Raw genomic sequence first — 576,716 nt, forward strand, 5'->3', positions numbered from 1 at the left:
ACAGAAACCGGGGGATGCAGAGAGTGTGGTGCCACTTCCGCTGTCAGGGTGCCCGTCAGAGTGGCGTGGGCAGAGGTCCACTTGCGACGCATAGTGTTGAGATAAAGCGATCGCGCACGGTTATATACATGAATTAAACCGATACCGCCAGCCCGCTGCGGCAGTGTCGGGGTGGTGTATCGGACTTTAAAAACAAGGCCGGTGCTTACGAAATGTCCATATGCTGCTTGAAATCAGTCGGCCATCGTAGCCGTCAAGGGAAGGATATGCGCAAAATAGTTCAGTTTTGAGACAAGATAGGTGTTGACATAACGTGTATTGTGGAGCATATCCAAGCGACGCAGTTTGTTGTCCTGCAGCAGAGCACGTGTCTGGTGTAGGAGCCGACGGTACGTAGCCGCCGCCGTGCGGCGGACATTGCTGTAGAATTGCACTCCTAAACACTTGAGTACGGGCACCTTGTCAAAGGGCACCGCCGTAGTGTGGGAAAGCCCCCTCCGACATCCATGTATTTTGTCTTATTCACGTTGATGACGCTCCCAGCGAAAGCCCGCAACTGACGTAGCCACTGTAGCGCCATATGCATTTCATCCTCTGATCTGGCCAGGAACACCACGTCATCGGCGAATGCACCACAACGAAAGGTCACGTATCGCAAGGAGATACCAGATAATCGCTGCCGTAGATCATGTAAAGCTGGTTCAAGCGCTGCAGCAAATAATATACCCGACTGGGGGCACCCTTGTTTCACTGACCGTCCAAAAACAATGTGACCAGCCTGATAACCGTTGACCATCATGCGGGAGCGCGCTCCGTGGACCAGTCGAAGGACCACCTATGCAGACTCCGGAGAGAGGCCCATGTGTTGCAAAACTGCGCGTAAGAAGCCGTGGTCGACGAGGTCGAATGCGTGAACAAAATCTACGGCGACAAGGGCGCCTCGTATTTTGCAGGCCGCCGTCAAAGCAATTACGTCGCGGTATCCTCCTAACGCCGTATGAATGTTGCTGACACCACCTAAACATGTCTGATCGGTGTGGATGGCTTTCCCGATAGCGGTGTCAAGACGCGCGCGGAGGATACGGGCGAAGATCTTGTAGTCGTTGTTGAGGAGTGTGAGTGGGCGAAAATCCTGCCACCAACAACCACCATTCGGTTTCGGTACTGGGATCAAGATGTCTTCTGTGAATTCTGTGGGGACAGTGAGATCAGGACTGATCAGGTCTTGAAACATTTGGAGCCACTTGTCACCCATTAGGTGGTAAAAAGTGCGGTAGAATTCCAGGGGTAAACCGTCCGGTCCAGGCGACTTGTTCGGTGCTCCACGTGTCAAGGCCGATGTCAGCTCGTCGGGTGTAATGGGCAACAGCAGACTATCATCGGGTGCCACGTCCCGAGGGGCGAGAAAATCGTGCAACAGCTCGTCATAATCACGTACATTTCGCAGATCTTCCATGTGCAAGGTTCCATAGTGTCTGCTGAACGTGTGCGCGATGTCCGTTTGTGTCACTGCGCGGCCGCCCTCCTCCGTGTTTACCGCCGTAACGAGCTGACGTTTGCGGTGGCGCCTCTCGCGCACAAAGTAATACACTGACGCTGTGTCGTTGAGGATACAGTCTTGCACTCGCGCACGGATGCGGACACCTTCTAGCTGCTCTGTCCTGATGCGAAGTAGACGAGCTTTGATGCGTTGTACGGACATCTGACGTTCGGGAGACGGTGCTTGCGTCGCCAGCTCACGTAACGGTGTACAGTAAAATTCCGATGTTGCCCTTTACCAGTTCAATCTGTCACGCCCGTAGGCCTTCAAGGTCTTTCGGAGTGCAGGTTTGACACATCCCAGCCACAACAGCAACGTGGAACCATACATGGGCAGGCGCCTGATACATCGACGCCACGTGTCAGTGACTGCCCGCCGACACGCTTCCTCGCGAAGGAGGGAGACCGTCAGCGTCCACGGGCCCCTGCTGCGTCTTGTGAGTTGTCGGGGCAATGTGACAGTGCAGATGTACGCGAGATGGTCCGTGAAGGCCGTCGGCCAGAGTTCTGCATCACGGGCTGCTGTGCGGAGGGCACGCGAGTTGTATATCCGGTACAGACGACTGGCAGAATGGCTGGTAAAGTGCGTATATCCCGTGATGTAAGAGCCATGTGTCGTGGAGCGCGAGGTTCTAAACATTCATGGTGGTGTCTGATTGTACTATATCGTGTCTCCCTACCACTTTCGCGCAACGACGCTCTGAGCGTGTTTTTTAGGGAATTGACTAGTTTGAACCTGGGAGCTGTTGCTGGTAAGGAGACGCCAGACCACACATGACATGTAGAATTCAGAAGAGTTCAGTTAGACTAGCGATCATATAATCAAATGCTTAATGATCTCAGCGTCAGCTCCACTGCACTCCCTGTAAAAGAATCTTAATACTAACTAAATTTAGTGGAAAGGGTTCAACGCTTTCCTATTTTTAGTTAGCTGGTAAAATAACGTCGAAAAATCAGTTAAGTTTACCATTGGTAACTTTATTCTACTCACAAAACATCGTTTATAAATTGCACTATTGATAAAAGGAAATGTTTTAATACAGGATGGTAAAAACCAACTGCATTCAACAAAAATGTGAACGAATATTCCCTAAATGGGTTTCCAAGTTCTACAATCGATCGAAGGATGACCTATGCCATATCACATCTATAATCTAGGTTTAAATTAAGTTTCACAAAAGAGAAAACTATCAAAATGGTCTACAGTGACACTCAATTATCTTTAATTACTTATCTAACTTGTCGTAAATTACAGTGGCTGATGTAGCTTCTCAATAACTACATAAAAGAAAAATATTCGCGTTTCAGATCTGTTCTTCAAGTGGCAAATGTGAACACCATGAGTTTTAATTAACGATCGACACTAGTATTACAAAAAAAGGGGGCGTAACAGATGAGACTTCTGCAGTTCTGAGTGAAGCCTTATGCGCTCAAAAATGCGGCATCGCGTGCGTTCATTAACTTGTCGGTGTCTAAGCAGCGTCAGGGCGGCAGCGGCCGACGCAGCAGCCATCCAGCCCCCCGTCTCGGAACTAACTCTCTAGTCTAACTTCTCCTTACTACAATTTACCGAAGTTGGTTTAAAAAAACTATCTGGCTATGTTTTCATGTGACCAATCAGGGTCTCAATGTTAACCTTAAGCTCCGCCTACAAAAATTCTGTCTATCCAATGAGAAACGTTATACTTTTCGTGGTGGGGCAATGTTTTTAAAGTTTGCAACGTAACAGAGACGCTAAAAAGTCTCACGCTAAAACCTGCAGCTAGTGTGGTCCTTTTAGCGTTATCGTAAGATCTACACCGCTCTTCTGGAGGGCTCTATCTTTTAACATGGGCTGGGGAGTGATCCTAATGTAACAGACACGCGAAAAAGTCTCACGCTAAAACTTGCAGGTGGTAGTGGCCCTTTTTTGTGTTATCTTAAGATCTATACCGCTTTTCTGGAGGGCTCTAGCTTTTAACATGGGCTGGGGGTGGTCCTTGACATACCTGAGACGCAAAAAAGCCTCACGCTAAAACTTGCGGGTTGTATAGTCGTACAGGTAGGCTCGAGGCGTGGGTGCCCAGCCCCTCCCTTTTCTAGCGTAACACGGTTCTGCTCTCTGCTTCTGTCCTCGTTTCTCCTCTCGGAACTGCGTCTGCCTCACGGTGGGAAGGTACGACATGCATTTAGGCATTCTTGTGTCAGTCTGTGGTATTCCATTTGCTCACTCGTTACTCGTATTACTTTGCTTAATTTAATGTCACGATTTATTCGGAGCTATGTGACATACTACTGGATTTGCTTATCATGTCAGGGTTTTCATGTAAGGTGTTGGATTTGACTGACACCTTACATAAATGAGCAATGTGTCGTGGAGCGCGAGGTCAGGTATAAATGCTTGTAGAGCCGGGCTTGGGACGTAATGCGGTATCTGGTCCTCGGGCCGCAGAAAATTGTCAAAATCGCCGTCCACTATGTAATGGTCCATATTTCCTTGCAAAAGTGGGGCAACCTCCTCCGAATAGAAGACATGCCTGTCACCACGGTGCGAATTACGGGAGGGAGCGTAAACATTAATGAGGCGGACTGCGCCAAGTGTGACTGCGATGCCTCGCTCGTTCGGCAAGTACGTCGCGTCCGTTGCGTCTATGCCATCTCGGAGAAGGATGGCCGTTCCTGCTGCGCCATCGCCTACGGGTGGGCTGTACGTGGTGTAGCCATATACAGGGTGCGTTCCGAAAGTAATGCAATTTTTTTTAAAGTAATTTATTGAACAGATTTGCACAAACACTTAAAATTCTTCAAAGTACTGTCCTTGGGCCTCTACACATTTTTTCCAGCGACTCTGCCATGACCGGTACGCGCCCTGGAAGGCGTCTTCTGGGACCTCTCGCAAGGTCTTCGTCACGGCGGATTGGATCTCGTCTATGGACGAAAAACGGGTTCCTTTCAGGGCTGACTTAATCCTAGGAAACAAAAAGAAGTCAGCTGGGGCGAGGTGAGGACTATAGGGGGGTGGGGCAGCGTTGGCACCTGGTGTTTGGCCAGGAACTCGCGGACTCGTAGCGCGTTGTGGCAAGGCGCGTTGTCGTGATGGAGTTGCCAGGTAGCGGAGATGTCCTTTCTCGTCCTGACGACCCTTTTGCGGAGTCTTTCCAGCACATCCACGTAGTAGGCAGCGTTAACTGTCTGTCCTTGAGGAACAAACTCCTTATGGACCACTCCTTTGCTGTCGAAAAAGACAATGAGCATTGTTTTCATTTTTGATTTGCTCATTCTTGCCTTTTTGGGCTTGGGGGACTGATCAGTGTGCCACTCAGAGCTTTGGCGTTTTGTTTCTGGGTCGTATTCAAAAACCCAGGTTTCATCACCAGTGATGACGTTGTCCAAATAATCAGGTTCAATTTCAACACGTTGCAAAAGTTCACTTGAAATTTCCGCTCGGTTGGTCTTTTCGTCGTCTGACAACACCTTGGGCACGAGCTTGGCGCACACTTTCCTCATCACTAAATCTTCAGTAACAATGCGAAAAACAACAGTAGACGACATGTTCAGTTCATTGGCAACCATCCTGATACTCAATCGACGGTCAGAGTCCAACAGTTGTCGCACACGAGCCACATTGTTGTCGGTTTTGCTGGTTGACGGCCGCCCAGAGCGTTGTTCGTCGTGAACCTCTTCCCGGCCTTCCTTAAAGGCGTTTAACCACCTCGAAACTTGTGAGTAGGACAGAGGAGAGTCCCCGTAAGCCTCACGAATCATTTTGTTAGTCTCCTCAAAAGATTTGTTCAGTTTAGCACAAAACTTAATCGTGTAACGTTGCTCGATCGTCGATTCCATTTTTTCCGTGACATGGTCGGCGCGCAGAGGTTTACAATAACAGACGTCCTGCCGCTTCCACAGCTCGGAGAGCACTGAAACCGGTTTCGCGGCAAAGCTTAGCGTCCCCCCCACCTACTCCATGTGGCCCGCTGCCACTCCGACTACTAGGAGCGGCGCGGCAAATTCAATTACATTACTTTCGGAACGTCCCCTGTAGGTCTAAACGCAGCTCGGGACGGACCTCCTGGAGAAGGACAATGTCCAAGTCTGCCGCTCTGATCATGTCGTGTAACATGCGGGTCTTGCCAGTGGAGTGGACACCATTTACATTGACTGTTCCCACACGGTATGACTGAGACATATCAAGTGGCGGAGGCAGTGCGGCGGTGCAAACCCACAGTGATCTCACACACCACACAGCCATCCATCAGCACGCTGTGCATTACTGTGCCGTATGAGTCCCTCATTGGCAGAGCCCTCCGGGCTCAATGTCAGCCATGGCTTCTGCCGGAGATATCAATGTGTGCTGTGCATCATCTGCCTCCATATCGTCTACCCAGTCACCAAGAGACGATTGTGATGTCATTGGGGGCTGGGCGCTTTCACAGGAGCCCACATTTTGGGAGTCGACGCAATGCGCCTCGTTTTCTGGGCCACCAGATTTAGGAGTGTGTTCCTTGTCTTCAGGCACCTTCTGGCGAATGATGCCACTGGAGTCCGTTGCAATTGTGGGCGAGTCAACAAAGTCGATGTCTTCCGCCGGTTTCACATCCCTGTCCTGTTCTTCAGCTGACAATCGCCTCTTCTTGTGTCACTTGGGTGATTTTTGCTTTCAGGTCCGAGATTTGACATCCACTGGAGGGCGGGGCTCGATACAGTCTCGGTCGCTAGTAACCCCTGTGTCCGATCACGACAGTGACGGTGGCTGGGCGCCCACGACGCTGCGGTGGGCAGAGGCTGTAAGAACCTCTGCACCGTTGGGCTGTTGCGTCGTCGTCGACGGCGTTGACTCTCCAACGGAGCTGGCAGCGGCTTGAGGAGGTAGCATGTGTTGATCATCCATCACATCATGTCGTGCCGCCTCCACATATGTTAGCGGGAGAGAGGTCATAGTGGATCGTAGGGGAAGTTCATTGCGGGACATCTGAACGAGACGCCGCTGCAGACACTCAGTTCTAACATGGCCCTCCTGGCCGCAGCCCGAGCAGGTCCTCGGTTGTCCATGATATATAACAATTGCGCGGCAGCCACCAACGAAAACATATGATGACACGTGCTTCTTAAGTTCTATGCGCACTTGTCGTACCCCGTTAAGGACAGGGTACGTTTCGAATGTGTTCCATTTCTCCTCTGTGTGACTCAGAACTGTGCCGTATGGCCGCAGCGCATCAATGACTAGGTTGGCAGGAACTTCAAACGGTAATTCAAAGATGCGCACGGTACGCACCCCCAGACCAGCATGGTCAACTCCTACCACGCTCACGGTACCGTCTGCGTGACAGAAGCGAAAGCCGTTCGCAGATCGTTGGAGTAATCTGTCGCAGGCCGCTTCGTCAATCAGATTGAGGTACACTGTGCTGGTTACTATAGACAGATGTATTCCTATCAGTTCTTGTGGTTCTATGTGCATGATATCTCGTAGAAACCGTTCAATTTCATGGGCCTTCGGTCTCGCGTACGATGCTTTGTACGTTAGTTTGATTGTAGCTTTTCGATATGAGAGCGCCATGTCGGGTCGGTGCAGGTACTATACGGCAAGACAACGACGCGACCGCGCGCTAGCGGGTAAACAACAACACTTGCGGAGCACTGCCTGGCGCGCCGAGCCCGTGCACACGGTATCACGGCTGAAAGCCGACTGCCATCTGAGCTACCGAAGCACGACTCACGCCCAGTACTCACAGCTTTACTTCTGCCAGTATCTCGTCTCCTACCTTCCAAACTTTAGCTCAAGTGGTAGAGCACTTGCTTGCGAAAGCCAAAGGTCCCCGAGTCTCGGTGGGGTTTGCAGTTTTAATCTGCCAGAAAGTTTTAACTACATTATTGTTCTCTAACGAAATTACTGTGATTCTACGCAAAAAACTGCAACTGTAAGTATCTTTACACTTTATAATAAGATATTGACATCAACTGTTCCACATCTAAGAACCAATATCTGACAACGAAAAATCATGAAATATTATGGGTGTACCCAATGAGGATATTTTATTATAAAGGTGAAACAATGCTTGAAGTATAAATAAAAATTCATGGGCAGCATGCAAAAAGGCGTTTTCTTACTGTCTACTACAATGTGTATATGCTTCTATCAAAGAGGGCTACCACAAGACACTTGCCATAATCAATGAATTTTCTTCGCTTGAAGCAAGACATTTTAAAGCACAAGTATAATAAAAACACAATACCTTGAATGGGACGTTTTTAAACTCTAAACTATAGAAATTTGGTTTTATTTATAATTTATAATCAATGTACTATTTACGTTTTATGAAGGGCAAATTAAATCTCATCTTTAATACACAAAAATCGGTTTACAGGGGCTGCCACATACAATAAGACAGAAAGAAAGTTTATTCAGTTTATCAGTTTATAAACTATTCACAGTGGTACATTTAATTTGGAGTATGCACTATTCTTCTTTGTTATTATTCAATATTACCTGTGTTTTATTAAATCTGCTTACAATGTTATAAATATTGCTGTGTCTGCATAGAAAAATAATTAGCAGATACTTAGTTTCATGCTGGAGTGGAGATGGTAGGGGAAGGTTCACAGCATCAGCAGTTTTACCAGAGCTGCAGGGTTACCTCAGTACAACTCTGATCATGGTAACTGCATCTATGAGCTCAGTCCATATTCTTAGCAGCAGAGATGTGTATTTTGGATCCAGATTGAAGAATTTCTGAATTACTTGTCGTCACATAAAACGAATTTAAAATTATGCATTAATTTAACAGTATAAATTAGCAGCCTGATGTACTTCTTAGAGTAGCTAAGGGTCACAAAACTGAACGGTTATAACGAAAAACGAAAGTGAACATGATGTGGAAGATTTAAGTAGGGGAGAGCGTTGTAGCTATAGGATAGTGTATCCAGGATCACATAATGTGTTTTGGTTGGTACCTAAGTCTAGTGACTGATTTTAGTCACTTGAAGGAGTGCATATTTGAGACCGCCGTAAGCCTTGTCCACCATTTTCTACGGTTTTATTCTTATCAATATGAGATTGTATTCAGGACAGAATTTGTAAGTATTTCGCGTTCTGAGCATTTACTTGCTGTACACTACATCAGAGCTATTTGGAATATATTGTTGATTCTTCAGACACGTAATTTTATGATGAGTAAAATTTTACATATTTTTAGGACTGTTCATGTAACATGTGAATCATCATGTGTCTCGAAACTAAAGAAGGACTTCCACTATGGAACGTGTGGTACTTACATATCAACTCTTTCTTCAGCGTCTTAAGATTCTTAGCTGTCTTGAAAATGGAAATTTGTGTTGGATTCCTGTAGCTTCTATTTGAAAATGTATTTAAACTGTAATTGATTTTTGTTAATACTTCTCCTTAATTTGACTTTGCTTACTGGTAACTGATGTGTAGTGGAGTAATAATGTAACCGATAGACGACTGAGTATAGTATGTTTATTCCCCAGGATAATATTGCTGGCGAATACTAAAAACTCTTCCAAGTTCTGCCCTGGCAACCACCGGAAGCTGAACCACCACTGTCAATGACTAGAAGACTACCAGCTAGAAGGAAACGCTGAGTGAATTGTGGCAAACATGGAAGCTATTGCAGCAGCAGAGAATGATGCAGTATCCAAGTCTGCAAACGAAGCATAATGCCATCAGGATAATTGAGAGACACTGTCGTATTAGTGGCAAAGCATAGTGCAGAAAGAAAGACCTGGGTATAACGCAACAAGTAGTCAGATACCGAACCAGCAGAAAAGAGCCTCTGAAAGGTAAAGTTGCGAAAATCTGAAGTCTGTTGGAGAGCTGATAACGAGGGAACACTAGAACACAGGATGTCATTGACACCCCCATCGCCGCAGATTGCCCAGAAAGCCGCAACGTAAATGCTCCACCATTGCTTAACAAATCTCTCATTGCTGTGTACTGATTGCTGACTGCCAGTGCCTAGTCTCAGCCCCTGTCTCAGTTACAGGTATCCAGTGAGAAGGGAGACTATGGGAGTCGACTCTCGGCACGCCTAGCTGTTGAGCCACAAGTCTTCCTGGAAGGGCTCTGCCACTACTAGCTGCAGTGCCTACTTCCGAGGCAACGCTGGTGTACCGCAGAGACTGCCATAACCCTGTAGGCCTGCTGCAGGCTTTATCTGCGTGACCAAGATTCTGCCATCATCCTCCTTCGGGAGTGAGGGCCATGGCTGCTGCTCATCCCATTCCTGCGGCAGACATCGATGCTAACGGTTAACGTCCCCTAAATGGGTACTTTCCCCTGCATGACCTTGGGCCATGTCTGCTGAGTGCAAATCTTCACCGTCAGTGAAAGCGCTTTGAAGATCGACACGTAAAGCTGGACTCCAGAGGTCTACGGCCGCTTGGTGACGCAACCGCCGGCACATGACGCATTGGCGCAGGCAGAACTGCAAGTCGAGAGCATGCCCGCCTTCCCCTTCTGACAAGGCCTAAGCTCTACCAGCCTGACTGTGGCTCAGCGCCTTAGAATAAATCCTGTATATCTGCTTTATTTATTTATTTATGCATTTACTTTGCCTGGCAACATTAGGGCCTCCAGGCCCTCTCTTACACCTAACCAGGCATACTCAGATTGAACGAATTTCAGTTTCTACAAAACATTAAGGACATATAACGTGTTATACAGTATTAATGTTAAAGAAAAAAATAGATTGTAACAGTAGTATAATGATAACTATAACAATCAAAAAATAATTATAACAATCAATAATAATAATAATAATAATAATAATAATAATAATAATGGCTATGTATATGAAAGGAAACATATTTCTCTTTTATGAATGTCAGTCCTATTGCTAGTTCGGAATTTTCTCGTTGTGTTCTTGCAGCTTGCGAGTTATTCTCATTGAGCAGAGACATAAGACGATAGAATAGCTTGAAAGAGATATAGAAGAGGTAGATAGGTTAGAGGAGGAGAAATAGAATGGTAAAATTCGAAGCTATTATGGAGAGGAGAATGAAAGAGATGAGAGGGGCACAACAATGGTGGCTATACCGTCTCTAATATGTATGTTTTGAGTTCCCCCTTGAATGTTGAGTGGTTCTGGATAAGACGCAGATCACAAGGGAGAGCGTTCCATAGTCGTATGGCTGAGATGGAGAATGACGCGGAGAAAGATTTCGTGCTATGTACAGGTACAGCCAAGATGCTATACGTATCCGATCTGGTATTGCGGTTGTACAATGATGATAGGTGTTTAATGTGAGAAGATAAGTATTGGGGGCACCATTGACTAAGAAATCGATGAAGTAAACACATCGTGTGGAGATCGCGTGCCTTATGAGGGCGTATCCAACCTAGCTGGGAGTATGAAGGACTGATATGACCATACAACCGTATATTGCACACGTATCTAACGCAAGAATTCATCACTAGCTCGAGGCATCTCGAATTTTCACTATTTGTGCCGTGTTGAACTACATCACAATGGTAAAGATTAGGCAAGACTACAAGACTAGTGTTTGGACTAATTTTTGTTTAATATGGGTGGGAAATATTTTTCTAAATTTTTGAATTGCATGTAGGGAGGAGAGCGATTTCCGGCAAGCCGTAAACGTTTGTTCTTCGCAGTTTATGTGTTCATCCAAGATTATTCCAAGGTCTTTTAGTGTTTTTTGGTATGGTAGTTGGGTACCATTGAGGAGTATTTGAGGGACTGTTTCGTGAAACTACCGATTGATTAACTTTGGATGAGATGTAAGTATGACCTGGGATTTCTTGGGGTTTAGTTTCAGACCTAGGTTCTGTGCCCATCGAGAAACAGAGCAAAGATCTGGGTTCATACTCGCTACTGCGCCAGCAATGTTCTTGGGGCTTGCACTTATGTACAGTTGGATGTCGTCGGCATATAGATGGTAGTTGCAGGAGTGGATTACTGAAGAAGTATCATTAATGTACAGTGAGAAGAGTAATGGACCCAGGACGGAGCCTTGGGGAACTCCAGAGCGCACGTTTCTCAATGATGACTTTTCCGACCCACAAATGACTTGTTGACTTCTGTTTTTGTGGTAGCTGTCGAACCAGTGTATTGCGCTGTTTGAGAAATTCAGCTGTTTCATTTTAATTAGTAATATATCAAAGTCAACTGTATCAAAAGCCGTGCTAAAGTCAAACAGTGTTATGACGGTAGCTTCACGTCTGTCCATAGCATGTTTAATGTCATCAGTTACTTTGATTAATGCAGTTGCTGTACTATGGTGCTTTCGAAAGCCTGACCGGTATTTGTCATGGATGTTATGAGTTTTGAGGAAGTCAAGGAAGAGATTCTGTCGTGTGACTGAAACAGACAACTTTGACGAAAGTGCTATCATACAACACGTATACGCGTACTACAGCAGGAAGGAGTATCCGACGCTTAAAAGGGTTGATGGCATCACTGTCAGACAGTGGTTCGTTCACAGGCAGAACGACAAGCCTTTCCAGTGTCTTCAAAAAATTGGCTTCTGTTTTGGCTTCTGTTGGAAGAAAGTTGGACGAAACGTATTAATAAAACGCAGAGACACTGTAGCATGGAGATGTCGTTTCCTGCGCGAGTTGTTAGCAGTGAATCCGGACAATGTAATATGGATTGACGAAACATGGATCAACGTGTGTCATGCTCATTCCGTCGCATGGACGGACAACACGCGCCACGGAACTATGAGAGTGCCAACTAGTCAGGGAGCGCGACTAATTCTAGTTCATAATGGCTCTATGAACGGATTGGTGCCCGGCGCTATGATGATGTTTCAGTAAAATAAAAACTGTCGACTACCCCACGAGGAGATGAATGGAGATACATTCAAAGACTGGTTCGTTAATCTTTTGCAACCAAACGTCAGTTCTGGTAGTGTTTTTGTAATGGACAATTAAACGTAACGCTCTGTACAATTAAATGAGGCACCAACGGCTGCTGCAAGGCGAGACGAAATAGTCAGCTGGTTGAAAGATAAGAAAATAGGCTTTGAACAGAATATGCGAAAAGCGGAACTATAGGAATTAGTGATACGATACAAGTGACAAAAGACGCATTATGTGATTCATACAGTAACAGAGCACCACGGCCACAAAGTTATACGTCTTCCACTTACTGCTGCCGTTACAACGCAAATGAACTCGTCTGGGCTCAAATAAAAGCAGATGTAGCGGAGCGAAGCAAAACCTTTACTTTGTGAGACACAAAGAGGTTGGTAAATGAGACTGTCGCACGAATAACGCCAGAAAACTGGAAGAACGTCGTGAATCACGAGTGGAAATAGATTACAAGGTCAAACATAGAAGAAGGTGTAATAGAAGAATTTGTTCATAATATTGTAATTTCTTTAGCAGACGATGAGGACAGCAGCAGTGAAGATACCGAAGAATATGTGGTCGTGACGAGAGATGACCAATCAGATGACGATGATCTTGGAGTTTCCGTTCTCCTGCACGAAAAATAGAAGTAACGCCTTTATTCGATATTTTGCACGTAACATTTGTGCAATTTGCTTTACCTTTTTAATGTTCAAAATCTGAGTCTGTGTAACTTTTATTTTGGCTGGAACCATACTCATGGTAATTTTTTTAATGATGCTGCTGCCAGTCTCTCAACTACGGCGATACTCCACAGGTACGCAATTTTATTAGAATTAGCTGTGAGAAACGATGCCGAAAGCCTTCTTGAAATTTAAAAATACGGAATTAGTTTGATACTCCCAGTCGACAGCACTTATTACTTCGCGTGAGCTAGTTGTGTTCGACAAGAGTAATATTTTGTAAAAGCATGTTGTAGCATGTGAGGAGTTTGGTTACTTCTGCGCAATAGTTCTAGAAGGGAGAGCGTTGGTGCGCCGCAACAGGTAGTGCGTATTTTCGAGAAGGAGTCACGTGTTAACAGTGACAAAGTTTGTGGCATAACGGGAAAGATGCCCCAGAGAGCCCTGTATGTTGATTCAACGCCGCCTGGGAACAAGGTCGCATCACTACTTCCATAACGTCAGTGTATCCGGCCGAACCACAGTCTTCTGCTAGTCGGAGGCAATGGGCGAGAGTTGAAATGTAAAACTGTGTGTTCTGCTTTTGGAGCCAATAGATTTATATTATGCCCCTCGTCCTAGTGATATGCAGCGCTATGTTTCTGTAGCGGATTGAGTACCGTATAGGGACAGCACGTGGTACTTTTTCCCTTCGCTTGCTGCCATCTGCACTTCGTTTGTGGCTATGGTAGCTACATGTGTGACATCTCGCATACTGGGCCCTGTTGGTGTAAGCATGGAACGAAATGCGTGTTTTCGTAAGTTACGGATGAAATAATGCCCCAGCGTCTTCCTTTGGTTTCAGTTTTCGAGGCCAAAACAGAGTCAACCGTTTAAAGCTCCTCGTGAAAGAAGAAATGAACCAGTAATAGTTTCTATGCATTAACTTATATTCAGATTTGCGCAAGGGCGCCCACTCGATAATTTGTTGTGGGGGTGGGAGCTAGACCTGTGGTATGGAGTATTTTTGAGATTTGGGAAAATGAATGGTGACTTGTAAGTAGCCATAAAGAAGTTCCAGTTCCAACCCAGTTAAAATCCGAGGTAATACCAGCTTTTAAATCATTTTCTTGAAAGAAAAATTATTGAATTTAGTTTTTCGTTTTCTTTTTCCTGAGAGGTGGGGGTAAGGGATGGGGGCGCAGATACGACCCCCCTCGTTCGTTTAGGCATGTGCACTCCTGGATTTGTGATCGTGTGATGAATGTTTCACGTAACAAAGAGCACTTGGACCAATATTTTGAGCAAAATTGCTGAGTAATGATGTGAGGTTAAATGATTAACGAATCGATTCTTTTTGTCCGCAGGTAGCGTATAATTGAGTCAAACATGTGATTGCAGTTTCATTTCGTTTCGTTGTTAATGCTGAATTTTTGAGGACTGCGCCAAGTTTTTATCTTTCTTTTACTTGTCTTTCATGTATCATTACAGGAACAACGAAATAAAAGACGACAAGAAAAGTATGAAGAACTTCCAACATGGTTTGAGTTTACAGTATGCCAATGTCATCAGCATTAAGCTGCCTCACATGTTAAATTTCCCACAGTTATTCACTAATTATTATTTCATTTGTTTTGTCATGTAATTTTATATCTCACTTTTCATCATCTTATTCGTTTCAGATATGTGTCGTTGTGAAATGGCAACTGACACAACCTTGAAATATGGAGAAGAGTGGTTCATTCACAACAACTCTCAATATGAAAATATTTCTCTACAGCCGGCCGCTGTGGTCGAGCGGTTCTAGGCACTTCAGTCTGGAACCGCGCGACCGCTGCGGTCGCAGGTTCGAATCCTGCCTCGGACATGGATGTGTGTGATGTCCTTAGGTTAGTTAGGTTTAAGTAGTTCTATGGCCTAGGGGACTGATGACCTCAGATGTTAAGTCCCATAGTGCTCAGAGCCAATTGAACCATTTTGAATAACGACCATTATTTCTACCGAGTGCTCCATAGTGCTTAGAGCCATCTTCTCTATTTAACTGTTATCGTTCTTGTTCCACAACATTATTTATTATTACAGGAATTTGGAAGATTGCTGTTATCCTCCATCTAATTCTATCTACAATTTTCGACATACAAGAAATCATCAAATTGGAGTTCGTTACTGTCTGCAATGTACGGATATATCCTCTTACCTCTGTACGAGTGTCATTTTCTCAGGTGACACTATCTAGAGATACAGTTCAATGTTCTACTATGGACAACATTATAAGAGAAAAGAAATAATGAAACTGGAAAGGGAAATTAACAGCCCGTCTTTTGCTTTGCTACAAAGGAACTTTAAATGCACTAGAAATCCTCTCTCCTATTCTTGAAAGCTGTCTTCCATTCAGAAACCAGTGCGTCTGTGCCATGCATGAAGTGAGTGAATCTAGGCTGTTACAGAAAAAGAGGATGTCTGCGTTGTTTCGGTGCAGAGTGGTGTATTATCTGTAGAAAAGAGGGGATCAGTCTCCAAGTGATGAAATATGTTTTCATATTCGCCTATAGTTGATGGGAACAGCTCACAGACTTCACTGAGGAGTCAGGCATTGACAGATTTACTACAACTCTACATGTTGTACATATTTGAACAATTTCTTCTAAAGAGAGAGAAATAAATCGATATGAATTCACTCAGCCCTCTGCAGGAAGAAGTACTGATGTCGAAAAACATCACTCATCAAAAATGAAAGTATTGGGCACAAAATCATAGGGAGAAAGTCACTGTCATCCACCAGGACCACAATGGAAATTGGCAACTTACGTTGTGTGTGTCTGGCTACTTTACTCTGTCAGGTGGGTTTTCCATTAGCAGGCCCGCCTATGGCTTGACGAAAGCTGACTGCCAAGTGCAATGATATCATGGTTGAGTAGAACTATGATTGAATGTGTGAGTGTGAATTCCTAAGGGACCAAACTGCTGAGGTCATCGGTCCTTAGACTTACACACTATGGAAACTAATTTAAACTAACTTAGTGTAAGAACAACACACACACCTATGCCCGAGGGAGGACTCGAACATAAGGCGGGAGGGGCCGCCCAACTCGTGACATGGCGCCTCAAATGTTCAAATGTTTGTGAATTCCTATGGGACCAAACTGCGGAGATCACCGGTCCCTAGACTTACACACTATTTAAGCTACCTTATGCTAAGAACAACACACACACCCATGCCGGCGGGAGGGGCCGCGCAGTCCGTGACATGGAGCCTCCAACGACGCACGGCATGGCGCCTCAAACCGCGCCGCTACTCCGCGCACCTTCGTTGAATGTCTTGATTATAATTTTGCATTACTTTAACAGATGTTACAGACCGTTTCATATATACCGTTGCGCCACGTAAGTGTATTTAATACCTTATATTTCATTAATAGAAGGCTGACGACGTTGTTCATCCATCATTCAAAGTTCAGTACCAGAACAGGAATATTTTCAGAACATAAGTACCTAAGTCACAACAGATATGCACTAAGGTTATTTTCAAGCAGGTAATGCCAGCCGGCCGGGGTGGCCAAGCGGTTCTAGGCACTACAGTCTGGAACCGCGCAACCGTTAAAGCCGCTGGTTCGAATCCTGCCTCGGACATGGATGTGTGTGATGTCCTTAGGTTAGTTAGGTTTAAGTAGTTCTAAGTTCTAGGGGACTGATGACCTCAGATGTTAAGTCCCATAGGTTCAGAACCATTTTGGTAGTGCCAGTTTTCAACTTCTATTGCTGTTCAGATTGCCTATGCGAATATTTCATCGGCGCATTATGAAAGTACGGGTGCTTATAAGACGACGGAACTGTGACGACACACAGACGACACAAAAACAAAGCGTGCGACACCATATTGGCACTAATTCGGGCAATTTTCCACCGGTGGAAGCGTCGGTTTTCCTGCGCGAAGCCGAGCCCATTTCTCTTAATAAGAGAGTGAAATATGAGCTTTGGCTGTGTATTCGCAGCACGCCTGCCCTCTTTTTCCCTCCCTCCCCATCTCCCCTCCAGTCAGCCACCAGTACACCTTCTCCCTGCCTCCTTGTCTTCCGCGTTTCCTTTCTCTGTCTCACCTTATCTTCCTCTGCTAATGTTCCAGTTAGTTTCGTACACATAAAGGCACGTAAAAATTAAAATAGACTTTCAGATGTCGTTTCGGTACTATTTATCTCACTACGTGTTTTAATTTTTATTTCTATCTTTACGAGGTACCTATAAACCAATAATGTGTGTCATAAATGCTCTTGAGTTACGTAACAAATGAGTGTTGTCGATTTACTCACTCTTGTATCTGAGTTGGACCGTGTATCCAACAGACGACACTCGACAATAGGGATCTGGCTAAAAATATGACAGTTGTGTTACTATATATAAGTGACTATTAGAAATGACTCAGTCACATTCAAGGCTCTATATTTTTCGAAATATTATATGTACAATAATGATTGATACATTAGCAGAATAGCAAACTCACTGAGCTTGCATTTCGCACTGTACAAATGTTCCATGAATGCCCCAATGGCTATACCACACACTTCCAGGCGCTACAGTCTGGAACCGCGCGACCGCTACGGTCGCAGGATCGAATCCTGCCTCAGGCATGGATGTGTGTAATGCACTTAGGTTAGTTAGGTTTAGGTAGTTCTAAGTTCTAGGGGACTGATGACCTCAGATGTTAAGTGCGATAGTGCTCAGAGATATTTGAACCATTTGAACACACTTCCAAGCTCGTTTCGTGCCATATGCAGTAACATCCTGTCAATGGTCATCACAGCAAGAGTGATGAGCTCTGGTGCCATTCAAGTGTTCTTATAAGGGAAACGCCACACCGCAACCCCTCAGATTTAGTGGTAAAACAGCCCAGTATGTTCAGTCGCAGGTTCGAATCCTGCCTCGGGCATGGATGTGTGTGATGTCCTTAGGTTCTTTAGGTTTAAGTAGTTCTAAGTTCTAGGGGACTAATGACCACAGCAGTTGAGTCCCATAGTGCCCAGAGGCATTTGAACCAAACACACTATAGTAAAGAAAGAATCAATGTACATCCACCACAATTTTCATCGTCATGAGCGTAATTATAAATGAGTGTGTGTACTCGAATGAAGTATGCAAGGTGAAAACAAATGGCAGTGGACGAGTGATACTGTGCACCTCTTATTCTATGTTACTGAGCAGCATATTAAGCATTTACTGTAAAGAACATCATCTTTGCTTTGTCTTTCTTTGTTATGCTAATTGTTGATATTCTGATCAGATGAAGCGCCACCTGTCGGACGTTTTTTGAACTTTTGTATTCTTTTGGTTCTAATAAAACCCCATGTCATTCGAAGCATGTGTGTCAATTTGTATCTGTGTATTTTCGTGATTAATTCAGTTTTCAAATTTATACTGACTTTTCGATCACCCGGTGGATATCGCCAACTTTATCACCCTTTCTTTCAACATCTATGAAATGTCGAATGTAAACTAGTTCCGATACGCATGTGAAATGGCGTAAAGCAGAATGAAGAACTTTGTCTGTTGTTTGACCTGGAACTCAAAAACACAATTTTTGATCGTGCCTGGTTTTTGGCATGAACACTTCAGTATTCATTTTGTTCTGCAACCACAATGTTACGGACCGAAACCACTTCCTCCTTCAGGATCTTCTGAATTTGTCAGACTTTTCTTTCTCAAAGCCGGCCAGTGTGGCCCAGCGGCTCTAGGCGCCTCAGTCTGGAACCACGCGACCGCAACGGTCGCAGGTTAGAATCTTGCCTCGGGCATGGATGTGTGTAATGTCCTTAGGTTAGTTAGGTTTAAGTAGTTCTAACTTCTAGGGGACTGATGACCACAGATGTTAAGTCCCATAGTGCTCAGAGCCATTTAAACCATTTTTTTCTTACTCATGAATGCATTCTGGTTGTATCACAGCTCTATCAAATCTATTGTTGTCCACTTGTGATCTATAGCTTCAAACTATCAGAGTGTAGCTGAGCCCCAATAGCTTGGGCGTCAAATTTTATAGTGGTCACGGTTTCCTTATTAAGGGTAACCAGGTCCCTTCCCCGGGCAGGAATTCCGTGGTGCTACGTCAGAAAATTCATCCCTATTATGATTCTAGCAATGCAAGATAGGCAGGTCTGTCGGCCCTTAATGAGTGTATAAATAGGCCATAGATCCTGCCGCCTTCCAATCGGAAAGTGTCATCGTTGAGTATCTGTAGAAGGATACAGAATTTCTATTTCTTGTGATTAATGGCAACTTGCTCAAAATGTACAAAAAGTTAATGCGTGTGAGTAGTTGGAAAAATACTTCCGTAAAGTTCGAATACAATACCAGTAGTGCGCTGCTTGACACAGTCAAGTCCAGCACATATTTAGCTTTAACGTTACAAAGTGGTATATAATGGAACAAGCACATTAGGATGGTTGCACGGAAGGTGAATTGTCGACTTCACTTTGTTGGGAAAATTCTAGGAAAGTGTTGCTCATGTATCACGAGACAGTGTATGGAACAATAGTGTGACCCATTCCTGAGCGTTTGAGCGTTTTGGTATCCACACCAGGTAGAGTTAAAGGAAGATATCGCAGTAATAAACAGGTGTTCTACCAAATTTGTTACGCGTACCTTCAAACAACTCGTAAGTATTGCAGAAGTCTTCTGCGAGACTAAATGACTGCTTAGAGTGAACACAGCGGTCCTTTTACAAAACTCTATTGAGAGGATGTATACAGCTAGCATTTGTGGCTGACTGTGGAATGATTCTACTGTAACACGAAGAGAAGATAAGAGAAATTAGGTTTCATATGGATGCGTATAAACAGTAGTATTTCTATGGTTCCTTTTCAGAGTGGGCAATAAATCGTATGATTTTTCGCGGTACAGGGCACTTTCCGCCTTTTACCGCATGGTGGCTTGCTCAGCATTTGTGAAGTATACTTGAAGGACATATGAAGTACCAACCCAGGTTTTCGCGGATGATGCTGTAGTATACAGAGAAATTGCAGCATTAGAAAATTGTAGCGGGAAGATCTGCAGCGGATAGGCACTTGGTGCAGGGAGTGGCAACTGACCCTTAACATGGACAAATGTAATGTATTGGGAATACATAGAAAGAAGGATCCTTTATTGTATGATTATGTGATGGAGGAACAAACACTGGTAGTAGATACTTCTGTAAAATATGTGGGAGTATGCGTGCGGAACGATTTGAAGTGGAATGATCATATAAAATTAATTGTTGGTAAGGCGGGTACCAGCTTGAGATTCATTGGGAGAGTCCTTAGAAAACGTAGTCCATCAACAAAGGAGGTGGCTTCCAAAACGCTCGTTCGACCTGTATATGAGTATTGCTCATCAGTGTGGGATCCGTACCAGATCGGGTTAACGGAGGAGACAGAGAAGATCCAAAGAAGAGCGGGGCGTTTCGTCACACGGTTATTTGGTAACCGTGATAGCGCTACGGAGATGTTTAGCAAACTCAAGTGGCAGACTCTGCTAGAGAGGCGCTCTGCATCGCGGTGTAGCTTGCTCGCCAGGTTTCGAGAGGGTGCGTTTCTGGATGAGGTATCGAATATATTGCTTCCCCCTACTTATACCTCCCGAGGAGATCACGAATGTAAAATTAGAGAGATTCGAGCGCCCACGGAGGCTTTCAGACAATCGTTCTTCCCGCGAACCATAAGCGACTGGAACAGAAAAGGAAGGTAATGACCGTGGCACGTAAAGTGCTCTCCGCCACACACCGTTGGGTGGCTTGCGGAGTATAATTGTAGATGTAGATGTAGATGTGACTGACTCCATGAATATTTGACCGACAGTAGCCTTTATGTGATACTGGCTGGCGAATGTTCCATAGTAACGAAAACAGCATTTGGTGTGCCTGAAGAATGAACCTCTAATGTTCTCAGTATGCATAGACGGCTTGTCAGATATGTTCGGAATCATTGTGACATTGTTCGCTGAAAATGCGATTGTCAACAGGAAAGTGTTGGGGGCCCACTCCCAATTTTTATACAGAACTTTCTGTCGCTCCGCAGCTTCAGAGTTCGAGTCGGTGCTTCACACAGTTTCCCCCATGTGCAAAAGAGAATGGGGTCCTGCAGGGCTCTGTACTGAACGTTCCACTCTTCTTAGTGGCCATTAATGGTCTCACAGTATCACTCTTCTTATACGCTGACGACTTTCATATTTCCTTTTGCTCATCTACTATTAGTGTGGCTGAATGTCGACAAGAGGCAGTCGTAGGAAAGGCTCAGTCATGGTCCCTCACCCACGGCTTCCAGTTTTCAACCACCAAGACTTGCGTCTTGCACTTATTTTGCGGTCATACAGTTCGTCCGCACCCACAACTTTATCTTGATTACTATCTCGTTAATTTCCTGGACGCTTATCGCTTTTTAGGACAATGTTTAGTCGCCCACTTAACTTGGCTTTGCCATTTAGTCAGCTTAAGGAAAAGTGCCTGCGGAACCTTAACATTCTTCGATGCCTGAGTCACACTGAATGTGGTGCAGATGATCCTACATTGTTGCACCTATACGAAGACCTTGACAGCCCTGTCTAGACTATGGGATCCTGGCTTATGGTTCAGCATCGCCCTCAGCATTGCGAATGCTGGATCCTATACACCACTGTGGAGTTCGACTTGCGACGGGAGTTTCCCGAACGAGCCCTGTGAACAGCCCACTCGTAGAAGCTTGGGTTCCTCCATTGCTGACTGAGCGACAATAACTGCTTGCACATTATACCGCCCGCATTCGCAGCTCACTTAAACATCCGAAGTTCCGTCTCTTTCTCCATAACTCGGCGATTGATATGTAGGAACGGCGGCCCAGATCGGGGATTACAGTTGTAGTCCGTGTCTGGTCCCTTCTCACTGAACTTGAGTCTTTCCCTCCACCACCACTCTTCTTGATTCACTCACGTACACTTCCATGGTGTATACCTCGACCACAGCTTCGTCTGGAACTCTCACAAGTCCCAAAGGACGCAGTTTACCCTGCGGTCCTCTGTCGCCTGTTTCTCTGTATTCTTCACGTTTCCCAGGATTCAGAGGTAGTTTACGCAGATGCCTCGATGGTTGGAGGTCACGTTGAGTTCCATTATGCTCTTGCATGACATACTGAACAGTGCTCCTTGCCAGATGGCTGCAGTGTTTCCACTGCTGAGGTGGTGGCCAACATTCACGCTCTTGAGCATATCCGTTCATGGGCTGCGAAATCCTTCCTCATTGGTATCGAATCCTTGAGAGCCTTACAAGCTCTCGACCAGTGCTTCTCTAGTCATCCTTTGGTACTGGCTATCCAAGAGCCTGTTTACGTCTTCAAGCAACGTGGACGGTAAGTGATCTTTGTATGGACACCAGAACACGTCGGAATCCCAGGAAATGAACTTGCCACTAAGCTAGCTAATGAGGCTACTTGTAAACCGCGTCGGGAGACCGGCATGCCGGAATATGGATCTGACAAGGGGATGGCCTCAGACACGGCCAACTGATTCGGCTCAACTTTGGCAGGTCGCTTGTGTACAACCTAAAACGAAGGAATCTAAGATATTTATGGTCAACACCCCCGCGTTTTTGAGAGAATCACCCCTAAAGTTTATGACGAACAATCGACTCAAAATTAGCGGGATCGATAGATAATTGTAAATAGAGCATTTTTCATCATCAAGTATGGGGTCCGAAAACGCATACTTTCGAGAAATTGAGGTAAGAAACTTTTAAAACTGTTGCTTCTGTACCCACATGGTAAATGCTTTTTCGCCGACAGCGCCGATAGCGCAACGGCCAAAGTATCCGGCTGGGAATGATAGGACTCGGGTTCGAATCTCGAAGAAACCCAGCGGATGTTCTTCTTTTGGTTTGTAGTATTCCACATCGCAATTGATAGGGATAGGATGGTTAATAAGGTAAGTAAATCAATATGGAATGGTAATAATAAGGTAAGCAAATAAAGATATCAAACCTCTTGGGATAGTAAACAACTAAAATGTTACTCCAGGTCACTTTACACTGGCTCTTCCAGTCACTGTTACGTGTCCTCACTTTTCTTCGAACAACTAGATGGATGGTACTTGTCATATAAACATTCGAAACAAATATACTCATGGTACCAAGATCATCTAGTGAATGCAGTTTTTCGACAGCAACACCGTTCCTTCCGAAGAGTCGTCGGAAAACAAACTTGGTTACATTTTAAAAATATGTCTTTTTCGGGAATTAACTTTGATGCGTACCACGCATACGATATCATTGCCTGAAAAATCGGTATTGAAAGTTGGTTATGAATTATGCTGTGAATAGTTATTGCATTCGTGCGGTTGTGCAATTCCCGCTGGGTTTCCAGAAGCACACTGCAATTCTGAAGCCTGGAAATAAATTTTTTAACCTGGAGATAGAAGTAAACATCACACGGCTGGCACACAGGTGTGCAGTTTGGCGGTATTACTTTTACTGTGCATGTCGGCTGACCCTCGCCATCTATAAACATTGTGTCACATATAGTAGTATTAATTTGTCCACTCCAGGGATCCAATATTAGACAAAACTTGTTATCAGAAATGTATGGTTTTAAAACATTCTCAATAAATGTTTTCTAAATAGAATTCGTCAGTTTCTCGGATTTGGAACAGTTAATGTAAACATTTTTCAACGAGTCGGTTAAACGACTGATCTCTTCTATAACCCGAGGATCAAATGAAACATTCGTTTCTTGTAAACACAGGATAACCTTAGGCAACACTTTTCCAGAGGCTGTGATGGCATATTGCGCCATGTACGAATGTGTTAGTTTATTTTTACTACCAACTGCGACAAGGGTTCGTTTTTCTCCCTTATGCGATAACGTGCGTCGAATGTTTACCCGATACTCGCATCCTGTTTGATCGGTGCTGATCACGTAATCGCGATTAAAACCGGTCATAAGTGACGCCATTTGCGTGCTGAAAAGAGGCGCCACATTCTGTATATCTTCTATATTTTTTACCTTCTTATGAGAGACTATTTAGTGACGTGCCGCTGTCGAATTTTATACTACGATTTGAAATTTCTTGCCCAATATAATAATGCAGCAAACGTAAAATCCTTGTTAGCCATATATTGAGGCGCTGCACCTGCAGCCCACTCCTGAAGTATTCTCGTTTTTACATTCTCGTTACGACAGTGAGATTCGACAAATCGGTCGTAAGTCCACTTATTTATCGCCTGGTATTTGTCGTATCTTGTCTCTCCTTTAACGATATCACTTTCCCACAATTTCAAGTCCTTCTTCCTTTTCGGGTCTGTTGTTGCTCCATTCTTTTGCAGTGTTTATATGTTCCAATTTGGATGATTCCTGGCTAGCGCTACCACCTTTACTTCAATGGGTATATTGCCGTAGTTCAATCGTTTAGTAAAGTAACCGGTTCGCAATACTCAACGGGGAACAGGTGAAGCACATATTCCCTGTGACTTAGAGATTTCCAAAGTATTATGACCATTTTCCGATACACTAGTCGGGATATCTTCCACTGATCCACTTCCTGCTTCGTCTTCGTGGTATAGTATTTCACTATTAACAAAAGTCATTTCGTTCGTACGCTCCAAAAATCGCTCGACGATAGCCGCTCCTATCAATCCGGAACGCCGGGAAACAGAACTGCCTGCTTCCGGTAGTGCATTGATAATACATCTGTCCTGAAACACTTTTACAAATCAAAACACAAAGTCGGTAACTTCCCGCTTGCAATCGTCTGTGACAGGCTCCCAACTATATATTACAGCGCTAGTCGAAGGGTGTACATCCTCCATTATTCATATTATGCACCTGGAAGATATAACACAACAAACAGTAACTAGTTACTACGGCATAAACAGACGAGCTAATTACTACAAACTACATACAGTACTCGTGAAAAAAATGGTTCAAATGGCTCTGAGCACTATGGGACTTAACAGCTATGCTCATCAGTCCCCTAGAACTTAGAACTACTTAAACCTAAGTAACCTAAGGACATCACACACTTACGGGAGAACACTGTATTGGTTCACACAATGTATTTCAGTCGGTGCGTTAACGGTGGAAAAATCACTACATGTATCTGCGAGCTTCGCGGCAGCCTAATGACGGAAAACAACTCTTTTCAATTGACTTCTATAAGGCTCGGGCTGGACACCTTCACTTTTCCAGGTTCACAACGATGACATGACGAAGAGGCAACCAGGACAACACAACTCTCCCCGCGTGCATTCTGTCCCGTGTCTCGCTGTAAACAAGCGTCGCGCGGTTGGCTATCTGTGATCCCCCGTGAGGAATTTGCACTTGTTTTCATGTGACAAGGCTTAAAAGTTTAATACTTTACTAACTCACGATGTTTGGGATATTAGTTTTCCTACCTTATTATTACCTTTCCTTATTGATTTACTTACGTTGTTAACCCACCTATCCGTATCAGTTGAGATATGAAAAATACAAACGAAAAGAATAACATCCGCTAGGTTTCTCAGAGATTCTAGCCCGAGTATTGCGATTCCCAGCCTAATACGTTGGCCGTTTTTATTCTTTTTTTCAGGAGTGAGGTTTTTTATTATTTTTTTATATTAAGGAAGGTAGGAGAAACAGAAACCTTTATTTTTCACAAAATAAACATAGTGCGTCCTGACACATGATAACTGTCCTCGAAGAAACCTCGCTGCCGTCCTATCATGCAGCATGAAATAACAAAATCAAAGTGGGCCACCTCCGGCACCCTAAAGAAAAGTATTTATAGATATGAAAACAAAATTTGAAGAACATCCATTTCTTAATTGTGCAAGCGTTAGTTTTTCCTAGGCCGCACATTCGCATAGTGTTCTTAGTCGATCACTTTAAGTGGTCGGTTTCACAACGAAAGCACCGCCGCTCATCTTTGCGCACACTGCACACCCCAAGTATATGGCAGGTCCGCAAAAACCGTTACTAGGAAACTGGCATACCAATCCTTGTACTTTTGAAGCCGTAATAGTTTTGTGTGTCCATCTTGCAAGTATTGCCAGTAATCCAGGACGTTCAGTAAGTTCGTACGTGTGTCTCTATAGATGTAATGGACCGTCATACCTGTGATCCACGCCACTGCGTTCGTCTTATGACGCGGAAAGTACGTTTCCTCTGGAAAAATACTTTGTCAGAACCGACTGCTGTATAGATAGTGCTCCGCATGGACACTATTATCTTTCTTGCGAGAGTCCAGACAGCCAATGCCTCGCCGCAGACCAGCCGATGGTCGTCCGTATGCAGCACGCCGCATTGCTGACACAAGGGCGAATCCGCCAAATGTATTGCGTACTTTTTATCATTTGTAGGGTATTTTCGGTTCACGACAATGTACCATGTTGATCTGACTGATGTAGGTAGGTGGGGGTGGTGGACCGTGCGCCACACCACGTGCCAATTAACAGCTGGATATTTCCGTTCCAACCTATTCTGGGCGATCTGTCGAAGAAGCAGATGGTACACGTCCTTCGGTGTCGACTGTCGGGTCGTCGGTAAACGCTCTCGAACGTAACTGAGTTCCACGATGAACGTGCGCACATACGTTAAAGGGGACGATATATGGCCGACACTGACTGGAGGAAGGTGTGACGTTGGTACGATTTCTTCGATGATCGTCCCCGTAAGCGAGTGATTCCTGTTTGAGCATAGTATTAATATACATGGCACGCGCCTTCTCGTGCACGTTCACTAAACCAACGCCCCCTGTCGCGCTGGGAGGGTAAGCGTGTTGAACTGTACCTTAAAGAGGTGTCCCAGGCATACATAGTACCCAAAAGCCTCCTGAATCCTCATAACCATCGTGCGCGTCAAGGGGAGAAGGTGTGCCAGGTGGCACATCATGGGCGCGAAAAAAATGTTGACGAGTAACACTCGCTGCAGCATATCCATCGACCGTAGGGTGTTTTGTCGTACTGCCGTGCGGTCTCTGAGTAACAGTCTGTGGTAGTTATCAGCAGCCGTTCCCGCTGTCTCTTTATGAAAGGTGATACCCAAACAGCGGAGGGTTTGCACCGCAGGTAAGGGTCCTTCCGTTACTGGTTCCAGTCCACGCCCCACGTGCATGAATTGTGATTTTAGGTAGTTGACCACACTTCCAGCTGCCATCCCATACGTCTGTAGCCAATCCAGTGCTGTTTCAGTCTCCCCCTCTTTCCGTACGAGTAACACAATGTCATCGGCGTATGCTCTGCATTTGAATGATAAATGCCGTAGGGAGATCCCGGTTAAACGGCGGCGAAGTCCTGCGAGGCACGGCTCTAAGGCGATCGCATAAAGGAGGATCGACAAGGGGCAACCCTGTCTCACTGATCTTAAGATCTTAAAATACTCAGTTCTCCCTCCGTTGACCACCATCGCTGATCTGGTGCAGTACAACAGTAGCATCACAGCATTGGTCAATAATGGCGAGACACCCATCCTGTTCATCACCGCCGCGATGTACACATGATACACCCGATCAAAAGCATGATAGAAATCTACTGCAACCATCGCCCGCCGGAGGTGGCATGCAGCCGCGAGGGCGACGACGTCACGATAGTCTGCCAAGGCTGTGCGGATATTACTGATGCCGCCAAGAAAAGTCTAATCGGCATGTATTCTATTCTCCAACGACTTTTTGATATGACTGTCCAGGATGCGCATGAAGATCTTGTAGTCACTATTAAGGAGGGTCGAGGGGCGATAATCACATGGCCGCTTGCCACCACGGGGCTTCGGTATCGGTATCATGAGCCCTTCCGTGAATTGAATGTGAACCGGTACTTCTTGCCGCAGAAGCTCATTAAACGTACATAGCCACATCGGTGTCATAATGGTGACAAAGGTACCGTAAAATTCCAATGGGAATCCGTCTGGACCTGGGGACTTGTAGCAGGCCCCTCGTGTAATCGCTTCCTCCAGGTCTTCACATGTAATTTCAGATAACCCATCCGCTTCCCCGTTCACACTCGTCGCGTATCGGATCTCTTCCAGCACGTTCCCCAGCTCCCTCTGTCCCTCCCCGTTTCTCGCATAGAATCTGCTAAAATGATCCATGAACGCCTGTGCTATCCCCCTTTGTGTTGTAAAACGACGGCCATCACTGAGATCGATATCATGTACTAAATTCCTGCGTCTTCTTCGTCTTTCCTTTATCACATAATGCATCGAGGGAACCGCGTTGGGCAGGAAATCCTGCGGCCTCACGCGTATGATCGTACCTGCCATCCTCTACGTCGCAAGTTATACCAGCTTCTCCTTAAATCGGTGGACGGCCGTCTGGCGTTCTGGTGTAGGTGGTTGAGCTAACAGTTCCCGGAGAGCCGTAAAGTAAAACTCAGTGGTCGTGTTCTGCCACTGAGAAACCTCCTTGTCGTAACCTATTAACGTCCTCCGTAAAGCGGGCTTCGCGCACTCGATCCACCACTGCAGGACAGAACCGAAAGAATTTTGTCGATGGAGGCAGCCATGCCACGTGTCCTCCACCATGCGTCGGCATTCTGTATCTCGCAGGTGGGAGACGTTCATCTTCCAATTACCCCTCCGTCTCCATACCTGCTGTCTATCAAAGTTAACCGTACAAATATATGCCTCGTGGTCTGTAAACGCTGTCGGCCATATTTCTGTGTCCACCGTCGACATTGCTAAAGCCCTTGAAACGTAGATCCGATCCAAACGGCTCGGGGAGTGGCTATTAAAAAATGTATATCCTGGTTGGTTGCAATACTTCAGGTCCCATGTATCGACTAATTCCGTTGACCAGCTCCCAAAGTTCTTGGCTAGTAGCATAGTTAGGTTGTTGGTCCTTTCTGTCGAGCACACAATTAAAATCTCCGCCGAGTATGCAACCATCTTATCGTCCCTGGAACAACGGTGTAACCTCATGGACGTAAAAATCTGCTCTGTCGCTTCTCTTATCCGAGCCTGACGGTGCGTATATGTTGATCAAACGTATTTCACCTATGGTGACGGCCGTACCACGGGCAGAAGGCAAATACTCAACTTCCTCTGCACGTATCCCTTCCTTTAATAATATAGCTGTGCCAACGCCTCTCTCGTCACACGGGGAACAGTAAATGTTGTAACCGTAATAGTCCGAGGGGGGAAAGTACCGGAACTTCCTGTAATAGTGCTGTGTCTAAATCCGCAGCCTTTATCAGGTCACTGAGCACCGGCGTCCCAATGCTATTGATGTTAACAGACCCTATCCGATAAGCTTGTTGCATGGCGGTCAACGTTGATAGGGTACCGTACGGTCGCTAATTTTGCCGTACATAGGCTGCTGTCGGACTAACGTCCCCCGCCGACCCCTCATATGGTGTGCCATTATTCCGTGCACTCTGCCGGTCTTACACCGGGAGAGTGCGTGGGAGCAGTTCCTCCGGCATCATCTGTTCCCCACGGGGGTGGCTCTTCCGACCAGTCCTCTGGTGTCCCATCGCCGTCGTGCGGTGCAGGCGCCGTAGCCTCCTCAGTAGCCTGTTGCCGTCTATCGAGCTCCTTCGCTGTGTCTGGAGCGTCGTCAGCGGTAGGTCGTGCCGCCGTCCCGCTGACCCCCGTTGCATCCACGCTAAGCAGTTCTTCTGAATCCATGGTTGTCTGTTCTGTACCCGTAAACGTCTCCGAATTGTCTGTTATATCAGAGTGGTCGTTCTTTACCGTGACGCGGCGCTTCTTCCGTCCGTTTTGGTGATCGCTGTTTACGTTGCCGGGCCTCGGAATCAGAGGTCAGCATGGTCTCCAGTTGTTCGTGGGGGGCGTCGGAATCGTGCGCCGTCGTATTATCGACGTCTCCAAGTGCCTTACCTGAAGGGGCCGCAAGCGGCACCGAAGAGAGGGCGTTCTGTGGCTGCTGCAGGCGGTCCTGCGCAACTTCGTCCTTCCGTGGCTCGCCACGATCTGCCGCTGTCTGTGTGTTCTGGCACGCGTCTGTCTCGCGGCCCACGTCATCGAGTAATGCGGCGACATAAGTCATGGGGAGCACAGTCGGATGCGGCGTGAGGGGCAGCTGTAATAACCTTCGTTGAGCACACTCAGAACGTACATGTCCCTCCTTCCCACACCCAGAGCACGTCCTTGGTTGTCCGTCGTAGATGACAATCGCCCTACAACCAGCGATGTACAAGCATGACGGAACGTGTTTTCGGAGTTCGATCCGTATTTGTCTGACGCCATTGAGGACAGGATACGTCTTGAAACTCACCCATTTTTCAGCCACGTGGGATAGGACCGTTCCATAAGGACACAGGGCGTCTGTCACCAATTCTTCTGGCACTTCGAATGGAAGCTCAACGACGCGGATCGTTCGGAGTCCCATGCCGGCGTGTTCAACTGTTACCGCTCAAAGATTCCCCTCCGAATGACAGAAACGAAGTCCTTGTCGGTGTCGAAGTAGTAGTTCGTCAAATGTTGCTTCATTTATGAGCTTGACATAAACCACGCTGCTGACGATAGATAAGTGTATTCCAACTAGAACTTCAGGTTCGATTTTCACCTCGTCCAGTAAATAACGTTCGATCTCGTAAGCCTTCGGTCGCGCATATTTGTTAACAAAACTAAACTTCAGTGTCGATTTGAGGAACGACAAGGCCATGATTCGTTCTATGTATACCAGCGGCACACCGCTACACACTTAACGTAAACACCTCTCACGCAGACGGGCGACTGGGACGTAAACACCGTCCGAACCGCTGCGCCGTTGAAGGCTTACTGCCGTTGCGCTATCGGCACTGTCGGTAAAAAGCGTTACCATGTGGGTACGGAAGCGGAAGTTGTAGAAGTTTCTCTCTTCCATTCCTAGAAAAGTTTGCGTTTGAGGACCCCATACCTGATAATGAAAAATGCTCTATTTTGCTGAACCTCAGTGACACTGTGGTTCACGTTTGATAGTGGACCACATCTGGTTAGACTGTCAAAATGTAGCCGCTTTGAGGCGTACTCTTAACCTTCCTGACACACTACCTATGGTGGTAGGTGACAATGCCTCAGCGGCTGATCTAGTTTTAATTTTTATTGGAGAAGGGGGTTTTGTCACACAATCTAAGGGTGGCCGTGTCTCCCAGGCCTTCACACTACCTTCATTTTAATCTGCTCCCTCTAGTGCTGTCTGTTCGATTTGGTGTTCGTTTTTCCACCATATGTGTTTCTCTTGCCTTGTGTTGTTAAGTTGGAGAACTTAGTGTGTCGCAGAGGGGCAGGCTCATCCTTTTTCATTCGTGTGGTCAGCCAGCCCAAGCCGTCATCTATATAGTTTTAACACCTTCTACCGCTTTTTTCCTTATAATTAATCTTTTCAATTTTGGTAATCTTTTCAGTTTTGGCGTCCTACTTTCATTTTTGCCTTCAATGCGGTTACACAATTAGATTTCCGCATTTTGTTCCTTCCTCGGATTTCTGGCGACAGGATTTTTTTAGTGCGTGGTTTTAATCTGAGACCTGTGTGACTAAGGAAAATTGGACTGATACCCATGTCAAAAAATGGTTCAAATAGCTCGGAGCACTATGGGACTTAACTGCTGAAGTCATCAGTCCCCGAGAACTTAGAACTACTTAAACCTAACTAACCTAAGGACCTCACACATATCCATGCACGAGGCAGGATTCGAATCTGGGACCGTAGCAGCAGTGCGGTTCCGGACTGAAGCGTCTAGGCCGGCCGCGGTGGTCTAGCGTTTCTAGGCGCGCAGTCAGGAACCGCGCGACTGCTGCGGTCGCAGGTTCGAATCCTGCCTCGGGCATGGATGTGTGTGATGTCCTGAGGTTAGTTAGGTTTAAGTAGTTCTAAGTTCTAGGGGACTTATGACCACATATGTTGAGTCCCATAGTGCTCAGGGCCATTTGAATCGTTTTGAAGCGTCTAGAACCGCTCGGCCACCGCGGCCAGCGATGACCATGTTGTTTGTTCCCTTTATCCTACAAACCAACTAACGAACCAAAGTGCTGTGGTTGTGGAATGGTAAGAAAACACAGACACAAACTACATGTCCAGATGGTGTAATGAAAAACAGCTCTCCTTAACTGTAAGATAAAGTCCGTTAGAAGGATAAAGAACACGATAGTATCTGATTACAAGATTAGTGGTGAACATCTTGAACGCGTCACATCATGTAATAACTTGTCTATAACATTAAGAACCGTTATGTAAAATTATTGTTAAAGGACCCAAATGATAGGAAAACTTTTCTTGGAAGGATTCAGAGAAAGTATAGCGCATCTGTAAAGGAAATTGTATACAAGATAGTATTGTGCCTAACAGTAGAGAATTGTTAGAGGCTTACGAGTTCTTATCAACAAGGCATGGCTACAGACATCGAATGAGCTTAGAGAAGCGCCAGCAGCATCACAGGACTTCGCTGTTGCCAATACGGAATTGTAGAAGAACTGCTGGGTGAACTTAAATGGGAGTCCCTGGAAGAACGACGACGTAGTTGAACTGACACAGGGTTGGGTAGCTGTCGCGAAGGTGTATCTCGGGCACAGTTCATGACAATATCATAAGAGACACTATTGCACGTACACGGTCCACAGCTGAGAAAAACAACACCATGAAGAAACCAAATGCCTGAAGGACGACGCCTCCGAAACGCTGCTGAGGCACAATGCGGTGCTCCAGTCACACTACTTGGCCCCCACAGCAGTCACAGTCACACTGACTAGTCTTTACCAGTAACAGAAATAGTGTAGGATATTGATTACTAGAAAGTAAATTCCACTCCGTCGCACCTTGCAGGCTACTTCCACTGGTAACCAGAGCTGACAGACCCCACCACATATAACCGTCACTTTCACATCCAGCCTTATCGGAAGGTGACCTGCGTAGCTTGCACCAGCGCACCGCCCTCCATAAACAGCCGTCCCTGCCGTTTTTCCACGGCGCTACAAGGATGCACCTCCATCGTTTACATTCAACGGCACACTGGCTACCAGAATTGAGCACCAGCCAACGCTACTTCCGCTTCTCGTTGTCCCAAGAGAGTACTCAGACACAATAGCACTTGCAGCAACATCTGTCTGGAATCGACAACCAGAATCGTTCCCCGAACGGCTCGTTGCTCTAGGTTCAAAGATAGAATTCACGAGCGACTGGCTTCAGTAATGCATCACTTCATGAATGTTCGGGGAAGGATTTATGACAAAAAATACAAATCAAAATAGTTTCCGCACAGAACGACTTACATTTAAGCTAAATGAGTGTCTAATAACCACTCATTTTACCTGCTACTCAGCATTAGCAGCAGTACTTTTAGCCTACTAAAAACTACTGGTACCTACGTAAATTTAGCAATAATAATTCTCTGGGCTATTGTACATACAGTTTTGTAGATGTTCGCAGTGTAATGACAACAAAAGGTAGTTCTCGCTTTCAGGAAACAACCACACACTGAGCATGCCTGAAATCACAGTAACCTCACCACACGACACTGGTCAGATGGTTCTTCGGTATGTAATACGACAGACAGTTCATTACACTCAACGCTCAGCTTATGGTTTTCACTGTTCACTTACTCGAATCACTCAACAGACCAGTATACTACTGCCGGTCACTAAAGGACACTTTTAGTGCTCTTCCTGTAATCTCGAAGTCCCTGCCGACTCTTCTATGAAATCGTTATTTTCTCATCCTGGAGAACGCACAGTGCGCCCTCCTGGTTTGTTTGTCTCCGCACACACTCCACGTGGACTGTTAGTGAAGTCCCAATCTCAGCTTCTCAACTTACCGTCTGCGGAGAACTCTTCACGTTAGTGGCTGTCTACTGACTGATACGTGTCTCTCCTCATTCTCTGAACCCCAACTGAAACTGCAGCCACTGCGACGTTTCCCGCCTGCTACAGTGAGTGAGACAAATCTTCTACTACCCCAATTCAGGCCCAGCGCCACGCTGCAACTTATTAGGCGCACGTGCAACAGCTACCGCTGGACGTTTTCCTTGTTGGCGCCGCATCTCCTACTCCACTGTGTCCACCTCCAACAGTAGGCAACTGCAGCATCCACAGTCGCTGCCTTCCGCCCGGTCATGCCACACATTAATCACCAGTGATAGCCGGCCTTCCCAGGCACTCACTCAAGTCATGGCATTCTCGTCCAGAAGATATGTTCACATTAAGACTGGAATATGTCGTAGCCTCCCTGCCATCACACAACACCTTAGATCAGCTAGGAAGGATGCTAGCTGTGGCAGAAAACTGTGTACATTATCCAAACACTGGTGTCAGTGCAAGCCAGTGTGATCGGCTGGAGAAACCAGGAAGAGAGATACACCGACAGCAACTGGTTACCACCCACCCAGCAGACAAGTGCAACACACACAGTCAGACAGTAAACATATACACACGCACGACACAAGGTACAGTAAACAGAGAATGCATTGTTGAAACATTTCATGCTGATATACCACCCAGCACACAAACGAGTATAGGAAAAAAAATGTTAGACACTGGGCCAGCTTTTCCTGTCTCAGACTGTGAGCAGACAACACCCCATACAGCAGTAAGCAGAAAGGAAACTCTCATCCAGAAAAAAAGAAACACGCTACAACTGTAGACAACAAAAGTATGATACAAGCCTGGCCTAAACTAAAACCCTTGATAAATCGGTCCGGTTGCCCTGCATGGGAGCAGTTGGTGACCACTCACAAGTAAAAAGTTCTATCTCCACCATTCTCTCCTGTAAACATTGAACACGAACCTAGTTTTCCTGTCAACTGCTGCCTACAAATCATTAATAAAATTTACATATTTTTTGGCTCTTTCTGGCCCTGGGAAGGTGACTCAGTTTTAAGCAGCTGCCTGAAAAGTTGGCCAACCAAATACTGTGAATCTCGCTATTCACGTCTGTATGCCATCCCAATGCCATCTACACCAGCATTTTCAATGACCACCAAAGCTGCTGACATAGCTCTGACATCGTGTTTGCAGTGGCCTGCTGACGAACCGTTACTTAATGTGGCACCTATTTGTTGCGCAACCACACTACGCCCAGCACATCTGTAGTGGCCACACATGCAAAAGCACAGGGGTACATAAGACACAATCTCTAGGGCACAATCTAGTAGTACACAGGCACCGCACCAGCGCAGCAACCAGGTCTCCAACCATTCACATTATAGTATTTGCCTGGAATTGGTTTGAGCTAGGTGGTGGTGGTGGTGGTTAGTGTTTAACGTCCCGTCGACAACGAGGTCATTAGAGACGGAGCGGAAGCTCGGGTTAGGGAAGAATTGGGAACGAAATCGGCCGTGCCCTGAAACGATTTAGGGAAATCACGATAAACCTAAATCAGGATGGCTGGAGACGGGATTGAGCTAGGTCATTGTGCAAGCATGGGTTTACTTTGAATAATAACTACTACACACAAAAGTATCATCCTTTACAGGTGCCTGTCCACAGATCCTCACTTCATATGACAGCTCCACATTGCAGAGCCACGATACATCCAGCATAACCCTAGCAACAATACACGGAACAGCACATGGGAGAGTAAGACACAATACATAGTTTGCAATCTAGTACTATAGGCATACAGATTCTATAGGCATGCTGGGAAGACACACAACCATGCTTTCATACCAGTTATGAGGTTGACGCTATGTGTGTACACATGACTCTTGAGTGTGGAAGAAGCCTTACAATTCGTTACACGTAATGTTCAGAATTTGCCCTTATGGTAAACAAACTTGTAGTCCTCAACTGACAAATGTACAACAGTTGGTCGCTAAAATATACTGTTAGTGCTTCTATTGTAATACCGAAGCACCTGTCTGCATCTCTTTTAGAAACGCTATTGTTGTGGTTGGCAGGAGAGCCTACCGTATAGCTAAAGGAGGCCGAAATGCACGCGTCTCAGCTCACGCAGGCTGGCGTGAGGTCGGGAATATGACAAGGGAATTAGAATTGAGAAAAACGGACGTAGCTGGTGGAATAATTAACTTTAATCCATTAATGGAGAACGTCGCTCTTTATGGTACATGATTCACAATATCAATAGTACGGATACTAACGCCTTGCTAGGTCGTAGCAAATAACGTAGCTGAAGGCTATGCTAACTATCGTCTCAGCATATGAGAGAGTAGATCTCAGTGAACCATCGCTAGCAAAGTCGGCTCTACAACTGGGGCGAGTGCTAGGAAGTCTCTCTAGACCTGCCGTGTGGCGGCGCTCGGTCTGCAATCACTGATAGTGGCGACACGCGGGTCCGAGGTATACTACCGGACCGCGGCCGATTTAAAGGCTACCACCTAGCAAGTGTGGTGTCTGGCGGTGACACCACAGCTATCTTTTCACCTACATTGACCATTAGTGAAGTCTCAATGTAAGTTAACACGTATCAACTGAACATCATCAATTCATTTACATTTGGGGCAATGGTAGTCACGTTGTCAAATGAGCATCATTGTTCCAACGCATTTGACTAATGACCGTCACCTTTACATCATCATTGTCTGAATTCCACCTGGGGTAATGATAGTGATCATATATCAATCGATTAACATTGCCAAAATTGCAGTTGATGTAGTGTTAGACATCATATGTGAACTTATCATTGCCCGCAATTGCATTTCATGAAATTGGAGTCCCCTTGTCAGCCAACAAACATGTCCCAAACTACATTCAGGGTAATGTTCGTTGCCATATGTCAATCCACTGAGTTCTGTGTAATGGCAATCAGCTGGTCAGCTAACGGTCTCTGCTACTAACTGCATTGCCCCCTTTCAGTATTATCCATGGTGACCACAGTCACCATATTACCTGACCATTATTTCCCAGTAGTATCCACCATGCACTTGTAATGCACAGGGGAAATTAGATACAATTTTGTGTAACAATGGTGATGTATGGGTGGATTACTGCAGTTTTTATATAACATGTGGAAGGGGGTCATAACATGATGATGTGTGGGCCAGTTTGTTACAGTTTTGTAACTTGTCTGTAAATGAGGTAATTAATTTCAGCCGGTCAGAGTGGCCGTGCGGTTCTGGGCGCTACAATCTGGAACCGAGAGGCCACTACGGTCGCAGGTTCGAATCCTGCCTTGGGCATGGATGTGTGTGATGTCCTTAGGTTAGTTAGGTTTAAGTAGTTCCAAGTTCTAGGCGACTGATGACCTCAGAAGTTAATCCGCATAGTGCTCAGAGCCGTTTGAACCATTTTGAATTAATTTCAGTTTTGAGGTAAAATACTGATACAGAGAGCAATTTGGCACAATTTGAATGTAAAATGATAGGTATATAAGAGGCAAAGTGTCATGAAGCCTTCACTGTGTTAGCAGAATTATGATTTTCTGAATAAGAATACTAACATATTTTTATGTTACAGGAGAAAGTAAATAACCTAGTATGAGGCCATTGTAATATATGAGTGGCTTTGGAAAGGATCATAGGGATCCTAATTTTTCCCCTATACTAACGTATGTTGCTTCTGTTTAGTACAATATTTAATCAAAGTGTAGTGTAGTTTCCATTTCTGATAACATGATTTACCATTATCAGCAGAATGTGACAAAAATTATGTAGTGTAAGGTAAACACCCTAGCATGGGAAACACGATAATGTTTGGCAGACTTTGATTTTGATTTTAGGCGACGTAAGCCGAATATTTGAGAAATTGAGATATGTGGGTAACATTGTTTGCTTTGGTAAATAGTTCAAATTATTCTTATCGAAGAGTGCACTTTGAGCTGTAAGTTAGGTCTGATTATGTATATCGTTTCTTTACTACATGGCATGAACATCGAATTAAGCTCATAAAATAATCTGAAGTGTTATCAAAGGTGTCAGTAAGCAAAGTTGAATGAAGTTTTACATGCAATAGAAAAGATGTCGGTTATACCGTCAGTGAGACAGCACCGCTAGTTCCTGCTGCTAATAAGGCGAGTACATCGTTTGTGTATTACATATCTTTACCAGCTTCAAACAGGAGCGACTGCTTTTCAGTCACCTTGGTAGCTACTAATATAACATTCTTCCAGTCCATATGTGGCATAACAGCAAACCAGTGCTTAATAATATTGGTAAAAAAAATGTCTTGGTTGCAATTTTAGCCTTTTTTATTTTTCAACCACGCGTTTCGCCTTAATTAGGCATATTCAGGTTATCTTTTCTAGATGGACGCGAGTAACTTGACTGTTACTCGCTCCTGTGAACGGGAACGCGTTATGTAGATCTTGGTGCCTCTCGCGTCCATCTGGAAAAGATAACCTGAAGATGCCTAAATAAGGTGAAACGCGTCGTTGAAAAAAAAAAGAAAAATTGAAACCAAGACTTTTTTTATCAATATAGCTACTAATATATTTTTGTAATTGTTGTGGTTGGCAGGAGAGCCAACACCGTATTGCTAAAGGACGCCGAAATGCACGCGTTTTAGCTCACGCAGGCTGGCGTGAGGTCTGGAATATGACAAGGGAATTACAATTGAGAAAAACGGACGTAGCTGGTGGAAGACTTAACTTTAATCCATTCATGGAGAACGTCGCTCTTTATGGTATATGATTCACAATATCAATAGTAGGGATACTGGCGCCTTGCTAGGTCGTAGCAAATAACGTAGCTGAAGGCTATGCTAACTATCGTCTCGGCAAATGAGAGCGTAGATGTCAGTGAACCATTGCTAGCAAAGTCGACTGTACAACTAGGAAGTCTAGGAAGTCTCTCTATACCTGCCGTGTTGCGGCGCTCGGTCTGCAATCACTGATAGTGGCGACACGCGGGTCCGACGTGTACTACTGGACCGCGCCCGATTTAAAGGCTACCACCTAGCAAGTGTGGTGTCTGACGGTGACACCACAGTAATTTCTTGCATGACTGAGCGATTACTAGGAGCAACCTTTCATTTAAAAACAGAGTAGCGTACAGTACCGCCATTGCTATCGACCGTTGTACCGCCCCTCGTATCATACAGGGTTTCGTTTGTTTTGCTTAGAACAGCTCCGTGTTGGTTAGACCATCAGTGAGAGAGCACTGCTGCTAATAAGGCTAGTACACCATTGGTTTAGTACATATCTTCACGAGTTTCAAACAGGAGCGAGTTCAGAAATGGATGGGCACTGTGATTGCTGTGTAGAGATGCGAGCTGAGTTGGTGGCCCTTTGTTCACAGTTCCAGGCAGTGTGGGCTTCTGTCACACAGCTGGAGGCTGCTGCCAAGGGGCATCACTGTGGGGGTCGGACGCGGTGATGTGAGGGACGTCGAGCACGACCCACATGTCCCTGATCGATCCACTGCTGTGGTCAGCCCGGGTACTACCTGCACTGAGGTAGACCCCTCACCCATGGTTGAGTGGGAGATCATTCCAGAGTCTGGTAGGCAGCGAAAGACTTTCTGTGGGGCCGATTGTAGGGACTCCCTGGTTCGTATGATGAACAGGTTTAGGCTGACGAAGTCTCTGAGCTGGAGTCGTCCAACCTGTTCCAGAGGAAGCTTCTCGGCCCCCAAGATCTGGGCATTCACGGAGGGTAGGTTTCTGGTAGTTGGGAGCTCCAACGTTACGCGCGTAATGGGGCCCCTGAAGAACATGGCTGCCAAGGAGGGGAAAGAAGCCAGTGTCCACTCTGTGTGCATACTGGGGGTAGTCATTCCGGATATGGAAGGGCTGCTTCCATATGCCATGACGAGTACAGGGTGCAGTCAACTGCAGGTGGTGGCCCATGTCGGTACAAATGACATGTGTTGCTTTGGATTGGAGGAGATTCTCTCTGGTTTCGGGCCGCTAGTGGAAATGGTAAAGACTGCCAGTTTTGCTTCTGAGATTAAGGCGGAGCTCACCATCTGCAGCTTCGTCGACAGAACCGACTGTGGTACTTTGGTGCAGAGTCGAGTGGAGGGTCTGAATCAGAGGATCACGCGTTTCGGTGACCACGTAGGCTGCAGATTGACAAGTGCCATCGAGTGGTGGGTTCCGCGTTACGCTTAATAGGTCTGCAGTCCACTACACACAGGAAGCAGCCACCATTGACCAGACGTTTTCAAATTGTGAGAGATCTGGAGAATGTGCTGGTCAGGGAAGCAGTCGAACATTTTCTGTATCCAGAAAGGCCCGTACAGGACCTGCAACATGCGGTCGTGCATTATTCTGCTGAAATGTAGGGTTTCGCAGGGCTCGACAGAAGGTAGAGCCACGGGTCGTAGCACATCTTAAATGTAACGTCCAATGCTCAGAGTGCATCAATGCGAACAAGAGGTGACCGAGACGTGAAACCGATGGCACCCACGCCGGGTGATACACCAGTATGGCGACGACGAATACACGCTTCCGATGTGCGTTCACTGCGATGTCGCAAAACACGGATGCGACCATCATGATGCTGTAAACAGAACCTGGGTTTATCCGAAAAAATACGTTTTGCCATTCGTACACCCAGCTTCGTTGTTGAGTACACCATCGCAGGCGCTGCTGTCTGTGATGCAGCGTCAAGGGCAACCGCAGCCATGCTCTCTGAGCTGATAGTCCATGCTGCTGCAAATGCCATCGAACTGTTCGTGCAGATGGTTGTTGTCTTGCAAACGTCCCCATCTGTTGACTCAGAGATCGAGACGTGGCTGCACGATCCGTTACAGACATGGGGATTAGATGCCTGTCATCTCGACTGCTAGTGATACGAGGCCGTTGGGATCCAGCACGGCTTTCTGTATTACCCTCCTGAACACACCTATTCCATATTCTGCTAAGTCATTGGTTATCGAGGAACACGAGCAGCAATCCCGCGATACGATAAACCGCACTCACGATAGGCTAAAATCCGACCTCTATCAAAGTCGGAAACGTGATGGTACGCATTTCTCCTCCTTAGACGAGGCATCACAACAAAGTTTCACCAGGCAACGCCGGTCAACTGCTGTTTGTGTATGAGAAATCGATTGGAAACTATCCTCATGTCAGCACGTTGTAGGTGTCGCCATCGGCGCCAGCGTTGTGTGAATGCTCTGAAAAGCTAATCATTTGCATATCACAGCATATTCTTCCTGTCGGTTAAATTTCGTGTCTGTAGCACGTCATCTTGTTGGTGTAGCAATTTTAATGGCCAGTAGTGTATTAATTGGATCGTTTTACCGACTTCCCAATTCAGAATATACAGTTGCTGAACACTTCAAAGAAAACTTGAGTATCAATTCAAATAGGTATCCCACTCATACACAATTAGATTCGGTGGCGACTGCAATGTTCCCTTTGATATGCTGGAAAAATTATACCCATAGAGCCGGCGCCAGCCATAAAACTTCATCCGAAATTGTATTGGATGCTTTCCCAGAAAATTATTTTGAACAATTTGTTCATGAGCCTACTCGAAGCGTAAATTGTTGCCAAAGCATACTTGACCTCTTAGCAACAAATTATCCTGGACAAATAGGGAGTATCATGACGAATACAGGGATTAGCTACCACAAGGAAGTTGCAGCTAGGCTGAATACCATAACACCTGCAACCATCAAAAAGAAACGCAAAGTACATCTATTTAAAAAAGTTTACAAAATGCTATTAACGCCTTTTCAAGAGACAGTCTCCACTCCTTCCGATCTGATGACGTAAGCGTAGAAAAGTTGTGGAATGATTTCCAAGAGATAGTATGGACGGGAATTGACAGATATATACCACACAAATTAGTAAGTGATGGTACTGATCCCCCATGGAACACAAAACGGGTCAGATCGCTGTTACAGAAGCAACGAAAAAAGCATTCCAAATTTAAAAGAACCCAAAATCCCCAAGTTTAGCAGAAGTCCGAAAGGTAGCGCGTACTTTAATGCGAGATGCTTTTAATAATTTGCGAAACTCTCTCCCGGAATCTGGTAGAAAACCCTAAGAGATTCTGGTCATATATAAAGCACATCAGTGGCAAGACGCAATCAATACCTTCACTACGCGATAACAACGGTGAAGTCACTGATGACAGTGCCACCAAAGCAGAGTTATTAAACACGGTTTTCCGGAACTCCTTCAGCATATAAGACGAAAAAATATTCACGAATTCCAATCAGGAACAGCTGAGAAGATAAGAAACATAAAAGTAGATGTCCTCGATGTCGAGAAGCAGCTGAAATCATTTACTTAAGGCAAGTCTTCCGGTCTACATGGTATAGCAGTCAGGTTCCTTTAAGAGTATGCAGAAGCAGTACCTCGCAAATTTTCAAATGTGTGTATAATCTTATGGGACTTAACTGCTAAGGTCATCAGTCCCTAAGCTTACACACTACTTAACCTAAATAATCCTAAGGACAAACACACACGTCCATGCCTGAGGGAGAACTCGAACCTCCGCCGGGACCTGCCGGCAGTAGCTAAATATTTAGCAATTATATACAACCGCTCGCTCACAGAAAGTTCCGTACCTAAAGACAGGAAAGTTGCTCAAGTCACACCAATACCCAAAAGGGGAACAGGAGTAATCTGCTGAATTACAGCACCATATCACTAACGTCATGTTGCAGTAGGGTTTTGGAACATATACTGTATTCCAAGATTATGAAGTATCTCGAAGAAAACGATTTAGTGACTCATAGTCAACATTGATTTAGAGAATATCGTTCTTGCGAAACACAGCTAGCTCTTTACACTCATGAAGTAATAAGTGCTGTCGACAGGGGATATCAAAAAAATGGTTCACATGGCTCTGAGCACTATGGGACTTAAGTTCTGAGGTCATCTGTCCCCTAGAACTTAGAACTACTTAAACCTAACTAACCTAAGGATATCACACACATCCATGCCCGAAGCAGGATTCGAACCTACTACCGTAGCTGTCGCGCGGTTCCAGACTGTAGCGCTTAGAACCGCTAGACCACCACGGCCACCCTGGCCAGCAGGGATGTCAAATTGATTCCCTATGTTTAGATTTTCAGAAGGATTTCGACACCGTTCACCACAAGCGTCTTCTAATCAAACTGTGTCCCTATGTAATATCGCCTCAGTTGTGCGACTGGATTCGTGATTTCCTTTCAGAAAGGTCACAGTTCGTAGTAATAGACGGAATGTCCAGTAATAGACGGAATGTCCAGCCTTCCCCAAGGAAGTGCTATAGGCTCTCTATGGTTCCCGATCTATATTATCGATATACGAGAAAATCTTAGTAGCCCTCTTAGATTATTTGCAGATGAAGCTGTCACTTACCGTCTTGTAAAGTCATCAGATGACGAAAATGAATTGCAAAATGATTTAGATAAGATATCTGTGTGGTGGGAAAAGTTGCATTTGACCTTGAATAAAGAGAAGTGGTAAGATATTCACATGAGTACTAAAAGAAATCCACTAAATTTCGATTACGCGATAAGACACACAAATCTGAAGGCTGTAAATTCAACTATATACTTACGGATTACAGTTACAAATAAGGTAAACGGGAATGATTACATAGATAATGTTGTGGAGAGAGCAAACCAAAGCCTGTGATTCATTGGCAGAACACTCAGAAGGTGCCACATATTCTGCTAAAGAGACTGCTTAGGCTACACTTGTCCGCCCTATTCTGGAGTATTGCTGTGCGGCTCGTTTTGTATTATCGCGAAATAGGGGAGATAGTGCCACATACATGATACGTGAATTGGAGTGGCAATCATTAAAACAAGTGCGTTATTCGTTGCGACGGTATCTTCTCATGAAATTTCCATCACCAGTTTTCTCCTCCGATTGCGAAAACATTCTGTTGGCGCCCACTTACATAGGGAGAAATAATCATAATGATAAAATAAGAGAAATAAGGGTCCACATAGAAACATTTAAGTTCTCCTTTTTCCCAAGCGTCCTTCGAGAGGGGAACGGTAGAAAGACAGATTGGAGGTGGTTCATTGACCCCTCTACAAGGCACTTAATTGTGAATAGCAGAGTAATCGCGTAGATGTAGATGAATATTTAGTTTGAGGGCAAAGTGTGGTACAGATGCTGCTTAATCTGTAAGTTTCAGTAGTGGTGCCAATATGAATGCCAAGTGTATCTTTTTTTAATGTTTCGCAAGAATTATGTTATGACCGTAGTAACACATGTATTTTTCACTCGAAATCTAGCATATGAGTGAAATGTAATCCAGTATTATTGTGGTGAAGATGCGACGCTGTTGTTCGCGATCAGATCTATTATTGTACATTTCTATTATCATGGGCAAGTGGCATATGTTTTGTGCTCCAAATCGTTATGTGTCTTGATTAAAAAAATATTTTGGTGCAAGCTCATATTTTCAAGATATCGAACTTTCCTCTTACTGCATGGGATCTTGTCCGTTATAGACGACTGCTCACATAAATCAGAAAATCTGGGTTCAAATCTCGGTCTTCTATGAATCTTCAACTTCCTTTAAAGTACCAGTTAAACGATTTGGAAATTGTGTTGTCTTTAACGCAAAAGGAAATGTTAGCCGGTCATCATCCATGAGTCAAACTAACTGGTGCATTTTTGTGCCACATAGCGAGAAAAAGAGAACACTCTGTACTGACAAGGCAAGTATCCATGTTTCTTATTGGTGTAGCACGGAATTTCATCTGACGCTGATGAAGTCTGTGAGTTCCGGAGCAAACTTTGGCGGTGGAGGAGAAGACGTGACATTAATATCGGTCCTGAGTCTGGCCGGCAGCTGGCGGCTGCAGCCCGCGATCCGGAAACTTCTGACGGAGCCGGCAGAAGAGAACACGGCGCAACATTGCGGCAGGCGCGCCCTTTGATGTAACCACCGGGAGCACAGCTGCAGGCAGCCGGAAACCGCTTCCCAGCAGGCAACACTGTTCAAGGATTTTGCTGAAATTTGTTAAAAACTTGGGTTCAGAAGTGGAGCACCCGTTGTCTGGACATGCCTTAATACTCTGTGAGAAGTTCTAGAAAACAGTTACAGTTCAGGTCTCACGGCGTTACTTTCTTCCTACCATGAATGATAATATTTTGTGTTGGTTTTCATTCAAAATTCTCAATGTTTTTTCCACCGACGTTATCGTTACCCCTGACCTTTTTCAGATCATCTGTAAGTATTTCACGGATTACGTTTGCCACTGTTGATCTAGCTTCCAGTGTACTGATGACTATCTACAGTCTTTTTATAAGATTGTCCTATATTTCGATGGTAGTGATTTTCAAAGAGTCCAGGGGACTTCAGCTAGAAGTACGCGGGTCGCGTCTGCAGGAAACCGAGCTCAGTCGGGCATTGCTTCCACTTACTTGTGTCAGGCTCCTTCTTTCTGCTTCCCTGTCGGCCTACCTTGGCCAACTCTAGCGTTTTCGACGCAAACATCATTAGGTTTCGAAGCCCGGGGGTGTCTTTACAATTTTCTTATTCCTACTTGTAACACAACTCTGGAGGGGAGCCTACCCCTTAAGTAAAGCCAGCAATCCTGTAAGCTGTGAGGATAACGCCGCAAGTTGGACGAGAGGCCAGCACCCTCTCTTCGTAAAAAATTAAACATGCTTTGAAGACTACAAGTAAGCATCCGTACATTACTGACAAAATTGACGACCTCAATGGCAAAGAAACAGTATACGATTTGGAACGTGGAATGTAAGGAATCTGTACAAGACAGGAGCTGCAATCAGTGTTGTAGTAGAAATTCAGAGGTACGAACTAGACCTAGTTGTACTACAAGATATCCGGTAGGAGGATGCTGGTAGCATTGATGTTGAAAACTGTACTATTCTGTATGGAGCCTGTGAACGAGGTCATCTGTTAGGCACTGGCTTCTGCGTCAGTAAGACTTTGGCCATTGATGTTTCAGAGTTTGTTTCCGTCAACCCAAGAATATCTGTTCTAACACTGGGCGTAAAACATATTAAGGCGACTTTTGTGAACTGTCATGCTGCAACGGAGGAGAGCGAAAGTGAAGTGAAAGACGAGTTCTGTGCACAGCTACAGGCAGTGATGGACGCTATACCAAATGGACACCTGAGGATCCTCCCTGATGATATGAATGCCAAGGTTGGGAAGGAACAAATATTCCAAGACACAACAGGGAGGCACAGTCTACACAACCTAAGCAACGACAATGCTATATTAACATGTATATGTTTTGCATCATTACTCGAATAAACAACGAGCGGCAGACGTTCCAATGTTACTCCTTAAACATACCTCACCACAGTAGGTGCTGACACTTCTAATATACATTATGTTGTTATGGTTGGAGCTACCCATCATTGTTCATGATGTTGGAGCATTAGATTTAAACCACACAATCTTTGTGCCTTCTAGGAAGATTTATGCTATTTGTATTCGGTGTTACAGCTTGCTGGTGAATGGAATCTATTTAGTGTTCAGGCCTTTTATCCGTAGAGAATGGGAAGACATAGAAGCTGGCCTTGGGGAAGATCAGTTTGAATTCCATGGAAACGTAGAAATACAGAATCAATTTTCAACTTGGAAGGTAGGCTGACGAAAGCCAAACCCATGTCTATAGCATTTGTAAATTTCAAAAAAAGTTTGACGATACTGACTAGAACAAACTCTTTGTATCTTTCAAGTTAATGGAAATAAAACATAGAAAGCAAAAGACTGTCTACAACTTGCACAGAAACAAAATTGCATTGTAAGAGTCGAAGGATGAGAAAGAGAGACTGTAATCAAGAAGGAAGTGAGGCATAATTAGCAGGCTATCCCCCATGTTAATGAATACGTCAGCACAACAATCAGTGAAGGAAGGCAATAGAAATTTGAAAACGGAATTAAAATGAAGGAGAGGAGACAAAAATTTTAAGGTTTGCAGTTAATATTGTAATTTTGTCAAAGACACCAAAGGACTTGGGAAATCAGCTTAACAAAACGAGCAGTGTCTAGAACATAAATAAAACACAGAGAATAAAGTTTATAGGAGAAAAATCAGGTGGTGCAGAGGAAATAGTGATAATTTAATTTTTGAAAAAGATGGTAAGGAATGCAGGGATCCAAACGATGTCAGCAATAAAATGGCTTTACACACTATAGGACCTATCATCTATGGTCATCAGTCCCCTAGAACTTAGAACTACTTAAACCTAACTAACCTAAGGACATCACACAACACCCAGTCTTCACGAGGCAGAGAAAATCCCTTACCCCGCCGGGAATCGAATGATGTCAGCAATATTGGGGGTTAGGTTCATCAGCTTCGCTACATCATTAGGATTGTTCATCTCCAGCAAAACTTCCAGTGGAAAAAATACACAAAAGAACCAAGGTGTCACCAGATGGGAGAACTGTAAATCAAATAGACCATGTTGCCATTGATCTCAGAGCCAGGAGATGGGTGCTAGACGTTAAGACAGCGCGGGGTGCCGAAGGTGGGAGTGATCATTTCCTGGTCAGAAGCCTTTTAAACATACAGTGTAAAGGAAGAACGGGGCCTAAGTTAAAAAGATGAAGCAATGAAGACCGGATACCAGGTGCTACTTAGGAACCGCTTTGAAGCACTCAGTGAAATGGACACTAATCAGGACCTTGAACTAATGTGGGGAAACATCCAGAGCTCAGTTAGGGATACAGCAAAGGAAACATTGACGGAAGACACAGTGGGTAAGAAGATCTGGATTGGAAAGAAATGTGCATATGCCATGGAAAGGAAGAACGAAGCCAGGAGCAAGTGGCTGAAGGGGAGAAATCTGGCATAAGGCAAAGCACAATTTGAGGAAGTCCGAAAGACTACACAAGCAACTCTGAGAAGAGCAAAGAGGAAATACATAAGGGATATCATCACTGAAGCAGAAGCAGACTTCAGAGGACAAAAGACTTGGGAAATGTTTCTGAAAGTGAAGTACCTCTGTAAAGGTCACCAGGCCAATCAGAAATTTGTCAAAGGTTCCCATGATAAGATTTCGACGAACGATAGCGAGACAGCTGAGAGATGGAAAGAGTAATTCCGACAGCTGCTAAATTGTGATGAACCCGAACTGCAGTTTGATTTCCAGTACCCAATTACAGTCGATGCAGATTATCCCCCGTCTACCCTAGATGAGATAAAAACCAGAATCAGACACCTTAAGCAGAATAAGAGCCCAGGTGAAGTTGGACTACAGGCTGAAATGATCCTGGCAGGAGGAGGGAAACTTGCCGAATGAATACATCGACTGATACAGGCAATATGGACCAAAGAAGAACTACCAACAGAATGGAAAGCAGCTCGGTCTTGTCCAATACATAAGAAGGGCGACCAACTGAAATGTGACAACTATCGAGGAATCGCCGTGCTTAACGTCTGCTATAAGATCCTGTACAATTGCATCATACATAGAATTCAGCCAGTGGCAGAATCGGTGATTGGGGAGTACCAGGGAGGTTTCCGGCCAGGACGGTCGACAGTAGATCACATCTTCAGTACCCGCATCTCGTGGTCGTGCGGTAGCGTTCTCGCTTCCCACGCCCGGGTTCGATTCCCGGCGGGGTCAGGGATTTTCTCTGCCTCGTTATGGCTGGGTGTTGTGTGATGTCCTTAGGGTAGTTAGGTTTAAGTAGTTCTAAGTTCTAGGGGACTAATGACCATCGATGTTAAGCCCCATAGTGCTCAGAGCCATTTGAACCATTTTGAAAATCTTCAGTCTCTGGCAGTTCACTGAGAAACTGGGTGAATATGGTAAAGATTTGCATATTTTATTGGTTGGTTTTAAGAAGGCCTATGATTGCATACATCGGAAAAACCTGCTCAACTGTTTAAGGGGGTTTGGCATGGCAGAGAAACTCATCAAGCTGATAAAGATCTGTCTGAGCGAAACACTTGCAAAAGTAAAGATTGGAAATCGCGTAACTGAGGAATTTGAAATTGTAACAGGGCTCAGGCAAGGAGATGGGTTGCCCCTATCCTGTTCAACTTTGCCCTCGAGAAGATCGTGCGCGAGACCTTCCCAGAGAATGAAGGTGTTGAAATCGAAGGAAAGAGACTGGTATACTCGGAAGAGGAGTTGGAGCAAATGACCAAAGCACTAAAGGAGGCTGCCAACAAATTTGGGCTAAACATAAACAAAGCCAAGACAGAGTACCCCTTTATGATGCGTGGTCATTGTCAGGCTGCTGGTCATCTACAATCACTCTAAGTTGGGGACCACTGCTGCATGATTTCAAATACCTAGGGGCCCTCTTCACTGAGAACTCGTCATGTGAAGCAGAGATCAAGGCCAGAACACAAGCAGGAAACCGATCTTACCACAGCCTCACACAACTGATTCGGTCCACATATCTCTCCAGAAAGTTCAAGATTAGACTGTACAAAACCCTGATCGAGCCTGTTGTTCTATATGGCATCTACATGACTTCCATAAGCTCCTTGCATTTGAGACAAAAGTGCTTCGGAAGATCTTCGGCCCGGTCCTGGAAGCAGATATAGGGGAATGGAGGATCAGACACAACCAAGAGCTTGAGGATCTATACCAGCAGCCCAACATAACAGGAACAGTCAAAGCCAAACGAATGCAATGGGCCGGCCATGCGGCCCGGATGGAGGTTCACAGATGGCCTCGGAAGCTCCTGGATATCTGTTGTGTACATAGTTCCGCGTAGTCAGCGCGTACACAACTTTCCCACTAGAGCGCGCCCCGCTAAGCACAACGGCGCAGGCGCAGCGCTCGTCCGTCTCCGCACTACGAAATGGCGCTGTCTTAGAGACGGACAAAATTCTGCTTCCGCCGATCCGCGTATTAATATGTAACGCAGCCAATGAGAATGCTGCTAACGTAGAACCTTTTCTCCTCGCGGATCACACTCGCGCAGTGATACCTGAACGCTTGAGGTATTATAACGAGTGTACAGAACTTCGATTAGTAAGTCTGCATCAGTCTGCATTAGTCTGCATTTGTCTGTACCAGTCTATAGTCAAGTTTCAGTCTGAGCCTAATAACATTACCATATTCCTGTACATAGCAATGAAGATAAATGTATAGACACTTTTGTCAAGTATCAGGAATATGTGAGTATAAGATTAACGTACCAAGACCAAAGGAACTTCAGATTGTCAATTGTATACAGAATCCAGTATCAAGTTACGTAATATCTATGCTTTCTTTACTTTAATAAATGTGTGTGAAAATTAATCAACTTCTGTTTAAAGTTGGTCACCGTCAATCTGCTACTCTAAGCGTGCAAGTGGCATTTCTATCGTCTGACCTAACGGCAGAAGATAAACATGCCACGATAAGACCACGAGACATACTGCTGACACTCGCCTACTTCGTTGGAGCGACAAGTCAAATAATCTGATGGTGTGTGTACCGAAGGTCTTACCGTACGCACACCACAATTTCACATCTACAAGAGACCCCCAGGGAGACCCAAGAAGCGTTGGAGGGATGGCCTCCATGAATGTTTAAACCAAGTGTCAATAGATGTGAACGAATGGCGGATAGCAGCAATGGGCAGAATACAGTTGAGGAGGAACTTGTAGAAGCGTGAGGTCCACTGGGCCTGATCAAGTAGCAGTAGTAGTAGTAGTACCAGTAGTGATTTTCAAAAGATCTTTCAACACTCATTGTTATCCTTGCTTGCTTTCTTTGTAGTTTCCATACTTCTTAGTGTTTAATCTTTCCAGAGCATTTCCATGTTTTCCAATTTCCTTCGCTACATCTGTTATTTCTTGCTGGAATACGCCAGTCATCCACGCAGTCTTCTTCGTAATAGCTGAATGAAATATATGTTTTTTTCCCATCGTTAATAATTCTGCACAATTCTTTTCAGTTGCCATGTTCAGTTATTTTAATTTTGTCTAAAAGTTTTATATTTTATGTCTTTATGCTGGACATATTAAGACGTAGTTATTTCTTTATGCTGGACATATTAAGACGTTTAGACTGTTCCTTCCGCAACAGAAGGGTTTCAAAAAAATTGGTTCAAATGGCTCTAGGCACTATGGGACTTAATATCTGAGGTCATCAGTCCCATAGACTTAGAACTACTGAAACCTAACAGACACATCGATGAAACTTTCTGGCAGATTAAAACTGTGTGCCCGACCGAGACTCGAACTCGGGACCTTTGCCTTTCGCGGGCAGGTGCTCTACCATCTGAGCTACCGAAGCACGACTCACGGCCGGTACTCACAGCTTTACTTCTGCCAGTATCCGTCTCCTACCTTCCAAACTTTACAGAAGCTCTCCTGCGAACCTTGCAGAACTAGCACTCCTGAAAGAAAGTATATTGCGGAGACATGGCTTAGCCACAGCCTGGGGGATGTTTCCAGAATGAGATTTTCACTCTGCAGCGGAGTGTGCGCTGATATGAAACTTTCTGGCAGATTAAAACTGTGTGCCCGACCGAGACTCGAACTCGGGACCTTTGCCTTTCGCGGGCAGGTGCTCTACCATCTGAGCTACAGAAGCACGACTCACGGCCGGTACTCACAGCTTTACTTCTGCCAGTATCCGTCTCCTACCTTCCAAACTTTACAGAAGCTCTCCTGCGAACCTTGCAGTACTAGCACTCCTGAAAGAAAGTATATTGCGGAGACATGGCTTAGCCACAGCCTGGGGGATGTTTCCAGAATGAGATTTTCACTCTGCAGCGGAGTGTGCGCTGATATGAAACTTTCTGGCAGATTAAAACTGTGTGCCCGACCGAGACTCGAACTCGGGACCTTTGCCTTTCGCGGAAGGTGGTGTTTTTTCTGGTGGTGTTATGAATCCTTAGTACAGGATGATAAATTTAGTCGCAATATTCCTAGTTCACAAAAGTCACCCCGCTTAACTCAGATTTTAAGTTTTCGCCAGTGGTACTTTTCAAATACGTAACACGTCATACCAATTTTCTATACGTAAAATAGCAATCAGGTCTTCAGATTAAATCCTTTTGTCTCAGCTGGGTAGACTAGTAATTATTCAAAGTAAGTACTTCACAAATAAAATTCACAATCCGGAGGTATAATATATTTCCAATAACAAATCCGCTACTATGATTTGTTACACAGCAGTTTTATTCCGTCACAGATAACCACATCTACCAAACTTTCTCGTTTGTATGCAGTATTAGTGACTGTATTCTAACAATGATCGATTTTATTTTGCATAGAAACATTTTTTCATTAAAACAACAACGTAAATTCATATTTTAATACAGCCAGAGGAAATGGTCACAATGATGACAGTCTCCTCACGGTGTGTAGCTTTCAGACGAGTGATAATGACTGCCAGCTTCGTTTCTTACAGCTCCTTCGTCGAGAATTCGTTCGTCATTGTGTCTGCTTCTTTCGGACCATCAAACAAGCGTGATTTCTTCTGATGGTTTGGGAGTCTGGCGCGCCAGCTCCATCAAATAGGCCCACGTTTTCTCGCAGATACTGTATACGTATGGAGGTAAGGCTAGAGCATCATCATTTTCTTTGAGCCTTTGTCCCACTTCAACGCGGGATCGGCCTTCTTACTATGGAATTGGCGGTGTAAGTGTCAGGTGGCCAGATGCCCTTCTGATCACCACCCCATACCCCCCAGTATGGAATTAGTGTACCCCAGCTATCTGCATATAGTGTAAGCCATGGAATAGTGCCCCGTTTTCTAATGTATGAGAGCCGTGTAACTGAGGCGGCACTTGGGGACCAGCCTTATATTGACATAGGGGGATGTGGAAAACCGCATAAAAACTACATCCAGGCTGGGCGGCACACCGGCCCTCGTCGTTAATCCGCCTGGGCTACCCGAGTCCAGGAAGCAGCGTATTAGCGCCCTTGTCTAACCTGGCAGGTTGTCTATAACATGCTGAATAGCATAACTAGCATTAAGTTCTAAAACGTTTTCTTGTAAATGCGTGCAGTCCTTTTTTCGTATAAGTTTTAATTGTGCCTGTAAGTCCACTGAGGGGACTGTACGGTCACCTAGAGTCACCAAGGGAACTTGACTAATAGCTTTGAACATGCTTTCACATAGGCAAATCCACTAATCTATGTATATTATGACTTTGGTATAACTATAACGACGATTTTCAATAAGCGTCACTGGTAAAAACATAACGAGAGATCATTCCCACACTATCATGTTTGCTGTCATTGATGTTTAAACTGGAGAAGACGATATATAACATAATTATAAAATGAGGTGGTTTCGTATGACCTAGAGGAACATGAAGGAGTGTGCATTAGATTCATTCATGTACGGTCATATTCAGTTTTACTAACTACCCGACGACTAATGCTTACTTGTCGCCTGCATTGAGCAGGTGAGCTGTATGTGCAGTTCGACATCATGTTTTAAACCGCTGTTAATATATACAACATAAGCATCAGTGCATGAAATATTAGTAACGAAAAACTTTCGTATATCAGGCATATGATGCTGCGTGAAGAGTTTGACAGAGCACTAAAAGACCTACGTCGAAACGAGGCCTCGAGAGTAGAGAACATTCCACTAGAACTATTGATAGCCTTGGGACAAAACTCTACCATCTGGCGAGCAAGATGAATTAGACAGGCGAAATACCATCCGACTTCCACAAGAATATAACAATTCCAATGCCAAAGAAAGGAGGTGTTGACAGACGTGAAAATTACCGAACGATCAATTTAATAAGTCACGGCTGCAAAATACTAATACGGATTCTTTACAGACGAATGGGAAAACTGGTACAAGCAGGCCTCGGGAAAGATTAGTTTGGATTCCGTAGAAATGTGGAACACTTGAGGCAATACTGACTCTAAGACTTATCTTAGAACATACACTGCTGCCCATTAAAACTGCTACACCACGAAGATGACGTGCTACAGACGCGAAATTCAACCGACAGGAAGAAGATGCTGTGATATGCAAATAATTAGCTTTTCACAGCATTCACACAAGGTTGGCGTCAGTGGCGACACCTACAACGTGCTGACATGAGGAAAGTTTCCAACCGATTTCTCATACACAAACAGCAGTTGACCGGCGTTGCGTGGTGAAACATTGTTGTGATGCCTCGTGTAAGGAGGAGAAATACGTATCATCAATTTTCCGACTCTGATAAAGGTCGGATTGTAGCCTATCATGATTGCGGTTTATCGTATCGTGACATTGTCGCTCGCATTGGTCACGATCCAATGACTGTTAGCAGAATATGGAATCGGTCGGTTCAGGAGGGTAATACGGAACGCCGTGCTGGATAACAACGGCATCGTATCACTAGCAGTCGAAATGGCAGGCATCTTATCACCATGGCTGTAATGGATCGTGCAGCCTCGTCTCGACATTTGTAAGACAACAACCATCTGCACGAACAGTTCGACGACGTTTGCACCAGCATGGACTATCAGCTCGGAGACGATGGCTGCGGTTACCCTTGACGCAGTATCACACAGAAGCGCTTGCGATGGTGTACTCTGCGACTAACCTGGGTGCACGAATGGCAAAACGTTATTTTTTCGGATGAATCCAGGTTCTATTTACAGCATAATGATGGTCGCATCCGTGTTTCGCGACATTGCGGTGAACGCACATTGGAAGCGTGTATAATTCATCGCCATACTGGCGTATCACCCGGCGTAATGGTACGGGGTGCCGTTGGTTACACGTCTCAGTCACCTCTTGTTCGCATTGACGGCACTTTGAACAGTGGACGTTACATTTCAGATGTGTTACGACCCGTGGCTCAACCCTTCATTCGATCCCTGCGAAACCCTACATTTCAGCAGGATAATGCACGACCCCATGTAGGAGGTCATGCACGAACCTTTTTGGATACAGAAAACGTTCGGCTGCTGCCCTGACCAGTACATTATCCAGATCTCTCACCAACTGAAGACGTCTGGTCAATGGTCGCCGAGCAACTGATTCGCCACAATACGTCAGTTATTACTCTTGATGAACTGTGGTATCGTGTAGAAGCTGCATGGGCAGATGTATCTGTACACGCCATCTAAGCTCTGTTTCACTCAACGCCTAGGCGTATCAAGGCCGTTATTACGGCCAAAGGTGATTATTCTGGGTACTGATTTCTGAGGATCTATGCACCCAAATTGCGTGAAAATGTATTGACTTGTCAGTTCTAGTATAATATATCTGTCCAATGCATACCCATTTATTATCAGCATTTCTTCTTGGTGTAGCAGTTTGAATTGCCAATAGAGTAGATTAAGAAAAGGCAAACCTAAGTTTCTAGCATTTGTAGACTTAAAGAAAGCTTTTGACAATGATGATTGGAATGCTGTCTTTCAAATTCTGAAGGTGCCAGGGGTCAAATACAGGGACCGTAAGGCTATTTACAATTTGTACGGAAACCAGATGGCAGTTATAAGACTCGAGGGGCATGAAAGTGAAGCAGTGGTAGAGAAGGGAGTGAGACAGGGTTGTAGCCAACCCCCGATGTTATTCAATCTGTATATTGAGCAAGCAGTAAAGGAAACTAAATAAAAATTTGGAGTAGGAATTAAAATCCATGGAGAAGAAATAAAAACTTTGACGTTTGCTGATGACATCGTAATTCTGTCAGAGACCGCAAAGGACCTGAAGTGCAGCTGAACAGAATGGACAGTGCCTTGAAAGGCGGATATAAGATGAACATCAACAAAAGCAAAACGAGGATAATGGGATGTAGTTGAATTAAGTCGGGTGATGCTGAGGGAATTAGATTAGGAAATGAGACACTTACAGTAGTAGATGAGTTTTGCTAATTGGGGAGCAAAATAACAAATCATGGACGAAGTAGAGACAATATAAAATGTAATTTGGCAACGGCAAGATAAGTTTTTCTGAAGGAGAGAAATTTGTTAACATCAAGTGTTAGGAAGTCTTTCCTGAAAGTATTTGTATGGAGTGTAGCCATGTATGGAAGTGAAACATGGGCGATAGCTAGTTTAAACAAGAAGAGAATACATGGTTCTACGGAAGAACGCTGAAGATCAGATGGGTTGGTCACATAAGTAATGAGGAGGTACTGAAAAGAAATGAGGAGAAGCGAAATTTGTGGCACAACTTGAATAGAAGAAGGGATCAGTTGGTAGGACATGTTCTGAGGCATCAAGGAATCACCAATTTAGTACTGGAGGGCAACGTGGAGGGTAAAAATCGTAGAGGGAGACCAAGAGATGAATACACTAAGCAGATTCAGAAGGATGTAGGTTGCACTAGGTACTGGGAGATGAAGAAGCTTGCACAGGATAGAGTAGCATGGAGAGCTGAATCAAACCAGCTTCTGGACCACAACAACAACATTAGGCATATAATAAGAAGCACTCAGAGAGTGCTAAAGTCAGTTCATCACATGACAAATGTTGAAGAAGATCGTGACACCAGACGCTAATTGCCATAAGAAGAGAGTCATTAATTCACGCGCGGGCGACGAATATGTACCACAAAGTCTCAGCACCTAGTGATGTTCCAACAGCCTGCCTCGGGCATGGATGTGTGTGATGTCCTTAGGTTAGTTAGGTTTAAGTAGTTCTAAGTTCTAGGGGACTGCTGACCTCAGAGGTAAAGTCCCATAGTTTTCAGAGCCATTTAAACCTTTTTTAATACAACACTCCGTTCTCTAGGTGTGTGTAACAAATCAGGATGGATGAACGCTGAAAACTTTATCCACTGATTAGAAAAACTCAAAAAAATGTAAGGTCTACCAAGGAAAACAACATTCTTTTGTTGATAGATAACCACACAACACATGTTACACGGAAACTGTCAGTTTATGTCGAGAAAAACGTACTACACTTTGTTCGTCGTAAGAATAAACCTGATGTAAACAAACACAAGCGCGATGATTGGTCAGCAGCCGTAACTCTCGTACACTGATTTTGTTCCGCTCTTGGAGGTATGTCCTACTTATGTATTAAATGTCTTGTTACAACGTCATTGTTAATTAAACTTCAAGACATTCTGATATATTAAAAACCATCAACGTTTATCGTGAACATACTTTGGTACGTAATTTTTATTTCAAAATTCGTGTATAGTCATAGTCTCCGTAAATGCTACCTGCGCTCTGATTGTCTCGCTCTTCATAAGTACCGTGAATGCAGCTGAGACTCTTTCCTGCTACGTAGTTGAACACGTGCGCGGAACACCGTTAATGGCGAGAAAAAGTTGTTCTGAAGGTTTTACACAAGCTTTCAGCTATGACGTTTTTCGAGAAGCACTACATAGTAAATAGTCATTCATATTCAAGCAATATGCGTGGCGTAATCTGTAGTGTCGTTGAATGAGAATCATGTACGCTTTGGGGCGGCAGTTCAAATTTCGTTGTAGTCCATATTTTTTCGGTTTGAATACCTAGATCATTTAAATAAGAAATTCATCAAATATATATTAATTAAATCATACTTAAACATCGCTTTTCAAGAAAAATGCACGTATTCTACTTTCTAATTTTATATATCACGCAAAATTCTGTATTTCATTGCAAACATAAATTCTTAAGTATCTACACTCCTGGAAATTGAAATAAGTACACCGTGAATTCATTGTCCCAGGAAGGGGAAACTTTATTGACACATTCCTGGGGTCAGATACATCACATGATCACACTGACAGAACCACAGGCACATAGACACAGGCAATAGAGCATGCACAATGTCGGCACTAGTACAGTGTATATCCACCTTTCGCAGCAATGCAGGCTGCTATTCTCCCATGGAGACGATCGTAGAGATGCTGGATGTAGTCCTGTGGAACGGCTTGCCATGCCATTTCCACCTGGCGCCTCAGCTGGACCAGCGTTCGTGCTGGACGTGCAGACCGCTTGAGACGACGCTTCATCCAGTCCCGAACATGCTCAATGGGGGACAGATCCGGAGATCTTGCTGGCCAGGGTAGTTGACTTACACCTTCTAGAGCACGTTGGGTGGCACGGGATACATGCGGACGTGCATTGTCCTGTTGGAACAGCAAGTTCCCTTGCCGGTCTAGGAATGGTAGAACAATGGGTTCGATGACGGTTTGGATGTACCGTGCATTATCCAGTGTCCACTCGACGATCACCAGAGGTGTACGGCCAGTGTAGGAGATCGCTCCCCACACCATGATGCCGGGTGTTGGCCCTGTGTGCCTCGGTCGTATGCAGTCCTGATTGTGACGATCACCTGCACGGCGCCAAACACGCGTACGACCATCATTGGCACCAAGGCAGAAGCGACTCTCATCGCTGAAGACGACACGTCTCCATTCGTCCCTCCATTCACGCCTGTCGCGACACCACTGGAGGCGGGCTGCACGATGTTGGGGCGTGAGCGGAAGACGGCCTAACGGTGTGCGGGACCGTAGCCCAGCTTCATGGAGACGGTTGCGAATGGTCCTCGCCGATACCCCCGGAGCAACAGTGTCCCTAATTTGCTGGGAAGTGGCAGTGCGGTCCCCTATGGCACTGCGTAGGATCCTACGGTCTTGGCGTGCATCCGTGCGTCGCTGCGGTCCGGTCCCAGGTCGACGGGCACGTGCACCTTCCGCCGACCACTGGCGACAACATTGATGTACTGTGGAGACCTCACGCCCCACGTGTTGAGCATTTCGGCGGTACGTCCACCCGGCCTCCCGCATGCCCACTATACGCCCTCGCTCAAAGTCCGTCAACTACACATACGGTTCACGTCCACGCTGTCGCGGCATGCTACCAGTGTTAAAGACTGCGATGGAGCTCCGTATGCCACGGCAAACTGGCTGACACTGACGGCGGCGGTGCACAAATGCTGGGCACCTAGCGCCATTCGACGGCCAACACCGCGGTTCCTGGTGTGTCCGTTGTGCCGTGCGTGTGATCATTGCTTGTACATCCCTCTCGCAGTGTCCGGAGCAAGTATGGTGGGTCTGACACACCGGTGACAATGTGTTCTTTTTTCCATTTCCAGGAGTGTATATTTTATAACAGATTGTTAAGGATTGCTTAAGTAAAGAAAACATTACACAATCAATATTTTTAGAGAAACGACTCAGATACTCTTTATTTGAATATACTCATTGTTTTGTAGGGCAAATGTGGTCTCACTCGAACCAACCAGAACTATAAGCGTCGTAGGAACATGCATAACAATAATTTTCACGCAGCGAGTGCACTATACAAATGATGCATTTTCATAGTTGTCACCACAACACTGCTATTTGAACCCAATAAAACATTTAAGCTTCGAAACGTACTGCAACTAATGCAGAAGCCTTGTGATACGTCACTGCCAAAGGATGGCAAAATGCAGAAAAGGACGTCATAGAAGAGAAGGAGGAAATGTGGACTTTTTGGTGGCTTGGATTTCTGTGTCCGATCGCCTCTTTATCAACGTAGCACTTGTTGTTCTTGTTGTTGTGGTCTTCAGTCCTGAGACTGGTTTGATGCAGCTCTTCATGCTACTCTGTCCTGTGCAAGCTTCTTCATCTCCCAGTACCTACTGCAACCTACATTCTTCTGAATCTGCTTAGTGTATTCATCTCTTGGTGTCCCTCTACGATTTTTACCCTCCCCGCTGCCCTCCAATACTAAACCGGTGATCCCTCGATTTCTCAGAACATGTCGTACCAACCGATCACTTCTCCTAGTCAAGTTGTGCCACAAGCTCCTCTTGACCCAATTCTGTTCAATACCTCCTCATTAGTTATGTGATCAACCCATCTAATATTCAGCATTCTTCTGTAGCACCACATTTCGAAAGCTTCTATTCTCTTCTTGTTTAAGCTATTTATCGTCCACGTTTCACTTCTATACATGGCTACACTCCATACAAATACTTTGAGAAACGACTTCCTGACACTTAAATCAATACTCGATGTTAACAAATTTCTCTTCTTAAGAAACGCTTTCCTTGCCATTGCCAGTCTACATTTTATATACTCTCTACTTCGTCCATCATCAGTTATTTTGCTCGCTAAACAGCGAAACTCCTTTACTACTTTAAGTGTCTCATTTCCTAATCTAATTCCCTCAGCATCACGCGACATAATTAGACTACATTCCATTATCCTCGTTTTGCTTTCCTTGATGTTCATCTTATACCCTCCTTTCAAGACACTATCTATTCCGGTCAACTGCTCGTACAAGTCCTTTGCTATCTCTGACAGAATTAAAATGTCATCGGCGAACCTCAAAGATCTTATTTCTTCTCCGTGGAATTTAATACCTACTCCGAGCTTTTCTTTTGTTTCCTTTATTGCTTGCTCAATACACAGATTGAATAACATCGGGGATAGGCTGCAACACTGTCTCACTCCCTTCCCAACCTCCCTTATAACTGCCATTTGGTTTCTGTACAAATTGTAAATAGCCTTTCGTTCCCTGTATTTTACCCCTGCCACCTTCAGAATTTGAAAGAGAGTATTCCAATCAACGTTGTTAAAAGCCTTCTCTCGGTCTACAAATGCAAGAAACGTAGGTTTGCCTGTTCTTATTCTTTCTTCTAGGATAAGTCGTCGGGTCAGTAACGCCTCACGTGTGCCAACATTTCTACGGAATCCAAACTGATCTTCCCCGAGGTCGGCTTCTATCAGTTTTTCCATTCGTCTGTAAAGAATTCGCGTTAGTATTTTGCAGCTGTGGCTTATTAAACTGATAGTTCGGTAAATTTCACATCTGTCAACACCTGCTTTCTTTGGGATTGGAATTATTATATTCTTCTTGAAGTCTGAGGGTATTTCGCATGTCTCATACATCTTGCTCACTAGATGGTAGAGTTTTGTCAGGACTGGCTCTCCCAAGGCCGTCAGTAGTTCTAATGGAATGTTGTCTACTCCCGGGGCCTTGTTTCGACTCAGGTCTTTCAGTGCTCTTGCAAACTCTTCACGCAGTATCGTATCTCCCATTTCATCTTTATCTACATCCTCTTCCATTTCTATAATATTGTCCTCAAGTGCATCGCCCTTGTATAGACCCTCTATATACTCCTTCCACCTTTCTGCTTTCCCTTCTTTGCTTAGAACTGGGTTTCCATCTGAGTTCTTGATGTTCATACAAGTGGCTCTCTTTACTCCAAAGGTCTCTTTAATTTTCCTGTAGGCTTTCTACTAGCCCTCGTCTTTTTACCTATTTGATCCTCTGCTGCCTTCACTATTTCATCCCTCAAAGCTACCCATTCTTCTTCTACTCTATTTCTTCCCCCATTCTTGTCAACCGTTCCCTAATAGTCTCCCTGAAGCTCTCTACAACCTCTGGTTGTTTCAGTTTATCCAGATCCCATCTTCTCAAATTCCCACCTTTTTGCAGTTTCTTCAGCTTTTATCTTCAGTTCATAACCAATAGATTGTGGTCAGAGTCCACATCTGTCCCTGGAAATGTCTTACAATTTAAAACCTGGTCCTGAATCTCAGTCTAACCATTATATAATCTATCTGATACCTTTTACTATCTCCAGGATTCGTCCATGTATACAACCTTCTTTCATGATTCTTAAACCAAGTATTACCTATGGTTAAGTTATGCTCTGTGCAAAATTCTACCAGGCGGCTTCCTGTTTCATTTCTTAGCCGCAATCCCTATTCACCTGCTATGTTTCCTTCTCTTCCTTTTCCTACTGACGAATCCCAGTCAGCCACGACTATTAAATTTTCGTCTCCCTTCACTACCTGAATAATTTATTTTACCTCATCATACATTTCATCAATTTCTTCGTCGTCTGCAGAGCTAATTGGCATAAAAAGTTGTACTACTTCGTGTCTATCTTGGCCACAATAATGCGTTCACTATGCTGTTTGTAGTAGCTTACCGTACATCTATTTTTTTATTCATTATTAATCCTACTCCTCCATTACCCTTATTTGATTGTTTATTTATAACCTTGTATTCACCTGACCAGAAGTCTTGTTCCTCCTGCCACCGAACTCCACTAAATCCCTCTATGTCTAACATTAACCTATCCATTTCCTTTTTTTTAATTTTCTTACCTACCTGCCCGATTAAGGGATCTGACATTCCACGCTCCGATCCGTAGAACGCCACTTTTCTTTCTGCTGATAACGACATCCTCTTGAGTAGTCCTCTCCCGGAGATCCGAATGGGGGACTATTTTACCTCCGGAATGTTTTACCCAAGAGGACGCCATCATCATTTAACCATTCCGTAAAGCTGCATGCCCTCGGGAAAAATTACGGCTGTAGTTTCCCCTTGCTTTCAGCCGTTCGCAGTACCAGAACAGCAAGGTCATTTTGGTTAGTGTTACAAGGCCAGATCCCCTGTTGCCCCTGCAACTACTGAAAAGGCTGCTGCCCCTCTTCAGGAACCACAAGTTTGTCTGGCCTCTCATCAGATACCCCTCCGTTGTGGTTGCACCTACGGTACGGCTGTCTGTATCGTTAAGGCACGCAAGCCTCCCCACCAACGGCAAGTGAGGTATATCCGATATGGATGTATTTCTGAGACTACGAGGCGACTGACGGTAATACCTTCAGTGGATTCAATTTTTAATTACATGGGATATCAGCAGTGCGCTTTTACGCCACGCATAGCTAATGCAGAAAAATTACCCTAGTTAAAGACAGAAATTTTCTTCTATCTTGTTTTTAATTAGAATACTCTGTTAGCTAAGATTGAGGGCATGTTATGTTTACCGTCAGGTGACCTAAGAAGCGTATCGCTTGAGTTTTGCCATATATAATTTCCTTTTGTTTAAAAATTAAATGCCAATCAAATCCATATTGTTCTCTGCTACTTTCTTTTTACGTCTTTACTAAAACTGCTCACATCGCTGCAGGTTAGTTGGATCAGTTCCCTGGCCACTGCTGTCAAAGTTAAATGCGGTGATAAAACTATCGCCTCGTGTCAACGCTGAGTCGATGTGAGTGCAACGCACAGGAGAAAACGTACGCGTATTATCGTAACTGACTGTACTCGAGACAGCTTAGCTTTCTCATCACGTGAATCGAAATTGAACAAGTTCCCGCAAACGTGGAAGAATACAAAGTATAATGTTTACATGAGGTTTATTCTTATGATGAACGTAGTACAGTTTACTGAGTTTTACCCCACATACCAGCCATCATATGAAACCTCCGGAAGCAGCTTTCTATGCCCTTCTGATGATTACATAATGGGACACCCAGGACAAATGATAACTATCAAAGATGTCGCTCTATTATGTAATGCAGCAGACAGTAGGATTGCTACAATATGTAATGCAGTAAAATGCTATAAAGCTACTCGATTAGTTCCACTGACTTCCCAAATATTCACTGAGTCTTTGAACTGTAGATGACAACAGAGAGCCCACATGATGTCTCAGTGGTTAGCCTGGATGAAGCGGAAGGAGTTGGACCGTGTGATGCCTCTGGAGGTGACGCAGATGACACTCATCAAACTACAATACCTGGACCATATTTTGTAGAAGCATCCCACTTTGCCCTTCCTCCTTAACCTAACGCTGCTCTAAAAGACAGTAAACAGACGATAATGTTGCCCTCATTGCACATCACAAACAGCCCTTTCAAAAGAGCTTCAGAAAACAAAGAAACAAAGAGAACAGCCAACGAGGGGAAGAAAGAAGAAAACCAAAAGACAAGAGCTGAAAAATGGAATGCTAAACAGGAGAGAAAGAGGAGAAGCCTCCTGTTTAGCATTCAATTTTTCAGCTCTTTTCTTTCGGTTTTCTGCCTTCGAGGCTTCTTCTCGTTGGCTTTCTTCTTCGGGGAGAAGAGGCATCCATGGTCTAGCTGTACCTTCGTTAGTAATCAAAACGTCATCGGTCCCGGGCTCGAAACACGCCACTGCATTAACGTTGATTAACAATCAGCATTTGTGGCCAAAGACTTCCGGCATAAGAAGTCAAAATCATTCTGCGAACGGCGTTTTCAAAGACGGTGGAGGTACGGATGCCGGCACTCTGTTGTCCTTCGGGAGAGAAACTGCCCCTAAAGGCGCATTTACCAGCAATGATCAACGGCATGATGATGCAGAAGGCAGCAGAAACCACTGCATTAAAGACACATAACGTGTATCCACAAGACATGTGGCTTGTAATTGAACAAGTGCCACGATGATTTCTCCAAACGTAAAAGATTCCGGTATAGTCCCCCATTCGGGTCTCAGACACAGGACTGTCAGGTAGTTGGTGACCATGAGAGTAAGATTGATTAACCAAGGTAAGGATAACGTTGTACGAGTTGGAGCGTGGATTGTCAGAAGCTTGAACGTGGTAGGGAAGCTAGAAAATCTGAAAAGGGAAATGCAAATGCTCGATCTAGATATAGTAGGCGATTGTACCCTGCCAAGTAAAGATTGGGATGTCTATGGGTTCATTGTGGGGTGTGCAGACAGACCGTCATGCGAAGTACTTTAGAACACGTTTTCTGAAAATTGCCTTGAGCTACTAGCTTGGCAGCCCACACGCAGTGGAAATATTTTAGTCCTCTTCGTTTGAAATAGGCCGGACGTTATCCACAATGTCAATATAGAAATGGGGATTAGCAATCATGATGTCATTGTAGCAACTATAATTACGAAAGTTAATAAATCAGTGAACAAGGCTAGGAGAGTCTTTCTACTAGACAGAGCAGATACGCAGTTATTAACATCTCATTTAGACAATGAATTAGCATCATTTAGTTCCAGTAGGATGGACGTAGAGCAATTATGGGCGAAGTTTAAGCAGATTGTAAATCGTGGTCTGTAGAGTTACATGCCCAGTAACTGAGTAAAGGGTGGGAAAGACCCACCATGATTTAATAACGTAATTCGGCGGATGCTGAGAAAGTAGAGGCTGTTGTACTCTCAGTTCAGGAAGGAACGCGTGAATGACAACAAGGGAAGGTTAGTAGGGATTCGTGTGTCTGTGAAAATATCTATGTGCGTAGCATACAACTACTACCATCACATCTTAGCAAATGAAGTGGCAGAGAACCCGAGAAAATTCTGGTCCTATGTAAAATCGTTAAGCGGGGATGAGGCTTCCATTCAGTCCCTTGTTGACCAGACTGGTTTGGTAGTAGAAGACAGCAAAATGAAAGCTGAATTTTTAAATTTCACATTCAAGAACTCGTACATACATACCGTCATTTGACCATCGGGCAGACCCTCGTATGGACGACATAATAAAAGCATACCTGACGTAGAGAAACAACTGAAAGATTTGAATGCAAATAAATTACCAGGTCTGGATGGAATCCTGTTCGATTTTACAAAGAGTACTCTGCGGCATTGCCCCTTATCCAACTTGCATTTATCGTGCATCTCAGGCTCAGCGTAAAGTCCCAAGCGACTGAAGAATAGCGCAGGTGATTCCAGCATTTAAGAAAGGTAAAACAACGGATCCGCAAAGTTACAGATTAATATCCCTAACTTCGGTTTGCGCCAGAATCCTTGATCTTATTCTCAGTTCGAATATAATAAACTTTCGTGACCCTTAGAAGCTTACTTGCACGAATAGTTCAAATGGCTCTGAGCACTATGGGACCTAACATCTGAGGTCATCAGTCCCCTACAACTTAGAACTACTTAAACCTCACTAACCTAAGGACATTACAAATATCCATGCCCGAGGCAGGATTCGAACCTGCGATCGTAGCGGTCGCGCGGTTCCAGGCTGAAGCGCCTAGAACCGCTCGGCCACACCGCCTGCTACCTGCACGAATCAGCATGGTTTTAGACAACATCGCTCGTTCAAAACCCAACTTGCCGTTTTGCCATATGATATACTGAGAACTTTGGATGAAGGGCAACAAGAAGTTCCATATTTCTAGATTTTCGGAAAGCCTTTGACACGGTGCCCCATTGCAGGTTGTTAACGAAGATAAGTTCACAGATATGTGAGTGGCTCCAGGAATTCTTAAATAATAGAACCCACTATGTTCATCAGAGGCAAGGGTACCGTCAGGAGTGCCCCAGGGAAGTGTGATAGGACCGCTGTTGTTCTCTATATACATAAATGATTTGGCGGACAGGGTGGGTAGAAATCTGCGGTTGTTTGCTGATGCTGCCGTGGTGTACGATAAGGTGTCGAAGTTGAGTGACTATAGGAAAATACAGGACGACTTACACAAAATTTCCAGTTGGTGTGACGAATGGCAGCTAGCCATAAATATGGAAAAATGTTAGTAAATGCGTATGAGTTGGAATATCAAACCTGCAGTGCTTGGATTCAGTATTACTAGTGTCCTATTTGACACTGTCCAGTCGTTTAAATATCTGTGCACAAAGTTGCAAAGCGATATGAGGTGGAACGAACATGTAAGAGCTGTGCTAGGGAAGGCGAATGGTCAATTTTGGTTTATTGAAAGAATTTTAGGAAAGAGTGGTTCACCTGCAAAGGCAACCGCACGTAAGATGATAGTGTGGCCTATTCTTGAGTACTGCTCGAGTGTCTGGAATCCGTACCAGGTCGGACTGAAGAAAGACATCGAAGCAGTACAGAGACGGGCTACTAGATTCGTTACCGGAAGGTCTGAACAACAAGTAAGTGTTACGGAGATACTTCGGGAACTCAAATGGGAATCCCTAGAAGGAAGGCGACGTTATTTTCTAGAAACACTGTTAAGAAATTTTAGAGAACCGGCATTTGAAGCAGACTGCCGAATGATTCTATTGCCACCAACAAACATCTCACTTAACGACCCCGAGAATAACATATGACAAATAGACATCCCCTCCCCCCCTCTTCCCCCTCTATTTGCGAGTGGAACAGGAAGGGAAATGACAAGTAGTGGGGCAGGTTACCCTCCGCCACTCATCGTACGGTGGCGTGTGGAGTATCTACGTAGATATGGATGTAGAGAGTAGGTGTCAGTGAAGTGAAATTGAAAGAAGAGAAGGATTTCAGGTCAGATGAATATAGGTTAACATCAACAGCAGTGGAAACTGGTATATCATTAGTAGGATTCTTTTTGAATGAGAAGGTAGGACAGAGTGTGTGTTACTGTGAACAGTTCAGTGTAGGGTTGTTCTCAGAATCCTCAGTCAACCAACATAGACCACGATAGTTCATGTATACACGCAGACGTAGAAAGCAGAACATGAAGAGGTAGAGGAAGTATATGAGTCTATTGAAAGAGTAATACAGTATATGAGGGAGATGGTGATCTAGTAGTCATAGACTACTGGTATGTTGTTGTAGCGGAGGGAGTAGAAGAAAAGGTTACGGGAGAATATGGGATTGGTAGTAGAAACGAGAGAGGAGAAAGACTAATCGAGTTCTGCAATAAATATGTTAGTAACAGCGAATACTCCGTTCAAGACTCACAAGAGGAGCAGGTATACTTGGATAAGGGGAAGATTTCAGTTTGATTACATCATGGTCAATCAGAGATTCCGAATTCAGTTATTGCACTGTAAGGCGTACCCAGGAGCAGATAAAGGTTAAGATCAAAATTTGGTAATGATGAAGAATAAGCTGAAGTTTAATAGAATAGTCAGGAAGAATTAATACCCAAAGAAGTGGTACACGGAAGTACTAAGGAATGACGAGATACCCTTGACGTTCCCTAAGGCTACGGATAGATCAATGAGTAGCTCGGTATTAAGTATATTTGAATAGGAATGAACATCCCTAAAAAGACCAATCACATAGATTGGAAAGAAAAACATAGGTACAAAGAAGGTAACTTTGGAGAAACTATGGGTAACACAAGAAATACTGATACTAGAGAGACATGTAGAGGACAAAAACTGTAGAGGAAGACAAATAAAGGGAGAAAAATGAAATGGGATAAGGAACTCTTTTTCGAAGAATCTCCATATTCTTCAACATCAGGCAACTACACTGAAGACGACGACGATCACGACTCGTTGCAGAACTTTGCGAAACTGTCAATGAATTAGGCAAATCAGAGGAAATAAAGGGTTCAAATGGCTCTAAGCACTATGGGACTTAACACCTGAGGTCATCAGTCTTACTTAGAACTACTTAATCCTAACTAACGTAAGGATATCACATACATCCATGCCCGAGGCATAATTCGAACGTGCGACCGTAGCGGTCGCGCGGTTCCAGACTGAAGCGCCTAGAACCGTTCGGTCACAGAGGCTGGCGCAAGTCAGAGACTTTTTATGCTTGATCTTGTTGTCATTAATGGGACCATCCTGCTTGTACCAGGCTCACGGTTTGTACCGCTCCGTTGTTGGTGTTACCTGCTGCTTGCAGGAGTCCGTAGAGAGAGTCAAGGTCCGTGTGTTCATCATTCTCAAGGCGCTATGGCTGGCTAGCCCATTTTGTCCCCTTGCTCTCCGGTGCATGTCTAGCATTTGTCTTTGTCGGCAAACTTTCTGGTGCCAGTTGGTAAACTTCACTGTCGACTGGAGTCCGATTTGCCACAGTGCCGTGCTTGCCTTCCATCTTTGTGTTGACCACGCTATGGAAAGACGTCTGCTGTATTGTTGTGCCTGTCCCGTGATGTTCTCAGCATTTCTGTGCAGAAACACAAAAGCTCTCATAGTTACATATTCCATACATTACAAACGTATAACTATTCTCTTGTGGCAAACCTTTAGAATTTCTTTAATACAAATTCCACTATGAATTAGACCTACTTTCATAAAAAAAATATATTAATTTACAGAACTGTGGCAATTTATAAGTGGTTGTGTGTATCACACAAACAAGATAGAAAATAACCTGCATTACCTGTACACACTTCACATGCCCAAAACAATATTCTTACAAACTAACTTCATCACTATACAGACCAAGAAGATATTACAAAAATAGTGGTTGAACTTCTTATATTTTTGTTTCCTACCACTGCACGCATTTGTTTGGGTTATATACGCACTGGGTAGTGGGTCGAGACAGTGAGACAGGCCAGTTGTACATGGTGCAGCACAACTTAATGCTACCCAAACCCGCTCAACTCATTATCTAAACACTGCTGCCTGCATAGTCTGATAACAGATGTGTATACCATCTGTCTATTAATGCATGCCATCTTCTGCTAATCTTTGTTCCATTCTCGTATCAAAATTCCCCATATTCACTTTCATTGTCTTTTTCATAATATTCTTCTGAGAGGAAGTTGATCTCTCCATGTCTATATGCACAGTTTTGTGAACTTTCCATTCTTCTTTTGTAATGATTTTATTTGTTTATATGGCTTGCACCTTAACTTATTATATTTGTAAGTTATTTTAGGAACTTCTCGGTGATAGTTTGATTTCCTGCAGAATTTTGCATTTGCATTTCTGCGGACCTGCATCCAAGAAATCAAATTTTGTTTACTTGTCATACCTGCATCGCCTAGCATCTTCCCGAAATGTTTGTCACGCCTCGTGACTGATAATCATCTTTTTCGACCTAGGCTACAATTCCCATTTAAGGCAGACGATTCTCTTCCATTCCACAGCTAACCCACACGTTTCAGTGCTCCCAAAAAAAATACGTGTGTCCTATTAATGTAACGAATTAAGATGTTACATCAAAATGTTCAAATGTGTGTGAAACTCTTTTAGGACTTAACTGCTAAGGTCATCAGTCCCTAAGCTTACACACTACTTATCCTAAATTATCCTAAGGACAAACACACTCACACCCATACCCGAGGGAGGACTCGAACGTCCGCCGGGATCAGACGCACAGTCCATGACTGCAGCGCCTTTTTTTTCCCGACACAGGAAACACACCGAAATTATACACTCAAATGGCAGTGTATTCCCTCAAAAAACGAAAATATTCACTCTTTTTTTGCAAAGTACTTGTTTAAGGCAATCAATTAAATTAAAGCAAAAGAAGTCACTTCGACAAAAACAAAGGGGTGAAATCAGAAAAAGGTATAGGAAGGAATGGGACGTCAATTGTAACATGCTCACACATGCTTTCTTCCTGCACTTCTACGTTGTGGAACATCTAAATCCATAGAAGTGTCCACAAAATAAAGAAAGATTAAAAAGGGGGGGGGGGGGGGGCATGGCGATTCATCCAACGCCTTGTCGATGAAAAACAAGATACAACATATTAGAAAAAAATTCAGGATAACGGGGCATCTTCAGCCACGTCCAATGTGCGGTGGCCATATATTGGGGAAAGGCACACAGATCTGCGTCATATCCAATTACCATAACGTAGTGGACATAATGACCAACAAGCCACATGATGGTATTGTTCTTCGCTCGAGGAAAGAAGGTTGAATCGGGACGCACGAGAATCTCCCCCGAAATAGTCCTGAGGAGAAAAGCCAGTTGTCGGCGAAGCCATCTCCAATGGTCACGAGCGCAGGAAATCAACCGATGAGATAATCTGTCAGTTTAATGGCAACGATTGCAGCGATCCGTTACACTGAGTTCCACATGAAAAAGTCGCACGTTGGTATAAAGAATATAAAGAACAACTTGCTACCACGAGGACGCGACTTCCATCGGGAAAATCGGGAGGCTGATGTTAGACCAAACAATCTTCCAGTTCGTTTCTGGCTACAGGGCTTCCACATGGGAAACACTATGAGAAACTGGCCAGCCGATTAACAGCATTTTTATGGAAAGATTTGCTTGGAAAAGAATATTTACTCCTAGATAACTGACCTCAAGAAAAATTTCCTGGACATGCTGTAATTTATAACTAATCCTACCAATATCTACTGGAGGCGTTAAACTCGCCGGCAGTCATAAAGGCGAGGTGTAAGTTGTTTGGGGGGGGGGGGGGGGGGGAATGGGGGCTTGACACGATAACACGGTGCGACGGAAGAATAAGGCAGAAGCCTTAACCCGAACGTCAAGCAGGCTAAAACCTCCCTGCAGACGTGGCATGTTTCTCTTGACGTTTGCAAAGATTATGTAACGAGGAGCTTCAAACATTCCTTCATCAGTTGAGGTTCAGATGCAATGTCGTAATCTTTGATGTTAAGAGAACGATCATCTGTATCGTGGGCAAATTACTTCCCGCCAATCGATTTGACCATTGGTGAATGGAATATTGGATTGATTGGACTGGAGACGTACAACAGCAACCCTTATATCACGGAGACTATAACAAACTGCACTTGGAAATTAACGGTGAAAAAGACATTGTGGGAGAAGAACCATGTGCATACGATATCGACGATTTAAACGAAGTCTTAAAACAGTCGTGAAAAGGTATTGAGCTACATGTGAACATCAATACATTTATATCTGAAATGAGGACTGTAAGTGCAACGATTGACTTTCACCAGGAAGGTTCAATAGGGCGCCTACTGGGTGTCACAAAAGGGCAGGTAGGACACTGACGTGATCTTTCTCCAAGCTGAGATCGACCAAGTACTCAACTAGAAAGTGAGCGTAATTCCTACGTAAATCATGAAAGAAGACGGTTATGTGCCGTGTTAGCTGGTATATCCAATCATAATTTGAGCTGCGCCTCCGAACATCCCTGTAAGATGACATTGGTCCTCAGATCTTCATTCTCTTTCGATTTGGTCGTGAGAACGTTGTCGCTGTAAAGTGTATCAACCTCCCATGAAAGTTTTTGAGCTCAATGAGCACCAAACCACCGTATTGTCCCCGACATAAGGTTTGTAGCAATTAAGCCTGGAATCATAAGATGAAACTATTTGGCACTCTCCCCCATATTATAATTGTTTTTCTGTAAAGGTGGTATGTAAAGTACACAAGCGGCAAGACGCAGTCAATACCTTCGCTGCGCAGTGCCGATGGTACTGTTATCGACGACTGTGCCGCTAAAGCGGAGTTATTGAACGCAGTTTTCCGAAATTCCTTCACCAGGGAAGACGAATGGAATATTCCAGAATTTGAAACACGAACATCTGCTAGCATGAGTTTCTTAGAAGTAGATACCTTAGGGGTTGCGAAGCAACTCAAATCGCTTGATACGGGCAAGTCTTCAGGTCCAGATTGTATACCGATTAGGTTCCTTTCAGATTACGCTGATACTATAGCTCCCTACTTAGCACTCATATACAACCGCTCGCTCACCGATAGATCTGTACCTACAGATTGGAAAATTGCGCAGGTCGCACCAGTGTTCAAGAAGGGTAGTAGGAGTAATCCATTTAACTACAGACCTATATCATTGACGTCGGTTTGCAGTAGGGTATTGGAGCATATACTGTATTCAAATATTATGAATCACCTCGAAGGGAACGATCTATTGACACGTAATCAGCATGGCTTCAGAAAACATCGCTCTTGTGCAACGCAGCTAGCTCTTTATTCGCAAGAAGTAATGGCCGCTATCGACAGGGGATCTCAAGTTGATTCCGTATTTATAGATTTCCGGAAAGCTTTTGACACCGTTCCTCACAAGCGACTTCTAATCAAGCTGCGGAGCTATGGGGTATCGTCTCAGTTGTGCGACTGGATTCGTGATTTCCTGTCAGGAAGGTCGCAGTTCGTAGTAATAGACGGCAAATCATCGAGTAAAACTGAAGTGATATCAGGTGTTCCCCATAGAAGCGTCCTGGGACCTCTGCTGTTCCTGATCTATATAAATGACCTGGGTGACAATCTGAGCAGTTCTCTTAGACTGTTCGCAGATGATGCTGTAATTTACCTTCTAGTAAGGTCATCCGAAGACCAGTATCAGCTGCAAAGCGATTTAGAAAAGATTGCTGTATGATATGTCAGGTGGCAGTTGACGCTAAATAACGAAAAGTGTGAGATGATCCACATGAGTTCCAAAAGAAATCCGTTGTAATTCGATTGCGTTTCATTGGCAGGACACTTAGAAGATGCAACAAGTCCACTAAAGAGACAGCTTACACTACACTCGTTCGTCCTCTGTTAGAATATTGCTGCGCGGTGTGGGATCCTTACCAGGTGGGATTGACGGAGGACATCGAAAGGGTGCAAAAAAGGGCAGCTCGTTTTGTATTATCGCGTTATAGGGGAGAGAGTGTGGCAGATATGATACACGAGTTGGGATTGAAGTCATTACAGCATAGACGTTTTTCGTCGCGGCGAGAGCTTTTTACGAAATTTCAGTCACCAACTTTCTCTTCCGAATGCGAAAATATTTTGTTGAGCCCAACCTACATAGGTAGGAATGATCATCAAAATAAAATAAGAGAAATCAGAGCTCGAACAGAAAGGTTTAGGTGTTCGTTTTTCCCGCTCGCTGTTCGGGAGTGGAATAGTAGAGAGATAGTATGATTGTGGTTCGATGAACCCTCTGCCAAGCACTTAAATGTGAATTGCAGAGTAGTCATGTAGATGTAGATGTAGATGTATGTGCAGCTGTATGATCACCTTCATAGCGGGTCACAAGGGTGACGAGGAATTCAAAGTCGGCATACACTACAAACGGACATCACTCCTGGTGGTGGGTATTCTTAAACTTTATGAATTTGTTTTCCTCAGTAGACATAATAACATGAACCGTGTCCTTGGAAGCAGAGTCTACTAGACGCGTCGCAAATACTATATCTAAGGAGAAACAATTCAGGCGCCCTAAGCAAATGTGTTTCACACGATGATCAGTTGATAGCTGGAACTAAAGGTGTCGGGACATCTCTTTGATCCAAATTCAATGACAATTACCAGCTTCAGACAAGAGCACCATGTTTACATGCAGATGATGGTCACCGGCAAATTTTGAGAATTGGAAGGCCCCAAAACAATGTGCTTGTCTTGCTCATCTGACTTGCTTTTCTTCTCCAGGCCATAAATATGAACAGATATTCCGGTATTCTGTGCCTCAAATTTAGGTACGTCCTAGGTCTTGATGAGAAAATCGATACCACCGAAGTTACAACATCCACAAATATAATCACCCTCATGTAATTCCAATTTCTCTCGCAATCCAGGATTGACCGTGGAAAACAAGCCTGATCTTTTCTGTTTTCGACGTTAATGCATGTCCAGCACACAGTTTTAATCTGCCAGGAAATTTCACATCAGCGCATACTCCGCTGCAGAGTGAAAATCTCATTCTGGAAACATCTCCCAGGCTGTGGCTAAGCCATGTCTCCGGAGTATCCTTTCTTTCAGGCGTGCTAGTTCTGCAAGGTTCGCAGGAGAAATTGTGTTAAGTTTGGGAGGTATGAGACGAGGTACTGGCAGAAGTAAATTTGTGAAGCCGAGGTGTGAGTCGTGCTTGGGTAGCTCAGATGGTAGAGCACTTGCCCGCGAAAGGCAAAGCTCCCGTGTTCGAGTCTTGGTCGGGCACACAGTTTTAATCTGCCAGGAAGTGTCAAAGAATACCGAGGATCACAAGGTTATAAGCGGAGGGAGTAATTACCTTTCACGCTCTGGCTCCAAGGCATTAAAACTTCATCGGGCGACTCCACCACATCCTCAAAGACGTCATAATCATCATCTAACAGAATGAGATTTTCACTCTGCAGCGGAGTGTGCGCTGATATGAAACTTCCTGGCAGATTAAAACTGTGTGGCCGACCGAGACTCGAACTCGGGACCTTTGCCTTTCGCTGGCAAGTGCTCTACCAACTGAGCTACCGAAGCACGACTCACGGCCGGGCGCCATCAGCTCGTATTTAGTTAATGAATAATATGACTGTCCTCAACTCACAGTTCAGACAACCCAGTTCACACACAAGGCAGCCAGGAGTGTACTTAAGTGCAACCCGAATTATCATGCGATTTACAGTCATTACTCTGTTACAATATACGTGTTTCACATTCGGTCCTTTTTCAGTGGATATCTAATAAAGAAATTGCTCGCCAAATATTCCATAAACGAATATGGAACATGCCACGCGGAACTTTACTAAAGGCCGGAAGTTCACACGTGGTTCTCTTTCCAACAAAACAATCCAGAAACTTGCAAACGTCACAAAACTGTCCCTAAATTCAACTGCTATTACGGCCACACAATCTGGACACAAGAAGCCAATTATGTCTTCATTTTACACATAATAAGGACAGAAGCGTTCAACATGAGTTGCACGTCCAATAGCTGACTAGCGACTCACTATGGCCGTTCCTTCCTGAGCCTATAACCGCTTTCAGTGCGCGGGAAATGCTTAACTCAGATTGGTTGTTCAAAATGACCAGCCAATCAAAACAATCCTTCTAAATCATTTTCGTGCTAAAGCTGTCCTACACCAACCATTCTTTTCTCAGAAATGTTACTTCACTTCACCATTTAAATATTAATAATATCTTTAACAAAACCAAACTAAGAGAAAACTAATCTTGAAATAACTTTATAAAACTATTACTGTACAACCGGCTATTCTGGCTGCCTTCTTACAAAAGCAAGTACCCTTGGACATACGTCATCAGCAAGGCGTGTAAAACACAGCTTTTCCATGACACAGTTATGTAATGCTGTACATCCTATAATATTGAATCTTTACGTATGTCCCACATACTCACTCTCTCATTCTCATTTACCCACACAACAGCATATTAACTAAATAATAAACTCATCTGAATTTTGTATTACGAATAATGATATGTAGTTAACGATTTTTTTTCATGAACATCTAAATAAATTTTTCTGCCATTTTGTGACCTTCAGTAATGATTCCAAATGATAGTGAAAGATAAACTGTTATGAATCCTAATTAACTTTAATCTTAGAAGTGTCGTTTTGGGGTGTTTTAGGTAATTGTCCCTAATTCTGAAAGTATGCCAGCTAGAAAGCTGAGATGTTTACACAATCTTCTTTTTAGTAACAAAGTTCAGTATGTTGACTTTTAATTTAATTGAATAGTATTTAATATAGTTTATTTAGATTCTTATGGGCTTAAATATTCTGTCGCTCAAATTGACACAGGCACCGCTTCCCACGGTTAGGCTAGCGTCAGGAGCGAATGAGTCACGATAAGATACAAACGGCTGTTTCTATCACCGCCAACGGCTCAGAAGCTACGAGCCGTACTGCAAAGTAGTGCAATAAATGCTATTGCTTATTTACTCGTGACGTTACAGTCCTCGTCAGAATCGGTACGTTGCAATTGATCTGTGTCGCCTACAACAACAAAAATGAGATATACAAGTATGAAATAAGAAAATTTAGGTTCGATACTATACAAGAACAAATTACAACGAAAATTATACTCACATGGCAATCCTGGCTGTGAAGCCAACCCAGGCGGCTGGACGTCAAGAGGCTGCCACGATCCAGCCCACACCCGTCTCTCCTAACTCTCTAAGATAAAATCCTGAGGTTGTACTATAACAACGAGACGGAATTAATAAGGCGAATTTAAAATACACACGAAAATGTGTACGCAAAGTACAAATCATTTACTCTTTTAGCAATCACGTCTCCAGAACACTACGTCTCTTCCCACTATACTGTGAATAATCACAACAAGGCGAACAGCACTGGACTGACGACAATGGAGGTTTGTTGTGGGTTTATATATAGACCAAGGCGACCAATGAGAGAGAGCTTCATTTGAATGGATAGCCGATGATAAGCCTTTAAGGAACGTCACTATTTCCTTGAAGGGCTTTATGCGACCACCGTCTCTCTTTCCAAATAACAAGAATGCTTTTATAATTGATGGTGTTTCCTCAAGCATGCACATATATGGTGAAGGATTTTAGCGGTGAGTGCCAGGAAGCTTAACACGTGATGGATGAGGTACCTCGTTAGGACCATCAGGAAGAATACATTTGGTGTTATTCTGGGATATTTTCGTAAACAGTTTCTGAAAGTATTGCAAAACGTTTCTATGGCGCGTCCAGAGTGAGACTTGACTGTTATTTACATAGACATGCGATGTCAACATAACACTGACAACCTTTCAGCTGTGCTTGAGATGGTGAGTCGCTACACAAACATCTTGCAGCTATGCATCAGCCACACTCGACAGGTAAAACCGTACACGCAGCCCAACGCATCTCGCATGTGGGACGGGGTGTCTCGTTAGGATCTCTAGGAACAATGCATCCTGTGTTATTCTGGGATATTTTCATAAATAGTTTCTGAGAGCACTGCAGACGATTTCTATAGCACATCCAGAGGAAAACGTGGCTGTTATTCACATAGACTTGAGACATAAGTATTACACTGACAACCCTTTAGCTGTGCTATCGATGGTGAACCACTATGCAAACATCTCGCACGGCTCTGAACCCAAGGTAAACATGTACAGTGATGCTCAAAAGTATCCAAACAACCTGAATTTCATTTCGCCTTATTGGCATGCAACCCGCAAACGTAGCTGTCTAGCAGGTCCTCTAAACGCTCCTTGGTACAATCGTTTGACTATTGAAAATGGTTCCAACAAGTCACCACTAGAAAACACTCCTCTGTATCGCAATAACTCAAGATGTAAAGTAATACCACTATAATACAAATACCAGAGAACACCTTATCACAGAAAAGACTGTCCTTAATGCTTGTAATCTCACATTTATTACAACAAATCACATATACCTGAAATGTTACCACTCTCATTATTAGGTCAGATAGGTAATGCACGTAGTAAGTTCGTCGTATTCATGATTTTCTCTTCAAAGTAACATACCGTACTTATTATTTAACACAAAATGACATTAAAAATTTTAGTTATTCACGAGCAGCTAGCTGAGAATATGCATGAACTTCATATGACTCGACGAACCGTCTCGTTCAGCATATGCATTCAAACCCAGGTTAAGCCGCCTAAGCAAAGATTTCGTGACTGACGGGAACTAATAGTCAGGAATGACGAGGCATACAGAGAGTGATATACCTCCATTTTAGGCAGTATCAGTTAGCAGATATCAACTTTAAATTACATAATGTAAACATTTTTAATGGGCGGGAATTCCTACTCAGCATCTATTGTCCCTGTTAATGACTACGAGAGATGTTAAATATCGCTTCTTCACAAGTACCTTACTTGAAATGCCATGTGGTAAAGCTTTGTGTTGGACTGCGATTCGAACCCAAAGTCTAATCGGATTGATATCGAAGCACAATGAACTCTGACATATCGGATTTTCTCGACAGTATATTGATGTTTTAACTGAAATGACGAGACGAAACATTAATTTTTTTCCTTCCCAGGACTCCAGCCCGACACCAATCGCTGTTATATTCGAGAGAAAACGAACGTTAAACATGGGCTTCTTACACCAGCAGCGACATGCCAGCATGTTTGAACTAGATATAATATGACGAAGACTTAAGTGCTGACTGGGAATCGAACCCCACACACAGCGTTGTTTACTACACACAAAGAGACGTCAGCTACCGAATTTTTCTCCAACAGCAGCTCGGAATAACATCCTTGAACTTTCAATGATCTCGCAAAGAGTTCTGTGTCTCACTGGGAGTCAAAAACGTCAGATATCGATGGTGTTGACAACGAATGAAAATACACTCCTGGAAATTGAAATAAGAACACCGTGAATTCATTGTCCCAGGAAGGGGAAACTTCATTGACACATTCCTGGGGTCAGATACATCTCATGATCACACTGACAGAACCACAGGCACATAGACACAGGCAACAGAGCATGCACAATGTCGATACTAGTACAGTGTATATCCACCTTTCGAAGGAAATGCAGGCTGCTATTCTCCCATGGAGACGATCGTAGAGATGCTGGATGTAGTCCTGTGGAACGGCTTGCCATGCCATTTCCACCTGGCGCCTCAGTTGGACCAGCGTTCGTGCTGGACGTGCAGACCGCGTGAGACGACGCTTCATCCAGTCCCAAACATGCTCAATGGGGGACAGATCCGGAGATCTTGCTGGCCAGGGTAGTTCACTTACACCTTCTAGAGCACGTTGGGTGGCACGGGATACATGCGGACGTGCATTGTCCTGTTGGAACAGAAAGTTCCCTTGCCGGTCTAGGAATGGTAGAACGATGGGTTCGATGACGGTTTGGATGTACCGTGCACTATTCAGTGTCCCCTCGACGATCACCAGAGGTGAACGGCCACTGTAGGAGATCGCTCCCCACACCATGATGCCGGGTCGTATGCAGTCCTGATTGTGGCGCTCACCTGCACGGCGCCAAACTCGCATACGACCATCATTGGCACCAAGGCAGAACCGACTCTCATCGCTGAAGACGACACGTCTCCATTCGTCCCTCCATTCACGCCTGTCGTGAAACCACTGGAGGCGGCCTGCACGATGTTGGGGCGTGAGTGGAAGAGGGCCTAACGGTTTGCGGAACCGTAGCCCAGCTTCATGGAGACGGTTGCGAATGGTCCTCGCCGATACCCCAGGAGCAACAGTGTCCCTAATTTGCTGGGAAGTGGCGGTGCGATCCCCTACGGCACTGCGTAGGATCCTACTGTCTTAGCGTGCATCCGTGCGTCGCTGCGGTCCGGTCCCAGGTCGACGGGCACGTGCACCTTCCGCCGACCACTGGCGACAACATCGATGTACTGTGGAGACCTCACGCCCCACGTGTTGAGGAATTCGGCGGTACGTCCACCCGGCCTCCCGCATGCCCACTATACGCCCTCGCTCAAAGTCCGTCAACTGCACATACGGTTCACGTCCACGCTGTCGCGGCATGCTACCAGTGTTAAAGACTGCGATGGAGCTCCGTATGCCACGGCAAACTGGCTGACACTGACGGCGGCGGTGCACAAATGCTGCGCAGCTGGCGCCATTCGACGGCCAACACCGCGGTTCCTGGTGTGTCCGTTGTGCCGTGCGTGTGATCATTGCTTGTATAGCCCTCTCGCAGTGTCCGGAGCAAGTATGGTGGGTCTGACACACCGGTGTCAGTGTGTTCTTTTTTCCATTTCCAGGAGTGTACATTAAAAATTAAAATTATTATCCACCAGCACACAGGTGTTCTCCTTCTAGAGCTTGATAATACATAATGAAAGCTTTTGTGCCCGGCCAGGATTCGAACCCATTCACGTGCAATATGTGGGGATGTTGAGGAATCTGCATTCCCAGTTCAGAATCAATTTTACCAACATACAGAAGCACAAATAAAAGATGTAATAAGTGTCCTGTGACCCTACATAGCGTTTGTTTCATCACTAGAGATAAATAACTAGTATAAGAAAGGTTACTGGTGGCAGACTTTCTACATGTCACCACTCCTGACTTTATTGTGGTTCAATGTGGGAAAAGGGCTAACTTCTGCCCCATTTTGTTCTTTTTAGGTGTAATAGACGCTTAGGCAGCAAATGCATCTCGAAACTTTTGTATTATGTGTGGGGAATATCATGTTTAATGTGAATTTCAGACCACAATGCCACTATATCTTCTTCACTTGGCGTAGCCAGAAGAGAATAGAATCTGTCTCTCGCTATCAAAATCATCAGCAGAAGTTGGAATTGAAGCCAGACGATAAGTACCGGTTGATCCAAAAGTCATTATAAATTTAGAAACGGAATAAATCACTGAATAATGTAGATAGAGAGGTACAGATTGACACAAATGCTTGGAATGACATGGGGTTTTATTAGAACCCAAAAATTGAAAAGTTCACATAATGTCTGACAGATGGCGCTTCATCTGATCAGAATAGCAATAATTAGCATAACAACGTAAGACAAAGCAAATATGATGTTCTTTACAGGAAATGCTCAATATGTCCACCATCATTCCTCAACAATAGCTGTAGTCGAGGAATAATGTTGTGAACAGCACTGTAAAGCATGTAGGGAGTTATGGTGAAGCATTGGTGTCGGATGTTGTCTTTCAGCATCCCTAGAGATGTCGGTCGATCACGATACACTTGCGACTTCAGGTAACCCCAAAGCCAATAATGGGGTCTGGGAGGCCAAGCATGACAAAACTGCCGGCTGAGCACACGATCATCACCAAACGACGCCAGCAAGAGATCTTTCACGCATCTAGCAATATGGGGTGTTCTTTTTGGGTTCTAATAACACCCCGTGTCATTCAAAGCATGTGTGTCAATTTGTACCTCTCTATCTACATTATTCCGTGGTTTATTAAGTTTTCAAATTTATACTGACTTTTTGATCACCTGGTATATAAACATATCATGAATCCAACAAACCACCAAATCTTCGCCTCTGTAAACCACTTTTCTGTCATGACGGTGTTGTTCCACACTGGATGAGAATTCTCACACACGGGCTCCTTGAACTGGTTTGCTGCACGTTCAGTACATTCATTTACTTGGTTGACCAAATCGCCATGAACTAGCTGCTTCGGGTGCTCAGTTCATACATTCGACTCTATTTTGTTAACGCCGAAATAAATTCACGTAACTGACACCTACACAGATCTGCCTACAGTGTAGGATGCAGAAATTTAAATAGGAAGTGTTCCTTTCCTCTTGAGCAACTCTATTGCACCATCTATTAGTTGGAAACGTCGTGCAGTGCAAAAGAATAGCTGTAACTGTCTGTCTCTCAGAAGTCTAGATCCGGCCATATGCTTTATCTCACAACACTGGGGACTATGGAAGTTCTGTAGGAATTGTTGTTGACTTCTGGAGGTCCTGTAGTTATGTATCAGCTGGTAGTGTGACGGTGAATGTCGCACACCACAGATATCATGTCGTGAGTTCGAGTACATTCACTGCTACATTTTTTAAAACGCAATTCTGTTGTCTGCTGAAGTTATCAATCTAATGGAAATTTGAACATAATTCCCTTCACGTCTGAACCCAAAATAGTCGAATGTGGGAAAATGGCTATTGTTCTTTTTAGGTTTAATAGACGCCGAGGCAGCAGATACATCTCGAAACTTTTGTATTATGTGTGGGGAGAGGGCATCGTGCCAAAGTACGTCAGAAAAGTATTTTCTACATTGATGTCGTGTGGTAGTGGTATTTTAGTCTTCTTCAAACCTTGTTTGACAGCTTTAACACAAGACAAGTTTTCTACACGCATATAATCAAAACTGCATGTGCATTGTTATACTGTTATAGATAACGACAGAGAATTCGCATATATCGTTGATGATTAATTTCTCTCTCATGTTTACTATTGTTTTAACGACACTAAAAGAAACTTTACAAAAATTGCGCACTGTATTATAAGAAATGAAATATAACGTACACAATAATGTTATGACGAAAGTCTGTTTTAATAAAACTGTGTATCTGTCCACAAGCGTGCATCTATCGCCAAGAATTAGTAAAATACTACTCACTTAGATATCGATGGCGTCTGTGTTTAACTGGTATGCTGTGTCATGCCCAAGAGGTATGCAACTGGGGCATTTCATAAATAAAGTTATGTATTCCTAGAACCCCAACTTCTGCTTGTCAGCAGTGGAAAGAGGCGTTACCAGTTGTGCAGCACTGTAAGATTTTCACCAATGCACTATGAGCCAAAAGTGTTTTCTTGCGATTTCCTTATTGATGTTTCGTCTAACTACTTGTAGCTCTTTCACAGAAGGGATAAAAACGTTACACTTGGTGAGACTTGAAGCCCGAACCGTAACAGACCTTTTTCACAGGTCAGAACGTTACCACAGAGGTATCGAAGTAGTATGTGTGTAGACTTCCTCTTAGGAGGCCAATAGTGGCTAGAACTGGTAAACCGCTACTTAAAGGACGAGATTAGTTGCGATTTCCACGTGTAACGACTTTCCTGGGCTGTAAACCCTAAATTTACAATCTTTTGTTACACTTCAGGCGATAATAACTCAGCTTATTCAATGGAAATGACTAGAAATATCAAGTGAACTTTGAGGCTTCATTCCGTTCACACCAGGAAGTACCTCGTCAATTACAGAGTTGCCAAACATACCTTGCCTTGTTGCTAAATCTCAGCTACAGTACGAGCAGGAAGAAGACGAACCGATGTGATTATACAGTGGGCTGGGAAGTGAACATAGCCGGTGTCTCAATGGCGCGGCTGTTACAGCCTGGAATACGTAATGCGTCTGATTCGCATTTCTGTAACTAGATTCAGGGGCTGGAGCGTAGTTACTAATAGTACTCAGAACTGATTGCAAACTAAGCATCATAAATAAGTAACTTTCATAGTTGTTTTCATATTTCCTTCGTAAGTGTACTCAAAACTAAGAAACTCGTTCAAGGACGTTTTCGTGGCTCGCCGATAGTGGAGCACAACAAAAAAATAAAAATAAGTTAAGAATGTGTGTGTGAAATGTGAGTGGTAACATTTCATGTATGTTATTTCTTGTAATAAATGTCAGCTTACAAGCCTTAAGGACAGTCTTATCTGTGATAAGATGTTCCCTGATATTTGAATTATCGTTGTATTACTTTACGTTTTGAGTTATTTCAATACAGAGCACTGTTTTTTAGTGGTGACTTGTTGGAATCGTTTTCGATAGTCAAACGGCTGTACCAAGGAGCGATTAGAGGACCTGCTAGACAGCTGCGTTATACGGGTTGCATGCCAATAAGGCGAAATGCAGTTCAGGTCGTTCGGACACTTTTGAACACGACGGTACATGGTCAGAGGGGTCTTACATGTGGGATAGGCTGTCCCATTAGGAGTACTAGGAACAATGCATCCTGAGTTATTCTGGGACATTTTCGTAAACAGTTTCTGAGAGCATTGTGAAAGATTTCTATAGCACATCCAAAGGGAGACTTGCCTGTTATTCACATAGCCCTGGGACATCAGTATTACACTGGCGTTTTAGGTGCACTTGCGCTGGAGAGTAGCTAGGCAAACATCTCTCGCTCGGCAATTAGGTCTTTGCTGGACTGCAGGTAGAAAGGCTATGCCTCAGCAATGGTAAACACATGCACGGCCAGATACGTCTCGCATGTGTGACCGACGGGTTTGCATTGCCCCGGCTAGCACGTGTTGGGGCCTCTGTAGAGGACAGTTCGCTGACAATTCATGGTCAAATTTCGCACCGATAGTTCGAAAGTGTTTTTTACGTGCAATGAATGTTGGTGCCCTTTATTATTTTTGGTTGTTTAAGCGTTGTGAGCATGTTTGCATAGTGCTACACATGCAATATTTTCCGACAAATTCACTAGTAGTGATCATGTCTGTAGTCTATGAAATGCATTATTTCGACAGTTTATAATTAGTGATCGTGTTTTCAGAGTGTTTTACAGGCATTATTTTGACAATTTATGAGTTGTTAGCGTGTCTGTACATCACTCTACTGCATTGTTTTGTAAACAGGTCTGTAGGCTGTGGAATTAGTTATTTCTATAGTTAGAGTTTTACTCTGCAGCGGAGTGTGCCCTGACATGAAGTTTCCTGGCAAATTAAAACTGTGTGCCTGATCGAGACTCCGGACTTTTGCCTTCCGTGGGAAAGTTATCTACCATCTGAGCTACCCAAGCATGATTCATGCCCCATCCTCACAGCTGGAAGGTAGGAGATGAGGTACTGGCGGAAGTAAAGCTGTGTGGATGGGGCGTGAGTCGTGCTTGGGTAGTTCAGATGGTAGAGCACTTGCCCATGAAAGGCAAAGGTCCCAAGTTCGAGTCTTGCTCTGGCACACAGTCTTAATCTGCCAGGAAGTTTCATTATTTCTATAGTTTACAATTAGTGAGAATGTTTGCAGAACGTTATACATATATTATTTTGACAATTTACGAGTTGTTTGTACATCAGTGTATTGCATTATTTCGTTGGTTTACGAGTAGTTTGCGTGTCTGGAGGCTATTTACTGTGACCCCAAGCACTCCAACGCGCGTGTTTAGTGTCGGTGTGATAAATAAACTACGTGAAGTCCATCTCTAAATAAACTGTTAAAACCTTACACTGCAAATAAATGAAGTACACTCCATCATTTTCAGCAGCCCAGCGCAGGCTGAATCATTTTTCCGCCAATTCCAGGGAAGGGGTGGTGGTTGGATGAGTTAGGTTAATGGAGGTAGCCCAAGTGTCCTTTTCCCACCAAAATTTGAACTTCCTGCTATTTTATTGGGGACGGGAGGGGAAGGGGTTAGGTTAGTGGAGGTAGCTCAATTGACCTATTCTCCAGCCAAAATTTAACTTTCCACCATGTCATCATTGAGATGTTGCCACATATATCACCGCCATCTTTGATCCGCCATATTGAATAAATCTGGCAACAATGCAACATGGGGTGCCATGAAAGTTGTCCCACTACTACCTTTTATACTGGTAGTACTGGACAAAGGCTAGGCATGTTGCATATTGACTACAAGAAGGGTGGAGTTCACTCTATTAGAAACCAGAGTGAATGTCAATAGCAGAAAATACTGACACACCATGAAATTTATGCAGTAATTCCTCCAGTTTCTCTGGTGTCTCTGTCTCTGGGGCAATAATGGTATTAATTTGATGCGAATTTAGTACAATCTTAATCCACCCATTTCTTTCTTTCTACAATGTGTAATGGGCTACTTCATGACGATGAAGTGTGTTCACTTATGTCGTTCTTAGACATTTTAAGTATTTTCTCAAACACCTTTCACCTCATAGATAAAGGGATGGAAACAGATGAAACTTTCAACTTGTTGTGTTGTTTATACTTGAATTAATATTGAAGGTTCTTGATTGCCCCAGGTTTTGGCAGAAGCACATCCGAGTTATCACATATTACCATAGCTAAATCTCCCGTCCTATATTTTCGCACGCCTCTCTTTTGTTCTGAATTTTTTGATCAGCTTCACATCTCACTACTTTCTACCCTTCTCTCTATTCTCTTACTTATTCCATGCAGTCGCCCTCACCTCCGTTCTTAATTCTCTCATTTTCTATACAGAATCTGAGAAAATTTTTCGAAGTTGTGCTTTAATATCCAAATCGGATTTCCTTCTGTGTCCCCCTGTGTAAAGGTACTATACCTCTACTGATATCAAGGTTACATCGTTTTCATTCACGAAATCCATGCTGACGGTAAGCTGAGTTTCTAATTATGGTATGACTCGGAAGTTATCTTCTAAATAATGTCCCTGACATATAATTTCGATACTTGTTTGTTATGAAACGACCGTGTGAATTTGTCTATGATGGTTCCTCTTATCTTCAAACTTTTGACTTTCACTGGGAGCCATGAGCAATTTTCCGTGCAGTTCTCGAATGTTGTTTCTGAGATAACGGAAAGATGGCTTCGGTTGTCAACGGTTCCTTTTAGCGCAACGCTGTAAACTGATACTTTAATTATCAGACAAAGGTCTTCAGTAGAATTCTCCTCCATCTCGCCAAGCAATCCTGCGTTACGTGACCATAATCTAGCTTGTAGAGATCATTCAGTCTAATAGTTCTCACGGGCGTTTGTGTATCTGTTTCTGGATTCGACTCCAGTCATTGTTGTGAATGGCGAGGGTTTCTGTAGTCATCTTTCGGTTTTGGTGGCCTATCTCCAATACTTTCCATCTTCTGACCATCTCCACTTCCATTACGACAAGTGATTCATCTTCTTTGTGTAGTGTCGTATTGAGGATGGTTCCAGAGTCCAGCGCTATTTCGCTGCAGATTCCAGTTTTTGCTGTTGACTAGGTAGCGATTTTCATTATCCTCGTTATAAGGTTGTTTTCGGAAACTGCCGTTTGTCGTATTCTTATAACTGTCAGGGCTATTATTATGGCGTGGTGCTCCACTAAACTAGTCGTTCTGAGTAGTGTTTTGCCCCCGTCCTCTTCGATGCTCATCACCACTGTCTTCTCGAAATGCGAACAGTAATTTTTTTAATAGGTTCTTGAGTTCAACTGCATCATTACCATACTTTCATTGTTGGTACCGAGGTGGTTGCTTCAAACAACAGAAGGAAATTATTTCCCTCGCGCACACGATTCGTCCGAAAACTGGTTCTCTTTTACCATACTGAGTTTCATTTTTTCTGCTATGTTTCCGTCGAGGTGTCCACAAATGAAAGTTTAAACTGTAAGGGTCAGCCTTGTGGTAATGGTACATCAAACTGAGAAAGCCAAACCTTCGGATGCAGAGTGTTTCCGCTATGTTTATAATTTTGGAAATTTTGTACTGACGCAAAATGTCTGAAGTCAACCCTTCATTTCTTCCGCCACAGCCTTACGTCTCTAATCATTTGCGCCTACTAGTACTACTGTATCGTAACTTCTTGTCTTATTCGATCTCATTGGCATTTCGCCAACAGCCCTTAGCTATGGAATACAATTGTCTGTCATGTATTCTTCTACGATGTTCCAATTCATTTGAGGACTCCTGCCGTGAAAGTCTTTTATGTGGTTGTAGAGAACTTTCATAAATTCTTTTTGCCATTTACTACGTGCTTCCTGTGTCTTTTTAAATGCGTCAGATGTCGGACTTCTTCCATTTGGCCAACCACAACCAGCTTTGTGGTATTTGAACCTTACTGCACATTGCGAAACTCTTGCTCGAATATACCACGACTGTTTAACGTTAACTGCTCTGTGGCCTCACCCAGTCTGCTCTCAATGTGGTCTTCCATCCGGTGAATTTAGTTTTCGTTGGCTTTAATGCGCTGTCCGAGATGAGACCGCCCTCCCTATAACTCGCGAACGCCCTTCTTCCCCACCGGAGTTCGATCTGTCTGTAATTTCATAGCCGACATCGTGTTTCTTAAATCGGTGTTCTTAATATTACTTACATCGTATTTTTCTACTACTTTTTTGATTTATTAGTGAAAAACCTTTTTTGTCCGTTCCTGCAATTCTTTGATGTCTTTAGTTTGATCACATTTTTCCTCTACACGTTTTATCTGCTCCCCTAGTTGCTTTACAGCTTTGAATTTACGCTTTAAATATGATCAGTTATACATCTGTTATGTTCACCGAGGTCCTTGACAAAAAATCAAATAACAGCTGGAATTAATTGTTATCATCTGTAGCACTACCATTCCTTCTGATTGCCGAAGAACCGTGTCCACTCATAGGAACATTTTCAAGCTTGATGGACGGAGAAATTACCCTTCCATCATCGTAGCCCCCAAAATTTTGGATTTGCAACTACCACGCCAACATGTGGTGGAATTACTTTCCCGGATTAAGAATTATCCAGAGAATAAGATTGTTGATACCTCAACCAACGCTATTTACCTCCCATTAACAGTTCCGGCTTTGGACTATCTGGAACTGTATATTTTGGACCAGTATAATCAACTTGTCCATTTTCGTGGCGAGGAAATAACTGTACGGTTACACCTAAAGCGCAACCAGTAGCGAGTTTGAACCTGCAGTGATCCAGAAGCGGAGGCGGCGAGCTTCAACCACTCAGGGGATCGCAGCAGCCCGTATTGTCAACGAAGACCCGATGGGCGTAAGGTACAAAACCGAAGTACACAACGTGCAGCACCGCACTTCACAACAGAACAGCAAGGTGATAACACGTGCAAAACTACGAATTTCTTAAATCAGTGGGTCTGAAGCTTAGCAATGACGTCCTTCCATATAAATCTCCCTGTGGAATATGACCAGAGTATTATGCGCCAGGACTACTTCTCGCATAAACCTTCTTCATCGACCACATTTAATAAGAACGATGGAACTAGGATTGCCATCCAGCACCAAGTCGCCTTACCCCTCCCATTCAAGAGTTCCATATATCTTGATGGATCGTTTACGAAAAGAGATGTTACTACTACAACGGCATCGAACGTTACACGTAATGCCTTAGTGTCTTGTTTCATGAGATACAATACTAACTCTAACGGGTTCGCGAACTGACAGTATATGCAATGTAGGGATAAAGTCAACTGTTAAAATGTATGTCTGCTTCTCTCTCGGATTTGGACGATTTAGAAAATGCTGGATGGTTCACTGACAAGCCAACGGACAGAACAGTGGAAGAGTGTAAGATATTTACCTCCCGTACACCTTTAAAATTTCTTATGGGGCATTTGACGACATACAGCGAATTGATCTGAATGCTAAACAGGAACCTATTCTTGCACAGAGTGCAACGGATAACAACTAATACGTTCAGGGAGCTCAAGAGGAGAACGACATCACTATCAATGAAATAATACGGAAAATGCCTCACATTGCAGTATCCGATGTGCAGCGTTCGAAGCTTTTAAAAGCTTAAAGCTTAAAAGCTTTAAAAGCCGTTGTATTTCTATGGCTATCTTTCCATAAATGGGACGTTTTCGAGTACTCAGTGCTACCGACTGCAGGCAGACAAAAGTTGTCTGTTAAAACTTCCTCTTAGCTAGAGACTCCTAGATTCATTATACTTACGTTTCAGACCCATAGAAGAGGGAATATAGCAAACTACTCCACTGTATTCGACAAGTTCAAGTTAACTAATGCCAAAGTCTACCTGACCTCTGAATTCTACCCGTATGATAATTTACACTTGCAGTGGAATGAAACTGAGTAGCCGGCCGGTGTGGCCGTGCGGTTCTAGGCGCTACAGTCTGGATCCGCGTGACAGCTACGGTCGCAGGTTCGAATCTTGCCTCGGGCATGGATGTGTGTGATGTCCTTAGGTTAGTTAGGTTTAAGTAGTTCTAAGTTCTAGGGGACTGGTGACCTCAGCAGTTAAGTCGCATAGTGCTCAGAGCCATTTGAACCATTTGTAACTGAACAGTCTAATATATAACATGTAAGTGAGGTACTGTGATTCATACTACGAAGGGGAGGGATGCCTATTCAATCCAGGGAAATTCAAGGAGATGGAGTCAGTCATCGTAATAGACTGCTCAAAACCGAATGAGAGCATTAAATCTGGATCTTTAGATGTACTAATTGAATTTGAACCTTTGACAAATTTCCCGGAACACGCTGCAGCGTACTCTTTAGTTCTAATCGACCGTGTGATCAGCTGTTGCCGGCTCACGTGTGTTGGGCTACGAGCTGTATAAATGAACAGGTGCTGCGTCATACACAGAGCATTCGACAATAGTATCTCAAGGCGTCAACATCACTGCAGATGCTCAGGTGTTCTATGATGATTAGAAAGTTCATATGTTGCATTCCTAGCACACACAGAAGTGCAAAGCGGTTAACACATTTCTACCGTGGAATTTATTGGGATGATCCTGTCATACCCGATAAAGATACGGTGACGTCACAACGATTATTCGACCACACAGATACCATCATCTACGTGAAGGTGAAGGAGAAGATCTCACGGATGCGTCGAATCTTCAAGATTGCTGCTAATCAAAACATGGAATTCTACAGGTTTCCTGCCGTCAATCAGCTCCGAAAGAAGGTTAGCGAAAATAGTGTTACTGTGTCTGCTTCTGAAAATAATGAGAAATAAATGAATTCTTTCCTCACATCCTCTAGGTACCTTTCTTCCACCATGTTCCTCCCTTAATAGTATACAAATTTACCCAGTCCGTGGTTTTCTTCATGCACAAGAGATATAATTTGAGACATAACTGCTGTATGCGGACATGGTCACATCCTCCTCCTCCCATAATCCAGTTCGTGCTGCACGACAGGCGTAATCCCATGCAAGTTTTGTGTATAGACTGAGGCGCCAAAGAAACTAGTAAAGGCATGCGTATTCAGGTACAGAGGTATGTAAATAGGCAGAATACGGCGCTGCGACCGGCAAAGCCTATATAAGACAAGAAGTTGTTACATCAGATACTGCTGCTAGAAGGGTATGTAATCAAGATTTAAATAAGTTTGGGATTGGTTTTATAGTCGGCGCACGAGCGATCGGACACAGCACCTCCGAGGTAGCGATGGGATAGGGATTTTCCGGTATAACCATTTCACGAGTGAACCGTGAATATCGGGAATCCGGTAAAACAATAAATCTCCGACATCGCTGGAGCGGAAAAAGATCCAGCAAGAACGGGACCAACGACAACTGAAGAGAATCGTTCAACGTGACACAAGTGCAGTCCTTCCCTAAATTGCTGCAGATTTCAATTATGGGCCATCAACAAGTGTTAACGTGTGGCCCATTAACGAAACATAATCGATATGGGCTTCCGGAGCCGAAGGCTCACTCTTGTAACCTTGATGACTGCACAACATCAAGCTTTACGCATCGCCTGGGCCCGTCAATACCGACATTGGACTGTTAATGACTGTAAACATGTTGTCTCGTCGGACGAGTCGTGTTTCAAATTGTATCGAGCGAATGGCCGTGTACGGGTATGGAGACAACCTCATGAATCCATGGAGCCTGCATGTCACAGAAGACTGTCCAAGGTGGTGGAGGTTTTGTAATGGTGTGGAGCGTGTGCAGTTGGAGTGATGTTGGACCCCTGATACGTCTAGATAGTACTCTAATAGGTGACACATACGTAAGCGTTCTGTCTGATCACCTGCATCCGTTCATGTTCATTGTGTATTCCGACGGAGTTCGGCAATTCCAGCAGGACAAAAAAAAATGGTTCAAATGGCTCTGAGCACTATGGGACTTAACATCTATGGTCATCAGTCCCCTAGAACGTAGAACTAATTAAACCTAACTAACATAAGGACAGTACACAACACCCAGTCATCACAAGGCAGAGAAAATCCCTGACGCCGACGAGAATCGACCATCAGGACAATGCGACACACCACACGTCTAGCATTTGCTAGAGAGGGGCTCCAGGAACTCTTTCCAGAGTTTAAGCACTTCCACTAGCCACCAGACTTTCCAGATATGAAACATTATGGAGCATATCTGGGATGCATCGAAACGTGCTGTTCAGAAGAGATCTCCACTCTCATGTACACTTACGGATTTATGGAGAACACTGCAGAATTTATGGTGTCAGTACCCTCCACCAATACCTCATGCCATGCCGTGTTGCAGCACTTCTGCGTCCTCACGGTGGCCCTACACGATATTAGACAGGTGTACCAAGTTTCTTTAGCTCTTTAGTGTATTTTGTTGTCTTCCATCTTAAAGTTCACCTCTTTAATAGCACTCATCTTCAGTAAAAACAATGTCATTTGTGTTCTGCACATCCTTTATGTGTACACACATAATGCAACTATCGAGCGAGGTGGCGCAGTGGTTAGACACTGGACTCGCATTCGGGAGGACGACGGTTCAATCCCGCGTCCGACATTCCCGATTTAGGTTTTGCGTGATTTCCCTCAATCACTCCAGGCAAATGCCGGGATGGTTCCTCTGAAAGGGCACGGCCGACTTCCTTCCCCATTCTTCCCTAGTCCGATGAGACCGATGTCCTCGCTGTCTGGTCTCCTTCCCCAAACAACCGAACCCCCTCCCCCATAATTCAACTGGGAGTAGTTGCTTTGTACATAATAACAACAACAAAGTCGTATGGTAGCGAATATGTTCATTTATTCAGTTCACACAGATACAATTTGATTCCTGAGATGCAGTTCAGTTCTTGGGATATAATTCAGTTCTTGAGGTACAGTTCAGCTCTTATAGTACAGATCTTGAGGCACAATTAGGGTCTGCTATTCCAGTGAGGAGATACTTTCTAACTTACATACCACAACAGTAACGCTGGTTGAGAAAATTTTTCTGTGCAGTCTTTTTCCTATAGCAATGAAGGAAAATGTTTAAAATTTCCTGGGTATATAAATCTACACTAATTACTAATGTGGTGACACTTTTTATTATTACTACAGCTAAGTTCCACAGTCCCAGTAGCATAGCTTTCACAATAATTCTGACTGCCGATGTACACTTAGAAACTCGTTTCCAAAGCAAAATAGCAACGATTTCTTAGAATAATAATTCTGATGGACTCTGAGATATATGGAGATATACGCATAAAAACTAATCTGACTTGGATGTCCAGCGGCAGGTCAAAACTTAAAAATTCTTCCATTTACAGGACTCAAATGGTACCTAGATTTGCACATAGGGAGAGAGAGAGAGAGAGATGTGTTGATAGTAAACATGCACCATGTGATCAAAAGTATCCGGACACCACCCTGAAAATAGCTTGATGACATCTTACACTCTCGTAGACATACGTTCAATGAGGTGCTCGAAGCTGTCGTGGGGAATGGCAGCCCATTCCTCACGGAGCGCTGCACTGAGAAGAGGTACTGATATCGATCAGTGAGGCCTGGCACCAAGTCGACGTTCCAAAACGTCTGAAAGGTGTTCTACAGGATTCAGGTCAGGACTCTGAGCAGACCAGTCCATTACAGGGATGTTATGGTCGAATAACCACTTCGCTACAGGTCGTCCATTATGAACAGGTGCTCGATCGTGTTGCAAGATGCAGTCGACATCCCCAAATTGCTTTTGACAGTGGAAAGCTAGAAGGTGCTTCAAACATCAATGTAGGCATGTGCTGTGATGATGCCACCCAAAACAACAAGGGGTGCAAACCCGTTCCATGAAAACACGACCACACCATAACACCACCGCCTCTGAATTTTACTGTTGGCACTACATACACTGGCAGATGACATTCACTGGGCATTCGCTATACCCACAAACTTCCATCGGATCGCCATATTGTGTACCGTCATTCGTTACTCCACCCAACGTTTTTCCAATATCCCATCGTCCAACGTTTACGCTCCATATACCAAGGGAGGCGTCGTTTGGCATTTACCGGCGTAATGTGTGGCATATAAGCAGCCGCTCGACCTTGAAATTCAAGCTCCTGCTGGCGAAGCATGCCGCACAGGACTCCGTCTCGATGTTATAGGCTTCGCCGATCCTGGTATCCGCGCACTGCATATTGCGTGAATTGTTCCCCTGACGCATCCGCTTTAGAATAACGGAAAAAATATATCAAACACGACGTTCTAGGCATCACCTGCTCTAAGAAAAGCGCGCGAAGTGACTCATGGGCGGTTTCACAAGTGTGCCACGATCTTTTCTTTTAGAGTCTGTGTTTCAGTGCGGTGTTGGTATTCCTCGGAATTGTTTGAATATTCTTGCGTCATCTGCAAAGCTCTCTATCTCCTTTTATTCAGTGAAATCTTTAAGTTACGTATGTGACAATATTTCGTAAAATGTTTAAACATCGGATGTAATAAATCCTGAAGAAGTTCGCTTTAAACATAGCGTATCCATGTGCCAGGGGTGAGGTGGGAGTCTGAGGCTATCGTGCCCACCTTATATGCTCTACATCACGATCACATGACTGGAAATTAATTACTCAATCAATGTGTTAACCTCAGCAGTATTTCTGGATCGATTCTCAGTCAGGCATTTGCCTTGGAAGGAGTTCTCGCAAGCGTCGGTATTCTGCAGGGGTTTACTGGGGAAACGCTGCTTTGTTTGCTGTTCAGTCCGACCACGACCGATGGTTTATGCTCGTCCAGCAGTGGCACACTACAGGAGGAGAGAGATGGAGAGATAAAGAGAGAGAGAGCAGGTGTTTCGACAGGAATTTCTCATGTATTAAGTATAAAAGGGTTGCTGCCACGTGATGCTTTGGTTTGGGGATTTGTCTGACATCCGGTGTGTCAGTCTCAGGGCCCAAATGGACACTCTTGGATACCTGCGCGTGGCGCGGCTGTTTACGATCGCATTGCTTTGAGGGACCCGAGCAGCCTGCACGCGATGTGGCGCGAGCCGGCACTGGGTGCGAGGCGGAAGATGGGGGACATCAGACGGTGCCTGCTTCACGATCGAAAGATTTTTAACAGTGTAATTACGTGTGATGACTGTATCATGACAGTATCCCTTGCGCGATCTGACCAACATAAATCGATCGATTTCATTGCATCTTTTTTACGTATTTTAGAAGACCTGCATATTCCCAAACAGCAGAGTAAAAGAGATCCATCCTCTGCAAAACGAACTTTTTATAAACAAACAGTGAAACCTCTGCTATATAACTGAATTTCTTGTCGTGAGATCCTTCCGCCAGTTTCCAGATGGGGGAGGGCTGGGGGACATACTAGAGGGGGAGGGTTTAATTAATTGATAAATGTAATTAATTAGTCAATCTAACTGACAGAGTGGGAGAGATCTATTCCAGTAAATCAGGTCAGAAAGTGTATGTGTTTCAGCTGGAGAGAGGAGCAGGGTTGTGGGTTTCCAGAGGGGCTTGGTGGAGGAAGGGGTGGGGGAGGGGTGAGAGGAGGATTTTCGGAAGGAGAGATATCCCTAGTGGGTCAGAATCGGCTTAGCAGAACAGTAGGTTTAAGACCTGCCAATAAAAAGAAAAGAATAAAATTGCCCCTGCATGTATACATGGCCCTGAATTTAGGCAACTCGCGATGTGAAGAAATGCCACCCTCGAACCACTACTGATGTTCTTTCTGAAGTTGAGAGTGTGGCATATTTGTGGAACACTACAGTTAACCATCCTAGTTGTGAAAGTACCAGTTTGTTGCAGCCATTTTTGTCGGACGAAAATGTTACATGATTTATTAAATTCAGCAGAAACTGACGACAGCGCGCTCTTCTGTTTCTGTTCGTACTGTGAAGAGCGAGATTTGAAAGTGATCCTATCTTCAAACGTACCTTATATCCAAAAGGTACCATTCTGAAACTGGGTTCTTTCTGAAAAGTTTATCTGCAAAGTACCTTCTACAACCACTAGAAGCCTGTGACTGGAATTGTGCCACAACCAGTACAGACATAAAAAGAACTTTAGAAATAATTCACACGCTTACTGTTGTGTCTGCATCATCAATAGTCATAATTTGCCATTAGTTGAAAGGACGCAGACATGTAGACCCTTTCATTGTTTAGCATAATCTGCTCTAAGTAACTTGTTCCAAAGTTACATGCATATCGGGGGAGGGTACGCATTGCGCGACTTTCTTTGGAGTGACTCGTAGCAGGGTGACAATAATGTCTCACAGAGTTCTTTCGAGCGGCGCAAGTCAATAATGCCCAGTTTTTGCCATAAACATGGTGATGAACTTTCGATGCTGGGCGGACGCAGATGTAAACGAGATCGTATGCTGTTTTAATTGGTGAGATAGCAAAAAGTTCTTAAACCCATCTCTATTCTAGTTTTTGGCGTTTCATCTTCTTCTACTTCCGGTGTTTGTTACATGCAAGCAAAATAAGTGCATACCATTTACGCTGTCTTACAAAAAAGTGAAGCACCCAAAAAGCGAGGAGGGAACGAAATGAAACTTCGCAAGTTGAGTGAGTACGGGATGGTATTTCACTGATCACAGCACCGCGTCTCGATTGAGAAGGGTGTCGTAAAGCAGTCGTATTTTCTCCTGAAGGAAGGTGGCATACAACTGTTGTAACTGGCCGTCGATATCCTGGGCACTGGAGCTGTGACAGAGAAGTTGTACTTGCCTGTCTTACGCATGTTGAATTAAGAACAGATTTTGGATCTTGGTGGCCACGGTAGCACATCAATATCACGCACACCCTTCATAGAGTTGCCATGTGTAGACGAGAGGTACATTGTTCAAAAATAGCACCACAATACTGTCAAATGAGAGGTAAAATATGAGGATGCAGATTGTCCGCAGTATATGGGTGTGGTGTGAGACTTCCCTCAATCGCTACCAACCACGACCTGAAGTCAAACCCGATAGCTCCCCACACCATGACACCAGAAACAACGCGCTGTGGCTCTCCAAAACATTGAAAAAATGCTCTGCTCTGGTCGCTACCATAAATGCCGACGATGTTCGTATATAGTGGTGAAGAACGGTGATTCATAGCCGGATAGCAATGCGATGTTATTTATCAGGTATTCATTCTTCCTGGTCACAGCACGACTTCAAAATGGTTCAAATAGCTCTGAGCACTATGGGACTGAAGCGAAGGTCATCAGTCCCCTAGAACATAGAACTAGTTAAAGCTAACTAACCTAAGGACATCACACACATCCATACCCGAGGCAGGATTCGAACCTGCTACCGTAGCGGTCGCGCGGTTCCGGACGTAAGCGCCTAGAACCGCTGGCCCACTCCGGCCGGCGGCACAACTTCAGACACAACCGTTTGTGTTGTTGTGTTAACGGCAGCCTACTAATGGGACGTTAATTGCTTTTTCCGGCTGCTGCTAGATTCTGGCCAATGGTATTTCATGAGATATTATGTTGCAGGAAGGCCAATGCCTTTTCTTTCATCGCAGGCACAACTGTGAATGTGTTACACTGTGTCTGGTGCACAATACGGCAATCCTCCCTTGTGGTGGTCACATGTTATCGACCGGAACGCGCCCTCACGTTATCTTGCAGCCCAGTATCGGGTCACTGTGACATACAAATTGTGGTGTGCGTACTGTAGCGCCGTCGGTACACACACCATCAGATTATTTGAATTGTCGCTCTAACGAAGTAGGCGAGTGTCAGCAATATGTCTCGTGGTCTTATCGTGGCGTGTTGATCTTCTGCCGTTAGGTTAGACGATAGAAATGCCACTAGCACGCTTAGAGTAGCAGATTGAAAGTAAACAACTTTAAACAGAACTTGATTAATTTTGACACACATTTATTAAAATAAAAAAAGCATACATATTACGTAACTTGATTCTGAATTCTGTTTACAATTGACAATCTGAAGTTCCTTTGGTCTTGGTACGGTAATCTTATACTCACATATCTCTGATACTTGACAAAGTGTCTATTCATTTATCTTCATGGATATGTACAGGAATAAGGTAATCTTATTAGGCGCAGACTGAAACTTGACTATAGAGTAATGCGGACTAATGCAGACTGACTAATCGGAGGTCTATACACTCGTTGTAATACATCGAGCGTTCAGGTATCACTGCGCGAGTGTGATCCGCGAGGAGAAAAGGTTCTACGTTAGCAGCAATCTCATTGGCTGCGAGACATATTAATACGCGGATCGGCGGAAGCAGAATTTGGTCCGTCTCTAAGACAGCGTCATCTCGTAGTGTCTTCGAATCCTCCACGGTATCTCAAACTCTGAAGCTGTTTACGCTCCTTATATACTCTCCCAGATCAGGTAAGAAGAAAAATTACAAACAACACTAATGCTCACTGGTGGCCGTACTATCTGTTATGTAGAATTGCATATCTAATCATTTACACAGCCGCCGATGGTGTACCAAGTTATATTGAAATTCGACAATGCGTTCTGGCTCCTTCACTTTTATTGTCACGCAGTGTATTTACGGCTTGTTGGAATGCAAATTCGGTGTTGTGGGACGTTATTTGATCATTGCAAACGTGTAGATGAAGAAATCCATTGAGTTGTTCATAATACATACTTTTATAATGCTTAAGTAGCATCTCTCAGCTAGAAGCAAGTCAGTTAAAGATTATAGTAACTTTCTTCTCAATCTTGTTTGCAGGTGTTTGGAAATATGTACCAAACAATTCTCTTCCTTTGTAGAACACATCCTCGTGTATATATTTATTTTATTTCCCTGTGAACTAACATCATGAATAATGCCAGAGATTATCTCTTAACGTCTCACTCGCCTTGATGGATTTTGTGTGACGTTAATATTAGAGCAGTCCTTTATGTCGCAGAGGGCTGTAAACTTCTACAAACTAAATATAGTGACACTATACCAGATCTGGTGCCGGTATGAATAATTTTCCTCGGATTTATTTATGTTTTTCAGACTTTACACTACTTCCACGTCGCCAAAAGCCCACACCAGGCGGTGCCTTATATATTGTGTTATTTTTTACTGATCTTTCCATTACAAAGATATCGCTCGCGTATAGCGTAACTACGAATTTTAGTAATGAGGAATTTTCTTTTTCGCGAGGTAAGAAGAGTTTCATTGTATACAGTGACTTCATGCAGAACATTTCTTTGATTCCGAATCAAATCCATATAGCCTCTCTTCCCAACCTGAAAAAGTTTATAATTCGCAGTTAGTATGTATTTAGTTATGTGACGGTGTTTGTGTTGTCCTCATCATTTTATGATCATAATCATCATTCGTGACAGTGGCTGGATTGGACTGTGTAAAAATTGGACTGTGTACAAATTGGGACTTTGTACGGGCGCTGATGATCGCGCATTCGAGCGCCTCAGAAAAATGTTCAAATGTGTATGAATTCCTAAGGGATAAACTGCTGAGGTCATTGGTCCCTAGACTTACACACTACTAAAACTAATTTATGCTAAGAACAGCATACACATCCATGGCCGAGGGAGGACTCGAACCTCCAGCGGGAGAGGCCGCGCAATCCGTGACATGACGCTCAAACCACACGACCACTCCGGGTGGCAAGTGCCGCACAAATAAAACATCATCACCACTTAGTTTTGTGACGCTGTCGGAATCATATTTCTATAGCTTTCCACGTTATACTACCTGGACTTATATACGCCTTGCACAGATGACTCCTGTAAGGAATACTGCAGTTATAGTGATGTCCTCAGATGCAGTTTGTAAGCCGGATGCTGTGACCGTGGGGCTCTAGGCGCTTCAGTCTGGAACCACGTAACCGCTACGGTCGCAGGTTCGAATCCTGCCTCGGGCATGGATGTGTGTGATGTCCTTAGGTTAGTTAGGTTTAAGTAGTTCTAAGTTCTAGGGGACTGATGACCACAGATGTTAAGTCCCATAGTGCTCAGAGCCATTTTGCAGTTTATACATTTTAAAGATACTAAGCTTTTGCAGTATACTTTACGGAAGTTGTTCGCCGAGGCTCCTTTTCCTGTTACAGCTTGACTCCATGATGGGATTAAATGAACGCAATGTGTCAATAAATGAACGAATGCAGTATTTTTGTGGTTTGACCTGCATCAGTATCGCTTCCCGTACACTGTATCTGCGATCCTCCTTCAGCCCACAGATATCCGACCCTTTTTTATATTAAAGGACTTATTCCTCAGTCCTCAGCTGTGGAAATCTGTCATGGGGATAAATGTACACAACATGAACATAGTTACAACTACATGACAGCATTTTATCAACCAAGCTCCAGCATCTACGGTTTATCGTTGTAGTTAATGTATATATTGCCTCATGTTTGATATACATATATTGTTTGTATAAAGAAACACTGAGCATCTCGTATCAGTGTAGACGACATGCAACAAATAGCGGTACGCAACACCTGTTTGATCTACTGTAGCTGTAAGTACACAGTACTTACATCTTGTTCCACCAATGCTACAGGTAGCACATCGGGCAACAAGTTTGCTCCAGCGAAATGGAGAGCTGCCAGGATACCAGCTTCTTCGCAATTGATGTCCATGCTTTGCAGATCCTTTGCGGAATTTCTTTTCCAGGTGTTAAGCGGCCTTCGTCCACTTCTGTATCCATTCGTTGGTTTCTGCAACAGTCCTGGTTTGGGGATTCTTCCATCTTTCATGCACAGAACATGTCCTATAAGATTCAGCTTTTTTTTTCAGGAACGACTTCGTGCATGATGTGTAGACCACTTCTTCTCAACACTTCATCGTTTGAAAGGTGATCGCAACAGCTGATCTTTAAAATTAGCCTCAAGCATCGTTCGAGAGAAACATTGAGCTTGTGTGCCTATTTTGTTGACATTTTTCAGGTCTCACATGCGCATATGGCCGTCTGTAGGATGATATAGGAGTACAGCCGGAGCATAGTAGACGTATTTATAGACTCTAAATGGAAAATGAATCGTATTCGTTGCAATACTGCAAAGGCTCTCGCAGTTCTGTTGGTTATGTCTGAATCTACGTCCCCGTTAGTACAGATACGAGGTACGGAAACAGGTCAAGATCTTGTGGTACCTTTTGTTGCGCTATAAACTTAGTAGATACATTTTCACATATTACACACTATGCTTTTATTTTATCACTATTTACTTTTAGCCCTACACAACTGTATTCCATCCACCTTGGTAGTTGTTTTTGTAAACTTCGTGGGGTTTCTGCCTGAAGAACGATGTCATCATCAAAATCCAGATCCGTATGCCTAGTCTGCTCATTTAGACGTATGCCCATGATGGAGTTATCCATAGTTCTTTGGAAATTAAAAAGAAACACCATCACCTGCAGAGTACTAAACATAAACTTATTTCTCACATGGCCTGCTGCTGTGAAGGGGTGACCGTGTTCTGGTCTAAAATCAAGAATGTAACACCATAATATTCCACTAACAGATGATGGTGTGAGCCATCGAAACTCTTAGTCAGAAAAATATAGAAAACTGACGTAGAAAAGTTATTTATACCTGATGACTTGGCAAACACCGTCCTTCCCATTTCGAGTACCTTAAAGGAGGGTTTGTTCTGCTTTGATTTCTGGCAGATAACGCCTTGATAAAGAAATCTGTCGTTAGTATGGTGTTTGGTGAGCACCACCAGAGCCTAACGCCTTAGACCCTTTGTGGGTTACAAAGACAGTAACAAGGCTCGACGCTGGATCGATATGTGTGTTAGTGAAATTGACGAATTCTCGAAGGCTTAAAATTAAGATAATTATTGGATTGATAATAAAAATTTAGTGATTTACTGATAACAGTCCGAACTTTTCTCCCAAGGAGGATTTCATCACGACACTTTTTGAAACACAGACGATGTGTTCTGATGAAGGACGTCTTTAATACCCAAAAACTTGTAACCGTTCCTTCGTCCTCTTTGTCATCATGATTGGTTGAATTTGGGTGATTTCTTACATAGAAATTCTTCGGCCGGCATTGCTGGTTACTTTTATTCCAGAATTTATTAGTCATTGCGATCTAAACCGGTATCCAGGATGGTTAGATAAGTAGCCAACGGCGACACTAGTGATCAACGATAACGGCCATATTATAGCATAAGCTAGTTATAGCCTACGTTATGTAAAGTTAAATACCTTTGGCTTCATGTCTTCTCATACTCTCAAAACACAAATGTAAAGACAGGCAACTGGGCTTCGCCGAAACACGCTTCACGCTGTTATACCTAAATGGTCACTTACAACCAGTGACGGCGCATTCCTGGGTCAAAAGCCACAAAGAAACAAAGCGAAAAGAAACAGTGGTTGGCTGTCCGGCAGTGCGGATATGAGGCAGTATTTATGCTCCCGATGATAACATCCAGTAACGAGATGCATTTTTTTTAACGTAACTGTATCCCACAATGGCGCATTGTGCTGCGTGCACAAATCACAAATGTCACCATTGTGCACACCATCGTAGCAGCTAATTTCGGATAAATCAAAACGCAAAACGAACAGAAGTAGTTAATAACGCTGGCGGCAATTCACACGATGTGTTGCTCGCTGCTGGTTGTTTCGCCGTTGATATCAGCGGAATTAATACACGCCGCACTGTTGCCGCAGCGCCAGCAGCCACCGTTACGGCAGACAGTATCGCCGCCTCGCCTGCACCGCCGCTCCCTTTTTCCTTCTGATGTTAGCGCAAATAACCGGGCCAATACTGCTGGAATAGGAGCGAGGAGTGGCTACCTTCTGGCCGAAATTCACTGCCTGATAGCTGCCCGTGCCGTTGCTCTAGTTTGTGAGATTATGTAATAAATCTGGTATTCGGATGAACAAGTCACTACATTTCGAAGATATTATTTAATACCATACAACTGTTTTCTTTTTTTCTTTATTTTTCTTTTCTTCTCACATCAGAGTGTTTCAATGCCTCAGGTTTTGAGTTAATTACCATGTACTTTCTATAATTGTCGTCTATGGAATTGTTATTTTTCGTTTTCTGCCGTCACGTGTTTCAAATATTTCTACGTGCATAATGTTATGTATTAATTTAAAATTGTAATACCGCTTAAAACATTAAAATATTGTACTGTTTTCCGAGAGACGAGGTTTAAAAAGTATCGATAAGCCGCTATGTGCAATGCATGCCACGAAAACCCGGAACTAAGAATTTACTGAAAATCCAGCTGTTAAATTTGGACGGCTTTTCAGCCAATGGACTAGAGAAGCTGTTTACAGTTGACAAAACAAAACTGTTTGTGTCGAAAGTGGCTGAGTCTCACATTAGGTATTGCCGCTGTGTCACAAATTGTGGCAACACTTTCGCCCCGTCAATGTGTCATCTTATTGACATACTAAAGAGATTTACTATATACAAAACTGGGAATTAATACCAGTTAAACATTATATACGAAACTAAAGACTGTCAACATGTAGTGTGTCCCTCCTGTTCAAGTCACATTTTATTCCCTTATTTTCTAGTTTTACAAAATGCAGGTATCATGTAGCAGTGAGGTAAGCGTTACTGCAGGACGCACACAGTCGGGAGTCTCACACGGTGGCTGAAGGAGCCGGTGCACTATATGGACGGTGGTGTGAGGCGCTTTGGCTAGACATGAAAACGCCCGTTACGTCAGTAGCGAGGTACGTGGGAAAAGCTGAGTTGTTTTGGTGCGTATATTAGGAGAAGCCTACAGTGCATAAGTACCTTTTAGAACAATATTATAATGCAAGAAATCCATCATCTCAATGTATAAATTAATAGTGTTTAAGATAACGAAAATATTGAACCGCTACAAGGCACAGGTTGCGCGCCACAGTCGTGAGTCGCCTATAAGCAGGGCTTCCCAACGTGTGGTCCGCGGACACCTTAGGGGTCCGCCGGCTCTTTCTAGGGGGTCCGTGACCACCTTTCACCTAATCGTGTAAAATAATGAGTAAAATTATTGAATAAACATGTGAAAATCAAATTCATCACTTTTTTTCGTGTGGTCGTATTCCCAAGCAGCCTTTGCGGTTCCTAAGTGAGAACCCGTACACATTTTAGTGCCGCAGAATGCGGCTTTTTTAATCGACTGTTTCGCAACAGTACGGGGGTCGTTTTTGAGCCAGCTCACGGCGCTAGATGCGCTGAAACATTTTACGCATACTCGGAGCGACCTTTGTCGACCAATCACAGCGCTCGCTGGCACATATTCAGCCCCAGGCATCATTAAATGTTAAACTTGCTTTGTCAGTGCACTACCTATTTCATAAGTCGATTTTTGACCAGTTTATTACTTCTAACATGGATCGGTGGCTGAAGTCAGGACCATTGAAGAAGGGAGCAGTTTCTCCATCGCCTTCACAGCAAGGGAAGTTTCCAGTTGAAATAAAAGAGGAGGGAGGACGACCAAAGGAAGAACAATCACAAGAAGCTCCACAGCCGGATTTATTATGTGAAAACGCTGCAAGTACTCCGTTGGTTGCAATATTCTGTGGAAGTGGAATAACCAAGAAGCGTAATTACAACGAAAGCTATTCAGAAATGGGCTTTATGGACACAAGGAGGGTAAAGCTCAGTGTGTAATTTGTGCGCGAGTCTTTCCGAACAGTTCAATGGTTCCTGTTAAGTTGCGCCGTCATTTTGAAGGTACTCACCCGGATTTCCAGGCTAAATACAACGATTTTTTTCAAAAGGAAGAGTGCTGAGCTATCTACTTCTCAGCATTGCACGAAAACTCATGCAAAAACAATTACTGAAAATTCATTAAAAGCTTCTTTTTTGGTTACTTATCGAGTGGCCAAAACAGGCAAAGCTCATACCTTCGCAGACAATCTCATAAAGCCGTCTGTTAATGATATTGTTTCTTGCATGCTAGACGAAATGGCAGTAAAGCTTGTATCTTCGGTGCCATTATCAAACAATACTGTCAAGAGACGCATTGCTGACATGTCACATGATGTGAAAGACACTCTCTCGCATCGAACACAATTCATTTTCTCTGCCGATAGATGAATCCACTGATGTTGCAGGATTAGCGATTTTATTGGCTTTCTTCCGTTATGAATATTCTGGATGTTTTGAGGAGGACCTCTTATTGTGCAGACCACTACCTGCCAACACAACAGGTGCTGAAATATTCCGTCTATTGGATGATTTTTTAAGAACTAACGAAGTTTCATGGTCAAATTGCATAGATGTGTGTACAGATGGTGCCAAAGCTATGACGGGCCCTACAGCCGGAGCAATAACGAAAATAAAAGAAAACGCCAAGAACTGCAGCAGTAGTCATTGTGCTCTCCACAGATACTCTTTAGCTACGAAACAAAGGCCCGTTTCGTTCAAGCAAGTTTTAGACGAATCCATTCAAATCATTAAATACATAAAATTAAGGCCGTTGAAGTCAAGACTTTTCACAGTACTGTGCGGAGATATGATAAGCCTTCATCGTTCCCTGCTTCTCCACACAGAAGTGAGGTGGCTCTCACGTGGGAATGCACTCACTCGGTTGTATGAATTAAGATTAAAAGTCTTAGCTTTCCTTTTGGAGCATAACACCAAATTAGCAGACCTTATTAATGATGAAAATTGGCAGTGTATACTTGCCTATTTGTCAGATATTTTCTCCAAAATGAAAGAAATGAATATTTCACTCCAAGAACAAAATGAAACAAAGGTAACTGCTATCACCAATGATCGAGCATTCAAGAGGAAAATCAATTTTTTGGCAGAGAGTGTCGAGAAAGGGGAGGTCGAGTGTTTTCCTCTTCTCAAAGAAGTTTAGAAAAACAAAACATTAGCGCTTCGGAAGAATTTGTTTCATCAAATCCTGGAACATCTCCGAAGCTTGATGTCTTTGTTGGAGAATTATTTCTCAACAGCTGAAGATGAAAAGCTGCAGAAATACGACAGGGTGGTAAACCCATTCACTGTATCCGAAAAGCTGAAAATTCTATTATCAAATGAATATGAGTTGTTGATAGAAATTGCCACGGACTCTACCTTGAAATCGAGTATTGACATTGACTGTTACTCACACTTTTGGATCCGTTTGGGTAATAAGAAATACTACCCCTTGTTGGAAATTCAAAACGTGTACTTCTTCCGTTTGCCACAACATACATGTGTGAATCTGGATTCTCGATGTATGTTGCCCACAAAACTAAGTACCGATGTTGTCTAGATGCGGAATCAGACATCTGTCTCCAGCTGTGAAGAACTGAACACAACTTTTCAAAATAATGTCAGCAGAAGCACCCTCAACCATCACATTAGGATTTCAATATTATTCCTACAGACTCATCCATGGTAAAGAAGAAAGCATTTTTCTTCGTAGATGCTCAGTGAACGTACATGAACTATAACTCTGTAGGAATTTTGTTTCTGTCTTCTATCATTTACAAAAAGATTATTAATTGAATTCTGTTGGCATTGATACTTTTGTTACGAAAATTAAAGTCATTTCTAAAGCTAATTTCTTTTCTTTATAATATATTCCGTCCTCTCAGATAAAAATATGGCCTGCCGATACTTCAATTACAACTACTTGCTATTACTCTGACACTATAGTGTGTCAACTGGCTGCGAGCGTAAACAATTGAGAACTTTTCACATGCCACCTTGTAATAGGTAAACTTCTGCCTGAATTGTTTCCTTTGAGAAAAAATGTCTTACGTTCTGTGAAATGCTTTGTCTTGTTCTAGAAAATAAGAGAGTCTATTTGTTTGTTTTCCTAATTTGTTTACAGTCGAGGCTGACTGACAAGATATAGTGTCCTAGCAGTAGTTGAAATTGTCAGCTGTGGCTAAACTGTTGCCACGCCGCCTGCCAGTTGCCAGCTACCAACTGACAGTACACTGTAGCAACGCCAACTGCCAGCTGCCGGCTATGGACATACAGCTGCCATTCCGTAGATACGCAAAGACGTAAAAATAACTAGGCTTTCAGAGCGGTTTACATGGTATTGAAAATCAATTGAGGAACAGGAAAACGGCTTAATAAAAGCCTGTGGTCTAGGGGTAGTGTCTTTGATTCATAATCAAAAACGTCTTCGCTCCCGGGTTCAATCCCCGCCACTGCCTAGATTTTGATAAATAATTCGCATTGGCGGCCAAAGACTTCCGCCATAAGAAGTCAGCCTCATTCAGCCAACGGCCTTGTTAAAGAGGGCGGAGGAACGGATAGAGGTTCAGGGCACTCTCTTGTCCTAGGGGTGGGACATTGCCCCTAAGGGCGGAAGAATCAGCAATGATCAACGACATGAGGATGCAGAAGGCAATGGAAACCACTGCATTAAAGACACGTAACGTGTATCCACAGGACATGTGACCTGTAGTTGAAGAAGTGTCATGATGATCTCTCCATTGGCAAAAGATTCCGGAATAGTCCCCCATTCGGATCTCCGGGAGGGAACTGCCAAAGGGGAGGTTACCATGAGAAAAAGATTGAATAATCAACGAAAGGATAATGTTCTACGAGTCGGGGCGTGGAATGTCAGAAGCTTGAACGTGGTAGGGAAACTAGAAAATCTGAAAAGGGAAATGCAAAGGCTCAATCTAGATATAGTAGGGGTCAGTGAAGTGAAGTGGAAGGAAGACAAGGATTTCTGGTCAGATGAGTATCGGGTAATGTCAACAGCAGCAGAAAATGGTATAACACGTGTAGGTTTCGTTATGAATAGGAAGTTAGGGCAGAGGGTGTGTTACTGTGAACAGTTCAGTGACCGGGTTAGTCTAATCAGAATCGACAGCATACCAACACCGACAACGATAGTTCAGGTATACATGCCGACTTCGCAAGCTGAAGATGAAGAGATAGAGGAAGTGTATGAGGATACTGAAAGGGTAATGCAGTATGTAAAGGGGGACGAAAATCTAATAGTCATGGGCGACTGGAATGCAGTTATAGGGGAAGAAATAGAAGAAAAGGTTACAGGAGAATATGGGCTTGGGACAAGGAATGAAAGAGGAGAAAGACTAATTGAGTTCTGTAACAAGTTTCAGCTAGTAATAGCGAATGCCCTGTTAAAAATCACAAGAGGAGGAGGTATACTTGGAAAAGGCCGGGAGATACGGGAAGATTTCAATTAGATTACATCATGGTCAGACAGAGATTCCGAAATCAGATACTGGATTGTAAGGAGTACCCAGAATCAGATATAAACTCAGATCACAATATAGTAGTGATGAAGAGTAGGCTGAAGTTCAAGACATTAGTCAGGAAGAATCAGTACGCTAAGAAGTGGGATACGGAAGTTCTAAGGAATGACGAGATACTTTTGTAGTTCTCTAACGCTATAGATACAGCAATAAGTAATAGCGCAGTAGGCAACACAGTTGAAGAGGAATGGACGTCTCTAAAAAGGGCCATCACATAAGTTGGGAAGGAAAACATAGGTACAAAGAAGGTAGCTGCGAAGAAACCATGGGTAACAGAAGAAATACTTCAGTTGATTGATGAAAGGAGGAAGTACAAACATGTTCCGGGAAAATCAGGAATACAGAAATACAAGTCGCTGAGGAATGAAATAAATAGGAAGTGCAGGGAAGCTAACACGAAATGGCTGCAGGAAAAATGTGAAGACATCGAAAAAGATATGATTGTCGGAAGGACAGACTCAACATACAGGAAAGTCAAAACAACCTTTGGTGACATTAAAAGCAACGGAGGTAACATTAAGAGGGCAACGGCAATTCCACTGTTAAATGCAGAGGAGAGAGCAGGTAAGTGGAAAGTATACATTGAAAGCGTCTCTGAGGGTGAAGATTTGTCTGATGTGATAGAAGAAGAAACAGGAGTCGATTTAGAAGAGACAGGGGATCCAGTATTACAATCGGAATTTAAAAGAGCTTTGGAGGACTTACGGTCAAATACGGAAGAAGGGATAGATAACATTCCATTAGAATTTCTAAAATCATTAGGGGAAGTGGCAACAAAACGACTATTCACGTTGGTGGGTAGAACATGTGAGTCTGGCGACATACCATCTGACTTTCGGAAAAGCATCATCCACACAATTCCGAAGACGGCAAGAGCTGACAAGTGCAAGAATTATCGCACAATCAGCTTAACAGCTCATGCATCGAAGCTGCTTACAAGAATAATATACAGAAGAATGGAAAAGAACATTGAGAATGCGCTAGGTGACTATCAGTTTGGCTTTAGGAAAAGTAAAGGCACGAGAGGCAATTCTGACGTTACGGCTAATAATGGAAGCAAGGCTAAAGAAAAATCAAGACACGTTCATAGGATTTGTCGACCTGGAAAAAGCGTTCGACAATATAAAATGGTGCAAGCTGTTCAAGATACTGAAAAAAAGTAGGGGTAAGCTATAGGGAGAGACGCGTCATATACAATATGTACAACAACCAAGAGGGAATAATAAGAGTGGGCAATCAAGAACGAAGTGCTCGTATTAATAAGGGAGTAAGACAAGGCTGTAGCCTTTCGCCCCTACTCTTCAATCTGTACATCGAGGAAGCAATGATGGAAATAAAAGGAAGGTTCAGGAGTGGAATTAAAATACAAGGTGAAAGGATATCAATGATACGATTCGCTGATGACATTGCTATCCTGAGTGAAAGTGAAGAAGAATTAAGTGATCTGCTGAACGGAATGAACAGTCTAATGAGTACACAGTATGGTTTGAGAGTAAATCGGAGAAAGACGAAGGTAATGAGATGTAGTAGTAATGAAGACAGCGAGAAACTTAACATCAGGATTGATGGTCACGAAGTCGATGAAGTTAAGGAATTCTGCTACCTAGGCAGTAAAATAACCAATTACGGACGGAGCAAGGAGGACATCAAAAGCAGACTCGCTATGGTAAAAAGGGAATTTCTGGCCAAGAGAAGTCTACTAATATCAAATACCGGCCTTAATTTGAGGAAGAAATTTCTGAGGATGTACGTCTGGAGTACAGCATTGTATGGTAGTTAAACATGGACTGTGGGAAAACCGGAACAGAAGAGAATCGAATCATTTGAGATGTGGTGCTATAGACGAATGTTGAAAATTAGGTGGACTGATAAGGTAAGGAATGAGGATGTTCTACGCAGAATCGGAGAGGAAAGGAATATGTGGAAAACACTGTAGGGAAAACAGAGATTGGAATACATCCAGCAAATAATAGAGGACGTATATTGCACGTGCTACTCTGAGATGAAGAGGTTAGCACAGGAAAGGAATTCGTGGCGGGCCGCATCAAACCAGTCAGTAGACTGACGACAAAAAAAAAAAAAAAAAAAAAAAAAAAAAAAAACCACAAGAGCAGAACTGGGACATCGGCTTACGACATCCGATTTTGGAAACACATGTAAACTGAGTGAATGTATTCCTAAACATTGCACAACAGATGTCACAATAGTCCTTTAAAGGCAATTCCTTAGCCTCTTTTCCTCCGTGATGTGTTTGTATCCCGAATCATGTGTCTGCCTCTTTTCTTCACAGCCGCGCGGAATGGCCGCGCAGTCTGAGGTGCCATGTCGTCATGGATTGCGTGGCCGCTCCCGCCGAAGGTTCGAGTCCTCCCTCGGGCATGTGTGTGTGTGTCTGTGTGTGTGTGTGTGTGTGTGTGTTTTCCTTAGCGGAAGTTAAACTTAGGTTAATAGTGTGTAAGACTAGGGATTCATGACCTCAGCAGTTAAGTCCCATAGACTTTACATACATTTGAACATTTTTCTTCGGATTTCACGAAAAACCACACACACACACACACACACACACACACACACACACACACACACACACATGACTGTTGCGAAATATGCATGCTCCTTACACAACAGCAGCTAAACAGTGGAAATGAACATACCCAGACCACAAGCGCCAGATTGTCAAAAGCGAACAGTTTGACCGTGACGTTGATTGCTCTTGGAGGAAGACAGCTCCAACGTGTGAAATGTCAATTAGCAAGTAATTTTAATCAGGCTATAGTGTGTTGAACAAAGGGAATAAATCCACTAGTAATTATCTGGATACAGTGGGAATTCAAATTGGATCGCTAATTTCAAGTTGCAAGTTGGTTTCATTCATCTCTAAACCAAAGACAATTGATACTTCGGAGAGTAGGGGGGGGGGGGGGGGGGGGGAGGGGCGGTCATTGGGAACATGGCACTTGCATTAAGAAGGTTTCAGTTCCCATGGGTTTCGCTGTGAAATTTAAAGTTACTGTGCTCTTAACTGACTAGGGGTCTGCCATGGATTTTCCACTGAAGAAGGGGTCCGCCAGCTGAAAAGGTTGGGAAGCCCTGGCCTATACGATGCATTCCGATGTAGTTCTGTCTTAAGCTCATGCTCACAGGAAATTGCTAGTTTTCTGTTAATCATTGTTAATTGTTTCTGTATTATCAGCTTACGGTATTTAGTAAATAAATACGTCATAATGGCACCCTCTTGGAACGTTATTCCGAATAAAACAATTTCCCGCTTCATTACTTAAAATCACATGAAGTAGAATAACTCTTTCAGAGACCTGACGGCGCTGATACTGTTTCTGCCAGGGACATAAACTTCGAGAACGTCTTGGAAAAGCAGGTAGACGGAATGTTACACGATGACTCTCTAAGATAGACCAAGGACAGATTGTCTTAATCTCCGCAAAACTAAGATGAAAGAGCACGGCTTGTCACACTAAAATGTGATACAACGGTATCCTAATACGCGAGAGTATCTAATATTAGGAGATGCTATCTCATATTATGGTTACGTCAGATTGCCATCCTAGTAGCTTGGTTCGGACTCATCGCATTATTAAGTAGTATGCTTCTTATTCAACTTATTGCCACGTTAACTCTGGAAATATTACACTACAGTTGGCTTTGACAGTTCAGAACATACATTAGTCTAAGTCGTTCTCTAGCATGAAGTTAATTTTTTAAGCTGTGTGAAGCCACCAGGAGATTTCCCTAAGTCGCTCCAAGCAAATTCCGGGATGGTTTCTTTGAGAGGACACCGTCGATTTCCTTTCCCGTCCTTTACAGAATTCCAACTTGTGCTCCACCTCTAATGACCTCGATGTCAACGGGACGTTAAACCAAATCTTACTTCCTTCCTACCCTCCTAAATCTGTTAAGTAGCTAAGTTGGTCTCCATTCATGGAATGTTTGAAACAATTTAAAGAGAAGAAAGCCCTAGCGGAATTGAAGGAGGCGGAAGCGAAAATATTTTTCTTGGGAAAGAAAAAAGGAAAGTACAGGAAAGACACTCTCCAGTCATTCAATGTTGAATGTAACTGAGAAAAATGCTTCAGATGTGCAATCTGAAAAAGATACTTAATTCATATACTGCAGTGCTCGTTTCTCTGAACACTAACGCAGAGAAATGGGCACAGTGCGTGGACTGCTGCCTGTGGGCTATTGAAGAATGATAACACGAAAACGAGCTTTTGTATGCCCCTATGGACTTCTTTTGATCAATAAATTCAGAAATCGTTGTAGGGGCAGTACGGGAGAGAATATTATTATTTTAGGGTTTACCTGTCCTTTCCAAACGGTTCAAATGGCTCTGAGCACTACGGGACTTAACATCTGCGGTCATCAGTCCCCTAGAACTTAGAACTACTTAAACCTAACTAACCTAAGGACATCACAAACATCCATGCCCGAGGCAGGACTCGAACCTGCCACTGTAGCGGTCGCGCGGTTCCAGACTGAAGCGCCTAGAACCACTCGGACACTTCGGCCGGCTCCTGTAATTTTATTGGTCAGTATTAAGTGTTTTCTCTTACTGTCTCATATTAGAAGATCATTTATATTTCGATTCAAATTCACTTGCTTGTGCTTCATTTATACACTCCTGGAAATTGAAATAAGAACACCGTGAATTCATTGTCCCAGGAAGAGGAAACCTTATTGACACATTCCTGGGGTCAGATTCATCACATGATCACTCTGACAGAACCACAGGCACATAGACACAGGCAACAGAGCATGCACAATGTCGGCACTAGTACAGTGTATATCCACCTTTCGCAACAATGCAGGCTGCTATTTTCCCATGGTGACGATCGAAGAGATGCTGGATGTGGTCCTGTGGAACGGCTTGCCATGCCATTTCCACCTGGCGCCTCAGTTGGACCAGCGTTCGTGCTGGACGTGCAGACCGCGTGAGACGACGCTTCATCCAGTCCCAAACATGCTCAATGGGGGACAGATCCGGAGATCTTGCTGGCCAGGGTAGTTGACTTACACCTTCTAGAGCACGTTGGGTGGCACGGGATACATGCGGACGTGCATTGTCCTGTTGGAATAGCAAGTTCCCTTGCCGGTCTAGGAATTGTAGAACGATGGGTTCGATGACGGTTTGGATGTACCGTGCACTATTCAGTGCCCCTCGACGATCACCAGAGGTGTACGGCCAGTGTAGGAAATCGCTCCCCACACCATGATGCCAGGTGTTGGCCCTGTGTGCCTTGGACGTATGCAGTCCTGATTGTGGCGCTCATCTGCAAGGCGCCAAACACGCATACGACCATCATTGGCACCAAGGCAGAAGCGACTCTCATCGCTGAAGACGACACGTCTCCATTCGTCCCTCCATTCACGCCTGTCGCGACACCACTGGAGGCGGGCTGCACGATGTTGGGGCGTGAGCGGAAGACGGCCTAACGGTGTGCGGGACCGTAGCCCAGCTTCATGGAGACGGTTGCGAATGGTCCTCGCCGATACCCCAGGAGCAACAGTGTCCCTAATTTGCTGGGAAGTGGCGGTGCGGTCCCCTACGGCACTGCGTAGGATCCTACGTTGTTGGCGTGCATCCGTGCGTCGCTGCGGTCCGGTCCCAGGTCGACGGGCACGTGCACCTTCCGCCGACCACTGGCGACAACATCGATGTACTGTGGAGACCTCACGCTCCACGTGTTGAGCAATTCGGCGGTACGTCCACCTGGCCTCCCGCATGCCCACTATACGCCCTCGCTCAAAGTCCGTCAACTGCACATACGGTTCACGTCCACGCTGTCGCGGCATGCTACCAGTGTTAAAGAGTGCGATGGAGCTCCGTATGCCACGGCAAAATGGCTGACACTGACGGCGGCGGTGCACAAATGCTGCGCAGCTAGCGCCATTCGACGGTCAACACCGCGGTTCCTGGTGTGTCCGCTGTGCCGTGCGTGTGATCATTGCTTGTACAGCCCTCTCGCAGTGTCTGGAGCAAGTATGGTGGGTCTGACACACCGGTGTCAATGTGTTCTTTTTTCCATTTCCAGGAGTGTATTTACATTTATTAGGTGTTAAGTTGAAGCAGTTCAATGAATAAAATTTAAAGTACAATGATGTCACATATACCTTTAAGCTAACAATAAACGTTGTAATATAAAGTGGAGTAATGTGAGGCGAGAAACTTTTACATCAGGCATGAGGCTAATATGAGGTCCACGGAGATGAGTCATACAATAAGGCATGGAGGAGGTCAACGTCTGGAAATATGCCTCATAATTCGCTAGATACTCGCATGTATTCGACACTAGGTCCCACAGTTGCTCACGTATGCTGGCGTCGGTCTCGTCCAGTGTAAGTTAACGAGGCGCTTCATTTTGGCCCACAAACTTTCATTGGGATTCCAGCCCGGTGCTAGGACAATCCAATCGATCAGGTCCACTTGAGCCCATAAAGAAAACCATTGCAGCGCTGTTGACTCGTCTGAATCGGTGAGTGGTCTTGCTGGAACTGGAGCAGTCCATTACGATAACGCTTCCTCACACTTGGCACCATAGTATGTTTCATGATGTGCACATACTGATCCGCGGAGAGATGATGAAAAGTTCGATAAGGCATCCCTGCCCAGTCTGATGGAATCAACCCCAGCACGAGACTGTGATGCGGCCATCACGTGGTGTGGGCCATAACGTGCTCCTTGTAGACCATCACCGGACCCTAATACTTTGAGCTAATTACTGACTGATCTGGAAAGATGACGTGGTCCACGTTCAGCTCAGCGAAGGCAAGCCTATAAAGTTTGTGATACTCAGAGAGAGCCTAATTTTACCTTAGATTCTGTGCCGTGACGGAACAATGGCACAATGGCACAACAGTTATTGACATTTTCTGTGGCGTCAGATTTAATGTCCACTTTACTAGGACGCATTTTTTAATACGCATTTTGGTGGAGGGCTCATAGTGTTAGTTTCGCGATCAACCAGCCTTCTTGCTGGCTTCCATTGTCTTATTGTTTCAACATGTGACAATGGTGTGACCACACCCAGTGAAACTTCTATGTGGCATTTTCTCTTGCTGTGGCTAACGTGGTATGGCATTTGCTTTTCGTTTAAACAACAGTCCTCCTAAGTCACCAGTACCACAGCCGCTCGGCTTGAGGCACCATGTCGCGGACTGCACGGCCCCTCCCGCCGGAGGTTCGAGTCCTCCCTCGGGCATGGGTGTGTATGTTCTTCTTAGCATAAGGTAGTTTAAGTAGTGTGTAAGTCTAGGGACCGATGACCTTAGCAGTTTGGTACCTTAGATATTAAAACACATTTGAACATTTGAACCAGTACCAACTCCTCTTTTGAAAGGGCACTGAATAGCAAGCTGTTTCATACCCAACAATTTTAAATCCATCCGTCCATATATTAGCAGTCTTATGAACTGTGAGACCGGCATACTGTAAGCAGTTGCGAACTGCTTGCGGACATCCTGAGAAACTTGTCTCATTCTTGAGTTTGGCGGTGTTTAAATACGGATGTTTCATATAATTGTCAACTAGCATGTCCTCTTACTGAGCCTTCAATAGCCTTGAGCCCGACCCTCGAAGCCGGTCAGTTACTCCCGTATCGCACCGCCACTTTATCCGTTTCTGGGCACAGCGAGGTTGGTTGCAGCACCTGGGTGCTGTCGCTTGACACGCACTCAAACCATCATACTGCACGAGTGCCAGGGCGCTATCTCTTGTAGCCTGCGTTGAAGTTAACTACCCTTATTAAATACTCTTTTATAGTCAAATAGTATGCTTTTACGAATGTTTTCTCTTTTGTCATCGTCTTAATTCTTTCATTTACAGAGCTACTAAACTTTTATTTTATGTTTTGAACAGAACACGAATCCTTGCCTTCCACTCACATATCTTCAACCGAGCTTTCAAAGTGCCTTCTCCTGCCCCTCCCCATACACTGCACTTCTCCTCCTTCCCCTCCCCCCCCCCCCCCCCAACCCGTCACCCGACACTCCTACCTACCATCAGGTATGCCAGTAACTCCGCTTCTGTCCTAAACCTCCCAGGCGCCCAGGCGCTGCCCTGCATCGCTTGTGGGACTAACATTCGTAGGATAATGAGTACCGTAGAGGAACAACTTACACAGCTTACGGATTGTTTCTGAAAAGAACTTCGGTGGAGTATGCAAGGCAGAAGATAGGTTCCTTGGCTTCTCACTTGGAAAGAGTTATTTACATTTAGCCCCGCGGAGTTACTCTGTATGCAGACAGAAGGGGTACATGGATTCTTCTCCGATGGAGTTGGAGATAAGGCAGTAGCTTTAAAAAGGTGTTGACAGTGGTAACTCCATCTATTTTTCATATATATAGGTATGGTAAGTCCTCCGCGAGAACTGGAGAAGTCGCATACCAGTGCCGACCTAGCACTGGCTGGATAAGCGACACCGAAAAGAAAAGACGGACAGCAATTACTTTGTTTATCATATTTATGTATCTCATTCTCTTTGCCACTAATTTTGCGCTCGTAGTCCCACTGTCCTGCCCTCAACTAAGATGTCACATTGGGAACCGGGATTATCACTGACACAACCAGACTCTTTTGCATAAAAATGACTAGCGGCAAATAACGAAAGATGAGCAAATATATTAAAAGCAGTGTAGCTATGTAGCTACGGATACAGTGTTCAGAGGACAGGAGGGAGAGGGGGTTTATGGGAGCGTATTGTGAACCGTGCATTAAAAGCCCGTAAAATTTGAGAATTCATTTGCGAGACGTTGTGAGAGGTCATGTCAATTTCGTCCATAGTATTACGTCTTTAAGGACACTCGAAACCATATCTTTAGCGAGTAATGCTGCTACTTGGTGACCTGTCCAGAAACCCATCGCCTACATAGCTTCGCACGCTCCAGTGCCTAACTTCACAACTTATTCTATATATCTATGCTCTCAGTTTAGTTTCGCAGTCTCTTTGCGAATCACTACTTATCTTTATACAAACATTTTTTCGAATTACCTAGACACTTTGTTGGCTTTCAAATTGTGTAACCTACGGTGAACTTTTGGATGTGTGTCTTCTTGAGTGTGTTGCAGATTTGCCATTGTTGTGCATGACAAGCTGTATTTTTGTTCTTCATGTACATCCACGTTACAATAAAAGGTTATTTATTTGTCATATGACCGGTTTCGGGCTTGCGCCTATCCTCAGGTGTTTATACATTCATGTACATGTTTATACTGACAGAGATCAATAAAGATGAGCACTATCATCACAGCGTAAATATAATAATGGTGCTTCATCTTTATTGATCTCCTGCATTATAAACATGCACATGTAAGTATAAACACCTGAGGATGGGTGCAAGCCCGAAACCGGTCGTGTGACAAATAAATAACCCTTTATTGTGACTAGTAGCGGATATTTTTCTACACCCTAGTATGGATTTCTGTGATGAGTATTGGCTTCGTTTCTATCTTGTGTACACAAATGCTTTCACTGGCCATTCATATCAGCTTACCTGCATTCCTGTTTTCTTATTCGTTATTAGACCTGCTTTTGCTTTCTACACCTACACCTACATGGATACTCTACAAACCACATTTAAGTGCCTGGCAGAGGGTTCATCGAACCGCCTTCACAATTTTCTATTATTCCAATCTCGTAGGGGGCGCGGGAAGAATGAACACATATATCTTTCCGTACGAGCTCTGATTTCCCTTATTTTATCGTGGTGATCGTTCCTCCCCATGTAGGTCCGTGCCAACAAAATATTTTCGCATTCGGAGGAGAAAGTTGGTGATTGGAATTTCGTGAGAAAATTCCGTCGCAAAGAAAAACGCCTTTCTTTTAACGATTTCCAGCCCAAATCGTGTATCATTTCTATGACACTCTCTCCCACATTTCGCGATAATACAAAACGTGCTGCCTTTCTTTGAACTTTTTCGATGTACTCAGTCATTCCTATTTGGTAAGGATCCCACACCGCGCAGCAGTATTCTAAAAGAGGAAGGACAAGCGTTGTGTAGGCAGTCTCCTTAGTAGGTCTGTTACATTTTCTAAGTGTCCTGCCAATAAAACGCAGTTTTGGTTAGCCTTCTCTATAACATTTTCTATGTGTTCCTTCCAATTTAAGTTGTTCGTAATTGTAATACCTAGGTATTTAATTGAATTTAAGGGTTTTAGATTAGACTGATTTATCGGATATCCGAAGTTTGACGAGTTCCTTTTAGCACTCATGTGGATGACCTCACACTTTTCGTTATTCAGGGTCAACTGCAACTTTTCGCACCATTCAGATATTTTTCTAAATCGTTTTGTAGTTTTTTTTTTTTGGTCTGATGATGACTTTATTAGTCGATAAACGACAGCGTCATCTGCACACAACCGAAGACGGCTGCTCAGATTGTCTCCGAAATCGTTTATATAAATAAGGAACAAGAAAGGGCATATAACACTACCTTGGGGAACGCCAGAAATCACTTCTGCTTTACTCGATGACTTTCCGTCAATTGCTACGAACTGTGACCTCTCTGACAGGAAATCGCAAAACCAGTCACATAACTGAGACGATATTCTATATTACAGAATCTATAAGGACGCAGTTTCAATATGAGCCGCTTGTGTGGTACAGTGTCAAAAACCTTCCGGAAATCCAGAAATACGCAATCGATCTCAAATCCCTTGTCAATAGCACTCAACACTTCATGTGAATAAAGAGCTAGTTGTGTTTCACAGGAACGATGTTTTCTAAACCCATGTTGACTGTGTGTCAATAGACAATTTTCTTCGAGGTAATTCATAATTTTCGAACACGATACATGTTCTAAAATCCTGCTACATATCGACGTTAACGATATGGGCCTGTAATTTAGTGGATTACTCTTACTACCTTTCTTGAATATTGGTGTGACCTGTGCAACCTTCCAGTCATGGGGTACGGATCTTTCGTCGAGTGGACTGTTAAGTATGGAGCTGATGCATCAGCGTACTTCGAAAGGAACCTAATTGGTATCCAGTCTGGTCCAGAAGACTTGATTTTTTTAAGTGATTTAAGTTCCTTCAATACTCCGAGGATATTTACTTCTACGTTACTCATGTTGGCAGCTGTTCTTCTTTCGAATTCTGGAATATTTAGTTCGTCTACTTTTGTGAAGGCATTTCGGAAGACTGTGTTAACTAACTCTGCTTTGGCAGCACTGTCTTAGATAGTAAATCCATTGCTATCGCACAGAGAAGGCATTGATTGTTTCTTGCGCTAACATACTTCACATACGACAAGAATGTCTTTGGATTTTCTGCCAGGTTTCGAGACAACGTTTCGTTGTGGAAACTGTTATAGTCATCTCGCATTGAAGTCCGCTCTAAATTTCGAGCCTCTGTGAAAGATACGCAATCTTGGGGATTTTGCGTCTGTTTAAATTTGGCATGTTTGTTTCGTTGTTTCTGCAACAGTGTTTGGTATAAATCTCGGAATAGCTGCGATACTATTTCTTCGAATTTAAGCCACATCTGGTGCACACTTATATTATTAATTTTTGGAGATTGTCTCTCAGTAAGGCGTCAAGTCAATTTTTATCTGCTTTTTTGAATAGGTATATTTTTCGCTTTTTTCGGGGATTTGGGGATTACAATATTCAATCTCGCTACGACAACTCTGTGTTCACTAATCCCTGAATCGGTTTTGATGCTCGTTATTAACTCAGGATTATTTTTGCTAAGAGGTGAAGTGTGTTTTCACAACTGTTTACTATTCGCGTGGGCTCTAGAACTAACAGTTCGAAATAATTTTCAGAGAATTTACTCCTATTTGATTTTGTGTGATAACCCTAGACAGCTTTGACCGTAAGTCATGTTCTTAATGGCACTACACTTGACTAAATCCCCCTGTATCTGTATCTAAACTCCACCATTTTAAATGCTGTAATCTAGCTACACGATTATGGGATCCAGCACAACATGCACTGATCTGTATAACGCCAGGCCTATGTTACCTGATGACAGCATCCTCCTAAGTACTTGTCCCAAGCTCGTGGTCTCGTGGTCGCGTACTCGCTTCCCGAGCATGGGGTCCCGGATTCCATTCCCGGTGGGTCAGGGATTTTCACCTGCCTCGAGATGACTGGGTGCTTGTGTTGTCCTCATCATTTCATCGTCATTGATGAAAGTGGCGAGATTGGACTGAGCAAAGATTGGGAATTTGTACGGGCGCTGATAACCGCGCAGTTGAGCGCCCCAAAAACCAAACATCATCATCATCATCCTAAGTACTTCAAGCCTGGAGATCCGAGTTAGTGATTATTTTAAAAAATGGTTCAAATGGCTCTGAGCACTATGGGACTTAACTGCTGTGGTCATCAGTCCCCTAGAACTTAGAACTACTTAAACGTAACTAACCTAAGGACATCACACACATCCATGCCCGAGGCAGGATTCGAACCTACGACCGTAGCAGTCCCGCGGTTCCGGACTGCGCGCCTAGAACCACTAGACCACCGTGGCCGGCAGTGATTATTTTACCTCTGGAATTTTTTACACAAAATGATGCCATCATCACCCAGCAAATATAACACTGTAATTTTTCCTTGCCTTTAGCCAGCAGTACCAGCATAGCAAGACCATGTTGCCTAAAGCTAAAAGGCTAGATCAGACTATTGCACCTGTAACTAGTGAAAAGTACGAAACATACGACTGTCTGACCTCTACACGCTGTGGATATGGAATGATACGGTATGAAACTATATTTTACGGTAAGTCAGAGACAAACAAGCCACCTTCTCTCCGCCAAGTGCATGGTTCTGGCATATACTAACTGGTAGAGTCAATGCTCACTACGGGGCTTACCCTCGACGTCTGCACGTTTTCTGTGTTGGCAAGTCTCACCAGCTGGCACTGAACTGTGTCAGAAGCCTTGGTAAGCGGTGTAGTATGTTTCACTTCCATCACGTTTGAAGATGAGGATGTTTGGTTTGTGGGAGACTCAACTGCGCTGTCATCAGCGCCCGTACAAAGTCGCGATTTTTACACAGTTCTTTTTTCCCACAGTCCAATCGAGCCACTGTCACGAATGATGATGATGATGATGAAACGATTAGAACAACACAAACACCCAGTCCTCGGGCTGAGAAAACCCTCAACCCTGAAGAGAATCGAACCCAGGACCCCTTGAGCCAGAAACAGCAACGTTAACCCCTAGACCACGAGCTGCAGACCATGTTTGAAGAAGGATATTGCCGAGGCGTTGTTTACAAGTTCGTTATCCGGAATTCGTGTTGACACACACCATAAACCACTTCCAGCGTGTCTACTGGATTCTCTGTACTTATCCATTGTTATGCAGTGAACTCACGAACGCCATACCGTGTCCCAGCCTGCGACGCCGTCAAATTCCCTTCCTCCACAAGAGCAATGATGCGTTCACGAACAGGCTGTGTATAATGAGGCATGGTTATTAAAGAAACTGTGTGGACGGAAAGCGAGGTGGTTCAGGTATCTGACTATGTACGTTGGCAGAGATAGATCGACGCGTCATTCAGTGCAACAGAATACTGCCACCAAATGCGAGGATAACGCCTAACGTGACAAATTACTCCAGAATGAAGTTCCCCTCTAGATTAGGTGATTCCATGTATAAGTAAGTTAAGCAGTTTAATTTCTAGGCTCTCTAAACACACCCATACAGGGTTTAGGTCACTAGCTATTAGTATGAGCGCATAACTACTTTCAACTGGAACGTTAGCGCCTAAATTAGAGCCATTATTTTCCTATGGCGGCGCTGTGAATGCTGATATCGTTGGATATGTTTTTATAGTTCACGTGGATAGTTAAGAGTATTTAATAAAATGAAAATTAACTTTACTTTTCTTAGCAGTTATAGAACTATGTAATAATACAGTTAAGAATTATATAGTATCCTAGGACGTATCGTCCCGTATCATTCACCTTAGAGATCAGAAACGAGCTCCATATTCTATCTTTAAACTCGGCAATAGGTCTTGTGACGCCATCTCCAAATTCGGTGTCTCCGTACGCTCAGAGATTCGACTAGTGAGTCTACGTCACTGACCACTCAGAACCATAAACTCGTCGCTTTAGTCTTGCCTGCTAGAAGTGAACTCTACCATCGTAGAACGGAGGACGAGTGCTCCAGTTCGCAGGTATAGCCGAGGATTCAAGTCACTGTCACTACATCAGCAACCGTTTCGCATTACGATTACTGCGTACCAGCGCAATGACCTAGCGATTAGCACTGAATATCCTTTTCTTTGTACATTATTTTTATTAGGTGTGATTGGTGTTGTGTCGGCTACTGTAGGAGACAGCACTGACACAAACAAGGAAGGAGCTAAGTAGCGATGGCCGACACCAGGAATGCAAAACTTCTGTACAAAACAGTTGTGGATTAACTGAACACTTTATTTCTACAAAGAAAATAACCATTACTTAACTTGTTGTACAGGTTTGTGCTTCTCTTGCTTGTACGTGCAGTTACTTATACAGACTGTTACTACTCGTAGACTGCAGACTAAGTATCGTCTTCCTATTACTCACTACTGATGTTCTCGAAGTCTGCGACCGACCAGGACCCGACCAGAGATGAGCGGCTGGTTAAGTCAGCATCGACAGGGGACGCTGAACTCTGTCTTCCTAGAGGTGTGGCGCAGCCCTCTCTTTCCACTGGCGCACGCGTCAGCGCCTTCTTCATGCCGTTTCGCGGTGCTGCGCTGGTCAGTGTGCAATCGAAATTATATGAGTGCACAATTGGGCTATCGGATCATGCAAAGCTATAATATTTCAATCTTCAATGTTTACAAATAGCTCTTTTTCTTTCACCAGTTCGCTTTGCCCCTGGTCTGATACTGATTTCATTCTCTGGCAGTACTCATCATTTGCAATTTTTTTATTTATAGGAATTTCTATACCAAATTTCTGATGGACATACAAACATCAAAATAGTTTTGCATGACCTCATTTCCAATAGTTCCGGAACCTGTACAGAAAATTGGAATAGAGATCAACATAAACATAATTTCTGCCCTTTCTATTGCTCATGAAAACCATACGTTGCATGTTGTACCACCTTACAGTAAGACCTTCAGAGGTGGTAGTCCATATTGCTGTACACACCGGTACCTCTAATATACAGTAGCACGTCCTCTTGCATTGATGCATGCCTGTATTCGTCGTGGCATACTATCCACAAGTTCATCAACGCACTGTTGGTCCAGATTGTCCCATTCCTCAACGTCGGTTCGGCGTAGATCCCTCAGAGTAGTTGGTAGGTCACGTCGTACATAAACAGCCCTTTTCAATCTGTCTCTGGTATGTTCGATAGGATTCATGTCTGGAGAACATGCTGGCCACTCTGTTCCGTGAAGACGAATGCCTCGCCAACATGCTGCTGATATGGTTATACTATCTGCAGACGATGGCATTCAAGTATCGTACAACCGTTAAGGCGCGTTCCATGACCACTAGCGTCGTACATTGGCCCCACATAATGCCACCACAAAACAGAATGGAACCTCCGCCTGGCTGCACTCGCTGGGCAGTGCGCCTAAGGCGTTCAGCCTGACCAGATTGCCTCCAATCATGTCTACGACGTTCGTCTGGTTGAAGGCCTATGTGACACTCATCGGTGGAGAGAACGTGATGCCAATCCTGAGCGGTCCATTCGGAATGTTGTTGGGCCCATCTGTACTGCGCTGCATGGTGTCTCGTTTCCAAAGATGGGCCTTGCCACAGACTTCGGCAATTAAGTTGAGCATCATGCTGCCTGTTGCGCACGATTTGAGTCGTAACACGAAGACATGTGGCTGCACGAAAAGCATTATTCAACATCGTGGCGTTGCTGTCAGGGTTCCTCCGAGCCATAATCTGTGGTAGCTGTTATTCACTGCAGTAGTAGCTCCTGGGCTGCCTGAGCGAGGCATGTCATGGACAGTTGCTGTCCCTCTGTATCTCCTATGTCCGAACAACATCGCTTTGGTGCACTGCGAGACGCCTGGACACTTCCCTTGTTGAGAGCCCTTCCTGGCACAAAGTAACAATGCGGACGTGATCGAACCGCGGTATTGACGATCTAGGCATGGTTGAATAACAGACAACACGAACCGTGTATCTCCTTCCTGGTTGAATGACTGGAACTGATCGGCTGTCATACCCCCTCCTTCCAATAGTCGCTGCTCCTGCATGGTTGTTTACATCTTTGTGCGGGTTTAGTGACATGTCTGAAAAGTCAAAGGGACTGCGTCTGTGATACAATATCCACAGTCAACGTCTATCTTCAGAAGTCCTGGGAACCGGGGTGATGCAAAACGTTTTTTGATGTGTGTATATGAGCCTTTTCTAAATTCTTTTTGACCTTAGCGTTGCAGAATATGTTTTTGAGTAAAATGCATAAATGTTTATGTGTATGCATGTACTTGTGTATATGAATGTTTGCATGTGCAAATCTGTACCTATAGAAATATCTGTGTTTTTATATATGCCTGTGTATTTATACATTTATGTTTACTACTAGCTAGGGTACCCGGCTTTGCTCAGGGAGTTGATATGAAATTGTGTGGTAGATGGAATAAAAGGCTAAACTTTATGATATAAGAGTTAAAAAAAGTTACTGAAAACATATTCTAACTATTTACAATTATTATTTCTAAATGTTCACCCCCGGTAACTGAGTGTCTGCCGGCACGGTAACTCAGCGTGTTCGGTCAGAGGGTTAGCTGGCCTCTGCAATAAAAAAACTGGGTTAATGGATCAACGACGAAATGAGACGGGTGTCTTGAGACATCCGCCCCGAGCAGATACAAAGAACGAAAACGAACAAAATGGGATTAAAAAAAAGTTGTCAGGGCGGCAGTATGTCAATCCAAAGGGCACGAGTACGATTCCAGGTAGGGTCGGATATTTTTCTCCACTCGGAAACTGGGTGTTGTGTTGTCCATCATTTCATCCCCATCGACGTGCAAGTCGCTGAAGTACCGTCAAATCGAAAGAATTGCACGCGCTGAACGGTCTACCCCACGGGAAGCGCTAGTCACACGCCATTAACATTTATTTATAAACAACATTTTAATTTTGTTGTCTGCGGTACACATGTAAAAATTTTTCGAATTTCCTACTCGAGAGCAAGCTACATATAGCTCATCGTGAGAGAAGTAGAAGTCCTGAGACTGATGCAACTATATTTTAAAGTTTGTCCTTGCACTTCGTTAATTGTAAAACTGTAGGCTAATTTGATTTGAAGTTGCAGTCTTTTAAATTGGAATGGCAATTCATTTGAGATCAGTGTTACAGTTGCAGATCTTCTTAGGGATTGGGAAATTCAGCTTGCATGATTTTGTCGATAACCGCGGGATGAATTCTGTCATGTAGCCGTATGAGCTGCTGCGAGTGAAGCAGTCTTCGCCTTTGCCATTCGATTGTGTACAACCAGCCTCTAACGTCTCCAGAGATGTGGTATCTTGTGATGACTTCAATAAATCTTATTTGTTTTTGTCGGAAAGCTCGGGCTATTATGTCGTGTCGAAGCATAGAGGCTTGTCCGTATCTTATTAGTTTTTCTTTGATTTCAGGCCACGACGAGTTGCATGTGAATATTGTGAAGATTTCAGGCTGTCCATATTTTTTAAGCGGGTCGTTGTATATTATTATGATGAGGGTAAGAATGCCATTGTTATAATGTGTTCTGGAATGTTCCACAATGATCTGGGTTGTACCGAGATGTTCCTGAACATTCTGGAATCTTACCGGATGTTCCAGATTATTCTCGAACATTCCATAACATCCCAGACTATTTTGGAGCATTCTGGAACATTCTGGAATGTTGTGGAATGCTCTGGAATACTCTGGAATATTCTCGAATGTTCTGTAATATTCTAGAAATTTCTAGAGGGCGGGATTTCTCAGTTCTTATATCTTTAAATGCGCGTCCTTCAGGTAAAAAAGGGAACCTCCTTCATGGAGGCTACCACACCATATAACTCCCTTGATCGAACCCGGTCTCGTTTACGAGTCTTAGCTGCACGTACATGGTACAATTAGTTTAAAAAAAATATTTTTATTTAAGCACTATTCAGATAACGCCTATCAATTATATTGGGATATACAAACTTTCGATACGGTACTGAGTGTGTGAGGACAGTAAATGAGACAGGACACAAAGATGAATTGTATGCTGTAAATGGTGAGCAATTATTACAATAAATTTACAGCAGTGTTTGAAAAATTTACAGAAACGAATGATAAGCTACACAAGGCCATAAATGCAAGTTGTCGTGACTGAAAACATACATGAACAGGGTGCGCTTTGGTCGTAGGAAAGCAACAGTGACGTTGCATCGTACCCTGTATTTGTTTGAATGAGCACATACGATTTACCAAGGTGGAGGTGGAATAAATAATAACCCACCCATTTTGTTTGTGTTGTATTAACTTTGTGTCTTTCTAGTCTGAAACTACGAACTGTTTTTACACGTCAGTCTTACTGTAACAGTGAACAGTTGCAGTTGTATAAGGAGCATCACTTAATTTTCGTTTTGCACTCTACACAGCCTGACAGCTTCTTTACAGGCCATCTGATTCCGACAGTGAGTCGTATTGCCTTGTCAGTGATACATTACAACAGCAAGATGATGCACTCAACTAACGTACTAAGACAAGACTTCCCTTACACCCTTGCGCGCTTCAGTAATAGAGAACGAGATGACGTGTAGGAAGCGATAGCAGTGGTATGGTTTTCAGACTCGACATACCAGCGGATCTACTGTGAGAATAAAGAAGTGTCAACGGCGCCTTCATATGTAGGGTATGCAACCCTCAACGTTAGTATCTTACTCACTCCATTCCTGATCTCTGAGCCAACATTTTACAGTTAAATTATTACATAAACAAGAGTATTCATGAAACTAATCCCACTTTATTTCCTTAGAACTATTACATAAAATAAATGGAAATGAATGAAGGTGTATTTTCTTCAATATGCATTGTGCATAAGACGTAAGTGTTTTGGATACTTTTGTGACAAATGTATCATGACGGATTGTCGAAGCAAAGACAGGGAAGGAACCCCTGGACAAAAATATCAAACCATATTCTTTGAGTGGTCCCACATCAATGTGTTAAAGAACATGAGAAGTCGGTGGGTCCTGTGATGCAGCCTTCCTGGACAGAATCCTGTTATTTACTCATAAGAAAATCCTAGCTGTAGTAGAAACTGAATAATAAGCTTCTGATATCTTCACTCTTCTCTTGGACTGTGATGGAATTAAGTTATTGCCACTATACCTTTTTACCTTCTTATTGACTAACTACAATAGTATAACAATATCAATTTCCATCTACCGTTGTTACTATCCATTTTTTTCAGTACTAATTCTTTTCTCTTAATTTTGTCTCTTCCTTTCTTAGGTTAACGTTGTTCCGATTTCTTGTTTTTTCTGCCGTCTAAATTTGGTATTTTACTCTTAAAAGGCTTCCTTTGTGTTATTTCCGATTCCTTGACTTTTGTCTAGTTTTTTTTCTTATTTGTGTAATTCAGGTTATTGTTGATTTCTTGTCCAGAAATGCAAGAGTATCTGTTTCATTGCCCTGTTGTTGTTCATTTGGTACAGGTATCCAAATGAAATTAAAATTAACCTCCAGTTTTCCATTAGTTCTGATATTTTACATTATTTCTCGTTTTTCAAGCATCTGATTTTGTATTGCAACCATTATATTTCTAATAATCTGTCTTTCAGGTATCTCTCTTTTACCTACATTATATTTGGTCATTAAATATTCACATGCATATGAAAATTCTAGTCCTACCTCTGGTCTTATCAACGTGGTACAGAGTTTTAGTTCTGTATTTAAAAATGTGATTTGCTTGTTGTAGATATTTTTTGTCAAACTATATGCTTTTCCCGTTTTATTAACTCTTACAAATATTGCCAATTTTTCTAGTCCATTCTGATGTGTGACTTTGAGAAGATATTTAAATTTATAAAAGCGCTCTGTTTTACCTATTTCTGTTTCATGTATTTTCTTGCTTTTTTGTATTTACCTGGAATTTTGCTTCTTGGGCTGAACCAATGAGATCTATTCGCTGTTGATACCAGAATGTCTCAGTAACTGCTACTGTTATATTTTGAGAAAGTATAACACAATTGTCTACAAAATTCCGCTGATTTAAAACAAAATGGTTCAAATGGCTCTGAGCTCTATGGGACTTAACTTCCGAGGTCATCAGTCCCCTCGAACTTATAACTATTTAAACCTAACTAACCTAAGGACATTACACACATCCATGCCCGAGGCAGGATTTGAACCTGCGACCGCAGCGGTCGAGCGGGTCCAGACTGCAGAGTCTAGAACCGCTCGGCTACTCCGGCCGGCTCGCTGATTTTCTTCCCTGCATTATTGTTCAGTTTTATGAGATTTTAGCTCCGAATTTTAAATCGCAATAATTGTTTCTAAAATAAAGTTAAACAGTACGGAGGCATACCTTCTCCTTTTATAGCAACAGTTCTAAATACCAATGGTTGAGATATTTCTCCCAAAAACTTCACTTGAGAGAAGCCGTCTGATTTCAGTGAGCTAAAAGCAAATATTTCTGGTACTTTTATCATTCTTGTCACTAGAAGTAAGCCTCCTGGGTTTGCAACCTAAAATCTGCCACATTTTCTATGGGAAATTAACTGCATATTGCTGGAATGTACGAGGGCATGCTGAAAAATAATGCCTCCGACGTTTTATGTGGAAGCATTTAAATATTTTTAAATACAACACATTTTATTAACATTCTACACCTTTACTCTTCATGTCTGCATGTTTATTTGTCAACACAGTCACCCTAGCGACGATCACATTTCTTTCAACGAGAGACCAGTGAAGTTTGTGGGAGAAATATCTCAACCATTGTTGACGGGGCCACAGCCTCACCTCTGCATGCAGCGTTTCATCGTTATCAAAGTGAAGTCCCCGAAAGTGTTCTGTAAGTTGTGGAAACAGATGAAAATCGGATAGGGCCAAGTGGAGCGATGATAGTGAATCCAAGGCGATGGATGTTTGCAGATGTCGTAGCGCTCGTGTGTGGTCTGGCATTGTCATATTGAAGAAGTCAGTCCTCAATTGATGGCCTGCAGTTGATGAACGGCGGGATCGCGCTATTGAAACTAGAAGTCTACGGATATCAAGCTGGCCCCTATTTCATCTGCAGATGAGGTTCGATTCCTTCTACACGTTGATTATGGGTCCTAAAGATGGCGTAGTGAAACGCCGTAACTGATCCCTTGTGTAAATAATATTCAAAATATAGATGGCAGAAGGTGTTTTTAAATTTACATTTTATAATGAACAGCCGAAGTCTCTAAATCATCTTGTACCAAGATTGACTAACAGAGACTTGATGAATGAGTGGTTCCTGCATTTGTGAACTAGTTCGAATTCGTGCTTTCAGTATTATGAGGATCTCTCACGCTGTGTTACACGCCGCCACGTTATCCGCCATAATTCGTAGCCCTCTAGAGGCAGAGGGTAGCAGCTTGGGTCAATGAATCGGGAAAGCCGACCAAGTAATGTGCGTGGCATGAACTACCTCAGCCGATATTGAGTACAGAGTGAGATATTCGGAGGCACTACTTTCCAGCACGCCCTCTTTATAATGTTTTATGTGTAGAACACGTTTCTTACAGCAGCGGATAAAGAAAAGTGAAGCAATATTGAAACATAACATGAAGTAAAATGTCTCCGCCCCTTTACGGAGGAAGCCTACAGTTTGATCATTTAGCTATTATGGCGACGACCAGCAAAAACTCCTTTGTTAAAGTACACAGCGTGTTTTAGGAGGAATACCAAATACTAGGAGGATTTAGCCTAATAATGTTTACTGTAATTAGTTTTCATTTCGCCTTATTGTACTCCGCTTGCTAAGGGTCTATTTAGCATTTGTCCAGTTGAGCCCGATTTTACGTAGCTGAATTTTTCTATTGACGAGTTTCACAGTCTCGCTGAGACATGCCGCTCGTTTTTACAGATGCTGAGTATGCTGAAATGGTGCTTGTGTACTGGCCTTGTAATGGAAGCAGACACTACTAGAGACGATTTTGTAACGGTGGCGTATCACATGCAACAGTGTTTAGTTGAGTTTTCAGTGAGCTGCGCGGGACTGGTGCTGCACCCACAACTCATACATGATCTGAACGCCCAAATCAACCGACAGCGGACGTAGAAGAGATATTACTCGCTTGGAAGAACTTACTGCTTCAACAAGCACACGCATAATCTCTACGCGTATCGGTCTTCCACATACAAGAATAACACAGACATTACGTATGCATGGCCTCTGTCTTCATCATTTATAGCAGATTCAACACCCTCGAGACGAAAATGGAGATAGCTGATTGGAATTTTATCGTACGCTAACTGAAAACTGTGCCCTAGTCTCATTACTACTGTTTAGCAATGAAGCCATCTCTGTCTCAGTAACACACGTAACTCACATCGGTTGAGCGACCAAAACCAACATACCTTTGTGAGGACACAATTCCAGAAACACTCGTCTGTAAATGAATGGTGTGATATGAGAACTAATCAGAGTTGATTTGTCGTATTGCGTTAACGATTCTTCTTACAAGGACCCGTTATCTAAAATTCCTTGTAAACGGGTTTCCAGCATTACAAAAGGAGGTTCCTCTGGCAACACGGATGGATATCTTATTCCAGCGAGACGCGATCCCCGCACATTTTAGTCGTCAGCTACCACATCATCTAAACCCAACGTTCTCCGGGAAAAGAATCGGAAGAAATAGTCCCCTTTTTGGGCACCAAGTTTCCTGGACGTCACCCCTTTAGAAATTCCGTGTGCTAGTGGTTGAAAGGAGAAGCATACAAAGGAAAATTAAACACAACAGGCGATTGATCATTCCGATTGCGAATAGTGTTATCCTAGTAAAAAAATTAAAAAAACCAAGACGATCTCAGAAGATGTGATGACAAGGAAGTATGAAAGTGTAGATAATGAAAATAAATTTTGAACTCAATCGTTTGCCTCCGCTTAACACCTAGTGTTGGTAATTGCTTGGGTTATATTCTAATAGGTGTATCTGCAACCTGTAACCAATAAACATTTTACACATGTTACACGGATTGTCTTATCCGAATTAGTCAACAGGGTTATATTCTAATAGGTGTATCTGCAACCCGTAACCAATAAACATTTTACACATGTTACACGGATTGTCTTATCCGAATTAGTCAACATTACTAACTCCTAAAACATTTACTGTTCCTCTTGAGGCAGCTTGTATGTAGTGTATGTACGGCTAATAACAGGGATTCTTTTACGGGGAGTTTTCTCTTATTCATGGAATTGGTCTAGAAAACAGAAAGGATCATTACTGCCTAATGTATCAAGTAAAAATCCAACTCTTCTCAACGCTATCACATTTTCTATTTAATTCGTGTTAGTAGTGTACGGGACTGCGATCTCAAGCAGTCACGTTTTGTGTTGGAAAGTCTACCAGGCAACAGGGATTTGGTGTCTGCTTTCTCCGAGCTGTGAAAGAGTACCTTGGATGCCCTTACACGAGGTACAAAGTTCATGCCGTCTTTTTCTGTTTCGCTGCTCTTTTTCTGGGAGCTTCTGCTGTGTAACTGGAGCAGAGAGAGAAACAAGGACCGTGGAGAACTGACTGGACTCCAGGATCAACGCTTCTCCGGATTACACCGTGGCAGCAGCTGCGACACGCAATTTCTTCACCTAATTGGATGTCACCGACCGTGCGACGTGATTTGATACCCTCCGCCTTTCGCTACAGGCTGGAGCTAATTCCAATGGGCGGTAGCTCGGTTTTATTAAAAGAGAGAACGTTTAAAAATTAAAGAGGCAAATAAAGGCAATATTCCAAAAAATGTTCAGTACATGACATGTTATACACCTGTTCCATTTATCTTGATTATTCAAATTAACTTTTTAACAAGAAGCAAAACAAAAATGTTATAAAAGAAATGTTTAGCTACCCTGTGGATGTGAACCAGCATTTCTCTGTTTCTTGTAACTTTGGTTGTTACGAAGATACGAATGAAAGTACGTCTGTTTTTAAATACCACCCTGCATTTTTATGACAGTGTATCACATTCATAAATATGACGTTTTCAAAAAGTTAACATAAAACTGACGTTACTGGCACACTCCTGCACTATCACACGATGAAGGTATTCGAGGTGACATAACTCGTCCACTTTGTAGAGTTGATAGTAATCAAACGAATGCAAAACGAATATGCTGACTGGTCATTCAGTCAGCTATGTTCAGTTGACCGTTTTCCTGAGTACAATTTACATTAACGAACGAAAGGTATTTATGGATCAAAAATTTATATGCATACAGGTAGCGACAGAATATGCAAAATTGTAAACTTTGGTGGCTGATGGATGAATTTGTGACGCTACAGCTCAATTTCATCGCACAGCTGTCAAGAATAGTAGGCAGGGGACGTGTTAATACAAGGGCATAAAATCTTTGGGAATTTCATTCCGTGTACACAGTTGGACTGTAACTGTGCCTCACACACAGGTGCATGAACAATATACACAGATATGAAACTTTGAGAGAGTGTGTGGTTGGGCCCAAAGAAGCCGGGCCGGTCGGTGTGTCTGAGCGGTTCTAGGAGCTCCAGTCTGGAACCACACGACCGCTACGGTCGCAGGCTCGCATTCTGCCTCGGGCATGGGTGCGTGTGATGTCCTTAGGTTAGTTAGGTTTAAGTAGTTCTAAGTTCTAGTGGACTGATGACCTCAGATGTTAAGTCCCATGGTGCTCAGAGCCATTTGAACCAAACAAGTCGGTGAAAGACTAACATTTGAACAGCCACGATACCCCTAATCGACGATATTTGCAAGAATGAGTGAACCATGGCCGAAACGAAAACAGTGTCAAGGAGGAAGCGGTCTACCTAGAGTCACAACAGAACGTGAAGACCAAGCAGTCGTCAGATAGCCGCTCAGAGCCCCTGATTCGTAATTACCATCGATCCTATGCCGAACTGGTGCTTCAGTGACCACAAGAAGCATTAATAGGCGACTCACAGGAATGGCGTTGAGCTCACGTCGTTCCTCGCACTGGCTATCATTGACCTCTGCGCACCGATAAGCCCGACTGCTGTGATGTCAATCACATTTGGCCTGAGATGTCATTGACTGGAATAAATTTGTCTTCAGTGATGGATCGCGCTACAAATTCAGCCACGATGGCCAGTGAAGACGAGCCTGGAGACGCCACGGACAGCGGCAAGGTACCAACCTGATCGTCCCCCGCCATGAAGCTCGACAACTAGGAGAGATGGTCTGGGACTCCATTTCTTTTCACAGCAGGAACCCTTTGGTTGCCATCCGCGGCATCCTTACAGCGCAGTGGTTCGTCTACGAAATTCTAAGCCCCAATTTGTTGCCCTTCATGGTAAGCAAACCTGGACTTATATTTCAGCAAGATAATACCCAGCCGCACACGGAAAGTTTCTACTGCTTGTCTTCGTGCTCGCTAACCGTACTTAGGCCAGAGAGGTCTCTGGATCTATCACAATTGAGAACGTTTCGAGCATCTTAGGCAGGGTCCTACAATAAGCGTGTGGTTTTGACGATCTTATGCGCCATTTAGACTGAATTTGGCCGATGCCCTTATTTATCAGGAGGATATTCAACAACTCTATTAATTAATGCCAAGCCGAATAAATGCTTGCATAAGGGCCATTTGCACAACCCTATCAAATTAAATTTTTAACAATTTACAGGAGTCAAATAGATCGCCTGAAACACTCACCTTCACCTTATGATGATCCTGCTTCATAATAAAACATGTTTTCATCGCTTGACTATGACACGCAAACAATATGCAATTGAGGTGTTGAAAATTCCGTCACTAATATATCGTAGCGCTAAATATGTGCGAGCTCTTGTACGCACCGACATTTGATAACGCATGTACCCTACTCCACAACAACATTTCAACTAAACATATCTGGTGGAAAAAAATAAATCCTGTAGAGCACACAAACTCGCGATCACGAAACGCGTCGTCCGTCGACTGCACGGTAGCCCCGTCCGCGGCGGCCGCTAGAGAGAGAAACACACACACGCGCTGCCCAAGCTTGCCCGTACGGAACTCATGTGTACACGCAATGCAACCATAGCAAACAATACACTGATCAATCGGGAATTTGACTTCGCGATTGGAGTTTTAAAGGGATATACACAGAAGCGAGAAAGAAACCGCTATAATGGTTCTAATGGCTCTGAGCACTATGGGACTTAACATCTGTGGTCATCAGTCCCCTCGAACTTAGAAGTACTTAAACCTAACTAACCTAAGGACATCACACACATCCATCCCCGAGGCAGGATTCGAGCCTGTGACCGTAGCGGTCACGCGGTTCCATACTGAAGCGCCTAGAACAGCTCGGCCACACCGGCCGGCAAACTAGTATAAGCATGTGTATTCATATAAAGAGATACGTAGACTGGCAGAATACGGCTCCGCGGTCGGCAACGCCTATGCCAGACAAGTGTTTGGAGTAATTTTAGATTGGTTACCACTGCTACAATCGCAGGTTATCAGGAATTAAGTGACTCTGAACGTGGTGTTACAGTCCGGGTGGGACGCAGGATCTCCAAGGTAGCGATGAAGTGGGGATTTTACCTTACGACCATTTCACGAGTGTACCGTGAACATCAGGAATACGGTAAAACACCAAATCTCCAACGCTGCTGTGGCCGGAAAAACGCTTGCAAGAATGGGACCAACGACGTCTGAAGAGAATTGTTCAACGTGACAGAAGTGTAGCCCTCCGCAAATTGCTGCAGATTTCAATGCTGGGCCATCAGAAAGTGTCAGCGGAGGAACCATTCAACGAAACATGATCGATAAGGGTTGTTGGAGCTGAAGGCCCACTCGTGTACCCTTGATGACTGCACAACGCGAAGCTTTACTCCTCGCCTGGGCCTATCAACACCGACGCTGGACAGTTGATGACTGGAAACTTGTTGTCTGGTCGGACGAGTCTCGTTCCAAATTGTATCTAACGGATGCATGTGTACGGGTATGGAGACAACCTCAAGAATCCATGGACGCTGCATGTCAGCAGGGGATTGTTCAATTAGTGGAGGCTCTCTAATGGTGTGGGGCATGTGCAGCAGGAGTGATATGGGAGCCCTGGTACGACTAGATACGACTCTGACTGGTGGCAAGTATGTAAGCATCCTGTCTGATCACCTGCATCTATTCATGACCATTGTGCATTCCAGCAGACTTGGGCAATTCCAGCAGGAGCATGCGACATCCCACACGTCCAGAATTGCTACAGAGTGGCTCCAGGAGCACTCTTCTGAGTTTAAACACTTCCGCTGGCCACCAAACTCCCAAGACACGATCAAAATTGCCCGTATCTGGGATGCCTTGCAACGTGCTGTTCAGAAGGGATGTCCACCCTCTCGCACTCTTCAGGATTCATGGTATCAGATCCCTCCAGCACTACTTCAGACATTAATCGAGCCAATGCCACACCATGTTCTGGCACTTCTGCGTTCTTACGGGGTCCGTACACGATATTAGGCAGGTGCACTAGTTTCTTTGCTCTTCAGTGTAGAATACATAAATTCGTTCTCTCCGCTACATCCGGAAGTAGGAAGACCTACTGCGTGATAGAATAGAGACAACAGCAAATACAGCTGAAGGTAGAGTCTACAGCGGTGTACTGAGAACCACTAAACATGACACACATAAACCTCGACCCAGTCCATAGGTAGTTGCCGTGGGTAGATGCCGGAGATCACTGAAACACTTGCACATCACGCGCAATCACTTCCCACATGAACACACATAGCGCGCCCATCCCCTAGCACACCGCCAGTATCGACGTTCAGGGACCAGAGATAACTACCTCAGTTGCCACAGCAGCAGTCCTGGATGATGGTATATGCCCGATCGCACCAGCCCCGGCCATGGAAGGCATATACGGGTGAAGGGAATGGTAGGAATTCGGATGTTATCAATATGTCTAGTGCAAACTTCCATCAATTTGAATCTTCTCTCACGAAACACACACACGTTTCCTTCAGCCCTGCTCAACCAACAGACTGGTCGTTTCGCTAGCCCTCACTGCTGTGGGCAAGATCAGACAGGTGGGAGCATTCTTTATGCCCACCCCTCACTGAGCTAATCCGTTACATCCGGTTGCCGACTCCTCGCGACTGTCGCAGCAGGCAGCCGCAGTGCACTGCCAAACAAACAGCTTCATCTTGGACGTATACAGTAGTTCTAAACAATTCTATGCCAACATAGACCCAAAAGTTAATAAAATCCAATTTACCCTGTGCGAGGCAGTGATGTTGTTGACCATATAGCTTAGATTTCTCGAGAGAAATGTAGATTCTTTCGGTTTATACATGTTATTTTCGAAGACAGACGATACTGGACAATACACGAGTTTTCACATTGCTGACCTTTTGTGAAAATCCTCTACAGCACTATGATCATTATCTGTCGTGAAAATTCTCTGCAGCACTATGATATAGGCTATATTCCCTCTGAGTATTCTTTCATTAGGTAGAAAGACTAGAATATGAAAACTCATTTTTGGCTGATGATAGAATGATAAGATCTACCACTGTCACAAGAAGCCTCCTCACTTTCGAACTCTCTCTTAAGGTAACAGCACAGAGAAATTATAAATATAAGCTTTATATACATATAACATTACAAATTCGGCAATACATCTGATTTTATTTCGATGGCCGTCTCTCCCTGCGTAGGTGAATATTCCAATATCGTTAAAATAGATCACCACATCGAAAAAAAAACGTCAAGCTAACAATCATATCCGTGGTGCCCGAGAAATCACCTCCACCCACCAGACAGCATATAACTCATATCAAATTGTGAGGGTAATTGATTAAACTGATCATTAGAGTCTCTTCGCATGGTGAGTAATTTCTCTTTTTATGTAGTCAGATTCCATTCACCAAATAGTTCTAAACGGAACCCGATGAGTGAAGGCGATGTTGTTTTCGAGGAACGCTACTGAGAACGGACATTTGAAGCTGACTACAGAAGGCCTTCACTGCCTGCAAAAAACTTTTCACATAAGAACTGGGCTATTAAACGCACAATCACAAATGTGTTACTGCCACCCTTTGTTCTACTGGCACACACAATAGTCGCTGATAGCATTACGCTTTCTGGTGGAAATGCTTTCTGCGATTTGGAATCAAACCTATCCAGTGAACCACTTACTTCAGTTGGATCCTATGGAGTCGTCATTTAATGATTACGGCCACTGGTGCATCATACTCATACCACTGTCATATCTCTAAATAAGTCACCCTTTTCGAATCTATCTGCTACAGTAAAAGTCCATCAAGGATTTAGAGAGCCCCTCTGCATCTTGTAACTGTTCCTCAGTCTTTACCTTTCCCTCCCTGGGACTTCGTCCTTGTCATCTTCCCAATTGAAGTCAGAGCTGAACAGAAGTCGGACAGCGCTATATCTGCCACCTTCTGCATCCCATGGATAAACGGGTTGAGCGGAGTTAATGCGTCAGAACGGTCTTTTCGACTAGTCTGTGAAAACTGGGACATTTTGTTGTAGCTCCGCCAATGGTGTACAAAGTGTATGGCCGGCACCAAAACGAAGCTTACTTCTGCAACTCTAGGTAGTATAAGAGACAGTACGCAAACTGAAAGAAGGACGAATGTTTTACTACTGCATTGTTATCCGGTTCGAAAATACATATAGGTACTACAGTCCGAAAGAGATGTGCATTCCACGGGGTTTGTTTACTTCGGTCACCCGAACATTCTCTCTCTCATCGTCCTTTTGTATTATGCTACAGAGAAATCTATGAACTATAAAAGTTCCTCTCAATTTGTCTAACGGAGAACTTGATGGGATTTTATCACAGCTCTCTCTTCCGATATATCGAAAACAAATACCGTATGTGAGCTGGCACCAAGCATATGTGACGATGGTATTAAATATACTGGTATTGATTCATTGGAGCAAGTTGCCAATGATAGATGTCAAAATAGCGAGTTCTGGAGGAAGAGGGTAAACTGATGCTAGATATACAGACCTTACGAATGGAGACAGGAGGCAGCCTAGAGATATTACATCAAGAAGAAATGGTAACATTGTCCAGCAGATGAGCAACACTGCCTAAAATCGGACCATGACTTCTGTGTGCAAGAGGAAGGTTAACACAGAACGGTGGTAAAACTGCGATAAGACTGTTAAATCTCCTCAGGCTACTGATCGTAGTGTTTATTTTCTTCTAAGATGTTACTGTTTATTGTATGTATGTTCGACTGTCGACGATCATTTTAGAGGGGTGTTGTGAACGTGTTATAACTTCCGAACCATAATCGGGCATGAACTTCATAAACAGTATGTCTTATACACTTCTAGAAACCTATGTAGTGTTTGTGTTACAAAGAATCGGTGTTTTCTTTGGTGTGATAGGTAGTAGTTTTATCAATTGGCACTTTGTCACCATAGTTTTTCGTGGACAAACTTACATGGAGAATGTTTATCATGGGCTGGCGATATATTTCTAACATTACAAAATTTATAGCATTGTATTCCACACAACTAATAGGTCGGAAGCCACACCGCTCTAACAGTATAGCATGTTGTGAAGTGCAGAACCGTGTAACATTAGGAATGCATGTATTTATGTTTTCTCTTTCCAATCTTGGTGATACTGACCTCAGGCACTAGAACAACACTTCCGAATTGATAGTGCAGTTGATTTACGTAAAATGCGTCATAGTACATCCTGGTGGAGCTCCATAATCTCTAAATCACTCGTTTCTTCTTCATAGCGATCTGTTATACTACCATGACACTCTCATATCTGATATACATCGATATGGGCTGCTAACCTCCTCGACATGCGCGCATCTGGAAAGATATTCTGTACTTGGATGGTGCCATGATCAAGACTGATGCGGAACAGTGGTTATGGACTCGGCTTGCTCTGTTCCTTCACGAGACGTGCAATGTATCGGTCTACTTCCGGTCAGGTGCAAATGAAATCGGCAACATTGCTGCAGGATGAATTTCTCAAAGACATTCCGGGGATATCTTTCAGTCTGTAACATTATCATAAGAATACAAGAATGCTGTGTGACGCCCATCTGCATAGAGAAAGATCGGCAATTGCAATCGTAAATTACGCCCTATGATACTTTGGTGTGTATTTTCCAGAATTAACAATGAAAGAAGTTACAGCACAGTCATCACTCTACATTCACAATCGTAGTACTCGAAAAGTAGAGGAGGGGTGGTTTAGCGATGATACAGAAACTGGGATGCATGCTGCCATGTCATTAGTCGGTGCTGAAATTACAGGAAGAACTGGTAAAATTGCTAAAATAGATCGCACTACCAACTGTGATGCTTGTTGCAGTACATCGATGGTCTTTTTCCGCCCCATCTGTCCAGTGATAAGCTGAACATTACCACATAATCACTGATTGACATCAGTTGCTCGAGATGGAGAAAGAGTCTTGGTGGAGGGGCAACATCTTCTGTGGATGGCCAGCACCAAAATAGCGATCGTGTACATAACTAACAAATGAGGAATCAGTCGAAAAGGAAAACTGAGTCATAAGCTACCCCGTCAGTATGAAAGGTGAGTTAAAATGTAAAGGTCATCAATCACCTTCACACAGTTGTTGGGAAACGAACCACAATGCAAGAAATCTCTTTCAGTTTTCCTTATGATGTGACTGTCTTTTATTTAGTCATCCATTGCATATGTGTGTGTGTGTGTGTGTGTGTGTGTGTGTGTGTGTGTGTGTGTGTGTGTTTTGTGGGAGCAGCAGCAACATGATTTACACCATGCGATGTCAAGTTTTCAGTGAGAGCCAATAAATTCAAACGCATTAATGTCAACCTACAACCTCACATAGACCTCAAAGTCGTGGTGGGAAAAAATATATATATACGGTTGTACAAAGCTGTTCTAATATGCTGCTTGGACATGTTACAGCAGATAAAACAATGTATCAGGCAACAAACAGGAACCCTCTTGCAACTGATAGTCTGTTTTATATGGCCCTCCTACAGTACAGGCGATGTCAATCTGTGCAAGCGACTTTGATCACTGGCTGCGTGCTACAATGGATCAGTACCTGTATATTTGATAAAATCGCCACATATGCTCCGTGCCTGCACACACATGGTATTCGTTTTCGATATATCGGAAGAGAAAGATATGATAAAATCTTATCGAGTTCTCTGTTGGATGAAGTTAGTGGAGCTTTTATAGATTGTAGTTTTCTCTGTTCGATGGTACAAAATAACGATGATAGAGAGAACATTTGGGTAACAGATGTGAATCCACCCTGAGGGATGCATATCTACTTCAGACTGTAGTACCTGTATGTAGTTTGGAAATGCATCACAGTGCAGCAGCTAAATCCTCAGCCTTCTTTCAGTTCCTGTACTTTCATTGTAGTACTTCGTGTTGGAGAAGAAAGCTTCGTTTTGGTGCTGGCCATATGCATAGCTACAACAAAATGTCACAGTTTCCACCAAGTGGTCAAAAGAGACCCTTCTGTCGCATTAGCTCAGCCCAACCCGTTTTTCCACGGGTTGTAAATGATGGTAGATATAGCGCTCTCCGACTTCTGTTCAGTTCCGACTTAAACTGGGATGATGACAAGGATGAAGCTGTGGGGAGGACTGGGCAGAGATTGATTAACAATTAGAAGATGCAGAGGGACTGTCTAAAGCCATTACGGAGTTTTGGCGTAGCAGATAGGTTCGAAATAGGTGAATTATTTCGAGATATGAGAGTGGTATGAATATGGTTCACCAGTGACTGTAATCATTAAAAGACGTCTCCATAGGATACACTCAAGTAGGTGGTTGACGGGATAGACTTGATTCCAAATAGCAGACAGAATTTTTACCAGAAAGCATAATGCTATCAGAGACTCGTGTGTGCCAGTAGAACAAAGACCGCTTTTTATGCACGGTGACAGTAACACAGTTGTGATTGTACGTTTAATAGCCCAGACATTATGTGAAAAGTCCTTCTGTAGTCAGCTTCAAATGTCCGTTCTTAATAGTGTTCCTCGAAAACAACGTCGCCTTCCCTCATCGGATTCCGTTTAGAACTATTTGGTGAGCGGAATCTGACTACATAAAAAGAAAAATTACTCATTATGCGAAGAGGCTCTAATGATCAGCTTAATCAATTACCCTCACAATTTGATACGAGTTATATCCCGCCTGCTGGGTGGAAGTGACTCCTAGGACACCACGGATATGATTGTTAGCTTGACGTTTTTTTCGATGTGGGGATGTCTTTTAACGATATTTGAACGTTCATCTACGCATGAGAGACGACCATCGAAATAAAATCAGATGTACTACCGAATTTGTGATGTGATATGTAGTATAAAGCTTATATTTATAACTTCTCTGTACTGTTGCCTTAAGAGAGAGTTCGAAACTGAGGAGGCATCCTGTGGCACTGGTAGATCTTAGGATTCTATCAGCAGCGAAGAATGAGTTAAATATTCTAGACCTGTGATGCAGGATGTACGTATAAGAAAAGATGTATTTCTATTTGATGAACGACAGGAATATCAATTTTCAAGAGAAATTCGAGGTGAGGGTCAACAATATCACTGCCTCCGCCTGGGTAAAGCGGAGTTTTTAAACTGGTGGGTCTATGTTGACGTGGAGTTCCTTATAACTACTGCATACGTCCAAGTTGAAGCTGGTTGCTTGGCAGTGCACCGCCGCTACCCGCTGCAGCGGTCGCGTATATTTGGCAAACCAAGTAATGGATTAGCTCAATCTGGGCAGGGGGGACAGACAGCATTGACCTGTCTGAGGTTGCCCACAGCAGTGAGGCTGTCGAAGTGAGCAACGTGCTTCGTGAGCGCTACAGAAACCGATATGAGTGTGTTGTGTGAGAGACGATTCAGAATGATGGTGTTTGTGTTGGACATATTGATAACATCCGAATGCCTACGACTCCATTGTTTCCTGAATGCCCTCCGTGGCCGTGGTTGGTACAATCTGGCATATACGAGCGTCCAGGACCGTGGCTGTGGCCACTGCATCACTTTTCTCTGGTTCCTGAACGTCGGCGCTGGTAGTGTACGACGGGATGGGTAGGCTGTGTGTGGATGTCTTTGAGATGAGTGCGCTGAATCTGCCAGTGTTTCTGCGACCTCTGACATCTACGCATGGGAACGACCGCTATCGACTGGGTCGTGGTTTATGAGTGTCATGTTTAGTGCTTCTCATACATCGCAGTGGACTCTGTCTTGCAGTGGTATATGCTGTTGTCTCTGATCTGTCGTGCAGTAGGCCATCCTGCTTCCGAATGTAGCAAAATTTAGGGAACAGTACGATAAGGATCGGTCACTTAAAAAGAAGGATTACCCCAGCATGTCATCAACCTCTTAGCAGAAGAATAGGTTAAGGACTTGGCAACCAAAGGGTGGATTATCCCCAAGGGGTCATAATTCTCTTAGCAGAACAATAGGATAAAGGCCCGTCAATCAAAAGAGTATAATAGATTTTCCCTTGAATGTGTACTTGGCCCTGATATGGGCAACCCTCAAATACACCGTGATGACTGATTTGTCCCCCTACTCATTTGTTCTATGAATTCACTTACAACCACTCATTGACTTCGACCCAAAATATTTTCTTACGCTGTTATATTCTCGTAGTTGAGTAAAAGGGAAAGTTACTCTTGGTATGTTCTAACGCACAATTTGCATTGAGACCATGGCTAAATGGAAAGGGAAGTTATTCTGGGTATGATCAAACATACGATTTTCAGTGAGACCGTTGCTAAATGGAGTCACATAGCCATTTCTGATATGACTTGCGTCTGATATCCCAGTGATGCAGGCAGCTTTGGCTTCCCACATTCAGAGATCATGGTTTCCATCATAGCAAGGAGCCTATTCATCAACATAAAACAACACTGCATGACTGAATGATACGGTGAGAGTTCAAATATTGGTTGAAGGTAAAGCAAAATTGTTCGGATCGAAATTTCTGTTGCTGATCTTTCACCACTGAATATAATTTGATGTATTATAGTAATGTACAATGTCTCATGGCGGTTGTGAAAAGTTACTAAAAAACTAATGATTGGAGACTTTTCATTGATGCAAAATAGGACTCGATTCAGAGACCCTGGTTTCCATCATAGCAAGGAGCCTATTCATCAACATAAAATAACACTGCATGACTGAATGATATGGTGAGAGTTCAAATATTGGTTGAAGGTAAAGCAAAAATTGTTCGGGTCGAAATTTCTGTTGCTGATCTTTCACCACTGAATATAATTTGATGTATTCTAGTAATGTACAATGTCTCATGACGGTTGTGAAAAGTTACTAAAAAACTAATGATTGGAGACTTTTCATTCATGCAAAATAGGACTCGATTCGCTCTGTTTCCTCACAAAAAGTCGAATGTAGCGATCTACTTCTGGTCAGCTGCAAATGTAATCGGTGACAGTGTTGCAGGGGGTGCTAGTCAAAGACGATGCTGGTGCCCTTTTAATCCCTGACTTTATACTAAGAGTGTGAGAATGCCGTGTGACTCCCATCCGTGTAAGGACAGATGGGAGACAGCAATCGTAAGTTACGCAGCATGATCGAAGGGTTAGAAATATATAGATCGTTGTCTGGTATACTTTAGTATGCATATTTCGAGAATTAACAATAATGGACGTACTGCCCAGTCATGTATCTACATTCCCAATCGTATTCGCAAAGTAGAGGAGGGCCGATTTAGCGATGATACAGAAAGTGGGAAGCATGCTGGTGTGTCACTTGCCGGCGTTGTAAAAAACTGGTAAACTTGCTAAAATAGATGGTATTATCAACTATGATGCTTTTACATTACATCGACAGTATCTTTTACGTCCCATCCATGCACTGATACTGACTGACATCACTTGCTTCAGATGGAGAAAGAGCGTTGGTGGCTAGCGCCAAAACAATGATTACATACATGACTGCAGTATGAGGAATCTCTCGAAATGTAACATCGAACCATCTGCCATCCTGTCATAGTGAAAGATTATTTTAAATGTAGAAGCTGTTAGTAACCTTCAGACAGCTGTTTGGAAACACTCCACAACGCTGCAAAACTCTTTCAGTTTCCATATGATGTGATTGTCTTTCACTTAAAATCATCCTGCGTGTGTCTTGTGGGAGTAGCAGCAACATGCTTTAGACTGTGCAATGTACAGTCTTTAGTGAGAGCCAATGGATCAAAATGTGTTAATATCAGTTAAGAACCTGATTCAGTCCTCGAAGTCATGGCGCCGAAAACAAGATGTCTGATGGTGTACATCGCTGTGTCATATGCTGCTTGGACGTGTTGCAGTAGGAAAAAAAACAATGTAGAAGAGCCAAAGAAACTGGTACACCTATTGACTGTCGTGTAGGGCACCCGCGACACGTAGAAGTGCCGCAACATAACATGGCATGGATTCGACTAATGTCTGAAGTACTGCTGGAGGGAATTGACAAAATGAACCCTGCATCGCTGCCAATACAACATTCTCAATAATGTTCATATCTGGGGAGTTTGGTTGCTAGCGGATGTGTTTAATTTCAGGGGAATGTTCCTGGAGCCACTCTGTAGCCATTGTGTACGTGTGGGGTGTCCCATTGTCCAGCTGGGATTGCTCAAGTCTGTCGGAATGTACAATCGATATGAATGGATGCATGTAATCAATCAGGATGCTTATGTACATGTCACCTATCAGAGTCGTATTTAGACATATCAGGGGTCCCATATCAGTCCAACTGCACACGCCCCACACCATTACAGAGCCTCGATCAACTTGAACAGTCCCTTGCTGAAATGCAGCAACCATGGATTCAAGAGATTGTTTCTATAGCCGTACAGTCCGTCCACTTGATAAAATTAGAAATGAACCGACCAGGCAACATGTTTCCAGTCACCAACAGTCGAATGTCGGTGTTGACGGGGCTAGGCAAGGCGTAAAGCTTCACGATGTGCAGTCATCAAGGAAGGCCGCACCCTTTAGTTTTCCAGGTTGCGGTGGCTAGGTGATCGGCTGGAGCTTCTAAACGGCGATGGAGACCTTGATCCGCGTGTTGGAGAGGCTAGCGGCTAGCTGGCGGCAATGGTGATCTACGTCGTCCTGCAACCACTTCTTCTTAATCATCTTCGTCGTCCCGGACTTGGCGTCGGCTAAAATCGGTCTGCTGTCTTCTCGCGCGGGCATCATCAAATACCCGCCCCTTTCTCTACCACATCGCACCACATCTCCCGGTCGTCCGCAGTGGAAACACACTGGTTGGTTATAATGGATCCTCCAGACGTCAGTCTTCCTTGGTCCCCAAACAGATTCCTCATGCGCCATTGTAGGAATGTAACTTCACCTGGCTCTCGACTTTCTTGACGTTTTAAAGGGAAATGAAGGACCAGAGATTGGGTTTTCCTCCCTTAGGACCTCTTGAAGCGTCTAGCTTTTTTGCTCGTCGGGCAATCCAAGCGCCCTCTGAACTTCCGATCTCACTATCTGACGAGGAACACGTGTGAAATCAGTTCCCTCCACGGCGTTTGGAAGCCGTGCTAAAGTCTTGCGTGTAATTCTTTTTTGATGCATCGTCTCAATATACTGGCACTATTTTGTGAAGTTGTCTGCTGTATAAACCTCCTTCAGGAGTAGGGCTTAATACATTTCCTTAGCAATGCCCTTCATGAGATGTGCAACCTTATTTTCCTCCTTCATTCTAGGATCAAATATTTTACACAGCTCCAAGATGTCTTGAATGTAGGATGCTGTAGTTTCTCCTGGACGCTATGCCCTGCACTTAAATTTATCTTGAGCCTTGCGCTTACGTCGTTGTGTGGTGCCGAAATACTTGCGCAATTCCGCCTGGAATACTTCCCACCCTGTGAACTTCTCCTCGATGTTCTCATACCATTGTTTGGCAGTGCCCTCTAAGTAGAAAAATACGTTGCCCAAACGCACGGTGTCATCCCATTTGTTAAATTTGGCTATGTGCTCATATACCTTCAGCCACTTGTTTGGATCTTGGCCATCGTCACCAGAGGACACGGAAGGATGTCTCATGTGGTGGCACACAGTTGCCGTCATCGTAACGTCCTCTTCTTCTTCTGTCTCTTATAGATTTCGATCTGTTGAATATGGCTCGAACTCGGGATTTTCGCCACATAAATGGTGGCTCTGACGTGGCCTGATGGGAGCCACTGTATCGTCGATAATGTGCACTATCACAAGTTCCAATACGCAGCATCTCCACCAGAATAACGTCACGTAGAAGAAGGAGTAATAAGATGAATGACGAACACTAACTGCACTTAACGAAGGTTTATTCCGCACTAGTACGTAAAAGAGCGCGGAGCTAACTGCCTCCGGCCAGAACAAGTACGGTATAAATACAGTTACAGAACATTCCAGTACAATGATTCTTGACATTTGTGGATACTTCTAGAATTTACTCGAACCGAATATAGAAGTCAAAACTTTATTGTTCAGCTGAGATTTCAACTCACGACTCTCCATGCAACAGTTTAGTATCATAAGGAAGACATCGCGGTTACTGTGCTACTCAGCTTTTTCGGTGACAATATATTCAAATGAATTTAGTAGCTCCTGCAGCAGCTCGTGCTCGAGGAAAAGGGTCTATCGCACAAAAGCGCGCGAAGTGTCTCAGGAATGGTTTCACAAGTGTGTCACGATCTTTGTATAGTCCGTGTTCAAGTGTGGCGGTGGTGTTATTCCTCTGAATAAAACGTGTATTTATTTAAATATTCTTGCGTCATTTGCAAGGCAGTCTCTCTCTCTTTGTTCAGTGGCATATTTAGTTCATGTGACATGTTAAAGCTATTTATGTAACAGTATTCCACAACATCAGATGTAGTAGTTATGACAATGGGTATCCGTTTGTCAATGATGGGGGGGGGGGGGGGGGGAGGAGGAGGGTGAAGGCCTCACTTATATAAAACGCAACAGGAAGTGCTTAGCGCGCTGACCTGCGGCTACCACGTGGCCATGACATAAGCCAGTATGGAGACTCTTGGGAGAGAGAGCCTGGCACGTTGCCCCACTTCCAACAGGGCGCAGAGACTCTGGGTGACCATCTTTCCTCTTGAGTTTCAGAGGATTGACTGGACTCTTATGAAATGATCTACAGCTACAGCACACATATTTATCAACATGAGTTGTTAAGCGGAAATTAGCCACATTGTGCTACAATTTCATTATTTCATGAAGCGTATTCATCTTCACCAAGTATAACTGCTATCAACACAGTCCCCAGATGCATTATTACAGCTAGTATACTCCTCCTTCTCCAGCCAGATATCTCGTCCATTGAACACAATAAACAATTGCGTCCGTTCTCCCAGTCCAGCAGCTAGACGCAGACTGAGTCCTTTTTCCACCATTTTTCCCCATGCCGCCATCTAGGATCGTGTCGGAAGAGGGGTGAGGGGGAGTGTCGACAATACTGTCTGGTGGCGGTGATGTGAACTAGGTCAGCTGGAATCCAGACTTCATGGTGGACAGAGCTACCGTCTGTGACAACTTAAATTGCTTAAATGAACAATGCATACTTATTCCATTCCATCTGGCTGCCTACCACAGCCTGAGTCCTTTTCCCTCCAATGCCAAATGTAGGAGGGGAGAGGTGTGAAAGGAGAGGGGACGGAAATGGTAGGGGAGGGGAGAGGTGGCGGGGGAGGCTTTCTCAGAGGGATCCACGTGCTGACTCTGGAAAGCCCAAGATGTCATCAGTTGGGCTGCTGTAATTAACTGATCCGATTAATTAATTTGATATCAATTTGATGTAAATTGTCCTTGTTCCCACATTGACCAACTACTTATGCATAGTAAACTACCTCTTGCTAATGTCTGCTGACCTTAAACGAAGTTCCATAGTATTCTGCTTATAAGAGGGTTACATGCAGGTTCAGTGCTTTGTGCATTTGTGTGGTAGCCGAGTTTCATACTGAACAGGAAATGTGGTCTATACTTCAGCTACGAACACACAATAAGTTAAGGAACTGTTTACAGAAAATAACAAATCTCCCTGTTTATGGGAAACTGAATCATATAAGATTATCATATGATATGCAACACGCTGGACAGTATCCTGTTTTTGTAGATAACATTTCCGCTCACCGAAGCCTAAATAAATGGATGGGTTTCCTTGCGCCATAACTGATCGAGCTGTTCAGGGACGAAGAATTCGTTAACGTTCTCTCAAGTGATGGGACGTTGACCTTGAATTACTTTGTTCAAGAGGATACCAGTTTGTCTAAAAGTACAATACAAAGTATACCAAAACGACCTGACTGTAGGACCGCAGTGCTATAAGAGCTGTGGGTAACATTTTTTTTACATTTCTGCTTGGACTTCCTCCTTCAAACCATTTGTACCCTGAACAGCAAGCATGGGAAATACGAACAGAAATGTATCACCAGTTCACAAATACTGATTACGGTTTCAGTAACTTTCAGACAATCCTTTGGATATTAAGAATAACTCTGAAACTGTGAAGTATTTAAAAAAGTACAGCAATATACTACCTTAACGACCAATTCTGTTCCAGTCTTTCAAATATGTAATATTTTTAGCAATGATGTAGGTATAAAAATTTCTTTGGTGCCATAGGGTAGTTGCTGATTTTTGTCACATTCTTCAATACATAAAATTCGAGCAAGCTTATTGTGAATTTAATGTTAATTTCCTTATATTTCCCTATATCTCCATTATACACTCCTGGAAATGGAAAAAAGAACACATTGACACCGGTGTGTCAGACCCACCATACTTGCTCCAGACACTGCGAGAGGGCTATACAAGCAATGATCACACGCACGGCACAGCGGACACACCAGGAACCGCGGTGTTGGCCGTCGAATGGCGCTAGCTGCGCAGCATTTGTGCACCGCCGCCGTCAGTGTCAGCCAGTTTGCCGTGGCATACGGGGCTCCATCGCAGTCTTTAACACTGGTAGCATGCCGCGACAGCGTGGACGTGAACCGTATGTGCAGTTGACGGACTTTGAGCGAGGGCGTATAGTGGGCATGCGGGAGGCCGGGTGGACGTACCGCCGAATTGCTCAACACGTGGGGCGTGAAGTCTCCACAGTACATCGATGTTGTCGCCAGCGGTCGGCGGAAGGTGCACGTGCCCGTCGACCTGGGACCGGACCGCAGCGACGCACGGATGCACGCCAAGACCGTAGGATCCTACGCAGTGTCGTAGGGGACCGCACTGCCACCTCCCAGCAAATTAGGGACACTGTTGCTCTCCTGGGGTATCGGCGAGGACCATTCGCAACCGTGTCCATGAAGGTGGGCTACGGTCCCGCACACCGTTAGGCCGTCTTCCGCTCACGCCCCAACATCGTGCAGCCCGCCTCCAGTGGTGTCGCGACAGGCGTGAATGGAGGGACGAATGGAGACTTTTCGTCTTCAGCGATGAGAGTCGCTTCTGCCTTGGTGCCAATGATGGTCGTATGCGTGTTTGGCGCCGTGCAGGTGAGCGCCACAATCAGGACTGCATACGACCGAGGCACACAGGGCCAACACCCGGCATCATGGTGTGGGGAGCGATCTCCTACACTAGCCGTACACCTCTGGTGATCGTCGAGGGGACCCATCGTTCTACCATTCCTAGACCGGCAAGGGAACTTGCTGTTCCAACAGGACAATGCACGTCCCCATGTATCCCGTGCCACCCAACGTGCTCTAGAAGGTGTAAGTCAACTATCCTGGCCAGCAAGATCTCCGGATCTGTCCCACATTGAGCATGTTTGGGACTGGATGAAGCGTCTTCTCACGCGGTCTGCATGTCCAGCACTAACGCTGGTCCAACTGAGGCGCCAGGTGGAAATGGCTGGGCAAGCCGTTCCACAGGACTACATCCAGCATCTCTACGATCGTCTCCATGGGAGAATAGCAGCCTGCATTGCTGCGAAAGGTGGATATACACTGTACTAGTGCCGACATTGTGCATGCTCTGTTGCCTGTGTGTATGTGCCTGTGGTTCTGTCAGTGTGATCATGTGATGTATCTGACCCCAGGAATGTGTCAATAAGTTTTCCCCTTCCTGCGACAATGAATTCACGGTGTTCGTATTTCAATTTCCAGGAGTGTGTTACAATTCTGCTTAATGTTAGTTTTATACCGTCAGCTCCAGCATGAGAAACGGGAAATGCACGATGTAATTCTCACATATACAGACAACAGAATGCTACAGACACTTTTGTGAAGAAAAAGGATAGTGTTCTTTTTTCCAGTGGTAGCCTTCTTTTGATGGCCACCTAACTCCCTCCGTCATGTGTTATTTTGGTACCTAGGTAACAGAATTCCTTAACTTCACCTACTATGTGACCATCAACCGTCATGTTAAATGCCTCGCAGTTCTCATTTCTTCTACTTCTCATTACTTTCAGCTTTCTTCGATTTAAACTCAATCCATATTCTGCACTCATTAGACTGTTCAGTCCATTCAGCACCTCCTGTAATTCTTGTTCATGTTCACTGAGAACGGAAAGGTCATAGGAACCTTACAATTGATACCATTTCACTTTGAATTTTGACTGGACTTTGAAACTCTTTTATATTTCCATCATTGCTTCTTCGCTGTACAGGCTAAACAATAGGGACGGAAGAGTACATCCATATCTTACACCCGTTTTAATCCGAATACCATGTCGGCCGCATGGTCATGCGGTTCTAGGCGCTTCAGTCCGAAACCGCGCTGTTGCTACAGTCGTAGGTTCGAACCCTGCCTCGGGCATGGATATGTGTGATGCCCTTAGGTTACTTATGTTTAAGTAGTTCTAAGTTCTAGGGGACTGATGACCTCAGATGTTAAGTCCCGTAGTGCTCAGAGCCATTTTGAACCAGTCCGAGTACTTCGTCCTTGGTCTTCCACTTATTATTCCATCACGGTTCTTGTACAAATTGTGTGTTACCCGCGTTTCCCTATAGCTTACCCCTATTTTTCTCAGAATTTCGAAGATCTTTCACAATTTGAGATTGTCAAATGCTTTTGTAGATTGACAAGTCCTATTAACGTGTCTTTATTTTTCGTCACACTTCGTAATGCCAAATTTATTGTCACCTAACATTTCTCAATTTTCTTTTCCATTGTGCTGTACATTATTCTTACGAGGAACTTGAATGGAGCAGCTGTTAAGCTGATTGTGTGAAAGTCAGATGGTACATCGCCAACTCATATATTCTTCACACCGACGTGAGTAGTCGTTGTGCTGCCACTTCGGCCAATTGTTTTAGAAATTCCGATGGAATATTGTCTATTCCTTCTCCCTTTATTGAACTTCAGCCTTCCAAAACTAAACTAAACTTCGACTGAACGGGCCTTGAGGGCTCAGTGGTACCGACCGACCGCCGTTTCGTCCTCAGACACAAGCGTCACTGGATGCCGATGTGGAAGGGCATGTGGTCACCACACCGCTATCCTGGCCATTGTCAGTTTTCGTGTCCGTAGCCGCCACCTCCCCAGCCAAGTAGTTCCTCGACTGGCCTGCGAAGAGCACTCGGCAGGCCAGAGCTCACCCATCCAAGTGTTAGTCGTGCCCGTCAGCGCTTAACTTTGGTGGCCTGATGGGGACCAGTATTTCCACTGTGGCAAGGCACTTGGCTAACTATTCCAAAGCTCTTTCGAATTCTGATTATAAGACTGGATCCCCTATCTACCTATCTATTCTATGTTGACTGCTCCACAGGGGCCTTCAGTGAACTCTTTATGCCTAGCCACTCTCTCCTGTGCATTTAACACTGGAACTGCCATTGAACTCTTAATGTTAGCAGAGTTCCTTTTACTTTTCCCGAATGTTGCTTAGACTTTCCTATCTGCTGAGTCAGTCCTTCCGACAGTCATTGCTTTTTTTATTTCTTCGCATTTTTCATGCAGTCATTTCGCCTTAGCCTCTCCGCACTTCCTACTTATTTCATGCCTAAGCGACTTGTATTTCTGTATTCCTAAATTTCGCAGAACTTGCTTGTACTTCTTTCTTTCATCGATCAGCTAAAGTATTTCTTCTGTTACGCATGGTTTCTTCGCAGTTACTTTCTTTATACCTATGTTTTTCTTTCGAACTTCTGCGATTGTCCTTTTTAGAGATGTCCACTTCTCTTCAGGTGAACTGCCTACTGAAATGTTCCTTATCGCAGCATGTATGACCTTGGAGAACTTAAAGTATATTTCTTCGTTCCTTAGTATCTCAGTATACCACTTCTTTTCGTATTGATTCTTCCTGACTAGTGTCTTAAACTTAACTTACCCTCCATCACTAGTAAATTGTTTTCTGAGTCTATATCTGCTCATGATTTACAATCCAGTATCTGATTTCGGGACCTCTGGCTGATTACGATGTAATGTAACTGAAATATTCCCGTATTTCCGGCATTTTCCAAGTATACATCCTCCTCTTGTGATCTTGAACGGAGTATTCGTTATTACTAGCTGAAATTTATTGCGGAACTCAATTAGTCTTTCTCCTCTGTCATTCGGTATTTTCAAGCCTGTATTTACCCGTAACCCTTTCTTCTACTCCTATACGACTTCGGTAATCCGCTTATGCACGTACGTTATATAAACGGTAATCTCGTGAAATACAGAAATAATTTGAGCTGCGGTGGAGCCAAAACAGAAATACTTGCTTTTTAAGTAAATCGGTCAAAACATAATTAAAACTCATGTTTAATTGAATTTCAAAATAACGTAATAATTAACGTTTCGTAAATATATTTATGTTGATTAAAATCACAGATATAAATGTATTTGCCAGTTTCGAGAGAATTACGAAATTAATTCGACTAATTTAGAGTTAATGAAATAATTAGAACAGCACATTCATTGCAGTTAAAAGGACAGATAAATTAATGATGACTAATTGAAGACTATACTTAACGGATTAGCATTGTTCAGTCCAGAAAGTCGAAATTATTTTGGAAATAATTCACAATTATGTACTGTACTATGTTGTCCGCTTCGTGGCTTTTGTTAGAGATGTTTATAATAACGGTAGATATAGCGATATCTTTTGCCAGTTGTTGTCTGGCATATAATCTTTAAAATTCTGAAAGTAACAGAGATGAAACAAAGGCAGCCAAAGTTTCTTAGAACTTGCAAGGTAAACTGACTCCACCTGTAAGTGTCGGAAGATATGCTAGGGAGCAATGGTTGGCAAGGGAGTTAGACAGGGTTATGGCATATGGACGATGTTCCTGAATCTGTGCAATGAGCAAGCAGTAAAGGAAATCAAGGAGAAATTTGGAATTAGAAGTAAAATTTAGGGGAAAAGTACGAAAACTTTAACGTTTGCCGGCGTTGTAATTAGAGACGACAATAGAGTTGCAAGGTCAGCTGAACGAAAGGATAGTGTTACAAAGAGAGGTTACACGACAAACATCAAGTAAAGCAGAACAAGGGAAATGGAATTCAGCAGAATTAAATCAGCTAATACAGGGGGATTCGTATTGGAAAACGAGGCACTAAAAGCAGTATATGAGACTTGCTGTTTTAGTGCCTCGGGCATGGATGTGTGTGATGTCCTTAGGTTAGTTAGGTTTAATTAGTTCTAAGTTCTAGGCGATGATGACCACAGATGTTAAGTCGCATAGTGCTCAGAGCCATTTGAACCATTTTTTGATTTGTTTTCCTAAAGTTATAAAGTAACTGATCATGGCCAAAGTAGAGCGGATATGAAATGTGGTCTAACAAAACCAGAAAAGCATTTCATAAATTGAGGAATTTGTTAACATGCAATAAAAATACAGGGTGTTACAAAAAGGTAAAGCCAAACTTTCAGGAAGCATACCTCACACGCAAAGAAAGAAAATATATTATGGGGACATGTGTCCGGAAGTACTTACTTTCCATGTTAGAGCTCATTTTATTACTTCTCTTCAAATCACATTAATCATGGAATGGAAACACACAGCAACAGAACGTACCAGGGTGACTTCAAACACTTTCTTACAGGAAATGTTCAAAATGTCCTCCGGTAGCGAGGATACATGCAGCCACCCTCCGTCGCATGGAATCCCTGATGCGCTGATGCAGCCCTGGAGAATGGCGTATTGTATCACAGCCGTCCACAATACGAGCACGAAGAGTCTCTACATTTGGTATCGGCGTTGTGTAGACCAGAGCTTTCAAATACCCCATAAATGAAAGTCAAGAGGGTTGAGGTCAGGAGAGCCTGGAGGCCATGGAATTGGTCCGCCTCTACCAATCTATCGGTCACCGAATCTGTTGTTGAGAAGCGTACGAACACTTCCACTGAAATGTGCAGGAGCTCCATCGTGCGTGAACCACATGTTGTGTCGTACTTTTAGAGGCACATATTCCAGCAGCACATGTAGAGCATCTCGTAGGAAATCATGATAACGTGCTCCGATGAGCGTAGGTGGAAGAACTTGGGGCCCAATCAAGACATCACCAACAATGCCTGCCCAAACGTTCACAGAAAATCTGTGTTGATGACATGATTGCACAATTGCGTGCGGATTCTCGTCAGCCCACACATGCTGATTGTGAAAATCTATAATTTGATCACGTTGGAATGAAGCCCATTCCGTAAAGAGAACATTTGCACTGAAATGAGGATTGACACATTGTGGGATGAACCATTCGCAGAAGTGTACCCGTTGAGGCTGATAGTACCTGCACACGCTGTACATGGTACGGAAACAAATGGTTCTCCCGTAGCACTCTCCATACAGTGACGTGGTCAACGTTACCTTGTACATCAGCAGCTTCTCTAACGCTGACATTAGGGTTATCGTCAACTGCACGAAGAATTGCCTCGACCATTGCAGGTGTCCTCGTCGTTCGAGGTCTTCCCCAGTCGCGAGTCATAGGCTGGAATGTTCCGTGCTCCCTAAGACGCCGATCAATTGCTTCTAACGTCTTCCTGTTGGGACACCTTCGTTCTGGAAATCTGTCTCGATACAAACGTACAGCGCCACGGCTATTCCCCCGTGCTAATCCATACATCAAATGGGCATCTGCCAACTCCACATTTGTAAACATTGTAGAGCAATGAGTCGCATGTCAACACAAGCACTGAAGTCAACATTACCTTCCTTCAATTGGGCAACTGGCGGTGAATCGAGGAAGTCCAGTACATACTGACGAAACTAAAATGAGCTCGACATGGAAATTAAGCGTTTCCGGACACATGTCCACATAACATCTTTTCCTTATTTGTGTGTGAGGAACGTTTCCTGAAATTTTGGCCGTATCTTTTTGTAACACCCTGTAGAAGTGTTATGATATTTTTGTAGGTACTTGTAGGGAGCGTAGCCTTGTACGGAAGTGCAACATGAAGGTAAGCAGTTCAGACAAGAAGAGAATAGAAACCTTTGAAATATGGCGCTACTGAACCGTGCTGAAGATTGGATGGATATATCTAATAATTGATGAAGATGTGAATCGAACTAGGATAAATACATTTATGTAACAAATTTATTAATAGAACAGGTTGGTTGTCAAGACATATTCAGTTTGTACTTGACGGAAGTTTGGGGAGATAGGGAGGGGTACATAGTGTGGACAGACATCAAAGCGTGAATACTTTAAGCAGATTCAAATGTATGAAGGTTACAGTTGTTATTCAGATATAAACAGGCTTCTTTGCATAGGATAGAGTGGATTTGAGAGCTGCATTAAACCCATCTTCGGACTGAAGACCACAACAACAGTAGAAACAACAAAAACAAATGCTAAAATAGATCGGCTAGTTCTGTAAGTTTTTCCTGTTGTATTTTATGTGTATAAAGGATAATAATCACGAGGAGTGTTTACAATTACACTACAGTACCATAAAAGCGCCTACAACTTTAATCGTATGTGCTGCACAATACGTATCACTTTCGGAAAATGAGCCACTTACATCCACGTTTCCTACAACTCACACATTTTAATCACCATGTATCGACCGGTAGAACCAGCGTCTGTAATGCAGGGAATTCAGAAGAAGTACCCCATAATGAACACTTTTTGTTTCTGTGAGTAGCAAGCACCATAAGGCAGGATTACAGTAAGTTCCTGTGTAAGGGTTAAACTTTATACGTAACGTAATGAGACGGGGTTTGAGGGGGGCGGGGGAGGTGTTGAACGAACTACACGTCTGCCCGCAGCTGAACTACGTACAGACGCGCCCTGCTGCAGATGCTGTTGGCGTAAGGCGGAGTCGATATGGCGGACACGTAGAGAGCAGCGTTGTTTATGCTGGGACGCCTTTGCGGTCCACTGATAACAGTTGCCGGTCGTGTAGCCACCATATTTCGCTTTCTTTCAGTCCAGTGTAGAACTCACGTTCAGTCACCCCTCACAACCTACAAAGGTGTGACGACAGCCGACTACTTTCATCGCTCCTTCGACACACGCTGCTGAAGTTTCCTATTTTTTCACGAGAAGCGGGGTGTATTCTTTGTGTGTGGACTACTACAGAAGCATTTTTGTGCATTAATAATCACCATCAAGCCACCAGCAAAAGTTAAAATGGTACTTCTCGTTCCCTTGTTTCATTAGTATCACAACAGTTGCAATGTTAATTTCAAAATTATCCCTGCGAAGCGAATATTCAAATAAATGTTTGACTTGCTGCCGGTTATCGTTGACTTCACTGCGCGATCCTTCTACTGAATACTTGCTAGTCATCCTGAGGCGAGCCGTCTAAGACTAATGAAGACTTCTATCCTTTATTGTTATTTCAGTTCCCCACGAAGAGGTGAGCTGGCAGCTAACAAGATCGCTCTCCAACCAGGTGTATCACAAATTTTAAAGATTTTTTTTAAAAATACGTAACAAACAGGTGCAATAAATTATGTTTAAAACAAATAGTAATCATATTAGAGGACAATATTCACGATTTTTAAACTCTTTAAATGTTTTATGTGGAAGTTACGATAATGCTATTAATGCTACGGCATAATGGTCTTGCTGGTGGTGTGTGAAATTGATCATGATCATAATGGAGGTCGAATGATGGACCCATGTGGTACTGCAGGTAGCGATTAAAGATGAGTGTGATGATGGAAGGGGAGGAAGGAAAATTGAAATGTGGAGTAACGCTGTGATTAGAACTGGGAGGAGTGGTACATCTTGGGATGGATTTCAACGTTTTGTAGTGAGACAGTGTTGAATTTCCGGAGGGAGAGGATAAATAACTCATGAAGGTGCGTGAAAGATGGAATAAGGATGTAGTTGTGAGGCAGAGTACGTGGACTGGTAATTATTGGGTAGGATATTGTGTGCTGAGACGAGATTTCGCGATTTATGCGTTGGATTCGAAGGTATCCAAGGAAAAGAAGAGGGTGTGGGAAATGAACGAGTTGGTAGAAGATACGAATTAGGGAAGGCAGACGAATTGGAAAGGTATGATTACTTTCAGGGACTTCCAGGGACTTAAGGTATGTAGGGGAGGCAGATTGCGGGAAATAATAAAGCACTTGAGTATTGAGCGGATGAGCGGTTTATAGGTGGCAATAATGATAGAAAAATGTCAAGCAGAAGTGCAGCATGTTGGCAGTTACAGTCTGTTAGTTTTTTGTGGGATGGTACGGAGGTGTGCATTCCATGCTAGGTTTTCTCGACGGTTATTCCTAAATATTTTACTGTATCAGTCAATGGTGTGGGCTGATGCTGACAATAACAGGCTGTGAGATGAGACTAAAGATGTTGGCTTTGCTTTTCTGTGAATTAGATTGATGTTTCCTTGTATTACACCATTCGACCCAGAGATTAATGTAGTGTTGGAGGGACGAATGATGAGCATGAGAACGAGTTTGGTGTTGTAAGCATACTGAAGGAGGTAGATGAGGGGATGAATACTCACTGGTGTAATTGTGGAAATTTGTTGTCTTTATGGTTGCCACTTGGAGTGGCCATCAGTTATTCTGTCGTATTCGATTGGAGCAATTCGTTGTTATGATGGGGATTCACACACTTTCGAACACGTACTAACTATCATGATTCATTACATTTTCCGCCAAGTGTATTTCTTCGGATTTTCTGACAACGGAATCCCAAAACCAAGCTTTTTGTGGCCAGAATTACTAGTTTAAAATAGGCTATTGCATGTCTGTTGCAGATAAATCATAGTTATGTTTATGTATGAGTTAACCAAATATGGAAGGACTAGTAACTTAGCAATCAGTAAGGTTTTTGCCTAAATGACATGTAATGAAAGTTGTGCTTGTACACTGATTGTTATGTGAAATACTATGTTTGTCTCAAAAAAAAGATTTGCATCACCTCGGTTCCGAAAGATACGGAACCTGTACAGAAAATTGAAATAGAGATCAACATAAACATCATTTCCGCCCTTTATATTGCTAATGAAAACTACACGTTGCATGTTGTACCACCTTACAGTGAGATCTTCAGAGGTGGTAGTCCATATTGCTGTACACACCAGTACCTCTAATACCCAGCAGCACGTCCTCTTGCTCTGATGCATGCCTGTATTCGTCGTGGAATAATATCCACAAGTTCATCAAGGCACTGTTGGTCTAGTTTGTCCCACTCCTCAACGGCTATTCGGCGTGGATCCCTCACGGCGGTTGGTGGGTCACCTCGTCCATAAACAGCCCTTTTCAATCTATCTCAGGAATTTGCGATAGGGTTCATGTCTGGATAACACGCTGGCCACTCTAGTCGAGCGATGTCGTTATCCTGAAGGAAGTCATTCACACGATGTGCACGATGGGGCCACGATATGTCGTCCACGAAGACGAATGCCTCGCCAATACGCTGCCGATATGGTTTCACTATTGGTCGGAGGATGGCCTTCACGTATCGTACAGCCATTTCGGCGCCTTTCATGACTATCAGCGGCGTACGTTGGCCCCATATAATGCCACCCCAAATCAGCAGAGAACGTCCACTTGCGTTACTCACTGGACAGTGTGTCTAAGGCATTCAGCCTGTCCGGGTTTCCTCGGAACACGTCTCCAACGATTGTCTGGTTCAAAGCATATGCGTCACTAATCGGTGAAGAGAACGTGATGCCACACCTGAGCGGTCCATTTGGCATGTTCTTGGGCCCGTCTGTACCGCGCTGCGTGGTATCCTGGTTGCAATAATGGACCTCGCCACGGACATCAGGAGTGAAGTTGCTCATCATGCAGCCTGTAGCGCACAGTTTGAGTCGTAATACGACGTAATGTGGCTGCACGAAAAGCATTATTCAACGTTGCTGTCAGGGTTCCTCCGAGCCACAGTCCGTAGGTAGCGGTCATCCACTGCAGTAGTAGTCCTTGGGCTGTCTGAGCGCGGCATCTCGTCGACAGTACCTGTCTCTCTGTATCTTCTCCATGTCCGAACAACATCGCTCTGGTTCACTCAGAGACGCCTGGACACTTGCCTTGTTGAGAGCCCTTCCTTGCACAAAGTAACAATGCGGACGTGATCGAACCGCGGTATTGACAGTCTAGACATAGTTAAACTGCAGATTAGACGAGCCGTGTACATTCTGATCGATTGATCGACTGTCGGATCCCTTTTGAGTGATAGGCGCTGCTCATTCATGCTTGTTCACAGCTTTGTGCGTGTTTAGTGACATCCCTGAACAGTCAAAGGACTGTGTCTGTGATACAGTATCCACAGTCAACGTCTCTCTTAAGGAGTTTTGGGAACCGTGATAATATATACACTCCTGGAAATGGAAAAAAGAACACATTGACACCGGTGTGTCAGACCCACCATACTTGCTCCAGACACTGCGAGAGGGCTGTACAAGCAATGATCACACAAACGGCACAGCGGACACACAAGGAACCGCGGTGTTGGCCGTCGAATGGCGCTAGCTGCGCAGCATTTGTGTACCGCCGCCGTCAGTGTCAGCCAGTTTGCAGTGGAATACGGAGCTCCATCGCAGTCTTAAACACTGGTAGCATGTCGCGACAGCGTGGACGTGAACCGTATGTGCAGTTGACGGACTTTGAGCGAGGGCGTATAGTGGGCATGCGGGAGGCCGGGTGGACGTACCGCCGAATTGCTCAACACGTGGGGCGTGAGGTCTCCACAGTACATCGATGTTGTCGCCAGTGGTTGGCGGAAGGTGAACGTGCCCTTCGACCTGGGACCGGACCGCAGCGACGCACGGATGCACGCCAAGACCGTAGGATCCTACGCAGTGCCGTAGGGGACCGCACCGCCACTTCCCAGCAAATTAGGGACACTGTTGCTCCTGGGGTATCGGCGAGGACCATTCGCAACCGTGTCCATGAAGGTGGGCTACGGTCCCGCACACCGTTAAGCCGTCTTCCGCTCACGCCCCAACATCGTGCAGCCCGCCTCCAGTGGTGTCGCGACAGGCGTGAATGGAGGGACGAATGGAGACGTGTCGTCTTCAGTGATGAGAGTCGCTTCTGCCTTGGTGCCAATGATGGTCGTATGCGTGCTTGGCGCCGTGCAGGTGAGCGCCACAATCAGGACTGCATACGACCGAGGCACACAGGGCCAACACCCGGCATCATGGTGTGGGGAGCGATCTCCTACACTGGCCGTACACCTCTGGTGATCGTCGAGGGGACACTGAATAGTGCACGGTACATCCAAACCGTCATCGAACCCATCGTTCTACCATTCCTAGACCGGCAAGGGAACTTGCTGTTCCAACAGGACAATGCACGTCCGCATGTATCCCGTACCACCCAACGTGCTCTAGAAGGTGTAAGTCAACTATCCTGGCCAGCAAGATCTCCGCATCTGTCCCCCATTGAGCATGTTTGAGATGGATGAAGTGTCGTCTCACGCGGTCTGCACGTCCAGCACGAACGCTGGTCCAACTGAGGCGCCAGGTGGAAATGGCATGGCAAGCCGTTCCACAGGACTACATCCAGCATCTCTACGATCGTCTCCATGGGAGAATAGCAGCCTGCATTGCTGCGAAAGGTGGCTATACACTGTACTAGTGCCGACATTGTGCATGCTCTGTTGCCTGTGTCTATGTGCCTGTGGTTCTGTCAGAGTGACCATGTGATGAATCTGACCCCAGGAATGTGTCAATAAAGTTTCCTCTTCCTGGGACAATGAATTCACGGTGTTCTTATTTCAATTTCCAGGAGTGTACATATGAAGGTAAGTCAATAATGATCCACAATTTAGTTACATTTCATTTTATTTTGGTAATACTGTCGTTCTACATTGATAACGATTGCTTTCTTTATTTTTTGTTATATCTTTTCAAGTTGCTTTATCGCCGTCGTGCTATTATTTCTGGCTGCTTCGCTGTGTATTTGCACCAAAGAAGAGCAACGTTCAGTGATCAGTTTTTTGTCGTCTGGAGGCATATCAGGATCCGAAATGAAGAAATGAAGAAATCATTGAGCGTTCACGTGAAATGATTCTCTTAGACCATTAACTGTTGACGAAGTGGCACATCGTCTACTAATTAGTCACGGTTCCCCCTAGTAAATCATTCACAAAAGACTTGGGTTTCATAAAGTTCGTGCAAGACGGTTCCCTAAACAATTCACACAGTTGCATAAACAAACGAGCTTGGACATATGCAAGAAACATTTGGATCGCATGGTAACGAAGGGGACAACATCTTAGATAGGATTATTACTTGTGACGAAACACGGATCCATCATTACGAGCCGGAGAGTAAAAGGTGGAATATGGAATGGGAACATCCAAATTTACAGTGCAAGAAAATGTCGAAGACCCAACCGTCCGCAGGAAAATTGATGCTTACGGTTTTTTTGGGAGGCACAACGTCCAGTACTTGAACATTATGGGGAAAGGGGCACAACAATAAACAGTGTTCGTTACAGTGAAATGCTTACTGCCAGGCTGTAGCCTGCAATTCGAAGCAAACGCCGATGATTGTTGTCAAAAGGTGTTGTGTTGCTGCACGACAATGCTCGTTCGCATACTGCTGCCCACACTGCTGAAACGCTTCAGAAACTCATGATTTGAAGTACAGAATCACCTCCATATAGTCGCGATCTTGTCCCTTCTGACTATTAGTTGCTTGGTCCAATGAAACAGGCATTAACGTGCCGTCGATTTGCCTTGGACGAAGCAGTGAAAGAAGCGGTGCATTCCTGGCACGTAGCTAAAACGAGAAGCTTCTTTTATGAGGGGATCAAGAAGGTAGTACAACGATGGACCAAGTGCGTTGAAACACAAGGAGACTATGTCGAAAAATGATGTTCTTGTAAGTTTCCTATTTGATAAAAAAAATTTATAACTACTTTGTGCATAATAATTGACTTACCCTCGTATATATGGGAACATGTTCCTATCGCCAAATAATTCGAAACAAGTTTCTTTGTATGTGACACTCACACAACAGTTCAGATAGCACGTAAGTACCTCACTTTCTTGTCTACATTTCATTTTGTGTCGTTGTGTAAAATTAGTCTGTGACGCTGTAATTCAGAAAAGCTTGTTTATTTGTCGTTAACTGTCTATATTTGTGTCCTACATTTTATGTAAATTACCTTTCCAATTTGAGGCAACAGTAATTTACTCTTGTGACTTCGTAGGCTTTCCCGGCGTAGTAAGTCTTGAAAATATCTTCGGGTTTGCTGCCGGATCCTAAAATCAACTTGACTCAATATTTCGGCGATCCAACTGGTCGCCATCTTCAGGATAGGGCTGCTTGCTGATGAGTCCCGCTGAGAACTAACGCCTGGCTGCAAAACGACGTCCTATATAGCCCACCGTGCAGTACACGGCGCGTGCGCCGACCGTCACAGTTGCTGCCCTCCAAGACAGGGAAGGGGCGCCGCCCCTGGTAGAACTTTGCGGCAACGATATATCGCACTCATGGTCGCACTGAAGAACGTTCAATTTTGATGCGGGATAGTACCGGATTCCACGTGCTGCTAAGAGGAAACCCCTTGTCTCTATTGATTAAATTATCCGCCAACCTAATTTCAATTGCCTCTTTATAAACACTATTCCAAAAACTGGAAATGTTGGCAACTACCACCGTTTCGTCATATTTCATGCCGTGTCCCTCATTTAAACAGTGTTCTGCTACTGCCGATTTTTCCGGCTGTTGTAGCCTCGTATGGAGTCGGTGTTCCACACACCTGTCATGAACTGTGCGAATCGAACGACCAATGTAAGTTTTCCCACACTGACACGGAATTTTGTATACACCGGGTTTCCTAAGCCCCAGATCATCTTTTACAGAGCCAAGTAGTGCCCTAATCTTAGAAGGCGATCGGAACACACTTTTGATGTTAAAATTCCTTAAAATTCGTCCAATCTTAAACGATATACCTCCTGCATAGGGAAGAAAGGCCACCGATCCATGTTCCTCTTCATGCACCTCCAGAGATGGTCCAAACTCCATAGCCCGACGAATCTGCTTCTCGGAGTATCCATTATCCTTAAAAACAGCCATCAAATGCGCAAGTTCTTGGGTTAAGCTGTCCGCGTCGGAAATGGCATATGCTCTCCGTACCAAAGTCCTGAGGACGCCACTGCGTTGATAGGGTGGATGACAACTTGTAGAATGCAGATACCGATCTGTGTGCGTCGGCTTTCGGTGAACACTGTGTCCCAAAGTACCATCTGGTTTTTTTGTAAACCATAACGTCTAAAAATGGAAGCATCCCATCACTTTCGACCTCCATGGTAAATTTGATGCGGGGATGAAGACAGTTGAAATGGTCCAAAAATCTATTAAGAGAGTCACGTCCATGTGGCCAAACGAAAAACGTATCATCCACGTATCTCCAGAAGCACGTTGGTTGCAAAGCTGAAGTCTTTAGTGCCATATCCTCGAAGTCCTCCATAAATAAATTGGCGACTATAGGTGATAAAGGACTACCCATAGCCACTCCGTCATTCTGTTCAAAAAAGTTGCCGTTGAATAAAAAATATGTGGATGTCAGCACATGACGACAAAGCTTCACCAACTCTTCATCCAGTTTTCCACTAATCAAATTAAGCGACTCTTCTAGAGGAACTTGCGTAAACAGAGATACCACATCAAAACTCACTAATAGATCTGAAGGACTCAACTTCAAAGATTTCAATCGACTAATAAAATCCACCGAATTGGAAATATGGTGTTCACACTTGCCAACATATGGACGGAGAACAGATGATAAATACTTCGCCAGGTTATAAGTGGGTGCACCCAAATTACTAACAATTGGGCGTAGAGGAACCCCTTCTTTATGAACCTTAGGCAGACCATACAACCTAGGCGGAACGGCAGCACCAGGATGAAGTTTCTTACATAAATCGTCAGACAACGAACTCTTTTTCAACAGTGAAAATGTCTTGCGTTTAATCCTTTCTGTGGGGTCACTAGATAGTTTTCTGTATGCCGGGTCGTTGAGTAATAAATCCATTTTTAGGACGTAATCATCCCGCGTCATTACAACCGTGGCATTCCCCTTGTCAGCTGGTAAAACTACTACTTCATCATCATTCCTAAGGGAACGAATGGCTGCTCTCTCTGCGGAAGAGATGTTATCCCGCGGTGGCCGAGCCCGACGTAATGTGTGGGACACTTCTTGCCTTATTTCTTCTGCTTGGTCCTCAGGTAGGCTGTGTACTGCTTGTTCTACAGAGCATATGAACTCTGTGACAGGAAGACTCTTGGGAGTGGGCGAAAAATTTAAGCCTTTCTCCAACACCGCCACTGTGGGCCCATCCAACGCCTTGTTAGAAAGATTAACCACAGCGCGCCGACGTTTATCCCCTTCTGATGCTGTAGAACGAGAAAGAAGCCGTTCAAATTTCGAAGATTGTCTGGTAACGGCGCTCTTATGAGCCCAATCCGAAATCGCCCATGTGGAATCATCAACCCACTGCCAAACATCACTTGAAAACTGCGACGACAAGTTCAAATGTAAGTAAAGTAAATCTTTGGAAACAATATCCAGCTGTCTGCGGGTAAAACGAATGCGTTCTCTTATAAGTGCTAGGCTTGCAGGTTCCTTAATCCTATTAGCTCTCTTACTACTAATAAAATGAACAAATCTGGCGAAACTAGGAAGCAGCATTCTCCTGAAGATGGCGACCAGTTGGATCGCCGAAATATCGAGTCAAGTTGATTTTAGGATCCGGCAGCAAACCCGAAGAGATTTTCAATTTACTCTTCCTTTCCCAAACGTGCCTCTCGCCGCTGTGGCCGAACAGTTCTAGGAGCTTCAGTCCTGAACCGCGTTGCTTGTACGGTCGCAGGTTCGAATCATGCCTCGGACATGGATGTGTGTGATGTCCTTAGGATAGGTAGTTGTAAGTAGTTCTAAGTGTAGGAGACTGGTGACCTCAGATGTTAAGCCCCATAGCGCTTAGAGTAATTTGAACAATTTTGAACCAAACGTGCCATAAGTTTGAGTAGCAGCATCTTTGACAGACATGTATGTACCTGTATTGTTTTTAATATCAAATTAATCATGCAAACTAGGTAATTGATCAATTAATGACTACCCAACCCCTGATAACGTCATGGGTTTCCCCAGGGTGTCTTCCCACACCACCCCTCACCCGTCCCTCTCCCCTCTCCCCTCCCCCAACACACAAAACCACCAACCCAACCACTGAAAGTTGCGGGAAACTCATTCAGTCTGTGTTGAGCTGTCGTACTGGGAGGATCAATACAGTATTCATTTAAACAGTTTCACCCTGTTTATATATTCAAACAATTAGGAGTACCACCACCAGAGGATGTCCCATCCCTCCAAGAACATAATAGGGGGTCAAGACAGTAGGCTTATATGTCGTCTATCACATTGCATTAAACAGTTTAAGGCATTAATCATTATTCAAACAATTAACAGGAGACAAGCAGTACAGAATGTTATTTTTAACTTGTTTGCAAGGATGAGTTTAACACAACTTGTGCTAAAAAAGAAAAGAAAAGAAAATTGCATTACTATTCGAATAAAGTAGCATACAGCCTCAAACTCTACATACAACGCCCCTTCACCTACAAGTTGAAATAAATATCTCTCCTTCAAGTACAAGTCGATATAAATCTGAAGATACTCCTACACTCAATAATTCACCTCGTAAATCAACTAACGACACTTACACATATCGCAAATGGGCTCTAAACTACACCTGCATCCAATAAACACATCGTTAAATACATACAGGGTGTTACAAAAAGGTACGACCAAGTTTTCAGGAAACATTTCTCACAGACAGATGAAGAAAAGATGATATGTGGACATGCGTCCGGTAACGCTTAATTTCCATTTTAGACTTCATTTTAGTTGCGTCAGTATGTACTGTGCTTCCTCGATTCACCGCCAGTTGGAACAATTTAAGGAAGGTAATGTTGACTCCAGTGCTTGGGTTGACACGCGACTCATTGCTCTACAGTACTAGCATCAAGCACATCCGTAAGTAACATCAACAGGTTAGAGTCCATCACGAACGTGGTTTTGCAGTCAGTACAGTGTTTACAAATGCGGAGTTGGCAGATGGCCATTTGATGTATGGATTAGCACGGGGCTATAGCCGTGGTGCGGTACGTTTGTATCGAGACAGATTTCCGGAACGAAGGTGTCCCGACACGAAGACGTTCGAAGCAACTGATCGGCGGCTTAGGGAGCACGGAACATTCCAGCCTATGACTCGCGACTGGGGAAGACGTAGAACGACGAGGACATCGGGAATGGACGGAGCAATTCTTCGTTCAGTTGACGATATCCCTAATGTCAGCGTTAGAGAAGTTGCTGCTGTAACGTTGACCACGTCACTGTATGGAGAGTGCTACTGGAGAACCATTTGTTTCCGTACCTTTTACAGTGTGTGCAGGTACTATCAGCAGCTGATTGGCCTCCACCGGTACACTTCTGCGAATGGTTCATCCAACAATGTGTCAATCCTCATTTCAGTGTAAATGTTCTCTTTACGGATGAGGCTTCTTTCCACCGTGATCAAATTGTAAATTTTCGCAATCAACATGTGTGGGCTGACGAGAATCCGTACGCAATTGTGCAATCATGTCATCAACACAGATTTTCTGTGAAAGTTTGGGCAGGCATTGTTGGTGATGTCTTGATTGGGCCCCATGTTTTTCCACCTACGCTCAATGGGGCACGTTATCATGATTTCATACGGGATACTCTACCTGTGCTGCTAAAACATGTGCCTTTACAAGTACGACACAACATGTGGTTCATGCACGATGAGGCTCCTGTACATTTCAAATGGAAGAGTTCGTACGCTTGTCAACAACAGATTCGGTGAACGATGGATTGGTAGAGGCGGACCAATTCCATGACCTCCAGGCTCTCCTGACCTCAACCCTCTTGACTTTCATTTATGGGAACATTTGAAAGCTCTTGTCTACGCAGCCCCGGTACCAAATGTAGAGACTCTTCGTGCTCGTATTTTGGACGGCTGTGATACAATACGCCATTCTCCAGGGCTGCATCAGCGCATCAGGGATTCCATGCGACGATGGGTGGATGCATGTATCCCTGCTATCGGAGGACATTTTGAACATTTCCATTAACAAAGTGTTAGAAGTCACGCTGGTACGTTCTGTTGCTGTGTCTTTCCATTCCATGATTAATGTGATTTGAAGAGAAGTAATAAAATGAGCTCTAACATGGAAAGTAAGCGTTTCCGGACACATGTCTACATAACATGTTTTCTTTCTTTGTGTGTGAGGAGTGTTTCCTGAAAGTGTGGCCATACTTTTTTGTAACACCCTGTTTAAATGTTTTATACAAACGTTACATAAAGACAGCTGTAGTTTGCTTTGCAGTTGACACACTTTCAAATATTCACAGGAAATATGTCGTCTCAATAGACGTTGGAATTCGAAGCACTGTCCTACGGAGGAGAAACTGGTTTGACTAATTACCACCACGACGCGCTCTAAGATAAACCGACTGTATTAATGTTAATAATCACGCACCCCGTCGCGGTGCACGCGTGTTTAATGAATGGAATGGAGGTCGCAGAGCCATGCGCTCGCTGGCCCCTTAATGAACCTATGCCGGAGATCAGGTCGCTGTCCGGTGTGACGGCCACTGTGACGTCAAGGATCACGCCACCTTGTCCAATACAAAGCCCAGCGGAACACAGACCGACTCTAACAAAGAAGTGTAACGTCACGCCACCTTACAGTGGGACAAGAGATTTCATGAATTTTCCAACTGCCCTTCCCGATTTGGTACCCTTTGAAAATGTAGCCCTCTGATTAGCTGCCTGTGCAGTGTGGTGATTCTATATAAGCGTCCCACCAACACGCATCATCCTCACAATTTACACCCCTCCGAGAGAAGTGATCCCCACAGGCATTTTTGACTATGTGTGCGATGTTGGACAATGCCTAGTCATGGGAGACCTCAATGCCAGTGCGACATCATCATGAATCGTTGCGGACACGATCTCCTGTCATACCTAGAGGACGACGATACAAATTTAACAAGCCTCACCAATGACGCACCAACGTTCATCAACCACATGGGCTCCTCGATACCTGACAACGTTTCATGCAGCAATTCACTTATCGGCCAAATAAATCTTCCCTGGGTCGGAGATAGCGTGGGGAGTGACCACCATCCCCTTACATTTCAAACACCATTTTTGTCTGACCCACAAGCACAAAACCAGGGCCAATTAATAATTGATACCAGCAAACTAAAAACAAAAGTTTATGAGGAAAACATCGCTACCCCCACCACAAGACATTACCAACATCGAAGAACTGAACGCATTGAACGACACCATAAGCCATGCCATCAAAAACGCCGACAAAGACAACGCCCTGACGAAAATCATTAAACCACACGCCGAAATAATTCCACCAAGGATACTAAACACCCTCAAGGACAAAAGGCAAATATACAAACTATTCAAAAGAACAGGCTGCATCCAATACAAACAGGAGTGGAACCAACTGAATGCCCTGGTCAAACGCCAGTTAAAAGATTACAGATCAGAAAGATGGACACACGCTTGCCGACACCTCCACCACAAACAAGGCACGAAGTTCTGGAAAACATTCAAACGGATCAGAGGCCTCACACACACAACTGAGCCCTCTCTACTTGACGACGGCAACATCACTGCAAACGATAAAGAGAAAGTAGAAATATTCAAGGCAGTTGTAGCAGAAACGTACCAACACCCGACAAACACATACTTCAACGCCGATCCCGGGAAAAACGTGAAAAAAAGCATAGCCCCAATACTACAGACATTAAACGGCCACACAGAAGAAGAGGCAAAACTAACGAACAATGTCACACCAGAAGAGACAGACCAGTCCCTACGAAAAGGCTCTAACATTGCACCCAGCATAGACAAAATAACGTGGAGGCAACTAGGACTAGCCTCAAGAAAACAACTAATAGACCGCTTCAGCACCCTCTATAATGTCACCCTCAGACTAAAAACAGTACCGAACAAATGGAAAGAGGCAAAAATAATCACGGTTTGGAATCCAGGAAAATCGAAAATCATACAGGCCGATCATCTTACTCTCAGTAATCGGAAAAACATTCGGGTCAGTTATAAACAACGAACTGCTAACCTTCGCTGAAACAAAACAGCTAATCCCCAAAACACAGGCTGGCCTTCCGAAACACCGCGCCACAATGGAACCCACACTAAGTGTCAGCAGCGGACTAACAGAGGGAGTAAACTTGACCAACCACGCCGCAGACCTCTTCCTCGGCATAGAAGGGGCGTTTGAAAGAGTGTGGCAAAAAGGGCTCTATTACACACTCCATGAGATAGGAATACGGACCCACCTAGCTACACTCCTTTCAAACATAGTAGACTACCTACCATCTAGGGTCTACGTTAAAGGAAGCCACACAGAAGCATTCAACCCTGAAGCACGTATACCACAGCAAGCGATTCTCTCGCCTCTACTTTACATATCCGACATCGTTCACCCGACAAGCTGAAGCGAAGGACAAACAGCTACATCAACAGGCTGGAGCTGTGGCTACGAAAGTGGAGAATGAAAGGAAATGCGCAGAAAACACAACTAATTATCTGCAATCACAAACACTTCTCGCAAGCAACAAATGGGGCACTACCACAAAAGAACATTCATCTATGGGGAGAAACAATACAACCTAAAAACACAGCCACCTACCTCGGAATAACAATAGATAAATCAATGACATGGACAACACATATACAAAACACAACAAACAAAGCTAATAACAGACGCCATATAATTAAAGTAATAAGAGGCAGGGCAAATTGGACAGGCAACGAAACCCTAATTCATATCTACAAAACCGTAGTACAACTGGTACTAGAATACGCCGCCCCAGTCTGGATGTCAAGTAAAAACAACACACTAAAATTACTGGCGCTGGAGAGGAAAATCCTAAAAATAGCTGGACGGCTGACCAGAAGAGCAAGGAACGAAATAGTGTATCAAAACACGAAAGTCCTCCCAATGGAGCAGACATGGATTACACTAACAGCGAAAGTAGGTAAAAACAGAACAACCAAAAAAACGTTATCAACAGATCTTCTAAATTATACACCCGCAGAGTTCAACTTCCCGCAGCACAAGCAATCTTTTCCGCCAAATTCGTTAAAGAGTGCATGGCAACCGAAGATTATTCCACAGAAAACAACAGAAGAGACATTCTAAAGCATCTGACAGAAGACGAAAGCTAAAACTAAACAAAGGCAGAAGCATAACAAGGTTTTTGAGAGGTTTCCCTCTAGCACCTGAGCGAGTGCCAGGTTCTTGACATCCTCTTACAAGACAAGAAAATATAAGATTACACAGGAGTAACAGGAAAAGTCCCAACTGATATAATAAATTGTCTACCAACAGCAATACATAAGTTAAGCTAAGGCACCAAAGAGCATTAGGTTCTCCATGTGCCCACCTTCTCCCATTAGGGGAAGAAACGAAAGGTGAGAAAAAAACTCTGAGATCATCCACGCATTCTGTCACTCTGAGTTCAGGCGGTAACTTGGACGGATTGCTGTTGCACTGCGCCGAGAGCATCGAGACCTAGACAAAGAAGAAAGTTGAAATACCCTTCAAGGGAGTGTAAACCGCATTATCGCTATCCTTTGTTCACAAAAAGCAGAAGAAATTCTCTTGTTTCCCTTACAAGTAGGCGAGATATTTCGGAAAGCCGAAACGTAGGGGAACGTTAATCAGGGACTGTCGCAAGCCAGGGCTCTGTCTGAGGGCAGACCAGCCCGCGTTTGGAGCGCATAGGCCAAAAAGTAGAGCTAAGGCTCAAAACACACAACAGTAATAAATTACCTCACATAAACGGAGCTACATTACTATAATCCCACCACTATCACGTGAAGAGTTTGACAGAGCACTGAAAGACCTGAGTCGAAACAAGGCCCCCGGAGTAGACAACATTCCATTACAACTACTGACGGCCTTGGGACAACCAGTCCTGACAAAACTCTACCAGCTGGTGAGCAAGATGTATGAGACAGGCGAAATACCCTCAGACTTCAAGAAGAATATAATAATTCCAATCCCAAAGAAAGCAGGTGCTGACAGATGTGAAAATTACCGAACTATCAGTTTAACAAGCCACGGCTGCAAAATACTAACGCGAATTCTTTACAGACGAATCGAAAAACTGGTAGATGCAGACCTCGGGGAGGATCAGTTTGGATTCCGTCGAAATGTTGGAACACGCGAGGCAATACTGACCTTACGACTTATCTTAGAAGAAAGATTAAGAAAAGGCAAACCTACGTTTCTAGCATTTGTAGACTTAGAGAAAGCTTTTGACAATGTTGACTGGAATACTCTTTTTCAAATTCTAAAGGTGGCAGGGGTAAAATACAGGGAGCGAAAGGCTATTTATAATTTGTACAGAAACCAGATGGCAGTCATAAGAGTCGAGGGGCAGGAAAGGGAAGCAGTGGTTGGGAAAGGAGTGAGACAGGGTTGTAGCCTCTCCCCGATGTTATTCAATCTGTATATTGAGCAAGCAGTAAAGGAAACAAAAGAAAAATTTGGAGTAGGTATTAAAATTCATGGAGACGAAGTAAAAACTTTGAGGTTCGCCGATGACATTGTAATTCTGTCAGAGACGGCAAAGGACTTTGAAGAGCAGTTGAACGGAATGGACAGTGTCTTGAAAGGAGGATATAAGATGAACATTAACAAAAGCAAAACGAGGATAATGGAATGTAGTCAAATTAAATCGGGTGATGCTGAGGGAATTAGATTAGGAAATGAGACACTTAAAGTAGTAAAGGAGTTTTGCTATTTAGGAAGTAAAATAACTGATGATGGTCGAAGTAGAGAGTATATAAAATGTAGACTGGCAATGGCAAGAAAAGCGTTTCTGAAGAAGAGAAATTTGTTAACATCGAATATAGATTTATGTATCAGGAAGTCGTTTCTGGAAGTATTTGTTAGGAGTGTAGCCATGTATGGAAGTGAAACATGGACGATAACTAGTTTGGACAAGAAGAGAATAGAAGCTTTCGAAATGTGGTGCTACAGAAGAATACTGAAGATAAGGTGGATAGATCACGTAACTAATGAGGAGGTATTGAATAGGATTGGGGAGAAGAGAAGTTTGTGGCACAACTTGACTAGAAGAAGGGATCGGTTGGTAGGACATGTTTTGAGGCATCAAGGGATCACAAATTTAGCATTGGAGGGCAGCGTGGAGGGTAAAAATCGTAGAGGGAGACCGAGAGATGAGTACACTAAGCAGATTCAGAAGGATGTAGGTTGCAGTAGGTACTGGGAGATGAAGCAGCTTGCACAGGATAGAGTAGCATGGAGAGCTGCATCAAACCAGTCTCAGGACTGAAGACGACAACAACATCACACGAGACCACGTGGAAAGACGACATGTCAAAACACAAGACCACGAACACGGAACAGGACCCGTCACTACCAACACCACAGCGGAGAAAGTGACACAAACACCAACACCGACACCGCTTCTTGCATCGATCTATGAACTGATGTTACCAGCGACCCACAAGCTTATGCCACCATCGGCCTACGAACTGATGCCACCACCGATCCCCGGAACGATACAAGTTACTGGCAGATGAAAAATTCACATCACAGTGGACGAAAGCCTGCCAACAGATGACCGCAAATGGATAAGGAAAGACCCATCCAATGCAAAGCCGAAGTCCAAAAAGACTTCAGAGACCAAACCACAGCTGGAGAAAACGTCACCAGTAGTAGACAAGAACGCACCAACTAAAAAGAACCTCACACAGGACAAGACTGCAATACATGAAGAATCAAGGACCCCACACAAAGGCGACAATGTACGTAAACAAAAGGGACGAAGAACAAGATTCAGATGGATGTGAGTGGGAGATAAAGAAGAACAAAAAAACTGAGCGCAATAATGCAACAAACAAAACAGACACCATCACAAATCCCGAAAAACAAGCTGAAGATAAAAAAATCTTAACACCAGCGGAAAGAAAAAATCTCTCTTTGAGCAGCTAAAACGCCTAAATGGACTCCAAAATGTCACAAACATGGAGGTGCACAGTACTCACACATCCACCATGACAAGATACCACCCAGACATCGAACTAATAATAAACAGAACCACATGCACTCACTACAGACCGGAGGCAAAAGTCTCTAGAATCAACAGTCCCAACAGACCCACAAAAATTAAACAAAGCTGTGAGACATCTCTCAGTGTTGTTATAACGAAGGTTGCATTTTAAGTCACCGAAAACGACATTTAAGAGGAGCTCACAAACTTAGGACTAGAATTTAAGAAGGTAAAGAGAATAATAGCCTTCAGAGAATATGGCAAACCAATCCAAAAAATGCTGGTCATATCGAAGACCAAAGACAACATCGACCATCTGCTCAATAATACTTTAGAATCTTCTGTTAATTCCACGCAGTAGAACAGACACATTTTCCAACACCACAGCCAGCATAGTGCACCAAACGCCATACGTACATCACATTACCGAAAACTACAGGAACTAAATTCTATACAATAGATGCAGAGGACCAGACATGATCGCAGCGTGTCCCCAAGAACCTAGTAAGCCAATATATGTCAACTACTCAGGCGACCACTTGTCAACAAATATTAAATGGCCAAAAAGGCCCAAAGCCTACTCTGTCGAGGCGATCGCTAAGATCAGCACAGACGAACCCGTGACCAACACAACTGAAACCAAGGAACCACAAGTAGTAGTGTGCGAAGATTTCTTCGGAGCCACAACGCTGGTACTAACTAACACCCTGCCAGACACAAAAAATCTCCTACTCGACGCGACAAGGGACATATCATGGACATTTTCCAGACGAGAAATCTGTATATCACGGGCCTGGAACAAGATACATTTTAGTGTCTCACCAATCAGAAGCGCACAGACACAACACGTGGAAGATGGCAAACCCACAGGAAACCAGTAGTGGATACAGGAAAACCTCAAGAAGGGGGCAATAAAGGTATCTTGTAGCAAAGTTACAGAAAGTTTTATTTAAACTGACTATACACATATGGAAGACAATGCCATCTTACGATATAAAAAAGTTACAATTGTGGTTCTCTTCCTTAAATGATGCATTCTATGCACCTATACTTCCTGGCAAATTGGGTATCGTCAGTAGGACTATAAATGTCAGGGTGACTCTTCAACACAGTCGATTCTCCTTCATTGTCGACTTCAGCCAAGCCTTTGTACGCCGAAATGTTGACAAACTTCTTTCCACTGTATCAATGGATCCAGGTAGACAAGCAGATATTTTTTACAGCGTGTGTAAAGTAGGATAGTCAGATCCAGGACAAAACAGCCAGTTCTTGCATAACGGAATCACGATTACTAAGGGCGCTTATGCTCGTGGCTTGTATTGAAGAATCTCTACCATTAACCTCTTTTTAGTCACAAAGAGTGATTCTTCTTCAAAGAACGGTAGTTCAGTTGTAAACTGGTTCAATTTATGCGCCATATCATTACCGTCATCTTTCAGTAGTTCTGAGGGCAAAAGTATATTGAATTTTAAATGATAAATATTTTCTTCAGCAAAAAGCTCTCTCATGTTACTCGTAACATGGTCCAACATTGGAATAAAAACAGTTCTTCTCCAATATGTCATAGCATCATCATTATGATCGAAATTTTTCCTGTGTCTTTGTCTGTCTGTAAGACGAGGAACACTCATCTCCATGTCTAGCTATTCCACAACTGCCTTCGCCTCTTCAACAAAATGAGCAAAGTGGCTATCAGGATTAGCTCTCGTGCCATCGTGCACTTTGAGCTTCGAATCTAATTTTGCTTCTGCCATCGCGACGTCCAAGCTAGGGTCTTGTAAGATTTTGCTGACTGGATGTGTTATGCTCATAACGTCACTCAGTGTAAACAAAGTGATAATAAACTCCCAATTAAGAGACAGTGCGCGTGCTACATAGGAAAGTACAACTACTCGATAACTCGATTCAGTCGAGTCGACCGACGTAAGAAACGAACGTACAGCGTATGGCGCGGACGGTGTGGATGGCAATTCGGCGCTCCCCATATGTGTTTCCGCCACTGCTGGGAACCAGTCAGGTTCGCAGGTATGAATAGAAAAAAAAATACAAAAATAGGCTTAGTAAATGCAAATGGAGTCAACACAAAGAAACCACTAACTGAGCGACTGTTAATGAAAGGAGTAGTGAATTTTTAAGGCATAACGGAAATGAGGGCAGGGCAGGCACCAATAATTATGCTAGACTATACGTGCTACAGGAAAGACAGCACAGCGGGGGCAAGACACATGGCAGGGACTCATGGAGGAGTGGCAGTACTGTACCACCAGAGCATAGCAGCAATAGTAGTACAGTTTCCAGAATGCTATGAAGAACACCAAATCATATGATAAAAGTAGCTGCAAAAACCATTAAAACGCTACACATAGCCATATTATACTTTCCACCCACCGAAAAACTGCCACTACAACTAATAAAATACATCTGTATACGAGGTACAATCATAATATTTGGTGACTCTAATGCCAGAACATCAATTTCACAAACTAAAGAACAAACGGAAACGGGGTGACGCTGGAGGAATTACTACAAGAAAACAATCACATACTATGACTATCCAATGAAGAACCGACCTTCATCAATCACACCAAATCATCAACACCGGATCACGTACTACTTAGAACAAACCTATCACGATTAGTAGGCAACAACGAAATGGGAGAACGCTTTGGCAGCGGCCATCTCTCAGTACTTATAAACACATCGCTGCTTACACCAAAAACTATCAAAACAGTAAGCAAGACAAATAAAGACAGGAATAATATAAACATTACAGGAAACCTGACAGTCACATACGAAGGAATAAACAGGCACAGCGCTATGGAAGAGCTAAATAACCACATAATAACAGTAATTCACGACGCCATAGAAATAAGTGCTCCCATAGGAACAATAAGGGAAGGAACAGAAAGGATCCCAGCGAACATTTTAGTACTAATGGAACAAAAAAGGCAGGTCTACACACATTTCAAAAGAACTAGGGAATCCACAATAAAAACTCAGTGGAATTGGCTAAACGACCAAGTAAAGCACTTACTAAAGGAACACAGGGCCAAGACAATAAACGCCAAAATACAAAACTCAGCCCGAAAAACCCAGCAGTTTTGGAGAAAATTCATAAGGCTAACCGAGCAAAAGCAGAACCAGGGAGCACCGCTCATCGACAGTGACGAAATGACAATATGTGAAAAGAAGACAGCGGATGCATTCCTGGAAGTGTGAAATGAAGTACACACACGTCCACTCGACGACAGATTCGACGACGAACACGAGAAGAGAACAGATGCAGAAACAAGAAGCACTCTGGAACAAACACAATACATGACGTATGACGAAGACCAGAAGACTCTCATAACGGACATCTCGGTGATCGAAATTAAACAAGCAATAGCTAACGGCAAAGTAACGGTGTCAGTGGCAGACGGTATCACACCTAAGACCAATTTTAAACAGGAACTATTGTGCCTCCTCTTCTGAAACTGTTCAATGCCGCATTCAAGCTACAAAAAACATCACAACAACGGAAACACTCCCAAGTCAAAATGATGCCTAAACCACAGAAACCGAAAGAAGACGCCAAATCATATGGGCCGATACTCTTCATCCAGTCATCGGAAAAACATTTTTGAAGCCGTTCTCACGGATAGACTCCAAAGATACACGGACAAGAGAAACTTATGACCAGACGAACAAGCAGGATTCCGTAAAGATAGGACTGTAGACCCCATACTGCGATTGGTCAGTAGTAGCGTAGAAACAGTAAACACAAGAAATTTAGCAGCTGTACAACTGCTCGACATTGAAAGGGCTTTCAACGAAATACGGCATAGGGGGCTACTCAACAAATTAATAAAACACTATATACCAACAGAGACAGTCAAATTGATCAAAAACATAAATACAGAAAGCTCTATAAAAATAAAAATAGGAAATGAATTCTTAGGAGCCCACACACCAGCAGCAGGAATACCGCAGGGGGAGATAATATCACAGCTACTATACAACTTATACACGGCATACATACCAAAACCAACAGCATTAAACGAGGAGCTAGTCCTATATGCCGACGATACAGCCTTCCGGTGTCAAGCTTCCAGCACAGAATTTATATCTACAAAAACGAATAGTCGTGTCAAACACTAGAAAAATGGATGGAAACTCCTCACTATAAAACATAGTCACATGACACAGTACAAACCACACAACCCATGCAATGCACAAATCACTGTATGAGGAGAAAGAGTAGAGGCAACGACGACAGCAAATACCTCAGGCTAGAAACAGACAACCTACTAAATTGCGTGACAGATACAACAGAAAAAATGTGGATAGCAAGCACAAAAGTATCACGAATGAATCTAATACAGCACCACCGGAGAATGTTGAGAACAGTCGCAAAACTGCCATAAGAACCAACAGCCACACTAAACACCACACTTGCAGAAGACTCAATGGAGGAAGGACTACTAAAGCAAATGGCAACATATGGAGACAATAGGATGATCACTAGCAACAACATCAGGCAACTCTTCCAAAAAGTTCCATACCATCTCAATATACCAAGATAAAAACACTCATATCCACCACACGTCATGGCCACAGCAACAAAAACCATAACCAGAGGAAACAGGAAGAAATCAAGACAATCACCCAAGACAGACAATTACCACAACACCTTCGAATGCATTAAACTATAAATTAGAAGACTAGACTAACCAAGGAATACTACTGGAATGCAGATGGTGTTTTACGGGGTTTCCCTCAGCCGTAAAGCCAATGTGTATATCCTCCCCAGCAACAACAAAAACCAAACGGAACAATAAGAATTACGAAAATAATACAAAAATACCAAAAGAAAACAAAAATCCAGATTAGATACCTATCCAAACAGAAAAATAAATTGTGCCACAACAGCAATACATAAGTCTAAGCTAAGGCTCCAAAGCAACATTAAGCCCTCGACGAGCCCGCTCCGCCATTCTGGTGGAGGAATGAAAGTTGAAGAAAAAACACTGCTGCTGTCTACTGTGGAACTTACAGTTCAGTGTCTGTCCATCTCTGTTTAAAAAAATAAAATGAAGCGTGCCAGCACGAATACCATTGAAAGTGGTGCCGACAGAAGCTGTAGAGAGTTGTAAGACATAAGATTACCCTTAACTAGACATTCAAAAGTGATTTTCGTAACATGAGTTCATAAAAGAGTTTCACAACATGTGCTGATTTTTTTTTGCGTATCTGTGTGCGTATTGTAAATATTTATTTATATATTTATTTATTGACACAGTATGTCTGTGTTAGGAAAAGAGGTTTTAAAAATGTAGAAAGCATGAAAAACATATTTCAGCACCTCTGTTGCTCTTGTTCTAAGTATTTACTTATTTATACACGTCATGTTCTGGGTACACATGCAAATATATCTGCACGTCATCAGCATCAAGTAAATAGAAAAATGTTTTTATGTTTCACCTACAGCTATCCATTCAGCCCGTTTAATTTTTAAGTGTGGATGTATATACATTGGTGGTGTAGATCCATGTAGTTTATTGTAAATCATTTCGTCTGTTTGGGTGGAATTTCTTTAGAATTGGTGCATGAGGAAATATAAGTGCCTTTGAATTAGTTATAGTCCTTTGTATCTATGATGCGATCCAAATATTTCAAGCAGTACCACTTCAAATCTGTGGTGCGAGTCAAAATATTTCAAACAGTGATACTTTTAATCTATATTGTGTAGCAAAATAACGCTGTCGGTAGAGTATTTCAAACAGCTCTGATCTGAACCAAAAATGTGTCTGTTAAATTTTTGAAACCTTGCCACTTTAAATCTGTTACGTGAGTCAAAATATGTCAATCAGAGTTACTTTGAATTTGTAATGCGGAGCAGAAGCACTCTGTAAAATATTTCAACTTATTTATACATTCCTGTAAGGAGGAATTCTTTACAATATGTGTTCGTTGTTACTTTACAAATCCCAACCCTCATAAATGTATATAAAGGCTGTGCAAGGCGCACAGGGTACTAGCTTAAAGCATGAGAGAGGTTAGGTTTTAGATGGAGAATAACAGAATGCAAGAAATGTTGATATTGGACATTACCTGTCGGGCGGCCCATATTTGGTTGTGGGAGCAGATAGCATGTGACCATATCTATTTCCAAAGATGTATAGTAAACATGACTAAAATTTTATCGATAGTGCTTGAGGAAAATTACAGACACAGAATCTGGACTAAACTACATGGATCAAGATGAAATCAATAGAAAAAATGCACACATGTTAGGAGGCTAAATTTCATGTATTTCTTATCCAACTTAAAAAGAAATTTTACATGTTCATAAGCATTACACATCATTTTCTCACATTTTCCTGAGTCGATTGATAGCAGGACTCCAGTAGAATTCCAGGTCTTGAATAGTAGCAAACTTGAGATTCGACGCATCCATGTGTTCTTACCCTTCCCCTTCACGTAGATGATGGTACCTGTGTGGTAGAATGATCAAAGCGACGTCACCATATCTTTATAAGGTGTTCCAACATCATCACAGTGAATTCCATGGGATAAATGTGTTAACCACTTTGCACTCCTCCATGTTCTAGCATACATAACATCCTTGAGGTAAAATAACAACAAAGATGTATGGTAACGAATTCATTTTTTATTCTGAAATATATACAATTGTGTGAATTATTTTACGGGGTTCTTTTGGTTCACATCACAGCTATTTGAAATGTTTTGCAGACAGAGTTCATTTGGAGCACGTCACAGATTCACGGTGTCACTGATTGAAATAGTTTGATTTACATTACAGATTTAAAGCAGAAGTCTTTGAAATATTTAACAGACAGATTTTTGTTCAAATCAGAGCCGTTTGAAATACCTTACAAACAGGGTTATTTTGGTACACATTACAGAATAGAAGTATCACTAATTGAAATATTTTGTCTCACATCACACATTCAAAGTGGTATTGTTTGAAATATTTTTGATCACATCACATATGCAAAAGACTATAACTAATGCAAAGGTACTTTTTTTCTCTTACACTAATACTAATACTAAAGAAATTCCACCAAAACAGATTAAATAATTTACAATGAAGTGGGTGGATCTATGTACATATACACTTAAAAGCTAATCAGACTGGATGACTAGCTGTTCTTGAAGCCTAAAACCTATTTATATTTATATGATGCACATGATGTACAGATATATATGCACACATAGGCAGTAACATTATGTGTAAAAGTAAGTAAATATTTAGAAGAATAGCAATAGAGATGCTGAAATATTCGTTTTTACGCTTTCTATACTTATTAACTTTTTTCTCAAGCACACACATATTGTGTATACAAATAAACGAATAAATAAATATTTACACACACACACTCTCTCTCACTCATACTCTTCCTCTCAATCATTCAGAGTCCTCAACCCCTTCTCTCACTACAAGTGAGTAGTGTGAGTAAGGGAGAGTTTCAGTCCCATCATCACAAATGAACCATTTATCGCCATGAGGTGGCAGGTCGATTTCTGACTGCACCACAATGTACGCCACATATCCTCTCGATCGAATACTGGATATGTGGCGGCTGCATTGCAGCACCGTGAACACCGCTGTACAGGCACTGCAAATAATGTTTGATAAGGGCGCTCGCGATGCCATGCGATGCACACCCTTAGCCCACCCCTGCGATGCATCTTCCAATGCGTGATACACACACGTTTTCGATCTCAGACATACAAATTCCACAAAGGGGAATCCATTTGCGTCGTCTTTCGTAACGACAATAACCTTCTTGTTCTGTGAAACAATACCATACGGATTATTGGCCGCGTTTGAGAACGTATCGAATTCTTTACCATGGTACCTCATTACTTCACATGGATCTCAGTTCTTCGCCCAATGGAAAAAGTTATCTGTATCCACATAGGATAATTTTGGATCTGCGGAATGAGTTTCCGCAAACTCATAGTGAAAGCAGTACGTGTGGCGTTTGGATAGGTCTAGTATGCACATCCCTACATAAATAGGTTTCTTAAACTCTACTGCAGACTTCAACATCTCCACAGCTAGAATGTTCTTATTCAATATGGTGATCCGCTTAGAATTTTGGGCTGGTGATGCATTTTCTTGCACCCCAATGCACATCGTATTCGGCTATAATCAAAGTTTCTCGCCGTTCCCTCAAAGTATCCATTGTTCTAACGAAAATTGAATTATTCATCAATTTGTAAAAATCTTTCTCAAGGTCACACGTCAGGATAGATCTCTGTCTCGTATTGAAATCAATATAATCCTTCAACCAGGGGAGTTGCTTGAAGGAGACAGCCCAAGTGATTCTAAGTAGCTTGACCCCAACCTGAGACACTACTACAAATTATGAGAACGAATAATGTGCCTCCGTTTATTGGCCAGCATTGTCATAATTTGTGAGGGGGTGGTTCCTCCCGGGACATGGTGCTCCAGACACAGCGAGAAATAGGCGTGCGCCTGATGAAAACTTACAGGGTATGTGAGTTCTACCTGCACCACATATCTGACATCATAATTAGCCGTCATACCCTTTTTTATGTGTGCCTGTAGTAGCATACATTAGTTGGAATTGGTAGCAGGACGTGACCGGAGTGTGACGTAAGATCTGATGGCGTGAAAAGGTTAGTCTCAAAGTAAGGCGCCAGTGATCAGGAACATTACTTATCTTTATTCTCCACACTGAAGCAGGCACCGTCTATTGCTCTCGTAGCAAGTAGCTACGTAATTAAGTTCACAATACAATTCACAAACCCACAGTGCAATCCAAATCGTAACTATGTTCTAAGCCCAAGATTGTCACATAAGATCTAGAGAATAGCATTTCGATATTAACACAGCTAGCGAGCAAGAGCGAGCGGCCGTGGCGTCAGGTCTGCGCTCCCGTTATATCTTGTGGCCATAGAGGGCGCTCCAGGCAAGAACTATTGAATGGCTTGACGTCTTCAGCCGGAGATAACGCCACGAACCGCCGGCGGCTGCGACGTGAAGCTGAGGCCAACCACCGTGCATGTGCGGCTGGGTTAAGCGGCAGCAAGGGCGAGCGTGATTCGGTTAGGTCCTCGGACATAGCACCCTTGATTTTTCCGCCTGATACATTGCAACTATGTAACTCGATTTGAAGTGTCCTTTGAACCTGTCACCAGTCCGTGGGTTATATGTCTTGGCGTGGCTATGGAAACATTGGAAAAGTCATCCACGGACCCCTCACTCAAAGAAATGAAGCATATCAGCATCAGTCAACAGTTCGATGTAGCACTTTGTTTCCTTGAGCATTGTGTCCCAGAGCAATCCAGGTGCCGCGTAATAAAAGATGGTATCCAGATATTCAAGCACACGTCTGTGTTAATGAAAAGTCCTGCGTACTCGCCTAAGTGAAGTATCGATACTCACGGCATACTCATACTCTGCATCTGTTATTGCATCGCCTGTTCGGTTGCTGCAGAATATAATGAAGTCGGGTAGCCCGGCCTTGTTGGGTTTTGCCAAATTATCCAGATACTCGTAAGGGAAAATCCATTCCTAGTCACAAGTTACAACTTTTCCTCGTCGGAAAATACAGCTCACGTGCGGTTCATATCCTCTCGAGGTAAGCTTTCAACGATTTTCATGAGTGTCGTCTGCATGAAACGTTGCAGGTCAAGAAAGCGGAATGTAATTCCTGGCGCCATTCGCTTGAAAAATGAAATATAATTCTCAACCTCTCAGATAGGACACTGACCTGATTTTTCTCCATGCCAAGTGCTCAACAAGAATGTGAGCGTCACACCCACTTCAATTTAGGAACAAAACATGTTTGCGCCTTCGTAGCATGTACTTCAATATCCAGGTGTTGTGAGCTGCGCCACGGAGCTTCCCCGTTAGATTATAGAGATCCCTACGAGGAGTTTCCGCTTTTCTGTATAATCGCAGGACACAAATATGAAAGTAAGCCGTGCAATTGTACAGATCTTCAATCTCCTTCGATCTGGTCATGGGAAATTTGTCGCTGTGAAACTTACCAATCTCCTATGTAAGATTTTCGGACTCAGTGAGAAGCCAAACCTCACGACTTTCCACAAGATACGATTTGTAGTGCCTGAGTCTTGTATCATACGACGATAGATTTTGGTACGCTGCCACATATGGTACGCGTTTTTCCCTAAAGGTAGTATGGGAGGCTGTAATATCTCCTTCACAGCGGGTCACTTGGGCTAGGAGGAATTCAAAATCGGTATACACCACAAACGGCATCGCTCCTGATGGTAAACATTTTAAAAATCATTTTTAAATATTTATTAATTTATTTTCCTCGGTTGGCATAATAACATGCACAGGGTTCTTGGAAAAGCAGACTACTAGATGCTTTGCTAAATACTCGCTTGTCGGAAAGGTTCAAATGGCTCTGAGCGCTATGGGACTTAACTTCTGATGTCATCAGCCCATAGAACTACTTCAACCTAACTAACCTAAGGATATCACACACATCCATGCCCGACGCAGGATTCGAAACTGCGACCGTAGCGGTCGCGAGGTTCTAGACTGTAGCGCCTAGGACCGCTCGGCCACTACGGCCGGCGTCTGAAATGTATTGAGGCACCTTAAGCAAATATGCTTTTTCCATTTGTGATTACTCAATTTAGAGAACAGAAGTCGGGGCATGTCCTTGATCCAAACATAGTGTTAATTGCATTTCTCGTTATTTCTCTTATCTGAAAATAAAAGCATGTTTACGTGCATCTTAGGCTCACCGTAAAATTTTGAGAAATGGTGGGTGCCGACGACTATATGCTTGTTCTGCTCATATGACTTGCATATCTCCGGATCATAAACATGAACCGATATTCAAGTATTCTGCACCTCAAATTTAGGTATGTCCTGGATCTTGACGGGGATCTTTATACCATCAAAGTTATAACACTTAAAAAATGTCAATACCTACGATGCATCGAAATGTGCGCTGCAGATGTTTTCGTAATTTCTTTTGGAAACCAGACTTGCAAAACAGGCACGATCAATTTGGTTTTGACCATTAATGTCTGCCTTTTTATCAGCATTTTCTTTAACTAGTTCTGTATAGTTGGACTCTCCATTTACTGGATTAGAGACATGTGTCCGGATTTCCAGGTGAACTATTCAGTTGAGTGCTTCAGCTGACCTCCTAACTTCCGTCTTAGACAACTGTTCCAGTATAGCTCTCGAAATGGATTCAGGAAATTAATTAGTGATTCATGTGCTCCACGGTAGTAATAGGACAGTGGCGGTATCAGTGCCATTTTGATGTCAAATTGGTATGCAAATTAATTAAATTGAACAATTGATCCCCCCCCCCCCCCAGACCACGTCGTCCTCCATCCCCGATTACACCCACCCTACCCGGATGACGTAATGTGTTTCTTTCATGCTTTCACGTGGGCCCCACTCCCCTCACCCCATCCCCATTCTCCCCTTGCCCCTCCCCTCCCCCCCCCCCCACATACCATATTAACCATAATTTCGAGTGTTTGGTGGGAATTTGGAATTTTGGTGGGAATTTTTTTGTCATAAGGATCAGGCCTACTTACACAACTATATTCGGATGCACCTTCGGATCCTATCCCGAACATACTGAATTACTGGTACCCCAGAGAGAGGACGGGATCAGGTCATCCTCAACACATCCGTAGGCATAGACACACAGAAAAAAAGAAAAAAAGTTGATTGCCTTTGTAGAATATTTGGTTGTGAGTGACTGGGCGCATTCAAGTACAGTACTATACTGTCCGACTAATGTATTTCTGTACCGTACATAACATTAATACACCTGAAGGATTGTCGCCCTCCATCCGATGGACATCTAGCACACAAAATAGCGGAATGGGTATGATTATGTTCCAGCATTGTGTGTCTTTAAGAGTGTAAATATAGGCGTGATAGGCATAGCAAGATCCCATGATTTGTTATTACTGGCGAATCTCGACAATATTGTTACGATATATCGGTAATATGACATGCAACAAAGATGTTATGTTCTTTACCAGGATATTTAAATACGCTTATATTCCATACAATTTGAGGTGCTGTAACACTCTCGCGAAAAACGTGACACGGTTGAAATCGAGACGTCGCGATTGGTAATATCAATGCATAGTCTCTAAACATATGTGTGTAATGCAGTCAGCATTGGACGGTTGTGCTTCGAATGTATATTTTGCTAACTGTTAATCTACAAAATACGCTGCCGGGCGTGCGAACTCTGTAGGTCTGGGGAAGGAAAACTGTCATGGTCCAGGATGATATGTGCAGTCAACAAACTGTCAGATGTCCTGACGTGGTCGTGGGGGCCCATCGCAATTAGGTGATGTAAAGAAAAGGTGGCGAAGCTCATATGGTAAGCGATAAGAGCACATATGAGGAAAAAGAATGTCAGATCGGCAGCAGAAATCACTTCTGTACACATGTCAAGTCCGTGTAGCAGATCCCTGCACGCTATAGTGGAAGTCAGATGAAGGTATAGAAGTCTGTCAGACTATGAGGTTCTGCGTGGCTTCATGAGTCTGCAGACAACCTCTCTGATGTGCCGTAACAGTGAAATGATTTGTTACCAGACTACGAGTTTAGAATCTTCAGCACTCCTTGAGTCTCATCAAGGTATGAGGCGAGTGTTACTATACTTTTCATGACCTATCTATTCGAAATGCGTGTATGTAGATCATCAGGATGGAGGGAATTCTTCGAGTTTTTTAAAAGGCATGTCTATAGGACAGGCAAATATTCCCGTATAAAATCAAACAACGCATGGGCATGTCTGCAATAAGATCATATACCTATGGTAAAATATTTTAAAAAATGAAAATGTTATAAAATCCATAAAAGTCGACGAAAATCTTGTAAAATTATGACAAATAGATGGAAAATACATAAAATTGAGGTAAATACGACGAAATATGGAGAACTGCTAAAAAAATTGGCAAAATTACTTAAATTGACTGAGAATACATAAAATTAGAGAAAAAGTACCACTATATGCGGGGAACTGAGGACGACTGGAGGGGGGTGGGGGGTACCTGAGCACTCAAGACCGAGAAAAGGTTAAAAATTATCTTCTGGCTGCATTTACTCTGTAAATTTCCTGGGTTTTTGTAACACAAACTCCAACAAAGGCGACATATGTATTACACAGAGGCGTCATATAAAACCAAGTAAGACATATGGACCCCAATACATAATTGCTTTCTCACGCATGCAGTCGAATATATGTATTTCCGAATTACACAAGCTGTGTTATTCCTTAAGCATTAAATAGAAGGATCATTGCGTATATCAGACTTAAACCATTCCCTAGAGTGTTCTAGACTAGACTGGATCGATGTCACATACACTCCTGGAAATGGAAAAAAGCACACATGGACCCCGGTGTGTCAGACCCCCCATACTTGCTCCGGACACTGCGAGAGGGCTGTACAAGCAATGATCACACGCACGGCACAGCGGACACACCAGGAACCGCGGTGTTGGCCGTCGAATGGCGCTAGCTGCGCAGCATTTGTGCACCGCCGCCGTCAGTGTCAGCCAGTTTGCCGTGGCATACGGAGCTCCATCGCAGTCTTTAACACTGGTAGCATGCCGCGACAGCGTGGACGTGAACCGTATGTGCAGCTGACGGACTTTGAGCGAGGGCGTATAGTGGGCATGCGGGAGACCGGGTGGACGTACCGCCGAATTGCTCAACACGTGGGGCGTGAGGTCTCCACAGTACATCGATGTTGTCGCCAGTGGTCGGCGGAAGGTGCACGTGCCCGTCGACCTGGGACCGGACCGCAGCGACGCACGGATGCACGCTAAGACCGTAGGATCCTACGCAGTGTCGTAGGAGACCGCACCGCCACTTCCCAACAAATTAGGGACACTGTTGCTCCTGGGGTATCGGCGAGGACCATTCGTAACCGTCCCCATGAAGCTGGGCTACGGTCCCGCACACCGTTAGGCCGTCTTCCGCTCACGCCCCAACATCGTTCAGCCCGCCTGCAGTGGTGTCGCGACAGGCGTGAATGGAAGGACGAATGGAGATGTGTCGTCTTCAGCGATGAGAGTCGCTTCTGCCTTGGTGCCAATGATGGTCGTATGCGTGTTTGGCGCCGTGCAGGTGAGCGCCACAATCAGGACTGCATACGACCGAGGCACACAGGGCCAACACCTGGCATCATGGTGTGGGGAGCGATCTCCTACACTGGTCGTACACCTCTGGTGATCGTCGAGGGGACACTGAATAGTGCACGGTACATCCAAACCGTCATCGAACCCATCGTTCTACCATTCCTAGACCGGCAAGGGAACTTGCTGTTTCAACAGGACAATGCATGTCCGCATGTATCCCGTGCCACCCCACGTGCTCTAGAAAGTGTAAGTCAACTACCCTGGCCAGCAAGATCTCCGGATCTGTCCCCCATTGAGCATGTTTGGGACTGGATGAAGCGTCGTCTCACGCGGTCTGCACGTCCAGCACAAACGCTGGCCCAACTGAGGCGCCAGGTGGAAATGGCATGGCAAGCCGTTCCACAGGACTACATCCAGCATCTCTACGATCGTCTCCATGGGAGAATAGCAGCCTGCATTGCTGCGAAAGGTGGATATACACTGTACTAGTGCCGACATTGTGCATGCTCTTTTGCCTGTGTCTATGTGCCTGTGGTTCTGTCAGTGTGATCATGTGATGTATCTGACCCCAGGAATGTGTCAATAAAGTTTCCTCTTCCGGGGACAATGAAGTCACGGTGTTCTTCTTTCAATTTCCAGGAGTGTATATCACCTTTAGTAGTTTGAGAGGACTGTACTTGACAGATGTGGAGTAGGATGAAATTTCTGTATTATCCTACACATGATCAAAGCTATCTAACATGATACCAGGACTTCTTTGTGCAAGAAGAATGCTACCAGAGCTGTGGTGATGCTCCTGATAACGACAAGAAGAGTGTTACATGTCATTTTCTACTGATGTTGTGCTTACTCCCTCGTAAGAAGTTGTTGCTTCTTCGCGTGTATTTTCCTGCAGCAGCCTGAGTGTGGTACCTAAATGTATCAGATATCGGAAATATTCAAGTCGGTTTTCCTGCACTCTATTTCCTAGTGAGACATAACCACATCCGTCAAAACCGGTACTGCTACTATTACTAATGATATACCCAACTGACATGGGAAGTATGATAGAGGGTACGTACGTTTCCGACTTAAAAAGGCGTGTAAATACTTTAATTTCTGAAGAGACCGAACAATAGTCTCCAGACTTTGGTTTATAAGCAGCACGAGCTGTGGGTACACGCTGACGACGCCTTCCTAGGATACCAGAATAGTGTAGAAGGAAGTAGTTTTATCATTTTAAAATTGACACGTTAGTGAATGGGGTAACATATTTGCGGGGTGGTTGTATGTCTCATGTTGGACAAATATATCCTCCATAAGAGTGTTAAGAGCGTAGCAATACGCACGACTAACGCTTCGGGAACCACATGTCTTTAACAGTACAGCATTTTTAGGTGCAGACCCGTGTAATCATCGGAGTGTGCGTTAATGATCTTTGGTAATTTCCCTCATGCCGGTACCTTCCTGGTACTGACCAGCTGATTTACGTGAAACGTTTCGAATTCCATACGTCTGGGCCTCCATCATGTATAAAGCGTCTGTTATAGCATTGCTACACTCTCATGTCTACTATACACAGATAAGATATGCGACCCTCCCGGACACGATCTGGGGAGTTCCTGTGCTTTTGGATGGGTGTCGTGCGTAAGATTAATGTTGCAGCAAGGATTGGTCAGGGACAATGTGGGAGGGATCTGTCTGTCTCCGACTTTGTCCTACAAATGCGACAATACTCTGTGGCACCCATCCACACAGGAAAAGATTACCAGTCGTATTTGTAAATTTTGCACTATGACCGATCTGCTGGAAATATGCAGATAACCTCTTTGTATCGTTATAGGACGCTGTCTGGTATACTTTGGTGTATATATCGACTGGATGTAATGCACAGTCATCTAACTTTATTTACAATCTAGTATGTGGTGCTTTCAGAGTAGTGGAGGGGTGATTTAGCGATGATGTAGAAATTGGGAAGCACTCTGTCATGTCACTGCCTGGCGTTGAAATTACGGAACAACAGGTAAAATTGCTAAAATTGACCTCGCTATCAACTGCGGTGTGTATTACAGAACATCGTCCCATATCAACGGTGTTATTCACATCCTGATGGGGGAAACCTTGGCAGAAAGAGGTCATCACCTTCTTTAGTTGTTTGGAAGCGTTCTTCAATGCTGCAGTATCGGCCTATTTCCATATGCTGCGATGCCCTTCACATTTTCTTTTTTCACCAATAAGAGAACAGTACCTCTTTTTATTTGTGCTACCTCGCACGTGTTGTGAACAATACCTTACGGCGATGATCAACGCCAGAACAGTAATCATGTACATGACTGCAAAAGCGACTTCGATCACGTGCCACCTGCTCAAGTGAACCAATATCTGTATATTTAATAGGATCGTCACATATGGCCAATGCCGGAAGGCAGACTGTATTTTTTTTAACAGGTATATCATAAGACAGGGACGTGGTAATATCTTATCGGGCTCTCTGACAGATGACGTTAGCGTAGTTCCTATAGTCCATCTGTTGGATGATAAAAAATACCGAGGTGGGAGAGAATGTTTGGGTAATAGACGTGAATACACCCTGAGAGACGCAGATCTCCTTCGGACTGCAGTACTTGTATGCAGTTTGGAGATGTGTCGCAATGCAGTACCAAAATCCTCGTCCTTCTTCCATACTGTGCATGATGTGGAGTCTTCGTAGCTTTCCCAACATGACACACCTCCGTAACTGCTCATGCTATCTTTTCTACTACCTAGTGCTGCAGGAGAAAGCTTCATTGGGCGCTGGCCTCACACAATGTACATGGTTGGCGGATCAACCAGCAAATCTTCCCATTTCCAACGAGTGGCCGAAACGCACGTGCTCGTGCTGTTTCTTCATGAGATGCTGAATGTCTTAGATATAGCTCCCTCCGAATTACGTTCAGGTCCAAGATACATTGGGACGATCACATGGACGAAGCTGCAGGGGGCAGGGCAGAGACTGAGGAGCAGTTACAAGATAGAGAGGGACTGTCTAAAAAACAACACTGGTGTTTTTGCTGTATAGGATCCTTAGCAGATAGAAAAATGTGACTCGTTTCGAGATATGAGAGGGGCACGAATATGATTCACTAATGGATGTAATCATTAAAAGACGTCACTATGGGATAAGACGGAAGTATGTGGTAGAATGGATAGACTCGATTCCAAATTGTGGATTGCATTTCTACCAGAAAGTGTAACGCTGTTAGCGATTCATGTGTGCCTGTAGACTCAAGACCGCTTTTTATGCAGGGTGATGGTAACATAGTCGCTACGACTGTGTTGTTAATAGTGTGGTCCTTACGTGAAATGCATTGTGTGGGCTGCAGAATCTCTCTGCAGTCAGCTTCAAATGTCGCTTCACAGTAGTGTCACTAGACAGGAACATCGTCTTCCCTCCAGGGATTCCCATTTGACCTACCTGATGAGTGTCATCCGGCTACTAGAAAGAAAAATTAATCACCATGCAAACATACTCTCATGATCAATTTAATTACTTAGCCTATCAAATTGATATCAATGACGTGCCGCCTGGTGGGTGGAGAACATACCTAGGGCACCATGGAATGATTCCTGACATGCGTTTTTTTTTCGTTGCCACGATATCTTTTAACGAAATTTCAATCACGCAATTACACAGGGCCAAGCAGGTCTCACGATTTGTTTCGTAAATTCTAGTATGATATAGCATTGCATTAGTAAAATGGGCCCTACCACAGTGTAGAAAACAGCTACGTCCTGTTAAATTAGAGCTGGTTGTTGTCGAACATAAAATTAATGTGTTTTTTTTCCAACATATGCATGACAGTTTATTTATAGACAGTGAATACGAGAGACGCTCGCAGGTCGTGTAATTTGTCCGTCAGGCTGAAAGAAATTGAATAATGTCGATTTTTTTTCTTTGAAGTTTAAATTCTCGCTTTTTCTTTACTCCGATGACAGTTTCGAGATAACGAGGACATTCTGCAGGGATCGGTAATTTTCACACCAAAATAGTCGAAGTTTTTTCTTAGTATTATGCAGGTTGGTCATGTATCTCCGGATCATTTGGGATCGGTGGGAGTGCACTTCGTTGTACGTCATAAAAAAATAAGATGCCAATTATATCCTGTAGTCGAACATAAGAAATTATACCGATTTTGCTGACGAAAATGAAAGAAAATGGACTGCACCTATTTTCGTGGAACACGGACATTAATTATCATCGCGATTGTGTCCTCCTTTTTTAACAGATGCTCGAATGTAAGCGATGCATTGATGTTAAATGCTGTTGTTCTCCATCACACAATGGCTGGCGCGAGGGGGGGGGGGGGGGGAGGCAGCCTATTGTGGGTGGTCGCTATACATAGCCGCTCTCCGACTAGGGGTGTAGCAGTGCTGCTAAATTTCGCTTCTGTACTGGTGAACAGCCATCGCCTCAAGGCAAGCCGCATACCGCGAACGACCGTGGAGGGTAGCGGAAGGTGTGACACCAGTGACCACAGAGGGGTGACAGTGGGCCACAGAAAAAGCGCTCACTGGAGCAGCTATCCGTTTGGAAAAGCGATCTGAAATGTTCACCAGAATGTCATTGTGGTTCCAGAGGAGTCCAGTCTTTCCATGAAATACAGATTGCAAGAAAGAGTTGCATTCACAATAAGCATAACTGTTCTCCATCGCAGAACGGCAGGCTGCTGGGGCGAAGGTTGGCGTGTCAACTGTGAGTGGTCGCTGCACACAGCCACAGAGTGTGGGGGCTGTGTTGCTATATTTTAGACAAACAAGTTGCACTTGGGATGGCCGTCATTTTATCGCCTGTTGTTTAGTTGAGTATACAAGTTATTGTGTTTGCGAAACAGCATCGGCTCATGGTGGCTAGTGACGACGCAAAGCATGGTGGAGCAGCTGACTGTGTGAGAAAGCCTGTGTCCTCCCCATAGGTGGGTGGATGGAGGGAGGAGGGAAAGAGGGTAGGCATAATGGGACGTAAGAGGGCCCTGATTTTCGACAGTTTGTCAGCGCCTATCGATGAGAACGCATGTTCGCCCCCTCTGCAGTCTTTTAGGAAGACGGTGTTCCCCAGTACTTGTATTATGACCTCTTCATTACCAGTCCTGGTTTCTCATGACAGTTACGAATTGTGATTAGAACTATGATGCATTTTTTTTCCATCAGCTGTGGTAGCATGTATTGGCTTAGGTTTCCTGGGCTCCACTATGGTTTTTGAGCAGGTGTCTGAAGTGAACTCTTACGTCAAACAGCTATATAGATATTGTATGCTTACAGGTAATACACTTTTTAAACTCCTCTGTGTTCAACACCAGCATCTCATCACCTGACCATATTTCCAACGAAAAAGTATAAAAGTATAAAGATAGTACCTTACACCCTGCCTTTTTCCTGCCAGCTTTTAGGTGAAGGGTAGAGTTTGAGTGTGTCTGTCACTAGTTTGTAGTGGTATTGCGAAGTTTTCTCCCGGCAGGATAAAACCCGTTGTATGGTATCGTCTTTTTTTGACTTGTATCGCTATTTTATTCCATCCTTGTGTAGCCACCACACCCCCTCTCCCCCAAAGCGACGAACTGCCGTTGTATATGAAGTAAAATAACGGGAGGTGAGGCAGGAACGCGGATGCTCGGACGGACCGGAATCTGTGGCTGCAGGGGACGTCAGACTTCTGGTCGTACCCTGCAATCCGGTATTCGTTCTGGTGGAAACTTCCTCCGGAAATCGCCCAGAAGGGTACGCACCCACCTCCTGAGTCCCCTAGCAAGCAAGATGTTGAAGGTGTCGTCTGTGGCGTGGGCGGGTCCATTTCCATCAGTAGGACGAAAGGAGGCGAAGGCTCCGTCTCCATGGAGTCGTGATGACACCCTCTTGTGGCTGCTGTGACCGCACCGCCCTTGGTATCCGTGAATGTGGGGGAAGAGATACAGAAGCATCACCGTGCCCATGATAGTGGCGAATTTGATTGTGATGTCAGAACTGCAATCTGTATGGGCCTGAAATGAAATACATGCATGTGCCAAATGGATGAAGGATCTCGCCTTACCTCCAAAGTCTGCTGCCGCTAAAAACCCTGAAAAGCACTATATCATACGGGGTAAAGCGATACTTGCCACCCTCCGGAGGCACCGGATGCTGAGCAGGAAGGAGCAGGTCGAGCAGTTTCCGAAGGCGGCGTCCGTGAAGTAATTCCGCTGGCGATGGTCCATCTCATGTTTGCAAATAATAGGAGGGCAGAAACAGTTTTAATGCTTTCTCCCTAGTGTGTGGTACGAAGTTTGGCCATCTGCTGCTTGAAGGTCCTGCCAAACTTTCCGCTTCGCTGTTTGACTGTGGATGCCATTGCCATTGCCTTCACAGAATGTTTCAACTTCATCTAACATGAACTGAGGGCCACTGTCCATTACTTTCACTCGAGGCAAACATTAGAGGCAAAAATCAGAGGATAACACCTGAACTGTGCTACATAGCATTGTTCACTGGCACAGCAAAAAGAAACTTGCTGTAAGTGTCTACCACAATCAACCAATGAGTGTTCCAAAAAGGTCCCGCCAAGTCTATATGTACACGTTGCCATGGTGGTTCCGACTTACGCCAAGCAGACAATTATTGTGGTGGAGCGGACCGATTTTGTACATATGCGTAACACTGAGTCGTCATCTATTCTATTTGACTGTCCATATCCTGCCAAGTATAATGTCGGCGCTTTAACTGTTTCGTACGAACAATCCCCCAGTGTCCCTGGTGAAGTAACTGCAACACTTCTTTTTCAAAGCCTTAGGGATCAACACACGTGACTACCCGCTATCATTTTCAGCAAGAATCACACCTTGCTGTATAGCGAGGCTATACTAGCATACGAAGTTCCGGCGCACTACAGAGTTATTTGCGCTTTGCAGTGAGCGAGGCCAATATGTGCGAATGTGATTTAGCAAAATGTTCAAATTTTAATCAGCTTCTCTGGTCTCTATTATTTTCCAACAGTTCAGAGGTAAGGATTTAAGCAATTCAGAATCCTGAACATCGATGTTACAAGAAGATCCAGAAGAAGCCTCAAAGTAGGTATCAGGGCCAATCAGAAGACGTGAAAGTGTGTCCCCGTTAACACATTGAGCTGTCGGATGATACACAATGTCGTACTGGTTTTGAGACAACAACAAAGTCCATCATTGCAATTTTTTGGCAGTTCGTACAGGAACCGGTTTCGTTGGATGAAACAAAGACTGCAGGGGCTTGTAATCCGAGAATTTTCTGCCATACATATAATGGTGGAATTTGGTGACACCGTACGCAATAGCCAATGCCTCTTTCTCTATTTGTGAATAGTTACACTGAGCTTTGGACAAGACTTTTGATGTGAAAGCAATAGGCCTGTCCTTATCACCAAATCTGTGCGAAAGCACCAATTTCGTAAGAGGAAGCGTCAACTTGCAATATAGCTGGTGTGTCAGGACAAAAGTGAACCAAGCAGCGATCGCTGTGCAACGCATCTTTAATTTTTTGAAAACCTATTTGGCACTCATCTGTCCAAACAAAGGGGACGTTCTTGTGACACAAGCGATGCAATGGAGCTGCGATTTGTGCAGCACTCAGTATGAACTGAATATAATAGTTCATTTTCCCTACATCTGACTGTAGTTCTGTGAGATTGCGAGGAACTAGCAGGTCACGTATGGCTAATTAATGTGACTGAAGAGGATGTACACCTTGACTGTTTATGACTTGACCAAGACATTGCAACTCTAGTTTACAAAGATCCCACTTGTCGAGTCGACACTTCAGTCCAGCATCAGATAACACATTAAACAAAGCACACAAATTAGCAATGTGTTCTTCAAGTGTACGATTTCCTATGTCAGTATCGCCCAAACAGTTTGAACATTTTGGCATCTGAGCAGTCAACTGTTTCAAAAACCATTGGGAAATGACGGGTGAGGAAGCACTACCAAAAGGCAAATGCAAATACTTAAACAAGTCCAAATGAGTGTTCACAACACATTCGGTTTAGGATTCTTCATCTACTGGTATTTGAAGATAAGCATCGCGCAGATCAATTATTGAAAAGTAGCTACCAGCGCCTGATCTGCCCAGGAGATCTTTGGGGCATGGCAATGGATAAGTATCAATCACGGTTTGTTGGTTGACTGTAGACTTATAGTCAACACAGAGGCAGATGAAGTTTTGGGGAGCAAAACCAGTGGACTTGCCCACTGACTACCTTGTATGGGCGCAATAGCTCGCTGTCTTGCAATTTTTTAAGTTCAGCAGCCATTTTGTCCCGTAATGCAGGAGGAACAGATCTGGCCAAGCAAAATTTCGGCTGAGCGTTGTCTTTCATACTAATATGTGCAACAAAATAGTTAGCCTTGCCTAAACCTTCAGAAAAGAGTTCAGGGAATTCTTTGAGCAAGCGAACTACACTGTTGTTGGCATTGAATGCAGTCACAGACAAGACATTGTCCTAAATTTCGAAGCCAACGAATCAAACGAATCAAGGCCAAATATGTTCTCAAAATCTCGTGATTGTAGCACAGTTAAAGTCACAGTTTGTGTATGTGAGTGATGTATGGCAGGCATAACACATTTTCCGAGAACAGGGATGTCGTGTCCATTATAAGCAGTCAGGTGCATGCTAGTTTTAGGTAGGTTTGGGAACCATAACAGTTCATATGTGTTACGATTCAGCAATGTAACAGAGGCACCCACGTCCAACTGAAACGTCACACGTTTGCCACTAAATGAAAATGAAACCTTTTCGTCAAACTTGTGGTATGGCACTAAAGAAACTGCTTGCTTGCAAGTTTTGCGAATGCATGGAGCAGGTTTGGAATGCACTGCATTGATTACGTGAGTCTTGTTACTAGATTTTAGTGAGTTCCCAGAACTCATTTGTATGTTCTACTGCAAACATACGGATTGTATGTGATCTTTCTTGCCACAAGTATAACACCGTGCTAGTCTGGATGGGTGGTCTTTGTGTTTGTGCCATGAATAGCACCGAGGGTATGACATAATTCTATTCACTGATGTAGCCGCCTATGTAGTGAACTGTTTACGCAGCTTGGTGCTCACGTGCTGTTGCTGCCTACTCGTCCGTTCATGGCCAAGGGATGACTCAACTCCACAAATTGGTGCCTGCTCAAATTTATCAGCCTCTACGGCACCTAAATCATACTAATGTAGAATTTGCACTATATGATGGAATGATGGATCCGCCTGTTTCAAAATCTGTTCTCTAATTTTGACATCAGTTGCACTATTCACGATCGCATCACGCAACGTAATATCTGCATAGCACCTCAAACACATCAGAATTTGCATTTCCTCGTGATACCCTGCTAATCTGTTACTCCCTCACGATAAGATTACCGTGACTTTTTTTTTTTTTACAATGAAATAATTTCTACCTAGTTGCCACCACATCCACTTGTTGGTCATAATAGTTAGAGAACCAACAACAAGATCGTAATAAAGTTCACTCGGAGTTAGGTTAGGGAACAATTTTTGAACGTGTCAAATTACTGCACTTCCTGCTGTTGACAGACATTAATGTAATTTCCAACTACCTGAAACTTTGTGAGCGATGATGTAGGCTTCATACTGCTGCAACAAATTGAGACATTCCTTCTCTTTTTCGTCAAACTGGCGGTATGGCACTCGGAGCTACAGTTGTTGCATGTTGCGTTGCGTTAGTGGTGTCGTTCACAAGTAACTGCTGTATCCTACTGAGAAGGGCTGCAATCTGCTCCGTCTGAAACTAAAACATCTGTGTTAGCTGCATTGCATCTATCAATTGCAGCTGAGGCGTATGAGCATAGAGAAGGAGAGGTGGGCTGCTCATTTTGGAATAGACAACTGCAATAAACAGACAATACAAGCAATAAAAATAAACACACAAGCAAAGAAAATTTCTGCAAAGCACACCTGAAAACACTGAATAGCAAAAAAAATGATAAGTGACACTGTTAAAACATATAAACATACCGCTGCAAAGAAAAGACATGGTAGAAGTAAAGCGCCAGCAAAACACAAAATCCCACAACAAAACAGAAATGTGGCAGCCAGTTAACAGGTTGTCGCTATGGTATTCATTCACCACGTCACCAATGTTGTCATGTCTAGGACTCCTGCTCCTCTGTTCACTAGACAAATCATCAAGCAACTCGTATTAATGAACTTTATTACAATTAATCAAATACAATTACACAGATGTGTCGCAAGTTAAGGACGACATACTAAACAACCAGTCTTTGCAGTGACTGCTGATCTGTAACTGACAAAAGCCGTTCCTGAACTACTATCGTAATGCCTAATGTTGATGCTGTTATCCAAACCACTAATCTTGAAGCTCCTATCGAAGTAGAGCGTCACCAGTCGGGCACAGCGTTTATCACCTCAGCGTCGACTGGAGGGGGAGCGGAGAGGGGGGGGGGGGGGGGGGGGCGGGGGTCGAGGTGTGACAGTTCAATGCACAGCACTACACCGCATTTAATGGTGGGATACCGTGGATCGTTAACAACACTGGGCGGCTCCGTTTCGAGTGGTACTCTGAAGTTCTTTTAACACCTGTTGTGTGATATTGTCAATTCCAAGCTGTATTGTGATGTCTAGAAAAAAATAAATACACTGCATGAAATCCCTGCAAACTGGTTGAATAAACGATATTCACCACTGTCTTTTCTCCCGAAAATTGTTTAAACAGTATTCCAGTGCCTTAAATTATTTAATGCAATGTCATTGATGATATATTACCTTACTGTCATGAGTTCGTCGCAGTCCACCTGTCCAACATAAGCTGAGTGATATTCCCACTATTTTTTCTGGAAGGGTTGGGATGTCCTCTGGTGGTTGCATTCCTGATTTATTTTATAAATAAACAAGCAGAGTGAAACTGTTTGAATAAAGACTGTATTGACCGTCCCAGTCTGGCAGCTCAACGCAGGCTGAGAAAGTTTCCTGCCATTTCCATGGGTCGGGGGTGGAGGTGTGAAGGGATGGGGTTGGGTACATGGCGTGAGGTATGGGCAAGGCGTGGTCGGGAAGAGACCCATGTGCTGGCTGGGGAAAGCTCATGACATCATAAGGGTTGGCGTATTTATCTGATAATGAAATTAATTGGCTTCATTAATTTCAATTACAAGTGGGCCTGAACCCCGATTACATTACTATTTGTATTTGTTTTCATATATTGTAATTCAAAATATGTGGTGCTTGCTGGAAATTCGTTTTGTGACCAAACCGAAGAGTTTTATAACGCAATCCAACGTGTGTGATGGTGAAAATACGAACATCTTTGCGAACAGATTTCGTTGGAAGGAAACTGCAGAAACAAATGCGCCACATTCAGATTCATGTAAGTTACATTCTAACACGACCCTGTAGCGCAATAATTTTTGTTCCACTAAGCAGCTGTGAATTATTCTTTAACCTAGGGCAAATGACCAGTAAACCAACGCATCATTTGTTTTGACGATAGCTTGAAAGCCAGCTGATGACGAACTGTGCTAATTTGAAATGCGTAACGGTACTTTTTGAACAAAGTAACCTAAAACTGATAAACTGCCTATTGACTTCTGTCTCGGGTTCTTCGGCCGACGTTCACCTAATGATTTTAAGGACGTTTCGCCAGCACGAGTGGCTGGCATTGTCAAAGCTTCACCCTCCATTGCCAGTGTTGAACTGGAGCCGAGCTCGCGGCCGCAGACTATATGTACCTGGCGCGCCAACATCCGAGGACTTCTCCGCGGTCATTTCCGGTGCCGTTCTCCTCGTGCTACCTGCGACGGTCGTTCGCTGCAGTACGGGAAGCCAGGACCCGTTTACCTTAAGGCTTTCCTCTTTCTTGTTGAAACTGTTCGCGTGTTTTTGTATTTCTACAGCTTTTCTGAACAAGAGCGTGTGATAATGCTTCTGTACAACCAAAACTTCCGTGTCAGTGAATTTCATTACGTGATCGGTCTCACTCAGTGTGTGCTCTGCCACGGCCGATTTCTCCACCTGCCCCAACCTGCAATCTCGCTTATGCTCTTTGATCCTGGTGTTAATTGATCGTTCAGTCATTTCGGAATGACTGCAACGAACGACCGTCGCAGGTAGCAAGAGGAGAACCGCACCGGAAATGGCCGCGGATAAGCCCTCGGACGTTGGCGCTCCGGGTACGTACTAGTCTGCGGCCGCGAGATCGGCTCCAGTTCACTAGCGGCAATGGAGGGCGAAGCTTTGACAATGCCAGCCACTCGTGCTGGCGAAACGTCAGTAACATCATTAAACGAACGTCGGCCGAAGAACCCGAGACAGAAGCCAATATGCACTTTGTCAACAGCTGGCCACGGAAGCCTGAACAACTTTGTAACCTAAAAGTAATTTGTGACTGATTGCAGTACACGATCAGCAACTGGTAATCTTTGTACATATATTGGGAACAGCAGCCATGGCAAAGAACTAGTAACGAAATTTTATACAGAACAGTCTTGATCGCATGAAAACACTTTCATTCAGAGATGGTGCCCGCTTGCGATCTGATGTGTATCATCCCGGGACCATACTCCATTGATGCGTGAAGACGATGGTATGGAGTAGGAATTATGGACGCTACCCATTAATGTCGACACCAGTGGCTGATATCGACAGTTCCAGACCTGATGTCGACACCAGTGGCAGCTGTCCACAGTTCTTGCTCCCTGTCGTAGTCTTCACAGATCACTGGAGATGATAAATGATAAATATCAGGTTGGAACAAGGCACACCGGCCGGCGTGGCCGAGTGGTTCTAGGCGCTATAGTCTGGAACCGTGCGACTGCTACGGTCGCAGGTTCGAATCCTTCCTCGGGCATGGCTGTGTGATGTCCTTAGGTTAGTTAGGTTTAAGTAGGTCTAAGTTCAAGGGACTGATGACCTCCGAAATTAAGTCCAATAGTGCTCAGAGCCATTTGGAACCAGTCACCACATGTAAATAACAATGTTCTGTTCTGTATAATTTTTTATTAATGATGCAGTCGCTTGAAGAGATAGTTACAGTTGCCAGAACAGAGCAGAGGTGGGCTCTGTAAGGAAGATACCGCATGTCGAAACATCTGCCATGTTAAGGACAGTATGTTGAGACGATTTTAAGCTACTGTTTAGCGCAAACGTGAAAGAAATTGCTAGTCATTCAGCTACTGACTTCCTTTTGCTAATGATGTTGAATGGAGGATCGAGGTGTCTGCTGGCACGCCATGGATATGTGGCCAACTTATGGAGTTGATCTCAGGCAGTGAGATTCAGAAGCACTCAGTCCTTGTTGCGAGCATCATGGTTACACACGGGGCGATCAAAAGCTTCCCGTTCGAGGCCCACACTAACGTCTTACCCACATGCCTGTGTTTATATACCTGTATCAGACTCGCGCTGGGTTGCATATACGCTACAGCAACGCCCGAAAACGGAACTTTCTTGGTCGCCCCTTATACTATAATAACGTTACAAGATGTCTGCCATCAAGGAGCGAAGTATACTGTAAGTGGAATGTGCCCTTTACTCACACGAAACATGAGCCGCCAGTTCTTAGCGACAAACATCAACCGTTTCGTTGTCTGCCATCAAGGAGCGAAGTATACGGTAAGTGGAATGTGCCCTTTACTCACACGCAACATGAGCCGCCAGTTCTTAGCGACAAACATCAACCATTTCGTTGTTAGCGTGACGAATGGCGAATGTTTGCTGTTCGGTTGTAGCGTCGGAGGCAGTCGAGAAGTGCAAAAGCTGCGACGACTTTTACTGGCGTGGGAGTAGTAGTTCCGCAAGTATTTAACGTTGTGTACTTATGAGGGCTGTTAGGATGATGGAGGCCTCACTGCAACCTGACATTTCCAGAGTCGTTCCTATTCCAGCGCAAATGAAATAGTATTGGGAGTAGCAGACATTGAAGACACGGAACGGCTGTATTCGATGGTATATCATCAGATACGTTTGCACTCGTACTTCGTAACAAGACGTTTCACGTTCAGTGATTGTTTTCGCTGAGATTAGATCATCTTATGTTGCCCACTATTACGTAGACTCGGTTATGTAGATATTTTCAAGTCTGAAGCATAAACCATTAAATGACCACCTTGAGCTACAGTCAAAGTACTTATCTCAGTCACACAATTTCAGAAGCAGATACAATGGAGTACTCAACAACTAAGGCGTCACCCGCTTCTAAAATCGTGTGGTATACAAAAATACATTGAACCAAGGGATGACGTCTAACAGTTTATACTTTGGACATGATAGGATCTACACAACCGGAACTACTTAGTTGTAAATAGTAGAAAATAAAAGGATGATTTAATCTTAACAAGAAACATCCGTGCAGCAATCAAATATCATCCAAGGATTTTATCATGCCTGCGGAACCTACTGTAACTAAAATGTAGTAAGTTTTGAAAGCTACATATATGGTGAGAATTGTAGCAAACAATGTAACAGTCAGCAGGAATAGCAGTTTATTCGGGATGTTTGCCACTACCAGCATCTTTCTATGCCTGAGCACAGGCATGGCATATGTTTTGGCTACCAGAGGTTGTATTATTGGATGGAGTGAGACAGTTGAGTTGCCGCTGTCCTCAGCAGATGTCCGCCAGGGAGAGAGAGAAGGAGTGCAGTGTGCTTGGATTGTGGAATTGACGCACAAAGATAGAATTTTCGTTTGAGATGCACCATGGTATGCTACTGAGGACAGAGGACGATTTGGCGTTGTTCATTTGGATATAAGTAATCTGCATTAAGCTCTAGTTGTAATTATTGTAGTGTAAAAGTTTCATTATGTTGAACAAAATCTACTATCTGTCATCCAGAGAGTATTATCAGCCTTGGGTTAAGTATTCAAATTATCTGACTCCCCAACCATTAGTTGAAACATATTCCATTTGGAAGAGAAAGCGTAAATCGAAATGTATAGGTTTCATTTAATTTAATAGTATTTAAGTGTTGCTATCTGGGAAGAATTATCAGTCTTGTGTTCGGTATTTTTAATTAGTCTCTCCCCTTCACTGTTACTTAAAGTCTTTTATTGAAAAAGCAAAGTCTAAGTCTCATGTATCTTACAGGTCGTATACAAAACTACTTTTTATGATGTGTGACAATGCTAAGGAAAAGTCGTAATTTATGTTATTAAGTGTTATGTCGGTCTCTCTAAAAATATGCTATGCAAAATACTTTCCTACTTGGAAGCTTAGCCCCATTACAGGTAAAATGTAGATTTGATAAAACCTGCACTGTCACGGCTTGCACTATTGCGTGGACAGTGAATTGTATTTTCAAATAGAGAACAAAAGCCTAACTTGTTGCTGCAGCCTGATAAAATAAATACAATAAGAACGTAAAGTGACGTGCAGTGATTTATTACATTTCATCATTCAAATCAATATTTTCTTTGTACAGACTGAACAGAGCCTTGCAAGTTATCAGTTTCAAGATAAGAATCTTTTGTAGAGGCTAAATGAACGTGTACAGATAGAATTGGCTCAGGTTTCATTAGAAATTTTTAGATAAATTCAATAGATGTACATTGGAAGTATGAGTTAACAAACTACTTCCGTCACAACTACCCATTTCGGACCCTGTGGGTCCATCAGCAGATGTATTTATCTTATTAGATGATTTATTTCTTTCCTTGAATGAGGTGAAATACACATTCCTGTCATGAAAAGGTTTGGTGTTAGGTTATGAATTTCCTAAGTCAAACGCGGAAAATATGTGTAAAATAGTGGAAAAGATGAAGAGTGTAAACTTACCACATAATCCAACAAAAGCTTTTTTATCACTTTAGCACCAGTATACATTATTTTCTCCATGTTTTCGTACACATCACTTCATTTAAAAGGCACATTTGCATACACAATTTTGTAAACACCTCACATACGTTTTTATACCGATGTGTTTTATTAAGAGGACACATTTACATTTGCTGTAAGTCATTGTGTGTGACAGTTTCACGATAAAATGAAAAAGTTTTCTTGTGAACCATACTTTATATAGAAACTAATTTACATAAAGTCAGACGCGTTTCAGTTGAATTAAAATCACATTCGAAAAAAGTAATTTTCACAGATCTTTTCGTTTTCAGAAGTAAGGTAGCAAAGATGATTTTAGATTGGATTCTGTAGTCGGAACTTAAGATCATTTCCTTCAAATTATTAGCGAGAGGTTTAGTTACACACACAGTTTTCCAGTCACCAATTAAAAGCGTATTACTTTCAGTGTCACTGAATAAACAACAATATGGACTTCAGACTAACAGACTGATTGAGTCATGGGTTAAAAGGATATAACAACAAAGACTTCATTGTATTCTTTCATGAATCAAAGCCTACGGCATTATAGGAAGAGGTTCAAATGGCTCTGAGCACTATGGGACTCAACTGCTGTGGTCATCAGTCCCCTAGAACTTAGAACTACTTAAAACTAACTAACCTAAGGACACCACACACATCCATGCCCAAGGCAGGATTCGAACCTGCGACCGTAGCAGTCGCACGGTTCCGGATTGTGCGCCTAGAACCGCGAGACCACCGCGGCCGGCATAGAAAGAGGAATACGTTGACGGTCAGTTTTATTTACGTACTTTCAGATGAGAAACAGAACTGCCAAAAATTACTATATTGCTTTTAGTCTCCTGAATGTTTAGGATTGTCCCCTCACGACTTGCTCTTCTGTTCCACCTTCATCTCAGCGTATCACAACCAACGCTATACATTATGAGTTGGATATATTCCAATGTGTGTCTTCCTCTACCAGCTTTGTCATCTACAGCTTCCTCTAGTACCATGCAAGTTATTCCTTGATGCCGTAACCCACGTCCTATAATTCTCCCCTTTCTTCTCATCAGCGTTTTCTACATATTCTGTCCTCACCGAAGTTGTGGGAAACATTTTGATTTCTTATATTATTAATATATCTAAATTTCGATATTCCTGTACAGCATCGCGTAACAAACGCTTCGACTCTCTTCTGTTCCGGTTTTTTCACGATCCATGATGCACTACAATGCTAGTCTGGAAAAGAACTTTTTCCCGAATTTCTGTCTAAAATTAAAAAGAATGTCTCACAAGTGTTCTACTCTCGTTTGTACGTCCTCCTCGCTACGTCTGTCATGTGTTTTTTTCCAAGATGTGATAAATTAAAAGAAGAAATGGAAACAAGGACGGGCATAAAGGAATAACGAGGTGGAAAAGGCCATGTGTCAGGCCCATCTGATCTTTGGCAATTGTTAGACAGTCAATTCAGACTTTAGTCATGTCATCAAATGTGTGAAATAGTGGGAGAGGAATATGGAGACTAAAACAGTTATAAAAGTTCGGAAATCCATCGAGGTAATAAAAAATATAGCCTAATTGAAGCACAGTGAGTAACAATACGTTGTCTACAAGCGAGATGCCATACAGACAAAATATAAGATGAGGTCTAGTCAGAGAGAGAGAGAGTAGGAGTGCAGCACAGTTAAGGGCGGAGTTCCACAGTGGCTCTGAGCCCGTGTTGACCCCACACGTACTAGAAAAAGAATTGTGATCCCTGGGGGATGAACTTTAGAATCAGAGCTGCTTCTTCCACAGCGTAATTTACACAACTTTAATCAGAACACCGTTTAATGGAACTGCAAGAATAGCTAGATGATACTAACGCATCCACATATGCAGACTGAAGCTTGAAATGAAAATTTGTTCTAAGGCTGGGGTTCAAAGCTGGGTCTCCTACACGCTAGACAGATACGCTAAGCACTACACTACCCTGGATCAGTGACTTTCCACAACTGCACAGACTATCCTGTTACTCCCACTTCGATTCTAATTCCCGTGTACGCCTCAGCACACTTGCCACTGTGTCATTGCGCCAGGGTGGCGTAGTGGGGAGCAAGTCTGCCTAGTGAGCAGGACATCCGCGTTCTCATCCCGGATTTGGTACAAATTTACATTCGTCCATTCACTCTGCATATATACACTGTAGATATTTGAGACTAGAAAAGGTTTCCGGAATCATATAGTTTCATACCAAAGCATGTTGTGTGTAGCCTGCCGTTTTGCAGGGGCTGCAGCCGCTGTCTGGCGACGTGTAGATCGTTCGTTGGTTTCGCACTTCATGCAGTTATTTGTCATTCACCATTTATGTTTTATGGTAGGTTATGGGACTTATTTATTAATGGAATACAGGAATTTTTCACATAATTATACGTATGCCTAAATAGCATCTATCAACTGTGTTATTTAATTCAGCTCTTCCTATACTGTGGTGCGTACTTTCAGTGTGAAATGCCAGTTCTTGTTGACAAACGTGGCCTTGTAACTGCTAGTCCCATGCGAGTTCTACGTGATTCGTTATCAGAAGTGTGATGAAGAAAAAGATCATGGAAAATGAAAGTCATATCATATTTTCCACTACCGGGGGGCTGGGAGACAATTCCTGCATGTAACTACTACAAGTAGAAAATTCGAAATAATATTGCAGATATAAATAAGACATTGCATGGAAATTATTTAAGTTCATGTAGTAATGTTCTCACATTCTGATTAATAGGTAAAAGAAGTGAAGTAAACCTTTTTTACGAACCGCCCGCTTTTATATCTCCGTTCGTAGTAACATTTTCTAACCGACCACCGGCTCCACAGTAATGATGAATTATTATAGTGAGGAAGTAACTACTTTACAAAATTTACAAAGAAGAGTTACAGGCCTGCCGGTGGGGCCGAGCTGTTCTAGGTGCTACAGTCTGGAATCAAGAGACCGCTACGGTCGCAGGTTCAAAACCTGCCTCGGGCATGGATGTGTGTGATGTCCTTAGTTTAATTAGGTTTAAGTAATTTTACGTTATAGGGGACTGATGATCTCCGAAGTTAAGTCCCATAGTGCTCAAAGCCATTTGAACCATAAGAGTTACAGCAAGTTAAAGTTAACAAGTAACTTACGTCCAAATTTCATGAAAAAATAATGAAGATGTTTTTAACAAGCCTACCACCCACTGTCCACTATGAAAGCTGGAATGGCCACTACTGGGCTGTGGCTAAGCCATGTCTCCGCAATATCCTTTCATTCAGGAGTACTAGTTCTGCATGGTTCGCAGGAGAGCTTCTGTAACGTTTGGAAGGTAGGAGACGAGGTACTGGCGGCATTAAAGCTGCGAGGACGGGGCGTGAGTCGTGCTAGGGTAGCTGAGTCGGTAGAGCGCTTGCCCGCGAAAGGCAAAGGTCCCGAGTTCGAGTCTCTGTCCGGCACACAGTTTTAATCTGCCAGGAAGTTTCATATCAGCGCACACTCCGCTGTAGAGTGAAAATGTCATTCTAGTACGGACCAGGTTGACTACAGTGATCCAGACGTATGCAAAGAGGTACAGAAAACGATGAATGTAATAAACCCCCAAATGAAGCAATAAAGAGGTAATTTAATGCAACTATACGACAAAAGCTTTCGAAATGTGTTGCTACAGAAGAATGCTGAAGATTAGATTGGTAGATCACATAACTAATGAGGAATAGGATTGGGGAGAAGTTTGTGGCACAACTGGACCAGAAGTAGGGATCGGTTGGTAGGACATGTTCTGAGGCATCAAGGGATCACCAATTTAGTATTGGAGGGCAGAGTGGAGGGTAAAAATCGTAGAGGGAGACCAAGAGATGAATACACTAAGCAGATTCAGAAGGATGTACGTTGCAGTAGGTACTGGGAGATGAAGAAGCTTGCACAGGATAGAGTAGCATGGAGGGCTGCATCAAACCAGTCTCAGGACTGAAGACCACAACAACAACAACAACGACAAAAACTGAATAAAGAACCCCCAGAAAATGATACTGTCCATAAACTAGTAAAATTTGCTGGGAGCAGCTATATGTATGTTCTTAAATTAAATTTTGAGCCGGAGACAAACAGCAAGTGGAATTGGAACAATTAAAGGAAACTAAAACCCCAGCTGATTTTAGTTAATTCAGTAACACGGAATTTTACGAAGGATGAAGATATTAAATCGTTTTAGAATTTCAAGCCGTACTAGACCGGTCAGATGAAGAGTAAAAATTGACCCAGCGCTAGAAATTAAAAAAAAGGCCTCATCAGACCAGAAATATAAATAATGAGAATTTATTCAACTACAGGTTACATTATGCAACGTGTTAAGTGTCTTAGACAAGTAAAAGTGTATCAACATAGATGAAACGGAAAATTCTTTACCAGAGGCACTTAACAAGTATTTAAAAAAAGTCGTTCAGATACGTAGAAGGCTAAATATTTGAAAATTTTCAGTAAAATAAGGCCACTATTGAAGAGGAAGAGAGACTTTCGAATAAACAATGAGATTATGGTATACCATAAACTAAACAAAACTATCCAACATTGTCTATCAGAAATTTGAATATCTGAGGAGCTAAATATTGGTGACAATTACGAGAATGAAGAAGACAAAACGGGAACGTATTCTGTGTAGACATCAATTTTCATACAGCATGTACCTGATGACACTGTAACCAAAAACAAAGAACAGTTTTTTAAATGTCTTTACAGGTAGAGACACAAAATAGGAACACAGTTAATAAATGAAATAATGACACTACATAAGAAATGCCAGGTGAGATATGTAGTGTCACTCAAGATACGACAAAGACACTTATTAGCACTTGGTGATTATGTCGCCTCAGTAGAACTGAATAAAGCCGGATGAACGGAAATACAAACGGATATGCAGTATTGTTGTATGTAACCAGCTAAAACCGGGCTAACGTCGTGGATCGCTGGCTGTTAAACGTTGTCGCCGTCCAACCACGACCCGTGAGCCGACTTAAAAATCCAAACGTCACGAGCTTGTCGCCTAACCTTGTAGAAGCAGAAGTCTGGGCCACGTGCAATCACCACAGTAAATTGCTTATACCTAAAGAATCATTGCTCATAATGTTTACAGAATGTCTACGAAAAAGACGAATCCCTAAAACTGGAGCTGCGTCGTTATTATTTTATTTCACAGGAAAGGAGACTGTAAACATAACAGATTCCACTCTGTAATGTACCATAAATTTACTAAAATCGTTACCAATCACATACAAAAATCGAACAATGGAACTAGCAGATCTGGTTAAAAAATGGTTCAAATGGTTCTAAGCACTATAGGACTTGTCATCAGTCCCCTAGAACTTTGAACTACTTAAACCTAACTAACCCAAGGACATCACACACATCCATTCCCGAGGCAGGATTCGAACCTGCGACCGTAGCGGTCGCGCAGTTCCAAACTGTAGCGCCTAGAACCGATTGGCCACTCCGGCCGGCTAGCAGACCTGGGAAGCAGATACAGAGCAATGTGTAGTTTGCAGATCGTTTGACTATGGAGCAATAAGCAAAACTTATGACTTAGGTGGAATTTCGCTTTTGATTGTATTTCAAGACAGTCGGACATGAGAGCTCTTGAGAAACGAGACACTGAGTCCGTTTGTGATTGTATGGTGAAGAATATATATAAACGCAAAGCAAATTAAAAAGAGATGAATGGAAAGAGTAAGTAAACTGTTTATTATATCCAAAATAATAGCCATAACTGTTAAAATAGTTAAAATATTTATCCCATTGCGAGACAAGACGATCAATGCTTTCATGGTTGCCTACAGAACCATGTTTGTAACCAGGCGTGCACGTCTTCGTCCGAAGCAAACAGACGGCTACTAATAGCTTTCTTCAGCGCACCAAAAATATGGAAATCACTTGGGGAGAGGTCAGTACCACACGGAATATGAGTAAGGGCTTCCCAGCGAAACTACTGCAGCGTAGTCGAAAACAAACTTGGCAACATTTTAAGGGGTTGTTTCCACTGTGCTGCAGCAGTATCGTTGGGAAGTTCATTCACATATTCCATATAAAGGCTATCCCTTCCCAAGTGATTTCCATATATGGGGCGGACACACACGTTGACAATGCTATTTCCACTGCGCTGCAGATGTTTCTCCATATAGTACCTGTCTCTCCCCATGCGATTTTCATATTGTTCGTTCCCTGAAGAATGACATGGGTGGCCATCAGTTTGCTTCGGACCATGAGATGCACGCTTGGGTAAAATCAAGGTTCCGTAGGCGACCGCAAACATTTTTTCATGCAGGTACTGACCATCTTGTCTCACAACTGGATAGATAGATCTATTAACAGTTATAGAGGCTACTTCTGAAACAATGAACAGTTTACTTACTTTTTTCCATATGTCTCGTTTTCATATGACTGACCCCTATACTTCATTGCTACAGTTTCCGTAAGTCTTCATGAACACAGTGCAAATTCAGAATTGAGGCAAGAGATTCAATTTATCGAATTCTCAAGAGCCCAACTGGATTCTTTAAGATAGCTGAACCTGGAGAACGAATAGGAAATATATGTTAACACTACATATCTAAGCGTGATCCGCTCTACTGACGAAATTGTATTGATCCTGCCTCGTGGAGATAAACTAATGAAAAAGTGTAACTTAACTATATATTTTGGGGAAAATAATAACTACATGGTTGCCATTTGACGATGGTCGGAGTTTGTGCTCAAAAGATGAAAGAATCAAAGGAACGGAGAAATTCTGTGACACCCTGTAGAAGGCATTTACAAGACATTAAGTAGAATATGTACTTCTGACAACGAGGTTTTAATGTATGACTGGGGATGTTTCCAGTAGCAGGAGTGATAAGTAACTAGGACCTGCTTTAAATCATAAGAATTTTGTCGGTTCGTGTCTCCAAATCTGTTCAGAATCAGAAATCGATATATTTGCAGTTTTACATCACTCATTAACGTTTATACACACCCACAGGAGTATCCTATAGACATACTTGAATGTGACATGTTCTAATTTGCCTCTCCTACGCCTTACAGGAAGTGAGATTTATAATAAAAGACTACACTTCGCATGCATATCGAACCAGTAGTCAATGGGCGCTAGGAGGTGTCTTAGGGGGCAAGAGATGAGTGTGTGTATATGTGTGTGTGTGTGTGTGTGTGTGTGTGTGTGTGTGTGTGTACATGTGTGCCTGTGTGCTGAGAATTTGTGGGAGCGGAGATTAGTCTGCGGTGAACGTCCCGCAAAGAACTGTTCCTGGCAGAGCTGTATCGCTCGGTACACAATGTGTTAAGGGACTTTTCAGTTCTGCCAGAGGGTCTTAAATGAAAACACCGTTTTAATTAAAGATACAATGGCCCACTGCTATACCTTATGGAAGAAGGGAGAGCCGAGCGAATGGGGAAGAAAATAAACTATTGACAGCGCAAATAAAGACCGAGGTGGAATAAGGAGGCGGTCGGAGGAGACAGTGGAATAACGCGAACGAGAAACATGCGCCGTGAAGAGTTAAAAAGGAAAATAGCAGTGGTGCTTTTTCCGCAGTGTCGTATATCATAGCAGCCTAAGTAACAACGTTCGGTGACAATTTCCCGTCCCAAAATTTATGGCACTTCATTGTTTCCTTTATTAACTCACAATTCCGAAAAAAGCCGAGGAAGACTTTATGACTTGATTCACTGATTTAACGTAGTGATACAACATTTTTAATGTTTTTATAAACATCGGTTCATGTAACTTATTGCTCGTGTTGAAGAGTATGATACTTACACCATTAGTCCTTGTAAACATATTGCCTTTTTGTTGTTATGCCCAGCATATGGAATATGTTACAACCAGATAAATTAGTGTCCGTAAGTATCACCACTTTATTCGTGTATCAGACACTCCAAGAAAAAGAAAAAGAAATACCAACCACGAAGGAATTATCAGACTAGGTATATTTTGAGTTGTCATCTTCTGACTGTTTGAGGCAACGCGCCAGTAATTCCTCTCTTGTACCAACCTCTTCATCTCAGAGTAGCACTTGCAACCTACGTCCTCAGTTACTTGCTGGGTGTATCCCAATCTCTGATTCCCTCTACAGTTCTTACTCTCAACACCTTCCTCCAGTACCCTGGAAGTTATTATATGATGTCGTAACGGATATCCTACCATCCTGCCCCTGGTTGTCAAATTTTCCCATAATTTACTTACCTTGCCGATTGTCCAGAGAACCTTCTCTAATCTTATCTCACCGGTCCATCGAATTTTCAACGTTCTTCTGTAACACAACATCTCAAATGCTTCGGTTATCTTCTAATCTGGTTTTCCAAGAGTCTGTATTTCACTACCTTGCAAAGCTGCGCTCCAATCGTACATTCTGAGAAATTTCTTTCCTCAACTTAAGGCCTATCTTTGATTCTAGTAGACTTCTCTTGGCCAGGAATGCCCTTTTTGTCAGTGCTAGTCTGCTTCTTATGTTCTCCTTGCTCCGACCGTCACGGATTATGATGCTGCCTACGTAGCAAAATTCCGTAACTTCATTTACTTCGTGGTTACCAATCCTACTTCTCATTACTTTCATCTTTCTGCGATTCACTCTCAATACATATTCTCTACTCATTAGACTGTTCATTCTATTCAACAGATTCTGTAACTCTTCATCGCATCCACTGAAGATATCAGTGTATTATCATTGATATCCTTTCACCTTGACTTTTAATTTCACCTTTGAACTTTCCTTTTACACTCCTGGAAATGGAAAAAAGAACACATTGACACCGGTGTGTCAGACCCACCATACTTGCTCCGGACACTGCGAGAGGGCTGTACAAGCAATGATCACACGCATGGCACAGCGGACACACCAGGAAGCGCGGTCTTGGCCTTCGAATGGCGTTAGCTGCGCAGCATTTGTGCACCGCCGCCGTCAGTGTCAGCCAGTTCGCCGTGGCATACGGAGCTCCATCGCAGTCTTTAACACTGGTAGCATGCTGCGACAGCGTGGACGTGAACCGAATGTGCAGTTGACGGACTTTGAGCGAGAGCGTATAGAGGGCATGCGGGAGGCCAGGTGGACGTACCGCCGAATTGCTCAACACGTGGGGCGTGAGGTCTCCACAGTACATTGATGTTGTCGCCAGTGGTCGGCGGAAGGTGCACGTGCCCGTCGACCTGGGGCCGGACCGCAGCGACGCACGGATGCACACTAAGACCGTAGGATCCTACGCAGTGTCGTAGGAGACCGCACCGCCACTTCCCAGCAAATTAGGGACACTGTTGCTCCTGCGGTATCGGCGAGGACCATTCGCAACCGTCTCCATGAAGCTGGGCTATGGTCCCGCACACCGTTAGGCCGTCTTCCGCTCACGCCCCAACATCGTGCAGCCCGCCTCCAGTGGTGTCGCGACAGGCGTCAATGGAGGGACGAATGGAGACGTGTCGTCTTCAGCGATGAGAGTGGCTTCTGCCTTGGTGCCAATGATGGTCGTATGCGTGTTTGGCGCCGTGCAGGTGAGCGCCACAATCAGGACTGCATACGACCGAGGCACACAGGGCCAACACCCGGCATCATGGTGTGGGGAGCGATCTCCTACACTGGCCATACACCTCTGGTGATCGTCGAGGGGACACTGAATAGTGCACGGTACATCCAAACCGTCATCGAACCCATCGTTCTACCATTCCTAGACCGGCAAGGGAACTTGCTGTTCCAACAGGACAATGCACGTCCTTATGTATCCCGTGCCTCCCAACGTGCTCTAGAAGGTGTAAGTCACCTACCCTGGCCAGCATGTTTGGGACTGGATCAAACGTCGTCTCACGCGGTCTGCACGTCCAGCACGAACGCTGGTCCAACTGAGGCGCCAGGTGGAAATGGCATGGCAAGCCGTTCCACAGGACTACATCCAGCATGTCTACGATCGTCTCCATGGAGGAATGGCAGCCTGCATTGCTGCGAAAGGTGGATATACACTGTACGAGTGCCGACATTGTGCATGCTCTGTTGCCTGTGTCTATGTGCCTGTGGTTCTGTCAGTGTGATCATGTGATGTATCTGACCCCAGGAATGTGTCAATAAAGTTTCCCCTCCCTGGGACAATGAATTCACGGTGTTCTTATTTCAATTTCCAGGAGTGTATTTCCGTAGCTGCTGCCCCGATATTTAGTTCCATTTTGGTACTGTACATGTTGCATATTACCTGTCTTTTCATGTAGTTTACCCTATTTTTCTCAAAATTACGAAGATCTTTTTTATATTGTAGAATGCTTTTCCCAGGTCGACAAATCCTATGAATGTTCTTCATTTTTCTTTTGTCTTACTTCCATTACTAACAGCAACGTCAGAGTTCCCTCTATGATGCCTTTACATCTACATGTTTAACTTTCCTAAAGGCAAACTGATCATCACCTAATACATCATCAGCTTTCTTTTCCATTGTTGTGTATATTATTGTTATGAACAACTTGGATGCATGAGCTGTTACGTTGATTTTGCTGTAATTCTCTAACTTGTCAGCTCTCGTGAATAGTCATTTTGTTACCACTTCCCCCAATGATTTTAGAAATTCTTTTGAATTGTTATCTATCCCTTGTGCCTTATTCGATCTTAAGTCTTCTGAGGCTCATTTAAGTTTTGATTCTAGTACTGGATCTCATGTCTCTTCTACATCGACTTCTGTATCTTCGACTTCTATATATTCCTCTATTACGTCATCGGAAGAGAATTCCCCTCATAGTGGTCTTCAGTGTAATTTTTCCACCTTCTTCTATTACGTCATTAGAGGAGGCTTCCCCTCATAGGGGTCTTCAGAGTAATTTTTCTAACTATCCTCTCTCTCCTCTGCATTTAACACTGGCATTCCCATACCACTCTTAATGTTACCACCCTTGCTTTTAATTTCACCGTAGGTTTATTCGACTTTCCTGTATGCTGAGTCAGTCCTTCCACACAATCATTTCTTTTTCGATTTCTTCACATTGTTGATGCAGGGTTTTCCTTAGCCTCCCTGCACCTCCTGTTTATTTCATCCTTAAGTGACTTGTATTTTCGTATTCCTATGTTTCCCTGAACATTTTTGTACTTCCTTCTTTCACTGATCAACTGAAGCATTTCTTGTGTTACCCATGGTTTCTTCGCAGCTACTATTTTGTACCTATGTTTTCCTTTGCAACTTCTGTGGCTGCTCTTTTATAGATGTCAATTCCTCTTCAACCGAACTGTCTACTGAGCTACTTCTTATCGCAGTATCTATAGCCTAAGATAACTTCAACCGTATGTCTTCATTTCCTAGTACTTTCGTTATCTACTTCTCCTGACGAGGCCCTTAAACTTCAGCCTGATCCATATCACTGTTGTTATCTGAGTCTATATCTGCTCCTGCGTACGTCTTACAATCCAGTATCTGATGCGGAATCTCTGCCTGACCTTGATGTAATCTAACTGAAATCTTTCCGTGTCTTCCGATCTCTTTCAAGTGTACATACTGCTCTTGTGATTCTTGAGTAGAGTAATCGGTATTACTAGATGAAACTTACTGGAGAACTCAGTTCCTCTGCCCATGTTCTCTATAACCCTTTCTTCTATTTCTTCCCCTACGACCGCATTCCAGTTCCCCATGACTATTAGGTTCTCATCTCCCTCTGGCTCCCACGCAATCAGTTATGCGTTTTGGCACTCATTGATAGCGTTCTTAGATGTCCACTTGCGGAATATCGTGCCATATACTGTCCAGTTGGCGCGTTAGATCGCCAAAATCCCGAGGTGGTTGTAAGGCCCCGCTCTTAATGCTCCTAACGTTCTCAGCTGAGGAAAGATCTGGCGATCTTGGCGGCCAAGGTAGCACTTGGTGGGAAGGCAAGCAGTTGAAACTCTCGCCATGTGTGGGCGATAGCTGTCTTGCTGAAAAATAAATCCAGGATAGCTTCCTAAGAAAGGCAACAAAACGGAGCGTAAGGTATCGTCGACGTAGCTCTGTGCTATATAGGTACCGTGGATGGTAACCAAAGGGGACCTGATTTGAAATGAAAAGGCGTCCCAGACAATGGCAACCCAGACCCCTGGATGCCGGGCTGTATGGTGGGCGACTTTCAGGTTGGTATCCCACCGCTCCCTGGGGTATCTCTAGATACGTTTTTGCTGGTCATTGGGCCTCAGTTGGAAGCGGGACTCGTCACTGAAGACAGTTCTACTTCAGTCAATGAGATTCCAATCCTCAGAGGTATCTGAAGACGCCCCGGACGGCGGTGGGTACCCAACTGACTGTCGCCCGTCATTCGATCCGACAACCAGAAGTTTTTTCCAAAGCAGTTCCGTGTAATTCCTTCGTGGTGTGTCTTTTTTTTCTTTGAATGTATTATCTGAATCTGTTAACCTTTTGTCAAACATGCGGCTGCAGCGCTCGGAGTCCAGCCATCGCAGTGCTCAGTCATCGACATATTGTTTAAGATAAGCACTTTCTTGGGCAGAAGGTGTAAATGAAGTTCACTTGATGTAACACAAGTCACTTATACCTTCTGTAAAGAGGCTATTTATATCTGTGAATGCTTTTTTTGAGGGCAAAACACTACCCTTCCTTGTTAAACTACTCAGAGCAGGCTTATACCTTTTTGCACTAATCACGCTGTTACCATTGCCTGTAAGATAATCTTTCATTTCCTGTGTTTGGCCTTTTACCATTTTGCCTCAAGACTAATTTACTTTTTACTCTACAGAAAATAATAGAAAAACGGAGAGAGTATAATAAAGAAACACACATTGCTTTTATTGACTTTAAAAAAAGCTTTTCATTAAGTCAATAGACAGAAACTTTGGGACATAATGACGAATTGCCGATATTCAAAGCATTTAGAAGATGCGATAAAAAGTTAAAATCAAGACACAAATATCACTCTAGATCTAAATAGTAAAACAACTAATAAGATACAAACTAACCAAGGGGTTCGACAAGGCTGCTGCATCTCTTCAACTTCATTCAACAGTGGTTTTTGAGTGAAAAAAAACCTTTCTAAATACTCTTTGTAATGATGTATAACAGAAGGTTATATTATGTCTCTTTCATTAAATACACATTTTTAAAGTTGTGGTATTCTTTTTGAATCACCCTATATATTTCTTGTGCAGAAAACAGTGCAGTGTTCTGTCCATTCATTTTCAATAAGAAAAATTCAAGAATTCAAAAATCTTAGCAGTAATCCACGCACTTTCAAATCTGGACTGAAGAGATTCCTCCTTGTGTTCTTTCGAGGATTTCCTTAAAAACTGAGCTAAGTCCTGTGTTTCATCGTTGACTGCGTTTATATAAACTTACAGCGTGTCGTCTCTTAAGATTCATATACATTGTGTTTTATCTATTATCACATTTTTGTTGTGATTTCATATACTGACACGTACTATGACCAGGAGGTTTGCTCCTCGATTTGGTCCTACTGAACTGTACGTGAAACATAAAAATAAATTCAGTACGTCTTTCTAAAAAAAAATCCTGCTTAGCGAATCTAATTTCTTAATTTCAACGACTGTTTCTTTAAACCTACCTTTAACTTTATTTATTTTCTCTGATGGATACATCCGTGGCAATGTTGAAACATGTCGCCGTGATGAGCTTTGAGCTGTTACATTATTCATACACTACGAGCAAACACAACCTGTGCAGGTCACATATTTGCGAACTATAGCGTGCCTTAATAGCCTGGCGCCATGAGTGAAAGGTATCTGCGCCATTTCGTGTGACGTGTCTTGTCAGTTCAGATATCTCGACAGGTGTGAGTAAATGAAGAGGCACGCATCCAAAATTCGTTTCTACCGACATGCTCTGTGTGTAGGAAGCGTGGTTATTGCCTGGTTGAAATCGAAACATTCTTGAGGAAGATGGAGGTGTTTCAATGATTCAGCATGCTGTATGGTACACTTTCTGATGAGAAATATCGGGACACATATTAGTGGACATTACTACGAAAAGTGTCTACTTGTCGTATTTCTGACGACTTCAACGTTGGGTTGTGGAGCGAAGTAGACGTTGCAACTCATTCCACAGGTGTTCCGTGGGATCCAGGACGGGACTATGGGCAGGACAGTCCATTTCAGGAATGATACTATGAACAAACTACTGACTAAGATCCAGCTTTTGTCATGCTGATACAAACATACCTGATAAATCTCTGAAGAGTTCCTATTCTGTGCGCAGTAACAATTCTGTAAAACGTGTTGATATCCTTCCGCATTTAAATTTGATAAGTGCATTAAGGGGGCGACGCCCTTTTCACGAAAAGCATCCCTACAACGTAAGCACCTCTTCCGTAGCAGTACACGTTATGGCAGGTCCAATTTTCCAAGCCCGACCGAAACACTTCGGTCGGATTGCCACAGTGATTAGCGTGATTCATCACTGAAAATAACTCGTTTCCAGTTTACCACTGTCATGTGGCGTCGCTCTTTACGCAACCTCATCCATCGCTTAGCATTGAGGACACAAGATCGGCTGTACATGATGGGTATGGATTGAATTCCCAGCGCAGCTCCAGTATAGCTTTTTTTAAAGTCTGGCAGAATGCACGTGGGTGTTTTCGTGGAGCAGCATCACCTCATGCAGTCTTCCTAATCGTTGTTCTTCGACTGCGTCTACAAAACGTCTCAGTTGTTGACACTTCATGTCAACACTGACGGTTAAACGTAGACGAAGCAATTCGTACTACACCACACCATCGCCGTTCCACTAGATGCATAGCATTATCTTTTCTTGATGCGCGCAGGTCTTTGTACTGGAAGTTGATGCTTTGTTTCAGCTCAACAATTCCTTTCTTTTTCTCATATTAGCATAAAGACACCTTTCTCGTCACCAGCAAAAATACAAGAGCTCAATTTAGAGTGTTTCTCACAAGCAAGCTGATGACAATCAAGCAGAGATGAACATATGGATGACTGCTGGTTTTTGGGTGACTTTGGCTTAGAGCATGCAGTACCCATACAACCGATTTTGGGACCTTTCTCATTGTACGGAAAAGTCGCATGATGATAGAATGATCACAGTTCATCCCACTTGCCTGTTATCGAACGTGGAGAGTCACTAATGTCAAAACGGTTCTCCTTAAAACGAGAATATTATTTCACTGCCGTGATGTGTCGAATGGCTTTATCCCCATACACGGCGAAAATGTTTGTGGCTTCTTCCGCTGCTGTCAGCCGTTTATTGAACTCAAACAGAAGAGTATCTTGGAAATGTTCCGATTTCTCCACTTGGCACTCCATATTCTAGCATCTACAGCTACACTCACTATCTCCCAATGGCAAAATGACAATATGTAAACTCAAATAACTATAGCAAACTACAAATAAAACATGACAATCGATAAATAAACCCATACCAACCGGAATACCAACATCCAACCCAAACACGCTAGAAATGATACACCAATCTAATAGATAGACTGCTGGTAGCACCTTGCAACTCACGAGTGACTTCTTCCGATGTTTCATGCTATTTTTTACAACCAGCGTCCACAATACTGGACGGTCCCTATCAGTCAGTAGGTGAGGTCTCCTTGGTCATGATGTAGCTACGGGTGTTCCTTCCCATTCCCACTTCCCAATCACAACACCACATCAATCACACATCTTCAGATGGGTTGAAATCTCTCTGATGAATTTCTTACTCAGGTGACATCCACCGAAAAGTCCAAATTTGAAGTCACTGACAGAATGGTCCTAATTATTCTCGACGTACATTATCTGATTATAATTATCTGGAAACATATTAGTGGGAATTAATGAGTGATATGTCCATCTTTCTCCTTTATGACGACTTGAACTCTGTGGGGGACACTTACAATGATGTGTCTGAATGTCTGTGGAGAAATGGCAGCCCTTTCTTCTTCAAGAACTTAAACCAGAGACGGAAGTGATTTTGGACGGTGGAGTCCAGAGCGAAGTCGTCATTGTAACTCACCACAGCGGTGTTCCTTGTAGTTCAAGTCGGGACTTTGGGCAGGTTAGTCCATTTCAGAAATGACATTTGTCCGCGATATATTGGCTCACTGCTGCTGCTTCATGACAGTGCGCATAGTCATGTCGTGACAAAGAATCATCGTCTTCGATTTGTTCCTCTACTGCACGAAGAACACATTGCAGTAAAATGAGTTGACATCTCTCCGCGTTTAGATTTTGTTAGAATCGGTAGTGGGGCTCATCTTAACCACACAAAAAACATTCCCATAGTGTAACATCTCCCTCTCAATACTTCACTGTAGGCATCACACATGGAGACAGGTAACGTTCTGCAGGCATTCGCCAAACCCATATCTTTCCATCGGATCATCACAGGATACTGCGTGGTTCAACACGCCAGATCACTTGTTTCCAGTCAACCACTGTCCAGTCGCATCGCTCTTTAGAGCACTTCAGCGTCGCTTATGTTTGACTATAGAAATGTGTGGCTAATGAGAAGCTGCTCAACCATTGTTTTCCCTCATCCTTTTAAATTCCAGATGCACAGTGACTGTGCAAGCACTTTGTAGCTCGCGAGTGATTCCTTTCACTGATTGCATGCAATTTTTTACAACCACTATCCACAATGCTCGACGGTCGCTGTCTTACAGTACGTGAGGTCAGCCTGGTCTCGGCTTAGCTGATGCTGCTCCTTCGAGCTTCTTGTCCACAACTGTATCACCGACGGTCGACTAAGGCAGCCTTAGAAGGGTTTCATTATACCTGGTGGACTTGTTACGCAGGTGACGTCCTATGACTAGTCCTCATTGAAGGTAATTGAGTTCTCCTGACCGATCAATTGTGCTTTTACTGATGCTGTACTGACACCAAAATATGCTACGCCTCCTTTTACACGGGTGGACCTACCTGTCGTGAAATGTAGTGTCCGAGTACTTTTGATCAGATAGTGTACAACTGAGTAAGGTGGCGTTACTCGTTACTAGATTATTTACTACGGGACTTCATTATTCCTCTGTGAACAACTAGAATCCACGTACTCTCAACTGTGGTAATATCCAGTAATAACTTTTCCATTCGTGAATGGAAATGAGTTACGATCTCCCTCGCTCTGTCTCTGTCGGTTTCTCTTTCTCTATCCCTCCCTCCCTCCGTCTCTCTTTCTCTCTCTATCTCTCAGTCTCCGTAAAATCGTAGGTAACATTTTCTGGCTTTCATTATGGACGCAGCTGAAGATTAAGTGAAATGTGAACTTGCACATCAGTCTTATTGGTGATCTATACTGTACATGTGGGAATACCAGCCTGTTAGTGTGATAACGAACAGGTTTCGTTTTGTGTCGGAACAAATTCCGAAAGGAGTCACGAGGAAGAAGAGAGGGCGAGCTTCATATGTAGCTGGAGGCCAGAACCAAAGACAGCGTCTGAGCTATGGTCAACGCTCTGGCTGCGTCCTGTAGCCCAGACATGACAACATTCGGTGACACGCGGGTATGATTCACATACACTACTGGCCATTGAAATTGATACACCAAGAAGAAATGCAGATGAAAACGGGTATTCATTGGACAAATACGTTATACTACAACTGAAATGTGATTACATTTTCACGCAATTTTGGGTGAGAAATCAGTACCCAGAACAACCACCTCTGGCCCTAATAACGGCCTTGATACGCCTGGGCATTGAGTGAAACAGAGCTTGGATGGCGTGTACAGCTACAGTTGCCCATGCAGCTTCAACACGATACCACAGTTCATCAACAGTAGTGACTGGCGTATTGTGACGAGCCAGATCTGCTCGGCCACCATTGACCAGACGTTTTCAGTTGGTGAGATATATGGAGAATGTGACGGCCAGGGCAGCAGTCCAACATTTTATTTATCCAGGAAGGCCCGTACAGGACCTGCAACATGGTGCTGAAACGAAGGGTTTCTCAAGGATTGAATGAAGGGTAGAGCCACGGGTCGTAACACACCTAAAATGTAACGTCCACTGTTCAAAGTGCCCTCAATTTTAACAAGCGGTGAACGAGAAGTGTAACCAATGGCACCCCATACCATCACGCCGGGTGATGCGCCAGTATGGCGATGACGAGTACACGCTTCCAATGTGCGTTCACCGCGATGTCGCCAAACACGGTAGCGACCATCATGATGCTGTAAACAGAACCTGGATTCATCCGAAAAAATGACTTTTGGCCATTCGTGCACCCAGGTTCGTCGTTGACTACACCATCGCAGGCGCTCCTATCTGTGATGCAGCGTCAAAGGTAACCGCAGCAATAGTCCCCGAGCTGATAGTCCATGCTGATGCAAACGTCGTCAAACTTTTCGTGCAGATGTATGTTGTCTTGCAAACGTCCCCATCTGTTGACTCAGGGATGGAGACGTGGCTGTACGATCCGTTACAGCCTTGCGGATAAGATGCCTGTCATCTCGACTGATAGTGATACGAGGCCGTTGGGATCGAGCATGGCACTGCGTATTACCCTCCTGAACCCACCGATTCCATATTCTGCTAACAGTCATTGGATCTCGACCAACGCGAGCAGCAATGTCGCTATACGATAAACCGCAATCGCGATAGACTACAATCCGACCTTTATCAAAGTCGGAAACGTGATGGTACGCATTTCTCCTCCTTACACCTGACATCACAACAACGTTTCACCTGGCAACGCCGGTCAACTGCTAGTTGTGTATGAGAGATCGGTTGGAAACTTTCCTCATGTCAGCACGATGTAGGTGTCGCCAACGGCGCCAACCTTGTGTGTATGCTCTGAAAAGCTAATCATTTGCATATCTGTAGCACGTCATCATCGCGGTGTAGCAATTTTAATGGCCAGTAGTGTACATACCTAAGCTCGCGGGCCGTCTAGTCACATGACGCTATAGCAGCACTCGTAGTGAAGTCAAAATCATAGCGTCCGACACGTTAATGTTTATCGGATAACAACTTTTATGACTGGCGCATATCGCCTTACCCGCCACGCCAACCAATTATGCCTCAAGACACATATTTTTAGAGTATATTATTTTATATCCATCCGTAATTTTTTCCTCGAGCAAGACTGAAAGTTATCGCGGAACGAGGGCTGCCAGTTGTCCATCCGTGATCAAACTTGCTCTTTCTATTCTTCCTCAACACCACACCACTTCTGACCTCAAATTTTCATTAAGTGGACATATAAGTAACAGAAATAGCACCTGTGGTCTAGGGATAGCATCTTTAAGCCCATTTCCAAACCCACCACAACTTAAATTTTGAAGAAAAATCATCAACAATGGCGGCCGAAAACTACCGACATAAGAAATCACGCTCGCTTTGCCAGAAGCCTTGTCAAGGATTGCGGAGAGCGGACAGGGATTCAGGGCTCTTCCTACCCTTTGGATAGGAAAATGCCACTAAAAGGCGGAAGAATCGGTAGTGATCATCCTCAATGATCAACGCCACGAGGACGCAGAAGGCAATGGAAATCACTGTGCTGAAAACACATAATGTCTTTCACAGGACATGTGGCCTGTAATTGAAAAAGTGTCATGAAGATCATTTCATTGGCAAAAGATTTCAGACTAGTCCCTCAATCAGGAGACTGCCAAGGAGGAGGAGGCCATGAGAAAAAGATTACATAACGAACGAAATGGTCACGTTCTACGAATCGAGGCTTGTAATATCATAAGTTAGAACGTGGTGTGGAAACTAGAAAATCTGAAAAGAGAAATGCTAAGACCTAATCTAGATACAGTGGTGGTCAGTGAAGTGCCATGGATAGAGGACAAGGATATCTTGTTAGACTAGTCTAGGGTAATACCGACAGCAGCGGAAAATGGTATAAATGGGGGAGAATTCGCTATGAATAGGGAGATATGATGTAGTCTTAGCGGTAGGCTGGCGACGTGGGTGTCCAATCCGTCCCTTATCGTAGGGCCTTCTAGCTTAACACGGTTCTGCTCTCGGCTTCTGTTCTCGTTTCTCCCTTCGGAACTGCGTCGGTCTCTCGGTTGGAAGGAATGACATGCATTTAGGCATTCTTGTGTTGGTCTGTGGTATTCCATTTGCTCACTCGTTGCTCGTATTACTTTGGTTAATTTAATGCCAGGATTTATTCGGAGCTATGTGACATACTACTGGATTTGCTTATCATGTCAGGGTTTTCATGGAAGGTGTTGGATTTGCCTGACACCTTACATATCACCACCCTTCGAACTTAATTTTTGCACTGAATTTAGGCAATGACTGAATCGTTGTCTAAGTCAGTCAAAAATTGTTCCGGTGTCTAAATGTTGTTGCCTACTATTCAGCCACGTTATTCTGTTCTATGCTAGTTTGTATTACTAATTTATATTTTATATTCTTCCACATTATAATTAAAAATGACAAGAGAAGAATATTTTTATGCTATTATTAATTTTTAATTATTTTCTTTCTTTATTTAAGTGTGAAGTTTGTTTTTTAAGAAGTTTGTTATCGAAAGTGAGGAGTCTTTCACATCGATTTTCTTAGAAATATTGTTTTTCTAAACATAGTAATTAAGTAAAATCTATTCCTAACATATTTTCTAAATATTATGTGCAAGTAAAAATGTTTTTGTTTCTAGACACTCATTTCAACATTTTTACACTAACAAATAAGAATTATTTCCAAGAATTACTTTGACAAAGAAATATACATACAAAATTATTGAGATATTATCCTAATAAATGGTGCAAATGTTTTAAAAAAAGGAAAACATCCAACAAGATAATTTTTTATTCTTTGTTTTTATGAGGAGAGAATAAGTAAAATATGGTTATTCTTTTTATGAGGAGAAAGTAAGTGTCATATTGTTTCTTTATATACTGTCCATTTCAGAACTAATGACTTATTTTTATCGATAGTCTATTTTGTACTTAAGTCCATAGTCAACGACTATTATTTTGTAGTTTATTAGCTGTCTGGTGTGCTTAACTTATTTAGTTTCTCACACATTTCTTTTGCACAATTCCTACATCACATAATTTGCTTTCACACATTTACACAATCCTATGAATGTTCAAGCATGAGGTTGGCGAATCTTTTTGCACGAATGTGATGGACGTGATTGAGATCGATGTGGGCAAGTATTTGATGTACAGCTTCGTTCGTCGTTCCTTTTTCGCTTTGCAAGTGTGTGTTGATGTTCTGGAGGTCCCATAATGGAATGGAACTGTGAGTGCAGAATCTCGTGGTTTACTGGCTTTGTATGCGTGAAAGTCATCGTTATGTGTCGCTGAAAGCGGTCGTTTTTCGTTGTAATACTTCGCAGACGACTAGTTTACAATAGGATAGGGATTTGGGAAGGTATGTCGTCTATTCTTCATCCATCGTCTTTCTTGGTCTCAGTCTTGCGAATCTTCAACTTCTGTTCTTCCTGCTTTTTCTCTGCTTCTTACTTGCTTCTTGGTTCTTCTCTGGGCAGGATATGGAAATATTTATTGATAACTAGTCGCTTTGAAGCTCTCCTCCTAGTAACAGTTTGATAAATAGTTTGGCGCGTCATTTTTACTTTGTGGAAGTTCTTCTTCAGTTTCGTGCATCAGGGTGCTGTTTAATAGCAGTAGTGTGACTTTTACACATTTTTTTCCCCCAAGCGGTCTTCTCGTCGGGCCGTTTTTTGCTCTCTCCGCTGAGTGGGGGGCGCCCCGGGGTTTACGAGTGGCGAAAGTCGGGTGTCTGCTTGTCTGTCCGTACACCAGTCAGTACTGACATTCGGCGTCCCGTCGTTCGGCGTCCCATCGCTGCAGGGATCCGGCACTCTATCGTTCCGCTTGACAGATATTCAGCAGCCCATTTCAGCTACAAGGGCCTTCTGTTGGTCTCGCTGTCCTCCTGTCTTGCTAATTACATCCTTTTCTTTCTTGATATTTCGCGAGGTTGCAACTTGTGGGTCGTTGCATCTGGTGTTTGTTGGAGTTTTTACAATGCTTCTTACAAAAAGGTTTGCTTATAATCATGTAACATATGTCTAGTACCTACTTGTTTTACGCCTTCTTAAAAAGCTTTACAAATTTCGGCGCCCTTTCCATGTTACAATTCTAAGATATTTGGAGTTTTAATGTCTACTCAAGAACCTCAAATTCGTTTTTTATTTTTGTGTAGTGTCGTGGTGTATAGCATTTTAGTATTTCATGCTGTTAGACTATCTGCGCTTTATCCCTTCATCTTAATCTATGGTACTATTGGTGTTATTATTGAAACTAATTTCTTTTTCCCACCTTCCTCTCTCTTCATTCTTCATGCTCCTGACCATCTTATCTGCAACATAATCTTAAAATATTGTGCTGATTATTTACCAGTAATAAAATTAATCTTCAAACTTGTACTGAAAGTGTTTAATACTGCCAGTCTTAGGTAAAAATACCTCTGCTTTATCTCGTAAAATACCCTCTAATTCTCTTTTACTGTGTTCCGAAATACCTTGAACTTCATGCAATTTTTTGTCGATTTCTTTATAGACTTGTAACATGAGTTGAGGCGATTCCTTCTTTTGTGCATACCATTCTAATTCTTCATCCTCTTTATCTTGCGTCATTTTTAATTGGTTGTCTATAACCGGTATTTCTTCTAATTTTAGCTTTTGCTCAAAGAGAAGTGTGACATTCCCGAATGTTACGCTACCTTTCCTCATATCTATTATCACTCACCTCTCATTTAAAAAATCTGCACCTATAATCAAATCTACAGTTAGTTAAGGTATAATCACGAAGTTGGCTTCGATCTTTTGACCTTGGCACGAAAGAGTTAACCTTGTTTGTCTCGTAACTTCCGCAGCATTGTTTCTAATAGGACCTTTTACTTTAATCTTACGTGTTTTCAGAACTGGCAATTCCACATTGGCATTACACTGTATGAATAAATTTTCTGAGATCGCAGTCAGTTCACTTCCGCTATCAATTACAATATTGACTGGGATATGTTTTACCATGGCCTTCACAATTGGTTGAATTTGAAAGGGTTGGTTCTGTTCTTCTTCTTGCATCAACGAATCCTCCACTGAATCATACATGAGTCTTTTTAGGAATTTCCCTTGTGAATTCGAACTTTCTGTAGGATAAGCTTCGACTGCTACTGCTCTCTCTTTTATTTCCTCTTCTCTATTTCGTCCTTCATTTACGCTTTCTTCTACAGGCTCTACTTTTTCTTCATCCTCGTCTATATTCTCATTATTCGTCGCTACTTCGACATAATCGCATCTAAATGCACTAATTATCCCTTCATAACTTCCTTCATTATATACGTTGGGTTGTGTGCCCACTCATAACTTATTTTCAACTTCTGTCGACTGCACATTATCCTCATTGAATTCGCTTTCCCTGGTTTCCATATCAGATAGCTCTGCAATACTCTCGTCCTTTCCTCCTACATTCGTTGTGCATGCCTCTGGTAATTCATCTTCCTCGTCAGTATTCTACCAATTAATTTCGTCCGAACACGATATTCTTATTTTCTTGTCTTCGTTTTCATCTGGTCCCTGCGGATTTGTTTCTTCTTTCTTCTCTTCTCGTGGTAAGATTTTTACTTCTCTGTTCAAGGTGCTGCAATTGTCCTGGGTCGGTGCGTCATTCTCTTTGGCATGGGCGCTTAGCTGTCAAATCGAACGTTTATCGGGTTTCGGGGGTCTTACCTCAACCTCTTCTATCTTTATTCGCTTTTCTTGTTCATCTTGTTGATAGCGGTTTCTTTGTTGATAATTTGTCGGCCTATTGGTTTTCCAGTACCTATTCCGGTTGTCGGTATTCCCTCTGTAACAGTTGTTGCCGTTCCTGAGTGAATTATATTTATTGCCATATTCTCTTCTAAATCCATAACCGGTTCTTTGTGGAAATCTATTGTCGTTTCTTGGTGCGAAGTTATCATGTGGTTCGTAATTATTGTTTCTTCGTACTGTGTCTTTTGGATTCCACTGCTTTTTGCTTTCGTCACGTGCGCTTCGTCTTTTTCTTGCGTCATCTTCCGAAAATATGAACTCAAGTTCCCTTAGAATACCTTTAAATGCTGCGACGTTATTGCCTCCGCGACCTACTAATGATTGCTGGTATTTCAATGGTAGCTTCATCGCGCATAATTTAATCAACTCTCCGTCACTGTATGGTACATCTAAGCATTGATTTTTCTTTACCATTAATTCGAAAAATTTCAAGGGATTCTTCTGTCCTGAAGTTTTAAAATATGAGTTCTGAAATAATTCGTACTTCACTCTGTTTTGTGCTTCGCTGGAGCAATATCGTGAGAGAAACTTCTCTCTGAAATCTTCGTACGATCGGCATGTCGCTACAACATTCTGCACGATTTCTGCGACTGTTCCTGGCATGTGTGCACATATAAAGTCTAATTTATGTGCTAGCGTCCAGTGTTCTGGTAATCCTACTCGGAATAGATCAACAAAAGTTCGTGGATGTAATGAGTTTCATTCTCGAAATTGTTGAAATTTTTTGACTGTGAGGAAATGATCGTTGTCGTACTTCGTCATAGTTCCATATGAAATTCACGATTCTTCGCCACTTTTGTTTCTGATCATTTCTCCCGTCGTTCTTTCCGGTTGTGGTAGATCCATTGAATATTATCCACTGTAACTGTCGAGTACCCGCTGTGCAGGCTGTCTGATTTCACGTACGTTACTTTCCGCCTGTAATATCTTCGTTAATTGCTTGTTTTTCCGGTGCTGTTACATATACGGATGTGGTTGCAGACTCAGTGCTTGTTCGATCCTGTTCACTACGCTCTTGAATGGTTTGCAACAACTCTGTTCGCAACTTCTGAAATTGTCGCTTCGTTTGCGCTTCTATTTTGGCTATGCGGTTGTCATATCTTTTCAGCGCTGCTTTTGTGATACGTTTGTGTAACACACTGTTTTCAACAATTTCACGCGCTGTACCTGCTGCTTGTCTAGTAATTACATTTATCTCTTTCTTTAGTTTCTTGACTTCTCCCTGGGTGTTGTTACGAAATGTTTTGATCTCGTTCTGAATGTCATTACGCAATGTTTGTACTTCCTCTTGTACCTTGTCAATGACTGTTCTCAATTGATTGTAACCTGTTATTAAGTTTCCTATCACTTCTCGAGATTCTTTTGCCTCGCCTTCAATATGACATAGGTGTAACTGAATTTTTTTTGTTTTGTCCTTTAATCTCACGCACTTGTCTCGTGGTTTCTGCATTCTGAATTTGAATTTCGTTCGCTATGTCTTTATTTTGCCTCGTCATGGTTTCCGTAATTTGTTGTAATAATTCTGCCAGATTGGTAGGTCCTCTTGCGTTTTGTTCCGACGTTCTACGCTTTGTGCTTTCGCCCAAGTGTTTGTTCGCAAGCGATTGCATTGAACTGTGCTGTGACACGTTTCTGCTCGCATTCCTTGTACTCTGTGGTAAGGGAGCTCTGATTACTTGTACTATGGATTCTACGTATTCAAGACGCAAGTTAGAATCCTCATCGCCTTTCTCACTACTTTCCTGCTCCTCTGTCGTATGTTGACCTAGGTTTTCTGTGCCTTGACGTACATTATCCTCGTTATGGTGCATTATATATCCTATTTCTCGCGATACTGCATCGTCTGTGGTACTGTCCTCTTTTCTCTGTCCATTTTCGTGCTGGGTCTCTACCTCATTTCGGTCAAGGTTCGATCTGCCATTGCTAATCTTTCTGGATCCCCTATTTTCTGTTTTAAAAACAATTCACGCGCCCTACTTCGCGTCAACATGCGCTCATACGATCTCACGCGTTTCATAAACTTTTTGTTCACACGAATTGACAATCAATTCACTTACGTGTTGGGTCAGAACCAACTTGTCAAAGATGTATCCGCCACCTGTGCGCTTGCATTGAGGAGAAAATTTAATTCTGACAATACTAAAATTCATAACTGAATTATGCTGTTGTCTCTGCTACAATGTCTTTCTTTAATACTTTCTTACTATCTATCGCTGCAGGTACTGTTTTCGACTATGTATAACTTTAGAAAAAAATTTTACTACGAAACTTTTTCAGCAGGATATTTTCCTGACCTAGTTAGGCATGTGGTCGACCTTCAATCATGGTATTTTACCATCATGGCAGGGTCGCCATTTTCTAAACATTCATGATGGTGTCTATTTGTTCTATATCGTGTCTCCCTACCACTTTCGCGCAACGACGCTCTGAGCGTGTTTTTTAGGGAATCGACTAGTTTGAACCTGGGACCTGTTGGTGGTAAGGAGACGCCAGACCACACATGACATGTAGAATTCAGAAAAGTTCAGTGAGACTAGCTATGATAAAACCAAATACTAAATGATCTCAGCGTCAGCTCCACTGCACTCCCTGTAAAAGAATCTTAATACTAACTAAAATTAGTCGAAGGGGTTCAAGGCTTTCCTATTTTTAGTTGGCTGGTAAAATAACGTCGAAAAAGCAGTTAAGTTTACCACTGGAAATTTTATTCTACTCACAAAACATTGTTCATAAATTGCACTATTGATAAAAGGAGATGTTTTATTACAGGATGGTAAAAACCAACTGCGTTCAAAAAAAATGTGAACGAATATTCCCTGAATGGGTTTCCAAGTTCTACAATGGATCGAAGGATGACCTATGCCACATCACATCTATAATCTAGGTTTAATTTAAGTTTCACAAAAGAGAAAACTATGAAAATGGTCTACTGTGACCCTCAATTATGTTTAATTACTTATCTAACTTGTTGTAAATTACAGTGGCTGATGTGGCTTCTCAATAACTATATAAAAGAAAAATCATTGCGTTTCAGATCTGTTCTTCAAGTGGCAAACGTGAACACCATGAGTTTTAATTAACGATCTACACTAGTATTACGCAAAAGGGGGGTGTAACAAATGAGACTTCAGCAGTTCTGAGTGAAGCCTTATGCGCTCAAAAATGCGGCATCGCGTGCGTTCATTACCTTGTCGGTATTTAGGCAGCGTCAGGGCAGCGGCGGGCAGCACAGCTCCGCTCACCTCGCCATCTCGGAAGCAGCTCTCTCCTAACTTCTCCTTACCACAATTTACCGAAGTAGGTTCAAAAAAAGCTATCTGGCTGTGTTTTCATGTGACCAATCAGGGTCTCAATGTTACCCTTAACCTCCGCCAAAAAAAAAATCTGTCTATCAAATGAGAGACGTTATACTTTTCGTGGTGGGGCAATGTTTTTAAAGTTTGCAACGAAACAGACACGCGAAAAAGTCTCACGCTAAAATTTGCAGGTGGTAGTGCCCCTTTTTGTGTTATCGTAAGATCTATACCGTTCTTCTGGAGGACTCTAGCTTTTAACATGGGCTAGGGGGTGGTCCTTGACGTAACAGAGATGCGAAAAAGTCTCACACTAAAACGTGCGGGTGATGTAGTCTTAGCGGTAGGCTGGCGACGTGGGTGTCCAGTCCGTCCCTTATCGTAGGGCCTTCTAGCTTAACACGGTTCTGCTCTCGGCTTCTGTTCTCGTTTCTCCCCTCGGAACTGCGTCGGTCTCTCGGTGGGAGGGTACGACATGCATTTAGGCATTCCTGTGTTAGTCTGTGAAATTACATTTGCTCACTCGTTACTCGTATTACTTTGGTTAATTTAATGCCACGATTTATTCGGAGCTATGTGACATACTACTCGATTTGCTTATCATGTCAGGGTTTTCATGAAAGGTGTTGGATTTGCCTGACACCTTACAATTTGAATCATTTTTGAACACATGCCGACGTCGCAAGCAGTAGATGAAGGGGCAGAGCATGTAGGTGTATATCAAGGTATTGAACAGCTAATTTAGTTTGTAAAGACGGAGAAGAGAAAGACTAATTGAGTTCTCCAATAAATCTCAGCCAGTAATAGCGAATACTCTGCTCAAGGACCACAAAAGGAGGCAGGAAGAAGTGGGAACATTTCAGTTAGATCACATCGTGAGCAGGCAGAGCTTCCGAAATCAGATACTGGATTGTAAAGATGAACCCAGGAGCAGTTATCGTCTCAGATCACAAGTGGTGTTGAAGAGCTTTTTAACTCTGTCCGAACAGGCCTTGCAAGACTTAACAATACCAACCGACCGCCGTCTCATCCTTAGCCTGCAAGCGGCACTGTGTGTGAATATGGAGGAGCATGTGGTCAGTGCACTGAACAGCCAGCCATTGTCAGTTTTCGTGACCGGAGCCGCTACTTATCAGTCAAGTAGCTCCTCATCTGGCCTTACAAAGACTGCTGAAAGCACCCCATTTGCCAATAGCGCTCCACAGTCCAGCATTGTGACACATCCAAGCGCTAGGAAAGCCCAACAGCACGTAACTTCGGCGATCGGACGGGAACTAGTGTTACAACTGTGGTAAGGTCGTTGGTTAATTGTGAAGAGTGATCTTAAAATTAAAGTGCCTGTCAAGAAGAATCAGTGTGCAAAGAGGTTAATGAAGTTGGATATGGAAGCACTATGGAATGAATATATACATTTGAAGTTCCCAGAGGCTATGGATATTGCGATAATCGATATCTCAGAAGTGGAAGAATGGAAATCTGTAAAAAGGATAATTACTGCTATTGGAAAGAAAAATATAGGTACAAGGAAGGTAAGTGCGCAGAAACGGTGGGCAACAAATGAAGCAATACAGTCGATCGATGAAAGACGGATGTGCTAAAATATTCAGGGAAATATAGGAATACAGAAACACAGGCAACTTAGGAATGAAATGAATAAGAAATGCAGGAAAGTTAAGGCGAAGCTACTGCAATGAAGAATGTGAAGAAATCGAAAAGTAATGACTGTGCTGTAACATTAAGAGTGCAATCGGAATTCCATTGTGACATACAGAGGAGAGAGCGAATATATGGAAAGAGTAGATTGAAGTCCTTTATGAGGTGGAGGACTTCTCTGACTACATGATGGATGAAGAGACAAGCGTCGACATGGAGAAGATATGGGATTTAGTATTTGAATTTAAGTAAGCTTTGGATGACTTAGGATCAGAGAAGACAGGAGGGATGGATAACATTCCATCGGAATTTATGAAATCATCGGTGAAGTGTCAAGAAAACGATTACTCACGTTGGTAAGTAAAACATATGGGACTGGCGATATACTATCTGCCTTTCCGTAAAACATCACCCACGCAATTCCGAAGAGAGAAACTGCCGAAGTATGCGAGAATTATCGCACAATTAACCTAACAGCTCATGCATCCAACTTTCTCACAAGAATAATATACAGAAGAATGGGGAAAAAATTGAGATGCGTTAGGTGACGATGAGTTTGGCAACAGGTGAGGTAAAAGTACTAGAGAGGCAGTTTTGATTTTGCGGTTGATAATGAAAGCAAGACTGAAGAAAAGTCAAGACACATTCATGGGTTGTGTCGTCCTGCTAGAATCATCCGACAATGTCAACTGGTGCAAGATGTTCGAAATTATAAGAAAAGTATGGGTAAGCAATTGGAAAAGGCGGGTAATATACAGAAGGTACAAACACCAAGAGCGGACAATAAGAATGGAACACCAAGAACGAAGTGTTAGAATTAAAAAGGTTGTAAGACAGGGAAGTAAGCTTTCGCCCCTACTGTTCAATCTATCTATGGAATGAGTAATGACGGAAATAAAAGAAAGATTCAGGAGAATAGTGGGATTTAAATTCAGGTGAAAGGATATCAGTGATAAGATGGTGATGACATTGTAATCCTTAGTGAAATTGAAGAGAAATTATGTTGTTGTTGTGGTCTTCAGTCCTGAGACTGGTTTGATGCAGCTCTCCATGCTACTCTATCCTGTGCAACCTTCTTCATCTCCCAGAACCCACTGCAACCCACATCCTTCTGAATCTGCTTAGTGTAGTCATCTCTTGGTCTCCCTCTACGATTTTTACCCTCTACGCTGCCCTCCAATACTAAATTGGTGATCCCTTGATGCCTCAGAACATGTCCTACCAACCGATCCCTTCTTCTGGTCAAGTTGTGCCACAAACTTCTCTTCTCCCCAGTCCTATTCAATACTTCCTCATTAGTTACGTGATCTACCCATCTAATCTTCAGCATTCTTTTGTAGCACCACATTTCGAAAGCTTCAATTCTCTTCTTGTCCAAACTATTTATCGTCCATGTTTCACTTCCATTCATGGCTACACTCCATACAAATACTTTCAGAAATGTCTTCCTGACACTTAAATCTATACTCGATGTTAACAAATTTCTCTTCTTCAGAAACGCTTTCCTTGCCATTGCCAGTCTACATTTTATATCCTCTCTACCTCGACCATCATTAGTTGTTATGCTCCCCAAATAGCAAAACTCCTTTACTACTTGATGTGTCTCATTTCCTAATCTAATTCCCTCAGCATCAACCGATTTAATTTGACTGTATTCCATTATTCTCGTTTTGCTTTTCTTGATGTTCATCTTATATCTTCATTTCAAGACACTGTCCATTCCGTTCAACTGCTCTTCCAAGTCCTTTGCTGTCTCTGACAGAATTACAATGTCATCGACGAACCTCAAAGTTTTTATTTCTTCTCCATGGGTTTTAATACCTACTCCGAACTTTTCTTTTGTTTCCCTTACTGCTTGCTCAATATACAGATTGAATAACATCGGGGAGAGACTACAACCCTGTCTCACTCCCTTCATAACCACTGCTTCCCTTTCATGTCCCTCGACTCTTATAACTGCCATCTGGTTTCTGTAAAATTGTAAATAGCCTTTCGCTCTCTATATTTTACTCCTGCCACCTTCAGAATTGGAAAGAGAGTATTCCAGTCAACATTGTCAATAGCTTTCTCTAAGTCTACAAATGCTAGAAACGTATGTTTGCCCTTCCTTAATCTATCTTCAAAGATAAGTCCTAGGGTCAGTATTGTCTCACGTGTTCCAACATTTCTACGGAATCCAAACTGATCTACCCCGAGGTCGGCTTCTACTAGTTTTTACATTCGTCTGTAAAGAATTCACGTTTGTATTTTACAGCTGTGACTTATTAAACTGATAGTTCGGTAATTTTCAGGTCAGTGAACACCTGCTTCCTTTGGGATTGGAATTATTATATTCTTCTTGAAGTCTGAGGGTATTTCGCCTGTCTCATACATCTTGCTCACCAGATGGTTGAGTTTTCTCAGGACTGGCTCTCCCAAGGCCGTCAGTAGTTCCAATGGAATGTGGTCTACTCCGGGGGCCTTGTTTCGACTCAGGTCTTTCGGTGCTCTGTCAAACTCTACACGCAGTATCGTATCTCCCATTTCGTCTTCATCTACATCCTCTTCCATTTCCATAATATTGACCTCAAGTACATCGCCCTTGTATCGACCCTCTATATACTCCTTCCGCCTTTCTGCTTTTCCTTCTTTGCTTAGAACTGGGTTTCCATCTGAGGTCTCTTCAATTTTCCTGTAGGCAGTATCTGTCTTACCCATAGTGAGATAAGCCTCTACATCCTTACATTTGTCCTCTAGCCATCCCTGCTTAGCCATTTTGCGCTTCCTGTCGACCTCATTTTTGAGACGTCTGTATTCCTTTTTGCCTGCTTCATTTACTGCATTTTTATATTTTCTCCTTTCATCAATTAAATTCAATATTTCTTCTGTAACCCAAGGATTTCTAGCAGCCCTTGTCTTTTTACCTACTTTATCCTCTGCTGCCTTCACTACTTCATCCCTCAAAGCTACCCATTCTTCTTCTACTGTATTTCTTTCCCCCATTCCTGTCAATTGCTCCCTTATGCTCTCCCTGAAACTCTGTACAACCTCTGGTTCTTTTAGTTTATCCATGTCCCATCTCCTTAAATTTTCACCTTTTTGCAGTTTCGTCAGTTTTAATCTACAGGTCATAACCAATAGATTGTGGTCAGAGTCCCCATCTGCCCCTGGAAATGTCTTACAATTTAAAACCTGGTTCCTAAATCTCGGTATTACCATTATATAATCTATCTGATACCTTTTAGTATCTCCAGGCTTCTTCCATGTATACAGTCTTCTTTTATGATTCTTGAACCAAGTGTTACCTATGACTAAGTTGTGCTGTGTGCAAAATTCTACCAGGCGGCCTCCTCTTTCATGTCTTTGCCCCAGTCCATAATCACCTACTACCTTTCCTTCTCTCACCCATGACTATTAAATTTTCATCTCCCTTCACTATCTGAATAATTTCTTTTATTTCATCATACATTTTTTCAATTTCTTCGTCATCTGCAGAGCTAGTTGGCATATAAACTTGTACTACTGTAGTAGGTGTAGGCTTCGTATCTATCTTGGCCACAATAATGCGTTCACAATGCTGTTTGTAGTAGCTTACCCGCATTCCTATTTTCCTATTCATTATTAAATCTACGCCTGCATTACCCCTATTTGATTTTGTGTTTATAACCCTGTAGTCACCTGACCAGAAGTCTTGTTCCTCCTGCCACCGAACTTCACTAATTCCCACTACATTTAACTTTAACCTAACCATTTCCCTTTTTAAATTTTCTAACCTACCTGCCCGATTAAGGGATCTGACATTCCATGCTCCGATCCGTAGGATGCCAGTTTTCTTTCTCAGAGAAATTATAGGAAGTGTTAAATGGAAAGAGTTGTCTAATAAGTCCAGGATACTGACTGAGAGCAAATCGACGAAAGGTGTAGCAGAAATGAGAACAGTAAGAAACTTAACATCAGAATAGAGGATCGCGATATAGATGGCCTGAAGGAATTCTGCTACCTAGGCAGCAAAATAGCCTATGATAGACGGAGAAAGGAAGATTTATGTCTTTTATACCGCACTGCACTGCACTGTACTGCACTGGACTGGCGAAAAGGACATTTCTGGCGAAGAAAAGTCTAACAGTATGAAACATAGGCCCCAATCTCAGGAAGGAATTTCTGAGAATGTACGTTTAGAGCATAGCATTGTGTGGTAATGAAACATGGACCGTGTGAAAAGTGGAACAGAAGAGAATCTAAGAATCTGAGATGTGGTGCTTCAGAAGAATGTTGAAAATTGGGTGGTGTGTCAAGGTAATGGATGAGGAGGTACTCCGCAGAATCGACAAGGAAAGAAATATGAAAAACATTGACCAGAAGAAGGGATAGTACGATAGAACATCTCTTAAGACATCAGTGAATAACTTCGAAGATACTAGATGGAGCTGCAGAGGGTAAAAACTGTAGAGCAAGCCAGAGATAGGAATACATCCAGAAATTAATTCACGACGTTGATTGCAACTGCTACTCTCAGATGTAGACTTCAGTTTAGGGCAGGAATTCTTGATGGTCCGCATCAAGTTAGTCAGAAGATTGATGACTCAAACAAACAAATCAATAAATATTTAAAAGTAAGAAACTAAATAAGAAATAAAAATTAAGAAACGATGATTAACAGCCATCCCTGCACCAGTTGTCGATCCTATACCTGTGCTCCTGTACTTTGCAACAATCTTCTGAATACGAGCACTCAAATGTACACCAGGATGGTCTGTGAACAGCCCCACAGAACTACCGACTGTATGATCGAATAAATATATTGATTTAGTATCGAGGAAATGTCATAGCGGTGTGCAACAAGAAGATAAATTGATTAATGAAGACAATTTCTTATAAGGAAACCATGAAGAATGTTAAGAAAAAGACATTTTACGTTATATTGAACAAATATCTAGAGGGACCGTGAGGATCCATAAAATAATTACGAAGCCAAATTTTAAATGAGCGATTATATTTCATGACGAAGTTACAGCTCTGGAATTGTGAGGCTTAGAATACAGTTCATGAATCAAACATGTGTTGTCATTTTTCAGCTTTTAACTGTTTGATACAAGGTTGGTCTGTTGGATATTGTTCATTTTCTGCAAATTAGCCTTTCGTTCGAATATCGCCTGTACCGTTCCACAGCCAACTTATAGAAATTCATTTTTGGGAATCTACGTTCATTAGTATGCAAAATGGATGATTCAGCTATTGCCAGCAAAACTGCTATAAGCAATAAGTGACAGGATGTCATGAATGTGATTTGACTGGACGAACGTCCGATGATCAGTATGTTACAGTACGTAGCAACAATGAGGTTTTTGGCATGATAATGTATGGGCCTTCACAAATTGTGGCCACTTAGGTGGTGAAGGAGGGTGCAATCGTGTGACTAATAACGACTTATAGATGTCACAGGTTCAACTCTTGACGAACACGATTACCTTGCGCCTGAATATGGTGGAGAAGGTGCTTCTCATAATGCGGAGGAACAGGGGTACCCATACTATTCGCTTCCTTTCTAGAAGAAAAATGTCTGAGGGCGAATGGATATGTGTGTGTGTTTGTTTGTTTGTTTGTGTGTGTGTGTGTGTGTGTGTGTGTGTGTGTGTGTGTGTGTGTGTGTGTGCGTGTGTGTGCGCACGACTGGGCGTGTGCGTGTTTTTGGTGTGTGCATGACTGTGTGTGTGTGTGTGTGTGTGTGTGTGTGTGTGTGTGTGTGTGTAGTATCGATATTCTAAATATATATATAGTATGTGGACGGAGTGAAATCAAATAGAGACCACTTAAATTCCTGTACGTAAGAGAACAGAACACATGGAAGCAATATTTTTTTTTAAAAAAAAGAAAAAAAATCTAGTGGAGTGAGAAACAGGTCCATGTAATGGTGTGAGAAATATCATCCGCTTGTCCTCTTTCCACCACAGATACGATAATTCGCGACTACAGTACGGAGATTTGAATTAAAGATATACGTCTATGTGAAAAACTGGAATTAGTTTCTGTAATTAGTTTTAAATGTAGGAAACCGTGCACAGCATCAATTGTGCATGAGAAGTGTAAGCAGCTGAAGAAACTGAAATTCATTCAGTAAGATAATTAAATCTTGGAAAAAAACGCATATGTGGATTTAAATAATATCCGTCTTGCGATGTTGAAATTTCAGAAGATGAGAGAATAGCTTGTATAGACTCCAAAGGACATTACATTTTAGTTACATGAAATTGTTCTTTTCTGAATATTATGTATGATTCTAAAAATCTTACTCTTGAAAGTAACAGGTGTAAAGTATGGAGACAAAAATTGTTAACAGTTTTCGTCTTGAGAGTAATTTAGACAATTGCTATAATTTTATGCGGCTAATAAAATATATGAAATTGAGTATTGCAGAATAGTTTATCCAGAGATACATCAAAATAAAGCTCTGTAATGATGTGATAATGTATCACTAATGGTATGAAAGATGTCTGCTGTCACTTCATCGCAAATCCATTAGTAGAACGCTTTAATGAAGGAAATATTGATCAACAGTGTAAGACTTATCAAGAAATCAAAACATTACCTGCTCTCCTACGGTATCTCAGTGATCATATAACCTTTCCTGTACAGCCTCTAATAATATTCAGAGGTTATACTCCAAGCTGTCCCGAGCATAGCGTTCGCACTGGTATTAAAGGGTTTGATTTTAATTTTGACGATCGTATTTCGTTATTTTCAGACGATATTCCTATGGGATAACATAAATGCAGCTGTGTAAATTCCTACATTAAAAAACAAAAAAGTTCCTGTGAAATGAATTGTTGTTAATAGGATTCCGTGGATATTTCACTGGCAACTGCTATAGGTCAGTGTAATGGAGTGAGAAATATCATCCGCTTGTCCTCTTTCCACCACAGATACGATAATTCGCGACTACAGTACGGAGATTTGAATTAAAGATAGGGTGTGCTGCGGGCTGCGTTCGTTAAGCCGAGCAGTCGATACGCTGGGGCAGCTGTATCGCATCGGATTTATTGCGAGCCGCGGCCATTTGCGTCAGTTACTAAGGCCGTTGTTCGCTTTTGATGAAAGCCTCGAGAGCGGCTTCACCCGCAGTCGGCCGTGGCATATCTCTGCCGGCAGTAGAGGACAGAGGACAGCGCGTTGAGATCTCCAGTAAACGGCATTACACGTCGAAACCAGCCGACTGTAGGCAGGCCTTTGCGAACAATGGGTAGGCCGTCCTTAGAGGGAGCTACGCAGGTAGGCTAGCAGTGGCAGGGGCTGGTCCTCGAGATTTTTAACATCACCATAACTTCCACTGAAGCGAATAATTGAATTGGCTAGTATATTTCGTCTTCAGAGTTTGGACAGATATGCTCCTTGACAAAATTGAAGCTAAAATCATCTTATAATATTGGAATACAGGATAAAGCCAACATTCATACTTCGAAAGTCAGTTTCACTTTAGTGTGTACAATCTATGAGACTGGAGATGGAGCATCAGAATGTCAGAAGAATTTCATTCACACAATCCAGCATATAACACAGACAGATAAATGTGAGAAGTATCGCACAGTCTGTTTAACGACTTACATATACATCAAATTTCTGATAGTAGTAACATGCGGAACAGTTGGAAATGAAATTTAGGATCTGGTAAATGGATATCTGGGTGGCTGTATCAATAACGGCAAAGCTACTAGAGAGGCAGTAAAATAGTATTATTGATAGGAGAGGCAAAACCTTAAAAAAATTCATTGGATTTCCCGACCTAGCAATTCGACAACGTACAAATGTGTACGCTGTTTGACATTCCGAGAAAATAAATCACGTATTATATAAGTTACACATAAACACAGGTAATGTACAATAGGTGCAAAAAATAAAGTGGGACTATAAGAATTAGAGATTGGATTTTATGCGAGACAAGGCAAGGAGTATACAGATTAAAAAGGACGTTAGGAAGTAATCTTACTTTACTGATGTAACCTGTTCATAGGAAAGACCATAACGAAAAGAAAAGAATTTTGACGGAGTGGAACTTAAGTTAAGAGTGAAATGACAATATTCGTAGGTGACATGCATATCCTTAGTGAAAATGAGGTAGAATTACAGATCTTCTTGAATGAAATGAAAAATCTGATGAGCATAGTTACGGACTGAGATTAAAACAACGAAAAACGAACATTATGACATGCACAAATGAGACTAGCAGTAGGCTGAACATAAAAAATTCAGGACCACGTGGCAGACAAGTAAAGATATTCTGGTGCTTGGCAAACATCAGCGACTGATGTGTGCAGAAAAGAGGAAATAAAAAGAAATCAGCAAAGGCAAAGAGGGCATACGACGTTAAAATGAACGTAAAATTCGGAAAGAAGTTTCAGAAAATTGACTCTGTGAGTGCAGCATTGAATGGGAGTAAAGAATGGACGGTTGAAAAATTTGTTGGGAAGTTATCACAGAGGAAACCAAATACCGGTACTAAGTTTCCTCAGCGTTGAACAATGCAGCACCACATTAAAAATTGGCAGAGAAAAATGTGCTGGAATAAATCAGCAGCGGAACAAAGCGACTATGAAGACAAATAATTTATTCAGAATGGCGGCTATCACCAACACTGTGGGAGGTTTTAGCAGGAAATAGGAAAATTTGGGTACCTCCACTAACTTAATTCCTCCAACTCCTATGATGTCACCCACCTTCCACCACCACCCCACCCATGGAAATGGTGGGGGACAGTCAGTCTCCATCCAGTTTCTGGAGAAGAGGGAAAAGTTAGTGTTCTATATTTATCTTGTTTTGGTGGGAAACTGAGATAAAAATCGCTACCAATTGCACATTTATATGCAAAGTGCTACACAAATAGTGCCTTAAATCGCAATACGACTCAAAATTGATGATTTCACACAACTGGTATTATCCTACTGGAAAAAATTTCACATTACCAATAGAAACTAGAATCAGGCAGACTCAAAATGAACAGTAACTTTACATTAGATGCTTCCTTCACCAACAAGTCGAAATAAATCTCTCTGCTCCCCGTTGATTTGGTGTGATAAAAACTCAGTCTAAAACGATAACTCAAGCAACTCCACACACTGATATGTTCAGAGAAAATATGCAGTGTTACAAAACGAGAACTTCACGGACAGCCACCAACGGAACTACACTCCTGGAAATGGAAAAAAGAACACATTGAACCCGGTGTGTCAGACCCACCATACTTGCTCCGGACACTGCGAGAGGGCTGTACAAGCAATGATCACACGCACGGCACAGCGGACACACCAGGAACCGCAGTGTTGGCCGTCGAATGGCGCTAGCTGCGCAGCATTTGTGCACCGCCGCCGTCAGTGTCAGACAGTTTGCCGTGGCATACGGAGCTCCATCGCAGTCTTTAACACTGGTAGCATGCCGCGATAGCGTGGACGTGAACCATATGTGCAGTTGACGGACTTTGAGCGAGGGCGTATAGTGGGCATGCGGGAGGCCGGGTGGACGTACAGCCGAATTGCTCAACACGTGGGGCGTGAAGTTTCCACAGTACATCGATGTTGTCGCCAGTGGTCGGCGGAAGGTGCACGTGCCCGTCGACCTGGGACCGGACCGCAGCGACGCACGGATGCACGCCAAGACCTTAGGATCCTACGCAGTGCCGTAGGGGACCGCACCGCCACTTCCCAGCAAATTGGGGACACTGTTGCTCCTGGGGTATCGGCGAGGACCATTCGCAACCGTCTCCATGAAGCTTGGCTACGGTTCCGCACACCGTTAAGCCGTCTTCCACTCACGCCCCAACATCGTGCAGCCCGCATCCAGTGATGTCGCGACAGGCGTCAATGGAGGGACGAATGGAGACGTGTCGTCTTCAGCGATGAGAGTCGCTTCTGCCTTGGTGCCAATGATGGTCGTATGCGCGTTTGGCGCCGTGCAGGTGAGCGCCACAATCAGGACTGCATACGACCGATGCACACAGGGCCAAAACCCGGCATCATGGTGTGGGGAACGATCTCCTACACTGGCCGTACACCTCTGGTGATCGTCGAAGGGACACTGAACAGTGCACGGTACATCCAAACCGTCATCGAACCCATCGTTCTACCATTCCTAGACCGGCAAGGGAACTTGCTGTTCCAACAGGACATTGCACGTCCGCATGTATCCTGTGCCACCCAACGTGCTCTAGAAGGTGTAAGTCAACTACCCTGGCCAGCAAGATCTCCGGATCTGTCCCCCATTGAGCATGTTTGGGACTGGATGAAGCGTCGTCTCACGCGGTCTGCACGTCCAGCACGAACGCTGGTCCAACTGAAGCGCCAGGTGGAAATGGCATGGCAAGCCGTTCCTCAGGACTACATCCAGCATCTCTACGATCGTCTCCATGGGAGAATAGCAGCCTGCATTGCTGCGAAAGGTGGATATACACTGTACTAGTGCCGACATTGTGCATGCTCTGTTGCCTGTGTCTATGTGCCTGTGCTTCTGTCAGTGTGATCATGTGATGTATCTGACCCCAGGAATGTGTCAGTAAAGTTTCCCCTTCCTTGGACAATGAATTCACGGTGTTCTTATTTCAATTTCCAGGAGTGTATAAGAAGGCACTCAACATCTGAGGTCATCAGTCCCACAACCTTAGAACAACTTAAACCTAAGGACATGACACACGTCCATGCCCAAGGCAGGATTCGAGCCTGCGACAGTAGCAGCAGCGAGATTCCGGACTGGAGCGCCTAGAACCGCTCAGCCACCGTGTTTGGCTCTCGACCAATAGCGTGTCTCTACCGGTGTACGTGGTATGCAGGCAGTGGAACCAACAGGTCTTAATAAACAAAATTCCTACCTAGAATATCCAATAAACCATAAACGTTCTGGCTTCAAAGACATTCATGAGTGCTGAGTGGAAATGCTTTCTCGAAACGGTAATGAACCTGCCTTGTGAACAATATCAAAATCCTGTTTCCGGACCATTCCTTCCCAAACGTGTATCCCTGCCTCATATTAGTAGCGACTGAGGAAACATCTAACAGTATCACAGAGTTTCCAGTAGCCTATAGCACAATGAGATCCAATTAACAGACAAGCGAGAACAAATCAGTGTCAATGTTTCCTCCAGCAATAGCAGTCATCTAATTACCACTTTCAAGTGATCCAAAATGCAGCGCCACAGTCTCTAGGTGCCGGTATTTCATAATCATACATAATCATCCATATATGAGGTGCATTCAAGTTCTAAGGTCTCCGATTTTTTTCTAATTAATTACTCACCCGAAGTCGATGAAACTGGCGTTACTTCTCGACGTAATCGCCCTGCAGACGTACACATTTTTCACAACGCTGACGCCATGATTCCATGGCAGCGGCGAAGTCTTCTTTAGGAGACTGTTTTGACCACTGGAAAATCACTGAGGCAACAGCAGCACGGCTGGTGAATGTGCAGCCACAGAGAGTGTCTTTCATTTTTGTAAAAAGCCAAAAGTCACTAGGAGCCAGTTCAGGTGAGTAGGGAGCATGGGGAATCACTTCAAAGTTGTTATCACGAAGAAACTGTTGCGTAACGTTAGCTCGATGTGCAGGTGCGTTGTCTTGGTGAACCAGCACATGCGTACTCCTTCCCGGACGTTTTTGTTGCAGTTCAGGAAGGAACTTGTTCTTCAAAACATTTTCGTAGGATGCACCTGTTACCGTAGTGCCCTATGGAACGCAATGGGTAAGGATTACGCCCTCGCTGTCCAACAACATGGACACCATCATTTTTTCAGCACTGGCGGTTACCTGAAACATTTTTGGTGGCGGTGAATCTGTGTGCTTCCATTCAGCTGACTGGTGGTTTGTTTCTGGATTGAAAAATGGCATCCACGTCTCATCCATTGTCACAACCAACGGAAAGAAAGTCCAATTCATGCTGTCGTTGGGCGTCAACATTGCTTGGCGACATGCCTTGGCGACATGCCACACGGGCAGCCATGTGGTCGTGCGTCACCAGTCGTGGCACCAACCTGGATGACACTTTTCGCATTTTCAGGTCGTCATGCAGGATTGTGTGCACAGAACCCACATAAATGCTAACTCTGGAGGCGATCTGTTCAACAGTCATTCGGCGATCCCCCAAAACTATTCTCTCCACTTTCTCAATCATGTCGTCAGACCGGCTTGTGCGAGCCCGAGGTTGTTTCGGTTTGTTGTCACACGAGGTTCTGCCTTCATTAAACTGTCGCACCCACGAACGCACTTTCGACACTTCCATAACACCATCACCACATGTCTCCTTCAACTGTCGATGAATTTCAATTGGTTTCACACCACGCAAATGCAGGAAACGAATGATGCACGCTGTTCAAGTAAGGAAAACGTTCCCATTTTAAGTATTTAAAACAGTTCTCATTCTCGCCGCTGGCGGTAAAATTCCATCTGCCGTACAGTGCTGCCATCTCTGGGACGTATTGACAATGAACGCGGCCTCATTTTAAAACAATGCGCACGTTTCTATCTCTTTCCAGTCCGGAGAAAAAAAATCTGAGGCCTTAGAACTTGAATGCACCTCGTACAGCACTACAGTATACCATCTGTGCAATGTGCTGTACCAACCTACACAAAACTGCATCCAGGTACAGTTCTCTGCCGGCGTACAAATCTGTCCAAAACCACATTTGGATACAGAACTATTCTCTGCCATTCACTTTATGCACTGTACCAGCCATTCACAATGGTGAGGCTCACGAGGCACAGTCCTTCCCTCCGTCCCTGCCATTGACACCATGTGTGTGTGTGTGTGTGTGTGTGTGTGTGTGTGTGTCTGTGTGTGTGTGTGTGTGTATGTGTGTGTGTGTGTGTTCCCTTTCACGTTCATAACGGGTGACGGGGACAAAGAATCCAGTGAATTTTTTTATGTGTTTTATCTGAAAACTACCTTGAGCAGTTAAACAGAGAACCGACTAGTGGCGATAACATATTAGACTTTCTGATGACAGACAGACCCAAACTATTTGAAATAGTTAACGCAGAACAGGGAATCAGCGATCATAAAGCAGTTACTGCATCGATGATTTCAGCTCTAAGTAGAAATATTAAAAAAGGTAGGAAGATTTCTCTGTTTAGCAAAAGTGACAAAAAGCAGTTTGCAGAGTACCTGACGGCTCAACACAAAAGTTTTGTCTCAAGTACAGATAGTGTTGAGGATCAGTGGACAAAGTTCAAAACCATCGTACAATATGCGTTAGATGAGTATGTGCCAAGCAAGGTCGTAAGAGATGGAAAAGAGCCACCGTGGTACAGCAACCGAGTTAGGAAACAGCTGCGGAAGCAAATGGAACTTCACAGAAAACATAAATATAGCCAAAGCCTTGCAGACAAACAAAAATTACGCGAAGCGAAATGTAGTGTGAGGAGGGCTATGCGAGAGGTGTTCAACGAATTCGAAAGTTAATTTCTATGTACTGATTTGGCAGAAAATCGTAAGAAATTTTGGTCTGATGTCAAAGCGGTAGGTGGATCAAAACAAAATGTCCAGACACACTGTGACCAAAATGGTACTGAAACAGAGGATGACAGACTAAAGGCCGAAATACTAAATGTCTTTTTCCAAAGCTGTTTCACAGAGGAAGACTGCACTGTAGTTCCTTCTCTAGATTGTCGCACAGATGACAAAATGCTAGATATCGAAATAGACGAGAAAGGGATAGAGAAATAATTAAAATCGCTCAAAAGAGGAAAGGCCGCTGTACCTGATGGTATACCAGTTCGATTTTACACAGAGTACGCGAAGGAACTTGCCCCCCTTCTTACAGCGGTGTACCGTAGGTCTGTAGAAGAGCGTAGCGTTCCAAAGGATTGGAAAAGGGCACAGGTCATCCCCGTTTTCAAGAAGGGACGTCGAACAGATGTGCAGAACTATAGACCTATATCTCTAACGTCGATCAGTTGTAGAATTTTGGAACACGTATTATGTTCGAATATAATGACTTTTTTGGAGACTAGAAATCTACTCTGTAGGAATCAGCATGGGTTTCGAAAAAGACGGTCGTGTGAAACCCAGCTCGCGCTATTCGCCCACGAGACTCAGAGAGCCATAGACACGGGTTCACAGGTAGATGCCGCGTTTTTTGACTTCCGCAAGGCGTTCGATACACTTCCCCACAGTTGTTTAATGAACAAAGTAAGAGAATATGGACTATCAGACCAATTGTGTGATTGGATTGAAGAGTTCCTAGATAACAGAACGCAGGGTGTCATTCTCAATGGAGAGAAGTCTTCCGAAGTAAGAGTGATTTCAGGTGTGCCGCAGTGGTGTGTCATAGGACCTTTGATATTCACAGTATACATAAATGACCTTGTGGATGACATCGGAAGTTCACTGAGGCTGTTTGCAGATGATGATGTGGTGTATCGAGAGGTTATAACAATGGAAAATTCTACTGAAATGCAGGAGGATCTGCAGCGAATTGACGCATGTTGCAGTGAATGGCAATTGAATCTCAATGTAGACAAGTGTAATGTGCTGCGAATACATAGAAAGATAGTTCCCTTATCATTTAGCTACAAAATAGCAGGTCAGCAACTGGAAGCAGTTAATTCCATAAATTATCTGGGAGTACGCATTAGGAGTGATTTAAAATGGAATGATCATATAGAGTTGATCGTCGGTAAAGCAGATGCCAGACTGAGACTCATTGGAAGAATCCTAAGGAAATGCAATCCGAAAACAACGGAAGTAGGTTACAGTACGCTTGTTCGCCCACTGCTTGAATAGTGCTCAACAGTGTGGGATCCGTACCAGATAGGGTTGATAGAAGAGATGGAGAGGATCCAACTGAGAGCGGCGCCCATCGTTACAAGATCATTTAGTAATCACGAAAGCGTTACGGAGATGATAGATAAACTCCAGTGGAAGACTCAGCAGGAGAGACGATCAGTAGCTCGGTACGGGCTTTTGTTAAAGTTTCGAGAACATACCTTCACCGAAGAGTCAAGCAGTATATTGCTCCTTCCTACGTATATCTCGCGAAGAGACCATGAGGATAAAATCAGAGAGATTAGAGCCCACACAGAAGCATACCGACAGTCCTTCTTTCCACGAACTATACGAGACTAGAATAGAAGGGAGAACCGATAGAGGTTCTCAGTGAACCCTTGCGGAGTATGGATGTAGATGTACATGTAGATGTAGATGTGTGTGTGTGTGTGTGTGTGTGTGTGTGTGTGTTTTGTTCACTTGTTCGGTACACACACATGTCAGTGCGTCATTATGTCTGCTTGTTCTGCTCTAAAGTGTCTAGTAGTCTTCAGCTTTTGGGTAGAAGGAGAAACAGTTTCAGATGTGTGTGGTGGCCTTGGCAGCTATCTTCGTGTTAGATCTCTGAAGTTCACCTTTGTCAGGGCTGAGAAAATATGTCTCCAACATGCGGATGACAATGTGATGGCAGAAGCGACTCTAGGTTACAACAGCAAGAAATCGTCTAAAGACCCATGATCAATCCTTATAATTTGGAAATAGCTGGTGTAAAAATTGCTGTTCTGAGGAAACAGTTGTCTGGAATATCAAAGTGCACTGTAGGGTTACTGGGTATTTTTTCTTCGTAGGAAAATTATATTTCGAAATCAGAATGGGATCTATATGCATGTACGTGACATAGAAAACTCTAGTTTTAATGGAACGTTTTGTTAATGGATCATTTGTGTCACTGTACTTAAATAGCCCTGACAGACGTTTGGAGGTTAAGTTACACGCAACTCATTCTGTTGCACCTGTGCGTTTCTGGGTATTTTTTTCTTCCTAAGCTGATTAGATTTTGTATACGTGCATATGGCATGGAAGACTGTAGTTTTAATCGCACACTGGTGAAAGTTTCGAGGTATTAGCACATAAAGCATCACTTAAATAGCCCTGACAGATGTTTCGTAACTACGTTACAGACGTCTGATTCCAATTCTTCGCTGGACGGGCTGTATTTTCATTGTAAGCAAATTAAAATTCGAAATAAAGATGGAGTCCATGTGCACGTAAATAGCATGAAAGCTCCAAGCTTTAATGTAACATTTATTAATGATTGTAGGGAGTACCACGCATGGCGTAACTGTACTGAAATAGCACTTATGTACGTTTGGGAACTATCTGACAGTATTTTGCTAATAACTCTTTTTATATGCGTTTAATTACTTATTTATGCATGCAACACCTGCTGGAGTAGTTATACCATCTTTCAACGAATTTTCGTTGATCTTAGAATGACTAAGGGACCAAAATCACGAATGGCACATCTCCATGTCGATGTTCCCACTATGCTAAGCAAAACAGTGCCACAGACCTACTGTCAGTCCACTACAGTCTAACTCACTTGCTGCAGATAATATGTGTAGACGGCATTTCTTGCTTTAAAAATGTAACAAAACTAAACACAGTGAGCAATTGCTACATTAACACTGCTGCTGTCGGAGACAGGGATGCCGAGACAGAATGTGTCATACTTAGCCATCAACTGCTCTCGATATATACATCAGTTTTGCGCACAACTTCCTCCACTCTATTTGAATTAGCTCCACTTCTTTCCTCACCATAAATTCTCAGTTTCCACTACAACTTTGAGGTCATTGCCAGCGTCTATCCCTATATTTAAATGATACGTACTAGTGAACAGTAGCATTGATATTACAGCTTGGCAACACATAGTCGCTGTATAATAATCCTGTGAGCCCACATGTGTTTATGTTGCATGACTAATCTGTGAAGCAAAAACATCATATGGATGGTGCTAGGATCATATTGGTAGGCATATGCCATTCGAATATGTTGTGGGATGAAAGTCTCCCCATAAACATAGGGGTGGATTACGGTACGTATGCATGTACACAGGCAAATTTTTACTCGATCAGCAAGTGAGATTGGGAAAGAAAAGTAATTGATAATACTGATGTAATGCACCCTCCACCATCCACTGTACATCGGCTTGCAGTATACTTATTTTAGATGTGCGACGTTCGTAGATAATGGAGTTGCCTGCAAGTAGGTGGTAAGACCTATAGTGGAGTTGGCTGTTGAAATGAACTTACCTTAATCTATTGTACATTAATGGGACTACAAGTCGTTATGAGAAGCGTCAACTACCGTAAAATTTCTAGCAGTAAACATTTAGAGCGAGCTGCACTAGAATACATATGAGAAGTTTGTATTCATTTGCTGGATTCTTATGGAAAGCAACCCATGCACTGGGAACTGGGAAGCCAGTGAGCTAAAGCAGAAGAGTATGTCAAGCTTAAATTCATTAGCAAGGGTTCTTAAGGGGGAGGTGTGATCCATCCAGTAATAAATGACGGTCTAGAAGGAAAATGACTGGAAACCCCTTCAGAATATCATCTAGAGACTCTGACACCACAATTCAGATGTAAGTGTAAGAGGTAGAAAGAAGAATGCCGTTGCTGGAGGAAGCACTGGCATTGATTTCTTGAGGCAATTACTTGTTTGTTAATTGGCTCTCGATTTATGATAGTTGGATAAGCATGTAACAACTGAGCTTACCTCCAAATAAATAATTACCATAACTCATATGCATGCTACCTATGTGGATATACTCCGCTCTGGATGGAATACAGTCACATGGTCGGTTCACTATCGAACAGGTCGGGAAGGGGGGGGTGGGCTGTGATGAAGTCCTCGTACACTCGCACTCCTGTAGTAGCTCAGAACTGTGCGTGGAGGGTTGAGATACTGTTACATGTTTGGTCAGTATCTACGAAAATGAGGCAGGGAGATATATTTCAGAAGAGGTGGTCAGCAGACAGGTATTTCGCTATTGTTCATGGTGACTATTGTGCAAGGACGTACGTAATGCAAAGAAAACGCACAAGGGCTGTCTTATTGTAACTATACCCCTCATTCCTCGACAAAAATGTGATAACGACGATGTTGTGGGAGGGTTTTACTACTGGGAAGCTATGGTATTCTGTGTCAAATAACACGCAGCTAGTGTGAGTTTGGACGTACCACAATTTCTTCGGACGCTATATACACTTAAATGATCATCATATTACTTGTCGGGAATGTTATGCTATTGAAAGGTAAAGTTACTGTGGTTAGTGCTTCAGCATATCACCAGACATGTGTGGGAAATTATGAGATTACAATTCCTGTACGAAATTATGTATGTTTAGCCATAAGGAGAGGAGACAACTGACGTCAGGTATTGGGACTTCAATGCATTGGTAAGTATATCTGATTGTAGGAGTTGATAGACTCATTTTGTGAACACCTGCTTAATATACCAATGCAAGGGTTCAACTTGATCTGCTATAGTGTACAAACAGGGCAGACAGTACATCTGCAACACCATGGTCATGCAGAACGTCCCCTCATCAGCTCACCTCAGCACATCCTCAGATTTTCTTTGCCACAATATCGACTGCGATTTTTATTACAGTACACCAACCTATATCGATAATGTCCTTCCAACACCTTTGTCCGCAGGAATGGTGTTATCATCATTTAGTGCCAGCCGCATGTGCTTTACAACACTTACAGTCTTGGCAGGAAGTAGCTGCTTCTTTAAGAAGTGATTGAAAATATATGCAGTCTGTTCTCGAATCTGATTGCCTGGAAGACCTAAATATCAGATAATGTCCTAGAACTGAAGAGGATCGAGACACCTAGCTCGTGTGAATGTGAACATAACATAATGTTTTCGGACACTATACACATATAAATGATAATTACACAGCTTGTCTGAAATGTGTATATGTTGGAGTGTAAAGTTACTGTGGTCTGTGAAAAGAGGGATACGGTCAGACTATGTGAACAGATGATCATAAGGGAGGTATAGATCTGACATGGAAAATTGCGATTTCAATGCATTGATAACTGTAAGGGGTGTGAAAGATTTTATATGGAAAATTATTTCCAGTCATGAGGAGAATACAGATTTATGTGGTAAATTGCTATTTCCTGAGCCATAGTCGTCAGGAGGCAGTTCCGATACAACGGTCATTGTTGAATACCACGAGGTTGGAACTGCGGTTGTAATATTTAACTGTAACAACACTGGTAAATGCTGTATGTGGCTTCTTTCCTAGGACGACTCTGCTTGGCGCCTGGGCGCATGGCGGATGTGGTCAGTGGTTGGAAACGCGACATACATAAATATCGTAACATACAGCAGACATAAGGAAAGCCAAATTCTTGCGTGTCAGTGATTCTTTCAATGTGTCTTTTGGAAAGCAAACTTAATTTATAATCATAAACAGTTCTTGGGCACCCCATTTAGTAGCAGACAGCACTGACAAAAGGGTTCACAGTGTACCTTGGTCCCATTCCAGTTCATAAAAGCATGCACCCTGGAGGGATGCAGTATTCGTAGCTTCTTCTGGAGAGTGAAGTATGTTTCATAATTATTATTACCATGAGGGTCTTCTTTTTTCCCTCCCAAGTAGGTCAGTGTGTTAAAACGACTTTGCTTCCTTTCAGAGTTTTCTCTCTGTAGGACAATGCTGTAGGTACAATTTTCTTTTGAACTACATGGACTGTTGGTGCAACGTCTATTGGTGGTGAGTATTGTGTCACCTGCCCCGTGTGGTGTATGGACTTGGAGCTTGGGTTGGTGGCTGACGCTATGGACGGCGCTGGCCAGTTAACGTGGGCAGAGGAATAAGTCGGAGAATGTTGGATAGATCTGAGAGTAAATTTTGGATTTAAAATTATTGTGTGGTGGTATGGAGGTGTGTAGTTCTGTGCTGTTAGCTATGTTGCTGTTATCCATTACATTCATAAATGTGTTTTTTTATCTAAGAATAATGCAGTAGCAAACTCAATCTCTCAGCGAAAAGAAGCGTGCTACGACACTGACGAGTTGTTTGTGGCAGCAGAGTGCCTGACCCGGCTTGCTGCCTGTGGCATAGCCATAGCAGTCCTGAGAGTGTTTGCAGATGGACCACATATGGTAACATTACTAGAAGCGGCCTTCTGCACATTGGTGTTTCAGATGCAGTTGTTCTTATCAAAACTTTGCTGTTAGCGGCCTACCATGCACAAGGTTGTGGTAGACTTCTCGAACAGTCTGGTGATCATAAATTTAGCAGTCACGAAACAGGGAGATATCTCCCTGCAAAGTAGTGGTTTAAATAAAGATGTGTACACTTTGGACTTGGGGAATAAGTCACGGCTGCTGCCTGGTGGTGCTGGCATAGTTGGAGGCAGCTATACGCCACAACGGCAGTGACCATATACACTCCTGGAAATGGAAAAAAAGAACACATTGACACCGGTGTGTCAGACCCACCATACTTGCTCCGGACACTGCGAGAGGGCTGTACAAGCAATGATCATCACACGCACGGCACAGCGGACACACCAGGAACCGCGGTGTTGGCCGTCGAATGGCGCTAGCTGCGCAGCATTTGTGCACCGCTGCCGTCAGTGTCAGCCAGTTTGCCGTGGCATACGGTGCTCCATCGCAGTCTTTAACACTGGTAGCATGCCGCGACAGCTTGAACGTAAACCGTATGTGCAGCTAACGGATTTTGAGCGAGGGCGTATAGTGGGCATGCGGGAGGCCGGGTGGACGTACCGCCGAATTGCTCAACACGTGGGGCGTGGGGTCTCCACAGTACATCGATGTTGTCGCCAGTGGTCGGCGGAAGGTGCATGTGCCCGTCGACCTGGGACCGGACCGCAGCGACGCACGGATGCACGCCAAGACCGTAGGATCCTACGCAGTGCCGTAGGGGACCGCACCGCCACTTCCCAGCAAATTAGGGACACTGTTACTCCTGGAATATCGGCGAGAACCATTCGCAACCGTCTCCATGAAGCTGGGCTACGGTCCCGCACACCGTTAGGCCGTCTTCCGCTCACGCCCCAACATCGTGCAGCCCGCCTCCAGTGGTGTCGCAACAGGCGTGAATGGAGGGTCGAATGGAGACGTGTCGTCTTCAGCGATGAGAGTCGCTTCTGCCTTGGTGCCAATGATGGTCGTATGCGTGTTTGGCGCCGTGCAGGTGAGCGCCACAATCAGGACTGCATACGACCGAGGCACACAGGGCCAACACCCGGCATCATGGTGTGGGGAGCGATCTCCTACACTGGCCGTACACCTCTGGTGATCGTCGAGGGGACACTGAATAGTGCACGGTACATCCAAACCGTCATCGAACCCATCGTTCTACCATTCCTAGACCGGCAAGGGAACTTGCTGTTCCAACAGGACAATGCACGTCCGCATGTATCCCGTGCCACCCAATGTGCTCTATAAGGTGTAAGTCAACTATCCTGGGCAGCAAGATCTCCGGATCTGTCCCCCATTGAGCATGTTTGGGACTGGATGAAGCGTCGTCTCACGCGGTCTGCACGTCCAGCACGAACGCTGGTCCAACTGAGGCGCCAGGTGGAAATGGCATGGCAAGCCGTTCCACAGGACTACATCCAGCATCTCCACGATCGTCTCCATGGGAGAACAGCAGCCTGCATTGCTGCGAAAGGTGGATATACACTGTACTAGTGCCGACATTGTGCATGCTCTGTTGCCTGTGTCTATGTGCCTGTGGTTCTGTCAGTGTGATCATGTGATGTATCTGACCCCAGGAATGTGTCAATAAAGTTTCCCCTTCCTGGGACAATGAATTTACGGTGTTCTTATTTCAGTTTCCAGGAGTGTATATGCTTCGTGAGTAGGACCAGCAAGCAGGCGTTTTTAGTTTTGGGACATAGTAGATAAGAACAGATTTTTTACCGAGTGGGACAATACTTAGAGGAAATGCAGCCTATGACATTCTTCTCAACGGGATTCCCAAGATACTTTAGAGATGTGAAAACATGTTTGCTCAATCGCTACGAATACATGGAGGGATATACGTTTAGGAAGGGGTGGCCAGCAGGTATAAGTTTCTCTGAAGCCAGAACGTTTAAAGGTTCATGAGACATTCTTGGTAGGAATTTTCTTTATGAAAAACCGTTTAGTTTTGACATGTATTAGCCCTCTTTACTTGCTGTAGGTTCTGAGATAGGTTTTAGCATTAATGGCAGAATTCTCTGGAAATAGCTCAACTATTGGATGCTACTGTTGAAAATTTTGACAGCAGGGAGATTAGAGAGCTATACCTCAGGAAGGACTTTTGTAAATGCGCACTCGTAAAATCATAACAGGACACCGCTTGCGGTTTCACGTGGCAGTCACTTGGAGTGCTGCAATGAGTGCCGCACCAGAGTTCCACTGGCAGCTGTTAGGTATCGCAAATTTCAGCAGCACGCGCAGCATTCCAGCTAGACACCACAGTCGCTAGCAGATTGCCGAGCGAGCTACAGCTATAGTCCCGATGGCGGCCCGGGACCTTGCGCTGCGCCACACTATGCATTAAATACGCGATTACGTGCGTCATACAGTATGTAGCAGTTTTTAATGTCTGCTGCGCTGGTACCCAGTTATTTACAATGCTTTTTCTTGTTGGTTGCATATCCCACAGCATATGGCTGTGGTTTACAGATGAACTGTGTTACTCATTGCACAGTCGTTTTTAGAACTGTGTTATTATCAGCAGCAGGTATGTGTGATCAGATTTGTGAACATCACTGTCTAAAATGCTACTTCAGGCGGGTGTGAAATGAATGTGCGCAACGGAAAAACTGAATGCGAAAATGAAGATTTGGCCCCGTCTGACTACCCCCTGAAGCAGATCTTATTATCTCTTAATGGTGATATCTCCTCATTCTTGCTCCTTAACATTTACATTACAAGATAAACATAAATGAATGATAAAGGAAACTAGTAAATATAAAATGATAAATGCCGTTTCTGCTTGTACATTTATTGTAGATTAAAACCTCTTTATATACTACAATTTTTTATATATCAATGTCCAATGGACAAAAAGAAACACAAATGAATTTCCTAACTAATATCAGTGATCACTTGCCCAAATCTGCCCCTTTTTATTGCTACGCGATCTAATACAAATAATGCGAGATGACTGACATCATCTACGTACCAAACGCTAGAGGACACTACTTTCAAAGATGATCTACAGAGGTGTGCAACCTCAGTGGAAATAAGACTTACGTGATCCCAGCTGTGTAGCCTTAGAGCCCTAATAAACCGAAGCAATTAGCAGCATCACCGTATGTACTGCGTCCGGTGCGTCGGAGTGACGGTTCTCGTACACGTCTGCGACGATGGAAGAACTCCAGCCATAAAATAAACTCTTTCAAACACTATGGTGGCAGAAGGCGGTCCTCTGACTAGTATACTCTAATACTGTCTTCTCCTGTCTGCGTTCTACAGACGGAAAACGCGAACTCCCAGCCACAAGGGCGGAGTTCTGGTAATGTCTCAATGTGAGTATAGGCAGAGGAAGTGCTCTCAATCACTGAACGCTGCGTACTCAACGACGACTCCCTACTCGGAGGTGAACTCCAGAATCGTATAAGTTCGCAACAGTACAGTGCCTAACCATTATAACTAAAAAATCTCCTGAGAGTAAAGACAGCAAGTCCGTCTGTACCAACAAAAGCTGATACTGAGCGACCGTCAAACTCGGGCGCTCAAAACGGAAGACCTCTTCTGTCCACCGCTGGCTTCCCAGCAAAATCCGACTCCCCTCCCTCGTAACTGCAAAAGGCGAATCATATTCTTGAAACCACGCAATTTAACCCTCTCTACAGATTCTTCCGAACGCTGACCAACAATATTTAGTCTTTTGTCGTCCAGCGCGGAAAGTTTGCCCATACAGTGGTATGCTACTCGGAGAAAAAATTCTCGGAAATAACTCAGCCTGCGTGATTTCTGATGTGACACTTTCCCTCTCCTCTCTGCCACGTCCATGATTTTCAGAGTTTCCAATGTATTATCCGGTTACCCTTCCGGCCCGGTGGAATAACGGCCGGCCGCCTTTGTATTGTGCTTCAGTGCTAAGGGGCCCCGACCGTCTGTCTTGGAACTTCCTATGTGAAGCAGGACCAACACATTTGTGCAGGCTTTCCCAGTCAGGGCTTGAGTTACGCCTGCCGTTTCATATCCACTGGCAGTCCTACCTCTACTACTATAAGCAATCTTTCATTGTGCCGTTTTGCACTACATCACCTTACATGCAATAAGCGTTAACAACAATATACAAGGTGTATGGGACAGTGTCAGTCTTCCTTAAATATTCATATATACGGTATACAACCTATCAGATGATAGCTAATTCCGGTTGTAAATCACGGCAAAGTATGTAGATGAGTGCTTGTAAGGTGCGAAATTATAGCCACCTTAGAACTTCAGTGGCCCCTTTTTCTACATTCCGTATCTCCTATGCATATTCCAGTGTATTAGGTTCTTCCAGTTGTCGTTTTAGACTATGTCTTTTTCCCACGAATTCGCAAGTGGAGCAGAGAGATTTATTTCAACTTGTAGAGCTACTATTTATTTTGAGACGACCTAATAGTTTTCGAGGGGCATTGTGAAATTTTTTCCAGCAGTAGTATGACATCACCAATTGTGAGCGATATTGCGATTTTAGGCACTCTTTGTGTAGAACTATGCACATCGATGTGTAATTAGGAGCGATATATACCTCAGTTTTCCAACCAAAAAATAAATAACGCACACTAACCTAACGTTCGCTCTGGCCGCTTGACAGAGACTGATTGCTTCCCACTACTTACAGGGGCGGGGGTTTTCGTGGGTTTGGAAGGAGGGGAAAGCTAGCTAGGGGTGGAACTGGGTTGGGTGATGTCATGGCAGGGTTGGGAGACCGCCGCCATTTTGAATAAACTATTTTTCTTTGTAGCGGCTTTGTTCCACTACTTAAGTCAATCCACATAAGTCGCAAACAATTTTAACTAAGAGAACTACTTCAGACAAGAATGTAATAATACTGTACAAAATCCAAAGTTTTTATGCCGCTGGAGATAATAAAAAATGTTGATTCCTGTTCTAACTACATGTGTGAGATTTGGATATTAACGAAATGAGAAGAGAAAAATTAGAAATATTTGACAGTAAAATTTTGGTAAATTATATTAGGATGGATCGTAGATAAAATCAAGCAAGCTGAATGTGGAAAACTAGGAACTAAGATGTATATGATTTATATTGATAACCAGACACGAGCAGAACTACGAAACTTAGCTACGAAAGGGAAATCCACCAACTGTGTACAAAATATCAGTGAACGAGTCCTTTTGACGTGTTTTTTACAGTGTCAGGAGTCATATTCTTGAGAGCCACGCTGTGTTAGTGTGGCGTAGTGGTGAGAGCCGCTATTGCCGTGCTCTGAGTCGCCAGCTTAAACCTAAGTAGCATCTGTTATTTGTTATTTAACACTGATCACTTCTGGGTACTTTCTAAGATATCTTATGTTATATATATTCTGGAACTTTCGAATAAAAATCTCGACTCACCATCCTGGAGTTCAGCTCTGTTTTAGCTGTATTTCATGACTACCATTCATTCAGATTTGGAATTAAACGTGGTTATTATATGACATTGCTCTTTGTACATGACGGGTACTTGTCCATTAGGTAACGTAAAAACAGTTACCTACGCGGAGAGGAACTGGAATACAAACAGGATATCGTTACCATGGTCTGTATACTCAGTGACTAATGGATTCCAAGCAAGTCATAATGCATCAGTGTTCTCTGGAGATACAGGTCAAGACCTAAAGCAAGTGACTGAAAGAATCAGACCGTATCGCCAAATGTAACAGGGGTGATGACACGATGTGTTTGAATGTGTAATCGTACTTGGACGACACGGCAGTAAATCAACTTAGCGGGAGAACAATTGGAGAACAGTATACACAGAATGTTTCGTCTCTGCGCAGCAATGTGACTCCAAACGTGATAGAAGCTGACAAAATATCACATTGGATGAAGGAGCTGCAGGAGACACGTACCAAGCTCTTCTGGTAGATTGAGCCACAACAACTGAGGAATTCAAGTGTCACCAGCGCATCGAGGAAATGCAAAAAGAAAGAATCGTATGAAAGAAGTCTGACCGATTTCCGAATGTGGTCGCTATGACGGTTGTGGAAGACCTCCAAGATATCTCTCTCTCTCATACGGCAGGTACTGAGGAAAGCGATACTGGAGCTTGTAGGCAAGAGTTAGCATCTACGAATGTCGACTCCATACGTCAGGCGGATCTGTAGCTCCAATCTCCATCACCAGCCGAACACGCGAAGAAGAATGAACTTGACCAACTAGAAGAAATACCCCAGCCATCAAACGAAAACCCAGCAACTGACCAACGCTGGTATTTTTTTTTTAGTCATCAGCCCTTCTGACTGGTTTAATGCAGGCCGCCACGAATTTCTCTCATACGTCAACATCTTCGTCTCACAGTATTACTTACAACGCGCGCAGTTATTTGCTGGACGTATTCCAGTCTCTACTTTTCTCTACAATTTTTACCCTTTACAGCTCCCTATAGTACCATTAGTGCCATGAAAGTTATTCCATGATGCATTAACAGACGTTCTACAGTCCTGTCCCTTCTTATTTTCTGTGTTTTCCTTATATTCCTTTCCTCGCCAGTTCTCCGGATAAGCTCCGCATTCCTTACCTTATCAGTCCACCTAGTTGTCCACATTCTTCTGTAGCAGCGTATTTCAAATACTTCGACTATCTTCTTTTCTGGTATCCCACAGTGCTGTGATCATAACGTACATTCTCAGAAACTTCTTCCTCAAATTAAGGCATTTGTCTCATACCAGTAGACTTCTCTTGGCCAGGAAGGCCCTTGTTGCCAGTGCTAATCTGTTTCTTACGCTCTCCTTGATTCTCCCATCATGCGTTATTTTGCTGCGTAGGTTAGCTTCATCTACTTCATGATCACCAACAGAGGCGTTAAATTTCTCGCTGTTCTCATTTCTGCTACTTTTAATTACTTTCTTCTTTCTTCGATTTGCTGTCAATCCATGATCTGTACTCTAATCTGTTCATTCCACTCAACAGATCCTATAATTGCTCTTCACATCCACCGATCGTAGCAAAGTCGTAGGCGAATGTTATCATTGATGTTCTTTCAACTTGAAATTTATTTTTATTTTTAACCTTTCGTTTATTTCTATCACTGCCTCTTCGATGTGTAGGTTGAGCAATAGGAGTGAAAGATTACTTCGCTCTCTTACAGTCATTTTAATTCGAGCAGTTAGATCTTCGTCTCCCACTCTCCAAGTCACGTAGTAATTTCAAACGTAGGTGTCGGAAAGACATTACTGCTGATCAAGGATTTCAGCGGAATTCAATGCGCCACTTTTTGTAACGAAGAGGGAAACGACGAAAGGACCTCTTCGCTCGTCTTTGATCTTGCAGTTTAACACAAAGCAGGTATCTACTTGGCGGTTCCATAATGTGGAGCAGCATTTGTGAAAAATTATTAATCTTTCTTTAAACTGTGTTCTATATATACACAGTAAAATATGACCATTTTGTATCCCCAAATAAATTACAGATATATGAAAATCGTTTCACGGGAAGCAGTTGCATGAATTAGTTGCTTTCGTCGAAGGTATGTAATCATGAGACATACGTCAACTCGATACTGGGTTATTTGCATCTCACCAACTTGGATTACGACTATTTTGTAACGTCTCTTACAGATATTTACATTGCCTCTGTTTCCAATTTTGTTCGTCGTCTTCTTAATGTAGAAACGTCCGTGTTGTGTGTACGTGGCTACCATTCCAACATAAACGACGCAGTGTTTTCAACATACGTACCACATAAGAATGCAGCTGCCCAAATGCTTAAGTCGTTCAGGGTAATCATTCGATATATTGAAGACAAAATAATCCATTGATTCGAAACCTGTAACGGCGCCGTTTCTTAATGAATAGAGTAGTTAACGTCGTTGTTGGTTTTACTGTAATCAAGGTTCCTTCTGAAGCTTCATGCAGTCTCCGTATCATTAAACCAAATTTCGTCAAAGTAACATGAACTGGGTTACATTTGTGCCTTCATGCGTAACGTAGTGGATGGCTGTTTCACTGTGGGAAACAAAGGAGCTGTTGTTAAGAAAAGAGAGAAAATTATTTTTGCAACAGTGCCCTCAAAATGAACTCTGCACTCGCGCATAACACATTTACGTGGATATTTGCTGTTTGTCATTCCCGTGCCCCATTAGCTGGAAATTCTACGCTTCTCTCCTTTTGCCTCTGGAAAAGCAGAGACCCAAGCCGATTACGACTCTTTCTGTCTCGCGGTGAGATTACCCGCTTCGCGCGCCTTTTGTGACGTTGCTTTAGCCGAACACCGTTCCCCGCCACCTGGTGGCGTTTCCGTTTGCAGTGGAGCCGCGGCAGAAGGCAGAGGCCAGACAGTTTCGTCTGACACCACTCCATTGTCTGTGCCTAGCTTAGCGGGAGCGTCCCTCATTAAAAGGAAGCCTTCGCGGTCGACGTTTCTCACCTGTGGCGACCATCTGCTCTTTGTGTTACTGAAAGGTTTGGAGTACAACCCATTTCAGTCCATTTTGGTGGAAAATTAGATAACAATCTGCGGGTGTCTGGTGACGACGCTGTGGTCTACGAGGAGATGTTGTTGTTGAGTGACTGTAGGAGGATACTAGATGACTTCGGGAAAATTTTCAGTTTGTACGATTAAAGACAGCTAGATTTAAGTGCAGAAAAATGTAAGCTAATGCAGTTCAGTTGGAAAAAGAATCACGTAATGTTCGGATACAGCATCAGTAGTGGTGCTGCTTGGCACAGTCACATCTATTAAATATCTAGGCGTAACGGTGTTAAGCCATAAGAAATCGAAGGATCATGAAAGGATTGTAGTAGCGAAGGTGAATGGTCGACTTCGTTTTATTGGGGAAATTTGAGGATAGTGTTGTTCATCTGTAGTCTAGACCGCGAACTGAACATTAGTGGAACTTATTCTAATAACTGCTCAGGTGTTTGGGATCCTTGGTAGTTCGTATTAAAGGAAGACATCGAAGAAATTCGAAGGCGGGCTGATAAATTTCTTACCGGTAGGTTCGGAAAACATGCTGGAATTACGAAGATGCTTCGTGAACTCAAATGGGGACCCTTGAAAGGAAGACGACGGTCTTTCCGCGATGCTCTCTTGAGAAAATTTAGAGAACTGGCATTTGAAGCTTGACTGTAGAACAGTTCTACTGCCGCCAACGTACATTTTGCATGAGGCTCCAGTTCTCTAATGATACACATCTACAGAGCGGCAAGTTAAGTATTTATTTGTTCCTGTGTTTCCTACGTAGTATATTCCAAAAGTTTAGAGCTTGTTCCCCTTTAAGAGGTGTAAGCTCGCATTTTTTAAAATGTAAAATAGGGAAGTCTGTAGCGCAGTTTTTATTTCTTCTAAACTGTCAGCTGCATAGCTCATTGAGGCATCAGCGTCCATTGGTAACACAGCAAGGGGGGGGGGGGGGAGGGGGGTGGCAAGTCCCCTATTTACGATAGTTTACTTCTTTAGTTAGTCTTGGTAAGGTTGTTGGGATTTGTGCTTGCTGTGTGAGGACGCAAGAGGGGCTGGCCACAATTCGCGAACAGCTGAATGCTCTTTTGGCTGTGATCAGTCACCTTCAGGCTGCTGCCCAGGGTGTAGCGTTATCAGAGGATATGGCGCGTCGCAGGCGACATCTCACGTGTCTCTTCTTTCACCCACGGGCTCTGCTACCGAGGCAATTCTAAATATACCCGACGCGGTGGGTCCAGCCCACAGCAGTGAGTGGCAGATGGTACGCGATCGCTTTGCTTGAGACGGGGTGCCAATGTGGACGTCTGGCCTCACCCATTCACCCTCTGAGAGGACAGATGGCCGCTGCTTCAGCAGGGCCCGGGCAGGCACACAGAGGGAGACGTTTACTAGTCATCGGGATCACCAGTCTTAGACACTTTATGGAGCCCCTAAGGCAGATAGCGTTCACGGTTGGAAAGAAAGCCAATGTGTACTCGATATGCTTGTCAGCGGGCTTCATCCGAGATGTGGAGGCGGCATTGCTTGTGGCTATTGGGGGTTCAGGGTAGAATTGTCTGCAAGTTATGGCTCATGCCAGTACAAACGACACTTGTTGCATGGGTTCTGAGACCATCCTCTGTTCATACAGGCGGCTGGCGGAAGAGGTGAAGGCTGCTAGCCTCACATGTGGGGTGCAAGCAGAGCTCGCAATTTGCAGTATTGTTCGCAGAGTTGATCGGAGTCCTTTGGTTTGGAGCGTAGAGGAGAGTCTCATACAAAGGGCCCATTGACTATGCGACAGTCTTGGCTGCAGATTTCTAGACCTGCGTTATTGTTTGGGGATTTTTAGGTTTCCCCTTGATAGGTCAGAAATGCACTACATAAAGGAAGCAGCTACTCAGGTAGCAGAGTACTTGTGGAGTGCATATGAGGTTTTTTTAGGCAAGGTGGTAGTTTGAGGTACTCCGATGAAATCTTGCCAGTCCATATGCAGAAAAGGAAGCAAGATGCCATTCAGATGAAAGGCACTTGGACTGCAAACATTTTATCAGCAAACTATTGAATTATTCGTAACAAAATTCACAAATGTACTGCCTTTAATATACTGATTATGCCTTGCTACTGTAGTGGTATGATGAAGCTATGAGAAAGGAGGACAGGCGTTCCGAGGCGCGGAAGCAGATACGATGCTGAGGGCAGACGAAACATGGAGAGATATTGTTACATGAAGTAAACTGTAAGGGGGGAGCCTTGCGAAAATGCAGAAGCCCACAGACCCGGTCTCAGGAGTTTAGTTACTCTTCAAGGAATTAACATGTAACTTCATATGTCGTCTAGACGCTGTGATAGGTCGCTACCGTTGAACTTTGTAACCAAAAGACACGTAGTAGCGTATAAATCCAGCTTGATACCAGCCCTGAGAACAGCAACGTCAGTATGCTCACAAGGGTTAGAAAGAGAGTGAAAACGCCAACAACTGTTGACCTAGGAGTCCGTACTCCGGGGAGCCCGAGGGGCCGGCCTAAATTCCCTATAATGCTAATGTTGCGAGCCTTATTTGGAACAGGAGTTACGTTTAACTTTCAGCTGAACAGTGTTGATACCAAATACGGACTTAGTGCAACTGCATTTAAATCCCGGTTTCAGCAGCAGCAGAGGGGACCTAACTAAACCGTGATTAGAAAGCACCTGCAAGAGACGTACGTGATTGGCTGGGTGGCTTTAACTGGAAAAAACAGTGCCCACACGCGACTCTTTAAAACCCCTAGATTCTGCGTTTTGGCAGAGTTCCCAGTCAGACGATCTGGGCCCCGAATCCGCGTCCGTCGTCTCCATCCTCGCTCCTTCTCCGCGTAAGTCTGCTCTCTCTCTTGGAGTGCCTCAGTAAACAGTGTCACATTCAGTACGTTTCGTTTTGCAACTAAGTTGTTGCCTTAAAATGTTACTAGTGTTGTTGCTACTGGGACTACTGCACTGGCTTCTGTTGTAACAGTGTTATTCGTGTATTTTCTAACCCTAGAACTAGCATCCAGTGTATTGTTAGTCCTGTCTGGAATAAACAACCATTTCAAAACCCTGATTGTCCAAGAGTCTCCACAACGAGTTCCTTACCGTGTCTGACCACCTGCATTTCTAGTAAATGCCAGTACCAGTGTTTGCTCAGGTAGAAGAAAACAGTCAAGTGCGTTCACTGTGAATTGTCCGTCTGGCTTCTGCTCTGTACCGCTCGGGTACAGGCGCCTTAAATCAGACAACCCAGCTCACCTCATTTGCAAATGGGGCAGATGATGTAAGTTTTTTGTGGCCCATCTTAAGGCCCTTGAAATATTTTCTGGGTCAGTTTTACTTTGTCGACTCTGTGTGCATTTACCTGCTGGACATACTAGTTGAGACGTCTAACTTCTTCACCACAAATTCTTTTTCACTCCTAAAATACGATTGTAGCCTGTGACGCCTAGGCCATCAGTGACCAGGAAGTCATGAAACAAACAGAGATCCGTTTTCCCAGCTTGATTAAAAACCGAGATACAGCCACCAACTTGGCATTCTGCTCCAAAATAGTAGATCTCCGTAGGATGACTTCACTGATATTACTGTTTAGTACATGTGACAAGAAATCACTTTGTAATAATGAACTGAATTTCAATCTTTGAATGGCTGAATCTCGTGAGTTTACGTCACTGTTAGTAAAGTGGTAAACATATCACAAGCGTCTTTAATAGGTAAAAAGTAGAAAGTGTCTATGATGTTTACCCTGATTTAAAGACTGAAAATTCATTATATTTTTGAGTGTAACGTTTGTTTTTTGTTAGAGGCGTACTAGAGAACCCAAGCAGTTTCCGTATATCTGTGTCTCATTCAACACTTTCGGCACAAGGAGCGCTGTGTGAGCTATATAGTAAAAAAGGCTTACCCCCAGGAGAAAACACAGTGTGTTGTGTGGTTAATAGAAACCAAATCACCGTTTACTGTGTAGTGGAGGCTTGTGTCTCATTATGAAATGAAAGCATCTAACGTCATGATAGTCTGAACATGGATGGAAACTTTTGTAGCATCTGGTAGGTTCAGAAGTGGACAAGCATAAACTGACCTTCTGTTTTGGAGGAGGTTCAAAACGCATGGACGAGGTCTCCACAGAAATCGAATACCCAAGCGTCGCGAACGCTTTAAGTCCCAAAGAGTACGGCGCGTATTGTGTTCGCGCCCTCTTTCAACAAGAGGGCGCTCTCCCACATTGAGCTCTATAAGCCTGCAATTTTCTTAATGCAACCTTCCCCAGCCGGTATATTCCATGGCCCCTGCGGTCACCTGACATTATCTCCATGGATTTCTTTATTGGGCGGTGAAAGATATTGTGTACAGAAAAGCAGTTCCTGTTATTGTGACACTGCAAGGGTTCAAATGGTTCAAATGGCTCTGAGCACTATGGGACTCAACTGCTGTGGTCATCAGTCCCCTAGAACTTAGAACTACTTAAACCTAACTAACTAAGGACATCACACACATCCATGCCCGAGGCAGGATTCGAACCTGCGGCCGTAGCAGTCGCACGGTTCCGGAATGCGCGCCTAGAACCGCGAGACCACCGCGGCCGGCACTGCAAAAGTTTCTCAGTTTCTTTGCAGGTTACATCTGTAGTCTGTGACAAGCCTCGTGTAATTTATATTAATAGTTGTATCACTCAAAATATGTATCTCATTTCCTACCTTCCAAACCTTTACAGAAGCCCTCCTTCGAACCTTGCAGAACTAGCACTCCTGAAGGAAAGGATATTGCGGAGACATGGATTAGCCACAGGCATGGCTGATACTGGCAGACGTAAATCTGTGATGACCGGACGTGAGTCGTGCTTGGGTAGCTCAGATGGTAGAGCACTTACCCGAGAGAGGCGAAGGTCCCGAGGTCGAATCTCGGTCCGGCACACACTTTTAATCCGCCAGGAAGTTTCACAAAAATAATACTTATAATAATCGTCAGCTAACTGAGTTTCTGGCTCTTTAAACATATATACACATATATCTTAAAGTAGTACCTTTAACATTAAATGGTACAAACATAGACATCTGCACTCAACAGTGGTGGTGAATAGCTTCAGATGTTTCAAGGCTAGATCCCGAACTTAGATATAACTGAAGGTCATCAGGATACAAGAGGTGTTTGCACTGTAACGTACAATGAAAAGACTATTGGACCCAATACCGAGTGCTGAGAGACTCATAATACTACATGTTCCATTGTGACTTCGTGTTACCATAGCAGCATCTGTCTATCTATGGTAATGTTAAGATTATCTTTTGTTTTTATTAAAGAAGACGTTGTGCTGCGATGTTTGCATAAGCCTGATTTGTATTCGTCTAGAATCTTGTTAAGTACTTAGTTAGCTGGTCATGAACTATATACACTCCTGGAAATGGAAAAAAGAACACATTGACACCGGTGTGTCAGACCCACCATACTTGCTCCGGACACTGCGAGAGGGCTGTACAAGCAATGATCACACGCACAGCACAGCGGACACACCAGGAACCGTGGTGTTGGCCGTCGAATGGCGCTAGCTGCGCAGCATTTGTGCACCGCCGCCGTCAGTGTCAGCCAGTTTGCCGTGGCATACGGAGCTCCATCGCAGTCTTTAACACTGGTAGCATGCCGCGACAGCGTGGACGTGAACCGTATGTGCAGTTGACGGACTTTGAGCGAGGGCGTATAGTGGGCATGCGGGAGGCCGGGTGGACGTACCGCCGAATTGCTCAACACGTGGGGCGTGAGGTCACCACAGTACATCGATGTTGTCGCCAGTGGTCGGCGGAAGGTGCACGTGCCCGTCAACCTGGGACCGGACCAGAGCGACGCACGGATGCACACCAAGACCGTAGGATCCTACGCAGTGCCGTAGGGGACAGCACCGCCACTTCCCAGCAAATTAGGGACACTGTTGCTCCTGGGGTATCGGCGAGAACCATTCGCAACCGTCTCCATGAAGCTGGGCTACGGCCCGCACACCGTTAGGCCATCTTCCGCTCACGTCCCAACATCGTGCAGCCCGCCTCCAGCGGTGTCGCGACAGGCGTGAATGGAGGGACGAATGGAGACGTGTCGTCTTCAGCGATGAGAGTCGCTTCTGCCTTGGTGCCAATGATGGTCGTATGCGTGTTTGGCGCCGTGCAGGTGAGCGCCACAATCAGGACTGCATACGACCGAGGCACACAGGGCCAACACCCGGCATCATGGTGTGGGGAGCGATCTCCTACACTGGCCGTACACCTCTGGTGATCGTCGAGGGGACACTGAATAGTGCACGGTACATCCAAACCGTCATCGAACCCATCGTTCTACCATTCCTAGACCGGCAAGGGAACTTGCTGTTCCAACAGGACAATGCACGTCCGCATGTATCCCGTGCCACCCAACGTGCTCTAGAAGGTGTAAGTCAACTACCCTGGCCAGCAAGATCTCCGGATCTGTCCCCCATTGAGCATGTTTGGGACTTGATGAAGCGTCGTCTCACGCGGTCTGCACGTCCAGCACGAACGCTGGTCCAACTGAGGCGCCAGGTGGAAATGGCATGGCAAGCCGTTCCACAGGACTACATCCAGCATCTCTACGATTGTCTCCATGGGAGAATATTAGCCTGCATTGCTGCGAAAGGTGGATATACACTGTACTAGTGCCGACATTGTGCATGCTCTGTTGCCTGTGTCTATATACCTGTGGTTCTGTCAGTGTGATCATGTGATGTATCTGACCCCAGGAATGTGTCAATAAAGTTTCCCCCTTTCTGGGACAATGAATTCACGGTGTTCTTATTTCAATTTCCAGGAGTGTATTTCAAGACCCAGCGCCGGAGTAGTGCGTAAGGTCGGTAATCAATATGTAGACGCTGATCTAATAAGCGTCAGGAGCTTTTTGACGGTATTGCCAGTATCAAGCTTAACGCAACATTTTTCGTGACTACCGTCATTTATCCAACGAAGCACTCAGTGGGTCTATGTTTCGTTTGTGGCTCTATTGTGACTGTAGGTAACGTGAAATACTGGTTCAGTTCTTGAACTGGTACAATCTGATCGGATGCAACTTTTACTTCGCCTGTACCGAGATCACTCATGTTTTCCCGTAGGAAAGATGGTCTGTGTCGGTTCTACATCTACATCTACATCCGTACTCCGCAAGCCACCTGACGGTGTGTGGCGGAGGGTACCCTGAGTACCTGTATCGGTTCTCCCTTCTATTCCAGTCTCGTATTGTACGTGGAAAGAAGGATTGTCGGTATGCTTCTGTGTGGGCTCTAATCTCTCTGATTTTATCCTCATGGTCTCTTCGCGAGGTATACGTAGGAGGGAGCAATATACTGCTTGACTCTTCGGTGAAGGTATGTTCTCGAAACTTCAACAAAAGCCCGTACCGAGCTACTGAGCGTCTCTCCTGCAGAGTCTTCCACTGGAGTTTATCTATCATCTCCGTAACGCTTTCGCAATTACTAAATGATCCTGTAACGAAGCGCGCTGCTCTCCGTTGGATCTTCTCTATCTCTTCTATCAACCCTACCTGGTGCGGATCCCACACTGCTGAGCAGTATTCAAGCATTGGGCGAACAAGCGTACTGTAACCTACTTCCTTTGTTGTCGGATTGCATTTCCTTAGGATTCTTCCAATGAATCCCAGTCTGGCATCTGCTTTACCGACGATCAACTTTATATGATCATTCCATTTTAAATCACTCCTAATGCGTACTCCCAGATAATTTATGGAATTAACTGCTTCCAGTTGCTGACCTGCTATTTTGTAGCTAAATGATAAGGGACCTATCTTTCTATGTATTCGCATCACATTACACTTCTCTACATTGAGATTCAATTGCCATTCCGTGCACCATGCGTCAATTCGCTGCAGATCCTCCTGCATTTCAGTACAATTTTCCATTGTTGCAACCTCTCGATACACCACAGCATCATCTGCAAAAAGCCTCAGTGAACTTCCGATGTCATCCACCAGGTCATTTATGTATATTGTGAATAGCAACGGTCCTATGACACTCCCCTGCGGCACACCTGAAATCACTCTTACTTCGGAAGACTTCTCTCCATTGAGAATGACATGCTGCGTTCTGTTATCTAAGAACTCTTCTATCCAATCACACAATTGATCTGATAGTCCGTATGCTCTTACTTTGTTTATCGGTTAATGACTGAGCGTGCCAGTTCCTGGCATTGGTACAGCTTGAATGACTTCTGCTCCGCTTCTGCTTCCAGGCGACATAATTTTCATGTGCAGGGCGTAGTGAGTGTGCCAGATGTGCCATGAAGTTTCTCGTGTATGTACGGTAATGGATAGCAAATCGTCTCCCAAACCATTTCATGGGTCTTTTAATTATCACTGTCATGAATTCATCACATTTAAGCTTATTTTGTGTGATACAACTGTTAATATGTATTACACCAGGCATATCACAGACTACAGATGTAACCTGTAAAGAAACTGAGAAACCTAACTTTTTCATCACAAAGTACAGAATGTCCATAAATGTTAGCCCTGATAACAAAACAATGTAACTCTTTATTGGAAACAGTAAATGGAACATCCATTATACCACGTATCCCTCTACTCATTAAATTTTGAACCTTACTTAAAAATTTAATACAGGTAACACATTTCAACATTTAAATCACTTCAACATGTGCACCTTGGGCAACAATCAAAATATGAAGGCGGCATTCAACCTCTTCCCACATATTATGCAACATGTCTTGTGTCATTGCGTCTATGGCGTCTATGTGTTGTTGTAGTGTCACAATAACAGGAACTGCTGTTCTGTACACAATATCTTTCACCCCCCAATAAAGAAATCCATGGGGATAATGTCAGGAATTTGGCCGCCTCTGTCAATCCACCTGCTGGGGAAGGTTTCATTAAGAAAATTGCGGACTTCTAGAGCTCAATGAGGGAGAGCGCCCTCTTGCTGAATGATGATAGTGTCTAGCACAACCTGTGGCTGCGGAACGGCTTAATTCACCAACATGTCCAGGTAAACTTATCTACTTACGTTTACTATCTTAGCCATTCCCCAGCAACAGCAGTCGTTGTCCTCGATGGTGAGTGTTCATCGGAGGTGAGGGTATCTTCTGGAGTGCCCCAGGGACGTGTGGTAGGTCCGCTGTTGTTTACTATCTACATAAATGATCTTTTGGATAGGGTGGATAGCAATGTGCGGCTGTTTGCTGATGGTGCTGTGGTGTACGGGAAGGCGTCGTCGTTGAGTGGCTGTAGGAGGATAAAGGTGATTTTGACAGGATTTGTGATTGGTGTAAAGAATGGCAGCTAACTCTAAATATAGATAAATGTAAATAATGCAGATGAATAGGAAAAATAATTCTGTAATGTTTGAATACTCCATTAGTAGAGTAGCGCTTGACGCAGTCACGTCGATTAATTACACTCCTGGAAATGGAAAAAAGAACACATTGACACCGGTGTGTCAGACCCACCATACTTGCTCCGAACACTGCGAGAGGGCTGTACAAGCAATGATCACACGCACGGCACAGCGGACACACCAGGAACCGCGGTGTTGGCCGTCGAATGGCGCTAGCTGCGCAGCATTTGTGCACCGCCGCCGTCAGTGTCAGCCAGTTTGCCGTGGCATACGGAGCTCCATCGCAGTCTTTAACACTGGTAGCATGCCGCGACAGCGTGGACGTGAACCGTATGTGCAGTTGACGGACTTTGAGCGAGGGCGTATAGTGGGCATGCGGGAGGCCGGGTGGACGTACCGCCGAATTGCTCAACACGTGGGGCGTGAGGTCACCACAGTACATCGATGTTGTCGCCAGTGGTCGGCGGAAGGTGCACGTGCCCGACGACCTGGGACCGGACCGCAGCGACGCACGGATGCACGCCAAGACCGTAGGATCCTACGCAGTGCCGTAGGGGACCGCACCGCCACTTCCCAGCAAATTAGGGACACTGTTGCTCCTGGGGTATCGGCGAGGACCATTCGCAACCGACTCCATGAAGCTGGGCTACGGTCCCGCACACCGTTAGGCCGTCTTCCGCTCACGCCCCAACATCGTGCAGCCCGCCTCCAGTGGTGTCGCGACAGGCGTGAATGGAGGGACGAATGGAGACGTGTCGTCTTCAGCGATGAGAGTCGCTTCTGCCTTGGTGCCAATGATGGTCGTATGCGTGTTTGGCGCCGTGCAGGTGAGCGCCACAATCAGGACTGCATACGACCGAGGCACACAGGGCCAACACCCGGCATCATGGTGTGGGGAGCGATCTCCTACACTGGCCGTACACCTCTGGTGATCGTCGAGGGGACACTGAATAGTGCACGGTACATCCAAACCGTCATCGAACCCATCGTTCTACCATTCCTAGACCGGCAAGGGAACTTGCTGTTCCAACAGGACAATGCACGTCCACATGTATCCCGTGCCACCCAATGTGCTCTAGAAGGTGTAAGTTAACTACCCTGGCCAGCAATATCTCCGGATCTGTCCCCCATTGAGCATGTTTGGGACTTGATGAAGCTTCGTCTCACGCGGTCTGCACGTCCAGCACGAACGCTGGTCCAAATGAGGGCCAGGTGGAAATGGCATGGCAAGCCGTTCCACAGGACTACATCCAGCATCTCTACGATCGTCTCCATAGGAGAATAGCAGCCTGCATTGCTGCGAAAGGTGGATATACACTGTACTAGTGCCGACATTGTGCATGCTCTGTTGCCTGTGTCTATGTGCCTGTGGTTCTGTCAGTGTGATCATGTGATGTATCTAACCCCAGGAATGTGTCAATAAAGTTTCCCCTTCCTAGGATAATGAATTCACGGTGTTCTTATTTCAATTTCCAGGAGTGTATTTGAACGTAACATTGCAGAGCGATATAAAGTGGGACAAGCATGTAATGGCAGTGGTGGGGAAGGCGGATAGTCGTCTTCGGTTCATTGGCAGAATTTTGGGAAGATGTGGTTCATCTGTAAAGGAGACCGCTTATAAACCACTAATACGACCTGTTCTTGAGTACTGTTCGAGCGTTTGGGATCCCTATCAGGTCGGATTGAGGGAGGACATGGAAGCAATTCAGAGGCGGGCTGCTAGATTTGTTACTGGTAGGTTTGATTATCACGCAAGTGTTACGGAATTGCTTCAGGAGCTCGGGTGGGTGTCTCTAGATGAAAGGAGGCGTTTTTTTCGTGAATCGCCACTGAGGAAATTTAGAAAACCAGCATTTGAAGCTAATTGCAGTACAATTTTATTGTTGGCAACTTACATTTCGCGGAAAGACCACAAAGATAAGACAAGAGAGCTTAGGGCTGGTACAGAGGCATGTAGGCAGTCATTTTTCCCTCGTTCTCTTTGGGAGGGGAACAGGGAGAGAAGATGCTGGTTGTGGTACGAGGTACCCTCCGCCACTCACCGTATGGTGGATTGCGGAGTATGTATGGATATGTAGACGTAGATATAACGAAATAATAAGCTAGCAGCTACATAAAAGAAATTTAATTTCCTTACCGGTTTCGTGCCCGAAATTAAATTTCTTTTAAGCAACTACTTGCTAATTTTTTCTTTATATGTTTACTTACACTGCTTTAAAGAAGGAGAATGGGCCAATCACTCGAGTGTACATTAACTAACACTACACATTAATCGTTGGAATGTCTCGAGTGTATTCTCGCACGACATGAGGATTTTCTGATTGACCAATCCTGACATTATGGTGGTTAACCGAGACACAAATGTGAAATGTAACCTTATTGGAAAAAACACAGACGCTTCAAGAAATCATTACCCTCATCCAAACGGTTCAGCGCGTCCACCGCAAGTTGTTCATGTTTTGGACGATCATCTGGCTGTACTACCTGAACAATTAGGACGTTGTACGCATAAGATTTAAACCATTCGATAACACAATACTCACCGTACTCTTTGGAAATTGAAGCTTTCGAGAAGCTTGGGTATTCGATTTCTGTGGAGACCTCTTCAATGCGTTTTGAACTGCCTCCGAAACAGACGGTCTGCTTCTGCTTGTCCATTTCTGAACCTACCAGTTGCTACAAAAGTTTCCATCCATGTTCTGATTATTATGACGTCAGGTGCTTTGATTTCATAATGGGACACAAACCTCCACTACACAGTAAACGGTGATTTGTTTTTTGTTAGCCACACAACACCCTATGCTTTCTCCTGAGGGGAAGCCTTTTTTACGATAAAGCTCACACAGCGCTCCTTATGGCGAAAGTGTTGAATGAGACACAGCTGTACGTAAACTTCATGGGTTCTCTAGTACGCCTGTAACAAAAAACAAACGTTGCCATCACAAATACAATTAATTTTTAATCCTGAAATCATGGTGAATATCATAGACACTTTGTAGTTTCTACACGTTAAAGACGCTTGTGATGTGTTTTCAACTTGACGGACAGTGACGTAAATTCGCGAGACGCAGGCCATTCAAAGATTGCAATTCAGTTCATTCTTACATCGTGGTTTCTTGTCACATGTACTAAACATTAATATCAGTGAAGTTTTCTCACGGAGATCTATTATTTTGGAGCAGAATGCCAACTTGGTGGCTGTGTCTCGGTTTTTAATCAAGTATGGAAAACGGATTGCTGTTTGTTCCACGACTTCCTGGTCACTGTTGGCCAGGTGAACATAGGTTACAATCGTATTTAAGGAGTGAAAAGGAATTTGTGATGAAGAAGTTAGACGCCTGAACCAGTATGTCCAGCAGGTAGATGCACATAGAGTGGACAAAGTAAAACTGGCCCAGAAAATATTACAACGACTTCAGATAGACAGCACCACTTACATAATCTGCCACAGGTGCAAATGAGGTAAGTTGGGTTGCCTGTCTTAAGGCGCCTGAAATATTTGTCGTTTTCGGGCCATGGCTGTAGCTAAGCCATGACTCCGCACTATCCTTCCTTTCAGGAGTGCTAGTCCTGCAAGATTCGCAGGAGAGCTTCTGTAAAGTATGGAAGGTAGGAGACGAGGTACTGTTGGAATTAAAGCTGTGAGGACGGGGTGTGAGCCTTGCTTGTGTAGCTCAGTCGCGTATGCCCGCGAAAGGCAAAGTTCCCGAGTTCGAGTCTCGGTCCGGCACACAGTTTTAATCTGCCAGGAAGTTTCATATCAACGCACACTCCACTGTAGAGTAAAAATTTTACTCTAGAAACCTCCCCCAGGCTGTGGCCAAGCCATGTCTCCGCAATATCCTTTCATTCAGGAGTGCTAGTTCTGCATGGTTCGCAGGAGAGCTTCTGTAAAGTTTGGAAGGTAGGAGACGAGGTACTGGCGGCATTAAAGCTGTGAGTACTGGGTGTGAGTGGTGCTTCGGTAGCTCAGATGGCAGTCGGCTTTCAGCCGTGATACCGTGCGGACGGGCTCGGCGCGCCGGGCAGTGCTCCGCAGGTGTTGTTGTTTACCCGCTAGCGCGCGGTCGCGTCGTTGTCTTGCCGTATAGTACCTGTACCGACCCGACATGGCGCTCTCATATCGAAAAGCTACAATCAAACTAACTTACAAAGCATCGTACGCTAGACCGAAGGCCCATGAAACTGAACGGTTTCTACGAGACATCATGCACATAGAACCACAAGAACTGATAGGCATTCATCTGTCTATTGTAACCAGCACAGGGTACCTGAAATTGATTGACGAAACGGCCTGCGACAGATTACTCCAACGATCTGCAAACGGCTTTCGCTTCTGTCACGCAGACGGTAACTTGAGCGTGGTAGGAGTTAACCATGCTGGTCTGGGGGTGCGTACCGTGCGCATCTTTGAACTAACGTTCGAAGTTCCGGCCAACCTAGTCGTTGATGCGCTGTGCCATACGGTACAGTTTTGAGCCACACAGAGGAGAAATGGAACACATTCGAAACGTACCCTGTCCTTAACGGGGTACGACAAGTGCACATAGAACTTAAGAAGCACGTTCCATCACATATTTTCGTTGGTGGCTGCCGCGCAATGGTTATATATGATGGACAACCGAGGACCTGCTCGGGCTGCGACCAGGAGGGCCATGTTATAACTGAGAGTCTGCAGCGCCGCCCCGTTCAGGTGCCCCGCAATGAACTTCCACAACGATCCACTATGACCTCTCTCCCACTTACATTTGTGGAGGCGGCACGACATGATGTGATGGATGATCAAAATCTGCTACCTCCTCCAGCCGCTGCTACCTCCGTTGGCGAGTCAGCGCCGTCGACGACGCAACAGCCCAACGGTGCACAGGTTCCTACAGCCTCTGCTCACCGCAGCGTCGTGGACACCCAGCCACCGTCACTGTTGGGATCGGACACAGGGGGTCCTAGCGACCGAGACTGTGTCGAGCCCCACGCTCCAGTGGATGTCGAATCTCGGGCCCCAAGCGACACAAGAAGAGGCGATTGTCAGCTGAAGAACAGGACAGGGATGTGAAGTCGGCGGAAGACTTCGACTTCGTTGACTTGTCCACAATTGCAATGGACTCCAGTGGCATCATTCACCAGAAGGTGTCTGAAGACAAGGAACACTCTCCTAAATTTGGTGGCCCAGAAAACGAGGCGCATTGCGTCGACTCCCAAAATGTCGGCTCCTGTGAAAGCGACCAGCCAACAATGACGTCACAACCGTCTCTTGGTGATTAGGCAGACGATATGGAGGCAGATGATGCACAGCAAACATCGATATCTCCACCAGAGCCCATGGCTGACGTTGAGCCCGTAGGGCTCTGCCAGTCGGGGACTCATTCGGCACAGTAACGCACAGCATGCAGATGAATGGCTGTGTGGTGTGTGAGATAACTGTCCGCAGCTCGTGATCGTGCAGTAGCGTTCTCGCTTCCCGCGCCCCGGGTTCCCGGGTTCGATTCCCGGCGGGGTCACTGATTTTCTCTGCCTCGTGATGACTGGGTGTTGTGTGATGTCTTTAGGTTAGTTAGGTTTTAGTAGTTCTAAGTTCTAGGGGACTGATGACCATAGATGTTCAGTCCCATAGTTCTGAGAGCCATTTTTTTGTGAGATCACTGCGGGCTTGCACCGGCACACTGCTTCTGTCACTTGATATGTCTCAGTCATTCCGTGTGGGAACAGTCAATGTAAATGGTGTCCACTCCACTTTCAAGACCCACATGTTACACGACATGATCAGAGCGGCAGACTTGGACATTGCCCTTCTCCAGGAGGTCCGTCCCGAGCTGCGTTTAGACCTATATGGCTACACCACGTACAGCCTACCCGTAGCCGATGGCGCAAGAGGAACGGCCATCCTTCTCCGAGATGGCATAGACGCGACGGACGTGACGTACTTGCCGAACGGGCGAGGCATCGCATTCACACTTGGCGCAGTCCGCTTCATTAACGTCTACGCTCCCTCCGGTAGTTCGCTCCGTGGTGACAGGCATGTCTTCTATTCGGAGGAGGTAGCCCCACTTTTGCAAGAAAATATGGACCATTACATGGTGGGCGGCGATTTTAACAGTGTTCTGCGGCCCGAAGACCAGATACCGCATTACGTCCCATGCCCGGCCCTACAAGCATTTATACGGGACTTCGCGCTCCACGACACATGGCTCTTACATCATGGCACCCAGAATGGATATACGCACTTTACCAGCCTTTCTGCCAGTCGTCTGGTCCGGATATACGTCTCGCACAGCAACCCGTGATGCGGCCTTCACGGACCATCTCGCGTACATCTGCACTGTCACTTACTCCGACAACTCACAAGTCGCCGCAGGGGCCCGTGGACGCTGAACGTCTCCCTCCTCCTCGAGGAAGCGTATCGGCGAGCAGTCACTGACAGGTGGCGTCGTTGTATCAGGCGCCTGCCCATGTATGCTTCCACGTTGCTGTTGTGGCTGGGATGTGTCAAACCTGCACTCCGAAAGACCTTGATGTCCTACGGGTGTGACAGATCGAACTAGCAAAGGGCAACATCGGAATTTTACTATACGGCGTTACGTGAGCTGGCGACGCAACCGCCGTCTCCCGAACGTCAGATGTCCGTACAACGCATCAAAGCTCGTCTACTTCGCATCAGGACAGAACAGCTAGAAGGTGTCCGCATCCGTGCGTGAGTGCAAGACTGTATCCTCAACGACACAGCGTCAGTGTATCACTTTGTGTGCGAGAGGCGCCACCGCAAACGTCAGCTCATTACGGCGGTAAACACGGAGGAGGACTGCCGCGCAGTGACACAAACGGACATCAAGCACACGTTCACCAGACACTATGGGACCTTGTACATGGAAGATCCGCGAAATGTACGTGATTACGACGAGCTGTTGCACGATTTCTCCGCACCTCGGGACGTGGCACACAATGATAGTCTGCTATTGCCCATTACACCCGACGAGCTGACATCAGCCTTAACACATGGAGCACCTAACAAATTGCCTGGACCCGACGGCTTACCTCTGGAATTCTACCGCACTTATTATGACCTTATGGGTGACAAGTGGCTCCAAATGTTTCAAGACCTGATCCACCCTTATTTCACTGTCCCCACAGAATTCACAGAAGGCATCTTGATCCCAGTACCGAAACAGAATGGTGGTTGTAGTTGGCAGGACTTTCGCCCACTCACACTCCTCAACAACGACTACAAGATCTTCGCCCGTATACTCCGCGAGCGTCTCCACACCGCTGTCGGGAAAGCCATCCACACCGATCAGACATGTTTAGGTGGTGTCAGCAACATTCATACGGTGTTAGGAGCATACCGCGACGTAATTGCTTTGACGGCGGCCTGCAAAATACGAGGCGCCCTTGTCGCCGTAGATTTTGACCACGCATTCGACCGCGTCGACCATGGCTTCTTACGCGCAGTTTTGCAACACATGGGCCTCTCTCCGGAGTCTGCACAGGTGGTCCTTCGACTGGTCCACGGAGCGCGCTACCGCATGATGGTCAACGGTTATCAGTCTGGTCACATTGTTGTTTGACGGTCAGTGCGACAAGAGTGCCCCCTGTCGGGTATATTATTTGCTGCTTCGCTTGAACCAGCTTTACATGGTCTACGGCAGCCATTAACTGGTATCTCGTTGCGGGACGTGACCTTTCTAAGTGGTGCATTCGCTGATGACGTGGTGTTCCTGGCCAGATCAGAGGATGAAATGCAAATGGCACTACAGTGGCTACGCCAGTACGGGGATGTCGCTGGGAGCGTCATCAACGTGAAGAAGACAAAATACATGGATGTCGTGGGGGGGGGGGGGGGGGTTCTTTCCCACACAACGGCGGTGCCCTTTGACAAGGTGCCCGTACTCAAGTGTTTAGGAGTGCAATTCTATAGCAATGTCCGCCGCACGGCGGCGGCTACGTACCGCCAGCTCCTACACCAGACAAGTGCTCTGCTGCAGGGCAGCTTGTTTGGATGTGCTCCTCAGAACACGTTGTGTCACCACCTATCTCGTCTCAAAACTGAACTATTTTGCGCATATCCTTCCATTGACGGCTACGATGGCAGACAGATTTCCAGCAGCATATGGACATTTCGTAAGCACCGGTCTGGTTTTTAAAGTGCGATACGCCACATTCCATACATCTCAAGGAGGACCCATTGTGTCCGACATGCTCAGTCGCTGACTCGGATGCCCACCGTCTGACGTGTGCCGTGACCAGCGAGTGCTGGCTACTGACGCAGCGCATGCTGGCGTTAATCTTGCGGCGTTCCCGGAGTCTATCTCCCGTGATGATGTATTGCGCCCCGACGGCGTATACTTTCCATCAACCAGAACGAACGCCGTTAACTGGCTAAAAGGCGTGGCCATTTACTACATATTTTGCGACGCTCCCAAAGGAACACTCGGCTTTTTGTCCCTATTGATGACAACACATGCAGCTTTCAGCCGCCACCCGAAGTGCAGAACTCGTTTCGCAAATTATTTAGGTTCATTGTATGCGGATCCTCCTGCTCACTGGGGCGTTCCGGGTATGAGACGCTGAAAATGAAGAAGAATCCTGGAGCATATTGATCCTCTACGGACGGAATAGGGGGGAACCCCTCCCAACAGACGACGACTCGGGCGCTCGGCTACGGCACTTGTAGGATCTTTCTTTATAATGAAACAAAAATTAATCTATAAATACAATAAAAAATGAAAAAAATTAAAAAAGATTAACAATGTTATAAAAATTAAATAATTAAATAAATAAAACAACATCAACAAACCCACTATATCCTCTCCCTGATCCTTCGATCCTCCAACTCAAACACGTTGCATGGGCGTGGCGGCGGGATGACCAGGCTTCGGGTGTCGACCCCTGCCCTAACCGTCGTCCTGCTCCTGCAGCGGTTCATTAAAAAAAATCTCATTCCCTTATTTTTCTGTTTATAGAATTATTTATTTATGCGTGGATTTAATTGATGATCGCCCTTGACACGAAAACATCTTAGAGTTCATTAATTTGTTTAGAATTACGATTAAGATGTACCCCTGCGGAAAGAAAGTTAGCTGCCATTAATTATTATCGTTGGTAAAATGTTTCAGTGTCACTCACCTGATTTGAAATCTGATTTGAACTATTATTCTAAATATCTATAGAAACAAGTCTTTGCTGGTTGTACTTTAAGCTCTCAAAAATGAAGAATGCGGTAGCAGATGCAACGGCAGTAAATCAGAAGATAGCTATCGAGAATTTTGGTCCCATGCCGTGTGCATTGTCAAAATTAGCACGGTTTAAAGTTCCGTTCAACCAAAACCCAAGCAGTCGTGGTACGACACTCTAAGCTCATGAGCTCGTAATATCGCAAATCCGTACTTGAATGAAAATGACTGCATGAACAAATGATTTCAGAGTCGAAGAAAGGATGACTGTACTATCAAATTACAGTGTAAACCATGAAAAAAAACGCGGATCTATATTAAAAACTGCGAAAGTGTATAATATCTTTTACTGTTGTAATACTTTGTGGAGAGTCGATGTGAGTGATTTAAGGATAAATGATGGGCTCCTGCTCATAGAGGCATTGATTAGTAGGGAGGTTTTAGGAATTTGAGAAGAGAGAGAGCCGTTATTGGGCGCCATTGGTGATATTTTTTTTAAAGCATTTTACTCACATATAAAGAGGTTGTATCTGAAGAAATCTTTCGAGAAAACAGTTCCATGCCTTCATTTCCTTTTCTGTTTATTAGTTTATGATGATATGAGATATTATCGAAAACTTCGTGTGACTTTGTTGTTTAAGTGACTCCTGTACGAAACCTGATTACATGGTTAGGTAAATGAGTGATTTATTTCATTGGTGATCTGCATTGAACCTACCTTCACAGCTGGGTCATTTTAGCACTATTTTACGGACCTGTCGTAGCACCACCGACAGAATGCGCTGCTTGTATCCGGGAGAATAAATTTTCTTAGAGGCGACCGTGAGCGTCGAGAGCTTCAGCGGACAGAGACACAAGATCAACGAATACTGCCGTTGCATTTGCATCCATACTCTTCAAATTTTGAGAGCTTAAAGTACAACCAGCAAAGACTTGGGTCTGTAGAAATTCAGAATAGTCATTCAATTCAGACGTTAAATCAGTTGACCAACATTGAAACATACGTACCAACCATAATAATAATTCCAGCTAACTTTCTTTCGGTAGGAGTACATCGTAATCATAATTCTAAATAAATTAATGAACTATGATGTTTTCCTGTCACGAACAATCATAAATTAAATACATGGATTAACAAATAACTAAAAGAATACAAAAATAATAACCAGCTAGTTGACTTGCTGGCTCTTTAAATGAGTTTACAAATATCTGTACACATATATATTAAACTAGCACTTTAATGTTTAATGGGGCAAATATCGACAGGTGTACTCAGTAGTTCTGGTGAATACTTTCAAATGTTCCAAGGCTAGATACCGGTAGATACAACAAGTAACAAATGAAATATCTACAAATGAAAGTCTGGGGCTGAGCGTTGAATGGGCGTGATTCATGGAAAGCGAGGAAACCGGGAAAGGGGGTAAGATATCCGGTGATACCGAACGATGCTGGAAACTAAGTAGACTGGAAATACGAGGCTCTCCTTGAGGATACGAATATGTGCAAAACGCACTAGAAGATGACAGGGCCTGTATTGAGACATCAGGGAGTAAATACTGGCGTATTAACAATCCAACTTGTACAGTTAGATATTAAAGAAAAAAAGATGACATCGAGAAAAATACATGATGTGTATGTGGTAGAAAAAATTCAATATTTCTGTTTAGACGACTCACTAACAGGCGAACACGATGGTGCAAACGAGAGTGAATATTGTCGCGCAAATGCTTGCGCCATGGTTGAGGAAAATTTAGTTTCAGAACAGAGTAAACAGGGCTACAGTTTGCTGTTGAAGTCGACTGTGAGAATTAACAACTTTCTACACCTGCGAGGTGCGATGTATAAAAGGCAATCAATAAGTTTCCGTTTAAGTACTTTGCTGCAACCGCGGGAAGTGGCGCCGTGGTTAGCACACTGGACTCGCATTCGGGAGGACGATGATTCGAATCCGCGTTCTGTCATCCTGATTTAGATATTCCGTGATTTACCTAAATCGGTCCAGGCAAATGCTGGGATGGTTCCTTTGCAAGGGCATGGCAGATTTCCATCCCCATCCTTCCGTAAAACGATAGGGCAAGTGACCTCGCTGTTTGGTCAACACCCCCAAATCAACTAACCAACCAACTTTGCTGCAGCGTATATGCAACCCAATATGACTCCGTTGCGGGTATATAAGCACGGACACGTAAGGGATTAGTATGGCCTTCGCTCTGAAACTCTTCGATCGCCCCTTATAACAGCTTCAAGGACGTCACTCTGCAACGGATGAATGTAACTATTACTGCGAAAAGTATACTTGCTGGTAAACTATCTACATATGTAACTGTTGACTACTAGAAGGGACAGTATTTGATAGAGTTTAGCAAAAGTGTGTTGGATTCTACCGTATACTGCTCCTCCAGCATTCGGGTTCTTACTATATATTGCCAGCATGCATCCTAAAAGGAAAAAAGAACATGGTTTCTTTCTACAAATATGAAACGCAAACTTTATTAGACACAGTTGTGAATGGTTATCGCTAGAGACCGGATTATATGCATCAGAAAAAACCTTATAATATGCATGCAAATATGCATAAAATGCTTAAAACATGCATGAAAAGTGTCGAAATATGCAAGATCAAATAATAAACAAACAGGATAGTTACTGCGTGCACTATTTTCTCAAAGTCGAACCTGTGCATATCAGTTACGAGGAAGAGCGCCGTAGTTACTAAGCCCCGGTTTAAATATGCAATACACAATACACACGTTGTAAATGCGTTCAGCTGTTGAAAAGTAAATAGAAAGCTAAACTGAAAAATGGACGTGCGCCTAAAAGCTTGCATTATTTAATTTAACAGTTGCCGCCGCGTACGGTATGAAAGCGGAGGGAAATAACCGTTGGCACGGGAGCAGGAGCACTGACTCTGTCTGCCTGTTTCTGTTCCTCTTCTTTAATGATTTCGCTAAGCTGTGGCCTCTCGGTTAGCGATTGCACTCAGTTCTAGGTTGCACTCAATCTGTGAGACATAAAAGCTACATCGAGCTAGAGGCCGCCCGTCAGAATTTTTAAAATATTGTAAAGTTAGGCAGAAAATATGCATCACCACTAGTTTTTGGTTCAAATATGCAATAACCGGCGAAGAGGAGCCAAATATGCAAATGCATGTGCAACATGCAAATGCATATAATCCGGTCTCTAGTTATCACAAACCCTGAAATGTGTCCATGTCAGCGTCCTTGCTGCACTTTCTGTTTTGTGTAGTATTTCGGTCACTTTCCGTCACCTGATATCCGAACCATGACTCGGTGTCTTGGAGCATAGTTTGCAGTTGTACTGCCGCCCTTATCCTTTACATTGTCTTCCAACTAAGTAAGGAAGTATATATTTTGGAAGCAGTGTCTGGGTCCGGAACCACGCGGCTGCTACGGTCGCAGGTTCGAATCCTGCCTCGGGCATGGCTGTGTGTGATGTCCTTAGGTTAGTTAGGTTTAAGTAGTTCTAGGTGTAGGGGACTGATGACCTCCAGTGTTAAATCCCATAGTGCTTAGAGCCATTTGAACCATTTCAAACAGCGTCTGAACATTGTAAGACCTGAATACCAGAAACTGCGAGGGCACGTCTTCGACTATCGGCTGATCGGCTGACTCGCCTTTACGTATTATAATATATTTCGTTGGCCTAATGAATTTGGTGAGGGTTGCGTGCCATTAAGTAACGGACGTTTCGTTGAATCAGCCTCATCGGCTATCATTACTCAAATATAAGCGAATAGTGTCCTCACATGAGAGCGAATTGAATCAAAAGTTGATACCAAATAAACGTTATAAAGCTAAAAGTCCGGAAGCACTGTTCTTTCACTGAACACGACGGAGATACTGTTAATCACGCCTATCGGTAAACATAACTGCTGTCTGAATTCTGACAAACACAACGGTTGTTCAAGCGTGCCAACCTCGGTCTCTGAAACTGAGCCCAGAATATGCTAAGTCTCGCAGTAACACGAAGCACGAGCCTAAGCTCTCTTAAAATTGCACTAAGACCATCTGGATAAAGTTAAAGCGTTTACCTGCGCTACCTTATCACTGTCCAGAGCCTGTATCGAAATATCACTTCTTGTAAACTTATCGGAATGACTCACCGAGAAATACTGTTGCCGAAACCCGACCGCCAAAAAGAGACAACGCGGACACCGGTCACTTACCCTGTGTGACGTTACGTGCTCGTAAATCTATGTAGAATGCATGATTCAGAATTAACATTCCTTTAACAAACACACATAATACCAAAACCATCTCATATTCATCACAGTAATTGTTTATCAATATACAAACACATAAGATATTAACAAAATCTAAATTACGCTCATATACACTACTAGCCATCAAAATTGCTACACCAAGAAGTAGTGCAGATGATAAACGGGTGTTTAATGCACAAATACACTCCTGGAAATGGAAAAAAGAACACATTGACACCTGTGTGTGAGACCCACCATACTTGCTCCGGACACTGCGAGAGGGCTGTACAAGCAATGATCACACGCACGGCACAGCGGACACACCAGGAACCGCTGTGTTGGCCGTCGAATGGCGCTAGCTGCTCAGCATTTGTGCACCGCCGCCGTCAGTGTCAGCCAGTTTGCCGTGGCATACGGAGCTCCATCGCAGTCTTTAACACTGGTAGCATGCCGCAACAGCGTGGTCGTGAACCGTATGTGCAGTTGACGGACTTTGGGCGAGGGCGTATAGTGGGCATGCGGGAGGCCAGGTGGACGTACCGCAGAATTGCTCAACACGTGGGGCGTGAGGTCTCCACAATACATCGATGTTGTCGCCAGTGGTCGGCGGAAGGTGCACGTGCCCGTCGACCTGGGACCGGACCGCAGCGACGCACGGATGCACGCCAAGACCGTAGGATCCTACGCAGTGCTGTAGGGGACCGCACCGCCACTTCCCAGCAAATTACGGACACTGTTGCTCCTGGGGTATCGGCGAGGACCGTTCGCAACCTTCTCCATGAAGCTAGGCGAAAGGTGGATATACACTGTACTAGTGCCGACATTGTGCATGCTCTGTTGCCTGTGTCTATGTGCCTGTTGTTCTGTCAGTGTGATCATGAGATGTATCTGACCACAGGAAAGTGTCAATAAAGTTTCCCCTTCCTGGGACAATTAATTCACGGTGTTCTTATTTCAATTTCCAGGAGTGTATATTATAATAGAACTGACATGTGATTACATTTTCACGCAATTTGGGTTCACAGATCCTTAGAAATAAGTACCCAGAACAGCCAACTCTGACCGTAATAACGGTCTTGATAAGCCTGTCCATTTTGTCAAACAGAGCTTGGATGGGGTGTAAAGGTACAGCTGCCCATGCAGCTTCAACACGATACCACAGTTCATCAAGAGTAGTGACTGGCGCATTGTGACGAGCCAGTTGCTCGGCTACCATTGACCAGACGTTTTCAATTGGTGAGAGATCTGGAGAATGTGACGGCCCGTACAGGACCTGCCACATGCGGTCGTGCATTATCCTACTGAAATGTAGAGTTTCACAGGGATCGAATGAAGGGTAGAGCCAAGGGTCGTAACACATCTGAAACGTAAAGTCCACTGTTCAAAGTGCCGTTACTTCGAACGAGGGGTGACCGAGACGTGTAACCAATGACACCCCATACCATCACGCCGAGTGATACGGCAGTATGGCGATGACTAATACACACTTCCAATGTGCGTTCACCGCGATATCGCCAAACACGGATGCGTCCATCTTGATGCCGTATACAGAACCTGGATTCATCCGAAATAATGACGTTTTGCCATTCGTGCACCCAGGTTCGTCGTTGAATACACCATCGCAGGCGCTCCTGTTTGTGATGCAGCGTCAAGGGTAACCGCAGCCATGGTCTCCGAGCTTATTGTCCATGCTACTGCAAACGTCGTCGAACTGTTAGTGCAGATGGTTGTGGTCTTGCAAACGTCCTCATCTGTTGACTCAGGGATTTGGAAGCAACAAAATTTTGTTAAAACATAGGCTAGATAAGTTTTAGAACTACCAAGCCTTGTTTGGAACTGGCCCCATGTTTGAGTTTAATTATTTAAAATTTTCAGTTTCAGGAAAAACTTTTTTGCAATTACAGGGGGTGCGAGGGGTAGCGCTTTATATCGTGCCTATTAAGATCGTAACAGCAGTGAACTGACGTGATATAAGTGACGCGCATACAGGTGGCGTCAGGTGCCCAAGTGTATATAGTTTCTATACGACCTGGTAATGCTCACTAGCTGATGGACACTGTTAGAGGTGCAGTCAAAATACTGTAATTTTGTATGTGACTTAAGAAATTTCCCCGGCGGATTTCTTTTTCCAGTAATTTTCGAGTTTGCAGCCGGATCCCATCAACATACTGCGACGATATTTCGGCCCAGAGACGTCCGGCCATTCTCAGGTGAGTAGACGAAGTACTGAAGAGTCCTGATGCAGTTACGGTATCCGCAGTAGCAGAACATTGCATTTCCATGGGACATTCAATGGAATACTACAATACCAAAATTTTAGCACCAGTTTCCAGCCTCTAGGACTCTGTAGTTAAAGAATCCATGGAAACGCGTCTTGCTGACAATTTAATGAATCGTGATAATGGCTTTCAGCTGGATAAAAATGGGAATACTATCATTAAAATTATGCAGTCACAGCGGAATCGACATGCTCAGTTAATACTCAGCGATTAAACTGTTCTTACTTCACCACTGAAGGCAGCACACACTACCAGGCTGTCTCGCGCATTTCACCACCGAACGCACGCCCCGTAAACCCCCAGTACGATTCGCATGCGCGGAATTCGCTATAAATACCATGATTGCATCAGATCTCTTCGCTGCTTCGTCTACTGATCTGAGATTGGCCGGACGTCTCTGGGCCGAAATATTGTGGCAGTATGTTGATGGGGTACGACCGCAAAACCCGAAAATTACTGGAAAAACTGTCATTTTAATTTGCAGTTCTGTTTCTTTCCCTTTCTAATTGTTTGTTAATCACTATTATAACTGTGCTTAGTTGTTAGAGTGAATAAAAGTGTGAATGTGAAATAATTTTTATGTAAAGTTTTTGTACATACGTTGAAGTAAATTGTCTCGTGAGGGATATGCGATAATGACGTGTGTGCTAGTCTTTCGTACAGGAGAAGTTGCCGTAAATTATTTCGTTCGTTTATGGTACTGGGGAAATAAGATTATTATTTCGGTGAAGTACTTTTGTTAAGAGAGAGTTAACTTTATTTTTGTGGGTTTTTAAAATTTATTAATGCTAGTTTACTGTTCTGCTTCAGTGACAAATTTTGATTGGTCTGTATATAGGCGCAGGATTGAGCGGGTTTTATGCAGCTTTGCGATGGGATGTGACGTTTTTCTCCCAATCAAAAATTAGTATATTCGCGCGTATTTTAGGAACTAGAAACTTCTTTTGTGTAGAGGTGACTGGAGTCGGGACTTGAATCTCATAGTGATCAGATCTGCTGACCACACGCCCCTCGTATCCTCATCCCGAGCTGTGGATGACACGGCGATCTGATGGTCCCGATGTGCCACTTGTGGCCTGAAGACGGAGTGCTTTTAATTTGTTGAGTGTTTAACTGATCGATTAAACTGAGATACTGGATCATTTGGGTTTTCTTGTCAAGTGGTTGGTAATACTGCAGAACAAGGTTCTTTTGCAAATGTTCCAATCATCGGAATATCTTCTTCGTGGAATGCAGACAAGGCTGGCAACGTTCACTGCATTCCTATATTTGCCTGCAGCGCCTTGCATTGTACGCAGCAGCAGTAAAGATCGACGAAAGAAAAGAGCACACGTTGCTGCAACGAACAGCGGCTCTAGAAGGCCTGGTTCCACCCTCCACTACTCTTCAGCGCCGTCCTTTAACTGCCTGCCTGCCTGCCGATACTAACGAGGTTCCCCAGACCAGAGAGGGCTGCGGCATAATCCTGTTTGTTCTCCAGCAGCTACTGCTTGCCTAGCACGTTTCCTGGAGGGCTCCTCGTGTTCATACTTTAAACTCTGGATAGTGTTTTAACTTCTGCCGAAGCAATTTAACCCCCCTTGTGCCACTAAGCTCACTTCCGATACAGAGTAGCGTGACTGGTGAATACCCAAGTGCGAAACTGACCTACGGATTCTCGAATTCCTAGTATCCTGCTCAATCAATGATGCGTTTCTCGAAGCATTTCATTATTTATCAATAGCATGATCGATTGGCTTATTGTCGCTGTTCTCAGTATAACGAAATAGAGAAGCCGGTAGCAGAGAATTCAGGTAAATTCTATGATTAACAAACAATTAGAAAGGGAAAGAAACAGAACTTCAAATTAAAATGACAGTTTTTCCAGTAGTTTTAGGGTTTTGCAGTCGTACCCCATCAACATACTGCCACAATATTTCGGCCCAGAGACGTCCGGCCAATCTCAGGTGAGTAGACGAGGCAGCGAAGAGATCTGATGCAATCATGGTATTTATAGCGAATTGATTTGACAGCTACATAGATATACCAAAACCACTGTACAAAGCACATCAGAGTGCTGTCTGTGTCATGATTTGACTAACCCTTCCAGTTGCTCTGTCGTTACTGCACAGCAGCATATGTGGTTTTTTAACTTTATATGCGGCGGACGCAATAGGTCTGTCTCTAACGTTGTTTCTTTCAACTTCCCCAAAGGTATCCAGTCTCTTCTCCAGACTGTTATATCTAAGATCCTTCGGTATTTCCGTAACACATCATATCTCCCTGCACATTTAAATCTACTTAGACATGTAAGGTGGTCGTGGTGGTCTAGTGCAGAGGTTCCCAAAGTAGTAGTAATTATTTCCTGAGGGCTTAAATGACATTTTATTAGGAGTAAAAATTAAATTATTTTAGTGATGCTTTAGAGACCAATCTAAATTTTTTTTTAAACTATCTGTGTTTTTTAATATAGCAGCAGACTCCAGCCATTTAACATGCGCTGCTGGGTTAAAACCTACTCTACACATTTTCAAACACGGCGATTTTCAGCGACACGAATTCCTGTTGCTCCAGCTTTTTTCATATTGTCTTCTACCTGGCTCCTATTAGTTTAGCTACCCAGTATTATGTTATTTCTTGCAATCCAGAGAATAACTTCCTCTAGCCATGGACATCCATCTTACTGCTGTCGAACCCACCTCCACTTTCTCTCATCAGTACCATAGTTACGTTTCCCATTCAAGTTTGTTCCCTAATGCATTTATCTGCATTGCTGTCCCTCCACTGGTCGCTGTTTCACCATAAAAAAATGAATGGTCTTTGTCTTAGAGGGTTATGTCTCACCGTTATGAGTAAAAGCTGGTAATGAGAACTGTTTTTAAACGATCAGTTTCAAAAGCTGTAAAAGCTTCTTTCTGATAATTTATTTAGTTTACCGAGAACACTCAAGTTCATTTCTACTTTTCAGTTTCCTTTTTTTACTGTCCATTCAGTAGCAGTAGTTATCACTTGTCGCCAGTAATGCCGGTACAGTTTGACAGCATCTGTTTTTCTGGTTTGGAAAACTGACAAGTGAATATCAGGGTTCCAGGACAAATTTTTTTGAATGAATTGCTGTAATTTTACAGAATGCACAATTTCTTGATCGTGGAAAGGCCAAACACTAAAAAAATTTCATGAAACTGAACTCATATTACTTTAGCGAAAGGTCGGTATACTCGTATAGCAGTTACTATCATAATAAGAACGCATCAGAATACCGATTCCATTAGCCAAACCTTACAGGTGTGAAAGTGGACCTTCGACTATGGTAACAATGACCTACGATGTGCAACAGAGGACATCCAACCAAACACAATAAATTCTTAGAAATAAGCAGAACCAAACACCCCACTAAGTAGTTATTTCCTTATTTAGTAAAAAAAAAATGGAAAAAATAGCGTGAGCTTCAGTCGCCTGAACATGAACTATTATAAATCATTTGCCTTTTTAAAAATGGGAGGGTTAAAATTTTCCAAGCTATTGTTTAATTAGATCCAACGTGCAGAATGACATCTGGTGTTGTTAAGGAGTAATGATCTCAGAAAGGATGGGAAACACTGGTCTAGCGGGTACCGCTAGACACCACCTGTGGAGGCCATGGGTTCAATTCCAGGTAGGAACGAGGATATCTCTTCACGCATGTGATTCTAGGATGACCACAGGTCCAATTAGCATCCTGTCAAATTAAGTACCGCAGGGGTAAAAAGGGCAGTCAAGGCGACGGTCCCGCCACTCTCCCCCTCCTAGTGAACACTAAATCCTCAAAATTAAACTCAGTTTTGCGACATTAGTAATGTGGTGTCGTCGCATTTAGTTATCATCTGCGTTCTTTTCGGCTTGGTTTTGTAGGTTGTGTCCTACATCCCGTAGCATATACTTCTTCGTGGTTTTCTCTATCCGTTTGTTTTCGTGTAGGTTGTAAGCATTGTCAATCTGTGAAGCAACTTCTTTTAAATATGTAATTCGTGTGTTTCTGTGTGGCGACTGCGAGTTGTCGTTCGTCTTTTTGTGGTGGTGGAGCTGGGATAGTTATTATAGGAAAGAACCTGGGAGGAGAAAGTAGTGGTAATTGGAGCCTGTTGTTATATGTGTATATCTATTATCATATTAATTCTTCAATCAGTTTAAAGAGTGTGTGGTTTGCCAAGTTGGTCTGATTATTTATGAGTTGTTTCTTTTCTTTTATGGTTTTATGGTTTTTTTGAGTGTGGTAATTTTCTTGTAAGATGAGGAGGTGTTTTTTGTTGTTGTTTATTCTTATGATTTCAATGTCTGTGTCTCTGGTGATTATTTTACATTGGTGTTGGTGTAAGCGTTCTGCAAAAGTTGAATGATTTGTCAGATACTTCTTTGCCCAATCACCCTCCCCTCCCTCCCCATCCACTCTCGTTTCTCTGCCGAACATGGAAGAAATTTCACTCATTCACACACAAGGACACAAAGTATATATTTTAGAAATGCAGTTTCATATGTTGACCATGCAGACAACCTACACGGAAGAAACGAACAGACTTAAACACTGTAATACTGTGCTGAGTGAAAACACACATAGCTTCAGTTCGACTTTTGAAAGTAAGGCGAAGTGTAAATAACGCAAATGCAGAGTAGGAAAATGTGCAAAAAGGCAAAACCTGGTAAGTTTATATGTGAAACGAGGTCTTTCGATATTAACCTCTGCTAACAAAGAGAGAACAGACAAAGGTTTGGAGAATATGTAAACAATATGCAGAGAGACTGGAAGTAAATTGGACACCATTTGTACAAACAAAATCCTGTTTCAATTAAAACGAACCGAAAACTTACGAACATAGGCAGCCAATTTGAAGAATAACCACAGAATATTCTTTATAGATCAAAGTTAAATGCACCTGGTGTAAAATTCTCTTTCATTAAATTACAGTGGGCTTAAGACGGAGAAACTGATTATAGCTGATTTTACCAGCTACTGGAGAGGATGGCAATGCAAACAAACATATTTTGGACGCCTTGTCAGGCATTACCAAGTGGCCTCTACGTGTAGCCTAAAAGCATACATCCCAGCCTACATGAAACTGACCAACGTACAAAGCTAACAAGATTGCATATAAAATAATATTAATTCGAAATATATTAACACACAGGTTAAAAACAGTTCTGCCAATGAACATAAAACAAAACAAATATCGCAAATATTTGCCTAAACAACGAAATGAAATCTCTCTATGCCAAGAAGCAAACCATAAATGGGGAGCCATACGAAACACATCTTACATGTTCGAAACTTTTGAATTAACCACTGTTCTTTTTTCCACCTTGCTAGCAAAGTTGAAAATCGTACACATACAATGATATAAAAATGAAAAACTTCACCGGAGAAAGATTGAAAATTGAAAAGGTAAACAGTCACCTAGCACAGCCACAAATTACATGCAGTCTAACGAAAAACATCACTTCCATCCAGTGTTGGTCAACATCCCTGCAACAGTTTTGAACAGAAAAGAAATAATACTGCTAGAGAAAGGTCTGAAACGCAACATCAGCACACAAATAGACGAAAAGAACAGAAAACCTCACAGTTGAGTCAGAAAGAAGTCTCACACAGGAAAACATAAAGGAAATAAGGGAGGTACAGATTCGTCTGACGAGAGAGACAGTCAGTAATTAAATCAAAAACGTAATAACGAAGACAAAAGGAATTACACGATATCAAAACAATACAGATTCCTTAACGTTGAGGAAACTTACAAAGAAAATGCAGGAACAAAACGCTATCATCAGAAGGGCAGAAAAGAACATAGAGAAGAAATTTGTACTACAAATTGCAAATTACAAAGGAAACACTGTGCTTCTCGTGGACAAAGAGCAATACATCAATTAGACACTACAGTTCACCACAAAAAATAAAATTTGAAATTAAAACATCCAACTAACAGATTTCAAACGAGATTAAGAAACACTGTGACAAATATTAAGCATACACTAGAAACAATGAAAAACGGAATCTGCTACAGACAAATCCCAGTGTGTCATCCCTCCGATGCCAACGAAAGCAACACAAGAAAGACCTCCCAGTCAGAGCCATACTGAATTACAGAAACACTCCGATATACTCACTTGCAAGAATCATGTTGAAAATCTCACCAGAGAACTACGAATTACAATGGGATAGAACAATACTAAGCACCACACAATTGATACATTTCATAAGAGACATATGGATTCCAGACACAACCACCCTCCTGTCATTTGATGTAGAGTATATGTATTCCAGTTGCCAATAGCTGAAACAATAAACAAAATCTTAAGACAGATGATACACATACACAGGGATTCACCAAAGAAACAGTGTAGCTGCTAGAGCTAATAACAGAATATAACTACGTCAATATCAATAATGAATTCTATTTGTGAAGTGAAGAATTACCAGTTGGATCCCCAGTTGCTGGAACCATAGCAAACATATTTAAAAACCTTGTGGTACTGGTTATCTTTAAGAGAGTGGATCCATACATGTACAACATCGTATAACAGATTAGATATATCGATGGCATTTTGTGCCTGAGAGGTGAACTAAGGAATACAATTGACCAGTTATATACAGACATAAACTCTGTTCGCAGTAATATAAATTTTACAACAGAAAAAGATCAAAACAGGTACTTACGTTTCTTGGACATCACCATAAAGATTCCATAGGACCAACTCATATTTTAGATGTACCAGAGCCCGACAACAACAGTCACAACTATAAATGAGACACCGCCAAACCAAAATTCTCAAAAGCAGGCCCCACTTAGATACATGCTCCGCAGAATAAACATAGTACCATTAGACACAGTCAACCACCAAAGAGAAATTACTACCACAGTACAAATAGCGGAAAACATTTGATACAAAGAAAACCTAGTAACATAGCTGAACTAGAAAGTCAAGGAACAGAAATGAGCAAATACCTAGCTGTCACAAACACAAGGACAGAATCGCATCCAAAGAAAATACATTAGTTGGAACTACACAAAGTGAGAAAGAAACAGAAAATAAAGATGATACACAGTGATATACAACCACAAGTATGCACGCAGAGTATCCAATAACTTCAAAAAACGAGGAATAAAAGTAGGCCACTGAACAAACGATTCAATTCAAAGATATTTTCCAGGAAAAACTGATTTATATCACAAATTGGGAATATACCAACTGAAATGCAACACAAGTCAATGAGGATAGATAAATAGGTCAAAACCAGCAGAACGTTTGACACCAGATACAAAGAAAAACTTTGAGCGTGGAAGTATAGGACAAATTATTCAACTCTTGCAGAACACTTACACCAACACCAATTTAAAATTACCACCAGAGACACAAACACTGAAATCGTACGAATAAACAACAACAAAAAATACTTCCTCATCTTACAAGAACATTACCATATTAAAAATACATAACAAAAGAGTTTCAACTCATAAATGATCAGACCAACGTGGTGAGCCACACACTCTTAAAACTTACTGACCACTTAATATAGCTAGATAAACAACCACAGGCTCTATTTACCACTTTTTTAAAAGTAGTTTCACTGGTTGGCAGTGCTGACAACCTACACGAAAACAAAGAAACAGACATGAACAATGAGTGAAAACATAAATAATTTCTGTTCGATTTTCATAACTGAAGTGTAAATAACGCAAGTACAGTGTAAAAAATGTGTAGGATGGCAAAAACTGTCTCGTGTATAAGTGAAACAGAGTATTTCGACAACAGCTAACAAAGAAGGAAGGAGTAGTGGATTGCAGAATATACAAACAACAGGCAGAAACACCGAAAGTAAATCTCCCACCAACTTTATGAGCACACGCTGTTCTTAATCTAAAACAACGAAAAAATGTACAACCATATTTATCCATATAGAAGAGTAACCACAGAAGATGCTTTAGAAATAAAAGCGAAACGCGTCTAATATGAAAATATTTTTAGCTGAATAACAGTAAGCTTAAGATGAAGAAACCAGTAACAACCGTTTTTTTTTTTTTTTTTTTTTGCTTTAGATTTCTTGTCATGTTGCCGCAAACGAAAACATACAGAAATAGAACCTGATTTCTCTTTCACTCTCACTGGATTTTCCAGACACTCTGGACTGGAGGGAGCGAAAAACGTGTAAAAAATGTTTGTAACACAGATGCATTTACATTGCTAAATGAAATAAGTGGCAAGTTAATAAATGGCATATTCGATCCATGGAGGAACGTGTATTCATCAGCAGTACCTTTCTTCCTTTCTATTGAAGATTTAGTTTCTATAATATTCAGATCTCGCTGTAGAGACGACAAGTCTTATAACTTTAAATATGCTCCACAATTCGCGAGTACTCTAAGTGGTACTCGCAACTTACTAAGGCAGTTGAAAATTTTCAGGTGTTACCAAAACTGCGTACCACTACCGAACCCCTCTTGAAAATAAAACAACCTACAGCAATTCAGCAAATTTCAATATTTGCAGAATAACACTCGTGTGGTTCACTGTCAAAATTTCCTTCCTCACGGTTCGTCATCTGTTTAAAGAGAGACGTTCAGAGTCTCTGAAGAAAGATATTTTTAATTCAAAGGTTCTAATCGCTTTCAAATACACTTACATTACACACTCAGCTGCTTGTTGCAGAATTAACAGCTGAGGTTTAGCAGCATATACGAACATCACACGGCAATCCATCTGGACACCGTCAAATATTGCAGGATAGTGGAGAGTTCCAGGTCCAAATTCTCCTAAATTTTTATTCACACCAGTAGCATCAGTATAAATCAACACAAAAAAATTATAGGATATATGAAAGAAGTAAATGCAACATATGAGCGTATAGGTACAAGGAAGCCTTTACTACGGATGACTGAAAGTGGGCCACCTCAAGCGCATTTAGAACGGCGCCAACAAGATCTTCCCAGATGCACGTAAGAGTCGGCAGCAGAACATGTCATCCACTGTTTTTGCTCCTCCACAATAGGAGCTCCAAGTGACGACTGGAAATCTCCAATTTGGAAGAGTACCGTACATCCGGATCTTCTGACTCCAGGGCGTTGGTGGCTGAGAGCTTACTTTGCACTGTGCTTCTGCTTGTGTTCCGGACGGACTTTTCTAGATGACTGAAGTGAATGCGGAGGCTTTAACTTATGTATCTTTTAGGACGGAGTTTCTGACACGGGTGCAAATGGTTCAAATGGCTATAATCACTATGGGACTTAACACCTGAGGTCATCAGTCCCCTAGACTTAGAGCTATGTAAACCCAACGGATCTAAGGACATCACACACAGCCATGCCCGAGGGACGACTCGAACCTGCGACCGTAGTAGCAGCGCTGTTCTGGACTGAAGCGTCTAGAGCCGCTCGGCCACAGCGGCCGGCCACAGGTTTAAATCCCTCGATTTTCTATTCAAGACGGTCTCTTCCGATCCTCGAAATATGTCGGTATTATTTCGTTATATTCTATATAACAGTAATCAGGTGACATTACGACGGATCGGAATACAGGTTCCACTGTTTTGGCTGATTGCATCAGCAAAATGTTTCACCGAGGTCGGATACGTGTGGTAATTTATTGATCCGCATCGCCTCTGAAGCTGTCTCACGACAGAATGGATGAAACGATAAGGAAGAACTTTCACAGTTGTGCGAAAACACTGTGACACATAATGGCTGTACGCGCACAAGTGTTCTAGCCGAGCAGAGGCGAAATGGGAAAAGGGCTTGAAACAGGGAAATACACCGACGTAATCTGTTTGGAGCAAGAGCAGACTGTAATAGCCGGCCCCTGGGAACGAGCATTTTGTAAACGGCTAAAATAGTCAAATGTTCGCGTTCTACTCTCTGGATCATCTGTGGAATGTGGTTTTAAGACAGTGAAACCACAAAATGTTGGACGTCTAGGCCTTGCCACAGAATACGGAGCCTGGAGGAGAGGCGGTAATGTATGGCAGATCTGATGAATGCATATAGTGCTGGTGTAGCAATAGTATTGTGGAGAACACCGTTACGTTCGGATTGTTGAATGTGGGGTCCTGCAGCAAACGTTATAACGTGTTCCCACGGTGATCCAACGACATCATTAATTACGATCGCAGTGAGCTCTGGATCTTGAGGAAGGGACTATGAATCAATGGGAACGTCACCTAACCGGTCGGACGAAACATGTTTCTTGGTACACCAGGTTGATGGTCGTGTCGTGTCGTGTCGTGTATTGACCAAGAAACTCACCTCATTCAGACCCAACGGAACACATGTACGACTCTATCAGGAGACAGCTGCCCGCTCAAAAACCTCTGTTCCGTAATTATCGTGTATTGCCTGATCTGTGCGTAGATATCTGTTGCCATACGCCTCCGGAACCCGACAAAGGGTTTGGAGAATTCAGGAGGAGGAGATTATTTACTGTATAGCATTCCAAAAGCAGTAGTAATGTTTTGAATCATTAACACATGTACACTCGTGGAAATGGAAAAAAGAACACATTGACACCTGTGTGTCAGACCCACCATACTTGCTCCGGACACTGTGAGAGGGCTGTACAAGCAATGATCACACGCACGGCACAGCGGACACACCAGGAACCGCGGTGTTGGCCGTCGAATGGCGCTAGCTGCGCAGCATTTGTGCACCGCCGCCGTCAGTGTCAGCCAGTTTGCCGTGGCATACGGAGCTCCATCGCAGTCTTTAACACTGGTAGCACGCCGCGACAGCGTGGACGTGAACCATATGTGCAGTTGAAGGATTTTGCGCGAGGGCGTATAGTGGGCATGCGGGAGGCCGGGTGAACGTACCGCCGAATTGCTCAACACGTGGGGCGTGAGGTCTCCACAATACATCGATGTTGTCGCCAGTGGTCGGCGGAAGGTGCACGTGCCCGTCGACCTGGGACCAGACCACAGCGACGCACGGATGCACGCCAAGACCGTAGGATCCTACGCAGTGCCGTAGGGGACCGCACCGCCACTTGCCAGCAAATTAGGGACACTGTTGCTCCTGGGGTATCGGCGAGGACCATTCGCAACCGTCTCCATGAGGCTGGGCTACGGTCCCGCACACCGTTAGGCCGTCTTCCGCTCATGCCCCAACATCGTGCAGCCCGCCTCCAGTGGTGTCGCGACAGGCGTGAATGGAGGGACGAATGGAGACGTGTCGTCTTCAGCGATGAGAGTCGCTTCTGCCTTGGTCCCAATGATGGTCGTATGCGTGTTTGGCGCCGTGCAGGTTAGCGCCACAATCAGGACTGCATACGACCGAGGCACACAGGGCCAACACTCGGCATCATGGTGTGGGGAGCGATCTCCTACACTGGCCGTACACCTCTGGTGATCGTCCAGGGGACACTGAATAGTGCAAGGTACATCCAAACCGTCATCGAAGCCATCGTTCTACCATTCCTAGACCGGCAAGGGAACTTGCTGTTCCAACAGGACAATGCACGTCCGCATGTATCCCGTGCCACCCAAAGTGCTCTAGAAGGTGTAAGTCAACTACCCTGGCCAGCAAGATCTCCGGATCTGTCCCCCATTGAGCATGTTTGGGACTGGATGAAGCGTCGTCTCACGCGGTCTGCACGTCCAGCACGAACGATGGTCCAACTGAGGCGCCAGGTGGAAATGGCATGGCAAGCCGTTCCACAGGACTACATCCAGCATCTCTACGATCGTCTCCATGGGAGAATAGCAGCCTGCATTGATGCGAAAGGTGGATATACACTGTACTAGTGCCGACATTGTGCATGCTCTGTTGCCTGTGTCTATTTGCCTGTGGTTCTGTCAGTGTGATCATGTGATGTATCTGACCCCAGGAATGTGTCAATAAAGTTTCCCCCTCATGGGACAATGAATTCACTGTGTTCTTATTTCAATTTCCAGGAGTGTATATATATCATACATCCAGTAATATCAAGAACTGTCAGAGATAAAACGTTTCTATGGAAAAGCAACAGTTTATGCCAGTGAGAAAGGGATAGGCAAGTAGCTTTGGAAAATTTGGTATTGGGACTGTGACTGCTGTGTGCAGAGAAGAACCGAGTTGGTGACACTTCGCTCTAACCTGCAGTTTGTGATGGTTTTGGTTACACAGCTTGAGACTGCAGCGGACGGGCATCATTGTTGTGGGCCATCCGTGGTGATCCTACGGACGTCCTACAAGACCCACGAGTACGTCGATCGGGCACCACTGGTGGCCAGCCAGATTGCAGCTAGCATTGAGGGTGACTTCCCACCCATAGTCGAGGTCGCCTCGCGGCGTGTCAGGTTGTGAAAGACTTCCTGGGGGGCCGAACCTTAGGGGTCCATGGTTCATCTGACAAACAGGTTCTAGGTGCTGTCTGTGGCTGACTTTGTTCCTCGGACAGGTACAGTCGTTTGCCCTGGTTCAGGGGAAACCTCTCAGCCTGCAAGATCTGGGCAGTTACAGAGAGTGGGATTATTAATAGTTGGGAGCTCCAATGTTCGGCCCCTCAGGGACATGGCTCCCAAGGAGTTGAAGAAAGGCATTGAGTACTCCATGAGCATACTGAGTGGAGTCATTCCAGGTGTGGAACACGTGTTCCGAGATGAAATAAAGAGCAGAGGGTGCAGACAACTGCAAGTGGTGGCTCACATTGGTACCAGTTCGTGTGGCGCTTTGGATCAAGATTCTCTTTGGTTACGAACAGCTTTCAGAAGCGGTAAAGGCTGTCAGAGTCTTGCTTGTGAGATGAAAGCAGGACTCACTATCTGCAGCATACTCGAACGCTTGTGGGCAACTTGTACATGCTGAGTGGAGGGTGTCAGTCAGAGGCTAAGACGGTTCTTCGATCGTGTAGGCTGCAGATTCCTCGACCTGCACCATAGGGTGTTGGGGTTTCAGGTTTCACTGAATAGGTCAGGACACCATTACACAGCGGAGGCGGCTACACGGGTTTCAGGACCTGTGCGGTTTTTTTTAGGTTAGAGGGTCTCAGGGGAACACAAAAATGGTTTCAGTCTTGAAGGGTGCAGTCGAAGGCTGGAAGAACGTAGGTCGTAGAACTATCGGTATAACAGTTGTAAATAGTCGTAATTGTATTGGGAAAGTACCAGAACTTCAAGCGTTATCGAAACCACTGATGTAAAACTCGTTATAGTCTCTGAAAGCTGGCTAAAGCTGAGAAGTGTTCAGCCGAAACGTTTGCGAAAGAAATAGCGGTGTTCAGGAAGGATAGGCTAAATACAATTGTCGGTGACTGGTTCGTTGCTGTTAAAAGCTATTTATCTTGTAGCGAAATTCAAGTATATAGTTCCTGTGAGTTAGTACGGGTGACAACAGTAATAAAATAACTAGATCCTTTTATCCACCTCCCAATTCAAGTGACACAATTTCTGAAATGTTCAAAGAAAGCTTGATCCTAATTTCATACACATACCCAAATCATACAATTATAATTGGCGGTGATTTAAATTTAATCTCGACTTGTCACCGAAAACACATGTTGAAATCCGAAGTATGCATAAAAGATCGTCCGAAATTGTGCTAAGCACATTTTCTGAAAATTATTTTGAGTATTTAGTTCACCAGTACACTCGATTAATAAACGGTTGTGAAAATACACTTGACCTCCCAGCAAAAAATAATTCTGGGCTAGTAACGAGCATCAAAACGGATACAGGTATTAGTGATCACAGGGTTCTCCTAGCGAGACTAAATACTGTAACGCCTCAACCCTCCAAATATAAACGAGAAATATGCCTATTAAAAAAAAGCAGATAAAAATTCGCTTCACATCTTCCTCAGAGCCGATCTCCACTTCTCCCAAATTAACAATGTAAGTGTAGACCAGATCTGACTTCAATTCAAATTTATAGTATCGACTGCAGTTGAGGGATTTATACCAAATAAATTAACAAAGCACAGAACTGATCTCATTTGGTCCACAAAACACGTCAGAACACTCTTGCAGAAACATAGACAAAAGCATGCAAAATTTAAACGAACAGAAAATCTCAAAGATTGGCGATCATTTACAGAAGCTTGAAATTTAGCGCGGACTTCAATACGAGGTGCCTGTATTAGTTTCCACAACGAAAATTTGTCTCGAAACATGTTAGAAAATTTAAAGAGATTCAGGGCATATGTAAAGTATGTTAGCCACAAGACACAATCAATGCCTTCCCTGCGCGATAACAATGGAAATACTATCGATGACAGTGCTACCAAAGCAGAGTTAATGATCACAGCCATGCGAAATTCCTTCATCGAAGAAGGCGAAGTAAATATTCTAGTATTGAAGCAACTTAAATCATTTAATGAAAGCAAGTCTTCCGGTCCAGACTTTATACCAGCTGCGCTCCTTTCAGAGTATGTTGATGCAATATCTCCATACTCACCAGTCATATACAACCGCTCGCTCGACGGAAGATCCATACGCAAAGACCGGAAAGTTTCACAGGCCACACGTGAGAATCAAGGTCATTAACTTACCTTGTATATATGTCATGTAGGGATAACAGTCAGTAGTGTGATCTCTTCCTTCCCTCCTGCTTGCTTCTAGCTTGTAGTAACCTACAGGCTAGTATGACTTGAGCTGCCTGACTGAGGGCAACATTGTTACAAAATGAATTGAAGGTGCAAGAATCACCCTGATCTACTGGTAAAGTCATCAAGCCACATAGGAAGTTAACGTAACTTCTTTTGTGATGAATATGTATCATGCATACTTAGGAGTTAAAATTGGTGACGATGACAAGCCCTCTGTACTTCATGTATGCTGAAGAACGTGTGTTTAAAGTCGGCAGTGCTGGAGCAAAAGGCAGCAGAAATGTCTTTGTTTTGGTGCCAATATTTATATCTTTATTCGTGTCAGAAGCATTTCCAATACATAAAATAATGTACAATATTTACATGTGGTTTGTAGATACATTTACAAGATAATTATTTACACTTTTGCCGACCAGAAGTTAGCGACCTCTATTAAATTTGGCGTTGCATGTAGCACGTCTTCTGTTGTGCATGTTGCTGGACATTGGGTACTCTGGAGCAGGTGGAAGGTCGTCTGCGTTGCTCAACACTTGCAGAGTGGCGGCTCCTCTAGGAAACCCCATTTGGTCAGATTGCCCTTACATTTCGTGACACCCGAGCGTAGTCTGTTGAGGGATCTCCATGTACTCCAACTCTCTGTGTAGCCGGGTGGTAGTCTTTCGCTTGGTGTAATCCATCCCACAGTACTGGTAAGCCTTGCACGCCATAGTTCGATTCGGCGTTGCTGTGGTGCCCCAACTAGAGGCTCGTTAGGTCTGAGGAAGCTCTTTCTGGATTTTAGTCGTGGGTTTGCTGGCTGATAAGCATATAGGGGGTGAGCTGCAGAAGTTTCTGATTTTTCCTTCTCGCTTTTTGCTGCTACCTCCCGGTGGATGTCGGGGGGTGCAATTCCCGCGAGGCTGTACAGTTTATCCAGAGTAGTAGGCTTCAGGCACCCGGTGATGATACGACAAGTATCGTAAAGAGCAACATCTACTGTTTTCGCATGGCAAGAATTGAACCATACTGGGCTTGCGTATTCTCCGGCAGAGCAACACAATGAAACACAATGAAACAAACCGAATTTATAGGATAATTAATTTCTTTAAAATGAAGTACAAAAGTTTTGTGCTACCTTGGAAAAGAGAAATGAAAATAATATTTTCATACAAATCATGGAACCCATTGGCTCCACTTTTGCACTTCACAACTGCAGTTTTTGGTAAAACATAAGTGGAAAGAGAAATTTGTTAACATCGAGTATAGATTTAAGTGTCAGGAAGTCACTTCTGAAAGTATTTGTATGGAGTGTAGCCATGTATGGAAGTGAAACATGGACGATAAATAGTTTGGACATGAAGAGGATAGAAGCTTTCGAAATGTGGTGCTACAGAAGAATGCTGAAGATTAGATGGGTAGATCACATAACTAATGAGGAGGTATTGAATAGGATTGGGGAGATGACAAGTTTGTGGCACAACTTGACCAGAAGCAGGGATCGATTGGTAGGCGTCAATGGATCACCAATTTAGTATTGGAGGGCAGCGTGGAGGGTAAAAATCGTTGAGGGAGACCAAGAGATGACTACAATAAGCAGATTCAGAAGGATGTAGGTTGCAGTGGGTACTGGGAGATGAAGAAGCTTGCACAGGACAGAGTAGCATGGAGAGCCGCATCAAACCAGTCTCAGGACTGAAGACCACAACAACAACAAGTGGAAAAAAAGGAAATCTGTAATTTCGTCAAACAGGCGTAAGTTTGCAGTCTACTATTGATCAAATGTCCCCGTAATTCTCATTCGTCATGAGACTTAACCCAGTTACCTTCTGAGATGAAACGATTATTGTTTATAAGCCACAACAATACTTGTTATATTCTGCAGGACCTATATATTTTTTTTCTTATTCAGCGACAAATAGGAGGGCGTGTTGAAAATTAATGCCTCCGAATTTTGCACGTGAAAACAGTTACAGTTTTTTTAATAAAACCAGCTGAATAATCATTCTAAATCTTTGTTCTTCACGTCTAGCCGGCCGCGGTGGCCGTGCTGTTCTGGCGACGCAGTCCGGAACCGCGGGACTGCTACCGTCACTGGTTCGAATCCTGCCTCGGGCATGGGTGTATGTGATATCCCTAGGTTAGTTAGGTTTAAGTAGTTCTAAGTTCTAGGGGACTTATGACCTAAGATGTTGAGTCCCATAGTGCTCAGAGCCATTTGTACCATCTTCATGTCTATGTACTTCTTTCTCAACAGGGTGACCCTGCCGACGATCACAATTCTCCTAACGAGAGACCAGTTTGCTGATACCCTCTCTGTAGAATGTTTGACTTTGTTGACAGAGCCTCACTTCCACTTCCAGCGCTTCATGACTATCAGAGCGAAGACCTCCAAGGTGTTCCTTTAGGTTTTGGATACACTCCAAGCACTGTCACACAGGCTGAGGTTAACACCACCGCTACGTTCATCACGAGCACGAACAACCCAGCGTCTGAGGCACGTTGGAGCCCCGTTTCCTGCTGTTAGAAATTCGATTACAGTACGCTGTTTCTCACTCACCAACACTTCAAACGCCACCATGTTGCACAGTACCATACGAAGCCTTCTAGCGGCAGAGGGTTGCAGCTTGCTTCAGTAAAACTACGAAGTCTACCGAGTAACACGCTTGAAAGATAATACTGCAACCGACATAGAGAACAAAATTAAAAATTCGAAGCCATTACTTTTCTGCACGGTCTAGTACACTGATGAGCCAAAACATTATGACGACGTGCTTAATAGCTTGTTTGTCAATCTTTGGAACGAAATACATCTCTGATACTGAGTATCGGGGATCCGACAGTTTCCCCGCAGGTTCGTGTAGGTATATGGCATTAGGTATCTAACCACAGGTTGTGTAATTCGCATAAATAAAAAGCCGCTGATTTTCGTACGCTGTGATGGCGCCAGTAGCCACCGAGATGGGTGCCATAGTACTTACATCAGATGAACTTGGCCGCCGAGACACCAATGTGAGTTTACTAAAATGCTCCTCAAACGAACTGTAGCTCAGTTCTGGCTCTGCGACACGAACAACTCTGCTGCTGAAAGATAGAATTTCCACAGGGGAGGAAGTCAAACATGAGGGGATGTTGGTGGTTCTCAGCTGTCAGCGTGTCTTCGATTACGACCACATGTCCCATACAAGTCCAGGAGAACGTTTGCCATTGTATAATACTAATCCCATCAGCCTGCGTCCGTCGCGCACTATACGTTTCGAGCCGCCGTTCACCTCTATGACAGCGTTTGCGGAGACGGCCATCGACCTAGTGGAGCAAAAATTTGATTCAGTCGAAGAGCCGATACGTTTGCATTGATCGACGGGTTAATCCCGACGGTCCCGTGACCCCTGCAATCGTAATTGATGAAGTCGTTCGGCCAACAAATGAACAAGTACTTGTGGTCTGCTGCGGAGCTCCATGTTCAGCAATGTATGTACGGTGATCGGTGCGCTCCGAAACACCTGGGCCTTCACCAGCATTGTGCTCTTTCGGCAGAGATGCTACAGATGACCATCTATCCTATTTTACTGAGCAGACAAACCTCAGAACCCCACGTTCTGCGGTGAATCGTGGACGTCCAACCATTTAGCGCCTTCGTGGCAGTTTCACTGTCCTACCCCTTTCAGCAAATGCTCACGACAGTAGCAAATGAACATTCGACCAGCTTCACCGTTTTCGAAATACTCGTTTACAGGCTCTGCGTAATAATAATCTCCGCTTTGTGAAAGTTGCTTATGCTTATCTCAAAGGATTTCCCCATTTGCTGCCGATATCGTCACTAGGATTATCCCGCGTCCGTGTCTGCTCCGCTTACACATCGATACTTTTGTAACCGCGTCACGTGCTCATCATGGCACCAGGCTGCATCCAACGTAGCGTTGGCTCAAAGATGGTTCAAATGGCTCTGAGCACTATGGGACTCAACTGCTGTGGTCATTAGTCCCCTAGAACTTAGAACTACTTAACCCTAAGTAACCTAAGGACATCATACACATCCATGCCTGAGGCAGGTTTCGAACCTTCGACCGTAGCAGTCGAACGGTTCCGGACTGCGCGCCTAGAACCGCGACACCACCGCGGCCGGCTGTAGCGTTGGGCTGTGGTCATATTGTTTTGGCTGCTCACTGCATATGTACCGTTTTTCTTTGGGTTTTTTAATTTTCTGCCCCTCACAAGAAAATTTTTCAGCAGCTCTCCTCGCCGAAACTAAATTTATTTGTTTTTGTAGTGCTGTTTATAATATTTGCCATTTGACAGAGCGTGTGCTAGGCTGTTCCAGCCGGCATTATAGCGGTGGACCTATACTGCCACCATCACAGTGCAAAGCATTGTGTCTGTCATTTCTTAAATAGTAGACTTTTCCGTACGCCATAATTTTGCTGCCTACAACAAAAGTCCTAACACCTATAGTAATCAAAATTAAGAACAGGTATTTTGACTTGCTTAGATACCTAAAGATGAATAGAATAACTAAATTTCAGAATATGTGACAGATTTTGTATGAGATAAATACGTTTAACTTTATACATACACTATGTGATCAAAAGTATCCGGACACACACAAAAACATACCTTTTCGTATTAGGTGCATTGTGCTGCCACCTACTGCCAGGCACTCCATATCAGCGACCTCAGTAGTCATTAGACATCGTGAGACAGCTGAATGGGGCGCTCCGCACTACTCGTGGACTTCGTACGTGGTCAGGTGATTGGGTGTCACTTGTGTCATTCGTCTGTACGCGAGATTTCCACGCTCCTGAACATACGTAGGTCCACTGTTTCCGATGTGAAGCGAAGTGCAAACGTGAAGGGACATGTACAGCACAAAAGCGTACAGGTCGACATCGTCTGCTGACTGACAGATACCGCCGACAGTTGAAGAGGGCCGTAATGTGTAATACGCAGACATCTATCCAGATCATCACACAGGAATTCCAAACTACATCAGTATCCACTGCATGTACTATGACAGTAGGTGGGAGGTGAGAAAACTTGGATTTCATGGTCGCGCGGGTGCTCATGAGCCAGACATTACACCGGTAAATGCCAAACGCCACCTCGCTTGGTGTATGGAGCGTAAACATTGGACGACTGAACAGTGGAAAAACGTTGTGTGAAGTGGCGAATCACGGTACACAATGTGGCGATCCGATGGCAGGGAGTGGGTATGGTGAATTCCCGGTGACCGTCATCTCACACCGTGTGTAGTGGCAACAGCAAAATTCGGATGCGCTGGTGTTATGGTGTGGTGGTGTTTTTCGTGGAGGGGCTTATACCCCTTGTTGTTTTGCGTGGCACTATTACAGCGCAGGCCTACACTGATGTTTTAAACACCTTGAAGAGCAATTCGGTGATGGCCACTGCATTTTTCAACACGATCGAGCACCTGTTCGTAGTGCGCAACCTGTGGTGGAGTGGTTACACAGCAATAACGTTTCTGTAATAGACTGCTCTGCATAGAGTCCTGACCTGAATCCTATAGAAGACCACTGAGATGTTTTGGAACGCCTACTTCGTTCCAGGCCTCATCGACCGACATCGATACCTCTCCTCAGTGCAGCACTGTGTGAAGAATGGGCTGCCATTCCCCAAGAAACCTTCCAGCACCTGATTGAACGTATGCCTGCGATGGTGCAAGCTGACATCAAGGCCAAGGGTGGGTCAACAACATATTGAATTCCAGCGTTACCGATGGAGGGCACCACGAACTTGTAAGTCATTTTCAGCGAGGTGTCCGGATACTTTTGATCATATAGTGTATTGCGAGTTAAATGTTGACAAAATTACAGTAACCAATTAATCAAGTTTCACGATGGCTATACGAAAAAAAGCAGAATGCGATATAGAACTTTTGGTAGATGGCTCTCCGAACAAAGTATTGTGGTCATCAACGAGAAATAAAATGAGTCCAAAAGTATTCAGGATACAGCATGATTAGATTCAAACTATTTATGTAGACTAATGCATACCATCCGTGAATGTCAGATTATTTACGGTGATTTCTGAAGGAGACAGAGACTTAAAAGCAGATTTCTATATTGTGGGAAACGAAGCGCTGCCTTGGCTGCCTCCAGGCATTACTCGGCAACTTCGTAATTTCAGATTCTAAAACTCAGAAGCAGACTGTTTTTTCGGCTAATGTGGGAATCAGCACCGCCACAAACAAGGAAGTAGAGAATGGGCGATGGCCAGGCAGGAATTCAATTCATCTGTACAAAACGATTGAAGAATGATGTAACACTTTATTTCTAAAAGAAAACAAATTCAACTTTTCATGAATCCTGTGATTCCTGTATCTTCTACATACGATATTGTACTCTCTATTACTACTCGCAGAACGCAGGCTAAGTAACATCTTCCTATTACTCAGAACTGACGCTCTCGAAGACTCCGACCGATCTTTACCGACCAGCGATAGGCGGCTGGTTAAATCAGCGTGGAAAGGGTACGCTGAACTCCGTCATCGTAAAGGTGTGGCGCTGCCCACTCTTTCTACTGGCGCGCAGGTCAGCGCCTTGTTAATGTCGTTTCGTGGTGCTGCGTTTGTCGGTGTGCAGTCGATACTTTTGAACTGCACACAAATGAGTCTCACTTGTTTTGTGAAAGAAATAAAAGGGAAAGGGGGTGGATGGGAAGTCATCACTCTCAGCCCCTCAGGCCATTACTGTACTGCAATGGCGATAGTTGAAAATTTGTGCCCAATGCGAACTACAACACAGCTGCTCCAGAACACTTGCCTTAACCATCTTTTTTGCCGTTATTATCGTCAGTTGGTTTTGACAATTTTCATAGCTACCATGCCAGCAAGTCTCGGCCACATGGACCCGCCTCCCATCAGACCCAATTTCTTAATTTATCGCATGTTGCAGCATCCCTCGTCCAGTAAACGTCTTAGTCCCGTAGGGAGTCGAACGTTATTTGTACATCTCGACCGAAAGATATGTCATGGTGCCATGGTGCTGGATTATATTAGTGTAACTGAGTGTTGTCTGTTCTTAAATCGGATTATAGTTTACATTAGATTGCAATTAAACGACCATTTCTAACTCTTCTCTAAGTTTCATCAAGTTAGCTACTCTGAATTCGTGATCACGCGAAACCACACATAAACACGACAAAATCCGGAAATTTTTAATGAAAATATATCAAAATAGCTTCTCATGGAACCATGGGGAAACATGGTCCATCAGTTTAAGTTCCCACGCATCCTGTTTCTGTTGGAAAACTCAAACTCTCACAGGAAGATGCTACGACTCCACTTCTGCAAAAGCCACTCCGTGACCAAGGTTCTCCAACGGGGTCCGTCAGCTTTTACGTGGTGACTTTGTAATCTGGAGGTGCGTCTCGCGGCGGTTGCTCACATATGCGACGAGGGTGTGGAAGAATGTGATCAGCGCCCACGTCGGGCGATTGCAGATCGTCCATAAGAGCGGATCAAGGTGACCCCGCACCTGCGGCAGGGCAGCAATCCGATCCTCCCCAACCAGAGGTCATGTCGTCAGAAGTTCGTTTCTAGTAAGCACGCGCATGCTCCCTACCCCAGGATCAGTCACACTGTCCTTGATCAAATAGGCAGCTCATCATTTTAAGCATGTAGTTACTCAGTCATCCATTGTCCAACTATGAAATCATATCTATGTATTTCAGTATGCCATAATCAAGTTCCATATCCCATTTAGAAACAATTTCAAAATCTTACAAACAGATGCAGCGCGCTAGCATCAAAGAGCATCCAACTTGGCGAGTACGACGTCAGGTTAGACAAATGAATATTCCAGCAATTTCTACAACTCGACCAATTTTGTTTCATAATGTGTGAAGCCTGCATTTTAACTTACTGTTATGTAGACTTCGATGAAGACTGAAGAACTGTATTTTATAATTCTTAAGAAAAGAAACGAAGAAAATTTGACTGTATATCATTTCAAAAGCTGTATAAAACTCTCTCTCACCCATAATTTCTAAATACAGCGCATAATAGGATTTTTTTTAAACATTAGAGCTTTATATAAAAGAAATATTATACCGAATGAGTCCTACTATTGAGGTACCTATATTCTGGACATACAGGGTTAACATTATAAAACCACGAAACTGCAGGGACGGACCCCTGACTGGAAATGGTGGATAAAGGCCCTAAGAACATGTGTCCGGTAATGCATCATTGCCACTGTAGATGTCACTGACGAATGATGGTTCCTCTGATCACGTGCCGTGCACTTCTTGGGTGTTGCAGGCTGTGTGAATGACGAAGCGGGCTGTAAGCATCGGAATGGTCTGGTATTCCTGTCGGGAAGAAGCCGAGGTGGTGTTTGTGCACGACCAAGCGGATGGAAATGGTCAAGAGGCAGCACGGCTATACCAAAAAGAGCACCCTCACTGACAACAACCACATCATACAACGTTTGAAGCCGTTTTTGGGCGTTTGTGTGATCATGGTTCCTTCCAGACCTACGAACTGTGCGTGCATCAGATTTGAGTTCAGGGCTCAACAGAATATTGAGACGATCCATAGAACAAGTTCCAGAAAAGGTGTCAGCCAAAGCACGATTATGTGTATCCTTCACGACAACCGGTACTATCCCTCTCACTTGCACTCCCAAGGAGGCCAATTTGAACATGTGATGTAGCAAGAATGCGATGCAGCTCTGTACTGTGTTCCGGGACGCTTTGTTGTCGTTGCACCCAAACCATCCGTTTCTGAACACATGTTCATAGGACTCCTTTTCGTCGATTTCCATTCAGGGATCCGTCTCTGTAGTTTTTCGACTTTATTAATGTTCACCCTGTATGAAATAGTAGTAATACATTTCTGCGTACCGAAAAGGGGAATAAAGGAATACAGGTTTATCACCACACAGCAGTATCACAAAAAGATTCGATTATAACATTCACTTTCTAGCTGCTTTGAGTCTCCTATTTTATTTGTTAGTGTCAGTCACTCTAGCAGTGTCCGTTTGATACTACGATAACACAATTCACGTAAAGCTCCGCGTTTTCGTACACAGTAGATATCATCACAAATAATGTTCATTGTACACATCAGACACGATATTTCACGAAGTACTCATTCACGAGTTTACATTAACAATTCAGACATATTTACTCTCTCTTAGTTCACAACATGTATGAAGTACACTGAGGTGATGAAAGTCATGATACAGCGATACGTACATATACAGATGATGTTATTAGTGTCGTGTATACGAGGTATACACAAGCTATCATCTGCCCTCAGTTGATACATGTGAAAAGATTTCCAACGTGATTATGACCACACGACGGGAATGAATAGACTTTGAACTCGGATGGTATTTGGAGCTAGACACATGAGACATTTCACTCCGGAAATCATTAGGGAATTAAGTATTCCGAGATCCACAGTGTCAAGAGTGTGCCGAGAACACCAAATTACAGGCATTACCTCTCACCACGGACAACGCAGTGGCCGACGGCCTTCACTTAACTACCTAGAATGGCGGCGTTTGCGCAGAGTTGTCTGTGCCAACAGACAAGCAACACTGCGTGAAATAATCGCAGTAATCATTGTGGGACGTTAACGGACTATGGCAGCAGACGGACAATGCGAGTGCCTTTGCTAAGAGCACGACATCGACTATAGCGTTTCTCCTGTGCTCTTGACCGTATCGGTTGGACCCTAGACGTGGCCTGTTCAAATGAGTAACGATTTCATTTGGTACGAACTGATGATATGTGTGGTGTGCGTACTGTAAGACCTTCAGTACACACATCATCAGATTATTTGATTTGTCACTCTAACGAAGTAGGCGAGTGTCAGCAGTATGTCTCGTGGTCTTATCGTGGCGTGTTTATCTTCTGCCGTTAGGTCAGACGATAGAAATGCCACTTGCAAGCTTAGAGTAGCAGATTGACGGTGACCAACTTTAAACACAACTTGATTATTTTTTAAAATAATAACAAGCATAAGAATTACTTAACTTGGTTCTGGATGCTATTTACATTTGACAATCTGAAGTTCCTTTGGTATTGGTACGTTAATCTTATTCTCACATACATCTCTGATACTTGACAAAATTGTCTATACATTTATCTTCATGGCTATGTACCGGAATATGGTAATCTTATTAGGCGCAGACTGAAACTTGACTATAGACTGGTACAGAGAAAGGTAGAACTCGTACAGACTGCTACAGACTAATGCAGACTGGTACAGACTGATGCAGACTGGTACAGACTGATGCAGACAAATGCAGATTGACTAATCGTAGGTTTGTACACTCGTTAAAATACCTCGCGCGTTCATGTATCACTGCGCTAGTGTGATCCGCGAGGAGAAACGGTTCTACGGTGGCATCAGTCTCATTGGCTACGTTAAACATTAATACGCAGATCGGCGGAAGCAGAATTTGGTTCATCTCTCTGGCAGCGCCATCTCGTAGTGCGGAGACGGACGAGCACTGCGCCTTCGCCGTTGTGCTTAGCTAGGCGCGCTCTAGTGGAAAAGTTATGTACGCGCTGACTACGCGGAACTATGTACACAACAATAGGATTCGAGTGTGGTGCAGGCCCCTCGAGCCATGGATCCATGTTGTCAACAAGGCTCTGTGCAAGCTATGGTGGCTCCATAACGGTGTGGGCCGTGTATACATGAAATGGACTCGGTCCTCTGGTCCCGGTGAACCACACTGACTGAAAATGGTTATGCCCGGCTACTTGGAGACCATCTACAGCCATTCATGGACTTTACGTTCCCAAAAAATGGAAGAATTTTTGTGGATGACAATGCGCCATGTCACTGCGCAACAATTGTTCCAAACTGGTTTGAAGAACATTCTGGACAATTCCAGCTAATGATTTGGCAACCCATATCACCTGAGATGAATCAAATCGATCATTTTTGGGACATAATCGAGAGGTCAGTTTGTGCACAAAATCCTGCGCCGGCAAAGCTTTTGCAAATATGGACGGGTTTAGATGCAGCATGGCTCAGTATATCTGCAGGGGATTTCCAACGACTTATTGAATATGACACGTCGAGGTGCTATTCTGTTCCGGGCAAAAGGAGGTCCGACACGATATTAGGAAGCGCCACATGACTTTTGGCACGTCGTTGTAAGCATTACCTTTATCCACAAAGACGCCTTCCATAGGAAACAGCTGACCTTTCGAGTAACTGGAATTACTCAATTCTGATACACATATCCATATGTTTGTATGTGTTATTTTGTGGGAGTGGAGGAGAGTGTGTGAATGTGTTACTTCGCCCACCTCAAACCTGTGTATGAGGAAAGCCAGTCATATTTCGGCTGCGTTAAGGAGAATCTGACTGAAGGGGTGTTGCACTTTGAAGTAATTTTAGTTATAAAGATTCTATTGTGGTCTTGTTGGGCACTGGTGTACTAACTATTTGTGGTGCTACGCCGAACTTTGAACGATTTGTGCATTATAGTCTGTGACGTGAGAGTATCATGTCTCCTTATCTTAGAAAGTTACCGTATCACGTATTCGGATTTTCCATAGAAGCGCTTTATATTTCTTGAAGTCTGTGAAAAACAGTTATAACTGATGGATTCAATTTAGTTGAATTCGTGTTTGATCGTTTTTAAAGGTTAATTACGACAGTTTTTTTGTTGTGACCGAGTTAGGACTCATGGCACATCATACTCAACAATATCTGTTCAGTAATCTTCAACAAAGAATTACGTTTAGTTTATTAGTTTACAGTTTACGCTTAGACCTTTTTCCTCCACATAACCCAAAATACACTTCTCCATTCCAGTCCATTCCCCTAAGCGTAGGCCCTAGGCTAAGCATGAGAGCTATCCTTGATTCAAATTACACATAGCCATAATTAACTAAAATAGATTATAAAATATATAACTTATTAAGTAATATAAATGGACGGCTTAAGCTATAAATGTATAAAATAAATGCAGAAACTACATTACACACAAAAAGAATTACACAACTTTTAAATGTTTGTGACCTCTTTATGAGATGACAGCTTATTTTCTGGGTACTAGCTTCACGTTTCGTGGCTGAATGTTCGTTAGTGTGAGTCTCAATGGTGATTCCGCATTTAAACGATTTCTTTATGTCGTTTTGATTCAGTCAATGCAGAGAAACCCTGCTCACACGCGGCGGGGTCAGGGATTTTCTCTGCCTCGTGATGACTGGGTGTTGTGTGATGTCCTTAGGTTAGTTAGATTTAAGTAGTTCTAAGTTCTAGGGGGCTGATGACCATAGCTGTTAAGTCCCATAGTGCTCAGAGCCATTTGAACCATTTTGAACCTGCTCACACAAACAAGTAAACAGAATGGAAGAAGGTGTGTAATGTCAATGTTATTTAGTTCAGTTTACTCTTTGTGTCCATAACACCGAAAATTACAAAGTGACTCGTTTTTGGGGACTTTTATTTTCAGTGAACTGTGACTGGACATTTCCGGAAAACTTCCTTTTAATTTGACCGAAAGATCAGATGGACTGATGAAGCTGGTGCGCAACGGACATGTAACCTATTATTGCGTACAATCATCTTTATCATTTTCTGTAAAGTGTTTTACAAAACCTAAGGTGAGTTTTTATAGGTGGAGTGTGTTATTTACGTAAGTCCAACAGGAAAATTAACTTCATTTTGTACACCAAGTCCCATCAAATTTAGAAAAACTGCAACATTCCCTTTATTAATGCCATCAATCCAGGTCTTATAAAACCTCTTTACCACGAAGTTTAAACCTATCTGTAGCAAAATCTTAGAGTTGAAGGCTGAATTCGTTAAATATATCCGTCAAGTAAGCTAACTGTCAACTGCACTCTGAAACTTCAAAATGTGTCATGAGATCGGATTTCAGTTTTCTAAGGTAACATTTTATCTCATTTTAACAAATAAAGGCGAGTAAATAAGCGTAATCGTGATAACCAGCACATCTCCTCGCACATTTTCTTGAAAGGAAGGGAGTTTAGTGCATGTGACTTCATTAAATAGGCTACTTTTAGAGGAACGTTCAATGTTTCATGCAAATCAGCAGTTATTTGACTTGTTACCCAATTATCCCTTCGTCTACTGCAATGATGGCAAATAATTTTGATTTTAAGTTCGATAACACGAGAAATAAGTCCAATTGTTTTACCTGTCAGTGAAGTAGCGCTATCTGTGGACAAACTTATACAATAGTTCCAAGACAATTTTAATTGTAATCTTATAAAATTATAAATAATTTTAAAAATATGCTCTCGCGGCCTGTTCTGGTAACTGTTTATATCCTAGAATTTTACCGGCGATAGCACGTTTTTTAACGGCAAAATGATAGCTCAGCATCATCAGGCATACCCACCGATTCATGGATTCGAATCTCAAAACTTTTATTCAATTTAATTTTTCCTACTATTTTCTCAACAGATTCTCGTGTTAAGTAATGAATTTTACGCCCTGCACTCGTGTCAGAATTCGAAATTGTTTTGATTACCTCAGTGGAGTTTTTGTGTACTACTTTGGCTGCTATAATCAAAGAATTAGAAATAATAAGAGATTCATTTGCAGTATATGCCAATTTATTTTTGCAACTGACAACCCTAACTCGTACGTTGTCTCCAGTGCCACCTTTGGTTATTTTGATCAATCTTATATTACATTTGAGTTTCTATCAGAATTTTAAGCTTTGTGTTTGAAAAGGTCAACTGACGTGATCGTTGTACTAGAGCTCAAGCAACGTTCAATAATATGAAGACTGCTGCTGTAGCAAGACAACTGAACAGGTCGTTCGAAGTAGCAAAGTACAAGAAGAGGAGACGGTGACAGTACAACAGAATCGGAGGCCCAACCAATAGTTACCAATACAAAACTAGAAGCTGGTGTATTCGGATACATGAGTACAAATGTAACGTTTCATCCGTTACTCAATGTGATGAAACTGACGAAAGAAAATAGAACCATTTCAAAGCAAAATAGACACAACAGTAGGTAACTAAAATTCAGGCAGAACACAACAAAACTCGAACCAGAGTTGAAGAACGAAATTCAAGAATGACAGAACAAATTCAAAGCGGAACTGAAGGAAGAAATAAAGGCAGGGCAAGATTAACTCGAAGTGGAGCTCTGCACCCCCAAAACCAACATTAACAAAAGATTGCAGCAGGAAACTGAGTTAAAAGGTGTCATTGCTGAAGTAGAGTTAAAATTGAAGAATGAACACAAAACTCGGTGACAATACGTAGACCAAACAACTGAGGGTGTAAAAGGAAGGATGGAGAGGACAATTGAGAACAATATTGCAAATGTCATGCAACACGTGGAAGATAACGAAAGAATGAGCAGAAGAAAAGCAGTAAGTCGTCTCGACTGTGATAGAGGGTTTGCTAGCACTAACCACATATCATAGCAGAAAATATGTAATGTGGATCGGTAATTACAAGAAGTGTCGAGAAATGTTGTCAAGTGTGTAGCTCCGTTTGAGTGACATTGTGAGGAATCAAAGTTCTACAGGCTAGAATTTAGAAAATCGAGATCTGTACACCTCAAGGCATTTGTCGACTAGATGAAAGGGAATATACAAGCACACTTCCACAAAGACAATATGATAGATGTGTGATGTAAATTAATAAATGATTATACACTCCTGGAAATTGAAATAAGAACACCGTGAATTCATTGTCCCAGGAAGGGGAAACATTATTGACACATTCCTGGGGTCAGATACATCACATGATCACACTGACAGAACCACAGGCACATAGACACAGGCAACAGAGCATGCACAATGTCGGCACTAGTACAGTGTATATCCACCTTTCGCAGCAATGCAGGCTGCTATTCTCCCATGGAGACGATCGTAGAGATGCTGGATGTAGTCCTGTGGAACGGCTTGCCATGCCATTTCCACCTGGCGCCTCAGTTGGACCAGCGTTCGTGCTGGACATGCAGACCGCGTGAGAAGACGCTTCATCCAGTCCCAAACATGCTCAATGGGGGACAGATCCGGAGATATTGCTGGCCAGGGTAGTTGACTTACAACTTCTAGAGCACGTTGGGTGGCACGGGATACATGCGGATGTGCATTGTCCTGTTGGAACAGCAAGTTCCCTTGCCGGTCTAGGAATGGTAGAACGATGGGTTCGATGACGGTTTGGATGTACCGTGCACTATTCAGTGTCCCCTCGACGATCACCAGAGGTGTACGGCCAGTGTAGGAGATCGCTCCCCATGATGCCGGGTGTTGGCCCCGTGTGCCTCGGTCGTACGCAGTCCTGATTGTGGCGCTCACCTGCACGGCGCCAAACACGCATACGACCATCATTGGCACCAAGGCAGAAGCGACTATCATCGCTGAAGACAACACGTCTCCATTCGTCCCTCCATTCACGCCTGTCGCGACACCACTGGAGGCGGGCAGCACGATGTTGGGGCGTGAGCGGAAGACGGCCTAACGGTGTTCGGGACCGTAGCCCAGCTTCGTGGAGACGGTTGGGAATGGTCCTCGCCGATACCCCAGGAACAACAGTGTCCCTAATTTGCTGGGAAGTGGCGGTGCGGTCCCCTACGGCACTGCGTAGGATCCTACGGTCTTGGCGTGCATCCGTGCGTCGCTGCGGTCCGGTCCCAGGTCGACGGGCACGTGCACCTTCCGCCGACCACTGGCGACAACATTGATGTACTGTGGAGACCTCACGCCCCACGTGTTGAGCAATTCGGCAGTACGTCCACCCGGCCTCCCGCATGTCCACTATACGCCCTCGCTCAAAGTCCGTCAACTGCACATACGGTTCACGTCCACGCTGTCGCGGCATGCTACCAGTGTTAAAGACTGCGATGGAGCTCCGTATGCCACGGAAAACTGGCTGACACTGACGGCGGCGGTGCACAAATGCTGCGCAGCTAGCGCCATTCGACGGCCAACACCGCGGTTCCTGGTGTGTCCGCTGTGCCGTGTGTGTGATCATTGTTTGTACAGCCCTCTCGCAGTGTCCGGAGCAAGTTTAGTGGGTCTGACACACCGGTGTCAATGTGTTCTTTTTTCCATTTCCAGGAGTGTAGGTAATTCACTGCGGGCATAGTGGTGGAATCGTGTATGCCTATCGTCAAAAGATACTTAGAAGACTAAATTATGCGGAGAGGTTTGAGGACGATGAACTAAAATTTTCAGCATCATGGAAGAAATTGTCGAAAGCAGTAGAAGAGTTAGTGGGAGAAGGACCTTGCAGAGATGACAGTTTTCTGGGAAGAATCCAGTGGGTGGAGTCACACTTCAGAAACTATACCTCACTGGAACCTCATATGAGCTACATGCATCGCTCAACGCTGGACCATAATAAAGGTGCACAAAGTGGAAAAGTAGAAACTATACCTCACTGGAACCTCATATGAGCTACATGCATCGCTCAACGCTGGACCATAATAAAGGTGCACAAAGTGGAAAAGTCAGAAATGATCGAGGAAGACCTAACCACGGATGGAACAATGAAAGAGCATGTGAAGCAGAAGAGAGGGAAAGAATTCAAAACCCAAATGGACAAAAAAAGAAAAAAGTAAGTGACTGGCATGTGAATGTCTGCAAACACGAGAAATGGCAGCCGGGAACAACTATTTGGTATAGGCAGCATAGACAGCGTAGTGGTTACTCTGGCTCCAAATACAGGTAGCAATACGGCGACTGAACAATAAAGAAAAGTAACTACATTACCGGCTATAAAAATTGCTATACCACGAAGATGACGTGCTACAGACGCGAAATTTAACCGACAGGAAGAAGATGCTGTGATATGCAAATGATTAGCTTTTCAGAGCATTCACATTAGGTTGGCGCCGGTGGCGACACATACAACGTGCTGATATGAGGGAACTTTCCAATCGATTTCTCATACACAAACAGCAGTTGACCGGCGTTTCCTAGTGAAAAGTTGTTGTGATGCCTCGTGTAAGGACGAGAAATGCGTACCATCACGTTTCCGACTTTGATAAAGGTCGTATCGTAGCCTATCGCGATTGCGATTTAACGTATCGCGGCATTGCTGCTCGCGATGGTCAAGATCCAATGACTGTTAGGAGAATATGGAATCGATGGGTTCAGGAGGGTAATACGGAAAGCCATGCTGGATCCCAACGGCCTCGTATCACTAGTAGTCGAGATGACAGGCGTCTTATCCGCACAGCTGTAACGTGTGGTGCAGCCACGTCTCGATCCCTGAGTCAACAGATGGGGACGTTTGCAAGACAACAACCATTTGCACGAACAGTTCGACGTCGTTTGCAGTAGCATGGACTATCAGCTCGGAGACCATGGCTGCGGTTACCCTTGACGCTGCATCACAGACAGGAGCGCCTGCGATGGTGTACTCAACGACGAACCTGCGTGCACGAATGGCAAAACGCCATTTTTTTCAGATGAATCCAAGTTCTGTTTATAGCATCATGATGGTCGCATCAGCGTTTGGCAACATAATGGTGAACGCGCATTGGTAGCGTGTATTCGTCAACGCCATATTGACGTATCACCCGGCGTGATGCTATGGGGCGCCATTGGTTACACGTCTCGGTCACCTCTTGTTCGCATTGACGGCACTTTGAACAGTGGACGTTACATTTCAGATATGTTACGACCCATGGCTCTGCCTTTCATTCGATCCCTGCGAAACCCTACATTTCAGCAGGATAATGCACGACCGCATGTTGCTGGCCCTGTACGGGCCTTTCTGGCTACAGAAAATGTTCGACTGCTGCCCTGGCCAGCACATTCTCCATATCTTTCACCAACTGAAAAAGTCTTCTCAATGGTGGACGAGCAACTGGCTCGTCACAATACGCGAGTCACTATTCTTGATGAACTTTGGTATCGTGTTGAAGCTGCATGGGCAGCTGTGCCTGTACACGCCATCCAAGCTCTGTTTGACTCAATGCCCAGGCGTATCAAGGTCGTTATTACGGCCAGAGGTGGTTGTTCTGGGTACTGGTTTCTCAGGATCTATGCACCCAAATTTCGTGAAAATGTAATCACATGTCTGTCCTAGTATAATATATTTGTCCAAGGAATACCCGTTTATCATCTTCATTTCTTCTTGGTGTAGCAATTTTAATGGCCAGAAGTGTATTTACAAAAGAGAACTGTAACAGTGTATACGGACAGAGAAAGATCAACGACAGCAAGGAGGCATAGGGAGTGACAACCGCAGAGGACGGCACTTCCCAAGAGTTTGATGTCACAGGAATGTGCCATCCAGGGAAAAGTGAATTTTGACACAAGCCCATGTGACATTGCAGGAAAGAAGGACAAGGTTGCAGTGTACTGTCCATATAGGGGCACATTAGTGTAAGGCTGAACGATGTATTGAAGCAGCGCTGAGAGCAGGCAAGTGCGACATGTTGTCACCGTAACAATTCAACAAGGGCAACGTAGTGTTGCGACGCGAGTCAGTTTACTGAAACAGCGAACTCACCAGTACTGCACGGACTTTAGCAGCAGTGGGCTAGGCAGATTTCCACTTGGACGGTAGCAGTGGTGTTTTAGCATACGTGACTGGTAGTGGCGCATATGCACAACAAGCACCCTGCTGCTGACTCAATACCGGACATTTTATAACGAAATTATTTCATTTGTGCACCGCCGCCATCAGTGTCAGCCAGTTTGCCGTGGCATACGGAGCTCCATCGCAGTCTTTAACACTGGTAGCATGCCGCGACAGCGTGAACGTGAACCGTATGTGCAGTTGACGGACTTTGAGCGAGGGCGTATAGTGGGCATGCGGGAAGCCGGGTGGATGTACCGCCAAATTGCTCAACACGTGGGGAGTGAGGTCTCCACAGTACATCGATGTTGTCGCCAGTGGTCGGCGGAAGGTGCACGTGCCCGTCGACCTGGGACCGGACCGCAGCGATGCACGGATGCACGCCAAGAACGTAGGATCCTACGCAGTGCCGTAGGGGACCGCACCGCCACTTCCCAGCAAATTAGGGACACTGTTGCTCCTGGGGTATCGGCGAGGACCATTCGCAACCGTCTCCATGAAGCTGGGCTACGATCCCGCACACCGTTAGGCCATCTTCCGCTCACGCCCCAACATCGTGCAGCCCGCCTCCAGTGGTGTCGCGACGGGCGTGAATGGAGGGACGAATGGAGACGTGTCGTCTTCAGCGATGAGAGTCGCTTCTGCCTTGGTGCCAATGATGGTCGTATGCGTGTTTGGCGCCGTGCAGGTGAGAGCCACAATCAGGACTGCATACGACCGAGGCACATAGGGCCGACACCCGGCATCATGGTGTGGGGAGCGATCTCCTACACTGGCCGTACACCTCTGGTGATCGTCGAGGGGACACTGAATAGTGCACAGCACATCCAAACCGTCATCGAACCCATCGTTCTACCATTCCTAGACCGGCAAGGGAACTTGCTGTTCCAACAGGACAATGCACGTCCGCATGTATCCCGTGCCACCCAATGTGCTCTAGAAGGTGCAAGTCAACTACCCTGGCCAGCAAGATCTCCGGATCTGTCCCTCGTTGAGCATGTTTGGGACTGGATGAAGCGTCGTCTCACGCGGTCTGCACGTCCAGCACGAACGCTGGTCCAACTGAGGCGCCAGGTGGAAATGGCATGGCAAGTCGTTCCACAGGACTACATCCAGCATCTCTACGATCGTCTCCATGGGAGAATAGCAGCCTGCATTGCTGCGAAAGGTGGATATACACTGTACTAGTGCCGACATTGTGCATGCTCTGTTGCCTGTGTCTATGTGCCTGTGGTTCTGTCAGAGTGATCATGTGATGTATCTGACCCCAGGAATGTGTCAATAAAGTTTCCCCTTCCTGGGACAATGAATTCACGGTGTTCTTATTTCAATTTCCAGGAGTGTATTACCACGTAAGCGTAAATATCGCTATGATAAGTGAAGAGAAGGACATAGTAAATGAAAGGGTACGAGAAGACAAAATAAGGGTATTCAAATCAGAACGCGGAGATTCTGGAATAGTAGGATATGGATTTGGGTCAGAAGATGTCGGTAAAGAGGAAGAAGCGGAATGGGAAGATGAATACACAGGCTAAAGGAAGAGATACAGCGGACGAGATTAGAAGAAGAAGATTAAGAAGGGGAGAGGAGGAGTTAAAATACTGGAAAGCAGAATGAAGCAGTAAGTTTTGTAGGGAAATGTCTTGTACCAGCAAACGTTTGAATTAACAGGCATTTAACGGAAATACACGAGGGAGAGGTACAGTGTTCTCGTCTAACTGCAATAAGCCTAGTGTTATTAACAACAGAGTAATAGTAGCTGGCGCCAGAATTCTGTGGTCGATTAATTCGGAAGAATTGCCAGATGAAAAAGGAGCAGGCAACACCCAAAGCAAGACAGTGTACCGAAGGATGTAGTCAAGGAAAGTAGTGTCTATGCGAGAAAGTTAATGGAGCACTGTGAGATTGGAGCCGGCGTTACAATTTGAACCATAAACTCAACGACGAATGATAACAATTTCTGGGAAGCACCAGAAACGGCTCTGGAGGAATGTTGATAAAGAAGGAGGCATCACCTGCTGGGCACCTGTTGCTGCAGAAAGAGGAAGCAACTGCATGTAACTCTACCATGCATTATTCATGAAGAAGATAGCGTACAGCTGAGAAGTGGTGGGTGTAGTACTCTAAATTTCATTGCAGTGGTACACAAAACAGGTACGAACGCTGTTGCAGAGGCAACGGAAAAAGCATACGAAGTTCCTAAGAATGCGAAATCCCGAAGATTGGCAAGAATTTACAGACGCCCGAAATTTGGCACGGTCTTCAATGCGAGATGCCTTTAATAGGTTCCACAACGAAACATTGTCTCGGAATTTGGTAGAAAATCCGAAGAAATTCTGGTCGTATGTAAAGTACACAAGTGGCAAAACGCAGTCAATACCCTCGCTGCGAAGTGCCGATGGTACTGTTACCGACGAATGTGCCGCTAAAGCGGAGTTATTGAACGCAGTTTTCCGAAACTCCCTCACCAGGGAATACGAATGGAATATTCCAGAATTAGAAACACGAACAGCTGCAAGCATTAGTTTCTTAGAAGTAGATACCTCAGTGGTTGAGAAGCAACTCAAATCGCTTGATACGGGCAAGTCTTCAAGACCAGACTGTATACCGATTAGGTTCCTTTCAGATTACGCTGATACAATAGCTCCCTACTTAGCAATCATATACAACAGCTCGCTCACCGATAGATCTGTACCTACAGATTGAAAAATTGCGCAGGTCGCACCAGTGTTTAAGAGGGGTAGTAGGAGTAATCCATCGAAATACAGACCTATCTCATTGAAGTCGGTTTGAAGTAGGGTTTTGGAGCATATACTGTATTCAAACTTTATGAATCACCTCGAAGGGAATGATATATTGATACATAATCAGCATGGTTTCAGAAAATATCTTTCTTGTGAAACGCAGATAGCTCTTTATTCGCACGAAGTAATGGCCGCTATCGACAGGGGAGCTCGAGTTGATCCCGTATTTCTACATTTCCGGAAAGCTTCTGACACCGTTTTCCACAAGCGACATCTAATCAAGCTGCGGGCCTATGGGGTATCGTCTCAGTTGTGCGACTGGATTCGTGATTTCCTGTCAGGACGGTCGCAGTTCGTAGTAATAGACGGCGAATCATCGAGTAAAATTGAACTGATATCAGGTGTTCGCCGGGGAAGCGTCCTGGGACCTCTGCTGTTCCTGATCTATATAAAAGACCTGGGTGACAATCTGAGCAGTTCTCTTAGGTTGTTCGCCAACGATGCTGTAATTTACCGTCTAGTAAGGTCACCCGAAGACCAGTATCAGTTGCAAAGCGATTCAGAAAAGATTGCTGTATGGTCTGGCAGGTGGCAGTTGACGCAAAATAACGAAACGTGTGAAGTGATCCACATGAGTTTCAAAAGAAATCCGTTGTAATTCGATTACTCGACAAATAGTACAATTCTCGAGGCTGTCAATTCAACTAAGTACCTGGGTGTTAAAATTACGAACAACTTTAGTTGGAAAGACCTCAAATATAATATTGTGGGGAAGGCGAGCCAAAGGTTGCGCTTCTTTGGCAGGACACTTAGAAGATGAAACAAGTCCACTAAAGAGACAGCTTACACTAACTACACTCGTTCGTCCTGTGTTAGAATATTGCTTTGCAGTGTGGGATCCTTACCAGGTGGGATTGACGGACGACATCGGAAGGGTGCAAGAAAGGGCAGCTCGTTTTGTATTATCACGTAATAGAGGAGAGAGTGTGGCAGATATGATACCCGAGTTGGGATGGAAGTCATTAAATCAAAGACGTTTTTCGTCACGGCGAGATCTATTTACGAAATTTCAATCACCAACTATCTCTTTCGAATTCGAAAATATTTTGTTGAGCCCAACCTACATAGGTAGGAATGATAATCAAAATAAAATAAGAGAAATCAGAGCTCGAACAGAAAGGTTTAGAGGTTCTCTTTTCCCGCACGCTGTTCGGAAGTGGAATGGTAGAGAGATATTATGATTGCGATTCGATGAACCCTCTGCCAAGCACTTAAATGTGAATTGCAGAGTAATCATGTAGATGTAGATGCAGTATGAATGGATGGAAGAGCGAGGGTGTGAGTACGTGTCTCAATTCAGCTCTGTAACTACACTGGTGTATACATTTAATGAGAAGAAATCGTAATGATAAAAATATATTCACATAATTTTGGAGGGAGATGTAGTGGGCGTATTTGAGCCTCTTATAAAATCATATAACAGCCTTTCTGCAGTATAATTTTTCAGGAATGTATAATTTATAGTTTAATAATCATTTTAATTTCTTTCATCTATTTCGTGTCATAATGCAAATGGAAATCTAAAAAAGAACTTTATACGAATTTGTAATATTATTCTGTCAGATTAATTATATGTAACTTCTGTGAGTTATGAAGCTGTGGTTCAGTAGGGGACGTTTAATCAGTGAAAAAATTTCTATGTGCAGAAGTAATAAGTAAGTCAGTCTAAGCCAAGACTCGGAAGTGTTATGGGGGACTGTTACTGAAAAATCTTTTATACTTCATAAGAGGAGAGGGTTTTAAAGCAGTAATGAAGGGACAGACGAGTGTGAAGATGAGAAAGTGAAGTTTTGATGTATAGTGGGTTTTCGTCAGGACTCACATGGTCTGATGCTCCTGAGAGTAGAGCGTAAATTCAGCGAAGAGAAGGATATCGCAGGAAGTGAAGACTTCGTGGAAAAGAGCAAAAACAAGAACGAGGAATTACAAAACAGAATTTTTCTCAAGTTTCAGTGCAGAACAGGTTCGGAGGCTGAGACGACGAATACATCAAGCAACATAAAAACGGAAGCTATGTCATTAAAAGAACGCAAACGGACCGTTATTCCTCGTAGCAGAACACCGAGCCCATTTTCGTTTTATTTTGGACAATAAGGATACTGGTTTTTCCCGTTCCATGGAGCATGTTACAATTGGAGGCTGAGAGTTGTTGCTTGTGTACTAAACTGTGGGTCATTTAGAAAGATAGTTTAACTAATTTAAGTACGAAAGTCTAAAATAATTAACCAGTCAATACTAGTAAAAGAGACAGGTCGCCTAGTAAAGCATATAGTTACACAGCATTCATTGTTAAATAGCAAGATCATGTCTGTGTATTTCTTCTTTCTTTCTGTCCTTCACTTGTGCCTTCTCCCACAGTTAGGCAGGGTCGGCATGTTTAATTGGATTTGGCAACGTTAGTTGAAGAGGTGGCCGGATGCCCTTCCTGCCGCCACCCTGTACTCCCCGGGACCGAATTAGTGTAACCCAACTGCCTGCAACTACAGTAGTCCATGGAATAGTGCGAAAGTGTTCAAATGTCTGCGAGCCGTGTAGCTGAGGCGGGATATGGGGACCATCCCGGTATTTACCTAAGGGATGTGGAAAACCGCCTAAAAATCACATCCAGCCCACCGTCACACCGGCCGTCGTCGTTAATCCGCCGAGAGGGTTCGATCTGGAGCCGGGGCCTACCCGAGTGCAGGAAGCAGCGCATTAGCGCTCTCGGCTAACCTGGCGGGTGTTGTCTCACAGCCTATTCGGTAATAATTTCAAAATTGTATAGTGTGCATTCAGCCACAAGATGAATCGTTAGAAAATCAGCAGAAGCTTTATTTCTTTTTTATTAATTACCTTGCCGTTAGGCTAGATAGCAGCTGCCATCTTCCCGTGGCTTAGCGATCGTAAGAAACAGATGCAGCAACGACAACGAAGACTATCCGACTCGGCGAGTACGATGCCAAGGGTGACAGGTGTACATTCTAGCGATTTTTGCGAGATGATCAGCTTTTTGGTGATGGTAGACAGATATAGGTAGGTGATGAACATTGTTTTTGGTGATTTGGAGAATATGGTGAGAGTTAAATTGTTTGGAAATGTAGGCCATACTCACGTGTGGTAAATAAATAGCTGGGCCATTTGTTTAGCTTCTGAGGAACATTGCCACAAACAAATGGTTCAAATGGCTCTGAGCACTATGGGACTCAACTGCTGTGGTCATCAGTCCCCTAGAACTTAGAACTATTTGAACCTAACTAACTGAGGACATTACACACATCCATGCCCGAGGCAGGATTCGAACCTGAGACCATAGCAGTCGCACGGTAACGGACTGCGCGCCTAGAACCGCGAGACCACCGCGGCCGGCGCCACAAACACTATACTTCGATTCATCTTATTTCTTACATATGTTATGGGTACATCCCATTTCAGGTCTCTTCTTAGTACTGTCGCTAAAAACTTAAATGACGTGAGGTTTCACGGGTCTTCTCCATTGAACTTGTAATCGGATACTGTCAGGTTCTTTCTCTTTCTCATAGGCATTGTCTTCAACTATTTCCACATTTCAAGTGTGCTGCCCTTCATAACACTGTTACAGCCCTCCGAGTGCAGGGGTTGTAATGTGTGAGAACGACCGAGAGGTATGGTTTGATAAATAGGGGTGACTCAAGCTGAAGCAAGCAAGAAACGCCGGAAAATGTGTCATTGACTTTATTGCACCAATGATACACAGACGGCCTCTCGATGATTGCTGTAAACATTCAGCGTGCAAGCACAGGTCAGCGCCAATGCCAATGCCGGAATATTCTGCGCCGACGTCCAGTCACCTAGCCTTGCCGACGTAGCGCTCCTACTCACGCCACGAGCAAGTGATCGCCTTAGCTGTAACTGTTCCTCTAGTTGAAAAACTGTTCCACTCAGTATAACTGTGCGTTGCAAAGGATCAGTCCTAGTGTTCTGTTCGTCGAGAAAGTGTAGCTCGAGAATTACTGAATAACCTTCGCCCATGCATGGTAGCACCTCCATGCTTTCGCTGAACTTAGTGTTTCTGAATTAAAACTCCAGTACTGCCGTACCCAATGACCCCACCTTATTGTCACCAACCTAACGTAACCTATATCGCCGTGGCCTCAGTCTCCTCTTTCCCACGAGATGCAGGGTAATATCTGTTTCCTCCCACCCACTAAATCCACTAATGCGTCTGTGAACTAACTTATGCCACGTTCTGATCCATCGAGAATGCTTTCCGATAGTTGAAGCAATCCTGTTTCCGTTAAACGGTTGCTTCTTTTGCCGGTACTTTCGACGCTTCCTACCTCTACACCGAAATGCCCAGTGGCCCACTATGCTACACGCATATCAGTCTGGTTGCTTACACTGCGTCCCTACATATTCCCCTTGGCCCTGTGCTGCGAACCTAACAGCTGGCTTTAAGTCCTCCTAGTGCTTCATCCGTACCCTCAGCGACATTTTAGCAGGCATATCACGTAAAAAGCATCCACCATCCAATTTTCTGCCTCCTGAAACAGTGCCCTATTAGTTGCTGCTCTCTGGGTTTGTACACATATCTTTGCACTTAGCTTACGGATTCTATTCGAGAACGCGTCCAGAGACTCGATGCGCTGCATCGGCAACGTACTTAATTTCTCCCGGACACATCACTGCACCACTGGTATCCATTTCATATGCAACTGACCGGAACTAATCCACTATATTTCACGTCTCGTGAATGGATGGAGCTTGCTGAGTCCTAGCCCATCCAAGTATACAAGATTTCTCGACATGCGCCCACGTCGAGGGGGTTAGCACTCCTTATAAATGTGTAATAACAGATTTGAAAGGGTTGTGATCTTATAGGAGACGGTTAGGAAGAAGAAGAACTAGAAAAGGGTGATTTTTTATGAACGATGGAGCTTCAGATGGATGGAGTTCGATTCGTTTTTACCTAAATCAACCCAGCCATTAATTTTAAACTATTATTCCGGGGTCTAAGGTAAGTAGCTGGGAGGTATTTGAGAGAAAGTAAACACACACACTCCTGCGGCTACAATGTTCCTCACTTAAAATGGGCTATAATGTGAGATCGCTGAAGTTTCCAACCTATCACTCGAATGTAGCGCTGTTAATATTCAAATGTAAGAAATATATTTCAAGCACATGACATACGCCCTTCTTCCCGGCTTCTCTAGGATAAACTATGTTATCGAACCGTAAAACGAAAAAAACTATTTTCTTAAAACATTTTCTCTGTGTGATATGACCACAATATAGGTTTCCAGAGATGTATAACGACCACTGTTCACATCCGATGACGGTGCAGAAAATATACTATGCGTGTATCAACCCTATGTAAAAAACGGCCACTACTAACGTGGAGAGCCTCTTACAAGGAAACAGATAAGAACATAGCAGCAGCGCCCTACATGCGAAAATAGCAAGTCATTCTGGTACTAACTCTGTAAGCACCACATCTGTCAGGAAAATGTATACACAGAGCGTTGCAGTGCCTTACAAGTACCTATCGTTAACTTAGTTCGCTAACTTAGTTTTGAAGATGAAGTCTCGATTTTACACCAATGGCGCGCGTGCCATGCAGTAAATCACATAAATCATAGTTCGTTTATAGGTATGTGTCACGTTTCATCACACATGAGATGGAAATCCTCTGATGCAAGAGAGATTTGCAGGTAACGATCGCAAGTAGACAGCGCTTTAAATCATATACAGGACACGTGGCTGTATGCGAGTCGAACGCAGGCCATGTCACGTGACCGTAGATGCATTTAAGTTCACAGACATATGGTTCTCTGTCTACCTGAAAAGCGTCAGATGCATTACCATCCGAATGGAGAGGGCTATTGCAATGCGGGAATGTATTGACTTAACCGTGTAGTAGGCTAGACGACCGAATAGCGAACTACTACTTAGTACCTGTTGGACAGCTTTCGTAATCGAGTGGGAATTTCACAAGATTGAATATGGATGTGTCGGTCATTATTCCGTTATCATGTAAATTGTTAGCTCGAGTGCTTCTTCGCATTTCACTTCTTTATTTACTTGAGAGGTGGTCGATTATAGTGTGTGCATCTAGAAGATGGAAGACACGTTTGCTAGTTGTATAGATATGATAAAGACGTTATTTGAATTTGTAAATTATAGGGCGTGATTTGGAATCTGCTAAATCATGGAAATCTGTATTTGTGAGTGGAAATATCGGTTTGGACATAAATGTGTTCCCAGAGGTGATACGCTTCTAAGGCGAACGTGAAAAACTATATAGAGGTTGCTCATAAAACTGAACTTCGTCTGTTTCCGTGAGGCGGGTGCCATGAGACTGTTAGCATAGTAGCTCTATCCCATAGTTTTGTATATGGATGAGAAGGTAGTCTTGTAGGACGAGGATCTCTCACTATCTTGAGTTAGGGTGAGGATTTAGTAGGCATGTGTAGTGAACGGTGACGTTAAGTAGGGATAGATGGTGTATTCTTGCAGCTAATAGTCTTTTTTAAAGTCAACTCTGTAGAACAGCATGATCTAGTGAGTTGAACGTATTTCCCTAGCTTGTAGCGGTAGGGTGGAGTTGGAGAGTTTCTGTCGCTGGTTTCAAGTGGTATAATTTTTATCCGTAAGAGAATAACACGAGTTGTAAGTTTATGCGTAGTATTGCGATTCTTGTGCAGTGTTGTGCATATGGTTCTCTAACTAAAGCATGATAAGGTGAGTTGTATAGTTAGTTTTTGCGATTTTAAAGCCGTCCTTATGCAGCGCTATGCATATAGTTGTGTAATTAGAACCGATCTTCGATATTAATTATGTTATTAGGATGTATATTTGGGTCAGTTTCGCGAGCCAAATAAATAAAGTAGGCTAACCTATCATTGCTCTTCTGCATCTGGGAAGTTTCCATCCAGTAGAATCAGAGTTCGACTGGTTGATAAGTTGGGCTTCTTACTTGCAGTGAGTGCTTTTGCACTGAATTATTCTCTGGTGATTACGCGTTGTGAGTGTGTTTGAATGTCTTATTTCGGTAATTTACGACTAATTTGCACGTATGCATGGTATGTACTGGTAAATTTAGGTAATTTAGGAGTTGGGTTGATGAGGGAGGGGGCCGGACAGTGAGGCCATCGGTTTCATCGGATTACGGAAGGACGAGGGAGAAAGTCGGCCATAACCTTTCAAAGGAACCAACCCGGCATTTGTCGGGAGCGATTTAGCGAAATCACGGGAAACGTATATCATAATGGGGCCGAACGCGGGATTGAACCGTCGTCCTCCGAATGCGAGGCCAATGTGCTGGCCACTGCAAGACTTAGTAATTTACGAGTTGTTTGCGTCTCGGCACATCAGTGTAATGTATTATAATTTAGGAGTAGTTCCGCGGTCTGCAAAATGTATATAAGGGCTCTAAGGAAGTTAGGGTAAGTGTTTGGAGTCTGCCTAATAAATAAATTAAGTGAAATGTGTAGCTAAAGAAATTGTTAAAGAAAAGTGAAGTACAGTCCCTCCTCTCACCAGCATCACAGAACAGGTTGATTTCTTTTTTCACCCCAATTTTCCTCCCCTCCAGACCGCTGGAATGGTGACGGTTTTGGATCAGCGTAATAAACTAGGTGAGATCTGTAGTTTGATGTATGTAGGAAATGTGGTTGGATGAACTTGAAAAGTAGTTGAAACTAAGTATTTGGAAGTGCAGCGAACAGCTTTCCTTGCCTGTATAAAAGAGCAGCCTCTAGTGTAGGTGGCACCATTTGATGGCCGTAGTGGGTCTAATTGTTTAAATAATGACTTATGTCCAGTGGATGTAATACACCTATCGATATATCAGCATCTTGTGGCGATAACGCAACACTAATGCTGTAGGTAGATAATAAATTTAAACAAATGTAAAGAAATTTATACAATTTTAAACAAATTTATAGAAAATTATCTTCGAATTGAATAGAAACACTGTACCAACTCCCATCAGTTGTTAGAGTAAATTTCCTGAGCAGAGTTGACGGTTTCAGTGGGTCTAATTGTTTAAACAAGGACTTATCTCCAGTGCCTATAATATAGTCGTCGATATCTCAGTCACTTTTGTAGTGAAGTGTTATATGTTTGGAACTCTTTAGAGCTGGAGTACGTGTTTAATAGTCTTTCAATGCCTGGAAATGTTTTCTCGACGTTATAAAGTGTACCAATTGAAGGAGCTCTTAAGAACACCTGGGTGGTTACCGTTTTGGGGACGTTCGGCGTATGACGGCCCTGCCGGGCTTCGGGTGATGCAGGCTAGTGGGCGAGAGTGTTCTCAGAGAGAGTGAGAATGTTTTTAGTCCGGCAGATGTCAGCGGGTGTGAAAGTTGGCCAGTGTGCTGTTGTTCGTATTGTCAGCGTGCGACACACACATACAGCCGGACGACATCGTGACATATCACGAAGCGCTGTAGTAGTGGCGAACTAGGTCAGTTACCTCTTGTGCAAAGCATGACCGTACTCTTCATATGTTCAAGCATTAATAAGTGTATGTAATAATGATGTAGATATCTCTAATGATGTAGATAATAAATTGAAATAAATTACATTACATGTGCAGTTCCTAGGAAGAGGTTTGTGGAGGTAGACGAAATGCCTTTTCTTTCCCACCATTTCCTTATGATATTATAGGCAGCCGAACTGACCTATCTTCCGACCGAAATTCATATTTCCGGCCAGTTCCTAGGACGATGAGGCTTATGTTGGTGGAGAGAGTCCAACTGCCCTATCTTCACGCCATCTTGAATGACGTCAATGGTGTCATCAGCTGACATTACGTTACGTCACGTACTTGCGTCACGGCAGCCATCTTGGATAACAGTACCTTTGGGTGACGCCGCACCACTCATCAAAACCAACTCTCTCACCAAACCGTAATGTTGGACGTGGATGAACACTTTCTGATACAACGTATGTGCTGGAGGGCAAAACGACCACTTTCTGACACCAAACTGTTTTAACTTCCCAGCTCATGGGTTGTACTATATCAGAACGATTGACAGGTATGGTTTTGGAAAGGGGGCTGACTCACAGCGAAGAGTGGAGAGAAACACGGGCAAGTGTGTGATTGACTTTACTGCATCGAAGGTACACAGACGACATTTCGCTGATCCCTGTGAAGGCGCCGCGCATCGTAGGTGCATGGGTCAGCGCCAGTTCCAATGCCAGAATCATCTTTGTCGGAATCCGGTCGCCCAGCCTTTCAGACGTAGCGCTCCTACTCACGCCACGAGTAATTGGCTGCGACATGTGTTGGCTGCGCCGGTAGCCCTCGACATGACTGACTGCTTCCTCAAGCGACACTCGTCGTCGTCATGTAGAGCGTCTATGAGAAACAGCAGCCACCGTCATTTCTGTGAACCTTAGCAGCCCCGGTCGTCCACCCTGGCAGCTCGTTCAGTGACCGCAGATAGCTCTGCACCTGGGAGGCAGCGATTTCACACCCCGGCACCGTCTCTGCAGATAGAAGCTTGCAGTCCGCTTGACGATGTCACTCTCGATCCTCGCGCCGGTGTCGCCCCAAGGTGCGAACCACCCGGCCGCAGTTATGGCACTTCCATGCAGCGGATGTTGACTGTTGTTTCAGAGGGCCGATTGGCCCCAACATCCATCACCAGAGGTCTTCCTTGTTGGCCTGCAACTTAATCGGTCGTCATTCTCTCCATTTCCAGACAGGGACAAAATGGCGACATGGCTGCCTGAATCGAGCCTCTGGGCTCTCATATTTGTACGGCTTTTCCCTACGTTTCTGATGTAGTTCTTCTCTAGAGGACAGGTGGAGAGCTCTTTAATAACTAGAACGACTTGTTTTCTAAGCCTGCTTCAACCCCTACACACAGGTCACGAGGTGTTGTTGCAGCAGCAACATATGGATTGTCAACAGCATATCAGTGCCCTGTCTTGTCCTGATTGCTTCACACTTGTGTACAGTGGCCTCCGGGCCATGCCTTCTCTCCTGCGAGCGGTGTCGTAATCTTGCTTCGCAGAATCGTTTGCTAAATATCAACATCGCCCGCACCTGCCCTCTGAAGTGACGATCAGTGCCTTAACTATTGCCTTCCAGCCATAGTTGGACGAAATTTAAATGAATTCCCAAATCCACGCCGATACTTATTCGCGGCGCAGCAATACCAAGCGAAAAATATGTTCAACCATTTATGTACTTCTTTATTGTAATCCTACGACAATAGTTTCTATAGACAGTGAGGTATCTGAGATACCCGTGATGTATCGTTGGGCTTTATGCTTTCTATCTGCTCTGCGCTTAGGTGAGTATACACTGCCATCTGCCGGCCTTTTCGCACAGCACTGAAGTGGCCCGGAATCAGCGAGGGAAGTTGATAAAGAACACGTCTGAAGAGCAGATCTCGCTTTCTTCCGGCTGCAACCTGGTGACAGGAAAGCTGTTGCGCGCGCAGTCCTTCCGTAGTTTTTCAGCGGACAGAGCCTCATGAGGGTAGGCGTGGCGCGTCGCTGTGTTTCGAGCGGGGCCGTTTGAGGAATCTGCTGTAAGGAGATATTTCGGTTCATTCGGTATTGCTGGACGCTGGTTCTGTCAACTACGAACGGGTAAGAAAACTATGTTGAAGGTTGCAACAGACCGAGTTTGGTGCAGTGTAACACAGTGAATTTTTGGAGTTACTGGAACAGTTAGTGGAGATGGAACAGAGGGCTGTTAGTATGGTTATTTGGTGTTTTGTCGGCCGTTTCTGTTCAGCCCAAATTGAATATCTGTTCTGTGACAGTACCTTGGACGTAACTTCTGATTAAGTGGCGCACTCACCCGTGATTAATTCAATGACGCCATGCAGACGTAGATTACATTGACTTATGTAATGTCTTAAATCAATTGAATCGGTTATTATGAAAAGGTCATAAGTCCACAAAACATGGTTGTGAAATATTCAAAGAAAAATGTTTTATGCTTCAATGGTAGAAGATATGAAGTACTTGGATTTTTATACTCTAGTGTACCTGGAAACCATTATATCTACATCTTCAAGTCATCAATTTTTATTTTCATATTCTTCAAATTATTTTTTTAAAATCTTGGACTCATGACGTTTTCGAACCAAATTAAAATAAATAATTAGTACAACTATAAAATTTTGAGAAAACTTATTAATAAACACAAATTAGAAATAGTATTTTAACATATAAGCATTGTTGCAACATTTTCAGTAGGTTTCATACATTTTCATCTTCTTCGGCTGTTGTAGGCCAAGTGAATAAATCAATGTAAAAGTTTTTGCACTTCTCTGGGATGTACTGTTCCAGATCTTTTATATCGTTTATCTTAACTTTCTTTATAGGACATTTCTCTGCATATGCTAAGGTTGTTAGGAGTATGATATTTGCTATGGGTTTTAAACGTCTGAAAGAGTTTTGAGTCAGTCCATCAATGAATGATCAGGCTACTAATACCCCTGGGTTGTGGATGTCGTACTCAAACACATTAAACACTGAAGTTGACTTTTATTTAACTGTATTTTCCCATTGTTTCTAAGCTCTGGGGATGGTGCTTAAAAAGATGTGGCAGCCAACCCTTATAGTTATTAACAATGTTGTTATCCTCAAGGTAGTTGACAATGAATCAGTTCTTTTTATTGGAAAAATAAAGAATAAGTTCAACATCTTCATTCACAGTGTAACCTCTATCAGTTTGTCGTAACTTTCTACTTATACCCCCAAACATCCTACCACCAGGTAGGAAACAGTGCCTCCGTGTAGGAAAGTATTGAAAATTTTTTTCAAACATACCAAGCACTGGTAATGCCATTAGGAATCGGACTACTGTATTGTTGCGGTTTTGTCCTGGGCGACCATCAGAGAAAATTTGTAACTCTTTAATATTTTTACCAAAGTAATGTTCTTCAAAGAAAGCAAGCAAGACCCTAAAAATCTCATTAGCTCCCTTTAGGGAGGTTTGCCAGTCTTAAGGCCGTAAATACAGAAAGCAAAGACCCAGAGATGAGGTAGGTAAAACGCTTCCTGCACTGGAATGCAGGGAAGTGGTACGTTCTGCATAAAATCCATACATATGCCTTCGACATCGTCATATTGCCTGCACGTTTCCTGTACAGCTTATATCTTTTTATAAAACTTTTTGGTCCGAATATGAACCACTTGCTCAGCAACAATCACTCTTTTAGCTGACTCACGAAGGTGTTTTTTAGGTCACTTTTAAGTTCCTCACAGTAATCACAAACACCTTTTTGAAATCTACCAAACCTGTAATTACAATTTTCGTGAAAGAAACTTTAAATTATATCCATATTGTACATCCAAATCAGGGAACGTCTCTAGCAATAGCGAATGCATGATTTGTCCTTTTCTACCAGCCTTCAGATACTTCATATTTCTGTTTGCATAGTGAGTAACTTTTACATCGAACGATTCAGTGTGTTACTTTATTTTATCAATATCATCACTTTTTGTATCTCTGACTCTGCTTCCCATGCTCTTACCCCTGTTGTCTACAGGAGATTTTCCTAAAACCATCAGGTCTTGTAATCTTCGAATTCTCCTGTCACGCTTCAGGCCATGAATAATAATAAATGCAGTTTTACATGAAGATATTCTCTTTCCCTGAAGTTGAACATAATATTTTAAGCTCTTCTACGTACTTTTTGGATTATCCTTCCCTTGGGCGTCTGCAGGTAATTTCAGTAACTTCCATGAGAACTTGTAGACATCCATCTTCTGCATCCTTGCTCCCGAATTCCTTTATCATTTGCAGGATCTGGGCTCTGTCGGTCTCATCAATGGCATCAAAACAGCTAAGCTGACCTGAGATGAGTGGGTGTTGTTGTGTCATTTTCATTATCATCATTCATCCCCATTACGGTCTGAGGAACGCAATGGCGAACCACCTCCATTAGGACCTATCCTTCCACGGCGGTGCGGGTCTCCTGCATCGTTTCCCTACACTCTGTCAAGCGGAATGGGACTTCATTTCCATTCCATACATACAAAAAAACATGTATTCAACATTTAGTTTTTAAATTCATACTTACTTGCAATTTTTCCCATTTGCAGTTGCAGCAATGTTTTGTCCTTTTTAGTTAATGTACGCTTATCTAGCAATTTTTATTATGATGTGTTTGTATTTATCATAATGCCGAATGCCTTTCTTCTTGTTATGGCTGTTACCTTCTTCATCTGAGTATATGCTCTCTTTTCTGATTAAATTGCCACTACTAATGAAAGATTAGACAACAACCACACAAGATTTGTCTTACAATGTGGTGCCAACAATAGATCATGAAATCAGTAATGGTAATGCAGGAATGTTTTGTCCTTTTTAGTTAATGTACGCTTCTCTAGCAGTCTTTATTATGATGTGTTAGTATTTGTCATAATGCCGAATGCATTTCTTCTTGTTATAGCTGTTACCTTCTTCATCTGAGTCCATTCTCTCTGTTCTGATTAAACTGCCACTACTAATGAAAGATTAGACAACAACCACACAAGATTTGTCTCACAATGTGATGCCAACAATAGATCATTAAATCCGTAATGGTAAAATCTGAGTCCTGGACTCATGACATTTTCGTACCAGCTACATATTTTGGGAACGATTTTCTTGGCTTTAAAGGCAGAAACTCATGCCGTTCTCCACACAGATACATGCGTCTACAGATGGAGAACGCTAAAATATTGAAATCTGAATTTGTGAAAAATTGGACTCTTGACCTTTTCATAATAACTGACTCAATTGTAATATTATTTTCTGTTATTCAATACATTCAAATGTTTATTACGGCCAGGACTGTTCGCACACATCTGTTGATTGGCTGGTCGCTGTATCGTTTAACAGGACCATTATGTTTGCAGTTAACGAGGCTCGGTCTGCTGTGGGCGATTCGTTAGTTTTTATTGCTTCTCACGCTCTCACGTATTCGACTTCAGGGCCATGCTAGCTGTGTAGGGCTCCAGCGCCACACGGACGCCGTTATTAATATTTGTGTGTGGTTTGTTCCCGGACTAGTTGATGTTTTCTGTATCTGAAACAGCTCATGCGAAGACTTGTATTTATATGGAATGGTATCGGTGGTATTTGGTGTGATATCCTGGCTATTATCTGTTGTTAATGCGCAACGTTAGTGTATTGTAGATGTACTCTGCGTCTGTCGGCGTCTTTCTAACCGTGAGGATGTGACAGCGCGTCGTCGTCCTGTCGAAGCGTTTGGCCTCGCCTTGGTAGTGTTCGTCTGCACATATTTTAATACCTTTTAAATTAATTTTAATTAAATGCACAAAATTATCTAAAAGTAGATATTAGAGTTTACAGGGAGAGTTTTTTTGCCTCACTACAATCGTCATGTGGGCGTAGTGTATTGTGTCTCCCTAAGTTAATTACCTAGCAATTGGAATCTTTTCTTTTTTGACTACTGATGTTATTTATCATTGGTCTATGTTTTATTAATTACTGGTTTACGTGAGAGTTGCTTGTCTAAGTTAGTTTTGTAACTGAAGTTGATTAAAGAATTTCAGTCATTTGAATTTTATTTAATCTGACAAATAAAGGAATGCATATGTGCCTATGAATGCGGCTGCCCTTGTACGTTGACTTCGGTCAGCCCTCCACTCTACAGCCACATTTGCTGCTCCTTGCGTCGCTCTTTTCTGTTTCTTAATTTAGTCTGACGCATTTCACTGGTAGCACGACGTGGTTGTGTTGTGATTCCCCTTATATGTCGTAGCTGCAACATTCACAATCTAATATATCTAGTTTTAGGTGCTTCCTGTTTGGTTTTACTAGCAAGCACCCTTGTACCATTACGTTACATGAAAACACAATCAGCCCGAATGAGATTTTCACTTTGCAGCGGGAGAGTTTCTGTGAAGTTTGGAAAGTAGACGACGAGGTACTGGTGGAAGTAAAGCTGTGAGGAAGGGGCGTGAGTCGTGCTGGGGTAGCTCAGATAGTAGAGCACTTGCCCGCGAAAGGAAACGGTCCTGATTTCGAGTCTCAGTCCGGCACAAAGTTTTAATCTGCTAGGAAGTTTCAGAATCAGCCAGCTTGGGAGAAACCAGTTTATTTACGAACTGAACGTCGCCGACCGATGGGACTTCCATAGAAGTGTGCATGCTTTAGAGCGGATAAGAGCTACTCTGAAAAAAAAGGCGACTCTCAGCCTGTTGCTGCACCAAGCGATGGAATTCAAAATTGATCTTAAAACTGTGAGGAACCAGGAGGAGAGTAGTATAGTAGACAGAGCCACTTTAGTTTCCAAACAGGCATATGACTCAGTCCTGTCAGAAGGGAAATCGGTAGTGAATAATCTTATTTACGAACCATTTGCGAAGCTGTACAACCAAATCTTTGCCTTGGTTCGGGGACTGTATGTCCTCAATACTGATGGGTTATCTCGTGTTTCTGAAGTATTTTGTTTTTTGGTGTGCTTAGAAACTCATGTGATTGCCCTGGATGTTGCCCTACGAATCATTCTGTAATTGATTTACCTGCTTACAGAAAGGTTGCTGAATACCACTGTTGCCTGGATAGTAGGTCTCAAATGTAATCAGTCCGATTTACAGACGAGCATTATTGAGAGTAGCATTACTCCTCGTATTAAGGGAGATTTGGTGAGTAAATATTTTCTCCGTGTTCAGAGCCCTACAGAAACTCTCTAGCAGTGTACTGAAGACATTCGTATTGCCATTCGTACTCCTGGTTTAGATGTAACGGAGGAGGAGGCTATAGAAAATTTTCTGGAGGATACTAAGCCCGTGGATCGGTCACGGATTCTTTTCCCAGTCACGGATGGTCAGAGAAGCGGCATCGGAGAGAAAGGGTGTTTACGCTGCGGCAATTTCGAGCGTTTTAATCGTGATTGCCGAACAAATTAGGCCTAAAGACTGGAAGATGTTGTTTGCAGGGACCGCCAACTAAACGATGTAGTAGCTCCTTCTTTGAAGACCTTGTTACAGAGATGTCCTCCTGTGGATGAACACGTGTTACCCCTGATGGAGCGCTGTAGAAAGAGCCTGCGGTTACAAAATTTCTCGTGGCCGATTCAGATAATGATCGTTAAGAATTTTTCCGTCAGTTTATTATTGGGCTGTGATGCTATCCAACGGATTTTAGATTAGGCCAGAGGGACATTTTCCTTTAGGTTTCGTCGTGCTAAGAAATCTACGTTGTTTTCATTTAAAATTGACGATCAGGGGGGAATGTGGTGGATGGGGGGGGGGGGGGTGAGGGAGGGTTTAATCACGTATCTGTAGTGTTTCCAGAAAGAGACTGAGACGTTACTGAAGGTTCTTAATCAGTTCCCTCATGTTTTGACTGATAAATTGGCGGCCACTAAAAGGATTCGTTGTAAAATACGGTTGACAGCTGATATGCAGGTTTAGGAAATGCTTTACGACAGATAGGAGATTAAATGGTGGAGAAAGGGATTGTTAGGCAAGCTACTTCTCCTTACATCTCTTCCATGTTTTTAGACCCTATAGGGACTACGTATGACTTACGAATCCAAGCCGATCACTGCGGGATCCATTTGGGTTGTCAACAGATGCAGATATTCACTCCTTTGTGTCGTGACCGTTTAAGAGGTTTTGTTTCGAGAAAACGGTTCATCATATTACCATTATCCAAAATTCAGTTGCATAAAAGATCAGTCAGAACCTCAGACCTGTTCTTATTATTTTCCACCAGAATTCTCATCGCAAATGGGACATATCACAACCCTGGTTGAACTTGGCTTTCAGTACCGCTCGCCACGGAATAAGTAAGGCTATTCCATCTTGCTTGAAGTTATGATATCATCTGAACTCATTGTTGGCCAATGTGTGGTCGATTAATGACCTTCTTCTTGAGAAGATGACCCTGTAGGTTATTAGGGAAAATATAGAACTCGCACACCAGAAACACATGTACCATTATAACGAAGCGCATCGCTCCTCAACGGCAGTACCTCGAGATAATGTTTTCAAATGGTTCAAATGGCTCTGAGCACTATGGGATTTAACTTCTAAGGTCATCAGTTCCCTAGAACTTAGAACTACTTAAACCTAACTAACCTAAGGACATCGCACACATCCATGCCCAAGGCAGGATTAGAACCATCTACCGTTATTGCTTGTGTGTGATTTGTTGCCAGACTGGTTGATTTATTCTGCATCTTAAACAGCTCATCTGATAACTAAGTGTTACATGAAATTGTATCGGTGCAATTTCCTATGCTGATCTCGCCGCTGTTGGTCGTTAATGCGCAACCTTAGCGTATTGTAGAGGTTCGCTGCGTCTGTCTGGCCTTACTAACCGAGGGGAAGTGACGGCGCATTGTCGTCCTTTGGAAGCGTTTGATCACACCTTAGGTGTGGCGTTGCGCCCAGTCACCTGGCTACCTTAATATCTTTTTAATTCTTTTCAGTTAAAAGCCCAAAATTTTCTACAAGTTAATGTTTGAAGTGAGAGTTTTGGATCATACTAATATCGCCATTTGGGCGTATTATGTTATCGGTCCACACGATTACTTACCTTGCAATTGGAACCCTTTTTAACAATAAAGTCATTTAAAGTGGTCCCTCTACGTTTTAGTAATTACAGGTTGACATGATAGTTGCTTCTCTAAGTCAGTTTCGTAAATTTTAAAATTTTCAGTCATTTAAATTTTGTTATTTACTGGTTTAGTGGGGATTGTCTTATCTCAGTCAACTGGGTAACTGAAGCTGATTTTAAGCTTTCAGTCATTTAAATTTTATTACTTACTGGTTTAATGAGAGTTGTTCGTTTAAAATTTTCTGTCAACTAAATGTTATTTAGTCTAGCCAATAAAGGACTGCGTGTATGACTGTGAGTGATGCTGCCCTTGTAAGTTGACATTGCTCAGCCGTCCGCTCTACAGAAGCTTATGCTTCTCCTTGTGTCGCTCCTTCCTTTTGTGTAATTTAATCTGATGTATAACATTGCGCACGAACAATTAGAAACTGCAACAGATGCTGTATGATAAACTGTTTACATATAGGCTGTCTGTATAACAAATCAGTGACACAGCACTTCATGACTAGCAGACAATAACTGTTAAACGTCTTCTAAAATTGAAAGGAACAGGCTCTTCCCCACTTTTTAGTCTGTCACACAGGATTCTCTACGGATCTGTTAAGTCCCAATTATTCCAATTGTAGTCTAACGCATGGATGCATGCAACTTAGCAAATTTTGTTGAAGTCGCAATAACTCACACAGTTTAACTCATTCGGTTTCCATCCCCTTGTTGATCTTTCACTCCCCGTTCCCATGAGTATTGGGGCAAGGGCGATTCTGAGCCACTCTGCATTGTTGCCAGATGTATCCAAGATGGGGACGATGACGTCATCCAATATGGCGGATTGTAGACTTCGCAACAGTGTATGACATCATCTAACACAGAAGCTGTGATGTCATCCAAGATGCCAGATTTTGGCAGGAAGATAGTTTACTTGGGCTACCTCCACTCACCTAAGTCATCTGACTGCCACCTCATCCTAGGAACTGTTGCCAAGTTTGAACTTTGGTGGTAAAGAAAGGTCAACTGTGCTATCTCTAATAACATACGAAAATGGCGTGAAAGAAACGTCATCCCCACTGACCTAAGTCACCTGACAGCCACCTCCTATTTGGGACTGGTGGGGAGAATTCTCAACCTGTACATGACATAGGTCTTTATTATTTTGCAAGCACTATTTTATGTAATCAATTAGAGTCATTACAACCATCCAGTGTGGTCGCCATGGGGTGCAGACTCCTACTGACCTAGTACAAAGTGAAACCTGCAGAGGGCGTTAATCCAAAATGGCCACCATGACGTCAGCTGATGCCGCAAGTACCATTATCCAATATAGCACGAAACAATGTGTTCTCCACGAGATCTGGCTCTAGTACACATCATCATCACCAGATAGTGCTGTCGTCTGTTCTGTGATGTAATCCAAGATGCCGGTCCAGGGTGTGGGAAATGGCTAGAAAAGGACCCTGCTGTGCTGGACATAAGTCATTATTTTGCAGACAGTGTCTCCACCACGAGATCTAGAGTCCAACTGACCTAGTACACAATTTTACAACCAGAGGGTACTGTCATCTCTCCAGTGACATAATCAGATATTGTGGCCTGGAGGAGGAAAATGGTGTGAGAATGACTCAGCCTGCGCTGGGATGCTGGAGAGAGTAAGGAAGGAACGTACTTTATTCATTTTGGAACAATTTATTTAGGGATGGAGTATGCTTGTCACACTGACACAGAACACAGGCTCTGCCATGTCTTAGGTCAAGCCACACAGCCTGCAGACCTGTAAGCTACTCCTAAATAATGCTCTGCAGACACGCAAACAAGTCCTAAATTACAGGGATAAAATGTATATGTGAACGATTTCATACGATCATTATGTCTGTGCGTGCTTGGCCTACAGCACCAGTGACCTCTGTGGGAATGATTCAATTTTCTCATTAATGGCATCAGCCGATTGAATGAAAAGGCCTGTTGGAATGCAGGAATGTAGCTGAGTTAACTTTGCCGTCCTGTAAACTGCAGAATAGTGAAGTAATACTTAGTATGTGTTGGACAGCTTTAATGATCGCGTGGAAATTTGAGAACATTGAATATTGGGGTGTGCTTACACTGGACCATTATTCCGTCCCATGTTCATTAGACAGCTTCTGTACATTTCATGCCTTTATTTAGTTGAGGGAACATCGATTGTTGTATCTGCATCTAGGAGTTGAAACAGATGGTTGCATGTTCTCCAGACATAAGAAACACCTTAGTTGACTTTGTAAATTATATGGATGATTTGGAATCTGTTACATCTCCGACAATGGTATTCGTGAGTGGAAATATGACTTTCCTCTATTTGTTTCGAGTTCTCACGTAAAGGTATTTGCAGATGGGATAAGCGCTAACGTTTCGGATTGGTAGAGAAACAGTTTCCAGTCTATATCTTTGGAATTATGTTGCAAGAGCGTTCGGTAGGCTACTGCTGTGTGCAAACCATGCGAAAATACATGTGTTCTTGTAATACCAGAGTGTGGAGATGCGTGTCATGGAACAGACGACAGTGATCTCTGGTGGTGGTAATGTGTACTAGACCCGAACCTCATGGAGAACACATTGTTTCGCGCCATCTTGGAAAACGGTACTTGCATCATCAGCTGACATCACAGCAGCCATTGTGGATCATGTCACATATGAGAGCTCCCTCTGGTGGTGATACTGAGTACTAGGTCAGCTTGAGTGCAGACCCAATTGTGACCACACTGGTTCCTGGCATTTCCTCCCACCATCTTAGATTAAGTCACAGGAGGGATGACAGCACCCTCTGGTGGTGGTACTGTGTACTAGGTCAGTTGGAGTCAACACCACTTGACGACCATACTGGATGAAGGTAATGCCTCTGATTGCTTAAGTAAAGTAGTGCATCTGAAAAAATAATGACTTATGTCAAGCACATGTCGAGTCATCTCCCCACTAATCCCTAGGAGGAAGTGGCGGTCAGGTGACTTAGGTTAGTGGAGGTGACCTTTCTTTCTTCGCCATTGTCTTAGGGTAGTAGAGATAGGCCAATTGACCTTTCTTTACCACCAAAATTCAAACTTGGCGCCAAATCCTCGGTAGAGGTGGTGGTCGGGTGACCTAAGTCAGTGGAGGTAGACCAAGAGACCTATCTTCCTGCGATTTTCTTACGTTAGTAGAGATAGCTGTAGTGTGATGCATTATCCTGTGGGAATCTGAAGTTCCTGCCATTTTTCTGGGGGAATGGGGGGGGGGGGGGAAGGAGGTGCTGGTTAGGTTAGTGGAAGTTGCCTAAATGACCTATCTGCCCACGAAAATCCGCCATCTTGGGTGACGTCGCAGCTGCCATGTTGGATGATGTTATGCACTGTTGCCAAGTCTACATGCCGCCATCTGGGATGACGTATTCATCGCGATCTTGGATACATGTAGCCACAGTGCAGAGTGGCTCAGACCTGCCCTTGCCTCAATACTCCTATGTACAGTCTACTCGACAACAATTCGCCATGCTCTAGGCCAGTTCCCACACGTTTATGTATCCGAATACACCTGTCCAACGCTGTCTATAAACTGAAAGAAATACTCATGTTTTATTCGAAAGCCATATCCATGTTAGAATGTCCACAGTTTAATTATGTGTTTTTGGGTTGACTTCCTTACTGGAGTACGTCGCTAATGTAAAGATAGACTGTCAGTTTCACAATCGTGTGTTTCCTTAGCAAAGATATCATCACTCTTGTAACTCGAAACAATATGTTGTCAGATTAACAAAATATTAAGATGAGTCTACAGATGAGTTTTTGTTTTGAGTTATTCTTCTGAATGACGGCACTCAGTAACGAAGTACAACTTTATACTCAGGAATCAAATCTAAGTATCACTAACAATGTTTTTCACTGAAAACCGTTTTCATACCTTAATTAGCAAAGTACATTTTTAAAGGATTCTCTCATAGTGCATTACATTGGTTTGTGGCCAAGATTTATAACGATTTCATACAACTGAGTTTGCTAGAAGCAGGTAATATAAGTGACATTTAAATATAAAAAGCTATTCCACACTAAAACTTAAGACTGCAGAAATAAAGTGGTGAGCCATATTATCCAAGTACGCAATGTGTATGAAGTTTTTTTCCCTAGCATTAACGACTCTGAGCTACAGGTTTATGAGGAAATGAATCATTTAAATCACAATCAATTAAAGCATGACCGTTTAAGTTCATTAGTTTTCAGGGACTAAAGTATTTTGACACACTGCATTTTCCCGATTCTCATTCATTTTAGTCGTCTTTGCGTCTTATCGGTTTGCTATGATTGTTTCCTTCTATGACTATGTCTGGCCTTGTTTTCAGTTACGTGGGAATTTCACAAACACCATAACGTTTAAATAAAAGAGATACAAGCAAAATCAACTTCCTTCCAGTGATTTCTCACTGAGACAGCTCCTCATATGATGTCACAAGTCTGAGCGCACTCTGCTCCACTTCTGCCACCAGGTTAAGGTCCCTTGCAGGAACGTCGATTCACATGCAGCTACAGTAAGCAGTTTCATATAATAAAGTCGCTATAGTGGAAATAAAAAGAAGTTCTATCATAAGGAAGAACTTAATACAAATATGACGCTTTTATATAAATAAATACACAGCTGAAACTTTTAAATTTTGGTTCCATTTCTGCACTACAAAATGTCATATATTGCCCTCATATGGGCTGCAGGCCTAGCAGAGAAGTAATTAATAGAAATATACTTCATCATATTTCTGATAAGTATTTTTTATTGTTTAGTGTTAAAGTCACACTAATCCCATTTCGTTATTCAATTTATCAGTTCCTGTTCGTGAGATACTGTACATCTATTTTGCGTAACGCTGGCGTTTAGTAAAAATTTAAAAAAAATAGGCATTTGTTGCTATCAAATACGAGACAATACGTATTACTAGTTAGTAACTAGCGTTATGAGAATTATATGGTGTAACTGTCGCTATGTTACAATGACTGATGCTACCATTCCGTATGTGCTTGGTCAGCTGGCAGCTGTGGTTATCTGCTAAAGCCACTGGCATTTGGCATTCGGTTGTATCTCCTACTAGAACACATGGGGTTTCGTTCCAGTATATGACCGAGTCTGGATTAACTACTCAGCAGATAATAAGGGGGCTTTGGGGTAGCAATTTCAATAAACATAAAAAAGACAGACATCTGGAAAAAACAACGCAATTGTGCTATGCAGAAAATAAATTAGTGACCAACAATACCCAGTGTACAGGACAGGTACCGCCTCATTGTTACTCTTGCGAACCTTCTACAGATATTTTAATTAAGAATTCTGAATAATGTCCGTTCCTTTGTCAGGTAAGGTAACGAGCGTCAAAACACTTCTTTCTGACCGTAGCCAGTAACTAACACCTACAGTACACTGTTAGGTTCATATAAAGGATAAAGAAAACGTTTGAAAGAGCAAGGTGACTTCACAAATGTGAAAATTGCGGAGCTCTGAATTCCGGACACGCGATCGTCCCCTGGCATAGCCATGAGCTGCTGAGAGAAAGAAACGCCGACATTAGGTCATACTGCAGTGTCGGTGATGGTCAGATGATTTCACGGTGCATTGCCAGAATTCATATTATTTCAACGTCCTTTAATGCGCCGAGTAATGTTTAATTTCCTAAGCTTGCCAGCGCTTCCTAATCATGTCTTTCTAATATAGGGACTGACCCCCTCCGTTAAGATTGTCGGCCTAACCGTCTATTACTTTAAGTCCTGCACAGGACGACTGCAATAGTCGCTCACTTCACTGCAAGTGAAGTTGAGGCGATCTGTGCCCGGAATTTCATCAGTTCAATTTTAGGATAAACTTGAGACAGCCTGAATCTCCATGTTACCAACTGCCTCCAGACAGTGGCGGTAGGGCCTGTATCTTCCTCCAAGTATCACGAGGAGCGACTGCAAAGGCGTTCAGTTGGCCCGCACTGGGCCACACGGAGTAAGGGAGTTTTTAACGAAATAGCTGCATTCAGACTTCGCAATAGGGCTGCCCAGGGTCGCTTCTTGAGAATCGCCATCTTGCCGAAATTAGTTCAATAATTAGCATCTAGTTCTGTCAAGAACTAACTTTGGGTACAATGAGCCCTACACCTGGGAAAATTATTGATAGCTGTTCCTGCTCTTTGCAACGTAACTGAACATACAAAACACAATCTAAATTTTAATTAAACTAAACTAATAATTATATCAAAAATTAAATCACAGGCCTATCTTCCAATAACCAGTACTGCTTAAATGATATGGTTGTCTACAGGAAACTCTTGATACTTGAGGCACTACATATTAAAAAATTAAGGACTGCCTGAGATGATATTTAATGTTAGGGACAATCCGCAACTTATAACTATTAAAAACTCCTTAGCGTTCCAAAACACGTTACTACCTATGATCCAATTTCCCCTAACACACAGCTTATAGAATTTCCTTTCGGCAGCTCTCCTGCTACTGGTTTCGTAACCATTATCTTTTTCCCCTTTGTCTTGCACTGACGAATGTATAACACAACTTATTTGTACCTGCGAACATCTAATTCCGGGCAAACTACCACGTTGGATTTCATAAATGGGGTAATATATTCCAAGCATCGCATACTGTACTGCACAACTACTGAAATATCTATTTCAGTGGCCTAGATTTATTGTTCACGAAATAAAATGAAAGAAGTAAAATGTTTAACTAGGTGTTCAGTAATCTTAAGATGCAGAAAGGACGGGTGACGAAGTAAAAAAAGAACTCGGTGTCGACGTGTAAGAGAAAGGTGATCGAATGTCAGAGTTTAGCGGAGCTTTAGATGATTTGTGATAAATCAGATAAATCAGATGATTTGTGATCAGATAGATCAGATGCGATAGACAAAACTCCTTCGGAATTTCTGAATTCGCTGGAAGTAGGTAGTAAACAAATTACTGTTCAAGTAGGTGGGTAGTGTGTGTGAGACTCGAGACAGAGCATCATATAATTCCAAAGATAGCAATCCCAAATAAATGCGAAAACCATCAAACAATCAGGGGTTTGTTGACACAGAAAAGTTTTTCAGCAATGTACACTGGTATCCTGAAGAAAAAGCGATTAAGCTACACGTAAAGAAAAGTAATATGAAATAAGTACAAGAACCAAGCGAGAATAATAAGAATGCAATGCCAATTACTAAGTGAGGTATAGAGGAATTTTTTTGTGCCTGCTGTTCAATCCATGCATCGAAGAAGCAATGACGGAAATAAACGAAAGCTTAAGAGTGAGACTAAAATTCAGGGTGAATTAGTCGATCAGGTTGCTATCCCCAGCAAAGGCGAAAAATAATTACGGGGCATGTTGAATGTAATAAACAGTTATTGACTGCAAAATATAGGTTAAGATTAAACTGAAGAAAGATAAGGTAATGAGCAACAGGAAGAAAGATTGACGACCAGCTTAAAATGTTAATTGGTGACCATGTAGTAGACGAAGTTACAGAATTTTACTACCTTGAAAGCAAAATAACATGTGACGGACGAAGCTATAAGGCCGTAAAAAACAGCTGAAAGAATTCGAGTAATATCAAACGTACGCCTTAATTTGAGGAAGAAATTTCTGAGAAAGTACTTTTGCAGTCCTGCATTGTATGATAGTGAATCAAACAAAGTAGGAAATTGGAACAGAAGAGAACCGAAGCATCTGAGATGTGCCGCTACAGAAGAATGTTGAACACTAGGTTCACTGGTAAGATACAGATTGAGGAGGTTCACCACAGAATCGGAACATGTGTAAAACTTCCTGACCGACTAATTTGAAATTTTGACACAGGGTTAAATTCTATAAAGGTGTGATGTATGATTTTAGGTACCTAATTCTTTTTGTATATATGTGTGTTACATGCATATAAAAATAGGTAAGTACAAATATGTACATATACCGCTCTAGCGTTGTGTCAGAATTTCAGAGCAATTGGTCGAAAATATTCAGATATTTATGATTAGGGATACCTATATGCCTTTAGCAAAACACAGTTTTGTTTTTTAACCCAAACATGTTTCACTGTAGTTGCAGCATCTTTATTGGGCTTTTATTTTATGGCTTTTTACCCCATGGTGTGGTTTTCCTGATGTATTATGTTTCTACAGTAACTGTCTTGTTTCACAACTTGTTTCTGCAACTACTTACACGTTTTCCTTTTCCTCATCTTCTTCACTGTGAAGCACTATATATTGAGCTCTCACTGTCACTGTTTCACTGTTTGCCAGCTGTAAAAACCATGTGCGCCATGTTTGTTTTTACGCTTGATAAACACTGAAACGTGTAAGTGGTTGCAGATGACAAACTGTGAAACAAGACAGTTACTGTAGAAACACAATACACCAGGAAAACCACATCATGTTATAAAAAGCAATAAAATAAATGCCCACTGAAAATGCTGCAACTGCAGTGAAACTTCTTTTGGTTAAAAAACTAAATTGTGCTTTGCTAAGGGAAGATATTATTCAAAAACACATGTATGGTAAAAAAAAAACACGGAAAGAAAGAGCTTCAACCCCAAGATGATTAATATCTACATTCTCTATATAAGTACAAATGTAGATGTTCGTGTCTTCAAAATCTTAAATCTCTGAAAGTTCTTCTTAGTTTGCTTTGAAATTTTGACCCAATGTTGCATTCGAATACTGAAGTGTTTTTATACATGTACTGGAAAACCATCTGGTATATATGTAACATGCATGCAGTAAAAATGGAAACGTTATAAACACATAAATGTTGAGTTGTTAAAAATCATTAATCAATGCTCCATTAGTATGCACATTATCTTTTATTTACCTATTTGGTAATTATATGTAATATGTACACTTTCATAAATTTAACAATTGTGGAACATTATAATGTATGCAATAGCGAAACTTCATTAGCAAACAGTTAAGCTATATGTATAGCATATTGGTTTATGATTTGACTACTACTAAAGGACTGGACCAGAAAATGGACCAAGAAAGGGGGGGGGAGGGGGAGTGATGGATTGAGAGAGGGGTGAGAGTGGCAGTACGATATGGAGGTGCAGAGGGAGAGGGAAAGGAGATGTTGGAGAGAGAGGGGAGGAATTGGACAGAGAGAGGGAGGAGGAGGAGATGGATAAAGAAAGGGGGAAGGGGAGATGAACAGAGACAGGGTACAGAAGAATATTAGGACGTATATCCCATTCCCACACGTATTATAAACGTGTGCTTTCTCTTTTCTTTCTTTCCGTTTAAACAGACTGAGCCACAGCAAAGGATGGGCAGGTACATCTAGTCATATAATAAAGTGAGAACCACACATTGCCATCCGTCACTTGAAATATATGGGAGATAAAGTAATCCTACTGTATAGGCTCTTGTAAACCACACATTGTTAAAGAATGTCCAGTCTCGCTTTTCCGTTAACGGAAAATATGGCCAAAGTAAACTGGGTAACCTTGCCATTCTGTCCTGCCTTACGAAGGCACGTCACATTTCTCGGCGTTATGGATAGGTTAGGTTATGTTAGTGTTTAACGCCCCGTCGACAATGAGGTCATTAGAGATGGAGCGCAAGCTCGGGTTAGGGAAGAATTGGGAAGGAAATCGGCCGTGCCCTTTCAAAGGAACCATCCCGGCATTTGCCTGAAACGATTTAGGGAAATCACAGACAACCTAATTCAGGATGGCTGGAGACGAGATTGAACCGTCGTCCTCCCGAATCTCGGCGTTATGAAACAATTCCGTAGCTGTTTACTGACAAACGAACACTGAAAAACTATATTTTTGTTTGTGACAGTATTCACGAAGTTTTGTCCTGGAAACAGCAGTTCCTCAGCTATGCTTTACTGTTTTCGATTTATTTATCTGTATCTCTTTCTTTCCGACTAGTTTCAGCGTCGCAGCCCGATGGTAGAGCGCTCGTTGTTCTTACCAAGCAAGCTGTCAAACTGGAACCTGGTATCGTCAAGGCACCACAAAGAAAAGTTTACTTTCAAAAATGGCTCAAATGGCTCTGAGCACTATGGGACTCAACTGCTGTGGTAATAAGTCCCCTAGAACTTAGAACTACTTAAACCTAACTAACCTAAGGACATCACACACATCCATGCCCGAGGCAGGATTCGAACCTGCGACCGTAGCAGTCACGCGGTTCCGGACTGAGCGCCTAGAACCGCTAGACCACCGCGGCCGGCACTTTCAAAATAATGGAAAAGATAATGAAAAGTATTTACGATATACTTTTCCTCATTGGCGACTCATCCTCTGTACATCTTAGATGACGCGAAGATATAGTAGAGAATTGGAAACGCGATGTGATACGTTAAGGTGTGAAAATTTGCGACTAACTACGAATTTCCTTCTTCCTCATTAGCAGTCAAGGTCAGCGAATACTAATACGCTCTACTCAGCATTGTGACTGAGTCTCCGTGCTAGTGCTAAATTTAAAGACTGAAGCTTTCCGGAAAAAAGACAGAATAAAACATAAGCTGGCAGCTCAGTTGACTGCCCTGCTTAAGACGCGGCTGCAGACGAGCAGTTTATAAACGTTCGCCCTCCCCTGGGGCCATTCCGGGGCTAAACTCACTACGCGGCTCCCGGCACCGAAGCTGTTCCGCGAAGGGGAGTAATTTCCTCGCAGCCAAATTACTCCCCGTAATTGGTTGGTCCCACGACCAAAGTAAATTGCGAGAAGAAGAAACAAAGTGGCCTCAGAGACGAAATGAAAGGCAAGAGAGAGAGAGAGAGAGAGAGAGAGAGAGAGAGACCTCGGGAGCGGGACAGCCTACTGGCCACTGCCGAAAACCATGCGGAGCAGGTGGTGCAGAGAAGGACAGAGCAGGGACGCGTCCTGCTGCTGGCGACGGCCATTGTGTGCTCGCGCTGACGGGTTGGCGCTGACACGTGGGGTCTGGCCACAGTCTGCCCGATGGCCCTCGATCGGAGCAGAAGCGCCCCAAAACTCTGTCACGAGCAGGGCCGCCTCTCGCTCGGCCTGACAGGTAAATTCCCTCACAAACGGGCGCCGCCTGTTCCAACACTCCTGCGTGTAGAACTCTCACCGCGCGTTGTATGAAGAGATAATGGACACGGGTTACGCAAACTCACCTCGCTCTGTACCTCAGTAAAAACCACAGTGTTGTATACAGGGTGCGCAAAATAACACTTGCCCAGAAAATACTACACGCACCTTAAGATAGGCAATTTATTTTACATCATCCTTTATAGGGTGAACTGAAGATGAATTCAGATACGACGGACTGGGACTTGTGCCTATCTTCAGGTGACGATACATTCATCTTTCTGTATCCACATTCAGTGCTAGAGTTCACTGTTTAAATAAGATCCCAATTACTTGAATTTAACTAAGCAGACACAAGTGAAAGATTCGGAAACGCGAAGACATGTCTCGAAAATATTAGTATACTTACATAAATCTGGAGTATCAAAATCGTAAATGCACATTTGTGAAAACATGAAAATAAACTTCTAATCACCTAAAGATACAAGCCATAAACCGGCCGCGTTTAAATATATCACCTTCAGCTGTGATTGTTAGGGGATTATATTCTATAGCCTATCATCAGCGAGTTAAACTGCATCCAATATCGATAAAATTCCTCACATCATTCTTTCCCAGGGCAGATTCGGTTGCCTGTCTTAAGGTGCTTGAGACGCGGGGCTGCTACAAATAATTCATTCGTTTTCAAAGCTCTATATTTTTCAAAGTATTATATGAACAAATTACTATGATGCGTGAACAGAGCTGTAATCTCATCAAATTTGCATTTAACTCTCTACAAAATTTCTATAAGAGCTCCTCCGTGCACGTGACACACGTCCAACCGGTAGTTCGTTTCGTACTTTATGCAGCAACATCCAGTAAATGGTTATTACAGCTCAGCTGTTCCAATATTCTTAGCAGTGGAGGTACGTAAACACGGTCCTTAATGTACCTCCCAAGTAAAAAGTCCCAGGATATTAGATCAGGATACATGATTCTCGGGCCTAGCGGTTCTAGGCGCTTCAGTCTTGAACCGCGCGATCGCTGCGGTCGCAGGTTCGAATCCTGCCTCGGGCATGGATGTGTGTGATGTCCTTAGGTTAGTTAGGTTTAAGTAGTTCTAAGTTCTAGGGGACTGATGACCTCAGAAGTTATGTCCCATAGTGCTCAGAGCCATCTGAACCATTTGAACATGATTCTTGAAAATGTTTTGGTAACTCGCCCCTCCTTTATAATGGTGAAAAATACCACATTTCTAAATATCAAACGTCCATACTCATCGAGGAACACTGGACATCAGTTATAATGAGAGCAGTTTGAGATGGCATCATGAAGTGTTTTAGTTGTTATGCTGCACATAGTACTCCATACAAGATTCTGCACAATTCTGGGAAGTGGACTGTAGTCGAAGACCTATCATTCAGTTTTAATGCGAATGCTATGTTTTCTGAGAAGTTTTCAGAGGTTTCGAATCCCTTATGTGGTAGTGCGTCTTTGCGTAACGTTAATAGTCGTGCGGGGTGTTGCTAACACCCCAAATAAAATTGGCTATTATGACACTGTTGTGCAGCATATCACTGATATGAATATGTTTACTTCACAAATGACTATTTAGAGTGTTATCTTCGGCTACATTATCGTTTTATTTAATATTACTTTAGTATTAAATTGGGTTATTCGGAAGATATGCAATAATTCCCATTTTCTTACAATATTTTGTTTACTAATTTATTTCTGTTATTCTTCATACTGTATTACAGGTATAAGACATTATACATATAATTAAACATTTGTTCAGTCAACTCATACAAACATTTTATGAAATCAGTCAGTATCACTGGCAGCAAGGGGGTGCGTTATCGTAACACTTTGAACACACATTTCGCATGTGCTTTACACACATAACTTTCAAACATCGAGCACATTGCGATTTAGCTTTTATATCTTTACTCCGAGAACAATCTGTACAGTGCCTGGGACTTAGTGCTCTTTGTTCAGAAGGTGGTGCATTTTTTCTGTCTTCAGTTCCTACCATTTTAGCGGCTTTCTGTCTAACTTATTTTGGCAGGGAGTGAGTGGCTGCTCTCTTGCACACTATGGGATTTACTAACGACCTTCCGATATCACTTAAAAACATTCTTCGGCAAATCATCTCATTGTTACTCAAAAAAAGGTTCAAATGGCACTGTGCACTATCGGAATTACCATCTGAAGTCATCAGTCCCCCAGACTTAAATCTAACTAACCTAAGAATATCACACACATCCATGGCCGAGGCAGGATTTGAACCTGCGATCGTAACAGCAACGTGGTCTCGGACTGGTGCGCATAGAACCTCTCGGCCACAACGGCCGGCCATTTATATTATTTGTGTATATGATGAAGGCCTTAATGCATGCAATGCCAATCATTCGGAAAAATACGGCAAGTGGCCAGCGTCTAGTTTTCTTGACGTTGAATAAGTAGAGCACATTTCATCTATTGTGACCACACCTGTTTAGGTTTTATTGTACATTGTTATAATTTCTGGTTTCTTTTCCACCGCAGTATTACTGTCAAGAGCACAGTCATGACGTAAAGATAAAGGTAGAATCACGTTTTTGCCCATATGAAACTATGGTGATATCCTCTCTGAATCCAAAAAGGCTGCTTCTAAGTTCACGACCTGTCGTGCAAACAAAGTCTGGAGGGAGATCCCTCTCATTCTTTCTAAAAGTTCCTACCTCTGTAAGTTTATTTTTCAGGAGCTCTACAGCCAGTGGTATGGAATGAAAGCAGTTCTCTAGTGTCACATTGCGTCCTGTACCTTCTATAGGCCGTACGAGTCTATTTCCTATCTCCTTAAGCGAGTTTGACAGTGCAAAGGGACCATCAGGCTGCTTCCCAACATAGATTTCCATTCTCAAAGTATATCATGTTCTTGCGTCACGTAAGGTGAAAATTTTCAAACTATATTTCTCAGGCTTACTTGGTATTTCCTGTCTCTACAAAAGCTCTACATGAGCTCCTCCGTGCACGCGACACACGTCCAGCCGGTAGTCCGTTTCGTACGTTAAGGCCGGTTCCCACTAGAGCGCGGCAGCGGGGCGTGCGGCAACGGGAGCGGCAAGCGTTATCTGCTTTGACGCGGCGGCTCACGGAATTGGCGTTCTCATCTGGAAGCGGCAGACACTAGCGGTAGCCAATGACGGACAGCCACTGAGGTAAGGGGCAGGACCCACTGCAACGCCCGGCGCGTTTGATTAACTATATCGTGCACCACACTGAGGGAAAGACAAAGCTGAGTGAAGAAATACAAATTTTTCATTTTCTGTACAACGTACTCTTTCACATATTTCATTTTCATTTTTTCTCATGATTGTTCACTATCTCATAACACATTGAAACAATGTACGATAAAAGGGATGTAAAATCTTTCGGTAAAGAAAAATATCCTTAACTGTAAAGACTGTTTTAGCGATGCTGGAAAGAGTAATTGGCAATCAGATGTTATCATGTAATTATAAAGTATTCTAAACGTTGCAAATAAAGGAAATCTCTTAAGGCAAAACGAAATAATAAATTTGTTTACGTGGCCATCACCCGCAGCAAGCACAGAAATATTCGTTTTGTAAATAACAAACGCCTTTTTTTCCTCTATGGTATTTTATTTGTTCTGTACGCTTTTCACCTTTTACTTTAAGGCAGTTCTAGTCGAATCTTGGTGATATTTGTAGATTATGAAACAGTTCAGGTATTATTTGTTTCCGCGAATAAGTGATTACTGACAGTTGATCGAATTTTGGGCTGGCATCTGCGTTTCCTCTCATTTTGTCGCAGGCTTTAGATCGCACTATAAAATCACTTACTAGACGTAAGCACATTTTCACGTTACAAACATTTTTCCTTCACAATTTTTGTGTTCTTTGCGCTAATTGCTGTGTAGCACAATTATTCTTCTGCCACTAGCTGCGAATATTTTACCAAAAACTGATTTATAGTCGTAACTACGGTGTGTTCGATATATGTCTCTTCTCATTTGGTTTCTTTATGTAGACATTGCCAACCTAACGAAGCATATGCTGAAAGCTAATGTCTGTTCATTCCGTTTTCTTTATATCTGTTTATGTGTGTGTGTACTTAGTCAGGCTGAGTTGAAAAAACTGAATGTGAATGTAATATATGCTAGAGCGTAGTTGAAAGTTTTCGTGTTCGGCTGATTCGAGTTTTTATTGAAATATCTTGTGGAGGAGTTATGTAAGAGTGAGGACAAAGGGGTTGGGTGCTAGTATTCTGATAATAATCATCTGTTAAAATGTCATTCTACTATTTTATCTATTAATGTAATCAGTGAATTTACTCTTACATAAACTCCTCCACAAAGATTGAAACCAAAACTGAAATCACCTGAACACCAAACCTTTCAACCACTGTCTGACTACTTCTGCATTCACTTTAACTTCCAATAACTATCACCGACCAGCCACCCATACATTCAGATATAAGGAGAACAGAAATAAAGAAACGTTAGTTTTCAGCATATAATTCTTTAGGTTGGCAACAGGTACATAAACAAACCAAACAGCAAGAGACGTGAGGTGAACACACTGTAGTTACGACTTTAAATAAGAGTTTCCCGTAAAATGTCTGCAGAAAGTGACAGAAGAAAAAAAGAGTCAACATGAAAATTTGCTTATGTTGCCGAAGCTAAGTTTTACTTAAACCTCCAGCACGTGACCAGGTGAGGGGAAACGCAAATGTCCGCCAAAAACTCGATTAACTGTAAGTAATCACCTGTTCATGTAAAAAAGATGTGAAGTTTTTTACAATCTGCAAGTATCACATACCAAAAGAAAATTGAATCATTCTAGATTCCACCGAAGATGCCTTAAAGTAAGAGGCGAAACGCGTCTTGAACAAATAAAGTACACAGCAACAAGAAAAAAAGTTTGTTACTTGCGAAAGGAAATAATCAATAGTTGTAAATACTTAGCAAATTACATCTTATGACATACCAGCAAATTAGTTTCCGTTTAACTTCTGGAGATCTATATAGAATATTGTAAATATTAACGTGTTACATGTCACTGTAATTCTCATTTCACATGCTATTAAATGCCGTTTAAAATAAATCATCGATCCATTCTGAAAAACTGTAGTTACTTTCATATCTCGGTAGATAAATAGATTTTGGATTTTATCATGCGACGAAATACGTGACTCTTTACAAGTTATGATTTGCGAAAAAACACGTTTCTATTTCTTGAACCATTTACGAAATTTGCGGTTGATACAACCACATGATTTACAACGAGCAGGACACAGTATCGGTCGCATCGCGAGTGACCCGCGTGCGGCCACCGCACAGCCCGTCCGCCAACATATTCCATATCGCCAGAACGGTGATAATTATCGTTCTGCTCTCAGCTTTAAAAACAATTTCGATATGTTGACAAAATTTCATACACAATAATGTATTACCTAAAATGAACTATTCGCAATGTCCACGCATTGCCTTTTTACCTCTGCACACTCATTAAAATTTCGTGTAATGGTTTACGTAAATGCGATACAGCAAGTAACCACGACGAATACCGAAAAGAAATTCAGTCCTCTATCGAGAGAAGATATCAGGCTGTAACATGCAGCAGAATCAAATTTTTCTACCGAACAGCTTCCTTGAAATCGGTTGGTCAGCATTTCATAAATGCCGCCGCGTCCGCGCCAGCGGTTTGGCGAAAGTTCGTATGGCCCAAATTTCCATACCTGACGTCACGCTCAACGCGTTCTGTGATTGGCGGCGCGGACCTGGAGAGCGGCATGCGGCAGCCGCAGCTGTTCGACATGTGCACTCAATACTGCTCTACAGGGTCGTTTGACACTCCCACCGTTGAGCGATATAAATATAGAACGGGTTCGAGACTATTCTGGCAGCACAGCAACCTCCTTCATTTACGGCAAGTTCTAAATGAAGACATCAGTTGGCTGTCATTTGATTGTTTGCCAGTGTCTGACAGAGCCACTGAGTTCCAGATGTGTTTGTGTTCTCTTACAGGAGGATCAGTTACGGAATCTTCTGATATAACAGTCCTTTTGAACCTGGACAATCGTCGTGGTGATTGCGACCCGCTGACGAACGTCTGTTTTATGTCTACCAAGTTCCAAATTTATTATAACCTAGTAGAGAACTGGACTCTCAGTTATCTACGCAGGTTTCCCAAAAGAGAGGGATGTGGCAAAAATAAGTGATTATTACGCTCTCCATATTTTTTATAGTGGTTGTTTTGGTATGTAATGATTACTGTGGAAAACAGTTACACGAAGAAGTTAATATTTTAATTCAGTCAGAATACTTTCTTATATCTCGAAGGAAGATAATCCTTCCTCTTATTACCTAGTTCTGACAACTTACGGAGCTCATTTTTGCCTTCTTATCCTCTCAAAATCGGGTCATGATTTTCATACATAAGTGGTAGGGTAAGGGCGGCATGAGCACAATTTTGATATCGACATCAAAATCATATGCAAATTAATTAAACTGATGAATTAATTACCCACACCCACAACCCCAGATGACGTCTTGTGCTTTTCTCAGCCTGCTAAAGGGTCCTACCCCCCTCCTCCTCCCCCACCTCCCCTATTGGGGGGAATTTTTAATTTTTGCGAAATTTCGAAAATGGTCGGAAATCCTTTGCCCCAGAGCTGTGCTGACGTCCTACCACACCCAGGAAACGGAAGGGAAATTCAAAATAGCAGTACCGTTTCCGATACTCGAACCCTGATCCTACTGGACGGAAAGCCCAAGCGCACCCCCCAACACGTGGAAACTGTCCAGATGTAGGAGAAAAAGACTTAGTTAGTGTACTTTATCTATTTTGGTTGGGAAACTGAAGTAAAAATCAGTCCTAATTTCTTAATTAATCTTAAGATTGATCCTAATTACACAACTATATACATAGCGCTACACAAGGAGTGACTAAAATCGCATTACAGCTAAAAAATTGGCAATTCCATACAATTGGTGTTGTCCTGCCGGGAAAAAAATTTCACAATATTACTCAAAACTACTAGCAGACAAACTCAAACTCTACCCTTCACCTACAAGTTGATGGGAAAAAAGGCTTGATTGGAAGGTACTATCTTTATTTGTTTTCGATGGGAAACATATTCAAGTGACGTGGTGCTGGTGTTGGATAGAGAGGAGTGTAATAAGTCTATTACCTGTAAGCATACAACTGAGGACTGTATCTGTCACTGTTTGACGTCAGAGTTCGCTTCAGATGCCTGCTCGATAATGGCCCTGCAACCCAGGTAATCAAAGCCATTACGCACTGCCACAAGTGACGAAAATGCTTTATTGTTTTAATTTCACATCGAAATTGTCGTGAAGAAAACCAGCACTCGTAATCAGCTGGTCACAATACAGCACATATATTGGGGAATCTCACTGTTGCAAATGATTACAAAGAATGACAATTGGACGTGCATTCTCCTCCATGTGCGGTAGGCCGCTAGCGAAATTATAGCCACTCCTACCACCCTTCGTCCCTCCCAGTCCCTCCACCTAACGGGTGACACAGGCGTTTCCAAACGGTCAACTGCTACCAGTATGACACGCATTCATCTGTGGCATACCGCCACCTCTCGCTGTCGCTGCCTGCACCCGGCCTGCCTTGAGGCGATGGTCTACAAAAGGCAGAAAAGAATGTGAAGCCAACTAAACAATATGAGATAAATGAAGGCTGCCCAAGCACAACTCGTTGTCTAAAATGTAGCTGAATTACACTACCCTACAAGTCGCCCCGGTCGGGACGTAGCTGCGTCAGTGACCTCACCCACAGAAGGCCCGCCCCAACAAGTGAACGCTGTTCTGAATGTGAACACTTCAGTGTAAAAATTGTATTCAACGACAACATATGAAAAAGGAAAACACAATCACGGTGAAAATAAATGTCCCTTTCCACAAAAATTGACAGTCCATTTTCTTTTACTTTTATGAGCAAGATCGGTATTGTTTTAACGTTCGACAGCAAGATACTATGCTCATCTCATTGTTTTCCGACATCTAACAAAGTAAAAAAACTACAGAACCGCCACCGATTACAGATGCCCAGGCTGCAGAGGCCTTTACATGTCAATCCTACACCAAATTGGGAAAAAAACGTCCACTAGTTTGCTGCAAAAACTACCGATCTCAACAGAACGTCCTCGTTATTGCGAAACCGTCAACGGAGTAAAGAAGGATTGAGAATTTAAGCTCCAAACAAGTAAACACCTATGTTAAGCAATGTCTTTCTATCTGATGGACAAATCAAAGGGCCTGAGAGTGTCTCTCACGTTCAAATCAGTGTCTGTAAATAAACTGTCAGTCAAGTGTGTGTTACAAGCATTTCAGACAGGTGAAATAACATTATAGAATGCAGTCTTTCACGCCATTTACGTACATTTCGGTAGAAACACAATCATTTAACTTTCGACAACAACAAGCTATAATTCAAGGGGACGTTGCTATTTTGTGGGCTATGGCAGTTCTCGTTTTACCAATGTGATGCTGCATCGCACTGGCGTTTACGAAACATATCGTGAGAGCCTAGATTTTACCGCGTCTATCTCTAACGATACATCGAAACCAAATACCATCTGCGTGCTTACAGTATTGCTCCATAACTCTCCTATGCCGTCCTGTCGGGAACGTTTTTATCATACAGCAGACAATCATTCCCAGTAGCAGCAGATTTTTTGTGTTCTAATTTTGTAAGCATTTTGATAATCACAGCCTGTTTCGCGCAATCTACTCACATGTTGGGAAAAACACCATGATTTCGGGGCTCCACTTCAATCTATAATTCAGGTGTTGTCTACAATTAGAGGTTATGAAGTAAGAAATAACATAGTACTTGGTGTAACAGTTATTTTTAAACTCGCAGTCATGACGACAGTAACAAAAACAGACATGATTTCACGGGAATAGATACAGCTGATTTCTTCTAGTTTTATGAGCAAAATCTTTGTAGTTTTGACAGGACAATATGCTTTTTTTTCTATATCACTACCAAGCAGTGGTGACTACAACTTTGTTCACCGCCATACACTTTTTTTTCTGTCATGACTTTGAGGTCTGTGTCAGGTGATAAACTGACATTAACACGTTTCGATGAATGGGCTCAGACAAAAAGCTGAACATCGCATGGTGTAAATCATGCAGCTCCCACAACACACAGGTTGATAGAAATAAAACATTGAAGCGATATCTCTCATTGACAAAAATGTGGAAGACACTGCAACATACAGAAACTGGAACAGTTTGCGGCATTGTAGAGTGTTTCCAGCAGCTGTCTGAAAGTGATGATCCATACAGTTAATTCAGCGCTACAAAGCGACGAGTAGCAGGTATCCAGTGTTACGCCAGGCTCTTTCCATCTCAACCAAGTTGTGTCAGTCAATCATTATGTGGTAACAGCGTAGTAATGGACAGATGTGGAAGGGAAAGACACAGTTGATATGGGATGACGTATTGTAATGCACATCGCAGTTGACAGCTTCATCAATTTTACAAATTTTACCAGTGTTCCGTAACTTCAATGCCAGCCAATGACACAGCAGATTGTTTTCCAATTCCTATATCTTCGCTAAATCGCCCTTCTGCTAACTTGCTCATATCATTTACTAGATTGCGAATGCAGATAGATGAGTTTATAGTACGTCCATTTGCCCAGATACACCAAAGTATACCAGAAAGTGTCCTATACCGATGCAGTTAGGTTATCTACATATTTCCCGGACATCAGTCATAGGAGAATTTACGATTACAATGGCCCATATTTTCCAGTGTGGATCACCGTCACATTCGTAAAGTAAAGTTGGAGATTGACATCTGCCTACCACAATTCCCTTGACAAATAGACCCTGCAACACGGTCACCTATTTCATCTGCAACTGACCAGAAGTATGAGGGTCCTAAACCCACTACATTCCACGTCTCATGAAGGAGCAGTGCAAGCTGTGTCCATAACTGCTGTTCAGAGTAGACTCTTCTGCCCCAATCCTGCTCATGGCACTCATCCAAAGGCACGATATCTTTCCAGATGCATGCATGTTGAGGTGGGTAGCGCCTCTTATTGGTGTTTACTGCACATGAGTGTTGTGGTGATACAGCAGATGGTTAACAATAAATGTATGGTTTATGCATGATGGAGATCCAGACGGATGGAGTTTGAAATATTTCACTTAGATCAACAGTTCCATTAATTCTGAAATATTATTCCACTGTCTAGAGTCAGTACTAGGAAAGTATCAGCATGAGAGAAATGATCATAGAGCTTTAAGACACATTCCTATGGCTACACGGCTCTACAACTATAAATGCTACATTGTTAAAGCCTTATGGTTTCTGAAGTATTAGTTATGCGGAATGCATCGCTCTTAATGCTCTGATGCAGTGGTTCCCTATAGGTGGTCCGCGAAACCCCAGGGGTAAGCGAGCTATGCCAGAGGGGTCCGCAAGATAGTATTAGAATAAAAATATATTAAATATATTTCGTATGATAACAGATTTTTTGTTTTGGCCGCTTTCTGCATAAGCAGAGCTTTAGCGAACGCTAACTTCTGAGTCTAGAGTCTTCCTCGAGCCAACTGACACTAGCGCACTCGAGCGCAAAACTAGAATTAGATAGAGGCAAATAGTTCGGCTGTATGCAGCTAGATTGTGCGCGCTGCTCTTTGCAGCTGACAACCGACAGTCACTTTACACAGAAACTCGCATATCAGACGACCATAGGCCATTGTTAATTTATTGCCAGTGCTTTCACAGACTGTGTTGTTTACATATTCAATATTCTGTATTAAAACAGTAGCTTTTGTAAAGTGTTGTTTCTCGCGGAAGCTACAGTTCGTGGAGTTAAAAATGGACAACTCTTGGAGTCATCAGAGGAGAGATTGCCTGACCAGATCAGTATCAATGTAGTCGAGCATCTACGCAGCCTAGCCACCACTTTTAGAGAGTATTTCCCTGATCCTGACCCTGGCGACAGATGGATTCGAAATCCCTTCAGCTGTGAATAAATAGACAAAATCCATGGTCTCTCTGAAGAAGAGCAAGATCAACTTGTAGACCTGTCCAGCTGAGGTACGATGATAAACACTTTCATCGGTTATAAAATTACAGACTTCTGGGTATCAGCACTCAAGGATTACAAGAAACTTGGAGATAAGGCAATGAAAAAGATCCTTCCATTTGCAACCACATATCGGTGTGAGCAAGCAAATTCTTCCATGTGTGTCACGAAAAACCAATATAGGAATGACATGCGGTCGGATTTCATAGTCTGGAACCTAATATTTCAGAAATAATGGACTCAAAGGTCAGATTGAACTCATCTCATTAAGAACTGATAACTAAAACTAACTGCATACTGATGGAGTACTCTGTTGTAACTGTATTTTTTCAAATAAATAATACCTTGTATGAAATTAGTGTTTTCTTATTTTTCACACATGTCTACTCAATGAAATCTCAAATGTAGCACAATTTAAAGACCAATATACTCAGTTTTAATTTTTTCCTGTCATTTTCAGTTCATACTCAACTTTTATTTTTTAAGGCGTTTGTTATACTAAACACCCAGATTTTATGACAAAGATTTTGAGCAATAACCAAAAATTTAACAACAATATAGATGGCTAAATTGAAAAAGTTTTAAGCTCATTTTTTTCAATAATGATTATGTCAATGTTTTTTCTAAGAACCAAAAATAGAAAACGTATTAAAAGACTCTTAATTTAGCCTTTTTAGGTAATTGATACAGTGATATGACAAGGTACTAATCATGCTCGATGAGGGGGTCCTCGAGAAAATTTTGTTGTGAACTCCTGCTCTAATGCATGATATATTTGTCCAACTTCCTACATACGTATATTAATGTCGGAAACTCTCGTGTCCTCAATCACACCTCCAACGTCAGTCGGGCTTATTATTAGCAGTAGTATTTGTTTTGATGGATGCGGCTATGTCTCACTAGGAAATAGAGAGAGGAAAAACCGACACGAATATTTTCGTTAGCTGATATATTGAGGTACCACCCACTCCCCGCTGCACGAAAATGCACACGAAGAAGCAGCAACTTCTTATGAGGGAGTAAGCAGCACGTTCTGTAGCCAAAGAAGCTGTAACAGTCTTATTGATGTTTACAGTGGCATCACCACGGATCTGATAGCATTCCTCTTGCACAAAAAAGGTATGGTACGTAGTTTTTCTAGGTATTTCTGCTACCGTTCGCCACTGACAGCTCTGCACACATACATATAGACACCATCCATGCGTATTACTAATCGGGAAGTCTCAATTTCAACCACTTGTACGTTATTTTAGACAGTGCTAAAGCCCTGCAAATAGTGAAAAGCTCATCGCAAAACGATTCTGCAGGGGATATAATCACGTTTCAATTGATCCTCGTAAAGAACATAACATCATCGATACATGTTACATTACCAATATTTCGTAGCATTATTGTCTAAATTCTCCAGTAACTACAACATCCAAGGAACTCTGCTGTGGCTATCACGCGTCCTGTATTCTTAATGATCCATGATAAGGGCACATGATCATTCCAATTCTTAGCGAATGTCCCCATAGGAGTACGATAAGCAGGTGATTTACCAATATTTCTTTAGGTTCTTCTTGTTTTGCCAATGTTTCTTCATTTTCTCCCCAAAGGCCTTCTTTCTTTCTTCAGTCCACTTTGGTCGGTATGGTTTTGGTGCCGTCTCTGAAGTAAACTTCCACTTGTAAATTTTTCTTCTGAATGTATCCCTGTCTGATGCGTCTGTTATGTCAATTTTTGCTTTTATCAAATCCTTCTTAACTTCAGTTACCCAGGGTATTGTTGCTTTACGTGATGTCACATAGTCCAATAGACTTTAGTTAACCTGTTTCCAGGTAATCTGTGTAGGTGTCCATAAAATTTCATTCGTCTCTTTCTGATGTCACTTTCGATATATATATATATATATATATATATATATATATATATATATATATATATATATATATATATATTTGCTGAATGACTGCTGGGTAGAGAGAGACAGTCCTTTGTGAGCATGATTCCTACGTGCAAGAGCGTCGACATGTTGTCTTGGCCTGCTCGATCAGCGGATCTGCCTCCAATCGAGCACATATGGGATATCATCGGACCACAACTGTGGTGTCATCCACAAACAGCATTCACATTCCCTGTATTGACCCATCTAGCACCACATGCATGGGACTCTAACCCACAAACTGACATCCGGCACCTGTACAACACAATGCATGCACATATGCATGCTATCTTTAAACGTTCTGGTGCTAACACCAGTTTTTAAAGTACCAGCATTTCACGTTTGCAGTGTTACATTAATACACTCCTGGAAATTGAAATAAGAACACCGTGAATTCATTGCCCCAGGAAGGGGAAACTTTATTGACACATTCCTGGGGTCAGATACATCACATGATCGCACTGACACAACCACAGGCACATAGACACAGGCAACAGAGCATGCACAATGTCAGCACTAGTAAGTGTATATCCATCTTTCGCAGCAATGCAGGCTGCTATTCTCCCATGGAGACGATCGTAGAGATGCTGGATGTAGTCCTGTGGAACGGCTTGCCATGCCATTTCCACCTGGCGCCTCAGTTGGACCAGCGTTCGTGCTGGACGTGCAGACCGCGTGAGACGACTCTTCATCCAGTCCCAAACATGCTCAATGGGGGACAGATCCGGAGTTCTTGCTGGCCACGGTAGTTGACTTACACCTTCTAGAGCACGTTGGGTGGCACGGGATACATGCGGACGTGCATTGTCCTGTTGGAACAGCAAGTTCCCTTGCCGGTCTAGGAATGGTAGAACGATGGGTTCGATGACGGTTTGGATGTACCGTGCACTATTCAGTGTCCCCTCGACGATCACCAGAGGTGTACGGCCAGTGTAGGAGATCGCTCCCCACACCATGATGCCGGGTGTTGGCCCTGTGTGCCTCGGTCGTATACAGTCCTGATTGTGGCACTCACCTACACGGCGCCAAACACGCATACGACCATCATTGGCACCAAGGCAGAAGCGACTCTCATCGCTGAAGACGACACGTCTCCATTCGTCCCTCCATTCACGCCTGTCGCGACACCACTGGAGGCGGGCTGCACGATGTTGGGGCATGAGCGGAAGACGGCCTAACGGTGTGCGGGACCGTAGCCCAGCCTCATGGAGACGGTTGCGAATGGTCCTCGCCGATACCCCAGGAGCAACAGTGTCCCTAATTTGCTGGAAAGGGGCGGTGCGGTCCCCTACGGCACTGCGTAGGATCCTACGGTCTTGGTGTACATCCGTGCGTCGCTGCGGTCCGGTCCCAGGTCGACGGGCACGTGCACCTTCCGCCGACCACTGGCGACAACATCGATGTACTGTGGAGACCTCACGCCCCACGTGTTGAGCAATTCGGCGGTACGTCCACCCGGCCTCCCGCATGCCCACTATAAGCCCTCGCTCAAAGTCCGTCAACTGCACATACGGTTCACGTCCACGCTGTCGCGGCATGCTACCAGCGATGGAGCTCCGTATGCCACGGCAAACTGGCTGACACTGACGGCGGCGGTGCACAAATACTGCGCAGCTAGCGCCATTCGACGGCCAACACCGCGGTTCCTGGTGTGTCCGCTGTGCCGTGCGTGTGATCATTGCTTGTACAACCCTCTCGCAGTGTCCGGAGCAAGTATGGTGGGTCTGACACACCGGTGTCAATGTGTTCTTTTTTCCATTTCCAGGAGTGTATGTACTCTTACAGTGTTAATCACTTAAATATGTCACCTAAACAAATGTATTCCCAAAGTTTCATTACTCTGTATTAATTACTTTCTGGTGTTCCGATATTTTGCCATCATTCTACACGTCTAAAACGGGAACTCCTTATATTTATCGAAACAGAATTGGTCTGAATTAAAGGGCATTGATTCGATTCTACTTACAGGGTTGGACAACAGTATGGTGATATTTTCTCGTGTATAGACCTGAGAGATGGGTAGCGACAGCAATACGCAATCTATGATTTGCGCTGCTCTTACAGTATAATTTATAAACGCAGGAAACCTGGGATAAATGGTGAAAACAGTTAATGATCTCCCATATACAAATTGTGATGAGAAGTACATTCAGGAATCCGTTGAGCGTGGAAGAAATCAGAACGTTTGAGCCAAGATTTTTATAGTGAAGGAAATTTTACTCTCATACTGAAACGTTGTTTGCTATGGCGATAGTGATTCAGTGGCGCAATGTTCCATCGCCGGAAACAGAGGCTGATCCTTCACGGAGATGACCACACATTACGTCCCTTTCCTTCTCAACTCTGCTCGAATAGGACTAACGCCTGATTTCGCCAAGAAAATCATTGGCTTCAGAATTTATCCTGATCTGGCTCCTCCGTGTTGCCAAGTATGTTGGACTTGAAGGCACGCTCCTTCCACAGGAATGACAGTATTTTCCTTTATTTAAATCTCCTGGTGAGGTATACAGAGCATGCGGTATGTGGCTGATATTTTCCTTTTCACTAAGTTGCGCATACGGTAATAGGCTCGTTCTCACTGTCTTTCCCAGGAATTTCCACCCAACGTGCACAAAAAGACGTACGTTGTCAAATGTGTTGTAGGAAAACCGTTGTCTACAGACGTCTCGGAACGGATAAATACAGGTGCTGTACTGTTTTCAAGGGAATGTTATAGCATTCTTCCTGCAAAGTAGTGACACGTTTAGGTAACAATGATCGAGGTGAAGAGCGATCGCGCAAAGTTCTGTGCAAAGTAGACAGTGCACTGAAGTGACAAGTGTCATGGGATATAGCCTAATACCAGGTCGGACCTTTTTCTGCCCGGTGTGGTGCAGCAACTCGACGTGGCATGGACTCAGCCAGTCCCCTGCTGAAATATTCAACCATGTGGTGTAGCCGTCAATAATTGCGGAAGTGCTGGCGGTGCAGAATTATGTGCACGAACTGACCTCAGCTCTTAGCAAGAGAATTACTTATCTGACCAGGCCATCGTTTCCAAGTCATCTTGGATCCCATAGATATGGTCACGAGCCCATAGTAGGCGCTGCAGACGATGTCGTGCTGTTTACCGAAGGTACTTGTAACACCAGAACTCTAAGGCTCTATTAATTTACTTTGCCTATTTGTGTTTTATTTAACATACTGTAGCTAAACTGTAAACTGTAAAAACTTTGATGTCCTGGTAAGAACATATGCAATGTATTGTCTTTATTAGTTAAACACTTTGCCTCACTTGGGGGGAGACAAAACATATATATAATTGGAGTTTGTGTAAATTATTTTTCTGTAGAAATGTCAATATGTGGAAACGTTCCGTTTTATTTAATGTGTTTGGTTTCTGTTATGTAACTGCTGATCCTCCCTTTGGGGTATTAGTTTATTACATGTATAAAATGTGTTATGGTTCCCCTCGAAAACGGAATCGTGCACTGCACGCAAAATGTGGTTGGCATGAAGGAAGACGTGGGACAACGAGTTAGTCTGGGACGAGCTACCTACCTGCGAACTGCTCATCTAGAAGTTGTGTATTGTGCTGGTGCCGAGAGAGGCTTTTCGTACCGTTTTCCAATGTGCCAAAGCCTCGGATAGGTGGATAAATAGCTGGAACTATTCTGGAATTGGTATCTATCATCGCCACGAAGAAATAACAGAGTCCAGCACTTCTACCTGAAAATCCACCTACCAACATGCACTCGCCACCACATTGCGCAATCACTGTAACGGAGTGGAGGAATTGTAGATGTGTAAAATGAAGGATCAGCTCATTGGATCCTTGATTTTTTCCTTATCACAACACATCTCAAGTACCTCTCCTTTTGAACTATAGTTACCGAGCATCAATATTATGGAAAAATGAAAGTCCCAAAGCCAAACAGTTAATTTAACAATGTTGTTTGGTATTTGGTAAGAAGGGACTATTCATATTTATTGTGAATTTGGTAAAATTGTGGGAGGTAGTAAATGTAGCTTTGTGAAAGCCACCCAGTGATTGAAAAAACGCAATTTAAAGTTTTGTGGACTTACATAGTTACCAATTTAATCATTGACCTTAAAGTACAAGACTGTGGTAATAAAGACAGACAATAAACCATCTTGAGGTTAGTTCCAAAAGAAAATATTACTAAAGTTCGGCTTGAAATGTTCTTCTTAGTAAACAATTATTGTGCAGTCTATTGAAATAGTGCAAAAAGGTGAGTCATTGTGTTATATAACTATGCCAATTTGCGTCTCATTGCAGTAAAAGTTACAAACTGTCACTGTTGAAAGTTTTATACCTGTACTTGCTAAATTCTTGAACGTCATAAGTGTTGAAAGTGCTTATTACCAGAGCAACAGGATCCATAGTTTGTCTGTTGTGCTCACTGATAGAAAATTATTGACAGAAACTTCATTTTCTGTGAATATAGTAATCTGTTTTATTCAGAGGACAGGGAGGAATTGTTTGCTAGTGAAATCCATTTTAATTTCATGTCAGGTAGAAAAGTATTTGGTAAACAGGGACTAAATTCAGCCATCTGGTGTGGCCGAGCAGTTCGAGGACCTACAGTCTGGAACCGCACAACCTTTACGGTCGCAGGTTCGAATCCTGCCTCGGGCATGGATGTGTGTGACGTCTTTAAGTTAGTTAGGTTTAAGTAGTTCTAAGTTCTAGGGGCCTGATGAAGGCAGATATTAAGTCCCATAGTGCTCAGAGCCATTTGAGCCATTTGAATGCATGCCCAATTTTATAATTCTACAGTAATCTTTAATAGCAAAGTTATTTAAATTATTCAGTATGACTAAGCCCTCAATGCAAACGTGTGTGTCATTATACCTTGCGTTTAAGCAAATAGCCTTGTTCTTCTTTAACGGTTAGCATTTACTTTAACGTCAATATCTGGCAGTGACAGAGTTCATTGCACTCTCGTGTGATAAAGTGTAGGCTGTTTCTGTCCATTAAAGTTACTCGTATCTATTTTACTGAACTAGAATGTTAATTATTTTCATGCCTAATTGCGCTGGAGGCCATTTTCTTTATTCTTTGAAGAGTGTAGATAGGTAAAACATTGTTTGTTACTGTTTAAATATTAACATAATTGTGACTTTCACTTCAAATAAGCCACCTCCGTTAGGTACATCACTATCAACACAACAAAATTGCTGCAGAGGGTAACATTACAATGTTGCTATGTACCACAATTGGTCACCAACATAGTTTCAGAAAAAAATAAAGAGCAGTGGTAGTGTTATATACTCTCGTCTGTCGTCTGCTGCCATAGCCCATTAATGCCAAATTTCGCAGCACTGTCCTAACTGATATGTTCGTTGTACGTTGATATCTGCGATTATTTTAGGCAATGTTGCTTGTCTGCTGACCCTGGCAGCTCTACGCAAACGCCACTGCTCTCTGTCGTGAAGTGAAGGCCGTCGGACACTGCGTTGTCCGTGGTGGGAGGTAATAACTGAAACTTGATATTCTCAGCAAACTATTGACACTGTTTCTCTCGAAATACAGAGTTCCTTTGACTCCCGAAGTGGATTTTCCCATGTGTCTTGCTCCACCAGCCATTTCACCTTCGAAGTGGTGCGGCCACAATTACATTGGACACCTTTTCACATGAATCACCTTAATACAAATGACAGCACCGTCAATACACTGTCCTTTTATACCTTGCGTACGCAATATTACCACCATCTGTATATGTGCATATCGCTTTCAAATTACGTCTGTCGTCATTTCAGTGTAAAGGTCCAATAATTGTGAGATCTAGTGACTGAGGTGGCCAGGGGAGATGAAACAAGTGACCCCGTGAGGTTGACGATGTGAGCTGTGTGAATATAGGCCATGTCGTGATGGGTATAACATCGCCATTTGGGAACAAACGTTATACCGCAGAGTAGACCTAATCAGTCAACATGGTCACAGAGTCCCAACCGTTAAGGCGACGTGGCGGAGTAAACGTGGGCCAGTGGATTATCACTATATGGCTGTCCAAAACATCACCAAATCCCAGCATGTTTCACTCTTGGTACCTAAACTCAACCAGAGTTTGGAAACCTGCGACAGAAGACTTGTCCGACTGAATGGCATTCTTGCACTCCTCTGTAGCTCAGGTTTTATGATTTCGACATCACCTTTTCCTTCTACCAATATTTGAATGATCCGTAAGGGGTTTTGGAATTGCAGTTCGTCCTACAGTTCCCTGCTTCTGGAGCTCCCTTCGTATTGTTTAGGTGCTGACAGAGTTTCCGAGTGCGACATTCACTTCTGCAGTGACTTCTGCAGATATCGTCCCCTTATTTTTCTTCACAAGCGCCTTCAATGGTCGTGATTCTCACGCAACTAACACTTTTGTGAGCGTTGTGACTTCGCGGATGATGTTTCTCCCATTCCCTGCATGCTGCACAGATCTTCGACGCGGTACTTCTTGAAGCATCAAATACTACGGCCCAGTTCGTTATGGAAGCGCCCACCATACGAAAAAAAACAATTTTCCCTCCTAAGAATGCACCTTTTTCCGACATATTGCACTCAAAACTACTGTGAAAAGTGTTCTGACCACGACGGATACTTGAAGCGTATTGTATGACAACATTGCACAGTTTCTGTGTTTGTGGTCAAACACAACAGCGCAACCTATAGGCTGGGTGGCATATGCATGTATGTTCAAACGCAAATTTCTCTCGGTGTTCCCATATTTTATACACCTTCTGTAACTGTTCCTCACATTTCCGTGACTCCAGGCAGGTAGACTAGAAAAATAGCACAGAAATATAGAGTTATTATGTTTCTTAAATTCTTACGTAAGATTAGTAAACCACAAAGTGGAACAGTGGCCAGAGTCTGAAAAAGCCACGCTGTTTAGCTGTAAGTGCAGGGAAACACTGAGCCTGTGGAACGCCATCGAAAGACTGCCAGACCGAGTTGTCGCAACGTGAGGAAGTGAACAGTATGCGAAACAGACAGGTCACGTGTCGTCGCGTGCTGATCCCCTGCTAGCAGCGTGTAGGGCCCGGTCACGCGACGCAGGACAGGACACGGATTCGGAGTAACTCGTCCCGTCTAGGCGCCGTGCCCGGTGGGTGGGAGACGGCAGGCGGCACAGCCAGGCTGCTGCGCTTTGCTCTCACTGCGATACTGCGGCAGGCGGCGGAGCTGGCTGTCAATACCTGCCGTGCAAGCACAGACCGCTGTTCCTCCTCAGTTACTATGCACTGCGCCTAAAGAGCGGTTATATTCTTGCACTGAATCACTCTTCTTCTTCCCGTCTTCCAACTTGCATTCCGTTCTAGAGCTACAACAGTTAATCGTACTTCTAGACTCACTTCCAAATAACACTCGTAATGATAAGTGATGTAGATTGATTCACAGTTAGTGAAGTACACGAACCCTTGCTTTTTGCATTTCAATTACCTATATTACAAAACTGCTGAAACAGTCGACCGATCTAGTTTGCTGGTTGCGTATCTACGGCTTCCAAGGGCAACAGAAATTTGATTTTCCTTATTTCAAACAATTATTGACCTAGTTCAACAATTTAAAAAGTTTTCTTAATCCTCTCATTAAGAGGTATCTTCTTAAGTTAAAGATCTGACACAATAATGGAAATATTAATGTGTGAAGCTATATATATCTTGGCGCAGAATAACTCACCGCAAGTAAGTTAACAATACTGTATTCATCCAGTATTTGAGAATTGTTGTGGTTAGGATAAGAGCCAACACCGCGTTACTAGAGGAGGCCGAAATTCACACGTTTTAGCTCACGCTAAGAATGACATGAATTAGTCGTTTTCAACAAACTTTTCACATAATTTCACATCTTTTCTCGCTGACACCCTCAGCAAAATAACGAAAATATAAAATTTTCGCTACTCATGCAGTGACATGTCATTATCAGGTATGACTTTGCTTCTTAACTACTAACTCTATTCCCAAAGCATTTTGCAGACACTAACCACTTACAGTGTGTCCCAGGAGGAATCGTCAATATTCGTTAACGTCACAGGAATGGAAATCGAAGCAAACATATCAAGCAAACAAGGTCTCTAAACTGCTTACCTTAAGAGCTCTGTGCACTTCTTCATCTTCGATAATGTGAAAGAAATACCTCCTACTCCAAGCTCTTTGCTTTCCTGTATTTTAGGAATAGTTACTACGTGCCACAACAAGAAAAATTTGTGTACTAAACATGTTCTCGAAAGTGCATACCTTAACGACGATGAGTATTTGTTCAGCAGAAGCGAAGATGAACAAGTGCTCATACCTCTTACAGTATGCACTCTAGAACCCATATTAACCGAACTTTTTCTCGTGTTTTGTTGTATACTAATGTGTCAGCGTGTGGAATGTAAACAGCTTGTAGTAGAAGATGTTTGCGTCACAACATGTAGGATGAAGTATTCATAGTTCATGAGGTATATATTTTAGAGTCCATGTTTATTGCAAATTTTTCCTTCGAATTATCGTTCCTGTGATATCCCCGAATACTGACCATTCCTGCAGGAACACCATGTATGTCAATAAATGTATGTGTAAAAATATGTCATGGTACGCATATTTCAGCAGACGTGATGTGTTAAACATTATGCAACGAAACTGATAAAACGAATATAGTAGCATATTGCATATTCAGCCATGAGGTATAACATGCTCAGCATCAAATATTTAACGCATTGTTGCATATAAAAATAATCAAACGTTCCAATATGTTTTATACATCCGAGATCGATTCATCAAAGAATGTGGCTGGGATTACTGGTAAACACCTAACCCAGGGCGCATATTTTCCTTGTAAAACTTTGTTTTCAGTCCTAAATTTTCTTTGACAACCCTCTGCTGTACCTTACAAATCTATTATCCCACCAGTTCAGTAATAGTAAGTCTGCCATCTTTACGTCTCTTAACCTTGAGGAAGACATTCAAGTCACTTTTCCGATTCATATCTGCTGGTATTGAACCACCAGTAAACCATGTCCACCGCATGGTACCTCTTCTCTTCTTCTCTCCAACCGCTCATAGAGTATAACCATAAACAACATTAACTCCTATGTCTTTCATCACATTGCCTGTTGCTACACGCCTCTCTCTTTCTTTAATCCTCTATACCATAACAATAATCAGCAATGGCGGCCGATGACTTCTGTCGCACGAAGTCACCCTCGTCCTGTCAAATGCCTTGTCAAAGAGTGCGGAGAAGCAGACTGAGATTCAGGGAGCTGCCCCTAACAGGTTCAAGTATCAGGAATGATCAAGCGCATAAGTATGTAGAAGGCAATGGAAACCACTGCATTAAAGACATATATACATATAACTTGTATCCACACAACATCTGGCCTGTAATAGAAAAAGTGTCATGATGATCTCTTAATTGACAAAAGATCCCGGACTAGTCCTCTATTCGGATCTCCGGGAAGTGACCGCCAAGACGTAGGTGACCAACGGTAAAATTTTTATAACCAACGAAAGGGTAACGTTCTATGTGTTGGAACGTGGAATGTCAGAGGAATGAAAGTCGTAGGGACGCTAGAAAATCTACAAAGGTTAATGCTGAAACTCAGTCTACATATACTGGAGGCTTCAGTAAAGCAAAATGAAAAGGACACAAGGATTTCTGGTCAGACGAGTATAGGGTAATGTGTAAATCATCAGATATTGATACAACGGGAGTAGGATTAGTTATGAAGAAGAACGTACGGCAGAGAGTGATTTACTGGGATCATGTCAGTGATACGGCTGTTCTCATCAGAGTAGACAACAGACCAACACCGATAACAATCGGTCAAGTATACATGTCGACATCGCAAGTAGTGGATGAAGAGAAAGAGAAAGTATATGAGGATATTGAGCGGATAATTCAGTACGTAAAGATAGGTGGAAATCTTATTGTCATGGGGGACCGGAATGCGGTTGTAGGAGATAGAGTAGAAGAAAGGTTTACGGGAGGAAATGGGCTTGGTAGTTGGATCGAGAGAGGAGAAAGACTAGTTGAGCTCTGCAATAAATATCAGTTACTAATAATGAATACTATGTTCAAGAATCACGAGAGGAGAAGCTATACTTTGAAAAGGGCGAAAAATATAGGAATATTTCAGTTAGATTACATCATGCTCAGACAGCGATTCCGAAATCAGGTACTGGATTGTAAAGCGTACCCAGCAGCAGATATAGACTCAGATTAGAATTTCGTAACGATGAAGAGTAGGCTGATGTTTAAGAGACTAGTCAGGAAGAACCAATGCGCAACTTGGACACGGAAGCAATAAGAAATGAAGAGACACGCTTGACATTGTCTGGGGCTATTGATGATACAATAATGAACAGTTCAAAATGCAGTTCTGTTGGAGGGGAATGGACATTTCTTAAAAGATCAGTCACAAAATTTGGAAAGAATGCAGTAGGTACGAAGAAGGCAACTGCAAGAAACCATGGATAACGGGTGAAATACTGCAGCTCATCGACGAAAGAAAGAACTGCAGAAATATTTTGAGAAATTCAGGAGTACTGAATTACAAGTCATTTAGGAACGAGATAAACAGGAAGTGCCGGGAAGCCAAGGCAAAATGGTTGCATTAAAAATGTGAAGAATTCGAAAAAGAAATGAATGTCGAAATAACCGACTCAGCGTATAGAAAATTCAAAAAAGCCTACACTGAAATTAAAAGCAAGGGCAGCAATATTAAAAATGTAATCGAAATTCCAGTGTTAATTGCAAGGGAGAAAGAGGATACGGAGAAAAAGTACACTGAAGATCTCTGTGAGGGGAGGACTTGACTGATGACGTGATAGAAGAAGGAACAGGAATAGACAGGGAAAAGACAGGGGATCCAGTATTAGAAGACCTTTGAAAGACTTAAGATGAAATAAGACAGAAGGGATTAATAAAATTCCATCGGAATTTCTAAAATCACTGGGGAAAAAGGCAACAAAGCGACTATTCACGTTGGTGTGTAGAACATATGAGACTGGCAAGATACCTTCATATTTTCGGAGAAGTATCATCCACAAGAATCTAAAAGTAGTAAGAGCCGCCAAGTGGGAAAATTATCGCACAATCAGCTTAAGTGCTCATTCGTTCAAGTTGCTGATAAGAATAATACCAGAAAAATGGAAGAGAAATTTGAGGATATGTTAATTGAGGATCAGTTTGGCTTTAGGAAAGGTAAAGACCACAGAGGTAGTTCTAACGTGGCGGTTGGTATGGGAGTAAGACTTAAGAAAAATCAAGACACTTTCATGGGGTTTGTCAATCTGGAAAAAGCGTTCAACAATGTCATATAGTATAAGATGTTCGAAATTCTGAGAAAAATGTGGGTAAATTATAGGGAAAGACGGGTAATATACAATATATACAAGAAAAGAGAGGAAACAATACGCCTGAAAGACCAAGAACGAAGTTCTCACATTAGAAAGGATTTAAGACAGGGTAAAGTCTTTCGCCCCTACTGTTCAGTCCTTATATTGAAGTAGAAATTAGGGAAATAAAAGGAAAGTTCAAGAGTGAGATTAAAATTCAGGGTGAAAGGATATCAATGATGAGGTTCGTTGATGAGACTGCTATCGTCAGTGAAAGTGAAGGAGACTTACAGGATGTATTGACTGGAATGAACAGTCTAATGTGTACTAAACGTGGACTGAAAGTAAATCGGGGAAAGAGGGACGTAATGAGAAGTAGCAGAAATAAGAACAGCGAGAAACTTAACATCAGAATAAGAGATCACGAAGTAGACCAAGTTAAGTACTTGTGATACCTACACAGCAAATTAACGTGACGGTCTACATCAAACGAGGCAGATGACTGATAACAAAACAAAAACAATAAATCTCGTGCACTGCAGAAATTCCTAAAGGCCGCCCTTCTGTCCGCCTCCTCCTATACGTTCAGGAAACCATCTTACTAGTCCTACATCCCACAAACTAGAAGTCCCAACAAAGTAGTCACTTAAAAATCTTTATCTCGTGGTGCAAGTAGTGTCCCTTCCCCAACCAAGACCACGACAGCAATTAGGACAATCAATATGACTCCGGTCTCGCCATTTTCAAATACACTGCCCAGTTAACTAGCAAATTAAATACCTTTGACTGACGGTGGACAGTAAAATAATAGTAACACTGCCCACTACAAACTGCCTGATCTTAAGGGTAGCATCCCTCTGCCACACACCAAATGAACAAAACCTTAATTCGACCAGTCCTCTCTCACGCCAGTGACGCCATGATTACTATGCCCTATCAAAGCAGAATACCTATGTCATAATCGGTAAAGCTTTATTTTTTCTTTGAATAAGTGGATATCGATCCCTAAACCAACTGTGTGAAGACCAGAAAGACCACGTGTCCGCAATTTGAATCAAGTGTGATTTATTTACTAGCTCCCTGTAGTTTCACGTGAGACAATTACCTTACATATATAAGAAGACTGAACGTAATAATTATTTTGAAAAGCACATGTAAAATAAATGAAGCAAGTCGATGAAGGATGTGTAAATTTTGTTTTGTCTCACTTGAATCACAATTAGGCGAAGTAAATAAAAAGTCAGTAGTTAATATCTGTTAAATGCACTCTAGGGTATGCTTAATTCTGTGACTGATAAAGCATCAAATATCATCACTGTTGCCACGACACACTAACTCTGACGCAGTGAACAACGACATAAAGTGTCTGCTCCTCCTGTAGACTTAATGGGTCTGTGTGAGACAAAGTCTGAAAATAAAAGACGATTCCTACCTAAAGCAACTGGGATCGGAGGCTACTCTAGGACAGTTTATCTCGTAGTTAGCGAGCCAAAAGTGTAAATCACATGTAAGTTCTCCAACACTGGTATCAATGTATATTTTAGTTTTAGGAATATAAGTGAATATATTTGCTAAACGTTCATAATGATGGCTGAAAAATGTCTACGGTATGATGACCAACGTATATGCCACCAAGGACTTTATGTTGGTGGCGCTCAAACGCAGCTCGTACTTCGCCAGCCCATATCATATACACACCAGATAATATCTTCCAGTAATGTTCTGTTTGCCAGAAAGTAGAGTATGTTGAACACACTTGTGTTTGTACGTTTGATGGCGATATCACATTACAAGTGGATGTAGGTTGTGTGAAATGACGTATTACAGTAAGCAAAATACATTGTCACTGGTGGAAATTTTAACAACATTGGAACGTACAGGGTGAACAAAATGAAGCTGGGCTACGAAATATTTCGTGCTCCTTAAGATAGGTAGCCGAGCTTTCATCATACAGCCCAGGAGCGGATGGTGTACATCGGGTTGCACGAAATGGAAATAAGACAAAACGAGATGCAGGACGCAGGAATTATCCGAATGGGATGTGATTTGCATGTACAGACAAGTAAATGATTGTATTTTCAGAGAAACTGGATGATATAGTCGAGGGAAAGATCTTCTGAAATTGAGTAACTCAATAGTGCGTTGGCCCATATGTCTCTGAGCGCTATGGGATTTAACATCTGAGGTCGTCAGTTCCCTAGAACATAGAACTACTTAAACCTAACTACCATAAGGACATCACACACACCCATGCCCGAGGCAGCATTCGAACCAGCGACTGTAGCGGTCGAGCGGTTCCAGACTGAAGTGCGTAGAACCGCTCGGCCACACCATCCCGCTGCTTTGGCCCACTTCTGGCCTTTATGCAAGCAGTTATCAGGTTTGAAACTGATTAACAGGCTTGTTGGATTTCCTCTTGAGTGATACATCACCAAATTCTATCCAATTGTCGCGCTACGCCGTCAAATTTCTGAGCTGGATGAAGGCCCCAGCCCATGAAGCTCTAAACGTTCTAAGTGGGAGAGAGGTCCGGCGACCTTGCTAGCCCTGATGGTGTTTGTCAAGCACGAAGACGAGCAATAGAAAGTTTCGCCATGTGGGGGCGGGCATTATGTTATTGAAATTTAAGCCATCGTGGTTTGCCACGAAGGGTAAGAAAACTGGCTGTAGAATATGGTTGACGTACTACTGTGCTGTAAGGGGTCCTGGTATGATATCCCAGTCCATTAGTCCTTGTTGTCAGGCCATATGGTGGCAAGTTAGGTTAGTGTCCCATCGCTGTCTGTGGTCTCTCCAGACACGTCTTCGGCCTGGAATCTCACTGGCTGGAGTAGAACTGTCGTCAGTGATGAGTCCCACTTTGAACTGACCCTCGATGACCAGAGAAGATTTGTCCAGGGAAACCTCAGACAGCAGTGGGATACCAGATTGATGGTCGCCCATCATAAGACCCTACAGCCACGAGTGATGGTCTGGGGGGGGCTGTTCGATTAATATCTGTTCCATTAAGTAGTTTAATTCGCAGACAGCAGTTTGCTGCTAAACGGCTGTTATACGAATATTTTCATTCAATTGTGATCAACCTTATAAGTATATATTTTACTGCACAGCTGCCCGTTGTCGTTCTGAATTTCTTATAGTTATTAAACATCAAAGCGTTATTTTTTCCTAACTTTTTTCGTTATTTGTATTACGTTAATTATGATAAGTAGCATTTAAGGTGGAGGCCTATCTTAAGCATATTATAATTTTGTTAAAGAGGCGGAATTTAAAAAAAATTCAAGGTTTAAATTGTTTGTGCCCGTTTATGCAAAGAGAAGCTTACACTCTACTTTTATTAAAATATTTACACGATTTTCTATTGTGCTATGGTTTAAGATTTTAAAGTTTTTAGGTTTCTGGTTAAAGGAAAAAAATTTTGTTGCGACTGTCTACGATGGCGTCTATTTAAAGATTCTTGTTCAAAATTCTATTTTGTGGTCGTCTGGAAAACGTTTACAGTTGGGATGTAAACAGTTTCATCATAAGTAACGTGTAAAGTAACCTCTTAAAATAAATGTTTGTAAGGTATTAGAAATATTATTTCGAGCCCTCCCACCCAACAGCTGATTTTGCTGATACCAAAGTGACGTACCATTGCACAAATCCAGTGTCGTTCACATATTCTGTACCACCATCGGAGCTTCCTCAACTCGTCGAGCCTCAGCTAAGTTCTGCAAGGATACTATTGCTGCCAACACACATAGTGTGAAAGTTAGTGGCTCTAAATTCGTGGATGCAGCCCTAGCATCTGACAGTGGTTTTGAAGTAGTTACAGAAGTAGAAAAATTTCAGTGTGTTAGTGTTAAAGTGGCGTATTCGTGATATGAGTGCGACAACCTGTGCTGCCTAGAGAATTTATAGAGAAGTAAATGAGATGGATCACGATTCACCTCACGTTCCTATTGATGTTCCTGTGATTTGATATAAAGTTTCAGTAGTCGCCATGTACAGTAAAGATGTGCTGGAATTAACTACAAGGAGACGAATATATACCCAAGACGTTCAAGTATTCTGAATTTGTATGCTCTATATAGCGTAGTAACAGCAGGAGACAAACTAACACACTAGCAACCATAAACTGGAGCTCCATACTATAGCTTTGTAGAGTACTTTCGTGAAAATAGAGAAAATGCAAAGCAGTTAGGACACTGCATAAACTCTTGTACTCTGCCAGTGTCAAAGGATGTAACGTTTGATCCGCGCAGGCCGAATTTACTGACGGAACACCCATGCAAGTAATAGCAACCATACAGGCTTCAATATGATTGAGGATAAATTTAGAACACATACCGAACAATTATTTGGACAATATTACAATAAAAAAATTCAATCATTGAATTATGATGTATGTATATGTATGTGAATAAAGAGAGACTAACACGAAAAGAAATTGTTCTTATTGTCCCAACCTATGACTCAAATACAGATAAAACAGATAAGAGATGCAGAGGCATACACCTGCCACTAACTTACAATTGCCGTAGTCACGAAACTGAAAACTCAATTTTATGCCCCAAGACGAGGCAGGAGAATGGAGGACGTCTCATAAATCATCGTTAGTGTAAAGCGTGATAAATGGCACGCAGCAACATCTTCGCATTAGAATGCACCATCAGTCTACCTTTAAAACCATACCTCGTTACAACCCCATCTCAATCGGTCACTCCTTCCACTTTCTGTAATTATTTAAGGCACATGCAAGTCACTTTAGGGGCAGTCGACTTGCATGTATCACTATACCACAATAGACGTACAGCTGAATGTAGCCATACACCAACTGTTTGTTAGCTGACACCGCAAGGTTGTGATTGGTGGACAGTACAGAGAAGCACATTGTAAATAGTGTATGTTCTCATAACTCTCACACAGGGTCAAACACACAATCCATTCTGTAGTAGTAAATTGCAGCCCCTCAACAGGTAATACTACGCTCTCTAGCTAAGAACACTTTATACAAATCTGTAAGGTGGGTGACTGGAATTCGACAGTAGGAAAAGGAAGAGAAGGAAACATAGTGGGTGAATATGGAGTGGGGCTATGAAATGAAAGAAGAAGCCGATTGGTGGAATTTTGCACAGAGCATAACTTAATCATAGCAAACTCTTGGTTCAAGAATCATGAAAGAAGGTTGTATACGTGGAAGAACCATGGAGATACTAAAAGGTTTCAGATAGATTATATAATGGTAAGACAGTGATTTAGGAACCACATTTTAAATTGTAAGACATTTCCAGGGGCAGATGTGGACTCTGACCACAATGTATTGGCTATGAACTGTAGATTAAAACTGCAAAAAGGTGGGAATTTAAGGAGATGGGACCTGGATAAACTGAAAGAACCTAAGGTTGTTCAGAGTTTCAGAGCATAAGGGAACATTTGACAGGAATGGGGGAAAGAAGTACAGTAGAAGCAGAATGGGTAGCTTTGAGGAATGAAATAGTGAAGGCAGCAGAGGATCAAGTAGGTAAAAAGACGAGGGCTAGTAGAAATCCTTGGGTAACAGAAGAGATACTGAATTTAATTGATGAAAGGAGAAAATACAAAAATGCAGTTAGTGAAGCAGGCAAAAAGGAATACAAACGTCTCAAAAATGAGATCGACAGGAGGTGCCAAATGGCAAAGCAGGGATGGCCAGAGGACAGATGTAAGGATGTAGAGGCTTATCTCACGAGGGGCAAGATAGATACTGCCTACAGGAAAATTAAAGAGATCTTTGGAGAAAAGGGAACCACTTGCATGAATATCAAGAGCTCAGATGGAAACAGGGGCTACGTTCTTGAGGACAATATTATGAAAATGGAAGAGGAGGTAGATGAAGATGAAATGGGAGATATGATACTGCGTGAAGAGTTTGACAGAGCACTGAAAGATCTAAGTCGAAATAAGGCCCCGGGAGTGGACAACATTCCATTAGAAATACTGACAGCCTTGGGAGGCCCAGGCCTAACAAAACACTACCATCTGGTGAGCAATATGAATGAGATAGGCGAAATTCCCTCAGACTTAAAGAAGAATATAGTAATTCCAATCCCAAAGAAAGCAGGTGTTGACAGATGTGAATATTACCGAACTATCAGATTAATAAGTCACAGCTGCAAAATACTAACGCTAACTCTTTACAAACGAATAGGAAAACTGGTAGAAGCTGACGTCGGGAAAGATCAGTTTGGATTCTGTAGAGATGTAGGAACACGTGAGGCAATACTGACCCTACGACGTATTTTAGAAGAAAGATTAAGGAAAGGCTAACCTACGTTTCTAGCATTTGTAGACTTAGAGAAAGCTTTTGACAATGTTGACTGGAATACTCTCTTTCAAATTCTGAAGGTGGCAGGGGTAAAATACAGGAAGCGAAAGGCTATTTACAATTTATACAGAAACCAGATGGTAGTTATAAGAGTCGAGGGACATGAAAGGGAAGCAGTGGTTGGGATGGGAGTGAGACGATGTACTGGCAGATGTAAAGCTGTGAGGACGGGGCGTGAGTCGTGCTTGGGTAGCTCAGTTGGTAGAGCACTTGCCCGCGAAAGGTAAAGGTGCTGAGTTCGAGTCTCGGTGCAGCACACAGTTTTAATCTACCAGGAAGTTTCAGTGAGACAGGGTTCTAGCCTCTCCACGATACTATTCCATCTGTATATTGAGCAAGCAGTGAAGGAAACAAAAGAAAAGTTCGGAGTAGGTATTAAAAGACCATGGAGAAGAAATAAACACTTTGAGGTTTGCCGATGACACTGCAATTCTGTCAGAGACAGCAAAGGACTTGGAAGAGCAGTTGAACGGAATGGACAGTGTCTTGAAAGGAGGATATAAGATGAACATCAACAAAGCAAAACGAGGATAATGGATTGTAGTCGAATTAAATCGGGTGATGCTGAGGGAATTAGATTAGGAAATGAGACACTTAAAGTAGTAAAGGAGATTTGCTATTTGGGGAGCAAAGTAACTGCAGATGGTCGAAGTAGAGAGGATATAAATTGTAGACTGGCATTGGCTAGGGAAGCGTTTCTGAAGAAGAGAAATTTGTTAACATCGAGTATTGATTTAATTGTCGGGAAGTCGTTTCTAAAAGTATTTGTATGGAGTGTAGCCATGTATGGAAGTGAAACATGGACGATAAATAGTTTAGACAAGAAGAGAATAGAAGCTTTCTAAATGTGGTGCTACAGGAGAATGCTGAAGATTAGATGGGTATATCACATAACTAATGAGGAGGTATTGAATAGAATTGGGGAGGAGTTTGTGGCACAACTTGAGCAGAAGAAGGGATAGGTTGGTAGGACGTATTCTGAGGCATCAAGGGATCACCAATTTGGTACTGGAGGGTAAAAATCGTAGAGGGAGACCAAGAGATGAATACACTAAGCAGATTCAGTAGGATGTAGGCTGCAGTAGCTACTGGAAAATGAAGAAGCTTGCACAGGATAGAGTAGCATGGAAAGCAGCATCAAACCTGTCTCAGGACTGAAGACCACAACAACAACAACAATAAGGTGTGTGCTAGAGAAAGGGAAAGACAGAGAGAGAGAGAGCAATAACAGAGAGCAAACGAATTGCAATTGTAGACTGTTTGGTTGGAGGTGACTAGTTCAATGGTTCAAATGGCTCTGAGCACTATGGGACTTAACATCTATGGTCATCAGTCCCCTAGAACTTAGAACTACTTAAACCTAACCTAAGGACACCACACATATCCATGCCCGAGGCAGGATTAGAACCTGCGACCGTAGCAGTCGCGCGGCTCCGGACTGAGCGCCTAGAACCGCTAGACCACTGCGGCCGGCAGGAGGTGACTGGAGTTATTTGTGAAGTAGCAACATTTAACATCTCTTGTAGTTCGTTAACAGGGACAATAGATGCTGGGTAGGAATTCGTGTCCGTTAAAATGTTACGTTATGTAATTTAAAGTTGATATTTGCTAACTAATACTGTCCAAAAATGAGGTATATCACTCTCTTAATGCCTAGTCAGAAATGACTGTTTATTTCCATCAACAACGAAACCTTAGCCTACATGATTGGTTCAAATGGCTCAGAGCACTATGGTACTCAACATCTGAGGTCATCAGTCCCGTAGAACCTAGAACTACTTAAACCTAACTAACCTAAGGACATCACACATATCCATGCCCGAGTCAGGATTAGAACCGGCGACCGTAGCAGTCGCGGGGCTCTGGACTGAGCGCCTAGAACCACTAGACCACCGCGGTCGACAGGAGGTGACTGGATGCAATCGATTACAGTGCTATACTATACCATCCGAGCAGAATAACTGCGCTGTGTGTTGGCAACTCTCCTATGTATCTGACCATCCCTGAGGTTCATCTATACTCAAATGAACCGCTGGCTATGAAGACAATATTTTGACACAGACAACGAGCTGCCGTCCAGAGTAGAAAATTGTCGAAAAGCACTGGCTGCTGTTTTCTATAACGAGGGAATTGAAAAGTTGGTACAACGCTGCATACAGGTGTCTAATTCTGAGAGCCGATTGTGTAGAGTATAGCTGGTAGGTATATCTAACCCCTGCAAATAAAACAGATTTGATTTTCACTGTGGTTTCCATTCCGCGACCTCTCGTTCCTTACTTTCCCAATAGCCCTCGTAGTTTGCAACAGTGCTTAACGTGGCCACTATCGTTGCCACATGTGATCGTGTTTATATAATGTGCAAAACGTTTAAAGAAAATGTAAGTAATCTGTGCACTACAAGACCTCTCGACCAGTGTTTGTGGTGGCCACTTTTGTGAATACAGTTTGCTGAGAGCTGAACTATATGCAACAGGCTACCAACAGTCACTCTTCAGTGCAGGCCATGTGTAGAGCAGATCAGTAACAGTGCTACCAGCATAAAACTTACGACAAACGTGAGTTCTCCCTATATGAAACAAATAAACAATAATAACCGCATATAAATTAGATGAAACTCCTAATAAGACAAATGTACTAATCGAAACTCTCTTTAGGACCGCATAGCACGTAACAAAAGCGTTTTTATGTCACTGATGCTGCCATTAATTTGTTTCATATAGACTGATGATGACCTGCAAGAAGACGTGCGACCTAGAGATGTCATGCCAGCCCTCATGCGAGCAGTAAGCAGCTGTCACTGTAAACCAGCTGGCGTGGGGGCGGCGCCTTATTAGATAACGAAGGTCTCCGACCCCGTGACTTAGGGAGTCGTCGCGCGATCTCCGCCACACTCCTACGACGCAACAAGAGTCTGCTGACGCCTGCCTAATGACCACGAGACATTATTCTGTTTATATAGAGTCCCATCAAGTGGAGTTTTAATGAATGAACCTTAAAGTTGACTTATATCACATAGTGTAATAAAATGGAACACCTACAGCCGTTATTTCGATGTTATTTATTATATGGCTAGCAGTTTCGGTGATTCAATACATCATCTTCAGGCCTGTATGCATAAACAATAATGACATTATTATCAACTTACCAACCATGCAAATACAAAAAGAGTTAAAAACGGAATGACAATCATTGAACAATACTATACAAGTGAATTTACAGTAATCATTTTATAAAACAACAGATACATCCATTGTGACATACCTAAAATAGACTAATGTATAGTATACCATAACGAATTACCAATCTACACATTATGCAAATCTACTGTTTGTTAATAAAGATGTTAATTAAATATTTCCTGACTAGTCAGTTGAATGAAACATTATACTGCACAATCCTGACATAACCTTCTATATGAGAAAAATAACCGTAGAAAATTTCAGATGTATAGTAGAAACTACAAGTTGAAAATAAGTAAACCAAAGAAATATGCATCTATGTGCAAGCAGTCCTTGTACAAGAACAGCCTCAACATTATCTTAGTGTGATTACAAGTAAAGGTAAAGTATAGGATATGTCTATATCTCACATCAAGTTATAATATACTAAACTAGAAAGCGAATTTAGGCATTTTATGTCATATGTTTAAAGCGAAAGTCCAAGAACGTGTCGAAAGACCAGATGTGGAGAACCATCTATGTCTTACTACACGCAGGATATATAGGACCCTACGTAATGTTCTGGATGAAGAACATCTACACATATTTGAGAAAACAGCCCTTTAAGAAGGGCAGCCTCAACATACTCTATGTGTCAATATGGCAAGATGTCACAGTGGAATTACAAATAGATCTTTATGCCATGTTAAAGTTAAAATTCTGAAGTGCAAACCATAGAGGGGCTTATTTATGTAATGTGCATCGAATGAATGTTCAAGACGTGTCAAAAACCAAATATAGGAAAAGAGCTACGTCATTACATATGCAGAATATATGAAAAACTCCCACAAGAAACTGTTCAGAGTGAACAACATTCATGTGCGAATGCTGCCATATTTGCATGTACATCCATAAAAGAAATATGACATAAGGTCAACTATCTAGCTCACGTAAATGTCAGATACATAACGTATAGTATCTGTAGATCATCTGATAATTTATCAGTAGTATTAAAGAGGAAAAACATCATATTTATCCAGTGTTAAATCAAAGAATTAGATACAGATGGAAAATCGAATTACACCTAATGATGTGTAAGTAATCCATTAATTCTATCCACACAAAGCAGGCAACAACAAAAACAAAAAATCACAGAAAACAGTATGACCTATCCACACACCCTGTATCGAATATGGTTAAATATAATACTTATGTCATAAAACAAACCATGGAAAACTTGTCTGGAAACATAATATAGTACTGGGTAACGTCACAAAAAAATATTACGGTGTCTGACAACAGCTTACACCAAACTCTGTACAACTTGTGCAGTCAGGTAAAAATCCAGTCAAAAATATAATATAATGTCAGTAAATGTTAGTGGCATTAACTGTGCAAGCTAACTGGGGGACAGACTGACAAATGTTAACCATCCTGTGCTAAATACACTCTCTAAAAGACACATATAGACCATATACATCAAATCATACCAAAAAGAGTGGTATTAGTGCAACATGGAGGGTACCACAACAATATTAATCCATGAAGTAATAGAAAAATATTTGACAGTAAACAACATGAAATGTTAATCTATGTAGTGGGCACAAATAAAGTACCGAATTCTCCCCAGCACTACATATGTAACTCACTAATGGGTTCAGTCTAGACAAAGTTGACAACAGAAACAAAATACATAAAAAATAAGAATATGTAAATATAATCTATCCATATCTCCTGCACCGAATATACTCCTATATGGTAAGGATATGTGAAGAAAATATTTCTTATACAACAAAAATAAAAACAAGGAACATATGTATGGATCCCACACACATGACTGAGCGATGTCGTAAGTGGTTTCAAGGTGTAAGCCAACCGCTTATACAAACCTAGAAACAAGTTGTGTAACCAAGTAACGGCCTGGATAGCTATTTACTGTAAGGTCAGCTGAGTTCTAGGTATCAAAGTACACATCAACGGACAAGTCAAAACAGAGGACGGAAAACTGTTACGAAAGACACTCTGCAGTAAATATACCAACAGGAAGGGACCCCATGAACAACTGTGTTATACCCTATCAGAATGAGTGATGCTAGCAAGTGAAGATGCAATGCACAATACTCAACCGTATCAGTTCATGAAGTATCAGAAAAGTTTTTTGACTAACAAACCAAGTTTATCATATATACACTCCTGGAAACGGAAAAAACAACACATTGACACCGGTGTGTCAGACCCACCATACTTGCTCCCGACACTGCGAGAGGTCTGTACAAGCAATGATCACACGAACGGCACAGCGGACACACCAGGAACCGCGGTGTTGGCCGTCGAATGGCGCTAGCTGCGCAGCATTTGTGCACCGCCGCCGTCACTGTCAGCCAGTTTGCCGTGGCATACGGAGCTCCATCGCAGTCTTCAACACTGGTAGCATGCCGCGACAGCGTGGACGTGAACCGTATGTGCAGTTGACGGACTTTGAGCGAGGGCGTATAGTGGCCATGCGGGAGGCCGGGTGGACGTACCGCCGAATTGCTCAACACTTGGGGCGTGAGTTCTCCACAGTACATCGATGTTGTCGCCAATGGTCGGCGGAAGGTGCACGTACCCGTCGACCTGGGACCGGACCGCAGCGACCCACGGATGGACGCCAAGACCGTAGGACCCTACGCAGTGCCGTAGGGGGACCGCACCGCCACTACCTAGCAAATTAGGGACACTGTTGCTCCTGGGGTATCGGCGAGGACCATTCGCAACCGTCTCCATGAAGCTGGGCTACGGTCCCGCACACCGTTAGTCCGTCTTCCGCTCACGCCCCAACATCGTGCAGCCCGCCTCCAGTGGTGTCGCGACAGTCGTGAATGGAGGGACGAATGGAGACGTGTCGTCTTCAGCGATGAGAGTCGTTTCTGCCTTGGTGCCAATGATGGTCGTATGCGTATTTGGCGCCGTGCAGGTGAGCGCCACAATCAGGACTGCATACGACCGAGGCACACAGGGCCAACACCCGGCACCATGGTGTGGGGAGCGATCTCCTACACTGGCCGTACACCTCTGGTGATCGTCGAGGGGACACTGAATAGTGCACGGTACATACAAACCATCATCGAACCCATCGTTCTACCATTCCTAGACCGGCAAGGGAACTTACTGTTCCAACAAGACATTGCAAGTCCGCATGTATCCCGTGCCACCCAACGTGCTCTAGAAGGTGTAAGTCCACTACCCTGGCTAGCAAGATCTCCGGATCTGTCCCCCATTGATCATGTTTGGGACTGGATTAAGCGTCGTCTCACGCGGTCTGCACGTCCAGCACGAACGCTGGTCCAACTGAGGCGCCAGGTGGAAATGGCATGGCAAGCCGTTCCACAGGACTACATCCAGCATCTCTACGATCGTCTCCATGGGAGAATAGCAGCCTGCATTGCTGCGAAAGGTGGATATACACTGTACTAGTGCCGACATTGTGCATGCTCTGTTGCCTGTGTCTATGTGCCTGTGGTTCTGTCAGTGTGATCATGTGATGTATCTGACCCGAGTAATGTGTCAATAAAGTTTCCCCTTCCTGGGACAATGAATTCACGGTGTTCTTATTTCAATTTCCAGGAGTGTATTTAAACATATGTGAACAAAGAAAAGAAAATCTGAGCTTACAAATACTCATGGGTAAATGTATTCTAAACCAATGATAGCCAAAGCAACTACATTCATGTAATATCAAATATCAAATGAAACGTACTGGCCACACACATCGTCTAAGAGACAAACAAGTAAACTGTAAGTCAGTCCAGTGTGTCTGTTTAAAGCAAGATTATCAACATGTGACAGCAGTATATGAGCCGACTATAAATACGCTATTACATCGAAATCACTGGCAATGCCACAAGTCATGACCAGTGGAACCCAAGTGAGAGTAAACACAAACCCCTTTAAATGTGACAGCGGGTGCGTAACCACTAAATTCGTCCCATTAGACTAAAATAATTGCACGTCAAAAAGAGGTAGACTTTCAACCATATCTAGTGATAATTCTTGGGCTAACACACAAAGTTCTACCATCAATTATATAATGAGAGGCTAATGACAGCAACAAACATCTCAGCATAGGTCATTACATGATAAATCCTTTAAAGTATTTTACAAACCATACCTGAATGTGAGCAGACAACCTAAGCTGAGTCCAATAACAATTTTATCATGGGACAACCAACTATCAATGAGAGTGTGTTCGAGGCAGGTACATAGTCAATGCTATAACAGTTAGAAAAAGAAAACGCGACTTCCTGGGTGTAAATAATACGTATTGAGTGGAAGGGAGGGGGGCGGGAGAAGGGAGAAAAGAGAGGGCTACAGTAACAGTAAGACAGAGTGTAATAGACATACAACAAATCACAATTATAAATGATTTAACTGTAATATGAGAACAAGGCAGAACCCCAACAAATGCGACACTTTGTCAAGAAAGCACACATCAGTACAGGAAAATCCTCGCTACGGTTTCAGATCATAAGCCGTACACCCATATGCAAAATATGCGCAAAAATGCCGAGATCAGCGAGGAAGTCATTGTAACTGACGCTGAGGGGGCTAACTCCAAATGTATACGAGATTTCATCAGTGGCCTGTATCGATGAACTGGTTTCCGTCGACTACCTTCAAAATTACATCAAAACAGTGAATACCAGAAGGTGCAACTCAAATAACCAGCGTTACGTGAATGCTACAAGTAACTGTAACAACGATATTGTGTTTCCAACCATCAACTACCAAATGACTGGAGAAACATTCAAAATATGAGCCATCGAAAAATCGGAGTAAAAGTAAAAGTGTACATCATTATCGACGTCAGTAATTAAAGGTAGTAATATGTATAATGAATATCGGGGCAGAAATGTGTTAGATAAGAGTATCATTACATTTGTATTACAAGACGTAAGCGATGAAAAGACACTGAGGCTAAAAGCTGTTATACAACACCCACAAAAGAGTGATAACATTCTTATTTTGTAAGACAGGCGAGGTACAAGGGGGGCAACCTGCAATGAAATGTATATTTCATCATGGATGAAACGAGAAAGGATGTAATTAAATAAATAACAGAAAGTAGTATGTGGAAATTCGTAACGGCCTACATCAAAATCATGCGAGTCAATACATAAGGATTACAGTATGTCTCTACAATATTAACAACGGTATGTACTTATTACTGTGTCAGGATAATTCCAAACATTCAAGGCACAAACTATAGTCAAAGAGCATAAAAAGTTTCGAAAACAGTCGAAGAATATTTTGTTCTTCGTCTCTGTTTGTTCATTCAGCAAACAGCTTGGTTCTATGTGGGAACAGATATAAATCTCCAAAACTTCTATGATGTCCGTTGTACCTCCTTTATCTACGAAGTTAAAAACCTTTAGATTTTCATCTATACCTACGGCAGTGTGTTGTTGTCTTTAAGTGTTCTTTAAATGTCTAATGTTTAGTAGTCTGCAGAGAAATATGTTCTCTATATCTTTCTCTGAAAGTTCTATCAGTTTGGTCTATGTACATGGGTTCATAATCACTATAGGTTATTTTGAATACACCTGATTTCTGTAACCTCTCTAATTGTTCCCCTGAATGGTCAACAACTTTGATAACGTGTTGTTGTGTCTGTATCCTACACTGACATTAATTTTGCGAAAAAAATGTGCCATATGATTTGACAGTGGGCCAATTAACTCATATTGGTATAAATTTCCTCTTTATTTTTATGTCGCTCTTAGGAAATGTTGCGTAGTAAATCAAAATTCTTCTAAATGGTCTTTGAGTATACGCAGTCAATTAATGCGGATTGAAACCCGTTATTGAATGCTATATCCTTTTAAAAATATATTTTCTTGTCCTCTTTCAGAAGCTTGTAGTGGAATCTTTAGCAGTCCGCTGACCGAACTGTAGAAGAAACAAGATTCGTAGCTGTCACAACTAGTCTCTGTAGTTGTTGGATTCCTTTAAATTGCAAATAAGTGACTTACATTACTCATCATTAATGTAACTGTTTTTACTTCAGTTTCATATGTAAACTGCATCTTGGGACATAGAATAATCTCCTTAACCTCTCATTCTCTTCATTAAATAATAACAGTAAATCATCAACATATTGATAATAGTACATAATTAAAAAAGTTAATTCCTGGTTGTTGGGCAAAAAATTTTTCTTCCAAATGATTGATAAGAATATTAGCTAGTGTTTCTGACAGACGAAATCCGATTGCTAGCCCCTCATGTTGCTTGAAAAACTCTCCTTTAAAGGAGAGTATTCGTCCATTTTCTGAACACACGAGTAACTGCTGCTATTGTTCTCACCATTCATCTGCTTGAGTCTTCGAATTGTTGGGCAAAAATACTCGTTGAGATTTATGTACTCCGTGACATCATGCATCCACAAAATTTTTTCGTTGCTTTTTATGTAAACTACGCGGCCAGTTCGAACCTGTGATCATAAAGACATAAAGACAAAGTTCACCATATTACCAACATCACTCTCTCAGTAACTCCGCCTGGGCTCAGTTGCCTTACATCAGCTACTGCTGTTCCCAAGTGCGGACAAAGAAGGGGGTTGGGCATTGGGCTAATAACCCAATCCTGTAAAAAACTCTTTGTCACGAAACAGAAACTTGCCTCGGACGAGGGTGGATACAATTGAATACGAATACTGCAGAGGAAAAACGGTATACGATTTATTCTCGGATCTTGGAATGTTAAGAGCCTGTATGGACCAGGAACCACCCAGATTATGGTCTCATAAATTAACCGATACAAATAGAATCTGGTGGCGGTAGAATATGTCTAGGAGAATAAACTCACAAAGAGCATGGATACATACTATTCTACGGCGGATGTGTAGATAAACATGAATTCGGCATTGGTTGTGTAATATACACTCCTGGAAATGGAAAAAAGAACACATTGACACCGGTGTGTCAGACCCACCATACTAGCTCCGGACACTGCGAGAGGACTGTACAAGCAATGATCACACACACGGCACAGCGGACACACCAGGAACCGCGGCATTGGCCGTCGAATGGCTCTAGCTGCGCAGCATTTGTGCACCGCCGCCGTCACTGTCAGCCAGTTTGCCGTGGCATACGGAGCTCCATCGCAGTCTTTAACACTGGTAGCATGCCGCGACAGCGTGGGCGTGAACCGTATGTGCAGTTGACGGACTTTGCACGACCGAAGCACACGGGGCCAACACCCGGCATCATGGTGTGGGGAGCGATCTCCAGTGTCGAGGTGACACTGAATAGTGCACGGTACATCCAAACCGTCATCGAACCCATCGTTCTACCATTCCTAGACCGGCAAGGGAACTTGCTGTTCCAACAGGACATTGCACGTCCGCATGTATCCCGTGCCACCCAACGTGCTCTAGAAGGTGTAAGTCAACTACCCTGGCCAGCAAGATCTCCGGATCTGTCCCCCATTGCGCATGTTTGGGACTGGATGACGCGTCGTCTCACGCGGTCTGCACGTCTGGCACGAACGCTGGTCCAACTGAGGCGCCAGGTGGAAATGGCATGGCAAGCCGTTCCACAGGACTACATCCAGCATCTCTACGATCGTCCCCATGGGAGAATAGCAGCCTGCATTGTTGCGAAAGGTGGATATACACTGTACTAGTGCCGACATTGTGCATGCTCTGTTGCCTGTGTCTATGTGCCTGTGGTTCTGTCAGTGTGATCATGTGATGTATCTGACCCGAGGAATGTGTCAATAAAGTTTCCCCTTCCTGGTACAATGAATTCACGGTGTTCTTATTTCAATTTCCAGGAGTGTATAACACAGCAGGAAATTTGCTAAAGGAATTCAAAGCTGTTAACAAGTGTCGGACATCGCATTCATCAATGTTCATGCCCCAACTGAGGACAAAACAGATGAGGAAATGGAAGAGTTCTATGACCAGCTAGAACAAACAATGAAGACAGTCCTAGGAGATTTAATGAAAGAGTAGGAAAAGAAGAATTCTACATAATAACTAAAGGAAGGCACAATTTGCATGACGAAACCAATGAGAATGGTCAGAGGATGATGAAACTAGATATCTCAAAGAACCTCAGAGTAAGCTCGAGCAGCGCGGGATTAGCCGAGCGGTCAGGCACTGCAGTCATGGGCTGTGCGGTTGATCACAGCGGAGGTTCGAGTCCTTCCTCGGGCATTGATGTGTGTGTTTGTCCTTAGGGTAATTTAGGTTAAGTAGTGTGTAAGCTTAGGGAATGATGACCTTCGCAGTTAAGTCCCATAAGATTTCACACACATTTGAATATTTTTGAACAGTAAGTTCGACTTACTTCGAAAACAAGAGAAGTCATAATGGGACATGGTGCTCACCGGATGGAAGAACCACCAACCAAATAGGTCACATCTTGGTGGACCAACGCTATACCCATAGCGTCATGGACGTCAGGTCGTATAGAGGAGCCGACTGTGAGGCAGACCACTTACTCATTGTGTGCAGGCTTAAACTCATATTCACCTGGATGCATAAGAACTCTAGAACCTGCATTGAATGTTGAGAAACTACGAGAAAATGCCATTAAACAACAATATGTTATAGAAATCAAAAACGTTTTGAGGTCCTAGAGACCCTGGAAGCAAGAGAGAACATGGGGGAAAGATGGAAAAAAAGACCCTGGAAGCAAGAGAGAACATGGAGGAAAGATGGAAAAAAATAGAAGTCCACTGTACTAAGGGTAGAGGAGGAGATAATGAAGAAAAGGAAATGGTTCAACGAGACATATCAGAAAGTAACACAAAAGAAAATGAAGATGAGACAGAAGTGGCTGGCTGACAAGGAGAATGAGCAGAAAAGCGAACATTTTAGCAACATCAGAATGGAGACAAAGTGAATCCAAAGAGCAGAAAAGAGAATATATTTAACCCGTTTGCTAGAACAAGTTGAAGCAGAGAGCCAAAACAAGAACTCAAGGCAATTCTTCCAATACGTAAAAAATCGTAAACGTGAATTCCAGAGATCAACTGTTTTCATTAGAGATAAGAACGACAACTTGATAAATGACAAGGAAAGAATTGTAGAAAGATGGGAATAATACTTCCCAGAACTGTTGAATCACCCAGACCCAGATGAGATATTACCTGCAAACACTTCAGAGGAAAGGAAAGATGAAGAATAATGGGAAGGTAGTGGAGAAAACTTGAAGTTTGCAATCAGAGAACTCAGAAACAACAAAGCCCCAGGGGAGGACAGAATAATACCAGAATTAATTATGGACGGGGGTGAGAGCTTATAATTAGAGATATATAAACTGATCCAGTTGATATGGGAGAAGGAAACACTGCCAGAAGAATGGAAATTGGCTATAATATGCCCAATATACAAGAAGGGAAGCAAAATGGAATGCGATAACTACAGTGGAATCAACATGTTGAATGTAACGTATAAAGGGCTGCCCAACATTATCCTCAGAAAATTGCAACCATTCATAGAGAACAACATACAGTAGTACCAAGCTGGCTTTCGACGAAACCGATCGACAATAGATCACATTTTCACACTAAGACAATTGTTTTAAAAACACTGGGAATATGATAAAGATATCAACAGCCTATTCGTCGACTTTCAGCGTGCATATGACAGCATCCAAAGAAATAGCCAATACAATGCAATCCGTGATTTCAGAATCCCTGACAAGAAGTATGGAAGAGTCAAAGGCAGCAGTAAATTTCCGAGGAGCCACACCAGAAAAATTCGAGACTGAGACAGGCCTCAGACAAGGGGATGTTCTCTCATGTGTTCTGTTCAATGTCATCTTAGGGAAAGTAAAAAAAGAATGTAGGCGACAGGAGTGGGCTGGAGTAGAGATGGACGGTAACTTTAATTACCTCGCATATCAAGATGGCATGGTACTACTAAGTGAATCAAAGCACGAGTTGAAAGGACTGTACTAGAAAATGGGCAATTATGCACAGAAGGTGAGGCTCCAATTGAATCGAGACAAGACCAGGAAGAATTTTTTTGAGATAGATCGCAAGAGGCTCAAGAGAGGTGGTTTACCACGGACAACAGCATAAAAATGGACACCAAGGAAAGAATAGCAATGGGAATAAAATGCATGCATTCCGTCATAGAGGCGCTCTGCTCTAAATCGACCTCAGTGAACACTAAGATGAAAATCTACAACACAGTGATATGCCCAGCAGTAATGTATGGTTCAGAAACATGGAGCATGACTAAGCGAGAAAAGTAAAAAATACACAACTTACAATTAAAATTGTTACATCACGAAGATGGTGTGCTACAGACGAGAAATTTAACCGACAGGAAGAAGATGCTGTGATATACAAATGATTAGCTTTTCAGAGCATTCACACAAGGTTGGCGCAGGTGGCGACACCTACAACGTGCTGACAAGAAGAAAGTTTCAAACCGATTTCTCATACACAAACAGCCGTTGTCAGGCGTTACCTGGTGAAACGTTGTTGTGGTGCCTCGTATAAGGAGGAAACATGCGTACCATCACGTTTCCGACTTTGATAAAGGTTGGATTACAGCCTATCGCGATTGCGGTTTATCGTATCGCGACATTGCTGCTTGCGTTGATCGAGATCCAATGACTGTTAGCAGAATATCGAATCGGTGGTTTCGGGAGGGTAATGCAGAACGCTGTGCTGGATACCAACGGCCTCGTATCACTAGCAGTCGATGTGATAGGCATCCACATGGCTGTAACGGATCGTGCATCCACGTCTCGATCCCTGTGTCAACAGATGGGGACGTTCGCAAGACAACAAACATCTTCACGAACAGTTCGACGACGTTTGCAGCAGCATGGACTATCAGCTCGGAAACCATGGCTGCGGTTACCCTTGACGCTGCATCACAGACATGGGTGCACGAATGGCAAAACGTAATTTTTTCGGATGAATCCAGGTTCTGTTTACAGCATCATGATGGTCGCATCCGTGTTTGGTAACATTGCGGTGAACGCACATTGGAAGCGTGTATTCGTCATCGCCATACTGGCGTATCATACGGCGTGATGGTATGGGGTGCCATTGGTAACACGTCTCGGTCTCCTCTTGTTCGCATTGACGGCACTTTGAACAGTGGACGTTACAACTCAGATGTGTTACGACCCGTGGCTCTACCCTTCATTCGAGCTCTGCAAAACCCTACATTTCAGCAGGATAATTCACGACCGCATGTAGCAGGTCCTGTACGGGCCTCTCTGGATACAGAAAATGTTCGACTGCTGCCCTGCCCAGCACATTCTCCACATCTCTCACCAACTGAAAACGTCTGGTCAATGGTGGCCGAGCAACTGGTTCGTCACAATACGCCAGTCACTACTCTTGATGAACTGTGGTATCGTGTTGAAGCTGCATGGGCAGCTGTACCTGTATACTCTATCCAAACTCTGTTTGACTCAATGCCCAGACGTATCTAGGCCGTTATCTGGGTGCTGATTCCTCAGGATTTATGCACCCAAACTGCGTGAAAATGTAATCACATATCAGTTCTAGTATAATATATTTGTCCAATGAATACACGATTATAATATGCATTTCTTCTTGGTGTAGCAATTTTAATGCCCAGTAGTGAATTAATAAGCTGCAAAATACTAACTCGAATTCTGTTCAGACGAATGGAAAAACTAGTAGTAGCCGACCTCGGGGAAGATCAGCTTGGATTCCGTAGAAACACTGGAACACGTGAGGCAATACTGACCCTACGACTTATCTTAGAAGAAAGATTAAGGAAAGGAAAACCTACGTTTCTAGCATTTGTAGACTTAGACAAAGCATTTGACAATGTTGACTGGAATACTCTCTTTCAAATTCTAAAGGTGGCAGGGTAAAATACAGGAAGCGAAAGGCTATTTACAATTTGTACAGAAACCAGATGGCAGTTATAAGAGTCGAGGGGCATGAAAGGGAGGCAGTGGTTGGGAAGGGAGTGAGACAGGGTTGTAGCCTCTCCCCAATGTTATTTAATCTGTATATCCAGCAAGCAGTAAAGGAAACAAAAGAAAAATTCGGAGTAGGTATTAAAATCCATGGAGAAAAAAATAGAAACTTTGAGTTCGCCGATGACATTGTACTTCTGTCAGAGACAGCAAAGGACTTGGAAGAGCAGTAGAAAGGAATGGACAGTGTCTTGAAAGGAGGATATAAGATGAACATCAACAAAAGCAAAACGAGGATAATGGCATGTAGTCTAATTAAGTCGGGTGATGCTGAGGGAATTAGATTAGGAAATGAGACACTTAAAGTAGTAAAGGAGTTTTGCTATTTGGGGAGCAAAATAACTGATGATGGTCGAAGTAGAGAAGATATAAAATGTAGACTGGCAACATCAAGGAAAGCGTTTCTGAAGAAGAGAAATTTGTTAACATCGAGTATAGATTTAAGTGTCAGGAAGTCGTTTCTGAAAGTATTTGTATGGAGTGTAGCCATGTATGGAAGTGAAACATGGACAATAATTAGTATGGGCAGGAAGAGAATAGAAGCTTTCGAAATGTGGTGCTACACAAGAATGCTGAAGATTAGATGGGTAGATCACATAACTAATGACGAGGTGTTGAACAGAACTGGGGAGAAGACAAGTTTGTGGCACAACTTGACGAGAAGAAGAGACTGGTTGGTAGGAGCATGTTCAGAGGCATCAAGGGATCACAAATTTAGCATTGGAGTGCAGCGTGGAGGGTAAAAATCGTAGAGGGAGACCAAGAGATAAATACACTAAGCAGATTCAGAAGGATGTAGGTTGCAGTAGGTACTGGGAGATGAAGAAACTGGCACAGGATAGGGTAGCATGGAGAGCTGCATCGAACCAGTCTCAGGACTGAAGACCACAACAACAACAACAGTGTATTAATATTTGAAAGAAGAGTAATGAGGAGGATATGGGACCAGGTTTTGATAACGGAGAATGGAGGAGGAGGAAAAACGAGGAAATCTACCTTCTGATGCCACAACCAACTATCCTGCAGAAGATAAAGAACAAAAGAATACAATGGGTGGGTCATGTAGCCCGTATGCCAGATGGATAACAGGGGAAGATGGCACTAGAGAGGAAACCAAACACCAGACACCCCATTGGGCGACCAAGACCGCGCTGGATGGACAACCTGGCGAAAGACTTAGCAGCCCTGGGAATTGAAGACACCTGGAGGAACCGGGCACTAATCGGAAGGAATGGAGGCAGTTTGTGGAAGCAGCGCTTGGTCTGCAGGGCCTGTGATCGATGGATATCTATCTATCTACTCTCTATGTATCCATCTGCTTTCCTTTATGTTGGCGAGTTAGCCATGCGATGGTGAAACGAGTCTTTGCAGGCTCTACTGTACTAGACGGTTTGGGTGGAACAACAGTTGTGGAAAACGTTGTTAATTCATGTCCAGTGCAGGAGAATGCCGTAACGCAATATCTACTAGCACAAATCGTCTACACTCATCACTACACTACTTGCATTCTGCATTGTGAGATATACTACAAGTGGTGCAATACCTCTACATTTATACTTCCTGTTGCGCGATTCCTGTGAGAGGTGAACAATTTATGAAGTGACCGTTTAATAGTAACACATATGCTGATGCGCCTGGAAGGAAGTTTTTCTATGATTCAATTTCAGTATGTAAGTCTACAGTTCCAGATTTCACCATCTTGTTATACTTGGATCAGTCTGTTGCCACTATAGGTGCTAATTCCATAAACGTATTAGAACTAAGCACAGAAATAAATTAATCACCGTCTCCCTAAGGTGAGGGAAACCTTGCATATATGTCATACAGTAGACCGATATTGTTTTTGTCCCAGCTGAACTGGAAATTAACATATTGGAAAGGGGTATGCAGGATTTACGTACGCTTTACATGTGGTTTGTTTACAGTTGTCAAATGCGCTCACATCATTCTTTGGATTCCCCCTCCTGTCTGTTTGCTGCGCCAGAGTAATAAACCGAGATGTATCTAATTGAACAGACGTCTTAGTCATCCAAAATGATTTTTATGTTTCTGGAAGGATTGGATACTTGTAAAGTTCCCATGAATGTTAGTTGAACACCTGGACGCAACACATGGAAAAGCTTCAAGTACTTTTGTTTGACAATGATAAACTGGCTACTTTCCACACCATAATTTTACTCTGCTCTTCTGGTCCTCCTCGAGTTTATGAGATATTATCCATAGCATACTGAACTAGAATCAGCTCCTGCTTAGTGTTCATAATGATGTTCTTACTATGTTCAAAGACGCGTATTGACATTTTGAGCGGGATTCAAGTACTACAGCGACCATCTATCGATCCAGCTATGAACCATCCCGTATATTATAATGCATACAGGTCCGAAGTTTATGCAGACAAATGTTTTGAGGCTTCATGTGACTCCACCATTTCTTGTGTGTTCAAGATCGATACCATTAAGTTTATATATATTATTTCTCGAAACAGAAATGTAAGTCACACTGTTGCTGATGGCAGAGTGCTACTATCCTTCGTGATGTTCACCAATCTTCCTATCAAATATAGGGAATTTTTGCTTGTAGGTATTAACTCATTTTGATGTTCAACAAGATTTCTTAGCGCCGTGCGAGATTAGCCGAGCGGTATGAGTCGGCTTTCGGCCGTGGTCGCGTGCGGACCGGCTCCGCGCGCCGGACAGCGCACCGTAGTTTGTTTACTTCCGCGTCGCGGTATTTCGTGTTGTGTAGCGTCCATTTCTATTGCACCTCATGGCGCACTGTTACCGCCGAGCGACAGTTAAAGTAACATTCCAAGCCGAACATGCTAGACCACGCGCTTTTGAAATTGAGCAATTCATTCGCGAAGAGCTACGTCTGGACCCTCAGGAAGTGATAGGTATTCATTTCTCTATCACTAGCAGCATCGTCTATATTAAGATGACGACGGAGGAAGCGTGTGCTAACGTAGTTCGACAACACGCGCGCGGACTCAAGTTCAAACATTCTGACGGGCATATTGGAGAGGTGACGGTCGATCACGCTGGTTTCGGACTCCGAACAATCCGGGTTTTTGAGCTCCCTTTCGAAGTGCCGCAAGATGGGGTCGTCGAAGCTTTCCGACCCTATGGCAATGTTGTGGGGCACATCGCGGAGAAATGGCAGACATTCACGACATACAACGTGTTGAATGGTGTCCGCCAAATCAAAATCGAACTCTCCAAACATGTACCATCCTATCTGCTGATAGGTGGCGTGCGAGCCATCGTTATGTATGATGGCCAGCCGCGGACGTGTGCCGGTTGCGGACAGGAGGGCCATGTTCGGTCAGAATGTCTCCGCCGACGTTTGCTCCAGGTCCCGACCAGTGACTCAGCTCCCAAAGTGACGGCCGCTTCTTTACCAGATAGCTACGCTACAGCCGTACGCAGCCCCGATGCGTCACTTCAGGAAGCACCTCTTCTCCACCCGGCACTCCCCACTGGAAATGACGGTGCTGCCATGGCCTCACCGGCACCATCTCCTCTGACGGCTACGACACCACCAACTCTCCAGAGCTCGATGGACATCGACGCGAATGCGGTGCCTACCTCTGCCTTTCTTCAGACTGGCGCGACCTCGGACATCGAACATCCACATTCTGATTCAGAACAGCACCTCCGAAAGCAACGGTCGCCCAGAAAACGGAAGAAGAGGAGTCAAACGCCATCTGACGACACACTTCTTCATGTGGCATCACAGGCAGTGGAGCTGATACACGACAGTGATCTCCCTTCGAGCGTTCTGACGACAGGAGAGGCTGCTCCTGATGTCCCATCTGAAGAACGATCTCACACGAATATGACGGATTCCAAGGAGGGTGCCTCCCTGGACCCCACTACAGCAGCGTCGCTACAACTCGCCCTCGAGGAGTGTGACAGTCGCTCACCGTCTGTTCCAGTCTCCTGGGCTGATGATATCGACGAAGGAGCAGTTCGAGATGGTGGTCCTCCCATCAGGCAGTGCCCCATGGAGGTGCCTGACCCACCTTCCAGCCAGTGATTACGACAACGATGACTACGTCAGATGTTACACGCCAGCCAGACATCTCTGCCGGAACATCTGTGCCAATGGTGGGAGCACGCCCCCAACATTACCGCATAGCGACGATGAATCTGGCCACCATTCGGGCCCCCCATAAACTGGCAATGTTCCGTGAGACCATTTATGCTGCTGATGTCGACATTGCCCTCCTCCAAGAAGTGTTTGTCGCCGATTTCCATGCCCCCACTGGCTACGTGGCACACATCTCCCATGCTTCTGACAACGGTAGTGGAGTTGCCATCCTCCTCCGTTCTGGACTCCCTGCTGAAGATGTAGTGTACCTTGCTAATGCTAGAGGTATGGCTCTCACGCTGTTCGGCGTCCGTATCCTCAATGTATATGCGCCGTCCGGCTTCAGTCGACGTCGTGATCGACACACTTTCTTTGTTGACGAGGTAACGCCGCTGTTTGAGGGCCCCCTAGATGATATGGTCCTCGGTGGCGATTTCAACTCCACGCAAAGGCCTGAAGATCAATTACCGCATCATTCACCTTGTGCGGCCCTCTCCGTCATCATCGACAGACTCCAGCTTGTTGACACATGGACAAAGGTGTATGGCACCCGTGCAGGTTTCACATATTATACGGCGCATTCATCTAGTCGTCTCGATCGTATATACCTCACACGTTTCCTTGCTGTCGACACTCGACATGCCGAAGTATGGCCTCTGGCTTTCTCTGACCATGACGCCTACATCTGCGATGTCGTCCTCGCCCGCCAACAAGTGTGGCACAGCCGCGGCTTGTGAAAATTCAACGTTTCCCACCTGACTGTCCCTGACTGCCGACGAATCGTTGAGGATGCGTGGGCCCTCTGTCATCGTCGTCGCCCCGCCTACGCATCCACCTTATCGTGGTGGGTATCATGCGCGAAACCAGCTCTGCGCAGGGCGCTGATAGGATATGGCAAAGACTTCAAAGCCTGGCAAGCGAGCACCATGGACTTTTATTATGCAGTCCTTCGTGACTGCACTTCGATGGCCTTCTCTCCTGATCGTCAGATGATGGTGCATCGTGCTAAAGCGCAGATCACTTCCCTCACGCGACGGCGCTTAGAAGGGACTCTTGTCAGATCCTGCACCCGTGACCATATGCCTCATGAAACGCCATCGATGTACCACCTTCTCAGGGAACGCCGACGTCGTCGTCGAACCCTCATCCACGATCTCACAGATGCGGAAGGACGACGACATACTACGCAATGCGACATTGGTCACGCTTTCTATTCTCATTTCCGTCAACTGTTCGCTGCCGTCCCTCATGCCCCGACCTTAATTGAGGAGGTGGCAGCAATGACTGTCAACACCATGCCAGAGGATGTGGCTCAAGAACTTCAGGAACAAGTGACCTCTGATGAAGTCCTAGATGCAGTCAAGGTGGGGGCTGCCAACAAGTCCCCTGGACCTGACGGCCTCCCCCTCGACTTTTACAAGTATTTTAGCTACCTTTTGTTACCTGCTTGGACGTCCATCTGTCGTGAATTGATGTCACCCACAACGATGATCCCAGCCACCTTCCTTGATGGGGTCATCATCCTGGTCCCTAAGCCACATGGGCGATCACGGATCTGTGATTACCGGCCCATCACTCTACTCAACAGTCACATTAAAAATTTTCACCCGTTTGTTGGCCTCACGCCTCAAGAAGGCAACAAGATCCGTCACCTCCCTTGATCAGACTTCGTTGGGCGGTGACAACACCATCCATACGGCCCTTTGCCGTTATAGGGACATGATTGCGCTAGCGCGCTCGCGACATTTACCTGGCGCATTGGCATCGCTTGACTTCCGTCAAGCTTTCGACCGTGTCGACCATACTTTTCTGAAATCCGTCCTCCAACACATGGGTTTTCCGGTACGTACAATCACCGTGGTAATGCGGCTCTTGAGCGGCGCAACTTCAAGAATCCTCTGTAATGGTCGCCTCACCGCGCCTCTAGCGATCGAGCGCTCTGTCCGACAGGGATGCCCACTTTCCACGATACTGTATGCTTTGGCATTAGAGCCCCTCCTACAGGGTCTTCGCCAACGCCTGGTGGGCCTGACATTGCATGGGCACCGCTTCTGTTGTACAGCCTATGCTGACGATCTAGTCCTCTACCTCCGCAATGAAGACGATGTTCGCGCTGCTCTGACTTGGGTGACGACTTACGGGGAGGCATCGGGCAGTTCTCTTAACATTTCCAAATCGAAGGTTCTGCTCATTGGTGAGGGTCTACCAGAAAGATCTGTCGCTCCTCTAAGTGTGGCCACCAGCGTCCGCTGTTTGGGCATTGATTTTATGAATGACCTCCGTCGCTCAGCGGCAACCAACGGTCGACGTCTCCTACAAACGATCAGGGCTGGCCTTGTGGACCACCGGCTTCGATCCCTCGACATTATACAGCGCGCGCAATACGTGAATGTTTATCACGCCTCACGCATCCCCCATGTGGCACAAGTGTTCCCGGTTCCGATTACCCTCGCACGTCGTATGTTGATGGCGATGGGATCCTTTGTCTGTGCCGGGATGTTATTTAAAGTTCAATATTCCTCCCTTGCCCTCCCGCGAGAGCGTGGTGGAGTGGGCTTATTCCATGTGCCAGACAGAGTTACCGCACTTTTTGTTAGCTCCCAACTGAAAGTCTGGCGTCGCTGCCCGACGAGCCTGACCGGACTGCTTTTGCGTGAATACGCACCAGTCTCCATGTCAGCCCCGGTCATGTTATCCGACATTCCACCCCCCTTTTATCACTTTCGGTACTTCTTCTTTGAAATCAGTTACATTCTGCACTCCTTACCCCTTCTCCGTATACTCCAGACAAAGACTGTATACGACACCTTACAAATGTGTCAAACCCCCAACCCCATTGAACACAAGTTTCCCCAGATCATATGGCGCCGTGTGTGGAAAGCAGTGCATGCTGGTTACCTCGACACCAGCGTTCAGTCCAACTGGTATATCACCGTCAATGGCAAACAGGTCAACCAGTCTCGTTTGCACCGCATCCGCCTTGCTGACACACCACTTTGTGTTCACTGTGGTGTAGAGGACACGGACGCTCATCGGTTCTCATGTGGTCCGTCTGGAGGCTCGCGCAGCGTATCCTGGCTTTCCTCACCCGACAGCCGCCTGCTCAGATTATTTTCCTGACGCTTCTATTCCCGGATGTGATTCATTACCCCACAACAAAAACTAATGCCGTGAATTGGATACGCGGTCATACAGTCCGCTACCTTTTTGGGCCCGATGAGAAATCAGAACTAGGTTATTGGACGTACCTTAACGATCGACATTGTGCACTTGTTCGCAACCCCAGATACAAGCAGTTCTTTTCCAATTTTCTACGGAGCGCCTTTCATGACCCGCCTTCCAGCTGGAACGTCCAAGCCATGAGATGCTGATGCTTTTTTGCCGATATGATGTTCTGAACGTACTACACACGGAATCCCCACTAAAATTTCGAGAAGACACGTTTGGATGTTCCGCCAATCAGACGGCGCAAGCGACTCCTAGAATTCTGGTGCAACGACTGCCATAATACAAAAAAATGAATAACTAAAAACATACATACAAAAAAAACAAAGAAAAATAAAGAAAACAAAAATGCAATACAATAAACTAAAAAAAAAAAAGCGGTCTAGCGCGCTGCAGTCATGGACTGTGCGGCTGGTCCCGGCGGAGGTTCGAGTCCTCTCTCGGACATGAGTGTGTGTGTTTGTCCTTAGGATAATTTACTTTAAGTAGTGTGTAAGCTTTGGAACTGATGACCTTAGCAGTTAAGTCCCATAAGATTTCACACACATTTGAACATTTTTTTTTAGATTTCTTAGTTCGTTGTTATTGCTAAAGGTTGTTGACGCAAAGAGTTTGTGAGGTAAATATTCCTGGTGAATTACCCAATCATCATAATAAACTAGAGTTGTTATATCGAGAGACATCATTGCTAGGTTTCAGTTCTATCGACTGAAGAAACTCGTAATTATCACGTTTTATACCCATGAATGTGTTTAACATAAAGGTACACTATAAATTCCTCACGACAAAAACCTACCAGATTCCCATTCTGATCTATGATGTTCAATTCACTATGGTCTAGTGTCTGAACGATCACTGAGAGCTGTCTTAGATTGCTGGGCACATACACAATTTGGTTTCCTGTAGGAAAAAATCCTTAGGTAGTGAGAATTAACATATAATTAAGCTATGAATTTGTTGTGATATTACACTCAACACGAATCATGCTAACAGGTTGAATATTCACTTGTTATTTGGACTTGTAACTTTTATCAGTTTTCTCCTCCAACACTTGGCTCCTCGAGAAACTTAATAGAGATCATATTAAATCAGTCTGCGTAAGGTCATCTCTCTGTTTTATTTTTATTTCTGCTTAAAACTCATTAATGTTAGCATATAACACAGAACCTTGTATAGAAAGTTTTATACACGCGTTCAAGTCGTCAGTATTGTATGAGCCACGGTTAATGTCTACAACTTTGACGACTCCTAGATGAAATTTATTGTTCTTCTCTGTGATGGTAGTTATGCTGTTATACGTTTTCAAACCGATGGATGAATTACAACACTCCCGCACACTTCTATTTGGGAAAAGTAGTTCATTCTTAATCCCGACGAGTGCTCTTTAAAAGCTAGAGCGTATGACATCAGATTTAAATCTCAGCTGTTGTAATGATGTGCATACTGCTGGATTTTTATACATTCGCCAGTAGAAACGTTTGACAGAAATGACCACCAAATACGAACTGAAGTCTTGATAGCGTAAAAATTGTCAAGAAAAACCCGGTTTTTGCCTGTAAAGTGTCAGCACATTTTTTATGGAGGTCACATATGTCCTCAACAGTCAAAAAAGTAGATGATATTTCGTTCTTTTTTCTTCTTTTTAATGTGAAACCCAGTGAGTACCATATCCTCCTGCAACATCTGTGTTGACAGTCTTACTTCCTTGCATTGCTCATCGCCTCTGGCAATGTGTTTGCATGAACGTTATCCCAGCACCCAATTTAAATCTTCCATGCATTGGTTTATCGACTACGAACGTTCCAGTACGTTGTACATTGGCTATGTCCTTTCATCCCTTTGTCTGTCCAGTTTCATTCGCTAATATCCGATTTGCTACGTGATAATTTTTATTTTTAGTGTAAGCAATACCATGCTCCTTGCACGTCCTGCCTAGCATATTAATTCCCTTATCACCATGAGCTAGGCGCTTTCTGCGCTTCATTCCAAGTCCACCTTAATTGTGTCCAGGGTTATGCAATTCAAGTGGTAACTTATCGAGAATACCACTACCACCTCTGATGTGCTTTGTAGCACTCATGATACGTTAGTGTATAGTTTGAAATTTTTTTGTCATTTCTGTATTTTTGATGATGAACCTTCACCAAATAATGTCAATAAAGCTGCAGAGTTCCTCTCCGTGCAATGAGACTAAATCACCCCTTCAAAACATAGAACACTTCTGAACTTTAGAGCATCCTGATACTTGTAACGTAGCAGGCTTGCTGGTATATTGGTACATATTATTTAATTCCTCCCTACTGTAGCTGTATCTGGAAGAATACGATTCTGGAAACAAAAGCTGAACATTAAATGGTTAGAATTGTGTTGGTCAGATATCAGTATGTAGTTAAATGAATGAACAGATGTCACTCTATGTGTAGGCGTCGTGTCAAGGTAACTTTTACGTTTCTAAGACGCGGCGAGCGCCTCAGACTCCAGCATTTTAGCATCTCGTCGATTTGGCTCTCAAGTATAGTCGTGCCCTACCGCTCTTGTGTACAGTGTAATTACTGAAGTGCAGTATTAATGAAATGAGGTAACTTGGGCCAAAGGAGGTAAGCCACAAATAAAAAGGTCGAAACTATAACGATCTTTCAAACTTAATAAAGAGGTGCATTGCACTCTTTGAAACTGCATATTACGTTGCCAAAAGATTATTATTAGAATTATGTTTGACGCCTATTGTTTTAGATGAGAGTACACCACAGGTAGCTGTTACTGGCGAAAGCCATCCCTTGTGCGCTACTAATGATACTTCCGTCAATCACGCTAATCATTATCTCTAGCACGAAAGAGGTACTAACAACAGAGAGAAACTGCCAATGCATTAGCAGTTTTTAAAAGCCAATAAAAACTAAGAGAAGCACTTTGAATTTTGTAACCATTATAAAACTGTATGGTAGTATGAAATGAAATTTTGCACTACCAGCTGGAAGTTTGAAGGAAGATTATGAAAGGAACTCCTGCTCTCCCGAGCATTATACATCAGTACCAAAAGACTGGCCATTAATAATTCGAACATGTGAACAGTCGACCAACTACGTGACTGCCAAATTAAAATGAAATATTTGAAATTCTCACAGATGCAAAGCCAAGCGCCAGAACCACCCATTATTTTGAGACATTCTGCCTGGAGATCACGGAGATACCATGGTTCAAAAGATCGCTATTGTTAGTAAATTTGCTTTCACACACATCCAATAGTCACGTCCTACACGACACGTTACTTTCGTGTAATTAGTGCACAATAATAGCTTACCGCTATAGAGGTGCTGTTTTGGACATTCGTAGAGGAGAGTTGATACACATGTCCCACCTCTAAGGCTGTCCTTTTGCAATGGGTGGTTAACACCAAAGCTGCCAGCTCTCTCAAGTAGATATGAGTCAGTGTACGTCCTGGCCAATCGTAAAATGGTTTTTCGTATCATATTACAATTGATGCAATTATGCATGTCATATTCAAAGTCACTGGCACCACATGTCGAGATCACCCAGTGTAAGAGTGGAGAGGGGGAGCGAGAGGTAAGCCACTGAGAATCGATCTCCCTCCTGATCCCCGTTCTGCACTAGTCCAATAGAAATCATTCGAGTTCTGTACTCTGCAGCGAACACATAAACCTCGCAACCACGTACATCGACATGTGATGTATATCGCCTGCTATTCACCCTGGCCTTGGCGCACATGTGCTACAGATGCATGGCGTTTCTCATGAAGCACGTTGTATGATGTCACAGGAAAGAGGCATTAGTAATGTGACTGAGCTTCCCATCCAAAAAGATCTTACATATTATAATTGCGAAGTACGATGGCTAGTCGACATCCGGCAGCTAATAGGATCTCAAGTAATGATATTAGGACCCTTCAACTACATGAACGACATACTGAAAGAAGATACTCATATGTCTCGCCAAAGCACCTAACAGAAATAAGTTTGAAACTCACAAACACATGGACACTTGAAAGACGACTGAAGTAAAGTAACAGAATGAAGACGTTTTGGGTGGATACAATAAGAAGAAGAAAGACTCTTATAGGCTATAAGTGCTCTTTAAAGGACCAGAGGAAATAATTGTAAAGACTGCTTATAAATCCATTTGGTTTTAACCAGTTTCTTTCATTTTTGTTTTGGGCGAGCAGTATTCAAAGTTCCTATTGAAGCACGTCATCGAAGCATATCGTTAAAGATGTCGGGAAACCTTCTACCTTTAGGCCTATATGTGAAGAAGAAGCTGATACCCCGAAATTTCCCTCATATTGAAAAGAACGCAAATATTTTACCATAATACGTGATATCATAATTTTAAAAATACTTCCGCAGCTGCCTCGTATCTCCATTTATTGAATCGCACTGCTGCTGGCTTTTAAGCTCGCCTGCGCAGAGACTAAACCCTTCAGAGCTGTAGGCGTTGCCTACCCCAGATATCGTTTACGCTCGAACCATCTTCCGAGATGGAATCCAGACAGATGAATAATCCAGCAGCACAAAGGGGCTTGGCGAGGGTGACCTCGCCGGCTTTGCAGTAGCGTACTTGGCTGAATCTCATTAGCAGTTATGCCTCGGGGAAACTCTTCAATCAGAGAAAGACATTCAATTCGCTGGCGGGGAAGTCTCTCTGTCGGCATTTTTGTGGTATCCTGCACGACTATATAAGATGGGCTACAGAACATCGTCATCCTATCAGTCCGAAAAGACACCATTCATTATCGGGGTATAGATTTGTTTTCTTGGAAGCGGTTATTACGTGGAAGTCTCTGAAATGTAACACCAGGACAACTTGGAAAATGTTTACAGCAGAGGAAAAGAGGCAACTGAGGCCTGTTGCACGTAGCGTTACGCGAATGCGATGACGTTCGGCGATGAATAACAGGATGGTGACACGTTTCCTTTATTTTCTGAAGCTATTTGACAATAATTACCCGACATTTTTTATTTTTTGTTTGAACTCACTGACTGTTTTTTACTTCGTGATTGATGTAGCTTTTTCCTATCCTTCCATATCATATTAATGGAAAACTGTGTATCTCTTCAGAGATTTTGCAGCAAATAATCAATGACTATATCCTCTTCCTCTGGAAGGTGTTCTAAACATAATGGACTGTTGTGAATAGTGTCCAACGTTTCTTGGATTTTTAATAACTGATAATTTATCGAATACTTCAGCAGTAAATAGGGTGAACCAAAAAGAAGCCGGCTCAAACAAACTATTTCATGTTCCTTCAGATGATGAGATGTCTCTGAATTATGTAAGTTAATTGATTAATTGCAGGCATTTATTCTCTTTTGGTTCTATGTAATGAACGGACTGAGTGATAACATGGAATTGTATAAGACAGCCAAATTTCTTAAAACTCGCAGTGATACTTTAATTAGACGTAGAATGAATAATTGTCATGCCTGATTACAAAACGCCTCATATTGACAGCATTTAATACACTTTATTTATGACGTTTATATTATTATTGTTATTGCCTTTCTTCTTTTGGTCAACTGAGGAAGAAAAAGAGAGAGTGTAAGTAATAGGTGGGTAAGGGTATGTGCCACGTTTTCTTCCTATGATAGTAACAATATCCAAAGAGTAGTAGGAGGATGGACTGAGAATCCAGTGTAATTGAGGGTTTTCATTTCAGGAATAAAATTATGTGGAAGGTGCTTAGTGCCCAGTATCGTATGTGCATTAGTATTGGAGACATTTCGTTTTAACTAAAGACGTCTAGCTGTGCTAGTCTTTCCTGTTCTGGTTGAAGAGAAACACTATTTATCATAAGGATATGTAAAACAGCTTAGCTTTAATTTTTTCAGTGCTCCAATCCAGTCTAGATACAGTATTCAGCAACCTAAAATCAATTTATCAAATCTCTCCTACAGCGAAACATATTGGGATCTCATTAAACTGACCAAAGTGGCGGCTTTAGCATGTTTTATTGGGAACAGCTTCACGGAATCCAATACTGTTCTGAACAGAATCATCTCTTTTCGTGACCTCTACAACAGGGCTATTGCAGGGGATTACGCCATGTTCGTACACCATATGTATTTCATCTTCCAGTGGTGTTCTTGCAATTGCCTTGGCAATCAGCTCTGTTATGTCTTCTGTTTTGTTTCTGGTATCGCATTCGATGTCTGGTATCAGTTGACTCACATTATAAAATACAGTTTTTATGGTATTACTGTCGCTTGCATTCTCAATTTTGCATTTTTTTACCGAAATAGCTGTGCACAGAATGTTTTTAAAAACGTTAGATATCAGGACATGATTTTGGTAAAATCTATAAGGAAGGTTTCTGTGGTACTATGTCAGAAAACTAATACCTGTTGTGATATGCGACGATCTGTGCCTTCATTCCTATCTGTCTGTTAGTTGGGAATAGGTACTATAAGCCGCACTGCATGTGGTTACCATGCATCCTGATGCATCCTCAGCCATCGTTTTTAGTGAATCCAGCTCTCTTCCAGTAAGAATTACTTACATTCGGATTGTGTCACATTGGTGGAACGCTCTGCTAACGTCTGCTCATTGTCGATGAGTTGAACATACACCAATGCCTTTAAATGCCTCATAGCATGCCTCAACAGGTACTGTGCTCCAGACAAACCATTATAGGAACTTTTCTTCCGGTCTTGACTAATATTACCTCCTATGTGAATATGTCACACACCATGTGTGACACTCATAGCCACCACTGCCTTTCTTCATTGTACAGTTTCGTAAATCCACTGTCAGCTTCCCTCCGCAGCATTGTATCGAACTTACCTTTCTTTGCATTTCTAGATTCACTTGACATCAAGAAGTGTAAGGGGAGCATATAGTCGCGGCATCATAATTAACAAATAGTTCCGAATCGCAGACTGAACACAAACTTGCTTTCTTAACGGCTCGAACAGCGTTCAAGGCTCCTATGCCCTGCACTGGCTACGATGGTACGAAGCTCCCTTTATCTAATTGTCTTACGCAACTTTCCGACAAAGCTGAATGTATCCAAAACTGTACATAATTCATTTGTATCGTTGTCAAAACTATTGTTAAACAGCTGCTTGCACGACTACTTCTACCGTTTTCTATAACAGCCTCCAACATCGATGTCCGCACTGGATTTCTCAAAATTGCTGTGATCCGTTATTCCAGCTAACTTCACAAAGGACCGCTTCGATACCAAGCCTCAGTTGTTAGAGCTCCCTGATTCGCCAGTTTGTTTAAGTGCTTTGCCTCTTCGTCTTTCCTCTGGCTCTCCTGCTTTTCCTTAGAGGAATAGTGTTCTTTGTAGAAAACAAACACTTTGATATTCGTGAATATACACTGCCACAAAAAAAATGCAACACCCTTAACGAAAAGGACATTTCATCAACAAGTGAAGTGACTGTTAGTTCATCATTCTACGAGTATATGATAAGAAATCCGACGAGATGAGACGCACAAATCACAGTAAAGAATACCCAAACAGTTGCATCAATACACAGTGCCGTGGTTCTCCTGCAGGCAGGCTTTGCTGGCCCCAACTCTTCTCACGCACCCATTCGTTCCGTATTTGTTTCTTGGTTCCAGAACGATTAGACTCAATAAATTCAATAACTCTAGCTTCTAGAATGCCACTAGTAATCTATGCTTACCAGAACATGAAACGACCATTAGCTCTTAGATTTCGTTCTATATTTTTCTCTTAACAATAGATATCACTAAAAATGCAGACTTCAAAGGTTCGTGAAAGTTCTACTTTATTCGACAGTATGTGGAAAAAACTTTTAAAGTCACTCTGATTTGTCTAGAGCACCAATGACCTTGAAGCATTTCAGCTCCAACACCATTATATTATAGCGAACCTCTCGCCCAGCAGAAAGTCCGAAGTGACTGGAAAGAAACTTAGGTGAAACCTGTGGACAAAAAGGGTAAAGAAACGCACCCAGAAAATCACACACCAATAAATTTAACACCATTGCTATAGAATCCTTGAACATATTCGAAGTTACTATATAATAAATATCTTAGAGGGGAAAAGGCATCTATCCACAAAGATAAAAAAAGCATCAGTTTTGTGAAACGTAGCTTGTCCTAATCTTGCACAAAGCCCTGTGAACCACGGATGAAGAGTAACAGGCATAGTTCTAGATTTCCGGTAAGTGTTTGACAGAAAGCCACACAGCAGACCGTTAACCAACGTTCGAACACTCGGAATTGGTTAATGGTCTCAAATATAAGTATAGTTCGAACACTTCTTAAGTAACAGAACTCAGTATGTTGTCCTGTATGGCCAGCGCTCATCTGAGACAAAGGATTAGTCACGAGTACCCCAGGCAAGTTTGATAGGACCGCTGTTGATAACTACATGGGAAAGTTACCTATATTTTAACGGCCCCTAATCGAACCGCTACTACAAAACTCACGCCCCTTCTGCTGTCTGACATGTAGATAGATCAGTGTAAACTATGTGCCTCTTGAAGCCGCGTTTTCAACTATAAGTTTTTTGTGTTGAGAAATACAATGCGTGTTGTGTACATAGTTCCACGTAGTCAGCGCCTACAGAATTTTCCCACTAGATCGCGCCCCGCTTAGCACAACAGCGCAGGCGCAGCGCTCGTCCGTCTCCACACTACCAGATGGCGCTGCCATAGAGACAGACCAAATTCTGCTTCCGCCGATCCGCGTATTAATATGTAACACAGCCAATGAGATTGCTGCTAATGTACAATCTTTTTCCTCGAGGATTACACTCGCGCAGTGATACATGAACGCACGAGGTATTATAACGAGTGTACAGACCTCCGATTAGCCAGTCTGCATTAGTCTGTACCAGTCTGTACGAGTTCTACATTTGTCTGTACCAGTCTATAGTCAAATTTCAGTCTGTGCCTAATAAGATTACCATATTCCTGTACATAGCCAAGTACCAGAAATGTATGTGAGAATAATATTAGCTTACCAACACCAAAGGAACTCCAGATTGTAAATTTTAAATAGCATCCAGAACCAAGTTAAGTAATTTTTATGCTTGTTATTATTTTAATAAATGTGTGTGAAAATTAATCAAGTTCTGTTTAAAGTTGGTCACCATCAATCTGCTACTCGAAACGTGCAAGTGGCATTTCTATCATATGACGTAACGGCAGAAAATAAATACGCCACGATAAGACCACGAGACATATTGCTGACACTCGCTTACTACGTTAGAGCGGCAGGTCAAATAATTTGATGGTGTGTGTATGGAAGGTCTTACAGTACGCACACCACACTGTGTAACACAGTTAAAGGATCACTTTTTACAAACTCAGTAATTAATTCCCAATGCGGTCTGAAAATTTGCAATTTGACTCAAAATGGTCTACAGCCATCCTCTGTAGTGATGCAAATTCGTGGCGCTCTGCAACGTTACCCTCGGGCTCAGTGACGCCTCCAGCGACGGGTGGTTTCAATGACGCCCTTTATGCCACTTCTTGAGAATTTTTCTTGTCGATTCTGAGCGGCGGTGAATCCGAAACATTTTTCTTGATCACAAATACCAAAAGCGCGTGATTTGAACGCTGGGCGTCGCGATTCTAACCTCTATTGCGGAGGCGTCAAAAGAAGGGAAAAGAGAGAGTGGGACGACATTCCTATCGTGTGACACGTCCATTGTGGCGTTGGGGACGATTGTAGTGAAAATTTGTGACAATATGATAAGATTAACCCACCTCACACCTCGCATTAACTTCCGGCCTCTGGCCTTGTTTTCGCGTGCATCCACACCTCACTGTCTCAAGCGTCGCCGAGCCCGAGGCTAAGGACACAGGGGACAGCGCTTTCCCATCATTACAGAGGAACTTTGTAGGCAACTTTCAGCCAAATATCAAACATATACGGGGTGTATCATCATTAATGGCGTAAACGCATACAGTTTGTTGTGTACCTAGTTCCGCGTAGTCAGCGCGTACACAACTTTCCGCTAAGCACAACAGCGCAGGCGCAGCGCTCGTCCGTCTCCGCGCCACGAGATGGCGCTACCATATAGACGGACCAAATTCTGCTTCTGCCGATCCACGTATTAATATGTAACGAAGCCAATGAGATTGCTGCTAACGTAGAACCTTTTCTCCTCGCTGATCACACTCGCGCAGTGATACATCAACGCGTGCGGTATTATAACGAGTGTACAGACCTCCGATTAGTGAGTCTGCATTTGTCAGCACCAGTCTGTACTAGTCTGCATTAGTCTGTACCAGTCTGTACGAGTTCTACATTTGTCTGCACCAGTCTATAGTCAAGTTTCCGTCTGCACCTAATAAGATTACCATATTCCTGTACATAGCCATGAAGACAATGTATAGATACTTTTGTCAAGTATCAGAGATAGATTTGAGAATAAGATTAACGTACCACTACCAAAGGAACTTCAGATTGTCAACTGTAAATAGCATTCAGAACCAAGTTAAGTAATTTTATGTTTGTTATTATTTTAATAAATGTGTGTGAAAATTAACCAAGTTTCGTTCAAAGTTGCTCACCGTCATTCTGCTACTCTAAGCGTGCAAGTGGCATTCCTATCGTCTGACGTAATGGCCACGATAAGACCACGAGACTTATTGCTGACACTCGCCTACTTCGTTAGAGGGACAAGTCAAATAATCTGATGGTGTGTGTGCTGAAGGTCTTACATTACGCACACCACACAGTTGAAAGGACGCTATACCAGAAGCAAACAAATTTCAGTAAACATAGGGTCGAAAGTGCATCTCTTTAGAGCTACGAGCAATTTTTCATCTTTGATATCGTGAAACAGATCTCTTCTACTGCAAGTTCTTTGCTTTCCATATTTTACAGTATGGACCAAGTCCAGCAAATAAGTCCTCTAAAACTCATCCTTAAGAGGTATGATCACTTGTTCAACTTTGCTACTTTGAAACACAACTCTTCTAACGATCAGATGCTCGTAACTTTTAAGGTATGCGTTCTAGAGCACATGTTAGCTGGACTTTTTATTCTCATTTTGATCCGTGCTACCACTCCCCAAAATATGGAAAGCAAAGAACTTGCACTAGAAGAGATTTGTTTCACAGTATCCAAGATGAAAGATTGGTCGTAGCTCTTAAGGTATGCATTTCCGACCCTATGTTTACTGTGCCTTTTTTGCTTCTAGTATCGTGTACTTACAATTGTATGCGTTTATGCCATTCATTATGATACACCCAGTATGTGGGAATGGGATATAATTATGTTTAGAAAAAGTTATCCTAGAATGTTGATCGTCTGAAGACAGCGTTGATTTTGTTGTTGTTTTCATCCCACTATTTCTGCTTAGCTGATTATTAATGTGTTTACCTATCATGCAGCGGGTCCGTGTTCGATTTCCAGCGCGTTGGAGACTCTCTCCACCCGTTGACTGGATGTTTTATTGTCCTCATCATCATCTCATCATCACCGACGTGCAAGTTGCCCAATGTTGCGTCACTTGAAATAAGACTTCTACCAGGCGGCCAACTTCACCGGGCGGGGCCTTCCAGCCAGCAATGCCACACGATCATTTCATTTCATTTTTGTACATGGCGAAGAGAATTGCTATTATGTGGTAAGCATCAAAATAAAGTTTCACCTGTGGGTGCATCTGCATTTTCAGAGAGCCATGAATCTGTATTCGCTGTGATGCGTTTGTTAAATGGTTCAAATGGCACTGAGCACAATGGGACTTTACTGCAGAGGTCATCAGTCCCCTAGAACTTAGACCTACCTAAACCTCACTAACCTAAGGACATCACACACTTCCATACCCGAGGCAGTATTCGAACCTGCGACAGTAGAGGTCGCGCGGTTCCAGACTGTAGCGCCTAGAACTGCTCGGCCACACTGGCCGGGGATGCGTTAGTTAGAAACTGACAAACAGAAAATGGCGACATTGCCTATCATGTAACTCTATAAGTTCCCGATGTTGTACCAGTACCACTTAACAAATTTACTCGTATTGTAATATTTATTAAGCGCATATAGCGTTATTAGTGCAAGATAATATTTAGAAAGGATGTGTTGAATTTTCTCATGCATATTCAATCTTAAGATAGTAATTAAGTAATTTTTTTCTATTGCAGTCTAAAATAATTGTTGAATTACGAACTTAAGGCATAGTAGGCCCCCAAGAGCTAGAGACCTTGCCGTTGGTGGGTCGACTTGCGTGCCTTAGTGATACACATAGCCCTACCGTAGATGCTACCACAACAGAGAGGTATGAGTTGAGAAGCTAGACAGACGTATGGTTACTGAAGAGGGGCAGCAGCCTTTTCAGCAGATGCCGGGGCTGAATGATTGACTGATTTGACCTTGTAACATCAATCAAAACAACCTTGCCATACCGATACTTAGAACAGCTGAAAGCAAGAGGAAACTGGAGCCATAATTTTTCGTTAGGACATGCAGCTCTACTGTATGGTTCAGTGATGATTGATTCCTCTTGGGTAAAATGTTCCAGAAGTAAAATAGACCCCCATTCGGATCTCCAGGTGGGGACAACTCAGGAAGATGATGTCATCAGAAGAAATAAAACTGGCGATCTACGGATAGTAGTGAAGAACGTTAGATCTCTTTTAATTGTGCACGTAGTTTAGAAAATTTAAAAAGGGATATGGGTGGGTTGATGTTAGATATCGTGGGAATTAGTGAAATTCGGTGGCAGAGGTAACAGGATTGTGGTCTGGTGAATACAGGGTCATAGATACGACATTAGTTAAGGATAATGCAGGAGTTAGCTTAATAAAGAATAAGAAAATAGGAATGCGGGTAAGCTACTAAAACCAGCGCAATGAACGCATTATTGTAGCAAGATAGACATGAAGCCCACACTCGTCACAGTAGCGCAAGTTTATATGCAACGACATCAGCAGACGATGATGAGGTTGAAGAAATCAGTGATGACATGAAAGAAATAATTCAAGAAGTTAAGGGAGACGAAAATTTAATTGTAATAGGGGGCTGAAATGCAACAGCAGGAGATGAAAGAGAAGGAAAAATAGTAGGTGAATATGGACTGAGCAAATGGAAGGAAAGAGGGAGCCACCTGGTAGAATTTTGCATACAGCAAAATTTAAACATCGCTAATAGCTGGTTTAATAATCATGAAATAAGGTCGTATGCTTGGAAGAGATCTGGAGATACTAGGTTTCAGAATAATTATATAATGTCATGACAGAGATTGCGGAACCAGACTTTAATTTGTAATACATTTCCAGGGTACGATGGGGCACTGACCACAGTTCATTGGTTATGAACTGGAGATTAACACTGAATAAATTCCAGAAAGGCAAGGAAATAAAGGAAATGGGACCTCGGTAAGTTGGCAGAACCAGTGGTTATTGACAGTTTTTTGAGAGTTTAAGAGGGAGCATTAGGGAACAGTTGGCTAGGACAGGGGAAAGGAGTAAGCTAGAAGATGAATCCAATAGGGTAGTCAGCAGAGGATGAAGTAGGTAAAAATGCAAGGCTTAGTACAAATACCTCGATAACATAGGAGATACTGAATTTAACTGATGAAATGAGAAAAATTAAAACACATCAAATGAAGAAGCCGAAAGCGTCTGAAAGATGCGACTGACAGGAAATGCACAATGGCTAAGCAAGGAAGGCTGGAGGACAAATGTAATGATTTACAAGGGTATATCACTAGGAGGAAGATAACTACTGCCTATAGAAAAATTAAAGATACCTTTCTAGCTGTATGAATGTCAACAACTCGGATGGGAAACCAGTTCTAGGCAAAGAATGGCAAGCTGAATGGTCGAAGGAGCATATATATGGTGTATACAAAGGAGATGAAATCGTAGACAATGTCATGGACATGGAAGAGGGCGCAGACGAAAATGAGATGGGAGATACGATACTGCGAGAAAAATTTCACAGAGCACTGAATTCGAAACCAGACCCTGGAAATAGGCAAAATTCCTTCAAAACTACTGACAGCCTTAGAAGAGACAGCCATGATTGAACTATTCCATATCGTGTGCAAAATGTATGAGACAGGCGAAATACCTTCAGACTTCTAAAAGAATGTAGTAATTCCAATTCCAAAGAAAGCAGACGCTGACATGTGCGAATATTACCAAACTACGAGTTTAATAAGCCACGGTGTTAAAATATTAATGTGAATTCTTTACAGAAGAGTGGAAAAAGCTGATAGAAGATGACCACAGGGAGGATCGGTTTGTAGTCAGGAGAAATACAATAATGAGCCTGTGATTTATCTCAGACGATAGGTTAAACAAAGGCCACATGACGTTTATAGTATTTGTAGCCTTAGAGACAGCTTTTTACAGTGTTGAATGGAACATTCTCTTCGAAATAATGAAGGCAGGAGGGATAAATTACAGAGAGTGAAAGGCTATTTACTGTTTGTATAGAAACCAGACGGCATTGATAAGAGTCGAGGGGCACGGAAGGGAATCAGTGTTTGAGAAGAGAGTCAGACGGGGTTGTAGCCTATCCCCGACGTTATTCAATCTGTACATTGAGCAAGCAGTAATGCATACCAAAGAAAAATTTGGAGAAGGAATTAAATCTCAGAGGGGAAAAAACTAAAACTTCGCAGTTTGCCGATAACAGTGTAATTATGTTAGAGACCGAAAAGAACTTGGAACAGCAGTTAAAAGGAATAGACAGTGTCTTGAAAGGAGGATATTATACGAACATCAACAAAGAAATAGAAGGATTGTGGAATGTAGTAGAATTAAATCAGGTGTTGCTGAGGGAAGTATATTAGGAAACGAAGCATTAAAAGTAGTAGATGAGTCTTACTATTGGGACAGCAAAATAACTTACGATGGCCGAAGTAGATACGACATAAAATGTAAACTGCCGATGGCAAGAAAAGCGTTTCTGAAGAAGAAATACACTCCAGGAAATTGAAATAAGAACACCGTGAAATCAATGTCCCAGGAAGGGGAAACTTTATTGACACATTCCTGGGGTCAGATACATCACATGATCACACTGACAGAACCACAGGCACATAGACACAGGCAACAGAGCATGCACGATGTCGCCACTAGTACAGTGTATATCCACCTTTCGCAGCAATGCAGGCTGCTATTCTCCCATGGAGTCGATCGTAGAGATGCTGGATGTAGTCCTGTGGAACGGCTTGCCATGCCAGTTCCACCTGGCGCCTCAGTTGGACCAGCGTTCGTGCTGGACGTGCAGACTGCGTGAGACGACGCTTCATCCAGTCCCAAACATGCTCAATGGGGGACAGATCCGGAGATCTTGCTGACCAGGGTAGTTGACTTACACCTTCTAGAGCACGTTGGGTGGCACGGGATACATGCGGACGTGCATTATCCTGTTGAAACAGCAAGTTCCCTTGCCGGTCTAGGAATGGTAGGACGATGGGTTCGATGACGGTTTGGATGTACCGTGCACTATTCAGTGTCCTCTCGACGATCACCAGAGGTGTACGCCCAGTGTAGGAGATCGCTCCCCACACCATGATGCCGGGTGTTGGCCCTGTGTGCCTCGGTCATATGCAGTCCTGATTGTGGCGCTCACCTGCTCGGCGCCAAACACGGATACGACCATCATTGGCACCAAGGCAGAAGCGACTCTCATCGCTGAAGACGACACGTCTCCATTCGTCCCTCCATTCACGCCTGTCGCGACACCACTGGAGGCGGGCTGCAGGACGTTGGGGCGTGAGCGGAAGACGGCCTAACGGTGTGCGGGACCGTAGCCCAGCTTCATGGAGACGATTGCGAATGGTCCTCGCCGATACCCCAGGAGCAACAGTGTCCCTAATTTGCTGGGAAGTGGGGGTGCGGTCCCCTACGGCACTGCGTAGGATCCTACGGTCTTGGCGTGCATCCGTGCGTCGCTGCGGTCCGGTCCCAGGTCGACGGGCACGTGCACCTTCCGCCGACCACTGGCGACAACATCAATGTTCTGTGGAGACCTCACGCCCCACGTGTTGAGCAATTCGGCGGTACGTCCACCCGGCCTCCCGCATGCCCACTATACGCCCTCGCTCAAAGTCCGTCAGCTGCACATACGGTTCACGTCCACGATGTCGCGGCATGCTACCAGTGTTAAAGACTGCGATGGAGCTCGGTATGCCACGGCAAACTGGCTGACACTGACGGCGGCGGTGCACAAATGCTGCGCAGCTAGCACCAATTAGACGGCCAACACCGCGGTTCCTGGTGTGTCCGCTGTGCCATGCGTGTGATCATTGCTTGTACAGCCCTCTCGCAGTGTCCGGAGCAAGTATGGTGGGTCTGACACACCGGTGTCAATGTGTTTATTTTTCCATTTCCAGGAGTGTATGTCTTAAAATCGATTATAGATTTAAGTGTTAAGAAGTCTTTTCTGAAAGTATTTCAATGGAGTGTAGCCAAGTATTGAAGTGAAACATGGACCATAAATAATTTAAACAAGAAGGTTTTGAAATGCGATGCTACAGAAGAATGCTGAAGTTTAAACGGGTATTGAAGTGAAACATGGACCATAAATAATTTAAACAAGAAGCTTTTGAAATGCGATGCTACAGAAGAATGCTGAAGATTAAACGTGTAAATTACGTAACTAATGATGAGGTATTGAACAGAATTCATCGAAGAATCTCTCTAACTTATGAAGAAAAGTGTACCTATGGCAACCAATGCAGCTACACTCCTGGAAATGGAAAAAAGAACACAGTGACACCGGTGTGTCAGACCCACCATACTTGCTCCGGACACTGCGAGAGGGCTGTACAAGCAATGATCACACGCACGACACAGCGGACACATCAGGAACCGCGGTGTTGGCCGTCGAATGGCGCTAGCTGCGCAGCATTTGTGCACCGCCGCCGTCAGTGTCAGCCAGTTTGCCGTGGCATACGGAGCTCCATCGCAGTCTTTAACATTGGTAGCATGCCGCGACAGCGTGGACGTGAACTGTATGTGCAGTTGCCGGACTTTGAGCGAGGGCGTATTGTTGGCATCCGGGAGGCCGCGTGGACGTACCGCCAAATTGCTCAGCACGTGGGGCGTGAGGTCTCCACAGTACATCGATGTTGTCGCCAGTGGTCGGCGGAAGGTGCACGTGCCCGTCGACCTGGGACCGGACCGCAGCGACGCACGGATGCACGCCAAGACCGTAGGATCCTACGCAGTGCCATAGGGGACCGCACCGCCACTTCCCAGCAAATTAGGGACACTGTTGCTCCTGGGGTATCGGCGAGGACCATTCGCAACCGTCTCCATGAAGCTGGGCTACGGTCCCACACACCGTTAGGCCGTCTTCCGCTCACGCCCCAACATCGTGCACCCCACCTCCAGTGGTGTCGCGACAGGCGTGAATGGAGGGACGAATGGAGACGTGTCGTCTTCAGCGATGAGAGTCGCTTCTGCCTTGCTGCCAATGATGGTCGTATGCGTGTTTGGCGCCGTGCAGGTGAGCGCCACAATCAGGACTGCATACGACCGAGGCACACAGGGACAACACCCGGCATCATGGTGTGGGGAGCGATCTCCTACACTGGCCGTACACCTCTGGTGATCGTCGAGGGGACACTGAATAGTGCACGGACATCCAAACCGTCATCGAACCAATCGTTCTACCATTCCTAGACCGGCAAGGGAACTTGCTGTTCCAACAGGATAATGCACGTCCGCATGTATCCCGTGCCACCCAACGTGCTCTAGAAGGTGTAAGTCAACTACCCTGGCCAGCAACATCTCCGGATCTGTCCCCCATTGTGCATGTTTGGGACTGGATGAAGCGTCGTCTCACGCAGTCTGCACGTCCAGCACGAACGCTGGTCCAACTGAGGCGCCAGGTGGAACTGGCATGGCAAGCCGTTCCACAGGACTACATCCAGCATCTCTACGATCGTCTCCATGGGAGAATAGCAGCCTGCATTGCTGCGAAAGGTGGATATACACTGTACTAGTGCCGACATTGTGCATGCTCTGTTTCCTGTGTCTATGTGCCTGTGGTTCTGTCAGTGTGATCATGTGATGTATCTGACCCCAGGAATGTGTCAATAAAGTTTCCCCTTCCTGGGACAATGAATTCACGGTGTTCTTATTTCAATTTCCAGGAGTGTATTAGTAAGTGAAACAATGATGAAATTTCACACGTAAAAAAAAAATATTTTGTTATGTTTTCGATCTTCCACTGCAATGAGTGTGAATCCTGAATCCTTCCTGGTGATGGTGACACATTTTTATGAATTTATTTGTAATAGTATAGACAGTGGAAATTAAAATGTCCTGTGATGCCTCTCGTGCTCCAAGTCAGCCCGTTTGACGTCCTAGCCCCCTTAAGAGACTTCCACAGGTTAGAGTAACGTGGGGAGCTGCGTCAAACTGGTCTTCGGACTCAAGACCGCAATGACAAAAACGTTACAGTATGGCGGCAGTGAGGGGTTACGGAAAGTGGAACGCAGGTGAATAGCAGTTAGTTGTGACATATCTAAATTGGGGGCATAGATTAAATAAACAATTACGGCGTAAGCTGACAATCAAAATAAAGATGCAAACTGGGATACAAAAATTTGTAGTTGCAGAAAAAGTGTTTTCCAACGAAACTGAAAATTTATTGTAAGAGAATAGACTTACAGTGGAAGAGATGATGATGGGTTTATGTACGTCGGACGCAAGAATACTTGATTTCGACATTGAAGAAAGAAACCGATTGTCTTACGATTTCAATACACAAGAAGCAATGGTAAACAAAAGAGGCGCTACGGGCGTCCACCCAAGAAATATCACTGAATACGAGGGAAATGATGTAAATTCTAAGAAAAACCAAACTTCAGAGCCTAGCCTAGGAGCTTGGTCATGCTGATAGAGGAAAGCTAACGGAAGCAGAGGAGAAGAAATGTAGAACTAAAGCTCCATCTATGAACAGGAAGTGTTTTGGAGGCTCTGTGGGGAAGCCACCACAGAAACTTATCCTCAAAACAGGGGAGTGTTATTGAGAGCTGTGCGAGGAAAACAGAAAGGAAAAAATATCAGGTACGTGAAATGCTAAACGTGGTTTCATATGAAGTGTTCTGAGTCGGGGAAGGTAGTGTAAAACTTAAACTATAGTGCTTGCGAATAGTGATGTAAGAACTGAAGTATGGAACATCATCTTAGATTAGCACATATCTTAAAATTCAGGTACATTGTTTAAAAGGATTGTACAGCTGGTGCACCCACTGATACAAATTAGAAAACGAGATTCCTAAATTGCTCCACTTGAAACTGTTTATAAAATGAAGTGTGTGGTGTTTATCTTACGAGATTTTCCGTTATTTAAATCAGATACCAAGAACAACATCCTACATTTGAGTATGATACTGTATAAATAATTTTTTAACTTACTGTTTAGGCCATAATAAACTAAATTCAAAAATTGGTACAGGTTAGGGAATACTCTCTCAAACATAAATGATCTGATGGATAGTCTGAGCAGCAAACTGTAACTGTTAGCTGGTGACGCTGTGGTGTATGGGAAGTGTCGTCGTTCGATGACTAGGAGGACAAACGATGACTACACAAAATTTCTGTTTGTTCTGATGGGTAAAAGATTACTCTAAATATGAAAAAATGTACGTTAATGCAAATGAGAAGGAAAATGAGACGTCTAATGTTCGAACATAGTGGAAGGTGTCTGTTGCTTGACACTGACACGTCCATGAAATACTTGAGCGTAACCTTGCAAACTAATTCAACGAGCACAGTCTGCTGTCTGTATCAATGGCAAATAGTCTGCTTCTTTTTGGTAGGAGATTTTTAGGAAAGTGTAGCTCATCTATAAAGGAGATCACGTGCAGAGCACTTGTGCGACCCATTCTTGACTACTGCTCTAGTGATTGGGATCACTAGCTGGTTGCATTAAAGGAAGGTATCTAAGCAATTCAGAAGTTGCTGTTAGATTGGTTATCGTTAGGTTAGATCAACACGTGAGTATTATGGAAATGGCAGTTAAGCAAATGGGAATCCCTGAAGGGAAGAAGACGTTCTTTTAGTGAATAGGCATTAGCAAAAGACTCCAGAATGGTTCTACTGCCACCAACGTACACCTCGCATAAGGACCACAAACACAAGATAAGGGAAATAAGGAAAGTATAAAGACGGTCATTTTTCTCTCTCTCCATTTGAATGTAGACCAGAAAAGAGCGCAAGATATGTTCCGCCGTGCACCATTTTGTGGCTTGCGTAGTATGTAGGTAGATGTGGATGTAGGAGGCTGAGGAGCACACTTCGACCAGAAATTCTCTTTTGTATACTGGCTATCCCACTGCACATTGCAATGATTTTGGTTTAAATACTGAAGTGGACGTCTCCCTTCTTTCCTATGCTGTTTATTGTGGTTACTTAATATTCTGTCTGGTCATCGAATTTTACCGACGCGTTTTCAAATGCACTGAGGATCTGAATAGCATAAAAGCCGAAATTTAGATCCTCCTGCGAATTAATGTTACTTCATTCTGTAGGCTGACTTTCGCTTATAACTTTTAAGGCCGGTTTGATAGCTTCTTGTTAGGAACAACAGAATTTTACGTCTACAAGATGAAATACTAGTTCTGCCCCACTATAGGATTTTACTTTATTTCTTCACACGCTTTTTTGAGCCAAACAAACATTTAAATAACCCAACAACTCACTCAGTATTTAATGACTCTGCAAAATGCAGTAACAAATATCTAAACCCCAAAAAGGTAAGACACGTATAAACATACAAACACATTACTTTAGAGCTCTTTTTGCCTGCCGCGTTGGTCTCGCGGTTCTAGGCGCGCAGTCCGGAGCCGTGCGACTGCTACGGTCGCAGGTTCGAATCCTGCCTCGGGCACTGATGTGTGTGATGTTCTTAGGTTAGTTAGGTTTAAGTAGTTCTAAGTTCTAGGGGACTAATGACCACAGCAGTTGAGTCGCATAGTGCTCAGAGCCATCTCAACCATTTAGAGCTCTTCAAAAAACCGTCATACATTTTATCTTACCACAAACACCAGCTATTCTACCCTTTTTTGCCCTAGATAGCTGTTATTTGCCTTGCCTAGAAAGACTTTTAAATTTAATCTTGCAGGATTTTCTTTAATACGACAGTCGAATCCCACCACCTCTTTGGTGCGTAGCGTCGCATATCCTCTACAGATGACCAAGCTCTTTCGTCGACTCTGATAATCCACATGGAGAACTCTCGCCACAGGTCCGCCATTTTGTACTTTGGCTTCTTTGATCACTGCTCGAGTATAATCCTGATCTCTGTAATCAGCAACGAGAGGGAGGTAGCTATTAATAAATGAGACCACTTATGTTGATGAGTATTCTAACTGTAGCTGCTTAAACACTGAAGTATAACATCAGAACAGTACTACTGACTTCCTCACATTTAACTTTTACTGGTAACGACACGTAGCATTATAAAGAAACATCTTAAAACGATACATGAAGTAAACGGAGTTTATGAATAAGTGATCGAAAATGTAGTGGTGAGTTCATGACTCTAAAACGTTACCAAAAGCCCATACGAAACATCATCCGAAAATCCTTCGTTAAGGAGTCATATGGGTTTATTGCTAAAGTACCTGCCACAAATTGAACATCGGATATCACAACAATGGGCAGATGTTACCTCCTTCTTCTTCTAGGATGCCTGCTCGGAGTCTTTGTACTATGCATTCCAATACTGTTTTGAAAACACCTGCCTTGAGTCATATTTGACGAAATATATTTTAGATCTTCTCCCTCTGAATATCGGTATTAGGGACCGGAGTTGAATACATCAAGGATTTTAAAAATTACCCGAGGTAATAACCATTGGATTTAAATCAAGTGATCAAACCCGCGAAGCAATGGATCATCCTCGACCAATCAAATGTTCAAATGTGTGTGAATTCCTAAGGGACCAAACTACTGAGGTCATTGGTCCCTAGACTTGCACACTACTTTAATTAACCTATACTAAGAACAGCGCACACACCCATGCCCAAGGGAGGACTCGAACCTCCGGCGGGAGGTGCCGCATAGACTGTTACAAGACGCCTCAACCCACGGGACCACTCCGCGCGCCTCTCGACCAATCCACAGATTCAGGAACAGATTGTAGCAGATACCAGCGAAAGTTATCTGGGGCACTATCGTGCCTAGACCACATCAGTGGGATGGTATCTAGAGGAATTACCAATACAAGCTATGTACTACACTATTTGAAACCGAGCCAATGTTGCACACAAGATCCTTTACTACCAAGCTAGTGTCATCAGCAAACAGAAATATTTTAGAGTTACCAGTAATATTAGAGGGCATATCGTTTATATAAATAAGGAACAGGAGTGGCCCCAACACTGATCCCTGGGGCACCGCCCACTTGGCAGCACCTCACTCAGACCCCACATCACAACCGTGATCAAAATTGTGAATAATGACCCTTTGCTGCTTGTCGCTAAAGTAAGAGGTGAACCAATTGTGAGCTACTCCCCGTATTCCGTAATGGTGTAGCCTCTGGAGCAATATTTTCTGATCAACACAATCAAATGATTTAGTTAAATCAAAAAATAGGCCAAGCGTTCGAAACCTTTTGTTTAGCAAATCCTGTACCTCACAGAGAAAAGAGTATATAGCATTTTCAGTAGTTAAACGACTTCTAAAGCCTAACTGTACATTTGAGAGGAAATCGTGTGATATAAAATGACCAATTATCCTTTCATGCGCGGCCTTTTCAATAACTTTTGCAAACACTGATGGTTAAAACTGAGGCTTAAAACCGAAAAAGACCCCAGTTACCAAGATAACAGGTCACTCAACCTATCGATTTCATCTACAGCCAACCAAGTGCCCAAATGAAGCGAAAGCCATCCAGCAATCTCATCTATACCTGCACCAGAAGTGAGGGCTACCAAGTCTCCGCCAGAAGTGAGGGCCACTGCTGAACAGATGGCACGCTGTGATAGGTAAGCACTTCTTTACAAGCTCCAACCAAGCATAGGGTGTCCGTACCCTATGCTGCCTACTTTTGATATTATATTATGTCACTTCCTAGAGGATAGAATTGTACTTTTTTTCTCAAAGCAGGTTCGTTTTATTCACGATTCCAATACCCTATTGTTTTGGTCATGAAACCCTAGTTTTCGACATAATCTTCGTTCAGTGAAACGGGCTTATACCAACTTACTGGGAGGGCCTTTATGCCAGTATGGTAGGACTCTACTGGTCAACATCGGAGCCAACGTGTTACTGTATCAATAACCCTTCCATCATCTACATACAGTTTCCCGTGGAATGCATCGGTCGTGGCGCCGTACAGATCCGAGCTGTAGGGTGGGTGAGAAATAACAGTGAAATGAAGTTTGTTGAGCTCCTGTCGTGTGTGCAGACTTGTGTGAGGCCTTGTGTTGTCATGGAGACGTTCATTTGCACTTTGATGGCACCTACCACGCTAAAGTCGTTTCTTCTTTCCCTGACGATAGCACAATACACTTCAGAGTTGATCGTAGTACCACGATGAAGGACATCGAAGAGACTAACTTCTTCAGAGTCCCAGAAGGTCTTCACCATGACTTTACAGGTTGAGGATGCGACTTTCAACTTTCACTTCCTAGAAAGCGCAAGCAATTCTGTACAGATGGTGCTTCTTGACTCTTGAAGAAAGTCATCACATAAAGTCGAATACGTAACACGTCTGTTCTCTCTCACTTTTTAATCAAGTCCCTGGATCAAATTGTCAGTAACGACGGAAGGTCACCACTTAGTTCCTCATCATACACATTTGTATTTCATGTTTCAAAACTCTCATCCACTTCCGAATTATCACATCTCTCATAAATGTTAAGAATTATACTTTATGCAGGGGTTACAGAACGTTTTATTTATCGAAAATCATGCTCAATCGGCATGCGATACGGTAAGTGCTTAATATTGACGGGACGGAATCGTAAAGCGATATTAAATGGAACGAGCATGTGAGAACTGTGATAGGGAAATCAAATGGTCGTCTTCGATTTACTGGGAGAAATTTAGGAAAGAGTGTTTCCCTTGTAAAAGAGACCGCATATAGCACGATGGTGCAACCATCGAGTGTTTGGCATTCGTACCAGGTCGAACTGAAGGAAGACATGGAAGCAATTTAGAGGTGGGCTGCTAGATTTGTTATCAGTAGGTTCGTAAAACACGTAAGTGTTGCGGAGATGCTTCGGAAACACAAACTGGAATCCCTGAAGTGTAGGGGACGTTCTTTTCGAGAAGCACTATTGAGAAAAATTTGAGAACCGGCATTTGAAGCTGATTATCGAAACATTCTACTGCCGACAACATACATTGCGCGTAAGGACCACGAAGACAAGACCGTACGGTGGTTTGTGGGGTATGCACGTAGACGTAGAATTATGAAGAGAAGTAGATTAAAGTGCAGGGTTTCACGTAAAAATAGAAGTCTGTTTTATTTTTGTTTCGAAACGGTACATACTTAACAGAACATTCCTCTTGTTTTCCAGGCCACATTAAATGCTCTCGATATAAGAATAACAGTTAATAAAACCGGTTGCTCCCTACGGCAGCCGTTCTTTCGGAACATACAGCATATACTGTGTTCTTAACAAGGAAGTAAGTTTTCTCTAACCAACTCCCACTTCAGTCTGTGAAATTTGCTATTTCTTTTAAGTTATTAAATGTTCTTTGACTAAAATGCTCATTTTCTTTTACTGATTGCACAACTACTATAGCGTTTCGAAGTCCATGTAATTATAGTGTTTCATGTTAAGAAATCTGTTACGGAAAACTACTTTCTGATCCTCGCACATACATCAAGTTATAAAATAGAATTAGAGTACTACAAAGGACTCTATTCTAATGAAATGGACCATTTATGTTTAACGGTTTTTATCTAACATAGGGGAAGAAACAGGGAATCTTGACTAATTCAAAAGAAAGTTAAAAACTTACCATATTAGCCACTACACTCAAAAATTACTCGTCTTTATTCTTAGGACTGAGAATCCCTGTTAACTACATGATACGTAAGTAATTTGTTTTCTGTAAAATTGATGTATTGTAAACAAGCCTCAGGTGTTATAGATGTCTGTAAGTATTCTCTCTGTAAAATATCAGTCTAATTATATAAACATGAAGCTACCAATAGAAGAAAACCATCATCTATTTAATATAACTTCTTTTTTTTTCAAAGTGCCAGCTTCCTTTTCAGTTTACTTGTTTAATTTCAGCTGGCGTAAGCATGAGTAATATTAACAGTGTAGTCACAGTTCATTGTTGATACTGTAAATGTACACCTTGAGTCGTTTCATATTACTGAAAGTCCTTCACGATAAGATCTAATATATGCGATAAATAAATGAATGTGATCATACAGTATTTTACTGGACTAGGAAGCAGTCAGTGTGACAAAAGAGTTCCTGAGGGACTGTGCGGCAAAGGCATCCTATGGAATTCTTGAGAGATGGTGTAACGAGAAAGCGTAGTTGTCATATCATCAGTAGAACAAACAATGACTCATGTTACGGAAGGTGGGATACTCTCATCTGCTAGAAGTGCATTAAGGAAAGTTGTAAGAGCAGACAATTTATAAACCAACAGCTTATTCACTGCTATCAAAACTTCTTGAATGATCTACTAACATGAATGCTTTAGCGTTATGGATAGACGTCTGCACTGAGGGTAGGAGCGAATGTACTGTAAGGATGTTCAATCAAGAGATACAAGATGGAACAATAATGAAATTCGTTTTCATGTGCAATCGGTAATTTCGAAATAGCTCTTTAGTTATGAACTGTTTTATTTCCCAATCATACTTGATTGTAATAGGAAGTTGTCTATGCGGAAACTAGCAATTTATTGCAAATTCGTCTGTTGCAAGCACAGGTACTCTGCAACAGACATTTATTGAGCTTTGCTCAAAGCATTTTAGATAATATTTATAACATTCTTAGAAGTGAAATACGAATAAAAAATAACCAATAATAGTGGATCGATTAGAGTGTCCATTTGATAATCTCTACGAATTCAACTGGGGAGAAATATGGGGGGCTGCAGCACTTCAAAACTTCTGACCACCATCAAACAATTGGCAACTGTTGTGTACACTGTGGGAAGGCCTGTCTGGCCACCATGTCTGTACGTACGGCAACAACGAGATGCATAAAAGACAAACTTCCCATCGCATCCCCCATAGATTTAGTGGTACGATGGACTGTCAAAAACTGAAAACAAATGAAGCATGACAACAGAAAGAAGTTGTACCAAATTGTGAAAAAAGAAGCTAAATAGGAACAGTGAACGGTCCAACTTCAAAGTGTGCAACATGGAAGGAGATGCACAAAACACGGCATCGTCTTTATGTGGTCACGGTGTTGGACTTGGCAGGGGAAGATCCGTGTTCGAACCTGCCTGGTGACATTTTTTTCTCTTAAAATTATGAACATTCCGTCGGGTCATTGAATCGTCTATTCGCTGTATTCAGATTTGTGTCTGTGCCATGGAGTAACGTCCGTTTGCAAAAGCGAGGTGTAAGGAAGGGACCTCCAGACGTACTTCCCTCCTATCTGTTCTACACAGGTTCCACATGTTATGTCTCTTGCTTTCCGTTTTCGGAGTTTTGAATTCCTTTCCTGCAATATATATCACACCTGTATATTTGTTGTTTTCATTTCTGTGAGAGGTCTCTCTTGTTCTCAGTATTCATTACATTTACTTTTTACTGTAATATGTTCTTACCGCTTGACTTATATTCTATAACCAATGTATAGTATGACAACTGCCAAGGCTACAAAAGGAAAACAGACACGTCAATGACGGGATCAACACGTTATAATATTGTGCAAAAGAAAATTGGACATCGGGGAGATTAGAACGTGGATGTCTCTTTTCGTAGTACAACACCGTGACCATACACCCACGACGCGGTGCTGCAACCCGCTCGATTTGGCACACCTTGAGCTTGGACTGTTCACTATTTCTAATTAGCTTTTTTTTCACAGTTCAGTACATCTTCTTCCTACTTTCATGCTTCATCTGTGTTCAGTTTTTGACGGTCTATCCACTGGGACATTTTACCAGGGTTTGTAGCAGCCTCTGGAATCACCCGCAGCTACGCGGTGCAAGACGCGACGCATTGGCGGGCGGTGACTGGGCACAACAGCGCGGCCGACTTCCAGCTGAGCAGCCTTGATGACAATAGCAGCAGCGTCAGCATACCAGGAACTGCTGAGCCGGCTCGACTCACGGAGCAGTGCGTGGGCGGTTTGCTGACGTTACACTTCTGTAAACTAGCTGAATGAAGGAATACTTCCAAATACTGCTGTATCACTCTGTACTGCCCCTTGATGCTACTGAACTTGCTCGGTCTCCTGAAGAAATACGGCGTGGTGGGTTCTGGCTTCAGCTCGGCTATCTGCAGTCCCGTGTTCGACCATCGATGGTCCGCAACACTGGTGTCAGAAGCAGTGCCTGTTACAACGCTGGTACCCCTTTTCCAATCCGACATCTTATGTTGAGCAAGTAGTGTTGAGGTGTGCCTGTGTAGAGGGGTAGTTGAGGTGTTTGGTTGTGTTCGTGACAGGTGGTCATACACTTCTTGTTACGTCTCGTCATTCTGGAGGTGTTCGTCCATACCAGTATGGGGAGGAAAGCAGGACTGTGAACTGCGCACGAGCAGAATTGGGATGGGTAAGTGACGCTTGATTTATTGTTTATGTGTCATTCTTTTGTGTTTTAAGGGGTTAGGTGTCAATTAGGATGGACTTTTTGAAGGTGTCTTTTGTAAGGCCGAAGGAGCTTGTAGATTTATCTGAATTCAGGGGAAATGGAGGACATGACGACATAGAGCCTAAGTGCTGAAATTTTTGTAATCTGTCAGGTTACGGATTACAGTGCACATAGTGGGCGCCAAAGAATTGTTTTATATGTAACAAATTTTGACATCTGGCGCGCTATTGTTCAAAATGTAGATGGGCGATGATTCGCCACGAGAAATAAGTTTTAGGAGTAGCAGAATGGAATTAATACTAACAGTAGAGCTATAAGAAAGAACGGTGGAAACACGGCTAGCAGTGAAAGTTGCGGCAGTGACTACAGCGGAAGCTGTAACCACTCTAACTCAGCAAATTCGGGTATTGTCGGAGGCAAGGGTAAGAGACAAAGAAAAATATGGAGAATTGGAGATTTGGGGCATTGCTAGTAGGGGAAGGGACGTCGGGTGAAATGAAATTGCAGGTCGGGGAGTGTCATAGACCATTTAACCCGGCAATCATGGATTTGATTAACCCCTTTTCGGATAAGACAATGGAGGATGTGTCGGTATTCCATAATGACATTACGACAATGGCTGCGGTCAATGGGTGGTCCTGTGTCGTAATGTTGAGAGTGGCGTAGTCGTACGTTCTGTACCATGAGACGTTGAACAATGTGGGTACGTTTGCAAAGCTTGAGGCTGGGTTACGCCAGAAGTACCAAAAACAGGTACCAGGTTTTTTCGGGAAAAATTAAGCGAGTTAGTTATCAGAAGAAATGAGATTGTTGAGGTTTCCTCAGACAGGATTCGAAAGCTGCATGCACAAAACGTTCGAACTGTCACCGAATGGGGAGACAAATAGAGTGCTGTTACACGAGGCTGAGAACGGGGTGTCAGATGTGCTTTTGCGAGAAGTAGAGCCGGAGATGTCATGTCGGGTGAGAATGGAGAATCCCAGTGATCTTGTGGCGGCTCTAAGGATTGCCACATACTTAGAGGAGGTAGATTATGTGACGAAGCAAAGGATGGTGCATAAATTTCTGGCGGCAGAAATTAAGTGTTTTGGTTGTGGCCAGGTAGGGCATATTAGGAGACAGTGTCAGCGTCAGTTGCGGTGTTACTCATGTGGGAAAATTGGGTCACCGGGCAGTGAATTGCTGGAGTAAAAGTAGAGGGGGAACCTCAGTGACAGTAGCCGTGAAAGGGCCCAGAGAAGTTTGGTAATGCTCTTGTAGGTGCACAGCCGGAATTCTGCTTATTAGGCTCGGTGAACGGAAGGGAAGAAGGGTTTCTGGTTGACACGGGGGCACACGTGTCAGTTATTAGGCTAGACCTAGTTAGCAGGAGAAGGCTTGAGCCACCACGTTATAGGTTACATGGGGTGGGGGATAATAAATTTGAGTAATTGGGTACCACGATACTTCAATTTGGGATCGCAGGAACTGCGTTTAGTGAGCAGGTAGAAGTGTAGCCAAGTGTTGGTGAGTGGTATTCGGTAATTCTCGGACTGGACTTAATTGATAAACATCGTGCGAAGACAGATCATTAGCAAAAACAACAGTGGAACTCAGTAGAACAATGTTTTTCATGGGGGAAACGGTTGCAAATGGACGAATGTCTCAAGGCGCACTTATAGCGAAGGTGACGCCAGCTAAACTGCGAACGGATTTATGAAAGGGCGATCAGCAGGGCAACATACCGGCAGGTACAGGAAGGTAGTCTGGGTTTCGATAAATACGGACATACCAAAGGAGACGTTGTACATGGTGGAGCCACTCTCGAGTAATGAGGAGCTGGATAATGTGCACTGTTTTGTGCGGAGGAGTTTACCTCACGCAAGTTATGCGGAAGGAGGTTATGGGGTTCCTGTAAGTATTGATAACTTCGGCAGAGAGGATTTTCGCTTCTCGAAAGGGTTGTTATTGGCCACATTGGGCGAGCCGTAAGCAAACGTCTATGCGGCGCGAATGAGGGCAAAATTACAGCATTTGCAGGAAGACGACAGGGTCGCGTTGGAGGAATTGCTATTGACATTTAGCGATTTGCCGGCCGGTGTGGCCGAGCGGTTCTAGGCGCTTCAGTCTGGAACCGCGCGACCGCTTCGGTAGCAGGTTCGAATCCTGCTTCGGGCATGGATGTGTCTAATGTCTTTAGGTTATTTAGGTTTAAGTAATTCTAAGTTCTGGGGGACTGATGACCTCAGTTGTTAAGTCCCATATTGCTAAGAGCCATTTTTGAACCATTTAGCGATTTATTCGGAACGGAGGGTAGGTTACGGGCAACACTGATTCCGAAGCATCACATACCAATCGAGGATAATACACCAGTGTTTAGGAAACCATACAGGGTAGCACGCCATATGCAACTTTTACTAGAGACGTTTATAGAACAACAACTACGGGATGGAATCACAGAGCATAGGTGTGTATTAAAGCAGTGTAGTTCTCGTACCTAAGAAGTCGGTGGATGGTATAAGGAAATATAGGTTTTGTTGTGATTATACAAGGTTTCTGAATGCGAAAACCATTTCGGACGCATATAAGATTCCAGTTATCACGGACACATTGGATAATCTGGGACAATGTAAGTATTTTACGGAGATAGATTTACGGAGTGGATACCATGAGTTGGAAGTAGCGCCAGAGGATAGAGCAAAGACAGCATTTACGGTCCCTGGGGGACACTATTGGTATGTAAGTATGCCGTTCGGGTTCAAGAATTCACCGGCCACTTTTCAGCGATTATTAGATGGAATTTTAAGGGGATTGAAACCAAAGACATGTATGGTTTGCCTAGAGGACATTATACTATTTTTGAAGGATATACCTGAACATATGTCGCGGTTAAGAGAGGTGCTTACGAGATTGCCGTCGGCAAGGTTAAGATTAAGGTTAGAAAACTGCAAGTTTACGTACACGCAGGTCAAATATTTGGGTCATGTAATCAGTGAACGAGGTGTTCAAACCGATCCTGGGTTAACAGAGGCAGTTCAAAATTTTCCGACACCACGTACAACAAAGCAATTACAATCGTATATTGTGTTATGTTCAAATGGTTTAAATGGCTCTCAGCACTATGGGATTTAACTTCTGAGGTCATCAGTCCCCTAGAACTTATAACTACTTAAACCTAACTAACCTAAGGACATCACACACATCCATGCCCGAGGCAGGATTTGCACCTGTGACCATAGCCGTCGCGCGGTTCCACACTGTAGCGCCTAGAACCGCTCAGCCACTCCGGCCGGCGGCTATGTTCATATTATCGTTAATTTGTTACAGATTTTGCTAAAATAGCAGAGCTGTTAACAAAGCTGTTAAAGAAAGGGGTTAAATTGTAGTTGCGGAGGAATGCCAGCAAGCTTTCGATGAATTAAAAATGAGATTATTTTCTGTTCCGTTGCTGGTGTTTCCGAATTTTGAAGAAGACTTCATCTTATCATGTGACGTTTCAAATGGCGCAGTAGGATGTGTTCTAGGGCAAATGGTAAAGGTGCAGGAGCATCGGGCGGCATATGCTTCCAGATAGTTAAATAGGGCAAAGCGGAAAGGTACGAAGTTTAAGTTCGTGACATATCATGCTGCGTTGAGATGGTTACTGGGACTCAAGGATCCTTCTAAACCGGTACACACGGTGGGCTCTAGAATTAAATGAGTTTGTCTTTGAAGTAATTCATAAGCCAGAGAAAAAACACGGGAATGCAGATGCATTAAGTCGCAAGTTAGACGCATTAGAAGTAATGGGTAAGAGTGTCGTGGAATGGCAAAGGCACAAGCAGAGTATGAGGAGTGCCACGGTTTTGGAACTAAGGCGACTCAACTTCTGAGGTCATCAGTCGCCGAGAACTTAGAACTAATTAAACCTAACTAACCTAAGGACATCACACACATCCATGCCCGAGGCAGGATTCGAACCTGCGGTCGTAGCAGTCGCACGGCTCCTGAATGTAGCGCCTAGAATCGACTGGCCACTCCGGCCGGCGGTTTTGGAACTGAACCACATTTCATTGTGGAGGGAAATTTGTTGTGTAGAGTTACCAGGTGTTGACCAAGGGTAGTGGTGTCAAAGAGTTTAAGACAGGAAGTCTTAAAGCAGTCGCATGATCATGTGCTTTCTGGGGATGGGTGTCGTCTAGCGCCGGCCGGAGTGGCCGAGCGGTTCTAGGCGCTACAGCCTACGGTCGCAGGTTCGAATCCTGCCTTGGGCATGGATGTGTGTGATGTCCTTAGGTTAGTTAGGTTTAAGTAGTTCTACGTTCTAGAGGACTGATGACCTTAGAAGTTAAGTCCCATAGTGCTCAGGGCCATTTGAACCATTTTTTGGTCGTCGAGCAGCGGAAAGACGAGTAGCAGAGTGATTTTGGTGGCGCACTCGGACAAGGGATGTGGAACAGTACGTAGCAAATTGTGTACCGTGTGTGCAGCCAACGGATGTGACGAGCACAAGAATTCCATTGCAACGGTTACCAGAGGATTCCAAACCTTTCGAGTTTATCGGGTAACATATCTGTGGGCCATGCAACATAACACCGGCAGGGAATCGTTACGTTTCAACTGTAATTGATCATTTTTCTCGGTTTCTAGCCATGGTCGCAATACCAAACCAACAGGCAGGTACTGTAGCAGAAGGTTTAGTCAAAAACTGGTTATTGAAGTTTGGGGTGCCTGGTACCATAATTACGGATCAAGGAACGTACTTCATGTCCGAATTAATGACACAGTTGTGTCATTTATTGAGAAGTGGAAAATTGCGGACTAGTCCATTTCTTCCGCGGGCGAGTGGGAGAACTGAGCGAGTAGAAAAGACAGTTTCAAAAATGCTGAGTTATTACGTGGATGGAAACCATGATTACTGGGACGCTTATCTTCCGTTCGTGGTATCGAGTTATAACACCAAAATACATTCGGGGATCTGAATGTCATAGTTCGAGGTGGTCTATGGAAGGAAGATGCCATCACCGTTTGACGTTCCATGTCCGAAATCTGGAGCTAAAGGGGACGAAGTGGACATTACGAGAAGTCTGAAAAAGGGTACAGAAGGCCAATACGATAGCGTTGGAAAGGCAGGAAGAACAGAATAAGAGGTTGGGGCGTTTACCACAGTACAGGGTAGGTCAGTGGGTACTGATCACGAAACACCTAAGGAAAAGACGAAAAAATTCTTGATGAAGTATCACGGAGCATACTAGGCCGTGGAGATGAATTCACCTGTAAATGTTAAAGTGCAGCTGCCAACAAAAACATTCTTAATCCACGTAAATAGAGTAAAGCCTTTTAAAGGAATGGTGGACGGATTACTTCAGTTACAAGGAAGTGACCCATTTGGAGAGGCTAGGCTAAGCAAACGGAAGGAGAAGGTCGCCGCGGAGGGACAACAGTGGATGCATAACGTTCCGTATGCGTTATGGTCACGTAGGGAGTAATATTGTATAGCATTTTTACATTCTGTGTTTTTGTGTCTGCGCATAATTTGCGTTTCTTGTTGTGGTTTGCTGGGTCAGATAATAGATGCGTATTCATTGTTTGTTGTTTTAGTTTTGTCATTGTATGGGGGAAACTATTTTAATGGAATTCGATAGGGGCAGAGTGAACGTTCGGGAATTTTTGAGTATGACGTACGATGTTGTAGTAAATAGTAGTGGAAAGGGATGGTACAGGCATGTTTCGTTCCTTTACTTCGCAGGGACGAGTGATGATTTTACGTAATCGACTAGTTTTTTCGGAAAGTAGTACATGCGAAGTAGGAGTATTCCTGGGGATTACGAATGGCTCAGATTGGTGTTATCGACACAATCGTACTTCCAGAACGTAGGGAGGCATGGGTTATATTCAGTATTTACGCCGATATGGGTGATGGTCACTTGTTATACCAATCAGAGGGTGGATAAAATTAGGAAGTAGTAAGTGCGGGAGAGTGGAATAATTATTACTGGTACGGTTTATGAAATTGTAGGGAAGGATTTACGTCCTCCAGCATCACGTACAGGTGAAGGCGCTATAATTTTGTCACAGAAAATGTTGCTTTATCCAGAAGGGCGTCTGGAGATATTACCAATGCAGAATCTGACATATTTAAACTCCACGTCAAATCCAGAGTCTTTGGAAACGTTGCTATCCTTTATTAATGCACAGGAAGGATCTATCACAGTTATTAAAGCATTGGAACAAGTTCGAACTTTGCAACAGCATCGCACCGACAGAATAATGACAGTGAGGATTTCAGCTACAGGGTGTGCCTTTTTCTGTTTTTCTTGATTATAACTTTGTGGAGAGTGTGGAAACGGTTACCAGTAACGGAGGCGCCAACACATCAGTTGCCTACGGCATTCGTAACCAATGTAAACAGTGTATAGGGGTAGCGTTAATGTTTTTATGTTCTCGTTAGTTTTAGGCTGTACCATATAAGTTTGTGAAGAAGGTATGTTTACGCAGCCACAGGCCAAGGTTGTTATATTTCGATTCGCAACAAATCTTTTTGAAAGGAGGGAGATGTGCTGCACTAGTATTATTCTTAGTCGTAGGAAAGGGGAATTTTGTTAAAAATTCAGTAAAGGCGCGGTTGGGCGACGAAGAGTGGAGCCTCTGACAGTGTGTGATAGTAGTCGGCAGCCAGTAGGCCAGGCAGAGTAAACATGACACAGAGCTGTAGCGGAATACTGCACGTACGATTTGTTTGGAGTGGAGCAACAGCGGGGCAGGGAACTGCAGCGTTGCTTTAAGTTATTGCGATGTATGAGGCGAGGCAGTAGGCCAGAGCCGGAAGTGGCGATGTGTAAGTGGCTGACATATGGGAATTTACCAGTGCCTTAGTTTCTGTCTCTCTCTGACACTACATCAGTAGCTAGGGGAAAAACAGTACAAATAGTATTGCACTTTTAGCTTGAGGGTGTGCCTGGTCAGTAGAAAGTAGGGTCAGACCCGTGCTGCTATACGCTTATAGGGACCAGTCTGGCAGGGATGTTGTAAGTATTCTGTGTAACCCTGTACTTTGTTTCTATGCACTTGTTCGGACTCTTTTCCGCCTGCGGGGACACAACACCAAGGCGGGACAGAACGCAGCTGGGTAATTGAAGAGTGCACGGTCTGCCTGAAGGAGGGCTGTCACAGCGGCCTGCAGCGGGTCCAGGATGGCCCACATTCTCTTCCCACCTGGCGTACTGGGGCTGGGGTGAGGCGTGCGCTGTGGGTGGTGCAGCGGCACTGAAACAGTGCGAGGGACGGCAGCGGGTGTTGCCATACGGCAAGCACTACTAGCGGCAAGTTGCGGCACGGTGTCCAGGAGGGCGCGGGTTCGAGTCTGGTCCTGTCCTCGGAGCAGCGGCGGCCCAGGGGCCACGGATGACCAGTGGTTGGACAGAGCACGCCACACGGAGCGGAGGGTGGAGAGGACCAGAGACTGTGGCATTCTTCGGAATCGCTGGCAGATATGCAGTGAAAGACGCGACTCATCAGCGGGCAGCGACTGGGCAGAGCGCGGCCAACTTCCAGCTGAGCGGCCTCCATGACAACAGCAGCGTTGGCATACCAGAAGTTGCTAAGCCGGGTGGACTCGTGGAACAGCGCACAGGTGGGGCGCTGACATTACGCTTCTGTAAACTAGGTGAATAAAGGAATACTTCCGAGTACTGCTGTATCACTCTGCACTGCCCCTTGACGCTATTGACCTTGCTCGGCCTCCTGACGAAATACAGCCTGGAGGGTCCCGGCTTTAGCATGGCGATCTGGAGTCCCGGCTTCGACCATCAATGGCCTGCAACAATACTATATGTATTAATTGTAGATAAATGCATTTAAAAGTAAGCTGGTATTTATACAGGGTGTTTCAAAAATGACCGGTATATTTGAAACGGCAATACAAACTAAACGAGCAGCGATAGAAATACACCGTTCGTTGCAATATGCTTGGGACAACAGTGCATTTTCAGGCAGACAAACTTTCGAAATTACAGTAGTTACAATTGTCAACAACAGATGGCGCTGCGGTCTGGGAAACTCTATAGTACGATATTTTCCACATAACCACCATGCGTAGCAATAATATGGCGTAGTCTCTGAATGAAATTTCCCGAAACCTTTGACAACGTGCCTGGCGGAATGGCTTCACATGCAGATTAGATGTAGTGCTTCAGCTGTTCAATCGTTTCTGGATTCTGGCGGTACACCTGGTCTTTCAAGTGTCCCCACAGGAAGAAGTCACAGGGGTTCATGTCTGGCGAATAGGGAGGCCAATCCACGCCGCCTCCTGTATGTTTCGGATAGCCAAAGCAATCACACGATCATCGAAATATTCATTCAGGAAATTAAAGACGTCGGCCGTGCGATGGGGCCGGGCACCATCTTGCATAAACCACGAGGTGTTCGCAGTGTCGTCTAAGGCAGTTTGTACCGCCAAAAATTCACGAAGAATGTCCAGATAGCGTGATGCAGTAATCGTTTCGGATCTGAAAAATGGGCCAATGATTCCTTTGGAAGAAATGGCGGCCCAGACCAGTACTTTTTGTGGATGCAGGGACGATGGGACTGCAACATGGGGCTTTTCGGTCCCCCATATGCGCCAGTTCTGTTTATTGACGAAGCCGTCCAGGTAAAAATAAGCTTCGTCAGTAAACCAAATGCTGCCTACATGCATATCGCCGTCATCAATCCTGTGCACTATATCGTTAGCGAATGTCTCTCGTGCAGCAATGGTAGCGGTGCTGAGGGGTTGCCGCATTTGAATTTTGTATGGATAGAGGTGTAAACTGTGGCGCATGAGACGATACGTGGACGTTGGCGTCATTTGGACCGCAGCTGCAACACTGTGAACGGAAACCCGAGGCCGCCGTTGGATCACCTGCTGCACTAGCTGAGCGTTGCCCTCTGTGGTTGCCGTACACGGTCGCCCTACCTTTCCAGCACGTTCATCCGTCACGTTCCTAGTCCGTTGAAATTTTTCAAACAGATCCTTTATTATATCGCTTTTCGGTCCTTTGGTTACATTAAACCTCCGTTGAAAACTTCGTCTTGTTGCTACAACACTGTGTTCTAGGCGGTGGAATTCCAACACCAGAAAAATCCTCTGTTCTAAAAAATAAACCATGTTGTTCACAGCACACGCTTACAGCAGAAAGACGACGTACAGAATGGCGCACCCACAGACTGCGTTGTCTTCTATATCTTTCACATCACTTGCAGCACCATCTGTTGTTGAAAATAATAACTACTGTAATTTCGAAAGTTTGTCCGCCTGAAAATGTACTGTTGTCCCAAGCATATTGCAACAAACGGAGTATTTCTATCGCTGCTCGTTTAGTTTTTATTGCAGTTTCAAATATACCGGTCATTTTTGAAACACCCTGTATATTCATTTTGGAACTAGAACCTATAAATTAAATTAAATTATAATCTTAAGACCACGTATTTTATATTGTCTATTGCCCGGTGCGACAAATACGTCACATTAAAATTTTGCGGTGGAAAATCTTAAAACATCAAATAATGATAAGTAGCAATAATAAGAGGTTTTGACGAAATAAAAATTTCTGGTACTATAGGGAGTGGTGTTGGGCATTATAGGGTTAAGGTGCTTTCTTATTATCTACGCAGATGCTAGTAAGATTGGAATCACAATATAAAATGAGAGATATGGACTACTGATTTTGTTGTTTTCTAAAATCTATAACATCTCCACAACTCTTTGATAATAATTTGCATTGGCCCATTTTACGACGCACAATTCCAAAATTGTTTCGTCTAGAAGGCTATTGCTTCGTTGTTTTGCAGTGGAATCCTGTCGAAGACCTAAGATTCACATGACATATTGTGAATTAAAACTCTGTTTAGCTTTTCAATTAGCGCAGCAACGGGTTTTCTCGATGTTTTCCTTTACTTCATTCAGACGATTATCGACAGAAACAGGAGCAATCTTAAAGTTACATGCAAGCACGAGTGAGAAATTTGACAACATAAATGTAGTTAATAACAAAAACTGTATCTTAGTATAAAAGAAGGAACTGACAGCGATAGCATTGGCAAAACAAGTGCAGTGTGTTCACCCCCAAGTACTCGAAAAAATAGAACATACCTTTTGGCGCTTATAATTCGCTCACAGTAGAGAATAACATAGATTTATACATAACTGTAGAGTTCTTGAAGTGTAACGGTCAGTCTGTGATGGTGGAGTAAGACTGTCCGAAGATGTATCAGCCCAGTTACTTATCGACTGCTTGTGTGTTTGTTGGGATGGTGAAAGTAAATTTAGTGATGGTTCAAATAGCTCTGAGCACTATGGGACTTAACAGCTGAGGTCATCAGTCCCCTAGAACTTAGAACTACTTAAACCTAACTAACCTAGGGACATCACACACATCCATGCCAGAGGCAGGATTCGAACCTGCGGCCGTAGCGGTCACGCAGTTCCAGACTGAAGCGCCTAGAACCGCACGGCCACTCCGGCCGGCAAATTTACTGAACTTTGTCGATATAATTACATTTGTTCAGGAAAATACACTGACCCATAAAAGAAATTGGTGTAGGCATGCGTATTCAAATACTGAGATACGTAAACAAGCAGAACACGGCACTGCGGTCGGCAACGGCTACATAAGACAAGTGTCTGATGCAGTTGTTCGATCGGCTACTGCTGCTGCAATGGCACGTTATCAAGATTTAAGTCAGTGTGAATGTGGAGTAGTCGGCTCACGAACGATGGGACACAGCTGGCCATAGTGGCCGAGCGGTTCTAGGCGCTACAGTCGGGAACCACGCGACCGCTACGTTCGCAGGTTCGAATCCTGCCTCGGACATGGATGTGTGTGGGGGTCCTTAGTTTAGTTAGATTTAAGTAGTTCTACGTTGTAGGGGACTGATGACCTCAGAAGTTAAGTCCCATAGTGCTCAGAGCCATTCGAACCATTTTTGATGGGACACAGAATTCCGAGGTAGAGATCAAATTGGAATTTCCGTACGACCATTTCACGAGTGCACCGTGAATATCAGGAATGAGGTATCACTTCAAATCTTAGACATCGCTTTCTTCAGAAATAAGATCTTGCTAGAACAGGATCAAAGAAGTCTGAAGAGAATTGTCCATCGTTACAGAAGGACAACCCATCCCCAAATTACTGCAGATTTCAATGCTGAGCTATCAACAAGTGTCAGCGTGCGAACAATTCAACGAAACATAATTCATATGGGCTTTCGGAGCTTAAGGCCCATTCGTGTACGCCTTATGACTGCACGGCACGAAGCGTTACGTCTCGCTTGGGCCCGCCATAAACTGACATTGGACTGTTGATGACTGGAAACATGTTACCTGGTCGGACGAATCTCAGTTCAAATTGTATCGAGCGGATGGACGTGCACGGGTATGGAGACAACCTCATGAATCCATAGACCCTGCATGTCAGCAACGGACCGTTAAAGTTGGTGTAGGCTCTGTAGTGGTGTGGGACGTATGCATTTAGAGTGATATGGGACCCTTAATACGTCTATATACGACTCTGACAGGTGACACGTACCCAAGCATCCTGTCTGATCACCTGCATCCATTCATGTCCACTGTGCATTCCGAAGGCCTTGAGCAATTCCAGCGGGACAATGCGACATCCCACACGTCCAGAACTGCTAAAGAGTGGCTCCAGGAACACTCTCCTGAGTTTAAACACTTTTGCTGGCCACCAAACGCCCCAGACATGAACGTCATTGACCATAATGGGAATGCCCTGTAACATGGTGTTCAGAAGAGATCTCCACTCCTCGTAGTCTTACGGATTTATGGATAGCCCTGCAGGATTCATGGTGTCAGTTCCCTCCACACTACTTCTGACATAAGTCAAGTCCATGCCACTTTGTTTTTCGGCGCTTCTGCGTTCTCGAGGGGGCGCTACACGATATTATCTAGCTGTACCAGTTTCCTCGGATCTTCAGTATATATTGCCAAAGTGTCTAGGAAAGCACAATGCAACTATTAATTGGTAACAATGGTGATAAAATGACCGACCAGGGTGTGTTTTATGAGCATCATATGACAGTAAATATAGTATTTAGTAAAAAATTTCTGTTTCCTAGTTTTTACATATTTCTCTACACATTTTCTGACATATTTGCACTATCCGGAGCGATATGGATGTAGATTTACAAATGTAACAAAGATCTAGTCATTCATTAAAAAAATTTTAATACTTTTTGTATTAATGCCGACCCTTCATTATAGAGAAACTTAATCAGATGGAAGAAAAACATAAAGATTAGAATTAAGTCTGGGTTGCAAAAACAAGAACTTCAGAACCAACTACACTGCCTTTGTTGATGATCTGGCCTTGTATGCTGAAACGATGGAGGAGGCAAAGGAACAAATCCTTGAACTAGAGTAAAAAGCAGCTGAAACTGGACTTAACATTTCCTTGGAAAAAAACTAAAATCATGACAAACAACAGGCACCAAAATCAATACCTAAAAGCAAAAAATAAAAAAAAGAGTAAAAGAATTGAAATATCTGGAATGGATGATTTGGAATGCAACAGAACGCAAGGAAATAGACTCCAGGAATAATAAACTTGAACCGGCCTTCCAGTTAAAGAAAGGGACGTAAAGCAAGAAATCCCCTTCACGGACGACAAAAATCAAGCATTAAGAACAGTGATGAAGTCAGAAGCACTGCATGCAGCAAAGACCCTGACGATTAACTGCAAAGGCCAGAAAGAACAATGTATTTCACGGACTATAAGACGCACCCTTTTCTTCTACATGCTGTCAAGAAAATTCAGATGTCTTTCGCTCGAAATTAATATGAAAACATACAATGTTCGATTTAAAATCCCCGCTAGTCTTAAAAATGACCATATATTCGATTCCGCGGGGAACCTCTCTCTGGCAACATTGGATACAACTGGCAGCAGCATAACACCGATGCGACAAACATGAGTTGCAGGGATCCGCATGCTTGCTAACACTGTGTCCCTCTTGCCCGGCTGTCGGAAACCCAGGACACTGCCTAGCCTATGATGCGTCATTGCAGTCTACCGTTCCAGTGAGCTTGAAGTGAAAGTGATTTTTGTTATGGATAACAGTACAATATTACTGTTAGTAGCTAGTTTCGTATTGGAAAAAATGAAAGGTATTCATACGATGAGGGCTATAAACGGAAAATAATGGCATATCCAGAGGAACATTGAAATAGAGCAGCCGAATGACCAAAAGTAGAAGATGACGATTTTCAGGGACTATGAACATCAGTTTGGGTTTGTAAACTAACATTTTTTTTAGTTTTTCTTTGCTATCTAATAATGAAAGCGGTAAAAATGTAATTTACAAAAAGGCTGAAAAATCAAGGTGCGTCTTTTAGTCCGTAAAATACGGTAAAACTAAACGAAAGAACAATTTTAAGTGAAATCATACGTACATAATTTCATAATAATAAGAGAGATGGCTATACTTTATAAATGAAACTCTATATAAAGTAACCAGAAACTCTCAGATACTGAGGGGAAAGAAAGGGAACCTAAGAGAGTGAAAAATTACAGAAAATTCATTAATCGGTAGAACAGCTCAGATAAGTTCTAAATACGAAAGAATAAGGTTCCCAGAGAAATTTAAAATAAGGTCGAAACCCGTCTTCTGGGAGTAGAGAAGAAGTAGATGAGAGAGAATGAAGGAATGCTGCGTACAAACTCATAATGAAATGACCGATCCATCATACTCTAAAGAGGGTGAAACGAAAGTATAAGAAGAAAGATAAGGGGAGTACGACGGTTCTAAACTACACTGTAAATTTCTAATTTCTTGCCTTATACAGTGTCTACACCAACACCTACATCTACAGGGATTATGAAGTCATGTGTGAGAAACGTTACAGATGCTTGAAATGAAATTATTAAAGATGTTTATTTGAACATGTGTCTGAAAACCCTTCGTGAGGGTGACATGAAATAAATTCCCTGTAGTGGCTCTCAGTAGTGCAGTTAACCTTAAGAGTGCATGCGCTTCGTTTCGCGTGCGTTGTAGTGTAAGTTCCATTATAACACATCGGAATTATGTATTCAGTATCCAAAAATTAAGGATATACTGCATGTGCGGCGTAGAAGATGGGAAAGCGGACGTGGCAAGGCAGCGTTATGCTGAACGATAACGTCTGTGGCATTTACCTTGTTAGGGAACGCTTGCACGACTCCATCAACGCTTGTGACCGCCAGGCTCGTTTGAGAAGAGAGGTCCAGATGGTGGAAGACCACACGATGTACAAACGTCTGAGCTTGAACAACGGTTTCTACGTACTGTGGATGAACCTCCATCAACTAAGACAAGGAAAGTGGCAAGAAGGGAACACATTTATCACGTGACGATCGGAAACATTCCGCATGAAATTCTTCTGTACCCCTATCACCTTCAAAAGGCGCAAAGATTAAATGAGAAAAGCTTTCAGCCAAGATTAACTTTCTGTCAACGTATACTTGGACAGTGTGCTGTGTTTCTGCAGTTCTTAGCATGTACCTTATTCTCGGATGAAGCTACATGTTCACGTGGTGTGGTCTTAAACTATCAGGAAAATCATGGTTCAAATGGCTCTGAGCACAATAGGACTCAACTGCTGTGGTCATCAGTCCCCTAGAACTTAGAACTACTTAAACATAACTAACCTAAGGACATCACACACATCCATGCCCGAGGCAGGATTCGAACCTGCGACCGTAGCAGTCGTACGGTTCCGGACTGCGCGCCTAGAACCGCGAGACCACCGAGGCCGGCAAAATCATGGTTTCACTTATGAAAATCCTCACGAAGGCCGGAGAGACAGACGTTACCTTCAGATGTTTAGCCTCAATGTGTGGGGTAGAATCATTCATGACCGTGTCATTCGTTCGTACTTCTTTCTGCAACGTCTTACTGGACAAACATATCTGCAATTTCTCAGGCAGTGGAACCTTCATTAAATTTATGATACACTTGCAGATATCTTCCAACGGTTGTGGTTTATGTACGATGGTACTCCAACTCACTTCTCACGAAAAGTTTTCCAATACCTAAGTAAGCAGCTTCTGGAGTGAACCGGTTGATGGGAATCCGTTGCACGGTCTGGCCTATCACCAAAATTGAATCTAATCTATTTTTTTCCTCCGGGAACACTTAAAATTCTTGATGTATTGAATTCCCTTACACAGTGTCCATGTTCTGAGATAGCGTGTCCAAAATGGAACCGACCAAATACGGAACACGCCAGAAGTTCTCCAAGACATACGGCAAAGTAAGGAATGCTCGCTCACGGGGTGCACGGAAGCAGGCGATGGTTTCTCCAACCAATCTCTGCGAATGTAAATATGTTTGGTAAACGTTTAATTTTGGTGACATTAATAATAAATTCTCTCATAACTCCCTCATGAAAGAGTTTTGGACTGACGTTCATACGACCTTTTCGTAATATTTTTGTTTCAAGAATGAATCGCAAAGGTTTCACAAATACACACACATACGCATACATATACACTGAATATACCTCACAAGCCACCTTTCAGTGTATTGCGGACGATACTTCTCGTACCGTTGTCTTACCCCCCCCCCCCCCCCCATCCTTTTCGCCCCTGTCACTGTCTTCTCTACCATTCACGAGTGACATGTCGGCAAAGCTCCGTATGACACAAAATTTCTTTTATATTCTATTCGTGATCATTTCGTAAGAAGCATTTGGAACGGAGCACTATGTTTCCCTAGTCATCGCACATCGTAAGTGGTCGAAATTTCGATAGTAAACCTCTCCGTTGTGCACAACGCCTCTCTTGTAGCGTGTGCCACTGGAGATTGTTGAGAACCTCTGTAACGCACTCTAGTTAAATAGTCACACACGACAGAAAGTTAACCTGCACAATATAAGATGCCAGGTCTCCGCTTTAAGTGCAAGTGGGGAAAATATGATGATCCCAGAAAGCATCAATAGCTCGATAATAACTATACGCCTCATCCTACAGCTGTCTGTTTCAGAAAAAACCCCAAGCTCAAGGGTGCCATGGCGGAAGAGCGGAGGCCTGTTTTGCTGAAGCTATACTGCCACTGCGAAGCAATTGATTGGCTAGCGGGCCAGTCTGTAACACGTGACGTGTATACCAGCCCGCCAGACAGACAGTGCGCATCCCATCTCCTCCCAGTTCCCTAATTAGCTGTCCGCCAGGACAGTTAAACTGACATCAGAACTACAGTGCAATCGCAGTAGCTAATATGACTGTTCAAAGTGCTGCAACAAAAACCTCATTTCCTTTTTTTTTTAACCTCTGACAGAACAATTGCGTACACGGTAAGCATTCTAGCAGGAATTGTACGTACAGCCGCATTTAAGGGAAAAATGTCACCTGCTACCTGATGTCTTGCTGTTCATTGGGGAGTTCGATGCTTGTTGATCATATGATTTATTACGGCATTTTATATAACGTTATGAAGCTAACAGACAGTATCGTAATAAGAAGTGCTAGAGAATCTAGACAATGATATGAATGAGACTTAACAGGGTTGTTGCTAGGTTTTTTTCGACGTAGGTGAAAACTGAAAAATGAGTCCCTAACCTTTCTACTACCATCGGTCTCCCCATTATCCCCCTCCCCCATCCACCACCACCAACATCCAATGGCACAACAATGCAAATCTCCTATTACATTTTTAATCGTTAAATTAATGTGACGAGACGCCCTTATTTACTGATAACAGTCCTCAATTTTCATCCTTTATCCTCAGTTAAAATGATTGAGTACAACGTATGTCCTCAGTTTCTTATTATTTGTCCTCAATTTCTAAAATTTCCCGAAATAGTTGTAATAGGAAGGATGTGTTGAACGTTTTAAACTATAACTCAACTAAATGTACCAGACCAGCCAAATGTGGCACCAGTTAATTAGTTTATTTAATTGCACGAGAATGGACCAATGAAAGAAGGGAAATATTTTCTGATGTGAATGAAGTTTTCATTGAATTTATAAATTATGCTGTGCTAATAGGAGACATGCCGAAACATCAAACTAGGTCATCTGGATAATCGTGGTATTATTTCGTTCCTGTTTTCATTGAAATACTTGTAGAATGAGGAAAAAATCTCATCTTTTTCGACATCCACTTTCTTGCTATTAAATAAAAAATGTCACATTGTTTGTATTTTCTATTGAAATTACCGCAACTTTTATTAGCCGTCCCGGTTGTTTTACATAGCCACTATAAACCTATTGAAACTGTTCGTCAAATATTAACATTTACATTCAGTAGCAAACATCTTTATGTTTTTAAGCAAACCAGCTTCCTAGGAAATCGTCAGATGACAACTACATGTCGCAAACACAGATAAAATGACGTGTGACTCACACAGATAGTGTATGACTAACATGGGAGCTCATAGCTGGCTCATCAGTCTGTCTATTACACATGTTACAAAACAGCATATAATTCTGTTTTACGAATGTTTGAGTAGCGACGATCATCTCATGTAATTCTATGGGCTTTATCTTAGATTCGTGAAAAAGTTCTATTAATACTTGTATGTTTATGCACGCATCATGGGAACATTCGGTTTGGGAGCTTGAATTTATTCTCGCTGTTCACGAAGAATGGGCAGTGGTTGTAATAGTGCAGCTTAGCGGACAGAGACACGAGACCTGATTAACATTAGAAACGTTAGGCTTTCATATCTGTGTAATTTTCGAGGAGAGTGGAGAGAACGGATCTATTTAGTGCCTCGAACATGTCGCAAATCGTACCTCCAAAACGGTATTTGAGGAAAGTGCTAGTCTTCTGCTACCATTTCGAGAAATCTGCTACGAAATGTCGCTGTTTGGTAATGGACGTGTACGGAGAACATGCTCTGTCGGAAACAATGCGCAGATATTGGTTTCGACTACTTAAGGACAATGATTTTGAAATGAGTCACAAAATGCGACATGGTCGCTGTGATGCACCATGAGCTGCTGCCACCGTGTCAAACGCTGAATGTTGAACGCCGCCGAGATCAATCACTGAATCTGAATCGCGCACTTACATAAAAACGCCCGCAGTGTGATCAGAGATATGAAAAAGTCATTCTGCTTCATATTAATGTCTAGCCAACTGCTGCAAACCGAGTGAAAGAGACCCTGAAGAGACTTGGATATTTTACCCACCTGAAATATGTGCCACGCATCGCCCCTTCCGACTACCGTTTTCTTTGGTCCACGCAGCATGGTCATGTTTAGAGTTAAATTTAAAATACGTTTCTTTTAAATGTTTTAATCTAGTTCACTTCCTAGTTATTAACATGGAGCGGAAAAAGTTATTACTACTGAGCGTACTGGAATGATATTATTCCGTAATTTAGTTAAGCCACACAGTCTAAGTACCATATACGTCATATGTAAACAAGTATAGCGTTTTTGTTTCGTAAGTGATGTATGATTTGATTGTGTGTGTGTGTGTGTGTGTGTGTTGTTTTCTTTATTTTTAATTTCTAGTTGCACTCGCATTGCCGGCCGGTGAGGCCGGTGGTTCTAGGAGCTTCAGTCTGGAAATGCGCGAACGCTACGGTTGCAGGTTCGAATCCTCCCGCGGGTATGGATGTGTGTGATGTCCTCAGGTTAGTTAGCTTTAGGTAGTTCTAAGTTCTAGGGGACTGATGACCACAGATGTTAAGTCCTATAGTGCTCAGAGCCATTTGAACCATTTTTTCCACTGGCATTTAATGTGTACGATTAAAGTTAGAAATGTCAAGGAACTGGTTAATTTTTATAACGTAACTACTATGTTAAATAAAACCACACTTTTATTCATAAAATTAAGATCTAATGCTTGTCGAGTTTTTGTAGCGTTTTCTTTTCACAAGTTTCATTCACTGCTAATGTAAGTTGTGTGGGCCATTGCAGAATCTTCTTCCTCGTGCTAGTGGTTTTTAACGTCTCTCATTCCCCATTCGCGAGAACAAGGCGGACTGTTATAGAACTTCGTTTTAGAGAGTCACATGAAGAGGCTGAGAAGATGGAGGTGGAGGGAACCCAAACCGGAATGTCAGACACGGTTTTTCAAATTCAGGCATTCTCCTGTCAACCATGGCAAACTTCCAGAAGATGTTGGAACTGAGAGGCTGAAACTATTTAAATTTATTTTCTTGACAACAGATAGAAACTGCAGCTCTGTTTATGACATTTTTGGCACTTATTTTCTTTCCAAGCTTGCTTCGCGTATTTAACTAGGCGAGAGTGAAAAATCGCAGCGAAAGCACTTTTAAAATCATGTTGTTGTTGTTGTCTTCAGTCCTGAGACTGGTTTGCTACAGCTCTCCATGCTACTCTATCCTGTGCAAGCTTCTTCATCTCCCAGTACCTACTGCAACCTACATCCTTCTGAATCTGCTTAGTGTATTCATCTCTTGGTCTATCTCTACGATTTTTACCCCCTACGCTACCTTCCAGTACTAAATTGGTGATCCCTTGATGCCTCAAAACATGTCCTACCAACCGATCTCTTCTTCTACTCAAGTTGTGCCACAAACTTCTCTTCTCCCAAATCCTATTCAATACCTCCTCATTAGTTACGTGATCTATCCACCTTATCTTCAGTATTCTTCTGTAGCACCACATTTCGAAAGCTTCTATTCTCTTCTTGTCCAAACTAGTTATCGTCAATGGTTCACTTCCATACATGGCTACACTCCATACAAATACTTTCAGAAACGACTTCCTGGTACGTAAATCAATATTCGATGTTAACAGATTTCTCTTCTTCAGAAACGCTTTCCTTGCCATTGCCATTCTACATTTTATATCCTCTCTACTTCGACCATCATCAGTTATTTTACTTCCTAAATAGCAAAACTCCTTTACTACTTTAAGTGTCTCATTTCCTAATCTAATTTTCTAAGCATCACCCGATTTAATTTGACTACATTCCATTATCCTCGTTTTGCTTTTGTTGATGTTCATCTTATATCCTCCTTTCAAGACGCTGTCCATTCCGTACAACTACTCTTCCAGGTCCTTTGCTGTCTCTGACAGAATTACAATGTCATAGGCGAACCTCAAATTTTTTACTTCTTCTCCATGGATTTTAATACCTACTCCGAATTTTTCTTTTGTTTCCTTTACTGCTTGCTCAATTTACAAATTGAATAACATCGGGGAGAGGCTACAACCCTGTCTCACTCCTTTCCCAACCACTGCTTCCCTTTCATGCCCCCTGACTCTTATGACTGCCATCTGGTTTCTGTACAAATTGTAAATAGCCTTTCGCTCCCTGTATTTTACCTCTGCCACCTTTAGAATTTGCAAGAGAGTATTCCAGTCAACATTGTCAAAAGCTTTCTCTAATTCTACAAATGCTAGAAACGTAGGTTTGCCTTTTCTTAATCTTTCTTCTAAGATAAGTCGTAAGGTCAGTATTGCCTCAAGTGTTCCAACATTTCTACGGAATCCAAACTGATCCTCCCAGAGCTCCGCATCTACCAGTTTTTCCATTCGTCTGTAAAGAATTCGCGTTAGTATTTTGCTGTGACTTATTAAACTGATAGTTCGGTAATTTTCACATCTGTCAGCACCTGCTTTCTTTGGGATTGGAATTATTATATTCTTCTTGAAGTCTGAGGGTATTTCGCCTGTTTCATACATCTTGCTCACCAGCTGGTAGAGTTTTGTCAGGACTGGCTCTCCCAAGGCCGTCAGTAGATCTAATGGAATGTTGTCTACTCCGGGGGCCTTGTTTCGACTCAGGTCTTTCAGTGCTCTGTCAAACTCCTCACGCAGTATCGTATCTCCCATTTCGTCTTCATCTACATCCTCTTCCATTTCCATAATTTTGTCCTCAAGTACGTCGCCCTTGTATAAACCTTCTATATACTCCTTCCACCTTTCTGCCTTCCCTTCTTTGCTTAGTACTGGGTTGCCATCTGAGCTCTTGATATTGAAACAAGTGGTTCTCTTCTCTCCAAAGGTCTCTTTAATTTTCCTGTAGGCAGTATCTATCTTACCCCTAGTGAGATAAGCTTCTACATCCTTACATTGGTCCTCTAGCCATCCCTGCTTTAAAATCATGGGCTACCGAACTGTAATACTTGCACCTGCTGTAACTGTATGAGCAATAACTTTGCACGTCGCAAGTAATTTAACTGTGTTTGGCATATCCATGTGTCTCATTCGAACCTCTCTACTCGTATCTACCGTCTTGAAAAAATATAATTGTATTAATGACAAACCTTGTCCGTGAGAAACTACGCATGCGGGTGTTACTGAATGAGAGTTACATAAGTCACAGAGTGGGACGTAGGACGCCAGGATCTACAAATAATAGTGAAGTCTGTGTCGTACACGAAAAGGTCTGAAATCTTCAGAGTGAAGAAAAAAATTTCGAAATCAGGTCTGACAATAAGAGACTCTCTCACCTCTGAGGGAATACACATTTTGAACAAAGTGATTTACAGATTTGGGCTACACAACGTATTGACAAATGATGGTAGGAGAATGGTAAAGACAGAAAATGGTGGTTAGGATCTAAGAACATGTCAACACTTACTGCCTCTTGTTTCGTTTTTATATAGATATTTTACATCCTTTATATTGTTATTGTAGATAGTCTGACCTTGGCAGCCAGAAATTGTGGTCATGTGTGTGTGAGTTGTACTTGCTTGAGTGCGTATGTTTGTGTGTGTGTGTGTGTGTGTGTGTGTGTGTGTGTGTGTGTGTGTGTGTTGTCTGTTCTGATGAAGGCCTATTTGGCTGAAAGCTTTGTCTGACAATCTTTTTGTTGTGACTGTCTGGGACGCAGCATCTTCGCTATATGGCAAATAGCAACTATCCATTTCTAAATATTGTTATTATTCGACCCTTTATTTTCCATTGTTTGATATTGTAGATTATAGTTAGCCATAACTGGCCTAATTTGCTAACTGTTTTATTTGACTTCATTACCAGCTCCATTTCTTAATATTTTTTATTTTCTTTCTCAATTACTGTACCAACTTAGTCTTAATTAGATTTTTATTTAGTAATTTATTTTCATAATTTTGTTCTCCTCATCATTAGCGCCATTAATAGTACACTGTGATTTTATCTCGCTTACCTTGCTTTCAGAACGGCTAGATTACTCTAGCTCTGTTCTGCGAGTTTATTTTTCTGGTAGCTACTGGCTGTTTAAAGACTGTTGGAAACTCCGCTGACCTTGGTTACTCAAACTCCCTCGTCTCTGAAGATGTCTGTTGCTTTCACTTCCAGGGAACCACCATCTCAACCACCTCAGCATGTTTCGTTATGCTTCATTAGGCCAGCAGCTCCTTCCTCTCTCTCAGTCCATCACCTCCTCCCCCATCACCCTACCTCCTCCTTTCCATCTCGCTCTGCATCTCCTCCTTCCTCCCTCTCTCTGTCCATTTCCTCTCACATCATCTCGTCTTCACACCTCCCTCTGACGTGTCTTGTTTTCCTTAATGACTGCGAATCCTTGATTGGTAATTGAAGTCGTTTGAAATGAGTGGGTCAGTAGCTTGGCATCCGGCTACTGGATCTGTAGTAGTTTCAATGACAGTATTTTGTACAAAATCCGCAAATGCGTAGGACTGAAAGTTTCGAATGATTCAGACTCTGTAGTAGTATTCTGCTCATGAGCCAATAAGCCTTAAGAAGAACTTTCATTAACAGTATATAGTTGTGTACACTACTTTTGTTTAGAAAATACACACACACACACACACACACACACACACACACATATATATATATATATATATATATATATATATATATATATATATATATATATATATGAATATTTGGCCCTGTCTGACTACTCACTGAAGCAGATCTTAGGATCTCGTAATGGTGATATTATTCCCTCCTTCTTGCTCTTTAGCATATAAATTACAATATAAACTTAAATGAATGACTAAATGAACTAGTAACTACAAAATGATAAATGCAGTTTCTGCTTATACATTTATTGTAGATTAAAACCCCTTTATATCTTACAAATGTGTATATATCAATGTCCAATGGACATAAAGAGATAAAAAATGAATTTCCTAAATATTACTATTGATCAGTCACACATCTACCCCTTCATATACCTACGCGATCTAATATAAATAACGCGAGGTGACTGACAACATCTACGTACCAAACACTAGAAGACAATACTTTCAAAGATGATCTACATTGGTGTGTAACGTCAGTGGAGATAAAACTTACGTGGTCACAGCTGCTTAGCTTTATAGCCCTAATAAGCCGAAGCAGTTAGCAATATGACAGTATGTACTGCGTCCGGTGCGACAGAGTGACTGTTCTTGTACACGTCTGCGGCGATGGAAGAACTCCAGCCACAAGTAAACTCTTTAATATACTAGGACGGCAGAAGGTGGTCCCCTGACTAATATAATCTAATACTGTCTTCTCCTCTCTGTGTTCTATATACCAGAAAAGCGAACTCCCGGCCACAACGACGGAATTCAGATAACGTATCTACGTGAGTATATCTACTTCTACATCTACATCCATACTCCGCAAGCCACCTGACGGTGTGTGGCGGGGGGTACCTTAAGTACCTCAGTCGGTTCTCCCTTCTATTCCTGTAGCGTATTGTTCGTGGAAAGAAACATTATCGGTATGCCTCTGTGTGGGCTCTAATCTCTCTTATTTTATGCTCATTGTCTCTTCGCGAGATATACGTAGGAGGGAGCAATATACTGCTTGATTCCTCTGTGAAGGTATGTTCTCGAAACTTCAACAAAATCCCGTACCGAGCTACTGAGCGTCTCTCCTGCAGAGTCTTCCACTAGAGTTTATCTATCACCTCCGTAACGCTTTCGCGATTACTAAATCATCCTGAAACGGAGCCGCAGCTCTCCGTTGGATCTTTTCTATCTCTTCCATCAACCCTGTCTGGTACGGATCCCACACTGATGAGCAATACTCAAGCAGTGGGCGAACAAGTATACTCTAACACACTTCCTTTGTTTTCGGATTGCATTTTCTTAGGATTCTTCCAATGAATCTCAGTATGGCATCTGCTTTACCGACGATCAACTTTATAATATCATTCCATTTAAAATGACTCATAATTATTACTCGCAGATAATTTATGGAATTAACAGCTTCCAGTTGCTGACCTGCTATTTGGTAGCTAAATGATAAGGGATCTCTCTTTCTATGCATTACACTTGTCTAGATTGATATTCAATTGCCATTCCCTGCACCATGCGTCAATTCGCTGCAGATCCTGCGGAATTTCAGTACAACCTCTCAATATAAAAATGGTTCAAATGGCTCTGAGCACTATGGGACTCAACTGCTGTGATCATCAGTCCACTAGAACTTAGAACTACTTAAACCTAACTAACCTAAGCACATCACACACATCCATGCCCGAGGCACTAAAACAGCTAGGCAAATCAGTCTCACTTCAGAAGACTTCCTTCCATTGAGAATGACATACTGCGTTCTGTTGTCTAGGAACCCTTCAATCCAATCACACAATTTTTTCTGATAGTCCATATGCTCTTACTTTGTTCATTAAACGCCTGTGAGGACCTGTATCGAACGCCTTGCGGAAGTCAAGAAACAAGGCATCTACCTGGGAACACGTGTTTATGGCCCTCTGACTCTCGTGGAGGAACAGCGCGAGCTGAGTTTTACACGATGGTCTTTTTCGAAACCGATGCTGATTCGCACAGAGTAGATTTCTAGTCTCCAGAAAACTCATTGTCCTCGAACATAATAATAATTTTAAAACTGATCGACGTTAGAGATATAGGTCTATAGTTATGCACATCTGCTCGACGTCCCTTCTTGAAAACGGGGATGACCTGTGCCCTTTTCCAATCCTTTGGAACGCTGCGCTTTTCTAGACGTACGGTACACCGCTACAAGAACGGGGGGCAAGTTCCTTCGCGTACCCTGTATAAAATGGAATTGGTATCCAATCAGATCCAGCGGCCCTTCCTCTTTTGAGCGATATTAATTGTTTCTCTATCTCTCTGTCGTCTGCCCGCATCTCGTGGTCGTGCGGTAGCATTCTCGCTTCCCACGCTCGGGTTCCCGGGTTCGATTCCCGGCGGGGTCAGGGATTTTCTCTGCCTCGTGATGGCTGGGTGTTGTGTGATGTCCTTACGTTAGTTAGGTTTAAGTAGTTCTAAGTTCTAGGGCACTGATGACCTAAGATGTTAAGTCCCATAGTGCTCAGAGCCACCGTCTGTCGTCTATTTCGATAATTAACATTCTGTTATCTGTGCGACAATCTAGAGAAGGAACTACAGTGCAGTCTTCCTCTGTGAAACAGCTTAGGAAAAAGACATTTAGTATTTCGGCCTTTAGTCTGTTATCCTCTGTTTCAGTAACATTTTCGTCACAGAGGGTCTGGACAAAATTGTCTTGATCCACCTACCGCTTTGACACAAGACCAAAATTTCTTACGATTTTCCGCCAAGTCAGTACATTCAACATTACTTTCGAATTCATTGAACGCCTCTAGCATGGCCCTCCTCACACTACATTTCGCTTCGCGTAATTTTTGTTTGTCTGCGAAGCTTTGGCTATGTGTATGTTTGCTGTGAAGTTCCCTTTGCTTACGCAGCAGTTTTCTAACTCGGTTGTTGTACCATGGTGGCTCTTTCCTATCTCTTACGATATTGCTTGGCAGATGATACTCATCTAATGCATATTATACGATCTGTACTTGAGACAAAACTTTTGAGTGGAGCCGTCAGATACTCTGAAATCTACTGTTTCTCACTTTTGCTAAACAGAAAAGTCTTCCTACCTTTTTTAATATTTCTATTTACGGCTGAAATTATCGATGCAGTAATAGCTTTATGATCGCTGATTCCCTGTTCTGCGTTAACTGTTTCCAATATTTCGGGTCTGTTCGTCCCAGAAGGTCTAATGTGTCATCGCAACGAGTCCGTTCCCTGTTTAACTGCTCAAAGTAGTTTTCAGATAATGCACTTAAAAAATTTCACTGGATTCTTCGTCCCTGCCACCCGTTGTAAACGTTTGAGTCTCCCTGTCTATACCCGGAAAATTAAAATATCCACCCAGAACTATAACATAGTAGGGAAATCTACTCGAAATAATTTTCAAATTTTCCTTCACGTGCTCTGCCACAACAGCTGCTGAGCCAGGGGGCCTATAGAGACATCCAATTACCATGTTTGAGCCTGCTTTAACCGTGATATTCATCCAAATTATTTCACATTTCGGATCTCCGTCAATTTCCTTCGATACTGTTGCACTTTTTATCGCTGTCAACACGACTCCCCGTCACTGTCCAGCCTGTCTCTGCGGTAACCATTCCAATCTGAGTTAAGAATTTCATTACTGTTTATATCTGGTTTCAGCCAACTTTCTGTCCCTAGCACTATGTGGTCATTGTGACCGTTTCTTAATTAGAGCATTTCTGGGACCTTTCTATAGACGCTCCAGCAGTTTATTATTACCGCATTAATATTGTTATTCCCTGTTGCATTTTGCCTACTACTACCTTGCCGCGTCTCAGGAGGCGTCTTGTCGGGCCTAGGGAGGGAATTCTCTAACCTAAAACACCCACCTGTGCACTCCACACGTACTCCGCTACCCTTGCTGCCGCTTCCTGTGTGTAGTGCACGCCTGACCTATTCACGGGGATCCAACATTTCTCCACCCGATAGCAGAGGTCGAGAAATTTGCCCCCCAGATCTCCGCAGAATCGTCTGAGCCTCTGGTTTAAGCCTTCCACTCGGCTCCAAACCAGAGGACCGCGATCGCTTCTGGGAACGATACTACAAATAGTTAGCTCAGATTGCACCCCGTGAACGAGGCATCCCGCCTTCACCAACACCGCTAACCGCCTGTATGAACTGAAGATGAACTTTGAACCCAGACAGCAGGAGTCATTCGTGCCGACATGAGCAACAATTTGCAGTCGGGTGCATCCAGTGCTCTATATCGCCGCCGGCAGGGCCTCCTCCACATCTCGGATGAGACCCGAGACCCCCCGGCAACCTGACAGAGTGAACACTGGCCTTTTTCCCCGACCTTTCCACTATATCCCTAAGGGGCTCCATCACCCGCTCCCAATCACTAATAAACCCCTCCCACCGTGTGCCTGCTCGGACCTTGCTGAAGGAGCGGCCACATGTCCACTCACAGTCAGAGCCGGCGATGCCACACGGGCAGCGTCCACATTGACCCTCCGCCTTGTGTGCGCGACCCGCCACTCCCCGTAGGGAGAGGGTGGCCCAACCGCGCCCGGTACCTGCGAAGAAGTATAGGCAGAAGAAGTCCTCTCAGTCACTGAACCCCGCGTATTCAACGACGACTAACTACCTGGAGGAGAAGTCAAGAATCGCATAAGTTCGCAGCTGTACAGTGCCTAACCGTTCTAACTATAAAATCTCCAGCGAGCAAAGACAGGAATTCCATCTGTATCAAAAAAGCTGATACTGAGCGACCATCAAACACGGCCACTCAAAATGAAAGACCACATTCTCTCTACCGCTGGCTTCCCAGCTAAGCTCGGCTCCCCTTCCTCGGAACGGCAAATGGTTCAAATGGCTCCAAGCACTATGGGACTTAACATCTGAGGTCATCAGTCCCCTAGAACTTAGAACTACTTAAACCTAACTAACCTAAGGACATCACACACATCCATGCCCAAGGCGGGATTCGAACCTGCGACCGTAGTAGCAGCGGAGTTACGGACTGCAGGGCCTAGAACCGCTCGGCCACAGCGGCCGGCCTCCTAACTCCAGAAGGGGACTCTTATCCTCGAAAACACGGATTACCTCTCTCTCTACAGATTCTTCCAAACGCCGAACAACCATATTTTCGTCTTTAGTTGTGCAGAGCGAAAAGTTTGCCAGGAAATACCTACCATCGTTAAGGAGGAATACATACAACGTTACGCTTCTCTGAGTAAAAATCCTCAGAAGTAACCCAGCCTGCATTATTTCCGATGTAACACTTCCTCGTTCCTCTCTGTTGCTTCAAAGATTTTCAGAGTTTACGAAGTATTATCAGGTTATCTTTCCGGCCCCTCTATAATACCACCCACCGGCCGCCCCTATATTGTGCTTCAGCGCCCAGGTGCCCCGTCCGTCTTCGCTACTTCCTGTGTCAAGCAGGACCAACACATCTGTGCGGGCTTTTCCACCAAGGGCTTGAGTTAAACCTGCTGTTCAATTCCCATTGGCGTTCCAACCTCTACTAGCATAGGCAATAATTCATTACACTATTTTGATAATAAAGACACTCCTTTCACGCAATAAGCATTAACAACTTTTTACAAGGTGTACATGACAATGTCAGTCTTATTGAAATATTCATATATACGATGCACAGCCTATCAAATGATATCTAAATCCGTTGTAAATCACGGAAAAATATGTAGATGAGTGCTTGTAAGGTGCGAAATTATTGCTGTTGTTGTTGTTGTCTTCAGTCCTGAGTCTGGTTTGATGCAGCTCTCCATGCTACTCTATTCTGTGCAAGCTTCTTCATCTCCCAGTACCTACTGCAACCTACATCCTTCTGAATCTGCTTACTGTATTCATCTCTTGGTCTCCCTCCACGATTTTTACCCTCCGCGCTGCCCTCCAATACTAAATTGGTGATCCCTTGATGCCTCAGAACATGTCCTACCAACCGATCTCTTCTGTTGGTCAAGTTGTGCAACAAACTTTTCTTCTCCCCAATCCTATTCAGTACTTCCTCATTAATGATGTGATCTACCCATCTAATCTTCAGCATTCTTCTGTAGCACCACATTTCGAAAGCTTCTATTCTCTTCTTGTCCAAACTATTTATCGTCCATGTTTCACTTCCATACATGCCTACACTCCATACAAATACTTTCAGAAATGACTTCCTGACACTTAAATCTATACTCGATGTTAACAAATTTCTCTTCTTCAGAAACTCTTTCCTTGCCATTGCCAGTCTACATTTTATATCCTCTCTACTTCGACCATCATCAGTTATTTTGTTTCCCAAATAGCAAAACTCCTTTACTACTTGATGTGTCTCATTTCCTAATCTAATTCCCTCAGCATCATCCGATTTAATTTGACTGCATTCAATTATTCTCGTTTTGCTTTTCTTGATGTTCATCTTATATCTTCATTTCAAGACACTGTCCATTCCGTTCAACTGCTCATCCAAGTCCTTTGCTGTCTCTGACAGAATTACAATGTCATCGACGAACCTCTAAGTTTTTATTTCTTCTCCATGGATTTTAATACGTACTCCGAATTTTTCTTTTGTTTCCTTTCCTGCTTGCTCAATATACAGATTGAATAACATCGGTAAGAGGCTGCAACCCTGTCTGACTCCCTTCCCAACCACTGATTGCCTTTCATGCCTCTCGACTCTTATAACTGCCACCTGGTTTCTGTACAAATTGTAAATAGCCTTTCGCTCCCTGTATTTTACCTCTGCCACCTTTAGAATTTTAAAGAGGGTATTCCAGTCAATATTGTCAAAAGCCTTCTCTAAGTCTACAAATGCTAGAAACGTGTTCCAGTGTTTCTACGGAATCCAAACTGAGCTTCCCCGAGGTCGGCTTCTACTAGTTTTTCCATTCGTCTGTAAAGAATTCGAGTTAGTATTTTGCAGCTGTGGCTTATTAAACTGATTGTTCAGTAATTTTCACATCTATCAACACCTGCCTCCTTTGGGATTGGAATTATTATATTCTTCTTGAAGTCTGAGGGTATTTCACCTGTTTCATACATCTTGCTCACCAGATGGTTGAGTTTTGTCAGGACTGGCTCTCCCAAGGCCGTCAGTAGTTCCAATGGAATGTTGTCTACTCTGGGGGCCTTATTTCGACTCAGGTCTTTCAGTGCTCTGTCAAACTCTTCACGCAATATCGTATCGCCCATTTCATCTTCATCTACATCCTCTTCCATTTCCATAATATTGTCCTCAAGTCCAGCATCGCCCTTGTATAGACCCTCTATATACTCCTTCCACCTTTCTGCTTTCCCTTCTTTGCTTAGAACTGGGTTTCCATCTGAGCTCTTGATCTTCATACAAGTGGTTCTCTTTTCTCCAAAGGTCTCTTTAATTTTCCTGTAGGCAGTATCTATCTTACCCCTAGTGAGATAAGCCTCTACATCATTACATTTGTCCTCTAGCCATCCCTGCTTAGCCATTTTGCACTTCCTGTCGATCTCATATTTGAGACGTTTGTATTTCTCTTTGCCTGCTTCATTTACTGCATTTTTATATTTTCTCGTTTCATCAATTAAATTCAATATTTCTACTGTTACCCAAGGATTTCTACTAGCCCTCGTCTTTTTACCTACTTGATCCTTTGGTGCCTTCACTACTTCATCCCTCAAAGCTACCCATTCTTCTTCTACTGCATTTCTTTCCCCCATTTCTGTCAATTGTTCCCTTATGCTCTCCCTGAAACTCTGTACAACCTCTGGTTTAGTCAGTTTATCCAGGTCCCACCTCATTACATTCCCACGTTTTTGCAGTTTCTTCAGCTTTAATCTACAGTTCATACCCATAGATCGTGGTCAGAGTACACATCTGCCCCTGGGAATGTCTTACAATTTAAAACCTGGTTCCTAAATCTCTGTCTTACCATTATATGATCTCTCTGATACCTTTTAGTATCTCCAGGGTTCTTCCATGTATACAACCTCCTTTCTTGATTCTGAAACAAGTGTTAGCTATGATTAAGTTGTGCTCTGTGCAAAATTCTACCAGGCGGCTTCCTCTTTCATTTCTTAGCCCCAATCCATATTCACATACTACGTTTCCTTCTCCCCCTTTTCCTACACTCGAATTCCAGTCACCCATGACTATAAAATTTTCGTCTCCCTTCACTATCTGAATAATTTCTTTTATTTCATCATCATTTCTTCAATTTCTTCGTCATCTGCAGAGCTAGTTGGCATATAAACTTGTACTACTGTAGTCGGTGTGGGCTTCGTAATCTATCTTGGCCACAATAATGCGTTCACTATGCTGTTTGTAGTAGCTTACCAGCATTCCTATTTTCCTATTCATTATTAAATGTACTCCTGCATTACCCCTATTTGATTTTGTGTTTATAACCTTGTAGTCACCTGACCAGAAGTTTTGTTCCTCCTGCCACCGAACCTCACTAATTCCCACTATATGTAACTTTAACCTGTCCATTTCCCTTTTTAAATTTTCTAAACTACCTGCCCGATTAACGGTTCTGACATTCCACGCTCCGGTTCGTAGAATGAGAGTTTTCTTTCTCCTGATGACGGCATCCTCTTGAGTATTCCCCGCCCGGAGATCCGAATGGGGGACTATTTTACCTCCGGAATATTTTACCCAAGAGGACGCCATCATCATTTAATCACACAGTAAAGCTGCATGCCCTCGGGAAAAATTACGGCTGTAGTTTCCCCTTGCTTTCAGTCGTTCGCAGTACCAGCAGAGCAAGGGCGTTTTGGTTAATATTACAAGGCCAGACCAGTCAGTCATCCAGACTGTTGCCCCTGCAACTACTGAAAAGGCTGCTGCTTCTCTTCAGGAACCACACGTTTGTCTAGCCTCTCAATAGATACCCCTCCGTTGTGGTTGTACCTACGGTACGGCTATCTGTATCGCTGAGGCACACAAGCCTCCCCACCAACGACAAGGTCCGTGGTTCATGGGGGGGGGGGGGGGGGGGCGGGGGGGGGGGTTGAGGGCGGGGGTGCGGCGAAATTATAGCCACCTTAAAAAGAGCCGAGAAAACTTTTACACCTTCCTAATATCGTGTGTATCGCCCCCGCGAGCACGCAGAAGTGCCGCAACTCGACTAATGTCTGAAGTAGTGCTGGAGGGAGCGGACGCCACGAATCCTGCACGACTCTCCATAAATCCGTACGAGTACGATCGGGTAGAGATCTCTACTGAACAGGACGTTGCCAGGCATCCCACATATGCTCAATAATGTTCTTGTCTGGGGAGTTTTGTGGCTAACAAGTCTTTAAACACATTAGAGTATTCCTGGAGCCACTCTATAGCAATTATGGACGTGTGGGGTGTCGCATTGTCCTGCTGGAATTGCTCAACTACGTCCGAATGCACAATGGTCATGAATGGATGCAGGTGATCAGACAGGATGCTCACGTACGTGTCACATGTCAGAGTCGTATGTAGATGTATCAGGGGTTCCATACCACTCTAACTGCACACGCCCCACTCTACTACAGAGCCTCCACCAACTTGAACAGACTCCTGCTGTCATGCAGGGATCATGGATTCATGAGGATTCTCCGTGCACGTAGACGTGCACTCGTGAAATGGACGCACGGGGAAATCCCTATTTAACAGCTACACACTAGATGCTGTGTCCCGTTGCTCATGCACCGACTATAATACCACGTTGTAACTCATTTAAATCTTGATAACCTGCCGTTGTAGCAGCAGTAACCGATACAACAACTGCGCCAGACACTTGTTGTCTTATATAGGCATTGCCGACTGCAGAATCCTATCTGCCTGTTTGCATATCTCTGTATTTCAATACGCATGCCTTTAATAGAGTCTCGCGGCAATAAAACTGAATAAAGACTTCTCGAGTTTCCAGCCGCGTCAAGCGATAAATCACCTGACGCGGCTGGAAACCAGAGACTTTTTATTTAGATGAATTGTTCTGTGAGAAACAAACCGAAAACGCACTTTTTCAATGCAAAGCGTTATCTCCCTCGCATGTAGTTTTAACGAAAAACCCGTACATTGTTGTTTGAAAAGTTTATTGCTTTGTTCAGTCCAAAAATTTATCAAGTATTGTGTAAAAATTAAGAAGTAAATCAGTCAAGAACCATTCAAGATTTTTGCTAACAGCGTGTCGCATCTGTCGGTCCAGTGTTATATGATGTATACATGTACACTACTGGCTATTAAAATTGCTACACCAAGAAGAAATGCAGATGATAAACGGGTACATACTGGACAAATATATTATCCTACAACTGACATGTGATTACATTTTACGCAATTAGGGTAAATTAGTACCCAGAACAACCACCTCTGGCCGTAATAACGGCCTTGATACGCCTGGGCATTGAGTCAAACAGAACTTGGATGACGTGTACTGCAGCTTCAACACGATACCACAGTTCATCAACAGTAGTGACTGGCGTATTGTGACGAACCAGTTGTTCGGCCACCATTGACCAGACGTTTTCAATTGGTGAGAGATCTGGAGAATGAGCTGGCCTGGTCAGCAGTCAACATTTTCTGTATCCAGAAAGGCCCGTACAGGATTTGCAACATGCGGCCGTGCATTATCCTACTGAAATGTAGGGTTTCGCAGGGACCGAATGATGGGTAGAGCCATCTGAAATGTAACGTCCACTTTTCAAAGTGCCGTCAATACGAACAAGAAGTGACAGACACGTGTAACCAATGGCACTCTATACCATCACGGCGGGTGATACGCCAGTATGGCGATGACAAATAAACGCTTCCAACGTCCGTTCACCGCGATGTCGCCAAACACGGATGTGACCATCATGATGCTGTAAACAGAACCTGGGTTCATCCGAAAAAATAACGTTTTGCCATTTGTGCACCCAGGTTCGTCGTTGAGTACACCATCGCAGGCGCTCGTGCCTATGATGCAGCGTCAAGGGTATATATTCATAGTGGTGCAAGGGTATATATTCATAGCAGTGCAAAGTTTTTTTGTTTTAGTTGTTTTGGTCGATCTGTAATGCTTTATTTTATGTTTCGGAGGCGATTTTGCTGTGAAATTTTTTCAATGGCTACCTGTTAGACGAATTTCCCGAATTTCTGTCTTTGATCATAAGAATTCAGTCTTCTCGTATGACATTTTTAACCCCGCTTTTTCTACACATTCTTTATGTTTGTCAAGCTCTTTGATAGCAGTCTCTTCGTTCTCTGTATCTCCAGGTCGTCCGCTAACCTAAGATATGGTACACAGAGGTTGTTTAATAAAGTAATCGCCTTTTTGTATAAGAAGTTCTTCTTGTGTCAGTGGTGACGAACTTTCTGTTAGGATTTCTGGATGTGTTTTCGGTAATCTTTCTTTAGGTTCCTTACAGTTCAAAGCTGTGAAACACATGTGGCGTTTTTCTTTAACTTTCAAGGCCAATTTACCATATTTTTTTTTCGAAAGCCTTCACTCTGTTGTGAGAATCCTTTGATGTGGTTCGCAATTGTCATTGAGATAACAAAAGTCGCAGGATACATCCTAACATCGTGTCGGACCTCCTTCGGCTCGGCATAGTGCAACAACTCGATGTAACATAGACTCAACAAATCGTTGGATGTCCTCTGCAGTCACACTGTATTTGTTTACTAACAACCGCTCTCACAGCTGCAGGTGACATGATGTGTGTCGAAGAAAACGACAACAGAAAAAACACAGAAAACATGCCACTAACGGTGACAACGGTTCTTAAAAACTTGTTACAACGTACAATAAATAAGGTAGTGTGAAAGTATTCACAGAAATCTATGTTAAAAAAACAAACAGTAAAAATCTAATAATGTACAACAGTTATGGTATAATTATACTACTCTCAGCATGTTTTAGATTTAAAGAATCCAATGCTGATGGTGATATTTGTCGCTGAAACTAGTTTGGGAAATAAATAAGTAAACAAGTAAAAAAAAGTGAGTTGCATCAAAGCGGACTCTCAATTTGCATATTGTTATAACCAATTCTAGATAATGATCGGTTCAGTACGACCAGAGGACACAATCCATTCCATTAAAACACATCACACACCATTGTGGAGCCACTACTAGCTAGCACAGGGTTTTGTGGACAACTTGTGTCCATGGATTCGTGGGATCTACGCCACACTCCAACTCTACAATCAGCTCTTACCGACTGAAATCGGAACTCGGTTGCTTAGGCCACGGTTTTCCAGCCGGCTAGGGTCCATGGCGAAGAGCCCAGCAGAGTTACAGCGGGCGATATCGTGCCTGACTCTGTTGCCATAGCCCAATACCACCCAGTTTCGCCGCACTCTCCTAACAGACATGTTCGACGTACGCCCCACATTGCTTTCTATGGCTATTTCAAGCAGTGTTACTTGTCTGTTAGCACTGACAACGCTACACAAACGCCGCCACCCTCATCCCTAAAGTGAAGGACGTCGGCCACTGCATTGTCCATGGTTAGAGGTAATGCCTGAAATGTGGTGTTCGTGGCACACTTTTGACAATTTGGATAACAGAGTACTGAATTAACGATTTCCGAAATCGTCACATGCATCTAGTTCCAAATACCATTCCGTGTTCAAAGACTGTTATTCACGTCTTGCGGCCATAATCACGTCCGTAATATTTTCACACAAATCACATCATACAAAAGAAAGGTTCAACAATCAATAACTTTTCTATAAATTGTGTATACGATAATACGCCATTTGTGTATGTGCATATCGCTATTCAATGAATCTTGTAAACTCACTATATATATATTCATGAATCACTTACCTACTTACCTCACCAAAAATCTTCGTTACTCGACCTACCGCAATACAGTGAGCGCCAGTACTGCCAACTAAATAAAAGATTCTAACTACTGAAGTCACTAGCTACTGATAGGCATAGTTAGCAAATGAAAGATTTTGATAGAGAACAAACAATGTATTTACCTTAATAATGTCCAAAAGTCATCAGTTCATGATATCCAGTATTACAAATTTATTCTTTCTGATTGACACACGTCCAGATCGTCCGCTCTCAAAATTCTGCCATCTCTCTCCTCACATCCTCCACTGCTGGCGGCTCACCTCCAACTGCGCAACGCTATGCGCTGTTCACATCCAAGTGCCCAACACTACAACAGAAAAATTCCAAGAATGCAAACCAGCCACAGACTGCATAAACCACAGTCAGTGATTTTCATACAGAGTGCTACATGGCGTTACCAACAGAAAAAAATGGTTCAAATGGCTCTGAGCACTATGAGACTCAACTTCTGAGGTCATTAGTCCCATAGAACTAGTTAAACCTAACTAACCTAAGGACATCACACACATCCTTGCCCGAGGCAGGATTCGAACCTGCTACCATAACGGTCTCGCGGTTCCAGACTGCAGTGGCCGGCGTTACCAACATAAAAACCTAAACAGCCTACTTACATAGTCCCCATGCTTCCTAAGAAAAATTTACAAATTGTTTTGGGCGGTGCCTCATACAGATTCGAAAAAAAATTTCATAATTACAATAACAAAGATATCAAATGGACCCACTTATTGATTCACTGTTGGTCAATGGCAAAAATTGTTCTCTTAAAGACAGTCCTGATCATTCATCACATTAGTAATTGTATTGCACAAAGTCTGATCAGAAAAAGAAAATACACACAGAAAAAGTGGATTTCCATGCAGTCTTGAAAAAGTAGTATTGTCCTTCCAACAGAAAGACAATGTTGACCCTTGACATGCGGACAGGTAATGGGCCACAACAGAACAAACCCACAGCAGAGTCAGTCGAAATTTTGAAGAATATTGATAGGTAGGTCGTCACAGAGCACACCTGGTAGAGATTATGGTATTGGTGGGCCACCAGAGGTGCAAACCTACTGCAGTCCATGTACAAATAATGGTACTGGTGGGTCATCAAAGGTGTAGACCCACTGTAGTACTTGTAGAGACGGCCAGCAGCCATCTGTTGCGACTGTACAGTCACCATTAATGAGTCTTGCAGACAATATATCAAGTCCATAAACCACCACTTGTGCACTCACAGACTTTTGGTATGTCCTTAGAAACAGCAATGCTCTTAACCGGTCCCTTGCTGAATTATTAACACACGTGTGAGCCTTAACACTCCCTTTTTTTTCTTTTTTTTACATATTGTGCATATACTACGACCAACAGAAACGTGTGCAGTGAAATGAAACTTAATATGAAGAACTGATGTCTATACTGTTGTGGTTGGCAGGAGAGCCAACACCATGTTACTAAAGGAGGCAGAAATGCACGCGTTTTAGCTCACGCAGGCTGGCGTGAGGTCTGGAACATGACAAGGGAATTAGAATTGAGAAAAACGGACGTAGCTGGTGGAATACTTCACTTTAATCCATTAATGACGAACGTCGCTCTTGACCTTACATATTTCACAATATCAATAGTACTGATAATGGCGCCTTGCAAAGTCGTAGCAAATAACGTAGCTGAAGGCTATGCTAACTATCGTCTCGGCAAATGAGAGTGCATTTTGTCAGTGAACCATCGCTAGCAAAGTCGGCTGTATAACTGGGGAGAGTGCTAGGAAGTCTCTCCAGACCTGCCGTGTGGCGGCGCTCGGTCTGCAATCACTGATAGTGGCGACACGCGGGTCCGACGTACACTAACCTACCGCGGCCGAATTAAAGGCTACCACCTAGCAAGTGTGGTGTCTGGCGGTGACACCACATATACAATTATAAAGTTACGACATGAGAATACAATTCCAAAGGTATAAAATACATAAATAAAGAACATAACAATACAGATAACATTTGTAGTAACACGGGCGTTACTAAGGAATCGAAATAACACATACATCAGTGTTACAGGAATTATGACATAAGTAAATACATAAAACATCAGAATAACTTTCTAAACATCAAATTCACACATGAGCATTAAAACAAAACAGAATAAATAATGTCTAAACATCTTTACAAAGTAAATAAAATATTATTAGAAAAAATTGTACAACATATCTCTTATCAGATAAACACATAAAGACAGGAAGAAGACAAATACACCAGGGTACACAAACACATAGCGGAATAAAACTAAAGGAAAGGACAGGGTTTGTTTTACTGCAGTATTTTGCAAACAAAACTTTCTTTATTTCTTGGAGATCTCCCTTCGTTCATCATTATTCCCAAGAAGTCCTATCTATACTTGCTTTCTATATTATATTCATAACCTCTTTCAAAATAATTATTCTCCAGTGTACAGTACCTTTCGTTTACAAACTTTTTTCGTATAACTTCTCAATGCATTTCTTCCAATTCATCGCAACTCATTCTCTTATATAGCCTACCCACTCTTAAGCTAAGTTAAATTTTCTGAGCTCATATGCATAAACTATGGGACGATGCAATGTAGCAGCACAAAACGATTAACAGAAACAGATACGACAAAAAATACTAATTAGCAAAGCCAGTAGCAATAAATATAAATTAGCAAAGCAAATACAACATTAGAACTATTATGAGCCAATGCGCAGCAACAAGAAAATAAATGTGTAGTAAAACTGGCTTAACACAAGGTAAAATTCAGTAGGACAATGCCTGACAAACAGCAGCAGAAAATGCAGAAAAGTATACCTAAACATGACAAAGCTCAAGCAGGAAAAATATTACAGTAAAGGTAAGAAATGTCTAATACCTATGTCAGATCTTAACACTAGAGTGATGCATCACAAAAACTTATTCTGACCAAAATGTTACCAAATCGTTGAAAAATTATGTATACAATTCCTGTGAAGGGAGATGTCTATTTGTGTTCCTCCCTTTTTTTAAGAAAGTAGATCTTATAATTATTATTTAATGGATCAGTAGGCATAAAACAATAATACTGGATATGATGAACAGATATAGATGTATATATGATGACTTTTGAACATTATTAAGGTAAATACATTGTTTGTTCTCTATCAAAATCCTTTATTTGCTGACTATGCCTATCAGTAGTTTGTGCCTTCAGTAGTTAGAAACTTTTATTTAGCTGGCAGTAATGGCGCTCACTGTATTGCAGTAGTTCGAATAACGAAGATTTTTGTGAGGTAAGTGATTCATAACAGGTATAGGTGTTGTTGGTCAGGGCCATTGTTTTGTAGGGATTTTTGAAAGTCAGACGGCGTTGAGCTAAAAATATTGTGTGTCAGTTTAGTGTTGATCACATTAAGTAAAGAGATTAATGTCTGAGTACGTTCAGTCTTTCTCAGCTAGTTGAAAATCAATAATGTCAGAGGTTTACCAGCACAGTCATTTATAACTTTTCAAAGGGGACGTTTCATATGTCAACCCCGCCAGGATACGAACCTGGAATCTTCTAATAGTAGGCTGTTTTGCTTTTTATGCTGGTAACGTCACGTAGCGCTCTGTATGAAAATCACTGGCTGTGCTGTGTGCAGTCTGTGGCTGGTTGGCGTTGTTGGAATATTCGCTATTGTAGAGTTGGGCATTTGGATGTGAACAGCACCTAGCGTTGCGCTGTAGGAGGTGAGCCGCCAGCAGTGGTGGATGTGGGAAGAGAGATGGCAGAATTTTGAGAGGGGAGGATCTGGACGTGTGTCCATCAGAAAGAGTAAATTTGTAATGATATATATATATATATATATATATATATATATATATATATATATATATATATATATATATATATATGACTTTCGAACATTATTAAGGCAAATACATTGTTTGTTCTTTGTCAAAATCTTTAATTTCCTGACTATGCCTATCAGTAGTTAGTGACTTCAGTAGTTAGAATCTTTTATTTAGCTGGCAGTAGTGGCGCTCGCTGTATTGCAGTAGTTCGAGTAACGAAGATTTTTGTGAGGTAAGTGACTCATGACAGGTATAGGTTATTGTTAGTCACGGCCATTCTTTTGTAGGAATTACTGAAAGTCAGATAACGTTGTGCAATTTGTGTGTTGCGTCATCAATGAGAGAGTGTGCGAGGGTTACAGTAAACTTGCAATGGTGCATCGGAAACAATGAACTTTACTCCAAACAGAACGTCCATAACATGTTCTCACCTTGGAAAGAAGTCGGCTGGAGTCAGCAATATTGACGTGCTTTTCATTTTCTGTGATGCATAGCCAATGTGACGGTGCGAGGTCTATAGTAAACTGCCATTGGTGCATCAGAAACAACCAAATTGACTACCAGGAGTACGTCTAAACGTTGACCGTAGCGGCGTTAGTCGTTTGGAGAGGAGTCTTCTGGAGGCATTTATAACGAATAGCGACGCAATTAGTGTGAGATATTGTAAATGTGGGGCTGCAAGGGCAACAGTAAACTGCCAGTGGTGCATCGCGAAACAAGTAACACGAGTCACGGGGGAACGTATATAAGGTGTTCACAGCTTGTTGAGAAGTCGGCTGGAGCCTGTGGTATTGAATCCTGACGCAATTTGAGTGTTTCATCGTCAGTGAGAGGGTGCAAGGATTACATTAAACCGATAGTGCTGCATCAGGAAAAAAACAGCTAGGCTCCTCGGAGAACGTCCCAATTGTGACAGCAGCTTGAAGAGAATCTAGATGGAGCCGGAGCCAGTAATATTGAATTCCGACGCAATTTGGGTGTTCCATCGTCAATGTGTGAGTGCGAGGGTTCAGTAAACTGTCAGTGGTACATCGGGAACATGCAACTTGACTCCCAGGATAACGTCCATACGGTTATCGTAGCCACGTTAGTCGCTTGGAGAGAAGTCGGCTGGAGGCTGTAGTATTGAATCGCTACGCAATTTGTGTGTTGCATGGTCGATGTGAGGGTGTGAGAGCTATAGAAACCTTTCAGTGGACTATCGGAATCAAGCAACTTGACTTGCATAAGAACGTAAATACGGTGACGGCAACTTGGAGAGAAGTCGGCTGCAGCCATTAATATTGAATCGCGATGCAATTTATGTTAAGCATCTTCAATGTGATGGTGAGAGTGTTACAGTAAACTGTCAGTGGTGCATTACAAAGAAGCAACTTTGTCGTGTTCTGACATGGGTGTGAAAGGGAAATAGGGGTTACTGGTAAATCTGCACTCCAGAGCGGTACAGAGAAGAAGGCAGAAGGACAATTCACAGTGAAGGCATTTGACTGTTTTCTTCTATCCAAGGTAACACTAGTACAGACATTTACTACAAATGCCGGTTGTGATACGTGATATTGAACTCGTTTTGGAGACCCTTGAACAATCAGCGTTATGAAATAGTTGTTTATTCCAGACATTTCTAAGTAATATACCTGAGGCTAAATCTATGGGCTAGAAAAGGATGAGCCGGCCAGCGTGGCCGAGCGGTTCTAGGCGCTTCAGTCTGGAACCGCGCGGCCGCTACGGTGGCAATGTTTTAATCCTGCCTCGGGCATGGATGTGTGTGATGTTCTTAGGTTGGTTAGGTTTAAGTAGTTCTAAGTTATAGGGGACTGATGACCTCAGCATTAAGTCCCATAGTGCTCAGAGCCATTTGAACCATTAGACAAGGATGAATAACTCTGATACAGCAAAAATCAGTGCAGAAGGCCCAGGAGTGGATGCTAACCACAGTAGCAAACACCAGCAGCATCATAAGGCAACAATTGTTTTACAAAGCAAAACATACTGTACGTGACACGGTTCACTGAGGCACTCTAAGTGAGAGAGTAGACTTACACAGAGCTGGACCGAGGCTGGAGTCGACTGATGCGGAACTGGCGCCCAGATCGTCTGACTGAGAACTCTGCCAAAATGCGCAATCTAGGGATTTTAAAGAGACTCATGGGAGCACTGTTTCCCACTAAAGCCAACCCAGCCAATCCCACAGGTCTCTTGCAGGCGCCTCCCAACACGGTTTAGTTAGGTACCCTATGCTGCTCCTAAGGCGGGGATGTTAATGCAGTTGCACTAACTATGTCCGTATTTGATATCAGCATTGTCCAGCTGAAAGCTAAACGTAACTGCTCTGCCAAATAAGGGTTGCAAAATTACTGTTATACGTCTTTTAGCCCCGCCCCTTGGGCTCCCTGGAGTAGGGACTTCTAGATCAACAGTTTATGGCGTTTTGGCTCTCTTTCTAACCCTTGTGAGCCTTCTGAAGTTGCTGTTCTGAGGTATGGTATCAAGCACGCTTTATACCCTAGTAAGTGCCTGTTGGCTACAAAACTCTACGGTGGCAACTTACCACAGCGTCTAAACGACATATGAAGTTACTTGTTAATTTCTTGTAGAGAAACTAAGGCTCTGGGACCGAGTCTGGGGGCGTCTGCTTTTTCTCAAGTCTCTACCCTTACGGTTTACTTCATAAAACCACATCTCGCCTAGTTTCGTCTACCCTCAGAATCGTCTCTGCATCCATGCCTTGAAGCGCATGTCCTCCTTTCCCACAGTTCAAGATTACACTATAGTAGCAAGGAATAATCAATATGTTACAACCTGACTGCAAGGAACGTCCATAGGTGAAAGTAACGCGTTAGTCGCTTGGCGAGAATTCGGCTGGACGCCGCAATATTGTATCTCGACACAATTTATGGGTTCCATTGTCAAAGTGAGAGTGCGAGTGTTACAAAAAACTGTCAGTTATGCATCGGCCACAAGCATTTGACTTAGAGTCCTTACAGTTTCAGAAGCAGCTTTACTAGCATGGAAAGAAATTGCATGTAACCTGTAGTAATGAATCACGACGCAATTCCTGTGTTCCATCGTCATTGCAAGGGTGCGAGGGTTACAGAAAACTGTCAGTGGTGCATCGGCAGCAAGAAACTAGACTGCCAGAGGAACGTTCATACGGTGACAAAAACGCGTTATTCGCTTGGAGATAAATCAGCTGGAGCCTGTAGTATCGAATCGCGACACAGTTTGTGCGTTGGATCTTCCGTGTGAGGGTGCGAGTGTTATAGTAAACTGTCATTGGTCCATCGGAACATTCAACTTGACTCCCACGAGATCGTCAGTATCGTTGACCGTAGCCACGTTAGTCGCTTGGAGAAAAGTTGTCTGGAGCCTGAATATTGAATCGCGACGAAATTTGTGTGTTCCAACATCACAGTGAGGGTGCGAGGGTTATAGTAAACTGGCATTGGCCCACCGGAAACAAACAAATTGACTTCCTGGAGAACGGAAATACGGTCATCGTAGCAGAGTTAGTCACTTGGAGAGAAGTCGGCTGGAGCCTATGGTATTGAATCTCGACGCAATTTGTGTAATGCATCGTCACTGTGAGCGTGCGAGAAATTCAGAACATTGGGAGTGGTACATCAGAAACAAGCAACTTTACTCCCAGGAGAACGTCCATACGGTGACCGTAGCCACGTTAGACGGTTGGAGAGAAGTCGGCGGGAACCTGTAGTATTGAATGCCGACTTAACTAGTGAGTTGCGTCGTCAAAGTGAGGATGCGAGTGTTACAGTAAACAATCAGTGGTGCAACGGAAACAAGCAACTTATCTACCAGGAGAACGTACGTACCGTGACTGTAGCCACGTTAGTCGCTTGGAGGCTGTAGTATTGAATCACGACGCATTTTTTTTTTTTTTTTTTCATCGTCAATGTTAAGGTACGAGGGTCAGATTAAACTGGCTGTGGTGCATCGCGAAACAAGAAACTAGACTCCAGGAGAACATCAACACGGTGTCCGCAGCTTGGACATTAGTCAGCTGGAGCCAGTTATGTTCAGTCACTCAGCAATTAATGAGTTGCATCATCAATATGATGGTGCGAGGGTCACAATAAACTTGCAATGTTCCATCGCAAACAAGCAACTTGACTGCCAGGAGCACTTCCATATGGTGCCCATAACCACCTTAGTCGGTTGGAAGATAGTCAATGTGATGGTGCGAGGGTTACAGTAAACTGGCAGTGGTGCGTCGGAATGAAGCAACTTGACCCAACGGAGAATAGCCATACGGTGACTGTACCTGCGTTAATGTGCATTTCCACAAGTCTCTCCCCTTACAGTTTACTTCTTAAAACAACATCTCTCCTAGTTTCGTCTGCCCTCAGCATCGTCTCTGCATCCATGCCTTGGAGCGCCTGTCCTCCTGTCTCACAGCTTCAAGATTACTCTACAGTAGCAAGAAATAATCAATATATTCCAAGCTGACTGCCAGGAGAACGTCCATAGTTAAATATAGTGCATTAGTTGCATGGAAAGAAGTCGCCTGGAGGCTACAGTATGGAATCGCGACACAAATTGGGGGTTCCATTGTCAATTTGAGGGTGCGAGGGTTACAAAAAACTGCCAGTTATTCATCGGCAACAAGCATTTGACTCCCAGGACTACGTCCTTACAGTTTCCGTAGGAGCTTTACTAGCTTGGAGAGAAATTGCTTGTCGCCGGTAGTATTCAATCACGACGCAATTTCTGTGTTCCGTCGTCATTGTGGGGATGCGAAGGTTACAGTAAATTCGAAACAAGAAACTAGACTGCCAGGAGAATGTCTATACGGTGAACGTAACGCGTTAGTCGCTTGGAGATAAATTGGCTGGAGCCTGTAGTAATGAATCGGGGCACAGTTTGCGCATTACATCGTCAGTGTGAGGGTGCGAGGGTTACAGTAAATTGGCAGTGGTCCATCGGAACATTCAACTTGACTCCCAGGAGATCGTCTGTACGGTGGCCGTAGCCACGTTAGTCATTTGGAGATAAGTCTGCTGGAGCCTGTAATATTGAATCGCCTTGCAACTTTTGTGTCCTGTGGTCAATGGGAAACAAGCAAATTGTCTCCATGGAGAACGGCAATACGGTGACTATAGCAGTATCAGTCGCTTGGAGAGAAGTCCGCTGGAGCCTGTAGTATTGAATCTCGACGCAATTTGTGTACTGCATCGTCCCTGTCGGTGTCCGATAGATTCAGTAAATTGGCAGTGGTGCATCCGAAACAAGCAATTTGACTTCCAGGAGAATTTTCGAACAGTGACCATAGCAGCATTATTCGCTTGGATAGAAGTCGGCTGGAGCCTGTAATACTGAATGTCAACGCAATTTGTGTGTTACATCGTAACTGTGAAGGTGCGAGGTATATATTAGATTTGTAGTGGTGCAACCCGAAACAGGCAACTAGACTCCCAGGACAATGTCCATCCGGTGACCGCAGCTGGAGAGATGTCTACTGGAGCCTGTAATACTGAATAGCTATGCAATTAGTGTATTCCATCGTCGTTGTGAGGGTAACATTCAGTGGTGTCTCGGAAACAAGCGACTTGACTCACAGGAGACGGGCCATACCGTGACTGTAGCCGCGTTAGTCGCTTGGGGTTAAGTCAGCTGGAGCCTGTAGTATTGATTCGCGATGCAATTTCTGTGCTGCGTTGTCAATCTGAAGGTGTGAGGGTTACAGTAAACTGGCAGTGGTGGATTGAAAACAAGCAAATTGACTTACAGTAGCATATATGTACGGCGACCTAAGCAGTGTTACTCGCTTATTGAAACGTCGGCTGGAACCTGAATATTGAATCGTGACTAATTTGTGTTTTGCATCGTTAATGTGAAGGTGCGAGCGTTACAGTAAACTGGCACTGGAGCATCGCGTAACATGCAACTAGACTTCCACGAGGAAGTCTATACGGTGACCACAGCTTGGAGAGAAGACGGCTGGAGCTTGCAAATATTGAATCGCTACGCAGTTTGTGTGTTCCATCGTTAGGATGTTGAGGGTTGCAGTAAACTTTCAGTGGTGAATCCGAAACAAGCAGCTTGACCCCCAGGAGAACGTCCATACGGTGACCGTAGCAGCGTTATTCGCTTTGAGAGAAACTGGCTGGAGCCTGTAATAATGAATCGTGACCTAGTTTGTGTGTTGCATCGTCAGTGTGAGGGGGTGAGGGTTACAGTAAAGTGGCAGTGGATCATTCGAAACCAGCAACTTGATTCAAACGTGAACGTCGATACTGTGACCGAAGCCATGTTAGTCGCTTGGAGAGAAGTCGGCTGAAGCCTGTAGTTATGAATCGCGACGCATTTTGTGTGTTGCATTGTCATTGTGAGGGTTCGAGGGTTGCAGTAAACTGGCAGTGGTGCATCGGAATCAAGCAACTTGTCTCCCAGGAGAACTTCCATACGGTGACCGTAACTGCATCATTTCTTTAATGATGCTCTAATAAAGTAACCTGAAAGTAAAATTTTGGTAATAACGTTTAACAGTGACTTATTAGTGGTATATTCGTAGGTTACAAACAAATAATTTTCTTGGAAATATTTATGTTATACAGAGTGTTTCAAAACAGACTTTACAGTTTTGATAACTCATATAAATTAATTCTCCTACAGAGGTGATTGTAGTGTCTATTTGTAGGGAAATACATAAAATTTTGTCTCGCCTAATTCGCTAGTTCAGAATCGCACCTTAAGGAGAGGCAGTAGGGTTAAAGATGGCTGCCTTCACTTCACCGGAACGTTCTAGCTGTGCGTTTTGGTTTGGAGAATCGAAGTCGGCGAGAACAGTTCAGCGTAATTTCCGTAACAAGTACGCTAAAGATCATCCTAGTAGACCTACAATTTATTAGTTGCATAAATGTTTCGTAGAAACAGGGTGCTCGGTAAGACATAGGAAATCGTCCTAGCACATCTGACGACGTCGTTGAGCTACTGAGATAACGTTTTATCAACAGCTCTACGAAATTGACCCTGCACGTAGCAGGTTCTGTCCTCTCGCCTCTCCTGAATGTCCACTACACTCTCGAAGTGCCACAGCCCCTCCCCCTCCCCACTCGCTACCTACTGTTCATGTCTTCCTTTGTGCCAATGACATGACCTTCCTTGCCCTTTACCTACCCCGTCAGAAATCCCGACGAGCTCTCTTACCTCCTAGGGCAACCAGTGGCACATTAAAATAAACCCTACCAAAAGTCAGGCAATAACTGTAGCCCTAACCACTAACAGCTTTCGCCTCGCCATATTTACATTACCATTTACGACCGTCCTATGCAGTTAACTAACACATTAAAATACCTCGGAATAACACATAATCGCCGACTAACGTGGAAGCCCCTACTGCTAAGCATTCACAATAAGCCCAGAGCAGAACAAAATTACTAACTCTACTAATCAGCTGAACATGGGGATTGCACGCTTCCGCAATCCTTCACAGGTGTAAAGCGCTGATCCGACCCATCCTCTGCTATGTCAAGGTGCCTAGCGCTTCCGTTCCTTCCTCCTTTTCTCACATCTACAGATCCTCAAACGCCATGCACTCCACCTAGCCTTTTGGATCCACTAACCCCAACCTAAATTCATCCTTTACAATCTTATAAAATTCCCCAGCCTACTCTTTCGTCTTGAAGACCTCTGAATATCCACATTGTCTGTTAACTCGACGCTACCCACTCCATAGTTTCCACCTGCTCACTGATCTTGGTACTCTGCTGTGCCTCTACCACCAAATTTTTCCACCACTACACCTACATACCCCCCACATTCTCTCCCAACGAAATTTTATCGAATACACAATACTAGTGAGGAAGAAGACACGGTTGAACACTAGGACATATGGATGGTAGACTCCATTCCAGAAGAACAAAACCAGAAGAGAATACAGAACGATCCTGCTACGTCAGTGCAGTACAGCACATGAATCGCGTGTCGTGCCACCAGCAGGAGGAATGCAGCATGAGCCGGAGCTGAATTTACTCTTCCAAATTCTGAACGGAATGAAGGAAGCGGAAAGGAACAGAATGCAAGAAATGTAGCGAATAGAAAGGAAACACCAGCAGGAAATGTAGGAATTAGAAAGGAAACGTGAGGAGGTACAAAGGAAGCGTGAGAAGGAAATGCAAGAGTCAGAAACGAAATGTGACGAGGCACAACGGAAACGTGAGCACGGAAGTGCGTGGACGTAAGCAACAAGACTCAATTAGAGTTGGTGTGTCAAGGACACGAACTAGAGACCGACTTCCTGATTGTGCCAAATTTGACAACTGACATAATAATACCATGATTTTTTAAAATGCATATCGATTGATTCTTAACATTGGAAGATCAGAAGTTGGGCTGCGCAAGTGGACAACCATTTGTATTAGATTCCAAGAGCAGATTATGCTTAGTTGTATTACACTTAATTACTCTGGTTGATGTAATGCGAAAGACTGATTACCTGAACAGTTGTCTGAAGAAGACAATGAATACTAGGAGAAAGCGGTGATCAGAGAAGTTAGAAAGGAGGCAGAAAACAAAGTAAAAATTACATGGGCCGCTGAGCCTGCTCAGCGTAGTGAGTTACGAAATATGCTGCAGCAGAGCACAGATGTTTTCATGCCAAAACCAGATTTGACAAAGAATTTCAGTATATATTTAAAGATGGTACGCACAAGAAATTCTTCTCGCTCCCCTTCACTATATCCCTGGATTATAGAAACTACGCTGAGAACGAGAATTTTACATTCAACAGAAGATATTGATGGAATCATTTCGGCTGTACAACAAAGAGAAGCTGAAATGTCAGAAATTCATTTCTGTGGACAACAGATCGTACGAAATACGGAGTATGACGCACCAATATGTGTGTGAACCGCAGACGTTGAAGACCAAGAAATCTATTGGCCTGCATGACATTTCACAGATTAAGCCATTCGCAGAACAGCTTAATCTAAAGGCCTGATGTTCATAACCTATATAAATAAGTAGTAATGCATTTTAGTTTGTTAGTGTGACTTTTTGAATGCCCAATAATGCCAACCATACACGCCGTGTTAGCTTGCGTGACTCTGATGTCACGTCTCACAGACTGAAATGAAAGACCAGTCAGTGGGTTAGCTGTCATTAACATGCGGTTCCGTGGAAGCTTTGCCATCCATGCACCAGTAGAGATATTCGATGTTTAGTTACTGTATTTTACACTGCAGCTGTCTTCGTAGCACTGACGACGCTGGGGCGGAGCTAGCGTTTTCGTGGCTGTTTTAGAGAGAGTGTGGGCATGCCTTCGGTTGAGCTAGACTACTTTTCGATGGAGTTTGAGGGTGTTTTCGAGAGAGTATGATGCTAAGGAGGCCACCGATGCCACCATCGTCACTGTAGCGATCGGTACATCCTGGTCGAAGAAGCGAGTTTCTCACAACATGCGAACTCGATAGGGTCGCGCTCTGTCGTCAGCGCAAGTGAATGAGCAGCAACTCCTTGACAACACCATGCCTATGGGTCAGTCATTTGTGAAACACGCTGATACCGGAATTTGGAATACTTTGCCTCACAGCCACAATCCTGAATGAATAACAGATGAACTGAAAATGTTTGTATGATTATCAATCTGTACCCATGCCTAGCCCGCCCGGCTAGCCGCGCGTTCTACAGGCATGCGAGTCCCTGGCACGCATGGGGGATTTATGTTGAGGTCCAGTGTGCCGGGCAGGCTGTGGACGGTTTTAAAGGCGGTTTTCCATCTGCCTCGGCGAATGCGGGCTGGATCTCATTATTCTGCCTCAGTTACACTATGTCGGCGATTGCTGCACTCACACACTGTCTCCACCACGTATGCGTACACCATAATAACTCTACCACGTGCCGGCCAGTGTGGCCGAGCGGTTCTAGGCGCTGTAGTCTGGAACCGAACGACCGCTACGGTGGCAGGCTCGAATCCTGCCTCGGGCATAGATGTGTGTGATGTCTTTAGGTTAGTTAGGTTCAAGTAGTTCTAAGTTCTAGGGGACTGTTGACCACAGCAGTTAAGTCCCATAGTTCTCAGAGCCATTTGAACCATTTTTGAACTCTACCACGTAAACATTCCGGGTTACACTCGTCTGGTATGAGACGTTCGCAGGGGGTGTGAGGGACGGGGGCCAAACCGCACAATAACCCCGAGTTCGGTGTGGGGCGGCGGTGGGATGGGTGAACTGCTGTAGCCTGTTGTGGGGCTGTGAACCACTGAGGGCTACGGTGGGGACCAATCCTCTCCGTCATTTCTAGGTCCTCAGTAAAATACACACACACACTTGCGTAAAAGAGGTGTATAAGTCTCAGTTATTGCACGTTCGGAGGCTGAGAGGAGTTTTCATGACGTCTCAGCAGGACACAATAAGAGTCAATGTTGTGTAACTATGATTGATTTTCTGTGTACGTTTCTCCTACATCTTCACGCTAGATGTTGTGCTGAGCTGAGAGACTTTGGTTGTCTGTGCAATCTTTTTTTATTTGTGTTGTGTGTCTTTGTGTTTCGTTCCTACATGTTCATGGGAAAGCAGAAAGTATCTCTCTGAACTCTGCCGACACGAAACTCCCACAAAGCGCAATAGTTAGTTACGTAGAGTTAACGAATATGCTTCAATGAGACATCTATGGTGGGTAGAGTTTAGTTGGGTCTCTATTTAGTAATTTAACAGCATGTTAGGATAAGGATTTGTTCATTCACTAAGTGTATCTCTTTTCTGAAGCATGTTGTCTTATTTATTAATAAGTTTATTGCAGCCAAATAGCCATATAAATTCCATGTACAACGATAATAATAAGATAAATTAGAAGTTTCACATATTGTGATTTGCATAGTCACTTATTGTCCGTGTTCTTTTGGTACAGAGCACTATGTGGTCACGTTTGCAAATTTGGTGACACAGTTTACACTCACACATTTCGTTTGGTCCATGATATGAAGAGTTGTTGCAAATAAGGTGGTGGAAACCATGGACTGCCAATCTGGTGGTCACGTTTCTAATTTTGAAGTTTTCCTTTGGCCATGTTCGGTCAATCATAGCACGTGTGCTGTAAAATTCTGGAGGTATGTCTTCCCTTTTTCTCTTAAATGTTTTAAGTAGACTTTCCAAGGCGCTGCTATTGGGTAGCATCAGGATTGTCCGAAGGTCTTCAATGAGGAAGGGTTCCCTCTCCAGCAGGTATACAAGTCTCAATTGTGTTGTATTGCACACTCCTATTGCTTTCTTTATATACGTCGCCTTCACTCTTTCTAGTGTTGTTAGGTTGTTCACTGTTAAGATGTGGTTCAATAATTTCTATGCCGTACGTCAGTATTCGGAAGATTTTGGCTCTCAGTAGTGCCCCCCCCCCCCCCCCCCAATGAGCCATGGACCTTGCCGTTGGTGGCGAGGCTTGCGTGCCTCAGCGATACAGATAGCCGTACCGAAGGTGCAACCACAACGGAGGGGTATCTGTTGAGAGGCCAGACAAACGTGTGGTTCCTGAAGACGGGCAGCAGCCTTTTCAGTAGTTGCAGGGGCAACAGTCTGTGATTGACTGATATGGCCTTGTAACAATAACCAAAACTGCTTTGATGTGCTGGTACTGCGAACGGCTGAAAGCTAGGGGAAACTACGGCCTTAATTTTTCCCGAGGGCATGCAGTTTTACTGTATGATTAAATGATGATGGCGTCCTCTTGGGTAAAATATTCCTGAGGTAAAATAGTCCCCCATTCGGATTTCCGGGTGGGGACTACTCAAGAGGATGTCGTTTTCAGGAGAAAGAAAACTGGCGTTCTACGGATCGGAGCGTGAAATGTCAGATCCCTTAATCGGGCAGGTAGGTTAGAAAATTTAAAAAGGTAAATGGATAGGTTAAAGTTAGATATAGTGGGAAATAGCGAAGTTCGGTGGCAGGAGGAACAAGACTTCTGGTCAGGTGACTAGAGGGTTATAAACACAAAATCAAAATGAGGTAATGCAGGAGTTAGTTTAATAATGAATAGGAAAATAGGAATGCGGGTAAGCTACTACAAACACCATAGTGAACCCATTATTGTGGCCAAGATAGATTACGAAGCCCACACCGACTACAGTAGTACAAGTTTATATGCCAACTAGCTCAGCAGATGACGAAGAAATTGAAGAAATGTATGATGAAATAAAAGAAATTATTCAGATAGTGAAGGGAGACGAAAATTTAATAGTCATGGGTGACTGGAATTCGAGTGTAGGAAAAGGGGGAGAAGGAAACGTAGTAGGTGAATATGGATTGGGGCTAAGAAATGAAAGAGGATGCCGCCTGGTAGAATTTTGCACAGAGCACAACTTAATGATAGATAACACTTGGTTTAAGAATCATGAAAGAAGGTTGTATACATGGAAGAACCCTGGAGATACTAAAAGGTATCAGATAGATTATATAATGGTAAGACAGAGATTTAGGAACCAGGTTTTAAATTGTAAGACATTTCCAGGGGCAGATGTGGACTCTGACCACAATCTATTGGTTATAACCTGTAGATTAAAACTGAAGAAACTGAAAAAAATTTGGGAAATTAAGGAGATGGGACCTGGATAAACTGAAAGAACCAGAGGTTGTACAGAGTTTCAGGGAGAGCATAAGAGAACAATTGACAGGAATGGGGGAAAGAAATACAGTAGAAGAAGAATGGGTGGCTTTGAGGGATGCAGTAGTGAAGGCAGCAGAGGATCAAGTTGGTAAAAGGACGAGGGCTATTAGAAATCCTTGGGTAACACAAGAGATATTGAATTTAACTGATGAAAGGAGAGAATATAAAAATGCAGCAAATGAGTCAAGCAAAAAGTAATACAAACTTCTCAAAAATGAGATAGACAGGAAGTGCAAAATGGCTAAGCAGGGATAGCTAGAGGACAAATGTAACGATGTAGGTGATTATATCACTAGGAGTAAGATAGATGCTGCCTTCAGGAAAATTAAAGGAACCTTTGGAGGAAAGGGAACCACTTGTATGAACATCAAGAGCTCAGATGGAAACCCAGTTCTAGGCAAAGAAGGGAAAGCAGAAAGGTGGAAGGAGTATATAGAGCTTTTATACAAGTGCGAAGAACTTGAGGAAAATACTGTGAAAATGGAAGAGGATGAAGGTGAAGATGAAATGATACTGCGTGAAGAATTTGACAGTCATTGAAAGACCTGAGTCGAAACAAGGCCCCCGGAGTAGACAACATTCCATTGGAACTACAGGGGTAAAGTACAGGAAGCGAAAGGCTATTTACCATTTTTACAGAAACCAGATGGCAGTTATAAGAGTCGAGGGACATGGAAGCGAAGCAGTGGTCGGAAAGGGAGTAAGACAGTGTTGTAGCCTCTCCCCGATGTCATTCAATCTGTATATTGAGCAAGCAGTAAATGGAACCAAAAGAAATATTCGGAGTAGGTATTAAAATCCACAGAGAAGAAATAAAAACTTTGAGGTTCGCCGATGACATTGTAATTCTGTCAGCGACAGCAAAGGACTTGGAAGAGCAGCTGAATGGAATGGACAGTGCCTTGAAAGGAGGATATAAGATGAACATCAACAAAAGCAAAACGAGGATAATGGAATGTAGTCGAATTAAGTCGGGTGATGCTGAGGGAATTTGATTAGGAAATGAGACACTTCAAGTAGTAACGGAATTTTGCTATTTGGGAAGCAAAATAACTGATGATGGTCGAAGTAGAGAGGATATAAAATGTAGACTGGCAATGGCAAGGAAAGCGTTTCTGAAGAAGAGAAATTTGTTAACATCGAGTATAGATTTAAGTGTCAGGATGTCATTTCTGAAAGTATTTGTATGGAGTGTATCCATGTATGGAAGTGAAACATGGACGATAAGTAGTTTGGACAAGAAGAGAATAGAAGCTTTCGAAATGTGGTGCTACAGGAGAATGCTGAAGATTAGATGGGTAGATCACATAACTAATGAGGAAGTATTGAATAGGATTTGGGAGAAGCTGCATCAAACCAGTCTCAGGACTGAAGACCGCAACCACAACAACAGTGCCATTGCTTTCTCTATGCCATTATTGCTTGCATTGTTTTCTCTGTTACATGTTTTTTGAAAAATTTGGCAGTTGTTTTTACTGTGACCCCTAGGTACTTGTAGTCTGGTACAACCATCAGTTGTCTCTCTCGTATAAAGGTCTCAGCTGATGCAAGTGTTCTTCCCCCATTTCTGAGTACCATCATTTCTCTTTTCGCCACATTTATTTCGAAGCCGTGTTCGACACACCAATCTTCCATATCGTTTATCGCTTCTTGTAACTTGGCAATATTCTTTGCACCTATTACAATATCGTCTGCATATGCATATGAGAGTACACCCTCCCTTTGGGGTATTCTTACAATTTCTTCCGCTGCAAGGATAAATAACAGAGGACTCAGTGGGTCTCACAGCAGTACTCCTTTTTATCTGATATTCTTACTTCGTTCCATTGCAATATTGCGCTTATAATTCGTGCCCAGATGTTGTTTTTTCCCTCTAGCTTTTTGGTCATTAACTTTCTGTTTATAAAGTCAAAGGCTTTTGTAAAATCTATGAATACTACATAGAACTTTTCTCTGTATTCAAGGGCTTCCCATACGCTTTTTAGCAGGAGTTCTATTGTAGTTAGACTTGATTTTCCCTTTCTGATTCCCATTTGGCTTTCGGGGAGGTGTTCGTCGATTATTTGCTTTATTCTTTCTGTTATTATTTTTGGGAACACATTGAAAGGTAAGTCTTCTAGGGCTATGCCTCTATATTTGCTAGGGTCCTTGGGGTCTCCTTTCCTTTTATAAAGCACTTTTACTGTTGACTGTCTCCACTGTTCCGGAATAGAGGCTGTTTCTATACACTTATTGTAGAGTTTTGTCCACATTGGCGTTAGTAATTGGGCAATGTTTTTCAGATGTTCGCTATAAAGTCTGTCAAGGCCTGCAGCTTTTTTACTCTTGGTGCAGTTAATGGCATCTTTGATCTCTTCAGTGGTCAATGGGATCCAATCCACAGTTGTCTGCAGCATCGTATCCTCTCTGCCCTCCGGTCTCCCTCTTAGTCCTTCCTTATTCTCGACGTTGTCGAAGTTCGTCTCGCATATTTTCATGTCTATGTAATGTGTTTCCGCTCGTTTTCTGGGGCGTAGCAAAATATATGGGTCTTTTGAGGCTTCCTCCACTAGTTTCTTTCCTTCTTTTGCCCAGAATGATCTCTTCTTTTCCTTTAGAGTTTTCTTATAGATGCTTTGTTTTTCCAAGTAATTGCTGAGGAGTATAGGGTTCTCTGCGCACTGTTTTAGTTAATGTAGGCTTCCTAGTACATCTTTTCTTAGACTGTAACACTATGTGTCGAACCATTTTTTCGCTCTTCTTTTGAATCTGGGATTGGCGGCTTGACTTAGGAGTTCTCCTATCGCTTCTGTTGCTTCCTCTAGTCGCGAATTGTCTATTAACATTTTGATTTGTTTTATATGATCGGATTCTGCTTCTACTTCCCGACGTCTGTTGTTCTCGAGAGTGCTCCTTCCTCCTTTTCTTGCATTTTTCGCCATGCTCCTTAGGTATTTATTTCCAGAGGGATATGTTTCCGAAGTGGTGTATGGTCTGCAGTCCAGAGACGTGATATATTACCCCTGGTTGGTCGCCTTATGAACGCATGTCTGTTGTACATTTGCCTTTGTGGGAAAAATATGTAGGTATTTTGGGATTGTTTAACAGGATAAAGCCTTCTCACTGCAACTTTTCCACTGTTACTTTTGCTTCGTAATTTTGTACATTCATTCTGCAATTTTAGCCTCCAGCAATAATTAGTGGTTTATTATGTTTACACTAAGTGATCAGCTGGCCTATTTCATCAATTACATCAATGCATGTTTTGTTCGATTGGAAGTATGTTGATATTGTTGTAATGTGTTTCATTTCTGACAGGAGTGTATTTTCTTGATTGATAGTTGCAGTTATTGGAGTTAATTCCGGTTTTATGAGCACAGTGATTCCTCCCCTGGGTGTTGCCATTCTTCGGTTAACAATGTTTCTGTTAAGACTGCTATGTCATATCCCTGCAGAAAGTCTGTTGGAGATGTGTTGGCTGCACTTTTTAGACCTTCTATATTCCACAGGGGGATCTTTAAGGTTCCTACTGCTCCTTCTTCTTTGCATTCTTTTGGGCTGCATTCTTGTGTCTTATGGAAGAGGCACCCCTCCGTTTTCTCGAAAAAAAAACGTAGGAAACGAAATCGTCTGACGGTGATTCCTGCTGGCCAGAATTCAGGTTTATTCACCAGTGTTGTCTTATTTTGGTGTTGGAATCTACAATACAGTAATAGCGATAAGAGAATCAAGTGTGTTAACTCTAACCATTAAGAAAAGAAATGCCATACAAAAGAATCGTAACAATAATGTCTATTGTTAGTAAATGGGCGTTAGACATTTTAAGATTAGGGATTTTTATTATTATTCTGTTTGTACATCATGTATTTGTACATTTGTATTGTGAAAGTGGTGGGGTCAGCGACCAACAGTGGATTAGAATTGTGCAGGCAGAAAGTGGCTGTCTGCGGCAGCACAAGGACAAAAGCAGTTCCACAGTTGCTGACCCCAAGCGGTATGACTGGAGAGAAAGGGCGTCGCCTCCCTACCAGCTGAGTGGGAGCCACCACACGCCCACACTGCTGGGAGCACAACAGGCATGTGGTGGGTTCAAGGGTCGCCAGATGGGACGGCCATGTCCACTTGTGGGAATCCACAGTGTCATGAGGTGGGCTGACAGAGGCATCCCTAAGTGACAACAGCCCAGCGACAAACAAGTATGAGGCAGACAGTGTGGCATCTTTGTGGCTGTGCTGGTGAAGGCCTTGACAATGATGGCCTTGATAATGATGGGCGACGACGAACAGAGTAGGCTCTTTCGTAGCAAAAATATATTGGAACTATGAGGTCACTAGGTTTAGGGTCGCATAATGGACGCACATTACCTTACTGAGGCTCAGTACTCACATAATCAGCTGGCTTGCATGCACAACGTGGTAGTGGAGCTCAAATTCAGCTTCATTTTCTCCTCTCCTAGAGAGAGTACATATGGGCGATTGACCTTATAGATGTCGATCTGCTAGTCATCTTCAAGCTCTCCTGGATGGCTATGCATGTCAGTGGTGTCACTCTGATTGTGCCAGCCCAGTTCTATGCCTGTCACTGAGTGGGACCAATTTCACAATCTCTGGACAGTCGACCTTGTTCCTGGAGAAGAGCCATGTATGATGAGGTCCACAGTGGGGCCGGCCGGAGTGGCCGAGCGGTTCTATTCGCTACAGTCTCGAACCGCGCGACCGCTACGGTCGTAGGCTCGAATCCTACCTCGGCTGTGGATGTGTGTGATTTCCTTAGGTTAGTTAAGTTTAAGTTGTTCTACGTTCTAGGGGACTTATGACCTCAGAAGTTGAGTTCAATAGTGCTCAGAGCCATTTGAAACATCCACAGCGAATATGGTGCACCTGTCATCCCACACTCTGGAATAATGAGTCACCAGTTGGAACTACCACAGATGCCCATCAGAATATCCCCCTGTAATCAGCTGCTATGCCATCAGGAGAGTCACCTGGTCCAACCGCTGGCAAATCTAACAAGGTGGAAGGATGTGTAGTGCTCCTCACTGCTGCCCACTCCTTAGTAATGCAGTGAAGATCTTCTGATGACCACCTGTTACCACTGATCGCACACTCTCCTGATCAGACCACCACAGAAACACCAACCCGCTTCCATGGTCCACAGACTCGTAATGAGACGTCCTGAGTGAGGCGTGTAGCGAAGTGTTCAGTGTCGGCATGTTTTGCTTCCCATAATATGATACTGCAAATGTCAGGCCTCGATTATGTCACAACAGTCGGGGGTATGAAAGATGCGAAGCCCTCTCTGGCTTGTCAACTTCCTTTTATTTTAGTTCATTTATTTATTTACTTATTTAATTCAGTTTGACACACTCTCGAAATATTCTCGGTGAAAGAGTGTTGTGTAAGGTCACACACTAACAAGAGGTCGAATAATGAGAGCTCTAAATTCCTCTGCTCTGATTAAATTAATTGGATGGTAGCAGTGATTTCTTTTCACGTGTAGCGGCACCACAGTTTAAGATAGGGAAGTTACATTTGTTGCAGTATTTCGGAGGACACAAGTTTCAGATGGGTGCAGGCTGGATTGCAGTTACCTACGCTGACCAGCGGTTGCGCAGTCGAATGCAGGCCACAGGGCCCTTCGAACCTCTGAAAAGCAATGCAGCTGTTCACATGTCGCAAGCTATAGGAAGAAGGGGCCCACTGGTGCAACCGTGGAGTGGGGTGTACATGACTCGGAGCGATGCGTTAGCAAAACAGTGCCGCGAAGCCGATTATAAATAGGTGTGGCTTTCTAACGAGATTCATCCTAGTAAGGCAGCTCTCCTGGACGGCAGGGCGTGTCACACTACCAGCGACACACGGCAACAGATGGGGCGACAGCATCCCAGTCCACAGCAGGTCGTTGGTTCCACCCTCTGAGGCCGACGCAGGGTCCACAGCCAGTTAGGACGGGCCACTCTTCCTGTCGCTACAGCGGACAGTCATCTCGGCTCCCAACACACGCCGAAGACTTACAAGGCGAGGGCCGCATGTTCAGACGCCTGAACGGGATCGGTCATTGCCGCCTCATTCCCAGCTATGCCAGCCGAGGAAGAAACAGCAGCGTGGCTGGTTACGACTCCTGGCGGAGCAGTGAGAAGTGAACGGGAACATGGCCACTGAGTCAACTGCTAGCACAGCCATCCTGACGTAATTAGAACTCTGCAGCTGGCGTACAAGGCCAGCTAGGCACAGGGCATTACACACTCTGATCGGGGTACTACCTCAGCAATCCGGGGCCTGTGACGTGGACTGAGGCCAACGAAGCTCCGTAGTGGAAAAAAATAAATCATTTGAAAAGCTCAGACGAGTTTTAATATGGCACCTCCTGGCAACCATCCACTACAGACGAGTATATTTTCGAATGATGGTATTTGTCATGGCTCTGCAGGCAGCAGTGCGCTGATGACGGTCACGCCAGGTCAGGTAGTGTGTTCCTGAAAGGAACGCACACTGTGAATAGTGAGTCGAGAGCAAAGATGGTCCTTTTAATACCCTGTCGAGGGTTTGTTCAAATGGTTCAAATGGCTCTGAGCACTATGGGACTTAACAGCTGTGGTCATTAGTCCCCTAGAACTTAGAACTACTTAAACCTAACTAAGCAAAGGACATCACACACATCCATGCCCGAGGCAGGATTCGAACCTGCGACCGTAGCAGTCGCGCGGTTCCGGACTGAGCGCCTAGAACTGCTAGACCACCACGGCCGGCAGTCGAGGTTCGTCTCAGCATATGGTGGTATTGAGATTACACGCAGTCGGTACATGTTGGAGACGACTCGCTGGTCACTCGTAAGAAACACTCCTGGAAATTGAAATAAGAACACCGTGAATTCATTGTCCCAAGAAGGGGAAACTTTATTGACACATTCCTGGAGTCAGATACATCACATGATCACACTGACAGAACCACAGGCACATAGACACAGGCAATAGAGCATGCACAATATCGGCACTAGTACAGTGTATATCCACCTTTCGCAGCAATGCAGGCTGCTATACTCCCATGGAGACGATCGTAGAGATGCTGGATGTAGTCCTGTGGAACGGCTTGCCATGCCATTTCCACCTGGCGCCTCAGTTGGACCAGCGTTCGTGCTGGACATGCAAACAGCGTGAGACGACGCTTCATCCAGTCCCAAACATGCTCAATGGGGGACAGATCCGGAGATCCTGCTGGCCAGGGTAGTTGACTTACACCTTCTAGAGCACGTTGGGTGGCACGGGATACATGCGGACGTGCATTGTCCTGTTGGCACAGCAAGTTCCCTTGCCGGCCTAGGAATGGTAGAACGATGGGTTCGATGACGGTTTGGATGTACCGTGCACTATTCAGTGTCCCCTCGACGATCACCAGAGGTGTATGGTCAGTGTAGGAGATCGCTCCCCACACCATGATGCCGGGTGTTGGCCCTGTGTGCCTCAGCCATATGCAGTCCTGATTGTGGCGCTCACCTGCATGGCGCCAAACACGCATACGACCATCATTGGCACCAAGGCAGAAGCGACTCTCATCGCTGAAGACGACAAGTCTCCATTCGTCCCTCCATTCACGCCTGTCGCGACACCACTGGAGGCGGGCTGCACGATGTTGGGGCGTGAGCGGAAGACGGCCTAACGGTGTGCGGGACCGTAGCCCAGCTTCATGGAGACGGTTGCGAATGGTCCTCGCCGATATCCCAGGAGCAACAGTGTCCCTAATTTGCTGGGAAGTGGCGGTGCGGTCCCCTACGGCACTGCGTAGGATCCTACGGTCTTGGCGTGCATCCGTGCGTCGCTGCGGTCCGGTCCCAGGTCGACGGGCACGTGCACCTTCCGCCGACCACTGGCGACAACATCGATGTACTGTGGAGACCTCACGCCCCACGTGTTGAGCAATTCGGCGGTAAGTCCACCCGGCCTCCCACATGCCCACTATACGCCCTCGCTCAAAGTCCGTCAACTGCACATACGGTTCACGTCCACGCTGTCGCGGCATGCTACCAGTATTAAAGACTGCGATGGAGCTCCGTATGCCACGGCAAACTGGCTGACACTGACGGCGGCGGCGGCGCACAAATGCTGCGCAGCTAGCGCCATTCGACGGCCAACACCGCAGTTCCTGGTGTGTCCGCTGTGCGGTGCGTTTGATCATTGCTTGTACAGCCCTCTCGCAGTGTCCGGAGCAAGTATGGTGGGTCTGACACACCGGTGTCAATGTGTTCTTTTTGCCATTTCCAGGAGTGTAGGTTTCCTGCCGAGAACAGTTCGCTGTCCTCCGACTTTCTCAAATTGAGATGTCTGACTCTGCGGAATCTCCGTCCGTCTGGCGGCCACGTACACAGGTCTTTTTCGATTTCTGACGTGCAGTTCTCATGTTTCTGTCTTCCCGTAATCGCCTTAAAGACGCAAGCTGATTTAAGGACCAAATAATTTGCTGGCTGGCGTAAAAGTACGCTACTAAAACTTAACGACGAGGTCCACCATTGGAGTAGAATTGTTCATGCCAGTTTGGTGCAGTTATCTGCAGCATACTGCACGATATTTGGCTAGCATACTGTACCTAGGCTTACACAATACTTAGTATAACTTAAACTAACTTACGCTAAGTACTACACACACATTCATGCCCGAGGGAGGACTAGAACCTCTGACGGGGGAGCCGTTCGGGCCGTGGCAAGACGGCTTAGACCGTGAGGCCACAACTGGAATCATTAGAGCGTGGAGCAGATATGGCGCACTAAGTGTCTGTGTAGGTGCGTAGGACGGATTTTTCTCGAGGCAGTCTCATCAGAGGCACTAGAGAGAGAGAGAGATAGGGGATGTCTCCTCCGCACCACCAAGGGGTGAGGTAAAGGTATGATTTGGAATTTCCACTGTCACGGTAGAAAGGACATAGGCAGATAGAATCTACTCAGAATCGATGGTCGGGGGTATTTGGTTATCTATTATGTGTTTCATTTGGTTGCGATCGCGGACGGAGGGCATCGTGGAGGCACGCATTCCTGAGCCCAGTGAGCAGTACGGCACTATGCACAAAGCTGTCTACCCACGAATCGATCTCACAGTCGGTACAGTATTCACTGTACCGGAAGAGTAGAGACTTCAACATTTGCGTGTGGAATGGTAGTGAAGAGCTACCCTCTTCGAGAATCACTGTTCACTCTCTTAGCAAGTTTGCTCACACTCGCCACACTTTGCTATGAGCCGTAATTATATCGCTCGACTCCATTTTTCACGTAGCCACAGCTCATTCCATTATACCCTTGGGCTTGCATTTCGTATTCAGTTATTGGGTCATATGTTGAAGCACTTCAAACTCCTCTAGTGAGTGAATATAACTGTTACCCATCAGAGGTTCGAGTCCTCCTTCGGGTATGGGTGTGTGTGTTGTCCTTAGCGTAAATTAGTTTAAGTTAGATTAAGTAGTGTGTAAGCTTAGGGACCGATGACCTCAACAGCTTGGTCCCAAAGGAACTTACCACAAATTTCCTAAAACTATTTTTATACTAAATCCTTCTATCATTTGTATGCTTACAACACCCACACTTAATATCTAGTCCTTTATCATAAACTGTTGTCAGCTATTAATTATTCATACTATCATTAAATTATGACGACAGTGTCAACTCCTGAACAGTCAACCAGCAGGGCGAAATAGTTTTTCTATTTTAGTCTTTATCTTTTAAGTGATAGGGAAAATACAGCTCTAGGGAGTAGGAAGGGGGGGGGGGTGGGGGGAGTGGGGGTCGGTGGAGAGGGCAGTGCATATCGGTATTCTGATACACTTTCTTTCCAAATTAAGTGAACTTTGCATCTCTCCACCACGGAACCTTGCATGCGTCACCATAATACCCTTATCCCTGGCAGTCTACACCCATTCAACTCTTCACTCATCTACGTGTCATTCAATTAGTCAACACATTGGCCTTTACGTCTTACCTTATGCAACTATATGTCTGTCTTTACATATTCGTGTGCGATACTCATTTTCCATTCTTCTGTGTCTATATTTTAATTAATCATCAAATCAGTATTCAATTTTTTAACTTCTGCAACTGACGGTCTGCCTTTTTATTGCACAAAACGTTTGTTTCTGTTTTAAAATTTTACTCTCATGTGGCTGAAAAGCGGCAAATCGTATCCGCCGACAGCCTACCCCTTACCCACATGGATCAGGGGTATGAAAGAAAAAAATAGGCTCTATCTCCTTAACACTATAGCAGCAGAGGATGGAATGGGATTCAGAAATTCCTTGCGCACGAATGCAGAAGATTTCGAAAGACTTATACGGATGGATGGGGAACACATTTCAAAAAAGGACGACAATTTCGGATTGTCAGTTTCTGTTTCCCTCCGATGAGCAATCACAAATCACACTCATAATTCACTGCACATTATTAGAACAACGATGAGTGAGTTACTTGACTTCGCCTTACAACAAGCAGTAGTTTGAGAACAATTGCACAGCAAAAAACAGACAACCGAATCCAAAATCTGTGGTTTTTCCCTTTTCTATTCATATAGTAAAATATTTTCCGAAAAAACTGCTTCAGCAAGGGGTTCAACTGTAATTCGTATACACAAGGAAGTTTTCAATAGTGCATCAGATGAATAAAATGGGACGTAGGCGATAGCGACGAAAATTGTAAAAAAATTCTTTTTAATCTTCGTTTCCTACATCGCACGGAAATTTCAATTCCCGAATATTACATTCCAATTCCACTCCTAAGTGTGGTAAAATAATAATTAACAAAAGCTTGCACGGGGCCACGTCCCTATATTATTCTGTATATCCTCATACACTCCTGGAAATGGAAAAAAGAACACATTGACACCGGTGTGTCAGACCCACTATACTTGCTCCGGACACTGCGAGAGGGCTGTACAAGCAATGATCACACGCACGGCACAGCCGACACACCAGGAACCGCGATGTTGGCCGTCGAATGGCGCTAGCAGCGCAGCATTTGTGCACCGCCGCTGTCAGCGTGGACGTGAACCGTATGTGCAGTTGACGGGCTTTGAGCGAGGGCGTATAGTGGGCATGCGGGAGGCCGGGTGGACGTACCGCCGAATTGCTCAACACGTGGGGCGTGAGGTCTCCACAGTACACCGATGTTGTCGCCAGTGGTCGGCGGAAGGCTCACGTGCCCGTCGACCTGGGACCGGACCGCAGCGACGCACGGATGCACGCCAAGACCGTAAGATCCTACGCAGTGCCGTAGGGGACCGCACCGCCACTTCCCAGCAAATTAGGGACACTGTTGCTCCTGGGGTATCGGCGAGGACCATTCGCAACCGTGTCCATGAAGCTGGGCTACGGTCCCGCACACCGTTAGGCCGTCTTCCGCTCACGCCCCAACATCGTGCAGCCCGCCTCCAGTGGTGTCGCGACAGGCGTGAATGGAGGGACGAATTGAGACGTGTCGCCTTCAGCGATGAGAGTCGCTTCTGCCTTGGTGCCAATGATGGTCGTATGCGTGTTTGGCGCCGTGCAGGTGAGCGCCACAATCAGGACTGCATACGACCGAGGCACACAGGGCCAACACCCGGCATCATGGTGTGGGGAGCGATCTCCTACACTGGCCGTACACCTCTGGTGATCGTCGAGGGGACACTGAATAGTGCACGGTACATCCAAACCGTCATCGAACCCATCGTTCTACCATTCCTAGGCCGGCAAGGGAACTTGCTGTTCCAATAGGACAATGCACGTCCGCATGTATCCCGTGCCACCCAACGTGCTCTAGAAGGTGTAAGTCAACTACCCTGGCCAGCAAGATCTCCGGATCTGTCCCCCATTGAGCATGTTTGGGACTGGATGAAGCGTCGTCTCACGCTGTCTGCACGTCCAACACGAACGCTGGTCCAACTGAGACGCCAGGTGGAAATGGCATGGCAAGCCGTTCCACAGGACTACATCCAGCACCTCTACGATCGTCTCCATGGGAGAATAGCAGCCTGCATTGCTGCGAAAGGTGGACATACACTGTACTAGTGCCGACATTGTGCATGCTCTGTTGCCTGTGTCTATGTGCCTGTGGTTCTGTCTGTGTGATCATGTGATGTATCTGACCCCAGGAATATGTCAATAAAGTTTCCCCTTCCTGGGACAATGAATTCACGGTGTTCTTATTTCAATTTCCAGGAGTGTATTATTAATTCCTGCGATGTTTTCTTCCGGTTTTGTGCAGTACAAATGCGGGGAATATTTTGGAATTTATCAAATCCAGAACTTCTACAGTAATCTGTGCACGGAAAAACTCAAAATCCTATTGAAAGTTATATCTCTGTGATAGGAAAGCTATTCCCCAAGACGACATTTGTTTCTGTAACTGTTCATGAAATTAAATCGAATGATGCTTGTTTAGTTTTTAATTGTGCTAATCGTGGCATATTATGGACTCTACAGAGGCTAGGATTTGATCCAGGAGCTTCCAGAATGTCGGTACTGAAGGAAATCGATCACAGGAGAATAGATGCTGCTGACATTATTGTTACTCAGTTTGAAAATCAGGTTAACCTAGGAGGACAAGCAAACGAGACTGCTTAAGGATGAAGAGAAGAATGCACAGAGATTGCACTAGTTCACTAGATAAGGTAAGGCGTAATAGGAATATTGTCAAATATTTGATTCAAGTATCCTGTAAGTTACATTTCGGCAGCTTTATGTACCTTTTCCTCACAAACCACTGACATTATAGTACTTACATTCAGCATTCAATTACTGAAAACTACAGTGAAACATTTAGTGGAAGGAACTTTCATTTAGAATAATAGTAAGACATTTATGTAAGAGAAAAGCCCTAAGATTTTTTTTTCACATAAGTTTAGAGGGTTGTAAAAATCTAGCAAATGAAAATGCCAAAATTCTGTTTCACATATATTTTTAATAATGGTGTATCAAGTCTTGTACAAAAATACATTAAATTCGTTCTGAGAATTTTTTTTGAAAAAAAGAGAACATTTGTATTGACCTTATTGAAAAATTTCATTTGTTTATAATTAAAAATGCATTACTTCAATCGGCATGAAAACGTATGTATACATCCACGTAACATTCCTTAACAACTGTGCCAAATTTAGTTACATTGGCCTTAGAACCTTGGACTTATGAAGTTTTTTTCCAAAGTATTGCAACTTCGCATCATTCCCGCTTAACTTTCCGCTTACTCCTTTCCTCGACTGAAGCCAAGATGCGGATATGATTCTTTGTTTGCACGGAGGAAACGCCTGACTGAGCCTGCTACAGACAATTGCGGCAATGAGTCTAAATAATGAAGCGGTGAGTACAAAGGTTTGCATGAGAACTGTAGCCACAGGATAGACGTACATACCAGTTTTTTTCACACACACACACACACACACACACACACACACACACACACACACAAACACAAACACACCAGATTTGCCTACAACATTGACAGTGATAGTAAAATCATTAATTGCGTCATGTTACTTGGAAACTAGGTGAGCTATGAAAAAGTCCCTCGCCATGTTTTTTCTCTATATGTAAAGACTTATTTCAGGAACTAGTGTAGGGATTTTGATAGGTTTCGCAGTAATAAACTGACTGACTCACGTGGAACGTTTCATTACTATTGCGCCATACAAATCATCTGGCTGTAGATACTTACTGCTACCCATGTGAATCCGGGACGCGTCGCTAGGTTGGATATAAATATAATAAATTAAAAATAGTCAAGTTTTTTAATATTAGTAAAGTTAATACTATTTATGTTAGGTTCATGTCTGAACACAAATTCTGAACGTATGTGTACGCTACCTGCTTATGTCACTAAAAGCAGATGAAATGGAATACTTGTTGGAGATAAGATCTGTGTTGCATCCAGAGACTGTTACAGACGGCGCATTTGGCAGTTTCCTAAATAAACTGAAAATTGTCTCCAAGGCGAAAGCTGGTCATTCAGGGAGGACAAAGTTTCTATATTCAGGTTTCCAAGGAAGTAAAACACGAGAATACATGCGCGACCAAAGATAAAGAATGAAAAGGACTACTTTTAAATCCATTAATTCAATAAAAATAATGATCTCAGTCGAATCGATACCGATGTAAACAAAAAATTCATTTATCTCTGACAAAATTCAAATCCAAGGCCTGCAGAATAGTAGTATAATAACTTAACTGCTCTTTTTAATACTATTACTATCATTATTATTACTATTATTATTGTTATTGTTATTGTCATACTTTCAAGTAGCAGGACGCAGCATTTAACTTCAGAAATACGTACTTATATCTGCTATAGTGATCAACTTATAGGCTGTATTGTTAACTGAAGTCAGTGCTACATTGTATGCAGTAGTAGATCATAGGAACTTCTGAAGTTTTGTTTTGTCGATCACACGCAAACGAGAGGCCACCATATGGTTCAAATGGATCTGAGCACTATGGGACTTGACATCTGAGGTCAGAAGTCTCCTAGAACTTAGAACTACTTAAACCTAACTAACCTAAGGACATAACACACAACCATGCCCGAGTCAGGATTCGAACCTGCGACCGTAGCGGTCACGCGGTTCCGGATTGAAGCGCCTAGAACCACTCGGGCACAACGGCCGGCGCCACCAGAGTGGTGTCATGAACCCTAAGCTACACCATGCAGATGGTTGATTAACTTCAAGATTTTTACTCCACTTTCAGAAAGTAGATAGCATCTTTGACCGCTTATTGTTAACTACAATAACGTTCAGTCTAAGATAATTTAGCGTTGCAGCAATAGCAGACTTCACCGTAATACAGAAAAAATTTTTCAATATGCTGATGCAATATGTGTATAGCTTTCTCCAGAGGAACACAGAAACGCCAGCACTCAAGACCGCCGACACCCGATAAAACGCACCCCCACTCGAATCAGGTGGAATCCACTTGCCTAATGCGGCTTCCTTTATGGATATTCTCCCCCGTCTCTCCCAATGCGAAGTTTTCCGCTCGCTTCGTCGGTGCTGCCAGAGGCCATTAACATGAATAATTGCCGACGCGCAGCCTTTAGTGACGTCGGAATTGCGTCACTGGCACTTTGGAAGGCATTGCTGTACCAAAAGTGTAAGCCAACTGACGTCATTACTTCCGGCCTAATGCCACTCTAGAACTCGACACCTGGGCTGACAACGTAACGAGACTCTGTCCTTTTCCCAGTCTGTTTTACAAAATTATTTCCTCCTCCCGTCGCACGCGTTGACTGTAATGTTAGTGATTTGTTGAATTGAATTGCTAAATACATATTGTCCCTTATTTCCAGTCAGACGTAGTGCACTAAGTTTCTGGCATAAAACTTGCTTAAAACTTCGGTGGAGTTGAATATTCTAAATTCTTGAAACTGAAGAAATTTTTTCTTCCAAGGATCACTTCCGTTCTTTGTGCAGAAAGTGACGTAAACTTCCTCACATACCGAATGCTGAGCTATTACGATCAGAGGTTACAATCAATAACCGGAATAAATTAATGACTGGTTCCTTTCAACGACCACCTCGACTCAGATATAGTTTCTGGAAAGTTAAATGATAATTTCAGTCTTATTTCCACCTTCTGCCAGACTCATACAATAATAGTTGTGGTTGACTTCAATCTATCCTCGATGCTTCACTTCGGTGGTACATGCAAAATACGTCCTAATTTATAGTAACTGCATACACCGAAAACATGATGTATTAATTGTTGCAATAACAAAACACTAGATTTCTTAAAAACAAATAATCCAGAACAAATAGAGACTGTCATGGCTGATCTAGGAATTGGTGACCACGATGTTGTTCTAGCGCAACTGAATACCATAAAATCCAAACCCGCCAAGTGTAAGAACAAAGTATACCTTGAAACGTCACCTTAGAAAAATTATACATAACTGTGCTTAAACTGAAACAGATTATTTTTATAGCGCAACGCAATCTGACTTTCAAAAATCCCTACAAAAGAGTGGCCCTGACTAACAGTAACCTATACCTTTCACAAATCACTTACCTCACAAAAATCTTCGTTACTTGAACTACTGCAATACAGCGAGAGCCACTACTGCCAGCTAAATAAAAGATTCAAATTACGGAAGGCACTAACTACTGATAGGCATAGTTAGCAAATGAAAGATTTTAATATAGAAGAAACTATGTATTTACCTTAATAGTCGTAATATATATAGCAGTTCATGACATCCAGTCTTACAAATTTCAAAATTCCGCCATCTCTCTCCCCACATCCACCACTGCTGGCGGCTCACCTCCAACTGCGCAACGCTACGAACTGTTCACATCCATCCGTCCAACGCTACAATGGCGAGTATTACAACAATGCCAACCAGCCACAGACTGCACACAGCACAGCCAGTGACCTTCATACAGAGCGCTACCTGGCGTTACCAATAAAAAACCTAAACAGCTTACTTACAACCTCCTACAAAGGGCAGACAAAATTTCGGTTGGTGCCGTACTAAAACATAGTGTCAGATTCTTCCCAACGAACTTTGTAAGTATCGAGTGGATGTGGGCTAAATTGGAAGACCTATAGTTGATGCAACCTGAGTTTATAATAAGCACATTATTTAGCGATGGAATTGATGCCCCTAAATACAAGAAAAAGAAAATTCGTCGGAACACCGTTGCAGAAGCAGCGAATAAAGGATGCCAGATTTAAATTATGAAACGTCCCCTTAAAAAAATTATACAAAACTGTGCTTAAACTGACACACAATATTTTTAGCGCAGCGCAGTCTGACTTCCAAAAATCCCTACGAAAGAATGGCCCTGACTAACATTAACCTATACGTTTCACAAATCACTTACCTCACAAAAATCTTGGGCAGTGACCAATACAGATTTGAAAAAAAATTTCATAATTACAATAACAAAGAAATTAAATGCATTTACTTATCGATACAATGTTGGTCAAAAATTTTTCTCCCAGTCCATAAAGACAGTCCTGCTCGTTCATCACAGTAAAATAGCAGTGTTTTTGCTCAATGTCTGAGCAGTAGAAGAAAATGCACACGGAAGTAGTGGATTTCCATGCAGTCTTGAAGAGGTGGTGTTGTCCTTCCAACGGAAAGACAGTGCTGACTCTTGACATGCTGACAGGTAATGGGCCACAACAGAGCAAACCCACAGCAGAGTCAGTCGAAGTTTTGAAGAATATTGGAAGGTTGGTCATCACCGAGCAGACCCACTGTAGTCCTAGTAGAGATTATGGTATTGGTGGGCCACCAGAGGTGCAGACCCACTGCAGTCCTTGTAGAATTAATGGTATTGGTGGGCCATCGAAGGTGCAAACCCACATCAGTCCTTGTAGAGATGGCCAGCAGCCATCTGTTGCGACTGTGCAGGTGCACAATCACCATTGAAGAGTCTAGTGGACAATATAGCAAGTCCATAAACCACCACTTGTGCACTCACAATATTTTTTTGGAAATGTCCTTAGAATGAGCAATGCTGTTAACCAGTCCCTTGCTGAATTATTAACACACATGCACACACTATCAGTCCCTACTTCTTACATATTGTCCATATACTATGACCAACAGAAACGTCTGCAGTGAAATGTAATTTACAAGTTACTTAATTTGATGAACTGGTGTCAATTAAAATTTTATAACATGAGAATACAATAACAAAGGTATAAAATATATCATTAAAGAACATAATAGTGCAGATAACATTTGCAGTAATACAGGCTTTACAAAAGAATCGAAATAACAAATACATCAGTGTTATAGGAATTATGACATAAGTAAATACATAAAAGATCAGATTAACTTTTGAAACATCAACTTCACACGTGAGCATTAAAACAAAACAGAACAAATAATGGCTAAACATCTTTACGAAGTAAATAACATGCTATTAATGCAAATTATATTTGAGCATAACAGTATTCCTCATTATAGTGAATGTAGCTTAATATTAGAAGAAAAAAAATTCTATGAAACAGTACACAGAAACAGGAAGAAAATAAATACATAAGGGTACACAAAAAAAAGTGGGATAACACAAAAGGAAAGGACAGGGTTTGTTTTCAGTGTAACATTTGGTACTGCAGCCCAACCAAAAACTTCATTCCATAGATCGTCCCTCTTATTTCAACATTTGCTCTGGCCAAAAAAAATCCTATCCAAGCATGCTTTCTGTATTAATATATTCACATATTTCTTACCTCATTATTTATTTTCCATCATCTTACCTCATCATTTATATCCAAGAAAATCCTACCTAAACCTGTTGTCTCTAAACCCAACTTTTTTTGTTCCTATCCTCTTTCAAAATACTTTTTCGGCCAAACAATTTTCTTATAGCTTCTCAATGCATTCTTTCCAATTCATCGCAACTCATTCTCTTATATAGTCTACCCCCTCTTAATCTAACTTAAATCTACTGAGCTCAGATGCTAAACTAAGGGACGAGGCAATGCAGCAGCACAAAACAGTTAATACAAACAGCAATGACAAAAAGTAAGCAAAGCAAGCAGCAATAAACAAGCAGGAAAAGTAGTACACTAAAGACAACAATGCAGAGAAGGGAAATGTATATTCACATCTTAATGTCTATATAATTAAAGTGGTGCACCACAAAAACTTATTCTATGAAATAAATTACCAAGTACTTTAAAAAAAATTATGTATACAGTTCCTGTGAAGGGAAATGCCTTTTTCTGTGCTCCCTCATTTTTTGGAAGTATATCACATTATTATTATACACTGGATCTGTAGACAGAAAATATTTATATTAACACATCTATAAAATTTTATTTGAACCAATGCTGCAGTGCAGCTAGAAACTAGATATTAAACAAAATGAGCAAATATTTACAAAGGAAGGAATGAGACATCATTCATTAGCCATATGGCATTTCATAAGGTAGTAAAAAATTCTCTCAATTCTCGTAGAAAGACGCTTGTCATAATCAGGTGTGCAGATGTAAGTATCTTTCCAAGTAATGAGCGTGTAGTATTTGCGATGCTTTCGACAAAGGAATGTCAATTGCGAGGATAATACCCTCTTTTTTTTTTCTCCACCTAATGGCTTCCTTTTGTCAGGCGACTAACTCTCAGCTGGGCGCCCAAAACGCATTACGTCAAAGTCACTTACCTTTCTTACTGAAATATTTACGACAGCAGTTTCCACTACAGTGGCAGTCTCATATAAAAAATTTCACAGGTCAAGAATTTGCGTTACAAATCTGTAGAAACCAAGTCCTATTGCTATAACAGTGTCCAAAAATTTTCGTCGGCATTGTAATAAATTCACGCATTTACATGCATTTCATAACTCTTAAAGTACGATTCTTGGTTTCCAACAACCTTTTTCACAAACCAGAGTCCCTAACCACTACTTATTATTCCTTGCTTTATTACACATATACATATTTCTAGACACTTCTTCAATATTTCATCATAATAAGTATGTAGCATAATCAAATTCCTCATATAGCATCAGCTTATTGATCATAAACATACCACAACAGCGTAATACACGTCGTCATCATAACATCATAAAATCTCAGCCAAATCTCAAAATCGTCGTAGCTTCCTCCAATAATTTCAAAACCTAAAAAGAATTCTCCGCTCATGTCAAAAGTGTCTTCTACCTCAAACGTACTATAAAAATCAGGATCCCATACCAAATACATCATTCAAAAACTCTCGTAGCATCACAATGGTTCCAAAAAAATGATGAACAGTTCACAAAGTACAGACAAAATATAATTTCATAAGTGTGAAATTATCCAACTGTGTAATTACGTAAACATCTATCAGTGATGAAGTAAAATAAATATTTGTCTCTCTCAGTTAAATAATCAGATAGCTGTGTAATTTATGTGTTAGAGAAATGTGGTATCGAATTGTAAAGTTGTATAAGCAAATACCATATTAGCTAGGGCTCCTTGTGCTTGCCAAACACATGGTACACAAAGTAAGCGTGTACCCCCCTGAGGATTAATGTAATTATACCATCAAGTGTTACAAATTACAGCAATGGAATGAAATACATCACGGAAAACCTTTGTATCATTGTACTTCAAATATCTTTAAAAATAAATGTTTTAAGTACAAAATTAATCACTCAAATACGTGTCCTGCAGCGCTAAATGTGCGTCTTGCTGTAAGGTAATTCTGTGGAAGTGTCGTAATTATCGTCCTCCGAAAGGTAAGTTCAGGAGAAGTCAATGTACTTACCTCATGATAAACAAAAGTGAGATCCTTTGGGTATAGATATCGTAGTTAATACGTACATTACCATGATCAAGAAAGTACTATAATGTAACATATTGTTGTGCTACGGAAAAGGCTGTCTCATTGTAGCTATACCACAAAAGTTAGTAATAAAACATGTTTTCTTTTCCAGAAGAATTCAGAAAAACAGATACACTGCAAAAACAACAATATAAATTGTGTCACACATTAGTAGCGTCGTGATATAATCGTGAAGCTGTCAAAGAAACCGAATGCTAAGTCATCTTTAATCCCACAGAAAGTACTTCAAATAAAGAAGGTATTTTCAAGTAAACCAAAATGTTGCATTAAAATCTCATCAGCAGTACCGGTACATGTTCTAAGTATGTCAGCCTTATAGTCGTTACGTAATCGTGCAACTAACAAGCAAGAAAGTACACACACAATAACACTGTGTCGTCTGTTCACTATAACAATGCACTCGTAAATACTGTCTAAATATTTTCCCTAGGTTCTAAACTGGATAGTGAACTTCAAAAAATTGTAGCATGTTAACAGTTTGAAAGTCTGACAAAGCATACTAGTAATGTATAGTGAAAAATTTTATAGCAACGACTATGTTAAAAAAAACTGATTATCTATCAATAAGCGGTTTTACATGTGAAATGTGGTGCAATCTTTTACCCTTTCCAGTGCGCAGAGTTTCCACTTCGAAGCAATTATCATGTTGTATACGTCGGTAAGGAATGCCAAAATTTGCTCAAGGTTAGCGTCTGTGTTATTTTTCTCTGATCCAGCCGGCGCCCGTGGCTGCCTGCGGTGCGAGTCATTGTCTGTCTCTTTGTTGGCGCGCGTCGTTATTGGGATTAAGAGACCTAACTTCTACAAATTCACCTTGTCGAGAAGGCCCTGCCCTGCTTGAAGCTCGCCAGTTCTGATGGAATTCAGGTCTGTCGTTTTGTTGGTAGTTTACATAGTTTCTTGTTTGTCGGTCATGTGATGGAGAATTTCTCCCTGAATCGTAACTGCGCGCTGGACCGTTGCGTCTGAAGTTATTCTGTCTCCCTTGATAATAATTGTTTTTGTTCCCATATTGTTTGTTTCTATGGTTATCTTCTGTCATATTCATTACTACGGAAATGTGATCTTTCTCTGTAACTATTATTACTCTCTCAGTGGTTGTCATATGGGTGGTGTCTGTTTTCATCACGATTTGTGTTGTGAGAATAGCCTTGTCGAGTCCATTTATTATTTCTATCATCGTGGAATTGCGATGGATGTGACCTGTAATTGTTATGTTCCTGTCTTCGAGTTCCGCGATTGTCAGTGTCAATTTCTAATTCTTGTAGTGATCCCTGAAAAGCTTCAATGTCGTCTTTGCAACGTCCTGCCAAAATAATATGTCGTAAACGTTCTTGTACAACATGTCTTCAAAATAATTCACAAGACTGGAAAATTCAGATTGTTCGAAATGTTTCATCATTATGATGCCATGTTTTACTCGATCTTGTATGGCTTGAGACCAATATGCTGAGAGGAAGGCATGGTAAAATTCTCCTTCACTGTGGAAATCGTTAATGACCGATCGCATTCTTACAGCTGGTTCATTCTCTAAGTAGCCACACATAAATTCTAATCAGTGTTCTAATGACCAGTTGGGAGGAAAACAATGAGAGAATTGATGAAGCCACGCTTGTGGATGAATGTAGTTGCCCGAATTCTGAAATTTTTTGAATTTTCATGTCCTAATGAATAGCTTATAGTCAAAATCATCATGTCGGCGAGTCGCATGTCGGTCATTGTTACTTCATGTCGGCGGTTCCATCTCAAAATTCGGTGCACCTTGCCAATTTCTTTCATGATTTCCGAAATGCCCTATGTTTTTATTTTGTGGCCTTTCCGTATTTATAAGTCCCTCTTCCCATGTTGGAGCGAGAGTGTCTTGTATTACCTGTGTCAGTTGATCTTGTACTTATCGTATTTCTCTTTGGCGTTGCGTATTAATTTGATTCTGATTTTGTTTGAATTTCCTAATTTGTTCGCACTCTTCTGTGTCCTTCATATCTTCATATCATCATCTACCTTTGCAGATAAGTTAGTGAACCAAACCGAAAGTTCGGGTACTTTCTCCGATAGTGTACTTATTTCCTCAGTGTGTTTTTCTGAACCAAATCCCAGAGTGTCCATTTGTGTAGAAATCGTATCTACTGTGTCCTTCAAGTTTTCCTGAGTTTTGGTAAGTTGCGTAACCAAATCGGTAGATGCAACTGAGTCAATTTTAGCTTCCAAGGTGTCATGATTTTCATGAACAATAGTTTGCAATTCTTTTATGGCTGATTCGTGATTCTGTAATGTACACTCCTGGAAATGGAAAAAAGAACACATTGACACCGGTGTGTCAGACCCACCATACTTGCTCCGGACACTGCGAGAGGGCTGTACAAGCAATGATCACACACACGGCACAGCGGACACACCAGGAACCGCGGTGTTGGCCGTCGAATGGCGCTAGCTGCGCCGTGGCATACGGAGCTCCATCGCAGTCATTAACACTGGTAGCATGCCGCGACAGCGTGGACGTGAACCGTGTGTGCAGTTGACGGACTTTGAGCGAGGGCGTATAGTGGGCATGCGGGAGGCCTGGTGGACGTACCGCCGAATTGCTCAACACGTGGGGCGTGAGGTCTCCACAGTACATCGATGTTGTCGCTAGTGGTCGGCGGAAGGTGCACGTGCCCGTCGACCTGGGACCGGACCGCAGCGACGCACGGATGCACGCCAAGACCGTAGGATCTTACGCAGTGCCGTAGGGGACCGCACCGCCACTTCCCAGCAAATTAGGGACACTGTTGCTCCTGGGGTATCGGCGAGGACCATTCGCAACCGTGTCCATGAAGCTGGGCTACGGTCCCGCACACCGTTAGGCCGTCTTCCGCTCACGCCCCAACATCGTGCAGTCTGCCTCCAGTGGTGTCGCGACAGGCGTGAATGGAGGGACGAATGGAGACGTGTCGTCTTCAGCGATGAGAGTCGCTTCTGCCTTGGTGCCAATGATGGTCGTATGCGTGTTTGGCGCCGTGCAGGTGAGCGCCACAATCAGGACTGCATATGACTGAGGCACATAGTGCCAACACCCGGCATCATGGTGTAGGCAGCGATCTCCTACACTGGCTGTACACCTCTGGTGATCGTCGAGGGGACAATGAATAGTGCACGGTACATCCAAACCGTCATCGAACCCATCGTTCTACCATTCCTAGACCGGCAAGGGAACTTGCTGTTCCAACAGGACAATGCACGTCCGCATGTATCCCATGCCACCCAACGTGCTCTAGAAGGTTTAAGTCAACTACCCTGGCCAGCAAGATCTCCGGATCTGTCCTCCATTGAGCATGTTTGGGACTGGATGAAGCGTCGTCTCACGCGGTCTGCACGTCCAGCACGAACACTGGTCCAACTGAGGCGCCAGGTGGAAATGGCATGGCAAGCCGTTCCGCAGGACTACATCCAGCATCTCTACGATCGTCTCCATGGGAGAATAGCAGCCTGCATTGCTGCGAAAGGTGGATATACACTGTACTAGTGCCGACATTGTGCATGCTCTGTTGCCTGTGTCTATCTCCCTGTGGTTCGGTCAGTGTGATCATGTGATGTATCTGACCCCAGGAATGTGTCAATAAAGTTTCCCCTTCCTGGGACAATGAATTCACGGTGTTCTTATTTCAATTTTCAGGAGTGTATTTTCATGCCGCGAAAAAATAAGATGTAAATGCTCACAAATTTGTGTTTTTACGTCATTACAGACTTTTTGACATTTCGATTCGATTTTATGCAACTCCATAGTTAAATATTCACGTGTTTGTTCAAGCGTATGTTCCACTAAGTCTAACTTTTGAAGATTTTGTTCCACTGTGTCTAACTTTTTAAGCTTTTGCTGTGTTTGTCTCTAATTTTGTCCCATTGTGTCTAACTGTTGCTGTGTTTGTCTCTGATTTTGTTTCATTTGTTGCATTAATTGCAATAATAATGTGTTAGTGTTTGGAATCTGTTCTTCTATGCATTTCCACAGTGCATTTGCACCGGCAACATTCACATTTTGACAAGCAGAAAATGTGTCTTGACTTAGTTGAGAAAACGGTGAGGACGCAAAACCTGAATGTACAGTATTTGCAAAATTGTGTCCTGTCATTTCGGATTCCTGACGCGAGCTATTGCCGACCGATCGATCGATAATGCTTCCCTGTTCACTAATGGTTTCACTGCCTACACCATTATTTGCAGCCCGCTCCATTTCCCTATGCACAATTACCAAATTACTACTTTGAACATTCGTTAATTCATTACAAGGTGGCGCTAACACACTGCTTTCGTCTTCACTGGCATTTCTCAGTTTACTTTGTAGCCTAGTATTACGTTTTTCACACGCCATTATTGTCACAATATTTCACACGACAACGTAGAAAAGCACAATTTGTAGAGCAAAATAAAAAAAACACATTAACATAGCACTGAAAACAAAATCTCGTTAATTGCTAGTGCAGCTGCGCAATACTTGGTGCAAAACTACATGCATGCCACAACTGTTTTACTGTAAAACAATGAAAAACTACAACTACAGAGGAAATTCTCTCTACAATTACGCGCTACCAAATAAACAAAGGCTACACTAACTACACAATCTACAAGAAAAAATCAGAAAATTCCAGTGAGGTATCTTCGGCTAAGGGTCGACATATGAAACGACCCCTTAGAAAAATTGTTTTACAAGACTGTGCTTAAACTGACACATATTATTTTTATAGCGCAACGCAGTCTGACTTTCAAATATCCCTACAAAAGAATGGCCCTCACTAACATTAACCTATACCTTTCACAAATCACTTAACTCACAAAAATCCTCGTTACTCGAACTACTGCAAAACAGTGAGCGCCACTGCTGCCAGCTAAATAAAAGATTCAAACTACTGAAGGCACTAACTACTGATAGGCATAGTTAGCAAATGAAAGATTTTAAGATTTTAATACAGAACAAACAATGTATTACCTTAATAGTTCATGACATCCAGTCTTACAAATTTCAAAACTCCGCCATCTCTCTCCCCACGTCCACCACTGCTGGCGGCTCACCTCCAACTGCGCAACGCTACGCGCTGTTCACATCCAGCTGCCGCTGCCCAACTCTACAATGGCAGACAACAATGCAAACCAGCCACAGACTGCACACAGCACAGCCAGCAATTTTCATACAGAGCGCTACGTGGCGTTACCAATGAGAAAACCTAAACAGCCTACTTTGAAAATGAACCCAAAATCTTCAACAGCCATAGTTCTAAATAACATTATTGGGAAACAGCAATCTGCATATCAAGTAAAATTAGTAAAAAACGGTTTCGACGACACAGTCATGTATTAAAAGTACGTCCGGTTTCGGCCCCTAGTAGTAGCCCGTTTTCGGCTAATGCACTGTAAAAATAAAAACTAAAAGTGGTGATTTACATAAGGAAGTCAGAAAACATTAAAAAATATATGTATCGTTACCCATTCGGCTGACAACGATGACGCCTGGAACAGCTCTGCTGGCCCAAGTCACAGAAGTGCTGCTGACGGAAGAGCAGTCTCGGGGTGACTTGAATAATAACTTAGCAAAGCAGAAGTGGGAACCTATCAAATAACTGTAGCTCCTTTTCCTTTACTGTGATTGGGCTGATTAACCCCACAGATTGCTAATTCACTAACTTGTGGAACAGCGATCGAGTAACAGTACTCATTTATAGAATCCCACATGTAAATTAGATCCACTGTGGGCACAACGTAGGGAAGCTCGATGTAGGGGATGTCAGAAATAACTGGCGGCGTCACCACTTTGCCACAGCTGCTGAATGCTTTACCAAACGCTGTGCTCGATTCGTGTGGAGTGAGCTCTCTGCGATGGGCACTTAAAAAAACTTTTTCCAGGTTTCAGAGACAGTGAAAACTCTTGACTGGATATCTGGTCTTTACTCCACGTCTTGTCTCTCCGGCAGCCAGAATTTAGAGTGTGCGGGAAAATTCACTTCTCTACATAAACTCCGAAAAATTAAGATACGCTGACCCTACCATGTCCATGGCTGCCACTTGCGGCCAGTCTAGGATCACAGCGCCAGTCACCCGTATACAAAATGCCGCGCAACCCTTCTTCCACAGAAACACGAAAAATCCTCCGCCAATTGAGAGGCCTCCCTTCCGGAAACTAGTGACACCTTCTTATGTCAGCAGATGTCCCTGACTGCCTGTCATCTTCCTCTTTTAAAGGTCGCTCGGTAAGAGCACGACCTGGGAAGAGTAATAAGCACAGCAAAATACTATCTCTACACGAGACGCCGGCTTGACGGACACCTCGCCGTCACAGAGTGGCCATTCTAAGAACGCATCGATAAAATGCCCGACGGCCTTAACACAGGCGCCACGTCATCGTGCTGCCAGATTTCACCCTCATTCCGAGTGCCATTCTCCATTTGTAAACCTATTAACTCTGACCCTTGTTGGCACATTCAGCGGTCTTTCATCAGGCCGGGACAAAGCCGGTGGTGCTCTGCTGCTAAGGAAGCCTTTGAAAGAGAACGCCCCCGACCACTGCCATTGTAATCTCCGGTCGACCTTCCTGGAACTATGCGGAGGCGACCGCACATAACTCCCCTTTCCCGTGCAACTCTTACACGCAAAATGTTCAACAGACCTTGGAAAATATAGCTAGTGAAGTAAGACCCATCATCTCATTTAATTCAAGCGAAAAGTATATAAAGCTCTTGATACCTGATCACCTTCCTAGCGTCCGCCTCCATAGCTGAGTAGTTGCAGGCACAGTAGCCCAGCGTGTTCGGTCAGAGGGTCAGCTGCCCTCTGTAATAAAAAAATGGATCAATTCTGGACTTGAACAAGGGACATGGTACGTCTGCCCTGAACGAACAGAACAAACAATAACCGGCAAAATTAGATAAAAAATATGGTAAGTGTGACGAAATGCAATGCAAAGGCGCCCGGGTTCGATTCCCGGCTGCGTCGGAGATTTCCTCCCCTCAGGGAATGGATGTTGTGTTGTCTTCATCATCATATCATCCACATCGACGGGAAGTTGATGAAGTGGCGTCTCTTCATAAGATTTGCACCAAGGCTACCTGACGGGTGGCCCTAGTCACACGACATTAAATTTTTTTTTACCTTCCTGACAACATCTTCAGCCTCTCCACGACCCCTCTAACCTCGGGGCAATTAAAGAAAATAAGTAAGGGAGGACAAACCTTTGGCATCTCTCATACATTCTTCAGGTGTTTGAAAATCTGAGGTATATTATTCGCAGTCTTCAAAATATTGAATATCTAGGGCAATTTAAGCGTGCATGATAATACACACCTCTCTGTTGAATCCTGACAGAGCATTTACCCGAAGAGGCAACCATTTATCTGTATAGCGTCCATTTCGTTTGTCAGTTCCTTCTGAATGAAACCACGTTATTAACCACTAAGTCCAGGAACAATGAGAAATCTGGATAAGTATCTACAGCTACATGACTACTCTGCCTTGAACGCTTCAGTGATCAGCTTCATGAAATCACTTTCAGAACGTTTCTCGAACGTTCAGCTCTCGAACACCACATGGGAAACGTGAACACCTAAATCTTTCCATGCGAGTTCTGAGTTTTCTTTATTTCATTACGCTGGTCATTCCTCTCTACGTGGGTTGGATGAAAAAAATATTTTCACAATACGAGGAGATTATTGGTGATTGAAATTTACTGAAAAGATTAGTCCGCAACGAGAACCACCTCTGCTTTAATTATTGCCACCCCAACTCACGTATCATATCCGTGACACTATCTTCCCTATTTCGCAAACATGTAAAACGAACTGCCCTCCTTGAAATATTTCGTTGTCGTCTGCCACTACTATCTGATACCTAGTAGGAATACTCCAGAAGGGGACAAGCAGGCATAACGTGCACAGTCTCCTCTGTAAATCTGTTACATCTTCCAGGTGTTCTATCAATAAAGCTTAGTTTGTGATTCACCTTCCCCACAACATATTTAGTGGGAGGATTTCAATTTAACTTATACGTTATTGAAATCCGTAGGTGTTCAATTGAATCGACAACAATTAAATCTGCCTGATTTATTGTACAACTGAAGCTGAATCGTTTATTTAGTACTCACACATTTATTTTCTTGGATTAATCTCCACATTTTGTACCATACAGATGGCTCAAATGGTTCAAATGGCTCTGAGCACTATGGGACTTAACATCTATGATCATCAGTCCCCTAGAACTTAGAACTACTTAAGCCTAACTAACCTAAGGACAGCACACAACACCCAGCCACCACGAGGCAGAGAAAATCCATGTCCCCGCCGGGAATCGAACCCGGGAACTCGGGCGTGGGAAGCGAGAACGCTACCGCACGGCCACGAGATGCGGGCTACCATACAGATATCCTTTCTAAATCGTTTCACACTTCGTTTTGAACTTTTGATATCTTCACTATGTCAGGTGGCCGAATAAATGGTCAGATTTGCATCTTACATGAGACCTTTACAAGTCGCAATGAGAAGGTAAAGATGACACCTAACGTAAATCGACAGTTATGAGAACATTTGCCTGTCAATATGTAATACATGCCTTTGAGCAGAAGGCAGAACAGGGAATGCGAGTCGAGTCGCTTTTAGTTTTGTAAAGCCAGCTCCACAACAGCGTAGCGGAGGCGCGCTGTGGAAGTTACACTGGCAACAAATTGAAGGGGAAGCAGGAAAGAGAACAGCGACCCCGGGCCAGGTGATTGAAGCTGGATGGACTCCTGCAGCGTGGGAATCAGTACAAGAGCACAGAAGAAGCTTTTAGGAGACTGCGTTTCCAAATTCCAATGGGATACAAACAAAAGCAAGTGACGCATTTTCGTCCAGCGTGTGCGACACATGGAAAGGTCAATGTATTTTAGGCATCTAGGCCGGGCACAAAACGTCCGATTGGTGGAAACTCATTAGGAAGGAGAAAACTACTGAAGTTTTGATGCAGTTTGATAGAAGGGACGTAGCGATGGGTAGAGGGTGTTTCTACACAATAAGAGGAACGCTCCTATTGGTCGAAAAGAGCGTTGACGTGAAAAAGGAGCCCAAGTGGAGGGAGACAGTTCTGCCATGAGAGGACAAGAGAGAAAGTTTGGAGGGGAACTCTTTTCTGAACTGGCGTCAAGTGTAGAAAGGAGCACTTAACGCTCCATACAACGCAGAGAAAAAACTGGTGTGGACACTGCATTCACTGCGGCTGCACTCCGGCTAAAATTAGCTGTAGCAACGTTTAGCTCCAACTGTGGAGGAATGAACCAGCCAAATTAGTTAATAGTTCTTGCGAGAACTGAGAGGGCACTTTCATATGCACGCTGCTCCAACCATGTGCATGTACATCGACACATAGTAAGACTAGGACTGAGTACATGTTTTTTCGCATTATGAGAAACATAGGAAAAGTTCTGCTGGAAAGTTCAGCAAAGGCCAGATTAGTTTTGCAGGAATTTCAGTGGGATAGAGCGGCATTGCAGACAGCAGCACGTCGCAGCTTAAGGTAGATATCATGTGCAGAGGCGTAAACTTTGTTGGTTCACCAGCTTGCGTCCACTGTAAACTCGATCGGCCTTGGGTAATCTTGCACTCAAATTTGTCATTCGACTAACCATCCACCGTTGACTTCATTGTCATCCTATATAGTACCGAACTTTGAACCGGAATCGGACGATTTTCGTAGTACTGACCAACATCATAACGTATGTGGAGGAGCAATTTTGTGAAGAATCTTCCAATTAAACTTTCATAATATTGTGCTTAGGATTAATGTATAGAAACTTCCAATTACATTTACATAATATTGTGCTTAAAATTAATGTTCTTTCAGAGATTTAATATTTAACATTTTTGTGTCTAAATGTGTTTCACTTTTTAATGTTGGAGAGATGTGTTATACATTGCGCTATTTTTATGTTGGCGAGTTGAAAACTGTGTGAAAATCTGTAATGTGGTGAAAAATATTGCGACATTAAAACGTGTCATTTCACCTCACACAATTATTCTCAATTCTAGAATAAGCAAATGGTTTAAATGGCTCTGAGCACTATGGGACTTAACATCTGAGGTCATCAGTCCCCTAGAACCTAAGACTACTTAAACCTAACTAACCTAAGGACATCGCACACATCCATGCCCGAGGCAGGATTCGAACCTGAGACCGTAGCGGTCACGCGGTTCCAGACTGAAGCGCCTTGGACCTCTCGGCCACCACGGCCGGCTAGAATAAACAAAAACAACCCCCTCCCTCCAACTAGGCGTTAAAGGACAACAGCATCTGCAGACAATCTAAGAGGACTGCTCAGATTGTCTCCTAAACTGTTTAAATTTTGTGCCTGACCAAAGAACTGAAGCGCCCACAAGACTTGTTCGGATGGCAGTTTAACTTTGTACATGTACTCACCTTCGGCTGGAATTTAAATGATTCTAGTTCCAGTTCATGTTAATGTTGTTATAAGGCCTTGCAGCAAATATAAGGAGCGTGCACAGCGGCTGATGTGAAGGACATGCAGATGACCCTTACTCGTATGAGACAGCGTTATCGGCATCTGACAGAGGTTGAAAGTTATCTCATTTTGGCTCTCACTTTGACCAGCAGGTCGAATCTATCAGTATCGAGACTTGCTGGGCATTTAAAAGTGAGAATCGCAAGACGCATGAATGCGTGGGAACCTGAGGCAGGCATACTTGTTCTCAAGTTTTCTGTCAACCACGTCTGAACACCACAAGCGAGGATCGCCTTATTATTCACCGGGCAAATCCTAACCCCTTAACATCTGTGCCTGTCTCTCATAAGAAGTGCTGGACCCTCTGCAATATCCTGTGTCATCCTAAACCATTGACCACAGACTAGAAGCCGCCGTACTAGTGAATTAAAGTTGCATTCGTTGGCTCCCGTTAACACAACAAAGCAAACGGCTTCGTTTGCTGTGCTCCCATAACCGGGGAGCTTAGACTGATGATGAATGGCGTCATCTTGCGTTCAGAGATGAATCGCTGTTCTGCACTATTCCGAATGACCAGCATCGGCGAGCATAGTGCCAATCTGAAGAGGCGACCTGGGGAGGCATAGCGGTGTTACTTCTGGCATTATGGGGCACAAATCCAGCGGATGTGACTTCATGTCACGGCTCGTTCTGATGGAGGGAAATACCATGGCACAACAGTATGTCAAGAGCATCCTGCATCCTCATGTCTTATCTCTCATGAAACAGTATAGTAGCACAGTTTTTCAAGAGGACACTGCTTATCCACACACAACACGGGTCTCTATGCAGTTTCTGTGTGGTTTTCAGATAATTCCGTAGCATCAAGAGCCCCAAATTTTCCACTGTAGAGGATGTCAACTCTGTCCCAGTGGCAATACCCTGGATATCAACAAACAGTGACAACAGTTGTGGGCCAGCTTAGCTCAGGAGAAGATCCAAGCCAGAGATGGTTCTGTAACTGTGATGATTATGTATCAATAGATACTTTTCTCCAAGGTACTTCATAGTGTGTGAAAACAGTATATGTTCCAAACTCCTAATGGAAATCGATGAAATTGGTCTATAATTCAAGAGATTACTTTTATTTTCTAACTAGTGTATTAGTGTGACCTGTGCAACTCTCCACTCCTTAGGTACCCTTATTTCATCAAGCGACTGGTTGTGTATTACTGCTAAATCTGGAGGCCGGGCAAGTTCAGTAGCGTCAAGGGCAATGCAGAGTGATACTGTGCCATTTGGAAGTATTCCTTTACGCAGCTAGTTTCCAGAACCGTAATGTTGGCGCGCCGCCCATGCGCTGTTCCTCGAGTCCCGCCATCTCAGAACTCCTTGACTGCCGACACCACTGCTGCGGTCATCAAGGCCGCCTGTAACGGAAGTCAGCCCCACTCGCCTGGTCACCGCCCGCGATTCCCGACACTATTACGGTCCCCGGTCCTCACTGCCCTTCATCCCGTTTGGCTTGCTCTGTCCGACCATGTGACAAAGGTGGTTGTATTGGTCACCCGAGGCCCTCGGCCGCTACTGCTCCCAGGAGAGAACCGGACTCGAATACGCGCCCTCCTGGACGGCATGCTGCAACTTGCCACTAGTGGTGCTTGCCGGCTGGCAACACCTGCCGCCGTCCCTTACGCTGTTTCAGCACTGCTGCGCCTCCCGCAGTGTACGCCTCGCCCGGACTCCGGTACACCAGGTGGGAAGCGAACATGGCCCATCCAGGACCCGCTGCATACTGCTGTCACTGCCCTCCTTGAGGAAGACCGTGCAGTTTTCAAGTACCCAGCTGCTGTTCCGTCCCGCCCAGGTTCTGTGTACCCGGAGGCGGAAAACAGTCTGAATAAGCACACAGAAACAAAATAAAGGGTTACAGAGACTATTTACAACATCGCTGTCAGACTGGCCCCTATAAACATAGCAGCACCGGTCCGACCCGACTCTCGACTGATCTGGCACACCCCTCAAGCTAACAGGTCGTGCCTATTTGTGCTGCACGTCCCCTCGCTTCTGACGTAGTGTCAGACAGAAACCGAAACTATGGTAGGGGTAAATTCCCTTATGTCAGCCACTTACACACCGCCAATTCCGGCTCTGGCCTACTGCCTCGCCTCATACATCACAATAACTTAAAGCAATGTTGCAATTCCCTGCCTCGCTGTTGCTCCACTCCAAACAAATCGTATGTGCAATACGCCACTGCAGCTCCGCGCCATGTTTACCCTGCCTGGCCAACGGGCTTCCGACTATTACCACACACTGCCAGCGATAAGCTACAGACTATAACTAACGAGGACATAAAAACATTAACGCTGGTGTACATTTCAACACTCTAAACAAAGCTATATTCCAGAATGGCAGAAAACGGCACACCCTGTGGCTGAAATGCTCACTGTTATTATTCTGTCGGTGCGATGCTGTTGTAACGTCCGAAGGTGTTCCAATACTTTATTAACCATTATAGATCCTTCTTGTGCATTAATAAAGCAATGCAACGTTTCCAAAAACTCTGGGTTCAACGCGGAGCTTAAATATGTCAGATTCTGTATTGGTAATATCTCCACAACCCCTTCTGGATAAAACAACATTCCCTGTGGAAAGTTAAAGCTGTTTCACCCATATGTGATGCTGGGAAATTGAAATCACTTAGCCGAGCGGTCTAAGGCGCTGCAGTCATGGACTGTGCGGCTGGTCCTGGCGGAGGTTCAAGTCCTCCCTCGGGCATGGGTGTGTGTGTTCGTCCTTAGGATAATTTAAGTTAAGTAATGTGTAAGCTTAGGGACTGATGACCTTAGCAGTTAAGTCCCATAATATTTCACACACATTTGAACATTTTGGAAATCCTTCCCCACAATAACGCAAACCGTACCATTTATAATTATTCCACTCTCCTGCAACTGCAACCTCCTCATTTTATCCGCTCTCTGACTGCTATAACAAGTGACCATCACCCATATTGGCGTAAGTACCGTGTATAACCAATGCCTCTCTACCTTCTGGAAGTAGAACTGGACCGATAACACCTCTTTCTCACAGTATGAGCCATTCTTAATCCCCAGGAACAATCCAACTTCGCATGTGCTACAATCTCAAAAAAACTGGTCGATTAGGGCAAATCATCACTCGTCCCTGCGAAGAAAAGGAACGAAACGTGCATGTACCACCCCTTTCAACTACGTGTTACTAGAACATTGTGCGAAATCCTCAATAATTCCCGACAGTTCACTCTGCCCCTATCGAATTCTCTGAAGGAAAAAAAAGAAAGTCTCCCCTTTACAATGACAAAACTAAAACAACAAACAAGAAAACGCAACTATTATCTGACCCACCAAAACACAAAAAATACAAATTACTCCTTGATACAAAAACAATATGTAAACATGCCATACAATATTAAACACATAATAATTTACTCCCTCCGTCGCCGTAACGCATACGGTACGTTATGCGTCCGCTGTTGTCCCTCCGCCATGGCCGTCTTCTTCCGTTTGCTTAGCCTAGCCTATCCTCTGCAGTTGAGTCACTTCCTTGTAATTTATGTAATCCGTCCATCATTCCTTTAAAAGAATTTACTCTACTTACGTGGATAAGGGATGTTTTTGTTGACAGCTGCACTTTAACATTTACAGGGGAAGTCATCTCCACGACCTCGTATGGTCCGTAAAAAATTTTTTCGTCTTTCCCTTAGGCGTATGTGGATTCGTCATCAGTACCCGTTGACCTACCCTGTACTGTGGTAAGGGTCCCAACCGCGTATTCGGTTCTTCCTGTCTTTCCAACGCTTTCGTACTGGCCTTCTGTACCCTCTTCCCGACTTACCGCATTGTACGTGCAAATTTCCTCACTGCGTCCCCTTTAGCTCCCGATTTCGGACATAGAACGTCAAACGGTGCAGGCTTCATTCTTTCACAAACCACCTCGAACGGTGGCATTCCGACCACCAAATGTATTTTGGTGTTATAACTCGATACCATGTATGAAAATACCAGGTATGAAAGATAAAGTCCCTGTTATCATGGTTTCCATATACATAATAACATAACATTTTTTTTAAATTGTCTTATGTACTCGCTCCGTTCTCCCATTCATCTGCGGATGAAATGGACTGATCCATAATTTTCTAATTCTCAATAACCGACACAACTGTGTAATTAATTCAGACATGAAGTACGTTCCCTGATCCATAATTATGGTATATGGCACCCCAAATTTTAATAACCAGTTATTGACTAAAACTTGTGCTACCGTACTTGCCTGTTGGTCTGGTATTGCGACGATGGTTAGAAACCGCGAAAAGTGATCAATTATAGTAAAAACGTAACGATTCCCTGCCGGTGTTCTGTTGTATGGCCCTAAGATATCTAGCCCAGTAAACTCGAAAGGTTTCGAAGCCTCTGGTAACCGTTGCAATGAAATTCTTGCGGGCGTCACAGCCACTCGCTGCGCACACGGTACACAATTTGCTACGTATTGTTCCATATCCCTTCTCCGAGTGTACCACCAAAATCGTTCTGCTACTCGTCTTTCCATTGCTCGATGATCCCCATGCCCAGAAAGCACATGATCATGGGCCTGCTTTAAGACTTCCTCCCTCAAACTCTTTGGTACCACTACCTGTGGTCCATACCTGGTAACACCACACAACAAATTTCCCTCCACAATGAAATGTGGTTGATTTCTAAAACCCTGGCACTCCTCATCCTCTACTTGTGCCCTCTGCATCCACGAAATTCTTACCTATTACTTCTAATGCGTCTACCTTGCGACTTAATGCATCTGCCTTCCCGTTTCTGTCCTGGCTTATGAAATACTTCAAAGTCAAACTCAATTTTAGAGCCCACCGCGTTAACCGACTAGAAGGATCTTTGAGTACCAGTAACCATCTCAATGATGCATTATCTGTCACGACCTTAAACATCCTATCATAAAGGTAACAATGAAAATATACTACCCCACATCGTGCCTTCTATTCCTTTCCAAAGCCTTTTACCTAGTATTTTCGTTTTGTGTTCCAACACTAACTCAGTAAGAGTTGGAAATTCTACTAGGTCAAAGAGGAGGTTATTAGGTCTTCTTCCACCCATTAATTTTACCAGTGTAAAACCAGTGGCTTCATGTTTCAAATTGTTTATTGCTTCTCCAATATACTACAAGTAATTAGCCCCAGAAGAGTGTTTCTTATGACAGTATGTTCTACAAAGACGGTTAAGTTCTTTCATGATCCTTTCACGCATGTTTCCCCGAGGAAGTTTTTGTATGTACCGTGTTTCTCTTATTCAGACATTCCTGAAAACGCTTAGAAATGATTTGGGGCCCATTATCTGAGAAAACTGCTCTCAGCACCTCAATGCTTACAAATAGTCTTTGTCCAATTTGCTCACAATTACTTTGGAATTAGCCTTCTTAATAGGATAAAACCTCACATACTTCGAAAATCCATCCACCAAAACAAATACATATTCGCAACCTCCCCTTGAAGCTGGCAGAGGGCCGAAAAGATCCACCGCTACTAAATCTAGTTTGTTCTGAGGTTCCACAGAGTACATCTGTCCATGTATAATTCTGTTATATGCTCGTAATTTTTGACATCTTTCACAGTATTGTAGCCTCTTTTGTACTCTATGCCACATGTTATCAAAAATTACTACCTCACTTAATTTAGCAAGGCACTTAGAGGCTTTGTAATGTCCATATCTTCCATGTATAAAACCAATCAATAAATCAACATTTTGTTCTGTGAAACAAATACGCCAATCTTCATTCATTTTCCTCCTCCACAACAGAATATCTTTCTGTACCTGGTAATATTCAGTTAACTCCGGAAAATCAGGGTGATCTATCTTGCTTTTTAACAATTTCAGATTATCGTCCTGGTTTTGTTCCCGTCTGAGATTATTACAGATGCGCTTCATTGGTCCCTCTTCCTGCAGCTGAATGACCGCCAGCAAAATTTCATCACACTCTCTGTTCCTTAATGGATCTACCCCCTGCTCATTTTATATCACACCTCTAGATAACGCAACTGCCACAATGTTATCAAAACTTTTTATGTATTTCATTTCATAATCAAATTGCTGTAAATACATAGACCACCTCCTCAGTCTACCGTATTTAAGTTGACAAGTATATAAATATGTTAAAGCACTATGGTCAGTAAAAATTATAACCTTATGTCCCAAGAGGCATCCCTCAAATTTCTGCAATCCGAAAATAGCAGATATAGATTCCAGTTCAGAAATGCTATAATTTTTCTCTGGTTGTTGCAACTATCGACTTGCAAATGCGATCGTTTTGTGGACCTACTATTCATCAAGTGTTTCGATCTGGAATAATTCCACCCCCAGACCGTAACCACATACATCTGTTCCCGGACAAAAAGGTTTAGAAAAATCAGGATAGTTCCAAAATTTGACTGTTCACTAGTAATTCTTTAAGTTCTTCGAATGTTGTTTGACATCCCTGGGTCCCCTTACAGGGAATATTTTTCTTAAGCAATTCCCTCAAACAAGGTGCATTAAATAACTGCCCAGACAGAAACTTGCTATAAAATCAAAAAAGTCTAACCCTTCCTTTTAATTCTTGGCGTGTGGTTGACGCTGCATATTCGCTGATTGCTTTAATCTTTCCTGGATCGGGCATAATCCCTTCACTACTAACTACATTTCACAGGAACTTAATTTCTTTCTTAACAAATTCTGTTTCGTCCAGTTTCAATTTCATTCCCCCGTTTTAGTTGCTTCTAACACCTTGTCTAACAATAGGCAGTGCTCTTCCCAAGTGGGAGTCGAAATTAATACATCGTCCACATAAAAAGGAATTCTGCTTAACAAATAGTCACGTAGAATCTGGGACATCGCTCTAACAAATCCACAAACACTGATTTTTAAACCAAAATGCACTACCTTATATTGGTAACATGCTCCATCAAACAAGAACGCTGTGTACTATCTGGATCCCTTAGCCAAAGGCAGATTCCAGTAACCACACGTTACATCCATAGAAATAAAAATTTTGCCCCTTTAAATTTTTGTAATAGCTCCTCAATATTTTCAGGCCTGTCACTCTCTGATAATATAATTTTATTCAATACCCTAGCATCCAAAACAAGCGTAATAGATCCATCCTTCTTAGATGCAACAATCAATGGGTTATTATATACAATAAACGCTTTTTCTATTATTCCCCGTTTTAGCATTTTCGGTATCATGTCTCTAACTACTTATGTATTTCAGGGACAGCGAACTGAGAAGATGTGCATCCTCTTTAACAGTTAAATAGCACTCATAATCCCTTGCTAGCCAGGGGTTGGTCGAAAACACTTCACAATGATCGTTCAAAATTTGTCTCAAATCTTGTTTTTGTACTTCCGTCAATTCCGTTAGTTCACTTAGTCTTTCCTCGATCCCAATTCTGACATTCTCTTTCTCAGAAGGACCTGCTTCCTTTCTTTCGTCATATTCATTATAGCCCTCGATTACCTCACCAGCCCTACAGTATCTTATTGGAATATCACTTTGTTAATTATTTACACAATGTCTTACCTATGAAGGGAATAACTACCGGTTTTCCATGCACTCTAATAATCACATCATTTGTCCCAAAATTAACCCACACTTCATATTTACCCAAGAAATTGACACCTACGAACATTTCAGCACTGATTCCATTAATAATAAAAAAATTTAGTTCTATTTGTACTCCACTTACAATGATAGGTAACAATATTTCCTGTTTTACCACCTTCTTGCTCTTCCCGGTGGCCATCATAATTTTGAGCCCACTTACTGCCATTAAAACTATTTGCTTACTTTTAGGGAGAGCATACATAAAATTCTGGGACACTTCACAAACTTCAGAACCTGTATCTAATAAACAAGGAAAATTTTCTTTAAATAGAGTGACTTCAATATAGGTTGCTCTCTACTGATTACAGATTTAGGCTACTCTAACAAATCACGCACTACTTCACGCCTATCAAAACCTGTGGAGTGTACACTTAATGTAACTGGATCTCCATTTACTTCATTAATAGTGGCGGCCTTAACAATCCTATCCACTATAGATAAATCACAACTTCTCTCTAATTTTTCACCCACTGCACTAACTTCTGTTTCTGCAACCCTGTACAAGGTGTTCTCCGAGTTATTTATATCATCTCCATCTTTCTCTTTTGCCTTTTCTTCCTCACTCTCTGAAATTAATTGATTCAACCTATTCACAAACTCCTCTTGTATTTCCATAGTATTAATTCCACAGTCTTTAGGTAGTCCCACGTCGGTGCAGTGCTCATTCACCCCCATCTCCCCATGAGTCTTCACTTTCTGTATTCAGTTCCTTCTTAACACGGTTCCTGTGATCTTTATTTGCCGTTTCCCTTTCATGAAATGCTACTGCATTTTCTAAATAAATTGCTTTTCAGTGTCACTCTCATCTGCCACCTGATTTCAATAACATTACTTCCTAAACGTTTTGTAGGTTCCTCTTTCCCAAAGGGTATGGCTAGCAAGTTTAATTTGTACGGTAGCAGTCTGCAAACGCTAGCGTCGTTACAGACCGCCAATCGTTTCCCTTCTGTGTGACGTCATTGCCTCTGACGTTTCTGTCACCTGACGGGCCGCGCCTACCCGTTACGTCATCGGTATGCAGCTGACGTCAATCACAGTACCGTCCTTGGTCATTTAACCTATTTCCAGGAGAGCCCCCTCTCCCCCATTATCTGCCTCTATAACTTTTCGCTCACTGGACGCCGATACAGCTTATATTGACTTCCGCTGTGTTCATTAGGTCTAGCGGGAAGCCTAAAATCGTTCCTAGTATTTTCTTCCTGCTATAAAATATAGTCTACCCTTTCCAAATAATGGATAAACTGGTCAATGTCATCCCTAGGTGCTGAAATGATTTTATTTCGCCAATACACAGACAACTTGTTCTCTATTCCCATAATTATTTCTTCTGTTTTAACCTCAACAGTTAAATAGGACAAAGTAGTCACATTTTTCTACAAACCTTTTAATACTATCTTTCTTGAGGTCATACTTTTCCCAGAGAAAAACTTGTTCAAAGCTTCCAACTGTTTCCGTTTCCCCCAGTACTCTTCAAAGAGTGCTTGTTTGGAGTCAACTAATCTGTCATACTTACCGGAAGCTAAATTTCCCAAGATTCTAGCTTCTTCCATCAGATTAGAGGTAATGAAACCTATATTTCGCTTGTCATTTCAAGATTTTACTAATACATCATTAAAATCACTCCATAATTCATTTTGATGGACATTCGTACTTGGATCAAATCTAAAAATAGTCTGTTAGTAACATATGCAATTTCTGGTGAATCTACACACTGTCAGATACTATACAGCCACTATGGTTGTCAGTATTTGGCTCTACTTTGGTTAGTTTACCTTAATGCTCACACAATTGCTCATTCGCATTGGTACTGAATAGCTGGATGTTAGTTTCAATGTTAGTAATTTTACTAGCAACTTGCGCACCAAACTTTGCACATACGTCTTTTCCTCTTTAACTATACTTTGTAAGACAACGTGGCTATCCTCACAGCATTTTTCTACATTTTGAATCTGTTTCTGAACTTTATTTACTTCTGAATGTAATTGTTGCTTTAACTGTTGGTTGTCCTCAGCAACTTGCTCAATCTGTGAAGTTGACTTTTCACTGTCACAATAGCACTATTACATTCGAATTTTACCTGATTAATTTCTCTTTTAATACTATCACCAAGCAAACCCATGTCATTATTCCTAAATCCCCCATTTTAGATATTTGGTCTTCCATTTTAGATTCCATTTCAACAACTTCAGTGTGTAACTCATTTATTTCAGAACTTAATGAAGTTTTTATATGTGACCTCATTTTTTTTCATTTTGGATCCATCTAAACACCCAATTTCCTGATTTTATTGTCAATGTTAGCATCCGTTTTATTAATTTTAGTATCAATATCGGAACTTACTGACGTTTTAATTTCACTATCCAATCCATTCGTTTTTGTCATAATACTCATTAGCATTTCCGACACACTATCCCTTGAATACCCCACAATTGACATTTGTTCCTGTTTCGTTTTAGTAATAGATACAGGCATATATGTAATATCGGCTTCCACCGTAATCAGTTCATTTCTTACGCCATAATTAGAACTCATTCAATATGGCAACCGCTGTCATTGGTTTGTGACACACCAAAATTGAAATTACCGACCATGGAATCATCTTCGTAATTTGCATTACCTAAATCTACCTTCAGTTTCTCACCTACAATATCCTGATTCTTTTCTGCCATTTTGCGAAGTTTCTTGGCACACACACACAAAAGTCTAAGTAGAACACTACTTACCTTCTGTCTCATCCACTTGAATGCATGGTGATAGGAAATAGCTGGTCACTCCACCAAGCTCTGCCTATGTTGGACCAGAACATGGGCCACCGCTTCCGCCACGGCTACCAGCTGCTCCCACAGCAGGTCTGCTGCAGTAGAAACACCGTATCTTGAAGTTCAGCGGTCGCTGACAGTCTGCCACCTCGTTCCACTTGCTGCTGTTTGACAAAAGTTCATTTGCTCACGTGTCTATTGTCCTACTATAGTTCCTTTACACACGCGGGTGAATACTTCACGAATTCACTCTACACTACTGCTTTTATAAAGTTCCTACACGCCCGAACTTTACTATTGTTTTTCCCGATAGATGCACCAATTGCGGCGTGGCGGGTTATAAAAAGTTTGCTCGTTCGTCGTACTGTTCTCTGCAAAAGTTCCACCTATCTCAGGACGGCGGCAGATCGCCAGCCCGTTTCTCTGCATACGTGTCTACTGCTCTGACGACGTAAAAGCAGCATTGAAGAAACCTTCGTCAATATCTACGTTGGAAAGTCCCCGTAAACTATCCTGTAGATTCTTATAATACTCTTAGGGTGGAAGGTGGTTGCTTCTTTCTCTCAATAAAATGTCAAAATTCAGAAACGAGTCTTTATTCCATTTCAGCTCATAAAAGTACCTGCCATCAGCCCACATGTAATTAGCGAACAACATCACTGCCTCAGTTTACAGTTTACGCAACCCAATGCACACGCAAGGCAGCCACAAATATACTTATGTATACCCGAAGAATTACGCGATTTCACAGTTAATACTTCGCTACTATATATGAGTTTCACATTCAGTCCTTTTCAGTGGATTTCTGTTAAAGAAACTGCTCGCCAAATATTCCATACTAGGATAAAGATTATATCCAAACACATAAATAGTTTATATATGTGCATAGAATCATCACACTGAAAAAGTAAGTTAATACATAGGTAACGGTAAACAACTGATCTACTGTGTGCTAAATCATGACAAATTTTACAATGTGTGGCAATGTTTTACAGTGTTGGCACACACAACATATGACAGTTTAACCTAGGTGAAATCATGTTGCACAATCCATACCATGAAAAAAGCTATTAATCAAAATGCTAGTTTCATACTCAGATTCAAATTTCTCAAGGCAAGTGAAAGTAAATTCCATAAGTAATGTCTGTTCCTCAAAAGAAAACACACAAAAGTACCTTGTCTTATAAAGATAAGATCAACATGGGTTAATCATCAGTTCATCCCATACACATAAAAATAACGAAAAAGTTATATTTCAAAGTTATGTTCACAAAGCAAACTATTCCACATTAATGCAGGTATTCATCAACGAATGATCAACACTATGTGTAACAAACTATCTAACCTTCAAAATTATTGCTAAGACAAAAACATCTATCATCCTCAGAAATGTTTATATCAAAGTATAGAGGAAATCATCTCCATTACATATGAGACAATGACTTTGACTGACTGACCAGTACACCTAATTATTCCTCTAAATCTAAACAAAGCTGCAAGCACATACATAAATAGCATATTAGAAATGTCATGTGCATCATCAACAAAAGAAATATGCGCAACACAATATTCAACATGTCACAGAGTGAAACTGTAGATTTCACGTTTACAATCAAATCAAGGAACACAGAGGATATGTACCACACAAATACAAAACAAAATAAACAGATCTGCTCCAAACTATCTTTTTCATATAGATCACAATAAGACCATACTTAATGCACATTTGCACATATCACTATGTCACACGCAAATGTAAGTGCTATCACAGACTGACAGGGGAGACGAGGAGGGGCTTTCTTGTAGAGATACTTGGAGGGAACTACTTTTGACGAGCTTGTTGGAAAAGCTGCGTTCTACAGTCGTTGACATCGTCTCTGCCCACCGCGTCGGTAAGTTCATTTGCTGACTAGTGTTTCTCATGTCCCTTACGCCAGTCCTCCTCGCACACAATATTGTCCAACATGACAGCGACTCCCTCGTATTGGTTTGTAAGTACCAAATAAACACGACAAGCAAGCACTCTTAAATGACAGCCTAGTTTGTGTGTGTTCTGCCTAATTTTCCGTCTGGATACAAGTGCTGACCATAACGTCACAGCTCACATTTACTATCGTTAAGTCCACCATGAACTGTTCAGTGCCACTGCCAAACGTTTTGTTTTATTTGGAAATGTGTATTCTAGAGATAAACTATCCGGCACTGCCAACTGTTTTCTACGGCACCACTGAGACTGGTTCCCAAGTTCGTGATAACCCTTAGGTGATTAGTGTATAATGTCCATAGGCTAAAATGTTACGTTTATGGAAGAAGTCCTCAGTATATGAGCAGCAAGCAACTATTCCAAGACGCGTCACTGAAACGGTCCTACCTGACAGCACACCCATGTTCAAACACAATTGCCTAATGTAGCGGCATTGTCGTCGGTTGAGGTATGAATCGTGCATAATGTTATGCCGACACCGTTGACAACACGATGTTTACATGAGGCCACCCCACCTTCACTATTTCATCTAACTGCGTACGGCATGCTGACCTTCGCGGTGAGTGGACGCGGTAATCGCCAGGTGCTGCTCCTTGTGACAGCATTTGCACTCTGTCTGGCAAGGTGTGGGGGCATGGCCCTCGCCTGGCGCTGGCCCATCTGACAGGGCTGCCCGAGGCAGGTGCAGCTGGCGGCGTGAATGCTATGTGCTGCAGATGCCGTGCCACGCCTGTTCTGACGTCAGCAGCCCCAGTTGACACAGCCACTGCTTGCGACAGGGTGGTCCATTCAGCTGTGACAATACCATTAGTAGGATGAGGGCTCCGCTGCTGCCTCTCGAAGCTGAATTGCCTGTTACCTTGCAGGTACCGACAGCGCGGGGATGTCGATATTCGGCCGGCTACGGTCTGGCCACGGTCCTGCTTTCTGTGGAGGACCTCTTGCATGTTCACTCCCGTCGATCAGGTATCTGACCCAAGTACACAACTATCATTCTTTAAACTTCAGTTCGCGCCTGCTCAAAACTTGACTTGAATTGTACAAGAGTCGTCTCACAAAAAAAAAGAAAAACATAATACTACTATCATTCTTTGTCGGTGCCCCCACAAAACTTTACACATCTGTGGCTCAACCCTTTATTCTAATACCCTAGCATAACTTGAATTGTACAAGAGTCGTCTCACAAAAAAAAGAAAAACATAATACTACTATCATTCTTTGTCGGTGCCCCCACAAAACTTTACACATCTGTGGCTCAACCCTTTATTCTAATACCCTAGCATAACTACATCTTAGTGCCCTTATGGCCAACCGAACAGTGGGTACTACTTCAGACTTTGTATAACATAGTGGCCCATATTCTAAACTAGTAACAAAACATCAAATTCTATATAATCTATGTCGAACCATCATAACAAACTTTACAAAGAAAAAAAAAAGAGCTCTAATGCATACAGATGATCTAAACCTTACGAATTTTCCAACACTGTACGGGTAGGAGCTGATAGGGAAAATTACAAGGTGTCAGATGTTCCACTACTATTTCGCATACTAACTTTACCCCTAGTCACCATTAGCCATGCAACATAAGAAATCACTAATGTGGCACGTCATACAGCTACGCCAACGAAAACCAAGATTGACGTATTTGTCGTGATTCAAAAAACCAAGAAGAACAAATCCGCTAAGGCGGCAGTCAAAATTTCTCCTCCAACTTTTGAAATTATAATTAAAGTAAACCAAAGCAAAAGCCATAAACCCATTACCTATCCATACCTTCCTGGTTCATTTCTTCTTGTGTGAACATCTTACCGATTAGAAGTTTCTGGAATTACTGAATTACACCAGTCGTGATAGCAAATATTTTTTACTTCTGTTCCTGTCATACCAATGCCAAAAGGTCCACAGGATTTTCTGTTTCTCTGTATAGGACATCTGTTATAATACTCACAACCCTCCTATCAAGACAAATGAAACATTATTACCAAATTCAACTATAATCATTACCCATCGGACACTTAATTCCATTATGCAAAACTAAAATCTAATGTGAACAAAATAGTGCTAAATACTCCCTGCTTCCTTTTTTCCTTACTGCCTATGTCTCAGCTGGTTATCGAACATCGCATATTTTCTCATTTTTTTCCTTCATGATTGTTGTATACTTCCAACTGAGATACACTATATCAGTTACTTGAAATTAGCGTCATCCTGCAACATAGAGTAAAACTGCGGCACCCTCGGCTGCGGGCATGCAATACGACACACTCCTTACAGCACAGTCCACATCCACAATGGCGCTACTTTGGAGCACAAAGCAGAAGAAATCTCCCCTCTACACAACGTCTCTACTTGTTCGTAATTATTCATGTCTGTACGTATTAGTTAATATTACTCTGTTTCGGCATATACCTTCCTTCTATTTACATCTATCTACATCTACATCCATACTCCGCAAGCCACCTGACGGTGTGTGGCGGATGGTACCCTGAGTACCTATATCGGTTCTCCCTTCTATTCCAGTCTCGTATTGTTCATGGAAAGAAGGATTGTCGGTATGCTTCTGTTTGGGCTCTAATCTCTCTGATTTTATCATCATGGACTCTTCGCGAGATATACGTAGGAGGGAGCAATATACTGCTTGACTCTTCGGTGAAGGTATGTTCTCGAAACCTTAACAAAAGCCCGTACCGAGCTACTGAGTGTCTCTCCTGCAGAGTATTCCACTGGAGTTTATCTATCATCTCCGAAACGCTTTCGCGATTTCTAAATGATCCTGTAACGCAGAGCGCTGCTCTCCGTTGGATATTCTCTATCTCTTCTATCAACCCTATCTGGTACGGATCCCACCCTGTTGAGCAGTATTCAAGCAGTGGGCGATCAAGCGTACTGTAACCTAATTCCTTTGTTGTCGGATTGCATTTCCTTAGGATTCTTCCAATGAATCTCAGTCTGGCATCTGCTTTACCGACAATCAACTTTATATGATCATTCCATTTTAAGTCACTCCTAATGCGTAGTCCCAGATAATTTATGGAATTAATTGCTTCCAGTTGCTGACCTGCTATTTTGTAGCTAAATGATAAGGGATCTATCCTTCTTTATATTCGCAGCACATTTCACTTGTCTACATTGAAATTCAATTGCCATTCCCTGCACCATGCGTCAATTCGCTGCAGATCCTCCTGCATTTCAGTACAATTTTTCATTGTTGCAACCTCTCGATACACCACAGCACCATCTGCAAAAAACCTCAGTGAACTTCCGATGTCGTCCACCAGGTCATTTATGTATATTGTGAATAGCAACGGTCCTATGAGACTCCCCTGCGGCACACCTCAAATCACTCTTACTTCGGAAGACTTCTCTCCATTGAGAATGACATGCAGCGTTCTGTTACCTAGGAACTCCTCAATCCAATCACACAATTGGTCTGATAGCCCGTATGCTCTTTGCTCATTAAACGACTGTGGGGAACTGTGTCAAACGCCTTGCGGAAGTCAAGAAACACGGTATCTACCTGTGAACCCGTGTCTATGGCCCTCTGAGTCTCGTGGACGAATAGCGCGAGCTGGGTTTCACACGACCGTCTTTTTCGAAAGCCATGCTGATTCCTACAGAGTAGATTTCTAGTCTCCAGAAAAGTCATTATACTCGAACATAATACGTGTTCCAAAATTCTACAACTGATCGACGGCAGAGATATAGGTGTATAGTTCTGCACGTCTGTTTGACGTCCGTTCTTGAAAACGGGGATGACCTGTGCGCTTTTCCAATCCTTTGGAACGCTTCGCTCTTCTAGAGACCTACGGTACACCGTGGCAAGAAGGGGGGCAAGTTCCTTCGCGTACTCTGTGTAAAATCGAACTGGTATCCCATCAGGTCCAGCGGCCTTTCCTCTTTTGAGCGATTTGAATTGTTTCTCTATCCCTCTTTTGTCTATTTCGATATCTGCCATTTTGTCATCTGTGCGACAATCTAGAGAAGGAACTACAGTGCAGTCTTCCTGTGTGAAACAGCTTAGGAAGAAGACATTTAGTATTTCGGCCTTTAGTCAGTCATCCTCTGTTTCAGTACCATTTTGGTCACAGAGTGTCTGGACATTTTGTTTTGATCCACCTACCGCTTTGACATAGGACCAAAATTTCTTAGGATTTTCTGCCAAGTCAGCACATAGAACTTTACTTTCGAATTCACTGAACGCGTCTCGCATAGCCCTCCTCACACCACATTTCGCTTCGCGTAATTTTTGTTTGTCTGCAAGGTTTTGGCTATGTTTATGTTTGCTGTGAAGTTCCCTTTGCTTCCGCAACAGATTTCTAACTCGATTGTTGTACCACGGTGCCTCTTTTCCATCTCTTACGATCTTGCTTGGCACGTACTCATCTAACGCATATTGTACGATGGTTTTGAACTTTGTCCACTGATCCGCAACACTATCTATACTCGAGACAAAATTTTTGTGTTGAGCCATCTAGTACACTGAAATCTGCTTTTTGTCACTTTTGCTAAACAGAAAAATCCTCCTACCTTTTTTAATATTTCTATTTACGGCTGAAATCATCGATGTAGTAACCGCTTTATGATCGCTAATTCCGTGTTCTGTATTAACCACTTCAAATAGTTCGGGTCTGTTTGTCACCAGGAAGTCTAATATGTTATCACCACGAGTCGGTTCTCCGTTTAACTTCTCAAGGTGGTTTTCAGATAAAGCACTTCAAAAAATTTCACTGGATTCTTTTTCCGTGCCACCCGTTATGAACGTTTGAGTCTCCCAGTCTATATCCGGCAAATTAAAATCTCCAACCAGAACTATAACATGGTGGGGAAATCTACTCGAAATATTTTCCAAACTATTCTTCAGGTGCTCAGCCACAACAGCTGCTGAGCGCGGGGGCCTATAGAGACATCAAATTACCATGTCTGAGCCTGCTTTAACCGTGACCTTCACCGAAATTTTTTCACAATTCGGATCTCCGTCAATTTCCTTTGATACTATTGCACTTATCGCTATAACCACGCCTCCCCCTTCATTGTCCAGCCTGTCTCAGCGGTATACATCCCAATCCGAGAGTAGGATTTCATTACTGTTTACGTCTGGTTTCAGCCAACTTTCTGTCCCTAGTACTATATGGGCGTTGTGACCGTTTATTAATGAGAGCAGTTCTGGGACCTTTCCATAGACGCTCCTGCAGTCTACTATTAGCACATTAATGTTGTTATTCCCTGTTGCATTTTGCCTACTCCTACCTTGCCGCGTCTCAGGAGGCATCTTGTCGGGCCTTGGGACGGAATTCTGTAACCTAAAACACCCCCATGTGCACTCCACACGTACTCCGCTACCCTTGTAGCCGCTTCCGGCGTGTACTGCACTTCTGACCTATTCAGGGGGACCCTACATTTCTCCACCCGATAGCGGAGGTCGAGATATTTGCAGTCCAGCTCTCTGCAGAATCGTCTGCGCATCTGGTTTAAGCCATCCACTCGGCTCCAAACCAGAGGACCGCGATCGGTTCTGGGAACGATACTACAAATAGTTAGCTCTGATTCCACCCCGCGAGCGAGGCTTTCCGCCTTCATCAATTCCGCCAGCCGCCTGTACGACCTGAGGATGACCTCTGAACCCAGACAGCAGGAGTCTTTGGTGCCGACATGAGCAACAATTTGCAGTCGGGTACACCCAGTGCCTTCTATCGCCGCCGGTAGGGCCTCCTCCACATCTCGGATGAGACCCCCCGGCAAGCAGACAGAGTGAACACTGGCTTTCTTCTGTGACCTTTCCGCTATTTCCCTAAGGGGCTCCATCACCCGCCTAACGTTGGAGGTCCCAATAACTAATAAACCCCTCCCCCGTGTGCCTGCTCGGTCCTTGCTGAAGGAGCAGTCACATGTCGACTCACAGGCAGAGCGGGCGATGCCACACAGCCAGCCTCCACATTTACCCTCCGCCTCGTGCGCCGAGAACGCCGCTGAACCCGCCACTCCTCTTGGGGAGAGGGTGGCCCAACCGTGCCCGGTACCCGCGAAGATGTCTCGACAGCAGGGATAGTGGGTGAAGCATGTAACACCTGGGGTGTACCTTGCGACGCAACAGACTTCCCACTGCCGCTACACTCCGAGGCAGCAGCCTGAAGACGGCTGACCGCGGCCATCAACACGCTCAGTTGTTCGCGAAGAGTGGCCAGCTCCTCCTGCGTCCGTACACAGCAGTCACACATCCTATCCATCCTAAGGAATGAATTTACTAAAGAGACTTAATCAACTTTTAACTAGACTGCTAATTCACTAAAGGCGGCAGATTATTGACTAAACTGTGATTGCTAACCACTTCTTGCAGAAAACGATGAAAATAGCACTCCCTGTCTCTGGACTGTATTGAAAACGAACACTAGCACTACTGGCACTATGGCTGACTATAGGGACTCTATCGGACTGTATCAAAACAAACACGAAATCTATGGAACACTTTTAATAGCACTCGACAATTAAAGCTTCCTAAAAGCAAAAACACACGGAAGAAGTAGCAAGTAAGAAAAATACAGTTAATACTTAAATTAAGGTAGCTCGCTGCACAGCAGGCGTGAAGCAGACGGCGGTTAGGGTGACACTGACACTACTGGCACTATGGCTGACTAAAGGGACTCTCTCTGACTATTCAAAACAAACACGAAATCTATGGAGCACTATTAATATCACTCGACAATTAAAGCTTCCTAAAAGCAAAAACACACGGAGGAAGTAGCAAGTAAGAAAAATATAGTTAATACTTAAATTAAGGTAGCTCGCTGCACAGCAGACGTGAAGTAGATAGCGGTTAGGGCGACACTGACACTACTGGCACTAGGGCTGACTAAAGGGACTCTCTCTGACTGTATTCAAAACAAACACGAAATCTATGGAGCACTATTAATAGCAGTCGACAATTAAAGCTTCCTAAAAGCAAAAACACACGGAAGAAGAAGTAGCAAGTAAGAAATATACAGTTAATACTTAAATTAAGGTAGCTCGCTGCACAGCAGACATGAAGCAGACGGCGGTTAGGGCGACACTGACGCTACTGGCACTATGGCTGACTAAAGGGACTCACTCTGACTGTATTCAAAACAAACAAGAAATCTATGGAACAGTATTAATAGCACTCGACAATTAAAGCTTCCAAAAAGCAAAAACACACGGAAGAAGATGTAGCAAGTAAGAAAAATACAGTTAATACTTAAATTAAGGTAGCTCACTGCACAGCAGACGTGAAGAAGACGGCGGTTAGGGCGACAAATGCTCCCTATGCGCTAAGCTCTCAACCTGCTGGTCGTAGGTCAGGATAAATAATTGATTGGTTCACTAGGATCTTACTGAACTCTGCATAATGAAGTAATGATTATATCTCCTCCTGCAGCTATCTCATTCTATCCAATTCTTCATGTTCAATACGTGGTGCACGCCGTTGAAGTTCCTTGACCTTATGGTTTCGACTTGGGCTGCATTATTCTAGAGACAAGGTATCTTCCGATTTAAACGTAGAAGAAATTGCTACTTAGGTAAGTAGCTTTTCTTGGAAAGCCCATGGGTCTTAACTAGAATCTTTCGTCCAGCTCGGAGATTCGGATGCCTGTTCTGTCTCTTCTGACTCCGTTTCCGTCTCTTTGCTTCTTTCCATATGTGAGTAATCGCTCTGTCTATTACTTCCCTATGGCGTGGAAAATCATTCAGCTCTCGTATTCTATCAAGTGGTAATTTGTTAGTTCTTGTATCAAGCACAGTCGTGTTGCCCCATGCAGAACTTCGTAAATGATATTTTGAAACTCCTCCAGGTAACAATCCCATTTACGGCGGTGCCTGTGATAATAAATTCCGCAAAACTTCACTAGCCCCTTTATGACGTGTTCAGCGGAACTTATCGCAGGATATCATCGTGATACAAATACTTACTGTGCTTTCCATCTCTTTATAAGCCTCATACATTAAAGCCACCTATATTCCGGTCCGTTGCTTGAGATCATTTTCCTGACGGTGTCTACTTCCGCCAAGAAAGGCCATTTAAATGCCGCCGCTACCGTTTTTCCTGTGGAGCCCCTCAGCAAGGTGAATGTTACAAATTTGGATCCTAATTCCGTAGCCTCCGTGGTTGGTAACGGCCAGAGGAGGTTCAGTGCTCCATTCTCCTTTAACTTTGAGGGAACTATCCGAAATAGTAGGAACTGTGTGTTTACGGTTGCATACTCGACTCTCTGACAAATCTTGCGGCTAGCAAGCACTCTATCTGTCCTTCGCTTCATACTATTTACGTAAGGCGTCTCTTCAACTTTCAGCAGCATATTCGGGCACCTAGGTTGTAAGGTGTCAGGCAAATCCAACACCTTCCATGAAAACCCTGACATGATAAGCAAATCAAGTAGTATGTCACATAGCTCCGAATAAATCGTGACATTAAATTAACCAAAGTAATATGAGTAACAAGTGAGGAAATGGAATACCACAGACTAACACAAGAATGCATAAATGCATGTCGTACCTTCCCACCGTGAGACCGACGTAATTCCGAGAGGAGAAACGAGAACAGAAGCCGAGATCAGAACCATGTTAATCTAGAAGGCCCTACGATAAAGGACGTACTGGACACCCACTTCGCCAGCTAACCACTGGGGCACACCACCCGCAAGTTTTAGCGTGAGACTGTTTCGCATCCCTGTTACGTCAAGGACCACGCCCCAGCCCATGTTACAAGCTAGAGCCCTCCAGCAAAACAGTATAGATCTTACGATAACACAAAAAGGGCCACTACCACCCGCAAGTTTTAGCGTGAGCCTTTTCGCGTGTCTGTTACATTAGGACCACCCCCCAGCCCATGTTAAAAGAGCCCTCCAGAAGAACAGTATAGATCTTACAATAACGCTAAGAGGACCACACCAGCTGCAGTTTTAGCGTGAGAATTTTTCGCGTCTGTGTTACGTTGCAAACTTTAAAAACATTGCCCCACCACGAAAAGTATAACGTTTCTCATTGGATAGACAGAATTTTTGTAGGCAGAGCTTAAGGTTAACATTGAGACCCTGATTGGTCAGATGAAAACAGAGCCAGATAGTTTTTTTTAAACCAACTTCGGTAAATGTAGTAAGGAGAAGTTAGAGAAGAGTTGTTTCCAAAATGACGAGGAGAGCGGAGCTGTGCTGCCCGCCGCTGCCCTGACGCTACCTAAACACCAACAAGGTAATGAATGCACGCGTTGCCGCTTCACTCAGAACTGCAGAAGTCTCACCTGTTATACCCCGTTTTTGCGTAATACTAGTGTCGATCGTTTATTAAAACTCATGGTGTTCACATTTGCCACTTGAAGCACAGATCTGAAACGCGATGATTTTTCTTTCATATAGTTATTGAGAAGCCACATCAGCCACTGTAATTTACGGCAAGTTAGATAAGTAATTAAAGATAATTGAGGGTCACTGTAGACCATTTTGATAGTTTTCTCTTTTGTGAAACTTAATTTAAACCTAGATTATAGATGTGATATGGCATAGGTCATCCTTCGATCCATTGTAGAACTTTGCAACCCATTCAGGGAATATTCGTTAACATTTTTGTTGAACGCAGTTGGTTTTTACCATCCTGTATTAAAACATTTCCTTTTATCAATAGTGCAATTTATAAACGATGTTTTGTGAGTAGAATAAAATTTCCAGTGGCAAACTTAACTGCTTTTTCGACGTTATTTTACCAGTTAACTAAAATTAGGAAAGCCTTGAACCCCTTCCACTAAATTTAGTTAGTATTAAGATTCTTTTACAGGGAGTGCAGTGGAGCTGACGCTGAGATCATTAAGTATTTGGTTATATCATCGCTAGTCTAACTGAACTCTTCTGAATTCTACATGTCATGTGTGGTCTGGCGTCTCCTCACCAGCAACAGATCCCAGGTTCAAACTAGTCAATTCCCTAAAAAACACGCTCAGAGCTTCGTTGCGCGAAAATGGTAGGGAGACACGATATAGAACAAACAGACACCACCATGAATGTGTAGGAAATGGCGACCCTGCCAGGATGGTAAAATACCTTGATTGAAGGTCGACCACATGCCTAACTAGATCAGAAAAATAATTGCTGAAAAATTTTCGTAGGAAAAATTTTTTTTCTAAAGTTATACATAGTCGAAAACAGTAGCTTCAGTTATAGATAGTAAAAGTATTCAAGAAATAGTGAATATTCTAGCAGGGAAAATAGCATAATTCAGTTATGTATTTTGAAAATTGTTAGAATTAAGTTTTCTCTCCAATGCAAGCGCGCAGGTGGCGGATGCATCGTTGACAAGTTGGTTCTGAAACAACAAGTAAGTGAATGGTTTGTCAAGTCGTGTGAACAAAAAGTTTATGAAATGCGTGAGATCGTATGAGCGCATGTTGACGCGAAGTAGGGCACTTGAATTGCTTTTAAAACAGAAAATAAGGGATTCAGAAAGATTATCAATGGCAGATCGAGACCTTGACCTAATTGAGGTAGAGACCCAGCATGAAGATGGACAGACAATAGAGGACAGTACAACAGACGATGCAGTATCGCGAGAAACAGGACATAACGCACCATAACGAGGATAATGTACGTCAAGGCATAGAAAACGTAAGTCAGCGTACGACAGAGGAGCAGGAAAGTAGAGAGGCAGTCGATGACGATTCTAACTTGCGTCTTGAATACGTAGAACCCATAGTACAAGTAATCCGAGCTCGCTCACCACAGAGTACAAGGAATGCGAGCAGAAACGTGTCACAGCAGAGGTCAATGCAATCGGTTGCGAACCAACACTTGGCCTAAAACACAGAGCGTAGGACGTCGGAAGAAAACGCAATAGGACCCACCAATCTGGCAGAATTATTACAACAAATTACGGAAACCATGACAATGCAAAATAAAGACATAGCGAACCAAATTCAAATTCAGAATGCAGAAACCTCGAGACAAATGCGTGAGATTAAAGAACAAAACCAAAAAAATCAGTTACACCTAAGTCATATTGAAGACGAGGCAAAAGAATCTCGAGAAGTGATAGGACACTTAATAACAGGTCACAATCAATTGAGAACAGACGTTGACAAGGTACAAGAGGGCGTACAAACATTGCGTAATGACATTAAGGACGAGATCAAAACATTACGTAACAACACCCAGGGAGAAGTCAAGAAATTAGAGAAACAGATAAACGAAATTACTAGATAAGCAGCAGGTACAATGCATGAAATTGTTGAAAACAGTGTGTTACACAAACGTATCACAAAAGCACCGCTGAAAAGATATGATAACCGCATAGTCAAAATAGAAGCGCAAACGAAGCGACAATTTCAGAATTTGCGAACGGAATTGTTGCAAATTATTGAAGAGCGTAGTGAACAGGATCGAACAAGCGCAGAGTCTGCAACCACATCCGTATCTGTAACATCACGGGAAAAACAAGCTATTAACGAAGATATTACGCATTTGCGATTCCAATCACAGGCGGAAAGTAGCTTATGTGAGATCAGACAGCCTGCACCGCGGGTACGCGAAAGTTACAGTGGACAATACCCAATGGATCTACCACAACAGGAAAGAACGACGAGAGAAATGATCAGAAACAGAAGTGGCGAAGAATCGCGAATTTCATATGGAACTATGACGAAGTACGACAACAATCATTTCCTCACAGTCAGAAAATTTCAACACTTTCGAGAAGATAACTCATTACATCCACGAACTTTTATTGATCAATTCCGAGTAGGATTAGCAGAACACTGGACTCTAGCACAAAAATTAGACTTTATATGTGCACACATGTCAGGAACAGTCGCAGCAACCATGCAGAATGTTGCAGCGATATACCGATCGTACGAAGATTTCAGAGAGAAGTCTCTCTCACGATATTGGTCCAGCGAAGCACAGAACAGAGTGAAGTACGAATTATTACTGAACCTATATTTTGAAAATTCAGGAGAGAAGAGTCCCATGAAATTTTTCGAAGTAATGGCAAACAAAAATCAGTGCTTAGATGTACAATACAGTGACGGAGAGTTGATTAAATTATGCGCGATGAAGCTACCATTGAAATACCAGCAACCATTAGTAGCTCGCGGAGGCAATGACGTCGAAGCATTTAAAGGTATTCTAAGGGAACTAGAGTTCATATTTTCGGAAGATGACGCAAGAAAAAGACGAAGCGCATGTGAAAATGAAAGCAAAAAGCAGTGGAATCCACAAGACACAGTACGAAGAAAGAATAATTACGAACCACGTGAGAACTTCGCACCAAGAAACGACACTAGATTTTAACAAAGAGCCGCTTATGGATTTAGAAGAGAATATGGCAATAACTATAATTCACCCAGGAATGGCAACAACTATTACAGAGGGAATAACGACAACCTGAACGGGTACTGGAGAACCAATAGACCGACAAATTATCAACAAAGAAACCACTATCAACAAGCTGAACAAGAAAAGCGAATACAGATAGAAGACGTGGAGGTAAGACCACCAAATCCCAATAAACGTTCGAGTTGACAGCTAAGCGCCCATGCCAAAGAGAATGACGCACCGACCCAGGACAATTGCAGCACCTTGAACAGAGAAGTAAAAATCTTATCACGAAAAGAGAAGAAGGAAGAAACAAATCCGCAGGGACCAGATGAAAACGAAGAAAAGATAATAACATTGTCGTGTTGGGACGAAATTAATTGGGAGAATACTGACTAGGAAGATGAATTACCAGAGGCATGCACAACGAATATAGGAGGAAAGGACGAAGTAATGAGTATTGCAGAGCTATTTGAGATGGAATCCTGGGAAAGCGATTTCAATGAGGATAATGTTCAGTCGACCGAAGTTGAAAATAAGTTACAAGTGGGCACACAACCCAACGTATATAATGAAGGATGTTATGAAGCGATAATTAGAGCATTTAGATGCGATTATGTGGAAGTAGCGACGAAGAAGGAGAAGATAGATGAGGATGAGGAAAAAGTAGAAGATGTTGAAGAAAGCGTAAATGATGGAAGAAATAGAGAAGAGGAAATAAAAGAGAGAGAAGTAGCAGTCGAAGCTTATCCTACAGAAAGTTCGAATTCACAAGGGAAATTCCTAAAAAAAACTGATGTATGATTCAGTGGAGGATTCGTAGATGCAAGATGAAGAAGAACAGAACCAACCCTTTCAAAATCAACCAATTGTGAAGGCCATGGTAAAGCATATCCCAGTCAATATTGTATTTGATAGCCGAAGTGAAAGGACCTCGATCTCAGAAAATTTATTCATGCAGTGTAATGCCAATGAGGAATTGCCAGGTCTGAAAACATGTAAGATTAAAGTAAGAGGGCCTATTAGACACAATGCTGCGGAAGTTACGAGACAAACAAGGTTAACCCTTTCGTGCCAAGGTCAAAAGATCGAAGCCCACTTTGTGATTATACCTAAACTAAATGTAGATTTGATTATAGGTGCAGATTTTTTAAATGAGAGACGAGCGATAATAGGTATGGGGAAAGGTAGCGTAACATTCGGGAATGTCACACTTCTCTTTAAGCAAAAGCTAAAATTAGAAGAAATACCAGTTATAAACAAATAATGAAGAATGACACGAGATAAAGAGGATGAAGATTTAGAATGGTATGCACAAAATGGGGAATCGCCTCAAATCATGTTAGAAGTCCATAAAGAAATCGACAAAGAATTGCAAGAAGTTCAAGGTATTTCGGAACACAGTAAAAGGGAATTAGAGGGTATTTTACGAGATAAAGCAGAGGTATCTTTACCTAAGGCTGGCAGTATTAAACACTTTCAGTACAAGTTTGAATATTAATTTTATTACTGGTAAATAATGAGCACAATATTGCAAGATTATGTTGCAGATAAGATCGTCAGGAGAAAGAAGAGTGAGGAGAGATGAAGGTGGGAAAAGGAAAGTAGTTTCAATAATAACACCAATAGTACCATAGATTAAGGTGAAGGGATAAAGCGTAGATAGTCTAACAGCATGAAATACTAAAATGCCATACACCACAACACTACACAAAATAAAAAACGAATTTGAGGATTCTTGAGTAGACGTTAAGACTTCAAGTATCTTAGAATTGTAACATGGAAAGGGCGCCGAAATTTGTTAAGCTTTTTAAGAAGGCGTAAAACAAGTAGGTACTAGATATATGTTAGATGATTATAAGTAAAACTTTTTGTAAGAACCATTGTAAAAACTCCAGCAAGGAAGAGATGCAATGACCCACAAGTTGCAACGCGAGATGAATCAAGAAAGAAAAGGACGTAATTAGCAAGACACGATTCCTACAAGTGAGAGAAGGGAAGGCCAGCAAGACCAACAGAAGGCCCTTGTATAGAAAGTGGGCAATAAATTTTCCCCGTTAGGAGGAACCCTGCTGGGATGGAACACCGAGCCGCACAGTGACAGACCCCTGCAGAGACGCGACGGAACGCCGAATGTCAGTATGGAGAGACAAGAAGAAACCCCACTTTCGCCGATCGTAAACCCCGGGGCGGCCCCATCACAGCGGAGCGAGCAAAAAACGGCCGGACGAGAAGACCGCTTGGGCAAGCCACCGCTGGCAAAAAATATGTGTAAAAGTCACACTACTGCTATTAAACAGCACGCTGATGCACGAAACTGAAGAAAACTTCCACAAAGTAAAAAATGACGCGCCCAAACAATTTATCAAACTGTTACTAGGAGGAAAACTTCAAAGCGACTAGTTATCAATAAATATTTCCATATCCTGCCCAGAGAAGAACCAAGAAGCAGAGAAGAAGGGGGAAGAACAGAAGTTGAAGGTTCGCAAGATTGAGGCCAAGAAAGAAGATGGGTGAAGAATAGACGACATACCTTCCAAAATCCCTATCCTATTGTAAACTAGACGTCTGCGAAGTATTACAACGAAAAACGACCGCTTTCAGCGACACATAACGATGACTTTCACGCATACAAAGCCAGTAAACCACGAGATTCTGCATTCACAGCTCCATTCCATTATGGGACCTCCACAACAGCGACACACACTTGCAAAGCCAACAAGGAACGACGAACGAAGCTGTACATCAAATACTTGCCCACATCCATCTCGCTCAAGTTCGTCACCTTCGTGCAAAAACATTCGCCAACCTCATGCTTAAACATTCATAGGATAGTGTGAACGTGTGAAATGAAATTATGTGATGTAGGAATTGTGGAAAAGAAATGTGTGAAAAACTAAATAGGTTAAGCACACCAGACAGCTAATAATCTGCAAAATAACAGTCACTGACTATGGACTTAAGTAAAAAATAGACTGTCGATAAAAATAGGTCATTATTTCTGAAATGGACAGTATATAAAGAACAAAAATTATCTTGTTGGATGTTTTCCCTTTTTTTAAAAATTTGTACCAATTTATTAGGATAATATCTCAATACTTTTGTATGTATATTTGTCAAAGCAATTCTTGGAATTAATTCTTATTTGTTAGTGTAACAATGTTGAAATGAGTGTCTAGAAGCAAAAACATTTTACTTGCACATGATATTTAGAAAATGTGTTAGGAATAGATTTTACTTAATTACTACATTTATAAAAACAATATTCAAAGAAAATCGATGTGAAAGACTCCTCACTTTCATATAACAAACTTCTTAAAAAACAAACTTCACACTTAAATAAAAAATAATTAAAAATTAATAATAGCATAAAAATATTCTTCTTTTGTCATTTTTAATTATAGTGTGGAAGAATATAAAAATATAAATTAGTAATAAAAACTAGCATAGAACTGAATAATGTGGCTAAACAGTATGCAACAAAATTTAGATAAATTAGAAAATTTTTGACTGACTTGGACAACGATTCAATCATTGCCTAAATTCAGTGCAAAAACTAAGTTCGAAGGGTGGTGATATGTAAGGTGTCAGGCAAATCCAACACCTTCCATGAAAACCCTGACATGATAAGCAAATCAAGTAGTATGTCACATAGCTCCGAATAAATCGTGACATTAAATTAACCAAAGTAAAACGAGTAACCAGTCAGCAAATGTAATACCACAGACTAACACAAGAGTGCATAAATGCACGTCGTACCTTCCCACCATGAGGCAGACACAGTTCCGAGGGGAGAAACGAGGACAGAAGCCGAGATCAGAACCATGTTAATCTAGATGGCCCTACGATAAAGGACGTACTGGACACCCACTTCGCCAGCTAACCACTGGGTCGCACCACCCGCAAGTTTTAGTGTGAGACTGTTTCGCATCCCTGTTACATCAAGGACCACCCCCAGCCCATGTTACAAGCTAGAGCCCTCCAGAAAAGCAGTATAGATCTTACGATAACACAAAAAGAGCCACTACCACCCGCAAGTTTTAGCGTGAGCCTCTTCGCGTGTCTGTTACATTAGGACCACCCCCAGCCCATGTTAAAAGAGCCCTCCAGAAGAACAGTATAGATCTTACGATAACGCTAAGAGGACCACACCAGCTGCAGGTTTTAGCGTGAGATTTTTTCGCGTCTGTGTTACGTTGCAAACTTTAAAAACATTGCCCCACCACTCTCTCGCCACATGCGATACTCCTCTCGCGACACGCGCGAACGGCAAGATGGCGTAATACCCGCGAGCCAAAACAAAGTGCGAAAGTTTTGTTTTGTGTATATAAAAGCGTCTCCACACCATCCAACGAACGTAAGTACACAAATAGCTAAGTAACAGTTTCATTACACTGCATTCCACAACGCTGCTGCAATCCCAAGAGTAAATTGCTGACATACACAGTTCACCTTCAGTATTTGTTTACTAACAGCCACTCACACAGTTTGCAGATGACATGATGTTCGTGAATAAAAACGGTGACATAAGCGCGGAGCAAATATGTTGCAGACAGCAAAAATAATGCTCAAAAACATTATGTAACTTGCAATAAATAAGGTAGTATAAAAAAGTATATTTCAAAAACGATCAGTAAAAATGTAATAATGTGCCACTCTGTTTGTGTAACCATGCTATTCTATGCATGTTCTAGATTAAAAAAGCCCACTGATGATGGTGATATTTGTCGCCGAAACTAGTATGGGAAAATTAAGAAATTAAACATATAACAAGGTGTTTTGCATCAAGGCGGACGCAACTTCTGATATTATTGTTTTTCTATGCAAACACGGACCAAATGGAAGAGTTCCAAGATAAAATTACCGTCTGAATCTGCTTAGTGTATTCATCTCTTCTTCTCCCTCTACGATTTTTACCCTCCACGCTGCCCTCCAATGCTAAATTTGTGATCCCTTGATCCCTCAGAACATGTCCTACCAACTGGTCCCTTCTTCTAGTCAAGTTGTGCCACAAACTCCTCTTCTCCCCAATTTTATTAAATACCTCCTGATTAGTTACATGATCTATCCATGTAATCTTCAGCATTCTTCTGTAGCACCACATTTTGAAAGCTTTTATTCTCTTCCTGTTCAAACTATTTATCGTCCATGTTTCACTTCCATACATGACTACACTCCATACAAATACTTTCAGAAACGACTTCCTGACACTTAAATCAATACTGAATGTTAACAAATTTCTCATCTTCAGAAACAATTCCTTGCCATTGCCAGCCTACACTTTATATCCTCTCTACTACGACCATCATCAGTAATTTTGCTCCCCAAATAGAAAAACTGCTTTACTGCTTTAAGTGTCTTATTTCCTAATCTAATTCCCTCAGCATCACCCGACTTAATTCGACTACATTCCATTATCCTCGTTTTGCTTTTGTTGATGTTCGTCTTATATCCTCCTTTCAAGACACTGTCCATTTCGTTCAACTGCTCTTCCAAGTCCTTTGCTGTCTCTGACAGAATTACAATGTCATCGGCAAACCTCAATGTTTTTATTTCTTCTCCATGTACTTTAATACCTACTCCGAATTTTTCTTTCGTTTCCCTTACTGCTTGCTCAACATACAGATTGAAATGCACTGCTTCCCTTTCATGTCCCTCGACTCTTATAACTGCCATCTAGTGTCTGTACAAATTGTAAATAGCCTTTCGCTCACTGTATTTTACCCCTGCCACCTTTAGAATTTGAAAAAGAGTATTCCAGTCAACATTGTCAAAACCTTTATCTAAGTCTACAAATGCTAGAAATGTAGGTTTGCCTTTCCTTAATCTATTTTTTAAGTTAAGTCGTAGGATCAGTCTTGCCTCACATGTTCCAACATTTCTGCGGAATCCAAACTGATCTTCGCCGAGGTTGGCTTCTACTAGTTTTTCCATTCGTCTGTAAAAAATTCGTGTTAATATTTTGCAGCTGTGACTTATTAAACTGATAGTTCGGTAATTTTCACATCTTTCAACCCCTGCTTTCTTTGGGATTGGAATTATTATATTATTCTTGAAGTCTGAGGGTATTTCGTTTGTCTCATACATCTTGCTCACCAGATGGTAGAGTTTTGTCAGGACTGGCTCTCCCAAGGCCGTCAGTAGTTCCAATGGAATGTTGTCTACTTCCGGGGCCTTGTTTTGACTAAGGTCTTTCAGTGCTCTGTCAAACTCTTCACGTAGCGTCGTATCTCCCATCTCATCCTCATCCACATCCTGCTACATTTCCACGATATTGTCCTCAAGTACATCGCCCTTGTATAGACCCTCTATATACTCCTTCCACCTTTCTGCTTTCCCTTCTTTGCTTAGAACTGGGTTTCCATCTGAGCTCTTGATATTCATACAAGTGGCTCTCTTTTCTCTAAAGGTCTCTTTAATTTTCCTGCAGGCAGTATCTATCTTACCTATAGTAAGATAAGCCTCTACATCCTTACATTTGTCCTCTAGCCATGCCTGATTAGCCATTTTGCACTTGCCGTCGATCTCATTTTTGAGTTGTTTGTATTCCCTTTTGCCTGCTTCATTTACTGCGTTTTTATATTTTCTCCTTTCACCAATTAAATTCAATATTTCTTCTGTTACCCAAGGATTTCTACTAGCCCTCGTCTTTTTACGTACGTGGTCGTCTCCTGCCTTCACTACTTCATCCCTCAGAGCTACCCATTTTTCTTCTACTGTACTTCTTTCACCTATTCCTGTCAATTTTTCCCTTATACTCTCCCTGAAACTCTGTACAACCTCTGGTTTAGTCAGTTTATCCAGGTCCCATCTCCATAAATTCCCACCTTTTTGCAGTTTTTTCAGTTTTAATGTACAGGTCATAACCAATAGATTGTGGTCAGAGTCCACATCTGCCCCTGGAAATGTCTTACAATTTAAAACCTGGTTCCTAAATCTCTGTCTTACCATTATATAATCTATCTGATACATTCTAGTATCTCCAGGATTCTTCCATGCATTCTTTTATGATTCTTGAACCAAGTGTTAGCTATGATTAAGCTATGCTGTGTGCAAAATTCTACCAGACGGCTTCCTCTTTCATTTTTCTCCCCTAATCCATATTCACCCACTATATTTCCTTCTCTCCCTTTTCCTACTCTCGAATTCCAGTCACCCATGACTATTAAATTTTCGTCTCCCTTCACTACCTTAATAATTTCTTTTATCTCATCATACATTTCATTAATATCTTCATCACCTGCAGAGCTAGTTGGCATGTAAACTTGTACTACTATAGTAGGCATGGGCTTCATGTCTATCGTGGCCACATTAATGCGTTCACTATGGTGTTGGTAGTAGCTTACCCTCACTCCTATTTTTTTGTTCATTATTAAACCTACTCCAGCATTACTCCTATTTGATTTTGTATTTATAACCCTGTATTCACCTGACCAGAAGTCTTGCTCCTCCTGCCACCGAACTCCACTAATTCCCACTATAGCTAGCTTTAACCTATCCATTTCCCTTTTTAAATTTTCTAACCTACCTGCCCGAATAAGGAATCTGACATTTCACTCTCCGATCTGTAGAATGACAGTTTTCTTTCTTTTGATAACGACGTCCTCTTGAGTAGTCCCCGCCCTGAGATCCGAATCGGGGACTATTCTACCTCCAGAATATTTTACCCAAGAGGAAGCCATCATCATTTAACCATACAGTAAAGCTGCATGCCCTCGGAAAAAATTACAGCTGTAGTTTCGCCTTGCTTTCAGCTGTTCGCAGTACCAGCAGAGCAAGGCCGTTTTGGTTAGTGTTGCAAGGCCAGATCAGTCAATCATCCAGACTGTTGTCCCTGCAACTACTGATAAGGCTGCTGCCCCTCTTCAGGAACCGCACATTTGTCTGGCCTCTCAACAGATACCCCTCCGTTGTGGTTGCACCTTCGGTACGGCTATCTGTATCGCTGAGGCACGCAAGCCTCCCCACCAATGGCAAGGTCCATGGTTCATGGGGTGATATTGACAACGCTTTCATAAAGATAACAATAATCCTGTTATTTTAAGAAATGAAATTAAAGATCATTGTTACAGCTATGAGATATATGGTCACCATTGTTCAAAGAATCTAGATGTAAATGGTAATCGATTAGATCATGCATTTTTTCCATTTATGAATAATGATCCAGCTGCAGTACATATGAATGACAGTGAGTTGTGGTACTCGGAAATTGATGGGAATACACCAAGAGATAAAACAAGTCTATTTGAAGATCTGGCTGATAAGATTGGTTATACATTACATTTAGAATATACAGATGTTGATGGACAATGATGTATAATTCCATAATGGTTCACATTCAGAATTATCTCAAGATGATATCGACGATACGGAAAGCTTGTATGCTAAAAAAAAAAATACTGACGACAACACAGCCATGTATACTGCAATGAATTCTACTTGTTCCATCTGAATAAATTGAATCTTTATGTCAGATTAAGAAAATCGATCAGTTATTATTTGTGAATTTAATTTTATATATTTTTCATCAAATGTGGGTGTGGATAGGTAGTAATATCATATCACAGCTAATAACTAATTACTTAACATTTGTACCATGGTCTATATCAATCAGCAGGTAGAGAAATTGTCTTATTTGTCTGCATTTAGATTTATTAGTAGTTTGTCATATTTTTTCTAGGATTACACTGTCTATAAATATAACGAATTCACAAACAGATAGTCATAGCTAATACAGCCAATTTATCTTCATGTGGTATTGACTGCAATCAGCATTAGTTCCCAAAGTAACAAATATATTAAAAGATAAAATAGAAAAACAGAAAATTTTACTTTTGCCTAATGAAAATTTTGTTCAATATGAATGAAAGCCATTAACTCTCAACTGTATAAATATTGTGAAATTGAAAAGTCAGTTCATAATTTTACTTCACAGAAATGTACAAAACACAGTTGTAAGACAATGGGCAGACAATGTATGAATGAATGCCATGTAAGAGCATATAAATGTAAACTAATTCCTTCTGTGTGTGGAAAATATGCTTCTATATATTATGCCCTTGCACAAATAAGTAAATTTTGTGATGTAATTAAATTAATTATTCCTTTTTTTACTTAATATGTTGTAATTCATAATATTATTTCTTCTGCAATAATCTTGAAATTGGTCAGTCGTGAATTGTTCCACTTTAGTCTCTTATTTAATAAAAAAATTTAATAACGAATTTGAAAAATGACTTAGCTATATTTGTTATGTTTTATATAATCTCGAGTACATTTCTTAGATCTACTTGTATGTGTCTCTTTACAGAGTTCATTTGTGTAAAATTATTCTGTTTCTTTAATCTCTTGACAGTCAACTCTTTTTTGTCTGTTATTGGTCTCCACCTGTTGTTCATCATTTTTCATCAAGAACAATGTTATTGAATCTTCTTCACTCGAAATTCTTGGTGAGTGATTTTCGTAAAAAATATGATGTTGCATAAGCTAGGAAAAGGTGACACATATTTGGTTACAGACAGTATAGTATATAAATAAATGGTGGTTTAATGCTCTGTATCCATCTACTTCACCCCTCTTTTTCTTTCTGTTCCTTCCTTCTCTGACCATCTCAACCTGCTCACTCTGTCTCCCCCTTGTCATCTCTAAGATAATCTTATCTTCCCTGTTCTGTCTGGCCATCCCATCCTCCATCCTCTCTCTGTCCATCTCCTTCTCTCACATATCTATATCTCTCTTCATCTCTTTCTCTTTGTCTATCTCCTCCTCCAACATTCTTTCTTCATCTTCATTTCCTCTGTCCATTTCCCACTCCCTCTCACTCTGTGCACCGCTTCCTCCCCTTAACTGTTTTCATCTCCTCTTTCCCCATTTCTGTCTGTCCATCTCCTCTTCCCCACTACTTCTACCAAATTATCACACCATCCCTATAGCATTTCTTTAAGGGTAGTTAGTTATATGTCTACTAACTCTGACTGAAACGAATCCAAGATTTTGGAGGAGATTTTTACCCATGGTTTTTTCCCTTGTACATATGCCACATATATTCCAGAGGTATCTGCCATATTTCAAACATAGTTGTAGACGTATTTCACCTGTACCTATAGTGAATTTCACCATGTTATTTAGTTATTGGGCAGCTAAATGTTTATGACATCATCTCTCCTGAACTATATGTTGAACAATAATATCATTTGGCAGGTAGATTCAGTGGTATATATGGATACAGTCCCCAAAATATGTTGCTCATAGAATTAGTGATAAAGGAGTACTAAATTAAAACGTCACACATGATGTGGCTGTTTTTAGCACTTCTCACTGATCTTGAACTATCAGTCGAAAATTATATATGCTTTCGGATACATTCAGTGGTATGTGTGTGTATACTGTCTGCAGAATGCATTGGTAAGAGTTAGATCTAACAAGTAATGAATTAGAAGCTCATGCCTGATACAGCAGTTTTACCACATGAATAGCTAAAATGTAGGAAGTGATAAACATTTTTCCACCCGCACCCCCTCCCTTTTGAAAGGCAGATATTTCTTAATCCAGCAGTAGTTCTTTCCAAACAGTAAGTGATGTGTGTACCGCGTTTGGTTGAAATCAATCTAATAGTTTAGGAGGACATTTGGCACACACACACATAGATATACTTTTATAGTATGTATGGATTAACGAACACTTGCTTTCTTACGTAATTTGTTGATAATACTTTTCGCTAAGTTGTGATTTATAGAAATGAAATCCGAAAATATCATTGTAAGCGTCCTGTAGAAAACATGACGAGAACAAGGGATAGTGGGTCGCCTCATTGCACCCACTGAGCGGCGGTATGCGGCCGTGACGCTGGGCAGCCGAATAAAGGAAGGCGTCACGGCGAGCGGCAGGCGCCGCGCATCCTGATGAGGCGTCCGCCCCTCACCCCTTTCCCACACTTCTCTTTCAGGCAACGCCTCCGCCCGCACATTAGCTGACACATGCTGTTGCTGTTGCGGCACTACTTTGTATTCCGCGGTCGGCGCTCGGTTTGCGCATGCGCACGCCGGGCGGCGTGTTTGATGTGGCCTCCAACTGCAGCGGACATCACAGCGCCGCCTAATTACGTGGATTTACGTTTAAGCTGCAGCCGTGCCTGGCGGGTGCGCCGAGCGAATTAGGGCTGCAGTGCCGCAGCTAGCGGCAGCTGAGAGTGGCAGCGTTACACGCCATGGCACCGTCTGGCCGCGTCGGCAGACAGGTGTTGCTATTGCTGTTGCTACTGCTACTACTGGGATTTCGTGAACCTGTACAACTCTCCAGAGCTTCTCAGTTCAGACTTGCCACTTCCCTAATTAGCATAATAATGAAGCGAATGTATTCCCATTCGACGCTCAGTTGCAGGATTGGACCGTCCGTACTAGATATCCAAATCGCAGTTTGATTCATGAAGGACTTTTACACAGATCATAAGTATGTCACATCGATCAACTCGCTACAAGGGGACGAGGAGCTTACCAGAGACGGATTATTATGACTTTTGTTCAAATGGTTCAAATGACTCTGAGCACTATGGGACTTAACATCTATGGCCATCAGTCCCCCGGAACTTAGAACTACTTAAACATAACTAACTTAAGGACATCACACACATCCATGCCCTAGGCAGGATTCGAACCTGCGACTGTAGTAGTCGCGTGGGTCCGGGCTGAGCGCCAAGAACCACTAGACCACCGCGGCCGGCAGACTTTTGTTACCCTGCTTGTAGAATATATAACCACATCTGAGACTGGACGAGGAAGACTTATCTGCTGTAAAACTAATTTCTTTTATTTCTGTCAATGGTCAGAAAACTTTTTCTTCCTTGGAGTACCGGTTTCGGACAGCGAAGATCATATTCAGATCTGTTTTGCAATATCTCTTAATATAATGTGGCCAGAGTGGATTCGTCAAGAAATTGACGAAAAATCAGCGTAGATTCGTCCCACGTATTTCAAACATGGTGTAAACAAAGCCACAGTGCCGGCAAAGTCATCCCGTTAACAGTGCTAGTGTTGAAAATAAACAGTGGGTTCTTTATATTAGTGCCTGTCGTAAAATAGATCTGAAGATGATTATCATTGAACGAAACCGGCAGTTGAAGGATCAAAAACTTTTGTGATCTTTGACGGAAGTAAAAGCAAGTTGTTATACACTTCGTGGATCACTGTTTTAATCCGCGACTATATTGAACTTTTTGAGACTATATGGTGGATGAGGCTCGCTGTTCAGAAAAAAATGGTTGAAGTGGCTCTAAGCACTATGGGACTTAACATTGAGGTTACCACTCCCTTAGACTTAGAACTACTAGGTTTACTACTAACCTAAGGACAGCACACATATCCAATCCCGAGGCAGGATTCGAAACTGCAACTTTAGCAGCAGCGTGGTTCGGGGCTGAAGCGCCTAGAACCGTTAGGCCACAGCGGACGGCTCGCTTTTCAGAGAACAGCGTTGTTCATAGGACACTCTCCCCCACCCCTCCACCAGCCGCGGTGGTCTAGCGGTTCTAGGCCCTCAGTCCGGAACCGCACGACTGCTATGGTCGCAGGTTCGAATCCTGCCTCGGGCATGGATGTGTGTGATGTCCTTAGGTTAGTTAGGTTTAAGTAGTTCTAGGTTCTAGGGGACTGATGACCACAGATGTTAAGTCCCATAGTGCACAGAGCCATTTGAACCATTTCAGCCACCCCTCCCAAATGACAGGGGATCTGGTCTGGGGTAAGAGATGTGGCTTCTGACTTTTTTCGCATGTCTAACCTATTATGGCTGATACAGAGAGAAGCGGTTCGAGTGCGCTCCCTGCAAGGGACTCTACGACGCTGACTGAGACTTCCCGAGAAGAGGACAGTGTACGGGCTAGAGAGATAGAGTCTCCCGTGGAGAGACACTCCAGGATCGCTCAGATCCTGGATTAGAGTGTAAAAAATTTGAAAATAAGCTAGGCTGCAGTGCAGCCCATCAAAAATTAATTTTCTGCCTGGACCATTGCCAGTGCCAAACTAGAGGGAAGATTAGAGGAGCTTGAGAAGGAAAAATGAGGTATTGACAAAACAACCAGTTAATACCTGGGCTGGGGTGGCTGCGGAAGCAGACCCAAGTCACTAACAACAATAGAGACGAGTGGACACGGTACTCTTCCTAAGGCCTCTGCCCGGTCAGGATGTAAAGAATGTGCACAAGATATTTACCACAACGGTGAATCCTGCAAGATCAGAATCAATAAGGTTAAAGGAACAAAGAATGTAGTAACTGTATATGTGGCTACAGATGAGGATAGAAACAAACTGCTAAACAGTCAAAAGCTGTGCAAGGCGGTTAAGTGCAAACCGCCAAAGAACAGAAACGCCTTAACAATAGTGTATGATGTACCAGTCCAGACGAGTGAGGACGAAATCTGTGAAACTGTACGGCAACAAGACTTTAATCATATTGATACAGAAATACTCAAAAAAGAATTCAAACTTCGTTTCAAGACTGGGCCTCGGGAATGTAATGATGTACACCACGTTGTTGAGTTCTCAGGGAGAATGTGGAGGAAGTTAAATGCAATGGGCAAATTTTACGTGGGTTACCACGCAATAAATGTTACTTGGTGGTACCTCGATGCCATAACTATTGGGACATCAATCACATACATGAGCACTGCTCCAAGTGCGGAGCAGAATATCACGTGGGGATAAGCTGTACCAAAACAGGCACACGTACATCCTGCACAAGGAGGGGTAAAAAGTCATGAAGCTCCACTGGTAGGACCTGCCCCACATACAATATGCTGGAGCAGCGTTTAATCACTAGGACAGATTATGGCAGAGGGTGCTACCGGGCCCAAAGGCCGGCTGGAGTGGTGGTGCAGTTCTAGGCGCTACAGTCTGGAACCGAGCGACCGCTACGATCGCAGGTTCGAATCCTGCCTCGGGCATGGATGCGTGTGATGTCCTTAGGTTAGTTATGTTCAATTAGTTCTAAGGTCTAGGCGACTGATGACCTCAGAAGTTAAGTCGCATAGTGCTCAGAGCCATTTGAATCATTTTTGAACCGGGCCCAAAAGAAAGTCCTCAAGCGAAAGGAGGAGAGATGTCATAAGGGCCAGTAAATTCAAGGAGTTTCTAAGCTTAACCATGGAAACTCACACCAGTGGAACGAAAACCGTGGATGTTAGCATCCAAACCGAGCCTCAAATTCCATCTGGAGCTTTATTCTCCCATAGCTGGGGATACAGGGCAGCAGATGACCAGGAATGGCAAACAGGGCGTCCTATGGTGGTAGGCCGACTAGTGCTAATGGAGAGGAACAAAGAGCAAAACGATCAACTACAGGATACTGCGATTAATTCTCAACAAATCCAATACAAATCCCCCTCCCCTATCACAGGGATGGCATCTGACCCTTTAGGGGCATAGCCCAACACAGAATTTGCTATGGAACTCGCACAACTATCGGCTGTCCTGGCCACTGCTTTGAGGCATGTGGTCCGGGAGGATCTCAAATATGGGAGGAAAGTCACCTTCTCGGCAACGTAGGCTGTGGACAAGATACAGCTGAAGTCGATGAATCTTCCCACTCACTTCGGAGCTGGAAGACGAAATGAGACATTCGACTTGGACGAGATTTACGCACAGTCAGTATTAGCCAATGGGCGCATAGCGCTCGATTGGAAGAAGACATGGCCTGGCTGTAACGTCCTCACTTACTTTCCGTAATATGGACGTAAGTGTAGGGCAACTAAACACACATAATAGTAAACTAGTAATACAAGAGCTACGTAACTGTTCCAGGAGAGAAGAGTGGATGTGTTCTATCTGCAGGAGCCATACTGCCTTGCTGAACAGATCGCTTTCACCTTTGGTGATGAGCCAAAGGCTGCCCTAGTTGTTACCAACAAACAATTTTCAAACATTCACTGAAACGTTATGGAACTTTAGTGCTCGCTAGGAGCGCTCTACATAGTGAGTATGTACCTGCCATGCGGTGGTGACTGAGGATCATCTATAGCACCTTATTGACGTGATTACAGCGTTGCGGACACGGAAAGTCATCGTGGCGGCGGTCATTAATGCCAAGTCACCTCCCCCCGTTCAGTGGCACTCGAGATGCCGACGGAGGCAGGGCAGAGGAAGCAATCATGGTCTTGCAACTTGTGGTGGCTAACAGGCCAGATAATCCACGACCCACAATAGCAGTGGGGATGAAGATACTAAGATTGACATCACTTCGGTGTCAGCTGGTCCTGTGGACATGGTTAAGAACTGGTCAGTGTATAACAGAGCTACCACAGTCTAATAACATTTACTTTAACTGACAGAGAGCGCCATAGGGACCTACGGTGGGAAGTTCAGCTGAGCTATAATCAAAGTTATTGGGAGTGCGTGGGAAAGGTTTGTGACATTTCGAAACTGCTGAAAGGCGACGACAAAGTAGAGGAATATTCAGAAGAACGGGCTAGAGTGCTTACCGTAGCAATGAAACTGGCTGTGCCAGCCAGGAGGAGAGCTGCTGTGGCTTCCTCATCACCATGGTCTGTCGAAGTGGGATACATGCACCAGGAAGCCAAGGAGCTCCTTCAGAAGCAGCTGTGAGTTGTTAGCCTCTGCACCTGGGAGTGGTATATGCTGGACCAGTTGGCAAATGACCCCTGGAGCATTACTTATACATTACTGTGAGAGAAAATTAAATTGTCCATAGTCTTGGTGACCTGATGATGGAGTATTGGCGTGAAACTGCTGAGGTTCTGCTTAGGCCCTTGTTGCCTAAGGATGATAAGAAGGTAGATACGGATGAGCAATGTTGCATTAGAGAGGAACAGCAAGCAGGATTTGTTAACCACACCGTGGTATATCGATTTTAGGAAGAGAATGTGGCCAGGCAAATTAAATCCTTAAAGAGAGTACAGCCCCAGGACCATACGGCATCGTAGTGGAGGTGGTGCAGTTCTTCACCCCTACTTGGACCTCTAACAAGCATGTACAATGAATGCCTGAGACTACACAAATTGCCAACCATCTGGAAGAAGGTACACTCGACAGCAAAAAAAGTGGGTCACCCCTGAATTCCAACATGTAGGCTGCACCTGAATGTATGCAACCTACATAGCATATCTGTGTTGCACATAGTCGCAACCCTCCACAGTATAGTCGATGTAAGATACACAATAGGTACTGCTAGGGACTGCTAGAGAAAACTGGTCTTTATGACAGTCCGTCCAGATGTAAAGTAATACCACGATACTACAGAAGAGATCACATAGTCCTTAACGTTTGTAAACTAAACTTAATTACAATAAGTGACATTTCAAATGTTATGGGACAACTAGCTTTGTCACATAAAATGTTCAGTAATCCTTAGGCACAATTAAATATTTGAGACAGTATATGGATTAATAAAGTTTTATGGCAATTGGAAACAAGTTCATTGCTGTCTAAGAGGTTCACCCAACACGCGCTGATCGTCGTTCAATGTTCAATGGGGAGTGGTTTCGCATCAACTTTATGTAATACTATGCAGTTAAAAGAAAACGTGATTAACGGCGGCAATGACTCTACGGAAATCCCAACATTAACAGCGAGTCACAAGTAATATCATTGTTCACATTACTCATCAACAGTTACTTGTACACGAAGTTGTACTTTCAATGACATGACCAACGTCTTCGTTCTGGATCCGGATGCAAACCCAGAACGTAAAGCCATTGTTAATCAAGCAAAGCTTTGTGCCTTATCGAGACTCGATCACTAGGCAAAAAGAGACGTCAAATATTGACGTTTGCACGAGTATCAGTTATCAATTCTCAACTTGAAAGTAAATGACAATAATGTTTGTACGAAAGCAGGAACCCTAACATGACAATTACCTTCTTTGTAATTAACCTCGAAAGACGTTGTATAGTGTTGCATGGTCAAGGAATAAAGGATGCACATGTTTGAAATTGTAATGCCATCGTGTAATGCTGGGGACAAGGATGCTAACCCAGTACCTAACCGGATTGTTGAATAAGTACGTAATATCAGAAGGTAGATATCAGAGTTTGTCACCAGTAGCGGGGTTGGAACCTTAAATGACGACTGAAGTTGTATTGCCTGACCGAGATTCGAACCCGGCGCCTACCGCCGTCGTTGTCTAATCAGGAACAGACGATAAATGTCCAACGTTGGTCCACTATCAGCGAGATGTGCATACGTTTAGCTAGAAATAAGGTGACGGAAACGTCTATGCTGACTGACAGCCGAACGCCGCAAACATGGTTATGAAGACACGTTAATAATCAACTTCATTTTCAGTAGTAGCTAGGAGTAGCATATTAAATTGCAAACCTTAAGGCCTTACTCATTCCTAGTAACGCGTTGCCTAATATCTGCGACATGATGATGTTAATTTACAAGTGGATTGACTGCCCTGCTACGGTCGCAGGTTCGAATCCTGCCTCGGGCATGGATGTGTGTGATGTCCTTAGGTTAGTTAGGTTTAAGTAGTTCTAAGTTCTAGGGGACTGATAACCACAGCAGTTGAGTCCCATAGTGCTCAGAGCCTTTTTTTTTTTTTTTTTGATTGACTGCCGTAAAGAGCAATGTTCTCTAGTAGTCGTGTATCATTATGAAATGCCTCAGCAGAAAGCAATTTCCGTCGTGCAGCACGTATTGTTTCAGAGACACTGAGTACATGTTATAAGTGCACAAAACGTGTATTATATACTAAGCATATACTATTATTTGGGGAAGCTGCCGCCAAACCTGTTTACTTTTACATTCCGCTTAGTTGTTGTGGTTGAATGCAGGTTTTCTTAAGGCTACATCTAATGCACAGCGATTACAAGAAAGTATAGTTTCCTTCGCCATGCTATTGCTAGCTAGGTGAAATATTTTGTGGTAGCTATGTTTAAAATGAATGTGCTTTCGAAAGTATTGTTTGTCAAATATTTGAATAAATCATCAACTGTAGGTGTGCCTGCACATGTTATAGCATAATAACTGTAGCTGCGTTAGTTTGTACTACAGACTTGGGTAGGTTAGGTGTAACTTTTGATCCTTCAAGGGGTGATCGTAGCCCTGCGGCCCGGGTCTGTACTAGCTGGGGCTCGCGAGCTACGGGCCAGCCAGGCTGGCCAAGGCGAGACGCAATTGAGCGAGCCAGCGGTGGCGTTGGTGGGCCAACAGCCCGGGACGAGCCAGCACGCCTGCGCCGTATGCCTCTGCCTCTGCCGCTTCGTTTGACGGAAATATGTTTACCTCCTCTCCTGGAATCAGTATAAGAGTGGCAAGCAGCAATACACATCAGGCTGTCTGCCGTAATGGCTCACTGGGAGAGGTCTGTTCGAGATAGAGCCAAAAATGGTTCAGATGGCTCTGAGCAATTTGGGACTTAACATCTGCGGTCATCAGTCCCCTAGAACTTAGAACTAATTAAACCTGATTAACCTAAGGACATCACAAACATCCATGCCCGCGGCAGGATTAGAACCTGCGACCGTAACGAGATGGGGGAGGATCTGCCTTGAAAGAGGCACCACCAATAGGGCTCCTGGCTCAGGCAGGAAGAGAGTTAGCTCACAGCAGGAAGACAGGGGTCTAGGAGCAGAGAAAATCCCTTTGGGAACGCGAAGCAGTTGCGGCGGAAGACCAACTTCCCCGGCTCCAGTTACACGATTCGCCGAAGACTGAGGGACGCTGGACTGCATGCACAACGATCCGCCGTGAAACAAGAGCTCAGCGAAGACATTTTATACCGGCTGGCATTGCGGAGCTGCATCTGAGAGCGTCGTGGGACAACGTCAGTTTCACTGATGAGAAGGTGTTTTCCACCAATAACGACGGTCCACGAATCGTTTACAGGGCGCAAGGAACTCGCCATCGACGCGAATATGCAACGACGACGAGAAGAAGTGGCCGGCTATCTGTTACCTGCGGGGGCTGGAATTCTGCGAGAGGGGTGGGAATTCTTCACGGGATAGAAGGAACTTTGGACAGCGCGCAGTATGCCCATAAATTGGAAAATGTGATGCTTCCGTCAGTGCGAATGTTGTACGCACAAGGGGACGTCACAATGGAAGAGGACCATTCTCCCATTCACAAGTCTGCACTTGTTCAGCAGCGGCTCTCCACGATTGGCGTCAAGGTCATGGACGGGCCGCCACGGGCGGCTGATATGAACTCCATGGAAAACATGTGGGCTGAGGTCGCCAGAACATTAACAGAGAACTGGCCACGAAACAAACCAACTACTGCGGACGCTCTTTGGGACTGCTCCCTGGAAGCCTGGGAGGAAGTTGCTTCTTCAGGCTGTTACGTCCGACGGCTTATACATTCTATGCCAAGACGCGTGACAGAAGTAGAAAATAATGATAATTCTGGATAAAATATTAGTTCTTAAAATGTTTTGTTATGTCTTCTTTTTCGTCATTTTTCCTCATTGGGAGCTATTGGAAGATCGCGTGGCAAAAGAAAAGATACAATATGAGTTGCCCTTTTAATTCAAGTAGGTTTCGATTGAATATACAGTTTGTTAAGTATTCTATTTTGATAACATTTATACCCTGTCTACATACTTACAAACCAATCAGAGTAGATGGACTCTGTCACGGTAGTTTTTGTTATTTCAAATACGTCTCTCTCTTCCCCTCCATCCATGAATACACCCTCCGTCCTCCACACAATACGCCAAAGATTTAATATTATGTTTACTCGCCGCGCGGGATTAGCCGAGCGGTCTAGGGCGCTGCAGTCATGGACTGCGAGGCTGGTCCCGGCGGAGGTTCGAGACCTCCCTCGGGCATGGTTGTGTATATTTGTCCTTACGATAATTTAGGTTGAGTAGCATGTAAGATTAGGGACTGATGGCCTTAGGAGTTAAGTCCCATAAGATTTCACACACATTTGAGCATTTATGTTGACTCGTTGTTATATCTCTTCTATTGTCTCTCACACACTCTCTCTCTGACACTATCGTCGAAAGTGCCCTTCTATTACACTCCCCCAAAACTTTGTAAACAAATCTAGCGGTTTCTAATGACGCTACATTTGCTCCTTTAACTGCTGCTGCATTTACTCTCTGTCTTTCCTTTCACCATCTATGAAACCGTATTCTTTGATCTACCCTTCCCTATGACCCATTCTTCGTTCTGAGACAGTCCATCCTTATCTCTCAGTCCTAAGATAAAACGAACTGTGCCACACATCTAAGTAAGCAATACTTTGAAAGCATTTCACGCTTACATTTCGCACTTCTGCACTTTTATCCGTTCACAGATCCCGCCCTCCTTCTTGTTACGCGTCCCTTGATATCTTCATCTACACCTAAATGAATACTCTGCAATTCATATATATGTGCTTGGCAGGGGGTTCTGTGGTCTGTTGGATTAATCTTGTACTGATGTGTAAAACTTGTAGGTTCACATCTCACGTCAGGCGTAAATTTTTAACAGACACGAGTAGCTCTCCTTCACCCCTAGTAACGCCGAAGTGCAGAATGCCAGTAAGCTCCCTAGTTCAATATCCGCAGTAAAGATAACATCCCTTCGCTGCCGACTGGGCATTCGTTTGAGCTGTGACAGATGGAGAAACCCCGTAAGGCAGAGACTCTGTCACCAGCAAACCGTCGTTAAGTAGAAAACGTATTTCATTTAATGAACCAATGGCATGTAAGTTCACAAGGTTCTTACTTTATTTGAAACTGAGACGTTGAAAATTGTGGTGCTGGACTGGGATTAGAATTAGATTTCACTGTGTTCTCGACGGCTTCAAACTCCTAGGCGTCCTCGAAAGGCACCTATCTGGTTTCGAATCCTGATCAGCACAAAATATTAATCACTTCATTTCAAGCCCTAGCATGTGCACTCCGAACTACTGGTGAAAAATAGTTGCATTTTCAATGGCCCTTCGTGCGTTGTCAGCTGTAACGTGTTCGTTTCAACTCACAGCCACATGATGAGCTTTTTATCACAACATTACAAGATCAAGCGTTTCTTTAAATCTTTCAAGTTCAAACATTCCTCTCCATCATACTGGTGAAAACAGATTTCTGTTTGACGCTGTGTTCGTTGTAATCACGAACGACGACATGTTGTGGATTCAACTTCTAGCCAGCAGAGTATTTTCCATCACGTCACTGAAAGTACAAACATGCCATTCTTAGCTATTATTGTAAAATAATTTGATAGTTAAAGTTTCTTCATGACAACGTGTGCGGGGTTAGCATTCCATTCAGCACAGAACTTTTCGTCGCCTGATGTCTAGCTACACATTCGCCCATCTCGCTACTGATGAACCAACAATAGCTATTTACCGTCTGTTCCTGTGTAGAAAACGACGGTGCTAGATGCTGGGTTCGAATCCCAGTCAGGCAAAAACAATTCTATCGTCAATTAAGGTTCCAGCATTTCGCTATTGGTGAAAACATTTGATATTTAACTTCTGATTTTATGTACAGTCGTGCTCAAATGTATCCGAACGACCTGAATAGCATTTCACCTGATTCCCATGCGACCTACATAACGCAGCTGTCTAGCAGGTCCTCTAATCGCTCCTTGGCACAGTCGTTTGACTACTGAAAATGGTTCCAACAAATCACCACTAGAAAACACTGCTCTGTATCGCAATAACTCAAGATGTAAAGTAATACCACGATACTACAAATATCAGGAACACCTCGTCACAGATAAGACTGTCCCTAAGGCTTGTAAGCTCACATTTATTGCAATAAACTACATACCTGAAATGTTAGCACTCTCATTATGACGTCAGATAGGTAATGCACGTCTACGTTCGTGGTATTCATGATTTCCTCTTCAAAGTAATATACCATACTTGTTATTTAACACAAAATGTCATTAAAAATTAACATTACTCACGAGCAGCTAGTTGAGAATATGTATGAACTTCAAGTGACACGACGAACCGCCTCATTCTATATGTGGGTTCAAACCGCGGTCACGCAGGCTAGGCCGTGTGGGCAGTGCGGTTCTAGGCACTTCAGTCCGGAACCGCGTGACTGCTACGGTCGCAGGTTCGAATCCTGCCTCTGGCATGGATGTGTGTGATGTCCTTAGGTTAGTTAGGTTTAAGTAGCTCTAGGTTTTAGGGGACTGATGACCTCAGATGTTGAGTACCATAGTGCTCAGAGCCATTTGAACCACTCATGCAGGCTAAGGTTTCGTGGGTGATGGAAATTAACAGTCATTCCTGACTAGGCATTAAGAGAGTGATATACCTCATTTTTGGACAGTATTAGTTAGCAAATATCAGCTTTAAATCACATAACGTAACATTTTTAACGGACACGAATTCCTACCCAGCATCTATTGTCCTTGTTAACGAACTACGAGAGATGTTAAATGTTGCTACTTCACAAATAACTTACTTGAAATGCAGCGAGGTAAAGCTTTGTGTTGGAAAGGAATTCGAATCCAGAACCTAATCGGATTGTTATCGAAGCACAATCAGCTTTGACATAACGGATTTTTTTGGCAGTAGCTAGATGTATTAAATGAAATGACGAGAAGAAACATTAATTTTTCCTTCCCAGGTCTCCAACCCGGCACATATCGCTGTTATATTTTAGAGAAAAGGAACGTTAAGCATGGGTCAGTTACACCAGCAGCGACATGAGAGCATGTATGAACTACAAATAATATGACAAAGTGTTCAGTGCTGACTGAGAATCGAACTCCAAATACATCGTTGTTGACTACACACAAAGAGACGACACTTACCGAATTTTTCTCCACCAGCAGCTCGGAATAACATCCTTGAACTTACAGTGATCTCGCAAATAGTTCTTTGTCTCACTGGGAGTCAAAAACGTCAGATATCGTTAGTGTTGACTACGAATGAAAATGCATTAAAAATAAAAAATTATTATCCACCAGCAGATAGGTGTTCTCATGCTAGAGCTTGATAATACATAGTGAAAAGTTTAGTGGTGGGCCAGGATTCCAACCCATTCATGCGGAATATGGGGATATGTTGAGGAATTTGCAGTTTTGAACAAACAACATGTTGTAGTCGAGGTGTATTGTCACGAAGGGATCAAATTCCGCGTCGAGGGCGGTCTGAGTTGCATTCTCAGTTCTGAACCAATTTTATCGACATACAGAAGCTCAAATCAAAGACGGAATAAGTGTCCTGTGACAATATATATGGTTTGTTTCGTCACTAGAAATAGATAACTAGTATAAGAAAGGTTACTGGTGATAGAGTTTCTACATGTCGCCACTGCTTACCTTATTGTGGTTTTTGATCCAGTACAAAAATATTCATAATTTCATTTCAAGCCCTATCACGTGTACACCGGCCTGCTAGTGAAAATTAACGTGCATTTTTAATGTCTGTTCATGTAGCCAAACACGCACACATCTTATTGTTAGTGAGAAAGCAATTGATACTTAAGCAATATACGTGCACAATAAAAAAGAACGATAGGAGTGCGGTTCGATTGTCACTCGGGCACAAGAATTTGTATCCTTATTTTAGATTAAACACCTAGCAGCTGGCAAGAAAAACCCTTCCGTAACATTTGATTTTACTTAGTTAACAATCCGATTACGTCTTGGGTTCGTATCTCCGTCGCAGTACTTCACATCATGCGCTTCATCTTTAAATTCATACACACTTCGTTACTTCTGAATTGAGGTATATCAGACATCTATCATGGTCAGTTAACAGGGATGACAGGGTCTTGATAGGAGTCTCGTTTTATTACAAAAACTGTCGTCTTTTATTTTCAAGTTTAGATTTAGTAACTGATATAGGCGAAAATTTCGGCACTTCATGACTCTTCATGGATGGTCATCAATATGATACGATTAGATTAGATTAATACTTGTTCCATAGATCATGAATACGACATTTCGTAATGATGTGGAACGAGTCATGTTAATGAAAGATTTCTTTACATACCAGTATTCAGTTTCTTTACAACAATTTTTTACCCTATCTCTCTCCCTCTCTCTCTCTCTCTCTCTCTCTCTCTCACACACACACACACACACACACACACACACACACACACACACACACACACACACACACATTCTCATTTTTATTTTTTTGTTGTGCTCGACTATCGGCGAGGCACGAAAACGTCCGTGAATGAGTTTCTTAGTTCTGAGTACAGTTGCGAAAGAAATATAAAAAGAACTATGAGAGTTACTGATTTATGATGCTTAGTAGGAGTCAGTTCTGAGTATTATTAGCAACTAAGTTTCAGTGCCTAAACCTAGTTACAGAAATGCGAATCAGACGCATTACGTACCCCAGGCAGTAGCAGCCGCGTCTTTGGGGCGCCAGCTATGGCCACTTCCCAGCCCGCTGCAGGATCACATGGGTTCGTCTTCTTCCTGCTGATAATGTAACTGAGATTTGGCAACAATGCAAGGTATGTTTGGCAACTCTGTGATCGACGAGTTACTTCCTGGTGTGCATGGAATTAAGCCTCAAAGTTCACTTGATTTCTCGTGTCATTTCCATTGAATGACCTGAGTTGTTATCGCTTGAAATGTAACAGAAGATTGTAAATTTACGGTTTTCAGCCCAGCAAAGTAATTGAACGTGGCAATCGCACCTAATCTCGTCCTGTAAATAGCAGGTTTACGAGTTCTAGTCACTATTGGCCTCGTAAGTGGGTGGCGCAAACTATGTCTGTCCGCTAGCTCTGTGTTGACGTGCTGACTTGTGGAAACGCGAGTGCTATGGTTCGCGGTTCCAGCCTCGCTGAATGTACTATTTTTATCCCTTCTCTGTAAGAGTTGCAAGCAGTCAGATCAAACATCGATAAGGTAATCGTAAGAAAATATTTTCAGCTAATAGTGCAATGGTGAAAAACTTACAATGCTGCACAACAGGTAACGCCTCTTTCCGCTGCTGACAAGCAAAAGCCGGCAGAGCGGTTCTAGGCGCTTCAGTCTGGAACCGCGCGACCGCTACGGTCGTAGGTTCGAATCCTGCCTCGGGCAAGGATATGTGTGATGTCCTTAGGTTAGTTAGGTTTAAGTAGGTCTAAGTTATAGGGGACTAATGACCTCAGCAGTTAAGTACCATAGTGCTCAGAGCCATTTGAACCATTTGACAAGAAAATTTTGGGTTTCTAGGAATACGTAACTTTATTTATGAAAAGCCCCGTTTGCATACCTGTTGAGTATGACACATCACAACATTTAAACACAGACCCAATCGAAATGTAAGTAAGTAGTATTTTACTAATTCGTGCAGATAGAGGCACGCTTGTGTACAGATACTCAGTTTTGTTAAAACTGGCTTACTTTCGTCTTAAGGTTATCGTGGGTTGTTTTATTTCATTTCTTACAATACAGTGCACAGTTTTCGTAAGGTTTCTTTTAGTGTTGTTAAAACAATACTAAACATGAGAGAGAAATTAATCATGAACGATATATGCGAATTCTCTGCTGTTATCTATAACACTCTGACACTGCACATGCAGTTTATTGATTACATGCATGTAGAAAACTTGTTCTGAGCTAAAGCTGTCAAACAAGGTTTGAAGAAGAATAAAATGCCACTACCAGACGACAGCTAATGTAGAAAATACTTTTCTGTCTATTTTGGCACGATGCGCTCTCCGCATACATAATACAAATGTTTCGAGCGCATCTGCTACCTGGCCGTCTATTAAACCTGAAAAGGACAAAATGATGCAGAAATTAGCCTTTTTCCCACATGCGACTTTTTTGGGTTGAGACGTGAAGAGAATTACATTAGTGGAAATGGAAAAAAGAACACATTGACACCGGTGTGTCAGACCCACCATACTTGCTCCAGACACTGCGAGAGGGCTGTACAAGCAATGATCACACGCACGGCACAGCGGACACACCAGGAACCGCGGTTTCGCCGTCGAATGGCGCTAGCTGCGCAGCATTTGTGCACCGCCGCCGTCAGTGGCAGCCAGTTTGCCGTGGCATACGGAGCTCCATCGCAGTCTTTAACACTGGTAGCATACCGCGACAGCGTGGACGTGAACCGTATGTGCAGTTGACGGACTTTGAGCGAGGGCATATAGTGGGCATGCGGGAGGCCGGGTGGACATACCGCGGAATTGCTCAACACGTGGGGCGTGAGGTCTCCACAGTACATCGATGTTGTCGCCAGTGGTCGGCGGAAGGTGCATGTGCCCGTCGACCTGGGACCGGACAGCAGCGACGCACGGATGCGCGCCAAGACCGTAGGATCCTACGCAGTGCCGTAGGGGACCGCACCGCCACTTCCCAGCAAATTAGGGACACTGTTGCTCCTGGGGTATCGGCGAGGACCATTCGCAACCGTCTCCATGAAGCTGGGCTCCGGTCCCGCACACCGTTAGGCTGTCTTCCGCTCTCGCCCCAACATCGTGCATCCCGCCTCCAGTGGTGTCGCGACAGGTGTGAATGGAGGGACGAATGGAGACGTGTCGTCTTCAGCGATGAGAGTCGCTTCTGCCTTGGTGCCAATGATGGTCGTATGCGTGTTTGGCGCCATGCAGGTGAGCGCCACTATCAGAACTGCATACGACCGAGGCACACAGGGCCAACACCCGGCATCATGGTGTGGGGAGCGATCTCCTACACTGGCCGTACACCTCTGGTGATCGTCGAGGGGACACTGAATAGTGCATGGTACATCCAAACCGTCATCGATCCCATCGTTCTACCATTCTTAGACCGGCAAGGGAACTTGCTGTTTCAACAGGACATTGCACGTCCGCATGTATCCCGTGACACCCAACGTGCTCTAGAAGGTGTAAGTCAACTACCCTGGCCAGCAAGATCTCCGGATCTGTCCCCTATTGAGCATGTTTGGGACTGGATGAAGCGTCGTCTCACGCGGTCTGCACGTCCAGCACGGACGCTGGTCCAACTGAGGCGCCAGGTGGAAATGGCATGGCAAGCCGTTCCACAGGACTACATCCAGCATCTCTACGATCGTCTCCATGGGAGAATAGCAGCCTGCATGGCTGCGAAAGGTGGATATACACTGTACTAGTGCCGACATTGTGCATGCTCTGTTGCGTGTGTCTATGTGCCTGTGGTTCTGTCAGTGTGATCATGTGAGGTATCTGACCCCAGGAATGTGTCAATAAAGTTTCCCCTTCCTGCGACAATGAATTCACGGTGTTCTTATTTCAATTTCCAGGAGTGTATGTTCAAAGTTCCATTAAACTGATAACTTCAGCGGGCAGCAGAATTGCGCTTTAAAAAAATGCAGTAGCGAATGTAATAGAACACGCGACGTCTTATCAACAGTGTGCGACCCTTACCGTTACGCTACTAGCAGTGACGTAGCTACAGTACTACTGGAAGTAAACAACAGCTCCTCCAGAGCTTCGGCATTCCACAGTGCTGTGAGACAATGCACATGGCCGGATATAGACTTCTGAGAGACAGACAGTTACAGCATTTCTTTTGCAGTGCACGATGATTTCAACAAACAGATAGCGAAATAGAGTAGCTCAAATGGAAAGAAACGCTTCCTATTTAAATTTGTTGTCTTACACTGTTGGCAGTTCTGTGTAGGTGGCAGTTACGTTATTTTATTTCGGTGATTACAAAATAGAGTCGAATGTATGCACTGTGTAGGCAAGGCAGCTAGTTCATGGCGATTGGGTCAACCAAGTAAATGAATGTATTGAACATCCTGCAAACCACTACAGGGAGCTTGTGTGTCAGAATTCTCATCTTGTGTCCCGCAACGATGTTATGATAGAGAAATGAGTTCTAGAGGAGAGCATTTGGTGGTGTGTTGGAATGGTGATAGTTTCATATGCTGATGGTCTCCCTTCGATTTCAACTTCTGCCGATGTTTTTTGATAGGGAGAGGCAGATTCTATTCTCCCCTGGTTACTTCGAGTGAAGAAGGTATAATGGCATTGTGGTCTGAAAATCACATTAAACATGATATTCCTTCTCTACCAAGTAGACGTTACGTGGAACCACAATATCGTAAGGAGTGGCGACATGTAGAAACTCTATCACCAGTAACCTTTCTTATACTAGTTATTTATTTCTAGTGACGAAACAAACCATTGGGTATGGTCACAGGACACTTATTCCGTCTTTTATTTGAGCTTCTGTATGTCGATAAAATTGGTTCTGAACTGGTAATGCAACTCAGACCGCCCTCAACGCGTAATTTGATCCCTTCTTGACAATACAGATCGACTATAACTTGTTGTTGGTTCAAAACTGCAGATTCCTCAACATCTCCACATATTCCGCATGAATGGTTTGGAATTCTGGCCCACCACTAACCTTTCCACTATGTATTATCAAGCTCTAGCATGAGAACACCTATCTGCTGGTGGATAATAATTTTTTATTTTTAATGCATTTTCATTCGTAGTCAACACTAACGATATCTGACGTTTTTGACTCCCAGTGAGACACAGAACTATTTGCGAGATCACTGTAAGTTCAAGGATGTTATTCCGAGCTGCTGGTGGAGAAAAATTCGGTAAGTGTCGTCTCTTTGTGTGTAGTCAACAACGATGTATTTGGAGTTCGATTCTCAGTCAGCACTGAACACTTTGTCATATTATTTGTAGTTCATACATGCTCTCATGTCGCTGCTGGTGTAACTGACCCATGCTTAACGTTCCTTTTCTCTAAAATATAACAGCGATATGTGCCGGGTTGGAGTCCTGGGAAGGAAAAATAAATTATGTTTCGTCTCGTCATTTCAGTTAATACATCTACCTACTGCCGAAACGATCCGATATGTCAAAGTTGATTTTGCTTCGATAACAATCCGATTAGGTTCTGGGTTCGAATCCCTGTCCCACACAAAGCTTTACCTCACTGCATGTCAAGTAAGTTACTTGTGAAGAAGCAGTATTTAACATCTCTCGTAGTTCGTTAACAGGGACAATAGATGCTGGGTAGGAATTCGCGACCGTTAAAATGTTTACGTTATGTAATTTAAAGTTGATATTTGTTGACTGATACTGTCTAAAATAGAGGTATATCACTCTCTTTATGCCTAGCCAGGAAAGACTGTCAATTTCCGTCAGTCACGAAATCTTAGTTTGCATGACCTGGGTTTGAATCCATATGCAGAACGAGTCAGTTCGTCGTGTCATTTGAAGTTCATACGTATTCTCAACTAGCTTCTCGTGAATAACGTAAATTTTTAATGGCATTTTGTGTTAAATAACAAGTATGGTTTGTTACTTTGAAGAAGAAATCATGAATACGACGAACTTACCACGTGCATTACGTATCTGACGTAATAATGAGAGTGGTAACATTTGAGCTATGTCAGTTATTGCAATAAATGCGAGCTTACAGGCCTTAATGACAGTCTTATCTGTGACGAGGTGTTCCTGATATTTGTAGTATCGTGGTATTACTTACATCCTGAGTTATTGCGATACAGAGCAGTGTTTTCTAGTGGTGACTTGTTGGAACCATTTTTAATAGTCAAACGACTGTGTCAAGGAGCGATTAGAGCACCTGCTAGACAACTGCGTTATGTGGGTTGCATGGGAATCAGACGAAATGCAATCCAGGTCGTTCTCATTTCGGATACTTTTGAGCATGTCTGTACTTCGTTAACAATCCGTATAGGTGCTGGGTTCGCTTCCCTGTCACAAGCTTTATATGATGGCATTTCGATTTTAAACATGACCATACATTGTTCCTTGTGAATGACACAATATTAAACGTCGTTGGGGGTAGTTCCCAGGACGGTAACTGTTATGACAAGATTCCAAGTACAGTACAAACATTTTCGTCATTTATTTTCAGGATCTGAATTGATAACTGATACTGGTGCAAACGTCTATACCTCACGTCTCTTTATGTCTAGTGATCCGCTCTCAATAAGGCACAGACAAAGCTTAGCTTAGTTGGCAATGGCTATAGGTGCTAAGTTTGAATCCAGGTCCAGAACGACGGCGTTTGTCATGTCATTTAATGTTCAAATTTGTGTACACGTAGCTGTTGATGTGTTACGAGAACAATGATATTACTGATGATTTGCTGTTAATGTTGAGATTTCCTTAGAGTGCTTGTTGCCGTTAATCGCGTTTTTCTACTGGCTCGTCCAATATCCAGTTTCCAGAGCCACTCGCCGTTGAGCGACCTTCTGCACATGAATGGAGAATCTTTTAGAGAGCGAAAAACTTTTTTCCAATTGCCGTACAGCTTTGTAACTCCATATATTGTCTCAAGTATTTAATTTTGACTAAAAATTACTGTACGATATACGTAAAATAATCCGTTTTCTCATAACTTTTGGCATGTCACTTGTTGTAATTAAGGTTAGTTTATGAGTGTTATGGGGTGTCTCATCGCTAAGAACGTGTTTTCTAATATGTTTTGTATGACGATATTAGTTGACGCTTAGACTGACTGCCATAAAGACCTTTGGTCTCTTGGTAGTCTCTTGCGGTACCCGTTGTGTGTAGTCAAACGACTGTACCCCATGGGGTTTTGGTGCTTAAAGGACCTGCAACACAGCTACGTTATCTTGGTTGTATTCGGCAATGACCCACTTTTTTTGCTGTCAAGTGTACATGCAGCAATTATAAAGAGTGGTCCCTACAAGAGACCAACACTGGCTGAATAGCAAGGCCTGTTGTCCGCTAGATGTCCCTGGAAAACTCTTCAAAAAGGTTTTAGCTGACACAACAGTGTCCTTAATCCGATCGTGAGTTACGGCTCCGGAGTTTGGACGCCACGCTCAAGAGGGCCTTGCACCCCATGGCCATTCGAAGAGTGCAACGGAATATGCTGCTGCGGTCAATTGGGGCATAGAGAACGAGTCCAGGTGGAGCCCTGTTAGTTGTAATGGGGCTGTGCCTACTTGACATTAAAATGTGGGAGCAAGCTGCCTGATACTGGATAAAGAGGGAGAAAATTGAAAAGACAGGAAATATCATGGTGGTTAAGAGAGGGGACAAAATTTCAATCAGATGATGTGGGGTGGAGGGCGGGGGCGGGGGGGAGGGGGCGAGGGAGATTGTGGCAAGAGACCTGGGAGACTGACGAGAAGGGACGCAGATCATATAAATTTTTATCAAGCATTTCGTGACGACTGAAACTTACATACCTTCAACCAAACAGAGGTCTCTTGTACTTTCTCATAGGACATGAGCCCTATCCGGCATACCTATGTCGGTTTGGAAAGCAAGCAATGCCTTCGTGTGACTGTGGAGCCTTGGAGGGCACATCTGATCACGTGATCTATGAGTGCCCCATACACGATGATGTGGCAGCCGACTTGAGGCGACAACTACCAAATCACACTTACCACCTACTAAGGAACCAGACCACCTTTGAGATGCTCAACAGCTTGATTAACGAGGTTTCCACCACGTTATTAAGGGAATGTCTCAGGGATAATTTATGATGTTAGAGAATTACCAAAACAAGTAACTACGCAAGCGCCTGTATCGTCGGAATCCGCTACGTCACGGACTTGGAGGGAGGTGCGTCTCTTATTAATGAAAATCATCGCACTAGGTTATTAAGATAATTAGTCATAGAAGTAGTTTAGAAAAATCAGATATTTTTGAAACCAATAGTGTAGTATCCTGCAAGGATAGTATAGTTCTTAGAGCCAGCCCAGTGCCAGGGGCATGCCCAGTGGGGTTTGCTGAGCGGGTACGGCCAGAGAAGTACGTTTATAGTTTTGCTGACACACTCATAACGCAGCAGGTGGTGTAGTGCAGAATAGTAATGTAATTCGTAGTTCCCAGTAGCTCGCCCGTTAGAATTAACAAAACACTACGGTACGTTAGCTGAACGTGACATGGTTGTCAATTGTAGGACCCATTAATTAGTTAGGTAGTGGGTTATTGATGTATGATAAACACTGTTATGATTAAAGAAATTAAAAAAAATGAACTTCAGATTATCAGAAGACAGAAATAGAAGAGAAAAGACATATAGAAAAATTACATGCAGAGCATCTCCCTAGGTTAATATCCAGAATACTTTGACAAAGTGGCACCCCCCTAGGAAATAGTCATGTCAGAAATTGTACACGTGTCACCTGCTCCGTTTCTTTTGATCGAATTAAATCTTGGCTGTAGGTAGGCAACCCAATGATCTGAGTTCTAAGGTTCGCTGTTGCCACTGCGGCTTCCTCAACTTCTATGATTTGCATCCACATGAACTTTAGGCCATACCCAGTTTCGATTCCCAGCCGGTATGGAAATTTTCCCTGCTTCAGGACTGGGTGTAGTATTTCCCTGATGTTCGTGTCGTCATAAATGACATCTCAAAAATGAGATCGACAGGAAGTGCAAAATGGCTAAACAAGGATGGCTAGAGGACAAATGTAAGGATGTAGAAGCTTATCTCACTAGGGGTAAGATAGATACTGCCTACAGGAAAATTAAAGAGACCTTTGGAGAGAAGAGATCCACGTGTATGAATATCAAGAGCTCAGATGGCAGCCCAGTTCTAAGCAAAGAAGGGAAGGCAGAAAGGTGGAAGGAGTATATAGAAGGTTTATACAAGGGCGATGTACTTGAGGACAATATTATGGAAATAGTAGAGGATGTAGATGAAGACGAAATGGGAGATACGATACTGCGTGAAGAGTTTGACAGAGCACTGAAAGACCTGAGTCGAAACAAGGCCCCCGGAGTAGACAACATTCCATTAGAACTACTGACGGCCTTGGGAGAGCCAGTCATGACAAAACTCTACCAGCTGGTGAGCAAGATGTATGAGACAGGCGAAATACCCTCAGACTTCAAGAAGAATATAATAATTCCAATCCCAAAGAAAGCAGGTGCTGACAGATGTGAAAATTACCGAACTATCAGTTTAATAAGCCACGGCTGCAAAATACTAACGCGAATTCTTTACAGACCAATGGAAAAACTGGTAGATGCAGACCTCAGGGAGGATCAGTTTGGATTCCGTCGAAATGTTGGAACACGTGAGGCAATACTGACCTTACGACTTATCTTAGAAGAAAGATTAAGAAAAGGCAAACCTACGTTTGTAGCATTTGTAGACTTAGAGAAAGCTTTTGACAATGTTGACTGGAATACTCTTTTTCAAATTCTAAAGGTGGCAGGGGTAAAATACAGGGAGCGAAAGGCTATTTATAATTTGTACAGAAACCAGATGGCAGTAATAAGAGTCGAGGGGCATGAAAGGGAAGCAGTGGTTGGGAAAGGAGTGAGACAGGGTTGTAGCCTCACCCCGATGTTATTCAATCTGTATATTGAGCAAGCAGTAAAGGAAACAAAAGAAAAATTTGGAGTAGGTATTAAAATTCATGGAGACGAAGTAAAAACTTTGAAGTTCGCCGATGACATTGTAATTCTGTCAGAGACGGCAAAGGACTTGGAAGAGCAGTTGAACGGAATGGACAGTGTCTTGAAAGGAGGATATAAGATGAACATTAACAAAAGCAAAACGAGGATAATGGAATGTAGTCAAATTAAATCGGGTGATGCTGAGGGAATTAGATTAGGAAATGAGACACTTAAAGTAGTAAAGGAGTTTTGCTATTTAGGAAGTAAAATAACTGATGATGGTCGAAGTAGGGAGGATATGAAATGTAGACTGGCAATGGCAAGGAAAGCGTTTCTGAAGAAGAGAAATTTGTTAACATCGAATATAGATTTATGTATCAGGAAGTCGTTTCTGAAAGTATTTGTTTGGAGTGTAGCCATGTATGGAAGTGAAACATGGTTGATAACTAGTTTGGACAAGAAGAGAATAGAAGCTTTCGAAATGTGGTGCTACAGAAGAATACTGAAGATAAGGTGGATAGATCACGTAACTAATGAGGAGGTGTTGAATAGGATTGGGGAGAAGAGAAGTTTGTGGCACAACTTGACTAGAAGAAGGGATCGGTTGGTAGGACATGTTTTGAGGCATCAAGGGATCACAAATTTAGCATTGGAGGGCAGCGTGGAGGGTAAAAATCGTAGAGGGAGACCGAGAGATGAGTACACTAAGCAGATTCAGAAGGATGTAGGTTGCAGTAGGTACTGGGAGATGAAGCAGCTTGCACAGGATAGAGTAGCATGGAGAGCTGCATCAAACCAGTCTCAGGACTGAAGACAACAACAACAATGGGCACATCCTTTTGTGTGGCACACTTTTCCTTGGTGGTTACTGCCCCTTCTGGAAATATTGATTGATTGGCAGGAAATCGATCACAGTGTGTTGAATATTGTTTATTTAAATAATTTGCTGGGAAACTGATTGCAGTGTGAAATATTTAAAGAACAGTGGCACTTGTTTTTTCCGTTTGTGTTACGAATACCATCATAAAGCACTCACCACATGTAATTACACTGTCATACGATTCTTTAATTTCTCCAGGCGTATTTTATGACGAAATAAATCTCGTGTGAACAGCCTGGAATGAGTGCGCATAGGACACAATATTTCGGCAATCGACCACGCTGCCACCATCAGGTGCGCTGATGTAATGACCGGCGGTGGGCCGGCGCCATGTATGTATAGGAGAATCCCCCTCCCGGTCCTCCCTCAGGCGCTTCCTATGAGTCGTTCGGTCCGCGCCCAGCGCGCGGTCCAGGTACAGCGCCCGTTCTCCCGCCGTCTAGTCATTGCGTCCTAGGTATTGTCGTTCAGGCCGGTCTGCGGGAACCGCTCTCGTTATTCTTCCCTCCTCCCCCGAGGTCGGTACACTCTGGGAAATATCCTTTTTCTTCTTAATCCGGTGATCGTGTGTTCCCACGCCTTGCTAAGGATGCAACGGCTGTCACAATTTAGTTGTGGCTCCCTTACTCTGATCTCTATGGCTTCTTTGATGACACAGTCCCAGTATTTGGAAGTCTATGTAAGGACTTTGGTTTGGTCATATTCCATGCTGTGGAGTTCCGACAGGCAATGCTCAGCGATTGACGACTTACTGGGCTGTTGCAGTCTAGTGTGCCGTTGATGTTCTCGGCATCGGTCCTCAATGGTTCGAATGGTCTGACCTATGTATACACTACCGCATTGGCAAGATATTTGATAAACCCCTGATTTACGTAGACCAAGGTTGTCCTTGACACTAAGAAGAAGGCTCTTGGTTTTTCTTGGAGGACGGAAGATGGTTTTCACTTGGAGTTTACGTAAAATTCGTCCAATTTTTCCGGTCAAGGCCCCACAAAACGGAATAATAGCAAAGGCCGCCTCCTCCTGAGGTTCATCCTCAGTTTCCGCCGTTGCTGCAGATGTGGGATGTAGAGCCTTCCAAATTTGCCCTTCCTTGTAACCGTTCCTCCGAAACACGGTCTTCAGATGGTCCAATTCTTGTTGGAGACTGTCCCTGTCGGAGATGGTGTGACCTCTGTGTACAAGAGTTTCGAGCACGCCATTCTTTTGTGCTGGGTGGTGGTAGCTATCCGCATGTAGGTACAAATCGGTGTGCGTCTTCTTCCTGTACACGCTCGTCTTCTAATCAAAACATCTAGGAAAGCGAGCATCCCATCCGTTTCGATCTCGATGGTGAAATAAACATTCTCGTGTTTTGAGTTGAAATGTGTGAGGAAATCTGCCAGTTTATCTATTCCATGTGGCCAGATAACGAAGGTATCATCCACAAATCTAAAGAGACAGATGGGTTTTAGATGTGCTGATTCAAGAGCTTCCTCCTCGAAATGTTCCATATACGTATTTGCGACAACGGGTGAGAGTGGACTCCCCATGGCTACTCCTTCTGTCTGCTCGTAGTACTCATCGTCAAATAATTAGTAAGTTGATGTCAGAACATGTCTGAAAAGGTTGGTGGCCTCTTCGTCAAATTTATGGCTGATGAGTTCCAAGGATTTTTGTAATGAAACCTTAGTGAATAGAGATACCACGTCGAAGCTCACCAGTATGTCAGATTCCTTAAGCGCCAGGTTGTTGATACGTCCCAGGTTCAAAATGGCTCTGAGCATTTGGGACTCAACTGGTGAGGTTATCAGTCCCCTATAATTTAGAACTACTTATACCTAACTAACCTAAGGACATCACACACATCCATGCCCGAGGCAGGATTCGAACCTGCGACCGTAGCCGTCGCGCTGTACCAGACAGTAGCGCCTAGAACCGCTCGGCCACTCTGGACGTCTTGCGTCCCAGGATATCCACGGAGTTACGGATATGGTGTGTACACCTCCCCACGTAAGGGCTAACCAATTATTTGAGGTGCTTGCCGAGAAGGTACGTTGGGGCACCAATATCGCTAACAATGGGACGTAACGGAATCGAGTACTTGTGCACCTTCGGCAGTCCGTAAAGTCTGGGAGGAACAGCAGCCCTCGGGCGTAGCTTCTTGGTAATCTCGTCAGGGAAGCCGATATCGAAATTATAAAAAATCCTTGATTGATACAAAAATCTGCTCTGGCTTCACCTGCATGGTGAGGGCAGGCTGCGACCTCTCCTGACACGTATCTTCTGTCCACACCAGGCTGCGTCTGACTACTAGCAAGAACTGATCGCTCACTGTTACTCACGGTAAAAAATCTCAGACTCACAGTTCGTATATACAAGCAACAGCAGAATCAATAAACTTTCATAAAAGGTATGAGTGTCCAACTTTCAAGCTCCTTCGCATCTAGGCTTCATAAATTAATTACACACATTGTGAATGACTGCACTACACTACCAATCGGAAAAGTAAAGATTCCTTACGGGGCACAAATTTGGAGTCAAACTGATTCACACACAAGGAGTTCCTTACCGATAAATCAGTCATGATGTTAAATGTTAATACGAAATTTTTATAACTACAACTAGCATTATTACTATTGATTTAAAAAAAATGAAATACAGATGGTGGAAATTCCCACGGTAAATAATTCAGACACCTGCGTCTGTTGACTGTGCACTTTGCAGTTTACTCCCCAGCCGTCAGCCAGGATAACAATAAGTCTCCAGGCAGAAAAGCACTGATTATTTCCGCTATGCTACGAAAGATGTGAAATTTTTCACTTGTTATTTATGTGTTATGATGATCTAGCTAGACATCCCTCCCTTTCCACTTTCACAATTGCTTTTGGCAACACTGCAGCAGCAGACAAAAACAGCTGCAGTGGACTAAAAGCAAATTACTCATATTCACTCGTTTCAGTAGCACACAACAGATTGAAAAATTGATAAAGAATGTGGAAATTATTTAGGTGCACAGTTACTAGTAATATTATAAGAAAAGAAACTACCTACTATCTTATATATATATATATATATATATATATATATATATATATATATATATATATATATATATATATATATGTGTGTGTGTGTGTGTGTGTGTGTGTGTGTGTGTGTGTGTGTAGTGTACAGCTAAGAATAGTTCAGTTACGATATTAATTATTAAACACATTCCTAACAGAGACCCAAAGTTTCATAAAAATGAAATATTTGTTGGTGCAGGTAAATCAGCTAAGGGATTAATAATTTTAATTAATGAGTGTCTTAATCGTAGGGGTTATTCAGAAAACCAACATTATATGTGAGTGTTCTTGTTACGAATACAATAAAATTAATGTACAGTTTATACAAGTGTTGAAGAAAAACAGCCCAGGAATGTCCTAACTGATTAAAATACATAGGTCGCTAATATTATATTAATAATAATAATGTACTATATACATAAATTCAATTAATGATACTTAACCGTTTCAGATCAGTAGCCACACTGTGATAAATAGAAGTCATGAACAAGAGTGAATAACAATTAAAAATACAAGCAACATTCTGTCACTCAAACAACTATATCTCAAATACATATGCAGAAATGTAACCTCTGGCATAAAAGACTAAATACAAATATGCAACACTTTTACAGCAAAACTCACTAAATGTAGGTCACCAACAAATGCAAGGAATAGAATATAACTTAATTACAAATCATAGCAAGAAATAATCCAGAAATTTTCGAATGTGTTAGGGAAATCATTAATGTGCAATATTATGCAAGAAAAAAAACTGTTATGTACTCACTGTCCATAGGTGTAGAGGTGATTTACTATCCATATGCAGGAATGTTAGACAGAAAGCTATACTTCTGCACAACCACAGAGAAAAATATACAAAATATATAACTGCACAGCAAAATAAGTAAATTATTTCAGCTCATGATATTGAATGCTACAGTTGCGTGTTGTATTTAATGTCTAACCACATGTAATACGTCCAACCACACTAATGCCGTTTAATATTTCCAACACAAATAAAATAAAAGACAATGTGTGAAACACACAATGAACTGGGCTTAGATGGCAAAAGCACAGCTCTAATTAAGTCAACACTAACGAACAGTAATTCTAAAGTGAAATTTAGAGATGAAATTTCTAGTGGATTGGAGAGATCAAAAGTGGAGTGAGACAGGGAAATGGTCTCTCTCCACTGCTCTTTGACTGTGTTGTACACAAGACCACAAGGGAATGGAGCATGCCACTAGGAGAAGCCAAACTAATGAGAGAGTTGGATAAGGTTACAAAAGGACCAACATACAAATAGACTGTTTAGCCTTTGTGGATGACCTAGCTATATTTTCACACACAATGGAAATAGCTACTTTAAAAATAGAATTAGACAAAGAACAAACTGAATGAGCATGCTTACAAACATCCTTTGAGAAAACCAAAATTATGGCAAACACTAAGACACCTCCAGACTAAATTAGGAAAAACTGTGAAAACTAACCAGTTTAGGTGTCACTCAGAAATAATTGAACTGAACAGTTCAGAGAAGCAAGCAATTAAAACAAGAGTTAATAATATGAAAACAGCACAGCACCTCACTGAGGAGTGTATAATAAGAAATCAATATCCATCAATTGTTAACTTACACACTGATCTACACTAAGTCGGCCAGAGGCACTTAACGCAGCAGACCATTTAACCCCCGAACAGTAATGATGGAAACACTGAGAATCACAGAAACAAAAACAGTAAGGAAAATTTTGACACCAGTTAAAGAACAATATAGAAGAAGTCATAATCGTGTTCATTATATCTACATCTACATGACTACTCTGCAATTCACATTTAAGTGCTTGGCAGAGGGTTCATCGAACCACAATCATACTATCTCTCCACTATTCCACTCCCGAACAGCGAGCGGGAAAAACGAACACCTAAACCTTTCTGCTCGAGCTCTGATTTCTCTTATTTTATTTTGATGATCATTCCTACCTATGTAGGTTGGGCTCAACAAAATATTTTCGCATTCGGAAGAGAAAGTTGGTGACTGAAATTTCGTAAAAAGGTCTCGCCGCGACGAAAAACGTCTATGCTGTAATGACTTCCATCCCAACTCGTGTATCATATCTGCCACACTCTCTCCCCTATAACGCGATAATACAAAACGAGCTGCCCTTTTTTGCACCCTTTCGATGTCCTCCGTCAATCCCACGCATTTAAAAAATTATGGGCGTGATATGAAGGAGAAGAACAGGTTGTGGCCTCCACATGCAACGAACCAATCCCAAGAGACTGACAAAAAGACTGCTCACATCTTCGGTAAATCCAGAATGGATATGAGTGGTGCAAAGAAGATGGAACGGACGTGGACTAATTCTAAATCGCTTCATAAGCTTCATAAGATTCTGAGAAACGACTGCCATTCACAAAGAGATTACAAGACTCAAAAGGTTTCCATAAGAAACCCAAGAAGAGGACTGTACCCTCCTAGAGAGCAGAAAGAAGAGAGGAACATCAATAAATTATAAGGTAAGTATGGAGGTAAACAAAGTCCTTCCTTGCCACGGCTGAACTTAAGAGCAACTGTTCTTCACTTCAGAACAAATGTTAATCCGAAATATTGATATGTTTAAGACATGTAATACATCATTTAAAAAAATAGACAGATTTAGAAAATTAATTTCTATGTACGATGAGACATTTTAGCAAAATCTGGAAGAAGACAGACCCAAGTTCACACTAAATCTACATGTGTCACTCCACTTGCATGTCATATATCACTGTTCGCTCGCACTCTGCAATTTAGGACTTGTTATAAGGCAGTTGGGTGGGCAGTGTCTTGAGGAGAATGTATGG

The sequence above is a fragment of the Schistocerca gregaria genome, chromosome X, assembly GCF_023897955.1.
Source record: "Schistocerca gregaria isolate iqSchGreg1 chromosome X, iqSchGreg1.2, whole genome shotgun sequence".
Lineage (NCBI taxonomy): Eukaryota > Metazoa > Arthropoda > Insecta > Orthoptera > Acrididae > Schistocerca > Schistocerca gregaria.